The following is a 493,283-nucleotide window of genomic DNA, read 5'->3' on the forward strand; positions in this document are numbered from 1 at the left end:
GGACCTAAGAAAGGAAGATACCCACAAGTAGACGAAGCTGTGCTACATTTTGTCAGTGAGACAAGTGCAAAAGGACTGCCTATCACACGCCAGGTGATGCAGCTGAAGGCAGGAGAAATTGCCAAAACCCTTGGAATAGACGAAACAAAATTCAAAGCAACAAGAGGCTGGTGTGATCGATTCATGCATCGAGCAGGACTGTCGTTAAGGCGTCAAACATCATTTTGTCCAGAGCTTCCTGCTGATATTAAACCGCAGGCAGTGCTGGAGTGCTGTTTTAAGAGATGCTGCATTGCCGGCGCTCTTGATGATGCCAAGGGTGCTGTGGTCTGGGAGAATGCAGACACCGATGGCTGTGATTTGAGTGATGCAGAGGAGTTAGACTCAGACTATGAAGTTATAGTCATAACTTAACCAACTTATTTCATCATACACTTTCTTTACGTATGCACAAGATTGACGCGATAAAGATCTGTTTAACTCTAAAAGCTGTTTGAGTAAATTAAAAAAGTAGATGTTCTACAGGATACAGAAGCATTGTGTCATAGTTTAATTGCCTATGTGTTTTCTTAGAGATACATGTGGTGCGTCTTACAATTGATGGCATCTTAGGTTAGGAAAAAAAATAGTCTGTAAATTTATTTTTCTTTCTAGGATAGCAATTATTTATTGGGGACCTTAATTCTGAGTCTTAGAATGTTGTTAAAATAGTTATCCTCTATGAGATACATTTTGGAGTGCCCTATTCAAGATTTTAGAGTAGTAACTTGGGAATCTAGGCCCTATCCTCTACTTTAGGAAGAGTAGGATTAGTTACTCCTTTTGTATGGGAGGACTTCATGCTCAAGGCATGTGTTGTGGAGAAAATACTTCTTCACAAACAGCAATGCGGTGACAAGACCTCAGAGGTACTGGGTATTGAGGAAAAAATAGAGAGTGGGTGAAAATGCCTGCTTTACTGTAAAATGATTCTTGCCAGGTTCCCATGTTTGTCTTCACTGAACTTTGGACTGCGTGTTTCCTGGGGAAGAGAGATATGGATTAAAGAACCTTCCCATTTAGCGTTGCCTGCTTTATACAAGAATGAAGTGCGAAGCCAAGTTATTTTATTAATCCAAGTTCTTTTTACGTTTTAAACCTTTGTTTCTCAAGAACTAGTCATTACAGAATATCACCTCTATTTTATGATGGTGTGTGATTTTGTTTGATACCTCATACTTCATGCTGATAGTTCTGTTTGTTTATTAACAGTTCATCTGCTCTGCCCTAAGGTGATGAACACCTCTGCTGTCATTGTAGCCCTTTGGATGTACTAAAAGGGAACTTACAGAGTATAACTTTACTTTTAAATATTTGCTAAGGAGAGGTCCCCAGCAGCTGAGAGTGGGGCACAGTCTTTGTATTTCCTTAGTGGATGCAATTTTCTATTTTTATGTGACTATATTGATTAACAAAAACAGTGACACAAGTTTCAAGCATTAATTTTAATGCTTCATACTAGCTAAATATCACATTAAAATACTCATCAGTTAGAAAGAACTTTAATGCTTCTTGGTGCTGGAAGGATATTTGAATTAGGTCTTTTGCAGTCTGATATTTGGAGCTGTGGATTCCGCTTTGTAGTGGGTACCTTAGGTTTAGGTAATAGTTGCTGACACACTAAGTAGCTGGTAAGCTTCCCCTTGTGTCAGTATTAAGAATGATGGCCGATATAACCCCTAAAATCTGCAAGGGTCATCCACAAATTAATCCCTGAAAGATGTACATGTTGGTATTATTTATTAATATTTATGCTTTTATGGGTGTCTTTTTAAAATAGAATTGTATGAAATGTTCTGCTTAACTTGCTTGGGAAATATAACCAAAGCATATTAATAGCTCACACTCTACCATGTTTTTAACTCTTAGGAAAGTGAAATCACTGCTGCCAATATGAGAATTCTACAAACGAATTCCTTTGTTTAAAACGTTTTTTCCCCTTGCGCTCCTCTTCCCCCAGTACACTCACCATAGTACGTGTTTCTAAGGCCACTGAGAGAGGCAGGAGAAATAGTTGTTAACACAGAATTATTTGTGTGATATAGTGTTTTTGTTCTTTTTCCTGTTTCAGTGCTTTTGTAGCTGAACTTACAGAACTCATCGTAAGTGCATTTTCAGTTTCTTAGGAGACGGAGTAGCCTGTGGTCAGTTTTAAAGTTTAGAGGGTCCTGAGCATTAAAAACACAAGTGTTAGTCTTGTTTGAATTCTCACGGACAGTGATGGTGAGCAAGGACGTCATTGTTTGAGGATTAATTCTAAAATGAGGATTCTGGTGGGTGCTTTTCCTTCCCAACCAACCATTTCCAAATCTTTTTCTTCTTTTGCTTCTGAAACTTTTGTGAAAATTGCCTGTATCAAATTTATTGGTAGCATGGCTCTGATTTCAAGGCCAAAAAACGCTAAGTATTTGTGTGACACTGTTAAATAATATTTTTAATATCTACATAAAGCTAAAAATAGAATTCATCCAGTGGATTTTTGTAGTGATGTTTTCATGGTGGAAACATAAATGCGTCGTTTTGTGGTGGATAGCCAATTTATAGACATGCTGACCTATTTCTTCAGATGCTATCAGATTTAAAAACAACTTCGAACTGTTATTTTGCTGAAAGTTGGGAATATGTTAAGTAACGGATTCACAAAATAGGGCATTTTAAACCAAACTGTGTTGCAAGGTTTGAAAGTAGTGCATTTTTACTTTTAAGAGCAACAGTTTTTGAAATTATTTTAAGTCAACAATGCAGTATTTTTTAAAGTCAGTTTTTCTTAAAAGGTATGTTTTAATGTAACATGTAACCAGTGTAACTTTAGCTTTTGACTGGTAAACTTCAAGTGCTTTTATATTTCAGGTTGACTTTAAAAAGCCAATGAGCAGTACTCAGAGGTTATGGATTCTTAAGCAATTAATGAAATAATATTTTGTTATGGAGTCTAGAATTAAAGCACCTTGTATTGTCTGCTTTTAAAGTATTCTATAGTTTTTAACTTAAAGCATAAAGAGTAACATTTTATCTTGTATTAATTTAAAAAGTTACATTTTCCATTTGTTAATATACATGTGTCGCCTGTTTTATGACCAGTGTTTACCCCTCTAAGTCAGTTCTATGCATAACCATTCACCAAATACTGCTGCTCTGGTTTCTTAGAGGAAACATTCTGTGCTATGCTATGATGTATTGCCATCTTGCTGCTTGACAAATAGGTTTATAAGGAATTAGAACTGTGTGTGTTAATAGTACCTTTGTATAACGAGATGTAAAATTAGAGATGAGGATTCTGTGTAAACGATTATTCACTGTTTTAAAACTGGTCAACACTATAAAGCTTCTGTGGTTTGTGTGATGCTTCACTTTACAAAGAATAAATTACAATGAAAAACAAAAGTTGTGTTTGTTTCACTGATAAAGAATAAGAAGTGTGAAGGGTACCTTGGACATGAGGGATTGGAAACCAGCCATTTTTACCAGTGGTTCCCCCTTCACGTCATTTGTCAAACTCTAAACATCTATAAGAATTAAGACAACGTCTCAGTAGTATTCCTAGTGCCATGAAAGTAATTGACTTGGAACCTAAGGGCACATAGCATTAGAGCTAATTTACACTTCATGTTTAGCCTTTTTTCTTCTCATGCTTTATCCAGTACCTTCAAGATTGTTTTGCAAATCTGTTTACCATAGATCATGTCTCACATTTTGTTAGTATTAACCACCAGGAAGACTGAGTGAGGGAACGGGCCAAAGCCAAGTGAAAAGATGGAGGGATGCCTTGGAACCCATTTGCAATAGGAAACCATGAATTTCAGTGGCTGAGTGCCAAGTCCTGATTTTTCTTCAGCAGTGCTCGGCTGCCAAGAATGTAGAATGGAAAAAGTGGACTGTGTCAGGGTCAGGCTTTGTCAGGTAGGAGTGTCCAAAGGGCACGGTCACTTGAGATTGCTGGAGACTGGCTGTGGGGTTTGCGCTGGGTTGCGAGAGAAGTCGGATCAGTAAGGCACTGATAAATGGGACGAATGGGAAGGGATAGAGATTGAAGATAATAAAATGCATGTGACATATGTATATAGTGGATAGAATAGGAAGTTTGGGGTGGAGACTAGGATTTTAGAGGTGAAGCAACCATAGCAAAGGGGAATCTGAGAACGTGACACGTTCTAGGGTGTCATGTGGGCTGTCAGCGTGGCCACTCATAGTTCTGCATCATGGCTGGAGTTGGGATGGAGAAGATGACCATGACCTGGGGACCAGGTCAGGGACTTGGAAGACTGATCTTAAGGTCTGGGATGTCAGGTGGCCCTTAAAAGGAGGAAGGAGTTTCCTGAAAATGAAAGAGGAGCTGTGAGAACGCTTTCTCTTCATCCTGGCCCCTGGCAACTCTCCAAGCCAGGACATGATTGTTACATACAATTAAGTACTTTGGTTATAAAAATGATGCTGTTTATGGAGAACTTTGCTGGGGCTGGGGGAGGAGACAGGAGTTGAGGACAACAAAAGCTTCTCTAAGAATCTTAGGGAGGAGTAGGAGTTTTCCAGGGTTCTGGAGAGGAGAAAGGGCAGGTGCCAAGTCAGAGTTGAGGGAAGATGCCTTGTTTGAAGAACTGTAGATAGTTGATTATTCCTGGAATGGAGAGTGATTATGGGCTGCAACGTTTTGAAACTGGAGAAGTAGGAAAGATCTAGGTCATCAAAGACCTCGGCTTTGTTTAACGTACTAAGTGGCTGTTCTTGCAGGCACCTGGACAAAGTACAGATGGCTTAGGAAGCTCATGCTGACTGCACCAAGGAGGTCTCCTTTGGAGACACAATGGAAACAGGGTGATAGAAAGCTAGCGGCAGGCTTGAAAGGAGTGACGGCCGTGGGAAGTTTGAGGACATGAAGAATCCACAGGGCTTGAGACTGGGTTGTGAAGGCAAGTGACGGAGAAGTGAAGGATGATTTCAACATTTGAGATGGACAGCGTTGAGGGATATGTATAGAAGTAGGCTTGAGGTTGGTCAAAGGGACGTGGAAGATGAGAGTCCAGTTTGGGGCATACATATTTGTATTTGAGGTGCTTACAGGCCACTGGGTGGACAGAAATACTAAACAGTTGTGAAAATGGTAGGAGGGCCATCAGTGATCATCAACGTGTGAATGCAGTTGAAGCTGTTGGCAAAAATAGGATCTTCCAGGGAAGAAGCCAGAATAAGAAGAGATCCAAGGAATGGCCCCTAAGGAGCATCAATATTTCAGAGGCTGGTAAAAGAAAAAGAGGCCACTAAGGACATTGAGAAAGACTGCTAAGAACCAGGAACATACCTGGAAGGCAATGTGCTTGAGGCCAATGAAGAAAGAACTTGGCAGAAAGAGCAAGTGTTAAACTGATATATATTAAAGAATGATGCCGCTCAGATCTGATTATTAAGAAATTGGGGCAACCTAGTTCTGGCAGAAGTCTGTGCAAAAGAAGATGTGAAATTTCTGCAAGGTGACAGCGGGGACAAATGGAATAGATATTGACGGGAGTCAATTGGACAGGGTTTGGTGATTGATTAGCTATGGGAGGTGAAGGGCAAGGATGAATCATTGGTGGAGGGCTGATGGAGGGCATGGGTGGAGCATGTTTGAGGGGATACGTCCAGGTGCATGGAAGACCAATGGAAATGGCCACCCTGAGGATACAGGTCAGAACTGAGTTCCTACCCAGATGCTGTAACTTGATAGTTGGCAATTTATTTAACCTCTCTGTTGCCTGGTCTGCTGAGTGAGAATGAGAACGTGCAGGGCTGTCGTAAGGAGTAAATTTTTAAAAACACCTGTTAAGCACGCTTCTTTTATAAAAAAAATTTTTTTAAATAAATTTATTTATTTTATTTATTTATTTTTGGCTGCGTTGGGTCTTCGTTGCTGTGAGCGGGCTTTCTCAAGTTGCGGCGAGCGGGGGCTACTCTTCGTTGTGGTGTGCGGGCTTCTCATTGCGGTGGCTTCTCTTGTTGCGGAGCATGGGCTCTAGGCACACGGGCTTCAGTAGTTGTGGCACGTGGGCTCAGTAGTTGTGGCTCGCGGGCTCTAGAGCGCAGGCTCAGTAGTTGTGGCTCACGGGCTTAGTTGCTCCACGGCATGTGGGATCTTCCCGGACCAGGGCTCGAACCCATGTCCCCTGCATTGGCAGGCGGATTCTTAACCACTGTACCACCAGGGAAGTCCCACACTTCTTAATATATAGTAAGCAACCTGTAACTTCACTCCCACCCCCCTTTCCTTACTTCTTAGCTTTGTAACCGAGGCAGCCTCCTAATGATGGCTTGGTCCAGGAGTTGGTTTCGCTTCACCGAGAAAAGTTGAGATGGGGAGTCACAAAAACACATACATTCATCCTACAGTATTTTGAGGTAAGGCCTAGGCTTTGTCTCACTGAATATAGATCCATTAGAGTTTAATCTCATTTTCTTTGCAAAAGCCAGACTTATAATTCGGCGATCTCCAGTTTTGTTCTCTTAAAACCGGAAGAAGAACAGAGTCTTGCAGAGCAAAGATTTTTACTGTAGTGTTTTTCTGTCTTTGACAGTTGCCTTGCTTGTCCCTAGATGGACAGGATTTTTTTGCATCTTGTCTTTATCAAATTTTTCCAAAACATTCAACTAAGTTTTCACAGAAACAGCAACCCTTTACTCACACTCATATTTAGTTGTGACATTTCATTATGTAATTGCGATATCAGAGACAACTGAAGTAAGCAGGTTTGGGAACCATTTGGGTTAGACAGAAGTCATCTGGTAAGAAAAATATGTGAGCATACAAGATACTAATCCTCTGTTCTTGATTATGTACCCCACCCAGGCGGAGGCTGTGCATCTCATGTCACAGAGCAAATTGAAGCCTCGGCCTGGAATCTCCTTACCCTTCCACGGAGCCTTCATATCTGTCTGTATCTCTTCCAACCCTCTCTTTCCCTCCGACATTAGAGGACAGACCCCTCTGCTATCTGAAACGAATTTCTCCTCCTGTGCTTTGGATCTGTTCCACCTTTTCAGCAAGTTAACACTGTCAGTTCTTTCTTCTATACACTCAATTGCTCTCTGTCATCTGGATTGCTCTCTCCAACATCTAAACATATTCAATAAATATATTCTATCTTGAAAGAAGGAAAGGTCCCGCCTACTCTGTCCCCTCAGCTGCCAGTGGCCCCTGCCTTGCCATGTCACACCAGACTTCTCTGAGTAGGTGTCTCCGTGACCCTGGCGCAAAATCTGAAGGACATTTTCCAGCCCTCAGCTTTGCCTGACTTCCCAACAGCATTCGTGTGGTTGCTCATCTCTTCCTTGTTCCTTGAAACTTTCTTCTCCTTTGGCTTTAATGATACTAAATTCTGGCTTTACTGGTTTTAATACTTCCTCTCATTTCAGGCTTATCCTGCAGTGAAATGCCAGAGTTCCTCGGGGCTAGGTTCTCACCCCCTTTTCCTTCCTGTCTCCAGGAAGACAGGAAGCTTCCACTTCTTGACCAGTGGAGCCACATTCTCGTCTCTTGAGCCAGTGATCTTCCCAGTATCCCCTCTTGGTTGTCTTAAACACTGGTCTCACCCAGCATCTGCAGCCGCTTCTGATACTGGGGTCATACCAGCCTCCCTGTCGACCGTTGTAAAGTTGACAAACTAGGTGTCACTGTTGACCTTTCTTTTTTTTCTTTGTTTTTGTTTGTTTCTTTTACTTTTTGGCTGTGCCCTGTGGCATGTGGATCTTAGTTCCCCCACCAGGGATCAAACCCTCGCCCCCTGCATTGGAAGCACGGAGTCTTAGCCACTGGACCACCAGGGAAGTCCCTCTTGACCTGTCTTTCCGGTCCCTTATTCAACACATCAAGTCTGGTTGACTTTACTTCTGAAATAGCTCTTGGAACCTTCTCTACTCTCCTCCATTTTCCTATTACCCTCTGTAGGCAATGAAGTGTAGTAGTCATGAGGGTGGCCTCTGGAATTGCGACCTCTGTGTGCCTCATTTTTCATCTGTAAAATGGGTGTAATAGTAGTACCTATCTCATAGGGCTTCTGTAAGGATTGCATAAGTGAACACACACAAACATGTAGAATAGCACCCCGTCCCCACCGCTCTGATGCCCACCTGGATCCTGCGACAGTGGCTGTCTCAAATCCACGACAGCCCCTCTCCAGCCTTCTCTCCTCCTTGTCGCCAGAGTGATCTTTCTGAAACTCAAATATGACCCTGTCGGCTCCTTGCTTATATCGTGGGAATGGCTTCCCACTGTCCTAGAGAAAAGGTGGAAAATCCTCAACACGCCCAGGACACGCTGCAGGGTTTCATTCACCAGCTTGTCAGGCACCTTCTCCCACCACTGGCCTCCCCACCACCTACACTTACAGCAGGTGAGCCTCCTCTCAGCTACACAGATACTCGGAGATCACCGGCACCCCTGTCCCTGGGTCCCTGGGTCCCTGCACTGGCTCCTCCCTGCGCACCCTTTCTCCTAGTCATTTGTCAGATTTCAGCTCAAAGTCACTTTCTCAGGGAAGCGTCTTTGAACACTACCCGACCCCTTTCCAGGCAGTTCCTTTGTTACATAGACTGGTCCTCCTCTCCTCCAGACAAGAGTTAAACACTTCTTGGTGCATTTATTTGATTAAGTGCCATCATCCCCTCTGTTGAATTAATCAATATATATATATATATAAGGTAGAACTTACATCAAAATGACATTGTAACCCGCAAGCTGCATATATTCAATCTTTTAGTCAGAATCTGAGTCTAATCTGAGAGGCTTAATTCTGCCTTATCAGCATCTCCTGACAATGGTTACCCTTTTCTTTAATCAACAAACACAAAAATATATGTTAATGAGATGCTTATTTTGCAAGCCCCTGATTCTTTCTGTGTATTCTGTGTCCATTACTCTTCCATCCCTTCTGAAAAGGTCCAAATAGCCTGTCAAACAGCAGCTTTTAACCACAAGATGGCGACAGACTTCAAGAATTAGCCAGTGAGTCTAGTTGCTCTTCTCAGGGGTGTGTTCCTTTAAAAGGATGTTGACGGGTTTGGTAATTATATGGCACCCTGTTTTGCATCATAAGTATTTAACCTAATCCTCTTTACTTAAAGCAGTTAAGTGAGCGTATAAATCGTTGATCAAACTGGAAGGGGATGGGGGATTATTCATCACTGGGCCAGGACAGATATAAACCAGGACTGTTCGGCCACCCAGGACATCTTTCCACTCCATCTAAAGCTGAGGCGGGCCAGATGACAATATTTACAGTCCCTCTGATGAGGGCTTGTAGTCAGAGAAACAGGAGCACTCGCAAACAGCATCTGAACTCCACCTCCCAGTGTGTGACTCTAGAAGCTAGTCAGTTTCATGAGCGGCAGATGAAAAGATGGTTGGTCCAAAGGCCCACGTGTTTACTGGTGGGAGCAGGACCCCTACCTTGGGTGAGATGCCATGGAAGCGTAAGGCTCTGTGTCGCCAGAAAGTGCCTTTGATTTGCAAAGTCCTTTTTCATATATTGCCTTCCTAAGCTTTGTGAGAGTGAGAATGGCAAGGGAAACGTTACCTTTGCTTTACAGGTAAAGAAATTGAGGTTTAAGGAGGTAAAACAGCTTGGCCATGGACATGATAGTGCCAAACCCTGGACCCCCCGCCTTGTTGCTTAGAGAAGGGAAACAATTTGTTTTTTGCTTAAAGCATCCAAATCACCTTACGTCATTCAGCACAAAGGGAAATAAGTACATGTTCAAATACAAACACAAGGTGCAGCCCTGACTTATATGAGCATATGTGGTGGGATAAACTAATGGAGAAAGGGTTAGCCGGCCTCTGTGTCCTGTAGCGCTGGCCCTGCCTCACCCCAGGAGGGGCTCAGCAAGTTGGGCTCACTGGGGTTCTGATTGTCCAATAGGGAGAAGGACTTGCAACAGGTTGGGAGGGAGGGGACATTTGGGGAAAGTGAACCAGTGACCCGCGGGGCATGCAGCTGGATTCCCAAGGACTGAAAGCAGAGCCCTCATCCTGTTCTTACACAGCCCTGGGAGGTGGCAGGCCCCTCATGGGGCTGACCTGCGGTACAGGGGATCTGAAGGCTGAGCTCTGGCTTTGCAAAGTGCAGCCAGGTTTTCTGTGTGCACAGTGGGCCCGGGGAGTGATGCTGGGAGTGGATCTCACGGGGCTGAATGGTGAGCATCTCAAAGGCAGCCCTGATGGACCGAAGAGCAAAGGCTTTCGCTCAGGTCCCTGGGTTGTGGAGGACCCTTTGGGAGAGAGAGAGGGAGACGGGTTGGCCTGCAGTGACTAAGACCGAATGTCTCACCAACCGTGGTGGAGAGGCTCAGAGTCACTGCTCATTTGGTTTAGACAAAACAATGCAAAGCAAAACACGCAACAAGTCTTACGCTGGGTGTTGTCAAGTTATTCCACGCTCACTAATGATGGCATCTAAAAGCAAGCTCTTAGAGCTCCTCCCCAGACCAAAAACAGAAACACAGGAAGAAACCCAAGGCCTTGGCCTTTCTCGCCCTCTTCCTCCCCACCCCCACCTCGTATCTTGGGTCCACTGGGGGAGCTGAGCTCCGGGCTCTGTACTGCTGCAAATGCGCATCACCTTGCCTGGTCGCCTCCTCTCGCCTTTAATTCCCCCTCAGGAGCCACGTGTCTCCCCGCCCCACGCCACTGGCCCCCAGCAGAGCACTTCGGGTTATCTGGTGATCTGTCCTCCTAAGTCAGTGCACGCAGAGTCACTGGGGTGCTAAATGCAGACTTGGGGCCCTTCCTTATTTCAGTCGACTTGACTCAGAATCTCAGGCAGGTCAGAACTAAGAATCTGTGTTTTTAACGTGTCCCCCCAGGTGATTATGATCCTTTTTGTTTAACCCCCCGGTACTGGGTTGAACAGTGTCCCTCCAAAATTCGTGTCCACCTGGAACCTGTAAATAAAGCCTTCTTTGGAAATAGGCTCCTTGCAGGTTAAAGCGAGGTCATTCTGGATTAGATTGGGCCCTAATCCAGTGACTGGTGTCCTTGTAAGAAGGGGAGATTCAGACACACGGAGACACAGAGGCAGGCCGGTGACGGTTGAGGCAGGGGCTGGAGGGATGCGTGTACAAGCCGAGGAGTGCCAAGGATTGTCGGCCACAGCCAGAGGCCAGGAGAGAGGCCGGTTCTCCCTCAGAGCCTCCAAAAAGGGATCTCCATCTTGCAGCCTCCAGACCATGAGAGAACAGCTACGTTTCTGCTGTTTTCAGCCTCTGAGTGTGTGGAACCTTGTTCCTGCAGCCCGAGGAAACAAATAACCCCCATCCCCTTTTTTCTACCTTCTATTGTCTTAAGTTATTTTTATTTCCTCCTTTCTCTCTGCAGGAAGTTATACTTCCTATTCAAATAATTTTCCTGTTATGGTGCACATATGTACATTTTTTTTTTAGCGGTCCAGTGGATGCACAGAGGACCAAATTCCTTGTTTCCTTCTTGCGCCTGTGTGCAGAAATTTCTGGTCCCCATTTCATAAACGAGACTCAGAGATTCTCGCCTGGGCTTGGTTCCAATTCCTCTGCCCCCTGGAACCGGGAGGCCGTGTCTCCCGTGCGGGTGAGACTTTCCAACTCCAGGCCCTAGGGCCCTTGCCAGGGCCCCATCTTTAGTGGGCCACCATACCCAGTGCTGCCACAGCTCACTTACTGCTCTAGCTTTGATTTCTATCTTTGTTCTTGGCCCCTGGTCATCTCCCATTCTTTCTTTTTCAGTTGGATTATGAAATACTGCATTAAAAAAAACTATTACATCCAACTCTTCCGTATGTTTGCAGTAGATAGGAAGGCCTGTGTGCATCACCTTAGTCTGTTGTGTTTCCGGAAGAGATTTCTCATAATCGATATGTAGTTTCGAATATTGGAAACCACATATACAGCACCTTGGGCCCAGCATGAAGTGGGTCCACCTCTCCATCGCTCCCGAGATCCCCTACAGTTGTCACCTTCAGGTGCTGTTTTAGCCCTGCCAATTCCCATTAAATGTCAGATCCTGTTCCAAATATATTAGTCAACCTCCTGCCCAGGTACTCAAAATCTGGGTAGTTGCTTTTTAAGCTCTAACAAAAGTAGTTGGTTCGAATTCTTAAGTACCGTTGTTAAACCCATGAGGCATGCTTTTGAATGGCCATGCAAGAAATTGGATTGAGAAAGCTGGGGACAGAGTCCCAAGGAAGTGTGTGGTTCAGTGAAGAGATCTCACATCATGTTGTGTTTGGTGGGACGATAAAGGAGTACCAAGCATTTCCTGTAAGTCAGAAAGGTAGAAGCGCCTTTTGCTTTTTTTTTTTTTTTTTGGTTTTTTCTTTTGTTTGTTTATTTTTTTGCTTGCTGTGTATGTGAGGAGAGTGACTCCCCTGGAAAAATGTGCATAAGCAGCAGATAAGTATCAAGGAATAGCTTAGTGTTTTCTCAGAAGAGAATAACATCTGCTGTGCCATAAGGTAAGGCTAGGAGAGCTTAGATGATAACATAAATCGGGTAAAATGTAAGGCGTGACTATATAAACTTATGCTCCTTGGGGGGTCATGTTATGGAAATTGTATTATTTTTATTACTTTTTAGTCACAAAAAGTTTATGTTCTTGGGCTTCCCTGGTGGTGCAGTGGTTAAGAATCCGCCTGCCAATGCAGGGGACACGGGTTCGAGCCCTGGTCCGGGAAGATCCCACATGCTGCAGAGCAACTAAGCCCGTGCACCACAACTACTGAGCCTGCGCTCTAGAGCCCGCGAGCCACAACTACTGAGCCCACGTGCCACAGCTACTGAAGCCCGTGTGCCTAGAGCCCGTGCTCTGCAACTAGGGAAGCCACCGCAATGAGAAGCCCACACACCGCAATGAAGAGTAGCCACCGCTCGCCACAACTAGGGAAAGCCCGCGCACAGCAATGAAGACCCAACACAGCCAAAGATAAATAAATAAAATAATAAATAAATTTATTAAAAAAAAGTCTATGTTCTTATCTCTTTGTGGAGAAGTACCTGTTTCTAAATGGTAGTTCAGACACATCTGGAAATCTTTCACACACTGAAAAATGTGACTTCAAAAATCTGTTTCCTCTCTTTTTCCTCTTTATTGCTTTTAAAACTTATTTTTAATTTGTTGGCATCAAGTAGGAGTGCTGCTTTTGGTAACAGAAGATGAGGGGATTCAGACCAACCGTCTTGCTAAAGATAAAGCTAAAGTAAAGCTAGAGAAAACATAAAATGCAGTTTAAAAATCATCAAAGAATTAACAAGGTAGAAGAAATTATCAACCAACATCTGGAAGAAGACAGAACTCAAGAAAGTGAGCCTAGTATTGGGGGCTACTCTTGGTCTAGAGCAAGATATGTCATCAAACTATTTCTATAAATAATTTTTCAAATACAAAAGTCTAGGGAATTCCCTGGTGGTCCAGTGGTTAGGACTCCATGCCTCCACTGCAGGGGACCTGGGTTTGATCCCTGGTCGGGGAACTAGGATCCCGCAAGCCATGCAGTGCAGCTGAAAAAGTAAAAAAAAAAAAAAAAAAAAAAAAAAAAGTTTACCATACACAGAAAAATAGCATGGAAACACTTTTTTTTTAAACCTAATAAAATGTGTGTGTGTGTGTGTGTGTGTGTATCTGTCCAAAAGTCAGCTTCTTATTTGACTGTCAGATGTCAAACACCTTTAGGGAGTCAAATCAGGAGGAAGAAAAGGATGCCTGCTACCTCTACAATGATTTAACATTGCACTGGAATGTTAGCTAATGCAATTAAGCAAGAGAAAACAATTAGACTTGTAAGAACTGGAAAGGAAGAGGCAAACTCTTTGTTTATAATTGCATATCTGGAAAAAACAGAAGAATCAATGGAAAAGTACTACAAACCATGAGATAATAAAGTAGCAGGACATAAAATTAGCATAGTAAAATTACTAGCCTTTGTAAAAATAAATTATAAGCCATTTGAAGATATAAGGGAAGGGAAGACCCTGTATACAATAATAAAATTTTAAATACCTAGACAGAAACCTAGTATGTGCAAAAATAATAGGAAAACTGCAAAACACTCACGAAAGAGATAAAAATAGCTTTGAACAAACTGAAAAAAACCCCACCCTAATATTGAATAGGAAAACTTAACATCATAAAGATGTTATTTCTCTCTAAATTAGTTTTATAAATTTAATGCAATCTCAATAAAAATTTCCTCAGGTTTTTTTCTGGAAGTAGACAAGTTGATTATAAAGTTTATATGGAAGAATAAACAACTGAGAATAGCCAGGAAATATTTGAAAAGAATACTTAATGCATGGCTAATCCTATTAGAGTTAGTAAAACATTTAACATCCTCTAAATTAAAGCAATGAGGTATTAGCTCAGGAAAAGACTTATAAACAAATGGATCAGAATAGAATGTCCAGGAAAATTTAGTATATGACAAAAGAGGCACTGAAATCAGAGGGGAAAATTAACTTTAAACAGTGTTGGGCCCAATGGATAGCTAGGAAGAAAAAGGAAGAAATTGGATCTTTTTCTCACAATGTATTCCAGGAGAAATTATAAATGTATTAGAGATCTAAATGAAAATTAAACACAAACAGAAAAACATACAATACTAGAAGAAAACATGGGTAAATCTTATATTTATAACCCCAAAGTGGGAATTTCTAACTAATTTTAAAAATCTAGACAAAGAAATTTGACAACATTGCCAACAACAAAATAAGTAAAGTCACAAGATAATTACAAATTGGGAAGAATTTTGCAACTTGTATCAGAAAGTACTCACATAATTAATGTAATAAGGATTTCCTAAAAATTGAAAAAGAAAATATCCACAACCTGATTTTTTAAAAAATAAGCAAAGGTATGAATAGAGAGTTCACAGAAAAGGTATACTGATAGCCCTCACTCACAATAAGAGCAATGCACGTCAAAACTACTGAGATTCCATCTCTCATCAATCAGATTGAAAAAAGAAACTCCAAGTCTGACAATGTAAATTTTGGCAAGACTATGTGAAAATAGGCACTTTTATACACTGCAGGTGGGACCCCAAAATGGTACAATTTCTATGAAGTGAAATTGGCAATATCTAGCAAAATTGCATATGCATTTACTCTTTGATCCAGCAATCGTACTTCTAGGATTCTATCTCAACTATTCAATTGCAAATGTATGAAGACATATGCAGAAGGCTATTCACCATGACCTTATTTGTTATAGCAAAAGGCTGGAACAACCCAAATGTCTCTTAGTAGGGAGTCAGTTAAATAAGCTATAGTACATCCATGAAGGGAAGTACTATGAAGTTGTAAAAAGAAATAAGGAGACAGCTCCCACTTCCTGTGATGGAGTATTTAGTAGAAAACTGCTGCTTCCACTGAGAACAACTGAAAAAGATGGATACAATTAAAATTGATCTGTTTGAAGTTTTCAGAGAGCCACTGCAACAGCCTGAGTTGAAGGGTCAAGATACCAGAGAGAGGACTTCCCTGGCAGTCCAGTGGTTAGGGCTCCGCGATTCCACTGCAGGGAGCATGGGTTCGATCCCTGGTGGGGGAACTAAGATCCCTCATGCCGCGCGGTGTGGCCAGAGAGAAGGGAAGCTCACTGAAGTGAGCCCAACATTCTGAAAGCTGCTTTTCTCCTCTTGGCATCTGGTGACTCTTGGCATTGACAAAGAGGCTGAGACACTCATAGAAGCAGAAAAGTATCACAGCTCTCGGCAGCCTTATAGGTCTGAGGAAATAAAACTTGGTCTGTGGGGCTCCCAGATCAGCCAGGATTCCAGAAGCCAAGGTTCCAGAAAAAAAAGAGGTACAGAGAAGTGAGCCTGACAGTTGATTGTTTTCTCTTTGAAGTACTTGGTGAATCTTAGTCATATAAAATGAAAGGCTAAGAAGCCAAGAAAAGCAGCTGGAAAATAGAGTGGAATTTTTGGCAGTCTTACGTTGTTGTGGAGATGAAAACTGGAAATCAGGAACTGACCAGGAGTCTGCCCTCTGTAAATGCTGTAGGCTTTCAGTTGGGATCTTTAAGAGTGGGTGCATTAGGGTCGATCAAGCCTCACTACAACTCAACCTTGAATCACCTGAGTCCTTGATTGGATTAAAACAAACTGCCCCTACTCTAGCTGCCTGCTGGACCATAGAGTGAAGCCTCTCTGGAGGAAAATAACTTCATCCAGATCCCTCTTTCAGGCACAGGGATGAGCATCCCATCCAAAATTACTAGGATCCAAGAAAGAGAGCCAAGGGAAAAAAGCATAATAGAAATATACTCACAGGTGTCCCAGATTATTGCAGTTATCAGACACAGATTTAAAAATAATTGTAATTAATATGATCAAGAAAATAAATGAAAAAAAAATGAACACTTCAGTAGAGAACTGGAATCAATAATGTCAAAAAGCAAATAGAAATTCTAGAACTGAAGAAGATATAGTAATCAAAATTTGAACTAAAAAATGGGGTTTAACAGCAGATTGGACACAGCTGAAGAGAGGACTGGTGAGCTGGAGAGGGGGCAGTAGAAAATATCCTGACAGAAGCACAAAGAACAAGAAGGATGGAAAATACAGAAAAGTGTCAGAGACGTGTGACATGGTCTATCATGAAACATTCTAGCAAACGTAATTGGGGTTCAAGAAGGGAAGAAGAGAAGATGTAGCAGAAGCAATATTTGAAGAGAAAATAACCAATAATTTTCCAAAAGGGATAAAAAAATCCAAGTCACAGAATCAAAAATTACTAAGAACCCCAAGCAGGATAAAGACAACAAATACTACACTTTGGTACATCATCATCAAATCAAGAGAGAAAAATCATAACAGCAAGTAGAGAAAAAAGATGCATTACTTTCAAAGGAGCAACAATAATACTAAAAGCTACCTTCTCAGCAGAAATGATGGAAATCAAGTGATGAAATGACAGCTTTAAAAGGCTGAAAGGAGATAACAGACGTTTAGAATTCTATACCCAGTGAAAATATCCTTCTAAAGTGGAGGCAAAATAAAGATATTTCCAGAAAAAAACCCCAGAGGTTATAGATCACATATGTTGCAAGTAAACTTCTATTAGGAGAAATATTAAATGGTGTTTTCATGTTTTGCCTCATGATTGTGGTAGATTCTCTTAATGCACTGAGGTATGTTATTCTTTTAATCTACTAATGTCCTGTTTAGAATCTTTACATCTGTTTCATTAGGTTAGACTATAATTCTGTTTTCTTTTTTTTTTTCTTTTGTTTTGGTATCAAGATTATGCAATCCTTGTAAGATAAATTAGAAACTCTTCATCTGAAAAAAACCACATTCACAGAAATATAGACAAGATGAAAAGGCAGAGGGCTATGTACCAGATGAAGGAACAAGATAAAACCCCAGAAAAACAACTAAATGAAGTGGAGATAGGCAACCTTCCAGAAAAAGAATTCAGAATAATGATAGTGAAGATGATCCAGGACCTCGGAAAAAGAATGGAGGCAAAGATCGAGAAGATGCAAGAAATGTTTAACAAAGACCTAGGAGAATTAAAGAACAAACAAACAGAGATGAACAATACAATAACTGAAATGAAAACTACACTAGAAGGAATCAATAGCATAATAACTGAGGCAGAAGAACAGATAAGTGACCTGGAAGACAGGATGGTGGAATTCACTGCTGCGGAACAGAATAAAGAAAAAAGAATGAAAAGAAATGAAGACAGCCTAAGAGACCTCTGGGACAACATTAAACACAACAACATTCGCATTATAGGGGTCCCAGAAGGAGAAGAGAGAGAGAAAGGACCAGAGAAAATATTTGAAGAGATTATAGTCGAAAACTTCCTTAACATGGGAAAGGAAATAGCCACCCAAGTCCAGGAAGCACAGAGAGTCCCATACAGGATAAACCCAAGGAGAAACATGCTGAGACACATAGTAATCAAATTGGCAAAAATTAAAGACAAAGAAAAATTATTGAAAGCAGCAAGGGGAAAACAACAAATAACATACAAGGGAACTCCCATAAGGTTAACAGCTGATTTCTCAGCAGAAACTACAAGTCAGAAGAGAGTGGCATGATATACTTAAAGTGATGAAAGGGAAGAACCTACAACCAAGATTACTCTACCCAACAAGGATCTCATTCAGATTTGATGGAGAAATCAAAAGCTTTACAGACAAGCAAAAGCTAAGAGAATTCAGCACCACCAAACCAGCTCTACAACAAATGCTAAAGGAACTTCTCTAAGTGGGAAACACAAGAGAAGAAAAGAACCTACAAAAACAAACCCAAAACAATTAAGAAAATGGTCATAGGAACATACATATCGATAATTACTTAAACGTGAATGGATTAAATGCTCCAACCAAAAGACACAGGCTTGCTGAATGGATACAAAAAAAGACCCATATATATTCTGTCTACAAGAGACCCACTTCAAACCTAGGGACACATTCAGACTGAAAGTGAGGGGATGGGAAAAGATATTCCATGCAAATGGAAATCAAAAGAAAGCTGGAGTAGCAATACTCATATCAGATAAAATAGACTTTAAAATAAAGAATGTTACAAGAGACAGGGAAGGACACTACATAATGATCAAGGGATCAATCCAAGAAGAAGATATAACAATTATAAATCTATATGCATAGACTGTATCCAACATAGGAGCACCTCAATACATAAGGCAACTGCTAACAGCTATAAAAGAGGAAATTGACAGTAACACAATAATAGTGGAGGACTTTAACACCTCACTTACACCAATGGACAGATCACCCAAAATGAAAATAAATAAGGAAACAGAAGCTTTAAATGACACAATAGACCAGATAGATTTAATTGATATTTATAGGACATTCCATCCAAAAACAGCAGATTACACTTTCTTCTCAAGTGCGCATGGAACATTCTCCAGGATAGATCACATCTTGGGTCACAAATCAAGCCTCAGTAAATTTAAGAAAATTGAAATCATATCAAGCATCTTTTCTGACCACAACGCTATGAGATTAGAAATGAATTACAGGGAAAAAAACGTAAAAAGGACAAACACATGGAGGCTAAACAATACGTTACTAAATAACCAAGAGATCACTGAAGAAATCAAAGAGGAAATCAAAAAATACCTGGAGACAAATAACAACAAAAACACGATGATCCAAAACCTATGGGATGTGGCAAAAGCAGTTTTAAGAGTGAAGTTTATAGCAATACAAGCCTACCTCAAGAAACAAGAAAAATCTCAAATAAACAATCTAACCTAACACCTAAAGGAACTAGAGAAAGAAGAACAAACAAAACCCAAAGTTAGCAGAAGGAAAGAAATCATAAAGATCAGAGCAGATATAATGAAATAGAAACAAAGAAAACAATAGCAAAGATCAATAAAACTAAAAGCTGGTTCTTTGAGAAGATAAATAAAATTGAGGGGCTTCCCTGGTGGCGCAGTGGTTAAGAATCCGCTTGCCAGTGCAGGGGACATGGGTTTGAGCCCTGGTCCGGGAAGATCCCACATGCCGCAGAGCAACTGAGCCCGTGCACCACAACTACTGAGCCTGCGCCCTAGAGCCTGCGACCACAACTCCTGAGCCCACGTGCCACAACTACTGAAGCCCGTGAGCCTAGAGCCCGTGCTCCGCAACAAGAGAAGCCACCGCAATGAGAAGCCTGCACACAGCAACGAAGACCCAACGCAGCCAAAAATAAAATTAATTAATTTAAAAAATAAAAAATAAAAAATAAATAAAATTGATAAACCATTAGCCAGACTCATCAAGAAAAAGAGGGAGAGGACTCAAATCAATAAAATTAGAAATGAAAAAGGAGATGTTACAACAGACACCACAGAAATACAAAGCATCCCAAGACACTACTACAAGCAACTCTATGCCAATAAAATGGACAACCTGGAAGAAATGGACAAATTCTTAGCAAGGTATAACCTTCCAAGACTGAACCAGGAAGAAATAGAAAATATGAACAGACCAATCACAAGTAATGAAATTGAAACTGTGATTAAAAATCTTCCAACAAACAAAAGTCCAGGACCAGATGGCTTCACAGGTGAATTCTATCAAACATTTAGAGAAGAGCTAACACACATCCTTCTCAAACTCTTCCAAAAAACTGCAGAGGAAGGAACACTCCCAAACTCATTCTATGAGGCCACCATCACCCTGATATCAAAACCAGACAAAGATACTAAAGAAAAAGAAAATTACAGACCAATATCACTCATGAATATAGATGCAAAAATCCTCAACAAAATACTAGCAAACAGAATCCAACAACACATTAAGAGGATCATACACCATGATCAAGTGGGATTTATCCCAGGGATGCAAGGATTGTTCAATATACGCAAATCAATCAATGTGATACACCATATTAACAAATTGAAGAATAAAAACCATATGATCATCTCAGTAGATGCAGAAAAAGCTTTTGACCAAATTCAGCACCCATTTATGATAAAAACTCTCCAGAAAGTGGGCATCGAGGGAACTTACCTCAACATAATAAAGGCCATATATGAGAAACCCACAGCAAACATCATTCTCAATGGTGAAAAACTGAAAGCATTTCCTCTACAATCAAGAACGAGACAAGGATGTCCACTCTCACCACTATTATTCAACATAGTTCTGGAAGTCCTAGCCACGGCAATCAGAGAAGAAAAAGAAATAAAAGGAATACAAATTGGAAAAGAAGAAGTAAAACTGTCACTGTTTGCGGATGACATGATACTATACATAGAGAATCCTAAAACTGCCACCAGAAAACTGCTAGAGCTAATTAATGAATATGGTAAAGTTGCAGGATACAAAATTAATGCACAGAAATCTCTTGCATTCCTATACACTAATGATGAAAAATCTGAAAAAGAAATTATGGAAACACTCCCATTTACCATTGCAACAAAAAGAATAAAATACCTAGGAATAAACCTACTTAGGGAGACAAAAGACCTGTATGCAGAAAACTATAAGACACTGATGAAAGAAATTAAAGATGATACCAATAGATGGAGAGATATACCATGTTCTTGGATTGGAAGAATCAACATTGTGAAAATGACTCAACTACCCAAAGCAATCTACAGATTCAATGCAATCCCTATCAAATTACCAATGGCATTTTTTACAGAGCTAGAACAAATCATCTTAAAATTTGTATGGAGACACAAAAGACCCCGAATAGCCAAAGCAGTCTTGAGGGAATAAAACAGAGCTGGAGGAATCAGACTCCCTGACTTCAGACTATACTATAAAGCTACATTAATCAAGACAATATGGTACTGGCACAAAAACAGAAACATAGATCAATGGAACAAGATAGAAGCCCAGAGATAAACCCACGCACCTATGGTTAACTAATCTATGACAAAGGAGGCAAGGATATACAATGGAGAAAAGACAGTCTCTTCAATAAGTGGTGCTGGGAAAACTGGACAGCTACATATAAAAGAATGAAATTAGAACACTCCCTAACACCAGGCACAAAAATAAACTCAAAATGGATTAGAGACCTAAATGTAAGACTGGACACTATAAAACTCTTAGAGGAAAACATAGGAAGAACACTCTATGACATAAATCACAGCAAGATCTTTTCTGATCCACCTCCTAGAGTAATGGAAATAAAAACAAAAATAAACAAATGGGACCTAATGAAACTTCAAAGCTTTTGCACAGCAAAGGAAACCATAAACAAGACGAAAAGACAACCCTCAGAATGGGAGAAAATATTTGCAAATGAATCAGCAGACAAAGGATTAATATCCAAAATATATAAACAGCTCATGCAGCTCAATATTAAAAAAACAAACAACCCAATCCAAAAATGGGAAGAAAACCTAAATAGACATTTCTCCAAAGAAGACATACAGATGGCCAAGAAGCACATGAAAAGCTGCTCAACATCACTAATTATTAGAGAAATGCAAATCAAAACTCCAATGAGTTATTACCTCACACCAGTTAGAATGGGCATCATCAGAAAATCCACAAACAACAAGTGCTGGAGAGGGTGTGGAGAAAAGGGAACCCTCTTGCACTGTTGGTGGGAATGTAAATTGATACAGCCACTATGGAGAACAGTATGGAAGTTCCTTAAAAAACTAAAAATTGAACTACCATATGACCCAGCAATCCCACTACTGGGCATATACCCAGAGAAAACCATAATTCAAAAAGACACATTCACCCCAATGTTCATTGCAGCACTATTTACAATAGCCAGGTCATGGAAGCAACCTAAATGCCCATCTAGAGACGAATGGATAAAGAAGATGTGGTACATATATACAATGGACTATTACTCAGCCATAAAAAGGAATGAAACTGGGTCATTTGTTGAGATGTGGATGGATCTAGAGACTGTCATACAGAGTGAAGTAAGTCAGAAGGAGAAAAACAAATATCATATAATAATGCATATATGTGGAACCTAGAAAAATGGTACAGATGAACAGGTTTGCAGGGCAGAAATAGAGACACAGATGTAGAGAACAAACATATGGACACCAAGGGGGGAAAGCGGTGGGAGGGTGGGGATGGTGGTGTGATGAATTGGGCGATTGGGATTGACATGTATACACTGATGTGTATAAAATGGATGACTAATAAGAACCTGCTGTATAAAAAAATAAATAAAATAAAATTAAAAAATTTAAAAAAAAAGAAACTCTTCATCTTTCTCTGCATTCTGGAGTAGTTTAACTCACATAAGGATTATTTATATCTTCCTTGATAGGACTCTTTAAAATCCATCTGAATCTCGTGTCATATTTTGGGGGTAGTTCTTTGTAACTTTTTCAGTTTTTCCCCTAATGATTATTTCCCATGCAGGTTTCTACGTCTTCCTGATTTTACTGTGATGATTTAAATTTTCTAGGAACTGTCCTCTTCATCAAGGTTTTCAAACACATTAACAGAATTGTATATAGTAGTCTTTATTCTGTAATAATTTCTCTTTTCATTTCTTATGTTACAGATTCATGTATTTTTTTTTTCTTTTCTTTCCTGCACACAGCTGCCAGGGATTTACTTTTTTTGTTGGACTTTTAAAAGCAAAAATCTTGATTTTACTGATTAATTCTACTTTTTGTTTGTTTTCTAATTTATTACTTTTTGCTTTTATCTGTACTGAGGCTTTTTTTGCACTTCATTTTGATTTATTTTGTTTTTTTTAAATTTTTGAGTGAAAATTAGTTTGTTTAGTTTAGTTCCTTAGTTTCCAATATTTTTTTGATGTTCTTTATTTAAATGTGAATTTGTAGATAGATGCCTTCTCAAGAGAATTGAAAGCATTATTTCCAAATTCCAACTATGGTACTGTATGAATTGTGATCTCTTATTTAAGGAATCAATCTGAGAGATTTCACATGAAGATATGAAGTTAGATATACAAGTGAGAAAAGAAGATTGTAGTTAGTCTTGTAAATTAAAAAGATATCTCTCTATGAAGACATTAAGAAATGTGAATGACCGTTATTTCTCTTCTTGTATTCCTACTTGAACCAAGGATAATCCAAATTCCCATTTCCTAAAGCTGCTATTCAAAAAAGGAACACTATTTTTGTTCCTTTTTGAACAAGGAACATCTTTCCTTTAAAAATGTCACCCTACTTACCCAAAATCTTTATTATTAATATTATTTGACAGGTCTCATTCCTTTTTGACCATCCATTTCTCCAAGTTCAACCAACTCTGTTTAGAAACATTAAAAATTTTTTATAATGTGGAAAAGTGATTAATTTTAATTGAAGAGAGCCTGTTCAGAATTTCCGAAATGAAATTTGAGCTTACACAAAGAAAGCCTCAGACAGAAAGGGTAATTTTTCATACACTACTGAAAACGGGATACAGAATGGATGTCTGTGACCTTAGCGTTTGTGGTTCCTGCCATGGAACTGAACGGCCATTCTTTGTTGTTCTGTGACTCAGCCCTCATGCATGAAGACTTGTATAAAACAGAGGCACACAGCAGGGCAATTCTTCACCAGTTTAAATTGTTTATAGTTTCTTTGTACCTATAATTCACAATTTAAACATCCCTCTAAGTGCATTTGTTTATATGTTACTTGAGCTTAACACTGGAGCTTTGAGAAGTTCCTACGTACTGTTTCGCTGTGAAATGTCTACTTAGCATGGAAGAGAAGGCGGTGAGGGGATGGAGAGTATGACCTTATGCCCTGTGAACATGACCGAGGAACCCAGAATGCCCGTGAGAATCTGGGGAAAGAAACGGTTCCTCGAAACGCTGAATGAAGACTGTGAAGCACGGGCTCCAGTGCTGGGAGGCTGCACAGGAGGACAGAGCCTGGGTTTAGGAGTTGGACAGAGGCCCGAGGTAATTCCTGGGTGATGAAGAAGAATTAGGCCAGCGAAGAAACGTGGTGATTGTGTGCCAGGCAGGAGAGGCAGCGTGAGAAAGTTGGGAAGGTGTGAGTTGGCTGGTGTGTGCAGAGGGGCTTCACGAGTGGCGGAAGCAAGTGTGGGCAGGATGCAGGGGCTGAGGCGCCCGTCAAGGAGGGCCTTGAATGCCACCGAGGGGGGCATTGGAGCGCCCCCTAGGGTGGCATAATCACACTGGAATTGGATGGAGAATGGGTGGGAAAGAGCCAGATGAGCAGTTAGAAGGCCCTTGCAGTGATCTCGCTGATGCTATGGTAACGGGCATTAAGGAACTAGCCACGGGAGTAATGAAAATTGAACAGATTTGTGATATTAGAGGCGAAATTCGATTAGTCTCTCAGTCGCTGGTTGGACATGGGGCCTGGAGGAATAGAATGATGTCGATACCTGGTAGCAGAAGTGTTCCATCCGACGATAGCCAGGAGGCTGTCCTGGCTGTCCACCGATGGATGACTGGATAAACAAAACATGGTATATGCCTACAACGGAGTATTATTCAGCCTTTAAAAAGAAACATAGCCTGTCGTGTGTGACAACATGGATGAACCTTGGGGACATTATGCTAAGTGAAAAAAACCAGTCACAAAAGGACTAGTATGTGTGATTCCACTTATGTGAGTTATCTAAAGTGGCCAAACGAATAGAAACAGGAAGTAGAGTGGGGGTGGCCAGGAGCTGCGAGGTGGGGGAAACGGGGAGCCATTGCTTAATGGGTGTCGAATCTCAGCAAAAGGAGGCGAGAAGGTTCCGGAGAGCTGTGACACAACAGTGCGGACATGTTTCACACTACTGAACTGAACACTTAGAAATGGTTAAAACGGTAAATTTTATGTTACATGTTGTTTTAAAGCCACAATTAAAAAGAAGGACATACTATAAGCAATAAGATGTTTAGTTTGATTTACAATTTTAAAACAAAGGTGTCCCTTCTGCTGAAGGGACGAGCTGAGCAGGCTTGTCCCGCATTTTCGTCTCGCCCTGCTCACTTGCGCTGGTCCTGGGGCCCCCAGCCGGGTGTCTGCTGTACCGACACCCGGTAACGGATGTTGGCCGCGACGTGAGGATTTGATTTTTCCTGTTGCCCCCGCCCTCCCCAGCGCTGGCTCACGGGGAGGGCTTCGGGTTTTGCTCTCACCAGCCTCTGGTTGGTAAATCACGCAGGGGGCTGATTCCTCGAGCTCATTATGTTTAGCAGAAGGCCACCTGTAGGATTTCTTTACACACCACCACATGTTAGTAAGGGTTGAGGAAAGCTTAGCGGTCCACTGGGCCCTTTATAACTACTTTTTAAGATGAGCAGATCAGGGTAAGAGGAAAATCAGGTGAGAAGCGTGAGAAAGCCCAGACTAAAGCATGCTGCCCTGAGATGCATGCCGTGAGGTCTGAGGGGAGTAGAAGTGAGTCTCGCCTTTGACCCTGAAGGTCCTGGGATCATAGCAGTGAGAGGAGCCCTGATGGCGGCAAAGTCTGCGCGATCCTTAAGACCCGTTCAGTACCTGCTTGGTGGTTTATGGCTGTTCCAGGAACTACTTTTGCCTCTTGAGGTCTCAACAGTGGATGAGACAGAAAGGATTTCTTTTTGCCCAGGATCACAGTTTAGGTGGAAGTCACAATAAAAAAAAGTGGAAAGTATAAAAGCTATTAATCAGGATTCTGCGAAGATTAAGAGAAGTGAATGTGCTAGGAGATGGCTGGGAGGTGACCCTAGACTGGGAGGTTAAAGCTGCTGAGTCTGGGTGACAATGGAGAGCCTGATCCTGACCATCTGGGAGGGGGGCCTCGGGGCACAGGGGCAGCTGGGCAGCTGGTGCAAAGGAATGACTTCGGCTTATTCGAGAAACAGAAGGGAGGCCTCTGTGGTTGGAACGTGAGGGGTCAGGGCGAGCACGGTCTGAGCTGAGGTCGGAGAGGTCAGCAGTGATCACGACGGGCCTGGCAAGTCCAGGTTGGAGTCAAAGGGCAGAGAGGAGGGCTGGAGGGCGCTGGGCAGGCGGGTAGCAGGATGTGATTCATGTTTTTAAAAGGTTGTCTTCTGTGTGGTCGCTGCACAGTAGCTGAGCCAGTGTGGAAACGGGGAGCCAGTTCAGAGAGAGACGACTGTAGCTTGGATGAGGTTGATGGGACCCGGTGAGACACCGTGGTGAGAAGAGAAGGGGACAGGGACCAAGCCCCGGGTCCTCCAACAACCAGAATAGCCGTACAGGGAAACCCAGCTTTTCTAGATCTGAGACAAAAGAGACATTCTCAGGGTGTCTTCGTGCAGGGGCGCTCGTGGAACACAGACTACTCCCCGAGGGCATTGCTACTGTCCCATCTCCTCCTACCCGCCTGTGCAGCTGGTGTGTTGGGTGCAGACCCGGCCCCTCTTCAGTGATGCAGCGGCTGAGGGGTCTCAAGCACTCACGTGGCTGATGCAAACCCCCAGGAAGGGTCAAGACAGGGACATGGAGCAAATTAATTTGAAGGAGGTCAGGTGGGTGGTTGAGGAGGAATCCAGCACTCGTGGATGAATGAAAACCTGGTGTGAGTGACAGGGCTTGTCACTGAGGCAGATTAGATTCCAGTTTGATGGGCAGATGATCAATGAAATAGATGCACTTGCACAGTTGGAAATAAAGGATGAAAATACAGACGATGTGCTACTTCACCCCGGAGCTCATAGGCAGGAAAACGTGCCAAGAAAAGTACAGTTTGATTCTGCACATCCTGACTTGTATTTACCGTTTTTCTCTGCTCTGTCATTCCCCTCTCCATTTCTTTTGTTGTGCATAAAGTAACTGGCATATGTTAAATGTTATCTGTTATACTATTATTATTACTTTTTACTAAATGGTCAGTGATATATTCTATTGACATCAAAAGGAAATAGAGCGGAAAAAAGACTTTCTGTAAGAAGACCCACTAGCAGTATACTCATTCAACTTTTTTTTTTTTTTTTTTTTTCAAAATCATTCAGGGCCACTTTGGACAGAGGCTCTGATTCTTTTAAATTTTTTTTTTTTTTAAGTTTACCTATTTATTTATGGCTGTGCTGGGTCTTCGTCTCTGTGCGAGGGCTTTCTCCAGTTGCGGCGAGCAGGGGCCACTCTAAATCGCGGTGCGCGGGCCTCTCACTGTCGCGGCCTCTCTTGTTGCGGAGCACAGGCTCCAGACGTGCAGGCTCAGCAATTGTGGCTCACGGGCCCAGTTGCTCCGCGGCATGTGGGATCCTTCCAGACCAGGGCTCGAACCCGTGTCCCCTGCACTGGCAGGCGGACTCTCAACCACTGCGCCACCAGGGAAGCCCCAACTTTTATTTTTCTATGTCATTAAGTTATTTTGCTCTCATTGCCTGACAAACAATAACAACGACAAAATCCTTTGCCTACTTTATTTGATTGGAGAATTTCAATATATTTTATTTATCATTGTAAAACAAAGGACAATTTTATAATTTTTTGTACAATCATCATTACATGTAGGGCAGTCTGTTTTTAAGTTGGAATAAATTTCTCTAAAGGAAATGAATCCGAAATAGATTTCCTTTCAAGTCAATGTCTTGTTATTTAAATGAACTTCTTGTTTAAAAGAATAATATTAAAAAAGTCCATCACTGCTTTAACAGAGCAGTGAGGCTGTTTCTTGTAGCATGGCCATCGGGGCAGGGCTGTGCGTTATCAAGTCAGAGGCTAATAGTACTTCTGTGTGAGATATGAGGGGCCTGTGTGTTCTAGGAGCACGTGGAATGACTTGATGGGGATACAGTTTAGCACAGCTGGAGGTATTGCTGGGGTAACCCAAGGTGAATATGCATTACTTCACCAAAGTAAATATTCATTACTGCCCCCAGGCTGCTGTCACCTGACCTGCTGGGTCAGAGGCACTGCCACCCCCTGGATGCTATAGGTGGTCATTTTCCTGGAACCTCTGGGACCAACCAGGTGGCCTCCTGAGAAGCCTGCAGCCCTGGGATGGTTGGAGATGGCGCTCCCTCGCGCCCTGCGGACATGAGGGCTTTCCTGGCAAGAGTCTTCAGGATCTTTGCAAATAAGTCTCTGAGTTGCCCCAACCCTGCTGTCTTCCAGGAAAAATTATAGCAGAGGCTCCAAATGGGAGAATTTTCCCTTTCCTTCTTCAGGGTTTTGGTGTGTAATAAGACATTCTCCTATGAAGGCTGAACAAGTCATGGCTGTGAGAAGACAGTTTCTGATTTTCAGATTACGTTGCATCCTAAAACAAGACTGGGCCATCTGGGATATTATCATATGTTCCCCCCTTATTTCTTGGAAACTCAATATAATATTCAAAGGTATGTTCAGATGAGTAACGAGTACTTATTTCCTCTGTGTTTATTTTAAGTCAACATCTGATTTGTAGTATATTCTGCGGCTTTTACAAAAGCAGTTACACAAGTTACTTAAGCCTTCCCACATTTCTAACCCTGCTCAATGAAGCATACTTGTCTGGTTGGTAACCCAACAATGAACACATAGTTCATGCTAAATCTATGAAAACATTGACATATTAATTGAGTCAGTCCGTGGATCCCAAGAGAGAATTTTTAGGCTTGGAGAAAGTTGTTTTGTGTGTTTGTTGTGTTTTTAATTTCAGAATTGTAGCAGTTTATTTACCAAAGAGTCGTATGGTGCCGACTTTGTGCCAGGACGTGTTCTAAGTGCTTTACAAACATTCATTTTGTGATATTAAGCCTTGTGAAGAGCCTACGACACAGCTGCTGTCATTAGACCCATTTTATTGATGGGGAAATCAAGGCTTGCAGAGAGTAATAGCTCAAGACCACACAGCTGAGAGGCAGAGATGAGATTTAAACCCAAGTTACCTCAATAATAACTGAGGCCAAGCTTTTATAGGTACGAATGAAGTGTTATTGTTGTTGTTTTTAAAAACTTTTTATTTGAAAATAATTCTAAATTTACAGAAAAGTTCTAAGAAGGAGGATAGCACATTTTACTGAGAATCACTTGCTATTGAGACGTTTAAAATTCTTTTTGTGAAACACAGTGCCTACATTGTGGCCCTTTACCCTAGAATACATCAATGCCTATCTGCTAGGAATGAGAATATTCTCTTACAGAACCAGAGTACTGATCAACCTTGGTCAGTTTAGCATGGATTTGGTACTTCTTTTTAAGGTACTGTCTGTGTTTCAGTGTCGACAATTAACCCAGCAATAATGTCCTCGATTCTTTCCTCCAGGATGGGGTCCAGGCCAGTAGTGCCACGTATTCCACCAGTTATTGGACACTTGCAATCCTGCCCTTTGGAGAGATTTCAGTGTTTATTATCTTTAAGGATCCTGCAAAGTCCTTTTGTTTCAAAGGGCTCCTCCAGTGTGGGATTAGTGGGGGGTATCTGGGGAGTTAGATTCATTCATTTGGTCAGTTAGTCAGTCAACAAACACGAATTTAGCTCCTCGTGTGAACCAGGCCATGAGATGGGGAAGATGAACTCAAGAGGCCCTAAGGTCTGAAACGTACAATAGAACGGGGAGATGTGCAGGCAAAGAAGTCGTAGTACTGCTGCGTGTTTGTAGAGCACTTAGGAATTATTTTATTCCACCAGTTATTGCCTCCCTTAATCTGAAGATCTTTCACAGTCTTCCTTTGTCTTGTGTAACACTGACAGTTTTGCAGAGTAGGTTTCCTCTGCCTTTAAAAACTAGGACAGGCTGTCTCCATTTTGTGCTTGCTGCCGTTTCGTCATGGTCAGGTGAGGAACTCAGTGTTACCTCTGTGATGTGACAACCGGCTCAGGGTCTCCCTCCTGGAGAAGGTACCCCATCCGTCTGCCCCTCACTGGTGGTGTTGACTGTGACCACCCCACTCCATCAAGGGGCTGTCTGATTTCTCCACCACATAACTACTATTTTTCCCTTGCAGCTAATGTGCAGTCTGTGAGGAGACTCAGATGTTTCTCTGCCACTAGGAAGCCCCAGTCACAAGGCGGAAGGCAGTTCTTCCTTCCCATGGGATTTGCGATCCATCCACCTGTAACTGGAGACTCTGTCCGCCTCTGATTGTGAGGCTTGCAGGTGTCACAGGGTGATCTGTGAGGGCTGAGGCTCTCAGGTAGAGCACAGGGCTTGGATGTTTCCAGGCACTGATGACTCAACTTGCATCTGTGAAATGATAAAGTGGCCGGCGTGCCTCCTGAAAGAAACAGGAATGGGTTCTAACCCTTAAAGCTACATTTAAGGGTCAAATATATTAATAAGTGTCTGAGACCAGATTTCAGGAAAGGGCTTTAGTTCCCTGAGGGGAGACTGACAGTAGGAGAAATGGACATCCAGTCGGGGTTCATACCCAAGCCTGGGAGAAGTTGCAATGAAAGATAGATTTGGGGTGTGAGAAATAGCCAATAGAAGAACTTGCCCAGCCAGCCCCCCGGCAGTGGGCTTCTGTAGGAGAGAACTGGCTACAAGCCCAGTAGGACTGGCCCTGTCCATCTTACTGGGGAACATCTTGACCTCACAGAAGGAGAAGCAGAATCTATGCTTTGGTACACACCCCATAAGCATTCAAGCTCTTACATGCTCAAAATATTTCACATGAACCCGTGTAATATTAGAGACAGTGGCTAAAAAGAGAGGACAGGGAATAATTTAAGTAGAAAGGATTAGATGAAGAGAAAATTTAGAACCCAGATAGTCAAGCCTTAGGTTACTGGCTACTGCGTTTGTCTTCGACCTTCTTGGTAGTAAAGGCAAAAAGGAAAACATCAGTTAGTTACAAAAAATCTCATTTCCATGAGAAAAACTTATCTGTTACTCAGGAGAAACAGAACACTCCCCAATGCTTAAATGTGAATACATCTGCCTGTAATTTGCTTACTGGTAATAAAGCTTTTCTTCCACTTAGCCTTTTGTTGATTTTCTCTGTAATTGATTTTTACTTGTAGGTGCCATAGTTGAAAGGTCCATAAATGCTGGGATGTGCTAAAGATCTGAGTATCAGGATGGGGAAGTAACAAAAATGTTGAGCCGTCTTGAGAGAGCACATGGGGTGAGGTAACATCGCAGTTATCCAAAACCATGGGTTCGCAATCCAGGGACTGAGGGTTTGGTTAGGTCTGGTGACACCAGCTTTGCAAGGGAGTGCACTGGAGCTGGGCCCACGGGGAGCTATGAAACGCAGTCTCCAACCTCAGGAACTTGCAACGGAGAAATCACAGACATCCAACGGCAACAAAAAAAGGCACTAAAGTAAGTGATGGGAAAGTACTTATATAATGTGAGACAATACAACAGTAACTTATGGACACTTGCAATCCTGCCCTTTGGAGAGATTTCAGTGTTTATTATCTTTAAGGATCCTGCAAAGTCCTTTTGTTTCAAAGGGCTCCTCCAATGTGGGATTAGTGGGGGGTATCTGGGGAGTTAGATTCATTCATTTGGTCAGTTAGTCAGTCAGCAAACATGAATTGGGCTCCTCGTGTGAACCAGGCCATGAGATGGAGAAGATGAACTCAAGAAACCCTAAGGTCTGAAACGTACAATAGAACGGGGAGATGTGCAGACAAAGAAGTCATAGTACTGCTGCGTGTTTGTAGAGCACTCAGGAATTATTTTAAAAGTTTACGTTCACAACACTGAGCAACGTTGGCTTAGTATCCCCATTTCACAGGCAGGTTGGTGGTGGAATCTGGCAGAAAAACCAAATTGTCCTCCTAGGGCTTTTGTTTCCCCACCGGCCCACAAGGGGGTGATGTGTGAGACCATCCGAGGGGTCCCAAGTGAACTCTGCTTTAGATCCGCAAAATGCTGGACACTTAAAAGCTTCAAAACCATGCTAGGTGGTGCCCAGATTAAGACGTTGTTACCTGGAGTGACGGGGGGCTGGCCATTTGCCCCTGCGGGGAAATAAAGGACTCTTGGAGGGCCCCTTCCAACAAGGGCAGCGGCCTGGGACCCTCACGTGTCCACTCCTTTTGGGTAACTTTTCTCTAGAAAACTTTCCTCCGCACAGCAGGCCCCGACAGGCCCTCTTCTTAATGCTCCTTGCACTTCTTTTGTTTTCTTGTTTATCGATTTTCCTTTTGCAAACAAGATAGGGGTACCCATTATTCAACGATAACCTTCTTTCATCAAATCTTAGGCCTTTTCCAGTGTTGACTGGATGTCTAGACAAATAGGTAGGAATAATTGCCCAAGGGCAAGGGCAACCTTAGCTACGTTGTCCATTTACATTTTTACATCCTCGTAAAAATACACCTGCACACTCCTTTGTCTTGGTGTTTCGACCTCGGGCAAGACCCAGGAATATGCAGCTTCTCCTACAGATGTCTAAAATGTCCCCTTCACAACCATCCTCCTTAGAGAATTCAACTTCTTTAATAGGGATTTAGGTCACAAAGGGCCCAGGCAGTTCTGAAAAACCCCCGTTATGCTCTCTGGGTCATAAAGGAGACTCATAAATGGCTTTTGGATGAAACGCTGGGGAGGGCTGGGTGGTGTCTGGTGTCTGATGGTGTCCTGACCGATGGGCTGGCCAGAGAAAATTATGGGTATGTTTTCATTTAACATCATTTCTTGCTGACTCTTGTCTCCCTGGAAAATTGTCTGTGAGGAGACAAAATAAGGTGCCCTTTCTGTTTACTCAGTGTTCTTAATTATAGTTGTTGGGAGATGCCTTAGATCATGTTGTGAGAGCTACGGGTTCTTCCTCTGCAGCTCTCCCCCGCCCCCCTGCCCCCGCTGCAGAGGAATTTGTTTTAGAGGCCAGGGTAATAGTCAACACTGAGATAAAAGTCAGTGCTCGGTGTTTTCAGTTGCCCCTTTTTAGAGGTTTCTTCCCTGCACGTTGGCTTCTACTCATTAAAACACTTTCAAGGTTGTTTTTCTTTCTTTTTTTTTTCAGCCGCAAAATAAATCTGTGCCTACTTGTTCGGGACCCGGGAAGAAGTAAGGTGAGCTTAACGTAGCCCTCCTCCCGGTACAGTTTGGGGTTTCTTGGCTGGCGTTGCTCCTTTGTTCTTGTCCTTTACGAAGCCCCGCATCCAGTGCCCGGCGGGGATGGTGCAGTAAGTGTGTAGTTCACACAGGCTGGTTCCATGGAGATGTCGAGACCTTGGCGCTTCCTTGGCGTCACAATGGATCCACATCCATCGAGATGCCCGCGCCAGGAACCCTCAGCCTGGCTCCGTCTCCATCAGACGCCACGTCCAATTCTTTACCGATCATGTTGACTCCCCTCCTGCGCACCTGGAGTCTGTCCACTTCGGCATCCACTCCTCTTCCTGAATTCAGGCTACCTTTGCCCTGTCTCCCAGGACCGACAAACGAGTTTCCAAACTGAGCTGTTAGGATCTACAAGGCTCCTCCTCACTTTCCACACTTCCGAGTGCTACTTTCAGGACAAAGTAGGTATTTGTCTGTATCATTACTGACCACTTTTCAGGAAGCTTTCCCATGTATTAAGCACCTCTTAATCTCTGACTGGATTTCTCTTCCCATCTGTATGTATTTTATTTTTCTTTCACTTTTTTGTTTTCCATCTGAAAAGTACTTTTACCGTATTTTTAAACTCCTTATATAAGATGGACCTTCACAAAGCATTTCTACAAAAAAACCAAAAAACCAAAAAAACTCATCCAAAGGAGTTGATTATCTGGGGGAAGTTCATCCAAATGAATCATTGATTTACTTTCTCCTTTTTTATTCTGGGACATTCAGATGATGAGAAACGGATTGAGGAAACAATGAAGTGTGTTTGTGTGTTTCTCTAGGTGCCGTGTGTAAGTTCAGGGCTATAGGTGGCAGAGGTCAAGATGCTGCCTCTTAGCCTGCTGGTTCTAAAGCGCTATCATCGGGGGAGGTCTTGACTTTGACGAGTAGGGGCGAGACCGACACTGACTCTGCGAGTCTTGTTAGCAGGCCTCGGCCTTTTGAGAGGGGAGGAAAACAAAGACGAACTATCTGAATGTCCTCGACCAGGTTTTCATAAGTGTTAAGAGAGAAAGCAGATCTTAGGGTCAAAAAAGTTTTGGGAGACAGTAGACAAGACAGGTTTCTCTATTGCGAGATTCCATCGAGGCTTTACTCTACTCCCGTGTATTACCACGTACTCTGTGGTATTTTCCAAAATGACGACAGCATATCCGCCAACAATTTATTTTTCAAAATATCTTGAGAACCTGGACTATCAAAGAGCCTAAAATATTGCTTTAGAATATGCATCTCTTGAAGCTGATGTTTGTTCCACTGACACTTTTTTTTAATTGAATTTTTATTTTATATTGGAGTACAGTTGATTTACAATGTTATGTTCGTTTCGGGCGTGCAGCAAAGTGATTCAGTTATGCACACACATATATCCACTCTTTCAGATTCTTTTCCCGTGGGTCATTACAGAGTACTGAGTAGAGTCTTTCTCGACTCTTTGCCTCTCCCCACCCCTCTTGCTGCCCCTAGTCTCCCCTCCTCTCTCCATTCTCCTCCTTCCATCCGTCCACAGTCTTCATTGTCTTTCTCATCTCTTTTGTCTCCTCTTGACCCCTTCTCCTGCTACTTCTCCTTTCTCTTGTGTGAAAGGATGTGGTATCCGCCTATTGTGAGCTCAGCAGTCCTCTGGAGGTGCCCCGCGCAAAGCCCCCGTCCCTGTGCGGTGGAGCCCCAGGCGGTCCCGCAGGCCCCCTGCCCACCTCTGCCCTGCTCCTTCCCGACGGCCAGCCTCAGCCAGGCTCCCCGCCCTTGGTGTGTGCTTTCTACGCAGCCTAGATCACTTTGATTTTTCTCTCTCGCTGTACTCCTAAGTCTTTTCCTGAAGCTTTCAGTTGGGCATGTGTCCATCACCTGACTTGAGTTGTTTAAGAGGCATGTTTACTTTTGGTCCCAAACGAAGAAAAGCAGAGAGCAGGGCTCCCCCTTCTTTCCTGCCCTTTGGTGCACAGCACGATGCTGAGGAGAGGCGCAGGCTGTGAGGCTGGTGGCTCCTGGGGCTGGGGCAGCTGCCGCTTATTGACGGACGGGACGGATTTGCCAACTCTGTCCAGCCAAGCAGGAAACTTTCAATGAATAAACGAATCCTTGTTTTTCATGTCCTCTGGTGAAGAGCAACATTTCTTTTGTCATAATTCCTCAAACACTATGAAGAATGTAGATGTGGTTTATGGGGAAACATCTGAAGCCCAGATCAACTTTTACTGACTAGGGGCGGAGAAAACCGTGTTTGTCTCTCGGGTGGGTCATGACCTAGCCCAGGATGGACTCTTGAGAAAGCTGAACTTTCTGATTGGATCTTTCTCTATGGGCCCTCAAGGGTTTCTGTGAGTTGGTGGATGATAATAACTGATTTGAAAAAATGTCAATATTATTAATATCAATATTAATATTGATTTGAAAACAATGGAACATTAGAGTTGGGAAATATTTTTACGTCTTTTAAAAATCAACTTTATTGAGGTATGACTCACATACAATACAATGCACCCACTTTAAGTGTACATTATGCAAATATTTGCATTCACACAATTACCTTAGGAATCTAGATATAGACATAGTTCCAAAACAGTGGCCACTCACCACATGTGGCTATTTAAATTAAAATTAACTAAAATTAAAAACAGTTCCTCAGTTGCACTCATCACATTTCAAAAGCTTAATAGCCACATGTGATTATTGCCTACTGTATCGGACAGTGAAAATCACAAATACACACACACACACACACACACACACACACACTGAGACAAAACATACATATCGCACTGAGATAAAACATATCCATCACACCCAAAAGTTCCTTTGTGTTCTTTTCCAGATAATTCCTAATTCCCAATTCTGATTTCAGGAAATCACTGATTTGATTTGTTACTACACATTAGATTTGTGTTTTCTAGAGCTTCATATATACATACTCTTTATTTACCTGGCTTCTTCTCAGCATAATGTTTGTAAGGTTGATCCATTCATGCTGTTACATATGTAACTAGTTCCCTCCTTTTTAGTGCGGAAGAGTATTCCATTGTATGAAGAGACCACAATTAATTTATCCACTCACCTGCTGATGCCATTTGGGACTATGCTAAATAAAGCAGTTAGTTTTGTAGACATATATTTTATTAAAAAAAATTTTTTTAATTGAAGTATAGTTGATTTACAATGTTGTGTTAGTTTCAGGTGTACAGCAAAGCGATTCAGTTATATATATATATATTCTTTTTCAGATTCTTTTCAGGTTATTACAAGATATTGAATATAGCTCCCTGTGCTATGCAGTAGGTCCTTGTTGTTAATGGACGTACATTTTCATTTCTCTTGCCTAAATACCTTTGGAATTGCTGGGCTATATGCTAAGTGTATACTTAACTTTATAAGAAATTGCCAAACTGTCTTCCAAAATGGTTGTACCATTTTACCTTCCTACCAGCAATGTAGGGGAGTTCCAGAGAACTCCAATTATTACCAATTATTACCATTTTTTGTTTACTTGTTCTATTAAGTACTGAGAGATAGTATCTAAATCTCCACTTGTAATTACAGATTTTCCGTTTCTCCTTTCAGTTCTATCAGTTTTTGCTTCATAATATTTTGAACCTTGTGACTAGGTACATTCGAATTTAAGAATGTTTTGTCTTCTTTATGAACTGACCCTTTCACGACGATGTGCCCCTCTTTGTCCAAGTTCTGAATTCTACTTTGTCAGCTGATATAGTCACTCCAGCTTTTCTTTTTAAAAATTAGAATGTGCGTGGTATATTTCTCTCTCTTTGCTTTTAACTTATCTGTCTATTTTTACTTAAATTGGGCATCTTTTAAATAGCATATAATTTAATCTTGCTTTTAAAAAAAAATCCAGTCTGAGAATCTCTGACTTTTAATTGTCCTGTTCAGACCATTTACGTAAAAAAATAATAATCGACAAAGAATAAACTGTATGCATTTCAAGTGTACAATTTGATGAGTTTTGACATGCATATACCCGTGAAGCCATCACCACGATCAAGAAAATGGGCATTTTCATCATTCCCCAAAGTTTTCCTGAGCTCCTTGGTAATGTACTCCTCCCCCCACTCCTCTTCCCTGGCAACCACTGACCTGCTTTCTGTCACTGTGGTTTGCATTTTCTAGAATTCTGTATAAATGGAACATACTATATGTCCTCTTTTTTGTCTAGCTTCTTGTACACATCATGATTTTGAGGTTCATTCATGTTGTTTTTTGTTTCACTTTTTTTTTCCCTTTTTGTTTCTGGATAGTATTCCATTGTGTGAACATGTAACAGTGGTTATTCATTCACATAGACATTTGGGTTGTTTCTAGCTTTTGGCTCTTACAAATAGAGCTGCTATAAACATTCTTATACAAGTCTTATATGGACATATGCTTTTATTTCTCTTGGGTAAATACCTAGGAGATGAATTCCTAGGTCCTATGGTAGGCATACATTTAATTTCTTTTTTAAAACTGCCAACCTATTTTCCAAAGTGTTTGTACTGTTTTGCATTCTCCCCAGCAGTGTATGAGAGCTCTGTTTGCTCCCCGTTCTCATCAACAGTTGGTATGGCTTACCTTTTTAACTTTAATGATTCTTATTTTTTTAAAGAATCAATTTTATTTATTTATTTATTTATTTTGGTTGCGTCGGGTCTTCATTGCTGCACATGGGCCCTCTGTAGTTGTGGCAAGTGGGGCCCACTCTTTGTTGCGGTGCACAGGGTTCTCCTTACGGTGGCCTCTCCTGTTGTGGAGCACAGGCTCCAGGCGCGCGGGCTCCAGAGCGCAGGCTCAGTAGTTGTGGCACACGGGCTTAGTTGTTCCACGGCATGTGGGATCTTCCCGGACCAGGGATTGAACCCATGATCCCTGCATTAGCAGGTGGACTCTTATCCACTGCACCACCAGGGAAGTCCCCTCACATGTTTTCTTTTGTGAGGTTTCTGTTCAAAATTTTTGCCCAGTTAAAAAATTTAGTTATTGGGACTTCCCTGGTGGCACAGTGGTTAAGAATCCACCTGCCAATGCAGGGGACATGGGTTCGAGCCCTGGTCTGGGAAGATCCCACATGCTGCGGAGCAACTAAGCCTGTGAGTTACAACTACTGAACCTGTGCTCTAGAGCCTGCGAGGCACAACTACTGAGCCCACGCGCCTAGAGCCCGTGCTCCACAACAAGAGAAGCCGCTGCAATGAGAAGCCCATGCAGCAACGAAGACCCAACGCAGGCAAAAATAAATAAATAAATTTATATTAAAAAAATCTAGTTATTTTTCTCCTTGTTCTGATACATGTCCTTGGCTGAAGTATGTGGTACAAATATTTTCTCCTGGTTTGTTGGTTAACTTTTTGTTTTCTTAGTGGTCTTCTTAGAAAAGTTTTAAATTTTGATGAAGTCCAATTTATCAATTTTTTTTATTATTTATGCTTTTTTGTTCTACCTAAGGAACCCTTGTCTTCCTAAGATCACAAAGATTTTTCTCCTGTTTTCTTCTAGAAGTATGAGAGTTTTAAGTTTCATGTTTAGGGCTATGATCCATGTGAGTTAATTTTTTTGTACGATGTAAGGTAAATATTCATTTTTTTTCCATGGAGAGATCTAGTTGTTCTAGTGCCATTTTTTTCAAAAGACTTTCCATTTCCCAAGAAGTGCCTTGACACTTTCTTTGAAAATGTATATAGATGTGGGAAAAAGGTATATGCAAGGTATATTCAGATACTTTATCTGTAACTCTCAGTAGGATACCAGAGTGAAAGAGTGGGCCAAGCATTAAAAATAATTTATGTGGTTACGAATCTCTTATTTTCATCAAATATAGTTTTCTTTTAAATATTTCTTGATGTCCATTCCAGAATGAATCGAGCAATTCCCTTTGATTCTAAAACCATGTGAATAGTAACATCCATATTATGATAGCAGAAATCATTCCACCCATCATTTAAATATATAGGCTTTCTGGTGAAGAGCAGCTTAGTTCCAGATATTTGGGTTTGGTAATGTTCACAAATTCCAGAATTTTCTTTAAATGATGCAGAATGACATGATGCAAAATGAAAAAATAGCACTCAATTTTACTCAAAAATCCAGATCTATAATATTGATAAAATCACCATAATTTAACTTTCTATATTAGGAGTGCCAAAATAAGCTAATATTTAATTTTGAGACAAGGAAAGAAACAGAGAAAAAGAAAACCCAATGCCTATGAAAACAGACATCTAAAATTTTAATGATTTAAAGATAGCCTGTATATACAATGTGGGAAAGAGAGTGATACAGATTGAACATTTTGGTTTGGAAAACATGAAATGTCACCACTTTGCTCAAGTCTGTCATCTCCTAGAAACGCACATTATATAATGAAATCTACAAGGACACTTTTCAACCTCTTCTTCGTTGATTTTTCAGCAACCTGCTTCTTCCTTCGCACACTCTTTCTTGTAACAATACAGCTTCTTCTGGCAGAGCAGAACGTCAAGAACTACAAGAGCGGTGGTTCTGAAAAGCACCTTCTAGGGTAAGTTTCACTGATTATTTTGTATCCCACTTAGATCATGCATCCTTCTCTCCTAAATCCTTTCCTGTTCCAATGATTTGGTTGTTTAAAACAAGCAAGCTCAATTAAGTCAAGGCATATATTGCAAACCAAAACGTTTTCCAATCGGCTGGAATAGCATCATTAAATAAAAACTGGACTGATAAATGGTAATTTTCTTCTTGACTTGGTAATATGTGACTACATTTACCCCCCGGGTAAGAAGTGTGATGAATCTGATGGCTTGTGGTGTGTTTGTGCTGTGCCACCCCCAGCAGGGATGAGAGGACAGACTATGGAATGGACGGCTGCTGTGCCGAGCTGGGAGACGGTGGTGGGCGGTGTGCAAGGGTCATTGGCCAGACAGAGCTGAAACGCCTAGATGGGCTCCATACAGCTGCTCTGAGTGCCGGGTCTGCATGTGCGTGTTTTAGGGAGGGTACAGGATCAAGCATCGGATTCTCTTAGAGTGGGATGTGGCCTGGTGGCTCTAATGTTTAGGTGATCAAGGAACTGGCCAGTTTCCCTCAGGTAATGGGGTAGTAGCACCTAAGGGAATGTTGAGAGTCAGAAAGGCCCCTACTTACAACTGGCAGATGGGACCATCCTTCCTTTTGTGGATGATCATAGTCTGATGTGTCTTTATGAATTCCTGCTGCAAATAATATATTTTTTGCAAATCTAAAAACATCCTTTGGAAAATCACATGGCCAAGTCACTCATAAATGCCAATAATCCAAAAGCCCTGCAGAAACACATCCTCTCCGTGCTGAAACAACCCTAAGTGGGGACATGGCCCCTAAGTACACGTGTCACTCCTCCAGCACCTAACATGTCAGAGTTTGCATTAACATATACTTTCTGAAACTTTCTCTCTAAGAGGGCTTTTTCAACCAGAAGTGAGGCATCTAGCAATAATGTGCCCAAGACAGCCAGTTTTGGAAGGGGTTTCAAAAACAAAAACAAGGCATAGCGTGCCTCCTTATTGGAAGGTGCACACCTGCAAATACACTATGCTTCCCAGACTTGGGAGTGACAGACTCAGAATAATCGCTAGTATATGTAGAGCAATATTACAACCAGCTGGTATGTTTTCTAAAAAAACAAATGCAGCATTAGGAGGTGCTTACTAAGGTGCTTCTTAGTTCATGGTTTTCAATGGAATGTATCAGACAAACACCTACGAACGAACATGAACACAGAGTCATACACACACACACGGACAGGATTCTGTACAGTTTACGTCTTAGATGCTCAGGTGTGTACACAAGAACCACGCAGGAAAAAAAAAGTTCCCCTAGAGTTCCCTGAATTTCTGAATGTCGTCTAACCCATCAAATGTTAAAATATTTCATTTTCATATAAAATATCTACAAAAATAGATAAGATTTACAAAAACCAGAGAGTATTTCCAGTTTTCCTCAGTAATCCAAGTCGGTCCCTCTTTTGCTGGTCTTCTTCTCAGAATGTCGCCATCTCCAGCAGAGAGCGCTTGAAGAGCTGCGCGTTCCTGGACAGGTCCGTCACCTGGTGGACCATCTCCTGCAGCGCGGAGGTGCTGGGGTAATGGAGCGCGGCCGTCTTGGTCGCCAGAACTATAGTCTTGAGCTGCTCGCAGAGCTGGTTGCTGGAGTTCATCACTTTGTTGCGAACGTCCTGGGCGGCCACCTGCCTCGTCAGCGTGTCTCCGATGAACACCAGTTTGTGGGCGCTGAGGATGACGAACTTGCTGTGCGCCACGAAGATCCGCGGGGGCTGGGCCGAGCTGAGGCAGCTGAAGAGAGCGTCGATGGCGTTGAGGAGGGAGATGTAATGGGTCTCACACTGGTCGTAGTAGAAGCACAGCAGCTGCCTGTCCTGAGCGCCCGCGCCGCTGCTGGTGCTTGGGAGGCTCTGGGAGGGCTTCCACTTGGAGATGTCGTTCTCCACGGGCTTTGTGATTTCTTGTTCCAGCAACTGGAACTGACTCAGCTGCAGGGAAGGAAAAAGCCGAGTTTGTTAAGGATGAGGCGGTGCGCCGAAATGGAAATTAACCAGGGCTTGCAGTTAAAACGCGGGGATCTTCATCCCAGTGTGAGGTGCTTATTAGATGCCAAGACTCGTCCAGTTGCCTGGCTTTCCTAAGTTGTGAAATGTAGAGGCTGACAAAGAGGATCCCTAAGGAATCCTCCAGCTCTGACTCCTGTGATGGGACACGATTGGTCTCTTCTGTCCTAAGGCTGGAAGGCAGCATAGGGTTTAAACCCAGCTCTGTTACCTACACCTTTACGAAGGTTAAATGAGTTAATATTTGCAAAGTGCTTAGAATAGTGTTTGGTATAATGGAGACTAGGTAAATGTTTATTAAATGTTGAGTGGTGGTCAGGGAAAAGCAAACGTAGGGATCTCTTTGTCAAGTCAGTCACTGACAGTTTGCTCCTTCTGGGGGAAAGCCTTGACTTTGTCCCTTCAAGGCACTTAGATAAATGACAATCCATGACCCTTTTCTATTTCTCCTACTCTTTCTGTCCAGATTTATAAACGTTATTATCCAGCACTACAGGGTAGACCACTGCATATAAATACACGTGCACTGTGGAGGAGAACTTCTCTAAGGGAATCTGAATGCAGGCTGTGCATCATAACACTTAGACCCCCAGAGCGGTCGAAAGGAAGGGGACTTACACAAGGTCAGACTCAGTGTTAGCTTTCTCCCTTCTCTCCTCACTGCCCCCAGCTGGTGTATTATTTGAACTGCAATGATAATAATTTCCAGCTATTGCACCAAGTGTCAGGAGAGGCTCTCTTTTACAGGCAAGGACTATCTATCTGTGACCGGAGTTTAGGACTCAGTCTTCTGCCCTGAAATAGGGCTGAGTCTGAGCAGGGTCAACCTCACGCAGCTTCTCCCCTGAGAAGTGCACGGCGAGCTTTCCTTTTCTGTAGACCCTGTTTTCTTCTTAGGAATTACTGTGATTTCAACAAGTTCCCCAAAGCCCTGCAGTCTTACTTGGCCAAATGCCAAAGCAAACATAAACAGATACAGGGCGATGCTTCAAGATATTCAGCTTATGCTTTTCCAAGTATGTTCATCAATATATCATCTCATTAGGTCAGAGGGGAGAGGGACTTTCTCATTTTATAGAGAAATAATCGAAGTTCAGGGAGGTTAAGTGACTTGCCTGAGGTCATATGATTGGTTGGCCAGAAAGCATAGATCAGAACTCTGGTTTCCTGAGTTCAGTGCGCCATTTCATGTCCCTACACGCCATTTCAGTTCATCCTAAAAGGCCTATAAATCCTCGATCCATTTCTCGTTATTTTTGTGCCCTTGTATTAGCAATACCCATTATTATTTGCCCCACTCATGCCCAACTTTTGAATGAAACTGCCTTGCCCAAAGCCCTTAGTAAACGGACTTGGATATATTTTGAAAACACTGGATCCTGCCCTCCTCCCCTTAGATTGGACCAAGAACAGCCAAGCCATAGGCTTGGGTAATAGGGGAGAGATAGAGATAGAGATGATAGAGACAGAGAGACAGAGGGGAGATAGATAGATAGATAGATAATGGCCCAGACTCTTTTTTAAGGAATTTGATAAACCACAGAAGGGACTGACTATTAGCGAGGAAGCTGAGATGAAAAACTATATATAGGAAAGGCTCTGAGTGTCCAGCTGTGGGTTCAGTAAAGTTACAGGGGAGCCAAATGAGTAGATGATCAGAGGAAACTGCCAGAAAATAGAGGCCAAGGAAGTCAATTTAGAGAGACACAAAGTTAGTACAAGAAGGAGAGGAAATTGACAGTCCTAGTTCTTTAAGACATGGCTAAATCTTCATTTTCTGTTCTTGAATTCCCCTATTATGGCTTTACTATAAAACACGTTTGCTGGGGCCAGCTTGAGAGGGTCTTGCTCCTTGAGACCAACCGCCTTAACCCAATAGTCTTAATAGGTTAGATGTACAGGCTTAGCCTGGAAAAACTGCTATTTGGACCAGGTACACCCAGCTAGATTACTAAGGCCACAGACCTTCTCTTTGTTCTTATACCCTATTATGTGCCTTGGAGCTTGTTTATGCCAAAGTGTACTGGGAGGATCAAAACCATGACCTTCTGAAGTTATACTTTCCTTACTAAGTGGGAAATCTTTTCAATACCAAGTAGTTTTTGTTCTGATTGAATGTACCTGATGATGTTCCAGCTGCATCTTGTTCTGTTTGATGATATTTTCTTTTTCCAGGAGCTCCTTCTGTTGCCTCTCAAACTCCTCCTTACCCTATTATTTTTCAACATAAAGAAAACATGACGTCACCACTATGATTCACTTATGCTAACAATTTCGTTGACAAACACGTAAATACTCTTCCATTTTCCACTGCCTTGGCAATTTCCCGCAGGCCCAGTTAGGCCCTGTGAACCCCAGGCAGGGGTTCTCGGCCAGACTTCCAGAGTCACTGTGTAGATGAGAAATGAAAACTAAAACCCATTTGCATGTGGGGTGCCATGCTCTCCGCTCCACTTCACCATTTTTGGAGGGCTAACCATGGTCCCCTTCAAACCCCCTTAAGCGGTACTTTTTCTCAGGGCTCTTTTCTAATAGATTATATGCAAACCCATTAACCTCTTAACGTGGGTCTAAACATGGCCCACACTGTATTTCTAGTTTCTTTCAATCATCTACAGCTCTACACCAAATTAGCATTTCCCAAGAGGCAGAGTTGGACAACCAGCCAGGTAGATGTTTAATGCCTCGGTCTACTCTCTCCCCATACTTTTCTTCAGCACAAGGTGTGGCTCTGCTCTCCCCTCCCCAGTTGTACGCAAAGGAACTGTGTGTAATAATCCTCAGGATACTTCGCGCTGTCAGTCAAATGTAAAGAAGGGCAGAATAAGATAGTAAAGCAAATTCTAAATAATGGATCTTGTAGGATGTTTTAATCCCCCGAAGGGAAGGGGAAAGCTGTCAGGATCCAGAGTCAACCTGGTGGAGTTTCCACCTGTAGGACGCAGACTGTGATGGCCCGATTTCCATACGCCGTTAAGTTCTAGGTCAACTGGCAAATGCCCAGGGCTCTTCAAGCTAAGCCTATGGTGGGGCTAAGTTTCTCTGTGAGTAATTCTACACACATACACATACACCGGATAGAGCTGAAGGGACCTTAGAAATTCAGAGGTTTTCAAATCTTTTTCCTTAACCGTGAAACACCCCTCACCCTACTTTTTTTTTCAAATAAAGTATCGTGCAGAACCATATCATGAAATGCAAACAGAAGTGGAGCTGGTATGTTTATTTGCGGGCCCACTAACCTACTTGGGGGATCTCCTCCTGCTTGCCTGAGGCATATCCATCAGATCTAATCCAAGCCTGTGCTTCATTCATTTTGCAAATGAGGCAATGAGATGAGGTTACATAAGTTGGTGACACAGTGTCACGGAAAAGTCTAGAGGACTCAGGACTCTCAGGCCAGTATTCTTCCTACCGGACAACATTGCCTCCAATTTGTGAACCATTCATCATGTTTCCGAACATTAATCTTGGTCTCCGCTCTGGTAGTCTAGCTACCAGCCTTACAGGCATGAGCCCCAGGCCCCTGCGTGTGAATGTAGGTGCCTTAGGAGTCCGGTTCTTTACCTGGAGGTGGACGTAGTCGTAATCATCCATCCAGCTCCGTTCAGAGCCGTCACTGCTACTACAGTCAGGGGGCTGGTCCTTGCCCAGGCTTGGGGGCAGCGGCTTGTTGAGGGCTGGAGCCTTGTGGTCCCCGGGACGCAGCAGCTGTACCTGGGAGCCGGCGTGTGGGCACTCGGCGGAGTTCGTGGTGCTCTCAGGCCCGCCCTTCCCATGCGAGCTGCCAGGGCCCGGCTTGAAGAGGGCCTCCGCGTTGGTGTTGATGGTCGTGGTCAGCTGCTTGGCATCGTCTGGCACCGTCTTTGCCACCATCACGAACCGGTCCAGGTCATCCCATTTGTTCTGGGGCTTGTTGACGGCCAGCACGTTCAGGGACCAGCTGCACTCGTTTAAGTCGTGGCTGGTCTGGCTCAGGATCTGGTGGGAGTCCTCCAGCCGCTGGAGCTCCCGCCTCACCTTGTGGTGGAGCAGCGGCTCCGGCAGGCGGGAGGCGTTGGCCGCGGCGCCCCTGGCGAAGTGCACGTAGTCCCGCAGGGCCAGCTCCACGCTGTCGACGGCGGCGCGCACCTCGTTGACGTGCCGCTCCATGTACCCGCAGCCCCGCCAGTCGGTGGTGACCAGCGCCCTCAGGCCCGAGACGCCCGTCTCCAGGGCCTGCTGCAGCCGGTGGAGCCTCTCGATGGCCGTGTCTGGGTCCAGGAAGAGCCTTTTGTCCTGGGCCGGCGAGGCGGACAGCGCAGAGTCCTTGGAGGTGGTGGAGGACGTGGACATGGTGCTCCGGGTGCTGCCGGTGCTGGAGAAGGACAGCCGGTTGATGCCGTCCACCACGTCCGGGGGGCCTTTGGCGTCCGGCGGGCTGTGCAGCGGCACGTCGTAAACCCCGTCCCTTTCCTCGAGGTTTGCTTTCTCGCTGGTTTCTGCTGGCGGTGCCAGAAACTGGACCCCCCGGGGGACATCGTAGGCGTCGTTCTGGGAGCCCCCGGGCTGGCCCAGCTGCGGGGCCGGGTGGCTCAGGGAAACGCTCTGGTGCCTCCGCGGCGCCAGCTCCGCTGCCCCTGCAGCGTCGCCGTTACATTTAGCGTGAAGATCCTTCCCCAGGGGCTTGGTGCCGGCTGGGGGGATGTCATAAACGCCCTCGGGTCTGCCGTCGGGCCGGCCGGCGTGTCTCATGGGAGAGGGGAAGTCGTACTCCTTCTCCCTAAGCCCGGCCTCATCTCTGCAGGCAGAGGGTGGAATGGCGTATCCCTGAAAAGCAAGTGGAGAGCGAAGCTGTTACTTGCTCAGTTGGCTCATGTGACGGTGCGGAAACTGAGCGGTACATCAGGATGAGGGCCAGGTGCTGCCTCCCCCTCACTCACCGTCCACCCCTAAGTGTCTCCCAAGGCCCGGCCCTGCCCTCACCTCCCCCGCCCTTTGACAAGTGCATCCTTCCCTGGCCTCCACACCTCCTTGCGTGGACCCCTCCTGCCTGCGCTGCTCTCCTGGGCCCACATTGCTGACCACCTCCTGGGTCTCCTTCCTCAGTGCTGCAGGCCGGGAGGGCAGATGATGCCTTAACAGCCCGGGCCAGGCGTCGGGAGGCCTAGGGTCTCTCCCGGACCTGTCAGCTGTGTGCTGCCCAGTAAGCTGCTTCAATGTTCTGAGACACAGTTCCCTCATCTGTAGAATCAGGATAACTGTACTTCCTGGGCAGAATGAGTCCAATGCGTTAACCCATATATATACGGCCTGAGTAAGCTGTGACACCCTATATAAACATGAGCTATATGGGATACAGGAGTTGCTTGCCAAATGGAATTGATTACCTTCTTATTGGCTCTCCTTACTGACTCCCCATTTTTTTAGTGGGGGCCCCTAAATATGGAATTCCTAGAATTATCTTTATTGCCGTTTCTTCCTCCCTCCCCTCTTCTCTTCCCTCCCTGTACTCTCTTACAAAGGCCAGCTTCTCCTCTTTGGTGTGTTTATCCCAGTACACACACACACACACACACACACACACACACACGTTTTTTGCTGCTCTGTAGTAGCTCACTTACCCCTTTGGTAGGAGGGATGTCATAGACCCCTTGAGGTTTTATCTCTCCCACTGGAACTGAGAACACGGGGCCTTTCACAGATGACGGTGGGATGTCGTACACCTGAAGAGAAACACCCCACCAGAGTTACCCAGCACGGAAATGTCTTACGCTTGTCATTTTTTATGTACTAAGCTTCTAATGACGGATTTATTTACCAGGTTGTGTGTTCCCTTGCCCTTCGGCTGAATTCTATGTAATAAAGTGTTGATGGAATTTTTCTTTTTCAATTTTGTATTCTTTGACTTAGATTGAATATAAAAATGATCTTAGGTGAACTGTCTACACTGTACTTTAAATTGTAGCTTCAATTTTACGCTGCCTGATAAACTGATAAGCAATAAAAGCTTTGTTAGATCAAAGCCTCGATTTCCTAATAAAGCAAATCCAGAAAACATAACTTAAATAACATTGGCTAAAATGGCCCCTGGATAGACAACCTAAATAAAGCGTCACAGGACATGTACATATTTTGTGAACTTCCCTTTCCTCTGTAGCCCTGAAGGAAAGCTGCCCTCTCCCCCAGTGACCACATTTCTGGTACGCACCCCGTGAGCGGTCTGGGAAGGAGGAACATCGTAGACGTCCTTTTGGTATCTGGATGGGTACTCGTACACGTAGCCATGGCCTGTCCTCATCGGCGTGATCACCTGTGGCAGGAAGACACAGGGGTAAAATTCCAAGCCGAGTCCTGAGGGCACCTCCCAGCCTCCTGATGAGACACTCCACCCTCATCTTTCACCCGACTAAAAAGAAAGAAAGAAAGAAAAAAAACAAAACACACACACACACAAAGAAAGAGGGAAGAGACAAAAGGAAGGAGACACCAGGCCGGTAAACTTTTAAATCCCTCTTGAATCCCAGCGAAGAACCATCCCCTGAAATATCTCTGTCCCCATTCCTCATGGTAACAAAATCACCTCAAAGTTAGTCAGATAAAGTCTCCATTCCCAAAAGGTACTTGAAAGGAGAATCATGTTTGAATTATGAAAGTCCTAGATCAACCCTTTGGAGCATCAAAAGCACAGCATTTAAAAAAAAAAAAAGGCTCTGAAACTATTTGTAAATAGAGTTCAGCCACTTAAAATTCCTCTCATACCTTCCCCAGGAAGCCTCTTCATCTGACGTTATTATGATTATAACTAAAATTCCATAGGCCACTAGAGTACTTTTATGAAGCTAAGGCTCACACAGCGCTGCCCTTAGAAGCCTCCAGGAGCTTTCATTTTAACGAATGAAACACATGAAATACTGAGTCTGGGAGCCGACCAGGAAGAGAGTTGAGGTCTAATCATTTTCCCATTTCCACCGGGGAAGCAAACATCCAGACGGTACCTACGTCCAAGTGATGTCAAAAGTAAAGTACACTCATCGCAGCTCGAGCATCTGGAACCAATGTCAATGACACAAATCTCACCCGACAGGCTCGCATTTTCATATCTACACACTTCATTCTGTCCTAAGCACAGGTAGAGAAACGACTGGAACTTAAACTCCTCTGAAAATATATTTAATCCCCCCAAAGCTTCTAAACGACTAGGGTCTTGTTTCTGCCTAACCCCTGTCCCCCGAATGCTAACAGCACCCACCTAAGTATTGCTAATGACATTTGCGAGAACAGACACTGCAAATTAGGAAGAGTTTGTTGTTCCCTAAGAAACCATCATCTTTTATCCTTTCTCTAATGTGAAAACTCTGGCGTCAGGCTGCCTGCAAAACTATGCGAAAAATGCTCATATACATCTTACCCCGAAATGGGTGGAACTCAGCCGAATGCACAATGCCCTTCTCCCTGGGGGCTCTAAATGCCCGGGATCAATTTGCTTTTAAATCCCTGGTGCTTGTAGCTGATTACCTCTTGCCATGAAGGTAAAAGATTAGCATGCAGCCACCATCCCATCCAATCTCTCCACTGCCTCTGTTTTCAAAAAGGAATCTCTTGCTTTAAGGTTTGTTGGCATGCAACATACAGAACCACTTTACAAAGCGGCTACTGTACTGTGCAGAGCAAATCTTCCTTTTTAAAGCAGGATGCTCTTCGCTCAAGAAAGATACACTGTGTTCCCAGTGCCCTTATATAATTTTTTTCTTCACTCACTATTATCCAGGAGAGAAATGAAGTTATCTTCTCTTGGTCAATCTCATCAGCTCCTCTATTTATAGCTCTCTGTTTTGGCTGTTTAATAGAACCTGCTCACAGCGCCGCTTTTGTTCAGTCTACAAGTTTCTAAGAGTGGATTCTATCCAAGGTTGCCAAGTTAGTAATAACGCTAATGGAAAACCAAGGCTGGTAATGCTGAAGGCCAGCAGACGGGTTTCATCTTTAGTTTAAAAAAGGGAGCGGGGCTGGGAGATAGATGGGGTGGTGCTAGTATCTGAAAATAGCGCTTGGTGACATGTAAACGTAAGGGACAACCTCAGGAAGGCGGGTCGCCAGTGAGGCTCTGCCTTGCCTTTGCAGATCGTCCCTGGCAGGGAGCATTAATGCTTCCCAGTATTTAAGGTCTCACTTCCTGACAAATGTCACAGAACCCCCCGCGTGCTCTCTCCTTCTCATTTAGAGGATGCCTGTGGTCATCTGGTTTTTTAAAAACTTTGCATTCCAAACCAGTCATTTTCCTTGTTTATGCATTAAAAGAAACAGATGGTGAAAAACCACAGGGGGAAAAAGCCAACAAAATACAACCTTCCCCGACGCCAGCATCCTGATGTTACTATCCAATTCCCACCGGTCCACGAATGTCATGGAAATGGGACCGGGGTTGTGCGTCTGGTCAGACACAGGCAGGGCACAGAGCGAGCCCCTTTGTGACGCCTGAGACAACAAGGAGCTGGACGTCCTCTACTTTTGGACCTTCTCCTCCTCACCCCATGGCTTGGGTCACTTTCATGCCAATTGTGTGTTCTCTCCTCAGAGGAAAGTGCTGACTGTTCTGTACCTTACAAAGTATCCAGTTTTGTGGTTCATAAGGCCTTTTCTTCCTGCTTGACATAGTACACAAAAACCTTGCTACTTTCCCAGGATTACTGAACCTCAGCCTATGAGGAACACCAAGGTCTAGCTAAGGGGATTGTACATTTGGGAAGAAATCTCCTGGGCATTTGCACAGCAAGGCACTGATGTAATTGCTACACAAAGGGCATCTTAAAAACTAATTTTCTCAATGAAATCAAGTCAGGTTTTTCATTTCCTTTTTCCCTCCATTTGTTTTTCTTTCCTGCATTCCTTTCATTCTGCGTATTTATTTATAGTTATAAGGGCTTAGCCTTAGGAATTACCAAACTGACCTCTTAGTTCTTTAGCGTTGCCACAAAGGGGGCTGAACCGTGGGCTCCCCAGGGCTCTATGACCGACTACTTTCCTGGCTCCCCTGCAGAGGATTTGCATTTTCCAAATATGGATTTTCTGTCCAGATGAGGAATCCAACCTTCCTTGGACGTTAGTATACTGTTCTTGTCAACTAATGGAAAAGTCTGAAGGTGGACACTTTGAGAAGAGCTATGAAGCAGAGAAGGGCAGACTAGAGACGTTTAGAAAGGGAAGAGTCCATGGAATAAATCTCAGAGGCCGAACCCCAGCAGGGGAGGATCTAAAGCCTGGAGATTGGGGTCATGTTAGCTCTCTACTAATTCCGCTTGTAGAAAAAAACAAGCAAACATACATGACTTACCCCAGCCCACACTCTGATTCACACCATTTTGAGCCTCAGATTCTGGGCAGCACGAGCTTTTTAGAAATGTTATTAAGACTTCCGCGTCTCATAATTTTGAGAGCCGAGCATGCTGATATTTGAAAGGGGAGTCTGTGTCCGGGGTAGCAGCGAGGGCTAGGGAACATTGAAAACCACCAGGTGTGAGAGTCAGTGGGCTGGGACAGAGCCCTGAGGTCTGTCATTCGTGTCTCCACATTCAGTTGGCTTGAGTTCGCACCTGTAGCAGAGCCAGGGCTTTATGCTTAGATGCCTGTGGGCTGAGCAGGCTGGGTGAAGGGAGAGATAAGCCGGGATCCTGTGGTGGGGACACAGAATTCATACTCTTTTGAAAGGTGGCAGCCAGTCCTCAGCTCCAGCCAACCACCATCCTGAAAAAATACTCCCTGTGTTGCCAGGTCTTTCCAATTTTCATGAGAAGTCAGAGGGGGGGCGAGTTCCTTAAAAAACTAAAAATAGAATTACCATATGACCCAGCAATCCCACTACTGGGCATATACCCAGAGAAAACCATAATTCAAAAAGACACATGCACCCCAATGTTCACTGCAGCACTATTTACAATAGCCAGGTCATGGAAGCAACCTAAATGCCCATCGACAGACGAATGGATAAAGAAGATGTGGCACATACATACAATGGAATATTACTCAGCCATAAAAAGGAACGAAATTGGGTCATTTGGAGAGATGTGGATGGATCTAGAGACTGTCATACAGAGTGAAGTAAGTCAGAAAGAGAAAAACAAATATCGTATATTAATGCATATATGTGGAACCTAGAAAAATGGTACAGATGAACTGGTTTGCAGGGCAGAAATAGAGACACAGATGTAGAGAAGAAACGTATGGACACCAAGGGGGAAATTTGGAGCGGGGATGGGGTGGTAGTGGGATGAATTGGGAGATTGGGATTGACATATATATACACTAATACGTATAAAATAGATAGCTAATAAGAACCTGCTGTGTAAAAAATAAATAAAATTTAAATGATAAAAAAAAAAGAAATCTGGATTTTTATGTGATACCTGATTTTGGAAATTGGCTCAAATATTTCAAACAGCATCTTGGCCAAATGACACGTCTCTGGCCCCCAGGGTGCCCGGTCCTTGCTTTCATCTGTGTATTTCTTCCTTCCTCCTCAGTCCGAGGGCAGGACCTGAAAGCTCTTCACCAGTTCTGTGCTTTGGCAAGACTGAACCACTCCATTTTTCATAGATGCCCTGCGTGCCACACCTCTGCGTTTTCACTCACAGTGTCTTTGTCTAAGATGCTCATCTTTCTTTCCTCGTGTGCAAACTTCATTCAATTTTCAGGGCCAACCTGAGTGCCTCTCTCCCACAAAGCCTTTCTCAGACAGATACAATATCTCCGTCCTTGGAACCTTCCGCGTGTGCATATACATCTCTAACACTGCTTAACCCTTGAGGTTTCACTGTTTCAGACCATCTCTTCTCTTCTCTTAGCATTGTGGAGACAGAGACCATTTCTCCTCCATTTGTATATAAACAGCAGGGCCTAGCACAGTGCCTTGAATATAGTAGATCTTGGATAAGCGTATTGACTGAATATATTAATGAACTAAAGGAAAACTCAAGGCTTTTCTTAAGCAAACTGGTGTGGATCTGGAGAGGACACTAAACAGGTCTGCCTATAGAGGATGAGGTTGGTTTCCAGGTAAGTCAGCTCTAGGATGAGTGGGAACCATGGGATAAGGGGCATGTCTTATCAGCCATGCATGGTAGTGCTGGGCAAGTGGGGTGGCCAAGAAGGCAGGGTGAATGTTAGGTGAAGTTGAGAAATCAGACACCATGGAAGAATTATCACCTGCACCACTATTTGGTGCAAACCATGGTTGGATGGTGGCCAAGAAGGGCCACTAGATGGTTTCCTTTTTCCCAATCTAGAGCTTGCATGTGACCCAAACACCTGCATTCTTCTCAGCCACAAGCAAGAAACATATGGGGGAGTTTTACAAAAAGAAATGAAAACTAACTCTGCTTTTTACCTTAACATCAGAAAAAAAATACAATAGAAAGGAACAGGAGTCATGCTTTCTCTAGTTCTGAAAATATGTGACAGGCCTGTGTTGCATGAAGTCTTCTACCAAAGGCCAAGGCCACATTGGGTCTTTGGCTCATTGAAAGGATTAGGTCTGATGAGGGGAGTGATTGAGAACGTAAGCTGGACCCAGGCAGAGCTGGATCTAGATCCTGGCTCTACCACTTAGTAGCTGTGACGACATGACCAAGCTATTTCCTGGCCTGTTTCCTCATTAGTAAAACAGAAGTAATAATAGTTAGAGGCTATTAGGAGTATTAAATGAGATCAAGTACATAAAGTACCTGGCAAAGCATAAACCCGTAATCCTCAGCTATTTTTATCATAATTGTTACCTAGGTTAAGCAGATTTTACTTTTGGGCTTAAACTGTGGACTAGGTAATTCAGATCAATCACCCTAATGAAGACAGCTTTAAAAAAGTGAGGAGAATATATGAAAAATCTTCTTGATAACATCAAAAGTTAAAAGATAGTAAAGAATTACCAGGTCAAAACTGAAAAGTGGAGAAGGAATTCATAGAGGGAAGCCCAAATTTTGAGGCTGCTTTTTCTCTGGGGGGCATTTGCTGATCTAAAACAGGTCTGAGGGGCTACATTGTGTTTTTTCAGCTTCTATGGGGGAAGGGAAACATTGGACTCTAGGGCTCACCAAGGTAGGGGTCCTGATAACCATCCTGCAGTTTGGGTTGGGACCCTAAGGGCTGCATGCGAAAGTAAGGAGTAGCTGGAAGTGAACCTACCCTTGTACAGGCTGAAGCTAGGTTTTAAGTCATCAGGCTTGGCAAGAACATCTCAAAGCCTGAAATTAGATTTATGTGTGCCTGTGAGGCTGGCAGAGGAAGCAAAATCCTCTCTGGATTTTTACTCTCTCTGAACAGCTTTATAGGCCTTGTATTATGTCTACAAATATTTTTTAAAAACCACAATGTCCAACACACAATCAAAGATAACTAGGAATTCAGGAGACAAGACAACAGAAACAAGAACAAAACAGCCAATTCCTGCTTCCTTCCGAACAGGATGAGGATGGTTCTGTCTTGGTGATCACAGATCTCAGGGCTGTTTGCTTTCAAAATGTTTCATGATTAAACCGTAGGAGAATACAAAATTTAATCATTCCTAGATTTAAGTCATGTAAAAAGAAATCTTCACAAACGTACACAGTGTTCCCAGTGAGGTCTACGAGGCAACGGGAATTTCAAATTAAAGTGGTACATGACAAGAAACTTTTGCCCTTGGTGATCATCAGTGTATTTACTTGGGTTACTATTTTACTCTGGTCATATCAGTGTTGCCATTGTCACAGTTATCACCATAACAGCACAAGACACACCAGTGGAAAACCCCAGGAGAAAACATGCTTTATAATCTGAGAGATAAAGATATTTATCCAAGAGAAAGACAGCAAAGTCTCAAACCCAAGAGACTTTACTGAATTTCTCCTCTGCATTTCTTTTCAGTGGAAGAGCACATGCTGGGTTTGTCAAGAGGATCTCACCAAGAAGTAGGACGCATACCCATGAGGAATGTCTAGAAGCAAAACACTTTCTATAAAGACAACTTCTGTTCACACGGTATCACTTGTACCAAGGTCTCAGCAAGTCTACTTGGGGGCGCTGCTTCCCTTGGGCATCTAGTTTATCTCCTTAAAGCTGAGCTGGTGGGAGCCTGGGATGGGGCATAGCAGAAACAGAGGCCCCGTGGTTAGGAGAGCTTCAGCAAGATGCTGCCCATTCAGGGGTGCGCTGGGGGAAGTGAGAAGGGAGCAGACTGTGCCATTCATGAAGGCAGATCCTCCTTGACCACCCACGGACCCTGTGAAAGCCGATTAATAGGGTCTCAGGTCCCGCCATGTTCTGTGCTCCCGCGCACCAGCCCTACTGCTCACATACTTATCACAAATTCTCATTTCTCTCCTCCAACACTCGCCCGTGTTTTGACTCTTTCCCTCCTTCCATGCTATCAGCAACTCGAAAGAAGAACAAAACAGTAAAAAGGATGCAGAAAAATCCTCCTGTTTGACTGAAAGAATTGGGTAGAGTGGATGAGACCAAGACGGGAAGGGGAGAAGCCCGGGGAACTTCAGCAGCACTGGTCCTGTTCTAGTGTATTATTATCATTCATAGTTCTACACTGGATGTATGTACGTATCAAAAAAAAATTCAAAATCGTAAAAATAGAATTTTTTATAATTTTAACAAAATTTTAAAAAGTAATAAATCCCACTTGGAGGGGTAGGGAGGAATCTTTTGTCACTCTTTTCAGTTTCTGTATCCCATGATTTAATTGTGTCCAAGTCTCTACAATCCAAAGCAACATTAGGAATGGTGTGAATTACACAATCCTTTGCTTCTGATATCTAGGTAATGCCTCGATAATGGCCCAGTGGAGTTTACCCATGAATCCGGCAGAGCAGGAATGTGTGTAACCAGCTCCTGGTGTTCTGCCCTAAGGCCTACTCAAGAACTGGGCAACCCAGGTGGTGCTCAGGAAATGTAATGGGTACTTGTTGAGAAGTTAAAAAGTGCCACTGTGCCATAATGATTACAGTACAGATTTATAACCTCGCCATTAACAGCACCTAAGATCATCTGAATTCAAAAGTAGGCCTCACGGATTAGCAGCCATCTTTTGCATTTTTCTAGACATAATGTGGAAAGTAAAATTACATTGCTTCCTGTCTTTCTTTAATTCCTTGACACCCAGTTTTATTTATACTATCTCTGGGACCTGTACATTAACAAGAGTATTTTGATTTCTAAAACTGCCTGTTGGAAAGGACTTATTTCACTTAAATGCCCTTAAAAAGCATTAACAGAGCCACCACAGTATTTATTCGATCTTATAAGAACCTCTTTGTCTTAAAGCCCATGAACTGTGTGACCCTTTCCCTTTAAAGAAAACCCTAGGAAAAGAAACATCAGAATTATCAGCGACTGCTCATTAGAACTTGGATCCCATTTCCAGAAACTGCAAAGTTATCGAGGTTTGTCTGTTTCAAATCCAAGATTACTTGTTGCTTTTCTCTGACTGGATTTATTAATTCTCTATAAATTCTTTCTGCCCCACTTGGGTGTAGCAGTGAGCCCATTTATTTACTTGTTATAGCAACAATGTAACAAAAACTGAGCCCGGCCTTAAAAATACACCCTCATGGGCCCCGAGCACCGTTAACCCTTCCTACTGCTTCTCTCGTGCTCATCAAGATTTCTTCCCCGGTATTTTGGGAGGTGATTTACTTTCCTTCAAAGACATTTTGATGTCTGATTTTATGCTGGAATGTAGCCTTTTGCTAGCCACGTCTAAATCACTGCCAGGCTCTTTTTTCAAATGAGGAAAAAGTCACAGCTGAAAGCTCAGAGGTGGAATGGCGCTCCTGGGTCACTTTCCTTTGACACAGCGTTTGGATGGCAAACCACTCCATACAAACAGTGCCCCGATTGTCAGGCCTCCAGCATGCCTCCCCTGCTGCTTTCAGGAAGCTCTTTGTGTAGCAAGTGCTAAAGCAATATTTAGTTATGGAGTGACCAAGCGCCAAAGAGCAGCTAGAAGCGTTTAAACATGAAAGAACATGATGGGAAATAACTTCTGGATTCTGCAAGTGTTTGAGGTGTTTCTCTGGACGAAGCTGAATACAGCCCGGGACAGAGGTGGGCACAGCACAGCCATTTTTTTATATCTCATGGACCGAAATGTTCTTCGAGTGAAAACTATAAAAGGCACGAGCATTTTGGTTCTTTTTTTGTCCAAATAAATTCAACAAACCACTAAGCACTAAATCTAGATTTTTGAATTGGATTTTAGAGAGGTGCCCACAGACAGCCTTAAAGGGATGCGATTATGGAAGGAGGAAAGGGATGAGAATTTCTGCACCCAGATGCCTATGGGTATCGTCTCCTCCTAAATAGGTACAGGAAAGACGCTGTGACTTAACTGGGAGAAACGACATGATGGAGGATGGAGCAAACAGCTCACACGGCAGAACTTGGTGCCAGCTCTGAATGGCGCTGACCCAAGGCTGCGGCAGGGCTGTCGCTTAAAGAGGCATCAGACCCATCAAGGGTCTCACCCAAGCCGAGAGGGTGAAATAGAGGAAAATGGGCAGAAAACGAGTTCCAGGATGACACACTGTCTTAGCTCTTGGTAACAAAGCAGGGAGGAGAGTTTTTAACGAGGCGCTCCCCGGAAGGGTTCTCATGTATGGGACCAAGTCCGCGAACTCTGCGGCCCCCCGCTCAGCACCCCTGACCCCCCTCTCCCGTGCTCCTGCCTGCTCCTTGCTTTCTAAGACATGGTTCTATCCTCTAAAGGAGACTGCGGTTTCCAGATAGAAAGGTGGACAGGATCCTAAAGGAAGGTAAAAGAAGGATATGCCAAAACGTAGGGGTCAACTGAAATTTACATCAACGCCTGAGTGTCTTTTCTTCTTTCTTAAGAATCTTGAGGCCAAGTCGTTTTACTACTTTTCAAGTGACTCTGGGAAAGAATCAGATAAGGATGTCTGGGTCATAAAATTTTAGCCAAGACCATTAAGCGATAATCCAACCCTACTCTCCATTTCACAGTTGAGGGGACTAAAGTTTCAGAGGTTATTCAGCTCGATGACCACAGGGGTGTGAAGGAGCACCTCGGTTAGCAGGGTCCAGCAGCCCATCAGGGCCCCCCCTTCCAGTGCCATGTTGGCTACACAGTGTTTATAGGCTACACAGTGAGACAGATTAACTTCACAAATAAATACTTCTCTAACTTCACAAATAAATACTCCTAAAGAAAGTTACTTCCTTATTTGAGAGGCAAAACTTGAAATCTGGGTATCTTATGTTTTGGGGGTGTCCCTTTCACACTGGCCAGCCAGTTCTGGGAGATTTGACTGTATCTGGTTAAATGAAGTTATTCACTTGGAGCAATGTGAAGTCATTTGAAAAGACGGTGTTTCCAATGGCAGAGAAAGCCACCGTAGCAGTACGTTGGTACCACGGTCTTTACAGCACCTGGATGACCCGTTCAGGCCTTCTGAGGGTCAGCCTGCCCTGGAGCAAGTGACTGCAGCCGGGTGGCGGGCATCTCCTTGGTCGTTAGCTCAGACTCCCTCAGCATTGAGGCTATGCTCTGGATCTGAGGTGGGAGCCTTTGGCAGTGCCTTTCATTCTTTCTGACCAACAGGATGCTTTTTAGCATGCAGGGTTCTGGTGAGCTGGAATTGCTCATGAAGTGTTTAAATATGCCCTCTTATTTTAGGGCTTGGCAACATCAACCATTAGCTGGGATGTAAAAGTCATTAGCTTCAGAGTCAGACAGACGTGGGCTCAAATATCAATCCTGCCTCTTCCTAGAGGTATGTCCCTCAGCAAGTTCACTTCTCAGACCTCAGATTCCTCCCCTGTAAAGTGGAGGCTGTGACGAACACCTTATGAGACTGTTGGGAGGATTAGATGAGATTATGCACGTAATGCCCCTAATGTGCAACCAAGCTCAAAGGCACCTGCAAGTCACCCCACTTTAGCTCTAAAACGATTCTTAAAAGAAGTGAGTAGCTTAATAACATGCTGAAACATGAAAACGCATAACTATTCTGAGAAATAACTGGTTTAAGCACACCATGCTTTAAGAAAAGCAAGTATTGGGCTTCCCTGGTGGCGCAGTGGTTAAGAATCCACCTGCTAATGCAGGGGACACGAGTTTGAGCCCTGGTCCGGGAAGATCCCACATGCCACGGAGCAACTAAGCCCATGTGCCACAGCTACTGAGCTTGCGCTCTAGAGCCCATGAGCCACAACTACTGAGCCCACATGCCTAGAGCCCACGCTCCGCAACAAGAGAAGCCACTGCAATGAGAAGCCCGCGCACTGCAACGAAGACCCAACGCAGCCAAAAATAAATAAATAAAATAAATAAATTTAAAATGGATTTCTATTTATAAAAAAAAAAAAAAGAAAAGCAAGTATTATAAAAATTATTCAAATAAATCAGATGTGATTATGGCCTTGCTAAGGGATTTGTTTTGGCTTCAAAAATTGATCTACTGTGGGGTCCCTTTAAAGATGGGACTCCTTGGTGCTCTTCACACGTTGCTGGAATCACAGCTTTGAAGGGAGACATACACGTCCCGAGTGAGTCACACCTGTGCCCCTTAGACAGGAGCAGGGTGCCTCTCTGGATGGGAACCTGGACAAAGAGGCTCACGGCACAGCTATTTAAGAAGGCGCCCAGCTCTGCATTTTGCACAAGGGACTCAGACAAGTCTGCTTCTAAAAATGCGTTCAACCAATAGTAAGTCTCAGTTTTACAGTCAAATCACCAAAATTCTGTATTCTTTTCTCTCCCTCACAAATAGAGCATTATCTACTGAGCCAGCCAACATACTATGTATGATGCTGACCTAGTCTCTCTGATAAGCACAGTCACTTAGCATGAAATCATTCAGGGAGGAAGGAAGATTACCTCTGTTCGCTTCGTTTTGAGTTTGTAAGAAGTTACTAAATCGCTCCTAGAAATACGCATTATCTATGAGCTTTATAAGCAATTGCCACCGAGTTTGAAGGCCTTGGCATTGACCAAACAAAAAAGACCTTTGTTCATTTCTAAGGAGGTGTTATGGTTTGCTCATTCCACTGGCCTGGGTGACTTAACTGGGAAGAGATACTTTTCCTTTTTAAAGTGAGGTCATAGAGCCCTTGAAATGCTCAAGGACCTCGAATTTTGTGTATTTAAATTTTATCTTGACTCTTGAGGGTGGAGATTTTAGGTGAACATTCACTTCTCTGCATACACTAAAGAGCCATGGTACTGAGGAAAAAAATTCATTTAAATCAGGATTATCTTTATATAGGAATGCATAATTCTGGAACAGGGTCATATTTTATTGAGTTTATAAGTGAAGAAACTGGAGGTACCCTCTGCCCTGTCAAACTCTGATTCTCCCCAGTATTTTTGAGGGTGTGTGTGTGTGTGTGTGTGTGTGTGTGTGTAGGAAGGGAACAAAGGAATGTGAGGTGAAGTCAGAGTTTATCTTCTCTGGGAGCTTTCATTTCCTCTTAATCTATTTTTACTTGTTGGTAGACAAATCATACTGCTAATATATAGCAGTTGGTTTGCTGGTATATGAGTGTTGTTCTGGGCAACCAGATTTCACAATGCTTCACATCCCAATAAAGGAAGTCCTCAGTTCCCTAACCAATGGCTTTGGGTGTGTGTGTGCCTGCGTGTGTGTGTAATTTATGATGACTCAGTGTCTAAGAAGGCACAAACATTGTAGCATAAACTATTTATGGTTCTTATATTACCTTTCAAGGAATGGGCCTGGAAGACCTGGTTAAAATCTTTGAATCATTTCCTGCCAATATTTGGCTATGTCTCACCTTGGAAGGTAGGAAATGGTCTTTAAAGATGATGTCATGGGGTTTAGATAAATCTGTTACTTGAGTTTACTGAGTGCTACCCCCGAAGCAGTACTTGCCCAGTCCATCATACACACTATAAATGTGGGCCATTAAAGTTTTAATGAGCCTGTGAGCTCCCTTGAGATTAAGTGAAATTACAACATATTTTGGGACCACAGAGGCAGGAGAAACTGTTGGGGTGCAGAGAAAGCTTCACAGAGGAGATGAACATTGAAATGGGTTTTAAAGTATGAATAGGAGTTCACAGGTAGCACAGATGAGGAAAGGCAGTAGATACATAATAGCATAGGTAAAGGAAGCACTGTTCCTCAGTGGGAAAAGTGTGGTTCTCCTTTTTAGATGACTATAGACGTGTTAACTAATCTTGTTGTCTAAATTTGGCAAAATGCATAAAAGTTAGGCCCTCAGAAATGTTGAACGTGACATCATGCTTTGGATGCTCATTTGTTGTGAACAGAGAGTTAACATTTCAGAAAACAGATGGTGACACTCTCCAAGACCCTTCTGGGGGAAAATGACCATGTAAAATCTGACATATGTCATAACAGACTAATGAGCTGGACACGGGATTTGACTCGTGTGTGATGGTGAAGGGGTGATAAGATCAGAACCACTTTTCAGCTTATTTAAAGGTCAACTCAAATTAAATGCTTCGTTTCTCGCTTCCGCCTGTGCGTTCACTCATTGGCTGTTATCTGTGTGCTGATGGTTTGCTCTGAGCTTGGCCTATAGCAGTAAAGAGACAGCCATGGCCTCTGCCTGCCTGAATGGAATTCATAATTTAGCCCCAAACTGATCTTCAGAAGGATGCAAAGCAAATCTAATTCCGCCAGTTAGAATAAAAGCGACAAGTCCAAAGAATAATCGGAGAAACACACATAATTCCCTGTGAAGATCAGGCACAAAATGGATGAAGTCAGGGGGCAGGTTTTGATCTTTGAAGTAGAGAAATTAAGCTCTTTCAGACCTTTGTAGGCCTTATGCTTTTGAAGTTTGGGTCTAAATCATCCCCTCCAAACCACAGTTCCATATTAACTACAATTTTGCCTTTAAAAAATCGAGGACACTTCTTAAAAATATAATTCAGCTTTTGAAATTATTGGACTATGAGTAACTCATTTAATTTAGAAATGCCTGTGAGTTCTTGGCAATCACAGGCGTATTTAGAAGTCTTTGCAAAGTGAGAAAAATCTAACCTACAAATTGTTTTCACATGTAATGAAATAGTTATGACATCTAAATGTAACAATTAATGAGGTTGACATCGTGTTGTTTCCGGCACGTTTGTCTAAACGTTTATTAATTTCTATTTTGCAGTTTTTGTGTTTCATATTTCGGAGCCAAGACTTTTTATTCAGTGCTCCAATGTTCTCGTAGACCTCCGGCATTCTGCCCACAATGCCTAATGGATAAAACGGCCCTGCACACAAAACCCAGAGTGAAAAAGACCAATGAAATTAAGTCAAGGTGTCAGTGTATATGGTTTCCAGATAACTTTGAGAGTTCTTTCCACCCTGTACAAAATTTCTGGAGAACCAAAGAGAGAGCCACACACTCAAAGAGAACAGCATATATGCTAGCAATAAAGTAGTTGCCTATTCAGTGCAGCGTATGAAACACAAACAGGGCTGATCAGTTCCAAATAAACTCTGAGAAAGGAAAGAAAAACAAAGCAAGGGGCACTAATTTTTTTTAAGCCCCTGCTTTGCAAAACTCTGTGCCAGGTCCTTTCTATACAGTGTTTCATTGAATTCTCACAGCAACCCTAGGAGATAGCTATGATTATTCCCATTTGACAGATGAGGAAACTGAAGTCTAAAGAAGTTCAGTTACTTGCCAAGGGATTAACAGCTACCAAAGAAACAGAACCAGGAGTCGACCTCACCCCAGAGCCCAGGCTCTTTTCACAATCCTCATGCTGTCTTCTTGTTTCAGGAAAGGGTGGAGATTATATGATTTTCTTTCTCTCTCTAACCACTGATTTAATAAGTGATGAATCTCATTTTACGTGGATGGGATGCAAGAAGGTGGGTGGGGGCTGGAGTTTCCCAGACAGCAAAGTTGGAGTGATACAAGGCAGAATTCACTGTCTTTTTTCCCCCTATGTGATTCATTAGTAGAAAAAACTGTGGTGGATAAAACTTCTGAAGCCCACAGTCTGTAGCAACATCAAGGGAATCTTTAACTGTGGAAAGTCCCGAATCACAGATTGGAACATATCCAACCCCCTTCATGGCCCTGTAACAATGCTTCTCAAAGTGCAGTCCTGGACCACCTCCCCCAGAACCATCCCAGGAGCTTACTAAAATGCAGATTCCCCGGCCCTGGGGCTAGAATCTGGGGGAGGCCTGGGAATCTGCATCTCAACTCACCTTCTCTAGCTCTCTGGGTGATTCTTATGTTCCCTAAAATTTTAGAACCACACTTTAGTGATTCAGAACAAGATTCTACCGCCTCCTCTTTCTCTCCTTTAATAGCTTTTAAGCACTATGACGTAAGCTACCAGGAATGTCCAGTTCTGGGTTCACCATCATTTTACAGATGGGAAATTAAAAGAGAAAAATGGGTATGGGGCTATTTAGTAAGTCAGCAAAACTACTACAATGAGAACTCAAAAAAAACCCTGCCGGATCCCCCCTGTACTGAGATTAACCCTTGGAGCCTTGGCTTAAGTCATTAGTATGATTCTCACCCATTCAGAAGGTCTTGAGTCAGAAACCTCACAGAGGGAGATGTTGATGGAAGTTTTTAAAGCAGTTGTTTTTACTCAGAAGGTTAAAATCACCTGTCAGCAGCCAAGCCATCTCCACTACAAAGGAAGGAAGGAAGGAAGGAGGGAAGAAAGAAAGGGGGAGAGAGAAAGAAAGCAAAAAAGGGTGTGGGAGAGAGAGAGAAAGGAAGGAAAGAAGGAAGAGAGGGAGAGGAAAGGAAAGAAGAGGGCACGCCCACTCCCATGGGGCATGAGCCAATGGTCCAGTGGACAGGATAGAGGCGGCAGCCTGAGACCCAGGGGCACTGAGATGACTCAGGGTGAGGTCAGGTGTCCTAGAGAACACGGTGTTTGGCAGGGAAGAGCCAGGACCATCCCCTCCTGCCTCACCACGTTACCACCTCAGACCCCGACAGCTCGAAGCTCAGCACTCGGGGCACTGCCTACCCCTGAGCTCTGGTCAAGCCTCCCCCAGGTCTGTGGCATCCCCTGGAAGGGCTGGCAGAGTGCCCTTCTGGAAGCTGGCTTCCCCCTACAGGAACCACCTACCTCTTGCTAAACATAAAACCTTCCACTGATTTTAGAATTAAAAACAAAAACAAAAACACGGAGTTCAAGTGCCCAATGGTAACCCCGGCACTCCAACCTCCATCCAAGGGAAGGTGTGTCAAACTCTCTCCCCTCTAAATGGATCAAGGGTCCAGGAACAAACCTGCAGTACAGTTATAGCAAATGACATGGGAAGAAGTCCGAAGTTTTAGACTTTTCAGACTTGGAACTAAAAAGGTAGAGTCTAAAAAGAAAAACATGTCACCTTCCTGCCAAAATAAACTGTGATGAAAGCTCAGACCCCACCACCTTTCAGCCAAGCATTTCCTGTGCTGGCCTCCCCTGTCTGCCTCACACCAGCTCCGATGAGGGAGGGCTATTTTTAAGATGCACACAACCAGGGCTAAGAATGAGAGAAGTTATTTATTTATAGTCACACCTTTCAACTGTTCTTTTTCGCTCTGGAGATAGAGGCCTGGTTTGACTCTCCCTTTGAATCTAAAATCCCTGGGGTAAGAAGGACTTTGAAAGGTCACGGGCGCAGTCTATGACCCCCAGACAGGGATCACTGTTCCAGGCAATACAAGTCGGAAAGCTGTTAACTTCTTGAGGAATCCCTCCTAATGTTTATACACTCAGCTTATGTAACACCTGTGCTCTTGAGCAGTGTTTTGTAAAACACAGGTTTTGTATAAAAGGTGATTTGAAAATACATTCGTGGCTTTGTTATTTAAGGAATCCGACAGTAACTCACCTCCTCCTTTTTTTTTTTTCCAACAGAGGATTCCATTATCACGCAAATAGATATTCCATAATCTACTTGGGACTGTAAATTCAAACTCTGTATTAGGTTTTCGCAAGGCAGGGCACATGTATACGTCATGTTCTAAGCATCAACAAGCTCTATCTGGCGTCCAACTGTATCTTTTCTCTTGTGATTCAGGGATCTTTTCTTACTCTGTTAAATTAGCCCCTTCTTAATACCAAACCTCACTGGACCCATTGTAGGCCCTTGGAATTTGCCAGCAAACTGAAGAGAAAAGCCCTCCCCTGCAATGCTTCCAAGAGCATCACCTTTGTGTTGGCTATTACCCTCCACAAGTTCACTGGTATCATTTTCTTCACAGCACAATTCCCCACCTGACATTCAGTGTCTGCTTATGTCTCCTTACTACAGCCTAAGTATCATGGAGGCTAGATTCACTCTTGAAGTCATCACTGTATCACAAGCATTGAAAATATACTAGATGCTTGAAATTAAATCGGTTTTCTACTTATCTCAAATTGTTATGGCATGTGGAATTATATAGAGTGCTGAAGAGGGCCTTCCTTTTTTTTTTTTTTTTTTTTTTGACATGATGCCTTCCTAAATACCCTAGCCCCACTATATTCACCCACGACCTCAGGTATTATTATAGGAATGACTCGAAGGACAAGAGGATGGCTCTTTTCTAAATTCACTAGTCTATGTGTTTTAAATGAGTCACCCTTGAAGCTGACAACTCTCCAGAACAAGTTGGTTGGCATGACCCACTCCCACCTTCCTTGCTGCCTCTACTTCTGGTGGGTTCTTTGTGCAGCCAGGCCAGTGGGGTCATGATTCAGCTTTTGGTGAAAGGAGAGTCCTTGCTGCCTCATTGTGCTTGTGCAAAATGTGGTGCCTTGTACCACTCAAGGGAGAAAGAGAAAAGACTGGAAACTGAGTGCAGAGTCCAGGTCTAGAAGCAGGTCTATCAGAAATTTGGAGACAAACACTTGATGACACACTATGGCCTGGCATGGCTCAGGAACCCATAATGGCGACGGATCAACATTACCTGGCACAGGGTGGGCGTTTTGCTGACCAATGAATGGAAAAATAATACCCAAGCTAGGGTACTTAGATATTCTTCCTTCTTGGAAGATATACTTACTTCTCTGATGTACTTCTTGGAAGCTCCAAGTTCTTATTTTAGGAGCGTGAACACACACACACACACACACACACACGCTTTGAGTACAGTGGAAAAAATTAAGTAAGAACAAAAATCCAGTCTGTTGTTCACTCACCTTTTTACTTAAGTGGGGACCATTAGCCCCCGCCATGCCTCTCTGCACTGATGGTGGGACTTGATACACATCTTGTTCCTGGGCACCGTGGCCAGTGGGTACTTGGTAAATTCCCTGATTTTGGTAGGAAGGTGGCACTTGGTAGATGGTGTCTCGAGGGGCGCCCTGGGGGTTTGGCATTTGATAGAGCTTCTGTTGGCCAAAGGGCTGGTGCATCAGTCCAGAAGTCGGCGGGTCCTGACTGGAGGAGGTCTCCTGCACGGGGCCAATCAGAAGCTTCACCCGGTTGCCTGGGGCAATGCCTTGCCGACCGTGTAAGGAGCAGAGCCACCACCCTTCCAGTCCTCCTGTGTTCTGCTCTATGACAGTCAGGATGTCTCCCTTGCGAAAGGCCAGCTCCTCAGCACACTCTGGGACATTGTCGTATAAGGCCCTTGCCATAAGATTCTAGGAAGGAAAGAACAGAGGGAACTCACATTAGAATAGTAGCTCAGTCCCTTTAACACCTAAAGCCCATGCTCTTATGGAGAGGCACACTTCCTGGAGAGAAGAGAAGAATCTGAACAATAGCCTGTAAGGAGAAAACCAGATGGTGCAGACAGAAGACAGACCCATACATACTGTGTCTGCCACCAATGACATCAGACCGCCTCCCTGGAAAAGCTCAGAACGCCACAGAGAGCTTTCTTCCAGCAGTACACGCTGTGCCCAGGGAGTTACGAGTAGCATGGCTAAGGGTTAGAGGACGGTTCATTCTACAAAACATGCCTCTTTCTTTCTTAAACCCAGTCGAAGAAATAAAAAATTCCAAGATATTCAGATGCACTACAACAGACATCTCTTATTTTGGTAATATATTGGAGGTAAAACGAGTCAAAGAAAATCCCCAATAACAAACAGCACAAATGGCATTGATATTCAGTGTTAAAATGGAAACAGAGGTACACTGATCTCTGCCTTGGCAGGGCTTAAAAATTCTTATTCTCAGTTGATCAAGAGGTCCTTGGATACGGGGAGAATCTACAAGCAAGTGATCTTTCCATGATAATCAAGCACGGAATGTAGTGTGATGGTAGTCTACATCTCCAGATTTGATCGTGGGGAGCTACAAAGAAGTTACCCCGCGTAGGTAGATAGATACGTAATCTCTTCCTCTGGTCTTTTATTCCTACCTTTCCTGAGGGCCCCTCCTCACCCTGCCACTTTATTTCCTACGTCTTGAATCTCACCATTCACATCGGAAAGGCTCTGCTTTCCCCTTTCATGGGCCCCAAACACTTTCTCTCTTTGTGTGAAGGCCTGTCTGGCACTTCCAGTACTAAGCAACAGCCAAAGTAGGCATTCAGCAGAGAGCGGGCAGGCAGTGCATGCTGACATTCTTGGAAGCCTTTCAAAGGCTCCAAAGATTTCATTTCTTGGCATCAGTCACGTTTCGCAGCACGATGGCAGCCATCACCCCATGCCTGCTCCTTCCCGGCACACAGAGGAGTCGGGGAATGTTGTAAATTCATAGCAAGCCGTCCGAAAACTCAAAGTGATCTCTCTAGTGCCTCGCTAGAAAGTTGGGGCACACTCGGTGTCACTGTGATGATGGTCACTTGTGGGAGAAAAGACCGCTGACTGGACGGAGTGTGCTGTGACACCACATTCGTGGCACTCGGGGCTGTTGTTGTTTGGACTTCTGCCCCCTGTTTTCTTCTCTGAAAATGTGGATTCGATCTTTCAGCTTCATGCTTTTCATTCCTTTATCACTGACATCCGTTAATCATCTCCCCCTGTACTCCGCCCCGTAACCGCGGGGCTCGCACGGTGGGCTGGTTCTCTGCTGTGCAGGCGCTGTGCCATGGGAGGGTCTGCTCCCAGTCAGCAGCTGGGGGGGGGCTCCTACTTTTACTGTTAGCCACAGTCCTCTTAGTGAGGGAGGAAAGGAGATAAAGCCCTAGAGCTCAGCGCCCAGGAAGCCTGGTGATGCTCCTTAAGAATAAGGTTGACGTCCTTGTTCTTGACAGTTTTCTGATCCAGGAAGTCTATGATGTGGACAGGTGAGCAGTAAGGGAAGCTAAAGGGATACTGAGGGCCTCATGTTCCAGGTGAACGTTTTACTTAGTATCTATATTCTAGGAAGCTTTGTGTTCCTTCTAACAATTAAGAGTCCACATACTGAAAGATAAAACCATACAGCACTGTATCCTGGTTTGAGGAACCAGTTAAGGATGTGTCCTAATCCTAAAATCCCTTGTTTCTCTTCTTCCATCGTTTGGGTGTTCCGTTACTGAAAGAAAAGTCATCGAGTTGAAGAAGACAAGATGCTGGTCCTTTGTACCTAAATGATCAGAAGGAAATTACTCCACCCAAGTTGTACTGTGATGACAGAGCAGGAGGAGAGCTGACGGCTCTGGTCTCCATCCCTTTCTCTGGGGCCCATTCAACAACTGGGAATGGCTGGTAAGGAGGCCCTGAGGTGAAATCAGAAGTGATGGGGGTGGGACCAGTCCTGTGGGAGCTGAGGGTGGAGAGCTGTGCGATTATATTGGCTACCAAGAAGGGAAAGAAAAGAAACAGAAAACCGTAGAAGATGAAGGACCGCAGACCTCATCAGCATGCATGAACTCCAGGCATTCGGAGTTGGGTCACATCCACGGAGCTCCATCAAGCACTGAAGTAGAGCCCCAGACCATGCCCGACTCGAGGCAGATCGAAATCCCTGTACGAAGGCTGTTCTGGATGTTCTTTGTCTCCTGTCCCAGTGACCTTCCCACCACCAGCTAAGCAGCACACTGTTTCTAGACAGGCCTCCAGAGCTGCTTCTCCAGGAAAACCTGGAGAGCCTCTTGTGGATGCACAAGACGATCACAAGGTGATTTCTGACTAGCTGTCCTCCCCACCACTCCCAGAGATTGGGATTCAGAGAGCTTGGCATGGCTGCTAGTGGAAGCACCCGGTGCCAGCTTGACACCTCACATGCTGAGAGTTATTCTCAGCCTCGGGTGAATGGGAATAAGTTATTGAATATCTGTGCCAGCTACAGGGAGCCAATGTCTACAGCCAGCCACTCTCCCACACAGGAGGTTACGGATCCTGAGACCTTCAGAGAACACCTGGGCCTGACCTCCCTGTTTTACAGATGAGGAAACAGATCTGGGGTGGGGGGGCGGTTTATCATCTGCCCAAGGCCACACCAGTGGAGTCAGAGATGGGAAGAGAACTGTGGTCTCTTGGCTCAGTTCTCTTTCCAGAACTCTAAGCCACCTTAGCTCTGCTACACAATGTCCTCTTAACTGGGCTCCGTTCCATTTTACAGTAAAGCTCTGAAGGTGACAATTCTTTTTGTCATGTCTATGGAATAAATCAGTTCCTGGGGTTTGGGGTCCTGGCTGTGTGACATGGGCAGGTTACTTCTCCCTTGGCACCTTAACTTCCTCATCTGTAAAATGAGAATGAGGAAAGCATACCTATGCCATGGGTTTGCACTGAGGATTCAGGGAGTTAATTCAAGTCAAGTACTTTAACATCGCGGGAGACTTGGGAAGATATGACTATTTATTTAATGTGCTGATGGCGCTTTGATCTTAAGCTCCGTAGCAGATTACCTCCACAGTTCTCAATCAAAGGTTGGTCCTATTCTAATGTTGTTATTATACATATTTTTATACACATCTGATATTTCTCTTGCTCACAATTACACTTGAGAACTGTATCTTGAAGCAGTACTTCTCTGAATTAATAATGAGTTCTGGTCACTGCAACCTCTAGTTGAGTATTTGCCTATAAACAACAATAAGGAAACTATTGGTTGCATTCAAGAGACATTGAGACAAAATAATAATAATAAATTACTAATGTAATTAATAATATTATTATATATTATATTAATATAACCAGCAATTATATTAATATAATTATATAATAATATTAGTATTATTATATAATTATATTATTTTTAATGATATATCATTATATTAATACCATCACAATATTATTAATATTATATCATTATAACATTATTAATATATTATTATTATTATTACTGGACAAATTATGGATAAATCTCATTAGATTCCAGAAGAGTACAATCCATCAGAAAGTACGGAATAACACGGGTAAAGAGCTTGGCTTTTGAAAATACTTGGTGTGTTGAGGCAAGAGCTTAGTAAGGAGCTAACAGCAAAATTAACTTCAACCAGAACACAAACTGTCTCATTCAGAAGTGCACAGGCAAATCAAGAGTTAATTTCTCTGGCTAGGACTAGGTGGAGGGACCCTTTCCTTCAGGGCAGAGTTGTGATTCCTTAAGGCCACAAAGTCAGAAGGTGATTATCTGAACATCTTACGAAAACCCAGGAGAGGCAGTTTGTCTATTCAAGACCTACTCCTTCTCCCACCCTCCCTGGGATATTTATCTCCAGGGCAGGAAAGGTCAACACAGAAACACGTCAAGGAAAGATAAGAGAGCTATGTAATTCTATATCCAGCTGGATGGTGAGCCTCCAGAGGCTGGCAGTTAGAAATGCAGCTAGAGCTTGGCAAAGCACCAAAACAGTTGGGTCATAGAACTTGAAAGCCAGAGGCACTTCAAACAATTACAGTTCAACTCGTTCACTTTACAAATGAGAAAAATGAGGCCCAAGAAGTTAATGATTTGCCAAGTCAGCTGGCTAGAAGGTCACAGCGCTAAGAACACGGGCCTCTTGTCTCCAGCTCCAGAATTAGGACGGTACTGAATAAAGTCAGAGGCATGTGCTACAAAAGCTGTGGTTCTAATTAGGATGGGAAATCTGCATTTAGAGTCGCAAATCCTATTTGAGGGATCCTAATTGTAGCAGCCTCTAGCATTGACCCCACCCCGATCTTTGAGAAGAAACTGTCCTCGGCTTCCATGATTCCACGTCCGGTCCTCCCTCTTCCCTTGTTCTCATGACCGCTCATCTTCCTCCTCCTTCACAGACTAATTTCTTTTCCTGTCCCTTTAGTGGTCACGTTCCAAAGGGATCTCTCGTCTCTGAGTTTGCTCTCTACAGGACATCTCATCCATGCCAATGGCATTTAACACGCAGGTAACACTCAGATCCACAGCTCCAGCCTCGATATTTCCTCTGCTCTCCAGTCCTATATTTCCAGTTGTCTAATGAGTATCATCTTCACCTCTCACTCAGCAAGTGCAAAACCCCTTTCTCCTGATCTCTCTCAGTTAACAGCACGCATAAGGCCGCCCAAGATCAGAGCCTCAGAGGTTTGCTGAGTCACTTCACAACCTGAACCTCGGTCAGCTGGGACCTGGCTTTTCTTCCTCACGGCCACTCCTCGCTCAGGTCCTCAGCAACTTTTTTTGGGGGGTCGGGGGGAAGGTATGACAATTGCTACCCGACTGGTTTTCCTGCGTTCAGCCTCTTCCCACCTCCAAACTCATCTTCCACATCACCAGAAGAGTTCTCTTCCCAAAATCTATCTCATTGTTTTCCTTTCTAGTTCTCTGTGATAGTATTTCTTATAGTACGACTTGTACCGTCCCATTCAAGACTGGGAACTCCTTAAGTTCAGGGAAGCTGTTCTTTCTTTGGCATTTTCAGAACCAGTGTGTGAAACAAAATACACACTCATTAAGTGTTTGCTAAATTGAAATGGATTCTGGACTCTGATTTCCTGGTTCTCTACAGAGAGGGTGAAATGGTTTTCTAGAGATGTCAGCAAGATATTCGGTTGAAATTTTCAAATGGACATGGGAAGATCAACTAACAGAACCAGAAAGATAAGTGGCATGTCCAAGTCACCTAAGCCTCACGGCCAGAGAACGTGGGAGACGGCGAGCAGGAAAGGGCCCGTCCCTCCCTGTTAAAACAGGATGATGACGTAGATGGGGAGCCTGCATCTAGTGCCACAACCACTGAGCAAACAGGAAGGCCAAGAGGAGCCAGCCATCCCCGTCTGATTAAATACAATGGTCTCTGTAAGAGCCTTTTCTCCCTTTCGTGTAGCAACCTACATCTGGCGATAGATGACCGAGCACCATTCATGCTTTGCCAGAACGTTTGGGTTCTGCAGTTCCTGGTTCCCAGGCTATGCCCAAGGACTGGGAAGAAAATGCTGTGCAGTATTACAGCAAGTAAAGAGAGCTCCAGGTCACATGATCATTTCCACACCACCCTGCTCTTCCCTGCCCTTTTTTTTCCCCCCACTACTATCAAAATGTCAAGAAAGCTTATTACTCCTATTGCCAGGGAAACTATCTGCTATTCCAAATACAGAGAGGTGTGTGACATAATTTCCATGACCATTCATGCTGCTGTTTGAAGAAAAATGAGACACAATGTCTGGTGTGTCACCCCCCCCCTCCCCCACCGGACTGATAGCATCATCAATGGCCCAACTTCCTCTTATTATTTTACTTCATTCTATATTTATCATGCAGGAGCTCCTGCCAAGCCTCAGGGCTGCCACATTCTCAACAATGTGGCTTTCCTGTACCCAACCCCCCAAACTTTAGCCCTGGACTCTGGCAGGGACACACACGGACACACACACAGTAAAGAAGGAAATGGCCATTGTCAAGAAAATCGGTCCCAAAGGAAGTGGCTGAGGGATGAGCGTCAGCAGGGTCAGTCTCAGGACACACTGGGGAAGAGAAAGAAATGAGCCTGTGTTTTTACATTTGTCTGCCGACAAAAATCAGCTTAGGTCTTTTCCATTATAGTTTATTACAAGATTTTGAATATAGTGTCTTGTAATAAACTATAATGGAAAAGAATCAAAAAAAAGAATATAGATATATACATATATATATGTATGACCGAATCACTTTGCTGTACGTCTGAAACTAACACAATATTGCAAATCAAATCTACTTCAATTAAAACAAAATCAGCTTCCGTCTGAGGGCCATCCAACCCCTTTGGCTTCCTCCTACCCTCATCTTTAGGATACAGGGGGATGCGGGATTTCCCCAGAGAAGGACACAGCCATAGTCAGAAAACACGGATATCTACAAGTGTCTGGATTTTGATTCTTGGAATACTTGGTTTACACTGGATATCTGGAATGGTGAATTTTTTTAAGAGTTGAATTCTCTGGAGATTGTTAAGTAGTAGACACTAGGCTTTTAGGTTTAGGAGTTAGAAGATATGATGCAGAGCACATCCAAGTTTTTTCTCAGCAATATTTGTCCATTGCAATCTGACACACTTTTCATTATGTGATCTGAACCAGCCACAGAAAGGCAGTGTGACATCCTGTGAGGTTCCCAGGCATACTTCCTGACCCCTGGGGAGGTGTGTCCAACACGTGCCACCAAAGGGCCCTTTAGCACCTGGACCACATTTCAGCCAATGATTTTCATTTTCTGGAAAGTGCTTCTAAACCCCTATGGTGGTTATAAAGCTTACATGAGTATCTTGGACTCTGTCTAAATATTCATGTCATTTACTTTGCCCCAAGTCCTCACATCCTCTAAGATGGTCCAGCTTTGTGAACATTAGCCATGGCATCCTCTTTATGTGCGTGTACACACGTATGTGTGACCTCGCAGCCAACTTCTATTGCTTCTTGGCCGTTTGCGGAGGATGGATTTGATTGCTAATAGTATGTGAGAAAAATAAATTAGTTTTTCCTCACAACTCTGATGATCATAAATAACACATATGTCTTTAAGAAATCAATTCTCCACTCTTCTCTGGTCTTTGGGGTTTTCTTGAGTAACTCCTGAGGGTCTGAAAGAAGGTGGGAGAACACCTAGGTTTCTGTGGATACTTAGAACCAGAAGTCACCCATGGCTTGACCAGACCGACTAGGCTAGAATATTACACTACGAAGGGATCCCAGGGATCACTCTCACCCAGTCTTCTTGTTCTACAGCCCAGAGGGTCTCTTATTACATCAGCAGCAGAGCCAGAACTAGCATCTGGTTCCCTTCTTAATCTAGGATTTTTTTCCACTGGACTAGGGTATGCTTCCTGAGAACCTTCTCCATCTTAGAATTTAGTAATGCTGCTATTAAGCCCCAGAATTTATAAGCATTTGTCCCAGGTTGCCTGGTTTTGATAGATTTAAGCATAGTGTATTGGCAAAGGATCAAAAACACGGGGCAGGCACAAACGCTTTTCAGGGTCTGTCCCTAGATAAATCTGACAGGCGCCATATAATGATGAAGGCCTGACACCCACTCACCCAAAAGATAGGTTTATTAATGGTAAAACAACCATCTGGATTTCAGCCAACATTACAGTATTAGCATCAAATCACTTCTATTTGCCTGTCTAGACAAATCCCTCTAACATCCAGGTACTTGGGGAAGCGAAATGAGAATTAAGTTATAAAGGAGTAGGAGACTCTAGCCCACAAATATTACAGTATATTCCAAAAACTGTATTATTTCTCAATAGTCAAAACACACAAGTTCTAACATCTAATAAAGTATCTGAAAGAAGGGAAAGATCTTCCTATTTTTACATTCCCATGTATCTTCCTATTTTTACATTCCCATGTATCTTTCTACATCAAGGTATGCAACCCCCAAGGTATGAAGTTATATCTAAACCCACGAATGCCAATATGTACACATACTAGCAACCCTCATCTGCCTCCCAGCCAGAACCCAGCTGATGTAACTTGGACGTCACCCCTCACTGGAACTCTTTTAGATGACCCCTCAACTAGGTTCAGTGCCTGATTGCTATTATCCTGCTTAACTTGTGAGGTCCTCAAAGAGTTTTAAAAAATGGATTCGCACACTTGGCTGAGAGGGTGTGTACAATCATATACTGTCAGCACTGCAGTTGCAGAGTTGCCTCAAGAAAGAATTTTTAATATTTATTTATTTATTTGGTTGCGCCGGGTCTTAGTTGCAGCATGCGAACTCTTAGCTGTGGCATGCATGTGGGATCTAGTTCCCTGACCAGGGATCGAACCCGGGCCCCCTGCATTGGGAGCGTGGAGTCCTATCCACTGCGCCACCAGGGAAGTCCCAAGAAAGAATTTTTAGAAGCTGCAGCTTCTCAGTTAGAAGAGAGAGGAAAGATGGCAGAAGCAAATGGAGGAGAAGAAAACCTCAAAATGAAACTGATGAAATTGTTTAGTGGCTGGGGATATAGACAAGCTCCTACAGGTACATATGCTACAGCAGTTTATGAGAATAAAAGAGTTTTCTTCAAGGCCCATTATTAATGGAACATGCATTTAGAACTGGGCCCTGAAGAAAGCTATTTTATATATTTATATATTTTATATAAAATAGGAGGACTATTAGGAAAATAAAGCCAAAGGAAGACTTCAGAGAATTCAGGTTGCCTTCGCGATGGTCTGATGGTTTACACGTGACCTAGTGAGACACTATGCTTCTTAGTATTTTGTGGTATTCACTTGAACAAATTCGCGCTAAGCTTAGAAGAGGAAGCTTCCTTTTGGTTAGGAACTGTTAACATTAAGTCCAACCTCGGTCATGATAAAATTATGGCAAGCAGCTTTATGATTGTATTTTTGTGCTTCTATTACATAAAACCAGTAAGGTAATTATTTTTAAGCAGAAGGAAGTAGGGGAGATTATACCAGTGATTCTTCACTAGGGGGGATTTTGTCCCCCCAGGTGATATTTGGCAATGTTCAGAGACATTTATGGTTGTCACACTGTGTGTGTGTGTGTGTGTGTTACTGGCATCTAGTGGGTAGAGGCCAGGGACACTGCTAAACATCCTGCAATGCAAGGGACAGTCCCCACTATCAAGAATTATCCAGTCCTAGATGTCAATAGTGCTGAGGGGGAGAAACCCCGGATAGAGGGATGGACATGACACTGTTAAATTAATAGAGTCTAATCTTGGTCCTCATCTTGTAAGACTAATGACAATGAAAGCACTGCCTTTTACGCCTCTGTTTCCCCATTTGCAAAATGGGGAAGAAAGGGTCTCTGTAAAATCAAAGCACAGTTATGATTACTGCGCTATTATGAGCTCATGAAGTTGTGTCTTAAGAACTGTACTCCTCCCCCTCAAAAAAAAAAAAAAATTCCTCCGGGGAAAGAAAACAAACCAGAAATGATCTCATCAGGATTACACCTGCCACACCAAAAAAACAGACACAGTTCAGAGAAACTAAATTCTTTCCCTCCAGCAATGAAGTAAGCTGCATCTGTAATTAAGATCTTAATAAGGGAGGTAGGAGGCTTGATACAGACGCTGCAGGCTGTGAGGCACGGAGCTATCCTGCCAGGTTTCAACAAGAGCAATTGAAACACAACCCCCCCTCGCTGCGTAGCGCCCTCAGGTGTTCTCTGCACAGTCCGTATTTCAAAATGGGCTTTCCTTCATTGCTAAAGACTCCTACTCCTGCAAGGAGAAAGAAAAGGACTGCCTCATTATTTACAAGCAAATGTCGTGTGGTAAATATTTTTTACAGGTAAATGTGAAAAATTTGCCGGAATCCACTTTAAAAAAGCCTCTTAGATAATTTCCTGACAAGAAGCTGAAAACAAGTTAGATAAAAGGCTGGCATAAGGCAAAAGGGATAATGCCTTTGACGGCTGATTGATCTCTGAAGCAGCTCGTGTTGACTGTCTAGAACGACCATGTGTTCCTAAACTTCCCAAGACGGTCCCCGTTTCAAATATCCTTCCCATTGTCAGACCATCTGTCCCATTTTTGGGTCTGTGAAACGTGGATACATACCTACAGAAATGATATATATTTTAAACTAAAAATAAAAGATAGGCATCCAAGTACATATCTTGCTAATGGATCTGCCTTGGCTGAATTTAGGATTTGGGAGAAAAAAAGGTAAGTACTGATAAGAATCTTAGGTTTAGTCAATGGACTGTTCTCTCATTGACAAGACGATCTTCATAAGGAAACGAGATCTATTCCAAGGGCATCCTGGCCTCTGTGAGACTGTCGAGCAGTCCAGCTTCATGGTGAATGCCATTGGGCTGACTGTGTTCCCATCACCCCCTTCCTTTACCCTCCCCCCCATTTAAGGGGATGCTCATGGAACTTAGCTCTGAGTGGAAAAGATTGGAGAATCAGAGAATAACGTGGAAGTTCTAACCCAGAGGAGCACTCAAGGGAAAAAAGACTTCAAAATTTTGCTCTACCAATGCTGTTGTGATGGCTCTGCAGCACTTGCTGGTCCATTCAAGCCATTTCCTGCTAACTCTAAGTCATACCATGGATGATTAATGACAACAAACAAAAAACAGTAACAACAAACTCATGGACAGATCACTGACATGTCCTGTTAGAAGGCTGGAGTGTCTACAAGTCCACTTTCCTGACTTCCCAGTGGCTGGCGTTGCTTGTTATGGTTACTGGGGGCTGGGGTTGGAATCCCAGCTCAGTCTTTCAGTAGAGCACAGAGCCTGGGGACAGAGAAGGCTGAGTCCTGAGTCAGCCCCATCTTCTGTGGGAGTGAGGTGCTAAATTAAGGGCAACAAACTGACTACCACAAATCAATGAGATTAAGGCTAATTCATACAAGAGACAGCATAACTAACATAAATTAGGAAAAATATTAATGACATATCATACTGTCTAAATAAATATTGCTTTAATTAAATAGAAAGATCTGGTTCAAATCATAACCATTTATGCCTTTTGGTGGTTGCAACTTTCTACTGAGTTTCACAAATAACACCCTCCCACACACACCCCCGCCCTGCCCACACACAAAGAGTAAAGAAAGGAATTAAATTCAAAATGAGCTATCAAACGTTTTTGTGCAGTGCTTGCACTTTTACATATTCATGGTTGATCAGTCTTTCTTTCTGGTAATCATAAACATCAACATTCCACATAAGGAACATTTTTGGTAACATCTTATAACTATTACCTTGACATATTAGAACTACCAGGAGGAATTCTCCTTTGCAACATACACACCAAGATCTGCAAAGAAATAAGATGCCTCCACATGAATGACAGCCTTTGAATAAGGCTCATGCACCACCTACCTAAATACCATTTAGCACAATTAATGTGCTAAACTAATTGGGGAAGAGGTTGAGGGAAACGGACGAGCCATTTTTTTTTTTAAAGAATAAACCTGTATCTAGTAGTCCATGATGAGGCCCAAGTATATGTATTTGAAAACATTCCACTGGCAATTTCATTATCTCCATGATCAGCTGTCCCACCCTCCATCTCAACCATGAAAAATCACGGTCACACACCATCACTACTTGTATTTTCTGGAGTGCCTGTTCCATCTTCCTCAAAGCACATGCCTCAATTCACCTAGATCACATTGTCTACCTTCTGAATCACTCTTTCCAGTGGAGGGTGGAAAAGGTCACCAATAAGGCATTTATCTTAAAATGAAGATTCCTCAGGAAGACAGCCTTTTGCAGCTAAGCTGTAATGTTCCCCAGGCCTGCGGAGTCCTCATTAACTAGTAAGAATTCCCTCAGGGGGATGATTGGAATGTTCAAAGTAAATAAGACGGAGGGGGTGTTGCTGACAAAGTATAAACAGGGTTTTTTTGGGTTTTTTTCGTCCCTTTTCCATGCCTATACTCTTTGCAGTCATCCATTGCCTAGGTAACTGGTAGCTATTCTCTTCATTTTAAGTTGGAAATAGAGGATTTCTTCCCAGTGGCCCCGTTTTGTTTATCTTGGCAAGGAGGCTTGGTAATTAAGTCTATATGTCACTGCAGAGTAATTCCATGGTCCCAGGGGCTGGGATTTCAAACCAATTTGTTTAAGTTTCTTTCTAACCCTAAAATGATCTAAAAATATATCACCAACACCTCTTACTTTACATCTCCATCACTCTTAACTGATGGCAGTAGGCTAGGGATATGGTTTCCCTGAGCCCCACTCACCTCCTGGGCATGTCACCTTTGATTTTTTACAGTCATGACTTTCTCTTTCCCTCGGTACTATTTTTGTTGTGGATAAACAATTGCAGCAAAGGTTTCCTCTTACATTTTTATGTATATAATGCTTCTGCACCTATATATCTGAGTATATATATTATATGTATCTTATGGTGCATCATATAATACCTGCCATTTAAAAATGCCTATTATGTACTAGAAACAGATGATTTTCATATATTATATCCTTACAACTATCTGATGAGACAGGTACTATTACTGCCATTTTATAAATGAGGAAATGGAGACCTGAAGTAGCTTGCCTAAAATTATACTGTTAGGAAGTAACAAAAGTGGGATTTGAAACAAAATCCACTATGCCATACAGCGAGACTCTTTTAACGGCTATTTGTGTAAGTATTATATGTAATTCAACATTCAATTCAATGTTTGTTGAGTACCTACTGTGAGCAAGGTCCTATAATTTCAGGAATATCAAATCTTATTAATAACAATGAAGATGCCAAGTCATTAAAATATTAGCAAGTGGGGACAGAGGTGTACTGGTAAATCCCTATGTCTTCCATCTGCATTTCTGCAAGACATCTCCAGGCCCATGGAATATTCAATAATACTCGATTATCTTAACCTAGTGACTGGGGTTTTGACATAATCCTGTCACCAAGTCTTGAGTCCACACTATCCTTTCAACATCTATTGGGCACCTACTTATATAAGGAGAGCTGGGGCTGACTAGCATTGTCTACTTCCATTATGCAGGAGCCATGGTAAATACCTTACCATGGAAAATGTCTTGCTTAGGCTTTAGAACAATCCTATGAGGCAGTTATTATCCCTATTTTACAGATAAGAAAACTGAGGCTCAGAGAGCTTAACTTGCCCAAGGTTACAGAGCATCAAGTCACAGGAAACAGAAATGCCTTTCCCCAAACCTCATATTCTATCTTGTCTCTACTGCAAGAACACAGAAGACCAAGTCCCTACCTCCGCCTCCCACCCCCAAGGCCACAACAGATCCTGGATCATACTTTTTATTCAAGGAACTCGTCTGTCAATCTGCTTCTACATACAAATAGAGGGTGAGTCTCTCGTATTCAGTGGGGCTTACCTAAAACTGGACAGCCCCAGTGGGCAACCTATGTGAGTTCCAAATATCATTTAGATAGTGATTTGATTGAAAGAGGTTAATGAGTAAGGTAGTGCTAACAGAGTAGGGCAGAGGTGAGAAACAGAAAGCCTATTGTAGGGATTATAGGACAGTCAGGGAGACAAAGGTTTAGGCTTCTGATTCTTTTATACTGTGGATGGATGAGGAGGCTTGACTCGTGGGAAGTGACAGACGAACCAAGTCACGTAGGCACAAAGAGACAGGGGCAAATGAACGGGAGCAGCAAGGGACCAAGATTTCCCATAGCAGAGTCCAAAGAGAGGAGGGAGGTAGGGGGTACAGAATGTGCTTTAAGTGTGTCACGTCTGTGTAGGTGGGGAGGCAAGCCCTACAGAAGTCAGTATTAGAGAAGCATAAAGAATGCTTGAATGAAAAAAATGAGAGATGATGAGGTCATAAGGGCATGAAAGGGGACGGAATTGGCAAAGAGGCTTGAAAAGTGGAGAGGAAGTTTTTTTAGAAGTGGGGGGCACAGAGTAGAAGCCACTGATGAATTCTCACGAGAGGACTGATGTATATTCCAGCAAGGAAAGGATGCTGAAGGGATCTTCGTTACTGTGCAACCTGCTAGATCGGTGTTCTCAGAACATCTTCAGCTCTACAAAGACTCTGATCTCTGTACAGGTAAATGGGTTTGCTCAGTTAAGAAATAAATACGTAACCAAATAATTTTTTCAAAGCATCTTTTGGTGCTTTTAAATGCACAGATCTCACATAAGATTTAAAAAGGAGGCAGGGGGCAGGAGTCCCTCATTTGGAGGGTGTGCAACACATCATTTAGAAGAGAATAAAAAATTTAAAACCGAAATGTTGAAGCCAGGAAAGAATCAGAAATTATATAGATTATAAATGACCATGCCGACTAAATCAAAGACACTCGATCACATGTTCTCAAGCCACCTTGAGAAAATAAAAGTATTTTCCAAGCCCCCTAGAAAGCTTTTCATAGTACACGCTTTCTGGTTTCCCTAACCTACTTTACCATGTTCATTCACGACGCACGAATCTGAATTTCAGAATGCAGTTTTCTTACTTGTGTTCTAAGCTCTACCTGCTCTAACGTTCAATCGGAACATTCATGAATGAGTTTGCTGAATGGCAGACTAGATAAGTAATTTAGCATTTTAATGTAGGCACACAGGGTACAGAAATTTGGCCTAGCCACAGAAGCTGCTCAGCTATTAGAGATCAAACAGGCGGGGCCCGTGGGGCACTGACCAGGCCTGGGCCTGCACAAAGTGGGTGGGGCCTCGGGCCTCTGCTCAAACACAGCTGTGCACCCACCCTCCAATTACCCTCCTGGCAGACAGCGGCGATAACCCACCCCCAGACCCTCAGGAGGGAAGCCTTCCCCGAGCAAGCCACGGCCACCGCGGCATAGCCCCCAACCCCAGTAGCCAGAACGTGCTGTGTATGTTCCGAGGAGCTTGGGGAAAATTCTTGATAAATGAAGTCCCCCGCAATTTACTGTCAGAGAACCTCAGACGGAATCCTTTAAAAAGAAATGGAACTTTACGTGCGTATGAGAGTGACTGCACCCTTTCTGTGAACAAATAGAAATACATACAGTGCAATCAAAATAGACTAGATATAGGCTAACCAAAAAAAAATTCACCAGAGTAATAGCTTGCATTCCACAGTGCTCAAGATTACCGTAAGTATAAGCTGGCTGAGCTGGAGCTGCGTGTAAAAAGCTCAAAATGAGTGGAGGCTTGGTTGTTCTCTAGTTATGGTCCCTGAAGTAGCCAAACCAGATAATCTGGTTAAAAAAAAAAAAATCTTAGGGACTTCCCTGGTGGCTCAGTGGTTAAGAATCCGCCTGCCAATGCAGGGGACACGGGTTCGAGCCCTGGTCCGGGAAGATCCCACATGCCCGTGGAGCAACTAAGCCCGTGAGCCACAACTACTGAGCCTGCGCTCTAGAGCCCGTGCGCCACAACTACTGAACCTGTAGAGCCCGCGTGCCACAACTACTGTAGCCTGTGTGCCTAGAGCCCGTGCTCTGCAACAAGAGAAGCCACTGCAATGAGAAGCCCGCGCACCGTAACGAAGAGTAGCCCCCACCTCGTCGCAACTAGAGAAAGCCTGCGCACAGCAACAAAGACCCAACGCAGCCAAAAATAATAAATAAATAAATTTATATAAAAAAAATCTTAAGAGTGGCTGGATTATAAATCTCCCAGTGAGCATTTTTAAGTCTGACTGTGCTAAATTTATAGTGTTTAGAGCAATATAGTGTCTAAAAGGTAATTCCTGACTCCAGGATTTTATAATCTAATAATTATCTGGTTTTACTACCTAAGTGGCTCGAATTAAACAACACTACCAAACATGCACTTCACTTTGCTTTGTAGAGTTACTGTCTTAAAAAACAAAAAAAAAGAATCTATTCTGCAGGAGTACTTTTTTTTGAGTTCTTATGATTTATTCAATAAGCACAAAAGGTCTTTTATATAATCGTTACCTTGATGTGCAGGAATACTCTAGATGACATAGAGTCTTAAACTTCCTGGGAGAAGAAAACACCAGTCACACAGCACATTTTAGGGAGGTCACAGAGAGTTCTTTCTTTAACAGTGGTTTAAAGTCACAAGTTCTGGAGCCAGATCACCTTGGTTCAAATCCCAGCTCCGCCACTTTTTAGCTGTGTGGCTTTGGATAAATTACTTAGCCTCTCTTTGCCACAATTTCCACATTTGAAAATGAGTATAAAGTATTAACACCACCTCATGGAGTTAATTGGAGATTTAAATATGGAATCCTGTATTGTCGTGGTGAGTCTTAAGAACTGTTATTTATCACTCGTCTACCTTTGTGCCACCTCCTCTACTTAAAATTACAAAATCCTCTCCTGAAATAAAGTCCATTATTAACTTGAGAGAAAATAGGCTTTATAAGAAAGGGAAAGTAGATTGCTTCAGCTATTGGTTCCTTTTATAGTCACCACAAGGTGTCAATCTGTCATTTGGTTAGTTGGGGAAGTCAGTAGTTTTGATGGTGAAGATGTGCACAAGCTAATAAAAATCATACATTTACAACACTTGGCAGGGTGTTTGACACTGGTAAGACCCGGCAGAGAGGCAGGTTTTCCCATGAATGGCAACCACAGTTCACAGCGTCAGCTGCCATGATGTTTTCTTTCCACAAAAGTAAAACTAAACATGATGAGGTCACTGAATAAAAGTGACTTTAGACTTTGTCACTTTTGTCACTCTCCAGATTGCAGCACTCAACGTTAAAAACAGCCATTTATACTTTCCAATAATAAATGTAGGAACGTATTTTCTCTTTTTTTCCCCTTCAAGCTGGTTTTTATGAAACTAAAGGCATTCACAATAGGCAGAAGAGGGGCAAAGATTCACTGAAGGCTAAGTAATATCTGGTGATAGGACATTATGATATCCTATCACTGTTCTAAATAAGGGAACTGTGGAAATACAGGTGAACCATTTCAAGAAAGAGAGCTTTCCTGCCAGGTAGAAGGATTTGTTTCTGGTTGCATCCTAAAGTCAAAAATATTAAGAATCTTCAGGATTATCCATTCCCCTGTTCTCTCCTATTGAGGTAGAAAATGGAAAGCTGATAGTACAGTGATAACTGATACCTCTGCCTTCAGAGAGTTCTAACCTTTCCAAGGAGAACTATAACTCATGCATCACAATAGAGACTTTCAACAGTTAGATTTAGAGCTACTGAACAAGATTTATAGCTTTTGAATAACAGGTTTATCACTGAGGTTAGCCAGTGGCTATTAGTCAGAACTGAGTATTTACAACCTCACATTAAAAAAGGATGAGCCAGAACCTAGGTAATTTGGAAAGAAAGCAAAGTAGCTCTCAGCTAGCACAATCTTGAAGGTCAGACAGGTAATTCAAATTGCGAATCCCAAAGCATAACCACCTTGCCTAAACGCGTTTTAATAACAGCATGTTTGTTTAAACGCACTGGGACTGTATCTATTCTAAAACACACGTATTCATCCTCCAAGCAAAATTCATATCCAATCCCTTGCAGTCTGCTCTGAATAGGGCCTCTGGAAGCTGCTTGCCTGGTTAGATGGGGGCAACTTAGACAAAAGGGGATATTCTAAATAAGTTATAATCCTTTTGCCGAGAATAAACACACAAAGGTGCGAAATGCATGGGAAAATATGCTGCTGAGTGTCTGACACTACTATGAGTTTCAGGGACAATAAGCTCGCGGGAGCCTTCAGACCCTCAGTCCATTCAAACGCCAATGAAAGTGTTTTCAAGAAATGGCAAGTACTCATTGGTTCTGAATCCAATGTCATTTATGGATGTCAAAATTCTCCATCATCAGCTGTATAAGGGTACCTGGGGCTTTGAACTTCTCCCACTAAAAGTACATATGGCAAACTGCTTCCCGAAGCAAACGCTTTAAAGCAAAGGCTGAAAACTGCTTGAAGAGCCAGGCTGAGAGGCTCAGCAGTTCTGATTCCTCTCTTACTACGTCTCCCGGGACAGTGGCGGCCAGGCCCGGGCGCGGAGTGCTGAGCTAAGGCGCGCTCCGCTCGGAGTTAGACACCCTCTGATCTACAGTGGCCACTGCAGCTCCGCCAGACTTCCAGGGGAGGTGGACCGGGTGTGCTGTGAGCTCCCGGCGTGGGTCTTAGAGGCTGGATCTCTGCCTGCCTGCTTGTATGCCAACCCCAGTGACTGAGACCCATCTCAGAACAGAACACAATCGGGCACAGTAGGGGTCCCTGCAGAGGAGCTGTCCTGCAGAGGACACACGGACACACACACACACACACACACACACGGAAACCTTCTGTAAAAGGCACTCTCTTACCTTATACTTCATCTCGGCAGCGGTGAATTGAGGCGTTTTCCTACACTAGTTAGACTGCATTAAGCACTGGCGTGTCCGCCCCTCCATCGAGCGCTGGGCTAAATGAAAGTGAGAACGGCCCGGCTGCAGCCAGTTGTCAGCGCAGCGCGGAGCTCCGGCACCGCTACGCCCGTCGAGCCTCTGAGCTCACTGTTTTGATTGAGGCAGGCCGAGCACGGAGCTCATTTGCATACCGCCCCGCCATTGGCTAGTGGGCCAAGGTAATACGAACGCTCCGCCCACCCTTAACTCCTGAAAACTGACAAAGAACTTGTAATGTGATCATTTCTTTTTACATTGTCAGAAAGGGTGGAAAATAAAGTCAGGAACCTTCCCGAACCTTACTCCACCCCCACCCCCAAAACCCCTGGAAAAGGAGATAAATTCTTTTTAAGCTTAACCCAAATTTTAAAGAAATGGAATTCAGAAAGCAGTCTGACAGTCGCGCTTCCTGTGACCTAGCAACTCCTTCATAAACCCATTTCATTTCAAAGCCGTTCACCTCACAATCTCTACATGAAACAAACTCGGGGAACAAAAGGTTTTCTGTCTCCGGGCCCCTTTTTACTAACTACCCCTGCTGATATCTCTCTCTCTCTTTCTCTCCTCCCTCCCCTCCCCTTTCTTGCGGCTGTTTGCTTTTTTTGTTCTTTTCAATGTTCAAAGTACTTGCAATGTCAGTCTGCAAGGAGCCAGAATACAATTCTCCCTCAGTGAAAAGGAACTTGGTAGCTCAGGCACCAGGGGTTCCCTGGCCGGCTTCTCACGAGGGCCTCACAGAGTTGAGTGTCAGCCACATTCAGAGACCTCCTCTGGTTTTGCTGAGGATAAAGGTTAGCTGTGACCTCTTAGACGGGGCTGGCCAGTGCACGCCCTATACATCATCACTGTTCACCAAGTACTGTGTTCTTTGATGGCTGGCATTTCTAGCTCCAGCTTTGAACACTGCAGTTTTTCCTTCTGACCTCTCTCTTGAAGATGACCCATTAACCCACCAACACTTATTATCCAGGGAACAAAAAATGCCCACTGTTTGACGAGCCTAATTTTAAAAACTCAGTCTTTTCCCAGTGAAGCACACAACATTTGGTTCAACTTCATGCTTTCTATAGAGAGAGAGGATCACCCCGGAGAGAACAGAAATGGTCACCTTCAGCAACTCTTCTGAGGGATGGAGCAGTGAGGGGAAAATTCCGTTTCATGGGACCTCAGGATTGAGACTCGGTGAGTGCAGACAATAGCTGTCCCCGAATGGGAAGGACTCCTACCAGACTACACGACTTGGATGGAAAAATCAGCCTTTTTCTCCTGACTGGGTTGGATCAGAATCAGTTTGATTTTTTTTCCTTCCCAATTCCCAATGGATTAAAATTCTACTTTTATGGGGCTTCCCTGGTGGCGCAGTGGTTAAGAATCCACCTGCCAATGCAGAGGACACGGGTTCGAGCCCTGGTCTGGGAAGATCCCACATGCCGCGGAGCAACGCAGCCCGTGCGCCACAACTACTGAGCCTGCGCTCTAGAGCCCGTGAGCCACAACTACTGAAGCCCGCGCACCTAGAGCCCGTGCTCCGCAACAAGAGAAGCCACGGCAATGAGAAGCCCGCGCACAGCAATGAAGACCCAATGCAGCCAAAAATAATAAAAAAAAAGCAAAACAAAAAATAAATAAATTTATTAAAAAAAAATTCTACTTTTATGATCTAAGCAAAAAGAACAGGAGAGCAACTGTCCTACAAAAGTGGTTTCCGGATACAGGGCTCAGAGTTTAGATCACAGTTTAATGTGGCACCTATTCCCTGGACAGGACCCTGCCGCCCCGACCAAGGTGGTCATAGTGAGGTTGACACAAGGTTTGGGACCTCCACTCTACCTCTTTCCCTCATTTAGCCTTAGAGTGAAAATGAGCCTGAGTGATTTTGCAAGGTCCTTCTGAATACACGTTAAGTATGCGACATATTACACTGCAAGGATCTTCCTAAGGGTCCCACAGACTTATGTGAGAGTCTAGCTGGCAAGAAATTGTTTTTGGTGTCTGCCTGGATAAGTCAAAGACCTTCTCATCTGTAAGATGAGTCTTGTGGCCTCCAGGAGATCTAGATAACATTCCTTTGGCTTCCTAAGCAGTAAAGCTGAATCCGCCTTCTGTTTTGTTTGATGAGTACCACTGAATAGTGAACACTATCTCACCCCTTTTTAATGCTTTCAAAGAGTTTCCCAAAGCATATGCTAGGGCTTTTTCTTTCTCTAGGTAAAAGCTTAATTCACACCACGTGGCTCTCCTACTTTCCTGTTTCTGTCCTGTACAGAATATACCTGAAAACCTACCTGAAGTTTATTTCAAGGTGGTTTGGGTCGTTGTAATTGTTAGTAATATAGAGAAAAGCATGAGGGAGTCAGGTAAACGTGTGTTAGAATCTCAACAAATTTCTAACTTTCTAATTTTGGTGTCCTGAAGTGTAAAATAGACAATAATATCAACCTGCTAGCGTTATAATGAGGATTAAATGAGCTAATGTGGATAGAAGTTAATAGTATTTGGCACATAGTAAGACCTTAGTAAATGATGGCTTATTAGTATTATTACATTATTATTATTTTAATATTAAATTTATTATACATTATTTTATTACTATATCATATAACATTAACATCCTATATCATTATAATATTGTTATATGATATAAATTAATTTTAAATTATCATGTTAATTATAACTATTATCACTGTTAGACTATTATTGATATTATAAGTGTGGTGGGCATTCAGAAAAAGATGGAGGAATCCCCCCATCTCTGTGCCATCCTCTCACCGGGCAGCTTTCTAATTTAACAAATATCAATTCAGAACCAACCACGTGCCACAGCTGTTCTAGGTAGGGAGAATACAACAACAGCCCAGTTAAAGGTCTTACCCTCACAAAGCTTACAGTCTAGTAGGAGTGGAGGACAATAATTAAAGGAATATATAGTACAGTTTTGGTGTGGTAGATGCCATGAAGAAAAATTAAGCAGGAAAAATTGCTAGAGGAAAACAGACCAAGGTGGGTGAGGAGAGTCTTATTTTAGAGCGAGTGGTCATGTAAGCCCCTCTAAGGAGGTAATATTGAAGCAGGAATCTGAACAACATGAGGGAACCACTCAAAGATCTGGGGAAAGAACGTTCCAGACAGAGGAAGTGACCCATGGGAAGGGCCCGAGATACAAGTGAGCTTGGTGTATTTAAGAACAGGATGCCCAGAGAGTGGTACCCAGGGGACGGAGGGAGAGAGGGGTACCCAGGGGACGGAGGGAGAGAGGGAGGTGGCAGCCGTTTGGATTTGCTCCTGAGTGTGACAGGAAGTCATGGGAACGTTTTGAGCAGGGAATGATATGATCTATTTCTCTGTTTTTACCCTTGGTTTGTTTAAACACTCAGGGACAGTAGACTACTAGTTAAAAAATATTGAGCTCTTTCTTAATGAAGCTGACATAATGCTGATAGCTGTTACTTTATTAGTGTCATCTGCTGTGTTTCCTTCAGAACCCTTTGGGGAAACACAAATGCTCTCCATGAATACAGAAGCAGCACCACCACCACCCCCATCTATCACCTGACCTTCCGGATGAAAAGATACTGTTTAAACTGTGCTATATAAACACCGTCGATTGGTTTATGTAGCCACCCTAATGCTCCCATGGGTGGCCTCATAAAACGGGTCAGGACCCCAGGGCTCGGACACTAGCCTGTGCTCAGCAGCACTCTCTCGGCCTCCCCAGACGCCCGTGCAGGCCGGAGGAAGGGAAATGGCACAGAGGCCATCCAAACCATTTTCCAGCTGCCACTGGGCACTGGTGTGGATACAGCAAAAAATCAGAGAGGATGCTAGAGGGAAGAGATTCTTCCACCCACAGCTTAGGAGGAGCCCATGTGGCCGCTCGCTGAGAGTGAAGGGGAAAGTCAGAGCCTGCGAGGGCAGGAAGCAACCTTGGGAATCATCCAGTCCAGCCCCTGGTAGAGAGGATGGAGCTGCTGCTCTGGGGGTGCCCTGCCCGGGGGCCACCAGGTTAGATCCTAACCACAGACAGTGCTTTAGGTCAGTCCTCTGTATCTCCTGTCTGATTTATTCCAGCCATTCCCTTTAGTTACCCTGCTTGAAATCTCTCCTTGTTCTGGTCTATGTTCCACATTGCTACCTGCTTAGTTTCTGGAATACAGAGCTGATCACGTTACTACTATGTTTAAAGACCTCCAGGAACACTCCAATGCCTTAAAAACAGGATCCACACGCTTTGGGCTGGACTATAATCGGATCCCACCCTCGCTTTCTGGCCTCATCTCACCTCCCCTCACAGCAACCCACATCCCACACTGTAGCCACACATTGGGGCGCGGTGGAGGGGCGAAATCACTGAATCCAAGACGCTTGTACAGTCCTGACTTTGCACGGACGGGTCCTTCTGCCCAGAATGTCCTCCTTTCACTCTTCTGTTATCAAGCCCAGTGCCAACACTCACTCTTTTGTGCTTCCTTGTCTACACCCCCAACCCTGCCCACCTCGTCTTTTCAGAACGAATCCCTCCTTCCCTGTACTATGCCCCTATTGTACTTGGACCAGGGCCCTAGCATAAGGCTCACCACATTGTATCATGATGATTTGTTGATGTCTGTTTCCCCAGCTTCCAGGTGAGCTGGTATCTTGTTCAACTCTGTGTGCCCTGCAGGCTTATACTTTATAGAAGCTTAAATGCTTTCTGAATGAATGAGTAAGAGGACCCGCGCATCTTCAAAGGACTTGTGTAATCTTGAGGTTCTGTCTGTTGCTTAGGAAGGCAGTGGGGAAACTCGTGGTTGAGGGCGGGAGTGCTGTTTACATTTATTAGACCTGGAGCTAGGATGGACCTCTTCAGAACCAGCTCAAGGCCTGTTGCCAGTCCTGGCTCTTGGACACAGGTCAGTCAGATAACTACGGCTTGTGGGCCGCCTGTTTTTATATGACCTACGAGCTAAGAATAGCTTTTACATTTTTAAATGGTTGGAACAAAATCTAAAGAAGGATAATATTTCATGAGATGTCTATAAATAAAGTTTTATTGGAACAGGCGCACCCATTCATTTACACGTTGTCTGTGAGCTGCACCAGCAGACTTGAGCAGCTGCGACAGAGGTGGTTAAACACTGAAAAGCCGAAAAAATGTATTATCTGGTCCTCCATGGAACAAGTTTGCTGACTCATGCTCCAGAAGAGTGCAAGATATATCCATCCCTGAGTTCAGATAAGTATAGATTCTGCCACATCCACAGAGAAACAACATAGAAATACCCACTCTAGAGCCATGTTTTACCATTTTTAGTTCGATACCAATTTCAAAAAAAATCTTCATTATAACAAAGTTATTGCAAAAAAATAATCCGAGGCAGCAACTTTTCAATTCTACAGGTCTCCAGAAACGTCCCCAAACAAAGATGAGCCATGGAGAGTTTTCTCCTTCAGTCCACTGGCTCATTCAGGTACCAGGCCCTGTGCTGGGCCGTCACAAACATCATTTCTCTTAATATTCATCTAACAAGCCTAACGAGGTGGGTCGTAGTGTTCTAGTTTTACACGTCACAAAACTGAGACTTGGAGAGGTTGCCACAACTTGCACAAAGGTCCAGGCCAGGGAGCGGCAGGTCTGGCATGTGAACCCAGGTTTTCTGGCTCCCGGGTCTGTGTGCTACATGGCTGCCAGGCTTCCTCTGGGTGCCTTCATTATCTGAGCCCCCATTTGTCAGTTCGATAAATTAGCATCTCTACCCTAGTGGGACTAAGCCTACCTGAGGAACACGTATTGCTCTGGAGTCGTGACTAAGGCTAATAGTGCGCACACACACACACACACATCTTACTCACTCATACTTTCAAGCCTGTGTGTGTGTGTGTGTGTGTGTGTGTGTGTGTGTGTGTGTGCGTGTGGTCCCTCTTGCCTAGACTGCCTTCCTTTCATCTTCTGCTTACCTAAATCTCGTTTTCCCCCCAGTTTGCGCCGCATCTCCTGCGTGGATCCTTTTCTAGAAAATCTCTCCATTGTTGATTCCTCCACTGCCCACCCCCGCACCCCCTGTGTCTTTCATCACCTATGGCCTAGGTCAGGGCTTCCCAAATCTGAGCTCCTTTAAAAACCAGTTGTGGATGCTTCGGCTTCTCCCCTTTAAGTTGGATTCCGCAGGCCTTGGAATCTACACATGAGAAAAGATCCTCATAGGATTCTGTATACAGCGTTTTGTGTGTGGTATATCATTTAGTGCTTAGTTATTGCCTTGTACGGTTTCACCCGTGAGGGTGCCTCCCCCAGAGTGAGATTTAAAGCAACTTGTAGGAGAGGATCCTGTCTTTCCTTCTGTCATATCCCCTTCTGCACCTGTGTAGGTAACCGCCTCGCATCTATGTCTTCTCAAAGCCTTCTGCCTTGTCCACACGCCCAGCCTTCATCGATGTCAATATGAAAGAAATAAGGCACTTTTCAGCAGGCAGGGGAAGAACACCTCTCACTCTAGGCAATCGCCCTCGTGTATCTGTTGAGCGGGTCGAGCTCTTGGAATGAATGAAAGTCTGTTATTAGAGAGACGCTCAGAACAGTCTCCAGGCTTCTTCATGTGTGTGGGGTGGAGCTTTCATTCACTTTCCCTCCACTCCTATTTTGGCACAAGAAACCTCATGAAGGCCACCCAAAGCCCACCCATCTTCCCCGCTTTTCACAGCAGTGTCCTAGGAAGAATATCTGTTTTCTGAAAGAGTTGTTAAAAGCACTGTTTTAACGTTAAGTTTCTGCAGATGGAGGGTGGTGTTTACTAAAAAGGCTGTTGACTCATGATCCTTGAATTACTTCTGCTTTGGTTCCTCCCTGACTTATTTCTTGTTTTTGCTCAATGACGAGCCACCTGGCGTGAGGTAGGGCTCTAAAGAGATTAGCAGCGGTTCCTCCAGACCTCTCTTCACCCTCACGCATGACATGTGGATTCCCACACTGTGAAGCCTTTACAAGGTCTGACTGCCCCTTCTCACTCAGTCACGTTTGTAAGTGTGTCACTGTCACCATCCTTTTGAAAGTCCACCACCCTCTCCCCCTTCCCACTGCTCTCTGCCATCCATCCCAGACTCTACGAGGTGGCTTTTAATTTTATCAAGGGTGAAGTGCTAACGTTGAGTGTCTTAGGGCCCTCTGAGTCCTTGGTAAACCATGCAAGAATACATGTAATACCGTGTCACTAACATGCTACAAAGACTCCTGTAAATGGGGCGATTGTTGGCAATACCTTGACTTGATTTTTGAAAAACTTGTGCAGCTGTAAAGTTTCTGATGATATATATATACACCTACATACTACTGATATTATAACTTCAGAATACTTAATTACTACCTTTTCTCCCCACAAAGGACTTAAAAAACGTAACCGATTAAATTATATGTCGAGTAAATCCACTCAAATCTAGTGAAATATGACAAGCATTTGTGAGGCGCCATCTTAGCATTTAGTGTTTTCTTTACATGAAGGATTTGGGGAAGTTAACTTAGGGGTGAAATAATAAGAAAAGTTAGAAACACGTAATAAAGATTTATGTTTATTCATCATCATAAATGTGCAAAGGCTTAGACTGCTACTATTTATATGTAACCAGCTGGGCAAAGGAATGAAGTTCAGTAGAACAGAAGGAGTTTTTAACAGTAAAATTGTGCAGGCTGCTGGCAAACGCTCCCTCCTGTTTTCTCCACCCTGAGGTGTTCTATTGTTGCACGCTTTAGTTTGTCCAAATAAACAATTTGTTATATGAAACTGTCATGGAAATCTCTTCTGCTGGTAGAAACTTGGACTGTGGGTGTTTACAAAGGTCAAGGTGATCTGCCAAGACCAACTAAGCAGGAGCGCCGTGACTGGACGGACGATGACCTCCACTCTTCTGAAGGCAGGGTCCAGCACAGTGATGTTGCTACACGATATGTATTAAATAAGCAGTGACAAAGGTGCCATGGTTTCCTTCTTGGTAACTTTTGTTCTTCCTGTGTGTATTCTTAAATTTGAAAAGTCTTCCTGACCCCTCCTCGCATACGTAGCACATCACCCTCTAGACGTGAGATCACGGCGCGTTATGCTAGAGCTTTGCCATCCCCTTCGCACTCTCCACTCTTTGCTACCATCTAGGTGGAATGAGCAGAGACATTTATGGACTGCGTGCCCTAAATTCCCGGATGGGGCTAGATGTTCTGTTTCCAATCCGCTCCTGAGCTTTACCATTCTCCAGACACACGGGCCGCTAAAAGTCACCCTCCCCATCTGGCATCCAGCGTGACTCCAGGGTGGAGGTGGGTGGGGAGGAAAAGGGGGGGCGGTGTTTCAAACCCCCAATAGTCACTTAACTGGAGGCACAGGGTAAACCATTTCTTTAGGGTTTGGAGATGCATTTTCCCGCCTGGGGCCCAACGAGAGCCCTCTGACCCAGTCCTTCAAGAGCCCCTGCCTTCTGTCCCCCACCGCCCTCATCAGCTGAGGCCAGTGAATGTCCAGCAGGCCCTGTCCCAGGGCATCCGGCCCGTCTGAGCAGCCCAGGCGGCCGCCAGCTGGCGCTGATGAGGGAGTCGAAGGAATCTGAGTAATGCAGGGCCTGGGGTCGGAGTGGGGAGGGCAAGACGGTAGGAATGTGATGTGGGAATGCAGCACACCCGGCGCTGCTGAATCCAAGCTTTTGAAGAGTTTGATTCATTTTAGAAAGCAAACAAAGCACTCCAGCTATCAGCAATCTTTTATTTTGTCTGCCGGAGGAATGCCTTTCCAGCGTGGGCCGGAGACTGGGTGGCTGTGGAGACACCAGCGTCCACCCTTGGCTTGCCGAGCGCGTATGGACGGCGCATTCCTTCCTGCCCACTGAAGCTGGGAAATAAAGAGCAGCTCTTTCCTCTGTAAGGAGAGCCGAAGAGGAGCCCAGCTAACGAGCAAGCACAGGACTTAAAGGCTCACTCACACACAGCACTGAGGTTTACAGATGTTAAGTATGAGTTCCCTTAATTTGCTTAAGTCCCGGCACCCTGTGATTTAGACCAGAAGATGTAGACAAGGGTGGGGAGGCTTTCTTGAACTTTGATGCCTGCGGTTCTCATGACTCATGCTGTAACCAGCCTGTGGAGCTTCTGGTCATAGGAAGGGTCGAGGGTCGGGAGAAGCAGCAAGGCCACGGTCCTCCTGTCCCTAGAAGGTGGAGGCTACGTGCTTCTCACCTTTAGATTTTCCCATCTCAGACTCGCTCTCTATCTTCTAAAGCCAACCCCTGTGCAGTCAGCTCACCAGGAAAAAAAATCTTCCCTCCTTACCCGACAGCTCTGTGCTTTTTAGCGTCTCCTCTCAAACCCACCCCGGGACTTAGCTCCCCACCTCTCCCTTCTCCCATTCCCACCCCTGATATTTCCCATCCTGCTCTCTAAAAGAACGTTTCGGCCTTCCTCATCCTAAACACAGATCCACGGTTCTTTGTTCAAAAACCTGGGGGCCAGACGAGTTGTGGAATTCAGAATATTTCAGCCTTTAGAAACAGATTCCGTGTCTATATGGCATGCTACAAAACTCCCAGTGGGACCTGGGCCAGCATCCCGCACGCAGACTCATTCAGATTTCAGCAGATGTGTGCGTATTCACGCCACGGTGGGTGAATGAAGACCATGCATCACCTTGGCCCAATCCAGTCAGGTTTTGCTGCCAAATGAGTCATGAAAGAACTCTAGATTTTTATGCTTTGTAATCGTGGGTGGACGAGCCTGGACCACTACCACACTCTCCAGTTCCTCAGGACTCCCCTCTGACAGCTCTCCTTCCCCCAGCACCACACCAAGCGCTCTGCTCTCTCTTTTCCTTGCCACCATCTGCCAGTGAGCTGCGCAGTCCTGGCCGGCCCCTCCTCTGCCGTCCTCTCCAGCCACCTCCATCCTGGGCAGTGCAGCCCAAGCTCCCCACTGTAAAGGACCAGTGTTTTCCATTCCTGAGCCATCACGCACCACTTAAAAATACAATACTAGGGGCTTCCCTGGTGGCGCAGTGGTTGAGAATCTGCCTGCCAATGCAGGGGACACGGGTTCGAGCCCTGGTCTGGGAGGATCCCACATGTCGCGGAGCAACTGGGCCCGTGAGCCACAACTACTGAGCCTGCGCGTCTGGAGCCTGTGCTCCGCAACAAGAGAGGCCGCGATAGTGAGAGGCCCGCGCACCGCGATGAAGAGTGGCCCCCGCTCGCCGCAACTAGAGAAAGCCCTCGAACAGAAACGAAGACCCAACACAGCCATAAATGAATAAAAAAAAAAGGAAAAAAGAAAAAAGAAAAAAAAGAATACCGCTAGAGGCTTCTATGTCCCTAGTAATATTAAAAAAAAAAAAAAATACATTACTAGGAAAATGCAATGAAAAAGACTTAGGAAATACAAGCCTTGTTTGTTGTTGTTATTATTGAATTCATCTGGTATAAAATGACCCCTAATTGCTGTCAGACTGCAAAGTGCTCACTCTCAGTTTCACTCCCGCTGTGGGCCTGGGCAGCGTGCAGCCCGGGGCGGGTCTGCAGATGGCGTTTTGAGGAGCGCGGCTTGAGATCCTCGTCTTCCTTTGCCCAAGTTGGGGGCTTTCCTCGGTCCTTTGCATCCCCTTGCTCACGACATTCTCCCCCACCCCCTGTCCTGAAACGGCCTCCTCCTTCGGCTTCCACAGCGGTGGGCTCTTCTTACTCCTCAGCCTCTCTCACCGATAGGTGCAGTTGGCCCCCCTGCCCTCGGTATTCGCGGGTTCCGAATCCACGATTCAACCACCCGCAGATGGTGTAGTATTTTCTGTCCAGTGCTGGTTGAATCCACAGATGCAGAGCCCGTGGATGGAGCATCCTCAGATTCTGGTATCCGTGGGAGGGTCCTGCTGAGGATCCCGAGGGACCACTGCGTTTTAGTCTTCTTTTCAGGCTGGCTTTCCCCAGGGTTGCATCCTTAGCCCTTTTTCTTCTGCATTTTCTCCTTTATCTATCTTATCCTCTCCAATGACTTCTACTCTCGTTTCTGTGTTGATGACAATCACATCTCCTGACCTGTGCTCTGCGTTCCAAACCCTCATTTCCTCCTGCACCCAAATATTCCAAAGGCTTCTCATCAACTCGTATTCACAGATTGTGACGGTTCATTTTATGTGTCAACCTGGCTAGGCCACAGTACCCAGTTATTTGGTCAAATACTAGTCTCGACTTGCTGTGTAGATATTTTTTAGATGAGAATAACATTTAAATCTGTAGACTCTGAGTAAAGCAGATAAGCCTCCATCATGTGGGTGGGTCTATCTAATCAGTTAAAGGCCTTAAGAGAAAAAAGACTAACGCCCCTCTAGGGAGAAAGAATTCTGCTCCAGATGGCCTTTAGACTGAGCTGCACCATCACCTCTTCTCTGGGTCTACAGCCTGCCAGCCTGCCCTGCAGATTTTGGACTCATCAGCCTCCACAATTATGTGAGCCAATTCCTTAAATCAGTCTCTCTCTGGGCACACACACACACACACACACACACACACACTCACACACACATCCTATTGGCCTGTTGGTTCTGTTTCTTTGGAGAAACATGACTAATTGGCATATGAACTTCCCATTGAAACTGTGGCTACTTCTAACTATTCTATTTCTATTTATGATGCCACCATTGTCCCAGATGCCTAGAATCAAAAGTTCAAATTGATCTTTTGCTTCTTTTTCCCTCCTCTTCCCACATCCAATCAGCCATGTCAATATTTATGGCATAAATACCCTACTTTCCATTCATCCACGAATGGAGATCCCTAACCACCAGACAGGCCTGGTTTGTCATAGAATGTATCCCCACATTGCCCACAGTGACTGGTCCAAGAAATTGGCATGTGACCCAGAGAGAGTGACTCTGAGATCTTCTTTGAGATTTTTTTTTTTAAGTGACAATTTTTTTTTTAATATCCTTATTGGAGTATAATTGCTTTACGTTGTTGTGTTAGTTTCTGCTGTATAACAAAGTGAATCAGCTATATGTATACATACATCCCCATATCCCCTCCCTCTTGTGTCTCCCTCCCACCCTCCCTATCCCACCCCTCTAGGTGGTCGCAAAGCACCGAGCTGATCTCCCTGTGCTATGTGGCTGCTTCCCACTAGCTATCTATTTTATATTTGGTAGTGTATATATGTCCATGCCACTCTCTCACTTCGTCCCAGCTTACCCTTCCCCCTCCCCATGTCCTCAAGTGCATTCTCTACGTCTGCGTCTTTATTCCTGTCCTGCCCCTAGGTTCTTCAGAAATTTTTTTTCTTAGATTCCATATATATGTGTTAGCATACGGTATTTGTTTTTCTCTTTCTGACTTACTTCACTCTGTATGTCTAGTACCATCCACCTCACTACAATCTCGTTTCTTTTTATGGCTGAGTAATATTCCATTGTATATATGTGCCACATCTTCTGTATCCATTCATCTGTCAATGGACACTTAGGTTGCTTCCACGTCCTGGCTATTGTAAATAGTGTTGCAATGAACATTGTGGTACATGACTCTTTTTGAATTATAGTTTTCTCAGGGTATATGCCCAGTAGTGGGATTGCTGGGTCGTATGGTAATTCCATTTTTATTTTTAAGGAAACTCCATACTGTTCTCCATAGTGGCTGTATCAATTTACATTCCCACCATCAGTGCAAGACGGTTCCCTTTTCTCCACACCCTCTCCAGCATTTATTGTTTGTAGATTTTTGGATGATGGCCATTCTGACTGGTGTGAGGTGATACCTCCTTGTAGTTTTGATTTGCATTTCTCTAAAGATTAGTGATGTTGAGCATCCTTTCATGTGTTTGTTGGCAATCTGTATATCTTCTTTGGAGAAATGTCTATTTAGGTCTTCTGCCCATTTTTGGACTGGGTTGTTTGTTTTTTTGATATTGAGCTGCATGAGCTGCTTATATATTTTGGAGATTAATCCTCTGTTAGTTGCTTCGTTTGCAAATATTTTCTCCCATTCTGAGGGTTGTCTTTTCATCTTGCTTACAGTTTGCTTTGCTGTGCAAAAGCTTTTAATTTTCATTAGGTCCCATTTGTTTATTTTTGTTTTTATTTCCATTTCTCTAGGAGGTGGGTCAAAAAGGATCTTGCTGTGATTTATGTCACAGAGTGTTCTGCCTATGTTTTCCTCGAAGATTTTTATAGTGTCTGGCCTTACATTTAGGTCTTCAATCCATTTTGGGTTTATTTTTGTGTATGGTGTTAGGGAGTGTTCTAATTTCATTCTTTTAAAGGTAGCTGTCCAGTTTTCCCAGCACTGCTTATTGAAGAGTCTATCTTTTCTCCATTGAATATTCTTGCCTCCTTTATCAAAGATAAGGTGACCATATGTGCGTGGGTTTATCTCTGGGCTTTCTATCCTGTTCCATTGATCTATATTTCTGTTTTTGTGCCAGTACCATACTGTCTTGATTACTGTAGCTTTGTAGTATAGTTTGAAGTCAGGGCGCCTGATTCCTCCAGCTCCATTTTTCTTTCTCAAGATTGCTTTGGCTATTCGGGGTCTTTTGTGTTTCCATACAAATTGTGAAATTTCTTGTTCTAGTTCTGTGAAAAATGCCACTGGTAGTTTGATAGGGATTGCATTGAATCTGTAGATTGCTTTCGGCAGTGTAGTCATTTTCACAATGTTGATTCTTCCAATCCAAGAACATGGTATATCTCTCCATCTGTTTGTATCATCTTTAATTTCTTTCATCAGTGTCTTATAGTTTTCTGCATACAGGCCTTTTGTCTCCTTAGGTAGGTTTATTCCTAGGTATTTTATTCTTTTTGTTGCAATGGTAAATGGGAGTGCTTCCTTAATTTGTCTTTCAGATTTTTCATCCTTAGTGTATAGGAATGCAAGAGATTTCTGTGCATTAATTTTGTATCCTGCTACTTTACCAAATTCATTGATTAGTTCTAGTAGTTTTCTGGTAGCATCTTTAGGATTCTCTACATATAGTATGATGTCATCTGCAAACAGTGACAGTTTTACTTCTTCTTTTCTGATTTGGATTCCTTTTATTTCTTTGTCATCTCTGATTGCTGTGGCTAAAACTTCCAAAACTATGTTGAATAATAGTGGTGAGAGTGGACAACCTTGTCTTGTTCCTGATCTTAGTGGAAATGGTTTCAGTTTTTCACCATTGAGAACGATGTTGGCTGTGGGTTTGTCATATATGGCCTTTATTATGTTGAGGTAGGTTCCCTCTATGCCTACTTTCTGGAGAATTTTTATCATAAATAGGTGTTGAATTTTTTCAAAAGCCTTTTCTGCATCTATTGAGATGATCATATGGTTTTTCTCCTTCAATTTGTTAATATGGTGTATCACGTTGATTGATTTGCATATATTGAAGAATCCTTGCATTCCTGGGATAAACCCCACTTGATCATCGTGTATGATCCTTTTAATGTGCTGCTGGATTCTGTTTGCTAGTATTTTGTTGAGGATTTTTGCATCTATGTTCATCAGTGATATTGGCCTGTAGTTTTCTTTCTTTGTGACATCCTTGTCTGGTTTTGGTATCAGGGTGATGGTGGCCTCGTAGAATGAGTTTGGGAGTGTTCCTCCCTCTGCTATATTTTGGCAGAGTTTGAGAAGGATAGGTGTTAGCTCTTCTCTAAATGTTTGATAGAATTCTCCTGTGAAGCCATCTGGTCCTGTGCTTTTGTTTGTTGGAAGATTTTTAATCACAGTTTCAATTTTTGTGCTTGTGATTGGTCTGTTTATATTTTCCATTTCTTCCTGATTCATTCTCGGAAGGTTGTGCTTTTCTAAGAATTTGTCCATTTCTTCCAGGTTGTCCATTTTATTGGCATATAGTTGCTTGTAGTAATCTCTCATGATCCTTTGTATTTCTGCACTGTCAGTTGTTACTTCTCCTTTTTCATTTCTAACTCTGTTGATTTGAGTCTTCTCCCTTTTTTTCTTGATGAGTCTGGCTAATGGTTTATCAACTTTGTTTATCTTCTCAAAGAACCAGCTTTTAGTTTTATTGATCTTTGCTATCGTTTCCTTCATTTCTTTTTCATTTATTTTTGATCTGATCTTTATGATTTCTTTCCTTCTGCTAACTTTGGGGTTTTTTAATTTTTCTTTGTCTAATTGCTTCAGGTTGTTTATTTGAGATTTTTCTTGTTTCTTGAGGTAGTATTGTATTGCTATAAACTTCCCTGTTAGAAATGTTTTTGCTGCATCCCATAGGTTTTGGGTCGTCGTGTTTTCATTGTCATTTGTTTCTAGGTATTTTTGGATTTCCTCTTTGAGTTCTTCAGTGATCACTTCATTATTAAGTAGTGTATTGTGTAGCCTCCATGTGTTTGTATTTTTTACAGATTTTTTCCTGTAATTGATATCTAGTCTCATAGCATTGTGGTCGGAAAAGATATTTGATACGATTTCAATTTTCTTAAATTTACCAAGGCTTGATTTGTGACCCAAGATATGACCTATCCTGGAGAATGTACCATGAGCACTTGAGAAGAAAGTGTATTCTGTTGTTTTTGGATGGAATGTCCTATAAATATCAGTTAAGTCCATCTTGTTTAATGTATCATTTAAAGCTTGTGTTTCCTTATTTATTTTCATTTTGGTTGATCTGTCCATTGGTGAAAGTGGGGTGTTAAAGTCCCCTACTATTATTGTGTTACTGTTGATTTCCCCTTTTATGGCTGTTAGCATTTGCCTTATGTATTGAGGTACTCCTCTGTTGGGTGCATAAATATTTACAACTGTTAAATCTTCTTCTTGGATTGATCCCTTGATCATTATGTAGTGTCCTTCTTTGTCTCTTGTAATAGTCTTTATTTCAAAGTCTATTTTGTCTGATATGAGAATTCCTACTCCAGCTTTCTTTTGATTTCCATTTGCATGGAATATCTTTTTCCATCCCCTCACTTTCAGTCTGTATGTGTCCCTAGGTCTGAAGTGGGTCTCTTGTAGACAGCATATATAGGGGTCTTGTTTTTGTATCCTTTCAGCCAGTCTGTGTCTTTTGGTTGGAGCATTTAATCCATTTACATTGAAGGTAATTATCGATATGTATGTTCCTGTTACCATTTTCTTAAGTGTTCTGGATTTGTGTTTGTAGGTCTTTTCCTTCTCTTGTGTTTCCTGCCTAGAGAAGTTCCTTTAGCATTTGTTGTAAAGCTGGTTTGGTGGTGCTGAATTCTCTTAGCTTTTGCTTGTCTGTAAAGGTTTTAATTTCTCTGTTGAATCTGAATGAGATCCTTGCTGGGTAGAGTAATCTTGGATGTAGGTTTTTCCCTTTCATCACTTTAAATATGTCCTGCCACTCACTTCTGGCTGGCAGAGTTTCTGCTGAAAGATCAGCTGTTAACCTTATGGGGATTCCCTTGTATGTTATTTGTTGCTTTTCCCTTGCTGCTTTTAATATTTTTTTTTGTTTTTAATTTTTCTTTTTTAATAAATTTATTTATTTATTTATTTTTGGCTGTGTTGGGTCTTCGCTGCTGTGCATGGGCTTTCTCTCGTTGCAGTGAGCAGGGGCTACTCTTCCTTGCGGTGTACAGGCTTCTCATTGCGGTGGCTTCTCTTGTTGTGGAGCACGGACTCTAGGCATGCAGGCTTCGGTAGTTGTGGCACGCAGGCTCAGTAGTTGTGGCTCGTGAGCGCTAGAGTGCAGGCTCTGTAGTTGTGGTGCATGGGCTCAGTTGCTCTGTGGCATGTGGGATCCTCCTGGACCAGGGCTTGAACCCATGTTCCCTGTATTGGCAGGCGGATTGTTAACCACTGTGCCACCAGGTAAGTCCCTGTATTTAATTTTTGATAGTTTGATTAATATGTGTCTTGGTATGTTTCTCCTTGGATTTATCCTGTATGGAACTCTCTGCACTTCCTGGACTTGACTGACTATTTCCTTTCCCATATTAGGGAAGTTTTCAACTATAATGTCTTCGAATATTTTCTCAGTCCCTTTCTTTTTCTCTTCTTCTTCTGGGACCCCTATAATTCGAATGTTCATGCATTTAATGTTGTCCCAGAAGTCTCTGAGACCGTCCTCAATTCTTTTCATTCTTTTTTGTTTATTCTGCTCTGTGGTAGTTATTTACACTATTTTATCTTCCAGGTCACTTATTCGTTCTCCTGCCTCAGTTATCCTGCTATTGATTCCTTCTAGAGAATTTTTAATTTCATTTACTGTGTTGTTCATCATTGTTTGTTTGCTCTTTAGTTCTTCTAGGTCCTTGTTACACGTTTCTTGTATTTTCTCCATTCTATTTCCAAGATTTTGGATCATCTTTCCTATCATTACTCTGAATTCTTTTTCAGGTAGACTGCCTATTTCCTCTTCATTTGTTTGGTCTGGTGGGTTTTTACTTTGCTCCTTCATCTGCTGCATATTTCTCTGTCTTCTCATTTTGCTTAACTTACTGTGTTTGGGGTCTCCTTTTCGCAGGCTGCAGGTTCGTAGTTCCCATTGTTTTTGGTGTCTGCCCCCAGTGGGTAAGGTTGGTTCAGTGGCTTGTGTAGGCTTCCTGGTGGAGGGGACTGGTGCCTGTGTTCTTGTGGATGAGGCTGGATCTTGTCTTTCTGGTGGGCAGGACCGCGTCTGGTGGTGTGTTTTGGGATGTCTGTGAACTTAGTATGATTTTAGGCAACCTCTCTGCTAATGGGTGGGGTTGTGTTCCTGTCTTGCTAGTTGTTTGGCATGGGGTGTCCAGCACTGGAGCTTGCTGGTCGTTCAGTGGAGCTGGGTCTTAGCATTGAGATGGAGATCTCTGGGAGAGCTTTCACCGATTGATACTACATGGGGCCAGGAGGTCTCTGGTGGTCCAATGTCCTGAACTCGGTTCTCCCACCTCAGAGGCTCAGGTCTGACACCCGGCCAGAGCACGGAGACACTGTCAGCCACATGGCTGGAGTGCCTTCAGAGTTGGAGAAGCTGGCCTGCAGTGGCTGTCCTTCTTCGCTGCACATTAGAATCACCTACTTCTTCCTTGTTTTGCCCCAAAGGCAGTGTTCCACAGAGAACAACAGTAGCCTTGAAAATAGTCACAGCTCTGAGATGGTTTCTCTTTTTCCTTTGTGCTTAGTTGGGTTTCACTTGCTCACAGTGGGCTACGTGCGGAGGCTTTGCACCCGGCTCTTCTGACCAGAGTTCCTAGTGCGGAATCTTCTTTGAGATTTTATAAATGAAACTTGGGAAAGAGAGGACACTTCTTTCCTTGGATAATAAATGCAAATGTCTGCATGACAGCGAACATCTCTTCCTCATTGTAGAGAGTGTCCACAGCAAGAGAGAATGAGTCCACACACAAAGGAAGCAAAGATATTTGGAGTGGAGGAATGGCGACAACTCTGATCCTGTTGTGTGTGCCTCTGGATCCAGCCATGCCTGAACTCTGATCTTAACCCAATTTCTAAAGCAATAAGCACACTTTTCTGCTTAACCTAGTTGGGGTTGAGCTTCTTTCACTTGCAACCACAGTGTCCTGACTAAGCCTCTGCCAAAAAGTACTCTCCTAAAGGGCATGGACTATACCTTATTCATCTGTATCCCCTGTGGTACCACATTTAGGATCTTCTCAGTCTATGTGTTGCACTGAATTCCCAGCTTGTCCTTAAGCTACCAGCTACCTTGTGAAATTGTGTGTGAATGAGAGGAGAGAGAGAAATGAAAGGAAGGAGCATTATTCCTTGGCTCCTATGAAGGCAGAAATAAAATGGAGACTTATGTATTAGGAAAATTCCATTTGGGAATTTGGTGACCCAAATGAGAAGCAGATCTACCCTTTTATTTTAAGTTCGTTGATTTAGATACACAGATTTAACAGTGAAAGGAAAAGCAAGGCATAGTTTTACTGCTAAGTGCAGGGTTGCAGTGTTTTGTCTACCTGGAGATCCGTATAAATATTTATATTACATTTCCTTTGCCAATTAACTTGTACTCGTTAATCACTGCTGAGATCTCATTCATCCCTCCACCAATACTTAACTAATTGCCCAACAGAATGCCAGGCACCATGGGAATTACAAAGATGTATAACACCCAGATGCTGCTCTTACTTCTTAAATACCTATTACGGTAGCAGCCAAAGGGACTTCATGAAGATAAACTTGTGTAGAAAAAAAAAAGCATGCCGTAAAGTTACGTAAGTTTCTATTTTAAAATCATCTGGTTCTAATTTACTAAATTTAGTACTTTAGCATCAATGCCAAAGTGCTACGTTTGATTTATGGAAATACTTTAGCACATTTTCTATCACACGCTTGTACAATATATTTACTGCTCTTTTGTTATGGTTAGAAAGATTATGGACCTTAAAAAAAGCCCTCTTTACGAGCTTGCTGATATTTTATTATAAAATGCCATTAGATGGAATAAGAAGTCTAGTAAACAATAATATTCACTTAGGAGCATTCCACATGGTTTAGCTTTTGGGGTATATATATATAAATTTAACAGAGAGGTCCATCTGGAAAATGGATGTTTAAAAACTTTCACTTTAGGCCAAACCACTTCTTTCATGGCAGACAAGTACTTGGGGACGGGACGGGGGAGAGATATTTAAATAGCAGTCATACTACACTGCTAACAAAATAATAATAACGTTAATACCAAAGGATAAAAGGATGCCAGAGACGCAGACTTCCATCACCCCAAAGAGGGAACTTGCAAAATATTCCAGTGAAATGGAATATAAGAATATGGCCATCTGTACCTCTGTATGGCTTTCCAGGCCCTGAGCTCGACCAGCTTACCTGGCATGGTAGTTTGGCGACTACCCCACGGCATTTTACAGAAAAATCAAGGTCTCGAACCAACCTCTTCACTGAAACCTCCCAGACGTGCTGTGGTTTAGCCAATGAAGTCTGCCCTGAATTTTCAAAGTGGTATTTAAGCCCGTGCATACTCATTTTGCTCCTGCCTTACCCCGGTTTTGCTCGGCTTACAAAGCATGAGAGGTTTTTCACTACACACCCACATAAAATAAGATGGCTGCCTAGGAATTCCCCCTGTGCCTGGCAGCACTGTGCTTGCTTCAAACAAAGAAACCTCATTTCCCTCAGACTTTAGACAACTCTTACAACGAACAACTGCAAAGGCCAGGCCAGTCAAAATGTTTTCATCCCAACAGGCCATCTTCACGTCAGGTTAGAGGACCTCGGATGCAGGTGTTCAAAAGCATCTGAAAGAGTTTTCATCCCAACAGGTCATCTTCACGTCAGGTTAGAGGACCTCGGATGCAGGTGTTCGAAGGCATCTGAAAGATTGATAAGTGACTGCCTGGCTGCAGGACCCCAGACGCCAACATCCTGGGTCCTCCCACGTCAAGACAAGGCTGAATTAGTATCAGAGTAGACGCGTCTACTCTGCCCTGTCCTGCCAGGATTTGCTCTCCCAACTCCTCTGCCCTGGAGGCCAGCCTTCCTATCTCCCCTTGAAAACACCGTAATAAGAAATGAAATTAAAAAGACAACAACAGCAAAGTCAAGACAACACCATGAGCTCTTACTCCTTCTGGGTTCTTCTTTGGAATGTCTCTTATTTCACCTCTTCAAGTTCATCCATTCCTCCCTCATCCTCAGCTTAAGTCTCACCTTCTCCTTGAAACGTACTCCAGTCTCTATGGATGAGTCCTTTTCCTGAATCTGTGCTATGCTCACTGTCTGTGCCACCTCATCTAACACGGGCGTCCTGGCACCGTTGCGTTTGACTTGTGATCTCTAATGGTGGTGGGAGTGCCTCTCGTTTGCGTAACAGTTGGTCTTGGAAGTAGGCATCCCCTATCTGACTCAGGCAATTTATTGAGATGCAATTCACATACATGCAATGCACCATTTTAGTGTGTGCTATTCAGTGGTTTTTAGTAGAGTCACAGAATTGTACCACCATCGTCACTAGTTCACTCCAGAACATTTCCGTCACCCCGAAAAGAAACCCCATGCCCATCAGCAGTCATTCTCCAACTCTCCTCCCCCACCCCTCCCCCCAAATCCCTGGCAACTATAACCCCCATTCTAATTTCTGTCTAGCAATAACAATTTATAACTGACTTCATGCATGTCTTTCTAGTGAAATTCCAAAGGCTAAGACAAACATGAGATTGGCTATGACATTTTTTGTATGCATCTAAAAGGATGGCGTCAGTTGTATGAACACAAGGATACATTTAGTACTTGTGAGAGAATGTAGAGTGATAACAACCAAAAAATGGTATTTCAATATAGAAAGGAAAAGCAGAAGTTAGGGAGTGTTAGAGAGTGAAGTCTTTAGAGAGAGAGGAGAAATAAGTTCTCCCAGAGACATGGAGATTATTCTCTTTGTAATTTACCACAAAGAGGTCTTATCACATGCAAGATACAGCTATGCGTATCATCTGATCTCCATAACAACCAGTCAGGTAGGGGTTAGGAATCCTATACCAGAGGTGAGGAACCTGATGCCCAGAGAGGTGAACGCCTTGCCCAGGGTCACACAGCAAGCGTTTAACCGAGGCTCATCAGGCTTCAAATCCCATGCTCTTAGTAACTTTGTTATTCCCTTTCAACATCGTGCTTACATAGATCCTCAAACTGGTGCCAGAAAAGTACCCTGATGAAGAAATTGCTGTTCTATGGAAAACAGGCAGAATACAGAGATAGGTATTACAAACACTCTCCCAGTCTGGACAGGAAAGGGTCTGGGCTGCTCTGTTAGGCTTCAGGGCTACTTGAGGGCTTCATAAAGTCTGCAGAGATTCAAGTTTCTCCTGTCTTGTGCTTTGCTATCTTCAGTACAAGGTCCAGGGCTGCTCATTCCAGCCAGCAGGAAGAGGGGGTGAAAAAAATGTGCCTTTTCCCTGAAAGGTGCCCATGGACCCTCTGCTCTCATTCCATCAGCCAGACTTGGTCACACGGCCACAGTCAGCTGCAAGGGAAACGTAGTCTCTATTCTGGGTGGTCATTCCATGACTAGGGAAGGGGAGAATGGGCATCAGAGGATGACAGCGTCAGCCATGCGTACCTACAAGGTAAACAGCGTAACTGTGTATAGTAGGTGCTCGAAATGGCTGAATGTATACACCTCAGGCTTTGTCTGCCTGTCAGGATAGCTCTCTGCTCACGGCAGATACTCAGACTGGGTCGGCAGGTTATACACTGCATTTCCCTCCCCCTGCCCAGAGGTTACGCTCTGTCTGCTGGCCTGGGCTTCCTCCCAGCCTCTGCCGCTGGTCTGCCCTCCTGGGGCACGATGAGGTAAGTGTAGAGGTCCAGGTGAAGGGGCTCCGAGAGGCTCCTGCCGGGACCAGGTCTTTCCCAGCCTTCCCCAACCCACAGAGGTGTCTGGGTCCCGAGCCCTCCCTGTTCCCGACACCCCACGGGGAGAGGTGTGCAAATGGATGGGTATGGCCAAAGCAGAGCCAGACCACCGCCCAGCTTGTGTTTCAGAGAGGACAGGAGGGAGGGAAAACTGGGACCAGGAGGGGAGAGAGCCCCCGCTGCTCTTTCTCCCAACTGGCCATTGTCCCTAGAGGTCAAAGACGGTGTAAAGTCATAAAATTTGTGAAATGCTGGCTCTGGATGAGTTAGAGCCCCGTGACAAGCATAGTAGCCAAAGCCTAAATTTAATCTGACACACCATGAAAATGAGACCATTGTACACTAGCCATGCTGGAATCCCCACATGTCACCCTCCACGGGCTTCCCAACATCTCTCCTTTTCCTCAGCATCGCAGATGGGAAGGGAAAGCATCCCTTGGTGTCCTTAACCACCGAAGAGGAGAGAGGCTGCTTGGTGCCCAGAATCACATTCTGAATCTACCGGGAGGTTTTAGCTGACCGTCCTGTGACCCTCCCCACGTGCTTCACCCAGCAGAGGGATCCTTCCTCCCCAGATCCCAGAGGGACCTGTTAGCTGAGTCCAGCGACGGTCTTTCAGCTTGACTACCATTGTTTCCTTGGGATAAAGGATTTGGGGAATGTACTGTGACTTCAGCTCTGAGATTCCAGAACTGGGCACAGCAACCCCGTCCCATTCCTCTGAGCACTGAGGTTCCTTTAAACTTCACCCTCCTGCCCAGTTTCAAAGTTCTCATTTGCAAATCAATTTAACAAGGCCCCAGGCGGAACCCCCTGGTTAACACCATTAAAATGGTTCTTCTGACTAGACGGAGGGGGTGGGGGGAATAAACCACACACCTGCAAATTCCTTACTACCTTTCACTGTAATCTTTAACCGCGGGTCAGCGTACCATATTTTAATTTCTCTAGGCACTGTGCCTGGATTTTCCACCTGTGGAGATGTCTCCAGAATTTCACTCCTATGAGGAGACATATGGAAACGATGGAGTATGGGATAAGTGGCCTTTTAATTTGGGTTTTCAAGAAATATAACCTACAATGGAAAGAATACATGCAATCCTATAAAAAATAAAGCCCTATAAAAACTGGTTGCCTATTATTTCATTCTCTTGATCTGAAGTATCTCAACATGGAAACATTAATTCAAATTGAACTAATATAGTTAGCCCCATTCTAACATTTCAGGCAAGATAAAGGTTTTGGGGAACAAAAAAGACGTTTTGCTGTGGTGGCTGTGGTTTTGTTTAAGTCACCTTTCTGGGTCTCTTGTCCTTTATTAACAGGGCACCTATGATACGGACGTCTCAGAGGGTTTGGTGTTAACCAGGTGGGTATATTGGAGTCTCGGCAGTTAAGTAAGGAGCTCAATCCATACTGCAGAGGAAAATAACAGCCTTCCTGTGGAGAAGTTACGTCCAGGAGCATCGTCAGTTCTCATGGCTCTCTCTCTCCCCTCCAAGGTGGGCAGGACCCATGTTAGGGCCCCAGTTTTGGAAGGAGAAGGCTGAGGCCTGCCCATTTTCTGTGGAAGTGATTTGCCCAGGCAGCAGAGCCAGTTCAGCCTGACTCCAGGCTTCCCGGTTCGAATCCAGGTCCCTCCCACTGACGGGTTTGTTTCCAGTGACCCATGAAAGTCTCAGTGACAGACACTCAACCACTTTGGGGATTTGGGAACAGTTACAAGGGGAAAACAAAGCAAAACTGGGAATAGGCAAGGTTTAACTGAAGAATACAGTTCTTTTCTCTGTGGATCAATTCCAGGGTATGTTTGCCATGGGCTCTGCTGCTTGACACCTCAGGCTGAGTTTGTGTGTGTGTGTGTGAGTCTGTGTGTGTGTGTTGGGGGGTGAAGGGCAGAATTCTCCCCTTACCTCCTGCTTAGACTTCACATAAATACCTCCCCACAGACTCGTGTGCTTCTGCTCTGCCCACGGGTTTGAGGCTATGTTATTTGACCCGTGTCAGTCACAGGCTGTATTTTGCTCTCCCCACGTGAACCATGTGAATTAGAGCCTAATCTTCAGTCCTGGGTGTTGTAGCTCTACCCCTACTAGATCTTCATTTCAAGTCTGTCCTTGGACTCTCAGCTGTGGCAGTGGAAGCCTCTCCAGAAACAACTGGTATTCTCATTTTCTACCAGCCTGAGCGTGTCATGAACTTTTTGGCCCACTGGCAGCTGAAAATACAGATGAATGCAAAAATCAGAAAAGGGTTTTGGAGGCTCTAAGAAGGTGCCAATCAAGTGAAGGAGTAGTAGGTTCCCACTGAAATATCCAAACCAGCTCTCGTGTCCCTACCTTGCGCTAACTCATTTATCTCTGCTTGCTTTGAGTGCCTCCGCAAACCTGTGCTAATATAGCTTTCTGTGGGTCCGAGGGGGCCCTTCCTTTCCTTTAAAGAGAGCAAAACAAATTAACACATGCACACAGACACCTCCGACTCCCCAACCCCTCCGTATATACACACACACACACACACACACACACAGATACACACTAAAACATGATTCATGGAGACTGGCGTTAAAGACCCTGGAAGTTATGGTTGACCTTTTCCCAGGCTTCCTGAAAGCATCCCCTTCCATGGTCAAAGAAACACTACAGAGATCAGAAAGGAGCCGCTAGGAAATCGACATCTTTGTTCCATGTCACTTCCACTGTTTGGTTATATAGAGCCTTTTCCACAGGCAAAGCATCACTATCTTAATATGCAAAGTCAGAAATGGTGACTATTGGAGAGAAACTCATTCCTAGCCTGGTGTAGTTCTATTTTCCCAGAAAAAGCTCTGTCTCTCACATACATGGTTTGTTTTTGTGTGTAAATTGATTTTGTATCCTATGGTCAACATAGCCTTTTTTAAAAAAAGAAATAAAAGTTAGAACAGAGAGAGATGATAGGAATGCATTCCCCCTGCTCCATTTCAACACAGAAATCATTCTTTTGGAAAACTGGGCTTGAGCAGATGTTTTTGACGCTTCCTGATGGTTGCCTAGGAATAAAACATTATCTTCTGAGGAAATTGTAGGGACACAAGACTGTTTGTCTTAATAATCTAAGATTCTTGCAAACAGCTGAGTCCCAAGGAGGTCAGGACATATTCTTGCAAAAACCTCTAGACAAGGATCAGATTATGGTCAAAAGAAAATGCATAGACTTTAGTCCTAATAGGTTCTCAAGGCAAAGTCCTACGTTGGTTTTGCAACGTTCACATGTGCACATGGTCCCTTAACTCAAAAAAACTTGTCAAATCAAAATGAGTTTTAATTCTTGTTAATAATAATAAAAAAAAGTCTCGCCTTGAAGGATTGTACGGGAGGAAAAGATATAATGAAATCAAACAAAGCCTCCCCGGTTGTGGGCGTCTGGCCACCACCATCGAGGTTACAGGGAGCAGATGTACTGTAGCAGTCAGTATTTCTGACGGGAAAATTTGATCAGAGTCTCTGTCTCATTCTTCACTTTTATTTCCTCCTCCTTGAAAAGTCATATGTCTCCAGGAAAATCGCAGGAAATATACGCTTTTTCTTCTCCCTGTACAACCCTATGCCCTAGGACAAACTCACATTTGATTGTGAGTTAAATCCTGAACTTTCAGGTTAACTTACTTAAAATATTCAAAATTGAATTGCTGCTTTTCTGTTTTTTTTTAACGTATAATTTTATGTATGGGAAACTATGGTATTATTTTGGAATTTAACTCTAAATCTGTGAGAATGTTATAAAAACTATCAACAAAGTCCATTCCTTCTTCCCGAACATAATAGGCAGCAAGACAAGTATGCATTAACGGCACGTATGACCGCAACATCACCCCAAGGACTGTACACAGATGATAAAATAGATCCAGCACCCGCCCTTTAAGACAGTGATGATTCAGTCAGTGATATGACAGCCTTAGAGACAAACCAGTAAACACTGAGAAGGAATTACATTCATGTGATCATTTTGTATTGGCATTCCTCTGTGTGTGTGTGTGTGTGTGTGTGTGTGTGTGTGTGTGCGTGCACACGCATATTGTTATTTGGAACTACCAGTTAATATCACAGCATCTCCAACCATATGGTAAAAGCATGTGGTTAAGACTGTTAGAGAAAATACAGGATAAGTTCCATTTGAATTTCAGATAAACAATGAATAACTTTTTAGTATAAGTATATCCCATGAAATATTGGGGACGTATTTCTGCAAGAAAATATTTGTTTCTCTGAAATTCAAATTAAGCTGGGAGTCCTGTATTTTTATTTGCTAAACCTGATAACCTTACATGCAGAGAAATAGTGTTACTGCCCTGACAGCCATCTGGAACAAGAGGAGAAATCCCAAAGATGACAGTAACTTACTGTTAATTAGAAGATGTTCACAATATACCTAGTTTCTCACCCTCTGTGAAGAAAGCACCTCTTCCCATCTGCATTCTGTATCATCTCTTAGAAGCTCAAGTGGGTAGAATGTCACTGGTATTAGTGTTATCTGAGAGTGGCTACTTGAGATTATCCCTATCACCGGAGCTTTAACGAGTGGCATTTCAGTTCAACAAATATTTATTAAGCACATACAACTTTGCAGAACAGTAATGTAGGCTGAGTCTCTTTTCTCCAGGAGTTCAGAATTCAAAGGGGGATACTAATATGTCTACAATGGATGTTAATTAAACCATATATTTGGTAATTAAATATATATTTTATATATTTAATTTAATAAGAATTAAATTGAAAGATACAAATAAAGAGCTACAGGATCACAGAGAGGGACAAATAAATTTTGTGAGCGCTGGGAGATGAGAGAATTTCACAGAGGAAAGAGTGGGTGAACTGGGCTTGGCAGGAAAGGAAAACTCTCAGTGGGGAGAGTCAAGCCAACAGCTTCCCATGCTAAGAGGATGGAAACACTAAAGAGACAGAAATAAGAATGTGTGTTCAGAGAGAGTATTCTACCCAGGAGGGAACGATTCTTTCGCTTGCTTGTTCAGTAGGTGCTTATTGAACATCTATGCACACATCAATATGTAACAGCAATTGAGTAAAGAGCAATGAAGATGAGGCACATGGTGCCATGACCTAGTGAGGGAGGTGGGACAAGGCCTTTGTGATGGAGGCAGTGATTGAGTTGAGCCCTCAAGGGAGAATAGAATTAACCAGGCGACAAGGGGTGATGAGGGCCTGGGAGGAGGAGGACATTAGGCAGATGAAACAGTATGTGAAAAGGCCCTGTGGCAGAAGTAAACAGGAAGCCTTTAAAGAACTGAAAGAAAGCCAGTGTGTTTGGAGCACAGAGAACATGGTGGGATATTATGTTTGAGAGGCAGGATGCAGTTGGATCCATGCCAGGCCTTTTGGGATCTGTTAAGGAATTCCATCTTAATCTCCAGAGCACTATAGAGCCATTCTATGTGTTTAAGTAGGAGTATAACATAATTCGCTTTGAGTTTGAAAGAATCACTCTGACTACACTGGTGAGAAGAGATTGGAGGGGAACCGGATAGCTGTGAGGAGACCAGTCAGGAGGCGACTTCAGTAATTTGGGCAGGAATTGAGGGACACCTGTATTCTCCATCTTCTCTGATGATTTTTTCGCTGCATTTCCAGAGGGATCTGGGAAGAGCACCACTAGGCCTCTAATCAGCATATCACAGAGCATCTGGGTCCTGATGGCCCAGCAAAGTGAGAAGAATTTCACATGTCACTATGTGTGGTTATTGCTAAAGTGTAGTAAGGCGTGTGGTCTCATACCTGTTCAGCAGAGTGCTAAGGGGATATTTTAGGCCTCAGATGGGTAGTGGAATGCAGGCAGACTGACAAGCTTACTGGCCTTGGCAGTTTGGAACCTCCTTTCCTGTGCCAGGCACCTGACAAGGCAGAGCCCCAACTGCTCGAGCAGAGGTCTTCCTGTGGCATCTTCAGGGAACTAACATTTTTCTTCTTCCATTGGTTCCTTTCCTGCCAGGTGTACCGGGGACAGGAGGGCAGAAAGGTTCTATAACTCTTGGCAAACTCTAGACCCTCTCCAGCCCACTCTAAAACCACAGGGGCACCTCTGCTCTTAAGAGTTGGCTGTACTCACCAAACAATTGCCAAGAAGAGTTGGTGGCATCTCTTTCATAGTATTCTCTTTTTTTTTTTTTTTTTTAATTATTAGCACCTTTAATTATTATTTATTTATTTATTTATTTGGCTGTGTTGGGTCTTCGTTTCTGTGCGAGGGCTTTCTCTAGTTGCGGCAAGCGTGGGCCACTCTTCATCGCGGTGCGCGGACCTCTCACTATCGTGGCCTCTCTTGTTGCGGAGCACAGGCTCCAGAGGCGCAGGCTCAGTAGTTGTGGCTCACGGGCCCAGCCGCTCCACGGCATGTGGGATCCTCCCAGACCAGGGCTCGAACCCGTGTCCCCTGCACTGGCAGGCAGATTCTCAACCACTGCGCCACCAGGGAAGCCCCATAGTATTCTCTTATATTTAATTTCTATATTATATATATATACGTGTTACAAACTCTGTGGATTCAAAAGGACCTTTGCAGGAGCCTTTTAGGATCGGCAAGTATGAGCTGATTTGGGTGAAGCTGTATGTTGTGCACACTCAGAGCAGTCTCCACATGGATGGCACATTTCCTGACTGGTCCACGTTCGTGCACCTTCCAACTTTTCCGCAGGCCGAACCTCCCTTTGAGTAGCAGTCGTCAACCTCTGAGTACGTTGGACACATGCTCATGAATGCCAGGAAACAAGGCAAAATTTCTAAGTATAATGGGTCATGTTGGTTCTCAGGACCTGTGAAAATGCAAAGAATGGCCCCTGGACTCCTGGTTCTAGACCAATCCTCTTCTGAGGGGCCATAAGCCACATGGATCTTAATAGACCCTTCAAATGAGGCAGCCCAGAGTGTTTCACCGTTGCCACAGTCGACATGCTGGGCGGGACAGCCCTCTGTTTTGAGGCTGTTCTGTGTACTGCGGAATGTTGAGCAGCATCCGTGGCCTCTATACACTGGATGCCGGAAGCACCCTCTCTCTCCAGTTTTTTCTTTTTTTTTAAATTAATTAATTAATTTATTTATTTATTTGGCTGTGTTGGGTCTTCGTTTCTGTGCGAGGGCTTTCTCTAGTTGCGGCAAGCGGGGGCCACTCTTCATCGCGGTGCACGGGCCTCTCACTATCGCGGCCTCTCTTGTTGCGGAGCACAGGCTCCAGACGCGCGGGCTCAGTGGTTGTGGCTCACGGGCCTAGTTGCTCCGCGACATGTGGGAACTTCCCAGACCAGTGCTCGAACCCGTGTCCCCTGCATTAGCAGGCGGACTCTCAACCACTGCACCACCAGGGAAGCCCTTTTTTTTTTTTTTAACTCCGAACGCTTTTATTCTTTTCCTTCCATCTTCTTTGGTTATAGAATTTTTATTTGCCATGGTGTATAAAATTTACATTTTGTTTTAAAGTTTTACAAAAGCTTAACATGGAATCCCTTATTTGTTAAATAGCTTTGTTGGTCACCAGACATACTCTTGCTTATTTTTCCTTTTTATTTTTATATATTATTTTTTCTTTCTTATTCATTTCTTCCTTGCCTGGAAACCATTTTTAGAAGAATGTTTGTTGATTTGAAAATATTGTCTTTACATTCCAGTGGCATATTTGCAGTTTAATTATTTCCTGGATCATACTTTTCTTCCCCTGAAGACATTACAGGCATGATTTTAATGTCACTTAGAGAAGCCTATGTTGTGCAGAAGCCTCTGGTCAGCCTGACTGTTTAGATGACAAAGGATTATTTCTTTTCCTTTGTCCTCCAGGATTTTAATTAGGATAGAGCTTGCTGTTGATAATAATTCTGTCAACTTATCCATAGACATCATACAACTTTTCAGTATTTTGAAGCACTTTTTTTTCTGGAAGGTTTTAAAAAATTATACGTTTGTATAGTTTTCTTTTTCCATTTTCTCATTCTCTTCATCGGAAACACTAATTAAGAAATATTGACAAATACCCCCGAGGGGGCAGAATGGCCCTTAGTTGAGAACCCCTGGTAGAGACTACCCTCCTCATTTATCTAATGGGAAAACTAGGACCCGGAGAGGGAAGGATGCCTCCTGAGGGCCCACGATTCCACGGGGACAACGTGGAACTAGCCCTTGGGTCTCTGGACTCCTAGTCTGGGTCTGTCTCCCAAACAGACCATTTTTCTGAACTTTGCTTTGTTTCTGTCGCTGCCCCCACTCTAGACACTGCTCCTTCCCCTTCTTTTCTGTTCTAATTTCTCCTTTTATTGGGTCTTCTTGCTCCTGAGGTCTGCCTAGAAGCACGAGGAGATTTGCAAAGTCAAATTCCAAGCTAACAGACGAGCTGGTCTCAGGCAAAACTCTAAACAGGATGAGAACTGAGGCTTTTCATTTCTGCCTTCCCCCAGCCCGCAGGGCTCCAGGCACAACGTACATGCTTCGTGTGTGTGTGTGTGTGTGTGTGTGTGTGTGTGTGTTTTAACTGAGGAGCATGAAGGTTATCTTTTTTATTCCTTGTCTCCTGTTCCAGTGATTAGTCTCTTGCTCATAGACAAGTGTCCTATGTCCATCTGCTGCTTTAAAAACGGAATCTTACAGCCTTCATTCACACCAAGATATGAATAACTGATAACAACCACAAATGATAAGTTTCTGCAGAGTTGGCATAACCTGAAAGAGGCAAAGTGCAGAGGCAAGAGGCTCTGTTGCAACTATGTAACTGGTGACACTTCTGTAGCACCTAAGTAGGGACCTCTTTCTAAATGAATCATCTAAAACCAAAGTCCAAAGTGAGTGCAGACGAACTCAGATTTCATCCCAGCATCTTGTAGCATACACAACAATTTCCTGGCATAAGTACATGTTTACAAGACTTGGACCTTTCAGCTATGGAATGCTCTGAGGCTTGTATGTGCCCACCAGGGAGGCTCAGGGGCTTAGTCCGGCCCCCACTGCTTGCATATCAGCATTTTCCTCGCAGGAGAACAGTGTGAGAGCTGGGGCCCAGCACCCAGATGCGTTCTGTAGTAAAAGGTGTGAATGCTCTTCTCTGAACTTTGCTTACTTAATGATCTAACAGGATTGCTATCAAGAATGTGAAGGGAAGTGGTTTTGTGGGTTTTAATGCATTTTTTACATTTAACTTTTGGGTCACTCACTTTTTGGTCTGAAGCCACTTTTTTGCTATCTGACCTGCTTTGAAAGCCAGTTTGCCATCTGTGCCCTTCACCTGGAATCTGGACTGGAGTTTGCAGGTTCTGAACCACCCAAAGCCACGCAAGTGGTGACAGCCCCTGGGTGACCGTGCCCACACTTCCCTCCTAGAGTGAGGTCATTACACCCTCCGAAGGGGTGATGTTGCTCCAGGTGGAAGTGCACAAAATCATAAGCTGTTCAGGGCTGGTTGTGTCTCTAAGCAAAGTAAAGCTGGTAAGCGTCTGGGGGAAAGGTTATTTATTACTTCATAGGTCTCTGGCGTTGCAGATGCTATTCTGTCGTAAGAGGAGCTGCAATGTGAAACCAGAAAACACACATATCATGTCTCTCTGTCGGCGCTTGGTGCTGCTGTTTTTCTTGGGGGTCCAGGGAGTCTCTTCGTGCAGGATTGCGGGGGACTTGGAAACATGACCCAGCTCTGGGCAGTTCACGTGATGGACCCGGACGTGGCTTCCAGGTCCGGAGGGAAACATGCTTGGCCTTTGTGCTACACAAAGTGGGTGTCCCCGCCTCTCCTCACCCGGTGACCCCAGGCCAGCTGAGAAGCCTTATGAAATAAGACCCTCTGGTGGGATGAGGACTCCTCCCATCGCCTTTACTCTGATAGCCTTGCAGGGAGGGCTGTTTCTGCCAGTGAAGGTATTCCTGGAAAGCACTCCCCACCTGGAACCTGGTTATTCAGAGCATTTTCCAGTTAACCTAAGCTTAAAGACCTTCCACCTCCAAAGGCCAACTTGAAAGAGGGGCAGAAATGGTGAATCCCAAGTTTTTTAAGAGGCAAATCATTGTTTAGATTTCTATAAATTAAGCATGTGATCATATCCTTGGAAAGAGCAGGGCCCTAAGAAAACTTGATGTAAAAGGCAGATTTTGAAGATGAGTATTAGTCCTCTCTCCCCAAACCAGCCTTACAAAGGGGTGCCTCCACGAACAATTTTATGAGTATGTATAAACATCCAATCTTAGAGCTCTCGGCATGTGTTATTATTAGCAAAACTGACTGCTTGTACAATGGAATTCTGTTTGTATCCTCTTATTCTAAGCCAAAAAGTGACACCCTGCAAAAATAATACACAGACATGAGTGGTCTGAAACGTACTCCTTCTCCATCCCTGGAGTTAGAAAAACAAGTCAGATCTTTAGCATATTGTTTTAAGATAGACTGACCAAATATGAATGTCAGTAATAGCCACTTTTACATCTAGGATAAAGACATTTAGAGCCACACGAATAAGATCAGAACTATGAGAGATCAGATGAGATGGCTGACTGAATGGTACGGTGGCAGGAGTTCAGTGGTTGCCTTTTAAAGCAAACACACACACACACACACATCATATTTATCTTGATTTTCATCAGCTTAGTTGGTTTTCAGTTCATTCATTCAACATATACAGAGCCCTTTTTATTTGCCATGTGTCATATAAGGCATTAGGAATCTATAGATAAATATGTCACAGTCATTGCCCTCAGGGAGCAGTTAAACTGTATCCTGTCATTTACAAACTGTACCTAGTTTATAATTTTAATTTTCCTAATTAGAAACGGAGACATACTACCTGGCAAGTATGACTACTTTTATGGGAACAACCGGAGACATGATATGAACACAGGTGATGGAAAATCCAGGATATATGGTGGTTGTTGATAACTTCTGCCATATTTTTACCTCATTTTCTCTGCTTCCCCTTATTCTTGCTCCACCAAAACCCCAAATGGGTGAAATCTGGGTGGTGAAATCTCACACCGGCCCGGTGGCGAAGCTTGCAGACCACCACATGGTCATTGTTGGGATCTGTTAGATTCTTGTCTTACCCTGAGGATGTCAACTTTGGAACTGATCTTCTTGGAAGAAACCTCCTTCTTAATCACCTCCCAAATTCCTCAACTTCATCTGACTTTGAAGCATTATCTTTTTAAAGAAATAGACAAATCAAAAGCCTCAAGTGTTCTGGAATATTCCCCAATGTGGAAGTTTGGTGCTGAACATGTGTCCAGACTAGATTTGCAAAGGGCTGTGGTTTTACTGAAGGCTTTTGTCTTGCAGCCCCCTGGACCAGGTTCTATTTGCTGTGAGTTGCTAGTGCAGAAGCTCCAGCTTTCAGATGGCCAGAAAAGGAAATTAGCAAGTAAGTTTCAGAAAGAAAGCACCAAAGAAGCTTTGCTTTAAAGATTTACTTTTTTCTGCACTTTGAAAAATTCTGGCGGCTATCTTGGTGACAGGTTTGTGGCAACATTCTTCTGGCCTAGGCAAATGTTTGCTCTTTTTTTTCCCTCCCAGACTGTGCAATCAAGAGCATATGGGTCTTGAGTCCCTCCCTGCCCTAAGGTGGAAACATGCCACCTGACCTTCTGAGTGTAGAAGAAGGAACACATAGACTTTGTTCACTTCCCGGATTCGCTGCTTGAAGCAAGTTTAGGAATTTATGTGTGGTTGGAATGGGGATTTGATGATTCTGGAACCTGCATACCACTCCACATTTCCAATTTGGCTTCAATTGTTATCCCAGGATAGGGTTCTTAGAGAAAAGCATTTCCATCCACAGAGCCCAGAAAACTGAAATAGAAAACTCTGAGTTAAACATAATATAGATTTGCTAAAAGACTAAAATAAGTGAAAGCCCAGCAAATACATGGAAAATATGTTTGTGGAGGCGCAGGGAGGAGGGATGTTCCTGGATTTCAGATAGGTGTGGTTTTGTAAATCATGGCACCTGCTTTATGTAAAGGTCACAAATAAAATCAGGTGACATTGCAACATACAGAATCCTACATTAAAGTGTAAACTCTGGGGCACATACTCACCTAAGAAAATTAGATCGAAATAAGTTATTCCATTTTTTCCCATAGCATTTCTATGAAATCTAGGATAGCCAATGTTTTAACAGAAAATCTAAAGGAAATGAACAATAAGTCTGTGGCTAATTGTTAATTCTCATGATTTCATGATATGCATGGCAATTGCATTTTTGGTTTTGTTTGAGTCCATTTCAAAGCTATTAAGCATATGTTCCAGGTTGGGTATGTATTCCAGGTAAATCATTGTTTAAATATTTAAAATCATTTAAATCAAATAACCAGGCAGGATTTTGTAGCTTTTTTGCGGGGAGCAGGGTTCGGGGTGGGGGGGGTGGGTTGCGATTCTGATTAAATGTAAAACAGTTCAAAGAAGTTCAAGAGTCTGGTCGGCACGATTAATAGTCTGCAGTAGATATTAGAAATCCAGACAGACTAAAGGCAAAATGCCTTCCCCTTGTAGACAGACTGTATTCTAACCTCCAAGGACTCTGCTTATTTAGTCACTCTCTCAATTCATCTGCCTTTGCCAGCCCAGGCTTCATTGGATTAGAGAGTAGTGGAAAAACCCCCTCCCAGGAGTAATTGTATCAAATTCCCCACGTGGTTAATCTGTCTGGCACACGGATGGCCCTCTTGAGCTGTAGAGAGCACACGGCAGGGAGAGCCGTCTTGGGCTGGCAGTGCTTGCGCTTGGAAAGTGAAAGCAAGCTGTTATTTTCTCCTCGTCAACCCACATTCCTGGCCTTCGACAGCATGAGGTCATCGTTTGGTTGGAATGGAAGAGTGTGTGTTAAGGTCACACATGGAGAGGTGTCATTTTTGTCTGGGACACTTACACAGGGAGCTTGTAACCTCTTGGGGATGGAGCCCCATTGTTTTCACAGGAAGGAAGTTCATTAGTCCTAACCAAAATTTTAATTCATGGTTCGATAAGCCTATATCTTTGCAAACCAAAGTGAAGATGGAGGACAGTCTATTTCCCTCACAGTAATCCCTGTAGAGCATCTCTTAGTCCTCCTGGGTTCAGGTTCAGACTTCCCCACTTACTAGCTGTATGATGTGTGCAAATTCCTTACCTCCTCTATGTCTCAGTTTCCTTGTTTTTAAAACAGGGACACTAATAGTACCTTTCTCCTAGGGTCGTTGTAAAGATGGAACAAGATCACTTCTGTAAACAACTTAAAGCAGCGCCATGTACATGGGAAGCACTCTGTTAACTATTATTATGGTTAAATTCTATATCCTGATGTTTCACTTATTTTGCTATTCCCTCATGCATCCTTTTTTCCTGAGCCCTGGAGCACGTTAATAGAATTCTTAAGACATCCCCTTTATCAGCAAATGTTTAAGAGGCTTTTTGACACAATCTAAAAAGATAACTATTCATACAGTCTGGACTTTCCATGTGCTAAGATTAAAAATGCAGTCCAAATGCAGCAGGGAGAGAGTAGGTGATAGTGAACTGAGTGACACTTGAAGAAGCTGGAGATTTACCTGTCTTGAAAGATAGATAAGTACTTAATACCAGAATGTCGCCGTGGAATCACGGGATGATTAGTCTTTGGTTATTTCATATGTACCATTTTGGAATGAATGGGAATATTAAGAGTATATAAGAAGACCTCTTTGGTACCCACTAGGGTACTAGAAGAACTAAAATAACAAGGTGTGCCCAAAGGGCAGAACTCAACTGCAGATCTTAAGTGGGAAAATTAAGCAGAAAGAAGACTGGAGGAGAGAGAAACGGTGGCTTATTCAGGGAAAGGGGAGGGAGCGATGGCTCTGTGCATTCTAGATCCAATGGGAAGAGAGAGGGAAGAAGGGAAAGAGGAGCCACCAGAGTTCCCTTCACGTGGAAGGCGGGCAGTGGGAGAGGAGGGAGGGTCTGCTCCTGTCCTTGTGAGAGAGGAAGAGGTGGCTCTGAGCACAGCACAGGGTGGGGAGGCCAGAAGAGACTTGCCCAGAGCTAGCAGTCCACCATCTCTGCTTTCTGAAGGGCAGCAATGGCCTTCAGGTGACTGGAGCAGGCCAAGGTGTGGCCTCAGTAAGTGACGTCCTGGAGAGGAGGAACCAGGGAGCCCTGTGGAGCCACAGCGTCCAGTATCCCGTGGGCTCAGAGGTCACCGCAGTGGGAACTGGCCGTCGACTCCAGCAACGATCCTGGAGTGGCATCTGTGAAGCTTGAGGGCAAGAAACGGTCACTCAAGAATTGAATCTCGGGGCTTCCCTGGTGGCGCAGTGGTTGAGAATCCGCCTGCCAATGCAGGGGGCACAGGTTCGAGCCCTGGTCTGGGAGAATCCCACATGCCGCGGAGCAACTGGGCCTGTGAGCCACAATTACTGAGCCTGCGCGTCTGGAGCCTGTGCTCCGCAACAAGAGAGGCCGCGATGGTGGGAGGCCCGCGCACCGCGATGAAGAGTGGCCCCCGCTTGCCACAACTAGAGAAAGCCCTCACACAGAAACAAAGACACAGCACAGCCATAAATAAATAAATTAATTAATTAAAAAAAAAAAAAAGAATTGAATCTCCAGCCAAGTTGTCTTTGGAGTATGAAAGTGGCAGACAGCTGTCATCAAGGATTCAAAAGCTCAAGAAATACAGCCTCGATGGGTCCTTTTTGCAAATAAGAACTGTCTTGAAAACCAATCCAGCCATAAAGAAGATGTGATATATATATACACAATGGAATATTACTCAGCCATAAAAAAGAATGAAATAATGCCGTTTTCAGCAATATGGATGGACCTAGAGATTATCACAGTTGTAGAGAACAGACTTATGGTTGCCAAGGAGGAGGAGGTGTGGAGGAGGGGAGGATTGGGAGTTTGGGACGAGCAGATGCAAACTATTATACATATAGGATGGATAAACAACAGGTCCTACTGTATAGCACAGGGAACTATGTTTAATATCCTGTGATAAACTGTAATGGAAAAGAATATGAAAAATAATATATATATGTATAACGGAATCATTTTGCTGTACAGCAGAAATAAACACAACATTATAAATCAACTATATTTCAATAAAGAAAACAATCCAGCCAATTAAAAAAAATGAGTCAAAATAAAGAATTCAGGAACTGAGAGGCTGTGGATTCATTTAAAATGGAACTGAGACCAAAGAACTGTAGGAAGTATGGCTGAGGAAGAGAACTTAAAGGTCACATGTAAATATAACAAATCAAATTGGGGATGGGAGGAACAGGGGTAGGAGAAAAATATAAGTTAGCTAACTTCCTTATCTTTCCTGTTAGAGAGTCAGTACATACCATTTCATGTTGAAAGAGAAGTTTAAAAATAACAATTACTTCAGCTCTTAAAATCTTGCATAAACATTTTCTTAATTTAGGGAGACCTTTTAAGAACCCATCTCTCTAGCAGTTGAAGAAACATTTATTTGAAAATCGTCAGTTTCTTCAGTTTTCAGTTTCTTTCTCATCTGAAAATTAAATATAATTCTATTTTTTATTATTTATTTATTTATTTATTTATTTTTGGCTGTGTTGGGTCTTCGGTTCGTGCGAGGGCTTTCTCCAGTTGCGGCAAGCGGGGGCCACTCTTCATCGCGGTGCGGGGGCCACTCTTCATCGCGGTGCACGGGCCTTTCACTATCGCGGCCCCTCCCGTTGCGGAGCACAGGCTCCAGACGCGCAGGCTCAGCAGTTGTGGCTCACGGGCCCAGCCAGTCCGTGGCATGTGGGATCTTCCCAGACCAGGGCTCGAACCCGTGTCCCCTGCATTAGCAGGCAGATTCTCAACCACTGCGCCACCAGGGAAGCCCTAAATATAATTCTTTTAATTTAAAACTGCACGAGTATAAACTCATTTTTGTAAATTTCAATATGGAATCGTGGGATAATTAACCCTGGACTATTTTGTAGAACTTCTATATAGATTCAGGCTTTACACCTGTCTGTGTTCACGGAGAGTATTCTGGAAGAACATGCACAAAATATCAGCAATGGTTATTTCTGCATGGTGAGATTTTAGGTGATTTTTAAATGTTGTTTTTCAAAATTTTCTCTATCACTTGAATTTTTCGAGCGTATTTGCTGGGGTTTAACTTATTTTATTCATTCAACAAATCTGCACTTAGAGTTTTCAATTTTAGTTCTCCAGGATGTGTGGATGGAAACACGTTTCTCTAAGAGCTCCATCCTGGGAAAACAATTGAATCGATTCATGTATTGTCCTTGTGATCCAGAAATATTGGTAGGAAAGCTGTATAAACTAAAGCTGGTCATCTTTCTACAGAACAAGAGGCAATTCTTTTACAGGGCTTGGGAGTGAGGAGTTGGGGGAGAGGTGTCATGGGTACAGAGGGAATGTGTTTATTAAATAGTGGCCTAAACCAGTGGTTCTCAACTGGGGGTGATTTTGCAACCCCTGCTCCCCTGCCCCCTCCCCCCCAGGGAACATTTGGCCATGTCTGGGGACATTTTTGATTTTCACAACTGGGGTGGGCAAGTGCTACTGGCGTCTAGTGGGTAGGGTCTAAGGATGTTGCTAAACATATGAAATGCAGAGGACAGCACCCACACCAAAGAACTACCTGGCCCGAAATGTTAATACTGCCATGGTTGAGAAACCCTGCCCTAAAGTCTTGGAAAAGAAACCATTGTAGAGACAATTAATTCACTCACCAGAGTGAGCCCGGAGGCAGAGGAGCCTATTTTGGAGATGAAAGCTCCCTAAGAAGCTGAGTTTATTCTTTCTGGACACAAGGGTTTTTAGCCAAATACGTTTATTAAAAATAAGTTTTCGGTTTTGTGTTGGTCTCTAATTAGTCTTCGACTACAGTATTGATTCGTTTGTCACTGACAGATGAAAAATTGCCATTGGAATGAGTGGTCTAAGTCTAACCGAGGGCAGATGTAGTTTCCAGTAGTGCTTTGACTGAGCTGGTCTCTGGTCTTAGTGCTTCAAGCCCAGCCAGGTTATCTGAAGTCTCTGTGAAACCGGGTGATGGTCTGGATCAGCCGCATTAAGCAGGAAGTTAATGCAGGAACACTGGACCCGTCTTGGTGTATAAGCATGTAGGGAACAAACTACCCTCCCCTCACTCACCATAAGGACCATCCATCACTGTGAATCAGGAGCAAAGCATCAACAGACGGGAGCGGAGATGGCTTCAGCGGAGTAGAGATTTTGCTGTCAGCCCAACAGCTTTTACAGCACGCATATGCCAAAGAGAATCTGCACGTGCTGGAATTACCTGTCTGGCTTATGATGATAAACGGCCCTCATGTGAAAATGTCAGCACCTCTGGCTGCTGCTTTCAGCAGCTCTTTCTGAAGTCAGTATTCCTTGATGTCAATTATTTTATTTCAGGCACAGTCATTTCTCTGGCAGCACTTCCTGCAAATGTGTCTTTTCAAGAAAACTCAACCTGGAAATGGCTTGTGACATGCCGTCTGACTTTATCATGCCAAGAACAAATGACTCTTGGGCTTATTAGATGCCACATGAACTGATGAGCTGAATTCTTGGTCTGAAGTTTTGATGAGGTCAGACGTCTCTGCAAAATAAAGAGCTACCACTTCCTTGGTTGCAGGGGTGTAGTTTCCAAATATCTTTTTATAATGCCTTAAGACTTGTACTTTGACTTGGCTCTAATGTATATATCTTAAGAGATGTAGAATTGGCTTTACGGTAGTAGAGAATCTTTTGGTACTGGAGAGCAAGCTAGGCATCCAGGGCCGTTAGAGGCTTTGGCTTTCAGCTAAATACGCTGATTGCTGCATATATTATTAATTTATAGCCGAGATCCTAGGCGGAAGGGGGCAGTGTAGATGTAGCACTAATGAGATAGTATGAAAAGAAAAAACAAAGCTATTATCATGTCTATTGAGATAAGGATCTTATCTGGGGGAGAAGAGTCGACTTTCTTCAATTTTCCGTAAACTCATTATATTTGAATATTATATCTAAGGCTTATAATAAGGTTTATTTCTAAGCATATTCCATAAAAATAGATTGAATTTAAGTAGAGAAACGTAAAAAGGGAAGCAACTGACCTCTGAGGCCTCTCCCAACAATGCCTTTGTCCACAGCAGTCGGGCCTTAGCAAGTCTAAGGTGGGAATTTTGCATACAATTTTTAGGAACAAGTTATATTACATGTGCGAGAATCTTAGAGCTTTCTTGGATCTAAAATAAAGCCCCATCTCCCTGCAAGTTTCCCCCTTACTTGGAAAGTTTTAAAACCACGAGGATAGTGTTCTCCAGTCATATTTCAGAGAAGAAGCTTAAGACAAATCCTTAGGGCTCAGTGTATGCCCCTTGCCCATACGTGGACTTGGACACATTCTTTTTTTTTTTTTTTTGGCTTGCGGGATCTTAGTTTCCCAACCAGGGATGGAACCCCATGCCCCCTGCAGTGTAAGTGCAGAGTCTTAACCACGGGACTGCCAGGGAAGTCCCTGGACACATTCTTCGGCTCCCTTTCTCTAGACCCCATGTTGTCTACCAGCCTTTTTGCAAACAAGCCTTTCCCCATGCACTTTGCAATGTAATTGAAAAGTATTGCAAAATGATACTTCCTTGACAGGGACCTATGTATTTCCTAAATCTCCCTTAGCACACATTTACAAAGCACCTCAAAGATGACTATTCCTGGTCATGGATAAATCTGGGCATTTTGTGTTGATTTTCACTAGATTTTCTAAGGGATCAACGTCCTGATTTTATCCTTGATTTGGATTCATTTATCATCATCCTCTATGGCCTTGACTAGCTCTCAAAGAAATGTTAGTTTAACATTAAAGGTATAAAGCATTTGTAATATTTGGAACCTTAGGTATTTTGTATTAGCAACAATAAAGACTTCTGTTACCATTAACATATTACATTTAAATAGCACTGTGTTGTTTATGAATCATTTCCACAGGCAGGCCATTTTGTTATCTGATTTTGTAACAGGTACAAGGAAATCAGGAGAGGAGGTATGACAATCCTCTCATTCCCTCCATCAGCCCTGGTGTGTGTACCAGGCAAACGCACCTGCCCTGGGCTCAGCCAGTCGCACCCTCACCCCCATTTTAGCTCCTTTCCCTGGCAGCTGGGGAGAAAGGCAATCTTACACGGCATTTTCGAACAATTCTTGTGAGTCTCGGGAGAACACAGAAATAAGCATACTTTGAAGTATTCTATACATTGAGCTTACAATTTAACTCTCAAGTGGAAATCTTATTTTTTCAATTTTCCAGTTATTCTAGGGCACCTTTCAGGAGCTGCCACATACTCAAGACATGAGCCAATATGTCAATTTACTAATGTACTATGTCCTTCTCAGTGACTTGTCTACTGTTTGGGACACCCCCTTTACAGAGCAGGGCATGTGAGCGGCAGAATCAGGTATCAGGAATATGTACAGAATTAGGGAAAATGAACTGAGGTTTGGAGAGATACTTGGCCTAAACCTTTGAAAAATGTGATGAAAACCTCCTGAGCTGACAATATATCCGCGTCCAATGTCCCCTTCTGGTTATTACTTGGCTTTCTCTGTAAGTTTTCAGGTAGGGATCACACGAAATGCCAGCATTCTGTTTCTTATGAGAATAATTTCAAAAAGTGAACCAACCGAGTGGCTCCAGATTAGGACAGAGCTTCCCGTACGACCTGAGAACTGGGAGGGAATCACGCCCACACGATTGCTTGGCCTGGTCCACGGTATTTTGAATAGATTAGGCATTCTAGAGGATTCCCTAAGCACATCTGCATTTTGGTTGATGTCACCCCTGGACACAGATAAGAGCAAGTTTCTGGGATTCCAAAGCAGAGCACGAACTTCTAGAATATAACTATTTGGGCTGGCCAAAAAGTTCGTTCGGGGTTTTCCGTACCGTCTTACGGAAAAACCCAAACGAACTTTTTGGCCGACCCAATACCTTCTAGAAGTACCAACCTGTGGGGTGCTGCCTAGCCTGGGCTCCACCTGACTTTCCCACCTATTCTTTCTCATCTGATTTCTATAGGTTATACATCAATTTCTTACCCATTAGATTAATCTGTAAGTTCCCGAGAGTCTGATTAGTTCCGGGACAAAGAGAATATTTATTTATGTGTTTATTTACTTATTTATTTATTTTGGCTTCTAGGAGCAAATCCTGGGATGCGGTGTTATCTGGGAACAGGAGGCAAGTGGCTTAGTTGCCTGGCTAGTCTCTCCTTTTTAGCAGCTCTATTTCCTCGACCTCTAACTGAAACGCAGCAAATGGAAAAAACAAAAGGACGTATTTTCTGGGAAATTCATAACAATAGAAGTGTTGCTATTTTGTTTGCTGTAACATGGTAGAAAATGAAAATAGATCTTCAATTAATTTACATCGAGTTATTCTCTGATTTATAAACTATAAGGTAGCGATTTTAATATTGGACGTCTATCAATCAAGGTTAACAATAAAACCACTATACTTGTAAAAGGCATTCACTTTCTAACACAAGAGGAATAAAAGAGCAGATATAGGAAATAAAATAAGACTAAGTTAAAGTTGTTGGCTTTTAATGATAATAAAGAATTTTCCAGTGTTTGGAAAAAACGGACTAAATTTATTTTTATTTTCATTTCATCTTAGTTCCTTAACCTAGTTTCAGAGATATTTAAATCTGCTTGAAATTAGGAAGAGAAATTTTACTTGTTTATAAGAAAGTTCAGCGAAGTTGAAAGCTGAAATTAGAATTTGTGAACTTAAAGAAAAGGCCCAAATTCCCGAGATTCCTTATCATGCAAAAGTGCTGTTCTCTTCTAGTTTTAGATTATCTAATGTAAGCCCAAGGGTCTGAATTTAACTGTAGTCAGTGACTCTAACCCGTTTACTACAAACTGGGTATCTGGTGAAGGTTTTGGGCTGGGGGAGGGCTGGTGATAGCAGCATAGGCCTCTGGAACCTCTGCCCCCATGGTTCTGTCCTGTTCTCTGTTTGATTAGGTCATGGGGCATTCTCGGTGCTGGGAACTACTTGAACAATTAGTTTCTGACGTTCTCTCATGTCTTAGGCTATTTAGTAAGCTGGTGAGACCTTTGGGAAGAAGACTGAGAGAATGGTATCTGTCCTATTTGTTTTGGTTTGTTTTTATTCCCAGGGGTACATATATTATGATGACAAAATGGATCACTTATTATTGGTTTGTGCTGGGCTAAATACTGAGGTGGTGCTCACGACAAATAACTGGACTCTTCCCTCAAGGATCTTCCTGAGAATAATCTCTTTACTTCCTCCAGTGCAAGCCTACAGTAAGCCGTAAAAAGTAAACAAACACTCCCTATTCATAAACAAAGAGAAAATACTCCCCTGATATGAGGTGTGCCATAAGGCTCCTTCTAGCCTTCTGTCAACTTCAATTAACAAGCAAAGCTACAGTGTTCATTACCCTGACGTTACTACATAGTAGGTAGTTATTAGCTGCTCTTAAGGGAAGCTATAATTACAGCATCGTCAAATGCAGGGTATGTGCTGTCTCCCCGCCCCCTCCCCCCCTAACTTTTAATGTGCCAGGGATGCCAACATATCTTCACACTGTTCTAATTTAAAAAGTCTCCAGTGATCTCCAGCCCCCCCGGCATTTCCTACCCTCCCAGGAATAATAGCAACACTTATCTACCTAAAATAAACAAGCAGACACTTTCTGGACAGCCGGAGACCTTGAATGGTCTCGGCCACAGCTTATCAGCCTCCAGTGACGCAGCTGCAAAGCCAGGAAAGTCTTGAGCACTTAACGTTACCCTGAACAGCAACATCCCTAGCAATGTCACGTCTGCGTTCACGAGCTGAAACTCCAGGAGGTTAAGTGGCTACAGATATATATCAGTGTTACTCATTTATTCACTAGCTGAGTGCCTACCATGGTGATTGGTTTTAGGAACACAAAGATGAAAAGAACATTGCTCCTGCCTCCGAAGGGTTTTCAGTCTAGCTGGACAGACAAACCCAAAGAGATAGTTAGGAATCCAAAGGGGGGAATCAATGAAAGAGAATTGCTTGAGGATTTCAGGGTAGGCTTCTAGGAGAAGGTAACACCTTAGCTGAGTATTGGGGGAAAAAAAGAGGAATTAGCTGACAGAAGGGAATTGGAGGTGGGTGGGGCGTGGGAGAGAGAATTCCAAGCCAAGGTGATGGTAGAAGCCAAGAGAAGCTGCTGAGAAACAGCAATTGATTAGTGCTCGCGGTTGACATATTCCTAGGACTTTAGAATCCTTTGCTGATGTGTTTTCCCTGCTTTTGAGTCTTCGGCAGGGCAGAAAGCTCTGCTCGGGCAGTGTGGGCTTGTCCCGGGTTGCAGCGTGATTTGGCTGCAGAGCTGAATCTGGATCTTAACAGTTAGCAGGTGCAATCTGAGCTCTTGGGAGACACCAGCGCCCCAAGAGAAGGGCCGATAGGTGCATTCCAAGCAGTTAAAATACTGCACCTGCAAAAAAAGGGGCCCAGTGTAGAGAGGGGGTAAATACACCCTGGAATTTTAAGAAGTAAAGGTAGAACATCATCTGCTTTATTTTTAGTCCTGTTTTATGTCCACCCTTACTCCTTCTGTGTTTGGAAGGAAAAACGCAGAGTCATGACACTTTGACACCAATTACATTACAACTGAATCTGGAGCTTCATTCATCAGGGAAGTTGTAGGTCATCTGTTCTGATGTTTTAATTCTCCCTCCGTCTTCCTTCCCTCCTCCCCAACCTCACTGAGCCGTTTTCTCCAGCTGTCATTGGTAAGGAAATAGTAAACATGCACATAGTTTAAGTATGACAATACTATACAGAGCTGCATCTGTACCGCTGCTGTGTAAACCAGGCTCGTGTATCGTAAAACCACAACGAGCAACAAGACACATCCCTTCCCTTAAAGCATATTTCTGTCTGGTTCTTGTATTGAGACATTTCCCCAAGCTCATCTTAGGTGGTCCCACTGCAGAAGATAGCTGTCGTATCAAAGGACAGCCCAGTGAAGACCTGGCAAACCAGAGCAGGACGTGCTCCCCCTCTGCTTCCTCCACTGGCCCTGAGCCTGGGGACTCAGTTTACCCTCCTCTACCGAAGCTGAAGACATGGCATCCCCATGTCTCACGAATCGTTCCTTATGCGAAGATAAGAAATCTAGTCACTCTTTCCATCCTCACTGGTCACAATCTGTGGCTCCTCCCACCTGCCCAAGCCCCGTGGAAGGAAGCAGGGACTGATGCGATATGTCCTTTTAACATTCAGCACTTCCCAAAAGCTATGATTGTTTTTTCAATAAAAGGAAACAAAGCGATCACCTCCTACTTTTCAGGTTTCTTGCTACAAGTACAATTGACAGCAGGTTGACCTAGATGTGTCTTCTTGGCTTGCAATGTGTTAAATTAAGGTAGGATGTGTGAGCACCAGGTAAAAAAATGGAGAATACCACTGTCTGATGGATTTTCTTCGAGATCACGAACTGGGAAGATTCCATTTTTCACCAGTGGCAGAAGGTATGTTTCCTTCCTCTTTCCCTAACCACAGCCTGGATCCTTGCCTCCCCCTTGCACAGGCCTTGGCTTCCACAGACCCTGGAGGTATGTGATCTAGGTGTAGAGCGCTAGGAATGAGGTCTCGGGGGGGTTCTCCAAGTTAAGGAAAGAAAAGCCATGCTTGGGAACTGCAGTTGAAAGCACCACTTCTTTCCTTCTGGCCTTATCCTAGCCCCACTTCGTTGCACATTCTGCACTGCGCAGAGGTGAGCGTTGTTGATCCGCACAGATACTGGATTGTTGTGCTTCTTATCTGGTCTTCATAACCGTCTGCTTGCTTTTCATTTCTCTTCCCTCCCGGTTTGATTAATCACTTCTCTCTTGACCCTGAAACCTTTGGGGTGTCCAAAGTGAATGGATCTGCCACACAGCTTTGTGCGGGGGTGTGAAAGATATCCCTGTTGCTTAATTGTTGCCTAGTTTAACTCAGTCAAGGAAGTGGTTTCTTCAGGGTAGGCAAGGTGAAGGCTTGTTGAAAGGGGTGTCTGAGATTATGGTGTTGTGAATTAAACAGCCATATGATTACCTATTTACCTTTCCTTACAGGAGTGTATATTTTATAATAGCTATGTTCATTTTTTAAAATTATAAATTTATTTATTTATTTATCTTTGGCTGCGTTGGGTCTTTGTTGCTGCACGCAGGCTTTCCTTAGTTGCGGCGAGCGGGGGCTACTCTTCGTTATGGTGTGCGGGCTTCTCATTGCGGTGGCTTCTCTTTGTTGAGGAGCACGGGCTCTAGGCGCGCAGCCTTCAGTAGTTGTGGTACGCGGGCTCAGTAGCTGTGGTGCACGGGCTTAGTTGCTCCACAGCATGTGGGATCTTCCCGGACCAGGGATCGAACCCGTGTTCCCTGCATTGGCCGGCGGATTCTTAACCACTGCACCACCAGGGAAGTCCCAATAGCTATGTTCTTGAAAATGGGTATTGATGTTGAAATTTTAAAAAATTATTATAAGTACTAGTGCAGAGGTATTATTTAAGACTCTGGTGAAATGAAAAAGCACTTAATAAATGAATAATCCTTCTCTAATTTGGTTTCCATAAAAAAGAGTACACCAAAGGTTGAATTGAATTTGCTTAAAGCGAGGGCAAGCGGCATCGTGCCACGTGTCACACAGAGCCACCGAGGCTGAGGCATGCGTACCCATCTGTCTGCCCACTTGAACTGCCTTTGACGCGGTGCCCGTCAGCCGTCAACTCGCTGCTCCTTTCCTGCTGGCAAATTCCATTCCGCCAGTGACTCAGTATGACGTCATTGTTATCAAGGAATGGATCCCACAGCTGGAGGCAGGACTGACATCCGTAACCTGTAGAGCACCTGTTAGCAGTTCTCAGCACGTTCAATGGGTGGTTGTTCCCTGGAAAATGACTCTGTCCGCCTGGACCAGCTGACCTCCATGGATGTGATTCCTGCACTCAAGGGCTCTGACCACTTGTGCTGGGTCTGTTCCTTCCTCAGTAGCATTTCCCCAAATTGAGCCAAGAGAAGAGGCTGCCTGCATTAGTGGTTAATGACACTTCCTCCCTGTGTAATAATGTCGTTCAGCCACAAGCTCCAGTTAAATCGCAGAACACTACGGGGCTTATGGTCCTTAATAATTTTCTTGAAATGTTTTCAAACCAAATCTAAATGTCCTTTTGAGACCACATTCTTCAACTCTTTCTATGTCAAACCTGAGAACTAGGTTAGAATTTGAATTATTACTTGTTAGGAGCCTTTCGAATGTACCTTAGTTTTACACATAATCTGGTCTTCAAGTTTTATGGGAGTAATGATAGAATGATAATCATGATAATCGTGGTATCAGGGACTAAGTAATCTGGTCCTTGTCTAGGCTGCCCAATCATCATGGAGCGTCTTTGCCATGTGTCTGAAGGGGGATGAAGGCCTTGCCCCTAAGATCTTTTCCCAGCCCAGGAAGAGATTCCCCAGTCCCCAGTCACTGGCTCAGTTAACCCCTCGGTGCAAATGGTGCTACGGCTGGTGCCACACTCTGGGCCTCTTTGCCAGGGAAGGTTATGGACACCTCCTCCCTTTCCCACAATTACTCCTAAACCTATTCCTGCTCTCCAGGAGCTTGAATGCCTATGTTTTCCCATTTTCCATTAGTCAGTTATTTGATCAATTTATTCATCCACCACTCCCTGGCCTGCTGGACACAAAGCACACAAAGTATTCCATGTTGGGAAGGCCAAGCTGAATAAGACCCACTGCATGTTCCCCAAGAGCTCACGGTGCAGGGAGAAGGCCACCACGTGCATGGCGAGCAAGCACAGTATCTTGTGAGAGGTGCTGTGATAAAAATGCAGACAGAGCATCAAAACAAACGGAGCAGGGACTTCCCTGGTGGCGCAGTGGTTAAGAATCCACCTGCCAATGCAGGGGACACGGGTTCGATCCCTGGTCCGGGAAGATCCCACATACCACGGAGCAACTAAGCCTGTGCGCCACAACTGCTGAAGCCCGCGCACCTAGAGCCTGTGCTCTGCAACAAGAGAAGCCACCACAATGAGAAGTCCGTGCACCACAACAAAGACCCAATGCAGCCAAAAATAAATAAATAAATAAATAAATTTATGAAAAAAAAACAAACAGAGCAGATGTCACCATGACAAGTTCATCATTTACTTCTAATAACGTTCATCACTATGACCCGAAAGCTGAGACATTCTTCAAAATCACTCATATTACTCAGTATTGGACCTTGTCTTTTCTAGTGACACAGGTGGACAAATGAGGGGTAGTGCTCTTGGAGATATTGGCTTTGCTAAAATAGAGCCCACCTTGAAAAAAAATGAGAACTGAAGATATAAAATGCATACTTCAACTTAAACAGGGAGTTATCTTTGGATAATTTCTACTTTAAAGTATTCTTGCCTTGACATCATCTTAAGACAAGTCTTCAGATACTGATGGATACTGATCTTGAGTAAATTCATGGATGTGACATGAATTCAAAATTTCAATCAATAAACTAGATTTGGAAATGGGAGACATCTTTCAGCCACTGAAATCATGCATATAAAAACAGAGATGGATTAAGAAGTATAGTAAAAATCCCACCTATACCATTTGAAATGGAAATTACCTGGGTAGAAAACTAACCTTGATTAAGGGAAATGCTTACATTACAGATTTTTAAAATGCAATTCAATCACTATTATTTACATACTATTTAATTGGCATTCATCCTATGCTAGCCTGCATTATTAGTAGTATGTGTGTGTGTGTGTGTGTGTGTGTGTGCTGTATCCTCCCTCCTTATCTAAAATGTAAGCTCCTTAAGGGTCAGGATCTATTGAAGCCCTAGGGCCTATGTGTCTATGAGTGCTGCTATTTCTGCTATTAATGTTTCTGGCCCACTCTGACCCCGAATCAGCAGTCAAAATCCTGCCAACTCAAATCTCACCAGGCCTCTCTTAACTTCAATCCAGCTCTTTCTTGGGGCATTGGCACCACCCCTGTGATGCTTTTGCTTACGGGCACCTCTGTCCTGGGAGAGGGACAGGAGGGGTTTCATCTTCTCTCTTTATTCAGAAGAGCCCAGTAGTAACATTTGCCAGGCTCCCGAGGGGGAACAGAGCCAAACAGTGGCTGTTATGATAGCACAGTGTGTATGTGATGGAAAGCATGAATCCGAAGGAATTTGGAATGAACATAATGGAGTAATGAGGATGAATAGTTCAATTAAATCTGGTCAAGGAATATCTAGTTATAGGATCTGGAGAAAACATGATGATGGAAATGAGGACAGGGTCATGGCAGGGTCTCCAGTGCAACCGAGCCTGTGTATCAGCACAGAATCTGAACGTTCCAGATGCACCCAGGCGTGAATCTACAAGTTAATCATTTTCATTTGCAATATGGGGCAGTGGCAAAACATGGAGAGGAACCTGTCACACTGCGTAGATGTCTACGGAGAAAGCCACCCCGAGCCCTCTGTCTAGAAGCCGCTGGCAGATAGGGGCTTCTACTTCTATTTAAGCAGCTCAGTACTCGTAGGTAGTGAGACTCCAAGGGCTGTTTTGTAGGTCAAATGTAAACACATCGGAGAATGGCTACTTAAGTAGAAAGTGGGCGGTTGGAAGACTGGAGTCTTTATTGGACAAAAGGTCAACATTCATGAGTGAGAAGAAAGAGGTGGTGTTTGGGGGTGGGGAAGAGATGGAGGAAGACATTCCAAAGTATGCTGCCAGTCAGGCTCAGGAATGTGTTTCAATGTTAGCAAAGGGAGGGAGCCAGGAGCTCTGTTTTCTGAAGCACAGGTGCAGGGGATGGGAAACAGACCAGGGTGAGCAAGTGGGAAAAGGGCTCAGACAGGAGCAGGAGCTAGTCCGTAGGGAGGAGGGGCTCTGCTCTGAGCCCTGAAACACCCAAAGAGCTTAGGATACTTTTTAGAAATTGGACTTCTGCCCACAGCCATGTGTAGCCATCTCAGTTTGGCATGAAAGGTCTGTGGTGATGGCACCTTTCTCCCAGAATGAGTGTGGTTTGAGGGGCAATTCTCTGTCTGATTCTACAGCGGATGCCATGTCAAGTTCATCCACGCTAGGGCAACAGGGACTTTCTCTGGTGACTTTGCAGCTCAGGTAATAATTCATAACAGATACATGTGCTGGTTTTTCTCCGTTTGCCTCCTTACCCACTCAGATTCATTCTCCCCTCTTTTCTGCTCAGCTCTGTGCCCTGGGAGGGTGACGCCTGAGGGCTGCTTCCCCTCTGCCCCCTGGCTTCTCCCTGGGTTCAGAGGTTGGAAGGAGAGAGAGGTCGTGGCATTTCTTCCCTGCTCCGTCCCTGCTTCTGTGTCTCCTCTTTGACAGTTGCCATGTCTCTCTACAGCCTCAGCTTCCACTGGATTCTGTTAACGCTACTGCTGCCCTTCCCCTTCCAGCCTAGGCTAGTTACAACTTCCCACCGCGGCCAGTCTCTGGATGCCATGGCACCCCAGGTTTGCTCCCTTAACCCTGCCCACATCTCCATCTCAACTCCTTGACCATCTGAAGTGTTTAAAATTTGTTTCTTGCCAAACCCTGAACTGATAACACTAACTTTGTTGAGTGTTATTATGTGCCAGGCTCTATTCTCAGTCCTCTGTGTGCACTGACCCACTTAATTCTTAAACTTTATTGATGAGGCCAAGGCACAGAAAGGTTAAGACATTTGCCCAAGGTCACACAGTAAGTGGCAGAGTCAACTTTGAACCCAGGTATTTGAACTCTAGACTCTGAGTACTTAACCACTGAATCATCCTACCTTTCTCTAGCTTGAGTCACTTCCCTGGAGCACAGCTAAAAACGAGAAAGTGAGACCCAAAGACCTCTAAAATACATGCCCCAAAGGTTCACTTACTAAAGCTTATTCATAGGCAGATGTCTCAGATCACAATTCACTCTCGTTTTATGCCTACTTATGACAGGATAGGCTATCAAATTTCCCATCGCAGTGGTTCTTAGCTTTGGTTGTACAACAGAATCATCTGGGGAGTTTTCATCTATCCCTATGCCCAGGCCATGCCCTAGACTAATGCTTTCACAACTTTGGAGGTGGAACCCAGGCTGGAAAATTTCTTAAGCTCCCAGGAGATTTCAGAATGCTGCCCAAATCTGAGCATCTGAGAACTGTCCTAACCCACAGCAGCAGTTACTGGAAGGCAGGGGTGATGAGTGAACAGGCCTGGTGATATAAGTAAAGGGTAACAGCTGGCAGCTATCCGAATGGAGGATGAAGAGGAGCCGTGGAGAGTTTGCCCAAGAACCAAAGAAATAAATAAAAAATAAAGCACGATCTGGGTTCATTTAGTGCCTGGGAAAACTGCTCCGAAGTCTGAAGACATTTTATTTTTTTCTTATTACTACATTATAGTAATTGTCCTGAGTCACTTTAAAAGGTAGAATTATTGTCAATATACTTTGTTTCTTGAAGCAAAGGACATGTATACCTTTTAGAAAACTCTTTACCCCCAAAGATTACATCAGTAACGTTATTCTTAAATAAGGTAGAGTCAGGTACCTGGAAGATACAGTTACAATACAATATTTCTGATTGATCTATAGATGCCAGATAAAGGAGGAATTGCTGTTTGACAGCAAATGTTTATCAAAATACACTTGCTGACCTTTAGCAGAAGCTAAGCTCACCTGCTCTTGATTCATGGTCACAGTGGACATTTTTATATTTTTCAGTCCGCACATGGGTGCTAGGCCTTTGTAAAAACAGAGGGTGCTGCCAGCGGCTGGTCCTCTTGGAAATGGTCGGCACAAGGAAAACGCAGGCTTCGTGTATCTGAATGTCGGATGCGGTCTCCTAGTTGTTATTGTTGCTTGTTCCTTTTGGACTGGGCTTGGAATATTCCAACAATCTGTTCCTGGCGGCAGACCAAACAACTTTTATTCCTTTCTTATGTTTCTTGTGGCTGGTCTTCTTGTTTACATGCTTGCCTGCACAAAGCTAACGTGGGATGTGATGACGGTTTGCACGCTGCCCCGCGGCTGGCGCTGGTCCACTCACCGCACCCCCTCCCCACCCACCAGGAGCTCAGAAGCAGGGGCACTGACCGAGGGGAAACTCAACAATGGCCATTCCAACGCAAGCAAGGGCCCCTCTTCTCCTTTCACCCGCCTCACCCCTGCTCCTCTACTCCCACTAATGCCTCTCCCCCCTCCCTGCTCTCACAGGGCCCTAGTGCTCTTTTTTTATTATGGTTTTATTATGGTTTTTTTATTATTGTTTTTTTATTATGGTTTTTTCATGGTTATTTCACCATGAAAATAAAGCTTCAGCCCAGGTACTCTGGGGGAACTTCAGGGTGTGGCTCCTGGGGACCGTCTTACAGTGACAGTCTTGCACAGACAGTTCCTGCTGAGTGTCTCATCCTCGGCACTGGTGACACTTGGGGTCGCATCGTCTCGTGGGGGACTGTCCTGTGTGTTGTAGGACGTTTCGCAGCATCCCTGGCCTCTACCCACTAGGTGCCAGTAGCAGCCCTTCCCCCAGGTCGTGACAATGAAAGATGTCTCCGGACATTGCCTGGGGGGCAATATCACCCCTGGTTGAGAACCACAGATGTAGACCCTGACTTTCAACTTCCACTGGATGCTGGGGTCAAGGACTAAGCTAAAGTCTCAGTGACTTTCGTGCCAGCACTTGGCTGTGAGATGGGTGGGCTGCTGTCCTCTAACTAAAGCATCGTCATGGAGACGAAGAGTTGGACCTGTTTTATATGGACCCCCAGGTTGACGGGGAACTTTCCAGCAGTCAGAGTTGTCCCAAGGTGAAATGAGTGGCTTCGGAGTGGCTGGTCTTCCCTTACAGGGCAGGCCGGATATCCTCTATTCGCCCTTCCAGAACCGTCTCCACCCTTCTCTCCCCGTCTCCGTGGCCCAGACTCACCTGTAGGGACTCCGTGGATGGGCTTCCTTGCCCTCCGGCTTCTAGTTGGAGGGAGGGAGGAGGTGAGGTCAGGGTGTTGATTCCCTGTCTTCCCTCATCCTGCAAGGTTGCTACGGGCTGGCTGGGCCCCCGACAAAGGCTGAGCTCCAGTTGGGTGGCCGCCCTTCAGTGCGCTTGGCCTCTTCCCAGGGAGGCCTCAGGTACCAGCCCTGGTGGCCGTACCACCCTGTGGTTTTGCTCTGCCCAGCCCTCTCTCGTAGCTGGCCCTGGCATCAAATCCTCTGAGTTCCTGTTAAATTAGGATAATTTGGATATATCATATATTTCTAGCTGGGACCTTGTCTAATACGCAAAGTCGTGGCGACTTTATATTGAGGATACACAGACCTTCAAGGCCTCTTCTGATCCCCGGATCTATGATGCTATGGTAGGCAAAGGTGAGTGTTTCAATAGTTGCTTGAACGGTACTCCGAGGAGAAAAATCTCTTCAGCTTGGCTGAGAGATAATGCATATTTATTCATAAATATTTGTGTCATCGCTGTGGAGGAAAGACGGGCATGTTGGGAACACCGAGCACTTGCGTTGCAGATGGTATCAGTCATCGGACAAAGAACCCCTCTTACAAGCCCTTCTTTCGCACAGAATTCTGACTGTTTTCACCCTCAGAGTAGCCATGTCCTTCAAGAGACTCTGGGCTGTTCCTCAGCCCCTAGATGTGAATATTGATTTATTTCATTCTTCCTGCTAAGATGAGCTTAGGCACAAGTGTGTGACGCGTTCTGCATTAGCTGGAAAGGGAGTTCATCAGAGGGGCTGCTAGTAAAATTTCCTCACTCATAAAAGGAGAGACACAATAAAAGGCTCTTCCCTTTACCCCACCTCTGGACACTGTGAGGGCTGTGATATCCAGAGCTGCAGCAACCCTCTTGCTACCATAAGGAAAGTGGAGCCCAAAGATGAAGGGATCTTGGGCCTTGATGCCATCTTTGAGTCAATGAATTGACCAAACTTAGAACTACTCTTCTTCCAGAGTTATATCATGTGACATAATAAATGTTCTGATTGTTCAAGCTACTTTTACATGAGATTTCTGGTACTTGGCCAGCAGCCCAAAGTACCCTAATACACTGTTCCAGCTGTTCATCTCATTTAATCCAGTAATGAACCGTAGAGATTAAAAATGTCATCTTAAGCCTCTCAGCAGCTTTTGCTCACTCCCTCCTTGAAAATCTTTTAAAATCGGGCTTCCGTGTTACTGTGCTCTCCAGCTTTTTCCTCTGCCCCATTGGCTATCCCATTTCACTCTTTTTCTAGATTCTCCTCTTCTTTTTGGGACTCTTCTCTTTTCCAGCAATAGTCACCATGTGGGTTCCCTCACCCGGTGCCATAAATTTCATTACCAGGCAGACGCCGATGGCCCCACAAGTAAATCTCTAGCCCTGATTGCTCCCCTGCTGCCCAGCCTTGTATATCCAGCCACCTACTTGACCGGCCCCTTGGCCATCTAATGGGCAACCACAACTTCACGCGTCCGAAACAAAGTCTTGGGGTGCCCCCTCAAAACATCTTCTTCTCCAGGTTTCTATATCTCAGTAAATGGCATCCTCTTCTTGCACAGGCCAAAGTATCGAAATCATCCTTTATTCCTTTCTTATTCCACAACATGCAACCCACACCCTACACCTGTTTAACAACTGTTCCAAACATTCATTTCTTGCCTCTTTTCACCACTGCTAGTCTAAGCCACAGAGCTCTCTGTCCTGCACTATGGAAACAGCTCCTTCTGGCTCCTCCTGCTTCTCTGGCCACCCTACAGTCTGCACTCGGCACATCAGCCCCAGTGATTTTTCTAGAATAAGTCAGATCTTGTTATTCCCCTGCTCAAACCCCCCGTGATTTCCCATCTCACTCCGAATACACTCAAAAGTCACTATGCTGGCCTACGATGCCCCATATGATTTGGCCCCTAGACCCGCCTCCAACTATCTCTTTACTGCAACCATATGGGACTCTTTTATTTTCCTTGAACATGTTTTCTTTTCCTCGAGCCCATGTCTACCTTATGACCTTTGCGTTGACCACTCCCCATGTCTGGGATGTTCTTCTACCAGCTAGACCCATGTCACATAACTCACTAAATTTTTTATTAAAGTATAGTTGATTTACAATATTATATTAGTTTCAGGTGTACAACATAGTGATTCAAAATTTTTATAGATTATACTCATTTAAAGTTATTACGAAATATTGGCTCTGTTCCCCGTGCTGTACAAGATATCCTTGTAGCTTATTTATTTTATACATAGTAACTTATGCCTCTGAATCTCCTACTCCTATCTTGCCCCTCCCCCCTTCCCTCTTCCCATTTGCAACCACTAGTTTTTTCTCTATAACTGACACCACTCACTTTCTTCAGGTCTCGACTGGACTGCCACTGCCTCAGAAAGAACTTTAACACTCTACCAAAACTTAACACTTTAAAACTTTAGAACTTAACTTTAACACTCTGCCAGAACTTTAACACTCTTTAACTTTAACACTCTACCAAACTAGCATGTCTTTTCATTTTCCATTTCTTTACCCTGCTTTATTTTTATGCTTACAATGTCCCACTCCTTGACAGTCAATTACGTATGTGTTTGCTTATTATCTGTCTCTCTGACTTGAAAATAAGCTCTGTGGGAGCAGGAATTTTGTTTTGTTCGCTGCTACATCTCCACTTTAAACAACACCTGGCTGTGTAAGATTTGCTGAATGAATGAATGGCTCAAATCCATTATCCCTTTATTGTATAGCAGAGAGCTTAAGTGGAATCTTAGGTTACAGAGAGAGGGAAAAAGGCAGCTAGGATTAGGACCCAAACCTTTACTCTTCTGGTCCAGGGCTCTTTCTGTTACTTTATACTGTCACATACCTGAATAAGTTAATGATTATTTTTCCTTCAAAGGTAATTTGTGATTTTATAGGGAACAAAGTCATCAAGCACAGAAATGGGTTTCCAATTGGGCAGTTTGTGTCAGCAAGCCAGGAGGGAGATTATGTGTGTGTGTGTGTGTGCATGCGCGTGTGCGCGTGTGCAGTGGTGGAGGGTAGGAGTGCTGGGTGACAATAGGTGCAAAAAGTCTCCCTGGACTTGGATATCATATCACACCTCAAAACCAGTCTAGTATGTAACCTGGACCCTTCTTTACCCTATAGCAAGTAGATGCGTCTTCATGAAGGAGTTAGCTTTCTAAGGATTTTAAAAACAATGAGAGAAAAAGAAATGCAACATCCAGATTGTAGAATGGGGGGTCTGTGTTCAGTATCAGGGTCAGGTCTTTTAAGAATAAACCTCCTTCCAGAAAACAGTTCAGTCTGCGATATTCAAATCAGAAGGGAGGCATACCTGAAGGTGTTAACCAAGTAGCCTAGTTTAGCTGTATAAGCTAATAATAAAATCTGCCCTTTATTGGGTGCTTACTATGTTTCAGATGCTGTTTAAGTGCTATTAATGATAAAATCAACACCCATTGCTAACATTTATTTGTGGCTTACTACATGACAAGAATATATAATTTTAAGTGTTTAACAAGCTCATTTGACCCTCATGAGAACACTTATAAGGAAGGTGCTAGTATTTTCTGCATTTTGCTGATCAGAAAACTGAGTTCTAGATGGATCCTGAATTTCCTAAGATCGTTCAGCTGTGAGGGATTTGAACCCAGGCAGTTTGACCCATAGCCTGTGCTATATTAAACTGCATACTTGTGCCCTCTCATTTAATGATCACAATTCTAGGAAATAGGTACTATCATCCCCTCTTTACAGTCCCTGCGTTGAATTGCCATAAACCGATACAGGGGCTTAAGCCTCTGGTGCTTTTAAGTTAGTCTTGAAGATATTGGTCATCCTTCCTTATGGTTTGTGATTGAGAAATGTTCACAGTTCTCTGCACACTGAAAACTACAAAACATTGCTGAGAAAATTAAGGAAGACCTAAAGAAGTGGAGAGATATGAGGTCTTCATGGATCAAAACATTCATTATTGGTAAGATGTGAACTCGCCCTAAATTGTTTATAGACTCAGCACCATCTCAGTCAAAAGCTCAGTGGGTTTTTTTTTGTAGAAATTGACAAACTGATTCTAAAGCTCATATGGAAATACAAAGGACCTAGAATAGCAAAAACAAAATAAAACAAACAAAATTTTAAAAACAAAACAAAAAAATGATAAAAGAGGAACAAAGTTGGAGGACTAATGCTACTTGACGTCAAGGCTTATAAGGTACACTATTCAAGCTTCAAGATAGACCAATAGATCAATGGAACAAATACATATATAGGCAACTGATTTTTGATAAAGGTGCAAAGAAAATTTAGTGGGGAAACATGGTCTTTCCAACAAATGGTGTTGGTACAATTAGATATCCACATAAAAAAATGAACTTCAATCTATACCTTCCATCATATAAATATTAACTCAAAATGGATCAGAGAGACATGTAAAGCCAAAAACTATAAAACTTCTGGAAGAAAATGTAGGAGAAAATGTTTGTGACCTTGGGTTACGTAAAGATTTCTTAGACACCACACCAAAAGCACAATCCATAAAAGAACAAATGAATAAATAAGACTTCATCAAAATTAAAAATGTCTGCTCTTCCAAAGACAATGTTAACAGAATGAAAAGACAAGCCAAAGCCTGGAAGAAAATGTTCACAATACAGATATCTGACAAAATAATTACATGTAGAATTGATAAGAAACCCTAAAAACTCAATAATAAGAAAACAACCTGTTAAAAATTGACAAAATATATGAACAGACATTTTATTAAAGAAGACATATAGATGACAAATAAGCACATGAAAAGATGTTGAACATCATTAGTCATTAGGGAAATGCTAAGTAAAACCGTGGTAAGATACCACTACACATCTATTTGAATGGCTAAAATTAAAAGAAAAATATGACCATACCAAATGTTGGCAAGTGTTGTAGGAACTGGAACTCTCATATACTGCTGATGGGACTGTAAAATGGTACAACCACTTTGGAATCCAGTTTGTCAGTTTCTTAGAAAGTTAAGCATAGACTTACCATATGACCTATTCATTCCTTCCTAGGTATTTATTTAACCAAAAGAGAAGAAAACACATACTTATGCAAAGATTTTAATTTTGCTGAGTAAAGGGAGCCAGAAAAAAGGGTATGCTTCATTTATATAAATTTCTAGGAATTGCAAACTAATGTGCAATGGCAGATAGGAGATCAATGGTTTTCTGGGATGGGAGTAGGAAGGGGCAGAAGGTGGGATTATAAAGAAGCATGAGGAAATTGGGGGAGGGGTGATGGATATGTTCATTATCTTGGTTGTAGTGATGGTTTTACAGCTGTACGTGTATGTCAACATTATCAAAACTTACAGTTTAACTATGTGTAGTTTATTGTATGCCAATTATACTTCAATAAAGCTGTTTAGAAAAACCAAGGAGTTAACATCTGTGGAGATAGCTTTATACGTGTGTGACAAGCTGGCATGAGGTCACAGAGTATACAAACCCTTCTCCCTAGACACACAGGAAGACAGACAGGCAGACAGACAGAAACACGTACACACACTAATAAAACACCTGTAGAGACTAGGGATAATGCTCTTGAGTTTTCAGGCCATATTCTTTATCCCCTGCATCTCTGCCCTTTATGTACTGTCCTATATATCCCAGAGGTTCGGTAGTAGAGCCTTTTGACTTTATTTTCACTTCAACAGGTTTGTGTGAAATCTAAAGCCTCGAGTGCACAAGATTTCAGACAGAGTTGTGGGGTGGAGAATGGAGAAGGACCTACTGTATAGCAGTAGGGAGAAGGGACAGGGGTTAGATGCTAACCCACCAGCCAGCAGGTGAGAGGTGCCACTTAACCTTTCAGCTTCTGGAAGCTGAAATTTGTAATGAGCTGTCACTCTATTTATCACCTAACAGTTACTGCAATTGGATAAGGTGTGAAAAAACCTGGAGAACATTACCTGTCAATGACCTTAGTATCTTTGATGAAGCTGTCTCTGGTGGGGTCCCAGATGTAATTGAAAGTCAGCACGTAGCCTGTTAAAATGGTTTAGGTTCTTTCCATCCCTCCATTCTGTGGACTGTTTCTGGCTTACAATATGGCAATTGTTTTGTCAGATCACTAAAGACAGTCATATTATTAGAACATCTTGATCTTGACTTTATCTATGTTTCAGTCAAAATTGCACGAGGCTGGTTCAGCTGCAGTTCCAGAAGCGTGTAGAGTGAACCTGAGCTGTTGCTGGGTAACAGTACTGCCTGCCCAGGTGCACCCATCAGGTGATGTTTACCTTGACGTATATACCATGGTCTAAGGTCAGTTAGGTTCATAAAACTGATTTTGTTGGCATGCTCAAGGTGGAACTGGCTCACAGCATCAGCTATAGTTAGAGTAATTTAAAATAAAAAATACAACTGGCAAGTAGACTAGAAAGTTTTGAGGCAGCTCTGTAGGCTCAGGTAGGCTCACTACATGAGGAGCCAAATTATGACAAGGTTGCTTGGTGTCCACAGAATCATAAAAAAAGGCTCTTAATTGGTCTTAGAATGTTACTGTCAATGGTTTGAGGCACTTTTGCCCACAATAGGGATGGTTTCATCAAGAGAACCATAATGCTTTGGTCAACACCACCAAGACTGTGTCTTCCCTAGATGCTTCACGTTGATGGGCTCTGCCATCCAGAGGGCTTCTGTGACACTCTGATTCTTTTTACTGCTTCCTTGGCTAACCAACTCCTGTTTACATAGCCTTCATCCAAACAGGTAAGATGCAGCCAATTAGTTTTCTACTCACTAACTTAAAATCACGTGCACATCCTGCCCATTACTGTACCCCGGGATCTGTGGGGCTGAAGTTTGAGATGCTCCCATACACTTCTATTTTATATATAGCTGGATAGTTTCTTGGCTTATTTCCACAGCTGGCTAATTATATCCTTCCTGTTTTTGCCAGTTTGTATGCATTTTATCCGTGCATTTTACTAGTTTCACTCTGAAAGCGACCTTACTTCCAGGTTCCTTAAAGATACCTAACTAGCCTGCCTCCACCTTTCCTGCTCCCCATACTGACCACTGATTTGAGTTCAAGTTTTGCCAACAAACCTAATCCCCTCACTGTCTTAATAAGATGGCCATGATATTTCCCCAACTCACAAGAATAATTTTTTTTAAAGAAGGGGAGCAGTGAGCATGGAAAATAGAGAATGAGGGACTTCCCTGGTGGCTCACTGGTTAAGAATCCGCCTGCCAATGCAGGGCACATGGGTTCGAGCCCTGGTCCGGGAACATCCCACATGCTGCAGAGAAACTAACCCCGTGTGCCACAACTGCTGAGCCCGTGTGCTGCAACTATTGAAGCCCACATGCCTAGTGGCTGTGCTCTGCAACAAGAGAAGCCACTGCAATGAGAAGCCCATGCACCGCAACGAAGAGTAGCCCCCGCTCGCCACAACTAGAGAAAGCCCACGCACAGCAAAGGAGACCCAATGCAGCCAAAAAAAAGAAAATAGAGAATGAGGTAGAAAGATTGTAAAATAAAGGCACATGTAATTAAATTTTGTACTATTTTTAGTATCTGATCTGTAAACCTGGAAATGTGATTGTATTTTGGCTAAATAAAGTAATATAATTGGCACTGCCATAAATCTAATTCCTATTATTATTGTTACTTGATTTTATGTGATAATGTTTAGAGTAAATCAGCACCATAATTTCCAGCCAAGTGGCAGCTATTATTTTTATTTCTTTTCCCTCCCTTGCTGTTATGGTGGTGGAGGGGAGACCTCAGAATGTTAAATAGTTTGACTAAGATTCTTAGAGAAACTAAGAGAACTAATGTGCAGCCTTTAACTACTCAGTGTCAGATCTCCAGATGAGAATGTTAAAATTCAGGCAAAAAAATCCAGATATAGAAACTGTGTGAAGGTAAAGTCAGAATTTTAAACAGTTATATAAATAACTGAGTGTTCCACAGACATGCAGGTGGTCAGAGGTGCGGCCAAGGTTTACCCAGATTTCCACACGGGAGTTCTTTCCACGAGTGAAGCACTGCTCTCCAGACAACTTTCAGAACCTGACAAGGAGACCAACCTTCCCTGGGCCCACTCTCTCATTCTTTTCCAGGTATTTTTTGGAAGGTTCTGTGTCTTCTCATGTTCGATTTCAACTGAAAGGAGGACATCAAGGCATCTTTTCCGTGAGACAATGTGATGGTTGTAAACCAGGCTGGCACCATCCAGAATTTCTCTTCCTATAAACTCCGTCTCCACCCTTTAAGTTCTCTTGACAGAATCAAGCACAAAACACAAGCCCTAATAGGTGACTTTGGCCTCCGAATAAAGCATTACATGGTATTCTGCTTCTATTTTTCTTGACTTTCCGCAAAGTAATTTAATATCCCTAAGGAGCCAAGAGGCATTTCCTGTAATTAGGGTTTGCTACTGGCACTTGCTGCCTGAAACAGTCATCTGTCCAGCTCTCAGACTGAGGGGACTGTGCTGGAATTGTGGGTTCAGGGCAGGGTGGTCATAGTCTTCCTCACCCTGGAGTCCTGGATAGAAGGTTCTAGAAACGATGCTCCAGCTGTATCTTGAGATTTTATGAGCCCTTTTATACATTAATTGGAAGCAACAGGAATGGGTAGGAGGCCTCTTGGCCAGCACTGAACTGAGCTGTCACTGATTAGCTGTGTGTAGCTTATGTTCTCTGGGTCTTTGTTGCCTCAACTAAAAAAAAACTTGAAAGGATTGAAAGCAAGGGGCATTTAAGGACTCTCTGAGGCAAACACTACTATCATCTTTGCACTTCTTAGTTCTCAGCCTTCTTTGGGCCAGTAGCATGCTGGTAGAAGCAATTTACTCCACTTTCCTGGTCTGCTCCCTAAAAGGTCCCACACCCTCTCTCTTCTTATCTATGCTGCTGGAAGGGAGAGACCCTGAGATGTGGGGGCCACATGGTGGAAAACCCAGATTCCTGAGGAGAGCTGCCCAAGAAAGCCACAGACTATCACAGGGGTGAGGGCTGAACTGTATTGTGCTAAACCACTGAAATTATAGGGTTTACTTGTTACGGCAGCTCGCTGCAACACTACGCTGACTAGTGTTTTCTTCCAGCTCTGTTGTGTCTGAGGAATGGCAAGTATAGGACAGAGGCAGAAAGAGATGTGAACACAGGAAGGAAGCACTAGATGTAAACCTACTGTTTTGCTTGGATGTCATTCTCAAGGATGCTTCTCTCAAAGAGCCAGTGAAAAGACAGAGAGGGCTGTGGATAATACTTAAAGCATAGGGGATGCATGGTTCTTTATGGTGTAACGGCGACTCTGTGTGTGTTACAAGGCCCTGGTCAAACCCGGAGAAATATTTTTAAAAAGAGAATAAAGGACAATTGTGAGAAAATGATGACAGAAACCTCCTTCATCAATAAGAGAACTCAGAATAGGTCTAAGGACAAAAAGCTCACTGATTCCCACACTCGTGATGTTTGTGTGGAGATGGTGAATATAGAGTCACCTCAGACTTCTTAGTGATTGCGATATTTTTGTTGTGCTCTTCTAGAATTTTTTTTTTTTTTTTGTCATATGGAAAGTGATTAGGTCTGGGTGGCTGCTGATCACTTGGGGAAAACAGACTGTTCTTTCCATGTTCTTTTTTTTTTTTTTTTAAAGATTTATTGATTGATTGATTGATTGATTGCTATGTTGGGTCTTCGTTTCTGTGCTAGGGCTTTCTCTAGTTGTGGCAAGCGGGGGCCACTCTTCATGGCGGTGCGCGGGCCTCTCACTATCGCGGCCTCTCTTGTTGCGGAGCACGGGCTCCAGATGCGCAGGCTCAGCAATTGTGGCTCACGGGCCTAGTTGCTCTGCGGCATGTGGGATCTTCCCAGACCAGGGCTCGAACCCGTGTCCCCTGCATTGGCAGGCAGATTCTCAACCACTGCGCCACGAGGGAAGCCCCTCTTTCCATGTTCTTAGTTTAATATCTTTTCAGAATGGATCCCCACAGATAGCGTTTTCATCTTGACTTATTTTTACTGAGCGAAAGTACCATTTTCAAGAAACCCCCAAAGCTTCATATTTTCGAATAAATGGGGCCTCTCTGTGGGAAAAGAAAGCCACAGAAGACAGTGGGAAACCACGTGGCCCCGTGTTAAATCAGGGGAAACGTCTGGTAGGGATAAGAAAGCTGGTCCAAGCTCAGGGGTCACTTTCTGTGTTCCGGCTCCTGTTTACTTTCTGGACCTAAGTCAGGTGTCTCTTTGACAGTGTAATTTCTGCAGTGCCTCTGGGCTTTGCGATCCATAATCAAACACAGTAAACCTTCAGCAATCCCATCCAGGGGAGCTCAATTTGACTTGATTTAGATGAGAAAGTTAAATCTCTGTCCAGACATGCTTCTTTGCAGGCACAGCGACTCTTACACCTGCAGGACACTTCATCTTGGAATATGCTTCCCATTTCCCAGACAAGCTCAGGGGATCTGCGTCCCCCAATAAAATTCCTGTCTGCACTAAATTGCCTTATAGTAGAGATTTATACCTCAATAAAACTACATCTTGAAAAGGAGAATTGGTTTGATTGTATAACTGACATAATTTATGCATGTTTTAGTTTTGGAATAGACTTGGTATTTATGCAAGGGGGAGAGGTCTTTGTGATGTGATGTGTATTTCCACATCGACAGAACTGGTGACAGTCAGGACAGCGGGAAGAAGTATCCTCAGGCACCTTTAGATCACACCAGAATTTGAGAAACACCCTCCTTCAAGTTAGGAGATCAAACCTCTCTTCCTGGCTTGTAATCAGTTACCACCCACTGACTATCTGCTGAAAGAAAGGGAAGGGAGCAAATGCTTTTTGGATGACTTCTTTGTATGAAACATTATGCTACATGCTCTAAGTATATATGTTTTATTTAACTCTTTCAACAGTCTAACAAAGTTGGCAGTATTATCCTCATTTTGCAGAGGAGAAATCGGAGGTTGAGAGAGGGTAAGAAATGTTAGTAAATAGTGGGGCAGAGATTTGAACCCAGATCTTTCTGTCTCCAAACAGCATCCATCCTTTTCCCACTAAGCCACTCGCTCACTCACCATCCTGCTCGGCTTCCTCTATGTGTCCAGAATTGGGCTCAATGTTTTAGGGTTCAGAATAGGTCACCTTTCAACCTACTGAGAGACATACTGAGAAATTTCTTAAGAAGATGATGGTAAATTCTCCCATGCACTTAGGGAACTTCTGTTCACGTGTATGGCTGTGGACGCTGCAGTGCACTGACCAGGAGCCCCACTTGAGACCGAGCAATCATCCCGTCAACGTCTGAAGACTCGGCCACTGGCAGCTCTCAACCGAGCCCTCCTGAGATTGTCCTCGGCCGAAGACAGCCTCTCCGGCAGGTCATGCCTCCTCCCTGGGGCAGCCCACGTCCTGTAACTAGTCTCCACCCCCTTGCCTTGGTTCCGGACAACTCCGAAGGGCCACCCCAGAGGGTCTGTGTGATCAGCTGGGGCCTCTACTGTGACGGCACTGCGGTCCAGCTCTCCCGCTGCCTAATCCTGCTTCCTTTGCCGCTCGTATGTGTTCCTGAGAGCGCTCCCCGTAACCCCCTGCACACCAGTCTCCATCTTTCCAGAGTTTGCTTCTCTGGGAACTCGACCTGTGAGGTTGTCAAATCAAATTTGCCCCGTGGATAAATAATGCTTATGCTTAGTCAGTTAACGGGCTCATGGCCCCCTCCAAATTCATAGGTTGAAGTCCCAACTCCCCATATCTCAGAATGTGACTGTGTCTGGAGATAAGGTCTTTAAAGAGGTGATTCAGGTTAAATGAGGTCATTAGAGTGGATGCTACTCCAATAAGACTGGTGTGCTTATAAGAAGAGATCAGGACACAGGCACACACAGAGGGGAGACCGTGTGAGGACACGGCGAGAAGACAGCCAACTACCAGCCAAGGAGCGAGGCCTGAGAAGAAACCACACCTGCTGACAGCTTGACCCTGGACTTTCTGCCTTCAGAACGGTGAGAACATACAGTTCTGTTGCATCCCCTGGGCTGCAGAACTCTGTAACGGCAGCCCCAGCAGACTGATAAAGGCAGATTTCGAGGCACTTCTTCATTTCAGTCCCTATTCTTCCATCTTTACTCTTAAGGAACACCCAGAAGTCTGAACAGGTTAAACGGTCTTTTAGATGCAAGGAGGTAAGGTAATAAGTCTCAGTAGACAGTTTTCATAGTCTCGAAAATATGTCAAAATATCATATTTTAAAAGAGGTGCAAAAGGAGTATGTGAACTACCCCATCTCGTTGCACATTCCGTTTTAGGACAGTCATCACAAGCCTATAAGTCCTCCGTCTGACACCTATGTTGGGCCTGGAGTGAACTTATATTTCATGGGAAAAGGATGCCATCTTCAAGTTCCGTCAGTCAGCACTTTTCTGGCCCTCTGTGAAGCAAGAGGTCAGCGTGGCTTTTCTTCTTTAGGTACACCCTAACAGACCATGTCCAACTGCCAGCTTCCTGCCTTCGTACAGAGGGGAAGAGTAAGAAACGCCAAAGAAAAAGCTTTGTAGTTTAAGACATTTTTCTTTCAGTTTTTCCGAGCCAGCCTTTGTATCTTCCCCAGCAGTGCGTCGGGGAACGTTTAACTACCAGCTTTCTAAAAATGAACCAAAAAGAAGCTGCAGATTCCTGTGGTGTAAACACCCCCATTATGGCTGGCATCAGGCTACCGAGGTGGGAGTGCACAGTGGGTCTGCGGGCCGGACCAGCTGCCTTCACACGTGCCGATTCCCGCTGTGCGGCAGAAGAAGGTCGTCCGCTGGCGACCCTCAGCTGGCCCTCCACGTGGCCCTCCAGGTGGGGCCTGTGCTCTCCACTTTCTCCTCAGGGCTTGACATTTTCACGGTTACCTCAGGGCTTGCTGTTATTTGCGGAGCTTTTTGGTAAGGGGCTTTCTTTTAAGAGTATCTGTGAACGTAGCACAGGTTTCCCCAGACGATGTTTCTGGCCATGCATGCACTCACGGTGTCTCCACTGCTTCTCCTAGAACCAGAAAACCGCAGCCCGAGGGGGCTCAGGAGCACAGCCACGTCAGCCTAAGTTCGACTCTTAAAGGCCCATTCTCTCTCCAGGCCTTTCCTTACGCTCTGCTTCTCCCATCTTCCCCCTCTAGTGGTTTCCTTTAACTGCAGAGACTTTTTTTTCTTCTGTGCTCTGGAACTCCAGGTCTCATTGGAGGGCTTGGTATGTGCCAAACACAACTCTTAAGCTATTTACATAATTCATCACCAAAACATCCCCTCAAGGTAGGTGCTATTCTCACTCCCATTTTATAGATGAAGAAACTGAGGCACAGAGAGGTAAAGTAACCTGTTCAAGGTCCTACTACTGTCAGTGGCAGGGCTGGGATTCAAATCTAGCAGGATGGCTTCACGGCCATATGTTTAACCAGCACACTGCCCTGCAAAGAGCAGTAGGCATGTAGCCTTAGGAAGCACTGACAACAGGGAATAAATGCTCCTTTTTAATAGGAGACGCTAGCAATTGCCAAATAGTTACATTCTACGTAGTCTAGTATAAAGTTACATGTAAGTGTATGTGTGAATGTATGTGTGTGTGTATGGAATATTTAAATAAAGTTCAATAATGAGAGAAAGACTACCCAGAAGAGATGGAATTAATGATCTTAAAGGACCCTTGGACTCTGAACATAGATAATTCCAAAGCAAATTGAGGATTCCAGGTGGTAGGACTGTTCAGTTTTCAGGTTTAGGGCACCAAAAGTTGAGAAGCAACATGTATTTGAAATACCATGGAGCTAATATTCACTGCAGGGACTCAAATGAAATGAAATAGTGGCTTGCTTTAGAGAATGCTATCTCCCCTCCCTCTCTCTCCCTCTCTCTCTCCCTCTTCCTTCCTTCCTTCCCTCCCTCTCTCTCTCCCTCTTCCTTCCTTCCCTCCCTCTCTCCCTCCCTCCTTCCTCCTTTCCTTCCTTCCATCCTTCCTCCCTCCCTCCCTCCCCTCTTCTTCCTTCCTTCCCTCCTTCCTTCCTTCCTTCTTTCCTTCCTCTGCTTTTGTCTCAGTTTAGTAAAACTGGCTGAGTAGGTATAAAAAAATGAGAAGAGGTGATTTTTGTTTCACTCTTCATTAAGAAGTTCACACTGGGGCTTCCCTGGTGGCGCAGTGGTTGAGAGTCTGCCTGCCAATGCAGGGGACACGGGCTCGAGCCCTGGTCTGGGAGGATCCCACATGCCGCGGAGCAACTAAGCCCGTGAGCCACAATTACTGAGCCTGCGCGTCTGGAGCCTGTGCTCCGCAACAAGAGAGGCCGCGATAGTGAGAGACCCGCGCACTGCGATGAGGAGTGGCCCCCGCTTGCCACAACTAGAGAAAGCCCTCACACAGAAACGAAGACCCAACACAGCCAAAAATAAATAAATAAATAAATAAATTTATAAAAAAAAAAGAAGTTCACACTGAATGACTTGAGGAATCACAAATAAATGTAATCTGCTCCAGTTTGAATTCATACTTTGGTTTGGTTGAAGCCTCAAAATGTCCAATTCTGTGACAGATTTTTGTCATAGAATCCGAAGACTAGGAGGAATTTTTAAGGGATCATTACTTTAAAACACTACAGTGATATGACAATCTTACTGGTTTTTAAAGGCTTCCAGGAAAGTCCTTTTATTACTTACCAAAATGTTTTAAGAAAACACTTGTCATTTTGCTTAACTTACAGCCTTTCTCTGTAAATGAAATAGGGCCCTGTTTGGATTGACGCGGCTGCCTGGTGCTTTCTGATTTATGTTGATGGTTAGTTCTCCACGTGACACACACAATGGATTACTGATCTCAACACATAAGGGAATTAACTTTCTTTCTGTCGAGCACAAGTCACTTTATGTGCACTTTCTCATTTCATCCTCAAGACAATCCTCCTATCACCATTTTATAAATTTGAAAACAGAGACTCAAAAGCCTCCAGTAAGCGGCTCACACTCACATAGGAGTGAGGCTAAAGCCAGTTCTGCCCCCAAGGGCACCGCGCGAGGCCCCGCCGCCCGTCTCCAATAGAAGTCAGTTAATAGGTGCAATTACACATCACTTCTCCTACTTAGCTTCCATGAAACCTTTAGGAAGCCTTGGTCTGATAGGAGAGTTGACTCTTTTAACCTTAACCTCCACCCCAGGCCAAGGTGGTTTTCTTGGGGAATGGCTGAGTGGAAAAGGAATGGTTCAGAGATGACGGGCAGACAGAGAAAGGAGGCACCAGAGAACTGGCTAATCGGTAACCTAGGTGATCAGTTTCTGGAGGTTCAGAACTGTAACCTCCAGACTTGGGCACTAGTTACACTAGGTGGAATATTCTACCTCTTTCCCACAAGACTGCTTCCCCTGAGATTTCTGAATGGAAGAGGATTTCCCGTGGGCATCAGCATGCCCGTGTAAAAAGATACCCATGTAACAGAGCAAAATCTGGTGGCCTAAAATCAACCTTTCAATTTCAAGTGTTAGTGGCAGTCCTGGGTGGGAAAGGAATGCCATTTGTGTTACTGTTTCAAAGGAATTTGTCCCAGTTGAGTTGGACGAAAGAGACGCACACGAAATGCCTGGTTTTTTCATCGCTACTCACCCTTGCCCACATTTTCCCAGGTGCTTCTGTCTGTTAAGCCAAGGAATGTTGGAGCTCTGGGTCTTGAAAAGGACAATTCCAGTGTTGTAGTCGGCTGACCAGGTTCTTCGTTCTCATAACTCTGCTTAAAGAATACACGATGTTCTCAGGCCAGTGTATGACATTAAGGAATTCACAGCTTCCTGAGCCTGAAAAGAGAAGTTAAAAACAGTGGGTAGGGACTTCCCTGGTGGTGCAGTGGTTAAGAATCCACCTGCCAATGCAGGGGACACGAGTTTGAACCCTGGTCCAGGGAGATCCCACATGCCGCGGAGCAACTAAGCCCATGCGCCACAACTACTGAGCTCACGTGCCACAACTACTGAAGCCCACGTGCCTAGAGCCTATGCTCCGCAACAAGAGAAGCCACCACAATGAGAAGCCCGCGCACTGCAGAGCAGCCTCCGCTCGCCGCAACTGGAGAAAGCCCACGTGCAGCAATGAAGACCCAACGCAGACAAAACAAAACAAAAACAAAAAAAAAAACAGTGGGTAAACTCTGGCAGAGGCTGAGATGCTTTTCATCACTTAAGGGTGGCATCATAGCAGCTGGAAAAGCCAAATCTATATTAATGGAATCCATCAGTTATTCATGCAGTTGAGGATAACATTTATGGAGCTCATACTATGCATTAGCTGGAACTTTGAAGATGGCATAAAGTATGGTCCCGTCCTCAAGGAGCCCACAGTCTAGGAAGGCAAACCAAACAGTACAGTCCTGTAAAACGTTACAGCAACTCTGGTAGAATACTAAGTGGGTCTGGTGAAGGCACGAAGGAGGGAGAAGGTAAACTTTGGGTGGAGTCTTAAGTGATGCGTAGATGTTTGTCAGGTGTTTGTTTCTTACTGGGGCAAAATGGTAGAAATGAGTGATCTTTCATTGTCTGTAATCTACAACTTTAGTCCTGTTATTGATTTAACTTGTTTTTCTACCTCACTGCCTCATCATCCTCTTTTAAACTAATCTAATATGTTGCTACTTTGATAATCTTGAAGCCACAAAATGTGCCCGGCTCCACTTCTCAGCAGCAGTTTGTGAAGGTCCCTGGAGCCATATGCTTTTCTTGTTTCCCCAAAATGAGGAAAACTTGTACTTTGGCAATGTGGCCTTTAAACAGCTTAGATGCAAAGCCCAGAAATTAGATTTTTTGGGAAAAAAAAATTGCCTGGGCTTTTGGTTGGTTAGTACTGGCCAGTTTTTCACTTCCCCTTCATCATCTCTCAGCCATAAGGTTCAGGTTTGGGGGGAGGTGTGTGTGTATCTTTATGGACCGTAGTTGAAATATATATTCTTAGAGAAACCCTGATACTTAAACCATGTGGGGCACTTGGAAATCTTTTTGAGAATCAGAAATCTGAATCTTTGTAAAGGGAAAATGTTTTTCCCATCAAGAATGAAAAAATAAAAGCTAAATGAATGTTTTAAAATGTGGAGCTGAAAAATAAGGGTTGCGTCTAGGACATAGTAGAAGCTCGGCAAACTGTGTAATGAACCCATCCAGCTGCCTTGATGGAGAGAAGTCTTCCTAGCACTGCTTTCCAAACAGAGGATAATTGGGAGTTGGTCTTCTTTCACTTCTGCTAGGATAGGAACAGCCTTCTATAATTTCGGTTTGATAAACACAGTATCTGTAATCTTGTTTAAGAGGGAGGAAAAGGAATTTCCCTCGGAGGCACTTGCAGTGGCTCGGCAGGAGGACACGGGCCCATGACTCATCGTTCTGCCTGAATCTGTCTGTGTCACTCAAGGATCTCGGTCTGGACAGTGGAGAGAACCAGCAGTGAGAGTTATTGTGTCTCCAGCATCTGTCCATTTCCCCCTTAGGTCTTCACACCTTGAGGCATTTTAACGGCCCAAGGTGTCTGAGCTTAAATGCAAACACTCTGAGCTGATTTGTCTGTGGGGATCCCATAAACTGCAGCACTAGCAATAGAACATATAGAGATTTCATTAATTCTTTATTGTGAAATATAACACACGTACAGAAAGCTGTATAAAACAAATGTAGAGCTTAATAAATTATTGTAAATGTAAACCCCCCCAGGTCAAGATATAGAATACTGCCAGGACCCCAGAAGTTTTCCAGTGTCTTTCCTAATACAACCCTCTTTTTCCTTTAAAAGTGGTACTGCCCTTCAGAACTCTAATGGAAAACTGATGAATTCATAAAAGTGCTAACAAAAGATCAAGATGAAAAAAAAAATTAATTACATGGGACTGAGTGAACTAATGAGGATGATTATAATTTTTGTGACTTTCTGTTTGAATAATAAAAAAAAAAATCCCACAAGGACTCAAAGGCAAAAAATATACAAATCAATTTTCACTGCAAAGTAAAGGAGCTGTTACAGTGGAGGATTACTGGACTGAATGTCAATATTATGACATAGTATGAGTGTGTTTCGTGTTTGGTAATTGCAATCATTGTTGCTTTTGTTGTGGTCATCCATTTACAATGCTTGGTGTCAGTTTATTGATCTCTTGTAAAAATAAAATACAGTGTGTGTGTGTGTGTGTGTGTGTGTGTGAAAAAAAAAAAAAAAAGAATATGCCTGCCAATGCAGGGGACACGGGTTCGAGCTCGAGCCCTGGTCCGGGAAGATCCCACATGCCGCGGAGCAACTAAGCCCATGTGCCACAACTGCTGAGCCGGCGCTCTAGAGCCTGCGAGTCACAACTACTGAAGCCTGTGTGCCACAACTACTGAAGTCCATGCACCTAGAGCCCGTGCTCCGCAACAAGAGAAGCCACCACAATGAGAAGCCTGCGCACCGCAAAGAAGAGTAGCCCCTGCTCACCTCAACTAGAGAAAGCCCGCGTGTAGCAACGAAGACCCAACGCAGCCAAAAATAAAAAAAAAATACATTTATTAAAAAAAAAAAAAAAAGTGGTACTGCCCTAAGCCGCACACAGGGGCTCTCTGCTGGGCCTGTGCTTTGGGGCTTCAGCTCTCCTCCAGCCATGCCCCTTTCCAACGGGACAGGGGCGTCTGTGAGGCCAAGAGGCCATGTCCACTTGGAACTCATGTCTCCCTTTCCAGACAAGGCAGCAAGCACGGGGGCATTGGAATTCCCTGTCCAAATGATTCCAGGCCCACTCCCAGGTCTTCCCGGGGCTCTTCCTCAGTTCCACCTTCCTGATGGGTGGCCCAGGGGCAGATATTTGTAGGATGCTGTGGATGAAAGTTAGGCAGTACACATACTTGAGCACAAGGTCCTTGAGGTATGGGATGGAGCAGGGGTGGGAGGAGAAGGCGGATGGCCTGAGGGTCTGGGGGCCGGCTCTTCTTGTGTCAGGCGTTCCAGCAAGAAGCTTTAAGTCGTCCAAGAATTCTCAGGTCCAACCTGGTCTTGCAGGTTGCAATGAAGATACGTTTGTCAAGGTAGGAGGATAGAACAGCTGTTATTTAATAGCTTATTAGTTTAATTTACAACTTTTAAATACTAAGGGCTATGGTATGCAGTTCTCCATTTAAGCCCCACAGATGTTAGCGGTAAGCCTGTCTAGAGGCAGCTATCCTGACTATGATGGTAATCCCTCCTTGCTTTTCTTTATACTTTACCCACTGAAGTCTGCATTCCTATATATTAGTCACTCTTCCCTGTTTTTGAACTCTGAATAGACAGATCATACAGTATGTATTTATGTTGGCTTCTTCCACTTGGCATTATGTTAGTGAAATTCATCAACGCTGTTGCCTATAGCTGTAGCTTGCCAATTTCATTGCTGTATAGTGTTCTATTGTATGGATAGCCTTCCATTTTAATGCTGATGGACAACTGAGTTGTCTCCGGTATTAGACCATTACGAACAATTCATGCTATGCAGATCTTTATCTATTTCTGTTGTTCATATACCTAGGAATGGAACTGTTGGATGATGGATATGCATATCTTCAATTTTAATGGAAAATACCAAAATTTCCAAAGTGGTGGCACCAATTTATAGTCTTAGCAGCAGGGTATGAGAGTTTCCATTGCTCCTGACAAAGTTTGGTACTGGTTTTTAGTTTTAATCATTCTGTACTAGGAGTGTTTTTAGTATGCCACTAAAAAGTTTCTTTTCCCCCTCCCCCCCAGTTATTTTGTACTGGAAGATACTAAAGTGATTCTAGTAACTTGGAGTTCTGAGTTGACTGCTAATAATGTCAGTAGATGTATATTAAGAAAAGATCTGTGGCCTTGGAAGATTCACAGTCATAAGATCCAAATAAACAGGGTTGGCTCATGTAGCATTAAAAATAACACAGAGATTAGCAAACTGATGTAGGGTTGAACCAACACACCAGATATGCAGCTGGTGTCGACCTCATCCTTTCATAGGGATATGTGTGTCCCCAGAGCATGCTCTGACCCTTGTGGCTAGGTACAAATTGCTGAATTACCCAGCTTGGGCCAGTCAGGACCGCCTTAGAGGAGGAAGATCAGCTGAGGAGCCCACTGGCCGCAGCTCACCAGCATGCCACATCTGGCAGCAGCTGTCCCTCTGGGAGGCAGCAATGACCGTGTGCTCTGGTCAACAGCAAGCAAGGGGCATGTGCAAGGCTCGTCTGCAGAAACAGGCACAGCCTGCTCACTGCCCACTTCCTTCTCTACCTACCTGGGCCCCTGAGCTTCCTCACTTCACCCTCCTCTTGCTAACATCCTCAGCCTCCTTGCCCCTCTGTCCTTTTAATGTACCCTCCTCGGCAAAGCCCAGCTCTGGATCAACTCAACTGTTTACTTTCTCTGCATCAGTCTCCCAGCTGTTGAGCATTGCTGGAAAAACCTCACACCCTGCAGATGGTGCCACTATAAACTTTGGTCACCAACGCCATCTGGACCCTTGTTACGGTCACGCAGCCCTTCTCTGTTCCCCTGGTCCGCTCACCTCACATTCGTCCATTTTTCTGTTACAGCGATAACAGATCCTCTTCTGTAACGATGTATTGGGTGCCTACTCAAGACAAAGCTTGCTATCGTCCACTATACACAGGGCTATTTCAAACCTTCTCCACCCTCCTCAAGTCTCTGGTTCTATTTCCTGTCCATCTACTGAGCCCCAACCCCAAACTCCACTGTCAGCCTCAATAGGCAGGCTCTCCTGCTTCACGAAGAAAGCGGGGCCATTTGAAGCAACTCCCTTGACTTCCCTCCTCCATATTTGTATATCATTTTGCATCCAAACTCATCCCTTTCTCCTTCCCACCTCCTTGTGATAATACAGGAAGTGTCTCCCCTCCTACTTAAGCTAATCCCTCTACCTGGCCTCGGGGCCATCCTCTCTTATCTTCCCAGGGACATCTCTCTATGCACCCACTCTCTCCCCTGACTTCTTCCCAGCAGTGGTCAAGTATGCTCACGTCTCTCCCTTAAGGACCTGGTATCAGGGACTTCCTTGGCTTGACAAAGATCTTCATCCAGACAGGGCAGGAGGCAGTGCTATGGACTGAATTGTGTCCCCCCACCCCTGCCCCGACTCCCCAGTTCATATGTTGAAGTCCTCAAGCCCAGAATCTCAGAATGTGACCTTGCTGGGAAACAGGGTTGGTGCAGATGTAATTCATTAAAATGAGGTCATACACTCTTTGGATCTCAGTGTCCCCATTTGGGACATGAGGGGTAGTTGGATAGTACTTTTTGTGGAGTGCAGTTCCAAAATCTGTGGGAACAGAGGTGGTGGGATGGGAGAGGGAGTTTAGGAGAGAAGGCTCTGAGCTCTCCATCTCTCCTTTGACCAAAGCAGGTCCAGTTTTAACTGTTTTATGTCTGGGAACTTTTGGTAATATTTGGCTTAAAAAGTGTTTCATGGTTTAAAAAATAAAATTAAAAAATTCAAATCTACTGGCTTAGGTGATATCTCAGATCCTTTCCAACTGCAATAGCCTATGATTACAAGGTTTTACAAGTTAACACATATGGGTTTGATGAACACATAGCACATATTTTTCTCAAAAAAAGCCTGATTTAATAAAATTTATTTCTTCTCAGTAAAGGAAATTTGTTAAAGAACTTATGAAAGCAATTTAATTTTTAAGCCTTTTAAAGACCTTCATATAGAACAGTTGTAAATTAGAAAAGCAACCTTTTTTTGGACCAGATGTTGGGATTTGGGGTTTAGAAATATGCCTGCTGTCCACATGGAGCTATTAGACCCATGTGCAAGCAAGCACTTGTACACAAATAGGACCTTCAGATGATGAGCTCTTGAGAAGAATAACTGTGTCTGTTCCATCTTTGTTTCCCCAGGACCCAGCTCAGTATCTGGTACACAGTAGGTGCTTACTAAAAGTTTGTTGAATGAGAACATATGATGAAGTAGACTCTTTCCCTGGAGCTCGGTGAGAACTCTCGGTGGTAGGAAAGAAAAAGAACTTCTTTCTAAAGGAAGGGGAGGGTGGAGTGGAATCCAGAAGAGGGGCAGGCATGGGTAAAAGTGGCAGGGCTCTTGGCCTAGGCATGGGTAAAAGTGGCAGGGCTTCTGTGTGAAGGATGGTTATTTCTGTGGGACGGGATATTCAGAGTTGAGAAAGGCAGCTCTCATGGCTCCCTCAGGACAGTCTAAGTTCCTGGTTTCCTGGCAACCTATTTTATTTCCCACACTGAGGCCAGTGGACCACTGAGTCTACATTTTCCCCATTTGTCACTGGGTGTTTCCCTAGTCTGGTATCTGATCCTTATGTTTAAGTCCTTGATGGGAAGAGGCTGGGTTGCTACTAAGATAAGCCAGGTTCTGCAACCTTCATCTTCCATCTGGCCATACGCAACTGGCAATGCGGTAGGATGTTCATGGCAGGAAGACCAGTGGCCTGAAATCAGGAGACCTGGGCTCTAGTCCCAGGTGTGTGGCTTTGGGCAACTCAGCCATTTCTAAGCCCCAGTTTCCTCATGTGTAAGATGAAGGACTCAGACAAAAATGTGTCCTCAATTCTGTGTCTTATTTAGGTTATTGCTTGGATATATAATCGGTGGGATACGACGAAAGGTATTATTAACCAAAGACAGTATCTCTCTTTCTCTCTGTCTCTGACCCTGTCACACTGTGTGATGTTTCCACCTTGCTGTGCCTTTGAGATAAGGCCTTGAAGGTGATGGTGAAAATGCAGTGTTATTTAATTAAAAGGCACAGAAGCTAAGCATTTATCAGTAGTGAACATCATAAATGAGTGTATTTATCTGGTCCCCCTTTCACCACCTGGGTAGTGTCCTAAGGGAATGGGGCTTGCCCTGGGTCAGATTTATGGGTAAAGGTGTCAGAAAGACCCTCATCAGGGGACCAGGTAATGTTCCGTAGAGGAGGACACCAAGAGGAGGAGGAGCAGGGCCCAGGGGCAGAAACCAGCTGGGCCCCCCTTGTGGCTCTGAGGACAACTCTGGGCCCAGGACTAATGAAGCCAGCAGAGCACACTGGCTGTTACTGTCCGGCCACTGACAATGCCTGAAACAGAGGCCTCTTGAAACTGCACACTTATTGACTTGTCTTCCTTAGTAATTTCATTTCCCTAGGCTGTGGAGCCATACTGAGATGCCGGCCAGCTGATGATAGAGTCCTTCTATCATGTTGGGATTCGTGCAGTTTATTTTGGTAGGTAACTAAGACAGAACGACAGAGTTAATCAAACCCTTCATAAAACAGTCCATCAGCCACCTGCTTGCAGAGCAGAAAGTCAGATATTTTTGCTGCTCTTTGGCAGAAAGATCAGCCTTCCCTTGATTCCCATTCAGAATTCTAACCAGGTTACCTGTGAAAACTTCTTAATTATGGTATGTATATATTTTCCATTTGTGTAAAAACAATAAATAAATAGCACTTATCTCATCTGGCCACGCCAAAGAAGAATTTGTTGAGGATTTAATACCTTAATGCACTGGACATACTTGAATTTGACTAAACAGTCAACTTGGGTGATTTGGCTCAATTTAACCAGTTTAAATATCGTTGGTGTATAGATTTTCCAATGACCTTGGTTCTTTAAGAGTGATCCCTGAGGGGATTGGCTTTTAAGTGAATTGGAAATGCTCAGGTATGTTTCAGAGATCTATAAAATAAGCCTTTCTTTTGTTTTAAATTGGTAAGACTCAGTAAAGAGAGTGAGGTGAAAAGAGCTGTCTATTAGTTCATCCATGTGCACATCTAAATGTGCACCCCGGAGGCAGAGCAACTAGATAATTCATGTTTAAAAATTTTCTGCAAACAGCAATATATTCCAAACTACAGCCAAAACCCTGACCAAGAAAAAGGGAATGGCAGTGCTCATGAAATAAATGAGAATGGCAGTCAGAGTTCTAAGTCCTTTAAACCCCTTTGCACTTAGGTAATGTCTTGCTGAGCGCACGGCCGTGGTTCTTTTCCTGGTCTTTGCCAGCAAACTTTTAGGAACCTCCTGGCAGAAGAAGCCTCTGTTTCAGGCACTGTTTGCTGCACCTTCCACTCCTGTCGAGTTCTTAGATGCTGACTATTTATAGGGACTTTCAACTGCCTCCTTCTCCCATCTGGTATTAATCTTTATTTCTTCTTCTTTACTAGGTTCTGACTCATCTCTGCCCAGACTGACAGGTTTCCTGAGGCCTTGTTTCCCCAGACGTGGTGCCCCACCCAGGTAACTCAACTTGCTGCTGAGGAAAGGAAGGTCTTGATTCCCAGGCTCAGAGAATGAGGCCATGATCACTCAATTTTCCAAGTCAGAATTGGAGAGTTTTCCTTAGCGCTTCTGTTATTCCCACTCCCCACATCTAATCAGTAATGGGATCTTGTCCTTTCTAGCTCCTTAGGACCTCCATACCCCTCCGTTTCCCCCCATCTCTCCATCTCAGTTGCCACTGTCTTAGCTCATTGCTTCTCTCCTGGACTGTTGAATTGTCTCCACACTTCATCCTCAAAACAGTGGGGAAGACTTTGAAGAGTTTTAACTGAGAAGTAACGTGATCACATTTCCTTGTCACAAAAATCACACTGAATCTAGTGGATGAATTGAAAAGGCGTCTGGAAGGGTGGTGGAGAGAAATCCATTACAAAGCTCTGCTAGGGTCTAGATGAGAAATGAGGAGGGTCCGGTTTAACCCCATGACAGAGACAATGGAGAGGTGAGGAGGTGGGTATTAAGCAAGTAGAATGGATAGAGCATAGTAACTGGTTGGAATTAGAAGGCAAGGGAGAGGGAGTGTCTGTTATAAATGTCTCCCAGGTAGAAGCTTAGGAGATTGGGTGGATGATAGTATCATTATGAAAAAGAGGCAATTAAGAATTAAATCTGTGAGAAAATGATGAATTTAATGACATGTTAAGTTCCAGTTTCATGTGGGGAATGTCATATGGAGAGAGAACCCGTGAGCAGTGACACACAAGTCTGGGATTCAGAGTGAGGTTAATGTTGAAGACACAGATTTTGAGTCTGCGCTTATAGCTGGTAGTTAAAGCCAGGGAAAGTATGACACTAGTGGACGGAGCTTATAAAGTAGGAAAGGAAGACAGTGTGCCCCCAGGGAATGCCACAGAGGGGAAGGGGCTGGAGAGGTAGGAGGAAATTCAGGATGCTATGCTGTTACAGAAAGCAAGAGAGGAAAGAATTCGACAATTGGATTATGGACGTTCTTAAGAAAATCAATTTCAATGGAGAGTTGGGGACAGATGACAAATGCCATTGGGATGAATAGTGAGAGGTGAGGCATTTCAGACAGTGAGTCTAGATTTCCCTTTCTGGAAACTTTACCATAAAAACAAGTGGAGAAATGGGACACAGAAAAGATGACATACAAGATCCCTGTCTTAGGAGCATGTAGCAGTGGCCTGTGCACAAGAGAATAGAAAGGCAACTGTGACGTTTAATTTTATGTGTCACCTTGGCTGGGCCACAGGATGCCCAGATATTTGGTCAAACACTATTCTGGGTGTTCCTGTGAGAATGTTTTTGGATGAGATTAACATTTAAGTATTATAATTTAAATGATTTAAGTAAGTAGACTGAGTAAAGCAGATTGCCCTCCCTAATGTGGTGGGCCCTATCCAATCACTTGAAGGCCTAAATAGAGCAAAAAGACTGACTCTCCCTGAGTCTGAGAGAATTCCTCCTGCCTGAATGTCTTTGAACTGGGACACTGGTGTTTTTCTGTTTTTTGACTCAAGACACTGGCTCTTCCTGGGCCTGTCAGCTTTTGGACCTGCTTCAGACTCCACCGTCAGTTTTCCTCATTCACCGGCCATCATACTTGTACTGGAACTAGATCACTGGCTCTTCTGGGCCTCCAGCTTGCCTATCCACCCTGCAGATATTAGGACCTGCCCATCTCTCTAATTACATGAGCCACTTCCTTATAGTAAATCATATATACATGTCTTCAGGTTATTGCTTCTGTTTCTATGGAGAACTCTGACTAATACAGCATAGAATGGAAAATAAAAGGGAAAAAAAAAGGAAATAAGGAAGGAAGGGAGAGTGAAGGGAAGGTGTGGGGTGGATGAAGTCCATGAGAGCCTATGTGCTTCAAAACTGTAAGGAGAGAGCCGGTGACCGTTTAGCTGTCTGTAATCTCTGATAGCATTGAGGACTCATTCCTGTTATGTAACTAGAATTAACCTTCAGACTTTGCTGTCTTGGAGTCTCTTGTCTTGCAGAAGCGAGACTTCCTAGCTTGGCTTGTTTTCTTGTTACTTAGGAGCTGTTGCTAGCATAAGGTCATACTTAGAAAATTGAACCCTCAATAAGATTAGTCAGAGACTTGGCTGCTTTCTCCCTGGCCATTTTGTCTTTAGGTTGAAAAAAGAAACAGCTCACTTTCCTAAAGTGACATCACACATCACTTTGAAATATGCTCTACAGGCCAGCCCTGAAATCTATGGGGTTTTTTGTTTTGTTTTGTTTTGTTTTTTGGAAGCTCATGAAAGAGAAACTTTTGTTTTAAAAAATGTTAAAAGATTTTCTTTTTTTACTCTAAAAAGCTTCTCTGATAACCCAGTTATTAGGAAACTGTGTGCTGAATAGAAACAGTAGCAGAGGTGAGAATTTGTCCACTTCATACCTGACTCATTTCTGCCATATGATAACCTCAGAAATGACTGGGGTGATTTACATGAGAGATTCATTGGGCACTCAGAATTCATTTCATGTCTGCTCTATTTTTGTAATCCTTTTTGTTATACTATTGAAGTGACTAAGATAAATCACTTTATTTGTGGTTGCAGCCGATGCCATTTGGAGTATCTGCCCAGTCTCTCCGCTCGCTCAGGGTAGTAGGTTCCAGATTTCAGTTTGGACAACATGATGCTTTAGTGTTCACAGCTGCCTGGACCTGGGGTGGGTGCCTGACCCAAGTTCAGAGTCAAAGTCCTTCACACACACACTGAGTCGCTCACGCAGACCCTCTCCCAGTGCAAACTTGGGTGCACGGCTGCATTTCTGCCTCTGGTACCATGAGCTATATGCTTGTCCTTACGATGACCACCTCCCTTCCTTTCTCACTATCCTATTCCCCACCGAGCTGAGTTGAACTGTATTTTATTACTTGCAGCCAAAAGAGTCCTAATTTATTTAGCCATAATTTAAAAAATAAAAATATTCCCTTCTTGAGTTGAAATAAGAATTTCAACGGTAACTGCTGGGAACAGTGCGTTGGGGAACACAATGTTCTAATTAAATAACTACCCATCCTCTCTAGGCTCTTCCTCATCCCAAGAAAGCCTCAGGAACTAGTCACAACAGGCAATGCCACACCCTTGGAGGAGGTGTGGTCAGTGCAATATCTATGACAGGTGACTTGTCTGAATCCATCAGGAGTACACATGCATACACCTGTGGACCCAGCAAAAGCATTTGTGGGAATTTATGTTACAGATCATTTATTGTATGGGTGCAGAAAAAAAAAGTATATACATATAATCATACAGGTGCAAAAAAGACACAGTAGAACGTCACTTGGTAAAGCATTGTTGGGAAGAGCAAAATATCAGAAACAATCTACATTTCTATTAATATAGAATTGGTTAAATAAATTATACAAATCCATACAATTGGAGTACTATGATGCTGTAGAAAGGAATGAATAAGGTCTTTCTGTATGGAAAGATTGCTAAGTGAAAAGAGCAGAGTGCATGAATGAGAGGAACCCACAGCTCCATGAAGCGTTGTAGGAATGAGACTGGAAATCCCTTCCCTGGGGACAAAATCTCCTATTCCTCATATTCCACGATAGAAACCATGCTTAAAATTTTACCATGTCTGAGAGAGAGAGAAAACAGTGACTCAAAACCCACACTAAGGTAAGTAACCTTAAATTGCTCTTTTCCTCGAAAATGAGGATTCCTCATCTTCATTATCGATGATAAAGTCTGAAGAAACAACTTCCGAGCTTACTTGGGACTGCCTAAGGTGGTGCTGACAGATAGGAAACAGGCGTCCTAGGTAAATGTGAATTCCAGATAAACAACAAATACTTTGCATACTAAAGTGATATGCTAAAAACTATATTAAAACTTATTTGCCGTTTATCTGAAATTCAGACTTAACCGGTGGCCTGTATTTATATTTTGCTGAATCCGTCAACCCAGGCCCCACGGACTAGCCTGCCCGAGTGGAAGCTCCAGCCTCCATGGCTTGAGACACAAGTGGGAAGGCCCATTGGTCTCCGTCATTCCAAGGAAATGACAACCAGACACCCACTCATCTAAGGACCAACCAGATGCCCCGATGGGCGTGACAACCGCTGCGAATTTCTCTGCCACCTCCTGCCCCAGCAAATGGCCACCCTCCAGGCCTCTGCTACCGCTCCAGGTCCCACAGAGAAGCACGAATACCCCCTTCACTCGGACGGGTGAAGCTCACAACCATCACATTTGATGGACTTTGTGTTTCTAATAGGAAATATGGATTTGTGCTGCTTTCCCAAATTTTCTCACCTGGCCTGCCCACTCTCATGACTTAAAAAGACAGACTGACTGTGTATTCTGTCAAGAAACTCCCTTCTAGCAACCAGAATATGGTCCAAGGCAGCCCCTTCTAGGTGCCAAGGTATCTGGCAAGCCTCGAAGGTGGTAACCCATCATCTCAGCTGCTTCATCTGAGAGGAGGAGGGTGGCTCTGATGAAACATCACTCCCACAGCAGAGACCATCTTTCCAGTTATGAGGGGGCCTGCTCAAGTCTTGACTGTGACCCCCCCATCAGAGAAGGGGAGCAAGCCTGTCCTCAGGGATGTCAGCTCGTATAGGCCCTTCATTGGTTCAAGGCACAGATCGTGCTCATGGAACACTGCACAGCTTTCCTCCTCCATCAAAGAGAAGAATCTCCTGCATGGGAAGACCTCTTGGAACGTACACCTTGGGTTACCCGCAGTCTACATGTGAGGCCAGCTCTGCAATTACGACACACACGATGACAGTGAACACAGGTCCCAGCACCTCCTCCCAGGGACAGAGGAGATGTGTAAACCCCACAAGTGGTAGGCCTGTCTTCTCTGAACCTCGGTCCCCCCAGGTTCCAGCTTGGTGAGCTGACAACCTGTCTTCTGAACAGTCCATAGGATTGGAGGCTAAGCTTCCAGCTTAGCTTTCTGGAAAAGGCGGGCCCACAGAGGAACAATTAAAGACAATAGCTGTGCTAGATCAGTGCCACAGAAGAGGACTGGCTCTTTCCTGAAGCTGCAGCTCACTGAATAAAGGCCAAGCCACCAGCAGCCACAGTTCAAACAGAGAAGCGCAGCCACTGCAGTCCTGATTCAGAGACACTGAACCCTGCACGAAGTGTGGGCGAATAGTCGGGTGTGTTACATCATGGAGACTGATTTCAAAGTGTGGTGAACCCAGTAGGGTTTTTAGGGCAGACACACAATTGCTTGCAAACAAGTAGCAGGTACGATGAGCAGCGTTTTGTGTTTCTCTGTAGGTTTTCTCTTTGGTCTCTCGAGGGGGCTGGAAGAAACCCAATTCTGAAACTCAAACCTGCATCGGCCATTATTTTCCCTTAAACTAGATCTGAACTTAGGAGATCTTCTGACTTTATTTGCCAAATTCTAATGGGAACTGAGCCCTCCAAATATTATTCTTATTATGTTGTGCTAATATTTTTTGCTGGAAACACATCATACCAAGATGTCTTGGACCCCTTCCTTTACCAGACTATTTGAAAGCTCAAATGAGCAGACATCCAACTTCCGGGCTGATCCAGGTTTTTCATGATCAAGCCAGGGCAGGCAAAGATTCCAGGAAAAGTCTCCTAGGAAGGCCAAGGATTTCTGAAAGTATCCGTGGACAAACAGATGCAATATTACTGGGCTAATTCCCACAACTCAGCTAAACTGATGAAAGTGCTTTGTGGATTATTGGCAGGTAGACTGACTATGGCCTGGGCCCTGGCACCTGAGGCCTGAGCTGGGGGAAACCGCCGGCCGTTCAAATGCCCCCTGGCTGCAGAGAAGCAGGCGAAGTCAAGGGGCATCCAGTGGGGACTGGGGTTTTGGACACAGTATTGCCAGGCAGTCACCTGGCCAAGTCTGTGGGGATGTGGGAGGGGACCCAGATACTTTTAATCACTCCCAACCCTTCTCCTGTATGTCCCTCTTTCTTCTTCTCCCCTCCCCAGCAGCTCACCAGAAATCATGGCCTAACGGAGCAGGATGGAGTTCAGTGTTTCTCAGGAGAGATGCACAGACCACCTGCATCAGAATCTGTGGAGTCACTGGTTTAAAATCCGGATTCTTGGGGCCTGCTCTAGACCTACCTACTGAGTCTCTGTGGGGAGGCCTGGGAAGCTGCACTGTTCACAAACTCCCCTGGGTGATTCTTACAGGCACTAAAGTTGAGAAGCATCACTAGAAGTAAAAGGGTCTCCAATTAGCAGCCAAAACACCCAAGTTCAACTTACTACCTAGATGGTCTTGGGCAAGTTGTTTATTACTTTCCAGCCTCATTTCCCCACCTGTAAACATGGGTATGCCATTTTATGGGACTGATTTTTCTTCTTCTTGAGGATTCAATGGAATAAGACACAGGACTAGGCTGAGCTCTTGCTAGATTTTAGTACCCAGGACCCCAGGAGAGATAGAAAAGGGATGGTGAGCTAATGAAAATCTTTGTAGGCCTCAGGGTGTATATATTTTACAGCAATCTTCAAAGGCTCAACTTTTTCTGGATGGACACAGAGCACGGAGGTTTAACACCAAGTGGCTAGACTACCCACTAAAGCCTTACTAACATAGCCAGGAGTGGAGGATATGGTGCCACAAGGAAGAAAATGTGACAAAGAGATGCTTTCAGACAAGCAGACACAGGCTAATATAAAAGTGGAATAATACACCTAGCTAAGAGCATAGGGTAAAAACCCCACATGCCCTCAGTCACTGATTCTCACCAAGGGCAATGGTGTCCCCCAGGGAACAGGGGGCCAAGTCTGGAGACGTTTTTGATCGTCATAACCGGGGGGCGCTGTGGCATCTAGCGGGCGGAGGCCAGGGGTGCTGCCACACATCGTCCAGTGCAGAGGCCAGCCTCCCATTATGGAGAATTCACTGGCTCAAAACGTTAACAGAGCCGAGGTCGAGAAACCTTGCTCTAAGCTAACGCAGAAGACTGAGTCACGGGTGATGGAAGGAGGCCTCCAGGTGGCTAAACACCTCCCAAGTCACAGGGTTCTGCTGCTGGATTGCAAAGTCTCACAGATGGACCGTGCGACCCGGGGTCCTGCAAGCTGGAGGGTCACCACTAACCTCTTTCCGTATCACGTGTTCAGCGTAGCCAGTTTCCTGCTTGTTTCCACCATGAAACAATCGGGGAAAGCGTTCCTAGAGCTTTGGCAAAGCAGAAGTGTTGTTCTCTGCAGGGGAGGAAGGAGGCCGTCTCACTCCTAGCAATTGCTTCTATTTTTACCAAGAGGGTAGAACAAGAAGAAGGAACCGGGGAGCCCGGCCGTCCAGCGGGGTTTGCCCCTCTAAGGAGCCACGCCCAGGCTCACGGAGCGGAGCTCACAGGCTTAGATGGGTGCCGGGGAGGGCACCAGGTTTGGGACCAGGTCCAAATGGCGGTTGTGTTATGACAATCCTTTGCCAGCACCTTGCTTCCATGATCCTCGGCTGCCTTTCGTGGATCTTCCCCGGTTCTTTCAGGTTAGTGCTCGTTAACCAGCTCCCTGGCTTTTCTCCCTCTGCTTGGTCCCCTGTCTCTTGCTGTCGCCTCTTTCCTGGCACGGCTTGTGTTCTGGGGCTATAGCTCCAGAAACAAATCTCTTTGTGTGCCCCAGACTCCTTCTGCACAAACTCCCCGTGGGCAGGGCTGGCCCACCGGTTTGGTTTCTTTCTCAGGACTCCGTCCACATCCCCTGGGATCCCTGGACCATTTTCACACATGTGGCCTTCCTGCCTGCAGGGCCAGCGTCATGGGGGTGTGTGACCCGTGTGGTCACCGGGACTTCATGTTCAGAAGGACCCTACGCTGAGTTTGATGCTCTACTGTCATTTTGAAATTCTTAAATGTTTTTCCTTTGAACTTGCATTTTGTAAGTGAATTCTGATGGGGCAACAGAGCATGCACACGAACAGAGGAGATACACACACAGTCCGTGTGTCTGTCCCTTCTTGCTGCCCCACTCTCACAGACGCTCCCATGAGCACCGAATTCCAGTGGACCCTCAATGTGTGGGAGTTCACAGAGACTCAAGGCGAGTACAAGGAAAGTGTGTTTTGTCTCCAACTGAGTTAGCTGGGGAGCGGGAGGGATGCTGACAGCCCCAAGAGGCCACACTTTCCATCTGAACCAAGACTTGCTTCTAACCCAGAAAGAAGGCAGTGGTTTCTAAGAAACATGGATGAGCAAAGAGCCCTCTCATGTTCTTTCTTCCTCACACTACTTTCCTGCACTAGCGAACGACTTGACTGATGCTAAAAATGATGACAGAGAAGGAAAGGGAAAGGTCAGGCCACCCATAGTCCCTTTCCTTTCAGTCCTTCTTTACCCATCAGTAAGCTGAAGGTAGAGACTGTTACTAAAACGTGCATGCATCAAGAAATGAAATAAAAGCAGATGAGTTGGTTTTGCGCAGCTTTTCCACTGTTACGGTTAAGAATGAAATATGCAAATTGTGTAATTTTGGTGATTAGCATACTCGTTAAATGCTCTTATATTTGCATGTAAAACAGGCATCGCACAATATTGAAATGAAAGGGGTAAAATTTATGCTAATGATTTAAAATTTAAATTTTCCTTCACTTAGAGTGGCATTCAATAGTGGCATTTAAAAAAAACAACAACAACAAAAGAAACGATGACAAGCCAAGAGAGAGACTCTGGAAGAAAGGAAAAAGCTTTTATTTTAGTACCTTTTATTTGGCACCTTTTCCCTGCTTTTTAAAAAAGGGCTCCCACATTTTCATTTTGCACCGGGTCCTGCCTGTATGGTCTTCTTCCTACAGCCACAGTGGATTGTTGTGAGGCTGTAGGAATCTATTAGCCTGTGTGCACAGGCAGTGCCCAGGAAGTGAAGTCCCCTGGGAGCAGCACTGAACCAATGACCGATGGAATGGGAGGTATAAAAACCCCAGCTCCTGTGTTGTCCCTTCAAGACAGCCTTGTCACGTGGCCTGGACCAGCTCCAAGCTCCCCTGTGGGTTTGATCCAAGTCACCTTCTATCCAACTTCGCTCTTGGCAGTGTGCCTTTCCTTTCCTGCTCTTGGCAGTGTGCCTTTCCATGGTCCCACTTCCTCACTCCTTACCAGTTTTTCCTGGGGAGAGTTCTGAAACGACCACTTTCATTTGACCTGAAACGCCATGTCCATATCTCTAGAAATCTGGGCCCCCGCCAGCTGAAGCATTCAAGGGTCTGTGGACGAACTCACCTGTCCTCCTCAGTTCTGTGATCTGTCTCTGCCAGGGCCACTTTTTGTGAGGTGTCAATGGTAGATGGCAGGAAGCCCAACGCCATGGACATTCCCAAAGGAGTCTTCTAGAAACGTTGAGTTTGAAGGTTTACAGTGAAACGTTTTATTCAAACATCTTTCCATGCAGGTCAGAGGGAATTTGGACAGTACTTTGGAGGGCGGGCTCCACCATGGGTCACTCTACTGCAGGCAATGTTCTGGGCAGGTCTGGGCCAAGACCCCAGTGAGAGAAGAGCGGACGGCTCCGACCTCAGGGAAATGTGCTCTATTTACCTAACAAGCCTCCTGACGTCACAGTGTCCCCAGCTCTGCTTGCTTTGCTGGGGGAAAAGAGAATAAAATGTACAAACAGAAGGCTTTGTTTTACCTGTTTAAATGAGTCATAATCTATTCTGTAAAAAATTGGTCTGGAACCAAAACAAAAGTCGTACCATCTTTTTCCACTCATCCAGGTACATGGTTACTTATCCTGAACAATCCTGGAAAGCCCTTTCACCTTCTCTGCCCGGAGAATTTTTATCCATGCTTCAAAACTCAACACAATGTCAATAGGCTCTCTTTCCCATTGCCACCTCAGAGCCCCACGTAAGTATTTGCATGTATGGTTGCCATGCCCCCTTAGAATGTAAGGACTTCAAGTCAGAATCTTTATCTTATTCTTTTTTAAAAAATTTATTTATTTTTAAATAAACAAATTAATTAATTTATTTATTGGCTGCGTTGGGTCTTCATTGCTGTGAGCAGGCTGTCTCTAGTTGCGGCGAGAGGGGGCTACTCTCTGCTGCAGTGCGTGGGCTTCTCATTGCGGTGGCTTCTCTTGCTGCGGATCATGGGCTCTAGGCATGCGGGCTCTAGAACACAGGCTCAGTAGTTGTGGTGCACAGGCTTAGTTGCTCCGCAGCACATGGGATCCTCCCGGACCAGGGCTCGAACCCGTGTCCCCTGCATTGGCAGGCAGAACCTTAACCACGGCGCCACCAGGGAAGCCCCATATCTTATTCATTTTTGAAGCCTCACAACCTGGTGCAACACTTGTTATATTACTGATCTCAGAAGCATTTGATTAAATAACCATAATGGCAGCTATATGAACCAGGCCCTACACTGAGCACTTCACATGCATTATTGTCTTCCCTCTTCACAGCAACATGATTAGGATCTATAAGGTGGGCATTAGTATCCTTGTTTTACCGTTGGGGGAACTGAGGCCAAGGAAGGTTAAGTAAGATCTTGCCTAAGATCACACAGCCTCCCTAGCCATAGGACAGAGTCAAATAGCACCAGAGCCTGTGTTGTTCACCACGGAATAAATGAAGTTGGTGAATAGATATTTCCAAGGTGGTCAGGAAGAGAGCTCATTAGAAGGCAGACTTGTCTGTACAACGGCCTCTTAATTAAACAGAACAGCACAACCTTCCGAGACTGAACCAGGAAGAAATAGAAAATATAAACAGACCAATCACAAGCACTGAAATTGAGACTGTGATTAAAAATCTTCCAACAAACAAAAGCCCAGGACCAGATGGCTTCACAGGAGAATTCTATCAAACATTTAGAGAAGAGCTAACACCCATCCTTCTCAAACTCTTCCAAAATATAGCAGAGGGAGGGAACACTCCCAAACTCATTCTACGAGGCCACCATCACCCTGATACCAAAACCAGACAAAGAGGTCTCAAAGAAAGAAAACTACAGACCAGTATCACTGATGAACATAGATGCAAAAATCGTCAACAAAATACTAGCAAACAGAATCCAACAGCACATTAAAAGGATCATACACCATGATCAAGTGGGGTTTATCCCAGGAATGTAAGGATTTTTCCATATATGCAAATCAATCAATGTGATAAACCATATTAACAAATTGAAGGAGAAAAACCATATGATCATCTCAATAGATGCAGAAAAAGCTTTTGACAAAATTCAACACCCATTTATGATTAAAAACCCTCCAGAAAGTAGGCACAGAGGGAACTTAACTCAACATAATAAAGGCCATATATGACAAACCCACAGCCAACATCGTTCTCAATGGTGAAAAACTGAAACCATTTCCTCTAAGATCAGGAATAAGACAAGGTTGTCCACTCCCACCACTATTATTCAACATAGTTTTGGAAGTTTTAGCCACAGCAATCAGAGACAAAAAAGAAATAAAAGGAATCCAAATCGGAAAAGAAGAAGTAAAACTGTCACTGTTTGCAGATGACATGATACTATACATAGAGAATCCTAAAGATGCTACCAGAAAACTACTAGAGCTAATCAATGAATTTGGTAAAGTAGCAGGATACAAAATTAATGCACAGAAGTCTCTTGCATTCCTATACACTAATGATGGAAAATCTGAAAGAGAAATTAAGGAAACAATCCCATTTACCATTGCAACAAAAAGAATAAAATACCTAGGAATAAACCTACCTAAGGAGACAAAAGACCTGTATGCAGAAAACTATAAGACACTGATGAAAGAAATTAAAGATGATACAAACAGATGGAGAGATATACCATGTTCTTGGACTGGAAGAATCAACATTGTGAAAATGACCATACTACCCAAAGCAATCTACAGATTCAGTGCAATCCCTATCAAACTACCAGTGGCATTTTTCACAGAACTAGAACAAAAATTTTCACAATTTTTATGGAAACACAAAAGACCCCTAACAGACAAAGCAATCTTGAGAAAGAAAAACGGAGCTGGAGGAATCAGGCTCCCTGACTTTGGACTATACTACAAAGCTGCAGTAATCAAGACAGTATGGTACTGGCACAAAAACAGAAATATAGATCAATGGAACAGGATAGAAAGCCCAGAGATAAACCCACACACATATGGTCACCTTATCTTTGATAAAGGAGGCAAGAATATACAATGGGGAAAAGACAGACTCTTCAATAAGTGGTGCTGGGAAAACTGGACAGCTACATGTAAAAGAATGAAATTAGAACACTTCCTAACACCATACACAAAAATAAACTCAAAATGGATTAAAGACCTAAATGTAAGGCCAGATACTATAAAACTCTTAGAGGAAAACATAGGCAGACACTCTATGACATAAATCACAGCAAGATCCTTTTTGACCCACCTCCTAGAGAAATGGAAATAAAAACAAAAATAAACAAATGAGACCTAATGAAACTTAAAAGCTTTTGCACAGCAAAGGAGCCCATAAACAAGACGAAAAGACAACCCTCAGAATGGGAGAAAATATTTGCAAACGAATCAACGGACAAAGGATTAATCTCCAAAATATATAAACAGCTCATTCAGCTCAATATTAAAGAAACAAACACCCCAATCCAAAAATGGGCAGAAGACCTAAATAGACATTTCTCCAAAGAAGACATACAGACGGCCACAAAGCACATGAAAAGCTGCTCAACATCACTAATTATTAGAGAAATGCAAATCAAAACTACAATGAGGTACCACCTCACACCAGTTAGAATGGGCATCATCAGAAAATCTACAAACAATAAATGCTGGAGAGGGTGTGGAGAAAAGGGAACCCTCTTGCACTGTTGGTGGGAATGTAAATTGATACAGCCACTATGGAGAACAGTATGGAGGTTCCTTAAAAACCTGAAAATAGAAATACCATATGACCCAGCAATCCCACTACTGGGCATATACCCTGAGAAAACCATAATTCAAAAAGAGTCATGTATCACAATGTTCATTGCAGCTCTATTTACAACAGCCAGGACATGGAAGCAACCTAAGCGTCCATCAACAGATGAATGCATAAAAAAGATGTGGCACATATATACAATGGAATATTACTCAGCCATAAAAAGAAACGAAATTGAGTTATTTATAGTGAGGTGGATGGACCTAGAGTCTGTCATACAGACTGAAGTAAGTCAGAAAGAGAAAAATCAATACCGTATGCTAACACATATATACGGAATCTAAAAAAAAAATGGTTCTGAAGGACTTAGGGGCAGGACAGGACTAAAGATGCAGACGTAGAGAATGGACTTGAGCACACAGGGAGGGGGAAGGGGAAGCCGGGACCAAGTGAGAGAGTGGCATGGACGTATATACACTACCAAATGTAAAACAGATAGCTAGTGGGAAGCAGCTGCATAGCACAGGGAGATCAGCTCGGTGCCTTGTGACCACCTAGAGGGGTGGGATAGGGAGGTGGGGAGGGAGACGCAAGAGGGAGGAGATATGGGGATATATGTATATGTATAGCTGATTCACTTTGTTATAAAGCAGAAATTAACACACCATTGGAAAGCAATTATACTCAAATAAAGGTGTTAAAAAAAAATCAGAATAGCAAAATTCCTTACGTTAAAAAGAAGCCATTTTACTCTCCCAACTCTATATGGAACCAATTTTCATTTTAACCAGTTTTTCCCAAGTCCACTGAGCGTTGGTATCAGAAGGTCTCGTTACACAGGTATTTAGTTCTGTTGCAAATTAACAGCAATAAAGAAACCAAGCACAGCCACAGAACCAGCCTCCTCCCAGCTCATGATTATAGCTTGCTGGGGGACTCTACCAAAATTGCATTGTGTGTTTACGACACAAAGAAATTCTTGAGGGTGGTACTGATATACCCATTAACGACACTGGTATTTTTCACCCCATGGGACAGACAAGGAAAAGGGATTTTATTTTGTTATGAGAAGCACTTTCTTGCTTATAGTTAACTTTTATTGTTCACAAAGGATTTCAAAGTATTACCAAAGAATATGAACACAATACTTGAATCATCTGGGCATACTGGACTTTCATAGCCTAATGGGTGGTGTTTCACACTGCATTTCTTTTCAATTCATCTTGGATTCATTAAAAATAAAATCACAGATGTTCACCAGATTCCTCGTCCCCCACCCACCTCCAGCCTTGGGCACTGAGGATGTGGGGCACTTGGGTGGCTTTCTAAGGCTTGGTCAAGGCTGAGGACTTGCCTGCGGCCCAAGTGATCCTGTTTCTGGGGTGTCTTGCTTCCTCGTCCACTTAGGAACCAACGGCCCCATAGTTCAGGCAATCTGGACTTGGAGTTGTCATTTATAGCCACCCAAACTTTGAGGATGACGAAGTTATGAAAACATGAGAAATGGACTCAACTAGGAGGAAAAGTTTTGAGAACCACAAAAAAAGAGAAAGAGGAAGGGTTGTATAGTGGGAAAAGTGATGAATTGATGGTTAGAGAGACTTAGGTTTTAGGTAGGGTGATCATAAAATTTATTATCCAAATTGCGACTCCTGTGAGGTTGAGAGAGATTACTGCTGATAATTCTGCTGGGACAGCAGGCACTAGTGGGGACTGTCCTGGTATGGCATGGTCACCGTAGTTCCAGGACACTAACTAGCTGTCTAAGCTTTAGCAAGTCACTTAGCATCTCTGAGCCTCAACTTCTTTTCACGAAAGAGACAACCTACAATCTTCCCAGCCTTTTTCCATGAAGGACCTCCTCTTCAACTTCAATCTCCGTGTTTTCTTCATGTTTCCTCCCAACTTAAGGCCTCTTGCTCCACACCTAGGGGAGTTCTCCTAGAGTGTATTTACAACCTTAGGAGATCAACAGGGAGCAGGCATGGAATAACTGAGCAGCTGGTCATTCTCTTCTCCTGTCTCCCCCACCCCTACCCCATACTATCTCACTCTAGGGGAAGAAATGCAATGGTCAAAAGCCCTCTGCAGATCGGGCAAAGCGGGTCTCAGATCTGAGGCCTGCAGAATCAGTTGGAGAAATAAATAAAGGATACGTTGGCTACCTAAATGCTCCATGGGTAGTGCAAACATTCTAGATTCTACAGCAGCACACTTGCAACGTGCTCAGTGGGGCAGTGCTGCCCACCAAGTGCTATTGGGAAATGAGCGTTAGGGGATGGTTGGTTGTGACAATGACGGAAGGTAGACACCACTAGCATTTTGTGCCCAGAAGTTGGGGGTGCTAAATGCCCTGCGATAAGCCAGAGACACTCGCATAGCAAAGAGTCATTCCACCCCAAATGTTAAAAGCATCCCCACCAAGAAACACTGAATAAAAGAATGGGCTTTTAAGTCTTACCTGTAAAGAATAAATTAGACCCTCTTAAGAGGGCTCAGATCACACTGGACGGCTTGCTATGGTGCCGGAGCATTGGGCAGAACTTCCAGAGGGAGCCACTTGGTTCTGACAGGCCCTGAATAAAAGGAAAGAGCAGAGGTGACACCGAAGGCACCGTGTAACTCATCCCCACCCTAGTCTGAAGTACACAAAGTATTTTGTGGGGCGGTTTCTTTTTTCTCTCAATGTTTACAGAATTGTTGAATCATTGTTTTCATTTGCTTATGAGATGATTGACGTCGTCCCTGAAAACAGAAAAACAACTTGAGCTAAATCTAAAATGCATGTATGCAGGCAACAGGGCGGTCCCTGGTCTCTGCTTTGCCTTCTATGGTAAACCTGGACTTCTCCTGAGTTTGGTTTCATTCATTGCAGCTAGAAGTGTGTGGCGAATGAACTTTTCACCAGTCTTTCCGTGGAACGGTTGACTCAGCTTTGCCGTGAGTTAGTGGCCCCAGGGGGAGAAGGCCAGGGCTCCTTCTCCATAAGATGCCTCCTGAAAGGGAAGAAGTCACTGACGACCCACAAAGGACGCTGTGGCCATAAATATTTCAGAATTTGGCTTCCTTAACATCTTAAATAATGGAAAACATTTGCTTGTTTAAGGCTTCTAAGTCCTCCGGTCTTTGGATTCAATCTCCAGTGGCGAGGTACAAGCATGACGTCATGGTCAGGAGGAATGCACAGCACATAAAGCCTCGCCTGGGTCAGAGGGAAGCGCTAAGCTCTTGAGAGGGCCCTCAGACAAACATACAAATGTGGCCTAGCACATGTCAAAGACCTGTGCAAGGGCAAACATCTTCATGACTTTGGTCCTGGGAAGAGAGACCCGGCCTGGGATTAGAATTTACAGCTGACAAGCTGCTGATGAGGCAGTTATGGCCATTTAGTGCACGAATGGCCACTTTGGGAACAGGGGGCTTAGCACATCAGGCTGGAAATCTCAGAGTGAAGTGGAGGCAACCCCGTTCACCCGTGCTGGGATAAGTTTACTCACCCCACAATCTGCCCCCTGGGCCTTTTCTCTGCCTTCCTTTGATTTACAGCCCTCCCTGCAGTTCTGTAGAGCTTTGACATACATGACAATTTAGCATCAAGGGAATTCTCAAGACCAGGGGAAGAATATCTTTCTGGGCTATAAATGTCACTCTGAAATTCTTCTCATCTGTAATGTTTCAAGAGCACGTGAAATGTGCATGGCTTGCCCCCTGCAGTGTCCCTGTGCTCTAAGCGCTCACAACTCCCTGAGCCTATCTTGCTCACAAGTGTGCTTACACATGTCCTCTATGACCCCCAAAGTGTCAGCCAGCTTTACTGCAGTGGTTCTCAACTGGGAGCAGTTTTGTCCTGTGGGGGACGTTTGGTAATGTCTAGAGACATTTTTTTCTTTTTTGGGCCATGCTACGTGGCATGTGGGATCTTAGTTCTGCAACCAGAGATCGAGCCCGTGCCCCCTGCAATGGAAGCGTGGAGTCTTAACCACTGGACCGCCAGGGAGGTCCCTAGAGACATTTCTAAACCACTGGACCGCCAGGGAGGTCCCTAGAGACATTTCTGATGATCACAGCTGGATGGGAGGTGTTACCAGCACATAGGGGATGGATGCCAGATATGCTTCCAAACATCCTACAATGCACAAGACAATCCCCCACAACAAAGAAGGATGCAGTCCAAAACGTCAGTAGTGCCCACACTGAGAAACCCTGCGCTGGGGTAAGGGTGGACCACCTCTGCATAGGCCAAGAAAGTAATTATCTGAACTTGCACTGTGATGGAACTTTCTGTGATAATGGAAATGTTTAGTATCTGGGCTGGACAGTACATTAGCTGGGAGACACATGAGGCTCTTCAGCACTTGAAATGTGGTCAGTGTGACTAAGGAACCAAATTTTTTATTTTATTTACTTTTAATTAATTAAATGTTAATCATCTCATTCAGCTAGTGACTACTGTTTTGGACAATGCAGGTCCATATAATGGGAGCTTAGAAGCAGTGGAATAGCCTGCCCTGGCGGGTTATCTACTCCACCGGCTTATAATTAGAATTCCACAGCTAGACACTCCTTCTTTAGCTAAGACTTTGACCCATATTGGTATATTACCCTGGGAGGGAGATGACCTTTAATTTATCAAGAACTGATGCTAATTTAATATGATTAATGGATCTGAAAAATGTTTGGGGGGCCCTGAAGTGAAGGAGAGGACAGCACGAGATGGGGGGCTTGGGGGCGGCATCTAGAGGAAAGCTGAGGGGGTGGTGACATGTGCTAGAGGTAGCAAAGGCCACCTGTGCCTACTTTCATCACATAAGCTCTGCTGAGAACAGAAGCCAAATACAGTCGTCCCTTAGTATCCGCTGGGCGTGGGTTCTAGGATCCTCCACGAATACTGAAATCCACAGATGATCAAGTCCCTTATGTAAAATAGTGTAATAGGGTTGGTCTGTGGAACCGGAGGAAGAGGATGCCAGGGAAACTGGAACAGGGTTGGCAGGGAGGGGGGGAACCCGTGGAAGAGAAACCGGAAGCAGAACCCATGGAAGCAGAACCACTGTACTCACAATTCCCACTCAGATATATGTTCTGTGAAGACTAGAGCCAAAGGGAGGCAGAAGAGACCAAGTGTGTCACAAAGGCGAACCTGTTTCCAGCTCCTTCTCTGCCTGCCTTTGGCTTTTAGGCCAAGTCTCCAACCACTAAGATATTATGGGGCTCCCTCCCTTATGTAGCCCAAATAAAAGCAGTAATAATCCACAAAACACAAAATGGTTTTTCCCTTTGATCTGATTATGAAATTTTGGATAAGCTCGTCAAAGCTGTATGGTTGTGATTTCTGCTGGTGCCCTAAGCACATAAGTGCCTCCTTCTTAATCTAGCTCTGCTTTAGGGTCTTAGTTGTAGGGCTTACAGTCTTTGTAGTTCATTGAATAGCTAGCGTATTGTACAAATTTTCCTCAATGAAATATTGTGTACTCAACTTTAAAATTTTCTAGAGAAGGACGTCACCAACCTCACTTGGTAAGCTACATCTACCCATGTCTCTTGAGATGGGGAAAGAATAATAACTAAACCAAACCAAACACAAGTCCTCTCTTCCTAAATGTTCTATAGGGCTCAAACTGGAGGTCCTGGGGGCATAGATTTTGGTCATTCCCCAGGGGAACAATGGAGATTGAACAGAAAGAGTAAGTCCACCAAAATTATGACAGGGACTGGGAACTGTGATACAAGGAGAGTTAAAAAGATGAGAATTCTTCTGTCTAGAAAGACACAAGGTGAGAGAGATACATGATGAAAGAAGACAGAATTGCGAACTTTGACTTTTTCACAGATCGCTAGTTTGTCTGAACATGGCAGGGGTGAGAGGGGAGCAGAGGGGAAGGTAGGTAAATTTAGGACAGTAAAAGGAAGTATTTCTGTCTTAGTCCATTCAGGTTACTATAAACAAAATACCATGGACTGCGTGTTTATAAACAGCAGAAATTTATTTCTCATAGTTCCAGAGGCTGGGAAGTCCAAGATCAAGGCACCAGCAGATCTGGTGTCTGAGGGCTCACTTCCTGGTTTATAGACATCCTATCCACATGTCTCACATGGAGGAAGGGACAAGAGAGCTCTCTGGGCTCTCTCTTACAAGGGCGTTAATCACATTCATGAGGGCTCCACTCTCATGACCTAACAACTTTCCAAAGGCCCTACCTCCAAACACCATCACACTGGGGATTAGGTTTCAATGTATGAATGTTGTGGGGACACAAACACTCAGCCTACAGCATTCTGTCCCTGTCCCCCTGAAATTCATATCCTTTTTGCATACAAAATGCCTTCATTCCATCCCAATCGCTCTCAAAGTCTTAATTTCTTTCAGCAGCAGTTCAAAAGTCTAAAGTCCAAGGTCTCATCTAAATATCATCTAAATCGGATATGGGCAAGAGTCAAAGTGTGAGTCGTCCCGTGGCACATTCCTCTCCAGCTGTGAATCCCTGAAACCAGACAAGCTATGTGCTTCTAAAATACAAAGGTAGGACAGGCATAGGATAGACCTTCCCATTCCTATGGAGAAATAGGAAACAAGAAAGGGATGTCAGGTTCCAAGTAAGTCCAAAACCTAACAGGATAAACAGCATTAAAACTCAAGGCTTGAGAACACTCCTCTTTGGCTTAGTGCTCTCCCTTCCCGGCCCACTGGGGTGGCAATGTCACCCCATGTGTCAGTGGGACAGCCCGTTAGTGGCTCTCTGCTAGGGCTCTGCCGCACCGTGGCTCTCTTCTGGGCCCTTGTGGCTCCCCCAGGGGGCCCTATCCATGCCATGGTTCCACTGGATGCAGCCCAAGCTGAGGGACCTCCCTGCAGGGACCCACACCTGAAGCACTGCAGGGGCATCTTGCCTCACCTGACCCAGAAAGCTGGTCCCACCCTTTGAAATTACTCTGCTCCCTAGGCCCTTGCACTCTGGCCTGTGATAGGAGTGGTGTGTCATGGCCTCTGAATTGCCTTCAGGGTCATTCTTCCATAGCCTTGAAGAACAACACTTGGCTTGAGATGGCTGAGTCATATTCAGCTCCTTAGTAAATAGTCGCTTGGCCATACTCTTCATGTTCTCATTTTTTGCCATATGGACAGGCTGAGAATCTTCCAGATCTTGAAGTTCTGCTTTCTTTTTGCTTAATTCCATCTTTAAGTTTTTTCTCTCCCCTCAAATTTTGCTATAAGCGGTTGGGAAGAGCCAAGCTGTACCTTCTGCACTTTTCTTAGAAATAGCTTCAGCTACATATCCAATTTCATCATCCACTAGTTCCACCTTCCACTAAACACTAAAGCACAAACACAATTCAGCCAAGTCCTTTGCCAGTTTGTTACAAGGATGGTCTTTCCTCCAGTTTCCAATAGCATGTTCCTCATTTTCCTCTGAGACCTCTCAGAATGGCTTTTCTGTCCATACTTCTACCAACATTCTTTTCATGATTACTTAGGTATTCTCTAAGAAGACTGAGGCCGTCTCTACAGTTCTCTTTGCTTTCTGAGCTCTCACCAGAATCACCCTTAACGGTCCATTTATCTCAATGTAGGATTTTTCTAGCATACTAAAAATTCTTCCAGCCCCTACCCATTATCCTCACTACCCAATGCCTCCACGTTTTACAGTATTTGTTACAGCCGCACCCCACTTCTCAGTAGCAATTCCTGTCTTAGTCTGTTCAGGCTGCTATAACAAAAACACCATAGACTGGGTGGCTTATAAACAGACATTGATTTCTCACGGCCCCGGAGGCTGGAAATTCCAAGATCGAGGCATCAGGAGATTTGTTATCTGCTGAGAGCCCTCTTCCTGTTTCCTAGACAGCCATCTTCTTGCTGTGTCCTCACGTGGCATAAGGAACAAGGGGGCTCTCTGGGCTCTCTTAAAGGAGCACTAATCCCATGCATGAGGGCTCCACCCTCATGACCTAATCACCTCTCAAAGGCACACTTCCTAACACCATCACGTTGAGGATTAGGTTTCAATATATGAATGGGGGGTGGGGGACAAACATTCATTCTATGGCAATTATTTAATACAGTGTAGTAGTTGGTGGGGAGGAGTGATTTAAGAGCCTTTAATCTCAATGCCAAGGGCTGCAGAAATAAAGAGCTCAAAGATGTTTAAATAAAAAATGACAGTTCCATAATGAATTCTTGACTGGAGAAAACTACGGGGTTTAAAGCTAATCTCTTGAGATAAGCACAGAGAGGGGCTCCATCTCCTTCCCATAAGGACCCCTGTGCCGTTCTCCAAAACGGGACACTAGACCCGTCTTGCCATAAGTCTTTGGGGTTTATCTCATTTGGCCACTCCCGCTGTGGAATAGAGGTGAGCTAATCTGCTAAGTGAGTTTGCCATTTACCCATGTTTGACACAAGCAGCTTTTACATGTTAATGCTAAACAGGCTGAGAAACACAGTACCCCCCTGGGAAGAAGTGGGAGTTTCCCTGTGGCAGCAGCAAGCCCAGGCATATGGGGTTGGGAGCTGTAGTTCAGATGCACTGATAGCTGTTTTTAAACTGATCCACTCTAAGTCTTTGAGTGCAATGGCTGATTATTGGGTCAACAAACATGAAAAGCTTTGTCACTGGCCCGAGTGTGAACCAAAAGCAACATGTTTTTCATGAGCATTTAGGATGAAAGATGTAAGATTAAAACAGAAAATCTTGGTAGCAGTGAGCACCATTTGAGGGTCTTTTTTACGTGTGCTTTGCCCTAAGAGAAAAAGTAAAGCAATAAGATCTATGAAATGTCCTTGATCTTTTTTCAACCCAGGGTTGTAAGTCCTGAGTTACCTTCATGTTTCCATTACAAGAACTGTAGGGTAGGGTTTCCAATGGGACTTTCAGCTTTTAGCTTAATAAGACGATGACATTCATATATAGTGGTGCAGTGAACAAAGGTTCAAAGAAACACTTTACTGAGTGCACATTTGACCATATCATGCCTCTTCTTAAAATCCTTAAAATTTATCGGAAGCTCTCCATTACCTGCAGGATGGGGCCAGGGGTCTCCTGGTGAGTACCTGTACCTCTCGTCTTTGCTCCCATCTCATTGAGGTACTTCCAGTTCTCCAAATGCTTCACATTCTCTCGTAACCCCACACCCTTGCACGTGCTCTGCCCTCACAGTCATATGCACCTTCCCTGCAAAACCAAGCTCAACGACCCTTGAACTATCCATAGATTCTCCTTTGCACTCTGTGCTTCACTTCATTATAGCCCCCATCACATCCTACTGAAATTACCTCCTAACTCAACTGTGAGATTCCTGAGGCTGGGACTGGGTGTTATGTTGCAACCATCCCCACTTTCCGAATGCCTAGCATGATGCCAGGCACAAAAGTAGTAGCAGGTCCATAAATGCTTAATGAGGGAAATGAGTGAGTTTCAGTGAACTGCAAATGATGGAGAGCTTTTTGACAAAGGTGCATCCCATATTTTCTCTTTGGCAGAATAACTGCTAAGAGAACAGTTAAAGAAGAGCAATAAATGCTAATATGAGAGTACGTTCCTATCAGCTCCACATAAAGATATACTCTAAACCCCGCAGTTTCCCTTAAAGTAAGAACAGAAATAGTTCATACACTTCAGAAAAAGAAAAAGGAAGGAGGGAAGAAAGGAAGGTAAGAAGGAAGGAAGGGAGGGAGGGAGGGAAGGAGGAAGGAAAGTCCTTTGCTTTTGAAAGTCTACCTCAGGCACAAGAGAAGAGATTATTTATATTTTGTTCTGAGGCTTGGTCCATGAACATAAAGAAGAAAGCCACTGAAATTTATTACTTTCCATTCATAAGATTAAAAGAGGAATGTCTTTCAGTTCCTAACTGGTCAAAAGACACAAGTTATATTTCAACCATAAACCTTTTCTAAAGAAGCTCAGAAGTGTAGGAGTTGCATTAGACAATGGAAACCAAGCTGCACCTAACATGAAGCACCTGATTAATTAGTCTGTTTGCCAATACCTCCCCTTTTCATTTCTTTGGAAATGAATAAGCTTTGTTATTCGCCTCCACTGGACTTATTGTGCCTCTCAGGGACTGAGGCCCCTCTTGGAAAGAGCCGCTCCATCTCCTCCCCCTCTCGCTGTGGAAAGGGAGTGCCAGGACAAGCGTGCCCTCCCAGGATGCGGGGAAGATGTCAGGTGAGTGACAGGTGCAGAGGCTGGGCAGGGCCGCAGCGCCTGGAGAGGCTCGGCCTCCTGGCAGAGAAGGCTGTCTCAGCTTGCTTCCCTCTGCGATGGCTCATCAGGTGCAGCTGGGATTTGGGCGGCCCGCAGCTGTGTTTAGGAGGGCATTTGTTTTATCTACCATATCCTTTGAGGATTTCAGGGCAGGCCATTTAATCTATTTTAATGAATGCTCTGGCAGTTTCTGAACACGGGGCTGTGTCTGCGTGCCCCGAGGAGTGGTTATTTTCACTGTTGCGGAGATTGACTAGAACATGTATTCACGGATCCTTTCGGATGTCTGTTTCCTCTGACGTTCCTCCAGTTCAGGCCTAAACAGGAAGACAGCTGCAGGGAGAGAGGCTTCAGCTCGGAAGCTGGGGTTCCCTGGTTTTCTCCCTTTTCCACATACTCATCAGCTCATCGGTCACCTCTTCATACGATTTATAACCCTTTAACAGTTTGCAAATCTGCCCCCTAGATTGGCTAAAGAAATATGGCACATCAATTAAAATCAAGTTGTACAAAGTCGCTTAATGGAATAGGAAAATGTGATCTATGCAGGGGAGAGATCGGCTTACAAAAATAGTTTTTGAGTAAATGACTACATATGTTCATATATATGATTTTGAAAAGAAATAGGAGCCACACAAAAATAATAATGCTTATTCCCGGAGTGCAATTAAGGATCATTTTGATTTATTCCACACACATTGAAAATTTTTTTCCAATGAGCTTGCATTGACTCTTACAATCTGAAAAATAATATAGAATTATAAGGAAATGAAATGAATGCATGCAAATAAGAGAAAACAATTATTTCCTATCTCCTCTAGTCCTGTCATCACCGCCATAGTTTATTGCTCATTTTTTCCCCTCACCTACAAAAATCTCCTTGTACGTCACGCTCTCTTTAATCTGTCCCATCTTTAGTCATTCTCTCTCAGAAAGGTCTTCCTGTAAAGGAAATCTGACCAAGTAGCTCCCCTAAATCCTCCAGGGTTTCCTATAGAATAAGGCAGTCCAAAACCCTCAGGCTGAAGCTTAAAATGCTTCAGAAGCTCGTCAGCACCTGAGGTTCAATGCCAACTCTTATGTCCCCATCCCAGGTCACTGGAAGGCTGTCTGGGTCTCTCCTTCTTTGAAAACGGCATCCCCTGGGACCCCCTTCTCCTCCTTCTTGCCTCTCCCTGTCCTCACGTACCTCATTTATCTCTGACCCCACCCTCAAGAGTCAACCCCAGGGACTCTTTCCCTGGTGGCAAGTGGTTAAGAATCTGCCTGCCAATGCAGGGGACACGGGTTTGAACCCTGATCCGGGAAGATCCTACATGCAGAGGAGCAACTAAGCCCATGTGCCACAACTACTGAGCCTGTGCTCTAGAGCCCGTGAGCCACAACTACGGAGCCCACGTGCCACAACTACTGAGCCTGCGCTCTAGAGCCCACGAGCCACAACTACTGAAGCCCACGCGCCTAAAGCCCGTGCTCCGCAAGAAGAGAAGCCACTGCAATGAGAAGCCCGCACACCGCAACGAAGAGTGGCCCCCGCTCGCCACAACTAGAGGAAGCCCGCACACAGCAACGAAGACCCAACGCAGCCAAAAAAAAAAAACAAAGTCAACCCCAGCGTCACCTCTCACAGGAAGCCTTCCTTGCCTGCAGTTAGGGGTACTCTTTTCTTGTTCATATCTCTGTATGAGCACTTACAACATCACATAATTACTACTTTGTGTGTCTCTTTTCTCCACCTGAAGGGAAGGCAGATGCTCTGTCCTACTCTGTGCTCAGCTCCCAGAGCAGCGTCAGGCACTAGGAGGTGCTTAATAGACATTAGTGAAAGACTATACCCTTAGCGGGCATTGACGGGAGGAGGGGGCTGAGGGAATCAATTCTATTGATTTATTGCTGTGACTGTAGAAACTGCTAATTCTTCGTTAACCAAGTTTAGGGTCTCTCTTTCCTCAGAGGATGGTAATGCACTTGAAAATTTTAAGATATTCAACTATGCCAGCATTTATCTACTTTATACACTTGGGACATGAGATGCATCCCATTAGCTGTGCTTTATAAACACACTTCAATATACTTCCCCTTTGTAGCAAGGTAACTCTGGATAAGTGAATGTTACTTGGTGTTATGGGTTGAATTGTGTCCCCCTTAAATTCATATGTTGAAGTCCTAACTCCTAGCACCTCAGAATGTGACCTTATTTGGAAATCAGGTTGTTGCAGATGTAATTAGTTGAGCTAAAATGAGGTTGTTAGGGTGGGCCCCCTGATATAATATGACTATTGTCCTTATAGAAGGGGGAAATTTGGACAGACAGACAGACACACACACACAGAGGGAGAACGCCATGTGAAAATGAAGGCAGAGATGGGGGTGATGCTTCTACAAGGCAAGAAATGCCAAGAATTGTCAGAAGACCACTAGAAGTTAGGGGAGAGACATAGATTTTCCTCAGAGCTCTCAGTAGGAACCAAACTGCTGACACCTTGATGTCAGACTTTAAGCCTCCAGAACTGTGAGATCATAAATTTCTGTTGTTTAAGCCACTCAGTTTATGGTACTTTTTTTACAGCAATCCTAGCAAACGAATACACTCAGGGACCCTTGAGTGAAATATCAGAGCGGAGCACTTTATCCTAAATCTCCACTATTGAACTCTCATTTTGGTCCCAGCGTCCAGCATGATCATGGTTCATTTCGCAAATGGGAAAGGGAAAGACCTATTCTACCTCTTTTGAAAATTTCATTATGGGTGTTATTTTTTTTTTTTCCTAAACTTTTAAATATTTTCAACTGAGAAAAACAACATATCTGAATTTAAGTACATACAGAAATAAATTCAAGAGGTAAAAGGATAAATAAGTCCCCTGCTTACTCTCAGCTACTCAACTCCCCTCCCCAGAGGCAACCTCTTTTATGTCTGTGCATATGTATATTTCATTTTTTACATAATGATCATATACTCTAAACATCATTCTGTCTGTACCTTGATTTGATCGCTGAGTTTCCAATGTTGGAGATAATTCTCTATTAGAATACACAAACATGCCTCATTCTTTTTGAGGACTGCATTGTGTTTCTTTGACAGATATTTTCTGCCTGTTCTTAATACCTTCTCGGCTGGCTTTTCTTAAAACAAACAGAAAGCATTCCCAAAGTTCTCTCTGCGGCCTGCACAGGGCTGAGCCTGCCCACGGTTCTTATCCCTTTAAAGAGATGGATATTTTCTTTGTCACCAGAGGTTGTTAGATAAGCTTTAAACCCCGTGAAAGCTGGCTTTCCTCATGTTTTATGCAGGTATCTCCAAAGCACAGCAGCTTATGTCTGGTGTACGGCTGGCCCATCTTGGCTCACTAGATCTTGTTTCAACAAGTTTTTCTTCTCCCATGGGCTCTGCTAGAAATGACCAATTAGTTACATGTTGGGCCAGATGAAATGTGAGACCACATGCGTTAATCAAAACCTTTGAGTAATGTATCCATTACCTTCCTGTGGCTCATGGGGCCATCATTCACTTCCCAAATGCTACTGCACGGGGATTTCAGGACTCACCTGACTTCTCTCTGCTTGCATTTCTTGAATCTTTCCTACATTTTTACAGAGACAATCGGTAAATGCTTCTGGTTCAACAAGATTGTACTTGCATTCGTTATCTAATTTCCCAAAATAAGTTAATGAAGCCATTCAGCTGTAATATAAATAACTACATGCTACTTCATATGGTTGATTCTGAATGTGAGCTTAAGGAGCTAATGGCTATGTGTAACTCATTAATTTTCACCTTGAATCTAAGAAGCTGTTTAAACATTAGCCATGGCCACAAATTCAGATGATCTTCACAAGCCATATTTGCATGCAACATCGTCCCTAGTGGGTCTGTGATTTTTGAATAGGCCAAGCAGCCCATGTGCAGGACATAAATTTCCTTCTTTTTCAAAAAGTATCTGTATCTCATTCATCCTTCAGTGTCTGATTACACCCCAGGAGTCTTCCAAAACCTGCCCTGTCTTAATGAATAGCTTTCCCTCCTTATTTAAGAGCAAACTGTGCACCTCTACTTAGCTCTTGTTTCTTTCAGTGTTGCTTAAGATATTGTTTCCCTGCTGGCTTCCTTTCCTAAGCTGCCTACATGCCTGGAGGATAAAAGCTGTCTGTCTGTGCCCCTCAGACAGAGAAGATCAGTCAGTATCCATTGGTGAAGAGATGACCATCACACATTCAGATTATCAGAGAGCAATAGTGAACATTTATAGAGCACTCACTGTATACACATAAGGCATCATTTAAATAATTTTACACAAATTATCTCATTTAATTGTCATAATATCCTTTATGTGATATTATTATTGTTATCTCCAGTTTATAGAAACAAAGAGAGACATTTTAAGCCCCTTGCCTAAAATCACACAGCTACTTTTTGACTTTAGATGATGTATTCTTAGACACTAAGATGCCTGTGTCTTAGCGAGCCCTAAAATCTACAAAATTGATAAAAATCTAGCCATCAAATTTGTATAATATAGAGGTTTAATTAATTTGAAAGTTCTGTCAACCAGTTATTTCATGGCCTTCTAATTCAGCTCCTTGCTTTCGTCCTAGAGGTCTCTTCTCGACAGACAGTGTGATCCAGTTATAACTCAAATCAGTTCTTGGCCCCCAAACTTTCCAATGCCTTTCCATTTCACTAGAGTAAAAGCCAGAGTCCTTATAATGGCCTATGAAGCTAAACAACAGCTGTTCCCACCACCACCCCTCCCCTGCCCACAACCTCTCTGACCTCATTTCCTACTCTCTCTCCTTTGCTCACATACTCCAGCCGTGTGCCTTCTGTGCTGTTCTACTAACAAGTCAGGCTTCTGCCTCACAGCCCTTTCCACTGAAGTTTCCTCTCTGAAATTCTCTTCCCCCAAATATTCCTCACCTTCTTCGAATTGTTACTTAAAAGGAAACTCCTTGGGCTGATGACTGATGGAGTAACTGGTTCCAGACTAGCTCATCCCCTGTAAGCATAGGAAACTGGACAAGATGAGCACGGTAAGATACTTTTCAGGCAATGGAAAATAACCAGCACAAGACTTCAGTGCTTGGGAGAGGGGAGCGTGAGGGGAGCCCCACTGCTGTCCAGCTCTCTGCCTGGAGATCTGAACTTGCACAGAGCAGAGTAGTGCTGTGGAGTTGAAAAGGCAGGGATCAGGGTTCAAGGCAACTGAAATGGCTGGGATCTGTGCAGAAAGAAAGTCCTAAAATTCTATGCAGATGTGTGGGGCGGTCCCTCACGAGTTCATGGCTGACGGCTGGAGTGTGCACGTGCCAGGCAGAACCATCCAAGCCTTACCAAATATCAGCTGCTATGGGGTTGAGACTGAAACAAATATAATAAAGGTTGAGCAGTTCTGGGGGTAAACATGTGAGTATTTAAACTTAAATTAACAAAAATTTAATGAAATTTAAAATTCAGTTCCTCAGTCATGTTCAAGTGTTTAATAGCTGCTACCATACTGCAAGGTGCAGACACAGAGTATTTTCCTCAATGCAGGAAGTTCTACTGAACAGTGCTGATCTCGAGTCTCTATGATGCACAATTCACAATGTCCAGCAGTCAGTCAGAAATCACTAGATGTCCAAAAACACAAATAAGCAAAAATCAGGATTGTGTAATTCACAGTAGACAATAAAAGAAGTAAAAAGAAACCTGATTCTAAGATGGACCAAATGTTGAACTCAGAAGATAAAGACTTTAAGACATATGTGTTTTACAGTATATATTCAAAGAATTAAAATTAGAAATATACTTATTAATTTTTTAAAAAGGTCCTAATGAGTGAATAGGTAAGGATCTTAGTAGAGAAATGGATATCATAAAAAGAATCACATGGAAATTCTATAATTGTGCAATACCCAAAGTGAGTCATTCACTGGAGGGGCTTGGAGTGAAGATGGTAGAAGACTCAGTGAAGCTGGAAACACATCAGTAGAAATTATCAAAGAGAGAAAAAATATTAAGGAAAAATGAACAGAGGGTCAGGGACCCATAGAACAGTATCAAACAGTTTAACACATGTGTGATTGGTGTCCCAGAAAGAGAAGAGAGTGAGGACAGAAAAAAAAATCTGAAGTAACAGTTGCCAAGAAGTTCCGAATTTTTTAAAAAATGACTTACAAATCCAAGCTCAAGAATAAAGATAAAGAAAATCCTACATAGGAACATCATAGTCAAACAACTGAACACTGAACATAAAGACAAAATTTTGAAAGCAGCCAGAGAAAAAAGACAAATTAAATACAGGGGAACAAAGTTAAAAATGATTGCTAATTTTTCATCAGAAACAATAGCGGCTAGAAGACAATGAAACAACATTTTTGGAGTATTGCATGAAAAATCCTGTCCACCCAGAATTCTATATGAAACAAAAATATTCTTCAAAATTGAAGGTGAAATAAAGACATACTTAGATAAACAAAATCTGAGAAAATTCATCACCAGCAGACCATGCCAAAGGACGTCCTCCAGTCCAAAGGGAAATAATACCAGATGGAAATTACAGAAAGGATGAAAAGGAGGAGAAATGATAAATAATCGAATACACAAATTGTGGTATATTCATCCAATGGATTAATACTCAGTAATAAAGAGCAGTAACTATTAATAAATGCAATAACATGGATTAAGCTGACAAAAAGAAGCCACATACAAAAGACTTTGTGCTATATGTTCCATTTATATGACATTGTAAAACAGGAAAAACTAATCTATTGTGATATAAATAAAATCCGTGGTATCTTGGGGTGGGGCTAAGAGAACGACTATAAAAGAGTGAGGCGAAACTTTCTGGGGAGATGGGAATTTTCTACAGCTTGATTAGGGTAGTGGGTGTATATGCTGGTCAAAAGTCATCAATCTGTGCACTAAAATGTGTGAATTTTACAGCAGATAAATTAATAAGGTGGGTTAAAGTTTTTTTAAGGTACCGTCTCAGGGAGGCTTTCCCTCCTATTTAAAGCTGCACCCCAATACTACTTATTTTCAGTTTTCTCCCTAGTACATATCACTGTCTAACACACTGTATATTTTATTTATCTTGTTTTATCTTCCCTTCTAGAATGTAACTTCCATGTGGGCAAGGACTTTTGCCCATTTCTTTCATTTCTGTGAACAGTGCCAAGAACAGTAGTTGGCACATTATACTTAATAAATGTTGAATGAATGAATGAATGGATGAATGGATGAATAAATGAGTGAATGAATTACTGAATCCTTTACTGTTATCAAATGTAAGATTGAGTAGACAGGCTAAAATAAAGATACACTGAAATATCATGGAACTCGAGACACTATATTTTAGTCTAACTCAAAGTTAAAAGGCAAGAAACCTGAGTAAGAAAGTAATATGGACTAAATACATAAACAAACCGTTGGCACGTCATGTGAGATACTTTACCCAGGCTCTCAGGTGAACTATGGATGTTTACAATAAATATTACCTCAGCTTTTTTTTTTTTTTTTTTTTTTGTACTTCACCCACTAGAAAATAGAGGTGTAACTTGGGAGTTAGGATGATAAGGGGGAGGGAAGTGGGGTTGTAGTTGGCAAGAGATAGAGGTGGGTAGGCTGCTATTTATCTTCCTGAGAAGGAAGGTAAATAGCACCTGGAGGCCCCTTTTTGGCTCTTTTAGAAAATTAGTAAGAATAAACTCTCTTGGGAATTCCCTGGTGGTCCAGTGGTTAGCACTCTGCGCTTCCACTGCAGGGGGTATGGGTTTGATCCCTGGTCAGGGAACTAAGATCCCGCATGCCCGTGGTGCAGCCAGAAAAAAAAAAAAGAATAAACTCTCTTAAAGGTATAGACATTGTGACACCTAGGCCTGGCACATCTCTGGTTACAGAAAGTACTGATAAGCACTTGTGATGGACATAATATTAGAATTTGTGTGGCCTCAATTCCTAAGAGTTAGGCCCCTCATTTAGCATCAAATTCCAGACAATTGAGAAAAATACACCTAGTCCATCCTACGGGAAGGTCCACCCTATTGAAGATATTTACCTTGAAGAGAGGGAAGTCATTCAAAGTAGGAGAACGTTTAGAAGGGGCGTGTGTGCAAAATATCCAACAGCATCATTTGTGCTCCTGTCCTAAGTGTCACACCCTTCCCATGAAAAGAGCAAACTGGATTCCAAGTTTCAGGTAAGGGCATGTTGATTCCAGGTCATAGTTGATAAAATAAGATTTGTACCTGCAGAGCCATCTGGATGGCTCTGAAGTACGTGCCCTCATTGCTGCCGCCTCCAAGGCAGACGGCAACCTCACTTCGACCTCTACTGCACTTAGATTACATAGCACACATTCCAGGGACCACATTCTGCTGGGTATCGTCCCTGGTTCTCAGCCAGCTTGACCGCTCCCCACCCTCCCTCATGACCATCAGCCTCTCCATCTCCAAAGTTGAGAAAACAGGTACCTTTATTCTTATCATTAAACAACAACAACAACTTTCTTCTCTTCTTTTTCATCCCTCTCCTTTCCCCGACTCCTGTCCCCAAACCTCATTAGAGAGTTAGTATTTAAAGAAGCTGGAGACTGAGACTCAAGGATGGGGGAGAGGAGGGGAGAACTCATACTTCCCATTCCATGACCTTCTGAGTGTTAAGAGTTATAAATGCCAGGAGTCAGCCCTTCCAGTGGTAAGAAAAGGAATCTGGGAGCATTCCTGTAAAAGTAGAGAAGATATCAAAATAGAAAGACGTTGTGTAAAAGATCTTCTTGTCTGGAATAAGGTGACTGGAAAGAGGGACCAGGGTGAGGCAGGATGGAGAGGGAATGGGAGTGAGAATGAAGTAAACTTAAAGGTTCTGAGAGAAGAAAGAGGGACAAGAAATCCACCCAAGGGAATATCTAAGATCTAACAGGGAGTTGCTGGGAGTGGAGGATGGGAGATGGAGAAGATGTGTTGATTGGTGCTTTGAACCAAGTCGAGGAAACTTGACTTTAGTAACAAGACACCATGACATTTATGACTTATTTCAACAGTTTGGGGCAGTGTGAAGGAATCTGGGGGCTTCAAGTTACTTGTGATGTTATCTTGGTTATCTTGGTGTGCTGGACAGCAGTGGAAAAGTGAACACCAAAGTAGCAGGTGTGAGTGTGTGTGTGTGTGTGAGAGTGTGTGTGCGTGTGCAAGTGTGTGTGAGTGTGTGAGAGCATGTGTGTGAGAGCGTGTGTGAGTGTGTGAGAGCATGTGTGTGAGAGCGTGTGTGAGTGTGAGAGCATGTGAGTGTGAGTGTGTGTGCGTGTGTGTGTGCTGCACTTTAGCTCAGTATGTGAAGCAAGAACCTGCCTCCTCCCCTGCTGTCATGGCTTCATTTCCAGGGGAACCTCAGATTGCCCAAGACTGAATCTGCCCTTAGTCCCCTGTCCCCTACCCCAAGTTTCCAAAGAGACTTTCTGGAGGACGGATGATCTTCTTTTCAACCCCATAAACACCTGTAGAGGACTTACCTCCGAGTTGAAAGTACACAACATCATGCATTGGTTGTAAATACCAATATATAGAAGTCAGCATAACAGCATTAGTGAAAGGTATTTTAGGCTGAGATCAAAAGGCCGACTCAGTGTGATAGAAGGGGGTGTAAACAATTCCCAAGCTCACCTCGTGCTATTTTCTCCAGCTCAGGCCCTCCAGCCCACAGGCCTCTTGCTGCTCCTTAAACACGACCTCTGCCCCCGCTCTCTTTGCCGAAGGCTCTGACCCCTGACCTCCAGGGTCACAGCTCCTGAGACCTCTCTATCTGAAGGGTCTCCTATGCCACATCGCCCACTTTTGCTTCTTGGCGGCACTTAGCACTCTCTGGCACAGTCCAGGGTCTCTATTTATTTACTTGGCTTATCTGTGTCCCCACCTTTGGAATATAAGCTCCGTGAGCACAGGGACTTTGTCTGTCCTCTCCTGCACCGAGGACAGCGTCTGGCGCACAGAAGTACTCAGTAAGTGCTCACTGAACAAGTAAACATGCCCGTTGATATAGTATTTGTATCTGTTATGTTACGTAGAAGGCATTTTTCTGCACTAGGTACTGATTCAGCAGTCCCTCCCAGCCCTACCATTTCATACAATGATGAGGACGGTCCTTAAAAGACAAGAGACCAGTGTTAGGTGTTAAAGACTCACCCCGAAGAGCAACGCTCTTTACTGAGGCAGCAAATATCTGTAGTTCACTTTGGTTATGTGGTCACGAGAAGGCTCAGAGGCCCCCAGGTGAGTTCAAAGTGCCCTCTGTTTGCTGGGTAGAACAAATCTTATTATGAGGCACACACCAGAATTCGCAGGCAGGGAGGGCTTGGCCCTGTCTTTGACTCCTCTCCAGAGTCTCCGTCTGAGGCCGGCGTGGACCCTTGCCGGGGAGGAGTTCAGGGCTGGGGAGCACTGCCATTGCGGAGAGGATCCAGGCTGGCTGCTGACGGAGCAGTCGCCGGTTCAGCTTTTCAAGGCTCCCCGACTTGCTTTGATCACTCAACCAGTAACTGCTGCAGCCCTGAGTCTGTGCTCAGGGTCCCCCTGAGAGAGGGTGTGAAAACCCCTTCTGTCTGTGAGATCCCAAACAGCCAGCTTCGGCCCAGAGCTACTGAGTCAGGGCTGCCCTGAAGCTGAGTTGTGAAGGGTGAGCCAGTCCTCCCAGTTGCCCCTCCTCACCTCCGCCTTTCCACCCCCCAGCCCCTTCTCCTTTGCCCTTCACGGGTCTCCGTTTGGGCAAAGGGGCTGCTGTGGCCACAGCGTAGCCAGCCTGCTTTGCCCAGCCCTCACCCCACCTCTCCGCCAAAGAAGCAGAGCCAGGAGGTGCACGTGAAGAGGGTCACCGGGGCATGAAGACTGGGGTGCCCGGCCACTTCTTTTCCTCTTTATGAGCTGCAACTTTGGGCAAGTCACTTCACTCTGAGACTCAGTTTCTTTCCTTGTAAATCTGTGATAAAAATGCCCAATCTGAGAGTAGGGGCAAGATGGCGGAAGAGTAAGACATGGAGATCACCTTCCTTCCCACAGATACAGTAGAAATACATCTACACGTGGAACTGCTCCTACAGAACACCCGCTGAACGCTGACAGAAGACGTCAGACCTCCCAAAAGGCAAGAAAATCCCCACGTACTTGGCTGTGTGGATGAAAGGCTCTTGGTGCTCCAGCCAGGCATCAGGGCTGTGCCTCTGAGGTGGGAGAGCCAACTTCAGGACACTGGTCCACAAGAGACCTACCAGCTCCACGTAATACCAAACGGCGAAAATCTCTCAGAGATCTCCATCTCAACATCAAGACCCAGCTTCACTCAACGACCAGCAAGCTACAGGGCTGGACACCCTATGCCAAACAACTAGCAAGACAGGAACACAGCCCCATCCATTAGCAGGGAGGCTGCCTAAAATCATAAGGCCACAGACACCCCAAAACACACCACCAGACGTGGACGTGCCCACCAGAAAGACAAGATTCAACCTCATCCACCAGAACACAGGCAATAGTCCCCTCCACCAGGAAGCCTACACAACCCACTGAACCAACCTTACCCACTGGGGACAGATACCAAAAACAACGGGAACTACGAACCTGCAGCCTGTGAAAAGGAGACCCCAAACACAGTAAGATAAGCAAAATGAGACGACAGAAAAACACACAGCAGATGAAGGAGCAGGGTCAAAACACACCAGACCTAACAAATGAAGAGGAAATAGGTAGTCTACCTGAAAAAGAATTCAGAATAATGATAGTAAGGATGATCCAAAATCTTGGAAATAGAATAGACAAAATGCAAGAAACATTTAACAAGGACGTAGAAGAACTAAAGAGGAACCAAGCAATGATGAAAAACACAATAAATGAAATTAAAAATACTCTAGATGGGATCAATAGCAGAATAACTGAGGCAGAAGAAAGGATAAGTGACCTGGAAGATAAAATGGTGGAAATAACTACTGCAGAGCGGGATAAAGAAAAAAGAATGAAAAGAACTGAGGACAGTCTCAGAGACCTCTGGGACAACATTAAACGCACCAACATTCGAATTATAGGGGTCCCAGAAGAAGAAGAGAAAAAGAAAGGGACTGAGAAAATATTTGAAGAGATTATAGTTGAAAACTTCCCTAATATGGGAAAGGAAATAGTTAATCAAGTCCAGGAAGCACAGAGAGTCCCATACAGGATAAACCCAAGGAGAAACACGCCAAGACACATATTAATCAAACTGTCAAAAATTAAATATAAGGAAAACATATTAAAAGCAGCAAGGGAAAAACAACAAATAACACACAAGGGAATCCCCATAAGGTTAACATCTGATCTTTCAGCAGAAACTCTGCAAGCCAGAAGGGAGTGGCAGGATATACTTAAAGTGATGAAGGAGAAAAACCTACAACCAAGATTACTCTACCCAGCAAGGATCTCATTCAGATGTGATGGAGAAATTAAAACCTTTACAGACAAGCAAAAGCTGAGAGAGTTCAGCACCACCAAACCAGCTTTACAACAAATGCTAAAGGAACTTCTCTAGGCAAGAAACACAAGAGAAGGAAAACACCTACAATAACAAACCCAAAACATTTAAGAAAATGGTCATAGGAACATACATATCAATAATTACCTTGAATGTAAATGGATTAAATGCTCCCACCAAAAGACACAGGCTGGCTGAATGGATACAAAAACAAGACCCATATATATGCTGTCTACAAGAGACCCACTTCAGACCTAGAGACACATACAGACTGAAAGTGAGGGGATGGAAAAAGATATTCCATGCAAATGGAAATCAAAAGAAAGCTGGAGTAGCAATTCTCATATCAGACAAAATAGACTTTAAAATAAAGAATATTATAAGAGACAAAGAAGGACACTATATAATGATCAAGGGATCGATCCAAGAGGAAGGTATAACAATTGTAAATATTTATGCACCCAACATAGGAGCACCTCAATACATAAGGCAAATACTAACAGCCATAAAGGGAAATTGACAGCAACACAATCATAGTAGGGGACTTTAACACCCCACTTTCACCAATGGACAGATCATCCAAAATGAAAATAAATAAGGAAACACAAGCTTTAAATGATACATTAAACAAGATGGACTTAATTGATATTTATAGGACATTCCACCCAAAAACAACAGAATACACATTTTTCTCAAGTGCGCATGGAACATTCTCCAGGATAGATCATATCTTGGGTCACAAATCAAGCCTTGGTAAATTTAAGAAAATTGAAATCGTATCAAGTATCTTTTCCGACCACAACGCTATGAGGCTAGATATCAATTACAGGAAAAGATGTGTAAAAAATACAAACACATGGAGGCTACACAATACACTACTTAATAACGAAGTGATCACTGAAGAAATCAAAGGGGAAATCAAAAAATACCTAGAAACAAATGACAATGGAGATACGACGACCCAAAACCTATGGGACGCAGCAAAAGCAGTGCTAAGAGGGAAGTTTATAGCAATACAAGCCTACCTCAAGAAACAGGAAACATCTCCAATAAACAACCTAACCTTGCACCTAAAGCAATTAGAGAAAGAAGAACAAAAAAACCCCAAAGCTAGCAGAAGGAAGAAATCATAAAGATCAGGTCAGAAATAAATGAAAAAGAAATGAAGGAAACAATAGCAAAAATCAATAAAACTAAAAGCTGGTTCTTTGAGAAGATAAACAAAATTGATAAACCATTAGCCAGACTCATCAAGAGAAAAAGGGAGAAGACTCAAATCAATAGAATTAGAAATGAAAAAGGAGAAGTAACCACTGACACTGCAGAAATACAAAAGATCATGAGAGATTACTACAAGCAACTCTACGCCAATAAAATGGACAACCTGGAAGAAATGGACAGATTCTTAGAAATGCACAAACTGCCGAGACTGAACCAGGAAGAAATAGAAAATATAAACAGACCAATCACAAGCACTGAAATTGAAACTGTGATTAAAAACCTTCCAACAAACAAAAACCCAGGACCAGATGGCTTCACAGGTGAATTCTATCAAACATTTAGAGAAGAGCTAACACCTATCCTTCTCAAACTCTTCCAAAATATTGCAGAGGGAGGAACACTCCCAAACTCATTCTACGAGGCCACCATCACCCTGATACCAAAACCAGACAAAGAGGTCACAAAGAAAGAAAACTACAGGCCAATATCACTGATGAACATAGATGCAAAAATCCTCAACAAAATACTAGCAAACAGAATCCAACAGCACATTAAAAGGATCATACACCATGATCAAGTGGGGTTTATCCCAGGAATGCAAGGATTCTTCAATATACGTAAATCAATCAATGTGATACACCATATTAACAAATTGAAGGAGAAAAACCATATGATCATCTCAATAGATGCAGAGAAAGCTTTCGACAAAATTCAACACCCATTTATGATAAAAGCCCTGCAGAAAGCAGGCATAGAGGGAACTTTCCTCAACATAATAAAGGCCATATATGACAAACCCACAGCCAACATTGTCCTCAATGGTGAAAAACTGAAACCATTTCCACTAAGATCAGGAACAAGACAAGGTTGCCCACTCTCACCACTATTAGTCAACATAGTTTTGGAAGTGTTAGCCACAGCAATCAGAGAAGACAAAGAAATAAAAGGAATCCAAATCGGAAAAGAAGAAGTAAAGCTGTCACTGTTTGCAGACGACATGATACTATACATAGAGAATCCTAAAGATGCTACCAGAAAACTCCTAGAGCTAATCAATGAATTTGGTAAAGTAGCAGGATACAAAATTAATGCACAGAAATCTCTGGCATTTCTATACACTAATGACGAAAAATCTGAAAGTGAAATTAAGAAAACACTCCCGTTTACCATTGCAACAAAAAGAATAAAATATCTAGGAATAAACCTACCTAAGGAGACAAAAGACCTGTATGCAGAAAATTATAAGACACTGATGAAAGAAATTAAAGATGATACAAATAGATGGAAAGATATACCATGTTCCTGGATTGGAAGAATCAACATTGTGAAAATGACTCTACTACCCAAAGCAATCTACAGATTCAATGCAATCCCTATCAAACTACCACTGGCATTTTTCACAGAACTAGAACAAAAATTCACAATTTGTATGAAAACACAAAAGACCCCGAATAGCCAAAGCAATCTTGAGAACGAAAAATGGAGCTGGGGGAATCAGGCTCCCTGACTTCAGACTATATTACAAAGCTACAGTAATCAAGACAGTTTGGTACTGGCACAAAAACAGAAATATTGATCAATGGAACAGGATAGAAAGCCCAGAGATAAACCCACGCACATATGGTCACCTTATCTTTGATAAAGGAGGCAAGCATATACAGTGGAGAAAAGACAGCCTCTTCAATAAGTGGTGCTGGGAAAATTGGACAGATACATGTAAAAGTACGAAATTAGAACACTCCCTGACACCATGCACAAAAATAAACTCAAAATGGATTAAAGACCTAAGTGTAAGACCAGACACTATCAAACTCTTAGAGGAAAACATAGGCAGAACACTCTATGACATACATCACAGCAAGATTCTTTTTGACCCAGCTCCCAGAGAAATGGAAATAAGAACACAAATAAACAAATGGGACCTAATGAAACTTAAAAGCTTTTGCACAGCAAAGGAAACCATAAACAAGACCAAAAGACAACCATCAGAATGGGAGAAAATATTTGCAAATGAAGCAACTGACAAAGGATTAATCTCCAAGATTTACAAGCAGCTCATGCTGCTCAATAACAAAAAAACGAACAACCCAATCCAAAAATGGGCAGAAGACCTAAATAGACATTTCTCCAAAGAAGATATACAGATGGCCTACAGACACATGAAAGAATGCTCAACATCATTAATCATTAGAGAAATGCAAATCAAAACTACAATGAGATATCATCTCACACCGGTCAGAATGGCCATCATCAAAAATCTAGAAACAATAAATGCTGGAGAGGGTGTGGAGGAAAGGGAACTCTCTTGCACTGTTGGTGGGAATGTAAATTGATACAGCCACTATGGAGAACAGTATGGAGGTTCCTTAAAAAACTACAAATAGAACTACCATACGATCCAGCAATCCCACTACTGGGCATATACCCTGAGAAAACCATAGTTCAAAAAGAGTCATGTACCAAAATGTTCATTGCAGCTCTATTTACAATAGCCAGGACATGGAAGCAACCTAAATGTCCATCGACAGATGAATGGATAAAGAAGATGTGGCACATATATACAATGGAATATTACTCAGCCATAAAAAGAAATGAAATGGAGGTATTTGTAATGAGGTGGATGGAGTTAGAGTCTGTCATACAGAGTGAAGTAAGTCAGAAAGAGAAAAACAAATACAGTATGCTAACACATATATATGGAATCTAAGGAAAAAAAAAAGCCATGAAGAACCTAGTGGCAAGACGGGAATAAAGACACAGACCTACTGGAGAATGGACTTGAGGATATGGGGAGGGGGTGGGGTGAGATGTGACAGGGTGAGAGAGTGTCATGGACGTATATACACTACCAAATGTAAAATAGATAGCTAGTGGGAAGCAGCCGCAAAGCACCGGAGATCAGCTCGGTGCTTTGTGACCACCTAGAGGGGTGGATGGGGAGGGTGGGAGGGAGGGAGATGCAAGAGGGAAGAGATATGGGAACATATTGTATATGTATAACTGATTAACTTTGTTATAAAGCAGAAGCTAACAAAAAAAAAAAAAAAAATGCCCAATCTATCTGGCTCAGAGTATCTTTAGGTTCAAAAGAGATGACGGATGGTGTACAGAGTCTTATCCAACCTTCTAAACTGAGAAGTTCACAGTTCACAGGTTTTCAGGAGCTAGCCTGGGCAATACAGTTTGATCTAGTAAAAAATAAACGAATTTACAATTGGCCCTTAATGGCCAAAAGTGGCTTCAAGGGTTATACCATTTGGGTAACATATTTTCATTTCTGTCCAATCTCTTCCTGTCTATCCAGCCTTAAGGAGAAATCATTTAAGGTGAGGATTTCAGGTTTCAGGCTGACCTCTAGAGGCAATGCCTTGAGAGAGAAGGGGCTTTGAAACACTCAGATCATAGTTTTGACGATTGTCCTTTTGGCTCATACACAAAGCCGACCCCCACAGAGCCTCATATAATCTGGACAGGGCCACAGCTGCTTTAGATGCCACCGTCACTAATAAACAACCAGTTATTTTGCAACTCTTGCCTCATCAAAACCATGTTTTTTCTCTTGGTTCAGTTTCCCTTTTAAAAACACTGATTACAAATTGCAAAGACCAAGCAGACCTGGGCAACCCCAAACAGACGTCTTATCATCTGGCTTTGGCAACTTCCTGTCCTCTGTGACAAACCGTGGGAGCAGAAATAGAGACTCACAGACTCTCAGAGTAGATGGGAACTCAGATGTCAGCAGGCCTGACCGCCCTCAATGTCACCAGAAAGTGAACGTGCTTATTGGACACCTACTCTGTGCCAGATGCTATAGTGAGGGCTGGAGGGGATACGACCGAGATGCTGAACAAGACCAACTGCTAACCCCGAGGGAGGGCGGCAGGCAAGGAGACAAGCAGTTGGGATGCTTGGATAAACAGAGTGTAGTTGTACCCTCAGGGACTCGTGGAGGGGATGGGATGTCAGCCAGGCTTGGGAGAATCAGAGAAGGTTTTGGGGGGGGCTTCCCTGGTGGCGCAGTGGTTGAGAGTCTGCCTGCCGGTGCAGGGGACATGGGTTCAAGCCCTGGTCCGGGAAGATCCCACATGCCGTGGAGCAACTAAGCCCATGCGCCACAACTACTGAGCCTGCGCTCTAGAGCCCGTGAGCCACAACTACTGAAGCCTGCGCGCCTAGAGTCCGTGCTCCGCAACAAGAGAAGCCACCGCAATGAGAAGCCCGTGCACCGCAATGAAGAGTAGGCCTCGCTCGCCGCAACTAGAGAAAGCCTGTGCGCAGCAACAAAGATCCAACGCAGCCAAAAATAAATAAATAAAATAAATTAATTAATTAAAAAAAAAAAAAAGAAAAGGTTTTGGGGGAGAGGCGGAGTCTTGAAGGAAGGAGAGGAGTGAGCCCGAAGATGATCAAAGGGGTGGATGGAAAGACATTCCAAGTGGAGTTTACAGCCTGTGCAGGGCACAGAGGCCAGAAAGGAAAAGAGGTGGGAAGAGAGCAAGGGAGACCGAGAGGGCGAAGTGAAGGGGTGAGGGAGGACCAGGGTCGGGGGATGTTGCTGAGCTCTTGCACGTCTGGGGAGCTGCCAGTTCAAGGTCAGGGGCGGAGGGAGATGAGGCGAGGAGTCCGGGCTTTCCTCTTCCGCAGCGTTAACAAGCCCAGTCCCTTCTGCTACTTCTCATAGGACACAGGAGGCTTTCTCCCCAGAAGTATGGGGCTTGAAAACCCCAGCTTTCCTCCTCTTATCTCTCCTCTAGCGAAGTGAGTTGTCTACACCAGGGGTCCCCAACCCCCAGACCGCAGACCGGTATCAGTCTGCGGCCTGTTAGGACCCGGGCCGCACAGCAGGAGGTGAGCGGCGGGCGAGCGAGTGACGCTTCACTTGCCGCTCCCCATCCACTCCTCATTGCTCCCCATCAACCCCATTGCTGGCATTACCGCCTGAATCATTCCCCCAATGGCCCCATCTGAGGAAAAACTGTATTCCTCGAAACCAGTCCCTGGTGCCAAAAAGGTTGGGGACTGCAGGTCTACACCACAGCCATCCAAGCACAGATGGAGCAGATGAATCCTCTCCAGGTCGGCAGTATAGACATTTACACAGCACTGAGCCCAGTTTGCTGTGCTTTATAACAATCAACGTCTGGCATTTGTTTTTCGTGGAGTAACTAATGCTGCCACCGACCACTTCCTCTTCACTCTTGCCTGTTCCGCAGGAACATGATCTTTTTATGTTGCTTTGTTTCCTTATGCCTCAAGTATAACTACTCAGCTTCTTCCTGCAGCTTCATTCTCTGAACCTAGGTCAATGTTAATTCAGAGTCTTAACGTCCCCCTTCCCCCAGGCAACATGGCACAATGGTAAGAAGAGTCTTCAGAGTCAGAAAGATCTGAGTTTGAATCTTGGCTCAGCTAGTTATTAACTGTGTGACTTCAGGCAAGTGACTTAACCTGTCTGAGCTTCAATTTCCTCATCTGTGTAATGCGGACAGTATCTATTCTTTAGAGCTGTGAAGAGCTTAGCTAATTTAGGTAATGTCCTTGGTACACAGTAGACATGGGAGTATGGATGGCTATTAATAATAAAAACAACAGTAGTACTAATGATGATGACCTGGTACTTCTACTCACAGCCCTGGATCTACTGACTTAGAATTTCAGTTTTCCCATCTATTAAGTGAGGATAATGGCAATTATTTGGTAGAGTTATTTGGGGATCCAATGTGATAAAAATGTGTAAAACACACAGTGGGCTCTTGGAGCATGGGTATATCACCGTCTCCTCGCCCTCCAGGGCATTCTTCCCCTTTTAGCTGTCACATCCATCACTAGGCCCTTTCCCTCCATCTTGAGATGCTCCAGGCAGGGGTCTCAAGCGCTTTCTAGGCAAACGGCCTCCGAGATGAGGTTCTCCTATTTGGGTTGCCCAAGATCAAAGAGTCATTTTTTCTGTCCCTTGTTTCTCTCTTGTTCTCTCTTGCCTGTTATAGGTTGAATTGTATCCCTCACTCTCTCCCCCAAAAAGGTACCTTACATTCCTAAGGCCCAGTACCTGTGAATGTGACCTTATTTGGAAATAGGGTCTGCAGATTTAATCAAGTTAAGATGAGGTCATCAGGGTGGGCTCTAGTCCAATATGACTGTTGTCCTGACAAGAAGACAAGAGAAGCCACGTGGAGCTAGAGGCACGCAGCGAGGAGACAGCAGTGTGAAGACGGAGGGAGATTGGAGTTTTGTCACCACAAGGCAAGGAACACCTGGGGCTGCCAGAAGCTGGAAGAGACAAGCAAGCCTCCTCCCCTAGAGGCTTCAGAGAGCTCATGGCCTCACCAACACCTTGATTTCAGACTTCTGGTCTCCAGAACTGTGAGAGAATACATTTTGGTAATTTCGAGGCAATCAGTGTGTGGTACTTCGTTACGCAGCCCTAGGAAACTAACACATTGGCTACGTTACTAGTTTGAATCCACATGACTGAGAGGTTTATTCATTTGTGAAACAAACATTCCTAAGCCCACCTTTAGGATTAACTAGTTGTTTATCCAAATTAGGGATGTATTACGCAGTTATGTATAACATAAAATAGATCAAATGGAGTAAGGTTAGGCTGATGAGGAAGGGGAAAAAAACTGCTTAAGAAGACTCAAAACCCTACCTTACTGATGGATAAGAGACAGCAACTTTCTGTAAGAGCTGGAAGGGTCTTACGTGAATGTCAGGGCGGGAAGGGTAACAGAAGGTCATGATTCAGATGTCTCTGGGGAGCTGGCATTTTCGTGCTGATTTGATCTAAGATTCCAGCTTATGAAGAGATGAGGTTTACAGACTAAAAATTAGCCACAAGGTACAACTTTACTCCTGGCTTAACAGAAGACTGAAAGAATAAAGCAAGCAGCTTGTCAGAACTTGCAGGCCAGCGTGAGATGCCGTGGTTTGAACAAAACTGAGTTGGCCTGCGTATGAATTACAGGAAGAAAGGAAGGAAGAAACTGAGCTCTAAGGCTATTTGTTCCTTTTCTGCGGGACACGCTGAAGAAAAGATCGAGTCTCGTGTCACAGACCCAGCGGGAAAACATGGGGCCAGATGGGGCTGAAGGGGTGTGAGTCACCAGCGTCCCGCTCTCAGGAGCTCCGTATTTGGGAGCCCAGCAAAGGCTCATCATGATTCTAATGGAGCCGTCTTGGTTCTGGGGCTGCTGTGAGCTTCAGCCAAATGTGTGTAGGTCTTAAAAGTCAGAATGGATGGTAATGGCCTTGGACTCACACAGCCTCATGTTTCAGGGAAAAATAGTACTTAGAGCTCAGCTGGGTGGGGACGGAGGAGGAAACTGGGGTACACACTGTTGAAGGCATGATCAGATCTGATGGGGACGGGCATGGGCCCACCGCCGGCCAATCAGAACCCTCCATTGTCCTGGCCACAGAATTGGCTTAGGAATGGGCACAGGGCACACGTCAGCCCAAAGAGAGTCAATCTAGGGACTTTTGCACAGACTATGTCGGGAATGAGATGCAGTCAGATGGGTGGCTGAGAGAACAGTGTGTTCCCGGAGCTGCTGGGGGCACCTTGTTACTGTTGGAAGAGTCAGCTTGAGTGAGTTCAGGGATGGAGAGAGAGACTCAGTCCTGATGAGACTGAGCCCCTGTATCCAGCTGTGCCCAAAGCTCTTTTCTGTTACATGAGCCAATATGCTCCATCCTTTTATCTTCTTAAGCCATCAGCAGTTAGGTTTCTTTTACCGGCAACCTAAAGAGTTCTTGACTGATACGCAGACCTCAGCAAGACAACAATAGGACCACAGCACATACCACAAAAGTATATAGAAGCCAGACAGAAGATTCAACCTGTATGCACACGGCATATTGGACCTGAGGGCTTGTAAAATAGAGAGGGTATAAACACAGGAATGGTTACAAGAGTATTTTAGAGTATTTTAAAACACAAAATGATGGTGTTATTTCTTTAAATCCTTCTGGAATTAGGGAATAAAGACAAAGTTCAAAAAAACATGATAATCTGAATCCTTGCAGTAATATGGCATCACCCCCACCACCGCCATCATCATCATTTCATCCCAAAGGCAAGAAGTGTGGGTTTTGTCTAGGCTCTGACTTAGGGCAACCGACTCACCCAGGTTTGTCCAGTGGGACTGTCCCGTTTGAAAACTGGAAGTCCCCCATCCTCTGGACTCCCTTAGTCCCTGGACGGTGAGTCATGCCATGTTTTGGGGAGCTCCATGTTTTTATAAAGCGTCACAGCGGCCCCTGCAGAAGGGGGAGGGGTGCCAAGTGACCTCTTCTGCTTTGGTCATCGGGGTTTCTCTTCTGTATGTTTTAAAAGTCGGAGATTTCATTCGGGGGCAGGGAAACCTGCTCTCCGAGGGACCTCCCTCTAGAATTCCATGATTTAATTATTTTTGTTACAGGACAAATTGGCTCTTATAGACCAGTGGTTCCTGCACCCGGCTGATCCTAAGAGTCACCTGGGAAACTTTAAAACGATATAGGTTCCTGGCTGCCACACCTGGAGGTTCTGACTCAGGTGGAATCCGGTGGAGCCAGAGGTCTGTATTTTTAAAAATCTTTGCAAGTGACATATACATATAAATTATTCACAAATGTCGGTATGTTAACAACCATTAGTAGTAAATCACTTTCCACACACCTCACCAATGGCTAAGACATACCATTGTTTGAGACACCATGTTCCAGTTCAGCTTAAACTTTCCGGGCACTGGGAGGGCTTGTGAAAACACAGCTCACTGGTCCCCACCCTCAGGCTTTCTGCTTCTGTGGGGCTGGGGTGACAGGGAATTTGCCCTTCCAAGACGCTCCCAGGAGGCCATCAACTACCTTGAGTAGCACCGTTGCAGACTGTAAGCTCAGCTGAGTGTCTAGTCGGGTCTCCTTAATCTTTGTTATTATTATTACTCTCTCATCTCCCCCTAGGATGGTGGTCTGTAAATTGTTGATAAATGAACACGTGGATAAATGTTTTATGGGCCTCAACGACAGTGACTTTTCCACCAACTTTCTGAAGAATATTGTGTCCTACACCCCTTAGCATGTCAGAAAGGTTTCTGCTGGTTATCTAAGGAATATTGATTGTATTATAGGACCTCAGCTGAGGACATGAGTGGGAACAACAGGATTTCCGGCTCTCGGCTTTAGGGGCTTTGTGCTGAATACAATAAAGTAAGGGCTGCCTCTATCCTGGGGCCTCCAGCCACGCCCACTGGACTCTCTCAAAGACTCCATTTTGCTTGTTTGTCACTTTCTAAGGCTGGTAGGTTTATTTTTCACCCACTAACTCCTTTCTGGCTTTCTTTAGCTTGTCGTCACATTTACGTTTTTAAATTGATTTGCTGGGACATTACCCAAGCATATTCTGGTTGCAATGATTTTTTATTCCTGTGGGTAAACTTGTCATTATCTCTCTGGAAGCCTAAGAATGGCTATTCCAACCTCTGCTCAGGCTGTGCAGGACCCCTAACGATCCCCTCATCCTCTGGCCTGTTTGTTCTCTGTTGGTGCCGGCACAGCTGTGGGCACCTTGGCACTGTCTTCCCACGCATCTTCACTAGTTAAAGGAATGTTTCTTGGACTACAGAGATCTACGCATGGCTGCAACCCAGACCTCAACCCAGACACACCGCAAACAAAGTTAGAAAGGAAGAGAAAGCCGCTGACCATTATTAGCCACTAAATAGGGGAGCTTCCTGTCCAAGTCCTGCAGGAACATTCAGATGGTGTTTAAGTGGCTTTGCAACTTTTATGTAAGTGCTTGAAATAAGAAGCAGCACCCAGAAAAACACTAATAATACTAATAATAGAATTTAAAGATTTCCTATTTATTTCAGATTCCTGCTACCATAATGATATTACAAACAGCTGCTTAGTTGGTATACTGTCTCGTTACCCTCGAGAAAATGAGTGTCCAAACGAGCAGGAAACAGAGTCCGTACATGGGAGAAATAATCCCTTCTAGATCAGTTCTACATCAGCCTAGCTGAATGGCCAAGTCTGTGGCAATGAGCAAAAGCCATTCATTACCCAGTCACTGTGGGTCCCGCCTCCAGAGCTAACTAGTCAATAACTAAAGGAGCAACCACTCTGCTATTTCATAATGTCAGCAGCATGACAGGGGCAATGCCTGTCTGATGCCATCCGTGGCAGAAATGCCAGCCAGTGAAGAACTGTCCTCTAGTGCAAACTGGTCTGGGAGGTTTGGAAGGTTCCAGAACTTTTTGATGTTGTGTTCATGACATTTGTGTTTCAGGAAACGTCTCTCCCTGGCTGACAGGAAAATATCATGTTAGATAATAAATAAAACTGAGGATTTTTTTTTTAAGTTTTAACTCTCCATTTGGAGAATTAAGTTACTCTAGGGGGAAAATGGGTATTTCTCTTGTAGATATATGTTTGTTTGTGTGTGTGTGTGTGTGTATAAAATCTAAATGTGACCCTGGTACATGGGCAGGAGGAGAAATTAGTCCGAACAATGGCAGAGGCACAGATACTCAAGGAATATTTGGGAAATTGCATAGGAAAAAAATAAAGTCTTAATGAATGGTGTTATGCTAGCTTTCTTCCCTTTTCGTCTTTCTCTTTTTCTCCCTCCCTCTTTTGGATGTTCTGCCTCTTGCTTCTCCTCTGCATGTCTTAAGCCTTTCAGTAGCACCCTTGGGCCCAGCTACTAGCAACAAGAGCCACAACGAATACTTTGACCTCCATATTCTATGAGCTTCATTTCTTATTTTTTTTCTAGACTCCATTATTTATTCCTCAAATTAAAATATTAAACAACCCCGGTCACATTATTCTTTCATTTAATTCCCTTCTCAGTTTGCTTTTCTCACTGGAGGAAAAGATTTGTGTAGGTGCAAAAATCTGGCACTGGGTTGACTATAGCCATGCAGGAAATACCCACCTACACACGTGGGCTAAGTGATAAACCACCAAGCCCAAAGGTGAATCTCTTATTCAATGGCAATACGTTAGGAATTGAACGTTAAAGGAACAGACCTTTACTGACCAGTTACCATGTGTAAATTCCATACGAGGCTCTATGGGGGACAGAAATGACTAAGAAGTTTACAAAAAGCTTCATTTATTAGAAGAGGCAGATGCATGACAATGAACTAAGCTAATGTGGAAATAAATTATTGCTCCGAGACTCTTCCTTTCATCATACTGTATGACCATATTGCAATAGCCATGGATAATGCATTATTTTTTAACTTAAATTTCTTTCCTTGCAAAGTTTCTCTTTTAGAATCAAACTATTGATGCAACATTCAAAGGATTCTGCTAGGTCTATTCCATTTCTAAATCTTTTTTTTTTTTTAACTAAAAGATCCCTCTCAGTCAGCTGCAGTCAAGGACTCCAACTCAATGCAGAGATTCCTTTGGTTCAGCCTAATAAAGTTGTGCCACAATTGTCTACAGCACCTTCACAGCTAGCTGATGGATACATCTGCTACCCATCCCACTGACAAAGCCAAAGACACAAAAACCTGGCGAAAGATGAAGTAGAGGGAATTCTGTGATTTAAGGAGATTGATTAACTGGTTTGCACTGGGAGGAGGTGGGCAGGAGAAATGTCTTTGTCAGAATTTTTTGAAGACTAAAAATGATTTACAATTGGATGATTTCAAGTATCAAGTGAAAATTCACTATCTAGATCTTATAAAATAAAATTCTTAGGGCATTTAGATACGTATTCTGAAAAATGAGAGACATCAACAAAGCATGCCTAACTGAGTAGGAGGGAAAGATTGTGGTAAATCCAAAATATGCTCATTTAGGGCATTAAAGTACTAGACCATGTCTACACTCTAGAAGTAGGTTTAATCAATGAGGGTTCTGCACCATAGTGTGATATTACTTGTAGCTGGAGGAAGCTATGTCTTCAAAACAGCTACATTTAAAGGCTCCATCAGCTACCAGTCTGAGAAGGGAGGGATCTCCCTTCCTAGCAGAGGTCTGAAGAATACTCTTTGTTTCTGCTTGCATGAAGTGAATAAACGCATGGATGTTTTTAAGTCAGGTAGATGTGAATTTAGATTCTTAGCTCTGTAGTCATTCTAAACCTCAGTAATTTTTTTCCATTTAATAATAATGGCTAAAAATATTTTAGGGCTTCCTAAGTGTAAAGCACTGTTGTAGGCAGTGGATATATTTTACTTCATCTAATTTCACAATAATCCAATGAGGTGATGTGCAAAAAAGAGTTAACACAGCTGGCCTGAGGCTGCTATCCTTAAAAAGCCTTGCTTACATGGTTGACCCTGAGCAGGCATCTGGGAACTTGGGTTTCAAGAGGGTTCCCACCATTCCCTGAGAAGAACTACTCACTGTATGTAACCATTTGTACAAACAATGGGGTTTACGCTGAACACCTGCTCCCTCCTGGGAGTCTGGAATTTTGGTATGTGCCACACAGAGGGTGCCCGAGTGACCGGCCCTCAGTCAAAACTCTAACACTGAGTCTCCAGTGAGCTTCCCTGGTAGACAATACCTCACACCAGTCATAACTCGTTGCAGGAGGAATCCAGCATGTCTTGTGTGACTCTCTGGGAGATGAACCTTGGCAGCTTCTGCCTGGTTTCCTCCGGACTTTGCCCTGTGTACTTTTCCTTCTGCTGATTTTTTTTTTAACGTCTTTATTGGAGTATAATTGCTTTACAATGGTGTGTTAATTTCTGCTGTATAACAAAGTGAATCAGCTATATGCATAAATATATCCCCATATCCCCTCCCTCTTGCGTCTCCCTCCCACCTTCCTTATTCCACCCCTCCAGGTGGTCACAAAGCACCGAGCTGATCTCCCTGTGCTATGCGTCTGCTTCCCACTAGCTATCCATTTTACATTTGGTAGTGTATATATGTCCATGCCACTCTCTCACTTCATCCCAGCTTACCCTTCCCCCTCCCCGTGTCCTCAAGTCCATTCTCTACATCTGTGTCTTTATTCCTGTCCTGCCCCTAGGTTCTTCAGAACCTTTTTATTTTTAGCTTCCATATATATGTGTTAGCATTCGGTGTTTGTTTTTCTCTTTCTGACTTACTTCACTCTGTATGACAGACTCTAGGTCCATCCAGCTTTACAACAAATGCTAAAGGAACTTCTCTAGGCAGGAAACACAAGAGAAGGAAAAGACCTACAAAAAAACCCAAAACAATTAAGAAAATGGTAACGGGAACATACATATCGATAATTACCTTTTGCTGATTTTAATTTGTATCCATTTGATGTAATAGATCTTAGCTGTGGGTATGATTGTATGCTGGGTCCTGTGAATCATCCTAGTGAGACACTGAACCCGGGGGTGGGCTTGGGGACCCTGACACAGATGTGTGACATTGTTATTACCTCAGTTTTAAAGGTGAGGAAGCTGATTCATGGAGAGGTTAAGTACCTGTCTTAAGGTCACACAGCAGGCACATGGCACAACCAGGATTTGAACTCAGGCAGTCTGGTTCCAGAGCCCTTGCTTCTAACCCCTATGGAGACTCTAGAATTATAGTAGCAATACCTCCTTCGTTGGGTGATTGTGAGTCAAAGGAGGAGTGTTTGCTTAGCACATACTAAATGCTCAATAAAACTACTATTATTTTGTTATGCAACAGCCATCTATCCCTTCCACCTGCTAATCAGGAAATCTAGCATACATTTCCCACAGCTCAATGACAAGTAGAATGTCTTCAAGAAGTTGAAACATCTATGAGGAGGAAAAAGGGACGGGAATGGTATGGCACTCAGCCCACTATTTTTTTAACAATAATATTTATTATAATACTTGTTCCTTACGAGCTAATTGGAACCTCGACACCTTCCCTCCCCTTTCTTCACCTCTTCTGTGGTCTCCTTGGGTCCACTGGAGACTGGACACTGGAAACTGTGGTGACAGTGATGGAATCAGTACAGCAGCCTGAGTGTTTAGAAGAACTGGGGCAGAGTTGGACAGGGATGGGTGGTTTTAGCTGAGCCCCTTTCATTATGGTAACCGTATTTTCTACCAACCGTTCCCCAAATGGAACACATTGTCTTACAACAGAATACTTAACATTCTGTTTGCTGAAATTATTTCTCAATCGCCCTCACTCTTTCCTACCTTTCAAACCTTCTAATTAATGCAGGAACATCCTGTTTATTTCCATTGAGGAAACTAAATGACCTCAGCATTCCACAGACCTATTCTTGCACTGCTTTCAAAGAGAAACAACTTTCTGCTAAATGCCTGTTTTCTCTGCATCACAGCAAATGAATGGCAAGTTTCTATGATGGCTTAGTTGGTGGACCAAGATGTCCTAGTTAGCGTTGGAGTTGGCTAAAGCACAGTATATCTACATGGTAGAATTTGGAGGGTAAAGGAAGATGCCCCTGTTTTAAAACCTCATCTCCATCTACTCCCCAAAATCCCCTTTACTAGAGAAGCAAACGTCTTATTTCATAGTAAGGAATATGACTTAAAATGTAACTATAGCAGGAGAGTAATGGCTTGGCGTTCCACCAAATGAAATCAATGAGATCAAATCCTTCCTTACAAGCACATTTTGATAAAAGTAAAATTGGAAGGAGACCATGGATATCAGGTATTTGAAAAGAGGACTTTGTCATAACAATTGCCAGAAAAAGGAAATGGGATTTAGGAAGAAAAACTGGTGGTACCCAAGGATCACTTCACGAATACAGCAGATTTTTCCATGGGAAATCTTGGGTTTTGGTGGTTAGCACTTTAAAAGCAATAGAGGAGAGATGGAAATAAAATTAAAAGCCTCCTATTTTCAAGTAAATGCATTTTTCAACTAAGAAAAATCAACGTCTTCACACCAAAGGCATCTATGCTGTAAGGATCCACCACAAGGAGTTTCTTAGTCATTAGATGAATGTCTTTAAGCAAATGACTTAGTTAAAAGACCAGGGTTTCAGTTCTAGCAGTTGTCATATGATCACTTGCCTGACTTCACATGGTCTCCTCAGTTTCATTATCTGTAGAGTGGAGGAGATAATAATACTCCCCAGTACTGTTGTGAACATTAAATAAGTTGGTTGATGTGGGTCAACGTTCTGACGGAATTGTAAGTTAGTACCTAAATGTTAGCTATTAACATTTTGATCCAATGATGTTAACTAGCACCAAGATTGAAGAGGAAAACCAAACATAAGACAATGACCTAGTTTTCACTGTACTGGACGTCAAGAAAGGAGGGTCACCTCAGGAGGAGAGCCTTATAGAGCTAAATTACAAATAGAAAGGGTGCTGCAGTAAACTCACTACATGACTGGTCAAAATATTAGCCTTTCCCCATTGCAACCACCTTAATCCTTCCTCCTGGGTCTGTCTGGTTGAAATCACACACAGTGGTCTAAACAGGCAATGGCATCAATTAAGACTTAGGTCAGAGCCTCTGAAGTAGCCAGTGATTTAGTTTCTGGGATTAAGGAAGACAAAAATCTTACCAATGGCTGGATAAGAATAACATTCCTTTCTATTGTGATCATCCTACATCAAGGAAATGTTTGAAATTTAGGCAGTGTAGTATGATGTGCCTGCTAAAGTTATTATATGGTTGAACTTTTGAAAAACACAGCGGCACAAATGTGTTTTATCAATCTTTCCTGTTGGTAAGAATCTTGGAGAGAGCAAATTTGACTCATCTCCCAGTGCAGTTCACTCTAAAATGGATCATTGTTCTAAAGGACTCATTTTGCCCTGTTGGATTCCGGTCCATCTGCTTGGGGTCCCCCCTCCCGTCACCATCATTGTAACATCCTGTGCTTGCTCCCAGAATGCTGCTGACCGTCATTAGGCTCAGAGTAAGCTGCAATTAGCAAGTCTCTCAGCTTGTCTCCCAAGGAACTTATTTTTCAGTGGAAATTTTTGTAATGTTCCTGTCTGATTTTTTAACTCTTCCCTGGAGACCAAACTCCCCAGCTCAGTCCTTGGCACTGCGATTCTAAGAGTGAATGATACCATACCCTTTGGGACCAACTAATTACTGTAATTTCTTAAATTTAGCTAGTAGCTGTTTTGGCATCCTCTGCGCGGTATCGCTTGCAAATTAATCCTGCCGAACTGTGAAATGTCTGGCTTTTCTGTTTGAACAATCAGAGATTTACAAGACAGGATCTTGGCTCTCACAAGGCCTCTTCAGTGTGGTCAGGGGTAGTAAGCAAAAGCCTCAGTGTTTCAGGGACCCATGCACTTATTTACTGGGAGAAAGTGATAAGGTGTTTGCCAAGGTCACCCCGCTCAGTGACCTAGGGGCTGCTTAAAACTTACCGTGGATAACCACAGCTGCTTTTCCCGTCTCCCCCTGGGCCCACATGGCCATTTGCAAATTGAGAAGGAGAGATGGGGATGGAGGATAATCAGAAATCCAAACAGATGCCGGAAGGCTTTGAACTTAAAAGGCAAACAATGATGATTTATTTAACTTATAGGTAAAATAAACATAATTTAATCTATCAACTATATTTATTCCTGTGATTTCTCATTAGCACAGAAAATCAAGAGTCGTCTGTGCTTTAAAGGTTAATACAGGGAATTCCCTGGTGGTCCAGTGATTTGAACTCCAGGCTTTCACTGCAGAGGGTGTGGGTTCAATCCCTGGTCAAGGAACTAAGATCCTGCAAGCCACACGGTGTGGCCAAAAAAAAAAAGGCAATACAATGATTTTTTTTTTTTTTCTATTTATTAATGAGTCACTCTGAGGTAACTACTCTAACACTTGGGCACCTTACAAATCAACACAAATGAGACAAAGGATCCCAGTAGTTTTCCGACTTTAAACTCTCTTGAAAAAAAGTTTCATGTTGGCAGGGACTGTTGGTCTTGTTCCCCTCAGTGCCCAGCACCCTGTAGGGACTCCATCAATATTTGCTGACTGATGACTGAGACGCAGGTTGGTCGACACGATGACAAAGGAAAGCTAACTTTAAAAAATCCTTCTTATATTTCCTTTAAGTAATGGTACCTCTGTGATCCTGTTTATCACCTAGATAATGAGATATATACCATTTTGACTTTCTTTTCGGAGGTTGAATTGAATTAAATTGGATTGTTCCATTCATCCTAGAAGACTTTTCTATATATATATTTCCATACTCTCCTCTTCTGGAATTCTCTTTTCTTGTCAAACCCTACTCATTCTTTAGGTTCTGTTTCATTTTTGAAAACGTATTCTCTCTCCTCTTCCTCCTACCAGCTAATAAGTATCGAGTATTTAATGTGTCAAATACTGCTTTAGATACTTGGTGTATATTGAACACTCAAAGCCATGTATTGACTCAGAACCTTCAAAACCAACCAGTGAGGTAGGACTGTTATTACCTCCTTTCTGCAGATGAGACACTGAGAAACAGAAAGGTAAAGTAAATTGCTCAAGAGCACACAGCGGCTGGGTAGTAGAGGAGGAATTCTAACCCAAGCGGTTGGCTCCAGAGCTGCCCTCTTAAAGGCTCCACCAGTTACTTCAGCCCTCCTGGATCTGCCCATTTTCTGAATTCCAATGATCACTTTTTTTTTTTTTTTTTACGAGATAGATAATAATGACCATTTCATTAAAAATGGGCTTATACTATACATTCCATTGTATTTGTTGTTTTGAATTTAGTTCACGTCTTTTCATGTCTTGGTGTGTAGATCATCTTTATTCTTTTTTTAACAGTAACATAGTATTTCAAAGTGCGGATTGCCAAATTATAATAAGGACGTCACTGATGGACATTCTGATTGTGTTCACACTTTCAGTAACACGCACACTTTCATCTCAGCCTGAAAAGAAAAGAATCCTGGGCTAGGTTGAGCTCAAGTAGGGAGTGTTAGGCCAAGAAGATCACCTATGCTATTAAGAAATAAGTTATTCATCAGAGAGAAAATATGACACAGAACAGACCAACACTTCTCTAACTGGGTATTCAAGGAATGCTATTGTTGGGGATGTTAATTGGTGTATGTGAAACAATCTTTTCCCTCTGCAATACTTTGTTTAACTATGAAACAGACGTATCTCTCTGCTAAATCATCCTGGCAGGAACCCAGGAGGGCCAGTCCCTGCATCAGAGGCCTGCTTAGAGTAAGATATTACACAAAAGCATGACTGAAGTTTTCCTACAGCTAAAGCAAACAGCCAGCAACATTTTCTCTGAAAAAATGCTCAGGGCAAAAGTATTCTTTGCTCTGCTATGTTAAGTGGAACTCTGTTTTTCAATCACGCTGTGATTAAAATACTAGAGCAGATTCAAATTTGCTTTCCTGCGGAAAGTCTGTTTTGCCTACGATGTGTGCAGCCCAAGAGGGTGGGCTTCTGGCTTTCACAAAGGATTGCCAGGCCTGCTGCCCACTCGTCTGGTGGCAGCTCCCACCGGGGCTTGGGAGGGGATGGGATGACTTCCCCTTCTGCCCTCCCATGACCTGCACTTGGGTCAAAGGGATCAGCTCGCAGGTCCCCGGAAGCGCATTGGTGCCCGGATGCCTTGCTTCTTTGCTCAGGCCACTTTTTCTTCCCGTCACAATCTCCTCATGCTTTTCTATATCCTTCCTATTCTACAAAGACCATCCTGAGTCCGCCTCTCCTGAGGAGGCTTCCTGGCTTGAATGGTTCTTCTTCCCCTACACACTAGGCTCATTCCTAACACTCACTAGGTCATTCATCCATTCATTCAACAGATATTTACTGAGCACCTACCAAGTGCTAGAGATATAACAGTGAACAAAACAAGTCCTGCACCCATGGAGCAGGCATTTCAGGGCAGGAAACAGACAATAAGCAAACACACAGGTACTCCTATGTTAGGTGATAATAAGTGCAGGTAGTGGAGTGGGTGTGTGAGATGGGGATGGGGCTATTTTATAAAGCATGGAAGGGGAGGGTGGCATGATAAGGTGACATGTGACTCAAGAGCTGAATGAAGAAAGGGAGGGGCCTGATGAGAAAAGAGAGGAACCTTGCACATATCTCCTGGAAGGTCCTCCTAGTTCAAAAGTCCTGAGTTGGGCACATGCTTGGCCTTTGGGGGAACATCAAGGAGGTCATTTAGCTACTTGTTAAACGTGATTTTTGTTTTACAAATGTATGCTCTCGCCTCAACTCAAATGTAAGATTCTTGAGAATGGGGCTTTATGTTGGAGATAATAGGTGACAGTTTTGACGATGCTTTCTTCAGTAAAATTCCACTCTTTGAGGTACACCACTTTGTAGTATACATCCTTGGGCCCTCTCCAGCCCTTACCTAAAACTTTGATTGGATTACTACCGCTAGCTTTTGGCAGCTCAAATATCCTAATAAAATACCGATGTTCTTAGGGTGGAGGTCAGGTGTGTGAGACTCCTTTGCCTGCGGCCACGTACAGCACTTAGCAAGCCAGCACAGGTAATCTCATCATTTTAAGAAAATGGATTCTCAGTTCTAGACAATATGAAGTAATGCCTTATTTAATGCCTCTCTTTGCTTCAGGAAAAAAACCAAAAATGCAAGGAAAAAAGAAACCAAGAAAGTAAACAACTTAAAGCAACCAAAGAAACAAACAAATACCATCTAGTGGTCTTAAGTCTTCCCAAATCAATCCTTCCAAAATCATAACACTTTCATTCAGTGGTTCTTTTATCTGTCTTGCCATAAAAATGAAGAAATTATGAGAAAATTAAATAACTATGTACTAAATACCTTGGTTATTTTATTTTAAATACAATTGTATGCAATTTGTTAATCCTCACTGTCATTCATAACTGAATTATATGTGCTTTTGAAAGCTGTATAATGGAGAGCATGTGGTGTACAATTGTTGAAATGTGTTTATGGTCGTCATATAATTCACAGCTGAGGTCCCTTGTCAACCATAAAGTCCATGAAGACACAACCTCACTAAATCCAATGCCATATTATAAGGAAAACTGGATTTGATTGACTCGAGTCATATTTGCAGTGCTTCCTGAAGGCATGAAACCTACTGTAAGTCGTTTTAATTCCTTGACCACTTCCCACATATGAGCTCCTTGAGGATGGGGACTTTATCTGCTTGGCTTCACTATAAGATCCTCAACACCATGCACAGTGCCTGGCCCAAACAGGGCTCTTAACAATTGTTGAATAAATAACTGTTAAATTATTTTCTAAAAGGAGATATGTTATCTGTGATGGTTAATTTCATGTGTTACCTTGGTCAGCCCAAGATACCCGGATAAGCAGCACTATTCACAATAGCCAAAACATGGAAACAACCTAAATGTCCATCAACAGATGAATGGATAAAGAAGATGTGGTATGTATATACAGTGGAATATTACTCAGCCATAAAAAAGGACGAAATAATGCCATTTGAAGCAACATGGATGCAACTAGAGATTGTCATACCAAGTGAAGTAAGTCAGAAAGAGAAAGACAAATATAATACCATATGGTATCACTTATATGTGGAATCTAAAATATGGCACAAATGAACCTATCTACAAAACAGAAACAGACTCACAGACATAGAGAACAACAGACTTGTGGTTGCCAAGGGGGAGGGGGTCGGGAGAGGGAAGGACTGGGATGACCAGATGTAAACTATCATATACAGGATGGATAAACAACAAGGTCCTACTGCAGAGCACAGGGAATTATATTCAATATCCTGTGGTAAACCATAATGGAAAAGAAAGTAAAAAAAAAAGAATGTCTGTATGTGTATAACTGAGTCACTTTGCTGTACAGCAGAATTTGGAACAACATTGTAAATCAACTAAACTTCAGTTTAAAAAAAAAAAATCAAGTTAAAAAAACATACCTGGATATTTGGTCAAACATTATTTCAGATGTTGCTGTGAAGTTATTTTTTTAAGTAGGATTAGCATTGAAGTCAGTAGACTCTGAGCAAAGTGGTAACCCTCCATACTCTGGGTGGGCCTCATCTAATCAGATGAAGGCCTTAAGAGAAAAAAGACCGACTTCCGCTTCGAGCAAGAGTTCTGCCAGCAGACTGACTCTGCGCTCAACTGCAACATCACATCTTCCCTGGGCCTCCAGCCTGCCAGTCTACTCTGTAGATTTTGAACTTGCCAGCTTCCATGAATGCATGAGTCATTTCCTTAAAATAAATCTCTCTTTATATGTACATATATACACACATCCTAATGGTTCTGTTTCTCTGCAGTATCCCTTAGTCTTTTACTCTTTCAGTGAACTAGTCAATATATAAATGTAATGTACCAGGAAGTATCCTCACCCACCAAGACCCTACAGTCACCGAAGCCAGACCAGTGACACAATCCCTGACACTAGCAATTGACCTCAACTTCTTCACTCTGGTGGAAGGACAGAGAGCATTACCTCCTCAACGTTCTCTCTTGTGATGTAAAGCCCCTGCACATTTTCCCTCTAGAGAAACAGGTGCTAAGAGAACACAGAGCTTGCTACAGCCATGCTGCGATGCTGTTCTGTGAGAAGGCACAGGCTTACTACTGTGCTTTTCGGGGAAAATACTTGCCATGGTGATGCTGAGCCACTGATAGTATCACTTCCTCTAAATATTTCCACTCTTTATAAGTGAAGCTGTGGGTGGGGAATTTCAGAGTCACGGAACTAGTCCAAAGGTTACGAAAGGTTCACGGACACGGTACCATTTGATGACTATGTGCTAATTAGTCCCATATACTCTAAGGAAAAGATGAATCTAAAAATACATCAGTGGGAAGGCGCCAGGGGAGTTTTGTATGAAATGTGGACTCTTCAGGCTCTAGCAATGTGGTTAGTACTCATGGTGGCCACTTGCTGATTGGGCGGAGGATGCTTCTGAAAACTAAGTTCCACATAGATCCTTGCCCCAGGGGTTTATGCGGTAGGGGAAGTGGACAGCGTGAGTGAAAGCGTTCCTTAATGTGCCCACAACCAGCACAGTTCTCCACCCAGGAGTCATTTTTATTTCTTCTTTCCCTCCATTTAAGGCCCCTTTCCTCCTTTGATGTCTTTTTCCTTTTGGCTCTCAACTGCCTAATTCATTCACCTTTTATCCCCAGTTAAAACCTGTTTCTAACATGAGGCAAAGCTTCACGCCTCTGCTGGCGGGATTTTGTGCATGAGAGAAGGAGAAATTTGGGAAGCATTGTGCCTTCCTGCAATCATACTCCGAGTCTTCACCTTTGGCAATGACCTAGCACTGTCAATTGATAGAGACGATAAATACATTGTCACTTGTTTACACAACAGAATGCTCTATAGCCGTGAAAATGAGTTGTCAGCACGTATTTACATCGACACGGATAACCCTCCAAAACAACGTTGAGCCACAGAGCCAGTTACGGAGGAACGCATAGGGTATGATTACATGCGTTTAAAGTTCCCAAACAGGCAGAAATCAACTGCATATACACATAAACGATACATAAATTAATTTATATATAAATTGCACATACACATATGCATGTATGTACACATATAGGCACATGAGGCCAATCTGAAAAGTAACGGAATGTGATTAACACAAAACTTAAGACCGCAGTTCCTTTCAAGGGTTGGGAAGGTGGACAGTGGGTACACGTGTATTTGTTTTCTTATTTCTACTATTATTTGGAATGTATGTACACATTTTATGTACCTCTTTGTAGTATGAAGTGTTTTGCATTATTTTAAAATTTTTCTAAAATGAAATTTATCTGGATTATCAACCCTCGTTTCCCACCTTCCTTGGAAAGTGGAGGGAGGGCCCTGGGGGAGAACAGCTGCCTATAGAAATTAAATAGAGTTGAGGTATAGACCTCCTTTAATCAAAGCTTCTAATCTGAAGTGAATGTGAAAAGGAATGTGGACGCATTGGCACCTCTGCCTGTCACCTTATTTCACCACTGCTGAGTTACTCTGAACCCCCAGGGTTTGTCCTTAGGGCAGAACTGCCTTGCAGTGGAGCCTGGGGCTGTGTCGATTTCAAGCAGTCTTTCCCATCACTGCCTGGACGTTTGGGAGCCACTGTGGTCACAGTGAAGTTGCTTATTTTGATGACCAAAAAGCCTGCAGCACACAGAGTGGCTTGGACACCCCCTTCCGAGGACGTCCACGCCACTCCTGGCCCTGCAGACCGCGTGGGATGGGACATGGCCGTGCCGTTGAGGGGCACCGCCTCTAGGGGAGCCCTGCCCAGTCTCTCAGTCAAGTCCCACGTGCCAGGGTTTCCATATCAAGTGTGCTGCCAGTACAATGAGTAACACGATTCTTTTCTTTAAACTGACTCACTTTTAGGGTGGTGGGGGACGGTGAATTGGAGGAAGGTGGTCAAAAGGCACAAACTTCCAGTTATAAATAAGTACTAGGGATGTCATGTGCAACATGATAAATATAATGAACACTGCTCTACGTCATATAGCAAAGTTTTTAAGAGAGTAAATCCTAAGAATTTTTGTCACAAGGAAAACATACTTTTTTTCAATGTCTTTAATGTTGTATCTATATGAGATGATGAATGTCTACTATGATAATCATTTCATGATGTATGTAACTCAAATCATTATGTTGTACACCTTAAACTTATTCAGTGCTATATGTCAACCATATCTCAATAAAACTGGAAGAAAACAAAAACAAAAAAAGAAAAATAAATAGACACTTTTTTTTAAACTTAAAGACATGTAAATTAAAAAAAAAAAAAAAACTTTCATGCCACTCCTGCAAATAAAAACACATTGCCATTGTTGTTACTAGAAGGTAGTCATTAAAAAAAAAATGCAGGAAAACAAAACCATGATATTAAATTTTAGCTAGCTACCATTGCCTGCTGATATCAGGCTTATAGCCTGAGGTCTACTTTCTCTTTGTGCCAAAGGTAAATGGCCACAGGTTAGAGGGGTCTTTAGATCAGGTCTACAACAGAGGATCAAAAGAGAGAAATGGAAAAAGATTTCTCTGTGTGACAAAGCCTAGTGACTCAATGTGATTAAATGCCATATCTGGGTACCAGGTACCATATCAAATTATCATATTGTGTCCCACACTTTGGAACTTTTGATCAAATGAGTTTATGGGGAGACAGAGAAGCAGAGTGGAAAGTGGAGGCAGTTTGCAGTAGGATGTGTCTTCACGTGGTGTAGTTTCGTACAGGACAGGATAAGTCTAAAGGAGCTTCCCCATGCTGGTACCTGGGTCCTTTCTCCAAGTGGGACCTCACAAGGGAATGAGAAGGACCCTCTCCCACCCCGGGCCCTTGAGTGGATATGAGGTGTGTTGCAGGGAGGGAAGGGTGAAAAGAGGAGAGGAAAGCCATTAAGGGCACATTACCAAGCCAGCTACCACTGTGGGCAACTGCAGTACAAGTCCAGGTGGAAATTTTGAGAAAAGGTGAAAGACTGTCTTAGAGTCATTCCACTCGGGCCCAAGGGAGCTGGGATATTTACAGCCCATTAGAGAGTTAATTTCTGGACGTTTTCATTTGTCTTTGGGCAATTACAGTGACCCTACCTGGCCTGGAGAAAGCCCTCAGGTCATGAGAGAAAGATGCAGGCTGTTAGAAGTCTGCCCAGTCCTGCTGAGGCCCGAAGGACGTAGGCAGGACTCTGACTGCTTCTACTACGCCCCTTCCCTGCTAGATACTTTAAAAATTGTTACCACGTTTAATCCTTACCCACAGCCCTTCCCGATAGCGATTAATTTCCCCTTATTTACATATAAAGGAAGAGGCACCGCGAGTTACGTCATTTGACCAAAGTCATACAGTCTGCGTTCTCCTGCACCTCTGGTTATACCTTTCTAGTCTTCTTTTTCCTTTCTTTTCTTAAAAAATATTGAGTGAAACTCACATAATGTAAATTAGCCAATGTAAAGGGAACAATTCACTAACATTCAATATATTCACAATGCTGTGCAACCACCCCCTCTATCTAGTTCCAAAACATTTGTATCACCCCAAAAAGAGGCCCCATACCCATTAAGCAGTTGTCCTCCATATTTCCCTGCTCCCAGACCCCAATCTACATTCTGTTTCTATTGATTTACCTATTATGGACATTACATTTAAATGGAATCATACACTTTGGGGGCCTGGTTTTTTGAGGTTCATACACGTCGTAGCATGTATCAGACCTTCATTCTTTTTTTTTTTTTTTTAATTTATTTTTGGCTGCTTTGGGTCTTCGTTGCTGCGTGCAGGCTTTCTCCAGTTGCGGCGAGCGGGAGCTACTCTTCGCGGTGGTGTGCGGGCTTCTCACTGTGGTGGCCTCTCCTGTTGCGGAGCACGGGCTCTAGGTGTGCAGGCTTCAGTAGCTGTGGCATGCAGGCTCAGTAGTTGTGGCTCGCGGGCTCTAGAGCACAGGCTCAGTAGTTGTGGCGCACGGGCTTAGTTGCTCCGCAGCATGTGGGATCCTCCTGGACCAGGCATCGAACCCGTGTCCCCTGCATTGGCAGGTGGACTCCCAACCACTGTGCCACCAGGGAAACCCCAGAACCTTCATTCTTTTTTTGTGGCTGAATAATATTCCATCGTATGGTTATACCAGAATTTATTTATCCATTCATCTGCTGATGGACATTTAAGCTGTTTCTACTTTTTCGCGATTGTGAACAGTGCTGGTATGAAAGCATGAGCCCCTGTTTTCAATTCTTTGGGGTATATAGCTGGGAGTGGAATTGCTGGGTCATGTGGTAATTCTGTGTTTAACTTTTCAAGAAACTACCTAGTCTTCTTAGAGAGCTCATTCTCCTCTCCCTCTATTTGAATGTTAGGATTTCTTGAGGTTCCATCCTAAGCCACCCCCCTCATTTCTCACTTGATATTCTCTCTCAAGGATGTTTCATCCACACCCATGGCATCAATCAGCATCTATAGGTTCAGGATCCCCAGGACCCTGCTCTGAGCTCTAGACCAGCATGTCAACTGCCTGGCTGACGTCCGCCTTTGGATGTGTTCAGGGCCCTCCAAAATCATCCGCTCCAGAGCGGAACTCAGCCCAGGCCTGGTCGTCCACCAGCTACTCTAGTCTCTGTGAGCGGCAAGCAGCATCAACATCCATACGGATGCCCCAACCAGAAAACTGGGGATCGTCTTCAACGCTTCCCCTGGGGTCTCCTTTCCTATTTACCCCCGAGTCCTGTTGCTTTTCCTTTCTCGATGACTCTTTATCTGTCTAGTTCTGCCTCTACTGCTACCATCCTTGTCTTGTCTGTACTCCCAGTGATATCCTTGCTTGGCTGACTGCATCAGCCTTCTAACCGGTCTCCCTGTCAGCAGGTGTGGCCCATCCCATCCATTCTCCACGCAGTAGCAAAAGGGATTTCTTAAAAATGCAGATCAGACCATGACACCCCAAGCTTCTCCACCAGTTTTAGAATAAACAGCATCTTCAACGCTGCCTCTTTCTCCAGTCTCGTCTTGAGCCACTCTTCTCTTCCCTCTGGCCACACTGGCCTTAATTTAGCTGGACAATTCAGGTCTCCCGCCCGGGGAGCGCCATAAGCTGCTCCCTGCACCTGGCACCAGCCAGCCCTTTGCCTTGTTCACGCCTGTTCTTCTCCAGTTGTCATGGCCCCTGTGCTATGGAAACCTCGCTGACGCCCAGGCAGATCACGCTCCCCTGCGATGTGCTCTGGTCCTCATTGCACTTGGGTAATGACTAATCAACAGACTACAAGCTTTTGGGGGGCAGGGCAATGTCAGTTTTGCTCCATCTTACTTAAGTTTTGACTTAAAAGTGGCTTCCACACCGTGAATACTCACTAGAGACTTGTACAGTAATTTAGTGACCTAATTCACAAGAAACGGTGGAGCTCTAACATGAAACTGATTTCACACCCTGCCCTTTCCACTGCTCCCCTCTGCTCCATTCTTAGAACAGAAATGTCCTTAAAAATAAGCAAACTTGGGAGCAAACAGAAACAAGGAGGAAAACCGCTTGGCTGGTTCCCAGGGTTCTGTCGTGGAGGCTAGTTCTTCACACCCACTTCTGGGTGGGGAACCAGCTGCTGGGGGGAAGGGAGGGGCTCTCCAAGCAGGAGCTGAAAAGACCAGAGGCCCCTCCCTCACCTCTGGTCACTAGCTCGGGGACTAGCCTGCTCACCAACCTCCTGGCGGCTTGAGAGAGCATCTGACCCTTTTAGAAGGGCTTTTCCTCTTTAAAGCTGTATGTGTTCTTCATTTTGAAGTAATTTCAGCACGATAAAAAGTTGCCTCAAGTCTTTTGCGGAAGAAAGGCAATTGAATGAATGAACACATTAAATGGATTAATATACAGAGAAAAGTAAGGGTGGAGCTGTTCGGGTGGCCCAGTGTGGACACAGAGAACAGTGTAATGTGTCCCCAACCCCTCAGAGGGGATACTAATGACCCATTCTCTGCAGAGCCTGGATACACACAGAGTCTGATTCTCATCACCACTTCTTGCCCCCCCATCATTCCCATAGAGGCTGAAAACGACATTATAAATGACACTAATCCACCATAAATTGTAAGTGACAGCCCACACTTAGAGGTTCTGAAATAATGAGGAGAAGTAAAAGCTCAGGGTCATTTCAGGTAAGCTCTCCGAGGCCGCTAGGAAGGGGGCGGGGCCATGTATTTCACACACCAGGAAGCACCTACCCAGGAAGATATGAAACTAGAATCACATAGGTATTAAGTTGCACCCTGAAGGAGGAGACTCCTTCCTCCTGAGGCCTGCTGAGTCCCTCCCAGCAGCTGCAGATAAGGGTGCCCCCAGCAGGGAACACAGCGGGTTGTCTGACACCAACTCAGGAAGTCAGAGTCTGAGTGAGCCTCCTGCCTTCCCCTCAGGCCGCAGCAAGTGTCTGGGAACTCACCCAGGGCGGAAGGCTGTGGGATCCTCTGGTCGCGTCCTTGCCCTCCCTCTGGGCAGGCGGGCGGGAGGTGGCGGCTCAGTCCTGCCTCATGGCCGTGCTTCTGTCTTGCTGCAGCCGCTAGACTTGCTTCTGAAGGCAGCTGTGAGCATTTCTCCACGGAGCAACTGCACACGCAGACTGTGAATGGCGACCTTGTGGGTGTTTTTCCTTCCGGTTGCTGTGAAGTGATGTTGTCTCAGTTCATTTCCTCTCTGTGCATCTTTTTTTTTTTTCCCCTCTGTCAGACCCCCTGACACACTGAGGACCACTGGTTGTTTAGGGACAGGCGAGCCATCTAGTTCGGATCGGCACCGTTTGCTATTTTGAGAAAGAGATCTTTAGATTAGGATCGCCATGAAATTCTGTGAGATGTACTTTCTAAGTGGCACAAGCACCTTTCTAGGCTGCACTGAGGCAAAAATTAGGCTTTTCAAGACCAATCAATTTAGGATTTTGTGGTTTTATGAGCTCAATATGTTCTAAAGAGTTCTACTATAAATTGACATGAAACATCCTTTCATTTGACAAGTATTTATTGAGCCTGTACTCTGTGTGCTGGGGGCTAGGTACCCAAACAGATCATTCCTACGTACAACGTGATATAGAAGCCTAGATTTGATTATGTGAAAGGGAATTTGAAAGTATTTCATCCCAAACCCGTGTCTTCTTCCAGCTGGGCATTTGAGTAGCATACAAGGGGAAGTACTCTGAGACTGACCACCTGGGTTTGGATCATGGCTCTACTCTTTAAATACTTTTGATCCTTCTGTGCCTCAACTTCCTCATCTGTAAAATGGGAATAATAAAAGGGCTGCTGTGAGAATTGAATGAGTTAGTATATGTATTCAAAGAGCACCTGGCACAATAAATAAGTAAACAGCATATGCATGCTTACCCTTATTATTAGTGACAAATTATACATAACTTCAGTCCTTGGTTTTTTTTTCCTTTTTTGCCCCGCTTCCCACCCCTTGCTGGTGCCTAGGAAATGACTTGGGGGCATAGCGGATTGAGGGAAGAGGGAGATGGTTTGAATGACTAATATTCCGAAATGATGTGGTGGTGCCTGATGTTTCTGCTCCTGCCTGCTCCACCCCCGAGACAAGGACAGGGCTGTCCTTGGCCTTCCCCTCATCTTTACACTCTGCTCATGCTGTCTGTTGCACTCTTGCGACTTCTGTTTTCTTGTTGTTTTGTTTTGTTTAGTTTTAATTTCCTGTAATACTTCTCTGAAACTCAGATCCACGTTATTTAGTTTTAAATGTCGAGCTGGCCTGAATCATGCTAAGAAATGCTCTGTCCGTAAACAGATGCTACCTTTAAACAAAGAAACAAAAACTCAGCTCAATGCCTTGTGCAATTGGGACTTATAAATACATCAACAATAAGAAGATCTATATTAATCTTTATACATGTACATAATTAGCAAACTTCATGGTACAAATACCGTTAAGGTACTCCATTTTTTTTCATTCTCTTCCCTTTCCTTAAAAAACTATTCTTGAGTACACGCTATATATCAGGAACTGGTCCAGATTTGAGGTAGAGTTATTCTAAGTTTTTATTTTATAGTGCAGAGTATTTATTCATGATACATAATAGAAGTAGAGGAGAAGTACAGACAGTAAATAATTTTTTCAAAATGCTCCCCTATGCATTTCCCATATCAGTAAAATACCATTATCAGTAAAATATTATTTGCTTCATTAGATGTTTGTGCAGTATAAATTTAAATGCTAAATTTTAGAAAAAATAGTTTACAGTTATATAGTGTAACTTGAAGATTAATGCTATCTAGTTGTTTCCATAAGTCGATGATACCCTAGATATTCTAAAAAAACTAAGCTTGGGCTTCTTTTAAATAAAGTCCTTGAGTTTGGCAACTTGATTATCCTTAACTCTGTTATTTCATCTACATCCTCATGGCTTCTTTCCCCACTTTGAGCTGCCTGGACCTCCCACTGCTGAGCTCTTCAGGATGGAGAGAGGGCACATCTGTGAAGGCAAACTAAGGAGCTCAGACTTTGTCCAAAACAGATCAGATTGTTTGCAAAAAACAAGTTAAATATTTTTCCCACTTGGAAAGATGGAAGTTTCCTACGTCTGTTTTCCTACTTACAGTCTTAGATTTCCTTCTTCTTTTTTTTTTTTTTTTTTGTGGTTTGTTTTCTTCTTTTGATTAGTGGCAGGTTATGCCACATATCAAAATTTTGACAAACCACAGATGGTTCTGACAAAAAACAAACAAGTGTAATTTGTAATCACTGTATCCAATGAAGACTGTGTTTACATTTTCATCTTTATTTACACAGTCTTCTTGACTGCTTTAATTAGCTTCTTCATGCCATCTCAGATTGCTGGAATCTCAGCACCACAGAATGGTTTATAACTACCTGTTAAGCAGTAGCTAACCTCCAGGCAATGGTTTTGAATCTGTCATGAATATTTGGTCCAAGCAGGGCCTGCTGTATGAAGTGGAGGCTGAGGGGTGAAGGAGAAAGAAGTGAGGAGAATTTGAGAAGATAAAAAGTTTAAAAAGTCTATGGTCAAGTTGTGTCCGTGTGTGTGTATGTGTGTGTGTGTGTGTGTATTTATGATTCCATTTGCTTGACTCATTTCCCTCCACGACTGAAGACAGTATTAGCCCTGGGGAATCAGCTGCCCACTAAGGAATTTAAATGAATATGCTCAAGAGTTGGTTTGGCACGTTTTACGAGCAGTGTTGTCTAGTATTATAACGTATGCCTCCTCCCTTCTCGGGACTGTGAGTTGGTCTTGTGGTTTTCATTTTTAGATGAAGAAATCAGAGTTCAAAAAGATCCAGCTCATTTGTCCATTCAATAACTACTGTGGACCTGAAAACTCCTCTGAGCTTTCCTGCACATTTTTGATATACCAGTTCACAAGACTCAGGGCCTGCACTCAAGAAACTCATAGCTTAGTTGGTAGATTATCTAGTGAGAACACGATTCCCCTTAATGGGTTCACTCACGATATTAAAAGCATTTATTGAACAAGTGCTATGATAAATAAAAAATGAATGAAAATCAGCTCCTAAGAGAAATTCCAGTCTAGTAGGCATGACAAAATGAACCTTATTCACCTTCCTCTTTTGTTCTCTTGCTGCTTACAACCCTTCTGTTCTCTCTCTTGTAACAGGACATCTTTGCCTTCCGTCTCTTCTGTTCTCCCGTCCATCAACCAAGTCCTAGAGTGTCGCGCTCTTACATTGCCAGAACCCCATGGAAAGCTATTTCAGTAACATGTTAATGTCGATTTCCTTGTTCTTGTTCTTCTGGGTGTTCACCCATTCCCAGCCCTAGGTGGAAGTTCAATCTACTTTCTCTCATGCTTCAGAGCAACCCAGACTCACTGGGAAAAAGTTAACAAAGGCCAAATTGTTTCCTGGCATCTCTCTCTCAGTAACCTCAACTGAGGCCCTTCTGCTCCTCAGGAATCTTCTCACTCATTTCCTACTCTCTGTCAGGTCTTCTTTCCAAACTTTCCTCTCTCTCCAGAAGCTCTGAGCCCAGCCCTGAGCTCACACCATGCCGAGGTAAGATGCTGATGTGAGCTCTTTCAGCGTCCCTCATGATCTCTGCAGAATTTCACTCTTTCATCCATCCAGCTCCTCATTCTCTGGTCATTCTTCAATCCTTTGAATTATAGTTTCAAGCATTACCATTGGATTAATAAAAATAGTAATAGCTACCATTTTTGATGTTTATCATTAGGAGGAAAATGACATTTTCATAGATGAAACCATTCTTCTAGCTCACAGAACAGCTGTTTGAAGAAACATGCGTTCCAAGAAGAGCTAAAGGAAGAAAGACTGAATCCTTTTCAGGACAGAACTGATGACAAACATAAAGGGTTCTGATTTATTGGAGACATTCATTGCATTTAAGCATCTGGCAAACACCAAGCACTGATTTGTCCATTACTTATATCTCGATCACCTATCCCTCTATTAAATGATAACCACCTTTGACTTCCCAAAGAATAATTAGCAAAATCTTGTCAGTGTTGATTTTGCCATAATTTTTAAATTAATTTTTTAAATATACAACTAATAAATTTATATTATAAAAAAACTAACATTGAAGGTAAAATTAAAGTGCTTTCCAACCATCAACCCTAATTTCAGGTCTCGCCTCTGCTTTGCCCAAAGGGAACCCCTGGTACCTGTTTGGTATGTATTCTTCGAAGACGTTTGCTAGGCATTTACACGAATATATGTAACCACCACTGTCAATTTGCAACGTGCACGTGTGCAACCTTGCCCTTGAGCGCGCTCTTGTGCACAAACAGAACACAAGACTGAAACCATCACATTATGCTCGGTTTCTGAGGAAACTGTACAAACTGCTGTTCTGGTTTCACATGAAATAGGAATTTGAAAGCAACATCTTATTCATAAGAATATACAAAATAAAATTACACTGCTGTTTTCGATGGTTGAAGAGATTAGACTCCTCCAACTAACTGACTTTTGACCATTTGTTTTCTAAATATACAAAAATGTGGATTTACATCCAACTGGTTTGCCCCTGAGTAGAGATTCCCAGATCAAATACCAAAGGTTGATTAGTCATTTGATAAGGTGATTTTTCTGGATTTTCCTTTATTGCCTACACAATCACTTAACCAAAAAATCAAGTCAAATCATGCCTCTCCCGAGGTAGGTTTGCTGCCCTGACAGTGACCCAGTCCCAGGGAGGGACTGCCAAGTGTCATGATAATTTACAGCTCCTTTTTGCTCTGCCATGGCTGGTTCTTTAGCTTTCCTTTCCCTTGAGCATGTCCTCCTCCTGATTCTCGGAGCAGTCTCCATTTCACAAGCCCATATTGACAGATTCCTACTCTAAAGACTTAGAAATATTTTTTACTGATTCCTGGTACTTAAAACCCCAACACACTTGTTCCCTTTAGTTTTTATACAAGTATTTTACTCTAAGACAATCGAAATTCTAAAAAGAAATCCAACTTATCCCTCCTCTATTTTTTTTTTTTCCCTCCTCTATTTTCCCCACAACTTTTCCTATCGTATAAGCGAAAAGCCCTGTGCCCACAGGTTCACGGAAACCCTAATACTTAGTGCCTTAATTCTATCCACTCTTCTTCTTACTCTGCCTCCTTCCTTTCATGCTCAGCTTTCCTGAAAGAGTTGTTTCGTCTACACTGTGTGCTCCCACTGCCACACCTTCCATTCCCTTCTTCCTCGCTGCGTTCCCTCCATCCTGACCTCTGGCTCCCACCCCCTGCTCTGCATGCAGTAGTCCCTGTTAATGTCACCCATGGCATCCTAGATGGTGAAACCAAGACATCACAATGGCTTTCCTCTGTTGCATTTAAAATGACCGATCACTTCTTTCCTCTCAGACCCCTCTTTCTTTCTCTGGGGGATCCCGCTCAGCTCAGTTCACTTCCTTCACAGTTCACTACATTCCCCCCCGCTTATTGCTACTCCTGTTCCACCAATGGACCTCACATATTTTCACTCTACTTCTCCCTCTGGATGGGCTCCTCTACTCCCATTTAGGTCTGGGGCGAGTCTTCTCCTCCTGACTCTCCACTAATGTCATTATCATCCCTTCAGTCTCTGTCTTAGTCAGTTCTAGCTGCTTTAACAAAATTCCATGGGCTGGATGGTTCAAACAACCAAACATTTATTTTTCACAGTTCCGGAGGCTAGAAGTCTGAAACCAAGGGTGCCAACACAGTTGGGTTTTGGTGAGGGTCCTCTTCCTGGTTTGTAAATGGCTCTCTTCTTGCTGTATCCTCACATGGGGGAGAGAGATGATCCTTCTTTGTCTCTTCCTATAAGGACACTAATCCCATTCATGAGGGCTCCATCCTCATGACCTATTTACCTCCCCAACGTCAATCTCCTAATGCCATCACACTGGGGATTAGGCTTCAACATAAGAATCTGGGGGGGACATAAACATTTAGTCCATAGCAGTCTCTCTGTCCTAAGACATTACAAACATTTCCTTGCTTCTTAAATCTAACCTGTCACCAAATCCTGATATTTAAAAAATTAAATCTTAAATCTTGTTGACCAATTCAATACATGCCCACTGCTACTACCTTAGACTTTCATTGCTTGGACTGTCACAACAATTTCTAACTGTGACAGGGCACAAGGTGGGTCCTCAGGAGATATTAGTTGAATGAGCATCTCCACAATACTAGATGTTCTCATAGAAAACTTTCAAATCTCCTCATGTCACTGTCTGCTTAAAAACTTCCACCAACTCCCTGTTGCCTACAAAACAAAGTGAAATGACTTAGTTGGTGAATCGAGATCCATGCTCTCTTCTTAGATTCTCTCCTTCTTATCCACACCTAGAGTTCCTCTCACCTTCCCATCACCCTGCACTGCTCACTCTTCCTAGTATTTCATGTCTTCTCATGATTTGGGGATTGTAAAGGCTGTTCCCCTACCCAGAATGCCATTCCTTCTCTTTTAGGCAACATGCTTCAAGACTGTCCCCTGGACAGAGAATCTTTTCCCCCTTTCACTGTCACCAAAACTTCTATTATTGAGCTCAACACATAGTATCATAATAGTGTGTCTGTTTCCTTGGACTTCAAGGTTCTGGATGGCAAGGAACTGTTGCTTATTCATTTTGTTTAGACCAAACTAAATATTTTACAAAGTGGTCTGTAGAGGTCTTGTATCAAAATCACCCACAAGGTGGTTAAATATAGATCCCCAGGTCCCACCCTTGAATTGCTGAATCAGTTTCTCTGGGGAGTGGAACCCTCCCAGCTAATTCTTATGCACACGAACATTTGGGGACACAGTTACAACATCCAACAAACATTTGATGAATAAAGACATGATGAAAGTGTTAAGATCTCTACTCCTGAAAATCTGCTCTATTTCCTTCATTCCTCTGGGGTGTAGTTTGGCTGGAGACAGGTCCAGGGAATTTGGCTCGGCCGCAGGTCAAAGTGACCTAATGGGAAACAGCTTTGCGTTATTCTCTAATCAGGTCATGCAAAGCACCTATTGTCCTGTCTAAATGCGAAATTAAGTTTAGGGCCATTCAAAGCCCTGAAGATGGTTGGTCGTGATAAGAGCTAACAAATTCTTGCTCAAGTGAGAACTGGTATTTCGGGCATGCTCTGCAATTTTAACTCACCAAAGCCAAGTTCTTAACCTTAAGTGGTTCAGAAGTACCTTCAAAGGAGTCTCACTGTCTCATTTGCTGTGCTTATCACCAGTATTGGTAACTCTAATATCAGTTAATAGTCCTCCCCTATTGACATTGGGTGAGTTGTGAATGAGCCTAAGAGTTTTTAGACTTTGGGTGAGGCTGATGGACTTGGGAAGCCACAGGGTCTCTAAAATGTCCTTTTAAAATTTCTTCAGTAGATTTTTGAGCTCCATCAACATGACCTTGAGATCTGTCACAATGCACCATACCAGGCCTAACAAAGACTAAAAAACGTGCAGTATCTAAATGACCTCAGGACTACACAAAGTACCTTCAACAAATGTTTGTTGGACTTGTTATTTACCAAATAAATCTTACCAAAAGTACACAAAACAACTTCTTTATTACACAAGTAACATATACACATTGTTGAAACCAGAAAAAGTAAGGAATTCAAAAAAACGACATAACCAATGTTACACTGGAGTGTGTATACATTTAAATGTTTTCCCATATATATGTAGAGTGATATTACAGTGGATTAGTTTACTATTGTTGCTATAACAAGTTACCACAAAATTAATGGCTTAAGACAAAAGACATTTATCATCTTACAGTTCTATATGTTAGAAGTCCCACACAGGTCTCCCGGGCTAGTTAGTGTATAGGCATGGCTGCATTCTTTTGGAGGGGCTAGGGGAGAGTCTGTTTCCTTGCCTTTTTCTCTTCTAGAGGTTGCCCATATTCCTTGGCTCCTGGCCTCTTCTTTCATCTTCAAAGTCAGTAATGTTGAACCTCTATGACTGTTCCTCTATAGTTACATCTCCCCCAACCTCAGCCGGGAAAAGTTCTACTATTTGATTTTAAGGACCCAAGTGACTAGCTTGGACTCTCATGGATAATATAGGAGCCCAATTCAAGGTCTCTAACTTCATCACACTTGCAAAATCCCTTTTGCCATGTAAAGTAACATATTCTTAGATTCCTAGAATTAGGACGTGGACATGCTGGGGTCATTATTCTGCCTATCGCAGGTAGAGACTGAACATCTAATGTTCACGGAGGTTAAGTGACTTACCCAAGATCACAAAGTTTGTAAATATTGAACCTAGTAGTTAAATTCTTTCAGATTGCAAGAGTTTGACACAATCAGATTCTCAGCAAATGAGATTTACGATGAAGGCACGTAAGGAACAACGGTAGGGAGTTCGCGTAAACGTAGGACCGAGCCTCCCAGGAACCGGCACTTCATCCTCAGCCCACAGACCCCGGGATCTTGCTGACTCTCAGCAGCGGCCACCCACAGCACCACGTGAGGCCACTGCCTGTTTCTTAATACTGCTCATACCCTTTTTAGCTCCCTCCAATGTCCTGCTTAGCTTCTCAATCATCTTAAATTCTACTGATTCATGGCTTTAGCCCACTGTCTCCTCTCCATCAGTCTCTTGGTTTTTGAACCCTTCTGTCACTTGTATTTTTCTCTCTGTATCACCTTCATACTTCTTAAAAGAAAGGATCTGATAGAGTCCGTTGGTCACTACAGGGCACTGGACACCCCTGTCCTATAGAGGGGTCCCACTGGATTATCTCATTGGCTGGTGGTCAGCTTACAGATGGCCATCTTCAAAAACAACTGCCCCTTCCTGGTTCCATCAGCCAGGATCAGGGGGTCAAATGTGATGATCTGTTTGTAAGAAATCACTTAGGGTCCCTTCCCTCAGAACAGGGCCATGAGCAAGTGGGCACAAAGAGACTCTTCTCCAAAGCCTCGGCCAGAATGTCTTCCCCACGCACCCCTGCATACGCTGCAGCTGAACCATATCTGGGAACCACAACTGGAATAATCTAGCTGAATGAAAGAGTATAAGCAGGGGCTGAACAAGAGGAAGAGACAGTGCCCAGAACTAATACTGAATACGGACATTTTGAAAACGATTTAGGTAATTGTTTTCAGTACTTTAAGGCCCTAACTGCTGATCTTCAACAAAGAGGCCACACAGGCTTATGAGAGTTCTAAAATTATATTGTATTTATCAGTCACCAGGACCTCAACTTGCTTCCACAAACCATATAGGGCCTTGTGAAATGAGGCTTTGGAAAGGGGACCCTGTTGTTTCTAAATTTTCACCCATTTGTTTCCCTATCTGCATTTGCTCTGAAAGGGGAAAGTGGCCTCATTAATTTGGAAAGAATGAGTCTAAACATGTTTCAGAAGGAGAAAAACTCTCTTGGGCATGCTGAAGCCCGCCCCACCCCCCGCCCCCCCGCCCTTCCTGATGGAAGAATGTTGCCATAAAACTTTCATCTGATATTTCCCACAAAAATGTGAGCTGTGGTCGCAGCTCAAAGATGCCAACACAAATTCGAACACAGCCACCTCCTGACTGAAAACACAATCTAGGCTGTTCTTTAGTCTGGACCTCGGTCACCAGGGACACAAATTGATTTTAAATTTCAATTAATTACGTGGGAGGAAATGGCCGTCTGATAGACAGAGGTCTTAACATAAATATTTCTCCCTGGTGACAGAGTACTGAGATGCTGCCATGTTACACACAACCAGGGTTTTTTCCATGTGGCGTGCTCTTTTTTTCTCCTCCTCTTGAGCTTTTAGAGAGAACGCCAATGGCATGTTATCACCTCAATTTTCTATACCCTGTAATAATTCATTGAATTCATTCATCTTTACTCTGAAATACACAACATTCTTCATGCTGGCAATCAAAACATATTTTTTTTTGAGCAATTACCACTATGTTAGGAGCTGGGAATAAACCAGTGGGTAAAAATATACACAGTATGTTGTGTATATTGGATGCTTTGGCTACAAATACTGTAAAAATAGAACTTAAAGTGGCTTGAACAATAAATACCTGTTGCCTCACCATGCAAGAAGTCTGGGGGTAGATCAATAAATATCTTCATGTCAGTTTTATTCTCAGGTGGTTGGTTCCCTCACAGTTGCAAAGTGGCTGCGATAGCTTTAGGTAGTACCTTCTCAACCACATCCAAATGCAAATAAATACATAAATAAATAAGCCAAAATGAAGACACCTCCCCTTTTTGGGTCCCACTCCCCAGCAGAAATGCCCTCACGTCTTAGGAGGCAGAACTGCAATCACAAGCCTGTTCCTGAGCTGATCAACAGCAAGACAAATGAAATGGTCATAATTTGCTTAGACTAGTCAATTTTGGCTCCGGGGATTAGGAAAAGGGCTCAGTCTTTGCTGAAGCACAGGGTTACCCCATACAGAAGAAATCCAGTTCTGTCAGCAGGAAGATAGGATTAGCCTATTGGATAAGAAACCAGCAAGTCTGCCTCTTGCAACTTCCAGATACATAGGAGGGACGGGAAAACACTCCCCAACATACACGTTTTTCATAAGGAGTCCAAAAGACAGAGGTTCCAGTATCCGTTAGTAGTTACAAGATCTTGGGTCAGCCTCCTGGAACCTCAATTTCTGAATATGCAAAATGGGAAATCATATCTATCTCACTGGGTTGCTCTGAGGATCAAATATATTAGCACTTGCAAAATACCTAGCACTGTGCCTGGCCCATAGGAATTGCCCAAAACATGCCATTTCCTTCTTCAAGGCCCTCAGGCTGCTCAAGTCTAAATGGCTGGATAACTGACAAGCCAATGAGCCTGTATTCTGATTGATAAGCACTGGGATATTAGGATTTACAGAGGCTTCCTGGGGGAGGTATTACTATCACAGTTGCCAGGAACCATTAAGGTCCCCAAAATGCTTTTGCTACCTCCAATGGGTCCTTTCCATTTTGTCCTATTACTTTATCTTTCTGCAGCCTTGCTACTCTTGTCAATCCCCTTTCCTTTGGAACTCTATCTTCCCTTGTGTTCTGTGACGATTTTATCTGGGTTTACCGCCTTCCTCTCTAGCATCTTCTTTCCATGCTCCCTTAAAAGGTCCTCTTTATGGCCTTCCCCAGAACTGTGTTCTCCACCCCTGCTGCAGTCTCACCTGTCGATCCCCGACATGAGATTTCATCCTTTCTTATAGCCTCAATTCCTAGTTATATATTTACGACACATATTAGACATTCAATACATATTTCTTTCATCCATTTTTAGTCAATCATGTATTCAACAAGTATTTATTGAAGGCCTGGTACTATATGCCCATTACTGTTCTTCATGCTGGAGATATAGCAATAAATAAAACAGACCAAACCCTGCTCTTGCGAACTTACATACTAATGAAGAGACAGATAATGAATAAGCAAACATTTCCTGTTAGAGATGAAGTAAGTGCCATGGAAAATATCATGCTGCATAAGTAGGGAAGGAAGGTCGGGAGGGAGAGACAGCTCCTTTACAGGGTGCCTAGGAATGCTTCTTTGATAAGACATTTACACACAGACCTGAAAGGTGTAAGTGACCAAGACATGAGGCATGGCAGCGGAACAAAGAACACAAGTGCCCTGCAGTGGGATCGAACTTGGCATCGTCAAGAAACCCTCAAGGGGCTAGAATGAAGTGATCCAGGGGAAAGAGGAAGGAAACAGATCAGGGGGCAGTGGGGAGGGTTTCACGGGCAATGTCAGGGCTTTGGCCTCGCCTTTGAGGGAAATGGAGAGCCACGGGGTTTTTTTTTTGTTTTGTTTTTATTTTATTTTTATTTTTTAAATTTATTTCTGGCTGCGTTGGGTCTTTGTTGCTGCACTCGGGCTTTCTCTAGTTGCAGTGAGCAGGGGCCACTCCTTGTTGCGGTGTGCAGCTTCTCATTGTGGTGGCTTCTCTTGTTGTGGAGCATGGGCTCTAGGGCACACAGGCTTCGGTAGTTGTAGCACGCGAGCTCAGTAGTTGTGGCTCGCGGGCTCTAGAGCGCAGGCTCAGTAGTTGTGGCGCACGGGCTTAGTTGCTAAGCGGCATGTGGGATCTTCCCGGACCAGGGCTCGAACCTGTGTCCCCTGCATTGGCAGGTGGATTCTTAACCACTGCGCCACCAGGGAAGCCCGAGCCGCTGGGTTTTAAGAAGAGTGATAGGATCTGACTTACACCCTTAGAGGATCATTTTGGTGTCTCTGTTAAGAAGAGACCCTGGAAGCCAGAGCAGAGGCAGGAATTTCTGTTAGGAGACAACTGCAATAATCAAAGCAAGAGACGATGAGGGCTTGGATCAGGGTGGTAGCAATGCAGTGTTGAGAAATGGATGAATTTTGGCTCTAATTTGAGGTGAGATCAATAGGATTTTCTGTTAGATGTGGGAGTGAAGGAAAGAAACCAAGGTTAAGCCCAAAGGTTTGGGCTCTGGCAAGTGGAAGGAGGAGTGGTCATTTTCAGAGATAAGGAAGGCTGTGGGGGACCTGGTGGGGAGGGGACAGAGAGTTAGATTTGGGGCAGGCTAAGTTCTACACGGTTCTTAGACCCTGTGTAGCTGTTGAGAAGGAAGTAGGATATATGAATGTGGACACCAGGGGAGAGGTCTGGAGATAGACCTTTGGGAGTCACCAGCATATAGGGTGACATCTGAAGCAGTGACACTGGGTGAGATCACCAAGGGTGTGTGTTTGAAAAAGGGAAGCAAACTGACGAGTGGGCGTTGGGCGTGCGACATGGAGAGGCCGGGAGAGGACAGTCACCGGCAGAGGAGACTGAGAAGTGGCCTGAGACAAAGGACCACCGCCAGTGGTGCCCTGAAAGGCCAGCAAAGAGGGTCCAGGGGGACATGAAGTGTGTCAACTGCTGAAAGGGGAAGTACAACGGAGGCTGAGAACTGCCCTATGGATTTGGGGATGCGGAGGCCACTGATGACCTTGACAAAGCAGTTCCAGTTGTGGGTGGGAGGGAACGGGAGAAGCTGGAGGCTGCAGTGTAGACAGCTTCTCCAAGAGCTTTGCTGTAAAGCAGAAGAATGGGGTGATAGTGGAAAGACGGTAGAGGGTCGAGGGAGGCTTTTTTTTTTTGGTTTTTTTTTTTTTTTTTTTTTTTTTAAATTATTTTATTTTTTTAAATTTATGGTTGTGTTGGGTCTTCGTTTCTGTGCGAGGGCTTTCTCTAGTTGCGGCAAGTGGGGGCCACTCTTCATCGCGGTGCGCAGACCTCTCACTACGGCAGCCTCTCTTGTTGCGGAGCACAGGATCCAGATGCGCAGGCTCAGTAGTTGTGGCTCACGGGCCTAGTTGCTCCGCGGCATGTGGGATCTTCCCAGACCAGGGCTCGAACCCGTGTCCCCTGCATTGGCAGGCAGATTCTCAACCACTGCACCACCAGAGAAGCCCCCTGGTTTGTTTTTATGATAGGAGATTTAATATGCTAGAATAATAGACAATCTAATCGGAAAATTTTTATGACACAGGGGAAAGAGGAGTGAATTGTTGGAGTGAGGTCCTTGAAAAGGGTAAGGGGATGGGATATAGGAAATAGTGGAGAGGTTGGCTTCCGTCAAGAGTTTAGTTAAACTACTCCGTGGCATTTCTGCCTCAGCACTCATGTTGTTTGGCCAAGTGACCTGCAGGGGCCTTAAATGGACACCAGCCCCTCATACCAGCCCATGGCCTAAAGAATAGCCCACAGAGTCACAAGCAAATGTAAGTTCCTGATATGACTTCCCCGGCAGCCCTTGTGAACAAACAGGCTCCCCTGTCTCCCAGGGCCCTTCCTTTGTGCGCCCTTAGATAAGACCCCGTGGAGCTTACCAAAACCACACTCATTTGGTTTGAATTGACCAATCTGGCCTTAGCCTGGGAAACCCAGGCACTCCCCCATGACCCTAATAAAGGCACATGCCCCAGGACCTGTCACTCTCACAGCCTGTACCCTGTCTTGACCTCCCCTCATGGCCCCTGGCGGCCTGCCCTGTACTTCCTCCAGGACCGATGAGTAATGAACCTATTTCAGTGTTTCTTGTGGTCTTTTGTTGAACATCATTCACCATCTCACACCCTGTGCTTTCCTTAACAAATGCTAACAAAGTTGTTAACAGCTTCTCCTGAAGAGGAAGGGCAGACTACAGGTATGGGGGTGTGAGTGGGTGCGTGACCTCTGCTGACCCTTCTAGTTTTTCCTGTGAAATAGAAAATAAGGTTATCAGCCAGGACTGAAGTCTGGGGAGGAGGCGATGGGGGTTTAAGGAGAAAGGACAGGATGTGAGATGGTCATCTTGGAGAGTGAATGAACTAGGGAAATGTGCTAGGGTCACTGAATCAACACTGGCTACTGCGTGCTGGCTCCCATCTCTAGTTCTGAACACTGGTATTGCTCCTGAGCTCCAAACTCGTATACCCAGCTATCTACTGGTATTTGCCCCCTGGCTTTCTCATGGGCAAATTAAAGCCATTCTCCTGTCTACCCACTCCAGCCAATCCTCCTACGCTCCGTATTTCAGTGACTGTCACTCCATGCCCCCCACCCCCCCTTTCCAAGCAGAATAATAAGCCTTTGAATAACTCATAAACTAGAGTGGAAAATATTTCTTATTTTCTGAGGTGAGAACGCTGCAGAGAATCAATGTTTTGGAAGGACCATTATTAGTTCAGTTTGAAACATTATCAACTCAAGATATCAGTGAGAGATCCAATTGGAAGTGGTGAGTAGTTCAGCTGATACACACTGGGTGGCTGACTGATTATTCCTTTAGTAATTAGGAGGTGTGCATAAGGCCACAGTTCACCTGGGGCTCCTATTAAAATGCAGATGGTGATTCAGTAGATTTAATGCTAAGCTTCAGAGTCTGTAGTTCTCACAATTTCCAGATGATGCCAACAGTACAGGTTCACAAACCTCACTTTGAGGGGCAAAGGTTAGGAGAAAGAAACCATGCAGATCATTTCAATTTAATGGTTCAGAGTTATAATAAAAAGGGAACTACATGGACATAGTTCAGCATAAGAAATTAGGCAAACCATGGAGGGTTGTTCACTGGCAGGGCCAAGGAATGTGTTCTCAGTTCTGAGAAGTATGTAGAACCATGGAAGGATTTGAACAGAGCATACATCGTTCTATTGCAAAATGCTCATTGAAAGTCAACCATGTGTCAATTGCTACCTCAACAGCGGTGATAACACAGTGAACAGGGAAACCGGGGATCTTGCATCCTGGAGGGGTTAGGGAGCTCACAGTAAGCAAACAAACAAATAAACAAGGACATTTTAGATTGCAGAAGTGCTGTAAAGAAAATAAAAAGGATTCACGTGATTGAGCCTGGGGGGACTGCTCTAGTGGGAGTAGTTGTTGAGCCAAGAGGTAACCACGCAGTGGAACCGGTCAGTCCTGCAAGGATCTGGGGGAAGAGCATTCTGGGCAGAAGGAACAGCAAGGGGGTGGCCTTCAGGTGGGAGTGAGCACTGAGGCAGGAGGACCAATCACGTCAGAGTGACCGGAGCCTAGCGAACAAAGGGAAGTGGTATGAGATGGGGTAGGGAAGATGAGCAGGGGCCAGGCCATATGAGGGCTTTGAAAGCTGCGCTAAAGAGTTTGCATTTCATTTAATGTGGGAATGAAATAATCCAATTTTTAAAAGATAATTTTTGCTACTCTGTGAAGACTGTATTGTCCGTATGTTTGTTAGGTCCGGTGGAACATGGATTCCTTGACGTGTTCAGAACTGTACTGTAGAAAGATGAATCTGTCAACAACTTAATAAAATAGCTCAGAGAAGAGAAGCTCTTCAGAAATGTGTACAATTGAGAGTTAAGGACAGCATGAACTGGGGAAAATCAGACTCACACTTCCAAATGAGGCTACAGAAGCGAGATGAGAGATTCAAATAGTACTCAACGCTCTTAAGTTAGGACTTTCTCATTAACTCCCTCGTTTAATCCTCTATACAACCCCACAATGCTGGTTACGAAAATCAGTTTCTGAGGTTTTAACCCAGACCTATTGAAATAGAGACCCAAGGGCATTTGGTTGTCAGTACATAAATGCTTCAGGTGATTTTAAATTGAGGGGAGGTTGATTTGCTGCGTCTCCACCTCCTTCTGTCAAAAGAATGAAGGTGGTTACCATTTCGTAAGTACCAATCGCTCTCTCTAACCCTTCCTGCTTTTCTTTAAACTCTGCTGATTAATTTACAACCTAAGTGGTGAGATTTCAGGATTCCAGGATGAATCCACAATGAAAATACCAACGAGTAAGCTTCTGGAGCTTGCTAAAGAAGTCTCTGCTCCTTGCTGGGGTTGGTGTGAATCTTTGCTGGGGTTTTAAGGTAAAGGGAAACCTTGATGTAATGCTCTCAGATGCAGTCCTCATTTGTATTTTAATGTAAATGAGTTTCAGATCCTTCTTGAGAGAAAATTTTGGCTGGGAAACTATGGACAGTTCTGTGCCCAGAGTTGGGGGCGAAAGGCTTGGGGAAGTAGAATGGGGAAGGGGAGGAAAGGGGAAGGAGGTGGCACAGGGCACTCAACTTCACTTCCTTCCCGCGTTTGCGTGGAGCCAGGAAACAACCACCCATCTCCTTCCTGAGCCTGAGGGCTCTTAAAATGTTTGCTGAAGAAGAAAAAATAATCTGGTTTATAACTTTGCATTTAGCTGTGCTTGTTTAGATTCTCATGTGAACCGTGCATCTGGATGGTTTACCTAAAATATGCATTTCTTTAAAAAGAAAGAAACCTCTGATCTGCATTTTGACCCTTTCCCTTGGTTGTTGCTGCTGGGCTGTGTCAGCCATCTCCAACCAGAAAAGGTCTCACGGGCACAGGGAAGCTACAAGGTAGGGCAGGGCGAACTGCACACTTGACATTCAACTTCATAGAAACAGGGAGATGACAAAAGTGGAAGGAAGGAAAGTCATCACTTACTGAGTGCCAACTGTGTGCCCGGTCTGCTGGACACATCTCGCGAAGGTTCTCTCAGGGCCTCCTCATTTCCTCTGGTTCTCCTCGGAATCTCCAGTATTAGAGATGAGCCCAAATGGTGAACACACCTCCTGCCAAGTCATTTATGTGAGTATTAGTAGTAACTAATATTTATCAAGCATATAATGGCACGACCAGGTGCTTACAGGGATTCCTTCATTTAGTACTCTCAACATCTTAGGATATGGTTCTCATTCATATATTCATTTCCAGATAAACTAACTGAACCCTAGAGATGCTAAGTGACTTGTCCAAAATCAACGGTGCTGTGATTCAAACCAGGCCACCAGATTCTTGAGATCACAGTTTAGTTGTTATGGATATCACCTTTCACTGAGACAGTAAAGTCATAAAAATTATACCTGCTCTGGGTATAACTTGCCCGTAAGGTTTATCTTTGAGGTCTTTAGGTCCTTTAATTTTTGTCTCCTTTTTCTCCCTAAAGGCATCCTCTCTTCACTTAAAGGGTACCTACAGCCCTCCTATATTGTATACCTCACTACAGTACCACCTCTTTTCTGAAAAAATTACCTAGTATAATTCACTCATTCACACTGATGCTATCTATGCCTTCTAGGCATAAGTGCATTTAAAAATTTTTTATCTCTAACTATAAAGAGGGTTTTTTTTTTTCTGAGAATTTTCAGCTATCAACTCAGGGATAAAGGATCCGTTTGTCTCTACTATGGTCTGGGGATGTCTTCGGCTGGTGACTGGTTGGAGTATCTAGGTGTAAGAACTTCCTCTCAAGGGTTTCCTGCTTATCTGGAGAGGGTGAGCTCCAGAACCAGTCACAGGAAGTGTGTTCTCTGAGTGATGTGAGTTATAGGAACAGGTGTCCTGGCCTCATTAGCTCCGGGACCTGTGATTCTGAGACACTGAGCTTACTCTGCCTGAGCATTCATTTATTCATTCATTCATCACGTAAGCATGGTCACTTCGAATGGCACCGGGGATGCTCTGATAACCCAGACAGACATTGTTCCTGTTGCCACAGAGTTCACAATGCAGAGTAGGAGACAGACATTAAGTAAGAAACTTCAATGAAAAATGGGCATATTTGTCTCCCATTGGTCCTTTTCCTTCCTCTTCCTTTCTTACTCCATCGACATTATAATTTTTCTCCCATCCTTTTGCCCCAAGGCTCCCAGATGCCATGTATCTAGAACCTTCTTCCACTCTTGTGGCAATATCCAATCTTGGACATTTTCTATCCTCACTTTTGCCTAGTGGGGTGATTATTACATTTGGCTCCGCCTCACTGCCAGCCAGAAAAACCCATGGCTTGTGACCCATTTTTATCTGCCATGAGTCTTTTGGTCATTTTAAACACACAGAATTAGGAACAGTGTCAAGAACAGGGAGTAGTGTGATGATCACTTCAGAGTCCATTAATTAATTCAGTATTCTTCAGCAAGCCTTACATAGCTGGTATCTGCCAGGAATTGAGGTATATGGATGGAAGAGGAAAAACACAGTTTCCGCATAGTAAAAAATATATAAATTTCCAAAGGAAACGACCCCCATCTATCTTCTTCATGACCCTGTCCCCAATATTTAACTCCTTAGCACAAGGTGGGAACTCAATAAATATTTGCAAAATAAAAGAATGAATTCATATTTTGGCTGAAAAGACAGATATATAAAGAACCGTAATAAGGTAGGATGACCATTCATTCAATAAATATTGATTGAATATCTCTAAGTGTTACATAATATGTCAAATAAGACAGATGCTGTCCTTGCCCTTATGAACCTTACAGTTAAAAATTTGCACAAATAAGTATTGGAGTTATGATAAGTAATGTGAAGAAGTGTAGGGTCTAGAGAGCATAAAACATGATATGTTTACCCGACACATGAGAAAGCCCTATAACTCGATAAAGCTCAGATTACTTTTGAAAAACTGAAATATTAATATGGTTGAAACAGTTGATGGGGGGAAAGGGAGAGAGTGGAAAGAGCGAGGTTTAGGAAGAAAAGCAGAGATTGGAATTCCCCACGGTGTTAAGGCGAGATCCCCAGATGTGAGGGCAAGTAAGGGTTCAGTGCTTATCTCGAGAGCAGTGAGAAGCTTTTCTAAGATTTTAAGAGCAAGATATGATGGGTTTTAATTTTTAGAAAATCACTCTGCTTTGAAGATAAAGAATGGGAAGAGATCAAGAATGGACAGTAGGAGACCAATTAGGAGGCTATTGCAGTAATCTAGGTATGAGGTGACATTGACTTGAACTAGGAAGGTGATATCGGAGACAGAAAAAAGTGGATGGATCCAAAATATATCTTGGCTGTAAAATCAATACGACATGATCATTGGATTGCGGGTGGGTGGTGGTGACAGTAAAGGAGAGAGGTTGTCAAGCATAACTCTCGTCAATCCCATAAATGTTGGTGTCATTTTCTGAGATTGAAAATACTGGAGAAGAATCACGTGTTTTGGAGGAATGTTAGGTTCCTAACCTAGTTAGGTTTTGGATACTATCACCTTGAGATACCTGTGAGAGATCCAAATGGAAATTTCAAACAGTTTAATGGATACATACTGTGTGACTGCCTGGCCCAGCATTCTTCCTCTAATATAATTATGAGGTGTGCATGTGACCCAATCTAAGGCAATCGTAATAATCTTGACTCCCAGCCCACAGGGACTGATTTCATAGAGGAGTCATGTGAACAATCAATGGACCAATCAAATTCCTTCTCTTAGTCTGAGAGGACAGAAGAGAGATTTTTTACACTCTGGTGCAGAGCTGTGAGGATGTAGTTCAGAGCTCTTAATGATTATGGGGATTACATTGGCTTAGAAAAATGAAAATAATGTGCAGAGAGACAGGAGTCGGAGAGAAAGGATCCTGAGAATAACAGAGTCCTCTTGCTTCTGCCCCTGGTTCGGTTACATGAATTAAGAGTCAGCATGTGTCTATTAATCTCACACTCTCTCTCTGACTCTTTCTGTTTCTCTGTCTCTCTTTCCTTTTTTTGTTTGTTTGTTTGTTTGTTTGTCTGTTTTTTATCTTAAGCTAGTTTTGGGTGCGATTTTATCACTTATAATCATGACAATGCTAGCAATATATACAGTTGGATTTATTAGCTAGAACTCATACAGTGAGATCTTGGCTGTAGATATATTGTTGAGACTTGTTGATATATCATTTGAGACAGGGAGTGGACAAGGTCACCAAGAAAGAAAGGAAAGAGACAGAGTACTGAGGTCTAAGCTCTGAGGAACTCTAACACTAAAGATCCAGGAGAGGAGGATGAATTCCCAAGGAGGTTGAGAGAAATGTCCTAAGTATTGGAGGAAACCAGCAGAATGTGGTGTCCCAGATACTAAGGGTTGTTTTAAAGAGGTGGCGATCGACTACACAGAATGTTCCAGAGAGGGCAAATATGATAAGAACTGAAAAGCAGCCATGGGATTGGGCAGCACAGATGTCATTGGTGCCTTTACCAAGAAAAATTTAGTGAAGTGAGAGGTCAGAAGCCAGGTGGAGTGGATTGAGGAGGAGATGGGGGTGAAGAAGTAAATAAAGCCTGAGTTTGGAAATAATTCTTTTGAGAATCCTAGCTGTAAAGGGGAGGAATGGGTTAGGATGGCACTGGAGAGGGAGATCAAAGAGGGATATTATTTATTTTATTTATTTTTTTAAAGATGAGAGGTACTAAAACCAAATTATATTTAAAGATCTATTAGAGCACAGAGAAAAAGCAGGTAACTCTGCTTGGGTGAGTAGAAGAAGGTCTCCCTGAGGAGATAACGGTGAGCTGGGTTTTGAAGAAAGAGTAAAACTTTTCCAGAGGAAGATGGCATTGCATGCAAAAGGGGATTGTAAGCCAACACACAATGCTGCATTTAAAGAATGGTCAACAGCTTAGAGCATGGAAAATTTTAGTCCTGGACCCTGTTAGAAGAAAGGAAAACCCATCCAAGACTTTTTCTACCTTTTATCTTTGTTCTCAATTTCATCTTTAAAATAATTGGTTAGACCAGATTATCTTTAAAGTCTGTACCAATATTAAAATCCATAGCTAATGGTGATCTGTCTTGAATGTTTTGTTAGACTGATAGCAATACTCCCCCAAATGAATATGCCACCACAGCTGTTTTCTGAAATTATGCTTTATATTGTGAGGCGCTCAGGAGGTTGGAGGATCAGCTTAAAGTGGTCCCCTTAGAAAAAAAATAATCATGAAATATCTTTGAAGTTTACTGTGTTTTACCTTAAAGGTTCCTGTGCATCCTATTCCTTAATATATTGACATGAGTACTATTAAATTGTTTTATTATTCACTGATGCCCCAGGAAGATAGGCCAGCTATACCCTTTAGATTTAAATATTTCCACATAGTTATATGCATAAGCTCTGAACAAGGCTGAGCGTCCCTGGCTGGCTTCTATTTCCTAGTCTTTCCTCACTTGCCCACTCACTACCAGCTTCACAGAGGCAGAGAGTCTGAGTGTCAGCTCTCTGCACAAGTGAAATATGGTAGAACCTGGGATAGAGAGGAAGGGAGCTTTAAGAGTAGCTTAAACTGAGTTAGTTGATCTTTATAAATGTCCTGTGCCAGCGGGAATCAAGTAATTGCATTATGAGCCTTAGAATCTTAGTTACTCACATATCATAGGATTCACATCAACTTGGGTGTATAAAAGCCACATAGGGCTTCCCTGGTGGCGCAGTGGTTGAGAATCTGCCTGCCAATGCAGGGGACACGGGTTCGAGCCCTGGTCTGGGAAGATCCCACATGCCGCGGAGCAACTGGGCCCGTGGGCCATAATTACTGAGCCTGCGCGTCTGGAGCCTGTGCTCTGCAACAAGAGAGGCCGCTATGGTGAGAGGCCCGCGCACCGCGATGAAGAGTGGCCCCCACTTGCCACAACTGGAGAAAGCCCTCGCACAGAAAACGAAGACCCAACACAGCCATAAGTAAATAAATAAATAAATTTAAAAAAAAAAAAAAATAAAAGCCACATAAAATTGCCTGAAAGAAAAAAACAACACACATTAATTGGATTCTTTGCAAAAGACTGAAAAAAATGTCCCAGACTGATGAAGCAAGTTATTTTTAGACAATTTTGCCCTAAAGTATGTTGGTGCCTCTGTGAATGAGTTCACAACACATGCTAAAAACTCCTTTGGCTTGATCCTTTAAAAAAATCTCCATTTTTTCCTTTTTATTACATAATAAAATAAAATGAGCTGTCTCCCAGTGCCGTCTCTTAGAAGCATTCCTCAGCTGAAATGTCTTTTTTCTGCTTCCATCTTCATGTTTACCTTCCTACGAGCCCCCTTCCTTTTTTTTTCATATGCCCTACTTTTGTAACCTAAAGACATTGATAGAAATTTAAGTTCTTTCCACCATTCATTTCGTATTTTAGTCGTCCCCATCTTTAACCCATGAGCTCATCCTTACGATTCATCAGATTTCCTACATTTCAGCCCTCTGTCCTTTTTCTAATGAAAAAGTGGAGGACTACCACTTTACATGGCATTGCAAGGCAAGGATTAAGCCACTGGTAGCTACAGAGATCTGGCTTTGTGATAAGAGATCTGCCAATGATTAGAAGACTTCACCTACTTGGTCTTAAGATGGAATTAGTCCAGATGGTGCCAATGGGAATTAAGGGACTGTATGGTCCCGGAGCAAACACAATGCCTGTCTTTTGGATGCTCTTAATCTCAGAGGTAAATGAGGGAAATAGGGCTTTCTGAGGCCTTGGCCACACATTCCCCGGTGATTATAGTACCAAATACTCATGATTCAAAGTGACTGGTTATCAGATACTAGACACATCTTCTAAATCATTAAAGGGTTTAAAGGTCTGCTTGATGGTCCCATGTTACTAAAATTAATGAGTTTTAAAGTCATTTATTATATTTCTGAAGCTGCATCTACAGAGGTATTCAATAATCTTGGTCATATATATCATTGGAAGGAAAGACAAATTTAATTCTTCAAGAAAGCATGACATGGATATAGATATGTTTCCTTAGTGTGTCTTGTTTACTTTGCTTACAGAACCTCTACTGTGTATATCCTGGACAAACTTCATGAACTCTATGCCAACAGGCATACTTATAGTGCTTCCTTCTTTATGTTTCTAGCAACCTAGAATTTGACATCACAGTTAAAGTAGATTCTTAGTATATGTATTGCTTTCAGGGGCTAGGAACATCCAGAGGCCCTCTGTACTCACATGATCTTGCCCTTTAAATTATTCCCTAAAAAATTGTCTGATGACAGAAACATTCAATTTCCAGTCTTCATGTGTAAGCTCAAATCTCTGATAAAATGCACATTGTCTGATTGAAACATTCTTTATATTGTTATCATTCATTTCGACTTTAATGTAAATGAAGATCCTGAGAAGTTGTGACTTAGAGTGGAGGGGAGAGCTGGGGTTACTGGGTGCTATTGGGTGATAATGAGGAAAGATTCGCTGAGGGTGGAAATGAATCAATCCTGACTTTGCTTAATTCAACAGTTGTGCATGAGATGAACTTGCTCTCAGTCAGGAAACTAGCACAATTCCTCCAAACGGAGGAGCTTCCAAACTTTTCTGTAACTAGGAATGGAATCTAAGGCCAGCTCCCATCTCTGGAGGCCCCATCCGTGGGCATCACCATCTATGTCAATGTGGGCAAATCAAAACGACTTCTTTGCAGAAATCTTAGGCATTTATATCCATCGCACATTCTTTATGGTTAACTTTCTTGCTTCTGATTACAGATTTGACTCTTGAAAAGGAGTGATGCAAAAACTTCCTGTCAAGTCATAGAGTTTGCACGTAGAGTTTTCTTTTCTTGTGATGTCTTTGTCTGGTTTTGCTAACAGGATACTACGAGCTTTAGTATAATGAGTTGGAAAGTGTCCCCTTACCTTTTCTTTTTTGGGAAAGTTTATGAAGGATCAGTATTTTTCTTTAAACATTTGATAGAATGCACCAGTGATACCATTGGACCTGGGCTTTTCCTTCTGGAAAGTTCTTTAATTACTACATTGTAGAGAAAAAGAAAGTAGATTAGTGGTTTTCTGATGACCACCTGGTAGTGGTTGATTGCCTAGTAACTGCTGAGGGGCTAAGGGTTTCTTTTTTGAGGGTGACGAAAATATTCTAAAATTAGTTTGTGGTGATGGTTGCACAACTATGTGAATATACTAAAAACACTGAATTGTTCACTTTGAGTGAATGAACTCTATGGTATGTGAATTATATTTTGGTAAAACTGTTTAAAAAACAGGTATTGATTCTGTTCATCATCTCTACTATTTCTGTTTTCAGTATATTATTAATTTCTGCTTTTTTTCTTCTTTTAAATTTCTTTAGGTTTGCCCTTTTTTTCTAGCTTAAGTTGCAAATTTAATTCATTCATTTTCAATTTTTAATTAGTTTACTTAAAGTTATATATTAACCTTTAAAAACATTTTAGCTACATCTAACAATTTTTAAAGTAATACTTTTATTCTGTTGTAAATATTTTGTAATTGTCATACACTTCTATGCCCCTAAAATTATAGCTTCCAAATACATAAAATGTATGAATATTTTGCAATGTCTACTGTGATTTCTGTTTTTCCCCATGAGTTATTCAGGAGCACATGTAAAAGTTTTAAAAATGTGTCTGTGTTTACTATCTCTTAATGGACTTTTATTTTCATTATTATGTAGTACCTAAATTTCTTTTTTAATAAAAAATATGTGTGATGTGCCTGAAATTCTATTTTGTCTAATATTGATATTGTTACACAAAATTTCTTGGTTATTAATTGAATGACACCACTTTTCCCATAACTTTCGATCTTCTGTGTGATCACACAATTTTGCTTAGTGTTTCTTATAAACAGCAAATAACTGTATTAAAAAATTCAATCTGTTTATCTCTGTCATTTATCAGACAAATTCATTCCATTTTCATTGTTACAATCACTGATATATTTGCACTCATTTCTACCACCTTATTTTTTTTTACTATTTTTATTGGATTTAAATATATATATATATGTGTGTATATATATATATATATATTTCCATGCTCTTTTTGGATAAAGTTGCTGTGTTTTATTTTTTATTTTTTTAGACAGGTCTTTTTAAAAAATATTTATTTATTTTATTTATTTATTTTTGACTGCATTGGGTCTTTGTTGCTGTGCGTGGGCTTTCTCTAGTTGCAGCGAGTGGGGGTTACTCTTTGTTGCGGTGCGTGGGCTTCTCATTGCAGTGGCTTCTCTTGTGGCGGAGCACGGGCTCTAGGCACGCAGGCTTCAGTAGTTGTGGCACGCAGGCTCAGTAGCTGTGGCTCACGGGCTCTAGAGCACAGGCTCAGTAGTTATGGTGCATGGGCTTAGTTGTTCCGAGGCATGTGGGATCTTCCTGGAAGAGGGATCGAACCCATGTCCCCTGCATTGGCAGGTGGATTCTTAACCACTGCGCCACCAGGGAAGTCCAGTTGCTGTGTTTTGTTTTTGTTATTGTTGCTGTTGTTTTAAATACTCTCCACACATCTTTTCTCTCTACTCTTTTGATTTGGAAGTATTCTATATTTTATTATTTCTATTATTTTAATTACCATCTCCAATCTTTGACCATGATATTTTTTCCAAAGTCCTAAATTTATTCAAGAAATTTTGGAATGTTACAAACTCTCTGGGCATATTTAACTCCTCATTAAACAACTACTTCCTGGAGTTTTCAAACTTTCCCCCCAAATTGCTAAAATAGCTTTTAAAATTGTTGATATTTTATTAAATTAATCAACATGTTTTGTTAATATTATGTTTATCACCATTTCTTGTATCCCATGTCCTCCCTCTGGGTCCATTTTTTTTTTTAAACTTAAATAAATCCTTTAATATTTGTGCTCATAAGCATCAATTGGTGGTAAACTCTCTTGCTCTTTCTTTATGAATCTAAAAACACCTTTATTTCTCTTCTTTTTGTTTTTTTTTATTGATAGTTTGTCTGGGTATGAAACTCTAGACTGAGATAATTTCACTTAGTATTTTGAGGATATTATTCTTTTATCGCCTCGTATCTACTCTTGCTGTCAATTTGTCAGTCCTTTGTAAGTAATCTGTCTTTTTACTCTAGTCATCTTAAAGATTTTTTTTCCCTCCCTTTGTTCTCAGTGATTTGTAGTCTCACTACATTTGTTACCTTGTAGTAATTAATATTTATTTATCCCTCTGGGTCCTTAGATTTAATTTTGAATCTGAGGACTCATGTCTTTTTTCAGTTCTGTAAAAACATTAGCAAATCTCTCTTCAAATATTGCTTTTCTACCTTTCTGGGAAATTCTATTAAATAAATTGGACATTTCCATTTATCCTCTAAGACCTTTAACTGTTTTGTCATATTTTTCTTTCTTTATCTTTTTGTGATGTAGTCTAGTAAAACCCTCAGGGCTATCTTCCAATTCCCTGGTTCTGTACTGTCTAGCTGTTTATCAAAATTTTTTTCAATAAATACTTTTTTCATGTCTAAATTTTTTACATTGTTTCTTTTAGATTTACCTATTTTAATTTCTTCCTGATTTTGCTTGCCAATTATGTGTTCTATTTTTAGTGGATGTTATTCTTTCACTTATCTCCTTTATCATCCTGAAAGTCTCTGTCAGGCTATTCTTGTACTTTAATTTTGTTTGGCTAAACGTATACCCTTTTTTATATTGATTTATATTGGCTATGTCTTAGCATTCTTTTCTTTGTTTTTGGTATCATGGTTTCTAGGCTCATTTTGAGAAGGAATTAAGTTTTCTTTTTGTTGTTTTCCTTCTCTGCTTATCCTTCTCTCTCTAGTTTTTATGATTGCCTCCATCTGGCTTCTTGGGGCTTGCCGACCAAACAAGTCTTATGTTAACAGGTTTGGAGCTCACATACCTTAAGGATTATGGCCTCAAGGATTAAGGTTTATGGGCAATCTGGTCATAGAGCCAGAAGTTGGCTCCTTTTGGTTCCTGGAAATGAGGCTGTTTTTATGTCCTACCAATTCAAAGAGGCAATATTCCCAGGCAACAATTAGCAGAGCTTTTCTCAACCTTTATTATTACTACTACTAATACTACTGTTGTTTTTTTTTTTTTTAATAAGGGGAAGTTCCACCCCAGTCTCCAGCTTGAGTCCTGTTGCCACTTCATACTGAATAATTTTAATTACTATAATCTCAGATGAACAAAACTCCCAGATATCTTTGCTTGCTTCCTGCCCCAGAAGCAGGCCCAGATCTTTGTGCCATATGCTACTGATTGCTTTGCTTTTCTGGTACGCATACCTAGTCCATGTAGGTGCTTATTGTGTTTTGAACCTACTTATATCATTTTACTTTTTTATTTATACTTCACCTATCATTGTACTTATTTGAAGGGGGGATTGAGTATAAAAAGCATATACTTACTAATATAATCTTAATACCTGCTTAGGGTGATTCTTGCTTAAATACAATTTCCAAATTGCTTTAAAAATAATTTGAGCCCAACTGAAATAAACACTTTCTTAATGCTTTCTTAAACTTTAGAGCAGTGTTGTCCAATAGCAATGAAATGCAAGCCACATACATACTTTTACATTTTCTAGCAGCTACAGTAAAAATATTTTTAAAAAACAGGTGAAATGAACTCTCATATTTTAGTTAACCCAATATATCCAACATATTATCATTTAAAATAAAATCAATATGAAATTATTAATGAGATAGCGTTATTCTTCTTTTCACACTAATTCTATGAAATCTAGCATGTATTTTGTACTTACGGCACATCTCAATTCAGAAGAGCCATGTTTCAAATGCTCAATAGCCACATGTGGCTCATGGCTTCCATATTGGATGGTGCAAATTTATAGTATTTATCAAATAATAGTAAATCTAATCACCACCATCACCAGTTTGGACTTTTTAAACTTCTTTTGTTCCAAGAATTTCATTAAGTAATTAAGACACACAGAGCAAAATTTAGATGGCCGCAAAAGCTGTATGGTCCTCGATATTATACTTGTCATCACAATGCTAGTATATTTGGAGAACTTTCCTTAGCTGCTTTTTCTGAACTCAGGAAAGATAGTGAAAGTCTTGTGTGTACAAATTTACGACAGAAATAAGACCATTTAGGCTTTCAATCTTGAAAAACTGGTTTCTGAAAAATCAAAGTTTCCGTTTTTTTCTGAGTGACAGGAAATGAGAATATATAGGGTTTGAAATGGTCATTACGTTAATTACTTAATGAATTAATTAAGAAGTTAAACTCCATTTACTATCGAAAAGCATTTGAAGGTGCTAGTAAGAATTAGAAAGGAGTCAGAAGTGTAAAGTATGATGGAGTTTTATGAGTTTATATGGATTTTCTTTCAGTTAGGATTAATTTTCAATTCCCCCTAGACATAGGATATTTGGTTTTTCTGAGTGTTCTAACAATGATTTTGAAAGGCTGTTTACAGTCTAACCTCAGGTATCTCAGACACCTAGGTAGATCTGTTGGGTGCAAGAACTCCTTGCCCCTGTGTGGTATTAACAAACCTTGTTACTTCTGGGGAAAGTAATCCTTTCAAAATACTTGGTTATATTGTTAAATCACTTGTTTTCTAAACCATGGGACTACTTTCTCTCAAGATCTCGAAATCACACTCCTTTATAAAATTGTTTATTTCTACAGCTTAGAAACATTGATAGTTCATCAACCTCTTGATTTTATGGCCAATCTTTAGACATGCTAATTTGTCACATCTTTTGAAACCCCTTCCTTCATGGGGAGTGGTTTTCCCCAGTAATTCCCAATCATGTTATATTTAATGAGAACAACACCAGTAATCACATTGGTACATAGCCCTTTTCTCTTTGGAATCTCTAAATGGTTTCCAGATTGGTGAGGGGTTGGTTTTCAAAAGCTCCTTGTGAAGAAAGAAGGGGAGGGGATGAGTTCCTAAGCAAGGTAGTGGGGATGAGGCTCCGGACAAAACTGAATCGTTACCCATGTTGTTCAGTCCATCTGTGCTGTAACATTTCCATCCTGACTGAATGTTCCAATGAGCTGAGATGCACCTATTTGGCAGGGACTCCTCTTATGCTGGCTGGGGAACCATCATGCTGTCATCACAGCTGGATATGACAGGTTCCAGGAACTCAGAAATTGTTCTTGACATGATGGGAAACATATTTCTGTCTGAGCATCAGGAATGCGTCATTTCCTATGTAAGGAGTAATAGTACTGCTGCACCCCCAGCTCTTTCTATCTCAGTTGCCATGGCTTATTGTTCCCTATGGCACTTATCACCACATAACATGTTACATACTTGTTAATTTTCTGCCTCTACCCACTAGCAAGTAACCTCCATGAAATCCCTAGCTTTGTCTGTTTTGTTCACAGGTGTGTTTCCTGCCTCAGACGCTTAGTAGGAGCCCAGTAAAGCTTTATTGAATGAAAGAATGAATTTACACGCACGAATCCTGCCTTCTTTCAAATAGTTAAGTGGAGTTAGGGAAGCCTAGATTGAGATCACAGCGCTCTGGTTTGTGAGCTGTGAGATCTTGAGCAAGTTCTCTGGCTTTCAGGTGTCTCAGGTATGAAATGGAGCAATAATATGTACCTTGTAGGTCAACTGAGGATTAGATGATGTCAAATTCTCAGGCAAGCTCAGGACCTGGCCTGCAGTAAGCACTCAACAAAGGGCGACTATTTGGAAAAAATGCATCACTATTCCAGTGGTTCCTCACCCAGAAAGTTGTTAGCACTCAGAACCAGCTGTTAGAATTCAGAACCTTCACTTCAATCACAGAGGTTTAAGCCTCAGGGCTAAGTCACATTCCTTCAAGGATCTGGGCAAAGACCTGGGCCTGTCACGGGTCCCAGAGTCTTTAAGGCAGCAGAATGTGCTTAGGGGTTTTCCAGCAAATTTCAACACAGTCTTCAGGAATACCTTGTTCCGCACACTGGGGCCATCGGTTGGCTTTGTACCCCAGCCCAGTGGGGACAGCTGCTGAGAAGGGGAGGGGCTCGTGATGCCCCACAGCATGTAGCTTTCAACAAACAGAAGGGTAAAAATTTGGTTCAGCCCCCTCTGGCTGGGGGTTATCAAGCTGGCTTTGCTAAAGGGTGCTTTGTCCTTATTTGGATGGGGTGAGAAGTGGTGATGGGAGGCAAGAAAGTCTGGGGTGGGGTCCCTCCTAGACCCCGGATTACCAGCCCTAGCTGTTAGCTAGTGCTGAAACAGCAGCGTTAGTGTGGCGACAGCTGACTCACAGCCCAAACCCTCATCTTTGGAAAGAGAGATACCTGGGTGGTCCTGCTTCTCCTCCTGGGCCCTCCTGGAGGAGGCATACCTCTGAAAGCAAGTGAGTGTTAAGTGCATAATCTTATCTGCTTCTCAGAGCACAGAAGGAATACTTTACCAATCATTTGAAATAAGTGGCATTGCAAAAATGCAATATTAAGCTGATAAGCATTCCTGAAAGCTCCAGGAGTGGGTAGATGTAGGATCACTTCAAGCAAGCTAATAATACAGTGTAATAAGTGAGACAGAAATGTGAAAAGCCACTTTGGAGTTGTTTGCACTTTTACGCATGTGAGCTATTGTTATCATTACTAATACGCAGACTATATGTTTCAGATGAAGAAAAGGGAGGTAAAAGGATTTAAGAAACAGGGTGTGCAAATAAAGATTTCTATTAAAACACATATGTGCATGCATGGGTGTGCTTGTACACATGCACACGCACACATGTGCACGTACACTGTCTTTGCAAGGTACTCGTTCTCTCTGACTTCTGGACAGAAAGTGGTCATGCGGAGCCCTGACCCTACACACTGTGCCCACTCCCAGCTCCCACCTCAGCTGACTCCCCGCAGGAATGCTAGGAATGCCCTCCCTCCCCCTCCCTGCCCCCCATGCCATCCCACCTACCAAAATCATGGGCTCCAATCCCAGAGCCTGGAGAATCCTTCCCTAGGCCTTTCACGGTGATCCACATTCTACTTTCTCTAAATGTCTGTCACATGTTTGTGTTGTCCCGTTTCTGTAACTGGAAATTTGTTTTTGTAACTGGAAGAGGGGAATAAACCAATCCCTTCACTCCATTCCCCATACTGTCGACCACCCTGAACAAGGTAGGGGCTACGGGGCTTCTTGCTCAGAGGGTCATAAATCTTCACACTCCCTCTTCCTCTGATGGAAGGTCTCTGAGAGGCCTCCCTAGGACAGGGAGGTGACCCAGCGGACAGAAAAGTAGCATTTCAGAGCTTTTGCAGGGCTTCCTGCAGCCGTCTATGATTAGCGGGTCCTGACTTATCTGGGGTTTCTTAAGCAGGGGTCAGGGGTCCAGGGGCAGCCTGGAGTCCCTCTGAGGGTGAGCAGAGCCGGGGGGGGGGGGGGGGGGGCGACGACACTTGACACTTTCCAGTACATTGATATAAAGTATGAATTCCACAGGCTAGAATTACACTGTATTAGTGTGGAATGGGTTATGCTGTATTCAAAAAACATGCTTGTTCCTAGATATTGAAGTACATCCCATGATGTTAAAAAGTAGTGGTTATTTCTGGAGGTGGTGAGTGTGCATGGTGTGTGTGTAATCAGCAAGCCCTCCTTCAGGGCCCGCCCTGGAGACCCCCAAGGAGACTGTACTTCAAAGCCCCTCCCAGATCCCATGCAGTCAAAAACTTCATTGAGCACCTACTCTGTGCCAAGTAATGTTCTATGTAAATTAACCAGTTCCCACCCCCAGGAGGTCACAGCCTGCCAGGAGGCCAGAGGAGACAAAGGCAGAGGGTACACAGAGCGGTGGCAGGGGGAGGCTGATAGCCCAATTTAGATGAGTAAGATGATTAAACACTGATGTGAAGCAAATTCTAGAAAGAATTCCTCTCTCCTGGAGTAGAAACAATTTCCTGTAATTCTTTTATGGAGAAATCTAATCTCATGAGGGTTTTTTTTTTTTTTGTCCTTTCCTGACTAATTTTTTTCTGGGGTGTGTGTGTGTGTTTAACTGTCACTGAGATTGCCATACACAGGGCCTTGGCATAGCCTGAACCCCATGTCACTTTTACTCTTCCTTAAACCCTTTCAGTGCCCCCCCACACCACTATACACACCATACACACACCCCACACGACACCACACACACCCCTTCATGTTGGGATGTCCTAAAATGCAGTGACCTGGGCTTACCAGGTGCCTTGCAGTCTTCCATCGCATAACATGGCCGTGGGGAGAGGGGACACTGGGCAGGTCTTTCTCCCCCTAAGACAGTTTATGGCTAAGAGCAGCCTCCGGGGAGTTTCTGGGATCTGTTCTTATTCCTATTCATACCTTTACATCAAAACTGACTAGGAACATAATAATCCTTATGACTGCTTGAAAGGACATAGGAAGTCAGGTTTTTTTTTTTTTAATTTACTTTTTCTAAAGGTTAAAATTAAGGCAGGAAGGAGAGAGCATCACTCCACTGGGCTCGGCTGGGACGGGTCGTCTGCGTATCTTTCCCATTTTATGCACGGTTCACCTTCCTCAACTACATGGGGAGTCACCTCGGAGGTGATTTCAGATGCCCTCCTCACCCGCACGCTTAACCCATCCTTCTCAGGCTGTTCTTCCACTGCCCGGCCTCTGCGCTTCAGTCATTTCCCCTCCTGAAAATGCTCTGGGCCTCCCAGTCTCCTGGCTTGACTCATCTTTGCCCCCTGACCTGAAAGAGTAACCTCTTCCTGTCACCCCTCCATCCACTGCATTGAGTCCTACCCCTTCCGGAAAGCATTGCTGAAATTCCACCTTCTTCATTGAAGCCTGCCCGAATCCACTGAGCCAGGACAGTCACTTCTCAACTTGGAGAGGATTCTCTGTGCTCACGTGGTGCTGATCTCATTCATTTATTTGACAAATATTTGTTAAACAGCTAGTATGCACTAAATAAACATCACGCTCCTTGTGGGAGATACAGCGATGGATGAAACACAAAGCTTTCTGTCCTATTGTTGGTCCCCAGACTGCTTGTAGCTTCTTTGTACAGGAAGACTGGGTGTAACACTTCCTTGTACCCCCCAGAAGGTAGTAAGAATTCAGTCGAATTTACTGAACTGATTAACCAATGAAGTCATTCTTTCTTTCGTGCAATGCCATACAGAGTTTGAGTCAACACTGTAAATAACCCTTCTGAATAACCAAAGCTGAGTGTGGAAAGAAGAGGAATACATTTCACTCTTATTAAAAACAGCATGTGATTGTTTTCTGTATCAAATGTAGAATCCCGGTTTTATCAAACGTATCTCAGAGAAACACCCCAGCCCCCAAGACGGACAGCGGGTGTAAACATCTCCCCTTCCTGCTCAGAGACTGGAATTCCAGAGCCTGACATGTGAAATACCAGTTCTCTTCTCCCTCCCCAGGATGGAAGCTAAGCCCCGAGGGTATTTGCGTGTTTAGACCCTCTGGGTGATGCCTACTACAGGACTGGGAGTTAGCTCAGCCCACAGACCACTAGCAGAGGGGCTGAGAAAAGACAGACGGGGCTCAGAGGAAAGGAACACAATTGCTCAGTGACCCACAATCTGGATCCTAGAAGCCTCATTATGGTTAGACACATTGCTTCACTATTGACCTTGTTCTTTGATACATACATTCTCATGTGTACACTGTGTCTTTTTCTAACCAGTTCCTCCTTCCCACCAACACCAACATACTAAAAGATGGCAAATGGCACGTATACTGGCATTCTTCTACAGCTTAAGACCCAGTCAAGACTCTTGATGCCTTAAAAGAAAAACAAATGACATCAACTATTTCCTTCCTGATAACTACACTACTTTAAAGGAACACTGAAGTTTTGTTTATAAAAATACACTGATGATTACATAACCACTGAGATCTACATTCTCACCATATTTTGTTTATTACAGACTCAATTAAAAATTTCAGCCCTCGTGTAATCTTCCTTAAGCTTTGTGGTTTATTTGACAATCTGGTGAACCTTCACACTTACCTGAGGGTTGGTTGTGCGTTTTAAGGTGTCAGAGCATGAGGAGTTCTATGCTGAGGTGAAGGAGGCTAAATGGAATAGGCTTCCTGTCTTAAATTAGCCATTAGGTCATAGGCTTCTGGGGGCCCCATGACATCAGGTGACCAGAGTGGTGGAGCAACAGGAGTCCATGAGTCACATGATGGCTGGGGAGGAAACTGAACAATTCTCCTGTCTAGCTGAGATTGTTAACGCCCAGGCTGGGTAAGAGCTGTGTCACCCTTCTGTGGCCCTGAGCTGGGCAAACCTGTGGGTTTCTGGAGAAGCCTCTGTTTGTATGGCTAAATAATAAAAGACTGTCTTAGATGGGCCTATGCTTATACTGAGTGATGAACCATTATTAGAGTCCTGCTAACTGATCATACTTTTGACTGACTAATGAGGAGTCTTATGGTTTTCAGCAGTCAAGTCCATGGGCCTTGGGAGTGGGCCAGAGGAACTCGTCCGTCAGTCCTTCTGCACCATGCATTCTTTCCTCCTCTTAATATCAGCAAACGCTATGCTCTGAACTCAACGTGTGCCTCCAAATTTATACGTTGAATCTCTGATCCCCAAAGAGACGGTATTTGGAGGTGGGGTCTTAAGAGGTAGTGTGGTTTGGATGAGGTCCTGAGGGTGGAGCTCCCATGATGGGATGAGTGCCCTTACAAGAAGAGACAGCTTCTCCATCACATGAGGACACAGCGAGATGGCAGCCATCTGCAAGCCAGAAAGAGAGCCCCGCTAGACACCAAATATGCCAGCAACTTGATCTTGAACTTCCTAGCCTCCAGAACTGTAAGAAATAAATGTCTATTGCCTAAGCTGCCCAGTCTATGGTATTTTGTTATAGCAACCCAAGCTGACCAAGACAAGCTGTTTGTACTTGTTGAAAAGAAAATTGCTCACACCCAACTCTTTTAAGCACACTACCCTCTTTTCTCTTTATTCACCTAATAATTGTAGTATTTAATTAGCATCTTTTTATGTACTCTCCTTTATCTTTTTATCTGTCCCAATATCCTTTTCCACCTCACTGCTTATCTTTTCTGCTTTTACATAATTACCTGGATAAATCCTAGTGCATGTATGTCAAGACTCAGCTCAGGTGTCCCCTCCGACACGAAGCCTTCCCTGCTCTCTTCTCCTTCACCCCAGCCTGGATTCAGCACTCCCATAGCACCCCGTTGTGGCTCCTACCAAAACCTCTATTCCTCTGTGTTCTACTCTTTAATGTCCTTCACTAGACTGAGTTTCTCATTGAAGGCAAGAGTGTGTGCTGAGTTCCAGGAGCAGAGCCTAGAGCAATAGGCATAGAAAATGCTTATTGAGTGAAAGATGTTTTTCAGTGAAATCCTTGGAACAGAGAGTTAAGTCGTTGATACAAATTAGGGTCAGTGTGCAGGGAAGGACATGGGGGAGATGTGCTGGGCAAAGACTAGGGAGCCGCCTGGGGTTAGGTAGGAACTTTCAAGTTAAAATGGGGCCTCAAATGTTGCTGAAATTGTTGAGACAAAAGCAGTGAAGTAACAGAGGAGTCTGTAATGGAACCGGGTTGTAGAAGCCCATAATGCGGTATCTCAGGAAGTGATGAAGTTCAATATGGAGTGTCAGAGACCCTAGAATTTTTACCCATTTGAACAACTGTCATGGGTTAAATTGTTCAAAAGATGTTGAAGTCCTAACCCCTAGTACCTGTGAATGTGACCTTATTTGGAAATAGGGTCTTTGCAGATGATCAAGTTAAGATGAGGTCACTAGGTTGGGCCCTACTCCAGTATGAATGGTGTCCTCATAAAAAGGGAAAATTTGGACACAGAGACAGAAACACATGAAGGGAGATGATGTGAAGACATAGGAGAATGCTATCAGTAAGCCAAGGAATGCATGGGGCTGCCAGAGGCAGGAGAAAATAATGGAACAGGTTCTCTCTCCCAGCCCTCAGGAGGAACCAACCCTGCAGACACCTTGATCTCAGTGTTCCAGCCTCCAGAACTGTGAGGAAATAAATTTCTGTCATTGAAGCCACCCTGTTTGTGGTACTTTGTTAACGACAGCCCTAGAAAACTAGTATAAACTTCTCCACCAGACTCTGAATGGGGGTAATTTATCCTGGAATCTCTAGCACCTGGCATATTCACGAGATGTTTGCAGGAATCTGAGGAGTAATTCGCCATGACAGAGGCTTGAAGTGCCTCTAAGGCAAGCTTTCCTCAGACTTTAAGTTGCAGGACAAGAGGCTAAAAAGGGTAGACAAATGAGAGGCTGGAATTGGTACACACCAGAATTTTGCCCAAGCTTTTACTGTCACCACCCACCCTCCACCCCCAAATCATGACACCTTCTCGATACAGAGACCCCAGCAAGACTCCAAGATCCAAGAAGGCCGTTTGTGTTTAAAGCCATCACTGACTAACGAGGATGAGTGAGAACACGATGTCCTCACCCTGGGTCCTGCCCCCATTCCTACCCTGGGGTTTAGCTACCCCACAATTGCATAGGAAACTCTTGTTTCTTATTATTTAAAGGTTAACTTGAAATTCATTTCTGATGAGAAAACTAAGAAAACTCTGGAAAGCTGTGCTTGAGTAAATGTTTTACCTTAGGTTAGCTTCCAATTCCAGAAACTTTGAAAACTATAAAGCTGGAGTGATGGATTTATGTGGTTCCCTGACCAATACAGATATTTGTAATAATAATAATAATAGAGCAAAAGATAGCACAACCTCAGAGTTTTTTCCCTTTACTCAGCTGAAAATTAAACCAGACAGGCAATTACCAAGGTTTTGCCATAATATATAATATGTATACACTGCATTTATGGCATATTTCATATTACATGGTTATTATTCTGCATTTTCATCCAATCATCTTATTTTTATGTGGTGAATGCCTACAAGCTAAAAGTCAAATGAGAAAGGCACTGGTGGAGAAATAAAACACAGACTCAGTAAAATAGGGCCCGTTAAAGAATGTGACCACCATTACAATGGACCACAATTGGGGGTGTTGACAATGAACTCTTGAAGACTGAGAAAATACTAAGGTACTAAGGTGAGAAGCACCATCTCTAATACCATTTTTACTGCTCCAGTTCTGTAATTCATCCTACTATCATACACAATCATTCCTCATTTGTCTTTCTCAAGCATCATGGTTAGATAGCTTTGTGAGTGCTTTTGTAATGTTCTACTCATTTAACTAAAAAAAAAAAAAATTAAACAAGGAGAGTACCATGTTAAAATAGAATTGACGATGTCTTTAAATATGTTTTTTAGACCCTAGAGAATGCCATTGTATATTCTGACATGTTATTAGAGGAAAACGAAACTGCTCTATTAAATTCTAAAAATAAACTTGGATCCATTTTTATAGCTCATTCAACCGATTTTCTAAGTTATGAGTCATTTGTTTGGTGCTTTTGGTGTTTGATGTCATTTACTTGAAGCTAAGTTGAATCCTATTTTGGGTATGTAAGCAAAGAAATGAAGGATTATAGTAAATTGGCCTGCTATTCAGAGTTAAAAAAATGTTTTTCCTAACAGTGTTTGGTCTATCTTTTCTTTTGCCTTCTTTCCTCTTTCTAAATTCCTGAACTTCCTCTGTCTTTTCTTCTGGAGCTAAAGTTTTGTTTTCTTTTGTTTATTTCTTTCTCACTTGCTCTAACTTTTCCCTTTTTTCTTCTGGAGTTAATGTAAACCATCACCACTGGGAAGTCCGGAGTTTTCCATCCTGAGGATAAATGCCGCTCAGCCAAGTAGGTCTGAGGGTAAAATTCAACTTCTTAATCATATTCTAAAAAGTAGGATTGGTAGAGAGAAGCTCTTTCTTTTTCCTCCAATGTAGGAGAAAGTGGTCACGTGAAGTATATTAAAACTGAAGGATGTAGATACCACTTACTGGCACCGTAACTTATATGTAAGTTATCATCTGTTATAATTACATATTGGACCATATATTCTGACTTTGAGAACCAAAAATCAGCATGCATATGTTATGAGCAATTCTATTCTGACCCACCAAAGAGCAGTAAATGACAAAGCAATCTGTCAAAATATGTAACTTCTTTTCTGTAATCACTAGGTATAGTGAGCTAGTTAAATGCAGGATGTGGGACCATTTATTTCTGCTCTGTAGCTTAATGTCTAGCTCACAGTAAGGCTTCAAAGGTCAAAGTGAATCAAACTAAAGGAGTAAACCCTTGATGAGAATCAAATCTGTAGCTGCCTGTTGGAATAGGCTTGTCTCTCCTTCCCTTAAATTCTGGGGAATTCCTTGTAATCTTTGAGTAACTTGATTCAGAGCCTAAGCACTTGATTCTAGTCTTTCATTTTCTTATCACTGACTGTAAACTTTGAAGAAATTACGGATTCTGTGTTGCCTTAGCAGACAGAGCTTGTAAATGCACTGTATAGTGGGGAATTAACAAAACCAACTCAATTCACAGTGGCTGCTGTGATCAGAACAGCTAATGTGGTCAACCAGAATAAATCTTAGAGGGTTGCTTTCCTTTCGCCAGAAACAGAAATGCATTCTTGGGCATAAATCAATGTATGGCTTAAGGCCATCAAGTGGATTTCTCAACCGTCTTCTCTATGGTGCAGTGCACTGTGTTGGAACCCCATAGCTTGAATTCTTGATCCTCAAGGCATGGCCAGGACACTGAACTCCAGGTCAGTTAGGAATTCCTGGCAGTGCTTAGGCGTCCAGGTAGTCACGTGAGAGGCAGCGGAATTCAAACAGATGTTATGCTGGGGTGTCCAATTCTGTGCAGAGTCAAAGTGATCCCCACGTAATGATCCTGTTTGAACACTCATCCCTGTAGGCAATTTGGAGACATTTAGGTGATAACAGAACCACCTATAGCCTAGTTGGATGGAAAGAACATGGCATTTAGAGGCAGCCCAATGTGGCTAAAAATTCTGGCTCCAACATTTACTGTGTGATCTTGGGTAAATTACTTAAACTCTTTGAGCAGCATAGTTTCCTCATCTACAAATTAGAAACTATTCCTATATTGTAAGTTGTTATTTCAGATTAAATGAGATTATACCAAAAAAAGTTCTTACTACAATTCATGGCATACAGCAAATACCAAATAAAAGATAGCCCTTCTTCCTCTCCGCCTGCTCTTCTTATCCTTCCTATTTTTCTTCTTATTATTTTTATTCTGTCTGTGTAACTGGAGCAAATACTCAGCACAGAAGGCTGCAACCATCGTGCATAGAACCAGGTGTGATTCAGGATGCTGGGCCTCCTCCTGGCCTTGTGTGAGTGTGTGTGTGTGTGTGTGTGTGTGTGTGTGTGTGTGTATGCACGCATGTGCAAGAGCAGGGAAAGGGTTTTGGGTGGAGGGAGAAGGTGACAGACTTTCTAAGGCAAGGGTGTTATCTCATACAGCCCAGTGCCTGAATTCCCCACCCACCTCCTTCACAGCTTAGGCTCCTTGAGCCAGAGCGGATGACGTGCTGTTTTGATATGATTGCTAACTCTGCAGCCTCTCCAATCCCCATGTCCCAGAGGGTGTGTGGAAAGAGAGAGGCGGTCTCTTTCTAATGGATGGCTCTGCACCTCACGAAGACTGCTCTCAAGTTGACGGGATTCAGAGGGTTGCTGGCCTCCAGTCACCCTTCCCTTCACTCCAGTCGCCTTTTGGTGAAAGCAGGGCTACTCAGAAGCTTTTTCATCAAAACATTATCAAATGCCAGCGTGCACGTGGCCTGAGCGGAATATGGGCTGTTAAAGGCTTGAGTGCTGCCTCTCTTTCATGTTTGCACAGCAGCTGCTGCTCTTCACCGGGCCAGCCCTATAGGCTGCAAAGGACGGGGGCGAATGGTCCAGAGCAAGAGTCCACTGAACTGGAATGGAGCCAGGGATGAGCGCGCGGAGCCAACCCACCCAGCCAGGGACCTGAGAGCCCTTTCTTCCTGTGTCCAGCCTCGTTTGCTCTGAAGACAGACGGGGAACATAAAGGCTCTCTTCTGGCTGTGATGAGGCATTCAGGTGATAGAAAAGAAAGCCAGAGAGAGGCTGGGGAAGTGAGACAGGAATTGCTGTTTATTGACTTGTTAGTGACCCACAAGGTACAAGGCCTTTCACTTGGTTGCCTCGTTATCCCAAACATTGGGACAAGGAACAGTCAAATGGAACACAGTAGGGATCCATGACATAGAATTTGACAGACAAGAAAAACAGTGTCTTGGGCAAACCAGCTGTCTGTAACTAGATGACCAAACTTAAGGTGTGAGAAAGAGGGGGATAAACACAAAGCCAGAGAAAGGAGGCACCAATCCAGTCATCTATTTATTTAGTTAAGATTATTTACCAAATACCTATTATGTGCCAGGCATTGAGCTAAAAGCTAAGGTTATAATAGCAAACAAATCAGATATAGATCCCCCGCCCCATGTTTGTAGAATCTGGTGTGGGATCTTACAGCCTAGATAAGTGAACATTCATTTATACAATAATGTTTCAGTTACTAGTGCTCTGTAACAAATCATCCCCAAATCTAGCAGCTTAAACCAACCACTTTATTATGCTCATGGCTCTGCAGCTTAGGAATTTGAATAGGGTACAGGATTCCATGATGTCTGGGCCTCAGCTGAGAAGACTCATGGTTGAGGGTGACTCAAGGGCTGGGGGCTAGAATTATCTGAAGATGTCTTCACTCACTTGGCTGGCAGTCCTTGCTGAGCTGTCATCTGGGAGCTATTGTCTCGAACACCTACATGAGTCATCTCCACCATGACTATCTTAAGGGAGACCGTCTTAAGGGAGACTTCTCACATGGCAACTAGCCTCCCCCAGAGCAAGTGTCTCAACAAAATCAGACTAAAGCTTCAGGGCCTTTTCTGAACCAGCCTTAGAAATCATGGGCCATCACTTCCACTGTCTTCTACTGGTTACTAAGGCCAGCCTAGATCCCAGGGAAGGAGAATCGGACTCCTCCAACCTCTGTCCCCAACCTCTTGATGAAGGAGAACAAGGTAAGACTGTGTGGGACAGGAGATACAGTTGTGGCCATCTTTAGAAAATAAAATATGCCAAAAATACAGTGAAATAAGCGCTATGGTAGGGAGGACAGGAGAACATATAAGGGGACCTAATCTTGGCTGGTAGCGTTAACCAATAATTTTTCAAAGGAAGTGCCTACTAAGCTGAAATGGAGGCTCAGTGGAAGTTAGCTAAAGACTGTCTTAGTTCAGGCTGCTAAAACAAATTATCATAGGCTGGGTGGCTTAAACAATAAACATTTATTTCTCACAGTACTGGGGGCTGGAAGTCTAAGGTCAGGGCACCAGTGTGATCAGGTTCTGATGAGGGTCTTCTTCCCGGTTTACAGACCTTCTCTTTGGATCCTCACACAGCAGAGAGAGAGAGAGACCTACTCTCTTCCACATCTTATGAGGACACTAATTCCAGATGGAAGTTCTACCCTCATAACCTAATCACCTTCCAGAGGCCTTGTCTCCTAATATCATCCATTTGGGGGTTAGGGTTTAAACATATGAATCTGGGAGCGTTCAAACATGCAAAGTCCGAAACAAAGACTATGTGTAAAGTAGTATTTTAAGCAAATAAAACAGCATGGGCAAAGGCCCAGAGGCTGGTGGGAATGTAGCCATATATGGAACTGAGATAATTTTCACATGGCTGCTTTGCAGTGTGTGAGTGTGGTGTCCCGTCACGGAGGATGGGATAGAGGTTTTGGAGGGAAGTTAGCATGTGTATATGTGTGTGTTTCTGGAGGATAAAAAATGAAGCTGGAGAGGTAAGCAAGGGCCAGATCATGAAGATTCTGGGGAAACATACAAGGGAGTTTGAACAATAGTTAATGGGAAGCAAAAAGAAACGTTGTCTGTATATAGAAAGGCCACTACAGGCAGCATAAAAATGAGAACAGAATTCAAATGGAGGCAGCCCGTAATTTTCCAAAACCCAGACTCTGGAAAAAATAGGATGTTTATCTTGCCTGTTTGGATGAAAGTGCATGGTGCTTGTCTCCTTTACTATTATTTTAAAAATGTAAATGAGTAGAGTTCCCTGTGTTATACAGTAGGTCCTCTGCTCAGTACTCTGCAATGGCCTATATGGGAAAAGACTCTAAAAAAAGAGTGGATATATGTGTATGTATAACTGATTCACTTTGCTGTACACCTGAAACTAACACAACATTGTAAATCAACTATATTCCAATAAAAATTTTTTTAAAATGTAAATGGAAAGTCCTCTTCACTATCCCAAAGAAGCATACTGAAGACTCACGGACTCAGAAACTCCCCCTCCTCAACATATAGCATCTTCATCACCATATAAGACTTTCCTGATTCCTATCAAAAGCAGTAAGTGCATTGGAAGTATCCACATAAAGCCTAACGTTCAGCATCATTTATCGTTAGTATAATTTTTCACGAACGTGGAGAAAAACTTCTCTCCAAGAGAAAATGTAAATCCGCAGTCAGCAATTTATTCTCTAGAAAGAATCAAACTTTCCTCAGGAAGGGAAGATCGAGTAGGAGATGTCATCATTATAAGACATTTTATGACACTGCAGACTACGTGGCAAACGACCATTGATGTGAAACCATTCATTTCCTGCAGTGTGGTTCCCAAGTGTTTGCTTTCTTGGAACAATGATGGGAAATTTCCTAACACAAGAAGGACTATGACGTCAGCTCCACTTATATGTTGCTCTTCCTAGTCTTGGAAATGTCCCATTATCGTTCATGCATTAGATGGATCTAAAATAAGCAAGTCTAGACAGTGGAAACCATATATAAGATCTATGGTTTCTTTCCCCATTATGTAGTACTGTAGAGTGTAAGTCACTCAATAATCTCCCTCTAATTGAAGGAAAACTGGGGAAGTACACAAGGGTATAAAATATATATGTCAGGTAATAAATCTTTGGCTATTTTCCTAGGTAATTAGTAGCTACTTCAAGTCTTTTAAAGAAGTAGCTGGGTCTTGGGCTTCCCTGGTGGTGCAGTGGTTAAGAATCCACCTGCTAATGCAAGGGACACGGGTTTGAGCCCTGGTCCGGGAAGATCCCACATGCTGCGGAGCAACTAAGCCTGTGCACCGCAACTACTGAAGCCCGCGCGCCTAGAGCCCGTGCTCCGCAACAAGAGAAGCCACGGCAGTGAGAAGCCCGCACACTGCAACGAAAAGTAGCCCCCGCTCGCCGCAACTAGAGAAAGCCCGCGCTCAGCAACGAAGACCCAAAGCAGCCAAAAATAAATATAAGTAAATTTATTAAAAAAATAAAAAAGAAGTAGCTGGGTCTTCAATAAATGGTACTGGGAAAACTGGACAGCCACATGCAAAAGAATGAAAGTGGACCCCTATCTTATACCATACACAAAGTGAACTCACAATGGATTAAAGACATGAATGTAACACCTGAAACCAGAATTCCTAGAAGAAAACACAAGCGATAAGCTAAGCTCCTTGACATCAGTCTTGGTGATGATATTTTAGGTTTGACATGAAAAGCAAAGGAAATAAAAGTAGAAATAAACAAATGGGCCTACCTCAAACTAAAAAGCTTCTGCAGAGAAAAGGAAACCATCAACAAAATGAAAAGGCAACCTGCTAAATGAGAGAAAATATTTGCAATTCATATATCTAATAAGGGGCTAATATCCAAAATACATAAAGAACTCATACAACTCAATAGCAAAGAAGCCCCAAACAAACAAAAAACAATCCAATTAAAAAACGGGCAGAAGATCCGAATAGACATTTTTCCAAAGAAGATATACAGATGGCCAGAAGGTACATGAAAAGGTGATCAACATCACTAATCATTATGTAAATGCAAATCAGAACCACCGTGAGATATTACCTCACACCTGTCAGAATGGCTATTACCAAAAAGACAACAGATAACAGGGTTGGCAAGGATGTAGAGAAAAGGGAACTCTTGTGCACTGTTGGAGGGAACGTTAACTGGTGCAGCCACTAAGAAAAACAGTATGGGGTTTCCTCAAAAAATTAAAAATAGAACTACCATAAGATCCAGCAATTCCACTTCTGGGTATTTATCCACAGAAAATGAAAACACTGATTTGAGAAGACATATGCACCCCCATGTTCACTGTAGCATTGTTTACAATAGACAAGACATGAAAACAACCTAAGTGTCCACCAACAAATGAATGGGCGCTATTCCTGTGTGAGCTCAGGTACTGTTTCCTCTAATCATTTTGGGTGGTTCTTTCCCTAGCTTCAGATAGTTTCCTCATACACATACACTGATGATTACTCAACTGATTCCTGATGGTGACCCTGCTGCAGATCTCCGGGTTTTTCTCTCCGCGCAGCTCTCCTCTTTTCAGGATTCTGTCCTGTGAACTCTATCTGTCTTGCTCTTCTGAGACTCTCAGCTCCATCTCCTCAACTCAAGGAGATCAGCAGGCTCCACTTGTGTTCCCTCTCCTAGTGACACAGCCTGCAAATGAAGGGCAGCAAGCTTGAGCAGTTATAGGCCTTATTTGTTTCTCATTAGGATCACTATCCTCTGTTACTTGATGTCCAGTGTCTTAAAAACTGTTACTTCTTATATTTGTTCTTTTTTTTTCCTCAAATAGGAGGAGAAATCCAGGCCCTGTTACTCCATCTTGACTGAAAACTGAATTTCTCCTTTTTTTTTTAAAGCCATGGCTATATTGGGTTTTTCTATTCCTTTACCGGAACTTAATCCTAACAATCACAGAAAATTATTAGCAACTTGATAAATAAAGAAATAGTAAACTAGAAAAATTTGAATAAGTTATTCAGAATGCAACACAGAGGAAAAAAAGAAATAGAAAATATGAAAAGTTATAAGAGACATAGGGATAGAATGAGAAACTGCAAAATACTTCTTGTGTGCCAGGCCTTCCTACTGGGTTTAGTTTTCTTCCTGCTGATGTACATCCTCTTGTAGTTTTTTTCAATGATGGAAAGACCGTGAGTTATAAACTCTCTCAGGCTCAATTTGTTTGAAATTGTCTTTTTTTAAAAAAATAAATTTATTTATTTTATTTACATATTTTTGGCTGTGTTGGGTCTTCGTTGCTGTGCGCAGGCTTTCTCTAGTTGCGGCGAGCGGGGGCTACTCTTCGTTGCAGTGTGCGGGCTTTTCATTGCGGTGGCTTCTCTCGTTGTGGAGCATGGGCTTTAGGCACATGGGCTTCAGTAGTTGCGGCACGCGGGCTCTGAAGCACAGGCTCAGTAGTTGTGGCGCACGGGCTTAGTTGCTCTGCAGCATGTGGGATTTGAACAAGGGATTGAACCCTTGTCCCCTGCATTGGCAGGCGGATTCTCAACCACTGTGCCACCAGGGAAGCCCCTGTTTGAAATTGTCTTTATTTCACTTTTACTCTTGAATAATAATTTAGCTAGACAGAACCTTCCAGATTGACAACTATGTTCTCCCAATACTCTATTGTTTTCTGGCCTCTAGTAACGCTAATGAGAATTTTGCTGTTTGTTAGTCTAATTATTGCTCCTTTGTAAGTAGTTTACTTTTTATTCTGATTGTTTTAAAAATTCTTTTGTCTTTAGTATCCTGCTGCTTGCTAGTGACCATGTCTCAGAATTTCCTTCATTTTTAAGACTAATATTCCATTGTAAGTGTACACCACATTCTGTTGAACTTCTTAATAATTTTTGAACAAGGGTTCCTGCATTTTCATTTTGCACTTGCCCTGCAATTATGTGGCTAGTTCTGCTTTTATTCTATCACAGAAAACTTTTATCAAAAAGCTGTAAAAGAATATAGGAGGAGAAATTAATAGTGTGTCCTTCACAAAACTATTCCAATAGTCCAACAGAAGAATCACGCAGAAAGTTAAACCCTTCACAGATACACAGAGTACCCAGCCCTGGCTCCTGATCCTCGGGTTTTACCTCTCTGCAAGGAGGGCTTCCTTCTTCAAACCAATAGAATGTGAATCTTCATCTCCCCTTGGAGAAACCTGTCCCCTACTCGCTGGTAGCAGTTACGTCCTAGAATTCCCTTCCTACTCATTTCTATACCTCAACCAGTGCAATTCCTAGGACAACCACTTGCAGCAAAACATTTCTCAAGTTAAGCCAGACTCTCACTGGGAGGTAGGGGGCTTCCTGAAGACAGTCCAGGATAAAAGTTGGCTCTCCAAGTTCAGTGCTCTTTGAGATTTCCCTGGTAGTATAATGTGCAAATATGCCTTATTATTTCTGAGTCATCTCAGAAGTAACTCTTGTCTCAGAAGAGACATTAAGTTTCAGAAACATCACAATCAAGATCCATATTGAGGATAAGAAACATTTTTCTCATTACAGAAACTGTGCTCAGACTGCTCCCCAAGGGGATGGCAATACACATCATGATGTGCTGAAGTGACAGGTTGGCCTCTGTCTCCTTCCTAATTCCACAACTTGACCAGAGGCCCACAGCACATTAAAAATGAGCCCTAGCATATATAACTTTTTCAAATAACAGAACTATTTGCTTCTTGATGTCCTTCCTCTGGCCACATAAAAACCTAGATGAAGCTTTGACATAAGGGTTTTTCTGTACCTTAGGCAGAACACATATTTAAACAAAACATACTGACGCTGCTTTTTTGTACTAAAAAGCAAATCAGAATTAAAGTACTTTCCTAATTTAAAGCAATTCCCAAGGGTTGGAGGATAGGATACTGCAGGGTTATATGTGTGGCGGAGGGGTGCTGCTCAAAACATGTGTTTCGGGTGAATGAGAGTATGTGAAATTGATGACAAAATAATGACAAAATATTTTGGATGACAAAATAATCCTTAGCGAAAAGTCTCTTAGGTAGCTGGAGTTCTAAGTATAAATGAAAGAGGTCAGACCTCACGCTAATAAGAATAAAGTTTGGCTTCATGATTTCAGCTAGTGCTTTTCATCTGGTTCTTAAAGATCCTGCAAGTATTTTAGAAGTAATCTGGTTCATAGTGTCTGGACTTGGGCTGACCAGCACAGTGGCAACTAGTCACAGGTGGCTTTGGGACCCTTGAAATGTGCTGTGAGGGTAACATTCACACTTGATTTTGAAGACTTAGTATGAAAAAAGCACTTACATATCTCACCAGCCTTAAGAATGATAGCATTTTGTACATATTGGGTTAAAAATATACTACTTAAATGAACTTTGTTTCTTTCTACTTTTTTAATGGGGCTACAGACCACTTAGAATCGCTTTCGTGGCTCTGTCTCTATTAGACAGCACTGGTCCAGAACCCAGTTAGTTTTTGATACCAACCCATTTGGCTTTGGACCTTTGGTGTTCACAGATATGTTCTCATCCCAAAGACCCATCACAGTTTGCACTCTTCTTAACTCTAATCTCAGAAGTGAGTCCTTTGCTGGTGAGTGGGCCCAGCCTACCCCCAGCAGACGTACCTTGATCCCTCTACAAGTTACTTCCTACACAGACTTCGGGGAAAGGGGAAATCATTTTATTTCTTTGAAGAAAATACCCCCCTCCTCAATCCAAACTGACATTCCACACTGTGGGGTTTTTCAAGCTGAAATTTGGATCAGAATGAGGAGTTGAACTGCCAAATTTGGCAGGACGTTTCTTTCTAACACCAATGAGCCTGTCAACCGTACTATAAATAAATACATGATTTAAAGCCAGGGATGTCTTCCTCAGTGTCTTGGCCGGAGCAGCAGCTACTCATAAAGAGAAAGAGAAGACGTCAGCAAAAGCAGGATTTCACTAGACTTTATTCTAAAGAAGGCAGCTAATTCGTAGTGTGAGGAAGTGCACAGAAAACACCGTGCTCAGTGGATTCAGGTGAGACTTATTTAATAGATACAAAATTGATTTTGCTGCTGGAAGCTAAAGGGCAGAGAGAAGGGAGGCAGAGGGGAGAGAAGGAGGCATAAGAATATATGCCGTAGGATTTCATTACTTAAGAATGTTAAGAATATACTCCATGCGTTAATTTTTAATTTTCTAAATGAAAGGTTTATCTATTTTGTACTTGGTTAATAAATAATAAGTGTAATTTTACAGTATTTTAAAATTCATTTGGTGTTGTATTGAGCAAAACATGTAGAACAGGATATATAGCTCATTCATTTTTACTGTAAATTTTATTTAATGAAGTTCATGTTGAACTTGTAATTGGAGTTCATAATTAATACATCCTGTGAGGAACAAAAATTTTGGATTCCCACCTTTCTATAACCCTATTAATTAAACATTAAAATCTTATTTAGGGTTTTTGTTTAAGTTTGATGTTTCTAAGAGGTTACTGTTCTAATTTTTTTCCAAGCTGATTTAGAAACTTTTGATGCATCTTGAATTTTTTTTGAATTTTTCCTTGTGTGATATGAAATACCCTAATACCCCCTTAAAATGCAAGTGATGGGTAACAGAACTAACATTTTCCTTGAAATCGCTTTATTGTAGTTACTTTATTGTGTCTGGGAGCAGTGATGGATTTCTCTGGATGCCATCCAAATGTCTTTACCGTGTTTAACATTATAATAGGAGTCTCTTTTTTTTTTTTCCCACTATAATTTCAGCTCTTGAACGAACTCCAGAATATGTATGGTGCACTGTTTGACACTGCAGTGAAGAACACTGGTTGCCTGCCTCCCAACCCCTCCTGAGGGTTAATACTAGGAATTATAATGAGTAAATGAGATATGGAACCCGCTTCCTGACCTCCCTCATGGCCTACTTGAGAGAGCCTGAAATAACTACTGAGAAAAAACTATATATATATTTATTTTAGTGCTTCTAAAGTTAATTGTGATAATGGTATTTCTCTGCTAGTTAAATTAACTAACTACTTTATTTAGAATAAAAGCCCAGATGAAATCCTATTATTTCAATCTACCTAATGTACCGTTAACATTGAATCAGTATTACAGTCGTGTAGTTATTATTATTGCAATTCAATCTCAATTTTAATATCATATTTATATGTAGCTGAATCATAGCTGAACTTATTATAGCTGTATGTGCCAAGAGCTGCTTACTGCTAATACCTTTAATTTTATGTCTGAGGACTTTCTTTCTGGCCACTGGAGCCTGATTGTTCCAACAATACAAAGGTTAAGCCAGAAGTGCCAGAGAATTAATACCCTCAGAAATGGCCCAAAACCAGTATCAAATGGGGAAGCTGAGGGATAAATGTCACAACTTTCTTACCCCTTCGTTAGTTTAACTTTGAGACATTTTCTGCTCCAGTACTCTATAAACTTTATCACTAGGGGATACTGTTAAAAATTCACATTCTGATTCAGTAGATTTGGGGTGGAGCTTGAGATAATAGTGATAATCCACTTTGAGTAGAAGTTTTACAGTCTCCCAGAATCCCCCAGAGGAATTAAGTTCCATTTGCCTTCAATGGGAAGTTGTTTGATTATTCTCCTTTAGTTTTCTTCTCTTCCCTGTTTCTCACATCTTTATTCTCCTACTAGTGTTTCCTACCTGCATGTGGATCCTTATCTCAGGGTCTGCTTCTGGGGGAACCCAAATCAATAATATACATACACATACAATACTTATCCATACCCTGTTCTATCTATTTAGATCCTAACTATCTATCGATCTATCATCTATCATCTTGAACACAGCAACACAGTGCAGCTTCTTAAAGAATGCAGACAATTGAAGAGCTAGAAGAGAAAGGATAAAGAAATCCAGGAGACAGCAGAAAGAGTAAGCTGATGATCACCAGCTAAAAAACTGACTTTGCCTCCTTTGTATGTAGCTGTCAAGAGGATGTGATATTTGGGAACTCTGGTTAAAGAGGAGACTGGGTGGTTAGCTCTGCCTGCACAGACGGTGCCTCTTGAGAAGTCCACAGAGGGACAGCAATTCTGCTAGGAAAGATGGGTGAGGACTTTTCACCTGAGTCTATTATTCAGGACATGCTGTTGGGAGGGTTGGCCATCGGGGTCATGGAAAGAAGGTAGGTCCAATGTTAATATTGGAAAGGAATGAAATCAGCATAAGCAGAGGGACACTGGCCAAGGTGGCAGGGGAGGCAATGCCACACTTCGTGCTTGTGGGTCAGCTCTGCAAAGGAGAGGAAGATTAGTGAATGGGCTTTGCAGATGTTCACCTGGGGTTCTTTAGTGACTTTGTGCAGCTGATACAACGTGTGCTACTTATCTTGTGGGAGCAGGATTGAGAGCAAAGCTCTGGACTTCCTCAGCTCAGATCCCACCTCTGCCACTTCCTGGCTATGCCACCTCAGCATGTTCTTCAACCTCTTTAAGCATCAGTTTTCCCATCTAGATAGTGGACACATAATGCCTATCTCATAGCATGGTAATGAAAATCAAAGGAGATGTTGTGAATAAAGTACCTGTGTTAATAGTTAATAACCAGAGGATAAGAGAGCTGCCCTAATATTGCAAATATACCCAAGAATGCTGGGGAAATGGCGGGTGGTGGTGTTACCTGATTCAGGCATTGTGTACACACACACACACACACACACACACACGTACATGTTTAATATCATATGCGTAGAAAGCCACTGGAGTGATAATGCCCTGATGACGTCAGTCAGTCCCAGCTATGACAGCCGAAATATCCTCCTACTGCTCTGTGCTATGCATGAAATCACTCTGTGAAATCTCTCTTTGAGCAAAGCAAACACCTGTCCTTGGCGGAACGCAAAGGGAAACTTGGTTTAAAGCTCTTGCTTCCCCTTCTTTTAAAAGTCTGTGGTCCCTGCTAAGATAGCTCCTGCCAAGGCCACTTTTGGTTTCTGAGTCAGGCCATCCATGTGCTCTCAGGGCACAGGCTCAGTCCTGACAGTGTCCCACTGTACCTGAGAGTCTGTGGGCTGAAAGAGAGGAAGAGTCACTTTGTTTTTACCACCAAGACCCACTGATCACACCCAGTGGTCTCACCATTTGCTGTGGCTTCTCTCCACGGTCCTGACAGGTTGATATTCTGGAAGGTCAAGGACGGGTCAGTTCTTAGGACTGTGCAGAAGAGAATCAGTCATTGTTATAATCATTTGATCCCAGCAGTTCTTTCATCTCATCTTTTGAAAGCAACTTCCGCTCCTTAACCAAGTTCTGCCCCAGTCTCTTCATGGGCCAAAGACGGTGGATGCTGATGGAAATCACAGATGTGGCCAAAGCTCCCTGGCAGCAGTCTGGTCGGAGGTCATATGGCCTCCTTCCAGTAACAGGTGGCACTTGGCCTCTACTTTTCAAGAGAGTTTGAATCAAGAGACATTCAGGGTAAAACACTGTCACGTTGCTTTTAATTTTCTGTAAAGCTTATTTTCTGTAAGCTATTTGACAGCTGGCTTTTTGACATAAGCTTGTAGGAGTGTCGTAGGTCTCAGAAACAAAGTCTCTGCTCTTTCAATAGTATGAGTTGACCTTGTTTCAAATTTCAGGATGCCACATAATAGATATACCACACACACACACTTTGTCTCACACAGCCTTACACACACATGTGGAAGTGTGGAAGCAGTCAGAGAAGGAAGCATAAAGAATTTATTATAATTATGAGTAAAATAAGTAGAATCTTATTTACACTATACTACTATTATGAAGGATAATCATCTGTTAGTTAATTAATATGCTGGACTTGAAAGTGGCTCTAACTTGTGCTGAAACATGAAATGTTTGTCCTCCCCCCTCCTCCTTTCCAACTGGGAATAATAAAAGATCCAAGATTCACACATACTTGTGAAATTCAAACACATTTTAAAAGAATCGATAGGCAGCAAATCTAATCTAAAATACTCACATTGAAACCACTGATCAGAGAAATCTAAGTGGTCCTAATTAATGAAGGGACTCAAGCATTCCCTGCTTGGGGGGAATAGCCCAAGTTCCAAGTGCAGACTTGATGTTCATATAATGTGCAAAGACACAGAGTTCAAACACAGAGACCATGGGATGTTGCCTAGAGCTCCACCGATGGCATCAGAAACACAAACATTACATCCGACAGCCGTGTGATATAACACAGCTGACCTATATGGAAGATTTTAACTCTGCCCCTTATTCTCCCTTATGTAAAGGGGTTCAACAGGGTGACCACCCAGGGATACACGCGTGCATTTTCCTTTTAACTTAAGAGTCATATTTGTAGCTCCCCTAGGAAAGAATCAAAGGCCAAGAGTGGGTGACCTGGACTCTTGTTTGGACTGGAGAGCACAGACAGCAGCTGCGGCCTATCACTGAGATTGGCTGCTGACAGGAAAAAGAATTAACAATTTCATCAGATCTTATAGATCAGTAACAACGGAACACCCTTCCCCTAACTGGTGGCCACTGTGGTAGCTACAGTTGGTCTGATTGAAATCAGTATTTTAAAAAAATTTTTAAATGTGGTAAAATACATGGAACATAAAATTTACCGTCTTAATCATTTTTAAGTATACATTTCAGTAGTTTTAAGTACACTCATATTGTTGTGCAAGCAATCTCCAGAACTCTCTTCATTTGCAAACCTGAAACTCTGTACCCATTAAATAATAACTCCCCATTTCCTCTCTCCCCCAGCCCCTGGAAACCACCATTCTATTTTCTGTCTCTGAAGGTGACTACTCTAGGTATCTTACATAAGTGGAATCATACAGTATTTGTCCTTTTGTGATTGGCTTATTTAACTTAGCATAATGTCCTCAAGGTTCATCTATGTTATAGTATGTGTTAGAATTTCCTTCCTTGTAAAGGCTGAATAGTATTCCATTTATGCATATACCACATCTTGATTATCCATTGATCTGCCAATGAACACCTGGATTGCTTCTATCTTTCAGCTGTTGTGCATAATGCTGCTATAAACATTGGCCTATGAAATCAGCATTTTTCATTACAATGGTAAAAGGCTCAAATTCCATTTCATGACTAACTTATTGTCTGATCCTCAAGAAATGGTGTTTTGTAGAGAGTGTAAAATCACTCTATTCAGGTAAGCCCTTTTGGCCCATGATCCTCACTGATATGGCTGAGGGGGTGTTAGGAAATCTATGGGCATGGAGCAGGAATGAAACTAATTGGTCTATAAATCTATCTCAGTTTTAATCTTCAGCTCCTTAGCACTAAATTTCATTGTTCCAGCCAAGATGCACTGAATGAGAAATATTACTCAAGAGTTCACCTTGTTGATACAACAGTATTGGCTAATACTTGCAAAGTGCTTAAAATGTTCCAAACACCATTCTTACTAGTACACTATCAGTATCCCTGTTGTACAATAGGAAATGAGTCAGAGAGTGGCAAGGCACCTGGCCCAGAGGTACACAGCTAGTCAGGTATTTAAACCCAGTAGTTTTGCTCCAGAATTCATGCACTTTACCACCACATTACACTGTACCTCATTTTTTCACATATATGAATAGGTGTGTGTGGGTGTATGTCTGTAATTGTTACTTTTTTGACAACCAGCAATGAAAGAAGGCTGCTTAGAACTCCAAAATGATAATTCTAGAAAATGGTGCAACAATGGTGATAGAAAAATGGTGATAGAAAATACTCTGGTTTTTGTTAACTGAACACAACTTTGAATCCTAGCTCTCCCATCAACTTGTCTGGTAACATTGACCAAGTGTTTATCCTCTTGACTTTAGTTTCCTCACCCGGAAATGGAGCAATATAATATCTACTTGGCTTTGTTGTCAACATTTAAGGAAATAAGTCTATAAAATACTTAGCTCCTGGTAGGTACTCAATAAATGCTAGTTCTCTTAACTTTTATGAGGCAAGAGAAGAATGTGATCTCAAAAAAAGCGAGGTATGTGTTTTCATAACAACCTACACTGCATAAACACATTAATTACCACTTTATTTTTCTATGTACAAGGTACTTAATTAGATGGCCTCTTCTCTCTTTTGCATTCTGCCAGAGTCTGTTCAGAAATACAAGAGACACGCTATGTTGGATACCTAACGGTAGGTCCTGATAAAAATCAACCCCGTATTTTCTTCAAGTGGGGAAGGAACTCCAAATGCCAGGATCAGGGGCACAGCTAATGGGCTGTACCTGTATCCTCCTTCCCTTTGTTCCAGAATACCACGACTGTGAGCACTCATCATAAATCAGCCTTCACTGCCAGCACAGAAAGAACTGCCTCCCAGCCTTGACCCAAGGCCATCATTGTGTAATCATGTCTTGACAGACTTATAATCAAATTCTTGCCTCTTCCCTTGATTTGATTTTTTTTAATGGTGTAACAATTTGGTTAGTAGAAAATGCTATAAAATCCACTATTTTATTGATAAAACAATACTCACATGGAAGCTAAGATATTATTTGTCCACTTAGCTCAGTTGATTCAAGAATGATCATACTTGATAGGATAGTGCTGCACAAGGAAAGATTTCTTCAAATTGCCCCAAGACGCTTTGCTTTGAAGACATGCAGTGAGGCACTAAGGGGACCAATGAGATGCACACACATCCAGGTCTGCCCCTCTCAAAAGAAGACTTTCCAGACAGCAGAGAAGGAGTTTCTTCATAGAGACTGAAAGATAGTGTATGTCCCCATGTGGACATACTTGCATCTTTACACATGTATATGAAACAAATATATGTCTCATGTAGTTTCTCACTATCTCTATTATTTTAGAGCAGTTTAAGGTTCCCAGCAAAACTGAGAGGAAGATATGGAGGTATCCCCTATAACCCACACGTGCTCAGACTCCCCCACTATCAGCCTCCTCCACCAGAGAGCTACATTTGTTACTGCTGATGAACCTACACTGACACATCATTATCACCCAAAGACCAAGGTTTGCATTAGGGTTCACCTTTGGTGTTGTATATTCTATGGGTTTGAACAGCTGTATAATGATGTGAATGTATAATGTCTAATGACAATGGAAGTGTGGGTTGTCTTTCCTCATTGCTCTCTCTTGTTTATTACCTGAGATGAAAAGTTGAAAGGCCAGTATCCAGTTAAGCTGTATGGAGGGGCTGGTGCTTTCCTGAATGGAAGAAACTAACTGGAAAAAACTACCATTTTTCCAGAGTTGGATCATCATTTCTGACTTTTAAGATGTGGCCACCAGCTCTGTTTTTGTTGTGCTGTGGTAGTTCATGATTTCTGATGTCTTTCTCGAACAAGTAGGGTCCCTCCTTGGGAGTGAGTAGAATGTCTCCTGCCAAACTTAAGTCAGATCATGTTTTTCCTTAGGCCAACTCTGCTTACAACTGTTCTTGAACTATTCAGTTATTGCTATAAAGCACTATTCACACATTTTAAAGGGTAATCACTGAGCATTTGCATTTTTTAAGTTCTCAGGACCACTTTTCTTAGTTATCTGCACTGTCTGCTATTAGGGCATATTCTCATTGCAGAGATGAAACCAAGCATGAGATAGGGTAGTGACTGGCTCAGAGGTTAAGGTGAATATTGGTTCAAGGTGAGAATTCACAGGCTTTGGTCCATTGAGCCATGTTTCCCATGCTTACATATCTGTGAAACAGCAGCTATGAGGTGAAACTCTGAGAAACATTCTCAGTAAAGTTGAAGATTTTAAAAGATCCAACCTCCCCCTTCCCCCTCTTCTTTTGATATAGCATCTGTTACACTCCTAGTAGCATCTGTCACCTGTCTTCCTTGGCTTGAATACCTTGTGACGGGGTGCTCGCTGTCTCAAAGCAACTCATCTCAGATCCAAGTATCTCTTCTTGACAAAAGGTGTTCCTTCTTTAGGTAGAACCCTGTGTCCCTGAGAGTCTGCTTCTTGGTCCTTGAAACTTGGCCAGCATTTTGGGACAAAGAGTTTCAGAAATAATTTTTAAAAGGGAAATGGTTGCACGCCTGAGTAGCTAGATCACTGCATTTGAAGTTCATGAGCTTTATTCGTATAATTGATAAATCAGGTTAGTTCTCTGTTTCTCAGGTTATCATCTCTTTTCTTTTTACCTCTGTCATTTTCTTCTATTTTCTGCCTGGTGTCTTCCTTCTCTTGTAGATGTTTCTATCGTTTTCTCTGTCTCTCAGGTTTATATTTCTCCCTGTGGTGTTTTTCTATTTTTCTCTTTTTGCTTCTTTTCCTTTTCCCCTATTTGCCTTTTCCGTCAATTTTAATGAATATTTATTAGATACCTATTTCAGACTAAGGAGTGTGCTAAGTGCATAAGGAAATATAGGGAAAGCCTTTGCCTTTCAAGAAAATAAGCTCTTCTGTAGAATCTGGTATCTCTCCTTTAATTAACCACAATAAAAAACAGTTATTTTTCCTGGCTTTGTCTTTTGTTCCTCATAGTTAACTGGAAAAAAAGGCAAATTGAACATGTTCTATTTCTTATTGGAAGGAACAAAAAGATAATCTAAGTGGGTTTATTTTTTGTACCTTTATGTGACACTAAATTAATTTTTTCACTTTTTACATCAATGGGACTTGGTTGAAAAACATGTTTTTTCTTCATCCCTGCATTACTCCCTTTTCTTTGACATGAGAAAAATGTTAGGAATAAGGCTCAAGTGCTCTAGAGACCCTATTGGTTTCTCTATGTTATCAGTAAGCAATGGCATATGGTTGGCTTATATTCAACACCAGTTGGTTTTTCACAGAGTGAATTGTATGAATCCAGTAGTCCTCAACTTGAGCCTGCATCAGAATCACCTAGAAGGCCAGTTAAAGCACCCATTTCTGGGTCCTACACAACAGAGTTTCTGATTCAGCAAGTCTGGGGTGGGGTCTGAGAATCTGTTTCTCTAACAAGTTCTGGAGTGATGCTACAGGTCTGGGGACTGCATTTTGAGACCCACTGTATTCAACTGAACTTCGAATAGTAAAGAGACGGTTTTGGCAGTAGGGGATTGGTGGCAGGTCTATTCACCTATGCTCATTTTTAGGGTTCAGAACAGTGAAACTTAAAATAAAAATATTATTTCAGGGGCTTCCTTGGTGGCGCAGTGGTTGAGAATCTGTCTGCCAATGCAGGGGACACGGGTTCGAGCCCTGGTCTGGGAAGATCCCACATGCCATGGCGCGACTAGGCCCGTGAGCCACAACTACTGAGCCTGCGCGTCTGGAGCCTGTGCTCCGCAACAAGAGAGGCCGCGATAGTGAGAGGCCCGCGCACCGCGATGAAGAGTGGCCCCGCTTGCCGCAACTAGAGAAAGCCCTCACACAGAAACGAAGACCCAACACAGCCATAAATAAATAAATAAATAAATCAATAAATCAATAAATAAATAAACAAATACTGCTGGTTAGAAAACGAAAAAAAAAAACCCTGCAGGAAAGAAGTGTGGACTTCTTAGTAAAAAAAAAAAATATTATTTCATACACTGTTCTTATATAAATGTTTTTCTCTGAGTGAAGAAAAGGATTCTTCTCCAGAGTCTCAGAGCCTCAGCCTGGCACAGATCAAAGGGCAGGAGGAGCCTTCCTCGGATGCTACTTAGTGTTTGCACACTTCTCTCCAACTGTGCCACGCCCTGCTAGCCAGTTTTAGGTCAACTCTGCGATACTGTTTTTCTAAGCAAAGGAGCAAAAACATGAGCATGATTCAGGTTATAAAATGTTGATTTTAAGGACCTCCTGCTCTCACTGTTTTGGTAATTTAAAGAAATCTAATCTCCGTAAACTACCCTGCTGTGACTTTCCCTGATATCATGTTTGTTTGAGTTTTGGATTCAACAGTAAGATCATGATTTAAAAGAAAAAAAACAGCAACCTTAAAAGTCAGGTTTCTTCTAGACCCAGGCTGTAGACAGGCCAGCTGTTGTGGGCGTGGACATCCGTCCCTGTACACGCGTGTGTGGTGTGTGCACATCCTTGCAAAGGGCAGGTGTGCAGGGGAGGAGTGGAGAGCTCTGGCACTACCCAACTCACGACACATACAAATACTTTATCGTTTAACATCCCTGAGGATCAGGACAATGGCTGGGCTCGGTGACACAGGAAAGAATTTTAGAATTTAAAATTTCCTGCAAATCATAGTTAAATGTTATTTAATAAATTTAAACTTCCAAGAAAACATTTCTATTAACTTGCTGATGTCCTGTCCATCCCAGTAATAGCAAACTTACTGCAGTGGTTCTCAAATGAGAACCTTTTTGATTTTCCGAGACAAACTGTAAGTTATTACACTACTTCCCATCTGAACCATAAAAAAATTCATTGTGAGTATTGAGAATATTTCACTTACAAATGTTACACTATCTTTTTTTTTAATGTATTCAGCAGACTTACCTTCAGACCCCAGTTTAGTGGTGCAGAGAACACTTCATTTCAATTCATTTAGTCTTGTCTGTAGGTACGTTGGTAGAACTGGAGAGATTCTGACACATACCCTTGCCTGGGAGAGAGGAGATTTAAAATGTTACAACCAAAGAACAGCAGGATGGGATGTCCGAACTCTATTCCAAAGTACCTTTGTAATTTTCTCAAGATGCGAATACCACAGCAGATCACTTCGCCCATTGTCTTCTTTGGTCTTTCAAAGAACCTCAGTTTCTGAGACAAGGACAGAGACCCTGGAGACAATCTAACTAATCAGGAAGGTAATTTCTTGTTCCAGAACCAGGCTATCCCAGAATAAAGTGAGACTTGTTCTCTTTGATGACTATTCGTAATCTGTGCATTGAATCATGAATAAATATCTGAACTTACCAAATTCTGAGCACCTCAGATCTGATTTCAAAAATTACGAATGCACAGAGCTTACCCTGAAATATTCTGGGGTAACATATGAGGTAAGGCTCAGGCATCAGGATCTTTTAAAAGTTGATTCTAGTGGTTTGGGAACCACTCTGGTATGAGAACACAGAGGGGAAAGCCACTGATTTTCCAGGGGGCAGGAGAAAACAAGGTCTGGGAAGACTTCACAGAGAAGATGGCATTTAAGCTGGGCTTAGAAGCATGAATATGATTTCGACAAATGCATGAGGCTTTTCTAGGTAGAGGGGAAACCACAGTAGGTCCTGGGAGGTGTAAGAATTCACGGCATGTTTGGGGAAGCAGGGCAGCATGCAGTAATCACATGGGGCTACATCAGAGGATGTATGGGGACTGAGTAGGAAAGAAGGGAGGGTGGGAAAAGTACACTGGGGGCCAAGGACACACTCTCTTGAGTGTTATGTAAGAAATTTGAATTTTGGTGCAGGCAGTGGACAATCATCAACAATTTTTATTTTAAGGAATGCTTTTTAAAGTTACTGAATTAATTCTTTTTTAAGGAATGATTTTTAAAAAAAGAATCTGTATTCTAGAAATGTAATTTGTGAAATAGCATGGAAGAAAAAGTGTAGTAAAAAGAAATGGAAAACAGAGTCTTCATTAGTGAGGCTATCCAATAGACCAGATAAGAAATAGTCAGGGTCTGATTTTAAAAAGTGGCAGCGAGAATGAGCAATGGATTTGAGACACACTTGCAGGAAGAGTTTACGTGCCTAAGTAAGAAGGAAGAAATGAAGATGGTGTCCATTTTCCTAACACAGTGGATGAAGTAGGAGGTAATACTTTTGACCAAGCTAAGAAATAAGAAGAGGAATCCAGTTGGTAACTGTTGAGTTGGAGATGCCAGGGTAAGGATGCCCAGTAGTAAGGTACCAGTGGGGCTGAGTTTCAGGCAAGAAGTCTAGGGTGGGGACACAGGTCTGGAAGTACTCAGTGACTATGTGACGTCATAGCAGGGGGTCCCAGGAGAGTCTGGAGTGAGGGATGAGAAACTGACAGTGGTGAGACCCTGGAACCGCCAGTCTTTAAAGGGTAGGCAGAGGGAGAGGAACTAATATGGAGATGGAGAAGGAAAGAGTTATCAGAGAAGAAGGGGAAAAAAACCAAAATAACTTCAAAAATGGACAACTAAGGTAGTCAAGGGAGAAAAGTTGCAGAAAGAAGGAAGGGATCAACAAGAAAAGTGACTCGATCTCCTTAACGGGTCATTGAAGAATCTGCAAGAACAGTCTAGCTCTAGCTCAGCTAAGGAAGTGATTTGGCTTCCAGTGTTGCAGGATGGGTGAGATTTAAGTGAGTAGGGAAGTGAATGGGACTTTCCAATGGGAAAGACAGTCAAGGTGTAGAATTGGAAGGAGTCGGGTCCCAGAGGAGGGGGTAGAGGAATGGAGATGGCTACAGGGGGATGATTATACCTATTTAAATGTGCAGGGACTTCCCTGGTGGTGCAGTGGTTAAGAATCCGCCTGCCAATGCAGGGGACATGGGTTTGTGCCCTGGTCCGGAAGGATCCCACATGCCGTGGAGCAACTAAGCCAGTGCACCACAGCTACTGTGCCTGTGCTCTAGAGCCCACAAGCCACAATTATGGAGCCCGAGTGCCATAACTACTGAAGCCTGAGAGCCTTGGGCCTGTGCTCCACAACAAAGCGAAGCCACCGCAATGAGAAGCCTGCGCATAGCAACGAAGAGTAGCCCCCTCCCACCATAACTAGAGAAAGCCCGCACATAGCAACGAAGACCCAATGCAGCCAAAAATAAAAATAAAATAAAATTTATTAAAAAAATGTGCATAGGACGAGAAAGGAGATTAAAATACACATATGAACGATGGCAGCAATGTTAAGGAACTGGCTGGGTTATGGGAGATATTTTCTCTTTCTTAATTTTTCTATGTTGCTGTTTTACATATTTTTGCAGTTCTTTTACCTCACTTTTATATTGGAAGATGAACTATATTTTTAAGAGCCATTTGAAGGAACAGCCTTAGAAAAGAGTAGACACCTCTTCTAAGATAGGAAGAAAGATGGTAAGAATATCTGTAGCTATAGATGACTTGGGAAGCAGAGGGAAGGGAATTTAGGAGTTCATCCCAGATGGTCTTTGTGATGCTTGTCCTGCTTTCTAAGTGGAATTAATGACTCTTCCCCTACTCTCCCTTTGCCCTATACATCTATGCATTAATTCACCTACATGGTTTGACTGCCCTTGTTTTCCTGTCTGTTTATCTCCCTCTACCCAGCTATAAGCCCCTCCAGGGTAGAGATCACACCTTATTTGTCTTTATGTTCCAAAAACTTAGCATAATTCCTGCCTCATAGCAGGTACCAAATGAATTCTTATTGAAAATACTCCCTTTTCTTAAGAAAAGAACTTAGCTCACCCTCTGAGAGTAAAGGGGGTAAGAATAGGGTGAGAACTTAAGAAAAGAAGTTACGTTCAGAAACAACCGTGCTGGAGAAGGGCAAAGTGACTGGCGAAGGATCCGTATAAGGATTCTTGGGTAAAAGTCTGCTCTAGAGGAGACAGGGGTGTTTCATCACATTCGTTTCAGAGCAGCATTAGCAGCAGTAAGGGAATGACGCAGGCACTACCTTGTAAGAGCAAAAATCCAAGTTGAGGCTTTCAGAGACACCTGATAGTTACCAAGAAGTCTCCTAAGACTTCCTCTCACACTCTGGTGAGTGCAGAGCCCTGAAGTCAGGACATCCACAGCCCCCCTCATCCTAAGAGGCACTCTTCAGAGTGTCAAGGCACGTGATGCGTGTGCTGTGACCGCCCCCTTGCAGCCACTGGGCACAGGAACAATCAGAACGCCCCCTCTGCTGGGAGAAGGTCACAGTCCAAGAAGACAGGTAAACCAAAAGTTGGAAGCACACACAGCTCTCAAGGATGCCAACTGGCTTTGCCGTGTCGGGTGATTTCTCACATTCCCTCGGCCAAGTCTCCTGTTTTGTAACAAATTCAGTCAAGGGTTTTACTGGAGTAGACAAGCATGAAATGAATTTTCCAGAGAAGTTTCCAAAGTGGGGGAAAGTTCATGGCTCGAAAGCACCGGTGGGTAATGAAACGAGACTGTGAACTTCTGTTTTTCTTTATAAAAAAGAAAAAAGAGAGTTTTCCAGGTTTTAAAATCTGAATCTAAAACTTGTGCTGTGTCCTCAGCTCTCAGCCCATCTTATTCTCTAAACCTGGTGTTGCAAGCTTATTTTATGCTGCTTCAAAGCTGCCCAAGTGGGTGACCTGGTCCCACTGAGCACCAGGATATGGGGTGGAAGACACGCAGGCTAGCCTCCCTTTGCCAGGGACCTCTGCTTTGTGACTCCTCGGTCACAGCTACCCAAAGGAACTCACTGAGGGCAAACCTATTGAAGGCTGCTTGCCTTAACCAGCTGGTAATCCCTCATTATAAGTCTTTATTAGACCATTGTTTATTATTAGGAACTCATCTTTCACTCACCTAAAACCAAATGCTAGTTTTAAGGATGAAGAAGCAAAACTAAAACCAATCTGGCCATCACTCTCTGCTTTGGGCATTACCAACTCAGCCCTTGTCTTTGATATACAATCAAATACAAATGAATGTTAGGCTCCCAGACTTAGGAGAAAAAAATAAAATAAAGTAGAAATACAGCTTTATAAAACAAACAAATGAAAATGCTTTGATTCATCCTAGGTCCACCACCCATCCAATCTGCTGGTTCTCAAACCTGGTTTCACTGTCTGACCTTGAGTAAGTTATTTAATAAGTTACTGGAACTCAACCTATTATAATAATACTTATTTGGAAGGGTTGTTGTGAGAATTAAGTTAAGTATAGAGCACGTAACCCTTGATAAATGTCTGTTTCCGTTACCTTCAAACTGCCTCTTGGAATTACTCCTATATCTCTATTAAAATTGCCATATGATCCAAAAATCCCACTCCTGGGCATATATCCAGACAAAACTATAATTCCAAAAGCTATATACACCCCTATGTTCATAGCAGCAGTATTTACAATAGCCAAGACATGGAAACAACCTAAATGTCCACTGACAGATGAATGGATAAAGATAATGTGCTGTATATATGTGTATATACACACACACATATACATACAGTGGAATATTACTCAGCCATAAAAAAGAATGAAATAATACAATTTGCAGCAACATGGATGGGCCTAGAGATGATCATACTAAGTGAAGTAAGTCAGAAAGAAAAAGACAAATACCATACTTACCTGTGGAATTTAAAATACGACACAAATGAACATATCTACAAAATAGAAACAGACTCACAGATTATAGAGAACAGACTTGCGGTTGCCAAGTGGGAGGGAGTGTGGGGAGGTAAGGATTGGGAGTTTGAGATTAGCAGATGCAGACTAGTTGTATAGGATGGATAAACAACAAGGTCCTACTGTTTAGCACAGGGAACTATATTCAATATCCTGTGATAAACCATAACGGAAAAGAATAGGAAAAAGAATATATATATGTATAACTGAATCACTTTGCTGTACAGGAGAAATTAACACAACATTGTAAATCAACTATACTTCAATAAAATAAAAATAAAATAAAATTACCATCATCAGAATGCAGATCTTTAATTTATTACATTTTACATCCTTATTGCAGAAATGGCATCATGATAAGAACTCGAGCTTACCTCCTTGCAACCCACCTTGCCTTATGCCATCAATCCTTTCCCTTCCTAAAACATCACTTCCTTCATGTCGCCCTTGCTTGAGGTTTTCTCCAGCTTCTTACTGCCTTCTCACCCTGCAGCCTGGAGTTTAAAACCCACAGCCGCTTCATGCCATTCATTTCCTATGACTATTCTAAATGTTTCCGTTTCAATCAGGGTACCCTTTAAAACTTTTTCCTAGGGATAGGGAAGTCTAACTTATTTTTTCTACCTATTTGTTTTGTTTTTGTGCATGTGTCTCTCTTCACACTTTCTCCTCAGTGCTCACATCTGTCTCTATCAAAATCCACTGCATCCAACAAGATTTAGCTGAAGTCCAGCTCAGTCCATAGAGTAATTCCTGCTTCTCCGGCCCACACCGACCCTCAGCCTCTTGCTGAACTCTGACCGCCCTGAGAGTCCTCATCACGGTCTCACGCTTTCCACAGCAGAGGCACACTGCAGAACATGGAAATCCCGAGTACACGCAGGTAAATACTGACCATCATTTTCTTGATCGCACAGCCCAAGAGACCGAGCTCAAGTGGTTAAACTAACTCAGGAATGGCCCCTCTTCAGCAAACTCTGCCTTCCTTTCCTTGCCCTTCCTTCTTCCCTCTTTTGCTTCTTTTCTTCCAGTAAAAAAGTATTTTAGGGCTTCCCTGGTGGCGCAGTGGTTGAGAGTCTGCCTGCCAATGCAGGGGACACGGGTTCGAGCCCTGGTCTGGGAAGATCCCACATGCCGCAGAGCAGCTGTGCCTGTGAGCCACAACTGCTGAGCCTGTGCATGTGGAGCCTGTGCTCCGCAACAAGAGAGGCCGCGATAGTGAGAGGCCCGCGCACCGCAATGAAGAGTGGCCCCCGCTTGCCACAACTAGAGAAAGCCCTCACACAGAAACTAAGACCCAACACAGCCATAAATAAACATAAAAAAATTTTTTAAAAAGTATTTTATATTGACTCTTTTATCCTGATCCGCAACATCTTATATTTAATTTACCATTTTTTCCCTACGTTTTAGAGGTACTTCTTTGACATTTTCAAGAGTGTTAAATGTAATATCTTCACCTGACCTTCAGCTTTTCAGGCATTGTTTCAAGTCGGGATTTAGAATTGCTGAGTTGTATGTTTGAAGCAACACACCTGTTAGTTGAAAATTTGTTTTATTTTTTACTTTAGAATTATACACAAAATTTTTTTGATGATACAGTATGTCACAAAACACAGATGGTTTAGCATCCATTTATATTATGAGCTCATAGCATTACATCAGTGTTTCATAGATACAAGATCATATCCCGAGGTATTGTTGCAATGAGTTCCATATCAGCATCTTTATTTTGTAATTCTTGAGAAGAAGAAGAGTTAGTATCACATAGTCTTGGGATCAATGTATTTGAAATAAAAATGTTAATTTTGTAGCATTTTCAGAATTCCAATGATTGAAAATCACGTACAAGCAACCCTAAACCTTCCACAGCATTGTTCACATTCTAAATTCAGATAAAATAAAATTCACAAAACAGACAGAAAATAGAAAAAACTAAATTTTGCTAGTGAAACTCTGATAGGTCTCATAACTTAATCTTTGATTTTTTGCCATCGTTAAGGGATATACTGTTGAAAAGCTAAGACTTAAAAGCTTAGGATCTCCCTCTAATCTATTAAAGTTCCATATTCTCTTTGAACAGAAGTTGCAAATGAAACATGCTCCTTACTCTAATGCTCAGATACTTTACCAAGGAGTAGACTGGCAAACAATCAAGGAAAACCAAATGGCTTGAATAATCTAAAAACTGATTTATTCACTCAACAAATACTTATTGAACATCTATTGTGGACAGTCATTGTTCTAGACAGCAGTGATGCAGGTATGAATAAGACAGAGCAAGTCCTTACTCTTATGGAGCTCACATTCTTGTGGGAGGTGAATGACAGCAAATGAGAAAACAAGCCTATAATTACAACCTGTAGTAAGGGCTTTAATGGGAAGGAACTGGGTGTGCTGATGAGAGAGAGCACTTCCTTTGAACAGAGTCGTCAGGGAGGTTTGATCTAAGGAGCTAACAGTAACGTATAAACCGAGACAAATAAGAAGGTGCCAGATAAGCAACGGGATAGAGGGAGAGCATCTTGGCATATTGAAGGAGCAAGAAGACAGCCAACATGGCTGGGAGAGAGGAAGAAGTGAGGGAGAAAAATGGTTTAAGGTGACAAGGAGTTAGGTAGGGGCCAAGTTAACTGGAGTCTTGCAAACTGGAGAACAGAGGTGCATTTTATTCTAAGTGCTTTTGGAAGGGAAATACCTGGTTGGTTTAAACCATGGAAATGACATGCTCTGATTTATATTTTTAAAAAATCTCTCTGGTTGCTGTGTGGAAGTGGATTGTTCGTGGGGAGAAGCGGAAGTAGGGAGACATACAGAGGCAATTGCAGTCGTCAAAGTGACGATCATGGTTTGGATTAGCATGATAGCAATGAACATAAGGTGAGGTGGATGGATTTGAGATCTATTTTGAAGATGAAGCTACCAGACTTGCTGATGGATTAGAAAAAAAAAAGAAAAATCAGGGCTTGAACTCCCGAGTGGGTAGTGAGGCCATTATCGAAGACTGGGAGGACTGGGAAGGAAGAGGACAGAGGGTAGGAGAAAGTTAACTATATTTGCCATTCCTCTTAGTGAGCCAAATGGAGGTAATGAATACAAAATTGGATATCCAAGTCTGGAGCTCAGAGGAGAGTTCAGGAATGAATGAGAACCTGGGAGTCATGGCGTATCAATGACATCTCAAGCCTTAGGATAGGAAGGATTATTTCCCTAGAAAGACAATGTAGGTAGAGAAGAGGGCCTGGAACTCTGCCCTGGGGGCCCTCCAACATATTAGAGCCTAAGCTGAAAAGGAGGCTTCACCAGAGAAGATGCAAAGAACTGCCAGAGAGGTATGAGGAAAACCAGGTAAATACAGACTAAGAGACATGAGAGGTTCCAGTAGAGGAAGTGGTCAGCTGTGGTAAAAGATACTGAGGGATTGGGTCAGAGAAGGACCTTGAAAAGAGTCTTGGATTTGGCAACATGGAAGTTTTCCGGGATGTGACCAAGAATATCTTAGGAAAATCCGCAGGGGTGAGGAAGTGGATACAGAAACCATTGATGACTCTGTTGAGAATTCTGCTACAAAAGGGAGAAGAGAAAAAAGGCAGAAGCTGGAAGGGGATGTGGGGTTAAAGGACGTTTTTGTTTGTTTGTATGTTTTGCTTTGTTTTGTTTTAAGATGAGAGATAGACAAGTGATTAGTATTCCAGAGGGAATGATCTAGAAGGGCTGCAAGCCTGCTGATGCAGGAAGGAGGGTACTTACAGGAGTGAAGCCAGCCCTCAATGGCGGAGCTAATTATACTACCCAAGTGAAAGCAGACACTACCACACCTAGGAAATGTTCAGGTCTCAAACATGTATTCTAAGACAAATCTTTTGCCTTCTGTAATAAAAATATAAAGTCTGAGTAAAAGGGTTGCAATTTGTTTTCTATAATTACTAAAATCACAGAGCAGGGATATAAAGAAGCATCTTTAACACTCCTAATCATACCTATCTACCTTCTGTTTTTGTTTCTTCCACTTATTATTTGTAGCAGCTTTTAATCAGACAAGAATCCAAAACTTGCTAAAGTGTTTTCAAAGCTTCCTCCAGCTTAAAGGTGGAAACACATTCCCCAGACCCCAGACCCCCTGCCACCTTGGGAAATGTCAGAAAATAAAAGGACTTTATTTTCTCAAATGAAATGGCTCTAAGTTTAGAGAGCGATTAAATATGAACTTAGCTGAGGAAACAAACAAAAAAGAAAAAGTGAATAAAATGGAAGGCAGAAGGAGCACAGTTTTAGAAAAATTATTGAAAAACTTCTGACAAATTAATAGTGTACTCTTAAATCATGATTCCACCATATAAATAAGAGTGAGACCTGAATCTGGAAAAATCCCATTAAGCCATCAGGACAATATACAAAAGGAAATGTGTTGTTTGGGGACTAAAGGGTACACAGAAAATTGTACGTTTATGGTGCAGCTTGGATACAGTGAATATGAAACTTGGCACTTTCTTTAAGTATAATTAGGAGATTGGAATGGATTCAAAGATTAGACACTGCTACCAAAAAATAAATGGATAAACAGTCACACTAAGTTTCCATTTCCCTCTCTGATCTCTCTCCAACCTTCCACCAACACCAGAATATCCCTGTTCTCAATCTTATGATCTGAACCCCATTTTCTAACCTACGATATATGTTCCCACCAGTTCCTAAAGACCAGTGCTTGGGGTGAGGGTGGTGGGCTAGAGAGATACAAATTTTAAAGACAGCTTCAAATTTCTAATTTCATATTTTCATTTGAGGAAGCAATACCATTGCTTTTTCCTTCATGAAATCTTTCGCAATCTTTCCAGCAGGAAGTAATCTCTCTCTTCCCTAAACTTCCATAGCACCATATCTGTGCCACTTTTTACGTGTTCTCATGTATATATGGTTATTTTTAGTTTACCCTATTGGGTAAACCCTGGATGGAAGGGTTCAGGCTTTTAGATCTTAATATTTCCTATTGCACTTAACACAATGCCTCGTATTCAGTAAGTATTGAATAAATATTTAAATATTGGCTGAAAAGTTTTATGAGATTTTTATGAGATGAAGGTGTCTGATTCAGGGTAAAATTACAGTGTGTTTGGATTGGAAGATTGCTGTTCAGCTCTTTACTAGCAGAGCCATCGCTCTGCACGACCTCGGGGCACTGCTGGCACTGAGCTCTGTGTGAGTGGAGGCCCCAGATCTTTGTAACAAAGTGTCCCCTTTTCCTACTGAGGCCTTTCATTGCTACAGGGTTACATCCTTCACCGCACACCCTCAAGGTATGAGGAGGGCAGCATAACAGAATGAGTAAAAGCATGGACTCTGGTGCCAGACAGCTTGGGTTCCATAGTCTCCCACTCAGACCTCCCTTCAAGAGAGAGGGGCAGAGCCCCCAGTGGCTGCTTTGGATCCCCTGCAGCATTGGTGGCAGACCACACTTCTCTTAGACTCCGCCCAGCTGTGACTGAGCAACATGAGGCTACGAAACTCGACCATTCATGCTATATGAGGGAATCTCCCACTTTGACCCAGGGACTCCCCATCCATCAGTCCGTCTGAGGCTTTCCCAGATCTGCACAGGAGTCTGAGGCTCTCGCTACCCAGTCCTTCCTTCCTTCTTGCCTTTCACAAATATCACACCCGCATCTCGGTCTGAAGCGGGTCCCTGCCCACTCCTCCTGCCTCTTTATCTGTCATAGACGTTTGTCCCAGTAAACCTCATCTGTGTCTACTCTCACCCTGGTATTTGTTCTCAGAGAACCTAGAAGGATACAAGTTCAAATCTTGGCTCTTTTATTTTATAACCTCAAGATGTGACTTCGGGCAAATAATTAATTTTTATTTTTGCCTCTGTTTCCTCACTTGCAAAAATAGGAAAAGAATAGCACCAACTTCATACGGCTGTTGTGAAAATTAAATTAATTCCTGTGTGCAAAGCACTTTAAACAGTGCCCATAGACCAAGCCTTCTGCAAGTGTTAGCTATGATGAATTTTTCAGTGCCGGAGGCCGAATAGGCCTTTAATTAATGTGTGATGAATGTTAAATTCCTGTTGGAAGTAAACATCACTATTATTTCAATTATCAGTGGAAAGTATTTCTGACTCTGTTATGTGAATAACATTAATTCTCCACTCCTCTTGGTGGGTATTGCTATGTTCTTAATCTCCAGATTGATCTGTGGAATAGTATTCTGAAATGATTCTAGGATAATTTCCTGAGTCCCTAAGCACTCCATTATTATTTTTTAAAAAATTAAAATAAATTATGTTAGTTAAATCCTTTGCTCCTGCCTATATTCACTTGTTCTTGCTAACTCTTTGGTGAAAAAGAACGACCCTCGTCCTGTTTATGACAGTTAGGAAAAGTACGACTCTACTCCTTCTTCTTTTCTCTAGACTAAACATTCCCAGTTCTCCCAATGCTTTCTTTTTGATCTTCATTTCCAAACTATTTATCACTTGTGCTCTCTTTCCTTGAAAGTTCTCCAGAGTTCCAAATAGTTGAGCCATGCACTGAAGAAACTTCTCCAAGGAGGTTTAAGTGATTGCAAATAGAAGCAATAAGAACTTTGCTTGTCTTCCCCCAAAAACCTGTGATTAATAAAATCCAAGGAAGACAGTTTCTTTCTTTAATTTATAACTTCACTTTATTGGGGGGAAAGCAGTAGATTAATAAGGAATTAAGTGGAAGCAATTGGTTTTGCATCTGGACCTAGTTACTATAAAAGAAATTCAGTATGAAGAGTTTCTATTTTTAATTAGAATAAAATGCATTTGTTTATCATTGTTAAAAAGCTAATTTGAAAGGCTTAATATTAATTAGTTCACATATGATTTGCTGGTGACCACATAACTAAGAAAAATTTTCAGGGACCAGAACTTAAAAGGTGCGCTAAAGTTTTGTTTAAAATAAACAAACAAAACAAAACAAAACACCAATTAAAACTAGAATTTTGTTTCCTAATACATCTTTTTTGGCAGTTCAACTACTTATGGTGCCAAAGTCAAATCCTTGATTAGAATGTTTGTTTTGAATCCTATTTTTAAGTAAGCACTACCTTTTGTATCCCTTACTAGTCCTTATGAATCAGGCCTGTTTTTACTTCCTCTCCATTTGCTGAATATGAACGTGAAGCACAGTTTCCATGGCCCCCTGGCTTCTGATCTGGAGTATCCATGAGCAGAATAATCGCAGACAGTCTGTGCAGACTTGATCAGTAGTCTCAGCTTCATATGTTGGTGTTTGTGACAGGCAATCCGGGCCACCAGCCACCAGGCTCACAGTACAATGCCTGGCATTGCGTCAATCACACCAATCAGTGGAAACAGGTGGGGAAGCTTGTATTTCACCTATAGAAGTGTGGAGAAAATGATGGGTTTTCTGAGAAATAGCCTGTAGGCATTTCCCCCTTTTTTAACATCAGGATTATCCACAGATACCAACAAACTAAGCTCAGTTAGCCATGCTTTATTCAGATTCAAAAGCCTTGCCTCATCTGTAAATAAAATAAATGGGAGACAAGCACTCAAAGAGGGAAATCAGAGATTTAGAACACCTTGGGATGTGGTCACAACAAGAGTGTAGCAGGGGACAGGAAGGCGACACGACAATGAGTCTTAAGCTTCCCTAAAACTAACAAGAGCTGTGCTTTTAAAAGCTTGTCATCTGAAACCAACACGGGGTTGAGAGAGAAAATTAGTCGGCATTCTGAGGCCCTTGCCTTAAAAAAAACTGAAAAGTCCACGTGCTTAAGAAAAACAACAACAGATACTAACACTAAAATAAAATTGAATTACAAATTACTTCAACTCTCCCACCACAAATCCCCCAGCTGTCCCAGATTTTTCTCATCAAAGGAGGTTCTGTAATACAATCAACAAATCAGAGATGTAAACATCGAAGAAAATAAGATCTCCTTGGTTACGTGTAGGCCCATTAGTCCAACATGGTTTCATGTATCTAAAAATCATGCTGAAGTCACTTTGGAATGTCTACAACCAATCATTTTTCCCAGTTAGGAACAAAGCTAAGAATGGGAGTAAGAATACAAAACAACAAAAAGTCATCAGTAAGGTAGCCCAAGAGTCATAGGATTTTATAAGACGCTATTAAACCAGCGAATCATTTTCCCACCCATTCCTTTCACATAATGGACTAGACGTCAGCTCTGGCCATTGCTCTTTCCATCATCCTTCTCCCTCCTTTCTGGAAACGTGCACAAGTCAGATTCAGGCGTGTGGCTGGTGCAAGTCCTCTGGGCTGAGAATGAGGACCCCCAGAGCCTGGACCTACCACTGATACGAGCTGTGTGATGCTGGACCTCAGATTCTTCAGAAGTCAAGAGAAAGAGTTAGACCAGACGGTTTGATAGGGCTGCCATAACAAAGTACCACAGATGGAGTGGCTTAAACCAGTGGTCCCCAACCTTTTTGGCACCAGGGACCAGTTTCGTGGAAGACAGTTTTTCCACAGACCAGGGGGGCTGGTTCAGGCAGTAATGTGAGCGATGGGGAGCGGCAGATGAAGCTCCGCTCGCTCGCCTGCCCCTCACCTCCTGCTGTGCGGCCTGGGTCCTAACAGGCCGCGCACAAGTACCGGTCCGTGGCCCGGGGGTTGGGGACCCCTGGCTTAAACAACAGAGTGTATGCTCTCACAGTTCTAGAGCCTGGAAGTCCAAGAGCTAGGCGTTGGCAGGTTTGGTTTCTTCTGAAATCTCTCTCCTTGGCTTGCAGGTGGCTGTCTTCTCCCCGTGTCCTCACGTCATGTCTGTGTCCTAATCTTCTCTTCTTACAAGGACACCAGTCAGAGTGGATCAGGGCCAACCCATATGAGTTCATAATCACCTCTTTAAAGGTCCTGTCTCCAAATACGGTTACGTTCTGAGGTCCTGGCAGTTGGAACATATGAATTTTGGGGGAACACAATTCAGCTCATAACAGTCTCCAGGGTACCTTTCAATTCCAGAGTTCTCTGATTTCTTTTCTGTCTCAAATACTGACTTTTCATTAGCTTATCTTCCCTTTTCTAACATGGAGAGATCAGCCTGCTATCTTTATAGACTGCAAGGGACTGAGGTTGCACTTTTAGGCTGTCTGCAGTCTTGGTCCGTTTAAGTTAAAGCTACTCAGTAGGGTAGGGGGCACCATTCCAGACGGTAGGAGGGTCAACATGAATTTTCTGCACTTTTTCTAAAGACAGGACCATTGAGCCTATGGCCATTGGAGACTCTTCGTTAAGGACCTGGCACTGTCAGAATTTTCTAGAATTATTTTTTGCAAGGACGCCAACACTTCCACCTTACTCTGCCTTCCAGACTGATGTGTTGTTTATCTTCTTTCAGATTGCAAGAAACAGAATTGTGCTTGGGTTTTTAAAAATAATTTGTTGAGTTGTTTTATTTTTCCATAAGGATACAAGGGCAAGTAAGGAAGACAGAATCTCAGCAAGGCTGTGTGGAGAATGAAACACTTAAAAATACTATGAAATTCCAAGGCTCTAGACAGCTCATTTCTTCAGGGAAGATATCCGTTGTTCTTTACTCAGAGTGACTTCGGGTGACAAAGTGATCATTCTATCTCTACCTCTACTGCTCCCTGAGTCTCCCTGATGTCTCTGAGTTCTACCTCCTTGACACAGAGGATGAGTGGCTGGCCCGTCAGCAGTCAGTACGCATGCACTGCCTCTGCTGGATAGAGCTCTTCTACCAAACCACCCCATTGGATATTGGTTAGCTTAGCAATGGCTGGCTCCTGTCAGCTGTCTATGTCTGGTCCTATCAACCTCATGATGAGATCCCATGGCTCTAAGTAAGGTGACTAATGGCCAAGGACTTCCTCTGAGAAGACATTAGGTGTTCTAGGTACTCTAAGATTTCAAAAAAGTAGAAAGTACAGCCAGCAGTCAACTCGCTAACTATTCGCAGTATATCTCACCATTTTCCTTCCATTTACCAAGAAGCTAAAGAATAGTTTGTATTCATTGCCTTTACTCTCTCACCTTCATCCACTACTATCCTAATCCTTGAAATTCTTGCATGCTGACTTCTGAGCCCACCTTCCTTAACTCTAACTGAAATTACCTTCCAATTTTAACATCAATTTGTCATTTTCTCCTCAAACTTGCTGCCGCACTTAAAACTGTTGATTGACCACCCCTACTTGCAAAGTCTCTTGCCTTGGCTTCTGTGACTGCATTATTCAGGGGACGGAAAGTGGACCGCAAGCTGTAGGGAAAGCCTTGGAGTCAATGGCCCTGGATATGCATGCTGATTCTCCCCACTCAACATCTATGCAGCATTGTGTGTGTTAATTCTATTCCATTCAATACATTTCTATTTGTATACCTATTATATTTGCGATGATTGAGTAATGGGGAGGAATTCCAGATAACACCAATGTTTGGACTTAGATGAATGAAAAAATAGATGTGCAGATACTTAAGCCTTACTTCTTATACCCAAGTAGACACTAAGATCTATTGATTCCACCTCCGTAATATTGCTCACATTTATTCCTCTTCTTTATCCTTATTACCCTGGTAGAATTCCCCACTACCTCTGACCTGGCTTAGTGGTTAATAAACTGAGTTCTGAGCAGCTCCTAGAAATCCCAGGGAGATTCCTCAAGGACTTCTGTAGGTGTCCGACAGAAGGCAAGAAAGTGGTGTGGCCCCTCACAGGGACCATTCCTGCCTCCTCATTTAAACAGGATCAGTTATGTGTTTCGTTTTGTTTGTTCTTGGAAAAAACCTTTTTTATTTTACTTTTTAAAAAAACCCCACTGGCCCACGTATTGATTCTGTCACATCATAAGACTCTATCTTCAGAGTACCTCCCTTACAATCCACTTTATAGTTGGCTTTCAGGTCATTTAAAGCGAAGCACCTTTCTGATCATGTCCTTTCTCCACTGTCTGGAAATGCACTACTAGATACGGTAGCCATTAGCCATATATGACTATTAAGAATCTATAAAAGAATGGATATATGTATATGTAAAACTGATTCACTTTGCTGTACAGCGGAAACTAACACAACATTGAAAATCAACTATACTCCATTAACATTTTAAAAAAGAATGAACCCTAATGTAAAAAAATAAAAATTAAAAAAATAAATTAATTTAAACTAAATTAAAAATTCAGTTCATTAGTTGACTAGCCTATTTCAAGTGTTTGATAGCCACATGCATCTAGGGGCCACCATATTGCACAGCTCATATTGGGAACATTTTCATCATTGCACAAGTTTCTATTGGATAGAGCTGGCCTAGCTCACTAGATAAAAATTTCTGACTTTGATTTAGGACTTAAATCTATCCTTTCTAGGCCCTTCTGCTGCTGCTTTCCTTCATATAATGCTCCAGTTAGACTGAACTGTTCCCAAATATACCTACTCACTTCTGCCTTCATGCCTCAGCTTACCCAGCCCTGCCCAGAGTACCCTTCACTCCATCACTGTATGCCCAACCCTACTCCTCATTGGGGGGCTGTCCTCCATGAAGTCCTTTAAAGTTTCCCAACTCAAAGTTATTCCCTTGTCCTGCGAATTCTCGTAGGATTTTAAATGATCCACCCTAATGTCATCTACCACCATTTCTTCACGGTCAGAATCAGTGACCTTGGGACCCAGCCACACAGCCTCTAAAGAGTACACTGGGTGTGTCACATCTGCTACTTCGGGTCTACAAGGTGGTTTTGGGGAGCTTTAGGGCTTCTTAGGAGTGCATGTATGAAACGCTCTAGAAATTTCCATTACTAGCTGAGAGACTGGAGATACTCTGAGGTTCTCATAGTCCACAATTTGTGGTTAAGCCAAAGAGGGCAGCGTTTGCTATTATTAGTGTGTTATAGATAAGTATGTTACATATACATCCTCTGAACACCAAGTGATGAGACATTGCCATAAGTTATACCTGAAAAGCGATCCCATCATTTACAGACACATGTTAGGTAGAAACATCATTCTACTACCTTTACCATACATTTGTGTTTGTTTTGGCTTTGTTTTAATCCCTATGGTGGGGATCAAAACAACAGGATCTGAGTTGATCAGATCTCTTGTGGTTGATCATCAAGATGGTAGGTCAGCTAGAGCTGGGGTTGAGTCAGTTACAGGACACCCAGCTCTTCAGAGTTCAGTTCTCTCCCACTCTAGTCCCCTTTGATTTATACTCTACCAGCCTGCAGAGTCCTGACCTCACAGCTTAAGGCTCTAATCAGATAAGCTCACCATAAACCTTTCTTTATTCTCAAAACCCCCGCTCCATTCAAGCCCCAGCTATACTTGAGCCACCTCAGGGGAGGGCCAGCCTTCAAGAGGTACTTCGAGACAGGCAGACCGTCATCATCGGTGCAGGCTGCCAACCTTCTCAGGTTACTGTGAATGATTATGGGTAAAGTCTGCTTTGAATTTGTTGGAAAAGGGGGAGACTTACAATGTATTTGGTTCAGGAAATTCATTTTAAGGGTTTGGGTTCCCCAATTTCCTGCAATCATAATCATGGCCCATTTTCACAGTTACTAGACTATCAAATCCTGTGTATATAAAATAAAGACCTAGAAAAAAAATGGGAACTTTAAAATCTGTAAGTTGAAGTAGTGGTACAAATATTATTTGGGACACTGTGAAACAGTATTCAGAATTACCCTCTCGCCATCAGAAGCTAACTGCGGCAGAGAGACTGCTTTTGCCACGTTTCTAGATGTGGTAAAGATTAGGTACAACATTGTTTAGAAATCGTAGGTTTGCAGATCCCTTCTCCTCTTCAGGGATTAAGGAAAAGGCAACCTGCTCTACCACATTTAAAATGGAAAAAAAAGAAGTGTGGGTGGGGATTTTCTTCTCCCTTGTCTGCACATACAGTCCGGGGGCAGCGTTATTCATCAGAAATAAGCTTTCTTGTTTTTTAGACTGTGTTTACGACGGTTTTCCAAAACGTCTTCCTTACGTATGCTAATTCGTTGGTTCTGAAGCCTTTTTCCATTCCGTCAAGCTCACCTTCCGAAAGGGATAGTGAAAAATTAGGGGCTGGCTCCCCCTGGTGCCTTGGTTGGAGAACCTCAGCTGCATGTCTGAGACCATCTGCCCACGGATAAGAGTGCCCTCTAGTGCATAGAGGCAGAGTAAAGCTACAAATTAAATGCTAATTACTAATTAAATACTCATGAAAAAATTAAAACTACAAAATACTAACACTACAGGAAAAAGGTGACCAATTATGCCCGAACTACAAGCCAAGCACTGTGGTAAGGGCCGGATGAGCATTGGTGCTTTGGCTGTCCACTGCAGCGGGACACATCGTCCCCTCACACGGTGGCTTAAAATAATGATCGTTTATTATCTCCCACGGTTTCTGTAAGCCAGGAATTCCACAGCAGCTCCGTTGGATGGCTCTGGCTGGAGGTTCCTCAGGAGATTGCAGTCAGATGGTGACTGGGGCATCTTCAAGACTCGTTGGTTCACATGTCTGGTGGCTGAGCTGGGGAGACTGCAAGAGCTGGGGCTGCATCCAGCACCTCTCCCTGGCTCTCCATGACGGCCGTACCTGCCCTTTGGAAAGAACTCTCTCTCTGCTTTCTACCAAGATGCTGGTGTGTGTGTCTGTGTGTGTGTGTCTGTGCAACTCGCACAGATTTACTTAGTGCGTTAAAGAGGGAACTGGCACGGTGACAATGATAGTTCAAAGAAGGAGAGGAAGAATTATTATATCTAGTCAGTGGATGAAAAGAATGCTGAAATAAGATTACAGATTAGATGGAAACCGATCAATGTCCTGTAAAACAATATAAGCACAATCTGTAGGATTTATTTTTTTCTACTGGACAGGAATAAATTGCAATATATAGATCTTCTATAAGTGAACATTAACTTTACAGAGCCCTGTCTCTCTGTAGACCCTCCTCTGATTCCCCAGAATAGCCAGACTTCTTTCAGGTTGGATCCCAATGAAGAGGGCCAGGAGGAAGCTGCACTGCTTTCTATGACCCAGCCTCGGAAGTCATGCAGTATCACCTCTGCTGTGCCCCACTGAAAGAGGCAGTTACAGAGGGCCACCCAGGCTCAAGGAGAGGGAACGTAAACCCCACCCGGGATGGGATATATATTTGGTGGCCATTTGTGTAAAAATACAATCAACAATTGTTTTACTTAATTCTCCCCCAAACTACATGAGGTTGCTACTATCATTATCCCAATTTTACAGTTAAGGGAATGAGGTCAAGAGACATGAAAACTGTGCTTCATATGTCCTTTCTATGTCATACTGGAGCATTGTCTAATAAGCCATGTGAAGTGTTATCTGTACATGGTTTTCAGTCTGGGCACTACTGACATTTTGGGCCAGGTAATCGTTTGTTGTAAGAGCTGTCCTGGGTATTGTAGGCTGTTTAGCAGCGTCCCTGGCCTCTACCCACTTGATGCCAATAGCATCCCCTCCCTCCCTCCCCTCGGTTGTAACAACTAAAATTGTCTCCAGACATTGTCAAATATCTCGGTGGGGGAGTGCAACTTTGGCCCCATTAAGAACCACTGTTTTAGGGGAAGGTAAGTTTGTTTGATTATTTACTATTGATTAGGCCAGGCTCTGTAAAGTTAACGTTCACTTATAGAAGATCTATATATTGCAGTTTATTCCTGTCCAGTAGAAAAAGTAAATCCTACAGATTGTGGTTTTATTGTTTTATAGGACATTGATCAGTTTCCATCTAATTTGTAATTTTATTTCAGCATTCTTTTCATTCACTGACTAGATATAATAGTTCTTCCTCTCCTTCTTTAAACTATCATTGTCATCATGCTAGTTCCTTCTTTAACGTGTTAAATAAATCTTTGCCAGTTGCACGACCGCGCAGACACACACACACACACACACACACACACACAGACAGACACACACACCAGCATCTTGGTAGAAAGCAGAGAGAGAATTCTTTCCAAAGGGCAGGTATGGCCATCACGCAGAGGTGTTACTCGGGTCTCCCTTCAACAAAGAACTAGCAGATGAGCTGTGAGAGGTACAATTAGCTCATAGCCTTGACTGAAGTGCCTCTGGGATCCACCACAGCAGTTGAGCTGAGGCTGTGCTTTTACGAGGCAGTCTTGAGCCAGTTTATGAGCCCAGTAGAGGTACCAGGGCCTGTCCATTTCTGATCAATGTGGAAACCCTCCACCAGGCAATCTTTGCTCTCGAGCTCCCGTTGGGCTGGCTGAGACTTTTGCACGGCAACACTGCAATTTGAGACCCTTCCTAACATATTCTTCTGCCTCCTGACTAACCTCTCGCAGATAACAGGCCTGCATCCTGGTCTGCATCTACTGCAGAGTCCTTTCCTGCTTCAGGCACCACTCAAAGCTGGTAGCCATCATGCCACCCAATGTGTTCTTAGCTGTGGAAAGAATTGCCTCCAGAACTCAAAGAGGTCTACGAGGTACCGTGCTTCCTTCTCTGAGGTGGGGCTTCAAGATGCAGCAATTCGTCTTCGGCTTTGGAGGGGATATCCAGTGTGCACCTGACAACTGCACTTCTGAAAGCTTCCCTGAAGTGGCAGTTCTCTGAATCTATGTGGAATTCTGAGTTGGTAGGTTTTTCTTTTTTCTTTCAGTATTTTAAAGATGTCACTCCATTATCTTCTGGGTTGTATATATTCTAATGAGAAATCTTGCTGTAATTTTATTTGGACTGCCTTCAAGATTTTCTCTGTATCTTTGGTTTCCAGCAGTTTAACTGTTATTTGTCTAGGTGGATGTCTTTTTCTCACATTTATGCTGCTTGGGGTTTCCTGTACTTCCTGGATATGCATTTTGAAGTCTTTCTCCTTATGTTATTTTTGTTAGCGCTTCAAATATTGTCTGTCCTATCCTTCCTCTTTTATTTTCCTTATATGGCATCAACTTCTCTTCCTCTCATGCTTTGACCCAGGTGTGACAGTGCTTATATCCTTAGAAGGGCCTGTCTTCTTTAAATTTCAGACTTCTTGGCTATCCTGCAAACTTAGTTCTCTGATGGGTTCAAAAAGAGTTATAATTTTATAGTTTATCTTGCATTTTCTTGTTATTATTGTGGAAGTGATGTTTTCTTTCTAAAATATAGCTTTCTATATATATATATATTTTTTAATCTTTTGGCCGTGCTGCACGGCATGTGGGATCTTAGCTCTCAGACCAAGGATGGAACCTGTGCCCCCTGCATTGGCAGCGCAGAGTCTTAACCACTGGACCGCCAGGGAAGTCCCTAGTTTTCTATATCTTAAGGATAAGTGAAACTTACCATAATTTTTAATTTTGTTATAATTTAAAATTTAGATAAATGATGCAAAAATAGTAAGAGAAACTCCTAAATAAACTTTATCCAGATTCATCAGTTATCTACATGTGCCTCATTTGCTTTATCATTCTCTGTCTCTCTGCCTTTCTCTCTCTTTATATATATTTATCTACCTATATCTGTATTTATATATCTTATGAATTATTTGAGAACTGGCTGGAGTCATTGTATCTTTTACCCTAAATACTTTAATGATTATTTTTGTGAGGACTTTTCCTTATAAACAATAGTATATTTATCAAAATCAACATGCTTAACATTAAGAACATATTTCTATATCTATATCATTCATATATATAAAAAGCCTACAATACACAGAAGGACTTCTCAGAATTGCCAACCCATACCCCTGTAAAAAGCAATCCTATTAACTAGAGCTCAGTATCTCTCTACAGTCTTTTCAGGTCAAATTTAAATAGATTGAAATGCATAAATTATAAGTGTTCAATTTAATGAGGTTTAAAAATTGACATACTCCTAGTATCACACTGAAATTTAACCTCTTTATGAAGACTGCCTAGGCTAGCCTCCACATGCAACTTGAACATCCCTCTACTATAAAATTTACTGCAAATATTTCTCTATATGTTCACTAGACTATGAACTCATTAAAGAAAGAGACTATGCTTCTTCATTTTGGGGCCCCCAGTTTCAAACAATATCTGGCATATAATGAGATATCAATAAAAGTTTGCTAAATAAGTAAAATGGCAATTGGAACAAATAGCCTGCAGCTTTAAGTAAGGAAGTTGTGTAATTTTCAAGTTAAGATCTGCTTACTACTTCTACTAAATCACCAGTAAGGAATGTATGAAAAAAATTGTCAAGACATGAAAGGAAAAAAAAGACAGCAGTTGGAACACTAATAAATCATTATGTTCTTACAACTCTTTACAAAGACATGAAACTCTTTTAATCATTCATGCAGCATTTGCAATTGGTGGGTGGTACAAATTACTACCACTTTTTTTATACAGTAAAACCTTCAGTTTTAACAAGATATTTAAAAGCAAATATATGTTACCTGTCCAAAACCTAATGGAGAAGAACTTTTATGTAGTTCCTGGTTGATATTCTAACACCTGAGATTTACTATTTTTAGTTGCCTAAAAGCAGTGGTAATCAAATCTGTTGACAGACAGCTACTTCCTCAATATCACTAACTATCTTGGCAAAGGGATAGGCTACATGAATTGAAATTTGATTATGCAGTTGCTTCAGAGTCATGTTTGTAGTTGCTCTTCCTTTTCTTATTAAAAAAAACAAAATATATACTCTTTTGAATATAATTAACTAAGTAAATGTTTTTAATCCCTGTGAGAAAGTACTACAGAATAGTTTTACGTAGTAAAACTAACCCTAAAATAGATACATAGAGTCAGGAGTTTCCTTGTAGTTCCCTTATCTGTTTCAAGTCTTCAGAGCTTATTGATACACTATTTATATTCCCTAGGATGACTGATCAAATCTTTCTAATCAATAAAAATTCAGCTTAAGAATCATTTCCCCTTTGGATTTTTGTAATAACAAGTAAGTAGTATCACCTCTGCTCAACTGTCATACCTTATATACAACTCTATTCTTATACTTTCTCATGCTATATTTTAGTGATGCATTTTCATATCATTCTCTTCCACTACACCAAGACTGTCCATTAGAACTTTTTGGATGATGGAAATGTTCTATATGTGTTCTAGTCACTACTGTAATAAACAGTATAGCACTAGACTCTGAGCTCTGTGAGGGCAGAGACTGTACCTTATTCACTTTTATGTATCCAGTACCTAGGACATAGTGGATCCTTGATAAATATGTGGGGATAAACAAAACAAATCAATCAAAGAATAAATCAAGGGACTTCCCTGGTGGCGCAGTGGTTAAGAATCCGCCTGCCAATGCAGGGGACACGGGTTCAATCCCTGGTCCAGGAAGATACCACATGCCACGGAGCAACTAAGCCCATGAGCCACAACTACTGAGCCTGAGCTCTAGAGCCCACAAGCCACAACTACTGAGTCCACGCACCACAACTACTGAAGCCCATGTGCTCTAGGACCCGTGTGCCACAACTACTGAGCCCACGTGCTGCAGCTACTGAAGTCTGCATGCCTAGAGCCTGTGCTCCACAAGAGAAGCCACCGCAATGAGAAGCCCGCGCACCGCAACAAAGAGTAACCCCCGCTCACCACAACTAGAGAAAGCCCATGTGCAGCGACGAAGACCCAATGCAGGCAAAAATAAAATAAATAAAATAAATAAATTTTAAAAAGAGAGAGAATCTCTTAAAAAAAAAAGAATAAATTAAACATTTTACAGTGGTAGAGTAGAAGAAAATCTACTTACAACCAACACCAGGCAACTGCTACATGAGGTAATGGGAAAACTAATTAGTAATCTCTGATTTCTCAGTGAATTAAAAAGTAATGCAAATAGGTTTCCAGTAGTGGAAAAGTACCTTCTATCAGTCAAATCTCTCAGAGAACAACTATAAACTCTAACTAAAATATAAAATATAATAATTTGAAGGCAGTCAGAGGAACTAAAAGAAATGAAGTAAATCTATGTTTGAAAGAAGTAAATGGCACAGGGTAATTTTCCTGTTTTGATACAGATTTTTGTTTGAGGCTAAGCCCTAGTTTCAGCTTGCTGAGTGGCTAAAGTTCTAATAGAAATCCATAGTCTTACTGGCTTGGAAAGCCATAGGTCAGAGTTTGGAGACACCACACAGCTGGAACCTGAGGGGGGTTGGAATCCTGGAAAGGTGAAAGCTATAGACATGGTGGGGAGAGGGGAATTCTGTATATAAACTTGGCCAAAATCTCTGGTTGATCCCTGAACTACATACACATGGGGTAAACTTCAAATAGTCCACTTAAATCTAAAAGAAAGGCAATAAGTGGAAACTGACCTTGAGATGACCCAGATGTTAGAATTAGCAGATAAGGATTTTAAAGCAACTATTGTAACCATCTCAAGGATTTAGAGGAAAACACACTTATGATTAACAAATAGAAAATCTTAGCAGAGAAACTGAAACCACAAAAAAGAACCAATTGAAAATTCTAGAAATGGAAAATATAATATTTACAATTAAAAATTCACAAAGTGGCTTGACACAGACTGAAATGAGAAGAGAGTAAGTAAATTTGAAAATAGATCAATAGAAAGTGTCTAAGTTGAAAAATTGAAAGAAAAGGTTGGAGAAAATAAAGAGTGTCAGTGAGCTATGCAGGCACTGTATAAAGGGCTAACATTTGTGTACTTGTTGTCTTAGAATAAGAGAGAAAAAAATATATAAGGAAATGATAGTGATAATTTCCCCAAATTTGGTCAAAGGCCTACATTTACACATCTAACAAGTCCGGTAAACCCCAATCAGGAAAAATACAAGGAAAAGCATATCTAGGCACATCAGAGTCAAACTTCTAAAAGCTATAGTTTAAAAGAAACTCTTGAAAGCAACTGCAGACTAGCTACAGGTTAATTTATTACATGCAGTGGAATGATATGATTTAACAATGATTTCTTGTCAGAAACACTGGACACAAGAAGATAATGGAATGACATCTCTAAAACGCTGAAAGAAGAAAAAAGTCAATTCAGTGCAGTGAGAATAACCTTCAAGAATGAAAGCAAAATAAAGATAGATGAAAACTAAGAGAACTTTTTATCAGCAGACTTGCAGTACAAAAAACCACAGAAGTTCATCAGGTGAGAAAAACTGATGCCAAAGGGACATCAAATGTTCAGAGGAAAGTGAAGCACCAAAAATGATAGATGTGTGGCTAAATATAAAAGATTTTTTCTGTAGTTTTTTAGAAATATGTATGACTGTTTAAAGCAAAAATTATAACATTTTATTGTTTGATTTATAATATTTGTAGATGAAATATAGACAACTAAAAAATAAAGGAAGGAGCTTAAAAATCTATATTTTTTGAAAGATCATTCACTTTGTATGAAATGGTCCAATATTAAATGTAAGAAAAATGTGAAAAATTAAGGATGCTGTATATATTGTGGTTCCTAGAGCAACCAGTTGAAATAATGCAAAATGATATAACTGAAAAGCCACAATCCCTTGAAAGGGGATTCTCAGAAAGATTCAATTAAATCAAAAGAAATTAAGAAAGTAGGAACAGAGAATCAAAAAACAAATACAAAAATGATGGGACCAAAGGAAAACAACTAGTAAAATGGTTGGTCCAAACTCAACCATATCAATAATCGGATTAAATGTAAATGGACTAGGCATTCCAAATAGTAGTCAGAAATTCTCAGAATAGATAAAAAAAATAAGACCCAACATAATCTCTCCATAAGAGATGAACTTTAAATATAAAAATACAAACAGGTTGAAAGTAAATGATATTAAAAGATAAATCATGCAAACAGAAAACCTAAGAAGGTTGGAATAGGTAGATTAGCATGAGATATAACAGATGCCAAGGCAAAGAGTATTACCAGAGATAAAGAGAGACACACTAGAACAATAAAAAGGATAAATTTATTAAGACATAAGAATCATACATGTATATGCCTAATAAAAGAGGTTCAAATACATTAGATGAAAAAGTAACATAATTAAAGGAAGAGACAAATCCACAATTACAGTGGAGTCTTCTCTCAGCAACTGACAGAACAAATAGACAAAAGATCTCAGTAACACTATAACTTCCTTCACCTAATTGACATTTATAGAACACTACACCTAACAATTGCAGGATAAACATTCTTTTCAAGTGCACATGGCATATTAACCAAGATAAACCATTTGCTGGACCATAAAACATGTTCTAATGTATTTTAAAGGATTGAAATAATATAGACTATGTTTTCCGATCACAAGGCAATTAGTCAGATATCAACAACAATAAGATGTAGGAGGGATAAAACCCAAATATTTGGAAATTAAATATTTGTCAATAATTTATGGGTAAAGGAAAAATGACAAGGTACATTAGAAAACATTTCAAACTGAATTATAATGAAAATATAGCATATCAAAATTTGTGAGCTACAGCTAAAGGAAAATTTATAGCTTTTAAATGCCTAGATAAGGAAAGGATAAAGGTATAAAATCAATGCCCTAAGAGTCTACAGTAAGACCTAGAGAAAGTAGAGCAAAGTACAGACGGTCCCCAACTAACAATGGGTCAACTTATGAATTTTGAACTTTACAATGGTGCAAAAGCAATGTGCATTCAGTAGGATTTGAATTTTCAATTTTGGTCTTTTCCCAGGCTAGCGATATGTAGTATGATACTCTCTTGGGATGCTGGACCGCGGTAGCAAGCTGCAGCTTCCAGTCAGTGCCACAATCACAGGGTACACAGCTGATACACTTACAACCATTCTGTTTTTCACTTTCAGTACAGTATTCAATAAATTACATGAGATATTCAACACTTTATTATAAAATAGGCTTTGTGTTACATGATTTTGCTCAACTGTAGGTTACTGTTAAGTGTTTTGAGCATGTTTAAGGTAGGCCAGGCTAGCCTATGATGTTCGGTAGATTAGATATATTAAATGCATTTTTGACTTAGGATATTTTCAACTCACAATGGGTTTATTGGGACATAACCCCATTGTAAGTTGAGGAAGATCTGTAAATCCAGAGTAAGTAGAATGAAGGAAACAGTAAAGAGGAGAAATCAATGAAATAGAAAATAGATAAATGAAAGAGAAAATTAACACATAAAATTTTTTTCTTTTTGAGAGAATAACAAAGTTGATAAGCCCTACATAGGTTGGTAAAGAAAAAAATAAGAAAAATCACCAATATCAGGAATAAATGTGTGAATACACTACAGATGCTACAGATATTGTAAACAACTTTATGTTAATAAATTCAACAACTAGATGAAATTTCTGAATAAAACAACTTACCAAAACAGACACAGAAGAAATAGGAAATTTTACTGGCCCTATATCTATTAAGTAAATTGAATATGTTATCGAAATCTTTTCTCAAATACAACATCGGGGTCAGACAGTTTCACTGGTGAACTCTGCTAAACATTTAGGTAAGAGATCAATCTTACACAAATGCTTTCCAAAACAGAAGAGGAGGAAACACTTTGCAATGTGTTTTATGAGGCTAGCATGACCCTGATACTAAATCTGACACAGGCATTTTAAAAAAAGAAAATTAAAACACCAGTCATGTCAAACTGCCCACCTAATTTAGTTTCCTTCCTCCACTACCAACAGGCAGACAAGCTTCCCTGAATTGGGGGGAGGGGAGGGAAGAGCAGGCTGGCTGGCTGGTGGGCGACAATATCAAACTTTTGCACAGCCCCCAACTGAACATGGAAGATAATGCAGTCCAATCTGACTATCTTTAGGTTCCTGAAAGATCTGGACAGAAGCCAGACGTGGGTGAAGAAATGTAAGATATGTGACTTAGAAGATAAAACACCTGATCTGCTAAGCAAACATTACTGCCAAATGCTTTAGGAGACCTATGGTTTGTAGAATGAGTACTTAAAAAGGAGCTCTTTGAGATTATGCTATGCCAGCAGTGGTTGATTTCACCAGTCATCTGAACAATCCACATGGAGACACTGAAAATCAATAAAATAACTGAGAGATCATGAAATAAGAACACAAACAGAAAAAGAAATGGTAAAACTTCTGAACAGGAACAAACTCAGAAATAAAGAAACCATAGCAATCCTCACCACTCCAATGCAGAGAAAGAAGGTAAATAACAAGATGAAGGCATTTTTATCCTTAAACTTTGCAGAGAATGAAAACAAGGAGCAGCTAAAATCTTCATCTGAAGTTTGATTTTTATAAAGCACAAGTCTGGATTAACATGAAGCTGACAAAATCTCTAAAGATATCTTTTCTCCTGCTGGAGTGCAGAGGATATTCTGGTGAGGCAGTTCTGAGAAAATGCTTCAAGACAATAGCAGTTAACACATCCATCCTTTTGAAAACACAGCAGAAATAGGTGCTGGACACTGCAAGAGTGCCATTGGAGAGAAAGAGGAAAGTGAGAGACTCACCTCTTCCATTATCACTGATAATAAGATGGACATAGTAGGGGAGGAGCAATCACCAGTACTGGTGAGGTTCATCAATGAATCTCAATCCAGACAGAGGAATATAGGCTTTCTATCTTCTGAAGTTGATGCAGAAATTCTGGCTATGAACTTTCACACTATGATAATGGAAGAGTGGGGGACAAACATGGAGCACTGATGTGGTCTGGCTTAGATTATGTCTAGTGGACTTTCTCCCAAACGCAACTCATGGTAACTAGACTTTTAGAGAAACAACCCCAAAATATCTCCACAGTCTATTCTTCCTCTGCCTTAAATACGCAGTTGTCAAAAGCAGTGTCTATTGTGGGAGTATCTGTTGCTTTGGGAGAAATTAAAGATGTTTGCTCTTTTTTCTGTTGATCACAACTACTTTAGAACTTAACAATGTAATATCTGTCCTCTTTCAGAACAGTGAAGGATAAAAGGCACATGAACTGAAGGAAATTTGCCAGTCTCAATGAACAGGCGGGTATGATGCTTTTGAAAGTTTTGTAGAACTCTTGTAAATTCTTGTTTTGTGTTTAGATGGTATAAATAATGATACGAATGTTAGATAGAATAACTTTATAGCTGGTTGAGCTTTTGTTCTCTGTAGTGCATTAACAGATTTTGTTTTAATTATTATTGTTGTTCATAAAAGTATCCTATTTTTTAAAATAGCCTTTGGAAAAAATTTCCAGGGCCGCATTTCCAATATTTCTTTGCAGCAGAGTTGCACTCTATGAAGAGATGGAAAATATTTATGTTTATCGTAAATTTTGATTTGAGAAAGCCATGATTCAGCACCAAACTTGATATTTAAATGGAATTTCCTGGAACTTCCTCTGGGCTCAGCAAGATAATCTCAACTAACCATTGAGAATTAGTATAAACAAATACTTAGTATCCCAACAATGAAACACATTATTCAGGACGTTAAAGGTATTTTCTTACAATAGCACCTCACAAGTTCTTTTTTTTTTAAATTTTCTTAGTTTTTTTTTTTTAATTAATTTTTATTGGAGTGTGGTTGCTTTACCATGTTGTGTTAGCCTCCACTGCACAACAGAATGAATCAGCCATACGCATACAGATATCCCCTCTCCTCCCTCTGGACTTCCCTTCCATTTAGGTTACCACAGTGCACTAGGTGAGTTCCCCTGTGTTATACAGCATGTTCCCATCAGTTGTCCATTTTATACATAGTATCAATAATATATATTTGTCAATCCCAGTCTCCGAATTCTGCCCCCCCACCTTTTTCCCCCTTGGTATCCATACATACAGCAATCCCACTACTGGGCATATACCCAGAGAAAACCATAAATCAAAAAAACACATGCACCCCAATGTTCATAGCAGCACTATTTACAACAGCCAGGACATGGAAGCAACCTAAATGCCCATGACAGAGGAATGTATAAAGAAGATGTGGTACGTATATACAATGGAATATTACTCAGCCATATAAAGGAATGAAATTGCGTCATTTGTAGAGACGTGGATGGACCTCGAGAGTGTCATACAGAGTGAAGTAAGTCAGAAGGAGAAAAGCAAATATCGTATAATAATGCATATATGTGGAATCTAGAAAAATGGTACAGATGATCTTAGTTGCAAAGCAGAAATAGAGACAGACGTAGAGAACAAATGTATGGGCACCTCACAGTTCTTAAATGCTTATCTCTTATAGCACCAGTCATGGAACAGCTCACATTCAACACCATGCCAACATGTACCAAAGTGACTTATCCATTCCCAACACACTCTCTGCCAACCTTCATTGTTGGAGGATCAAACAAAACACAGAGAAAAGGACACAGAGCTTCCATTAACCATGTACAAAGCCCCCTACCTGTCTCACTTCAATTTTTTTCTTAATGTCTATGCATGGCTGAAGGTCCTGTGTATTCTTCCTTGATGAAGTTTGAGAATGAGAGCAATGAAATTAGATGAAAGCATCTTAAGCATAATTAAGAAATATTTCAACAGACCAGAGGTCAAATAACTTTACTTTGTTTAACATAAATCTTGATATAAAATAAGATCTTAATTTAATGGTAGACACATATATCAAACTATGAATTTAAGCCAGAGTTTCCTACAAGTACTTTAAAAAGAACACTGAAAATACCTAAGAGAAGTTTTAAAAATTGGTTTTATCCTTACAGTTGATATTTGGAGGAAAAGCTCTAAGGTGTATGTAGGCCATTTAATCACTGACTATTTGCTTCTGAGCCTTCCATTGAATGCATTAAACATTGATAAACTGCCGGTTAAATGGCGGCTGTTTGAAATTTTATTCTCTGAAGACCTCTCATTTCAGAAGACAGCATTGAAAGAACATTTCATTTCTCTGTGATTTCTCTTGGTGGTACTCCAGGGAAATTTTAGTTGAGTCACTTGAAATAGAACATTATTATTGCCATGAATCAAATTATTAGGTATTAGTTTCCAGGTCTTTGAGGAAATAAATGTCAGAGAGGTGTGGGGAGAAGGAATATATTTCATAAAATACTGCAATAAAGCTCAGGACTGACCATTGACTAGTAGGTGTTTTAGTATGTGGTTAAAAATCTGTAATGGGCAGTTAAGGAAATTACCAACAAGTAGAATAAACTTTGAGATCACCAAACAGAGACTGCAGTGTAGATTTTGTCTCCATTAAGTAGAAAATTGAAGTTCGAATAGAAAGCAATCCACTGTGGTTCTTCTTCTGGATGTTATTTACAATCATTTGTCAAATTTATACCTTAGCTGAGTATAGTCTTTCTAGCAGGTGTACATTGAACACTTTCATTTCATGGTCAAGAGAGAATCAGAAGCCAAGGCTACTGACCATCTATTTGACTGTTTTTTCTCTCCATGACCATATCTACTGCCTTGTTTTGATTTATAAAAATTACCTGGGAAAAAGAGGAATTTTTTTTGCCTATATAAAAGTAATACAGAAATTATTGCTGTTATTTTGGTGAGAAAAATTTTGTACAATGTGTTTTAATCTAAATAAAACGTAAATTTTATTTTTTTAAAGAAAATTACAAAAAAATCCTTTATAACCATAGATGCAAAACTCCTTAACGAAATATTCACAAATGGAATCCAGCAATATATTAAAAGAATGATATACCATGACAAAGTAGAGTTTATCCCAGGAATGCAAGGTTGGTTTCACATTTAAAAGTCAATCAATATTACTCATTGTATTGACAGACAAAAGGAACAAAATCATAGGATCTTCTCAATAGATGTGTAAAAAGTACTTGACAAATTAAAAAAACTCTCATGATATTAACAAAAAAATTCTAAGTAAACCAGAAATAGAAGGGAACTTCCTTCACCTGATAAAGGATATTTATGGGGGACTTCCCTGGCGGTCCCGTGGTTAAGACTCCACGCTTCCACTGCAGGGGGCATGGGTTCGATCCCTGGTGGGGAACTAAGATCCCGCATGCTGTGTGGTATAACCAGAAAAAAAAAAAAAAAGGATATATATGAAAACCTTACAGTTAATATAATGCTCAGTGGTGAGAGAATAAGAGTTTTTCCTCTCAGACTGGACACAGGGCAAAGATGTCTCCACTTAATGTTGTAATGGAGGCCCCAGCCAGTGGACTAGGGCAAGAAAATGAAGTAAAGAGCGTAATGTGTTTGTATGAAAATTCTAGGGAACCTATAAGCAACTACTAGAACTAATAAGCAAATTTTAAAATGTTGCAGGATACATTGTCAATATTCTAAAATCAATTGTTCTTTTATAACTTAATGGTAATAAAATTAAAATTTTTCATTTACAATAGCAACTAAAACATAAAAATTTAGAGGTAAATTAAACAAAACATGCAAGACCTCTTCACTAAAAATTACAAAACATTGCTAAGAGAAATTAAGGAAAACCCAAATAAATGGACATATGTACCATGTTAATGGATTAGAAGACGCAAGTAAATCTGAAAAAGAAGAACAAAGTTGGAGGATTTACACTATCTGAATTCAAAATTTACTAAGGCTACATTAATCAGGACAGTGTGATACTGGCATAAGGACTGAGAAACATCAATGGAACAGGATAGAGAGCCCAGAAATAGACTCACACTCGTAAAATCAATTAATTTCCAACAAAGGTACCAAAGCAATACATTGCGGGGCAAGGAAAATCTTTCCAATGAAAGGTACTGGAATAATTAGATATTCAACTGGGAAATGTTCATTCAAAAGGAACCTGGATGTTCTTCAGCATTACTCTTGTTCAATACACTAATCTGATGTGTTGTTCTTTTCTATTTACACATTAGCCTATCAAAGCACTTTTTCCACTATTATAATAATATTCCTACTGCAAAAATGTTATTTTTCTTTTTATAAAAATAACCTTTTTAAGTTTTAAAAGCAATAGTTTTTCACTTATGACAACTCATATGTTAAAGTATAAAGTAAACAAAATTACCTATGATTATACAAGAAAACCAGAAATCACCCAAGTTGACCTTTTGGGTTGGTCTTTCTAATCTTCTGTATATAGTGTCATAAAATTGTATATTGCATTTTTAACCTAATATTATTTTGCATGTAATTTTCTTTTTCCAAGACTCTGAGATTTTTTGTTTGCATGTAATATGATGATATTAGCTTTCATTTTAACATCTTTTTATGACACTTGTAATTGCATTTCCTGAAGACATAAATTTTAACTGTAAGCTACACCCAAATTGCACTTCCAACAGACATCTATTTCTGGAGTATCTGCCAAACTCATAAATAACTCTTCTTCCATGGCAATTGTCCATTTCACAATCCCCTATCCAAAATGTAACTGTACTATTGAACAAGCATGACTCAGGGAAGCAATCATGGAACAAATTTTATTTTAAATTTAAACTGTTACTTTAAATTTATTTCAAAGGTTTAGTTGTTCTCTTGCCCCTGATGAAATTTAGGGCAGGTCACAAAACTGAGCATTTCAAAATTATTTTTAAGTATCCTGTTACAAGAAAAACCACAGAAGCAATCTCTAGGCAGCCAAATTTACAGTAGATAATCTGTTCTAAGGCCACAAGTGATTGTTAAAGTTCTGGCAACCTGAACTAAATGGGCCAATTACGCTCTCACACAGGAATTCCGAAATTAAGTCCAGAGTAAAGTTTGCCTGCAATTGTAGCGCACACTGTGGACTGAAGGCCAGAGAAGCAGAGTCTTCAAAGAGAAAGAAGACAGGAGGAAATGCAAAAAGGAGAAGCAGATATGGACCAAGAGCATTTCCTGGATTCTGCCAGCTGTTAATTGCCGGTATCACTTCCTTCCAGAACTCCAGTTGCATTCCTGCCTTTGGGTTCTGTGAAACCCCTCAATCATTGTAATACCCAACTTCTAACTTTTTTTTTTGTTGAATCAAGTTTTTGTTAAAGAGGCCCAAATAATACAGAAATGAGTATGGACTATGGGAAGTTTTATCCCTTAAACAACTAACATATTCATCATCAGTATATCCTTTGGCTTTGCCCATGGATGATGGCCTTTCTCTGATCTACTCCCTCCATCTGAGGGTCAATGTTAGCTGTAAACTTGTAGTGTTCCCTGCTCACTCACTAAGATGCTGACTGTAGAGTTACCTAGATCATCTTTGCTCTTTTGAAACATCAATGTCAAACTTTTATGTATAGTTTCCTGATTTGAGAGAGCACATTGTCAGAAAATGCATAGGATTTGATATTCAGTGACTCCTGCAGATGTTTTTAATTCTAATCCCTTTGTGTTGTTCTTAGAAAGGAAATCAAGTTTTATTTATCTTACTATTATTTCCAAGGTAGTCAATAATTTTAATACTGTGAGAATAAAGCACTTGAGTTTTTTTGGCTTCTGAATGTCAATGAGTTCTGTTTTCAGAAATTTGCCTTAGGTGAAGCATAAATTTACATGACATATTTTTAGTGACTGAGGGAAAATTCACTCACATTGCTAATAAAAAAGTTCCAGTATTACCAATATAATTTGTATTGGTTAGTGTAGCTCTAAGGATATGTCTAGAAAACCAAAGATAGCAGAGAATTAACACAACCCTAAAATGTCCTGATATTAGTTTTTCACCACATGATTTAGAAAATTATCTTTACTATTCATATTCATATTGCAGACTCTACCTTGGGTGAAATACTTTTAGCTTAGAAAACCAGTCTTTAGGACACATTAAGTTTTAGAAACTTGGTTTCTTCACATTCTCAAACTATTGTGAAACTTTATTAAATTAAGTGAATCAAACAAAAATTATTCAATAAATATTTAACATTTGCTAGGTGATATGGGTATTATAGAAAAAAAAAAAAAAAAAAAAGGCATGTGGCCTTTGCCCTCCTTTACCTGGTAAAGTAGTTGGGAAGAGATACAGAGCAAGAGTAATAAAACAAGACAGTGTAGAGTGATGCGTATGCTGATTTTTAGAAGTTCTGAGATGGGGGAGAGAGAAATGGAAAAAAAAAGTAAACAAAGAAGCTAAGAACAGAGGATACAGAGAGAGAGTATATCTTGCATTTATGACAACTTTTCTGTCATTCCCTCCTTGGGGCTCCACTGAAATGAACTGAAGTTGAAATGGTCAGAGAGAACTTCCTAGAGAGTTGATTTGATTTGGGACCTGAAGGAAGAGACAGGATTTGAAAGGATAAATGGCTAAGTAGACAACATAAGCCAAAGTATGGAGATGAGAATACATTCAGGTTTGCAGAGGAGCAATTAACCTTACTAGCGTTGGAAGCCATAGGAAATAATACTGGGTGAGCATGGTGAAAAAGAGAAGTCAAAGGATTTTAAACATGAAGAACATAGGGAATTACTGAGCAGAGGGGCAACAGGATGAAAATTGGTTTGGGAGGATTAGTTGGGCAAGGTTATGAAAGGTGCTTGGGAAGGGTGCACACTGGCATCTGGCAAGGTAACCAGGGCGTGGCTGTACTGATCCTTCCATGAGGCAATGAGGGCAGTGTCATCGTAAATAGGAAGGACCAATAAGAGCTTTCCAAAAAAGAAAACTATCTGATCTTGAGCAATCTGAGTCAGAGATGATGGTAGAACTTCTTGTCTAAAGGACTTGGGAGGTATGAGGCTGGAACTTAGGGAAGAGGACAGCATGGAGAAGTAGATTGACATAGATTTAGTAGTCAGTGATATAAAAGCGACAGCTGAACCCAAGAGAATGAGGGAGGATTCATCAAAGAAGGAATGTGGAGGAGAGAACAGAGAAATGAAAGTTGGGAACCACCCACATTTAGGGCATAGGACAAATAAAATGAGCCAATGCAAGAGGGAACATGTGGCCTGGGATGTAAGTGAGACTCAGATAGTGTTGCCAGAGAATTAAGGCAGCAGAGTGGTTAAGGAGGAGGACGCTGTCACCAGTGCTGGAAGAAGGTGAAGGAGCGAGAAGATGAGGACTTCAGGAGAAGAGTTAATAGTGATCTGGGACTGGAAACCAGATCACATAGACAAGGAAGGGAAGGAGCTATGAGGTGATGAGCGAGTGGACATGGGCAGAATAATGAAGCAGTTAGGAGGACAGGCTCTGATGGCAACTCTACCTGAATCCTGGCTCCATCCAGACTGGGCAACTTAACACACAGAAGTTGACCTAAGTCTCCATGCACTGGATTGACTAGCATCCCCCCAAATTCATGTCCTTCCCAGAACCTCAGAATGTGACCTTATTTAAAAATAGGGTTGTTGCAGATGTAACTAGTAAAGATGAGGTTATACTACAGTAGGGTGGGCCCTTAGTACAATATGACTGATGTCCTTATAAGAAGAGGAAAGGACACAGAAAGAGACACACACAGGGAAGATGACCACGTGAGGATGGAGGCAGACACTGGAGTTAATATGCAACTGCAAGCCAAGGAAAACTCAGGATGCCTGGCAACACCAGAAGTTAGGAGAAAGGCACAGAACAGATTCTCTCCTAGAAACCTGAGAGAGTACAGCCCTGCTAACAGGGCTGATTTTGGACTTCGAGACCCCAGAACTGTGAGAAAATACATTTCTGTTGCTTTAAGCCACCCATTTTGTGGTACTTTGTTATGGCAGCTCCAGTAAACTAATATTCTTGGTAATCTCATCCTTAATGTGAGGATACTAACACTCTCCTTATAGGAAGGGTTAGCAGTATAATATGAAAAATGCTTAGCACAGTGTCTGCCCCATTGGAAGAGCTCAGTTATATGTTGTCATATATTATTTTTTTCTTTGAACAATTTGGTGTGGAAGAAAGGAAAAAGTGGTCCTAGAAAAACCATACATATAGTGAGGTAAATGTTGTTATTGTTTCTTTTTACATTTTTATTTTAAACATTTTATCAAGAAGGTACCTCTTTTTTTTATACAGCAGGTTCTTATTAGTCATCCATTTTATACACATCATGTCAATCCCAATCGCCCAATTCATCACACCACCATCCCCATGCCCCCACAGCTTTCCCCCTTTGGTGTCCATACGTTTGTTCTCTACATCTGTGCCTCAATTTCTGCCCTGCAAACCGGTCCATCTGTACTATTTTTCTAGGTTCCACATATATGCGTTAATATACGATATTTGTTTTTCTCTTTCTGACTTACTTCCCTCTGTATGACAGTCTCTAGATTCATCCACGTCTCAACAAATGACCCAATTTCGTTGCTTTTTATGGCTGAGTAATATTCCATTGTGTATATGTACCACATCTTCTTTATCAATTCATCTGTCGATGGGCATTTAGGTTGCTTCCATGACCCGGCTATTGTAAATAGTGCTGCAATGAACATTGGGGTGCATGTGTCTTTTTGAATTATGGTTTTCTCTGGGTACATGCCCAGTAGTGGGATTGCTGGGTCATATGGTAATTCTATTTTTAGTCTTTTAAGGAACCTCCATACTGTTCTCCATAGTGGCTCTATCAATTTACATTCTCACCAACAGTGCAAGAGGGTTCCCTTTTCTCCACACCCTCTCCAGCATTTGCTGTTTGTAGATTTTCTGATGATGCCCATTCTAACTGGTGTGAGGTGATACCTCATTGTAGTTTTGATTTGCATTTCACTAATAATTAGTGAGGTTGAGCAGCTTTTCACGTGTTTCTTGGCCATCTGTATGTCTTCTTTGGAGAAATGTCTATTTAGGTCTTCTGCCCATTTTTGGATTGGGGTGTTTGTTTCTTTAATATTGAGCTGCATGAGCTGTTCATATATTTTGGAGATTAATCCTTTGTCCATTGATTTGTTTGCAAATATTTTCTCCCATTCTGAGGGTTGTCTTTTCGTCTTGTTTATGGTTTCCTTTGCTGTGCAAAAGCTTTTAAGTTTCATTAGGTCCCATTTGTTTATTTTTGTTTTTATTTCCATTACTCTAGGAGGTGGATCAAAAAAGATCTTGTGATTTATGTCAAACAGTGTTCTTCCTATGTTTTCCTCTAAGAGTTTTATAGTGTCCAGTCTTACGTTCAGGTCTCTCATCCATTTTGAGTTTATTTTTGCGTTGGTGTTAGGGAGTGTTCTAATTTTATTCTTTTACATGTAGCTGTCCAGTTTTCCCAGCACCACTTATTGAAGAGACTGTCTTTTCTCCATTGTATATCCTTGTCTCTTTTGCCATAGATTAGTTGACCATAGGTGTGTGGGTTTATCTCTGGGCTTTCTATCTTGTTCCATTGATCTATGTTTCTGTTTTTGTGCCAGTACCATATTGTCTTGATTACTGTAGCTTTGTAGTATATTCTGAAGTCAAGGAGTCTGATTCTTCCAGCTCCGTTTTTGTCCCTCAAGACTGCTTTGGCTATTCTGGGTCTTTTGTGCCTCCATACAAATTTTAAGATTTTTTGTTCTAGTTCCGTAAAAAATGCTGTTGGTAATTTGATAGGGATTGCATTGAATCTGTAGATTGCTTTGGGTAGTATAGTCATTTTCACAATATTGATTCTTCCAATCCAAGAACATGGTATATCTCTCCATCTGTTGGTATCTTCTTTAATTTCTTTCATCAGTGTCTTATAGTTTTCTGCATACAGGTCTTTTGTCTCCCTAGGTAGGTTTATTCCTAGGTATTTTATTCTTTTTGTTGCAATGGTAAATGGGAGTGTTTCCTTAATTTCTCTTTCAGATTTTTTTTCATCATTAGTGTATAGGAATGCAAGAGATTTCTGTGTGTTAATTTTGTATCCTGCAACTTTACCAAATTCATTGATTAGCTCTAGTAGTTTTCTGGTGGCATCTTTAGGATTCTCTATGTATAGTATCATGTCATCTGCAAACAGTGACAGTTTTACTTCTTCTTTTCCAATCTGTATTCCTTTTATTTCTTTTTCTTCTCTGATTGCCATGGCTAGGACTTCCAAAACTATGTTGAATAATAGTGGTGAGACTGGACATCCTTGTCTTGTTCCTGATCTTAGAGGAAATGCTTTCAGTTTTTCTCCATTGAGAATGATGTTTGCTGTGGGTTTGTCATATATGGCCTTTATTATGTTGAGGTAGGTTCCCTCTGTGCCCACTTTCTGGAGAGTTTTTATCATAAATGGGTGTTGAATTTTGTCAAAAGCTTTTTCTGCATCTATTGAGATGATCATATGGTTTTTATTCTTCAGTTTGTTAATATAGTGTATCACATTGTTTGATCTGCGTATATTGAAGAATCCTTGCATCCCTGGGATAAATCCCACTTGATCATGGTGTATGATCCTTTTAATGTACTGTTGAATTCTGTTTGCTAGTATTTTGTTGAGGATTTTTGCATCTATATTCATGAGTGATATTGGTCTGTAATTTTCTTTTTCTGTAGTATCTTTGTCTGGTTTTGGTATCAGGGTGATGGTGGCCTCATAGAATGAGTTTGGGAGTGTTCCTTCCTCTGCAATTTTTTGCAAGAGTTTGAGAAGGATGGGTGTTAGCTCTTCTCTAAGTGTTTGATAGAATTCACCTGTGAAGCCATCTGGTCCTGCACTTTTGTTTGTTGGAAGATTTTTAATCCCAGTTTCAATTTCATTACTTGTGATTGGTCTGTTAATATTTTCTATTTCTTCCTGGTTCAGTCTTGGAAGGTTATACCTTTCTAAGAATTTGTCCATTTCTTCCAGGTTGTCCATTTTATTGGCATAGAGTTGCTTGTAGTAGTGTCTTGGGATGCTTTGTATTTCTGTGGTGTCTGCTGTAACTTCTCCTTTTTCATTTCTAATTTTATTGATTTGAGTCCTCTCCCTCTTTTTCTTGAGGAGTCTGGCTAATGGTTTATCAATTTTGTTTATCTTCTCAAAGAACCAGCTTTTAGTTTTATTGATCTTTGCTATTGTTTTCTTTGTTTCTATTTCATTTACTTCTGCTCTGATCTTTATGATTTCTTTCCTTCTGCTAACTTTGGGTTTGATTTGTTCTTCTTTCTCTAGTTCCTTTAGGTGTAAGGTTAGATTATTTATTTGAGATTTTTCTTGTTTCTTGAGGTAGGCTTGTATAGCTATAAACTTCCCTCTTAAAACTGCTTTTGCTGCATCCCATAGGTTTTGGATCGTTGTGTTTTCATTGTCATTTGTCGCTAGGTATTTTTTGATTTCCTCTTTGATTTCTTCAGTGATCTTTTGGTTATTTAGTAACGTATTGTTTAGCCTCCAAGTGTTTGTGTTTTTTACTTTTTTCCCCCTGTAATTCATTTCTTATCTCATAGCATTGTGGTCAGAGAAGATGCCTGATATAATTTCAATTTTCTTAAATTTACTGAGGCTTGATTTCTGACCCAAGATGTGATCTATCCTGGAGAATGTTCTGTGTGCACTAGAGAAGAAAGTGTAATCTGCTGTTTTTGGATGGAATGTCCTATAAATATCAATTAAATCTATCTGGTCTACTGTGTCATTTAAAGTTTCTGTTTCCTTATTAATTTTCTGTCTGAATGATCTGTCCATTGGTGTAAGTGAGGTGTTAATGTCCCCCACTATTATTGTGTTACTGTCAATTTCCTCTTTTATAGCTGTTAGCAGTTGCCTTATGTATTGAGGTGTTCCTATGGTGGGTGCATATATATTTATAATTGTTATATCTTCTTCTTGGATTGACCCCTTGATCATTATGTAGTGTCCTTCCTTGTCTCTTGTAACATTCTTTATTTTAAAGTCTATTTTATCTGATATGAGTGTTGCTACTCCAGCTTTCTTTTGATTTCCATTTGCATGGAATATCTTTTTCCATCCCCACATATTCAGTCTGTATGTGTCCCTAGGTCTGAAGTGGGTCTCTTGTAGACAGCATATATATGGGTCTTGTTTTTGCATCCATTCAGCAAGCCTGTGTCTTTTGGTTGGAGCATTTAATCCATTCACATTTAAGGTAATTATTGATATGTATGTTCCTATTACCATTTTCTTAATTGTTTTGGGTTTGTTTTTGTAGGTCCTTTTCTTCTCTCGTGTTTCCCACTTAGAGAAGTTCCTTTAGCATTTGTTGTAGAGCTGGTTTGGTGGTGCTGAATTCTCTTAGCTTTTGCTTGTCTGTAAAGCTTTTGATTTCTCCATCAAATCTGAATGAGATCCTTGCTGGGTAGAGTAATCTTGGTTGTAGGTTCCTCCCTTTCATCACTTTAAGTATATCATGCCACTCTCTTCTGGCTTGTAGAGTTTCTGCTGAGAAATCAGCTTTTAACCTTATGGGAGTTCCCTTGTATATTATTTGTCATTTTTCCGTTACTGCTTTCAATAATTTTTCTTTGTCTTTAATTTTTACCAATTTGATTACTATGTGTCTCGGTGTGTTTCTCCTCGGGTTTATCCTGTATGGGACTCTCTGTGCTTCCTGGATTTGGGTGGCTATATCCTTTCCCATGTTAGGGAAGTTTTTGACTATAATCTCTTTAAATATTTTCTCTGGTCCTTTCTCTCTCTCTTCTCCTTCTGGGACCCCTATAATGCGAATGTTGTCCCAGAGGTCTCTTAGGCTGTCTTCATTTCTTTTCATTCTTTTTTCTTTATTCTGTTCCATGGCAGTGAATTCCACCATTCTGTCTTCCAGGTCACTTATCTGTTCTTCTGCCTCAGTTATTCTGCTATTGATTCCTTCTAGTGTAGTTTTCATTTCAGTTATTGTATTGTTCATCTCTGTTTGTTTGTTCTTTAATTCTTCTAGGTCTTTGTTAAACATTTCTTGCATCTTCTCAATCTTTACCTCCATTCTTTTTCCGAGGTCCTGGATCATCTTCACTATCATTATTCTGAATTCTTTTTCTGGAAGGTTGCCTATCTCCACTTCATTTAGTTGTTTTTCTGGGGTTTTATCTTGTTCCTTCATCTGGTACATAGCCCTCTGCCTTTTTATCTTGTCTATCTTTCTGTGAATGTGGTTTTTGTTCCACAGGCTGCAGGACTGTAGTTCTTCTTGCTTCTGTTGTCTGCCCTCTGGTGGATGAAGCTAAGAGGCTTGTGCAACTTTCCCGATGGGAGGGACTGGTGCTAGGTAGAGCTCTCGTGGGCAGAGCTCAGTAAAACTTTAATCTGCTTGACTGCTGATGGGTGGGGCTGGGTTCCCTCCCTGTTGGTTGTTTGGCCTGAGGCAACCCAACACTGGAGCCTACCTGGGCTCTTTGGTAGGGCTAATGGCCGACTCTGGCAGGGCTCATGCCAAGAAGTACTTCCCAGAACTTCTGCTGCCAGTGTCCTTGTCCCCTTGGTGAGACACAGCCACCCCCCACCTCTGCAGGAGACCCTCCAACACTAGCAGGTAGGTCTGGTTCAGTCTCCCCTGGGGTTAGTGCTCCTTCCCCTGGGTCCCGATGTGCACACTACTTTGTGTGTGCCCTCCAAGAGTGGAGTCTCTGTTTCCCCCAGTCCTGTCAAAGTCCTGCAATCAAATCCCACTAGCCTTCAAAGTCTGTTTCTCTAGGAATTCCTCCTCCCATTGCCGGACCCCCAGGTTGGGAAGCCTGAGGTGGGGCTCGGAGCCTTCACTCCAGTGGGTGGACTTCTGTGGTATAAGTGTTCTCCAGTCTGTGAGTCATCCACCCAGCAGTTATTGGATTTGATTTTACTGTGATTGCGCCACTCCTATCGTCTCATTGTGGCTTCTCCTTTGTCTTTGGATGTGGGGTATCTTTTTTGGTGAGTTCCAGTGTCTTCCTGTCGATGACTGTCCAGCAGCTAGTTGTGATTCTGGTGTTCTCACAAGAGGGAGTGACAGCATGTCCTTTTACTCCGCCATCTTGGTTCAGGGCCAATTGTTTCTTTTTAAATAATAGTTATGTGTGCATATTTAAACGCAGAAAATAAATAAAATCTCCAGAGAGAGGAATAGATTAAAGAATTTGGAGATAATATATATCTTCATCAAAGACCAAATCCAGGGCAAATGAAAGATTTCATGAGATGTGACTATAAAGTAATAGACTGCATGTTTTAATGACTTACTACCATTTATAGTTCCAAAATGATATTATTCTTCAGAGAAGACACTCTGGAAGGTAGATTGTTATTCTAATGGCGTTGCCATTACTTCAAATACATTTTAATTTTCTTCCAAACCAGGTAGTTCCAAACCACACAGACAAAGGTTTCACCACTCATGACACACCTCACTTTTACTCAAAAGACGTTTCTTGCCAGGCTGGCCACTCAACTGACATTACACCAAGCAACTTCTGACTATTTCCAAATGCCAAGTCCACCCGTAAATTATAAACATTAGCACCATTGAGGGCAATTTTTAGAAGTGTGCCAAATATTTATCAAAGTAGTCTTAAATACCCAAATGTGAAAGAAAACATTCTGATTTCAAATAGAGTATCAATCTTGTTGGCATATATGCTTGATGACTTCAAACCAGGCAAGGCTTTTGACAAAAGTTTTCTTAAGTACATATTATAGATCAATTTTTTCCCAGATACTTCAACAGTTAAGCCCTAACTGGCTACTCACTGAAGCAATGATGGTATCTTTACTGGTGAATTTCCAACTGAGGTCCACTCAGCAATTTCTAAGTACATTTAAATACATGGCTTAATTTTTTCCTCCTTATTTCTTATACCTCAATATGCATGAGAAGGAAATGGCCTTGTTTTTCAAAGGCTTACAAAGAACAGAAAGGAATAAACTATGATTTCAAAATGCCTAATAATCTATTCACATCATGTTCAGAGTTTCAGAAATGAAGAAGGACAAGCAAAGGGAAAAAGGGTCATCTTTAACTTGCCCCCACTTTAACTTTCCCAGAAATTACAGACAGAAAGAAAAAAAGATCATTAACAAAACGTCACTTTGCTTAAAACAGAAACAGACTCATAGACCTAGAGAACGAATTTACGTTTACTGTGGGGAAAGGTTGGGGGAGGGATAGATTGGGAGTTTGGGATTGACATGTACGCACTGCTATATTAAAGATAAAATGCCTTTCCATGAAAAAAAAAGTCACTTTGCTTAAAATGAGATCTTTTTAAATGGGACTCTTAGTTCACATGAAACACAAATTTTTCACTGTCTCATCTTCACCCTGGAGTAAATTAAATTCTTTATTCATCCTTCTATTGCATTCTGTGTCATATTTCACAGTGAAATACTAACCTGCACTTTATTTGAGCTTGGAAATCCACCACAAATATAGGGAGGTTGAAATAAAAGAGGAGGCTCCCTTGGAGGCCAGACTCTGAGAAGCAAGAAATGCACCCTGGTTGCAGAGAGGAAGTTGCATTTTGTTGTACAACTTGTTGGTTACGCAGAACTCTTGGCCTAATCATGAGAGATGACATCTGTTCAACAATTGCACAACTTACTCCTCAGTCAATCAACATCTGTTAATTTGATTTGATTTATTTATTTTTTAATTTATTTTTGGCTGCGTTGGGTCTTCGTTGCTGCGTGCGGGCTTTCTCTAGTTGCAGTGAGTGGGGGCCGCTCTTTGTTGCGGTGCGCGGGCTTCTCATTGCGGTGGCTTCTCTTGTTGTGGAGCACGGGCTCTAGGCTTGCGGGCTCAGTAGTTGTGGCACACGGGCTTAGTTGCTCCACAGCATACAGGATCTTCCTGGACCAGGGCTCGAACCCGTGTCCCCTGCATTGGCAGGCGGACTCTTAACCACTGCGCCACCAGGGAAGCCCGTGTTAATTTGATTTTAAGACACAGTCTTCCATTCCTTTGGTCATCAAGAGTGATGGAGAAACTAAGAGAAGAAGCCGAGTGCCCTACTTGATACAACCTTTTCCCCAACTTAGAACTGGGTCACATGACCTTGGCTATGAAGAAGGCTCTAATTCAGCCTATCTTATTCTTATAATACCCTCAGCACTTATGGAATATATATATATATATATATATATATATATATATATATATATATATGGTGAATATATATGTCTGTAACTGAGTACACACATTGTATTACATATATAAATATATACATATATGTAATATATTTACTGACTACATACATATATTATGTAACATATATAAAATATATAATATATATTATTCCTGCACTATACAATACATATATGTATATTATTATACATATTACTATACGTTACATATAATACATATTAAAATAATATTATTGTATACTATATACAAGTATAATAACACATATTATGCATTACATTCTACATGTATACATAATAAACATACATTTACATATATATAATTATACAATGTTAGTGTATACTCAGTCACAGGTTGTTGTTAACTGTGTTCTATTGTTTCTAATGCATGTTTTATTCTCTTAAACCAATGCTAAGGTCTTTAAGGGAAGGAACAGTGTTTTTCTTATCTTTTAACACATATGATTAGTATAATGAAAGAAAAGTGATGAAAATTATTAACTTCAGTTCAAACGTACTTTTACAGTGGGCCAGATGTTCTCATTTTATTCCCAGTTACCCCAGATATTTACTATCCAGGTAGATCCCAGGGGAACTGCAACAGGGCTGCAGCTCTCATGCAACACCAGCAAGAAATAAGATTTGTTGTTTAAACCAATGAGATTTTAAGTTTCTTTGTTATGTAGCATGGTCTAGTGAAACCTAAGGTATAGCCTAAAGCAGATCTAGTGGACAAAAATAAGTAAGATTATAGAAGACCTTTAGTAACGTAATAAATATGGTAGATCTTATTCATATAGACCACACTATTCCCTAAAAACAGAGAATACACCTTCTTTAATTGTGTACTCACTTCCCCAAATTAACCATATACTGGGCTACAAAGAAAACATCAGTAAATCCCTCAAAGTGGAAATGGTATAAATAACATTCTTTGGCTACACAGTAATTAAACTATGAACTGCTAACAAATATAGAACTGCCTCCCTTTGAAAGTTGAAAGTTAAAAAAGAATCTCTCTTTTAAATAACTTCAAAGTAGAAATCAAAAGTAAGATGGCAGAATTTCTAGAAGATAACAACAGAAAATGTTAATAGAACATCATGTATCAAAAGCTACAGGATACAACCTAAGCAATGCTCAGGGCAAATTCAAAGTTAAATACTTATATTAAGAAACAAGAAAAAATATAAAGAAATGAATCAAGCAGCTAACATAAAATTTACAGAAAATAACAAAACAATCCAAAGAAAAGCAGAAGAAACTAACTGATAATGATAAAAGAAAAAAAGTGAAATAATATACAGAAACACAGAGAACTGATAAATACATCTAAGAGCTGATTAATTGGAAAAAATATAAAATGACTAGCAAATATAATTAAGATAAAATTAGAGAATGTGTAAGTTCGCAAAATAAGCAACGTGTTGGAGAAGTTAAAAGATTTACAAGAGGTATTGATTAACACTGCAAATTACTTTTAAAAATTGTATCAGATAGATAAAAATAGGTCAAATGAAAAAATTACAGAAAGAAATCAGGAAGAGAAAAAATATTGAAATGGATAAATTGCCATAGGAAAACAACACTACCTAGAAAAAAATTGACAAAGAGCTGCTTCCCTAAAGCATCGACAGCAGTTTTACACTTGAATTTCACCAAACAACGAAGGAAAAGAAAAATCCAAACAACAACAGCTTCTAAATATTTTGTATAAAGCCAACACAACGTTAATTAGCAAAAATAAAAAATAAAAATAAAAACCACAAACTAAATTAAACACAATTCTAAAGAGAAACGTACAGATCAATCTCACTCACAATACTGATGACATAATTCTAATAAAAGATTAAGACATGGAATTAAGTAGCATATTGAAAGAATGAGAGATCATGACTAAGTGGCATTAACTCCAGAAACTCAAAGAAAATGTATTAGGAAAATTTTAATATAATCCTCATATATTTAGGACCAAAGGAAGAATCACATTGTCATATCCATAGATGCTAAAAAGAGACATGTTCAACAACTTTTCAAAATCAAATTTCTTAATAAAATAAAACATTAAAATATCTCAACATCCCCTAAATTTATTTATAAATGTAACACGATTTCAGTGAAAATATAACCAGTAATATTTTTAGAATTAGGAAGCTGATTTTAAAGTTCTTCCAGAATAATACACATTCAAGATTAATCAGGAAAAAAATTGAAAAATGAATAGAAAAGGAGGACCTATCTTAGAAGAACCTGAAGCATATTGTACAGTTAAAGAAAATAAAAATAGTGTGGTGCTGACACATGAATAGATAGATAGGACAAAAATTAAAGTCCAGAAATAAATCCAAGTATACATAGAAATTTTGAACATGATATAGCTGGTGTTTTAGGTCAGTGGGAAAATGATGGATTTTTCAATAAATGTTTTGGGACAACTCAGTTGCCATCTGGAAAAACAAAATTAGATCTCTACTAAACGTTTTACATTAAAAAAGTTCCAAGTGGACTAAAGGTGTAAACAAAGACACCCATAAAATTTTTAGAGAAGATATGAGACTTAAAAAAACCAAATCTGAGAAGGGAAGACATTTTAAAGCATGGCGGAAGACTTAGATACCATAAAAGAAAAGGCTGACAACATAAGTATCAGAAATTTCTACATGACCAAAGAGTTTTGTTAAAGCTAAAAGGCTACTGACAAACTGAAAAAGATGTATACAGTACATATCACAAATGGTTAATTTGTTAAATATTTAAAAGCTCCTACATGTAAGTTTTTAAAAGATAAATTACCCAAAAGAAAAATGGGCAGAAGTGTCTAGAAAAGGCAATCCATATGTTCCTTCACACACACATAAAATGTGTCACCTCACTTAAAATCAGAAAATCGCTAATAAAATACAGTGAAATACCATTTTCACCATTTTGTTCTTGGCATACAATGTTTTATGATGTTTAGCTCAACAATTAAGTACTTTAAGAATTGGGTTTAGTGTGGATTATGCATCATGAATCTACAAGTGGCATTTACTCAACACATTATTTTATGTGTTTTATATTTGGCCTTCCATCCATAATATGACCAGACTGGATGCAGGGTAATTTCAGACACCGGTTTTTAGGGGGGAAACTGAGTCTCCTGTGTTGCCAAATGCAGGATTTTGTATGCGTGTGATTTTAGCAGAGTCTTTCTTTACACTCACATTCAGGCCTCAAAGAATGAATTCTTAGAGTTCAAATGTCGTGTATTATCTCTTTTAAAGACTTAGTATAATAAACAAGGAGCTACACGGCGGTGGGGAGTGGGCTGGGCAGCATCTGGCAGAAATTGGAAGGTAGGTGGTTTGTATGCACAGGTGGAGGGAAAACAACCAGGATGAGGTGGAAAATGGACTAGAGGCACCGGCAGGTACCTGCCTGTCCTTCCATCTCAGACATGCTCCTAACCCTCCATGACTGTGGGTGGACGTCATTTCCCACTGCCAATATGGGGCATCTCTCTGCTCTTTTCTGAACAGGGCTGGACCCCTCAGCAGCCCCACAATGGTGACCTGGCACCCTAGGTATGCCATATCTTACTGCAGAGACAAAATAGGACATACCTGGTTTTTCTGATTTACTGTGATGCAAATGTCTCTTGACTCTTAACAGGTGTTCTGAGAAACATTTCAACAAGTAAATTTCAGTGCAGTACCTATTTTAAAATAATATGCACGACCATTTCTTCCTCTTATTTCTGACATTTCTTCCAACAGAATTTTATATTCTTCCAAAAACCAACAGTGTTTTCATTTTGTGTGTGCGTGTGTGTCCGTATAAGAACAAGATACAAGATTTGGGCAGAAGTGAGGTTTTGTGTATAGATTTTGAAAAAAAAAGTAGTCTAATAGTGTTATAAAATTTAACACTATTAAATTAGTGTTATGAAATTTCAACCCATCCTTGTGAAAATTAAATGAGCTAATATGTTGTACTTGGCACAAGGCCTGGCAGGAGGAAGGAGCTATGTGTTGATTATTACTATTAGTTAAATGACGCCAAAAATCTGAAGAGGTACCATTACTATTTCCATTTTAAGGCTAGTAAGTGATGCAGCCAGTGTTCAAACCATATTTTCCAGATAATGAATCTTTTAAACCTGCACCATCACTCAGAGTTTGGAGCTGCTGAAATGTGTCGCGAGATGAAATTAGGTTGCCTATGTAATGTGACTCTGTGATGTAGTACTGTACAGCGAGAAAGGAAGATAATAAAGGAGAAAGATGTCCTCATAGTTAATGTTTTTCCCAAAGAATCAATATCATTTTATATTCTAATTGACTTTAAAAGCTTTCTTCTGGGCCCTCTCTGGACAATTAATAGGATTCCTAAGACTTATGGGTGTTCCCTTACTTGTGTGTAAGAAATAAACCAGGAACTCTTTGTGAATTGTTATTTATTTCACATGCAAGGGCACGGGGCTAAAAGAGACCTCTAGGATTTATTTGGGGTGTTCCCTGATTTCTGGCAGGAATGTGACTAAACCATTCCTTGACTGGTGTATTAACTCAATACTGAAAATCTGCAAGGAAAGAAACTACACAACTTCCACCTGCATTAATTCAGTTTTGGGTTTCATAACCTTGGCCATTGGGAAATGTTCAATTCACTTAAGAGTATATGCTTCCAACATATCATTATGTTTATCATTTGCTTTATCAAGGCAAACACAAGTTGAATGCAAGGTATTAGCCTAGAGAGCTGAGACCTTATGAATCTTCAAATCCTATAGATAATGCCTAGCACAGAACATTATTATAGATAACAGATGCCAAATAAATGCTTACTGAATTGAGCTGAATAGCAAGGGAAACGTTGTCTGGTTATCAAAGTGCATTATCGATTTGAGCCTTCCTTGCTGTGTCTTACTTTCTCATTTCCAGAAATGAACACTTAGGTTCCATTAAAAAAATTATGTGAAACAAGAAAAATGCTGACTTTTCTATGAAGTTTATTCAATTATTCATTCAACAAATATTTGATGAACACCATGTGCTAAGCACTGTCCCAGGTTCTGAATATTTTAAATGCATGCTACCATGTTTTAAACAGTAGGGTGTAATAATAAGAACCCCACTGATTCCGTGTAAACTAACTAAAAGTTCCTGATGTGAGAGTTTAATGAGCTGCTGCTTAGAGAGTTTGATATGAACCCTTCATTGAATGTAGTCATATTCTCTAATACCTCTAATCATATAATATCAAATCTCTTATTGGTAATCATTAGGTAACCTGCATCTCCCCATCCAGAACCTTAAAGGTATGGAGTTGATAGTGAGGTAAGGAAGATGGTGTGGCTACTGGAAAGAATGAACAGACTAGGAATTCAGAAACTGGGCTGTGAAGTGGTGTCACCTCTGTAAGGCACTTAATTCTGCAGAATCAGTTTCACCTATCTGTAAAATAAAGTGAATTGGCAAAGTGGTAAAGCCCCTTTTAAGTCTGACTCTTTTATAATCTTAAATTAAGATCTCATTAATTCTAAATCCTTAGACGACGATAACTCCACATGATGAGTTTTGGCTCAGTTCTTATTAGTGATGCAGACTGTTCCCTTTCCTCCTGTGTTGTGACATCAAACAGACAATACATATGCCAACTAAAAATGGTTTTCTGCCTTCTGGTTCTGTAAGAATGAAGCCAGTAGCCACTGCAGTCGCTAACCTTCCCCACACCCTGAAAGGAGTTCAGGGTGGAGATCAGGAATGAGGCCCTCTGTGCTCCAGGAAAAACTGGCAGAACAGGTCTTCAGTTAGGTATTTTCAGGAGAAGATTTTATGAGCCCAATTTCTTGCATCTTCTCATATCTAGAAAAGCCCTAAAATCATTAACAGAGATACGTGCTCCTCGTGACTAGCACCAACCTTCTTGTGACCAGCAGCAACTTTCTGCCAAAATGTGTGCTTAAGGGCACATACGCCCCCTTCACCAAAGTCACGTCTATACTGACCTCCTCCGCACCTCGCCAGAGCAGCTGCTCAGAGCTACCTGAAAGGCTGTATCCCCGGCTACAGTTCTCGTTCTGCCCCAAATAAAACTTAACTCACACCTCTCGCGCTGTACATTTTTTCAGTTGACACATACATACGTATATAAATATACATATGTATATTTTAAGGTGGTCACCAAGAACACCCTTTACAGGTGATCCAACCCTCCTGCGTTTTGCCCAAAGTACTTGATGATTTAGCTACAGCATGAACTTCGGCGTCCTTTGCAGAGTTTCTTTTCAGACAGTAAAGAGGTTGAAAAAGGATGGGGAGAGGCGGGCTGACTGGTGCATATGTTGTTATTGCCAAAACTTAATTCTTATTTTTCAAGATAAAAGGTTTCAGACTTCAAGGAGGAGTTCACTTCGTTGTGGTTGAATTTTAGACAGTTTCTCGGGCTAACGGTGGATATGGAGAAAGGCAACAAACCACGGGAAGAGAGGTCTAGTTTAAGTCCTGAGCTGGGCGGGGGGGTGGGGGGGGGGTGGGGGGAGATAACGGAGACTTTTACAATTTAGGTAAAGAGAGTACTGCAACGAAAAAAGAGCTAGCCCCGAGGGTGGCCTTGAGGTGTAGGACACCTGCCCAGCCCCGGCACTGCAGGTGATTTCAGATGCCGGAACCACGGGAGGCCCAGGTTCTTGCTGTGGGTAGGACTGGATGAATCGTAAAGTGGGTCTGTTTCTGCTTTAATGGCTTTCGGATATATTCTGCAAGTAGTGACCTACCCAAGTCATCTGCCTCACCCCCCCCCAAAAAAAAAACCCCAAAACCCCAAACCCACAAACTGACAAATCTAAAATGTTGAGATATTTACACTTGTTAGAAAAAGTTGTACTCAAACCTTTTTATCCAATGTATTTCATTCGAAGCCAAAGATGTGAAGTGTCACAGCATCCACCTGACGGAGTTTGACACCTCGCTCCCCGCCACGTAGGGTCAGGGCTGCAGCTCAGCCTGGAGCTCCAGCGCCGCCCGGATTCTCCCGGGGCGCGCGCCCGGGGCCGGGGGGCCGGGGGGCCGGGGGGCCGGGGGCAGGCAGGGCGTGGAGCTGGTTCCCCTGGAGCGCCCAGTCAGCAGCGAGGCCCGGCGGTGGCGCTAGTGACGTAGGCCGCGCTTCCCTCCGCCCCACTGCGGGCCGAGGCTCAGCCCCGTCAGCCTCGCGAGCTCGCGCGCGCGAGAAGCAGGAGGAGGAGGGCTTTGGGGCCGACCGGCTGTCGGAGGGCGACGGGTCGCGGGAAGGGGGGAGAGTGAGCATGCGCAGCAGCTCCGTGGAGAGCGGGGGAGGTGGGGACCCGTGCGCGCGCGCACGATCGGCCCGGGGCGGCCGCGGGTGGAGGGGGCGGTTCCTCGAGTGTCGGCGGCAGGAGGGTTGGCAGGCTGGCGGCAGGTGCTGCCGCGGCCGCTGCCGCTGCCGCCGCCGCCGCCTCCGCCTCCTCCGCCTCCTCCGAGTCCCGGGTCTGCTCGTCCTCTCGCGGTGATGAGCTGAGCCCCGTCGGGGGCTGCACCTGCCGGCTGCCCATCACCCCGGACCTCCCGGCGTGACCTCGGCCTCCTCGCGTGCCCGGCCCCCGCGGCGGGCGCCGAGCTGCTCCTGAGAGGCAGCGGCAGCGGCCTCCTCCGACCCGAGTCCTCGCTCGGGGGGCCGCGCGGGGAGAGCGCCCGGCCCCCTCCCCTCCCCAGTCCGCCGTCCTCGATGTCTCCCCGGCGGGGAGGGGGCTGCCTGGGAGACGCGCTGAGCGGCCCCCCCCGGAGGCCCGTCGGCGGCAGCAGCAGCGACCAGCCCGGCGACCCGAAGCCTCCCCCGGCGGCGGCGGCCTGGAGGAGCCGCGCACCCGCCGCCGCCCCCGGAGCCTCGCAGCCGCCGCCGCCGCCCGGCGCCCGAGGAGAGGGCGGCGGGCGTCCCCCAGGGAAGATGAAGGCGGAGGGGGGCGACCACTCCATGATCAACCTGTCGGTGCAGCAGGTCCTGAGCCTCTGGGCCCATGGGACGGTGCTGAGAAACCTTACGGGTAATTGATGCGCCCGGGGTGGGGACCGGGATGCGGTGCCGCCCCTCGCCTCCCTTCTCCCTCCCTCGGAGGGGAAGCGCTCCTCGCCGCCCCACCCCCGTGCGCGCCCCGCTCGGGAGCTCGCGGTCCCAAGTCCTGGCGAGGAAGGTGTTAATTGGATCCGCTCCGCTCCTGTTCTGGGGGCGCCGACGCCAGTCCCCCGAGACCCCGGCTCCAGAAGCGCTGGGGGAGAATCCACGACCCCCGCATCCCCTCCCTTCCTGCATCGGGAGGGCCGGCGACCTCCCTGCCTCTGTAGTACGCGCGGAATTGCTTTAGCGCTGAGACTTGAGTACGGTTAGCCTTTATTTATCTCCCCACCTCCATACACACACACACGCACACACACACACACACGCACACGCGCGCGCTTGCTTCTTGCTCTTTAGGTCTTTTTCTAGTTTAGCTCTATTTCTTTCTTGCAAATCTCAAATCGAATGCAGGACTTAAATTCCCTCTCACAATGATCAGTTTGCTTCAACTGTTAATTTGTTTTTGCGATATAAATGACTCATTAAGTAGATTATATTAGGTCACGGGCTGGGTCAAGGTCTAGTGAATTCTAAGCACTTTTTGCTTTAACCGTATATCTCCCTCTCTCTCCTATTTCCTTTTGTCTGTCTGTCTCCCTCTGGCGTCAAGCTGCTGCTTCTGTGACATTTGCTAATTTTGTGTATTTCCCTTCATACGTCAAGGCTATCAGGAGGGAATTGGACTTAATATATTACAGTAATTAACATCAATTTCCAGTTGTAAAAGTGAGCAATAATACGCATAAACTTTTAAAATCAAATTTGTAGGTCTGGTTTGTGGAGAAACTTCTGGCTTGGTTAATGCAGAAATGCTTGTATTATACCCTGACTTTAAAAAATACTCGCTAAAGATTAGTGTTTACGAGAAAGTGATTTCAGTTGCAGTTTGATGACTCCTCAGTGCGTGCTTCTCAGGGAAAAATCTTAAAAACATACTCAGGATTTAATTTTTGAAAATGTATAAGACAGCTAATTTTGATAGAGCATTAGTATTTCAAAATGCATTATGTTAAACTGGTTAAGAGTATGGAGAGTATTTTACAAATATAACCTATCTTGATAGGATACAAGATATTATAAAATCTAGCATTACATGGAATTCAGATATTCATAGAGAAAAGTTGGGATTATTTACCACCAGGTTGAGTTTAAAGATGCTGGGTGCCTTGAATGTGGAAACTGCTATATAAAATTAACATGGATTCTGGATTGATTTATGGTGCCCTCACTTTTAATCTGTGGTTATTTAACTTGGAGCACACTGACCTTACATGATGGTTGCAGGTCAGGAACATGTTTTTAGTTCTGAAAACCTACACTGACATAAGAACCATTTCATAATTCAATTGAATTTTGAGATAGACCACTTTATCTTACTTATGGCTTTCCTTGTGTTTATCCACTGTTAATATTTCAGATGTTGTATGAATTATGTTCATTGGAGTAAAATGAAAAATAAGGATTTAAGAATATGTATTTGTATATGTTAATGACTGGCTTAACTCATCGGTGGGTATTTAGAGAAAATTAGCTTTGGGAACCACAGAGTAAATGTAAATGTAACTTACCTCTTGGACAGATTTAACAATATTTTAAAATATTTACTTTAACATTCTGAATCATTATAGTGGCTTCCAGTTCCCATAGGTCAACCGTTAGGCTAACAATAGTAGTTTCAGCCCAGGGTTAGCTCTAATTATCTCCTAATATAATCGTAATAATCAGCTGTTGCTCATTGGACTTTGCCATTTTATAAGGGATATGGGATATGCTGAACATCCAAAACCAGGACTGAGGTGGGACTGAGGAGCATGAGAACCTCTCCTAGGAAATTTAAATAGAGTCTGAGTACGCAAAATTCTGTCAAAATGGAGAAAATAGATTAGGAATAGGCTTCACCAGCAGGTGAATGTACCACGTTAGGAACCACGTCACTGCTAAAAAGTAGACTCCGTAAGTGGTAACATTCTGATGTGGTTCATTATGGCCTTCTCCATGCTTGTGACCTTCGCGATCCCATATGCAGCTTGATCATTAGTTAAGTGATGCCTCCTACAGTGCCATTTTTTTTTTCAGCTTCATAATTAAGGTGTAAGTTAAAATTGTTTGTTGTTTTTTTTTAACATTTTTATTGCAGTATAATTGCTTTACAATGATGTTAGTTTCTGCTGTATAACACAGTGAATCAGCTTTATGTATACATATATCCTCATATCCCCTCCCTCTTGCATCTACAGTGCCATTTAGAACTTAGTCTATTAGAAACAAACACACAACTTCTAAAACAAGATGACTCCTATTTATTGAATGCCTGCTATGTATCAGGCAATTTACATATATTATTTCTAATCTTCAGAGTAACTCTCCAAAGCAGATTTACAAAGAAGCTCAGAGAGGTAAAGTTGGCCCACATCAAATAGCTTGAAGTGGCTGAGCTAGGCTTGAAACCCGTCTCTGCCTACAGAACTACTCTCTCCCCCTTTCCAAGCTGCTTTAGCTACTTCTTCTCTGTTCTCTATAAACAGAATGAATTAAGTGCTTCATCTTGTTCCTTCAGCTCCTTATACATGCTTTTGTTGTTATATTTGTCAATTACATTATAATCTTTATTTGTCTCTTCTAGACTGTGAGCTTTTTGAGGGTGGGGTCATTGTTGTAATCATGGAATTCTGGAATCCTAGTGTATTGTATCTGGCACGTAGTATATGCTCAATGCATGTTTATTGAATTGAGCTTTTAAAACAATACTTAACAGTTGCATGATTAAAACATTCTAGTTGCCTTATTTTTCAGCTACATCTGTTTGAGTGAATATGCTTTTAACTAGGACATAAGGTGTTTAAGCAGTTTATATAGATAATTGTCATACTTTTAAAACACACAAATGCTTTTTTTGTGCTAGTTACCGTTCTTTCATGGATTTTATTTAATCTTTTCAACCATCTTGAGAGAGATTAGTGTTTATCCTTATTTTACAGGTTCAGACATTGAAGCAAAGAGTAACTTGATTAGATCTGGTAGCTAATAAGTGAAAAATTATTACCTTTTTTCAGATTATGATAACACATATTAAGTCAGAAGGCATTTTTGTCATCATCATAAACTTGGAAATGAAACAGGTAATAGAAAGGAGCATAGTGTAGAACCAGACTGATTTAGATTTAAGAAATGACTGTGAAGGATTTGCAGAAATCTCGTTAATAGGAGTTCTGGTTAATTAAAAAGTAAATAAAAGGGTAATGTACTCTCATCTTTTATTTTTTTCAGTTAACAGGTATGATTTATTCCTCTGTCTGTATCTTATCCCATAGGTGAAGCAGAATTATTGACCTTTTTATCTCAGAGACCAATCTTTTGAAAGTAGTCTTGTGTATGTATTACTTTGATAGAAATAGATTTTTAAAAAGTGATGACAACTAGAAATTAGAATTAGCCTAACATTTTAGAGCTAGAAGTTATGTAGTTTGATTACTTCCTTTCAGAAATATTGGGATATACATGGCTGGGATCAAACAGTCATTTAATGACAGAGCCAGGACTAGAACTGCTGTTCACTGACTCTCAGTTCTGTGCCTTTTGCTTTTATTTCACATCTGATTTTAACTCAGGCAGGTCTGATAGATGATAAATCTTAAGGCACTTAAGAACAGCTTTGTAAGTATTTGCCCCAAATGAGCCCAAGAATGGGTGAATGGAACTAATTTTTGTCCAGAAATAAAAGATACTGTACAATGTAAGATATTATTGAATAGTGATAATAATAGTAATAATCTTTCTAAACTTTTAAGTTGCCATAGCCTATGTAAATGTTAGTGACCCATATTTACTATGTATCTGGTTTTAGAAATCCTACCAAGTTCAATCTCTTTTTTCTCCTTCCTGGAAGACAGTAGTACTATAGGGATTTCATATAGAGATTAGCACCTGGAGACCCCCATCTTTGTCACTTCATAACTATTGCCAGAGTTCTCTTCTGTATGTCACTTCCCACAGTGTGTGATTCTCAGGATTCCTAAATTGTTTGTTAACTGTGTATAGGTTATATGCTTATTCAGCTCACTCGAGTAGAGAGATAAGTGGCTTCCTTCCTTCTCATATAGTTTTTCTTTCTCTGAATATGTCCTAAATTCCTCTTCCCCACCACAACCTAAAATTAGAGTCAGAATGTATATACTCTTTCAGTTTTATGGGTAACCTAACTTCAAAAAAACGATCAGCAGTGAAATGTATCCTTTTGCTTTACTTTTATTTTCCTCAACTATTTTGGCTCCCAACTTTGTGTTCCCACCCAAATTTGGTTGCTAAGAGTTTAGAGAAGAATTTTTTACTTAGAAGGAGGCAGGATCCCTAACCCCCCGGATAAACACAGAGCCGGGCTCGGGTTGGGAAAGGAATAATTGGTTCCTCGGAAAAAAAGGCAAAGTCTGGCCTCAGGCTCATCCCCTCTCTCAGTGTCAGCAGCAAGTGTGGGCGCAGGTGCTCCTCTCTCTTTATTGCTATAAACATCGGGAAGCTGGGAATTCAAACTGGAATGAAGGTCAAGTGTGTGTGTGTGTGTGTGTGTTTACAAAATATATATGTGCTTATTTATTTTTACTATATACATACACAGTTATGTTTCCCTTTTAGATTTTTTAGTTGCTAAGCCACTTTAGTGTTAATAGTGATTATCAGAAAAAAAAAGAGAGAAAGGGGGAAAAACTTGGGTACCTAGTATACATACTTGTAATTGTTCACACCTCATACTAGTATAGCCAGCAACTTTCTTTGGTGGTGCTCCCAAACAGGTATGCTTCTCTCAGTACCTGCACGTATTCTAGTGTCCCATTAGGTTAAGTTCCTCCTCCTAAATGTTCTATTATAGGAGGTGAGTTTATGCAGATAAAATTATTTCAGATGTCCAATTATAGAAATTTATGTTTTGTAAATGTAGCCCTAAAGACAGTGTGCTACTCTTCAATATTTGTGCCAGACCCCAAAATTTACTTTTTCTGAAATACATGTGAAAAATCCCTTACTCTTTTGTGGTACTGAGCCAATTAATAAGTGCTGGTATGATTTGTACTTTATAGGACTTTGCCATTTGGAAGAATTACCTGTGTTATCGAGAATGAAGCCACTGTAATTTTTCAAAAATTAGAATTGCCATCTTCAGGTTTTTACTTTCCTAATACCCATCTCATTATCTTTGAATCATATATCAGTATCCTCTGGCGGTACCACATCCAAGGTCCAGATGATATTTCTTAAACCTAAAGCAATTTCCAGATAAGTCTTGGGACTGTGTAAGCTATGATTTTGATTCTTAAATGGTTAACTATCAGAATATAAATATATTTATCTTTGCTTTGTTTAGTGATTGGAATAAAGGACCAGAAAAGTAAGATAATTCAGGAAGAGAAGTTAGAATAACTAGGGATATTTTTCCTGTAGAAAGGAATTCTAAACAGAAGAGGAAGGATGAGGCAGAGGTGGGGAGGAGGAATTGGAACCAGGGAAGGAAACTGGAATTAAGAATGGTCAGATGTAAGAGGAGAGCCCAGAGAATTCAGCGCATTGAACTTACCTTAGAATCAGATGAATAATTCTAATAATGGCTATATTTATTGAACCCCTACTATATGTCAGGTACTGTACAAAGCATTTTGCATGCATTTTACTTACTATAATTGAAGTGGCCATAGAATGTATTGTTTTATTAAATGTATATAGAAGAATTATACTAAAAAGCAGCATCTAGCATTTTCAAGGATCAATCTTGTTGCATATTTCTTGATCATGAGCATTTGCCAGTCTCTGTGGTAAACACTGATAAACAAAAATGAAAATGTCAATCATTGTCCATAAGGGGTTCATGGTGTAGAGAGGCGAACTAACCTTCAGGTTAAGTCGTACTTCGGCGGCTTGCTGAGTTCAGGGAGAGCCAGGTAATGGGACTTTGAAGACAACAAAAGAGGTAGAGAGCAGAGAAAGAACCTGTTTAAGGGATGATGGAGAGAGAGGAGAGGTGATCTGTTTTGAGGATGGTTCAGGAATACCACCAGGACTTGATTAAATTTAAAAGTATTTTATTGCTCTTGGATAACTATGTGTAGCCAATATGTTTTCTTTTATTAATTAATAATTAATTAATTAATTAATTTTGGGGCTGCATTGGGTCTTAGTTGCTGCACACAGGGTTTCTCTAGTTGCGGCGAGCGGGGGCTACTCTTCGTTGCAGTGCGTGGGCTCTAGGCACACGGGCTTCATTAGTTGTGGCGCGTGGGCTCAGTAGTTGTGGCACACGGGCTTAGTTGCTCTGCGGCATGTGTGATCTTCCTAGACCAGGGCTCGAACCCGTGTCCCCTGCATTGGCAGGCAGATCCTTAACCACTGCACCACCAGGGAAGTCCCGCTAATATGTTTTCATTATAAAATTCTCTCTCCAGTCCCTACCATGAATTACTTTAATCCAATATGGTTACTAAATCTTGCTACATATCAGAATTACCTGGGGCTGGTTGAGGGTACAGTCCATAGACCCAGTCCACAGCTATGGAATTAGAATCTTTGAGACCAGGGCCTAGGAAGGTACATTTTAAACTAGCTCTTAAGGTGATTTTATTACTGAGAGCTCAAGGATTGGGAACACTGGATTTTTTAAAAATGAAGCTTTTTTGTGATCAATTTGTAACTGTGTTGTGATATATAATGCAAGTGAATGTGGAGTGTTTAGTACAGCTAAAGACTTATTAAAATTTCAAGATCAATGACTCATTTCCAAGAGGATGCTATAACCCAGTTTTTTTAGGTGACTGTCTTTTAACATTAGAGGTTAATATTAGAATTTATCTTTTAAAAATGTTTTCTTTACTTATATGAGCTATTAGCTATAGAGAAAAATTCTTATTAAATGGTAGTACTTTAAAAATTCTAAACAGTTCAGTTATATTTAATCTGAAGTATATGGGAGAACTAAACATTAACAATGTTTATGTAAATACTTACATAATGTGCAGTTATTGGAACTTCCCCCACTAGGATAAATTAGGTTCTGCTATATTTTTGTATGCAAATAAAGAGTCTAAAGAAGCAATAGGATCCTTGAATTCATGAGTCAGTAAACAGTTTTATCCTTGAATGCTATTGTCTCTCGTACTTTAGAAAAGCCACATATTTTTTTTAATATCTTTATTGGAGTATAATTGCTTTACAATGGTGTGTTAGTTTCTGCTTTATAACAAAGTGAATCAGCTGTACATATACATATATCCCCATATCTCCTCCCTCTTGCATCTCCCTCCCTCCCACCCTCCCTATCCCACCCCTCTAGGTGGTCACAAAGCACCGAGCTGATCTTCCTGTGCTATGCGGCTGCTTCCCACTAGCTATCTATTTTACATTTGGTAGTGTATATATGTCCATGCCACTCTCTCACTTCGTCCCAGCTTACCCTTCCCCACTCCCCATGTCCTCAAGTCCATTCTCTATGTCTGCGTCTTTATTCCTGTCCTGCCCCTATGTTCTTCATGACCATTTTTTTCTTAAATTCCATATATATGTGTTAGCATACGGTATTTGTTTTTCTCTTTCTGACTTCAGTCTGTATGACAGACTCTAGCTCCATCCACCTCACTATAAATAACTCAATTTTGTTTCTTTTTATGGCTGAGTAATATTCCATTTTATATATGTGCTACATCTTCTTTATCCATTCATCTGTCGATGGACACTTAGGTTGCTTCCATGTCCTGGGAAAAGCCACATATTTAACCAGACCTTGGTTTCCTCATCTATAAGACAATCCAATGACAACAATTTTCACATTGATGTTAAAGGAAAGATGATCTAAAGATTTTAATGAGTTAAGAAAAAAATTGAGAGATTTTACTGTGAGTTAAGAAAAACATTTACCCGTTTGCATATAAATTTGTTTTTTTAGTCTTTAAAATTAAGAAGCTTTCTTTTTTAAGTGGGGCTTCAGACCTTTAATATGCTAATTTGTAGAGTGAGGTTTAAGACCTAGAAAATCTTTGTTCTCTGAATACCATTTAATAGTTCTTAGAATTAGGCCTTCTTAAGACTTGGTTTAGGAAACTCTGGATTCAATATCTGATGATCCCTTCCAGTTCTGAAATTATCTGTGTTTTTGTTTTTTAACCCCAGTATGGCATAACTGCTTCCTGAGGATTACTGTCATCATATCAAAGGTGTGACTGTTCTGACCGTGCTTGTGCATTACTTGTTTTCCTAGTTGTGCTTTTATTTTCTGATCTGTCATTCATTTGGTCTCTTATTTAGATTTAATTTTAAGAATTTGTTACATTGGGAGTTTCATTATAAGTTATGCTCATTGATGTGAAAAGTTCATTTTTGAGTGTTCAGTGTAAAGATCCTTTGGAAATACTGTATTATGAGATTGTAACATTTTATCAGTCACTGAAAAGATTATTTTTTAGGTCAGTGACTGATTCAAACAAATATGTTGTTACTGACATTTTTTTGGTAGGACATGTATAATTTAAGATGCTTAAGGGCATATAAGTAATAACAATTGAAACTATTGTATATTGCTCTGTTATAACTTCATAATAGATTCGGATTTTGCCATTTAATCCTTATACTTTTATAACTGAGTAACTAATCGATTATGGGAAGAACAAATTGAATGGCATCTTTTAGGAAGGTAGTGCTATGGCTTAAATGTAAAGCAAATTTTGAACTATCTTAAATAGCCTTAACCTGATTTTTTTTTTTACAGCAAATGATATTCTGATTGTTTTAAATTAAAAATTTATTTTTCTAAGAATTTTTTTTCTATTCAATGATGAGTACTGTAATTTACAGTTTAAAATTATATAATTAGCTGGTAAAAGGGTAATTTAGTTTAAGTGGGTAATAAACAGTATTGCCGTAAGCTTTGAGAGAGGCAGTATATTCAAGCAGCTCTTGAAGGTGTCACAATTAAATTTAAAAACTAATGTTTTTGCTCTCTTTTAAGAAGTGGAAGCAGACAGCTATTAAATATCTACAGTAGCTTTAACTTTGATGTTAAATGAGGCTTCAAGTGAAAAAATGCAACAACTTATTTTTAAATCTGGTTAAAATATTAGAATGATTAAAAATAAGAAAACATATCTTTTTTAAAAAATTAATTAATTTTTGGCTGCGTTGGGTCTTCGTTGCTGCGCGCGGGCTTTCTCTAGTTGCGGTGGCTTCTCTTGTTGTGGAGCACAGGCTCTAGGCGCGTGGGCTTCAGTAGCTGTGGCACACGGGCTCAGTAGTTGTGGTTCGCGGGCTCTAGAGCTCAGGCTCAGTAGTTGTGGTGCACAGGCTTAGTTGCTCCACAGCATGAGGTCTTCCCCAACCAGGGCTCGAACCCGTGTCCCCTGTACTGGCAGGCGGATTTTTAACCACTGTGCCACCAGGGAAGCCCAGAAAACATATCTTTTATGTTTACTTTCATTTTAATTTTCTTTGTTGCTCACTTCTTTGTGGAGCGTTAAGTTTCCATCTAGTATTACACTCCTGTTTGAAGAGCTTCCTTTAATATGCCGTGTAGCACAGGTCTACTGGCAGTTAATTTCTCCAGTTTCTTTTTTTTTTTTTTTCTGGAAAAAAGTCTTCATTTCACCTCCAGATTTGAAAAATGTTTCTCCTGAATATAGGTTCTGGCTTTGCATTTTTTTCCCTTTTAGTCTTTTAAGGTGTTATTGTATTTTGTCATCTGGTTTGGTTGCTTCTGATGAGAAGTTTGCTGTACTTTTTATCTTTGTCCCTCTGTGTGTAATGTGTCTTTTTTTCTCTTTCTTTTTTCCTTATTTCTTCTTCAATACTTCCCCTTTATCTTTGGTTTTTTAGCCATTTCACTGTGGTGAATCTAGGTATGTGTGTGTGCTTTATTTTTGTTTTGTTATTTTTTAGTTCTTTTGGGAGGTCTTTATCTTGCTTAGGATTCTCTGGGAGTCTTAGATTTGTGGTTCGATATCTTTTATTATTTTTAGAAATTTTCGGCCACTATTTCTTTAAATATTTTTCTTCTCCATTATCTCTTTCTTCTCCATCTGGGACTCCAATTACATGTATGTTAAACCATTTGAAATTGTTCCATAGCTTTTGGATGGTTCCTTTTTTCCCTCCTACTACTTCTTTTTTTTTCCCCCACTCTTTTTTCTCTTATATTTCAATTTGAATAATTTCTATTTGTCCACTTTTACATTCACTGATTCTTTTTTTAAAATTTTTTATTGAAATGTAGTTGATTTATGATGTGTTAATTTCAGGTGTATAGCAAAGTGATTCAGTTATATAAATAGATAGGTAAATAGATTCTTTTTTAGATTCTTTTCCATTATAAGTTATTACAAGATATTGAGTATAGTTCCCTGTGCTATACAGTAGGTCCTTGTTGGTTATCAATTTTATGTATAGTAGTGTGTATATTTTAATCCCAAACTCCTAATTTATCCCTCCCCAACTTTCCCCTTTGGTAACCATAAGTCTGTTTTCTATGTCTTTGAGTCTATTTCTGTTTTGTAAATAAGCCCACTTGTATCATTTTTTAGATTCCAGATATAAGCAATATTATATGCCAGGGGTCCCCAACCCCCAGGCCATGGACGGGTACCAGTCCGCGGCCTGTTAGGAACCGGGCCGCACAGCAGGAGGTGAGCGGTGGGCGAGTGAGCGAAGCTTCATCTGCCGCTCCCCATTGCTTGCATTACTGCCTGACCCATCCACCCCCGCCCCGGTCCATGGAAGAATTGTCTACCACAAAACCAGTCCCTGGTGCCAAAAAAGGTTGGGGACCGCTGTCATTTGCTATTTGTTTTTCTCTGACTTAATTTCACTTCATATGATGATCTCTGGGTACATCCATGTTGCTGCAAATGGCATTATTTCATTCTTTTCTATGGCTAATATTCCACTGTGTCTATATACCACATCTTCTTTATCCATTCATCTGTGGATGGACACTTAGGTAGCTTCCACGTCTTGGCTCTTGTAAATAGTGCTGCTATGATAAGTTCACTGATTCTTTGCTTAACTATGTCAAGTCTACTGGTGAGCCCATTAAAGGAAGTCTTCATCTCTGATATCATGGTTTTTTTGTTTTTGTTTTTGCCTTTTCTTGTTTTTTTTTTTTAAGCATTTTCATTTGACTTTTCCTTGGACTTTCCATCTCTCTGCTGAAATTCCCCATCTGTTCATGTGAGTTGTCTACCTTTTCCATGAGAGTCTCTAACATGTTAATTATAAAGTCCCTGTCTGGTTGTTTTAAAATCTGGATCATCTCTAAGTCTGATCACTTTATTTCTTGACAATGAATTGGTTTTCCTGTTTTTGAGGGTGTCTTAATTCAATATTTTTTTATTGAATTAAGGACTTTGCATGTATAACAGTAGTGACTGAGGTATATAATATCAATATTTATGCCTGGAAATGGGCTTCTTCTGCTAGACCAGTAGGGTGAAGGTTGATTTAATTTAGTCAGGAGTGAGCCGAGTTTGAGCTTTCTTGTTATGGTTACCTTCAGCGCATCCCAGGCTTCAAATTCCCCAGAAGGTGCTGTTGTTGCCTTGTACTCAGCGTGGGGGCTGGGTGCTGCAGGGTTGGTATCAGTGTTAGTGCTGTATTGTCAGCCTTTAGCCATCTCTGCAAGCCTGCACCATGGAAGAGGTGTCTCTCCACACCCTTGCCTTCCCCCAGCCACAGCCTTGTGTTGCTCATTACTTGGGGCAGGGGAAATTTCTGTCTTGTCCTGTCCAGTTTTAGTCTCAGGCAAGCGCTGTGTAGTGGGGTATCTGGGGGGGGCTGTCCACGGTCCTGCCTTTCTGAACCGTGGTAGCCACACTCTCCCTAGTATCTGTGATTGGTCTTGGGCAGGAGTCTTCTATCCTTCCCTCAGCAGTAACCGACTCTGCTTAGAATAGGATCCTGGGTCCTGGATGGTTTTCTGCCCCTCCCCCAGGGGTAAAGGATTTTTCCTTCTACTCTTCCCCAAGCTGGAGCTGCAGTGGGCCTTTGCTTGTCCCCTGAGGGTGACAGAATTTGCTGACTTCCAGCAATGGCTAAGGCTTGTTTTGAATAGGAAAAAGGTTTCCAAGAAGCACGCCAGGTTGTCTATGTTTCCCTTAGCAGCCACTGATCACCTCCTGTAGGCCAACATACATCACTGGGGTGGCTCTCTCCAGTCTCCGTCTTTCTAGGGAGTGCTCGGTAGAGACCCGTGGAAGAGAGCTTGTAGGTGACTATGTACTTTCCTTGTGTCACTTACTCCAAGCTGACAGGTTAATCGCACACTTGGACTTTAACTGTTGGTTAAAATTTTAGCTGATTTCTTTTTACCCACTTGTATGGTACCCACTTCCTGTTCCTGTGCTTTGCCACAGGAAACATAGTGAGTATGTCAGCTGTCTCCTTGGAGGGTCTTGTCCCTCTTTGAAATTCAGGTTACTTCGTTATCTTGTAGCGTCACCTGACTGATGGGCTAAAGAAGAGCTATGATTTTGTAGTTTATCTTTGTCTCATTGTTAGGGTGAGAGTGACATTCTTTATAGCTTTCTATAGCCTAAATTTGATTCAAATTTATATCTAATAACAGAATTGTGTTAGTAATCATAGATTTAAAATTTGACAAATCATGAACTTAGGAAGATTGCAGACACAACAAACTTGAGATTTACTGCTTTTTAAAACGTGGCCCATAATATACATGTATAGGTAGTCTTCACATTTTTCTACTTGACATATTCTTGCCTTTAGCTTCTCTACTCCTTGCTTCTCACCAACATTTGAATAGTATTGCTGATGTATGAAACACATTTTCCCACGTTTCCAAACCTGACAGCACTGTCGTCTATTCAGCTGTCCATAGCAGAAATCTGGGAGGCCAGACATCACATCTTCCTCACCTCCATCGTCCAGGCCATCAGCAAATCCTAAATATTTCAAATTCTTTTCAATCCTAAGGCCAGTGCCTAAGTCCAGGCCTGAGTTTCTCTTGGAACTCTTGAAATATTCTGATAGTCTCTCATCTCTTTCTAGTCCCCCTTTCCCATACTTGCCAGGATAATTAATTTTTTAAAAGGTAAATTGTGATTGTATCACTTCCTTATTTAAAGTCTTTCATTGGCTCCTCATAACCTTCAAGCTTCAGGATAAAGTCCACATCTTTAGGGTCTGTAAGCACCCTCCCTTCCCCACAAAAGCTGCTCCAGCACACCTCTATGATCTGCAGCCAATTCTCTCCATATTTCTCGGCTTTAGCCAAACCAGAGGTTTTGCAATTGCATATTCTCAGTTGTACATAATTTCATGCTTAGATCATTTTGTCTTAGCGCAGTTTTTCACTCTTGGCTGTGCATAAGAATCAAAACTTTAAAAAATTCTGAAGCCCAATTAAGTCAGAATTTCTGAGGGTGATATTTCTTTTAGGCTCTCCCAAGTTAACTCCAACCCCTAGCCAAGGCTGAGAACCGTTAGCTTCGAGTGCCCCACTCCCCATTCCTCACCCTCATTCCATCTCCAGTGTGTTTATCATTTGGTTCAGTCCTGTTTATTTAAAAAATTCAGGTGGCAAACGAATTCTCTTGGGATCTTTCTTGACATTTCTCCCTCTTGTTCTGTGTAACTATGGGTGTATGTACCCCATAGCGTCAGCTGCATACTGTGCCCTGAAGAACCTGTGGTATTAGAATATATGCCATTGACAGACCATTAGTTCAACACCCAAAGTGTCAGGTCTCGATACTATATGAAAGTACTGTGACTGTAATTTTCAGTGGGGTGTGGGGTGACAACCCAACCCCCTGGAGCATGTGTCAAAATCATCTAGACCAGGAGTCAGCAAGCTTTTTCTATAAGGGACCAGTATTTAACATACTCAGCATATATATAGTAACTGCAGTAAATACTTTCAGCTTTGTGGGCCATGTGGCCTCTGTCATAACTACTCAGTTCTGCCATCGTAGCATGAAAGTAGCCATTGACAATATGAATGAGTATGACTGTGTTCCAGGAAAACACTGAAATTTGAATTCTGTGCACTTTCTGTGTGTCATGAAATACTGTTCTTCTGGTTTTTCTTCAACCATTTCAAAATGTAAAAACCATTCTTAGCTCGCAGACTGTACAGAAACGGTCGGTGGTCAGATAGGACTCACGGTCCATACTTTGCCAACCCCTGATCTAGGGGATTTTTTCAAATTATAAATGCATCATCTCCCTGAGAGTTTAATAAGCTGCCTATGTGGGACACATCCCCAAACTGAGAAGTCACTGGTGTCAGAAACTAAGGGGGGGCAATTGCCACACCTTAGATTTGCTGGAATGAAAAAAAAAAAACTTGAGGTAACCAAATTTGAACACAGATTATTTAAACATATAACGAGGACCATTTCTATAAAGAAGATAGAAATTATGAACAGCCCCCAAATTTAGTCTTACTGGTATGTTATTTTCACCTTGAGGCTTAGTGTATGTTGAATACATATAAATGTTCAGTATCTACTTGCTAATGATTTTGTTAGAAGGGTTAGATATGCTATAGAGGATTAAAAATTATGTTTAGTGTTTGTCTATTGAGATAGGTTTTGTTGTTTTTATGACTTTTGGATTTTTTTAGTAAGTACCTCTTATGTAACCTTAGCCTAGAGTGGTGATTTCTGTCTTTATTGCATATCATGATTATCTGGTTGAGTTGATGAAAATATAATTGTTTAGGTCCCCCCTCAAGTGATAGTTTTAGTTGCTCTGTGGGTAATTCTTGTGAGCAGTCTGGGTTGAGAAGCATTGGCTTCATAGAGCATGTTCTCCTTTGATGAATTCTAGAATGAAAAACTATCTTTTAAAGACAGTGTATCTGCAGTAAAGTAAAAAAAAAAACAAACAAAACCAGGCTGGTTGCTAAAAAATAATCAGTAAAGAATAAAATAATATAACCCATCTCCTCTCTTATCTTTAAAAGATAGCCATTGTTAGAATCTGTTTATGTGTTTCTCTGTACCTATAATTTTTGAACAAATAGGATCATACACTATGTACCATTCTTTGACTTGTTTTTACTTAGTTAATATATTCTAGATATCTAGAGAAATTCATTTCTCATAAATAACTTTGTCCAAAGATTAAAATCTAAAGCACAGAAGATAATTTTTAGTGACTTGGCAACCAGGGCTGAGAGAGATACAGATTGGGATCAGGGCTATTTCCAGAATTGTTTGGAGACTGGAACAAATCACTACTCCTCTGCCGCTTATCCCACTAAACGTAAACAAACACACTGCAACAATTCAGTTTAAGATGAAGATTATGAACAGCCTTGAATAGGGAAAAATAATGAAAGGGCTTTAATGAAGACGGAATATCTCCTTTCAGTGAATTACGGTAATTGTATGGACGGCATGCTTCAAGGTTTCTGTTTTGTAGAGTGTATTTTGTTCGGCACCAGCAAAATCTCCCTCTGGCTTCATCCTTTTATTGTCGCTCAGTTGCTAGAAGCTTGGATTAGGTGGGATATGGGTGGAAAGAGAAAGCTGGGCCTCTGGGTGTTCACGTTAGCCGTACAAGCCTGCACAGGTTAAGAAAAGGTGGTCGTACTCCTCTCCCGTTCTTAGCACCTGTTCTTTCTCTAGGGCTCTGGGGCATCTGTCCTCGCTCTACTCTTAGGGTCCTGCAGTTCTCCAGGTGTCCTGCGTTTGCCAATAGTGAGTCAGACCTTAGACAGACTTGTTTATCTGGAGTAGACCCAGGTCTTCAGAGGCCCTGTTCACTGACATGGTTGTATTGATCTATCAGGTAATTTAAAACAGTAGTAACAACATGAAATCTAAATTAATTGTAGATATTCTCAGCAGCATTCGGTTTTTTTTTTCCATGATAAGTAGTGTGATTAAGAAAAACAAAGAAACATAAAAATAAATTTGAGTTTGGGCAGTTTGTTTGTGCTCAGTCTGCTTGAGGGATAATCCTGGATTGGTCATTAGAGGACCATCTGAGATTCTGTTTCAGTTGTATAATTCTTTGATATCTTGGGGATTTGTAAGACATTAGACTTAATTTTCCAGATTATTAGGTAAACTGACTATAGCTATATAGTCAGTAGGCAAACAACATTACTTATAATGTCAGATAATCCCTGTTCATAGTGTTACATATAGTCAAGAAGATTTTCACTCCACCTGTTTCATAAGGACAACAAATAAAAGTGCTTTTGGGGGTAGCCCTGGTAAGAAGCAGGATTGGGGATCAAGGCAAATGGCTGCTCTTATTAAGAGTAGGTGCCTGTTCCAGCGCCTGTCTCATCTCAGAACCACCTTGATGAGCATCCCTCCCCACCCTGTTATTGCTGTCTTATAGTCTCGCTTTGTTAGGGTCACTCTGGAAAATTATATCTTTTAAAATATAAATATTCTTCAGGGCAAGTTAAGCATTTTTGTCTTTATTTTTTATAAATTGAAGCTATTTGTTTGGGAATGACAGTGGGGAAGCATTACTTCTCTGAAAGCTGGAAGAGAAAAACCTCTAAAAGGCAAGCTTTGTCTGTTTTTCATTAATCACCAGCATCTCTCTCTTATGCCATAGAGAAGCATGCATGGTACTTTAACACTGAAAAATATATCAGATGTCTCTTCCTTGAAATGATTTCAAATTATAAGTCCATTCTAAGTGTCAATTCCTTAGAATTTAGCAGGCTGAAACTGATTTTTTAAAAAATCTGTTTTCTATATATCCTCTCTTCTTAAAAATTAAACTTTTAATTTTGAGATAATTGTAGATTCACATGCAGTTGTAAGAAATAATACAGAGAGAACCCACGTGCCCTTTACCCCATTTACCCAATGGGAACATCTTGGAAAACTGTTGCATAATATCAAAACCAGGATATTGACATTGATACAACCCACCAAACTTTTTCAGATTCCACAAGTGTTGCTTGTATACCTGTACTCATTTGTGTGTGTGTGTGTATTTAGTTCTGTACAGTTTTATCACTTGTATATGTATCCACCACCACAGTCAAAATACAGAGCAGTTCCATTGCCACAAAGATCCCTTGTGTTTGTAGCCATTTTAAAATAAGAAGTCCCCCATTTCCCTCTCCCCCAAGTCCTTGGCAACCACCATTCAGCCAGAAAGAGAGAGAATGAAAGGCATGCTCATCAGTTGTCTGTAAACCAGGCTTCAATGAACAGTAACTGAGACTACATTGAAGAAAGAGTGATAGAGCTTGAGGAGTTCCTGCTAAGGACTAGCATATGACCTGAGACAAAGAATTAAAAAAATTCTGATTCTTTAGTATGTAAAGGTGAGAGCCAAGAGGGAGATGGCCTGAAATTCTTAAAATCATAAAAGATAAAAATCACTGACTTATTTCTGAATTCTGAAGGTAAAGATCAGTTCATTTATTTATTTATTTATTTATTTATTTTTTAAAAGGAAGCAAGTTTTTTTTTTTTTTAATTTATTTATTTTTTATTTATTTTTATGGCTGTGTTGGGTCTTCATTTCTGTGTGAGGGCTTTCTCTAGTTGCGGCAAGCGGGGGCCACTCTTCATCGCGGTGCGCGGGCCTCTCACTATCGCGGCCTCTCTTGTTGCGGAGCACAGGCTCCAGACGCGCAGGCTCAGTAATTGTGGCTCACGGGCCCAGTTGCTCTGCGGCATGTGGGATCTTCCCAGACCAGGGCTCGAACCCGTGTCCCCTGCATTGGCAGGCAGATTCTCAACCACTGCGCCACCAGGGAAGCCCCATTTATTTATTGAACAGATAATTTTTGTACTTATTTTACTTATTATTTGAATTAAGTGGTAGTTTTTAAAAATGTCTGGGCACTTAGTATAGAAGATAGAAAATTATATATCAAACAGCAGTTAATTAACTTATACAATTTATTGCAAGAGATTTGCAGACATGAGGGTTTATTAGAGAAATTAATAGATTATAGCTATATGATGGGCACATTTAGAGGAAATTAGAGGCGTTGACCTTCTGAAGTCATGGAGGGAATGATTTCCCCATCAAGCATTAGTGACGATGATAACGGTTAAAATTTATTTAGTACTACTATGTATCAAGTACTGTACTAGGCATGTTTTTAATCTGTTATCTCATTTAACCTACTTCCAGATCATGGGTGCTCACTATTTGTTACACTGGATTTTCTAAGATGTTTTTCAACAGAATTATTAACACTTTGCTTTTCCTTTCAGAGATGTGGTACTGGATCTTCCTCTGGGCTCTCTTCTCCTCTCTGTTTGTCCATGGTGCTGCAGGAGTGTTGATGTTCGTGATGCTACAGAGGCATCGGCAGGGGAGAGTAATCTCTGTCATTGCAGTCAGCATCGGATTTCTGGCTTCCGTGACTGGGGCAATGATTACTAGTAAGTTGATTTAGTTTTAAGCACATAATTTTATATGCACTTACAGTTTTGGTAACTTTATTCTTATTGTAAATGCAACAGTGTAATCTTTCATGTAGACTATTTCTCAGCACTAACCACACTTCATCTAGAAGGTAAAGATCAGTTCACTTAATTACTGAACAGATAGTTTTGGTACTTCTGCTGTATGAATACTCATTATGGAAGGTTTTGGGGAAATGGAAAAACTTGTAGAAATTGGCAAGAGGTAAAGCAGTTCGTGGGAAAATTTATCTTATAGTGGATGTAGTTTCTTCTTTAAAGGAGCTCACTATGTGGTAAGGGAGAGAGGTAGGCACACAAATATGCCAGTGATAATTGTCATTTAAAAAAAGTGAAGATATAGTTCTTAGGTCCTTGATGTCATCTGCCTGTGACTGCAAAATAAAAGTGCACTTCCTTCTTTTTTTAAAAGTATATTCTAAATATATTACAGATAATTTGCCTTCTTTAAAACCAGGAAATTAAAATTGGAATAAATTCTAATTTTGACATACTTAAAATATTTTTTAAGCTTTAGTTATTATTATTTCACATAGTCTTAATTTTTAATCATTTAAATAAATTTCAGGACAAATTGGTTTATTTATATTTTAAGAACAGTTGGAAGCTTAGAAGTAGCAATTACATGTTTTTTTCCTTTTAAATTCTTGGGTTTTAAAGTTTTTAATTTTTTTATTGATGTATAGTTGATTTACAATGTTTCAGGTATACAGCAAAGTGATTCAGTTATACATATATATGTATTCTTTTTCAAATTCTTTTCCATTGTAGGTTATTACAAGATATTGAATATAGTTCCCTGTGCCATACAGTAGGTCCTTGTTGTTTAACTATTTTATATGTAGTAGTGTGTATCTGTTAATACCAAATTCCAAATTTATCCCTTCCCCCCCTTTCCCCTTTGGTAAGCATAACTTTACTTTCTACATCTGTGAGTGTGTTTCTGTTTTGTAAATAAGTCTATTTGTATCATTTTTTTTTAGATTCCACATATAAGTGATATCATATGACATTTGTCTTTTTCTGTCTGACTTCACTTAGTATGATGATTGCTAGGTTCATCCATGTTGCTGCACATGGCATTATTTCATTCTTTTTTATTCTGAGTAATATTCCATTGTGTATATATACCACATCTTTATCCATTCATCTGTCCATGGACACTTAGGTTGCTTCCATGTGTTGGCTCTTGTAAATAGTGCTGTAATGAACATTGGGGTACATGTATCATTTTATTTTATTTATTTATTTATTTTTTATTTTTTATTTTTATTTTTTAAAATTTACTTATTTTTATTATTTATTTATTTATTTTTGGCTGTGTTGGGTCTTCGTTTCTGTGCGAGGGCTTTCTCTAGTTGTGGCAAGCGGGGGCCACTCTTCATTGCGGTGTGCGGGCCTCTCACTGTTGCGGTGTCTCTTGTTGTGGAGCACAGGCTCCAGACGCGCAGGCTCAGTAGTTGTGGCTCACGCGCCTAGTTGCTCCACGGCATGTGGGATCTTCCCAGACCAGGGCTCGAACCCGTGTCCCCTGCATTAGCAGGCAGATTCTCAACCACTGTGCCACCAGGGAAGCCCTATCATTTTTTTTTTTTTTTTTTAAAGGAGCTCCTTTATTTATTTATTTATGGCTGTGTTGGGTCTTCATTTCTGTGTGAGGGCTTTCTCTAGTTGCGGCAAGCGGGGGCCACTCTTCATTGCGGTGCGCGGGCCTCTCACTATCGCGGCCTCTCTTGTTGCGGAGCACAGGCTCCAGACGCGCAGGCTCAGTAGTTGTGGCTCACGGGCCTAGTTGCTCCGCGGCATGTGGGATCTTCCCAGACCAGGGCTCGAACCCGTGTCCCCTGCATTAGCAGGCAGATTCTCAACCACTGTGCCACCAGGGAAGCCCTATCATTTTAAATTAGAGTTTCCTCTGGATATATGCTCAGGAATGGAATTGCTGAGTCATATGGTAACTCTATTTTTAGCGTTTTAAAGAACCTCCATACTGTTCTCCATAATGGCTGTACCAATGGACATTCCCACCAACACTGTAGGAGAGTTTCCTTTTCTCCACACCCTCTGTAGCATTTATTATTTGTAGACTTTTTGGTGATGGCCATTCTGACTGGTGTGAGGTGATACCTCATTATAGTTTTGATTTGCATTTCTCTAATAATTAGCAATGTTGAGCATCTTTTCATATGCCTAATTGGCCATCTGTATGTCTTCTTTGGAAAAATACCTATTTAGGTCTTCTGCCCAGTTTTTGATTGGGTGGTTTGTTTTTTTGTTGTTGAGCTGTTTGTATATTTTGGAAATCAATCCTTGTCGGTCGCATCGTTTGCAGATATTTTCTCCCATTCCATAGGTTGTTGTTTCATTTTGTTTATGGTTTCTTTTGCTCTGCAAAAGCTTTTAAGTTTAATTAGTTCCCATTTGTTTGTTTTTGCTTTTGCTTCCATTACTTCAGGAGATAGATCCAAAAAACTCTTGCTGCGATTTATGTCAAAGAATGTTCTGCCTATGTTTTCCTGTAGGAGTTTTATAGTATCCAGTGTTACATTTAGGTCTTTAATCTATTTTGAGTTTATTTTTGTATATGGTGCCAGAGAAGGTTCTAATTTCATTGTTTTACATGTAGCTGTCCAGTTTTCCCAGCACCACTTTTTGAATTTCTCCATTTTATATTCTTGCCTCCTCTGTCGTATGCAGATTAATTGACCATAATAGTGCACTTCCTTCTTAAACACAAATTATTATGACATAAATCTCCCCTGGCCTACTAGAAATTAGCCACTTTATGTCCTCCAGCTGTTTGCAAGTTTTCTACTGTGCTGCCTCATGTGCATGTCCTACAGTCCTCAGGTTCACTCCCTCTGACCTTCTCCTCTTAGCGCTGTACTGAGGCCCCAAATCCAGACTTGGGTTCTGCTGTGCTAGTTGAGCCAGAACTTAGATGCATCCTGTTGAGCCTGGAGGGGCCTCAGCCGCTTGCTTCGTGTGGTTCTGCCAGACACTGGTGCTTCTGTCTGCTGTGTGGTCTCGTCACTGCAGGTGAACAGCAGAGCTTCTGTTGCCGTTCACTCTGTCCAGCTTCTGGGAGGCTAGGGCAGCTGGCTGTCGCTGCTGGATCTGCTTCAAGACTCGCCAACGAGGGTGTCTTCCTTTCTAAGTTCGTTCTTAGCCCCAGAGATGAGAGAAAGTCCTTTTCTTCCATGGCATCAAGGCCTCCCTCCTTCTGTGTCCCACAGTCACCTTTTCCCAGAGTGATCAGCACACCTTGCCTGGAGGGGAGAGCCCTGTTCCCATGTCTCTGGGTTTGTCCTGTGGCACAAATGAGACAGTCATAAAACAGTTGCGGGAAATAGGGAGTAGTCTATTTTCTCATCCTGTCTTCATTTACTATTTGGTTTTTGTGTGTTATCTTGCGTTAGGTTTTTGTTGTTGCTGCATTCAACCTGTAGATTTCTCACATGGTACTTCATTCATTTTGCCATAGGTAGAGTTTAAAACAAGCAATCGGACTTAGCTGAAGCACCGAATGTGCAGAGTGGAGTAGTAGGAAATTCAGTCGGAAAGAGCCAGATCCTCAAGGATCTTGGACGGCCAGCCAGAGTCTGGACTTTATTCTGTGGGTCATGGAAAACAATTAGGTATTTTAGAATGGGGTTGGAAAGGGGCAAAGCAATTCCATAGGAAAATTTATTTTATGGCTGAATGTAGAATATATGTGAAGAAAGGACCAAGAAGAAACTCTGAAAGAGCAGGGACCTTGTCTGTCTTCATCACTGCTGAATCTCCAGCAATAAAACAGTACCTGGAATGGAACAGATACTCAGAAAATACTGGTTGGATAGATGGATGTAGTGAGGGAGGAAGCACAGAGGAAAGGAAGGAAGAAAGTGGGGGGAGGGAAGAAGGGAGGAAAAAGGGGAAAGAAGAAGAGTTGAGGCATTAACTGTGATCTGAATTTGAGGCTAGATCTGAACTAGACTAGTGGCAGTGGGTTGGAAAAGGAGTTGGTGTCAGGACTGTGGCAAAGGGAAAAATCCAAATTGGTTGTTATTCACTGTGGTGGCATCCAAAGAGACATGAAAGGGACTGCTGACGTTCTTGATGTGGGCCACTGCTCTAACTGTGGAACCGTAAACAGAGGAGGGAGGAAGAAGGAACGGCTTGTTCCAAAGTCGGAAGTAGTATGTGTATCATATGTGTGTTTATTGGTGTAAATTATTGTGACATTTTAAAGAGAACATGATTCTACTTCCCTAGTGATGTGTATGTATATATTACCTGCTTTCAATTCAGTCAAGAATAAAATAAGCTAATGAATTTGGAAACTGCAGTGTTATATTTAAAAATCCTTACAAATATGTCTGACACAATTTCAAGTAAAAATTTGTATCCAGGTTAACAATAAAACATATAAATTTCTTCTGGCTAATTTTTTGACCTGCAAACACTTGAATTAAGAAAACTAGCCAATGTGAATATTTAACTGCATTTATTTTCTTAATGTATTTTGTGAGTGCTAGCACAATCATAGCTGTATATTCAATTCAGCAAATGATGGCTAAATATCTGTATTCAGCAAATGATGGCTGACTGAATATAGATACATATCTATTATATTTTACTACCTCTTAGATTTTTATTTCCAGAATAGAGTGATTTTTCATTTTAGTTAGTACTGATAGTTAATACCAGAATTGGGAGGAAATGGGTTTCTCTATAATGCCATTGCTTGGCATTGTATTGCTGTCTAATTTTAGCAAGTCTGAGGGCTAAAGTGACACCTCTTTGTTGATTTAATTTGCATTTCTCTGATTACTAATGAATTTGAATATCTTTTTTTATTCTTATCATATATTTAGACTTCTTCTCCTACAAATAGCTTCTTTAAATTCTGTGCTTTTCTTTTGGGGTTCTTGTTTTTTATTAAATGATAGATGTTTCTTAGATGTATTGGTGTCTTATTGGTTTTGAACTTTGCAAATAACTTCTCTGTCTTTTATCAGTACCTTCATCCATGATGTTGTTTATTGAGCAGAAATCCTTATTGTATATAATCAGCTTAAAGAGTCTTTTTGCCTATGGTTTATAATTTAGAATTTTATTTAAGAAGTTCTCCTCCACACCAAGGTCAAAAGATATTCTGATATATTTTCTTTTGTTAATTTTATAGTTTTACCTTTGTATTAAAGTCTTTAATTTATCTAGAGCAGGACTGAGCAAACATTTTCTTAAAAGGCCAGATAGTAACTATTTTAAACGTTGCAGGCCAGAGGGTCTGTGTCACTACTATTCTGCTCTGCCATTAGGGCATAAAAGCAGCCATAGACATTGGTAAATGAATAGGCATGGCTTTTTCCAATAAAACTTTATTTACAAAAACAGATGTCTGACATTCAGGTCATAATTTGCCTTCTGGTCTAGAGTCTATCTTTGTGTTTGGAACTAGATAGGATTCCAGGTATATTTTTTTTCCTCCCATGTAGTAAGTCAATTTTTACCACACCACTAAAAAAATCTATCCATTGATTCATCTTTTTTTGTGTACTGTGTTCTCAAGGTACATGGACCTGTCTTCAAATTCTGTTCTGGTTTGTTAGTCTTTTTATCTGTTCTTGCAGCAAGGCCTCATTTTTTTGTCTCTATTGTTTTGTAGTATTTCTTAATATCTGGTAGGGCTGGTCCCTCTCATTTCTTTTCTTTCTCAAAGTTAACATAACTATTCATGGACCTTTATTCTTTCATATAAATTTTAGAATATGTCTACTGAGTTCCTCAAAAAGTATAACTGTGATTTTTATGGGGATTTAATTGATTGTAGAGGTTAATTTGGGAAGAATTGACATATTAAATTAAATCCCACCCAAGAACATGTAATGTATCTCCATTTGTTCAGATCATTTTCTGCGTCTTTTGTTAGAATTTAAAAGTGTTTTTTTCAATAGGAGGGTTGTATATTTTCATTAAGTTAATCCCTAAACTCTTATTATGTTATGGTTGTTGTGCATGGTATCTTTTTTAATTATGTTGTTTAGTTTTATTATATATATATATATTTTTTATTTATAGAGAAATGCATTTAAGTTTTTTAAGTTGAGTTTATGAGAGATTAATAACAAAGCAAAAAACTGGTTTTCTGGAAAGATAATAAGGTGAATAGATTGCTGCCGTAACTCAAATAGTTAAGACAGAAAAGTAAAATATGGAACAGCATAGAAGAAATAACTACAGACTCAATAATAAAGGTAGAATAAAGAACTATAAAAATGACAGTTTTGTAAACAGCTATATATTCCTAAATATAAGTTGCTAAAATTGGCATAAGAAGAAATAGAAAATATGAATATTACAATAAGTATTTTTAAACAATTGAAATGTTGAAGACCCCTCCTCCTAAAAGAAGTCCAGACTCAAATGAGGTTTACAGATGAGTTCTACCAAATTTTCAGGGAACAGTTCCTATTTTTTCCAAATTATTGCAGGAAATGGAAAGATTAAAAACTGTGCACAGCATATTTGCTGGAGCAAAGTAATCTTGTTGCTAAACAAGATGAAGACTACAGGATGGAAAAGTATAGGTTCATTTACTTTAAGAATGTTATCCTAGGAATGCAAAGATAGTTCAGTATCAGAAATGACTATGGCTGTATGCCAATAAAACATTATTTATGGACACTAAAGTTTGAATTTCATACACTTTTCATGTATCATGAAATATTATTATTCTTTTGATTTTTTTTAAACCATTTAAAAATGTAAAAACCATTCTTAGCTCACATGCTGTACAAAAACAGGTGGTGAGTCAGACTGGACCTGTGGATCATAGTTTGCTGACCCCTGATCTGATTACACAAACTGAGAATCAACACCATTAGAACCAAATCTGCCTTAACCTTTATATTTGCATTCTCTCAGGAATGTGGAGGGCAGATCAAATCACTTTTCAGTGGTCCACCTCTCTGCAGACACTTTATGTTGCTGTATATTGACATCTCTGTCCACTGGTGACTCTTCTCCTAGTCACCCTTGTCCTTGCAGGTTTACACCTGTTATTTACCTTCAGCTCAGCTCAGCAGAATTGCTTTCTCCACTTCATCTTTGCTATGCCAGTCTTCTCTAGCCCCTTAGTACTTTTGGGATCTTTACATATTTCTAATTGATACCTTCTGCTGTTGTTCACAGTGGCAGTTCCGAACATGTTTCATCTATTTCAGGCACCCTATTACACTTCTGCCTTCTTCATTCTTGCATACATTTCACCAGGAAAATAAGGATCACAATATTTGTACTCTTTCAACTGCCTATTGTTCAGTAAAATACATCTTAACAGGAGTGAAAACTAAAGCACAAATTGGGGGAAGACATTTGTTAGCTTATATAAATGTAAAAAGATTAATATCCAAACTGTATTTTACAAAACCCTATGAATCAAATAAGAAAATGACAATCCAATAGAAAAATGGACAAAAGATTTGACGAACATTTCATAGAAGTAGAAACCCTAATGGCCAAATATGAAGAATATGTGAGGAAAAGCTCAATGACATTAAAAATCAGGGAAACCCAAATTAATTGCAGAGATAACATCTCTTACCTGCCAGACTGACAAAAAATTTTTTTAAAGATATCAACTGCTTCTGAGGATATGGAGTAACTGGGATATAAATTGGTACAATTACTTTGGAAAACAAGTTGGCATTACCTAGTAAAGTTGAAAATGCCCATAACATAGGACTGAGCAATTCTACTTTTACCCACGTGGTAGAGAAACTCTCGATTGCGTATGTGTGCCAGAGGTCATGTTACAAGGATGTTTACAGAAGCAGGGTTTGTCATTGTTAAGGACTAGAAACAATGTCATCCACAGTAGAATGGATAAATAAGTTGTGGTATATTCATACTTGGAATTCTATACAACAGTGTAAATGTATGAATTACTGCTATATACAACAAGATGGATAATTTTCTGAATATAACATTGAGCCAAAAATTCCAAAATACTTACAGTATCAATTTATATAGAATTCATTTATTTAAAAAACTAAATAATAGACATCTTAGGATATAGGCAGGCGGTAAAGCTGAAGAAAAGCAAAGGAATGATAAAAACCAAATTTGGGAGGGAATGGGATGTGATTGAGGAGAGTCCACTGGAACCTCAAATGAAATAGTAATGTTCTTTTCTTCAGTTGGATGGTGGTACTTGGGAATTTGTTGTGTGGTTTTTTTTTAACAGTCTACATGTATTTTATAAATACTCCTTCATATCTGCTCAATATTTAATAGCAGTGTTTCCAAAATCATTTAATAGGCACACAGAATTGTTTTCTTTCAGATCTTTTCCATTAAGAGTTCCACTGGAACAGTCTTTTCTGACTAGTGCTTCTGGGTTGTGAAATGATATAGTGCAATGGGAGCTAGTGTAAATCTGCTTCTTTTGAAGGGAAGTTGTAACTTACAAATTGGTTCCTGATTATCTACTGGGAGGAAAACGGTAGTTTGTTTTATTTTCTGTATAATGCTATAAATATCTCTCTTGATTTTGGAAACTCTGGAGTTTTACAGTGGTTTTTCTCCCCTTACATTATAGGGTTGAAGATCTTATCCTCTGTTTCTTGAAAGAGTATAAAGAAAAGTGGGTTATTTGTGGTTTTGTAAGTTATTCCTCAAACAGCAAGCCTTCCAAAGTGAAATTCATTTTATTTATTTGCTTTTAAGATCTAGTTTTTTAACCCATCTGAATTTACTCTGGGGAGTGGTGTGAAGTAGGGACCTAAATTTATTTCTTCCAAGTGGCTATCAGTTGTTCCACACCATTTATTGAATGATGAATCACTGATTGGAAATTCCTTTATCATTTACTACTGCAACAACTACTAACCAAAATTTGGAGTACATACTAGGACCAGACACTATTTTAAGCCCTTTCCAAGTATTATCTTCAAACCCACCCATTTTACAGTTGAAGAAATAAGTCACAGGGAGGTTAAGTGATTGCTCAGTGTAACACAGCTACTCATTAGTGGAGCTTGGATTTTAACCCACAAGTCTAGCTCCAAAATCCATGCTCTTAACTTTATATAAGCATGAGATGTTTGAATGAACAAATTGGCACTTCCCAGGCAGCCTGAGCTAGTAATTGCTATGTTTTTCACCTTTTGGATCATTTTTGAAAATTTAGTGCTGGAGAAATGGAGGCCAAATTGTGGTTTTTAAAATTGAAGATAGTCATGGAAATCTAGGGTGAACCCAAAGTAAAGACAGTATTTCTCAGGCTTATTTTAACATAATTTCTGATAACAAACAAGGCTAAGATCTTTAAAATATTTTCAGAATGTTATCCAATTCTAAAATTTGAGGATATGACTAATTATACTAGTGAAGTTTATTACTTGATTAAGTAAATGTTGGTGCTACTAGGAGTTTTATTTAGTATTGAGATAATTATCAGTTACTTTATTATTTTCTGAATTCCTTATTCTCTTTTTCACTTGGTGTAAATGTGAAATGATAGAATGATTTGGAAATTTATAGCCAGACTAACCTGGATTGAAATTCCAGCTCTGTACTTACTGTATTTCCTTGGGCTAGTAATTGAAACTCTCTGAACTTCTGTTTTTTTCATCTTTAAATTAAGTAATAATACTCAGGAGTGATATGATATTTAAGATGATAAAGTTCCTGTCAAGATATATAGTATGCTGTAAATATACTATAAATTTTAATTTCCTTCTTTAAAATATGTATATGAAAGCCCTTGGCTTAAAGTAATAATTTGCTTTTCCTATTTATATCTTCTATAGAGGAATATAATATTTTGAATTTAAGTGAACTATGGAGTTAATTCTTAGCTAATTTTTATGAGTAGAATTTCTATCTCAAATAATTATAATTCAGTGTCTTCAAATAATTTATTTCTGTTCTTTTTGTTTGATCATTCTAGGATACATAGACAGTTTTTTCTAGAGAAGAGTTTTAAGGCCATCTCAACCTGTGAGATGGCATAACCATAGTTTAAATGTTTCCTCATTTTATGATTTCTGAATGTACTTTTAAAATCAGCCTCTTAGATACCACATCACTATACATACTATAGCAATAAGATGAAGTGTTGAACCAGAGCCTCGGGGCTTTGAAGCTCCTGAGAGTCTCTCATTCTCAGAAATGCACGTTATCTAAAAAATTTTCCTGGAACAGATGGATGTCAGGTTCATATTCCACTTTTATTAGATGTCAAGATACTCGTCTCCAAATAACTTTACCGTTGTATGCTTTATTAAAACACTTAAACCATTTTATATGGTAGATTGTGAAGTAAGCACATTAGTCAAAATTCTGATATTTTATGTGACATTTAAGAATTAATTCATTTTACTGAAAGAAATTTAAATTCCTTTAATATTAACTTTTTTCTTGAATAATTTAGAAATTATATTAAATTGTATGGTTTTCTGTATTATTATTTATACTTACCAATATATTGTGTCATATGTTTATAAGAGTGCTGATGAGGTCTGGCCGATTTAACACCCAGCTGAGAGATTACGATAATGAATTACTCATTTTTTATGAACATATTTTGTGTCAAGTAAGCAGCATATACCATAAATACGTATTTTGCAGTTGAATAGAAAAGCCTGTTATTCAATTTTGTGGGTAAATGTGATATGGTAGAGTGTAACTTTTACCAATCACATGGAAACTCTTTCATAGAAAATTATAAAATGAGAATGATTGATGACTTACTGTTTGGCTCAAATGAAAAGAGATCTTAAGTTACAGCCAGGTAGCGTGTCTCAGAATGAATGAAGGTGTTATTTGTCTCTCCCTCTTTCTCATCTAGGTGCAGCAGTCGCCGGCATTTACAGAGTGGCAGGGAAGAACATGGCCCCCTTGGAAGCACTGGTGTGGGGCGTTGGACAGACCGTACTGACATTAATCATCTCCTTTTCAAGGATCCTCGCCACACTCTGAGGTTTCTGTGGGCATGTCTTACTTCACATAAGGAAGCAGATGTACAGATTCTCTGAAAATGGCATTGTTAACAAGTGGGAATGAAATTGTACAAGAATGTGGAAGGAGCAGGTCAAAACATAAGGCCTTGAGCTGTGTGGGAAGATTGCCCTCTGGTGTTCAAGTGATTGCACTACCGCACTGCACCTTACGTGCCTCCGTCCCAGGCAAGGCGCATGACACTATGTGAAGCTACAAGAAAAAGCACCTTGTTTAGCTGCCAATCAGGTTAACACTGGCATTGAATCATCGTTCTTAACAGTGTTGTGTTAAGTTACAGGGACGTTTTGAAGAATTGACATATGTGCCAAACTCTTTTCTTTTTTTTAACATTGATCATGTGAAATTTGCAAGTGTAGATGTAGATGAGTGCTGTGAACATATTTGACATGAATTCAGGTGGTGTAGTGAGATTTTTGTTTTGTAATGCTAAATCCCGTATGAGTGCTGAATACCGAATCATTTAATGTGAGACAAATTATTTGATTTTTTATGTTGAACGTTTCTGGGATTTAGGGCTTTCATATAAATTAGGCATTATTGTTATTTACTTTACGTGAAAAATAATACTTAATGGAAAACTGCTGAACTCTTTTAACGACTCAAAGTAGATCTATAGGGTGCACCCTTTTCACTCACTTAAGTAACACTCTTTTAATAGTTTCCCTCATACATAAACATTCTATTGATATGAAATTAAAAACTTTATGGGTCATACACATTGATTGTAGCTTGTGTGTCACAAAAGTATAATTTGAAAATTTTCTTATAAATTTTTTAAGAAATCTGAAATGCACGTTGCATTCTTGACCCTTCTAAAGAAAGTTTTTGCCATGTATCTCATGGAGAAAACATCTTTACAACTAGTATCTCAGTGGGATTATATTACTTGTTGCATATATCTTGATTTTTGACAAAACATAAGCAGTCTTTCATTCTGGAGTATTAACTATATTTAAAGAGTGGCCTAAATTAGGCTATGAAAGGAGGAAGCCTCATTTGTAGATAAGAAACATATAGGAAGAGTAATAAACTATCTTACTTTGGGTATGTGGTAGCATCATAATTTCTCTAAGTAAAAATTGGGGAATATAGTAAATAATTATAAAATTTGGCAACAAATCTCAGCATATCAATACAGTATTGAATGCATATTTGAGTTATTCATTTCAGTTGTTCAGCTCTTGTTTTATGCTGTTATTTAAGTTTACTAGAATCTGTGATGACATTTATTAGAATGAAAAAATCCTTAAGAGGTTTTGGCAATATGTAATTGTATTTAAGAGTACAAGTAAGGGCAACACAGAACCTGGTGGAATTTGTCTCCTACTGAGAATTTTTTAATACCAGATACAATTATATATATGCTAACTCAAAGGAAGAGCCAGCTGCAGAAAATATGAAGTTAAGGACAATCCAAAAAATAATCTGCATACTCTAGCCTCACTGTTTTATAATCTAATTTGGAAAACCATAAGTTTCTATTAGGTCCCATTCAAATATAAGACCTTTGTTTACCCACGGCACCTTTTCTCCACCAAAAAGCAGAATAGTGTCAACAACTCACCGATGAGGAGTTGGGGGTATTTTACCAGTATGGAAGCAAGTTTCGGGCGGCGGGGGAGTTTAGTAACACTGTGGCTTGGAAATTTGTTTTTAAAAAACCCAAGAAGCAACTATGCATTCTTAGAGATCTTTAAAGTAAATCTTAAAATTGATTCTTTTTATTATGTTCAAGCCTGAAATTGTTTTCATGTGTTCTTTATATTCCTGACATTATCCTAAATTAAATTTAGGCCTAAATCTTCCAAGTCAATTTGATTTTTCCTTTTCTGTTAGACTTGAATTGTGTTCTTCCTTTACTTTGGTTATTCTTTAAATTCTTTAAATTATTTGGTCAATAATTTTAAGTGTTCGTATTCTTTGGGAGGAATTACCAGTAACATGTTGAAATGGTTTGAGAGCTATAGAAATGAATATTTATTTTAACACACGGTTATTTCATGTTTCAGAAAGTTACCATGATAAGGTAACATGGAACACATGGTTCTGAAATTAGCCAGAAAATAACTTGGACACATTAAGTGTATGGCTGCGTGGACCAAAGAGAATGAAACTCCTGTTTCTGCTCTAGAATGGCAGTATGAGAAGGTGCATCAGTTTGTCGAGTGTCCTGCAGTTATCTCATCATCAAGTTGCTTGACGTTACGAGGAGTGTGTGTGTGTGTGTGTGTGCGGTTAACTTTGGGGGGAATTTTTGGTTTCTTTGTTGTTTTTAGTTGCTTCCATTGGGATTTTGTGCAACTGTTACTATTTCGATGTTTTGAAATGCAGTTGATAGTGTGAATTGATGAAATGTCTTAATAGCGATTTCTGTGATGAGATTTTTTAAATGTTATTGGTTTTCCTATAGAGACAAGAAATATTTAATGATATATATCTACATACACATATATATCATTATATACACATATATATAAAGCTGCTATATATGAATACAGTCTAATTGGAAAGCTTTTGTTCAGTGAACACTGACATTATTGTGCAGAATTTGATACATTTGCTCAGTTGAATGATCTTTTAAATAGGTTTAAGGAACTTTGAGATTTCTGAATTTGGGGAAAGTTTTCTTGGTTTAATAGTGCTAGAGATCCTTGTTTGTGATGTGACAAAAGCCCTTATTGATGTATTCGGGTTAAATCTTCTTAAAACTTAGGTGTGATTTAGCAGTAAATTTTCTTTGTGAAAAATGCAGGCGGGAAGGGGAAAATCCTCTGCAGTTTACACTTCGTTGTTTTCAAAAATACTTAATAAAATACTGCTGACAGTGAAATCAGTTCCTCAGAGAAGAGACTCCTATATGCCTAAACTAATTAGTAATTAGTTAACACAGGGAGTTAACATAAGGAGAGTCCTAAGTGGTGGCCATATTCAGTGTTTGCAGGTTAATTATTCTTACTTTAGATCTTAGTGTTTACTAAACAGTGTTATAGTTTGTAACCCAATGTACTTTCTTAGTATTTGCAGCATACATTTCTACTGCCCCCCAAAAATGTGAGGGTTTTGTTTGTACTTTAAGTGAGAAATAAAGAAATGAGCTGCCCTGTGTATCATATATTTGTGATGTAAGGAACAGGAATAGTTTTTAAAATGTTCTTGGAAAACGTCTTTAGAGAACCTCTAACTAAGATGAGGAGAGTGGGGCTGCCACGTCAGTGTGCCCAAGCTGGCACTTACATGCCAACGAATTCAATTTTGTAAACATTTTTGGTGGATCTACTATGTACAAAGTGCTGAACCTGGTATTTTCTGTAGTAAGTACAAGGATGACCAAGATAGGGTTCCTGCCCTTGAGTCCCCAAGAGCTACCAAGATGATTTAAATCCTAAAACAGTTGGGAGAACATCTTGCTTCTAGCTGAGAGCTTAAGTCCTGTTTTTTCCCCCAATTCTGATTTTTCTCAGTTTATTGACCAAATGGAATACCGTGACATAGATTTGAATCCAGGCCCTCCCACTTGTTGACTTTTTGTTTATGATGGCGAAGCAGCACAGTCAACTCTCCATATCTGCGGTTCCGCATTCAGGGATTCAACCAACCTTGGATTGAAATATTCAGAAAAAATTTCCAGAAAGTTCCAAAAAGCAAAACGTACATTTGCCCCACACAGGCAACTATTCACATAGCATTTACACTCTTTTTACACCATTTACATACCATTTACATTGTATAAGGTATTATAAGTAATCAATAGATGATTTAAAGTATATGGGAGAATATGCATAGGTTATATGCAAATACTATGCCATTTTCTATAATGGCCATTTTCTATAAGCATCCTCGAATTTTGGTATCCATGCGGGTCCTGGAATCAATCCGCTATGGATACTAAGAGATGACTCAGTATTTAACAGTAAATGATCAATAGTCCTTATAATTTTTTTTAAATACACTTTGCAATACCAATTGAATAGATTGTTTTTCTTCCATTTCCACATTTTCCCTACGTATATTTGAAGACGGAAACTAAAAAAGTTCTCTTATAATGTTGCTTCTCCTCTCCACCTCTTTATTTTTTAAATCAGCAGATAGTTTTCTAAGAGCACTTTTGGGAATTGGTGGCGATGGAAATGGCCAGGGCAAGCAGGATTCAATATCAGGCTGTGTTTATTACTAGTTAAAACAGGAAAAGGGAGAAGTAGCCGGGATTTAGCCCTTACCTTATCCTGCTTGCTTCTTTTGGATTTACTCAGCCAATATTCATTGAATCTCCACTACATGCAACTTACTCTCCTTGCTTTCGGGGTGGAGAGGTGTCCCCTCCCTCTGTGTACCTCCCGCCACCCCAGCCTGTGGCTTCACCGTGCGGGGCGAGAACAGAACTGGGCTGCAGTGTCTGCCACGTCCCTCTTTCCGTGGACCAAAGGTGCTTAAGCCCTACTTGTTTGTTTTTAACTTAAAAGGAAATACTTTTATTTTTAATTTATGTCCATTTTATAATTCAAGAAGTAACAAGATGTTAAGAGGACTTTCTGAAATGTTCTCAAACTACTTCACTCTCACTATTACAAACGTTTCTCTCAGAAAGTCTTAATCAGAACTCTTCAAAGAGTTGCCATTTGTTTTTAAGATGGAAGAATGTGGAAAGTTACTGAAGAAATTCTAGTGACCTAGACTGCAGAGAAGTTTGGCAACACTTGGGTAACTGGGTAAATGGTTGTTTCTTTTAATAATAAGGGGCGAGAATCTCAGTGGTTAAAATTGACTAGTAATTTCCCTTATCTTCCTGTCCTTTTTATAACATCGTGGAGGAAGCCTCTACGGCATAAAAAGGACATTATTTGATTAAAAAATGATAAACTTTTTCTAACATGTGGTAGCATTTATAGCAGAGGGAAGTTTAAAGACAGGAAGAAGTGTTGGAGGGGTAACGCACACAGGCACGCTTGATGAAGCACCCTGCGTTATGTGGACACAGTTTCCCCCTCTGTTAAGACTATAAACTACACTGTATGAGTACATTTAGTGCATGTTTGCATAATGCAGTGTTTCTTTATATGTGAGACTAAACTTACCACAAAGCATTTTGAAATCATACTACATTTTTGTGCTTGTGGTGGTAGGTTTGCCTACTAACTTAAGGATCTCTGTTCAGTGTAGGCAATGCAGTGTTTTTGAGGAGGTTGCTGAAATTGTTATCTAAAAATGTATCTATGAATTTGTTTAGAGGAAGTAATGCTTAATATATAAGGTATTTTCAGTAAATGTGGAGATACACCAGTTAATACATTATTAGATTAGTGGAAACACCCAAATTTCCAAGAGCGCTAAGCTATCAACTGTGACCATCTCCCCTGAGCTTAGGGGACTCATTTTCACATTCTTTACATTCATCGCACATATGTGGAACTTATGTAATAACCCTTTCTTGATTTTGAGAACTAATTTAGCAGTTTCTTAAAAATATTCCTCCCCCTTCCATACAGATGTCATATGGTAAAGTTTAAACATATGTACAGTTTGTTGATAGACTCAAAAGTGCTGGTTTAGAAGAGAATGTTCTTAACACCTTACGGTTACGCAGCTATAATCTTGCTGAAAATTAAGTACTATAAGCAAGTCAAGAGAGCATGGACCTCCTACATGTTTTTTTAAATTATATCCTGTGCCCGTATATACCTCCCCTCAGTGGTGACATGACTGTCCCCATTTGGGAACTGTATTTACGTATGTAACTGAAACTGGAAAGCAGTGTTACATAAATAGATAGGAAGAGGAGCTATAATGCATAATCACCATAACTATAACACTTTTTCTCCTAAACATATAACATATTGATAATTTCTAAAAAGCATCATTTTTTTATAGCCCTGTATAAATGAACGATAACTTGAGAGTACTATTGGTGGTGAAAAGTTTCCTTTGTTTTTAAGTTAAAGTATTTATACATCATCACTGAGTATCTTTGGGAGGGAACATTTTAAAGTTTTCTCCATAGAAGGCAAAATAGAGGCACTTGTTTGAAAAGTAATCAGAAATGATTTACTTTAATACTGGATGAGTTGACAGTCTAATTGTTGACACTTTCTTGGTATTTGTGATATCGGATGCATTTACGACGGAGGAATTTTCAAAGCTCTGTACGTCTCTCAAACACACACGCGCACACACGAGCTCTACCATTTAGATGAACAATATAAAGTTCCACAGTATTTTTCATTTCAGTCATATAACTAGGTAAAATTCATAGGATCCTACTGTAAAGTATTAACTCCCAACTCTAGTCATTCTAGAACGAGGGGATCAACTTTATCTTAAAGTTAATCAACGAAAATGTTTTTATTCACATAGCAAAAATATAGTTTACCTGATAGGTATTAAAAACTCACTTTCAAATTGTGTTAACTCTCAGACCACTGATGAATCATTTAGTAAACCACAGTGCAGTTTTTAAAAGCTAAATGATGCCTTAGTGCCTTGGAAGTTAAGATACTTTCGCAAAATGAATTTAACAAGATTCAGGATTGGTACACCTATGGCTGGGGATTCAGAGCTGAGGAACGGTATAATTGAATTAGGTCCTTGTGGTTTAGTAAAAATCAGTTATTTCACCATTGACTACGACAGATGACAACTGCTTTCATTACATTTTCATGATGTGGTATTTGTCTGTTTTTTTCTTTTTCCAAGTAAGTTTGAAATGAGAAAATGTCAAGACAATTAAATGTGGAATTTTAAAATTTGGTTTTGTTGTAAATCAGAGAGTCCAGCGTGAACTGTGAGCTTTATATTGTAGTACAGGGGCAGACACTTCATGTAACTTTTAGGAATATGTTTACCATCAGGGATTTTTTTTTTTTTTTTACTATAGAAATACTTAACGTACTGTGAAGCTTAAAGACAGGAAGAAGAAACCTTGGAGGGGTAACGCATAAAAACAAAGGCGTATGTGATGAAGTATCCTACGTTATGTGAACACAGTTTTCCCCCTTCCGTTAAGACTATAAGCCACACTGTATGAGTATGTGTACTGCATGTTTACATAATACAGTTTAATTTTGAAGGGTTATTTAAAAAGTATGTTTATTTATAATACCTAACAAGCTGTAAATATTGTATACTATTGATTTTTAATTTTATATAAGCAATTTTTTATTTCCAATTCATGTACAAATCTCATTGTGTATATAGCATAATTTCCTGGAGAACACAAATTTTGCAGTGAATTTTAATTATTTTAATTGTGGTAAGCATCAGGTTTAATTGTGGTAAGCATAGAAATGTTGATCTTTATTTTAAATTATTTTTCACCACTCTTTTCTTCAAAGGGCAGCAATAAATATATGCAAGTTATTTTTAATTATAGAAAGTTGGTCTGCAAAGACAAGATCTAGATTCCAATTCATTGCTTTAAAGAAAAGATGCACAATTAACATCATCCACTGTCTAATCTCAGGACCATTTCTGAGGTCCACATGTGTCTCTCCTCTTTGTAATATACAGGGTGAACTCTTTACTGATACACACAAAACAACTGTTAAAAGTGAATCCAGCACTTAAATGTCATTACACAGAATTTATTGGATTAAAAATTTGTAATATACAGTATTTTAATAAAGTTTCTGTATTCAGTTTCATGCGCTTATATATAAATAAACCTGTCTTCAAAAGCTTTATGGGGTGTTTGAGTCTTTACGACATATCTTTTTAACTCATTCACTGTAGACTCAAGTGTTTCCTCTTACCCTTTTGTCAGGTTTTCTGGGCCAGTTTTACACTGGATTTGGAAGGTAGCATTGAAAAGGTGAGCAAGGAGTTTAAAAGACAAACTTGGCCTAGTTCATAGTTTTACCAAGGACCAGTGCTAGGCCACATAAGCATCTACTTCTAAGAATTAACTGTTTTAAAGAGCCTGCTGTCACGTTTATTAATAAATGACTACCCTTTATTGAGTGCTTAGTATCTGTTAGACACCTCATAAGCATTCTTTAACACTTATGGTAACCTTTAGGTTAAAGGGATTACTAAGAATTATGAAGGTGATCCTTCACTTTACTAATGAAACATTTGAGGTTCAGAGAAGATGATGAACTTCTCAAGGTCACACAGCTAATAATGCTCAACTGGGGTATTCTTACTCTATTACCTATGTTTTTTCCCCACCGTGCTATGTTGGTTTCTATAGAGTATTCTGGGAGCTCTTATAATGAGATAAGATCTCATTTTTGACAAAGACCAGACAGCATTATGGGGACTTGTAAAATTATCAACTCAGGATTTGTATCGCCAAAGCTATGCATATTTTGAATTTTTGTTAGGGATTCCTAAGGGAAGGTACTAGGTACCCAACTAGCTTCCACTAATTCTCCTGCCTGAGAAGAGATTGGGGCCAACAGAGCCAGTCACTGAAATTGTTACAAACCCTGCTGGAATAAAAACTTGCTAAACTTTAAAAATTGTGCAAGGAAAGTGGAAGTAAACATTTTTTTCACACATACTGACATATTTCATGTAATTACTACATTGAAATGTATTTTCTTTTTTCTAGGCAACTTCTTCATTCACCTGTAAGAATTATAAAGTTATTAAATATATTTCCTTCCTGACCATGAGTCTTAAAAAGTTCTTGAACAAAATATAAATCTTGAGATTAAAAAGAAATTTTTTCTTTTGATTTTATTCTTTTTGGCTCTTGAAGTAATATTTTTATAATATTTGTAATAGGAAAGCTATCTTTGGGTATTCTGATATTCACTGAGCATTGAAAGCAAGCATTGAATTTCAGATTTATTGCCACCTGTTTAGAACAAGACCAGAGGGAAAGGTAACCTAGAAGAAAGATGCTCAGTTCTTACATTGAGCTTGCTTTCTGATGGAGAATGAGTTCTTGTGGAGGAAGAATATCTCAGACTTATCAAATGGATACTTAACGTCATCTATGTTTTGAAGTTGAACCCTTGTTAATTCATAAAATGGTACCTAAAGTTTTAGGGTACAAAGAAAAAGGTAAGATGCAAGAGGGAAGAGATATGGGAACATATGTGTGTGTATAACTGATTCACTTTGTTATAAAGCAGAAGCTAACACACCATTGTAAAGCAATTATACTTCAATAAAGATGTTTAAAAAAAAATGCATTTTATAACATGAAAAAAAAAAAAAGGTAAACAGGATCTATGGCAGATCTTTGAGGAGCAGAATTGGGGTTCACCTCCAGCTTCCAATAGAATCTTAACAGAAGACTCTGTCCCATTTCACTATTCCTGTTTATCTGCTTTTAATTTTCCATTATTCATTGTTATCATTTTTCTTTTGGCCAATTTTATGAGTATTCAGGCTCAGAGTTCTGGGGATTGAATTGCAAAATGGAATTGCATTAGGTGGTTTTCTGGCAAAGAAAGAGTTTCATCACTAGGTGGTGCAGTAGTTCTATTTTATTTTTCCCTTGCTTTTGTCTTGGCCATTCTTATCTATGAACCAACCCGAATTAAATCAGTCTGTACTTCTGGACTCATTTCCGTAAGATACATTCATTTTATTTTTTTCGGGTAAAAAATACACGTGAGGAAATTACAAGAAAACCAAGAGTTTCCATGTTATCACTAATTTTCCAAAGAAGGTTAAGATACAGTGTTAGGGGTTATTTACAAATTAGAAAACCACATTAATTTTGTGATTTTGGCAAATCATTAATCTGGACCTTGATTTATGTATTCTTCATAAATTTGTGTTCCAGCTCAATGCATAATGGTCTTTAATAGTCTATACTTTAATGATTTTTAATTGCATAGTTGGTCAACTTGTTGGGATAAAAGGAATATACCAACGTATCACAGTCTTATACCATGAGACTTGGTTTTGAAGTCTTGGTCTGCCACTTAGGATACTAACTTGGGCCGAGTTATTTTACTTCTGTGATCTTCAGTTTTCTCATCAGTAAATGAGGATAATACCTCCTGGGGGCTCAGCAAACACTCTGTCCCGTGGGCTTCCTCCTCTCGTGTGTCATGTGCCCATAGAAAGATGATGTTGTTCTGGACTTTGCCATATGTGTTTTGATAATACGTTCAGGTACCTCTATGTCAAAGTCTCTTTCCATACAGTGCACACTGGGATTTTAGATACGATTTGTTTCAGGTTTAAACTGTTCCACTGAACCGTGGGGCTGCTTTGGCAGCAAAGTTGGCTGAGGGAATTTTTCAGAAACAGACCTCAGTGAAAAAGAGCCTGGTTAGAGAACAGAGTGGATAAACTTGCTCAGCTAGCACATTCCTTGCATTCTCTAAACCAAATATGTACAAGATGAGGAAGCCAAAGCAGCCAACGTAAATCCCCCGAAAGACGGTCGTGACTCGCCTGTCAGCTGTGCACACGGTCATCCTCCACCTCAGATCCTGTTGCAAGTGGGCTTCTTGGCTTTGTTTATTGTTCTGCAGAGACAGCCAATGGTTCCAACACAGGGAAGTGTTGGTCTCTTCAGCTCCAGAGTGTCTGACCTTAAAAGCTCAAGTCTCAGTACACGGCGTGGTCTGTAACAGCCTCGGAGACAAACATGCACTCCAGGTCTTAAAGCAGTCAGAACGGCACTTAAGAGACCAGAGAAGGGACCCAACAGATTTTCATAAAATGACACCTCTCCTGTCCCTTTTGCTTATTTTTTTGTGGGAATTGGTACTGGTGGGTGACTCCAGGATGTGCTACAAGAAGACACTTGTGTTGTTTTTGATGTGGAAAATAAGAGAAGGTACAGAGATGGGTGGGAGGCATTGTAGGGCTGAGGGAACAACAATTTTGAGAGACTTCAGACTTTTGAAGGCCCTGTGCATGTTGACTGAGTGGGAGGGTATCAGACCTGGGTCTTCTCCCTGGTTCTGACCCCTTGTGCACAGGTAGAGCTCATGTTAGACTTAATCTCTCTATGACAATTTCTTCTGCAATAAACATGGAAATAGATTAGCTTCTTTTGTCTTCTCTTAAATGCAGGTTGAAACTTTCAATGGGACATCAGTATAGGTCTGTTGTTCTTGGAACTTTTTTAGACCTGGACAGGTTTGACACCTTGAACTTGACATTTGCCATATCTACTATAGTTTTAAGCTTTAATCCATCTTTAGATGTATTTGAAGATTGTCTAACTTGGAGACTTTTTGCAAGGTGAATTAGAAGGGATTAACATTTCAAATCTAAAGTATAACTTCTGTTGTATTTTTTAACAAGTATCTGGATAAACTATGTAAGGCCTATATTATTGATAAGGTAGTCCTTGTAATAATGTTGGCATTCAACTTTCACTCTCAAACCATTTTCACATCTATAATCTCATTTTACTCTCACAATTTCTTCTTACTTGGAGGAAAAGAAAAAAATGTTGTTTGTTTTTTTTAAATCGAAGTAATTTACCTGGTTAAACACAGGTCTTTCATGAGAACTGGGCAGCTGTTTGGACAAATGCCAGTAATAAGAGCAGACCTGAAGTGGCCGCAGCAGCCTAGAGGCCTGAAGAGATCCCCGTGGAAACTGATCACTTCCTGGGTAACCCATGATTGGCTCATTCTCCTGCCACAATGCTTTGGCTTAAGAGTTTTTAACTCTTAAGGATGCAGAAAGGCCCAAATGTGTTCACACAAGATCTTATTGGGGCATTAACCTGTTTTCTTCTATCAGAAATATCTTACTTGTGATGGACATCTTCAGACGTAAGAGTTACATGACAGTGTTGACAGAATGCTCATTATCAGTAGAGGTGCCACCAAATTTAATTGTTTTCCAAGATTTCGCTTAACTGAGCAGATATTTTCTCTCATAAATAAAACAGCATGATTTTCAGAGACCCTTGTGTCACCTTAACTGGTTTATCCATACCACCAATTATCTGGACAGGAAAAGTTGCCAAGTCAAAGCAAAACATTTAAGTCTTCCTGGACATTTTGAATCCAAAACAGACCAAAAGAAAAAAGTGTAATTTTGGTATCACAGAAATGGGAGGCAGTGTTTTACATCTGTAGACTGAGGCCTGCAGTATGTCAGCAGCAGGTTTGTTGGCTATGATGGAAAAAATGAACAGCATGCTGATTAACCTCAGAATCAGGATCAAGAAAAAACACATCCACCCATGACATCAGGAATCTGTTTGTGGTATCTGAAACTGTATTGGGAAACTATTAAAAGCTTGAACAGAAATTTAGATTACAACAGTGCCCATAAACAAAGACCAGCTCAACGTTACGACAGCCCATCTACAATGGAAGGACAAGAGGCAGAGATAATAAGCTGACAAGTAACCCTAAAAGAATTTTTGCCTGACATTGAAATTTGTACCACTTTGCAAATATCTCTTTATATTTTAAAGCGTTTCTTTCTCAAATGGATATAAACCTTGTATTCACTCACCATGTCCAGAAGGGGGCAGAGGTGGTCGAGAGTCAGAGGGTTTCTTTACACGCACAGTAGATGGAGAATTAAGAGGGTCCAGGTAGACAAGATTTTTTTCAAAAGAACGGTCCCCAAAGTTAACAAGATAAGCCCTTCAAATAGGTTCTGTCACTAAAGCAGGGCTTTTTCCATAAGCTAAAATGAGGACAATCAAGCTAATACCTTTAATGTTGGAAAATATCAAATATCAACCTGAGAAATGTATCAAATCATCTGGTGAGGTTCCAGTTTTATGACGTATACCTCAAAAAATTCGACGGTTATCTTAGCTGTTACTAATCCAGTCTGGGGTCATCCTTTTGTCCAAAGCTACCAATAAATATGGCTTTTTATACAATGATAAGTTTGGTAAAATAAGGCCCAATCTCTTTAAAACTTCCCAGGCTTATCTGTTTTTTAAACCACAGTGAAACATGGGTCAGACTAAATGTAAATAGCACGTGTTAAGTGTGTGCTGCAGAGCCTTCACTGGGAGAGGCTCCTGAGAAAAAGAATTAGCTAGACAAGTGAGTTCGATAAAACTTGTCTTCAACATCCCTGTCTTAGAGATTCACAATTCACACAAGCATGTTAAAGACTTTGAAAAGCTTTGAGTGAGGAACCCTATTTGGCTTTGTTTCATTGCCATGAATTCTCTGAAGAATGTCTATCGCAATAAGAGAAATCTCTCGCTTGCTGATTCTGTGGACTCCTAGAAAGCATGTCCAAGCATGTTTTAAAAGTTCTACCTGGCATTCCCAGGTAGATCTCCGGCTCAGTCACACTAAATCTGATGCAGGGTTTTAATATCTAAGTTTTAACCTGAGTTTTTTTTTTTTTTTTAAAAGATTGATTGATTGATTGATTGATTGATTGATTGCTATGTTGGGTCTTCGTTTCTGTGTGAGGGCTTTCTCTAGTTGCGGCAAGCGGGGGCCACTCTTCATCGCGGTGCGCGGGCCTCTCACTATCGCGGCCTCTCTTGTTGCGGAGCACGGGCTCCAGACGCGCAGGCTCAGTAGTTGTGGCTCACGGGCCTAGCTGCTCCGTGGCATGTAGGATCTTCCCAGACCGGGGCTCGAACCCGTGTCCCCTGCATTGGCAGGCAGACTGCCAACCACTGCGCCACCAGGGAAGCCCTAACCTGAGTTTTTGATTCCCAGTGCTGCTCCTCTCTGGCCTCCAATGTCTGCTGACCTCTGGTTCCTCATCCTTTGCTTGGACTCTGCATAGCGGTTCCTTCCCAGCCCTGTGGTGTCATGTTCGGCAGGTCTGTGCCAGGCGCTTCCTAATTTACACGTCCTTTGGGGACTTCCCGGGCCCAGGCTCCCTGGATGGCATTTGCTATGCATGGCCCAGGCTCAAGTTAGTCATATTAAATGGGACCCTCATATAAAATCCAAGGTTGCATCTGGCAAGTGTCCAATGAGAGGTGCTGGCTAAATGTCACAGCATTGCAGCAAAGGAAGAGACCCCTGGCGACTGGGAAGTTCAGGGGCAGCTCCACAGATGATTTGGCAACAGGACAGGCCTTGAAGGATGTTTTTAAAGGCAGAAGTGGTGGCCCATAATGAAGAGGAAAAGGGTGGACATGGATAGATCAGGTGGGAGAACAACGGAAACCCAGGTGGGGGGATCAGGATATGTGAAGTGAGTTACAGACAGGTGAGGCTGAAGTGGGAGACAGTGGAAGGTAAGACTGAAACGTAAACACACACCAGATACCAGGCACATAAATTTGAACGTTATCCTACAGGCAGAGGAAAACCACTGAAACTTTTTGAGAAGGAAAAGTGCACCTCCGTCTGAAATTCACGGAAGGCGCGTGTGGGGTAGTGTGGCTGCTTTTACATCATCGTGTCAGCTTCCTAGATATTAGTGGGAAAGAACGAGGGCTTTTGAGTCAGAATCCTCCGTCTGTTCCCACCTATTATTGCCACTTATGAGCCTGAGAAAGTTACATGATCTCTCGGAACCTTAGTCTCCTCACGTATGACATGATTTCAAAAGCCACTCCAGGTTGTTGTGAGGCTTCCACAGGGCAGTACTTGTAAAGTGACGGTGCTGTTGGAATAAAACACAGCTGCAGACGTGCTCAATAAAGCCCTGCACTTGGGGATCATTCTGATCTGTAGTTCTCCAGCAACGTGACCGGCACGCTGCGTGTGCCTCGCAGGACCCCTGAGTCCGCACCGCCCTGATTGCCCACAACGGAGAGAACCATACTGCTACCCTATTTTTCCTTCTTAACTTGAGTTGTTGCGTTATTTGGTCACTGGTGAGGCCCTTCTCTCTCCATTCTCCTCATCAGCATTGGTGTCTGCTGTCATCAACAGACGGAGGCAGTCACCGGGGCTGGCTCTGAGAGTATGACTTTTTGAAACCCAATCTGCCCATTACCTCCCAAGCAAAGAAGACGGTCAGAGGGAGGTGAAACCAATTGACCCCAACCCGGCAGTTTTTGCCTAGAGCTGGAAAACTAAAATTCCCTTTGTAGCTTCTCCCTTTCTTCTTTTTAAAGCTAGTTAATTGGGGGAAGGAATGCCGGATGGGAATTCTCTGTAATGTCTCTTATCAGGACACTACCCGGGCTCAAGGCACTGCAAATAAGTAAAAGTAAACTCTTATGCGTGAGAGTTTATTTTAGACAATAAGACATTTAGCAAGTAGCTATTAGTAGCCAGAAATGTATTTATGTCCTTTGATGTATTGTTTCTCTCCGTACACTGTCTCTATGTGGGGGATTTTATAAAGTTAATTTTAACTTCCTCCCATCAACCCAGGCTCTCTCCTTCTGGACTGAAGGCCTCACTTTCTCCTCACGCGGTAGCTCCTTCCTCATGTGTCCATTCGGTCCCTTGTCTCTGACCCTGCACGTTCCAGTTCCACCTCCCCCCAGGCACGACACCCACCGCTGAAGCCTGCTCCAGGTGAGGTGTACCTGGATTTGGCCCCCGGGGAAAGACTTGAGTAGGCTCCAGGTCATAAGGAAAAAAGCCAATGGAGAGGGAGGGAAAGGTGACAGAGGGAGAGGGGGAGAAAGAGGAGGAGAGAGAGAGAGAGAGAGAGAGAGTGATTGATTGTTGGGGGGAAGCCTTGACTTGGTAAGACATCTCTGAAGAAAGGGAGGTAAGATCCAGTGTGCCTGAGGGTAAGTAGGTGGTATTGCTACAATTCTGTGTTACGTTATTATGAAATGACTACAAACACACACACACACACACACACCCTCCCAGTGGAAAACATCACTTTCCCCTTCGCTTTAAGAAGGAAGAACATTGCAACAAGATGGTGCTGTACCCTGGTTAGCGACTCTTGCTGTTGGGTTCTGGTGCGGCTGTTAACCGTGCATTTCCTAGCCTTATGGGCACTGGGGTAACTTTCATAAAGAACATTCCTAGTCCACATTTTCATTCTTGTGTACCCCAGAAGCCCAAATCCTGCTAAAACTTTAAAGCCTATATTTTACCTTTTTAACTTCCTATTGATTAATTGCATTTATAATAAAATATCACATCTTTCAAATCAACTTGATACCAGCAGGATTGTCAGAATATCTTCCTGGATTTATAAACAGGTATTTAGAAGCTTTCAGTGCTAGGTGATAAACAAACTAAAAATAGCTAGATCAATAAATAATTTATGGAGAAAATGATTTGGTTTTAGTATAAATCGGTAGGAAGGTTCTCATGAATGGTATCTGCAGTGAGGAGAACATTTTTCCTTTTATTAAAACATTAAATAGCTTAAAGCTGCACTAAGACTTTTGGGATACACTATAGCCATATTTTATGAACTGTAGATTAGATAACAATATCACATCACTGTTAAATTTCTTGAATGTCATAACTATACTGTGGTTACATAAGAGGGTATCTTTGTTCTCAGGCAAACACTGGTACATTCAGGGGTAAAGAGGAATAATGTATGTAACCCACTCATTATGTTAATATTAATGTTATATAAATTATATTAATATTTATAAATTATAATAATAATTACATATAAAGAGAGAATGAATGATAAAGCACATGTGGATCAATGTTAAAATCTGGTTTATCTGGGTAAAGAGAGTATGAGAGTTCTTCGTACTATTTTAGCAACTTTTCTGTAACGCTGAAATTATTTCAAATAAAAAGTTAAGATATATATATATATTTACAATACACATATATAGTATGGCCATATATTATATACAGTTGTCCTTTGGATCCTTGGGGTCTGGCTCCAGGACTCCCACGGATACCAAAATCTGAGAATGCTCAAGTCCCTTATGTAAAATGGCATAGTGTTTGCATATAACCTATGCACATACTCCCATATACTTCATTTTTTAAATTTAAATTAATTAATTAATTATTTAATATATTTATACAGCAGGTTCTTATTAGTTGTCTATTTTATACGTATTAGTGTATTATGTCAATCCCAGTCTCCCAGTTCATTCCAGCACCACCCACCCACCCCCTCAACCCCCGCTTTCCCCCCTGGGTGTCCATACGTTTGTTCTCTACATCTGTGTCTCTATTTCTGCCCTGCAAACCGGTTCATCTGTACCATTTTTCTAGATTCCACAAAAATGCGTTAGTATACAATATTTGTTTTTCTCTTTCTGACTTACTTCACTCTGTATGACAGTCTCTAGGTCCATCCACATCTCTACAAATGACCTAATTTCGTTCCTTTTTATGGTTGATACTCCATTGTATACATGCACCACATCTTCTTTAACCATTCGTCTGTCGATGGGCATTTAGGTTGCTTCCACGTCCTGGCTATTGTAAATAATGCTGCAATGAACATTGGGGTGCATGTGTCTTTTTGAATTATGGTTTTCTCTGGGTATATGCCCAGTAGTGGGATTGCTGGGTTATATGGTAATTCTATTTTTAGTTTAAGGAACCTCCATACTGTTCTCCACAGTGGCTGTATCAGTTTACATTCCCACCAAGAGTGCAAGAGGGTTCCCTTTTCTCCACACCCTCTCCAGCATTTGTTGTTTGTAGATTTTCTGAGGATGCCCATTCTAATCGGTGTGAGGTGATAGCTCATTGTAGTTTTATTTTTTATTTTTTTGCTGCATTGGGTCTTTGTTGCTGCGCGCAGGCTTTCTCTAGTTGCAGCGAGTGGGGGCTACTCTTCGTTGTGGTGCACGGGCTTCTCATCACAGTGGCTTCTCTTGTTGCAGAGCACGGGCTCTAGGTGCACGGGCCTCAGTAGTTGTGGCACACGGGCTCAGTAGTTATGGCTCGCAGGCTCTAGAGAGCAGGCTCAGTAGTTGTAGCACACGGGCTTTGCTGCTCAGCGGCATGTGGGATCTTCCTGGACCAGGGCTCAAACCCATGTCCCCTGCATTGGCAGGCAGATTCTTAACCACTGCACCACCAGGGAAGCCCTCATTGTAGTTTTGATTTGCATTTCTCTACTAATTAGTGATGTTGAGCAGTTTTTCATGTGCCTCTTGGCCATCTGTATGTCTTCTTTGGAGACATTTCTCCAAATGTCTATTTAGGTCTTCTGCCCATTTTTGGATTGGGTTGTTTGTTTTTTTAATGTTGAGCTGCATGAGCTGTTTATATATTTTGGAGATTAATCCTTTGTCCATTGATTCGTTTGCAAATATTTTCTCCCATTCTGAGCGTTGTCTTTTCATCTTGTTTATAGTTTCCTTTGCTGTGCAAAAGCTTTTTAAGTTTCATTAGGTCCCATTTGTTTATTTTTGTTTTTATTTCCATTACTCTGGGAGGTGGGTCAGAAAAGATCTTGCTGTGATTTATGTCAAAGAGGGTTCTTCCTACGTTTTCCTCTAAGAGTTTTATAGTGTCCGGTCTTACATTTAGTTCTTTAATCCATTTTGAGTTTCTTTTTGTGTATGGTGTTAGGGAGTGTTCTAATTTCTTTCTTGTACATATAGCTGTCCAGTTTTCCCAGCACCACTTGTTGAAGAGACTGTCTTTTCTCCATTGTATATCCTTGCCTCCTTTGTCATAGATTAGTTGACCATAGGTGCGTGGGTTTATCTCTGGGATTTCTATCTTGTTCCATAGATCTATATTTCTGTTTTTGTGCCAGTACCATATTGTCCTTATTATTGTAGCTTTGTAGTATAGTCTGAAGTCAAGGAGTCTGATTCCTCCAGCTCCGTTTTTTTCCCTCAAGATTGCTTTGGCTATTCAGGGTCTTTTGTGTCTCCATACAAATTTTAAGATTTTTTGTTCCAGTTTTGTAAAATATGCCATTGGTAATTTGACAGGGATTGCAATGAATCTGTAGATTGCTTTGGGTAGTATAGTCATTTTCACAATGTTAATTCTTCCAATCCAAGAATATGGTATATCTCTCCATCTGTTTGTGTCATCTTTGATTTCTTTCATCAATGTCTTATAGTTTTCTGAGTACAGGTCTTTTACCTCCTTAGGTAGGTTTATTCCTAGGTATTTTATTCTTTTTGTTGCAAAGGTGAATGGGATTGTTTCCTTAATTTCTCTTTCTGATTTTTCGTTGTTAGTGTATAGGAATGCAAGAGATTTCTGTGCATTAATTTTGTATCCTGCAACTTTACCAAATTCATTGATGATCTCTAGTAGTTTTCTGGTGGCACCTTTAGGATTATCTATGCATAGTATCATGTCATCTGCAAACAGTGACAGCTTTACTTCTTCTTTTCCAATTTGGATTCATTTTATTTCTTTTTCTTCTCTGACTGCCATGGCTAGGACCTCCAAAACTATGGTGAATAATAGTGGCGAGAGTGGACATCCTTGTTTTGTTCCTGATCTTAGAGGAAATGCTTTCAGTTTTTCACCATTGAGAATGATGTTTACTGTGGGTTTGTCAAATATGGCCTTTATTATGTTGAGGTAGCTTCCCTCTATGCCCATTTTCTGGAGAGTTTTTATCATAAATGGGTGTTGAATTTTGTCAAAAGTTTTTTCTGCATCTATTGAGATGATCATATGGTTTTTATTCTTCAGTTTGTTAATATGGTGTATCACATTGATTGATTTGCGTATATTGAACAATCCTTGCATCCCTGGGATAAATCCCACTTGATTATGATGTATGATCCTTTTAATGTGGTGTTGGATTCTGTTTGCTAGTATTTTGTTGAGGATTTTTGCATCTATATTCACCAGTGATATTGGCCTGTAATTTTCTTTTTTTGTAGTATCTTTGTCAGGTTTTGGTATCAGGGTGATGGTGGCCTCCTAGAATGAGTTTGGGAGTGTTCCTTCCACTGCAATTTTTTGGAAGAGTTTGAGAAGGATGGGTGTTAGCTCTTCTGTAAATGTTTGATAGAATTCACCTGTGAAGCCATCTGGTCCTGGAGTTTGTTTGTTGGAAGATTTCTTTCTTTTTTTCTTTTAATAAATTTATTTATTTATTTAGTTTTGGCAGTGTTGGGTCTTCATTGCTGCACGCAGGTTTTCTCTAGTTGCGGCAAGTGGGGGCTACTCTTCATTGCAGTGCATGGGCTTCTCATTGCGGTGGCTTCTCTTGTTGCAGAGCTCGGGCTCTAGGAGCGCGGGCTTCAGTAGTTGTGGCATGTGGGCTCAGTAGTTGTGGCTCGTGGGCTCTAGAGCACAGGCTCAGTAGTTGTGGCGTATGGGCTTAGTTGCTCTGCGGCATGTGGGATCTTCCCGGACCAGGGCTCGAACCCATGTCCTCTGCATTGCCAGGCGTATTCTTAACCACTGCGCCACCAGGGAAGTCCTGTTGGAAGATTTTAATCACAGTTTCAATTTCATTATTTGTGGTTGGTCTGTTTATATTTTTTGTTTCTTCCTGGCTCAGTCTTGGAAGGTTATACCTTCTTAAGAATTTGTCCATTTCTTCCAGGTTGTCCATTATTTTGGCATAGAGTTGCTTGTAGTAGTCTCTTATGATACTCTGTATTTCTGCGGTGTCCGTTGTAACTTCTCCTTTTTCTTTTCTAATTTTATTGATTTGAGTCCTCTCCCTCTTTTCCTTTTTTAATTAATTATTTTTTTGCTGCATTGGGTCTTTGTGCTGCACACATGATTTCTCCAGTTGCAGCAAGCGGGGGTTACTCTTCGTTGCGGCGCGCGGGCTTCTCACTGTGGTGGCTTCTCTTATTGTAGGACACTGACTCTAGGTGTGCAGGCTTCAGTAGTTGTGGCACGCAGGCTCAGCAGTTGTCACTTCTGGACTCTAGAGCGCAGGCTCATAGTTGTGGCACAAGGGCTTAACTGCTCTGCAGCATGTGGGATCTTCCCAGACCAGGGCTCGAACCCACATCCCCTGCATTGGCAGGCTGATTCTCAACCACTGTGCCACCAAGGGAGTCCCTCCCTCTTTTTCTTGATGAGTCTGGCTAAAGGTTTATCAATTTTGTTTATCTTCTCAAAGAACCAGCTTTTAGTTTTATTGATCTTTGCTATTGTTTTCTTTGTTTCTATTTCATTTATTTCTGCTCTGATCTTTATGATTTCTTTCCTTCTACTAACATTGGGTTTTGTTTGTTCTTCTTTCTCTCATTGCTTTAGTTGTAAGTTTAGATTGTTTATTTGAAATTTGTCTTGTTTCTTGAGGTAGGATTGTATTGCTATAAACTTCCCTCTTAAAACTGCTTTTGCTGCATCCCATAGGTTTTGGATCATCGTGTTTTCATTGTCATTTGTCTCTAGGTATTTTTTGATTTCCTCTTTGATTTCTTCAGTGATCTCTTGGTTACTTAGTAACGTACTGTCTAGCCTCCATGTGTTTGTGCTTTTCACGTTTTTTTTCCATGTAGTTTATTTCTAATCTCATAGCGTTGTGGTCGGAAAAGATGCTTGATATGATTTCAATTTTCTTAAATTTACTGAGGCTTGATTTGTGACCCAAGATATGATCTATCCTGGAGAATGTTCCGTATGCACTTGAGAAAAGTGTAATCTGCTGTTTTTGGATGGAATGTCCTATAAATATCAATTAAATCTATCTGGTCTATTGTGTCATTTAAAGCTTGTGTTTCCTTGTTAATTTTCTGTCTGGATAATCTGTCCATTGGTGTAAGTGAGGTGTTAAAGTCCCCCACTATTATTGTGTTACTGTCAATTTCCTCTTTTACCGTTGTTAGCATTTGCCTTATATATTGAGGTGCTCCTATGGTGGGTGCATATATATTTATAATTGTTATATCTTCTTCTTGGATTGATCCCTTGATCATTATGTAGTGTCCTTCCTTGTCTCTTGTAACATTCTTTATTTTAAAGTCTATTTTATCTGATATGAGTATTGCTATTCCAGCTTTCTTTTGATGTCCATTTGCATAGAATGTCTTTTTCCAACCCCTCACTTTCAGTCTGTATGTGTCCCTAGGTCTGAAGTAGGTCTCTTGTAGACAGCATATACATGGGTCTTGTTTTTGTATCCATTCAGCCAGTCTGTGTCTTTTGGTTGGAGCATTTATCCACTCACATTTAAGGTAATTATTGATATGTATGTTCCTATGACCATTTTCTTAATTGTTTTGGGTTTGTTTTTGTAGGTCCTTTTCTTCTCTTGTGTTTCCCACTTAGAGAAGTTCCTTTAGCATTTGTTGTAGAGCTGGTTTGGTGGTGCTGAATTCTCTTAGCTTTTGCTTGTCTGTAAAGCTTTTGATTTCTCCATCAAATCTGAATGAGATGCTTGCCGGGTAGAGTAATCTTGGTTGTAGGTTCTTCCCTTTCATCACTTTAAATATATCGTGCCACTCCCTTCTGGCTTGCAGAGTTTCTGCTGAGAAATCAGCTGTTAACCTTATGGGAGTTCCCTTTTATGCTATTTGTCATTTTTCCCTTGTTGCTTTTAATACTTTGTCTTTAATTTTTGTCAGTTTGATTACTATGTGTCTTGGCGTGTTTCTCCTTGGGTTTATCCTGCCTGGGACTCTCTGAGCTTCCTGGACTTGGGTGGCTATTTCCTTTCCCATGTTAGGGAAGTTTTTGACTATAATCTCTTCAAATATTTTCTCGGGTCCTTTCTCTCTCTCTCTTCTCCTTCTGGGACCCCTATAACGTGAATGTTGTTGTGTTTAATGTTGTCCCAGAGGTCTCTTAGGCTGTCTTCATTTCTTTTCATTCTTTTTTCTTTATTCTGTTCCACGGCAGTGAATTCCACCATTCTGTCTTCCAGGTCACTTATCTGTTCTTCTGCCTCAGTTATTCTGCTATTGATTCCTTCTAGTGTAGTTTTCATTTCAGTTATTGTATTGTTCATCTCTGTTTGTTTGTTCTTTAATTCTTCTAGGTCTTTGTTAAACACTTCTTTCATCTTCTCAATCTTTGCCTCCATTCTTTTTCTGAGGTCCTGGATCATCTTCACTACCATTATTCTGAATTCTTTTTCTGTAAGGTTGCCTATCTCCACTTCATTTAGTTGTTTTTCTGGGGTTTTATCTTGTTCCTTCATCTGGTACATAGTCCTCTGCCTTTTCATTTTGTCTATCTTTCTGTGAATGTGGTTTTCGTTCCAATCCAGGTTACAGGATTGTAGTTCTTCTTGCTTCCTCTGTCTGCCCTCTGGTGGATGATGCTCCTCCCATATACTTTAAATCCTCTCCAGATTACTTGCAATACCTAATAAAATGTAAATGCTGTGTAAATAGTTGTAAATACCATGTAAGTGGTATGTATATAGTTGTCAATGTGCAGCAAATTCAAGTTTTGCGTTTTGGAACTTTCTGGAATTTTTTTCTTGAATATTTCCCATCCACTGTTGGTTGAATCCCAGGATGCAGAGCCTGAGGACACAGAGGGACGACTGTGTATATATGTATATATTTATATTACACATATATAATATATCCACATTTTGAAATGAACCTTTAGACTGAGATGGCTCCAGTTGATATTTTCATGAAATAAGCTGAGTCAGGTGATTCTGGTTTAGGGTGTATTTGCAAACTGCAGTGTCTATTCGGTGGCTGCCTCCACATCAGGCATGCCAGTAAAGTGCAGGAGCCCTGAGAGTGAGTTCCCTGCGTTTCCCATTGTGAGCTGACGTTTGGTTTCCCCGGCTCACTGTGTTCCCTGATTATCACAGAGAGAGAAGTAGCAGGAGCTCCTTTCCCAGCAGCTATAAAATGCCAGTTAAGTGGCTTATTTGCAAATTGCCAAATACAACTACTAGGTTATTTCTACACAAAAATTCCTGTGTAAGCAAATCTTCAGAACGTCAGGACTCAAATGAGGTGAACTAATGAAAAAGTCCAGGGATTAACAGATAAAACTACTGTACATAAAATAGATAAGCAATAAGGATTTACTGTATAGCACAGGGAACTGTATTCAATATCTTGTAATAACCTATAATGAAATATTATCTGAAAAAAATAACTGAATCACTATGCTGTACATCTGAAACTAACACAATATTGTAAATCAACTATACTTCGGTTTAAAAAAAAAGTCCTTGGCATCCAGACAGCCAAAAAGCACATGAAAGGATGCTCAACATCACTAATTACTAGAGAAATGCAAATCAAAACTAAAATGAGGTATTACCTCACACCAGTCAGAATGGCCATCATCAAAAAGTCTACAAACAATAAATGCTGGAGAAAAGGGAACCCTCCTACACTGTTGGTGGGAATGTAAATTGGTACAACCACTACGGAGAACAGTATGGAGGTTCCTTAAAAAACTAAAAATAGAAGTACCATATGATCCAGCAATCCCACTCTTGTGCATATATCTGGAGAAAACCATAAGTCGAAAAGATACATGCATCCCAATGTTCGTTGCAGCACTATTTACAATAGCCAAGACATGGAAGCAACGTAAATGTCCATTGACAGAGGAATGGATGAAGTAGATGCAGTATATGTATACAATGGAATACTATTCAGCCAAAAAAAAAAGAATGAAATAATGCCATTTGCAGCAACATAGATGGACCTAGAGATTATCATACTAAGTGAAGTGTCAGACAGAGAAAGACAAATACCATATGATATCACTTATATGTGGAATCTAATAAAATGATACAAATAAACTTACAAAACATAAATAGAGTCCCAGATATAGAAAACAAACTATGGTTACTGGGGGGAAAGGGGATTGGAGGGATAAATTGGGAGACTGGGATTGACATATACACACTACTATATATAAAATACATAACAAATAAGGACCTACTGTATAGCACAGGGAACTCTTCTCAATACTCTGTAACAGCCTATATGGGAAAAGAATCTAAAAAAGAGTGGATATATGTATATGTATAACTGATTCACTTTGCTGTACACCTGAAACTAACCCAACATTGTAAATCAACTATACTCGAATAAAAATTTTTTTTAAATTATAAAACAACAAATAAATAAAATAAAGAACTCTTTGAAAATGTCCTTGGACAAGTTAACAGCTTCTTTTAAGTCAGAGCGCTGTGCTCTGCTCCGCTGAGCTCTGCCAGGAGCTGAGAGTTAAGACTTGGAGATTCCCATCCTGATCCTGTTCCTGGAAAGTGTTGGGACTTTCAGCAAGTACTTTCACCTCTATCTCAGCCTCTGTGGCCTTTTTTCTTCTTGCTTGTAAAGAGCATTGGTGTGTCCGGGATAGATCAGATGATCTTTACCCAGTTCTAAAAACTCAGGAGAGTATTGTGCTAAAAGGAAACTCCTTATGGGAGGAGATGATCCTGAGGGAAAAAGGCTAAAAACTAATAGAACTCATCTTTTACTTTCACCCTCCCCTGGGCACCTCTACTTTCTACTGTTCACTCCTGGCCTCCTAAGTTCCTGAGTCTTACAAGAATTTCCCATGAGGACTGTTTTTGGCCTGAAAGATACCCTCAAAACATCAAAAATCTTGAACCAAAAAAAGGCAGACTACTTTTCATACTTAAACTGAAAAATTTTTAATGGCAGAAAAAAAAAAACACCACCAAAACCAAAAACCCTCCTTGACTGGGAAGTAGTAACAGGTTGAAAGTTTAATAGGACATGAGGAGAATTTGACACCTTGAGGGCAAGAGTTTGCTGCAGGCACACCTGGGATGGAGGTGAACGTGGTATTTAGGGACCCCAACCTCCCCTCAGGGCCCGTGGCCTCGGGTTGCCTGGCCAGAGCACCCCAGCCAGGTCCCCGCCCCCAGCCCCCTGTCAGTGCCCTGGGTTTGGTGAAAGAATGTGTTAATGAAAAATTACTCATGACACTGGTGAAAAACGTTAGGCTGACTCTGTTCAGGAGGGAACCAGCACCATGGTGTAGGGATGACTACACTGGAGGAGGAAGTCTAGTGGCAGCATTTTTCCAACAGCATCTGCTTGCTTCATGTCTTTGTGTCACATTTTGCTAATTCTCACACTATTTCAAACTTTTTCACTATTATATTTGCCGTGGTGATCTGTGATCAGTAATATTTGATGTTACTGCTACGACTCACTGAAAGATAAGATGATGGTTAGTATTTTTTAGCAAGAAAGTATTTAAAAAATTTTTTTGCTGCTCAAAGGATTAAATTTTTTTTTTCAAAAAAATGGACTGCTTCATGAATTTGTGTGTTATCCTTTGTGCAGAAGCCGTGCGGATTTTCTCTCTATCGTCCCAATTTTAGTATATGTGCTGCTGAAGCAAGCACTGCAATACACTTTTTTGGTTTTTTTTGGTTGCATTGGGTCTCCGCTGCTGCGCATGGGCTTTCTCTAGTTGTGGCGAGTGGGGGCTACTCTTTGTTGCGGTGCACGGGCTTCTCATTGCGGTGGCTTCTCTTGTTGTGGAGCACGGGCTCTAGGCACGTGGGCTTCAGTAGTTGCAGCACCCGTGCCCCCTGCATTGGCAGGCAGATTCTTAACCACTGCGCCACCAGGAAGTCCCAAGAAAGTATTATTAAATCAAGGTATGCACATTGTTTTTTAGACATAATGCTATTGCACACTTAATAGACTAGACTATGTATAGTGTAAACATTACTTTTACATGCACTGGAAAACCAAAAATACCATGTGACTTGCTTTATTGTGATGGTCTGGAACTGAACCTAGAATATCTCTGAGATATGCCTGTACCTGTTTTCGCAAACTGAAAGAAATTTGAAGACGATTTTTAATTTTAAGAATAAAGGCAAAAAGCAAAAATAACATTGATGCTTTATCTCGATTTATTTTGTGCATCTATTTGCAAGATGTGTCTTAAGGTCATTTCTTCTTTGCTTTATGCCATTTCAGCTTACGAAAGGTTTCATAAGAACGCTCTACTTGTGGACTGCAGGGGAAACCTGCACCTCTCAAAGCTCTCTATCTGGCGCACAGCTGCTGAGCTGTCCACAGGTAGGTGCTCCGTGGCACCTGGAGGGCCTGCTCCAAGGAAAACTCTCATTTCAATAACTCACGCGCAACTGCACCCTGCCTTTGCTTTTGTAAAGGGATTTACTAAAAAGGAATGCAGGGCCTTTGCCTTTAAATGTCAAAGCAATGTTTCTCTCTTTAAAAATAAAATCTTTCTTTCGGTTCTTCTGAAAGTTACTGATAAGACCAAAGGGGGTAAAGCAGGGAAGGAACAAGGAGAAGAGAAACCGTGGCACCAGTGCCTGGAAAACGGCTCTCTGTGGGTGGAAAATGTTCCAGTTGTTTCTCCCAGGCAAGACTTGAAGCAAAGAAGTCATGCAGAAAAGCTCATGGAAAATCAGAGCAAAGTATTTTTAGGTGGTTGACCTTTTAGTAAGAGTAGTATCTCCTTTAAAAGGAAAAATTATCAAAGAATGTTATGTTACTAATACTTGGAAGGGAGGCAAGAAGGTGGGGGGGATAAGCCAGGGGTAAAAATATCCAAGTCTGTGGTGTACACTTTGGGGGCCTGCGTGCCCAGAAGCTCATCTTTCTGGACCGGTTGGTACTGGAGCTTTGCTCTTGCATCTGGTGTAACTGCATCCCTTGCCTATTGGAATGTGTCTGCAGAACCATTTCTCAATTCTCAAAATGTTCCCATACAGCCTCCCTCCTTCCCCCTCCTTCCTCCTTCCTTCCTTGCTCCTTTCTTCCTTCTTATTTTCCTTACTGTCTCCAGGAAAAGGCAGCACCTGGGAGGTGATGAAGCTTCCACTTAAGAGCACAGACTTCAGTCATATTGGCCTGAATCTGAGTCTGGACTCTGCTACTTACTCTATGAGCGACCCTGGACAAGTTACTAAATTTCTCTGGGCCTCAGTTTCCGCATCTCTGTGATGGGAGGAACAACAGTACCTGCTTCGCAGGGTGGTTGGGATAATTAAATGAGAGAGCACATGTAATGTGCTCAATAAAACTGAGCTCTCAGGAGAAAGGGAGGGGCTTGCAGAAACCTGCTGACTGTCTGCCCAAGGGGACATGAGTGCAGGGTAAGCCAGCAGGTCTGGATGCCCAGTCCAGATCTCCTTTGATTTTTGTATTTCCTGTTTTCACTCCAGTACTCCCTGACTTTATTCCGTTGTACCTGCATGGATTATTTTGACAGAAGAAACTGAGCTAATCCCACTCTGTGTTCTGCAAAATTCTCTGATAATAGGTTTTTTTTTTCTCAAAATACTCCACTGCCCCCCAAAGAGTCAACTCCAAGTAAAATTACGGAGCATACAGGGTTTTGTTTTGCTTTTGTTCCAGTCTACCTCCTCTTTCTGTAGGCTCTGCATCTCCATTTCCTTCCCTTCACCCTAAAATCCCAAGGGGTCTTGCTGTCTAGTTCACTGCAGCGCCTGTCCACTTCTGCCCTCTTTCTTATCTTCCGAAATAGCCTGTCCCAGTGACCTTGCGCCACTCTCATTTCCTGGGATAGCTGATATCGGCTAATTTTTAGGAGTCAGCATGAGTCTAAGCCAGTCCACAGGTGACCACGATGAATGGCCTCTCTCTTTACTGTGTCTGTCTCCTCACTGTGATTTCAAAGGCTCATCTCCAACAGTGAAATAGGCAGCAATTCCAAAGTAGTAAGGTATTTCCAGGGCACACCCAGTTGTGCCTTCCTGCAGGGAGTTCCCTGCTCTTTCTTGCGGTTGGGCTGGCCCCAGATGCGACCGGGGTCATGACTCCCAGGGTGCTCACTGCTGGATAGAGGGAGCAGCTGCAGGGGCGAAAACTAGGCAGGTCACCAGGCGGAGGTGGCAGAGCGGGCCGGCCACCCCTGCGGGCAGCGACTTGGTCATCCCAGCTGCTCTACTAGTCTGACGTCACTGCTCGGCACCATTCCTGGAATGGATGCAAAGCCTTTTCCTTTTCCCGGAAAATCTTGTTGAGCTCACTCTCCCCTGGACACCTGAGGGCTGCTGGAAAGGAGCGCACCTCCAGAGCCTGCGTGCTGCTATTTTAAGGGCTCTGTGGGGTCCAGGCCTCCTGCGCATCAACATTCTTTCCTATTTAGCCAGAGAGGGATTTCCACACCGTTTTCACTCCTGCCAAGACCCAGTCCCACCTCTGCTGCCCCTCCTACCTGACTCCCTCAGTCAGCAAATGACCTTGGCTCAGCCAAGGGGGGCCCTCCGCTTCTCTCACCTGCCTGTCCTTCCCTCCTTCCTGCCCCCTCTTCCTCTTCAAGGCCAATGCCCTTTGTCTCTGACCTTGACTTGGAGTCCTCCTACAAACCCACTGGCTTTCTTCTACCATGTGTCTTCTCTTTCTGGTCCAGCGGCTCTCTCCCCATAGGTTATGAACAGTCCCCAGTCTCCTCGAGTGGAGACGGGGTCTGTGCCCCGTTCTCCTCTGAGCTGCCGTCACATCCTCCTCCCCCCCGCCGGTGCCTCCTCTTTGAACCTTCACTCTCAGCCCGGCTGTGCGTGGGTCCATCCTCACTGTCTCCCCGACTCCCACCGCAGGCCTCCTGGAGGTCGAGTCCAAAACCCTCTCTCCCTGTGGTCACTATGCGCGACCTCCATGCTCCACTTAACGCCCCCGGCCGAGGCCTGAAGCCTCCTGTTTCCCCCTCGCAGTGGCCCTTCGCCGTCCTGATTCTTCTCTAACCCTTGAAATCACCGTGTTTCCTTTACTGTGTGTGTCTCTCCTCCTTTCGTCCCCTCTCCCCATCCTCCTCCTTTCCAAATGTACAGGTTCTGTCCTGGCTTAGAGTCCATTTTCTACACATACACTCTTTTGTCTTTTTTCCCCTTTATTCTGACTTCATCTGTGAATAACATGTAAGTTGGCACTTTTAGGAGTTACCTCTTTTCTGAACTTAAGATTTTCCTCCCTCCCTCCCATCCTCCCTCCCTCCCTTCCTTCCTTCCTCCTGCCCTTCCTCCCTCCCTCTCTCACTCCCTCCCGCCCTCCCTCCATCCCTCCCTCCTCCCTCCCTCCCACCCTCCCTCCATACCTCCCTCCTTCCATCCCTCCTCCCTCCCTCCCACCCTTCCTTCCTCCTCTCTCCCTCCCTTCTTTCCTCTCATCTATTCAGTAGATATTTACCAAGCATCTTCTGTGGGCCAAGTTCTGTACCATAAAGTTGAAACAGCGATCACAATAAAACGTGGTAAGTGCTGTGAGGTGGGAGGTACAGGATATTATGGGATCACCCAGCAGAGACACCTAAATCAGAATGCGAGTAGGGATGGTGAGGAAAGGCTTTCCCTAAGGAAGTTGTGTTTAGGAGGAGATGTGAGGAGGGGGAGCCTGAAGGGCAGGGCGAGTTTTGGGGGAAAGTCTGGTGACTTCTGCCGCCTCTCCCCTCTCATTCCTTCTTGCAATCATATCCCCACCTTACTAGGCATCCCCTGGTGACAGACACTTCATACTGGACAGGTTTCAAACTGAACGGATTATCTCTTCCTGTTCTTTCAGTGCTGCTGTGTCAGCAAAAGCCACGCCAGTATTGTTTCCCTAAGTTTCCGTAATGTCACACCTGACTCCTCTAGTTTGCTCCCCCCTCACATCGGCTCCATCATCTGTCCCTTCTTCTCCTTCTGTCATTCTCATTCAAAAATCCCTTGCTCTTGTGTACTTCCCTGGTGGTCCAGTGGTAAAGAATCTGCCTTACAATGCAGGGAATGCAGATCTGATCCCTGGTCAGGGAACTAGGATCCCAAATGCTGTGGGGCAACTAAGCCCGTGAGCCACAACTACTGAGCTTGCGCGCCTCAACGAGAGACCCCACGTGCCTCAAACTACAGAGCCAGTGCGCGCGCCTGGAACCCGCACCACAACTACAGAGAAGCCTGCACACCACAACGAAGATCCCGCGTGTCGCAACTAAGACCTGATGCAGCCCAAAATAAATAAAATGAAAATAAATAAATTTTTAAAAAAAATCCCTTGTTCTTATAGCCCTTCTTTTTCTTAGCCGAGACCTCCAGTCTCACCCTCATTCAATCAATCCACAGACTTCCACTTTTAGATATTTTCCTGAAGTATTTTGAATATCACTCTTTCCTCAAAAACTGTCAAATCACCATAAAATAACATATGCAACTCTGGTGTCATGAACTTCTACCATTTGACTCAACCAGGGGAAACAGCTACCCTGAAGGACTTTTTATTGGTCTCACTCGGTAAGAATCCTTTCAAGATGCTGCCTGCAAGGCCCAGATGAAGGAAGCCTCGCTCCTCTCCCTCTTCTTACTTCCCCCGCCCAGTGGAAGTCACCGCTTCCTTCTTTGCGCTCCCACAGCACTTTATTGGGGTCTGTAATCACACATTCTTATTCCTAAACACTCTGCTTTTTATTATAGTTATTTGTGTATGGTATCAATCTTCATTACTGGAACAGTTGGTTTTTCACTCCCTCTAGGGATGGCCAAAGCATCTTGCCTGTAACAGGCATCAGATAAATGCTGCCACATGCACCTGCGTCAGGACTGTAGCTGTAGGAGACCTTGACCACGTCACTGCTGCACTTATCTGAACACACGCGCAGTGCTGAGCTCCTCTGGGGACTCCTGTGTGAGTTCCACTAGCAACGGCCCGGCAGCTAACGATGTCTTTGCCAGTGCCAGAGAGGCTGGTGGGACCCTGAGTCTGGACCGCGGTTTAGAAATGACACCAAGGGCTGATTCTTGGGGTCTCTCTGCCACCTGGGACTGACCCTTCCTGCGAGGGAGCCCGCGGAGTCAGGGTTGGGGAGAAGCTCTCATGCCAGGAGAGAAAATGACATTGGTTCCCTCCTGAGACCATTCTCGTCAAGCTCCATCCCAAAGGCCTCACGCAGGCTGAGGCTCAAGAATCCTGGCTGAAATTCAAAGTCCTGAGGACGTTCCAGCCCAGGACCACTCACCCACAGTGACACTCGGGTTGTTTGGGGCCAGGCTGTGAATTTCCCAAACTCTTGGGCTGCCCCCATCCAAGCTGGGAGTTGTCTAAGAGACATAGAGATAAGGGTCACCCCTGGATCCTACCCGGGAGAGCTGGGCCAGAGCACATTATCAGCTAATCAAGATTGCAGAGCATGAAGTGACAGAGAAAAGCAACAGAATAATCAAGAATTTGCCCTCCTGGATGAAGACAGTGGCCAGACGAACGACCTGTCACGTACGTTGGTAGAACTGAATGTGTAGGACACTGTCTGGAGGTGAGCAGACTGCCTACACGAGACAGGGGATGGCTCAGCTTCAGGACGGCGCTCAGGTGGTAGGGAGTGGCCTTCGGTTGAAGTGATACTTTCTCACAGGGTAGCTGCGGTGTGAGTGCCAGACAATCAGTGTTTTTATTGTTTCGTAAGTGCATGACATTAACCTTTTGATTACGGAGGCATCCATTTCAAAGACGTTCATCTGGAATAAACACTTTGCCAGCTACACAGCTAGATCAGAGCCAGGCCACACCCCCCATGAAGTTCCCCTGGTAGAAAGCCCTGGGTGACCTACACTGCTGGCCATTTGAGTCACCATGCTTCCCCCTTCCTGTGCTTTAATTCCCACTCATGTTTTAAATTCACCAATAAAGAGTGAATCCACGAAACCCTAGGCACCCCACCCTCGACCCCGATAAAGGCAGAACCCCAGGTTGTGTTCTCTCTCTCTCTCTGTCCCCACGACCTCGCTGTTGGCCCCAAGGACTCGTGAGTTAGGTACCTTGGCTTTTCAAAGTTCCCTGATGGTTGTCAGTGAGGTGTGCCCTGCAATCATAACAAGAACCACAAGGGCTGGTCCAGTCTCACTTTATTTTATTTTATTTTTATTTTTTAAATTAATTAATTTATTTTTATTTTTGGCTGTGTTGGGTCTTCGTTTCTGTGCGAGGGCTTTCTCTAGTTGTGGCAAGTGGGGGCCACTCCTCATTGCGGTGCGCGGGCCTCTCACCATTGCGGCCTCTACCGTTGCGGAGCACAGGCTCCAGACGCGCAGGCTCAGTAATTGTGGCTCACGGGCCCAGTTGCTCCGCGGCATGTGGGATCTTCCCAGACCAGGGCTCGAACCCGTGTCCCCTGCACTGGCAGGCAGATTCCCAACCACTGTGCCACCAGGGAAGCCCCTGGTCCAGTCTCAACTGCTGCTTCAGTGGGGAAATGTCTGCGGGGGCTCCTAGCAGTAGCAGGGGCCCAGGTGAGCACTCCCAGGCATTCCTAGCTGATAGCATCTCTACTGATAGGCTGAGACCAACCCAAAACAGTAGCCCTGAGAGAGAAACCTTAACCCCTGGAGACAGCAATAACACCGGGATGATTTAAGTTGGCTGGGAAAGTGGGAAAGAGAGGGAAAGGAGGTGTCGGGAGGGGAGGACACCTGGCTGAGCATCAGTGCTTTGGTTCTTCATTTGATTTCTGTTGTGGTTAGAGTGGTTCAAGGCAGGAGGGCCCCAGCATCTTTCACAACTACACTACCTAGACTGTGCCTTGCCTTTTAAAATTTCATCATGTCTATGTAAAAGGCCCTGTGGAAGAATACAACAGCATAAAACCCCATTCTTCCGCAGAGCCTAAAGCAGCCCATTTTTGTCAGCTTCCAGAAGTTTCCTTTTGGAATCATCTGTTAATCACCTTTATTTTAGGAACTTGGAATGGGTAGCATAACTACAAGGGACTCATCAGAAGCCAGATAGGACTTCCAGATCTACACAAACCACCACCTCCAGGAACTCCAGGGCAGAACCTTCAGGAGTCTCATTTGGAGCCTTCCACTGGAGAATCCACTCCTGTTCTTGGCCTGGCTGCCCTGGGGGCGGGTGCAGGAGCTCTGAGGAAAGGAAGAAATCCTGATTGCAACACCACTTGTCTTGTTTCTCCTAACATCTGCCTTTTCCCACTTGAGTGTGGGCACTCCTGGGCACCATTTGTTCTCATACAAAGGAAAAAATAGATTTGTTGTGAGTTCCCTGTGTGCCTGACTCGGTTACCTGATGTTGGGATGGTTTGTTTTCTGGGATGTTTAGCGCTGTACACGTTCTTTTTTGGGGCGAGTGCTTTGTAGAGACATAAACAGCCAAGTAGGCTTCAGGGAATCAACGCGTAGCTGACTTTTCTTTCTTCGGAGCTACATGCCTGCAGAGATAAATATACAGAAAGACAGACATTATAAAGGAGAAAGGACGCCGTGTCAGCATGACAGCTCCGAACAGAACAAAAGAGTTATCTGTGTGCAGAGGCTGAAAATAGAATATAAAGCAATCAGAACTGGGGAAACAGTGGAGGCCTCCTGGGGAATCATCTGCAAAGAAATCCTGAGCCTCCCAGGAAAACAAACCGTGGGTAGAATCGGTGTGAAAGTGAAACTTGAAAATCCACGTTGAGTAACGCCATCGGATGGAGTGGAGTGAAGCCACTGCTTTGGAGTTTTTGCTCTGAGCAAGGCACCCCGGCCTTGGGCAATGGGCTTATTGGGAAGCTGCCCCGGTTGAATGCAGTGTAGCCAGGCCAATGGAAGGGTGGGGTAGGCCTTTGACATGAGCCACACTAACAGTTCAAATAGAAATATGGCAGCAGAGCTGCTGCAGCGTGTGTGTTTCTAAAACAAGATATGGTACGTTAATTTTATATTTAAGACTCTTTTTAAAAAGCAGATGCTCTCCCCAACCCCCTTCAGCTTTTTGGCAAGCTTGCTAGAACCCAGTGAACCAAGGCAGGCTGTCCCCAGCCCTTATCTTGTGCAGTATCTCTATTCCTTTGCAGATCAAGCAGCTAATGAAAACCTGCTGAAGAAAGGGCAGGGCTCGGTTTAGACTGCATTTCAATGGGTAGTTAACCTCGGAGTTAACGACTCTGCACCCGTGGTCGGCTTCCTCCCCCTGGCAGGCACTTCCACCAACCCTCCGTCAATTCCAGGACATCTTGTTTACCGGCTGGTTTAAGATCCAGTTGGCCACTTGCCCTGTCAGGACAGAGGCAGCCACTGAACTGCGCTGAGAACCCTCAGCTATGAGCGCAGCCAGCTGGGTCAAAAAATGAAGGAAAGGAAGAGGCCTTTTAAGAAACCTCAGCCTTCTGATTAAAGTAAGAATTAAGCCATTAGGTCTGTAGGAGGGTCTTTGGGCTGCTGCTAACTTTTTCAAACAAAAGTCCCCTTCAGCTACTGACCCAAGCTCAGTGCCTCGTCATCAGTTGCCAGGGCTGAATGAGGGGATCAAAACGGTTTAAGATCAAAACGGTTTAAATTTTAAACAACTGTCATCTACCTGCTTAATGTTCACTATCGAGGTGGAAAGTGCCCCCAACAGGAAGTGGGACTGCCTCATTCTGAGTTTGCCTTGAAAGCCAGAAATGACCCTCCTCCCCAAATTCAATTCCAAGTTTAATTCCAAGCTATCTCTGCCTATAAGGCGATTTGTATTGAGTTTTGTTGCTGTTGGTGGGATGGTGATTTATGATTTAATTAAGAATGGTCCTCATTCTTAACAAGATTACTGTCTCAAAGACATGAAATATATAGCATGCTCTGCTCCGCTCAGCCACGCCAAAAGAGGCCCTCACGTGTGTCTTTGTGACACGAAACGAATCCACATCCACAACCCCACAGAGGTACATCTTATTCAGAGAACCCCAAGGCAGTTTAAGGTAGTCACTGGCCTTATTAAAATAGACACCTAAGGAATGCAGAGAAGAGAGACTAGATAACACAGTTTGCATCAGTTATGGGCTGGGCAGCTGGACGGGCGGGAGAGGGCTTTAGTAAAATGGATGGAATTAAGGTGTCAACCCGAAAGACACCTTGTTTTACTCCTCAGGGACTCAACCTCATGACCTGGCTCCAGCTCCTGAGCCCTGCGGCTCCCCAAGACCTCCATCCCCACATCCCAGTCTGTGGAAGGCGCTGTAAAATGCATTGTGTTGATTTCAGAGATAATCTGAGTGCTGCCAGGGCAAGACTTGCTGAAAGCCCGGCAGAATTAATGTGCGTCTGGTAGAATCCAGAGCAAGTGAGCAGAGCAAAAGCCAGCCCTCCCCCAGCTCTTTCCCCAAACTGTTCGGCTTGGTTTCTGACCTCAACCTCACCCTCTTCTATCTCTCCTTGATCCAAGCCTGGAGTCCCTTTCACACCCCTCGTGTTGCCAGCATTGTCAGGGGGTTTGATGTGGTGTGAATTCCTGCCACTGGGATGGACTGAGAAATTCACAGAATCTCAGAAAAAGAGAGCATGGGAAGCTTAGAAAGACTCTTTCTGTGCAGCCTGTGTCCTACAAGCAGGCACTCTGGAAACTGACCCCTTCAGATAACTGGTTTCAAAGATATCTGAGAGTGGGGCTCCCACAGGCTTTCTGGGGGCTCATTTCTGTGTTTTGTTCCAGGTGGTCTCAGGTTCTTGCACTGGTCCTTTTAAAATCTATCCTGTTTGTTCTATACCCACCCGGACACATCTTTTGTCACATCTTAATTATGTGCCTGTGAGTTTGAGTCATCCATCCTCCAGAGTGTACCCTCCACCCCAATACCTACCCAGCCTTCCATTTAGATTCACACTGAGCAGAAGTGTTTGTTGGTTCTGCGTAAATATCCGATGCTTTTGATTTTTGGAGGTAAGGCAGATGTAGTCATTCACTCATTCATTCATTCAAAAATTAATTTTGAGTGTCTCGTGTATGCCAATCACTGTTCTGTGTACTTGGGATACATAAGGAAACAACAACAAAAATGGTTGTCTTGAAAGCTTACGTTATAAGGGTGGGAAAGAAGTGTGGAAGCAGATGGTAAACAATAAACAATAAATTGCGTGGTATATTAGAAGTTATAAATACTGTAGAAAAAATAGAGCAGGTAAAGGGACATCTGGTGTGCAGGTGGAGTGGGGAAGGGAAGATTGTAATAAAATTTTCAAGTGAAACTTTACTGAACGAGTGAGAAAAATGACCATTCCTTCTTGTGAAGAATTGGTCTTGCCAATAAACAAACATATATCGCTATCTGTGGAATCACATTTTATTTTCTGCAAATATTTTCATTTATTTATAAAATAATATTCAGAATATAAAATAATTATGAAATAATATTCAGAATATTATTTTATAATTATATATAATATATATAATCATATGTACATTACAATTTAATTGAAAAATATGTACCTTCAAGGAGCTTTGATAACTCTTTCAAGTCAGGTAGATATATATATATAGGAAATTTCTAGTTCTCCAAATAGCCTGTTCGTTTATTCAGGAAGAACTTTCAAAGCTGACCAATTTACATCTCGTGGTAACATGAACCACAGAAGCATCTCCCTGCCTTTTGACCCTGTCCTGCTGATCAGGCTTAAAGCTGCTTCATGCTGGCCTTCAGCCCAAGGTGGCTACTGGGAGCAGAAGGGATTCCGGACAACAGGGCTGGCACAGTGAGCGAGGCTCACGCTCTCCTGAAAGGAGGGATGACACTGGGGAGCACGGCCATTGCCAGCACATTTCTCGCACACTTCATTCCTGCTCCAAAACCCAAGTCAGGACTCCAGTTTCTGGTTTATTTGAAAGTACCTGGTGCACAAATAAGCAAATGGGGGATAAGGAATGTCCAGTCATTGTTTGAGGATTTTCTGGAATTTGGAGCATTGTGATTTTTGTTGTTTAGAAAAGGCTTTGGTTGCCTGTTTATCATACAGTGCAGGCTCATGAATAACTTCCTGGGGGACTGGCCCACATTCTTGGTCCTGTTGGCGTCTCTTGCCCAGCAAGGCTCATTCAGGGCGTCTTCCCAACATCCTGTCTGAGAATGACCTTCTTTTCTCCGTTTACTAAGCTCCGAGTCCTTACTGAAATGACCTCCTGCACAGGAAGGCCCGCTGTGGCGCCTGGCAAGAGAAAACAGCCCTGGTTTCTAGGAAGTTAGACACACACGCACATACACACACTCAGTGGAAGTCTCGTTCAGAAAAGGAGAAATGTTTATGTTCTTCCACAGACCTGATATGGAAAAACCAGCAACGTGCAGAACAGAGGTGAAGGCAGGCCCAGGGAACACAGCTGGAAACCAGGGAACACGACAGGCCGCAGGTCCAGGGGCACAGCAGCCTTAGTGACCACACCATGCGGATGTGGGTGCTGAGATGAAGCCAAAGGCGCGTGTGTCCATGGCTACACTCAGGCTTAAAACCCACTCTATGGAAAGCCTGCAAAACCTTTAGCATTTAAGAGAAAAATAGGCGTGGAATTTATCTTAATGTCTAGAAAGAATTCTGCTGTTGCCAAATATGTTCTAAAGCTGTGGGGTTTTTTTTCACTTTTCTAAGTGGCACCAGTGGGAGCAGGGGAACCCCAAAGAAAGGGGCAGGCGTGTCCTTTAAATTCTTTCTAGGTCTTCAGTAAGACCTGCTCAAACGCGGTAAAAAACGTTAAGGAGCCCCTCTCACTCTGGTAGGATGATACCATTTTAGAAATAAGACCTTTGTAAATATCATATACAAGACACTCGTTTCATAAGGACTCTGATGGCCAAAGAGTTCAGAGCCTTGCCCCTGGTCATCCCATTGGGTAAAGCATGGTTGTGATGCAGAATTGTGATTCCCACCTCACAGTACTCAGTGTGCCTGCATTCCCCTCTCTCTGTCGCCTGGGGATGAGGGCTAGCCGGTGAGCTGTGCAGTTGACAGAAGGGACCCACACTTGGTTTAACAGTCTGCTGTCGCCATTTGGAAAACCTTAATAATGTTATCTTTGAACTCATGTTTTGTAAATGAAGTCCATTGGGTCAGCAGAGCATGCATGTGACCTGAGTAGTTAGGAGAAATACGGGTGTCCACTGGTCCTTGCTGCCCATTCATGTGTAGCATTCATGATGCCCCGTGAGCACAGAATTCCACAGGACCCATGATGTAACAGAGTGTAGGGAAGACTCCAAGCAAACACAAGGTAAGCATGTCTATTACTGAGTAAGGTGGGGGTGGGGAAGGAGGAGGGGCACTTCCTTCCCAGGAGAGCACACTTCCCACTGGAACCAGAATGCACTTGGAATGCAGAAGGAAGGCAGTGATTTTTTAAGAAACACAAATGACCAAGGAACCCTATCATGCCCTCTCAAGTACAATCTATAAATTTTAGAAGATAGAAGAAATCATAAACATATTGAGGGAAAACATGGAATCTAGTTTAAAATAAAAAGACCTGAGTCAACTATTTCGATATGAAAATACAATGTCTGAGATAAAATTACACTGGATGGCACTGACAGTAGATTAGACATTGTGGAGGAAAATATTGGTGAATTTGAGGACTTTAGCAATAGAAACTGTTCAAAATGAAACACACAGAGGAAAAAAAACTAACAGACTTCAACAGAGTATCAGTGAACTGTGGGACAACCGTCAGTGGCCCTATTTGCGTGTAAATGGAGTTGTAAAAGGTGGGGACAGAAAAAAATATTTGAAGAAGTAATAGCTGAAAATTTCCTAAAATTGTAGAAAACTATAAACTCACAGATCTAAGAAACTCAACAAAAATCAAGCAGACAAAATGTAAAGAAAATGACTCCAAGGCATATCATAATCAGATTCAACCTGGGGTAAAAATGGTGGTGGGGATAAAGTCCATGAAAAAAAAAAAAATTAGACTTAAATTTTAAAAAGTCATTATAAGGAGAAAAATCTTAAAAATAACCAGAGGAAAAAATACACACTATATACAAAGGAACAAAGAAAAGAATTTTAGAAGACTTCTCTTTGGAAACAATGCAAGTTAAAAGACAGTGGAGCAACATTTTAAAGTGCTGAAAGAAAAAACAAACAACTATCAACCTAAATTCTATACCCAGCAAAATTAACTTTCAAAAACAAAGGTAAAATAGAGACTCTTTCAGACATCTGAGAGTTGAAATAATTTGCCACTGGAAGACCTGCTCCATTAGAAATATTAAAGGAAATTCTGCAAGCAGAAGGAAAATGATACCAGATAAAAAGCTGGGTCTACACAAAGGAATGAAGAGCATCAGCAATGTCCCCTCACCCATGACATCAGTTCCTTCCAATAGCTCCTCTCCAGATTCCAGTCTCCACATAGAAAAAAAATGCCCAGTTAAGCACTTGATCCTCAGCACCATGATGTGAGCAAGAAATACATTTTATTTGTGCTGTAGGACCAAAGGAAGAAGAAAGATACTAGTGATGGTGGTGGGATTTGGAGACAAGGATGCTAAGGAAGTGAGACTCTAGAGGAAGGCAGCCTTTCCTTTTTGGCCAGTGGCAGAGGATTAAAGCTCCTTTGTGTGCTTGCTTCTGAGAGACTCTTACAGTTCCTTCCTTTATTGAGATTCTAAATAACAGAAGAAAGTGATAATGAATGGGAGGAATTTAACAACATACAGAGTTTAGAGTTTACTTAAAAATTTGACTTGGCATATTAGGGGTCAGCAGGAGAAAAGGAAGAATCTTAGAGGTATGGGGAAGCACAGATAGGAATCTAAATTCTAGACCCTCAAGTTGAAAGCTCCACTGCCATTCCTGGCTGGCCCAGGTTTACCTTCCTAAAAATAAATTTATGCAAATTTCTCTCTCTCTTTGAGTAACTGTTTTAGGAGTTATTAAACACCCAAAGATGTAAAGGAAGAGGAATCTGCCCTCAAAGATACACTAAAGAGATCAAATACTCCCCCTCCCTCTTACCCCACTTGTTCCCTTTCTGTCTTTATCTGTCTCTCTCCATACCCACAGACAGGGAAGAAATTCTAGCATTGAGCCACAAATGATGAATGTTAAAGATGAAAAATGTGTTTTTTTGTGTCAAGAAAAAGATCCCACTCTTAGGAAGAGGCAGTCCTGTGTCCCCTGCCTTGGAAAGGGGACTCAGGGCTGGATTCAGCCATCACTCACCCTTGACCCAAGCATCTCTGGGCAGAGCACAACCTATGGAGTGGGTACATGGTGGTGCTGAGCAGAGACAAATAGTATCAAGTGCGTATGCATGGTGCGGGGAGTGATGAAGTAGTCAAATCATTCAAGGAGGTAGAAGGGGTTATAGAAAGGTATTGCAAGAGAAATCTGTGTTCTTTCTAAGCAGAGACTAGACCCCCTGCTTCTCCCACCCCTCACCTTTGCCCATCATTTCTACACCATGGATTTCAGGAGCTAAGAGGAGACACACATGTGTGATGCTAATCATGGTGTTATAGGCTGAACTGTGTCCACCCAAAATTCATATGTTGAAGTCCTAACCCCCAGCATCACAGAACGTATTTGGAGCGAGGGTCTTTAAAGAGGTAAATAAATTAAAATGAGGTCTCTAGGGTGGGCCTTAATCCCATATGACCAGTGTCCTTATAAGAAGAGGAGATTAGGACACAGAAAATTCAGACTGGAGGAGGACCATGTGAGGACACAGCAAGAAGACAGCCATCTACAAGCCAAGGAGAGAGGCCTCAGGAGAAACCAAACCTGCCAACACTTTGATCTTGGACTTCAGCCTCCAGGACTAAGAGGGAGTGAATTTCTGCTGTTCAAGCCACCAAGTCTGTGGTACTTTGTTATGGCGGCCTGGGCAAACAACTACACATGGTTAGAAAAAATTCCATAAGAAAACTGTGAAACACAGTTCCTTGCTAGAGTGGACCCTGGAAGAAATGATGTGGGATCAGAGTCTGAGGGCATGAAAGGTGGCAAGTCTATGCACCTGGCTCCAGGTGGGAAGAGTTCTCAAGGTCAGCTCCGTCACTAAGTAGATTTGTGATCTTGGGTAAAATAATCTCTTGGGGCCTACGTATCTGCAAGTGTAAAATGAGCTTCGTGATAGCATGTGTGTTATAGAGATACGACAGGATTAAATGAAAGAACTCATGCAAAGTACTTAGCACGTTACATGCTCGACATGTTAGCTCATCTTCCTGTTTTTTCTGCAGACAGTAAAAGCTCCTCAAGGGCCAGCATCATGTTCTCTTCTGCTTTTGAAGTGAACTGAAAGCATTTATGGAATGTCTCCTATGTGTCAGCCTTTCACTTCAACGAACCAAATCTGTGGGGAAGTCGAAGTCTCATTAAGGAAAACCAGATACACAACGACAATGATGAGGGAGAAGTAGTAGGTTGCATCTTTGAATGCTTACTATGTTTCAGGCACTGTGTAATGCACTCGATGTAATGTCTATCTCATTTTATTCCTCCACAAAGTTATGAGATAAAAGTCTTCACCTCATTTTTAAAGATGTGAAAACTGATGGCTAGAGTAGTTAAAGAACTTGTTCAAAGCCTGCTGGCAGTAAGCAAGAATCCAACTCAGGTATGTGGACATCAAACCTAACTATGCAATGATGGTTAGAATAATGCCTCCTCCCAATGACCTTTCTAATAACCTTGGGAATCAGAAGAGGACCTGGGAACTACTGAATCATCCATGAATGTACTCAATGTTAGAAGTAAACTCAGTTTTTGGACCCCATGAGGGTTTTTTTTTTAGACTATTAATCTGATAATTAGATACTGTTTAGATATTCAGATTCTTAGTTAGTGACTCTGGAGATGGTGTCCATGCACTGTGGGTGGATTTGACTTTGAAGGAGGTTTTGGGATGTGTGGGGTGGGAGACCCCCTCAGTGTCAGCCATGATCTGAGGGCAGTGGGAGGGCAGTGGACTCATGGATTTGGGGTCAGAAGACAGAGTTCTGGATCTGGCTCTGCCACGAACTGGCTAGATGACCTTGGGCACTTCACTCCTTTTGGCCCTGGGTTTCTCATCTTTAAATTGAAGAGATTATGCTTGATGATTTCCGAAATTTGTTAAAAATCGGATTCTATGATTCTGAATCCGAATGGCCCTAAGAGACTGGTAAGGAAGCCAGAGACATGTGGAGGCAAAGATTGGCCCCCTGTCCTCTCAGCAAGAAGGGAAACCCCCACTGTGGGCAATGCCTTTTTATGGCTGGAACTGCAGAGAAGCAATGGCACAGACAATGTCAGGCAGCCATGTCCTTATTAATGTCTTGGTTATAGGAAAAAGCCTACTGGGGCTTAAAGGAATCCAATTTGCACTCCAAGGACCTGCCAGTAGAAGTCCTTCGTGAACTCCTCAGCCACAGAACAGAGAGTCCTAGAACAAAGCCTGTTTTGATCTTTCGTTGGTTAGCGGTTATACCGTATCTCCCACATAAACTACAATGCTTGTATTGCTTGCGTGCCAGCAATAAAAAAGGAAAACACCACCAAGTGTTTTGGTTAGTTTTGGCATGTGCAATTCAGGGTGGGAAATTCCCTCAGATCCTGGCTGATCACCTAGTATTTAATTTTTTTCATAAGTGTGTCAGTTTCCAAGTACCAGAGGTTCTCGTTGCAGGGTAATCACAAAGAACTCGACATCCTGGCGTTCGGAACAAACATTCCAGCGTATCGCCATCACAGTCCTTACTATAACATTGGCGATAACAACAGTGCCCACACTGCAGCCTAAGATCCCTGGGGAGCTCCCAGGGAAAGCCTTTCCATTTACGGTAAAAGTCAGTAAAGAAATGGAGAGCTGACGTTTAAACCTAGACAGTTTGTGCTATGGTAGCGCTTCCTAGGCATCCAGTGTTGAGATCAGTGGGCCTCAAGCAACTGCCTCCAGCCACCAGTTACCTACCTGGCTTTGGAATCCACTGTCTGATCTTGGGCATTCCTTGGTCCGAGCTTTGGGAAGCTTCTCACTTGCTGGTTTGCTCTGTGTTCTGATCCCTAAATCAGAACACATGACTTGACACTTGGTCTGACAATGGTCTGGGCCCTCGCAACACACAGTTGGTTCACGGACCAGCGGCATCAGCATCCCCTGGGAGCGGGTTAGAAATGCAGAATCTCAGCCCCACCTTGGAATTACCGCATCAGACCTGCACTTTAATAAGATCCTGGGGTGATTCACTTGCACATTTCAGGTTGAGAAGCTCTGTGCTAGAATTCCTGAAATAGAGGCTATTGTCTATACGTCCTATACGTCCTATACGTCCACTGTCCTATATGTCCATGAGACAGGTCAGCCATTCACTGCACTAGTCCAGGATAGTCCTGTTTTAAGAAGAAAGGACTGAATTCAGGAAACTCAGTGGGCACAATCAGAACTTTACCTGTTTTCTGCTCTGTTGTGTTACCACTTTTCAGCCAAAAGGAAAATTTTATTCTCTGTTAAAAGAAATGTATTTGGGGAAAAAAAGCTGAAATGAAACCAAAAAAAAGGAAAAACACCCTTAATATCACCATTTAACAACATGGACAAATAAATGGAAGTCCCCCTACTGCTTTTCCAATCCCACCCACAGAAGTACATACTGTTAACCAATTTCACTTGTATCCTACCCAAGATACTCCTGTGCTTCTATGTTTGACAATATATATATAATGAACATCTTTCTTAATGATTCCTTTTCCATATGCTTTCTGAGCTAGCACAATGAAAACATATTAGATGGAACCCACTGAAAAGCCTTCCATTTAAAGTAGCAGCTCTGTGTGAAAAGCATTTTGCTGAAAGAGAAAACAGCAGGGGCCTTCTGCAAAGTAGGACAATGCAAACCAAATGGTAGTCCAGGGTGTCAGCCAGATGGCCAGCAACCTCTGCCTTCCTTTCTGTTTTCTTCAGGTCTCTCTGCCAAGCCCACAGAATACGTAGGACACTCGCCAATGACCTGTGTCCTTCTGGAGTTTACAATTGTGGCTCACAGTCAGTGGATGGGGCCAGCAAAGACTAGCGACTCAGGCTACACTCCCCATGAGGTCATGAAAGAGCTCCAGGACTCCTGCGAGGAGGGGATTGTTTCTTAACAAATAGTTTCCAATTGCTTTACAACATCCTTAATCTGTTCTAAGCTGGAGCTTTTATTCCTTCGTGGAAGACTAGGCCATAATCCAGTTGAGGTCATCATTTTCCAATTCTCCTCAAATATTTACTTGGAAAATCTTTCACTTAGTTTCCTTGATCCACTTACAATGTCATTGCTCTGAACCTTTCTAAAATTAAAAAACAAACAAACATATATACTCATACCACCTGAGTTCAACAATCCTGATGGCTTATAACTTTTTTACACACTACACCTCTAACTGCTTGCCTTCTTCATTTTATATTCCCTGACTTAAGTTATATTTCTTTTATGTTCTTGGAGGGTTCAGGGCCTGTTGGTGACCAGTACTTTCCTGCTCTGAAGAAATCTCATCTGAGAAAGTGACACAGTCATATGTCAAGGAGACTGTATCTTTTCTTCTTACATGTGGGGTTTGGAGAGAAAAGATTGTTCCCCTTCTGGGACTCATGACCCATGTTTCTTAGTTTGTCTATGTATTTGTTTCCTCTTGCTGCTGTAACAAATTAACACAAATGTAGAGACTTAGAGCAACAATTTGTTATCTTATAGTTCTGGAGATCAGAAGTCCAAATATGTCTCACTGGGCTGAAGTCCAAGTGTCAGCAGGGCTGGTCCCTCCTGGACTTCCTAGGGGAGAATCCATTCCTTGCTTCTTCCAGCTTCTAGGGGCTGCCAGCATTCCTTGGCTCACAGCTGCATCACTCTAACCTCTGCTTCCATCATTACATCTCCTCTGATTCTGACCTCCTGTCTCTCTCTCATAAGAACCTTGGTGACTACAACCTTAACTTAATCACATCTGCAAAGTCCCTTTTGCCATGGGTAAGATCACATAGTCATGGTTCTGAAGATTAGGATGTGGACATCTTTAGAGGGCCTTTATTCTGTCTACCACAGCCTAAAAGACAAAAATACTGAAATTGTGACCTTTCAGCATGTTCCACCAGCTAAGGTGGAATTTTACTTATTGCCTATACCTCGAGCTGCTTGGAGTCATACCACGTAACAATGCCTCAGAGAGGGGGAGGCAGAACCATACTTTTGATAGACCTTAGGGATGTGTTTTTACTGGGATAAAGTCAATATGAAAAACTAAGAAAGCATAAAAAAGGGTTGTGGAGGCTTAAAAGAATGTAATAATCATCAAACATACTTACTGAACTTCTAGCATATTCTAGGCATTCTGCACGTATTATCTCATTTAATCTGCACAACTGGTCAGAAAAGCAAGCATTGGTGCCTGCTTTAAAGAGGAAAAAACTGACTGTACAAGTATTATGGGCTATTTGCACATCTTCCATTTTAGGTCAGTGTTCAGGAACTTGTTAGTAGAGATGCTATTTCTGCATGTGGTTTTTAATAACTAGAGTTACATTCCCTGAAGAAAGTATATTTATAGATTTTCCAGAAACTCTCTGCTGTTTGTAAACTTGGTCTAGCCTAGGGCATCAGCAGAATGGGTCCAGGCATCATTAGAGAGAACAGTGTTTACCTTGCTTTCTGGTGTATCACTCATTACTTTCTTTCCCCACTTAACTGGCCAACAGCCTGTTGTATCTGCTTAACATTGATGAAAACAGAAATTGTAAAGTGTCCTAATGGTTGTAATTCAAGACCCTGTTATAGAATACATTCATATTTGATTTACTTTTATTGAGTATCTTTCGTGGGCCATGGGTTGAGCTGGGTTCCTGGTACATAGCTCAGTAAGAGTTTGATGGAAATGGAGCTGCCGCCAGCTGAAGACCCAGTTTGCCAGCACATCACTCACCAACACATACATTTTGTGTGTTTACCAGAGTCAGTTAAAATAGGTAATCAATTAATTATATGAATAAATGTTAATATGTGTTAGCATTAGTTTAATAATGCTTAAGAGAGCAATATTTTAAAATCATAGATCTGTGTGCTGGAAGAGGTCCTACACCAGCCAGAATATTTTTCCATTTGCCAGACGAGGAAACAGAACTGACCCAATAAGAAGAGCTCTGAATCCTTCTTTTTGGATGATCCAAGCCAGATCCTCCTGGAGATGCCTTTCTGTGCGTTTCCCTCAAAGCTTCAGCTCTTAGGGTATCCACAGAGACAGGGTGGTCAAAGCTTCGTTGGGGGGAGGGCAGGGGAGGCAGAGTGAGGCAGTAAATCCAGGATTCAGGGATTTTGGTGGACACATCAGGGATGATTGGCCTCCGCCTAAACTTGTCACAACTAACAAGAAAAACAATTCCTGTTTTTCACAAGTCCTTTATTAATTCCAACCCACTTCTGCATGTCAAGCATGGAGATCCTAGGCCCAGAGCTGGGGTCAGCCATGGGCCATTACGGGACTCTCAGCTACAGAAACTTCAGTGACACATGCAGGAACGTGGTCTCAGGAAAAATTCAGAACAGAGGCAGGTGTTTTAATTGTGTCAGTGTTCAGGAAGTCATCCTTCCATGGCTAACCAAACCAAATGGATTGATTTGTTATAAAAATTTACATAAGTAGAAAATTTACCACGAAACAGCCTGTAGGAGGATAGGCTTTCGGTAATTAGCATCCAGAGAACATATGAATGTTTCTTCTGTCAACACCCCCTGCTCTGTACTTCCTGCTCTGTTTGCTGACCTCAGCCCCACACTGAGCCTGCTGAAGCATGAAGCTGGGGAGGGCAAGCATCTCATATGGACTCCATCACAGATGTCATTTTCCTTCTTCCAGCCCACAAGCCACTGAACCATGTAGGGCGAAGGTTAGAATTATAGTTCTTGGCGATTACTCTGTGTTCCTGGGAGCAGTCTTCTCTCCCCATGTCCCTCTGGCCTCCACATGCCACCTCCCAACCCCTAACTCCGCCCCATCGTATAACAATTCTTGCAAAAATAAACAAACAGGAAAGATCGTATAATTAAGTTTGCATATGAACTCTGGTAGGTTGTAAAAGCTGAGTTCTTGTATCCAACAACCTAAGGTGAATCTGGTTATGTGCATTTTATATAGTAGCCTCTGGAAATGGGGTTTCTGATTCCAGGACACCCCACAGCAATGGTTGTAGATTAGTGTAGCAGATATTTCCAGCAATTTTACTAGCCTCCCACTCCCCACTTCTTCAAACTTCTTAGCTACTGCTGCCAGGCATAAAATGACTAGGATTAACCTTCTTTACTGTCTATCCAGGGCCCCTTGAAAGAGTTTCTGAGGCTTGACAAAGGTGAGTCTGGCCACAGAACACATCATGCAGCGGAGTGCAAGGGGGATCAGTGAGGACTCCCCTGCCCCAAGGCGTGGGCCGGGCTATGACGGTGATGAGCCTGGAGAGGGAGAGATAGGAGAGGCAAGTGAAAGGCAAAACTGGAAAAGATTTTGTTCCTGATGGGATTTAGAGCTTCAAGCATTAGGAAGAATCAACTCTGACTCCAAGGGCTTGAGTCTGAGCCACGGGAGAATGGGGATACCATTGACAGATGGGGGGAGGAATCAAATGGGATCAGTCCTGGAGCGATGTGTACATAAGGGAAAAATTCTTAGATAGCACTAGTATTAGTAAACATGGATTTTGTAGTACCAGCCCATGGGACAATACTATCAAAAGAAATACTAATTAAGCACTGACCTGCCTAAGGCAGTTGTGCTGAGGGCTGAAGAGAGCAAACTACAAAGGGTTAGCCTCTCCTCTCCCCAGAGGGTTGTTATCCTTGACAGGTCACTACTGCTATGCATTTACAGCCTCTTGGGACAGAGCAAGATTCCTGGCAGCCACTCAGATATAACTCGCTTGCCAAGTGAGACCACCTGGAAAGTTTCAATTCCAGAGAAGTTTATCCTGAGTCATTCATTTATTCCACAAACACTGAGTGAGTATCCTGTAGGACAAGCACTGGGCTTGGCCCTGGGAAGACACGGTAAGCCAGATAGATGTGGTCCCACCACCATGAGCACACTCAGGTGTGTCTTAAAACTTTGGTCTTGAGATGGTGTATTAGTCTGCTAGTGCTCCATAACAAAGTACCACAGACTGGGTGGCTTACACAACAGAAATTAATTTTCTTCACGGTTCTGGAGGCTGGAAGTCCAAGATTAGGGTGTCGGCAGTACTGGCTTCTCCTGAGGCCTCCCTCCTTGTTTTGTAGAAGGCTGTCTTCTCCCTGTGTCCTCACATCATCTTACATGTGTCTGTGTCCTAATCTCCTCTTCTTATGAGGATACCAGTCATACTCAAGTAAGGCTCACTGTATGACCTCATTTTACCTTACACACCTTTTTAAAGGCCCTATGTCCAAATGCAGTCACATTCTGAGATGCTGGGGGTTAGGACTTCACCATATGAATTTTAGGAGGACACAATTCAGCTTATAACAGGTTGTTCCCGGAATGCCTGCCTTGCCAAGGATTATTCTGTAAGATTCTGTATAATCAACAGCCCCAGCCTGCCTGCTAGTTTTGGGGAAGGCCACCTCATGGGCATGGGGAAGCCAGCATGTCTGAGCTAGCTCTGACCAAAAAGAAAAAGCACCTGTGGCATGGACAGGCCCATCCCTCTGCACAGGGATCTGTGCTCCCTGTCTCTTGAAGTCTGTGGACAGAACTGGGCTTTTTGTTCACACCAATGGAGTGATTTGTGTGATGTGGTGATGTGTGTGAAAGGGAAGAACCACTGACATCAGGTAGGCCAGGACATCTATCCCTCTGGCCCTCTCTCCAACTCCAGGGACACTTGGAGGAGCGATCCCCACCTGGGGTCTTAAGGGCTTCTCTGCCTCTGCCCAGGTGCCTGAGGCCTTGCTCTTTCCCGCCTGCCACTGCCATACCACTTGCCCACTGTGTCCACTTCAGCCAAGACGCTCTGCTATTCAACGTAACATGAGGTAAATCTCAAGACTGGCTAGAAAATCTAACTTTCATAGCTGTTTCCAGTTCTCTTTATTATGACAACAAAATCTTTCTGAGACCTTTTCTACACTCCATTCTGAGACCAAGAACTTTCTTGTAGATTGCCTTCTCTGTGTTGCAGTTGCCCAAACTGAAACTCAGTGACTTCTTAGGACTTAGCTCATGAAATTTCCCTGAACCAAACTCAGTCCTCCTCTGATCATTTCCAATGCTCAGGTCCTTTGTACTGAACTCACTATACAGTTTTCTCCAAGCCACAGTTCTCTGTAAAATTCTTAGGTATCTTTACAATTCTTTCCTACGACTAGCCCACCTGGGTGGCATGGAATTCAAATCCATGGCTCCATAACTCAGACAGATGTTGGCACAAAGTCATGTTATCTAAATTGTACATGATTACTCCAGTCCTAAACAGAATGCATCTGGTCACGAATACACCTATGATTGCAGAAGGGTGAGCACACATGGCTTTGTAGGAGGAGAGTTTTTATACATGGGAACTATTTTAAGTGTAAGTCCCATGAGCTTACTAGATCTTTTTTATTTGTTTTCAAATTCTAATATTCATGCCTGAATTGCTGACAAAACCAGATCTTTTCCAGGAGGGTTGGCAGCAGTGTTTAAAAGTCCATAAAAATCAGACAATAGGTTGTTAACATTTATGCCAAGTGTTAAAAAGTTAAAAGAACCCATGGTAAGCTAAGAAGTCACTTCAGGCCCTTGTTAAGCCAGTACGGGATGCTACATAAGACCTGGCTTGGTGTTAACGCTATTTTTACAAAACTGTTTTGTAACGTGATTGTTTAAAAGGGAAAAACGTTATTTTCTTGTAAAAATGAGGATGCCTTAATGCAAGCACTTTAGACTGCTAAGTGCAGGCTGAGATTTCTCCTTCTTACATCTTGCAATTAGGACAACTCTGCCCGTTGGCTTGCAGGGAAGCAGGCTCTGCGATGGAGATTTGCCTGTAGGGATTTGACCGGGGAGTGCTCTCAGGGTCGAGGCCTGTGGGGGCAGAGGCAGAAGCTGGGCAACAATGCAGCCTCATCACAAGGTCTCAGCTGACCCTGAGGGTGGGAGGGGCTCTGAAGCAGGGATGGCCCTTCAGAGATGTCCTGAGCTGGCGAGAGGGACCAGGCATTTATACGGAGTCAGCCACCTACTGGAGGTGGCTGTTCCAGGAGGAGGAGTGACCTCTGGTGGGTGACTCCCTTAGCAAAATTAATTCCCAAAGGGGACCAAGAGCACTGGGCACTAAAGTCTTCATTTTCAGAGCCGGGATCTCGGACTCCCCTTTCTGCAAGAATGTGGGCCAGTTACCCAGGACCCATTTAGGTGACACTACTGCAGTTTATATTGTGGCCCCCAAAAGACATGCCCAGTGGAACTTTACAAAGTGACCTCATTTGGAATAAGTATCTTACGGTAATTAAGATAATTAAGGTAATGTAATTAAGGTAAAGAACTCAAAATGAGATCATATTGATTTAAGGTGGTCCCTAAATCCAATGCAGAGTGTTATTACAAGAGTTGGAAAAGAAGGAGACATAGAAACACAGAAAGGAGAACACCAAGAGACTGGAATAATGCAACTTACAAATAAGGATTACTGGAAGCCACCAGAAACTGGAAGAGAGGCATGAAACGGATTCTCCCTTGGAGCCTTCGGAAGCAAACGACTCTGCTAGACACTTTGGTTGCAGACATCTGGCCTCCAGAGCTACGTGAGAAATAAATTTCTGTTGGCTTAAGCTACGCAATTTGCGGTAATTTGTTGCAGAAGCTCCAGCAAGCTAATGCAGGCTTGTACCTGAAAAATCCTGGTCATCCATGCGTCTGTGCTGCTTCTGGCATTGCTAATGGGGCACTATGACCCCCGCTCTAAGTTTTATTGCTGCTTTCTATAGGTCTTATTAGCTGATCCTTTACTCTCTCCAGTGCAGCAATAGGAAGACTTACAAAATAGGTCTCTTGTTCGCTGACCCTAAAACCCTATGGGAGGCAGGCTCCCAAACGAGGCTCCTAGCATGCTGCCTGCTACAGTTAATGCTGTACAATGAACACTTTTCATAGTGTTCTCACATACAAGCATACCTGGTTTTATTCTGCTTCGCTTCTCTGTGCTTCTTAGATACTGCATTTTTTTTTTTTTAATAAATTGAAGGTTTACATGGCAACACTGCTTTGAGTGAGTCTTCAGTGTCGTTTTTCCAACAGCACCTGCTCACTTCGTGTCTCTGTGCCACATGTTGGTAATTCATGCAATATTGCAAACTTTTTCATTATTGTTGTATTTGTGATGGTGATCTGTGATCAGTGATCTCTGATGTTACTATTGCAAAAAATTACGACTTGCTGAAGGCTCAGATGATGGTCAGCATTTTTTAACAATAAAGTACTTTTTAAATTAAGGTATGTATATTTTTTTAGACATAATGCTATTGCACACTTAATGGACTACAGTACAGTGTAAACCAATACACTATAGTGTAAACCAATGCCAGTGATATTGGTTTTATATACACTGGGAAACCAAAAAATTTGTGACTCACTTTATTGTGGTAGTCTGGAATGGAACCTGCAATATCTCCAACATCTGCCTGTATATTATTTTGCCCTCAGAGGAGCTCAGCGAGGATGGAGGCCAAGGATAGTTACCTATTTTACCCCGGAGAAGACTAAAGCCTAGAGAACACAGAACTATTATATTTATTCTATTATTTGCTAATACATTTACGATGGAATCAGAGGGGACCAGGTTACTTCTTTCTATTGCATCAATTAGAAATGTATTTGGCGACAAGTATCAAAAATATTGACTAGTGGTGGCTTCGAGAGATGAGGATTTGTTCATCTTACAAAATAATAATAATAGTCTGAGGAGGCCAGGCCAGGGCTGATGGGTGGCTCCCCATGCCCCAGGGGCTGGGACCTTTGTCTTTCCACTGTGTTATGCTTAGCACACAGGGCCCTTTGTCATACTTGCCATCCCGTTTTCCAGTATGACAGCTGCACCTCCAGGCTGTACCGCAGGGAGATGAAGAGAGAGCACAGGAAGGTAAAGGGGCCCACAGAATGAAGAGCTTCCTCTTAGCAGCCTCTTCCTCCCCAGTGGCTTCTGCCTGCATGTCACCAGCCAGGACTGTGTCACATGGCAGATGGCTTCCTTAAGGAGGAAAGTTGGGGAAGGAGGGATGGATTTTGCTAAAGAGTTAGCCTGCTGCCTTGGCCCTATTCCAAGCGTTGGGCCGAATTTAGAAGAGGAAGGGTGCTTCAAGGCCTGGAATATCATGGGAGGCCTCATGGGTGGGGATCTGAAGCGAAAAACTCAACTGGGCCAGCATTTCCAGTACTCTTCGTTTCCTAAACTCTGCTTAGGTGGGTATTTGATGATTCCATTCATTATTCATTTCACTTGTGAACGCCTAGGGAAAGAGCCAGTTACTGTTATTAGCTAGTATTAGTAATAGGCACGGTAACAGTAATAAAGATGAAGATAAGAGTTATCAATATCCACCTGCTCAGGAGACTCCTTTTTCTTAATCTTAAGCAATGCCGTCCGTTAGAGGAAAACAAACAAGTATGGTGCTGCCATTAATACAAGGTGTTTGAACCGCTGACCTTTTTAATCTCCAAGAAAAAAAAAGAAAGAAAGAAAAGGATTAAGGGCAAATATTTTTGATATGTTGTTTAAAAATTAGTATCTCTGTCCTTGGCTCATTAGAATAACAACAACAAAAAGCAATATGAAAGCTATTTTGTTTCCACCCAGTCCTTTAATTTGCTTTGCTGTGAAAATTTCAAGAGGCCAAACTGAAAGGCTGAAGAAAGCTTGGGCTCCAAAAAGAGCGTGGCGTCTTTCTAGAGACCTGTGGGAACAGGCAGAGGGAGTGCTCTCACTGTCCTACACAACCTGCCGCTCTGCCTTTGCAGTTCAATGATGGTTAAGTTATTGGAGGTGGGGTGGATCCCAATTCTTTCCTCTGGAGAAAGACCATGTCTTGGCTTCTGAGCAAAGGTGGGTTTGCCATGAAGTCCGTGAAGCTTGAGCTCTGGGGTCCCTCATTTGCAAAGGTGCTCCTTTCTGCAAAGGACCCAGGCAATGTGTTCATAAGTAATAGGCTTTTGACAATTTGTGGAAGGAATCTTTTCAAATTCTTTTTCTTAAAGAGGTCCCCTAAACTGTCTGAACTTCAGGATCCACAAAACCTGGGTCTGCCTGATGACATTGTTGACAAGCATTTCCTGAGATTCAGCAAACTTTTGCTTTTTCTACCCCTTACACCTTTGGCCCACGACACTTGGCATCCCTCTCCCTCATGGGTCTGAAGCTTGCGGGCCGGGCAGGATAGGCAGTCAGTTCTCCATGGCTGAACTGGGGTGCTTTCCAGCTAGAGGTGTTTGACGCACAGACAGCTGCTCTATGAAGAGTACTGATGGAGGAGAGCCAGGTGGGGGAAATCTCCAGCATTAAATGATCGGGAACCAAGCCAAACATGTATCTTTTAATGTGAGTGAAGTCTCTCTGGGGAAACTTTTTTGAAATCCCAGGCTAGGGGTGGGTTATCTGTCCATGTGTTCCCTGATCCTATTGGTTTCACAAGACCTGGTACATGATGTTGACAGTGTCTGCTTATATTTCATGAGCTCCTTGACGGCATTAATCTTTTATCTTCTCTGCGCCCAGGACCAGGGCTAGCAGAGTGGCTGGTAAACAGCAGGTCTTGAAACTATTTGCTGAACACCTCTCTCTTTCTCCTTCTCCCTCTCTCTCTTCTCCTCAAACAGATGGTTTATAAAAAATGATGCTGACACAGCCCGGTATCTCTCAGGTGAGGCTGTTATAATGGGGACCTCCTTGGACACAGACCTTTGCAGAGTGTGGGCAGCAGCAGCAGCCTTTTGAATAGCTGTTCCCAGTAATAACTGCCGGTGTATGATTTTTAGGGGAATCAGGCAAGGATTCCTGCCCTCACCTATCCCATCCTCACTGATGACCTCATCAGGACTGTCTTCCTTTGGGTGTGAGAGTTTCCCAATATGAGTCTGCTTTTAAAATGTAAATATTCTACCTTAGTTATCAATCAATGCTTTAGTGGGATATTTAGAGGAATGGGAGACTGGACACCAAGAAGATTAGGAACAGAGAGGAGAGCAGGCAGCAGCAAAGACAAAGGCTTGCTCCACGAATGTCCAGGACCAGTCCTGAGTGGCTTCTCAGCTTTGGGGGGCCCTGAAAGCCTCCAACCCTGGCAAAAAAAACCCTTCAGTCCTGCATGCCTGAGATCAGGCCTCGGGGTGAGAAAAGCCAGTAGAGGTCAGCACATGGACCCACACGCACCGTGCCTGGCTTTTCTGGTGGACCCAGCTGGAGATGTCAGTTTGGCAATAATCTGACATCCACAGCACCATGGGTCTCTTTGAAGAAGCCCAACTCAGGACCACAGTGGGGTGGAGTGGGGCCGCTCTCACTTGGCCAATAAATTTTCTGGCAAAGAGTCAGTAATTCAGCAAGTATTTGTTGAGCATCTATTACGTGTGAGGCATAAGCTAGGTCCTAGTTAATTGGACTGTAAATATCACTTTCTTTTGGTCTTACAACTTTCTAGATCACGGGATGCCTCAGAGTCAGCCTGAGGCAGGCCAGACTCAGAGAAGCCAACATTGGGAAGCTGGGCTGGAAAGTGAGAGGCTGGAGGCCAGCGTTTAAGTAGGGGACGTTTACGCGTGGCTACTCCCTTCCTGTGCCGTTCACACTCAAGTACCCGGCAGCCAAGCTCTGGCCGTGACTGGCTTCACGTGTCAGATTAACCTGGTTTCTGAAGTTTATCTGATCACGACTGTATACTCTGTGCCTGCACAGGTCTTATTTTCTGCTCAGGCGGCATTACTGTCTTTCAACTATCACAACACAGAGAAAAAACGATTCCCAGGGAACTCTGAAAAATAACCTGTAACAATACGCAACAGTCACATCGGTAACACCATCATGTTGTGGATTTGTTACTCTATTTGGGGTGTCACCTACACACCTTATTTTTATTTCTATAAAATTGGAATAAACCTCATTCCATAGCATTTCTGTGAGGATTAGATGAGATAATTGACTTTAAGCACAGGGCTAGTCATATTGTAAACCATTAACAGGATTAGGCAATAATGTAATTCATAATTTTATTTGGTCTGATTACCAATAAAAATTATAATATGCCCAAAGGAGGGCTCAGTGGAGGAGAGGGTCACTCAGGGAACTTCTGAGCCCACGTAAGATTTCCTTGACGGAGCCAGATAGGACCGGCTTGCTCATTCCAGGGATTTCCTGGGGTACAAAAGTCAGCTGGCTACTGGATGACGTACTTACAGGCCATTGTTTTATTTTAAGGTGTTTGCAATTTGAATGGAGGGGGGAAAAATGCATTCCTTTTTCATGTTCTGGGGAAACTGAAATATAGCGGTGGATCTCGATTGCCTGGACAAAGCTCAGCCTCTTATCCATTCCCAGCACTCCTGACTCCATCCCAGGGAGGGATATCTTGTGAAACACCTTTTCTTTTAGAGAAAAAGTCAGAAAGAGCTGTTGGCTCCTGCTGGCCCTGGCTGGTAGCCCCAAGCCTGGAGAGCTAAATTCACGGACTGTCAGGCAGGAGCAAAATGGGGCCCCTCCGCAGACCGGTGGCTGCCTTGCCGGGAGGGCAGGGCACCGTGACCTGGCTGTCACTGTCTGACACCACCCCAAAACCTGAGGGAGGGGCAGGCATGAAAGGCATGGCCAGCAAGGCCTCCAGCCACGGCAAGAGGCTGTCTGGACCTGTGGGCATTTTGGCCTGAGTGTGAAATGTCTGGTTTTGAACCTGTCTGACTTTGGCTATTAAGACAATGCTGACATTCCTTAGCCTCTGTGTCAAACACGTGGTTCTGAACGTTGAGACTGAGAACATCTTTAGTTAAAGCCTGACGCTGTGCCTTCTTTAGAAATGAAGATGAAAAGAGGAGAATTTTCCTTGGAATTTCAATAGTGGCGGCCCATCTCCACAGGGAGGAGTCCTGGCTGGTCCAGACACCTGGTGAGCACGGCACATTGGGATTACCAATTTGACCATAATATTGTCATCATGCTGCCTCATTTCTTCCTGCCTTTATTTTTTTTCTTTCGAGCTGTATCTATTAATTTCCAACTGTCTGCCAGGCACTGTGCGAGGCACCAGGGGAGGCCCTGCGGCTGCCCTCAGAGAGCTCGTGGTCTGGGCTGTTTCCTCCATTACATTTGGCATCTTGTGTGTCCTGATTCCCCCCAGTGACACTCCCGACACCTGTTCTCCCTGCTTTCTTTTAATACGAATTCTAAAGCAGACCACAGAAAAAGTAACCACTTTCCTGGCTGATAAACTGGTTATAAACAAGGATGCAAAAGAATAGCTCCAAAAATAATCTGAGCAGCAACAACCTGGTTAGAATGAGTGCACAGCTTTCCATGGTGATTACTTTGAAGGACAGCATTTATTTGGAGACAGCAGTTCTGGTGGGCTGGTGAGCAAACAAAAGCTGGGCCTCCTTACCTAAACAGTCACACAGTCAAACCCCATTATCTTTGTGCCCTGAGGGACTCTTTGGTTGAGCTGGAAACTTTTTTTTGGGAGATAATGTTCCACACTGATCATTAACTGATGCTAAGAAATCTTTTGTGATCATATTTGAATATCAGGGTTGAGTTTACACAATTTATTTCACCCATGTCTTCAATGTATCTTTCTTTCCTTGATAAGTGATAGATTGAGAACAGAAATAACCTCTGAATCCCCTTCTAATCCTTAGCATTAAGTGCAAACGAGGTAAAAACCAATGTTTGTTGAATGAATGAATGAAGCATAATGCAGGAGAGACTGTGCCTATTTAACTCATTTTTCATAGGAGTTTTATAAATAACTTATATTTATTTCTGTTATTAGGTATTTAAATTGAATTAGTAATTCAAAAGAACTCGAGAAAAATTTAGGAAGAGACATAAACCAAGAGAAGAAACTACAGCAGCCAAAAAAACACACAAAGCAATCCTTCCCTGCTGTTCTCTAGTTTTCTCTGTGATGTCTTTGCACGTGTGTGAGCTTGTGGCCCGGCCTGTGTCTGTGTCTGTTTTTCTGGGGCCTCAGGTTGAGTTTAAGAGGAATTGGCTGAGCTAGGTGAGAGGGGTTTACCAGATGCCTGTTTGCATGAGGAACAAAACAGGTGTGGGCCGAGTGCTCATCAGGGGGAGGACCGGCCCAGACGTGATCTGACTCACTCATACTGAGGTGGGTGCTGCCGGGCCTCGTGTCCACCCACCTGTGCTCGGTTTGCCTCTTACTCTGCCCTCACTGTCCTCACGCTGCTTAGACCTCACTGAAGCAGGGCAGAACCGGCGCCGAGACATAGGGATGAGCCAGATGAAAGATACCTGCAAGGGACTCCAGAACCACTTGGAGGTGCCTTCAGAGGGCTGGGAGTTCCGTATTAGCAAAGGGAGCACAAGGTCAGAAATTTCAGTAACTGTCATGAAAGTGACTCCATTTCTTCCCAGAGGCCCAGGTGGTTTAGGGAAATGTGGGTGTTTTGTGTGCGTGTATGTGTGCATGTGTGTGTGTGAGTGTATATGTGTGCTTACTTTTAACACAATGGGTTCATGCTGTACTTATTACTTTATAATAAACTATTTGTATTGTACTGATTATTACTTTGTAATAAATACAAAGCCCAATGCACTGTGAACCTTCCACGTCGTTCTTTCTTCTATGTCGCATGCAGTCCAGCGTGCTATCCGAGGAAAGCATGGCTGCCTTTGCTGACGGGGAATTTGCGAGCGCTGCCCTCTGAGACTGGGCTGCGCCGGGCAGTCACCCCGCGTCAGGCTTCATCTTGGCGCTGGACTCCGTGGCGCCCTGGACAACATGCTCCCCAGTGTCCCTTGTCAGGGCTGTCTGCTCCCAGCACACACATTACTTCATTCCTTCCCTTCCCGTATCTTTAGTTTTATGTAGTCATGCTTTCTAAATTCTTCTTTCTAAATTTCCAGACCTCAAGTCACCTTTCTATTCTCTGGGGAAATTGCAGAGGCTCTCACTGGCTTCCGTCTCTTTATTACCCAGTTATGAACTTACTGTGTCAACTAAACCCATGTGACAAAGTCCTTCTTTCTCCTCCCCTGGACCCTCTCTGCCCACTGCTCTGCCTCCTTCAGTCTCTTCCTCTTGGAGCGCTTCGGGTGCAGCAGTTCCGGCCCTGTAGCCTGAGGGAACATGTCCTGCTGCCTTCCCTCAGCAGGCCTAGGCTGGGCACGCGTCCCAGGCCGGAGGCCGTGGGGGAACAGAACCTCTGGGCAGTGCACAGGGAACGGTGCTTGTATGTCCCGGTAATTTAAGACTCACAAATGAGTGTATGAGAGATTATGTTCAAAATCACACGTGTGAAACACGGTAGGCTTAAGCACGTGGAGGGGAGGAGACCATGGGAGAAGAGCGGGGAGCCGTCTGCTGTGCTGGTGAACCCCCTTCTCTACATGAGAGGGTTCCCCATCTCCTTCTGCCCTGGACCTGGTGCCATGGAGACCCCGAGCACCCTGGCAGAGAGAGCTGAGGAAGAGCCAGCAGGGACATGTGGCTGTATCTACGAAAGGGGCCTCACCAGCTAAAGGCCTTATATGTTGAGACATGAACTGTAGCTTCCAGAAAAATCTGGACCCTGCTGCTCCATATTTCACTTGGAAAAGTACAAAAAGTTCAGATCACCACCTAAGCCAACAAAGGACAGTCTCAGTTTCAACCCTGCCCCAGCTTTGATAGGTTGATGTATGCCAAGACCTCCCCATGGCAACCTTGTGAGCTGCTTCACCTCGCTAGGTCTCAGCTTTCCTATCTGTGAAATGGGGATTGGAATAAACGTTCTCTGAGCCCTTTCTCCCCTGTAATGTTACGTTCTCCCTCTGTGCCTCCTCCCTAACCCCCTCCCCCTCATCTAAGCCTCATTCTTCTCACAGCTGTCCCAGGCGCCCTCAGCTGATCGGCTGATCCCCTGGGATCTCGGTCAAACAGAGAGTTGCCAAAAGCTTGGAGGCCTGCCACCCCCACCAAGAATGAGAATGTGTGTTGTTTGGAAAGAAAGAGAAGAGGAGGGTCATTAAAGCTAATTATGAAAATAACGAGTTAGCAAGATATCCTAAGAAGAGAAAAATCCAGGTCCCATTGCTTGGTGGTGATGAAGTCATTCTGGGTTGGAAGTCCAGCTTCTCTAGAAATGTTTGGGGGGGACTAGTGAGGGCCAGAGAGCAGGCAAGAGCTGGTCATCTTAAGCCACAGTTGTATCCCCAACTGTCTGAAGAACTGGAGAACAGGGTAGAATAATATGTATAAAGCAAGCTGGGCAAACCCCATGATGGCGGCCTCATTCCTCCTAAACCAGGCTATTTCTAGAAATCCTTTTCCCCCAAATGTGAGGGAAGAGAGCTGGGTTTTATTTGTCATCACTGAATTAAAAATATGTTAACCATGACTTGCTAGAGTACACTGAGCACGGGCAATCAGTTCATTGAGGTCTGGCTGCTGCATAGGATCCGAAGGATATTTTAGGAAGGGGAGGATTTCAGCAATCACCTAGTCTTACTGTGGAGACTTTTCTTGAAATCAGAGAAGATACAGACAGCCACGGGAACACAGATGAAGCTGCTCTGCTGGGCCCCAGCACACCTTTCCCTACCGCAGGTCCCATAACTTCTCTGGGAAAACCTGAGGCCTTGGTAAAGACCAGTTTGAAAACCACTTGTGTAGTCGAACCTTCTTATTCACTCAAAAGGCATTTATTGAGCACCGATAATATGCCATGATTGGGGCTTAAAAGAAAAAGTAAATATGGGAAGTCAGCCATCCTTCTTGATGTCTCGTTAGCTGTGCTTCCCTGTTTGAAGGCTGCTGCGGATGGTGAGGGCTCTGTGTGGATGAAGTGAGGGCGTGTGACTTTCACCATGCACCTTCCCCTTCTGAATCTGCCTTCAGAAGTTTGATGAACCGCAACCCTACCTCATGCTCATTCTCGCAGAAGCCTCCCTCGTCCCCATTGCCGCCCCATTTCTAATTGTGGGACAACCTGTCTGGGTATCTTCTCATCTGTTCATAACTGGGTCACCTTGTTGGAAACTGTGAATTGACAGTGTTCAAGGCGAGGGAGATCCTGGTGTGTAATGACAGAGTTACAAAAAAGTATGTTCGCGTCTCATCCTCAGTACTAAGCTGCTTCTGATAACCCAGGAAACGGATTCTTTATTTTTCAAACTGATTTCAAAGGTGAGTCAAACTGCCAGCTTTATCCTCATAATGAGCCAGATTGAAGGTTGTTTGTGAGAAGGACGCCCGCGTTCCCCATGCTCTGAAGCTGGCAGGAGTTCTGATCCTATGAGGGGCCTGAGTGAAAGTAAGAGCTGGGTGCTTCCACCCCTCTGCAATGGGGCTTGGCAGCTGTTCCTAGAAGCGTCATGGAGGACGCTGCAGTCACGGGGCTGCCAAGAACAGATGCCCCCAGGAGAGATGAATCTAGGAGACGAAGGACACAGGATGGTCTGGCTCATTCCCGGCCTACATCTATGAATCCTCCTCTCTCTTCCCACTTTCCAACTCAGGGCTTCTTCCATCAGCTCTTACAAGGAGTATTGCAATAGCCTCCTAACTAACTTCCCCGTCTTACCTACCTCCTGAGCTTTCTTCTCACTATGGCCAAAGTTATCCAACAGCAGCAAAAATCTCACCAAATCCCTAAATTAACAGTGATGCTTGTCAGGGGTGGAAGAGAGAGAGGGAGAGAGACAGACAGACAGAAAGAGAGGGAAAGAGGATCCCTTTATGCTGCCATATTGCTTATGCTATAAAGCTAAAATCTCTTAGCGTGGTGGTCAGTGACTTTCAAAATCTGAATCACCTCGTAAAGTGCAACCACGTGGGATCTCCTGCTGTCTACTGAACACTCCACACTCCTTCTCTCCTCTTGTTACCCATGCTCTCCCCTTTGCTCATCATGCCCTTCCTGCTTCCTTAGTGAGACCCTCCTCATTCTCCTAGACTCAGCACAAATGTTTCTCTACGCAGAGTTAGTCAATCCTTTATCTGTGTTTTCACATGTGGTGTATACACTCCTTCACACCAAACATTTTTATTCTAATTATCTCTTTTTGCGACCATCTCACTCACCAGACAGAAGTGCCCTAAGTCAAGGCCAGTGTTCTAGGATGCATAGTGCCTACAGTATAGTAGAGGTTCACCACAAAATCTATTTGTTGAGTAAATGAATAGTCATCTCTGGTAGAAAGCCAAAAGAGATACAGTCAGGAGTTACTATGCTTTTAAAAAACAACTACAGAGTCATTGTTTCACCTTTACAGAGCTCTGTGTCTGTAGCAGAATTTACAATTTACTGGTTTATCATGGACAAAGCACAAAAGAAGCCCATGAAACATGAGCATAGCTGCACCCACCCATTGGGTCCAGATCTATGTGTATAAGTGTGTGTTTATGTGCCCATATATATGTGTGTATACGTGTGTGTCTGTGTATGCATGTGTGCCTTTGCTACCTGGGAATGCTCTCCCTTTGAGATGTTCTTGTCACCTGGTTTCTTGCAGGGCCCTTTCTCTATTTTGGTAGAGGAAGCTTCCATTTTTCCTCTTTGCTTGGTCTTATTTTTCTCCATATGGAATGTTTCCCTAGACCTTTATAAACTGAATCATTGGCAGTGAATATTTTCCCTGACCTCTCTGAACCCACAGTTGGTAGAAAGGATTCTAAAACATAACAGCAAATATTTTTAAAGAAATATGAAATCTTGAACGTAATATACCTCTTCCAAGCCATTCCCCTTACACATAACCATGTGCTTAATGGAAAGAAATGAAAAGCTATATTTTTGTTCACAGAAAACAATAAACAAAATGAAGATGCAGCTAGTTGTGTATGTGTATTTTTTCCCCCCAGACTGTTTTTCATTAGAAAAGAGGTATGTGGAGGAGTGGAGGTTGAAGACTGAATTGTGAGCCAAAAATATTCCTATGTGACTGTAACTCTGTAAGAGGACAGGGCTAAAATTGGCAATTTGTTTTGATTGGTGCACGGAACTGACACCTTAGATCTCCATTTAGTACTTGTTCATAGAAACACAGCCTGTGGGTTTGAATAAGAGCCCAAAGGAACAGCAGAGTGACAGACACAGTATCCAGGGAATTAGGGGAGAGAAAAGGCCAAATAACCTCCAGGAGACAGGCCAAGTTTCTGTAGCTAACTACTTTATAGCTCACCCCTCGGCCTTTATTAGACTCATGATGCAGTTAAAGTGATCAGGGACATTTTCGCTGAGTTGCCCTTTCCTATGCAGAGACATTTTAGAAACGTGCTGGGAAGTCAGGGGCTGTAGGAACAAAGTGGCAGTTGTAGCTCTGTTAATCAACTAACAGCCTGGCTCAGGAGAAATCATCAGATGACTGACTGTGTCTCCCCCACTCGCCTACATCCTCACCTTAAGAACTTAAGGGGCCCATTGCAGCCCTGACTCAATGAACAAATGATTGGGGGGACACATGTCAAAGGTAGCTGCAACAGATCATGGATTTTCTCTTCTACTTTTGATTCCAGAAGGGGGAAGCTTGCTTTGTCAGTGAAACAAACAAGGAACGAATAAGGCGAGCTAGGGTCTTTCTCACATTTGTCCCATTTATGAAAACATGTGTTCGTATTCATTTCATTTGACATTGAGATGGATCCAACTGAGATAGCTGCTGCTGGATCTGCCTGGTGAGAGGAACTGGTATCAATAGTTTTTGAACTTTGGAATCTAAAGGCAGGAGAATGAACCCTGCTGTCCTAGAGGCCCATCACATCTTTACCCTTCAAGGCCATTTCCAATTACTCAGTGAAAGAGTACAGCAGGAGCAAATGGAAATGCATGTTGTTAGCAAACGGAGATTGATGCCATCTTAAACTCTATTTGTAGATTCGTAATATTCTCCTGAAAATCCCTGTGCCCAGAATAAAATTATAGTTTCCTTTGCCTATGACCTATTTTGATAGAATCATAGAAGGTCATGGCTGGAAGAAACCTTGAAAATCAAACAAATCTCCCATTTACAAATGAGGAAACCAAGGCCTGGAGAGGTTAAGCGTGAGGTCACTAACCTAATTAGTGGGGCTTGAGAGAAAATGAAGCATTGCCTTTTCTTTTTAAGAGGGTCCTGATGCCTCCACTTTGTGAGTGAATGTTATAAGAGCTTTTGTGTGGTGCTACCAAAACTTTCTAGTAGAAAAGGGATTCTTTGATATATGAAGCCAATTCTCTCCCTGCCAAGATACTTAACAACAGCAATGAGCTAGGACATCTGTCTGTCATTTGGAATTTGGGAGGCAAATATTTTTACAGAACCTAAGTGTTCAAACAAACATGAGGAGCAAATATGGCCTCAACTCCAGCTAAGCCATTAAAACTTGGACAGAGAAGCAACAGAAGATGGAAATAGAAGGTGGATAGGAAATACAGGGTCCAGGATTCTTGTATGGATTACATGAAAAATGAAGTTAATGAAGACTCAGGTTTTCTTTAAATGACATGATTGCATTAGAAGACTCTGAACCATCATCACTGGTTTCTAGGAAAGCATATGAACTTACAAGTTTCTCCTTTGGAATGTAAGTTTCTGGTTAAAAACTGGCAGAGCTGGTTGTATGCTTAGAGGATTGGGCAACCCGAGCCAGGGAGAGCCTTGTTTCTGCCCTGCAGGACTGGGGTGGCCTAGAATTGTTAAGGGGCATGAGTTGGACCTAGAGGCTCTCAAATAGATTCAAGCCAGGACTTGATTAGGCAAGCAGGATCCTGGGCAGGGAGAGGTCATGGATGGGGAAAATGCAGTATGGGAGGAAGAACAGCAAGGGCTGGGATGTTGGTTTGACGTAAGACAAAATAATTGAGTAGGGCAAGAACTGTCACAGAGGGGTCTATGCCCAGATTTGCTCCTGGTGGGAAAGGGCCAGGTGGGAGCAGGTAAATGGGGCTCTTGACCTTGAATCTTCAAGTGCTTTTGAGGTAAGAGGTGGGGTGAGGGCGTGGGTCTTCCATCCCAGAGCAGTCCCTTAGTGATCCTCCTACACCTACCCAGAACACATGCCATGAGCTCAGGGGGGCCAGGAGTGCTAGCTTACCCCAGGACTAGTGGAAATGGAAGCTCTTGCGATAACCAATGTCATCCAACTTGGGTTCTGATACCACAAATATTGACATAGACCTGATTCTCCCCTTCCTTTTAGGGAAAAGCTGTGCTCTTACAGAAAAATGAGTCGAACTCTTCACTATCTCTTTTGAAATACTCCTGCCTAGATACAGGAGGATCTTATCTCCCTAAAAATTTCAAGCAAATGGCAAACTTAGTCTTTCAGCTTATGAGGAATATGTGATAGCCTATATGATTGACTTAAAAACTAGTTACCCCAGACCAGTGCAATAGCTATTGGAATTCCAATATTAGAGATTCATTCTTTAGCATTGACTGTAACCCTAACAGTGCAGCTTGCCTTTAAAATGCGAAATACTGTTGGGGTAAACACTGCACATGACATCAGTGTGAATTAACTCAGCAGTTCAGGGCCCTGTGTCAGCTCTGAGTGAGGATGGGTGAGGAAGGAAAACTGAGAGGTTAAAAGCATGGGGCAATGTTTTGAGAGGGGAGAAGAAACCCAAGGTAAGGTTTACTTACTGCAGAGGGCAGTCCTGGAAAACAGTGTTGCTTGTCTGCTTCTGATAAAACACAGAAGAGCATGAGCAGACTTGGTGCCAGGTAATATCCTACATGTCCAGGGAAAGGCACAGAGGACTAAAGCCTATCCTCACTGTGGGTTGTACTTTCATTAAGAGAATCACCATGTATTTACACAGTAATCTGCAGTTAAAGTGTGCTTCCATAATTGATACTTCACTTCCTCCTCAGAGTATTGTGATGGAGTAGGATGAAGCACTGTGACAGAAGATTATGGAGAAGATGAAACTCAGAGGCTCAGGGAGGTTAACTGGTTTTCCTGATGTCATAATACCAGAGGTGATCTATTGAAAACCTTAGTGGGATTCCTGGAAAATTGGAGGATGAAGCTGGTGTTGTTGTTGTTGGTGGTGGTGGTGATGGTGATGATGGTGGTGATTGTGGTGATGATGATGGTGATGATGATGATGGTGATGGTGGAGACTGTGGTGGTGGTGATGGTGATGGTGATGATGGTGGTGGTGGTGGTGATGATGATAATGATGATCATGGTGATGGTGGTGACTGTGGTGGTGGTGATGATGGTGGTGATGATGGTGGTGGTGGTGGTGGTGGTGATGGTGATGGTGATGATGATGGTGGTGATGATGGTGATGGTGGTGATTGTGGTGGTGGTGATGGTGGTGACTGTGGTGGTGGTGATGGTGATGATGGTGCTGATGGTCTTCCAACATTGCTTAAAAGACCTTTCCTTGGGCAGCAGGCAATGTCACTAGGTGGGCGTTCATCTTCCATCTTCATTACTTATTCAGAAGACCCTCCAAATGCTCACAGGTACAGTGATCCTGGTATAGTACCAGCATTTTGTCACATGTAAGAGAGGTTCAATTTATAAAATGTTAATTTATAGGCTTGTTGTGATACCTACAAGTTTCTTAGAAATACTTGGCAACTGTGTGTGTTACTTTTGGTCAATCTCAGGTGCTAATCAAGAAGGCCTAGTTAGGAGGTGGCCAGCCAGGGTTAAATCAGAAAGGCCATTCCCATCTTTTACAAAGCCTCCTTGTTCAATTACCATTGCTTTGATAATTCTTATATTAGGTATCAACAATGGGTTTTCACTGATGAAACTAGAGTCTTGTTAATTACTTCTCATTGGTGAATTTAAAGGGATTCAAAATGTGTAAATTAGAGCTCAGAGGTGCTCGTTCTCTGTGAATGAACAGTACCTAAGAATTGACTCAACAATGGACCCAGTCCCCTTGGGGATATTTTCTTAGCTTGAGCCCTATTTGGTGCTACATCCAGTCATTGGTTTAAGAGATGAGATGGTGTCAATTACAATGTTTTGACTCTTACCTAGGAATATTGCTGTATCTGCTATGAGCAAACATTTTACAGGACATGTTTAGAGTACCTAAAGGAACAGAGAGTTGGGATTTGGTCAAATTTAGAGAACCAGCTGATGAACTGTTCTGAGCCTGCTTTATTAATGAATGTTTATCAAATAGGTGTCTGTTTGTGTATGAGATCTGGCCTGAGACTTGCTCTCATAATGACTTGTTAATGAGGTTGCAGAGGAAAGTTAATTATTGCCCATTCAAATATTTTTGAAGGCTACTGTGATCTACCAAACCAAAGCAAACTAAACCAAACTCCAAAAGTTGTCCATGAGCCAAGTGAATTAAGTTATTTCCAATAATTCTATTTTTCAGAGGGTTGCAAATTGTATATGTAATGTAGAGTTTACCTACACAGATTTGGAACATTTTTATTACTCCAAAAATAGTGTGAGGAAAAAAGGCTACTGTTGAAGAGGATTTAGTGAGATGAGGAAGAAGGCGTAAAAAGGCAAGTATAAGAAGACAGCTTAGGGGAGGTCTTCAGAGTATAGGTGAAGATCTGCTCTAAGCACCAGGGAAGACAGGTGGAGACATGGAGGGATGGAGACCTCATCTCTGGATGGAATGAATGGAAACAATAAGCAGAAGCACCGCCTCTCTCCCTGATCCCAAAAGAAAAGTTAGAGAAGGAAAATGATGACTTTGCTGTTTCTAGAAAATGCTTAAATGTACCTCAAGAAAAGTTCTAACTGGATTATAAGTAGGGCACGACCATAGCATTTCTGAAAACTTCCTACTTCCGTTTTCAGAAATCTGTGAACTGTGAGCGTTTTACTTGTCTCACGATGTTGGCATGGACCACATCTTTGTAGGTGTTCCGAGTTCCATGTTTAGCAAAATGAATTAAATGTTTATTTAATGTCTATTATGACTATGTAGGCACTGAGGGGGACAGTGGTGAAACACTAGACTCAGTTCTGGCCTCAAGAGCTGGTTGAAGATGCCCATTTCACAGGCATTAGATAACTAGCGACCTATTTTGTGCATTTTGTGCTCATGGTCATTATTGCAATGGAATTTAGCGAAAGGAGATCAGTGTAGGTAGACAAGAAGGCTCTAAAAAGAAGATAGGATTTGAAATGAAGCTGTAGTTTAAAAACATAAACATTTGTTTTGATGGGGAATATGGAATCTTTGGAACAGAGCCAAGGGGCTGGGCATGGGGACAAGGGAAAGCAAACAGTCCTCTACATCAGTGCAGCCGAGTCACCCGTAAACCCGAGGGCTTGGGAGACAAGGGCCCCGTCCCCTCCTCTATGCAGCCAGTCTCGGCTGAATTACACTGTGTCAAGCAGGCATCTGGCCAGTGATTTATGTGGCAGCTTAGCAGACAGAGCACCCTGTGCCACCACCGTTAAGTAAAAAAAAAAAAAAGGCAAAACTATAACAAAACTCATGTCCAAAAAATGTTAGACCATGATATGATTCACCCACAGGCAAGGATTAATCTGCAGGTCTATGTGTTGCTGGGCTAGCAAACTAATAGTCTCAAAACCATATAGGAAAGGCCCTGAGACATAAGAATGAGCATGGGAGAAACAAGAAGGACTCGTGGGTCGTACTTAGAGTGAGCACGAAGGGGCCTCCCAGGTCCTCAGCTGGGTGCCCCAGAGCCTGGTTCTAAGTAAGCAGATTTTGCTAGTTCACCCCCAGCCCAGCACACAGAAAAAGGCTGTTATCAGCATGTAAACAAATCATGCTAATTTAAAACGCTTTGCTTTCATTGAAATCAAACACAATTAACTTACTATTTTTAACTACCCAATGGAGTTCTTGGTGGAATTTTAAAAACCAAGGAAAAGAATATTATAACTTTAGAGAGTTCAAAGAACAGTCAGACCATTTTATCGGCACAATTGTTTGGGATGTCACTGTTTTTGGAAAGAATTAGAAGTGAGACGGTCCTCAGAAAGCATTTGTTCACCTCACCTCAAAGGTGAGGACACAGGTCGGAGACTAAAGGGACATGCCTGGTTACTTAGCTGTTTATAGAGTAGGGTCAATGTTAGGACAAGACAGCAAAGATTCATGCTCTTTCAATGAAATTTGTCAGCAAATTATGAGTATTTAGAAAGCTCACAGTTGTTATTTTTAATATTGTGTTGAAATACAATTCACTTAACACACTCATTTAAACTGTACAGATTGCCTTTAATATATTCACTGGGTTGTGCATCCATCACCACAATCAATTTTAGAATGTTTTCATTACCCTAAAAAGAAACCCCACGCCTCTTAGCTGTCAGTCCCAAATACCCTTATTTGGCCATTTCTGCATTTTCTTCGGAGAAATTTCTATTCAGATATGTTGCCCCCTCAGCCCTGCACAACTACTAATCTACTTTCTATCTCTATTGCTGGTCAGTTCTGGACATGTCATAAAATGAAGTCATAAAATACGTGGTCTTTTGCAGACGGCTTCTTTCACTTAGTATGTTTTCAAGGGTCACCTGTGTTGCTGCATGTACCCGCGCTTCATTTCGTTTTATTGCTGAATAATATTCCGTAGTATGGCTTTATTGCAATTTATTTATCCATTCATCAGTTGTTGGACACTGGGCTGTTTCCACTTTTGGGCTACTATGAATAATGCTGTTATACACATTAATGTACAAGTTTTTGTGTGGATATATGTTTTTATTTCTCTTTGGTATATACCTGGGAGTAGAATTGCTGAATCATATGGTAACTCTACATTTAACTGTTTAAGGAACCGCCAGATTGTTTTCCAAAGTATCAGCACCATTTTACATTCCCACTAGCAGTGTCTGAGGCTTCCAAGTTCTCCACATTCTCACCAACATTTGTTATCTGTCTTCTTTATTATAGGCATCTTAGAGGATGTGCAGTAGTTTTGATTTGTGTTTCTCTGATGGCTAGCAATATTAAGCATCTTTTATGTGCTTTTTGGCCATTTGTATATCTTCTTTGGAGAAATATCTATTCAGATTCTTTCCCACTTTTAATTGTGTTATTTGTCTTGAGTCCTAACAGCTCCCTGTACTGTATATTCTAGATCCAAATCCCTTATCAGATATATGATGTACAAAACTTTTCTCCCATTCTGTGGGTTGATTTTTCACTCTCTTGATGGTGTCTTTTAAGGCACATAAGTTTCAAAATTTGATAACTTCATAGGCTTTTAAATGGTGAATTATATTTTCTCTGTCTTTCGGTCATTTACATATAGACTTTATTATACGTGTGGTAATTAAATATGTGCTAAAGAACATACAGTGTATTGATCTATATGAGGTAGTTTCAGCTAGATATAAGGGACAATGATTTTTTTTTTTACTTTGGCCACGCCACATGGCTTGTGGGATCTTCAGGGATCAAACTTGGGCCCTGACAGTGATAGCGCCAAGTCCTAACCACTGGACCACCAGGGAATTTCCTAAAGGACAATAAAATTGATAGATGCTTCAATATTAGAGAAAACAGCAAAAAAGTAGGGTGTGGTGTCTGAAAGTGTTTTGTGGAGAAGGGCCCTTGCAGTCTTGTATAACTAGGAATCACTCCAGTTGCCTAATACCAAAGGCCCCCTAATCAGTGTCATCATAAGAAATAATATCTTTAGGGAACAGAACTCATGTAGAAAAGGACAATCATAAGAGATTATAGTTTATAATTTTCTGCATTCTCCTGTTTAAAATAAACAGAGCCCCACAGCAATAACTGTTTATTAATGAAGCCAGGTGTGCTTGCTCATGCGCAGTCCGGTTACTTTATTGCACACATATAACACAGGGTTTTTGATAGATGTATGTGTATTTATGTATGGGTGAGCACTTTTATTACACTTGTGGATGAAGCCAGAGTTCCAGGTTGTTATCATTATAGCATGAATAGAATGAAGTTGTTTTTTTTCTTGTTATTTTTCTTGTCTTTCTCCCTTCACTTCCCCCAATCCTGCCACTTCCCGTCTAAACACAGGAATATACTAATCAGGGAAATATGCACTGCTGTTTAGTAAAGGGGTCAAATCCATTTGGATGGAATTCCAGGCTCAATGTGCTAACAATGGCAGGAAACCGGGTCCTCGAGCTGGCTGCAGCATGGAGCTGTTGAGCGATAGATTGTTGAAAGAGTCGGCCCTGGGGTATGCTACTTTGGCTTGCTTTGGGTTTGGAATGTTGTGATTGTTCCAGACACAATGAGGGATCTGTCTGTCCACACAGGAGAAGTTGTAATTACAGGAACAGAAGCTAAATTACTGCTCTTAATTGCAAATGGTCTATATACAAGGCTGCTAATTTGGACTTTGTAGGGACAGGCGGGATTTTTAATTTAATGATTTTGGTGATTAGGGGAGTAGATCGTATATCTTAAATCCACTTCATCCTACTGCAGGTGTTGCCAGGATCCCTTCTGACTACCTGTCTTGTTGATTTTGATGACTCAGGCCAGTACGTGATACTGTCTCTGGGGAAAAGACAGGGTGTTGAAAGTCTCTCTGTCTTTGGTGTCCTAAAACCTTGATTTGTTGTGACCATAACATCCTGTAGAGAGGTCTCCTTGTGTGTATCACTTAGGAACCATTTCCTAATTAGGAAAGAAGGTTGAAATCTGGCCTGGCATCATGTTCTAGCAAACAGCTACAACAGGTGAGAGTTTGTAGCCAAACAGAATCACCAAGTGGATACATTTTTTTTTATTGTGAACGAGGATCTTTGTCTCTTTATCTATTTAGGGCCTACTATATGCCAGATATTGCATTAGGAACGGACTGAAAAGTAGCATAAGAAAAGGTCTACTCCATGTGCTTATAGTCTCTGGGGGGACCAAAACATGTCAATGAATAAGGCAGGGGGATTGTATCACGACAGAGTTATGAATGTTTCATGGCCTACAGATAAGAGGGATGACGAACATTTCAAGGAACAGCCAAAATCCTTTCTTCACGTATCACTGCTCAGAATTGAGATGTGGACCAATACTAAACCATTTGCTACAGCAAAGAGTCTGATTCTTAGACCAATCAGGCACACTTAAGGAGATGGAGGGAGGGACAGCTTTCCTCTACACAAGGCGGTAAAGGGAGTTATGGATCCCTGAATAAAATCCAGGCTTTGTTTGAAAGGAGATAGCGAAATGATGCTGGGAGATAACTAAGAACATCCAATGCCTTCAGCTGACATGTCAGAGAGCTCACTCTGGCAGCAGCGTGGAGAATGGGGTGGTGGAGGCAGACTGAAGGCAGGGAGACAGGGAGGACGTGCTGCAGTATCTGGAGAGAAATGAAGAGGCCTCGAACTGAAGTGATGACAGTTACCAACAAGAAGAGGGAACAGTTCTGGGAGCTCTGAGGAAGAACTTATAGTAGTGATTCTTAAATGTCTGGGGGGAAATGCACCCTTTTGAGAATCTGATGTAAGCACTTCTGTAGTAAACATCAAGCTTGCTGGTTTGCTCCATTTTAGCATCAGTGGCAGGGAAGCTGGACTGGTATGCCCTTTGTACGGCCATGGTCCTTTGTTCGGGTGGGCACCAGCAATTTCTAACCGTACCATGGGAGTTGGAGAGATAAAGAATGAGAAGCAGCATTTATCGGGGACTGACTACCTGTATCATGCTCTGAGGCCCACCAAGCAGATGGGAAAACTGAGACTTTATAATATGCTGTTCAATGTCCTACCCTGAAAAATCACAGCTGTACAGTTTAAGCTTGAGTTTGTCTGAATCACAATACCAAGCAGCCTCCTTCTGGTGCTGCCATATTTGGTCCAAATGTGAATTACTATGACTACCAGCTTTTTTCTTTCCTGAAATCCTTTGGTGGTCCCTGTTTGTACAGCTGAAGGAGATACTACCTCATTCCTGACAGTTTTGGGAGCTGACAGCAGAACATTCAAAGAATGACATCAAGCGACTTTCCTCAAGGTCATTTCCTGCCCATGATCTCCACAAAAACCACATTCCTTAAGGATGTGTAGGGGTCGGAAACAGCCCCTGCTCTGTCAGGAGAGAGATGTCTGGGGCAGCTGCAATAGGCAGATGAGTGTATGTGTGTGTCTACATCCTCTGTGACAGGCTTTGCTGGTGAACACACACACCCGACACTTGGCTAAAAACAAACCAGGTCTCCTAGGCTGCATGACTCATGCTTGAACTGAAGTCTTCACCCAGAGTCAATAATTCTCATTTTAAAGGCAAATGCTGAGCTCAACAGCTACTGAGGTTACACTGCCTGGGTAGCTCTCTGTATTAATTTCGCTTATTAGAAACAGCACCTCCTTAGGTTGTTGAAGCAGGACATTATTCAGTATAATCACGCTATACTGGAGAGTGTTTATGAGACTTGAAGACAATGTGTGAAAAGTACCTGGGCACACAGTAGATGCTTAACAACATGGGCAGCAGCATTTGCTTTGCTGTATGCCCTCTGCCTAGCTGGGACAGGGTTTTCTCCCTTCCCCCTTTACTTTACATTAAGAGCTTTATTTCTTTCTTTGAAGGAGAAAGACATTCAGTCTAAGTGATGTATATTATTATATTCCAGAGTGGCTTTTGCCACCTCTCCCATAACCTCTGTATTTTGCATCACCCGAAAGGAGGACATTGGTTAGAACAAGCATTACGGGGAGGGAGAAGCAGAAAGCGCAGAATCAGGAGACCTCACGTCCATCTCTGGCTCTTCTCTAACTTGATAAGGGCCCAAGGAAAGTCACCTAAACTCTTGGGACCTCCGTTTATTTGTCTGTAAAAAGAGAGGCTTGAACTAAAAGATCTTTCAGAGACTTCAGGCTCTTGCTGGGCTGCTTCTGGGGGCTGTTCTCTCTCAAGCAGTGACTTGAATTCTGGTGAGGAGCCACCCACTGCACGAGACACTACCACTCTGCTAAGTCTCGTAGGTGTTTTTCTGTACTGGCTGATACTTGGGACCAAATTTCCTACGCCCGGCACACTAAATAATGCCTTTACCACAAATGTTCCTCTAGAGTATGAGGCAGACAGGGCTTCTCTCTGCTAATCAACCTACACATTTCCAGGAAAATTATTTTTTCTCCTTGTTATTCAAATATATGGCTTGTGCATATGGAGATTTTAAAACACAGTTGATTTATAAGGGGGTGAATTTCCCTGAAACAGAACTTGTGTTAATTATGTCAGCTAGCTAAAATTGGTAACCTGGCATGGGTTTGTTAAGACATTAAATATCACTCTTCTTGTTTTTCTCATACTCAGGAATGAATGGTAGGTTAAGAAGTACACTTCCAGTTCATAAAACATCAGAGGGACTAATTGGGTCTATTTATGTTTTACTCGAGGGTGTGGAATGTAAACCTTTTCTCCAAGTTAAAGGGTGAGTTTGCTTGGGCCAAGTGTTAGTATCAGAAACATTCTCAAACCTTTTGGAATCCTAGCATGTTAGAGATTGGAAGGGCCTAAAGAATTTCTGGGCAATTCCTTCTCCTTCTCTCACTTTTCCTTCTTTTAGCTCAAAAATGAACTCTGCATAAAATATATTACTTTAAAGAACATTTTCACTTAGAGAAGGACACCTCTGCAGGAACACAAATTGCCCCAAGTGGTGAGGTATCTCAGATGGGAATTTTTTTCAGTAAGAAACGTAAATTCTCTATATTCTTAGAAGTTTACCAAATAAGTTGTATCAGGGTTTTTCATATCTAGTTCATTTGAGAGAATGAACGCATTTACATTCTGTGAATGCTAAGAGGTCAGCGTGGATTTTGCCAGCAGGTGGCACCAAATGTTTTCATTAGAAAAATAACACTGTGAAGGAAAACCTCGTTTGCATCCTCCCTGCTAGTAAAAAAGCCTTTTAGGTGAGTGTTGTGGTTCATTCATTCAAATTCAGGAAACATGTGCATTTCTTATTTGGTAGCTCTTTGGCAGTACACTGTTGTAGTTCAGGGTGAGTTATTTCCTTGAAGTTTGTTAAAAGGGAAGTATGGTGAAATTAAAGACTTGAAAAAAGCTTTATTAGAGTTTTGCCGACCAATTAAAGTCCAATCTCTCAGCCTACAAACCCTTCCACCAGCCCTTTCTAGGCCTGCAAGCACACAGGATGCTGAAACAAAGGACAGTGAGATGGTGGGTGGTTCAATTTTCCCTTTTTATCACAATCTTATTTTTTTCAGACCCCAACACAGCTTTTAGAGTCTGGTTAAAATTTTGTCCTATTTAGAAAAGAGTATCATAAAGTGACGTTACTGATCCAGGCCCTGTTTTGGAGGGACACACTTACACTTTCAGGTGTGTGTGCTGAGGGGGATGATATTTTTCTTCCTCTGTTCAGAGTCACCAGAAGAAAGTTCTGCCATACTCAGGATCCTGAAAAATATTGGGCAATTTGTGCCAAATTTTCATTCTTATAAGACTTTACTTTAAAAATAAAAAGGCATGTGCATGCATTTACCATTTATTTATTTGAAAAATATTTATTGAGTGTCCACCATGCTGGACATTGTACTAAAGAGCCAGGGATACAGTGATGAAGAAAAACATGTGGTTTCTGCTCTTGTGGTGCTTATTGTTTAGTGGAAGAACCAGATACTAATCAAGTCACCCACATGAATGTATAGAAACAAACTGAGGAAAGTGCTTTGAGGGAAAGGAACACTATCGCATGGTATTGTTGAACCAAGGAAGTTGACTTAGATTCGAGGGGAAATGAAAGCAGTCAAGGTTTCTTAGGGAAGTGACCCTGCCTGGAGCTGAGATTTGAAGGATAAGGAGGAATTAGTTAGGTGAAGGGGTGGGAGGAGCTGGGAAGAATGTTCAAACCAGAGAGTAGTGACCTCAAAGACCTAGGGATGGGAGGGAGAAGGGAGAGTTTAAGACACGGAGCTGCAGGTCGGGAAAGAACTCAGCGATGGAAGGGGAGAATGGATGTTCTTACAGGAGTGAAAACTCATCATGATTTTTGCACTCTTCTCCGAGTTTATTATATTTTCCCTCCATTAAATAAAAAAGGCCAACACCCACACTCCAAAAGTCTATTAATCACCTGATCCCCACTAATTCCCTGCTTTTATAGTATTGTTGGTTTGAAGTCAATGACCTAATATTTCTGAAAAGTCTGGGCATTTTCCATTCCCCATTACAGTGAATTATATAAATAGACACAAGTGCCTTTGGGGAAGGCAAGGAGGAAAATTTACAGAATACACCTGCAATATTAGTACAACATGATTCCTTAGGCATTCTCTTTCCCCCATCATTAGAGGATGTGGCTCTGTGAACTGACTGGGATTTAGAGCTACCATATGATCCAGCAAGCCCACTCCTGGACATATATCTGGAGAAAAACACAATTAGTAAAGACACATGCACCGCAATGTGCACTGCAGCACTATTTACAAAAGCCAGCATGGAAGCAACCAAAGTGTCCATCGACAAAGGAATGGGTAAAGAAAATGTGGTATATATATGTAACAGAATATTACTCAACCATAAAAAAGAATGAAGTAATGCCATTTGCAACAACATGGATGGACCTAGAGATTGTCATACTGAGTGAAGTAAGTCAGAGAAAAACAAGTATCATATGATATTGCTTATATGTGGAATCTAAAAAAAATGGTACAAATGAACTTATTTATAAAACAGAAATAGAGTCACAGATGTAGAAAACAAACTTATGGCTACTAGGAGGGGAAGGGGAGGAGGGATAAATTGGGAGATTGGGATTGACATATACACACTACTATATATAAAATACATAACTAATAAGGACCTACTGTATAGCACAGGGAACTCTACTCAATACTTTGTAATGGCCTATATGCGAAAAGAATCTAAAAAAGAGTGGATATATGTATACGTATAACTGATTCACTTTGCTGTACACCTGAACCTAACACAACATTGTAAATCAACTATACTCCAATAAAAATTAAAGAAAAATGAAATGGCCCCAACTTTCAGATATAGTGGTAGCCCTGATTCAAAAGACTTGAAATTTTTTCAGTTACATACATCAAGCTGGGCCAGAATCTCCATGACCAATCTACCATACCCTAAAATCTCAACAGGTCTGTCTATTCTAATGAGCCCTAATGTCTATTAAAGTAACCATACCCATTTCTATCTGACTGCTCTAGTGTAACTACTTGCCCTTTGCCATCTTGAGACTTTTTCACATTCACTGTAATCAAGGAGTCCTGTTTCTACCAGTCTCCCGAACCCACAGAGAACAGCCACTACACTGCTTTTCAAAGATGCTGGCATTTCCCTTATCGGTGTCTATCTCAGGCCTTGATGATGAGATCATCTATAGGGCTAAATCTACAGCCACATTCCTATCTCTTGACATCTTTGAATTCCTTTCTCTAATTGAACGCCACCATTTCCGGCATCTCAACTTTCCCTAGGCTACACTCCCAACTGATTTCAAGTCTTCTTTAGCCAGCAAGCAAACTATCAGAACCTCTCTCAGCTGCTCCAACTAGCATCACTACACCCAGAGTTATTGCTAAGTGCATCCAAATTTACCTTGATCAAAATGATGTTCCTTCCTCCGTGATCAGTAGCCCTAGGGATCCCTTTCCTCACACATTTTCAGAACGTTGCCAATATAGCTGAGTAAAGTCCTGTAAATCTTTTGGTGGGTAAATCTCCTACTGGGTTTGACATTGTAAATATCCTTCCTCCCTTGGAAAATGCTGGACTCTGACTCCAGCTACAGGTCTCAGAATATCAAGAATCACTGTATATGGGGTGGAGATAGAGCATGAAGAGAATCCGCTCCCTCTTCCAAGGTAACTAATGGCCTCTGGAGAAGGCAGCAGTGTTCTCAGGCCAGACATGAAGAGTCTAATCAAAGCAGGGAAGAGGAGGATGCTAAGGGAGGCAAGAAGGGCTAAGAGTGGGCTGAGGTTGGGAAAACTGGAGGTCTCTATATCCTCCCACACATCCCCATTCCAGCTCTCTTCTGATCAGTGTCCTTACACATGCAAAACAAACAAACAAAAAGCCATCATGAAGATACGGGCTCAGCTGATGAGGTAATTCAGTAAGCTCAGATCAAACTTCACCTTTGGTTTCCAGCTATTCTGGCCCCATCCTTTTGGCACAGTCATTGAAATCCCTGGTTAAAGTCCATGACTTCATGCTTTTCATCTGTCTTTCAATGTCAGTGCCCTGACCATGTCCCTTTGACCCTTTTCACTTCAGTGCACACATGCCAGACTTCTAGCTGCCAGCATTTACGTTCTTTACATCAAGCCTTTCTCTGGCCTCCAGAACTCCTCTGCCCGTGCACAGCACACTAGAAGGGCAGGGAAGGAGCAACCGTGGCAGCAGCACTCGACCAATGACTGGTGGGAACTGGTGTACAAACACTCCAGCTGCCGTGTCCCTTGGGTGGGATGCTTCTGGCATACGCTTTACTTTCGCACCTAGAGCACCCCGTGGGCTTGAGCTCCAGTTGCCCACGGTGGTAACTGGCTTGGTAATGAACCCAATTGCTTGGCTTCCTTTTCCCTGTCTCCCTCCTAGCTCTCCTGCTGGTGTTCCTGGGCTCACCTTCCAAATAAACTATTTGTACTAGAATTCTTACCTCAGGATCTGCTTCCAGGCAATCCAAACCAAGATAGGACCTTACTGGAAAAATCCCAGGTAACTCACAGATGAATGAAGATGAGTGAGGGACAGAGATGCCAGGGAATAAGATACACTGCCATTATTGATTCATGGGAACATCTGGTTGGGATGCCCCTGCTGGACACCGTATCTTCTAGACCATGCATTCTCAACAGGAGTGATATCACCCCTGAAGGGGCAAAATACATAAATTCTACTCTTTATGTATAATGCATGGATATATATATATATACAGTATGTAAGCAGATATACTGAATATCTGTTGTCTTAAAATTACATGGTGGGGGAAATTTGGAAAAAAATGTCCAAAAAATCTCCTTATGAGAGCAATAATGAAAAAAAGATTGAGAAACACAGCTCTAGACACAGTAGTGAATACATGAATGCTGTACTGCTGCCCCTGATGGTGCTGCCTTGAATTCTAATCATAGCATCACTCTCTTAAGGATCATGGTCTGATGGGAACATCTAATTGACAGAGTATATATCATGTGACCCAGTTCTAGTTGTAGGGGTGGGAAGAAGGAACATCTGCCCCCTTGTCCTTCTGTTGCAGCTGTCAGAGTCCAGATTTCCCCTAAGACTCACAAAATAAGGGAGTTCTCCTCCCAAAGACTGAAGGAGGTCTAGGTCTTCTGAACAGTTGTAGACCTTGAGGCGCTTGAGGGCTCCATCTTAGGAACTCCTGGTACTGCCTCCTTCCAGAAAGTAGAATTTACTCAGCAGTGCTTGTGGGGAGACATCAACTATATCTTGAGTTATACAAGTCTACCAGAGGTTTATTCATCAGAGCAGCTTTTAAAATAGGCAATGGTCTAGTTCAGGGTTCTTGAGTGAAAAGCGTGAGATAAGAGAGCTATCCTTTTTGATATCCCCTAGGATTTGGACCTTTAAGTTCATGCACGTATACATTTTGGAAATTGGGATTTAGAATTTCTAATTCAGCTACATGTGCCCTCCACCCCAAATGGCATAGTGGAAAGATCACACTATATTCAGGAGATCTCAGCCTTGCCAATGGCCAATGGTGGGACACATGCAAGTCTCTTGCTTCTCTTACCTGTATGAGGAGGGTGCTGCAGTAAAGGATTTTAGGGTCTTTTCTATCTCTACCATTTTATATATCGAGGGAGGTAGGAAGAGGGGATGGAGGAAAGGAAGAAAGGGAGGAACAAAAATAGGCATTGTGGCTTTTTCACGTGTCATGGCCCTTTAATTCTTCTAATAATACCAAGAAGACTTTATTATTTTCACTGCATAGTGAGGAAGTGGAAGTTCAAAGAGGTTAAGTCACCTGCTCAAATTCACTCAGAAACTAAACAGCACTCAACCAAGATTTGTCTGGTTTTGAAAGTCATGTACTTTCCACCAAACTGCACTGTCCCATGCTCTAAGGGAAACATTAGAGTCAGCAACTGCATGCGTTAGGTGTTTTTCTTTCCCCTGATTTTGGGTGCATTCTCTTAGATGCCTCGGTGTCTCCCATGTTGCTCAGATCCTGAACTATTTCATCCTGGCATGCATGTCTTTGCCAGTGCCCTACATTCACTCTCTTTCCTTCTTTATTTTCAGCTTTCCTTGCTCTCACTGAAATGCACAGTCAGGAGACTGTAAAATGCACTGAATGAACTACACAGGCTCTCAGGACTGAGTGCTGATAGCTTGCTAATCTGGTTAATATATATGTTAATTGGAGAAGGGTAAAGCAGCAGCAGGTCTTTCTGCCTTCAGGCTGTGGAGTAAATTAGATGTCCACTTCAGTCCAATACCTCTAAAGCGTACATCCAGGGCTTCCCTGGTGGCACAGTGGTTAAGAATCCGCCTGCCGATGCAGGGGACACGGGTTCGAACCCTGGTCCGGGAAGATCCCACATGCCGCGGAGCAACTAAGGCTGTGCGTCACAACTGCTGAGCCTGTGGTCTGGAGCCCGCGAGCCACAACTACTGAGCCTGCGTGCCACAGCTACTGAAGCCTGCACGCCTAGAGCCTGTGCTCCGCAACAAGAGAAGCCGCCGCAATGAGAGGCCCGCGCACCACAACGAACGGTGGCCCCCGCTCACCGCAACTAGAGAAAGCCCGCACACAGCAGTGAAGACCCAACACAGCCAAAAATAAATAAAAATAAAATAAATAAATTTAAAGCATACATCCATATAAACTGTGAGTATAGGGCTGAACACCACTAATTCACAGTAGATATTGCTTCTAGTGTAGCAGCAAAAGCCTTGGACCATGAACTGGGAGAGCAGAGTCCTAGCTCCAGCTCTGGCAGGAAGGAGAGGACTGTGGTGCAGAGCAACGAGAGGCAAAGGAGAGGTTCTGAGCGCGCTCCTTACTTAGTCACAAATCACTCCCATGGGCAGCCATCAGGTCTACCCCAGCCTAGGCTCACTCACCAGGTTCATGCGTGTGTTGCCCTGAGCAGAGATCAGAATGCAGACTGAATTAAAATTTTGGAAATTCGATTAGATGATGAGTGGCAATTTCTGAAAAGATGTGATTACTTTTTCTCATCTCAAAGAGCATAATGATTAAATTTCCCCCATGGTAATCCCAAGGCAATGTGCTCCGGTGGGGAAAGCTGTGTACTGGCAATAGAGGACCCTGGTTTGGGACCTGGTCTTCAGTAAATCGAGTAAATCCTCTGGGTTTCCTCCCTCCCTTCCCTCCTTTTAAATCAACTTTATTGAAGTATAATTTACATACAATAAGTGTACCCATTTTACGTGTACAGTTGATAAGGTTTGATAAATGGATATGTTCACCATAATCAAGATATATGATTTTCCATCAGCCCCAACTTCTTTATTACATATAAAGCTATAATGACTATTTAATTCTTCTTGAGTGAGTTTTGACAATTTATGTTTTTCAAGAAATTTGTCTATGTCACCTCTGCTATTAAATTTATTGGCATAAAATCATTCATAATGATTTCCTTTTATGCTATCAATGTCCGTAGATCTTTAGTGATGCCTGCTTTTGCATTCTTTATATTGGTAATTTGTATCTTCTCTCTTTAGGTAGAGATTATCCATTTTATTTTGAAATAGTTCTTTTGAAAGAACTAGCTTTTGGTTTTTATTGATTTTTTTCTATTGCTTATCCATTTTTTGTTATTTCTGCTTTTCTTTACAATTCATTCCTTCTACTTACTTTGAGTTTAATTTGCTCTTATTTTTCTAAGTTATTAATGTTGAAGTAGAGATCATCGATTTCAGATCTTTTTCTACTCTAAGCATTCAAACCTATATATGTCCCTTTAATTACTGCTTCAGCTGCATCCCACAAGCTTTGATATTTGTGTTTTCATTATAATTCAGCTAAAATATTTTCTAACTTCCCTTTTCAGTTATTGGAAATTTTGTAATTTGTTGTTTGATGACCAAATATGTGGATATTTTCCAGATATCTTTTGTTACTAATATCTAATTTAATCAAACATTATTAGTGTGGTTTCTACCCTTTCAAATTCATTGAGATATGCATTATGGTCCAGTATATTGTGTGGCTTGGTGGATGTTCAACACGCACTAGAAAAGAATGTGCATTCTGTAGTTGTTAGGTGTAGTGCTCTGTAACTGTTAATTAAGTCAGAAGGGTTGATTATGGTTTCCAATACTGATTTTTATGTGTATGTGTTTTCATAGTATATATTTTTCTCTTCCTACTTTTACCCTATCTGAATCTTTATAGTAAAGTGATTTTCTGTAAATTGTTGGATCTTGCTTTGTTACCCACTGTGACAATCCCTGTCTTTCAGTTGGAGTGCTTAGACTTATACACATTTAATGTAATTATCAATAGAGTTAGGTTTAAGTCTATCATCTTGGTATTTGTTTTCTGTATGTCTCATGTGTTCTTTGTTCCTTTTCCTCTTTTTCTGACTTCTTCTCCATCAATTACTTTTTAGTTTTCCATTTCATTTCCTCTATTGGTTTATTAGCTGTATCTCTTTGCTTTCCTTTTTTAGTGATTTCTCTAAGATTTATAAAATGAATCTTAAAATCATCACAGAATATATTCAAATAATATTATTTCACTTATAAAACATAAGTTTTACCCACATTTACTTACATATTTACCATCTGTGACATTTTTCGTATCCTTGTACAGAGATGAGTTTCCATTTGTTAGTATTTTGCTTCTGCCTGAAGAACTTTAACATTTCTTATTGTACAGATTTGCTGGTGAGAAATTCTCTCAGTTTTTGTTTTACTGAAAAAAAAATTTACCTTCATATTTGAAGGATATTTCTTCCGGATATAAAATTCTATGTTGACAGTTTTTTCTTTATTTCAATACTTCAAAGATTTTCTTCCAATATCTTCTAGCTCACATTGTTTCAGATAAGAAGTCTTTGAGAATACTTATTTTTGTTCTCCGTGTATAATGAGTCATATTTTTCCCTCTGGCTGCTGTTAAGATTTTCTTTTTCTCACTGGCTTTTGAGCAATTCAATTATGATGTACCTTGGTATGGTTGTCGTTGTGTTCATCCTGCTTGGGGTTTACTGAACTTCCTGTATCTGTGAGTTTATGGTTTCCATCAAGTTTAGAAATGTTTTATCCATTATGAGTTTATTATTTCCATTTCCCCTTTTTATTTTCTGGGACTCCATTTATACTATGTTAGATTTCTTAATATTATCCCACATGGCACTTAGGCTCTATTCATTTTTTTTTCAATCTTTTTCTCAGTGCTTTAGTTTGGATAATTTCTGCACCTATGTCTTCAAGGGCACTGACCTTTTCTTCTGTGCTGTTTAATTTGTTGTTATTCCCATCAAGTGGATTTAACATTTTTTTAGACATAAGAATAGAACTTTTTGAGACCAGCTGGAAGTACTCTATCCTACACAAATACCAATATGACTTCCTCTACCCTAGGGCTTCTACGCAGAACCACTTTAACAAGTGCTAGCTGAATTACAAGTTAGTGTTAAGCCAATCTTGATCTTGATAGTTCTAGACCTGGCCCAAGTCTTATATTAGAGATAATAGCTGACCCCAGGAATGTGAATTCTCTAGATGCTTATCCTATTTTAGCTTTTCATCAGTTTTGGTTCCTGCTCTATACACACACACTTTTTTTTTTTTTTTTTGAATAAAATGTCACTTTAATTGAAATAGGCTATTTTCTAAAATCTTACATTTTATTAGTTTGCTTAAAATCTTAATGAAATAATAAATAAAAATAGTATTTTCAATCATATAGTTTTAGTATTTAAAAGCCCAAGAGGCAATTACATCAGAAATTTACATATAACACCAATGCTTGCTTGCTTTATTTATTTATTTTAAAATTTTTATTGGAGTATAGCTGCTTTACAATGTTGTATTAGTTTCTACTACAGCATAGTCAATCAGCTGTACATATACATATATTCACTCTTTTTTGGATTTCCTTCCCATTTAGGTCACCACACAGCACTGAGTAGAGTTCCCTGTGCTGTACAGTAGGTTCTCACTAGTTATCTATTGGGATTGACATATATACACTATTGATACTATGTACTGAAGAATTCATAACTTGAAAAATTGCATTATGTTTAATCATTTGCATTATATTTAGACAATGTTGAACGTTCAGTGGCCTGACTTATTTAAATAGTATCTCATCCTTTCACAGTTTTCTAGATTTGGTTGTTGGAGGACTTAAGTGAAAGATGTATTATCTTGTTAAATAAAACTATGCATATAATCTTGTTAAATAAAATAAAAATGTATAAAATCATCTTATTTCCTTAAATAAATTGAGATACTTGGAAGTTGTTTTAGTGACAAACATATATTAAGCCATCACTTGCTTTAGAGAAGAAGGTGTTTTTTAACTACTCTACACACTACTTCTTAACATCGAAAAAATTTATAATTTATCATGATAGATGTTAATATTTATACAGGTATCTCACACTTTTCAGAAGTTCGTTTTATGCCACTTTGCTATTATGAAAGACTTACATTAGTACCTGTTTACACTAAGTGAACGAAATCCAAGAGGATTTTCAGTTTTATGAAAAAAAGACAAAAAGTGAAAATAGCGTTTGATACTTGTTTTGCAGCAAGCCATTATAGGGGCAGCACACTTCCCAAGCAGGGAGAGTGGATCACCAAGCTCCTTCCCTGGGAACTGCATTCAGCATCTCATCATCAAGCCACCATAGCTTTGAACTGTATCCGTGAGCATCTGTACTTTATCTTGACTTATTCTGGGTACTCATTAGCAAGATCTGTTCTGAGGTAACTGTTTCTTGCTTTACACCATTTTGGCTTATGAAAGGTTTCTTAGGAATGCTCTACTTTTGGATAGGAGGGGAAACCTGTATTTATATATTTATACATGTATACATATCATCATATCTAAGATTAGCTTTTTATATTTTATTTTATTTTTTTTAAGATTTATTTATTATTTATTTGTTTAATTTATTTTTGGCTGCGTTGGGTCTCAGTTGCGGCAGGCGGGATCTTTGTTGAGGCATGAGGCCTCTTTGTTGCGGCATCCAGGCTTCTCTCTAGTTGTGGTGTGCAGGCTCCTGGGCACGTGGGTTCTGTAGTTGTGGCGCACGAGCTTAGTTGCCCTGCGGCCTGTGGGATCTTAGTTCCCTGACCGGGGATCAAACCCACATCTCCTGCATTGGAAGGTGGATTCTTTACCACCGGACCACCAGGGAAGCCCCGAGTAGCTTTTTAATAAATTAATTAATTTATTTATTTTTGGCTGTGTTGGGTCTTCATTTCTGTGCGAGGGCTTTCTCTAGTTGCGGCAAGTGGGGGCCACTCTTCATCACGGTGCGCGGGCCTCTCATTATCGCGGCCTCTCTTGTTGCGGAGCACAGGTTCCAGATGCGCAGGCTCAGTAATTGTGGCTCACGGGCCTAGTTGCTCCGCGGCATGTGGCATCTTCCCAGACCAGGGCTCGAACCCGTGTCCCTTGCATTGGCAGGCAGATTCTCAACCACTGCGCCACCAGGGAAGCCCCGAATAGCTTTTTAAATTGTGACCAAAAATCTTGTTTGTGTGCATAAGGGTTTTATTATGCCCAGAAATAGATGAAATCTGACACCTAAAATAACATTAAAGACAAAACAGTACAGAACTCCTAAAATGTGGGGTTTTTAACTTTATAAACCACCAAACATGCAAATTCCTCTCAACTTTGTATAGAAGAGCTCTAAAAACAACTGTCTTTATAATAAAGCCAAAAGTCCTCCTCTCTATGACCAGGATAAAACACTGAATTAAGACAGGGTTAATGCATTACAATTTGATCAATACCATCTAGATCTAACGTCACTCAATTTTGAGGCGGGTCTGTATGAGATGACAGGCAAGAGGCATGAAGAGGCGGGCAAGAAGGGCATGAAGCCTGGAACTGTGTCGCCATTTAAGTGAGTGTTGCTAAAAGGTGGAGAGTGATATATGTGGAACCTAGAAAAATGGTACAGATGAACCGGTCTGCAGGGCAGAAACTGAGACACAGATGTAGAGAACAAACGTATGGACACCAAGGGGGGAAAGTGATGGGGGTGGTGGTGGTGGTGGGATGAATTGGGAGATTGGGATTGACATGTATACACTAATATGTGTAAAATGGATGACTAATAAGAACCTGCTGTGTAAAAATATAAAGAAAAGAAAAAAAAAAAGTGTTGCCCAGATACTTAAGATTCTCCTTGTTCCTCTGAGTCCTGGGTCCAGCTAACATGGGACTTGATAAATGATAAAAAAGTTGTCATCATTTCCTTTTCAGAACCTACGTGCTCCTTCTCATCAACATTTAAAATACTTAAGACTTTCCTGTACTTTAGGGGGGAAAGCCCTTGACTACAAAATTCCCTTGAACTCTTTCCTTGCAGGCAAACTTTTTGAAAAAGTTTCCTGTATTTCCTATTCTCATTTTCCATTTTTCAGTAACTCTTCCAATACTGCTTCCACCACTCCAATGAAACTGCTCAAGTCAACAATGACCTTTTTACCAAATATAATACACGGTCTCATTCCTTATCTTTTAATCACATTTGATCCTGTTGACCACACTGTACTGAATTCCTGAATTCCACGAGACCACTCTCTCCTGTTTGTTTCTTTTCTCACTAGCTTCTCCGTAAGTTCTTCTCCCTTTGATAATTTCCTAAACATTGGTGATCTTTAACTTGCTTGGGCCTCATCTTTTCTCATTTTTTGAACTCTACCAGGGAAGTTCATTAAAAAAAAAAAAAAAAAAAGGTGGAAAGAGTGGAGAGGAGAAAGCCCAGGACAAGGTGACAGAGAGCCGATATGGAGGAGAAGGTTAAGTACTCACGTGGGTTAACGTCCAGCCAGGATGCCTGGATGTCTCCAGAAGGAAGGAGATCCCGCATTTGATAGTCCAAACAGAGCCCTCCAGCTCCGGCCACTTGCCCGGGATCACGCTGCTGTGACCAGCCTGTCTGCCTCCAATGTCGGGCAGGCCTGGAGGGCTGGGGGCGACCCCATCCAGGGTCCGCATCCACGACACTGCCGCCACCTCCTACTTCCGGGATGACGCCTAGCACCTGGTGGTCCTGAAGACAGCGCAGGACCGGGGCATTTCCCCCAGACAGAGTCTGCAGCCGCAAAGTTCCAGAGGCTCCACCACGGGTGCCCCCCGAGCTGAGCGGGGCCTGGGGACACGGGCTGCCTGGTGACGCCGGCACGGAGAAGCGGGTCTTCCTGCTTGTGGACGCGCAGGCCCCGTTTGACGTGCTGGACAGAGACATACTCGACGGGCCCTCCACACCCGCCCTCCGCTGGGCCTTCATAAAGGGACCGTGTCTCCACAGAAGCGGACACAGGCACCGCGCGAGCCGAGGCGGGCGTGTCCTCTGCCGGGTGTGCGCGCGCAGCCGCGTCTCGCCCGGGCCCCGCGCGCCCCGCACCCCACGTCGGCGCCGCCACCCGCGCGCCTATAACTGAGCTGGGGCCTAAACGCGGGCGGACGCCGCGCCCGAGCTGTGGCCGCAGCGCTCCAGACGTTCGCGCGCTGCGGCCCGAGGACCATGGGCCCGCCTCTGACTACGAGTTCATTAAGTTCTTTGTCCACTGGCGGCGGCGGCTCTGTGGGCACAGCCGCGAGTTCCCGTCGCTGGGCCTGGGGCCCCTCGTCCTGAGGAGATTAGCCGGCACGTTGAGACCTTCCCGGAGGCCTTCGGGTGAAGGATGGCGCGGCCTTCTCACGGTAAGGACAGGCCTGAGCGCCTCGCGGGCCTCACTGCCTGTGCCGTCCTGCTCTCTTGGGAAGAGACTCCCGGGGCCCCTCGCTTCCGCTTCCGGCTGCCCTTCCCGTCAGTGCGCTGGGGGCTGGGCTAGGGGCTCGGCTAGGGGTTCAGGGTGCCGGTGGCCCAGGTGGCCCTCTGCTGCCCAGGCGCGCCCGTATATCAGCAATTTATCAAGCAACGTAACATGCTAACTCGTTTTATCAGCCAAAAAATAAAAAATTTTAGATTTTAAAATTTGCATCTCTAGAAGTCCCACTTGGTTCTTCTTAATATTTTCTGTCTCTCCCCAAGACATTTGTGTTTTTCTTTATACACTTGAACATATTTATAATAACTGTATTAACATTATTTTCTGATAATTTCATCATCTTTGTCATTTCTGTGTCTGTCTTGATTTACTGATTTTCCCCTTGATTGTTTGTCCCATCTCCCTGCTTCTTTGTCCAGGGATTATTGGTGGGATGATGGAGGGTGTGAATTGATTGGGAGCTGGATTTTTCCTTTTTCGTCTTTTAATGAGTTTGAATTTTGTTTTGGCAGGTATTTAAGTAATTTGTGGATCAGTTTGGTTCTTTTTAGGCTGTTTTTAAGTTTTATTAAGGCAGCCCGAGGGTAACCGTTATTTTAGGGTTAATTTAGCTCCACTTCTAAAGTATGGCTCTTCTGGGGCCCATACTAATGTCCTGGTGTTCAGTGTGTTCTCTTCGGTGTAGCTGGTTGGAATGCAAATGCTCCTACCGCTACGATGAACTCTAGAAATTGTTCAGCTTTATAATCTATGATAGTTGTTCTAGGCCTGACTTTGTGGAAATTCACCATGTATATATATATATATATACACCACTTAATATTCAGCAAAAATTCAAGGGTAGCCCTATTCAGATCTCTGAAGCATTTTCTCTTTGTAGCTCTGATTTCTCCAATACTTTGTCCCATATGTTCTAACCACTTTAGCCTCCCTGGATTCAGATGTCTGTATTCGCAATTCATTGAGACTGCCATGCTCTGCTTGGGTCCCTTGTCCTGTGTCAAGGTCCAGAAACTGCCTGCAGGAAGAAAGCTGGCCAAATTGTCGTGCTCACCTTACTTGCTTTTGTTCTTTCAGTGATTACAGTTTTGCACTGCCTATTTTCCAGTAACTAAAAACACTTGTTTCATACATTTTTGTCTAGGTTTATATTTGTTTACAGTGGAAGAACAAGTGTAGTACTAGATAATTAAACTTGGATGGAAGTGAAAGTTCTCTGAGTCTATTTCTTATTCAGTAAATTATAGGTTCTAACAATATTTGCCTGGCCTATTTCACTAGATGGTTGTGAAGATAAACTGAGATAATGTACATGAAATTGCTTTGTACACTGTAAAGTATTATACAAGCCGGAGGTATAATAATAACAATAACAACAACAATAACAATCATGATTAAATAAATCAGGAAGCACTTCAGTAAGACACAGCTCTTGGTGATTAAAGAATTACAAAGAAATACCTCCAATCTAGGGAGTTACGATATATACCTTGAAAGTCCACAACAAAACAAGATGGCAAGTAGTATGTGCCATATAATAACATTATAGCTACTCTACATTGAATACTTAAGACATGCTAGCTAAGTTGTTTATAAACATTACTTCATGTAACCCTTGAGAATCTTGAGAGGTAGATATTAGTATCTCTTCTCCACAGATCAGGAAACAAGGTTCAGGAAGGTTAAGTAACTGAGAAAGTTTACGTAGAATGTGCTAGAGCTGGAATTTAGACATATAGTTGTATCTTGACTCTCCATTAGGAGGTTAGACCATGAGTTTTATGAATTTGGAAGATAAAAAGAGATGTGTTGGCTTGAAGGCTGCGTGAATGCTTTATACAGGAAGTGGGAGTTTAGATGGATCATCGAAGAAAATTTAAATAAGAGTAAATAGGAATCCAATTTTAGAAGAAAGGGATTACAGAAGCAAAAAAATAAAGATAATGTGTTTCAGAGACAGTAACTAGAGTAATTTTACTAGTTTGTAGGAGTAGGAGTAGGAGCTAAGGTTGCAGCCACATTGAGTAAGATGGTGATAAATTAAGTTTAAGATATTAATCCATTACTTCGATCTTAACATATCTTCAAATGTAATGCAAGTGTTGGTTGTTATTCTTGTTACTTAAAAAAATAGTAACCAGTGCCAACATATTTGACTCTTAAGTGCTTTCCACAGACATTATTCCATAATCTCGTAGTCTTACATAATATCCATTCGTTTTTTAATATCTATGACTGTCTACTCTGTAGTATGCGTTGCACTAGGCATGGAGGATATAAAATTAAATCTGATATTGCTCCTGCTTTCAAGGAATTCACAGTTAATTTTCAAGTGGGAAGGTCTGTCAAGCAGATAGAAATTTAGGGGTAGAATTCTGGAGAGAAGTCAAGGCTAAAAATGTAAATTTTGGAGTTGCTGACATGTGCATAGGGAACCTGTGCATCTAGAAAGAAAAACAGTGGTGAGATTTAAGGGAGCAAACAAGAGCAGCTGGAACCTTTAAAAAAGTCTCTGAGTCATACACACACACACACACACACACACACACACACACACCTATTTTAGCTAATCTTGCACTAAGGAGGTAGTGAGAAATGTTACTTTGCGGTCACAGAGTAATTATTACAATATGCACATTCCCTTGAATCGGTGGAGTAGGGAAATGTGAATCATTTTCTCAGGACTCTCACTCTTGGGGTAGAAGAAGATAGCTCATTTCCAGAGGTAGAGCTGAACTGTACTCAGTGTATTTGGGACTCATCTCCATTTCTTCAGGAAAAGATTTTATAGGGAATTAATAGCAATAAAATCTTACCATCCACATATGACATACCCAGGGATTTCTTTATCCAACCCTATATTACGATGGAGCAGACTGTGGGAGGGTTCTGAATAAAAGGACTTGGGAGATCCAGGGGCCCTGAAACCCGCTGCAGAACTTGGTCCCTAGCCAGGGATCCTGGAGGTCATAATCATTAAGAGTAGCCAGTGAGGGAGTTATCCCCACAGGGATGCTGGGTGAAGAGATGTTCAGTCTGGGACAGAAAAGGTGAGGCGAGGCAAAGGTGAGGGCCAGAACACTGGGGAAGGCCTGTGATTAGGATGTGGGAAAGACAAAGGGATGGAGTGAAACAGAAGATGAGAGCAGTTTCAGGGAAGTGTTGAATCAGAAGATGAGGAAAAGAGATTTCATCAGAATCAAATACGGCTAAGTGAAAGAACACAACAGGTTTATAAAGATCTTAGATCCGGCTTTTCAAAGTCATTAGCAAAATTTTGGAATATAGTTTCTGATCTTAACTTTCTGAGATCACCAAGGTGTTTTGTTAGCTGCCTTTTTGTTTCAGAAAGCTGATCCTACAGATCAAATCAATTTATATATATATATATATACATATAAACTAGTAATAAGCATATTTGCTACTTAAAGATCATCTTACAGAGATCAATATGGGAGAAAAGAGGTTAAATATTAATGCATATGTAAGTTTATAACAATTGATAAAAGCAAGTTCAGGTGCCTTTTCTGTCCAGAAGCCAGTGGCTCCCCTTTGTCTGTAAGCCAGAGCACTCCTTCTTCCATCTGAAAATCAAAACCCTGCCATTTGAGCTTTGTCTCCCAGGACAATGACCCTGAACCCACTTATTCTTCCCACATGTGTAGCTTTGCTTACCCCTCCGCTTAGACTTTCTTTGACACGTTCATTCAACAAGTATTTAGATGCCTTCTGTTTACCAGGTAAGGGGATTACTATGGAAACTAAGATGGCAATGGTCCCTGTCCATGTGCAGCTTGCATCTTGTGGGAGAGGAAGACATTAAATAACACATATAAGCTGTGTACAGAGGAAATTGATATAAAACTATGAAGGTTAAATAAAAAGAGCTGGACTCAATTTGGGGTAGAGGGGGAACCCTAAGCTGAGATCTGAAGGGTATGTAGTAGTTAATTTGGTAAAAGGTGGGGGAGGTGTTGGAGGTAGAGAGAACAGTGTGAAGGGGCACAGAAGAAAAGAAGAAAACAGCACAAGATGAGATAGTGAGGAAGGCAGGGGCCAGGTTTTGCCACAACCTGGGCCAGAATGAGGCTTTGATCTTTTTCCAGCTGGTAATTGGAAGTAACTCAAGGATATAAGCAGAGTGATTACACAGTCATATTTATGTTTTAAAAGATCATTCTGGGGCAGTATGCATGAATAAAATTACTTTTGTATAACAACAACGGTAAATGAAATTTAAAAGAATTATATACTGTGACCAACAGGGTCTTGTTCTGTGATGAAAGCCTGGTTCAATATGAAAACTAGTCAGTGTAATCCACCATGTTAACAGGTTAAAGGAGAAAAGTCACATGATCATATCAATCAATGGAGGATAAGTACTTGACAAAATCCAATACCCATTCATGATAAAAACTATCAGCAAAATAAGGATAGAGGGGAACTTCCTCAATCTAGTAAAGAATGTTCATAAAAAAGCCTATAGCTAACATCAGACAATGGTGAGAAGCTGAATATTTTCCTTCTAGGATGGGTGACAAGCAAGGATATCCACCATGACAACTGCTGTTCAACATAGAACTGGAAGCTCTAGCCAGCGCAGTAAGGAAGAAAAGGAACTAAAAGGTGTATGGATTGGAAAGGAAGAAATAAAACTGTCCCTATTTTCAGATTACATGTTGTTCCACATGGAAATCCCAAGGAACATACAAAATAACTCCTGCAACTATTTAGTGAGTTCAGTATAGATACAAGGTCAACATAAGAAACCTATTGTATTTCTATATACTAGCAATTAACACGTGGAACCTGAAATTAAAAATACAATACTATTTACAATTCCTAAAAAAAAAAAAAAAATTACTTAGATGTAAATCTAACAAGGCATGTACAAGATTCATATGCTCAAAACTACGAGACAGTGATGAAAGAAATCAAAGGAAATCTAGATAAATGGAAAGATATTCCATGTTAATGAATTGGAAGACTCAACATAGTAAAGATGTGAATTCTCTCCAAATTGATATACAGATTAAATACAATTCCTATCAAAATTACAGCAAGAATTTTTGTAGATAGAGACAATATTTTTCTAAAATGTTCATGGAAAGGCAAAGGAACTAGAACGTGTAAGACAACTCTAAAGAGAAAAAATAGGCTTATACCCAACAGGCCCCATAAGAATTAGGGCTTCCAGGCCCCTATCTGCAGGGCAGCCCGAGGCAACAGGTCAGGTGTCTGTTCTGTGCTACTGTTATGGCATCTAGTGAGACCAGTGGTGGTGGCTCTAAAGAAGAACTGAGTTTTCTTGAGGAGCTGTAGGCTCAAGAGAATCAGTTCTGTTTTTCCCTTCATCTTGGTTTTGTGCTTTGAAATCTGCCTGAAATTTTAAATATTTATAACATTCTTTGCATAGAAATTGTGTCTCTCTCTTTGGATGTAGTAATCTGTTTGTGTTTTTTGTTTATTAATTCATTTTGGGTATGTTTTAAACACTTTACCATGAAATAATTTTAGTCTTATAACCAAATTGTAAAAATAGTCCCAAAAGTTTTCACATGCTTTTCTTCTAGCTTCCACAAATGTAACCATAGTACCATGACCAAACCCAGGAAAATTAAAACAGTACACACAATATCTTTGATTAGTTGACAGACCTTATTCAAACTTTACGAGTTGTCACACTAATGTTCTTTCTAAGATCTCGGATCCAAGACAGCATCAACAATTGCGTTTAGTTGTTATGGCTCCAGTCTGGGACAGTTCATCAGTGTCTTTTTGTCTTTCATGACCTTGATACTTTTGAGACCTGTCTCTCAATTTGAGTTTTATCTGATTTTTACTCATGGCTAAATTAAGTTTTGCATGCTTCTCCCTTTTAGGCACTGGGTCTTACAAGCTTGGGAACAGGAATGTATATACTATTCAGTCATTATGAGCCTGTGTTCTTAGTGAAGGGCACATTCATTTAGAGGAAGAAGAATCTGCTTCTGGTTCCACCTCTGGAGCTATGAAATTAATTCTCAATGCAACTAATATAACACTTATAGTTCACCTCCTGGGTTTTCATAAAATATTTTTTAAGGCACATGAACTTTAAGTGTTATATTGTTTAATGTGCTATTTAAAACAGCTAAATACCTGGGGTGTCAGTTCTAAATCCCTATCATTAGTCAACATTAATTCACAAAGAACACAGCTAAATCATCAAAAACTAATGCTTAGACCAATTATTGGATCCACTGAAATTCCTAAAGACTAGAGTCACCCATAAATAACCTCAGAGCATAACAGTTCTTTAGGCCAAATGCACCAGCAACTAATCATGGGACATGGAAGGACTGACTCTTTAAGAGATTTACAGGCTGGGTATCATTACTGACATCTCCAAAACAGATATGAGAGGCTGACAGCAGTTAAGAAGTTCTTTCAAGCTTTTAATTCAAATGCCACATGAAACCTATAACTGGGCCAGGAATCAGAAGCCCAATTCCAGTTTCCCAACTTATTGCCATGTCACCGTAGTCAAGGAACTTAACCTAGCTCATTCATTTATTCATTTTTGGAAAATATGGAGTGTCTTGTGTGTGCTCAACTCTATGCCAGGTGCTGGGTATCTTATGTTGAGTCAAAATAGATAAAGAATCGCCCCAAAGGGGTAAGGAATAGTGCTCTAGGTGGGGGGAACAGCGTGAATAAGAGCCTTTGGCAGAAGAGAGCAAGGGTTCTGAAAAAAGTCTACTGTAGCTGGATGGCAGAGAAAGAGGCAAGCAGGGTTGAAGCTGGGTGGGGAAGGGCAAGGCCTTGGGGAGCACTGCAGGCATTTTAAGGAGTTTTGTCTCACCTATCTACCTATCTATCTATCTATCTAAACTTACACTGTTACTATTAAAAAGATGTTTAAGTGATAAAACTGACAGGACCAGGAAATAAATTGAGTATATGAGATAAGCAAGAGGTACATGTGTATGTGTTTGAATTCTTATTTGCGAACAATAGATAGTGCCTCTGTCATATTTAAGTTGAAAGGAATTGACAAGAAGGGTATTGGCAGAATGAAGTTCTCCTTGGAGCCAAAATGGAGTAATAGCGACAAGATTTCCCTTCCTGCCTGAAACAACTAAGAAATTAGAAAAAATATATGAAGCAATGGATTTCAAGATGTTGGACATTAAGCAATGAAGGACAGTTATCCCTGAAAGATGATAAAAAGAAAATAGGAGATAAGCCTTACAAATGCCCCACCTTGCTGCCTTGAGAGTTTCTAGGCTACAGTGCAAGGAGGAGGAGCCACCTGGCCCCCCTGAGTTGAGGAGGTGGAGCTTCTAGGGAGTCCAAGGTAGCTAGAGTTTTCAGGTTGCAGTACCAGAACGGAGAGAGCTGTACAGAAAGATAACTCTGGAGGTATGCATAAGGGCCCCTTGAGTATTCAGATGAGTACTGAGCAGCACTCATGGTTACAAACATTACCTGAGGCCAGAGAATGAACTCCTCAAAGGTTAAAGGGTGGTTAGAGGAAACAGTATCTAGAGCTCATAGAATGCCGCAAATAGTTCCTGTGTTCAGCCTGACTGGAAAGTGGGTCATTGAATAGATTGCTTAGAAGGGTCTTACCTCAGTAGGAGGGAGAATAATTAGCCCTAGACTAAATTACTAAAAAGTAGACTGTGATAAGTTTAAGATGTATACTGTATACTATAAATGCCAAAGTACTGCTAAAATAACAAAACAAAGAGATCTAGCTAAGATGCCAACACAGGAGATAATGTAGAATTATAAAAATGTTCAATTAATTCAAAAGAACACAGAAAAATAGGAGCTATGTAACAAAGAATAGGTAGAAAACAAATAGCAAGATGATGGCTTTAAACCTAATCATATCAGTCATCACATTAACTGTCTGAATACCTCAATTTAAAAACAGAAATTGTCCAATTGTCTGCTGCCTACAAATATAATGATACAAATAGATTAAAAATAAAATCATGGAAAAAGATATACCATACTAACATTAATTAAAAGAAAGCTAGAGTGATAATGTTAAATAAAGTAGATTTCACAGCAAAGAATAATCAAGAAATAAAAAGTCATTTTCTAATGAAAAAATGTCAATTTATGAAGAGAACATAATAATCTTAAACTTTTATGCCAATAGTAACAAATTTTCAAAATGCAAAAGCAAGGAGAAATAGACAAATCCACATTTTTAGTTGCAGATTTCAATACCCAACTCTCAATATTTGACAGAACAAGAAGAGAGATAATCAGTAAAGGTATAGAAAGTGAGAAAGCCACTATCAACCCACTTGACATATTTAACGTTGATAGAAGACCCACTATACAACAGTAGAATAGACATTCTTTTAAAATGCATGTGGAATCTACCAAGATAGGCAATATTCTGGGCAATAAAACAAGTGTCAATTTTCAAAGGATTCAGGTAATGCAGAGTATGTTATTTTGCTCAAAAGAGTTAAATTAGAAATCAATAAGAGAAAGAAATCTGAAAACTGTGCAAATATTTGGAAATAAAGTAGTACTTCTAAGTAAGCCATGAGTCAAAGAAAAATTAAAAAATGTGTTAAACTAAATGAAAATGAAAACACAATATATCAAAATTAGTAGGATGCCACTGTAGTAGTACTTGAAGGGAAAGTTATGGTACTAAATGCCTTTATAAGTAAAGAGAAAGGTCTTTACTTACTTTAAAGCTAGAGTGATAAAAATTGTCATGAAGATAGATAAAAGTGTCAGTGAAGCAGAATAGAGTCCAGAAATGGACCTACACATATTTAGACACCTGATTTTTTATCAAGGTACAAAGGAGAAAGAATAGTGTTTTCAGCAAATGCTACTAGAACAGTCAAATACCCAAATACTTGTGTGCACACACACACTCACAAGAACTTCATATCTCACACCATATACAAAAATTTACTCCAAAAGGATCATAGAGCTAAATGTAACACCTTAGATTATAAAACTTTTAGAAGTTAATATAGGAGAAAATCTTTGAGACCTTGAGTTAGGCAAAGATTTCTTGGATGTGATACTAAAAGCAATTTATAATGGAAAAAATTATAAAGTAAATTTCATCAAAATTAAAAACTTATGATTTTTAAAAGAAATTCTTAAGATAATAAAATGGCAAGTCACAGGCTGGAGAAAATGTGAAAATATTTGTATCCTGAATATGTAAAGAGCTCTCAAAACTCAATCATAAGGAAGCAGACAACTCAATTAAAAATGGGCAAATATTGGAACAGATACTTCAGCAAAGAACATATATGGATAGTAAATAAGCACATGAAAAGATACTCAACATCATTAGTCATTAGGGAAGTACAAATTAAACCACAATGAGATATCATTTAATACCTATTAGAAAGGCTAAAATTTAAGAAGACTTATCATACCAAATGTTGCAGAGAATATGAAGAAACTGGAACTCTCTTATTGCTGGCGGGAATGTAAAATGGTACAGTCACTTTGGAAAGTTCTTTGCAGTTTCTTAAGGTAAATATTACCTACCATATTATCCAGCCATTCCACCCTAGGTATGTACTCAGAGGAAACAAAAGCATATGCTCCTATAAAGACTTATATGTGAGTCTTCATAGCAGCTTTATTTATAATAGCCGAAACCTGGAAACAACCCAAATGCCCGTCAGCAGATGAATAGATGAATTGTGGTCTCTCTTTACAATGGAATACTACTCGGCAATAAGAAGGAATTAATTATTGATACCTGCAACAAGCTGAATCTCAGAATAATTATGCTGGGTGAAAAAAGCCAGACAAAAAGTGTGTACTTTGAAACAGAGGCTGGGAACAGAGACATACTTACCTTATAAGATGGAGGATTCTCCACATGCTACAAGGGTAATCAGATGCTGCGTAGACAAGAGGAAGAATGGCCAACATCAAGAGTCAGGAAAAAAAAAAAAAGAGTCAGGGATGCCCTTCAGCTTACCCTCAATGTCCTAGTTTCCTTAGCCAATAAAGGAGTATTTAAGATTTCTGTAACAATCAAACGAGGTCATATATATGGAAATACTTGGCAATTTTCAGTATAATGTAAAATGTTATTTTTAAAAAACCCAAAAACTTTGGAACTGAACCTTTCTGGGGGCCAACTAAAGCCTTTTTTTTAAAGGAATAAGCGAGAGTTAAATGGCTGAGGGAGGCGGCCCAGTGAACAAATAGCAGGAGACTCCAGGAGACAGAGGAAGGCCTAGATAACAGGGTGTGGTAAGAAAATCACAGAGGTAAAGTGCCATTTTCATCACATCATATCAAGCACACATGTTATCAACATGAGTTATCACAGTTGATATGAACCTTGGTCACCCAAGTTAGATATGTTCTGTAATTTGTGTTGTTTACTCTGTGCTATAGCCATTCTGTCTGCCATTTATTTTTTCATTGTTTTCCAATATTTTGAGAATTTGAAAACATACAGAAAAGTTGAAGTTTTAAGTTTTTAAAATAGTTTTTTACATACACCCCCAACCTAGATTCTACTGTTGGTCTTTTACCACACTCACTTTATCACATACTTGTCTGTTCATTCTGCCATCTATCACATCAATCCACCTTGTTTTTCTGATGCTGTCATTTATTTTAGATTCTGCCAGTTTTGCCCTTTAACATAATAGGGAATAGAATCAGCCTTGTTGCAAAGAAACAAAGGAAGAGAATCATGCTGGATTTTAAAATCCAAGTTTTATAGATGAGAGGGAAGGAGCACATTTAAAAGAATGTGAAGGATAAAAATTAGCCTGCAATTTAAGAACTGGTAGAAGTCCTTTGACATTGTGAAGGGTGTCAGAAATATCACTGCAACCGCAAAGATTGCCAAACATTTGCATGGAAAGAAGCTAAAGGAAACTGTGGTCCAAAGCATGCATGCCCTTAGGACATTTGAAAAGAATGGAAGAGCAGTTGCCAGTTTTAGATACCCAGGAGCATGTCTCCAAAGGGATAATGCCAGGGAGACCTGGATTTGCATTCCCATTTCCAGGAAACCATTCCCGGCACTAAACAGGGAATGCTGGGATACCGCATTTTAATTATCCATTCCCCTAATGCAAAGAATGAAGCAATAATGTTCCTTTATATTTCTCCTTGTCTACAAGTGAGAGAGTTTCTCCAGGAGAAACTTTGTATATGGTTTGCTAGGGCTGCTATAAGAAAGTATCACAGACTGGAAGGCTTATACAACAGAAATTTATTTCTCACAGTTTTGGAGGGTAGAAGCCAAAATCAAGGTGTTAGCAAGGATGGTTCCTTCTCAGGGTTATTAGGGAAAATCTGTTCTAGGCCTTTCTCCTCGGCTTGTTGATGGGTGTTTTATCCCTGTGTCTCTTCATATTGTCATTCCTGTCTATCTCTGTGTCCAAATTTTCCTTTTTATAAGGACACCAGTCATATTGGATTTGGGCCCACCCTAATGACCTCATTTTAACTTGATTGCCTCTATAAAGGCCTTATCTTCAAATAAGGTCACATTCTGAAGTACTGGGATTAGGATTTAAATGCATGAATTTGGTGGGGTGACACAATTCAACCTATAAGTCTGCAAATTTATTTTTTGTATAACCCTTAAAAGAATTTAGAAAAACTATGTGCCCCTCACACAGTTTAACATCGACATTTAAGGATTTAAATCATAGGTTTAAAAAGTTCCAAAGAATAAAGTTTCTGGCATTTTGTAAACATTAACACTTTAAAATAAAACGGTTACCTGTTTAAGTGTAACTAAAGGAATCTGAATACCATAACAATTTGATTCAGTAACCATAATTCATTATGAAAAATGCATGCGTAATTTCCTGTGGAAAGTTTCTTTCTTTCCATTTTCTCCTTTCTATTCCAATTCTCCCACAGAACTTTATCTGCATGTAATATATTTTCATGCCAGAAAGTCTCTTTTTGAACCACCCTATCATACTTCTCCTTGACAAAATTGTAGATAGAAACTGAAATTTTCAAATATGTTTTATTTCCTGGATCATAAGGCTGTGTTTAAACTTTCTTGTAGATTGAGTTGTTGCAATTGTTATTGTTACACAATTGATCAAGATAAAATTTTTTTACAATATTGTAATTTGTTAAACAGAAAAAATAAAATATCATTGAAAATGCTTCTCTTGAAATGGTGCTCCTCTCTCTAATTAGTTCTTGTATCCATTGTTGAGTGGCATAATGCTAGAACAATACAGATTTCTGCACTGATTTTATTTCTGCCCCAACCCCATATTTATAGCTGAGAATCGGAAAGACTTGGGCCCTTTGCACTAGAAGGTGAAGTCAACTCACGGGTGGGCCATTAGGATACACAGCGGGATATCAGTAATTCCTGAACTAGCTGAAAAATAAAAAAGTTAACTTTATTACTGATAAAAATATTTCTCTTACCATGTTTTAAAATATATTTTCATCAAACCTGAAGCTGCAGATTTATCTAATTTAATTTACAAAACAGTATCCTCCCCATGTAAACAAAACCAATACCCTTTTTAAACCTATCATCAAAATAAGACTTATTTTCTGACGGAAATAGTTTAACTTCATTTTTAATTCAAATGTTAATACTGGATTCAAAATCTCATTAAGTATTCCTTGAATTTAATTTGCATCTAATATTGAATAAATATTAAATGCTACTAAAACTACTAAGAAATAAATTTCAAAATGCGTATTGTAAAGAGATTTAAGTGATGCAGATGTACTATAATTAATTTATTTACCTTATAGTAAGTTATACAAACAAGAAAATGTATTGAGATATTATTTCTCATTATTTAATTTATAATAATGTAACATACTATTTAGCAAAAATCATAAGTTATTTTTGAAGTGAGGTGTATGATAAAAAGCATGGTGTTTCTTTAACAGACGTGTTCGTGTGCATATATTGATTGTTGGTATTCTACTATGAGGAATAATTATATTAGAACCAACTATAAATATCATAAATAATGCTATTAATTTCTAGACCTCAGGATAAAACTTTTCCTAGTATTTAAAGGAAGAGAAAGCTACCTACTGCTAAAACTCATTGGTCTAGAAGCAAACATATAATTTTATTATTTTTTTGTTACAGGAGTAGAAAGCATTAAGTGTTTTATAAGTAAAATTAGATGAGAATTAACTTCAACTGGAATACATGTTTAATGATACGCTTTTATCATGTGAATTTTAACTGCTTTATTGAAGCGCACACAGCAGATAAGAAAGAAATTATGAACATGTTTCATATGTGAATTTTATTCAGTTTACTTTGGGCAGTTTGGTAGTTCCAGGAAAACATTTCAAGTGCATTTAAAAAAATCAGAGTCACTAACATATACTCCTTTGGCTAGTCAAAGCTGCTTTTCTTTCCAGCTGAGGATACATTTTAGACATAAATATTGAGGATAGCCTAAAGGAATTGCCTACCCCTGAAATTGCCTATACATGAAAAAGTTAGAGTATTAAAAATATCTTACCCATTATTTGTTCTCATGAACTGCCCCTACCCCACCACTGCCAATAGTGTTGCAATTTTTGACATTAGTCTAGGAATAATAGAGGCAAAATAATAGAGGTAAAAAAAAATAGAAGTTATCACTTCCATGCCTCTCTACTACGTAAGAGAGTATCCCATTTTAATTCCAAACTTCACTCTTAACAGAAATGTGTGTTACATAGGAAAGACTGGAAGACCGAAGGCTTTATGGTGCTCTAAGTAATCATTAAAGGAGGCTTCTCTTTTGTTTAGTTAACGAAAGGTTTTGGAACTCAGGAGCAGTGCACTGAAGATTTGGGATGGATGTGGAAAGGGCTTTTGCGAACATTTGCAGGCTCTTAGGCCAATTCAGTAAAACTCTCTATATATGTGAACTCTTTGAATAGCTCTGGTGTGAAGACCACCAAATTCTTGGATATGCACATGCTCAATTTTAATAAATATTGCCAAATTGCCCTGCAAGGTGTTTGGCCAATTTACACTTCCACCACCTGTGTATGGGCATTCCCATCACCCTAGATGCTTGCCAACATTTGATATCATCAGACTGAAATTTTTGCCACCTTAATAGGTGAGAAATGTTATTTCATGGATTTTGCTTTACATTTTCCAAATTATTAATAAGCTTGGGTTTAAACATTTGTTGGCTATTTGAGTTTCTACTGCAATGAATTGCCTTTTATTTCTTTTCCTCATTTTTTGATATTATTTTTTAAAATTGAAGTTTGAAGTTCTTTATGTATATATATTTTATATGCTATTCCTTTGTTTCATACGTTGCAACTATTGTATCCCAGTACGTCACTGCCTTATAACTTCAGTTAGAGTCATTGTCATCATCATCATTATCACATCGTCATCAGCATCATTTTAATGCTATTAATAATAACCATATAGTTAAAATATATTGAGTGCTTACCTTGTGCCGGGCCTGCTTAAGTACTGTATGTGTATTACCTCATTTAATTTTCACAGTAGCCGTATGAAATTCGTGCTTATTATATATCACCATCTTAATAGATACAAAAACTGAGGTATGAAAAGGCCTAAGGAAATTGATCAAGGTTGTTCAGCCAGTAAGTGGCAGAAGCAGGATTAGCACCAAGGCCGACTCATTCCAGAGCACTCATCCTTAATCACGATACTGTCTCATGTAACTTCACCTCAATACAATACAAATAGTATTGCAGTCTTCAAGTAACTTCATTTTGTTATAGTATAAATGTAGTTAAAAGCTATTGTCCACTTCATTTTGAGAGTTGACATGAAGTTCCCACAATGGGTTATATATTATGCTAGACGTGTGGATTAAAAATAAAAAGAAAAAAGACAGTCCCCACCCTCAGAGAACTTACAGTGTACTAGGGAAGATAGACAATTGCAGTACTGTGTGATGAGCATTGTAATAGGGTTCAGCCCAAAGCACTGAGAGAACCCATAGCAGGGGTCCCTAACATGCAATCATGTGTGATCATATAAATAACCATGTCATATGAATGATTCATATTGACTCTTCAGTCAATAAAACTGCCTCATCTGTATCACATGTGCCCACCTTCCTTTATTTTACACATTAGTTTGGACCTGAATGTCCTAATTAATCTTGTTGATCTGCTCGTTGAGATCTTTTTGGACTCTCATTTGCCCATGGAAAGTTTTAGCTAGCGTTTCTACCAATTGCCATTTACAGGTGCTTAGAACATTATTGACATCCTTATTCAAGTCATTTAACCCTGAAAAATTGATAAGAGCCCTAGGGTAGATTTCTCAGACAACTCTGGGGGCAACAACCAGGGTGCTGATCCGCATTCTGAAGGTTGTTCATCAGTTTTCCATCTACTTCTAGAGCACAGAAAGGTGGTGAGGGGGAGGGGAGCACAGCGCAAGGCGGAGCTCACCTGGTAAGCAACTCAGACAGCAGTGTCAGTCGCTGCTGCTGCTTTTATTTTTCCTTTTTCTTTACACACCGCCCCCCCCCAAAAGCTGCATAATCTCTTCAAGAAATTAATGAAGCTTTAAGTTTTCATTTGAGCTGAAAATTATGAGATTTACACTAAAACTGCTGGCACCTCAGTGTATTCCTCTTTCAAATGGAATAAGTAATGCTGGACACTAAGTGAAAAATTTTAATTGCTTAGTGTGTTTTGGAGAGAAGGAAGATTAAGGAATGCAGGAGATTATTTTTGCTTTTAAATATTTGTGGTACCATCAGGAAAAAGTGCATCCAGCAGTAAAGTTACTTGTGACTTCATAGCAGGGCAATCGTTGTTTTATCTGGATTTTTCCAATTATGTCATTGCAGATTGGTTATTTTTAAGCACACAAGCACAAATATTTATTTCTTGGCTGCTAGTTTTTCGTCTCACCTCAGTTACTGTTTTAGCGATTGTTCTATACATAGACAGTGCTGTGATCTCACAGAGTGCTGAAAAAGGGAGAGAAGAAAGGGAAGAGGCAAGCATGATGACATGACTGGAAGGAGAGCAGCGTGTTTGCCGTGAGTGCTGTTAGCGAGCAAAAGTGAACAGGAGAGCAAGCGATGAAGATGCTGCCCCACGGGGATGGGCTCTTTGCCATTTATGGGAGAGTTAGGTTCTTTAGAATTACGAAGAAGTGAGGCTGGGTGACACTGACACCAATGGTAAACAAACAAGGAGCAAGTCCCTTGTTATTCTATTATGCCCTAATGGAAGAGGCAGACTTGAAGGGAATGGCAAAGCAGAAATGGAGTTTGCAGAGTCAGTGCCAGAATCACAAAGCCAAGTATGGAAGGATGGATTTGACGTAGAGAGAGAGTAGCTTAAGCACTGGCTCACTAGCAAAGTGCACTAGGATGAAATCCTAGCCATTTATCATTAGTACACTTATAGACATGATGAGAGTCAGGACAGTAATTAGGCAAGTAGGAGAGGACATATACCTTCCCTAGGAAGGAAAATATTATTAGTTTCCCTGTGAAAATGTTTATTTCTGAAATAGCCTCCATGAGATTACTCACTTATACTATGAACATTATTTATTAGCTCATGCATTTATTTAACACATGTCAAGATGTACCTTCTAGGTTTACGGTGTTGCTTCCTGGGGATTGTCTCCCGAAAAGAAGGCTCATTTAAAGTTGAGATTTCCACTGTGGCAGTAGCAAATTTGTGTGAAGCCAAGCAGTTTGTTTTGTTTTGTTTTTTTACCATGGCCCATTCTTTATCATCAGAAGGGGTGTGTGTGTGTGTGTTTGTGTGTGTGTGTGTGTGTGTATGAGAGAGAGAGAGAGAGATTGATTTTAAAATATTAAAAAATAGAAACACTACCTAATCCCTGCTACTTAATCCACTTTTGCAATCTCTCAGGAAATTTGAGAGAGGGAAGGAAGTTTGAGTCTCTCTCTTTAGGCACTGATTATATAGGGTGAGATTAATTCTCCCATATGGCGCGTGGAATCCAGCTCATTGCTTTGCAGTCATACTTCTGCCTCACTTAAGTCTGTTTGCATCTAGCTAAGCACACAGAATAGGGTGTAGCTTAGAATAGAAAAAAGGTGTTGGGAAGGTAAAAGGAGAAAGAAATGTGTGGAGGGCAAAGAGGGAGATAGTGGGTAATTTATTTCTAAGCTCATCTTTCAGAATGAGTTCAGCCTATTCGGGTCCAGTCATTCATTCAGGCATGTACCGTTTACTAAACATTTACATGCCAAGTGTTGCAGGATACAAAGTCTGTAGACAGCAGGCATACAAAGACAAATAAAACATGACCCTTACCCTCAAGAAGCTTTCTGTCCAGTGGAGAAGCTGCATGAGTGAAATAAGCCACAGTACGATGTGTCAAGAGCTCTGTAGAGGCTTGCACAGGGCACTGAGAAGAAGAGAGAAAGGGTTCAAAATCACGCTAAAAGTCTGGAAGGCTTCCTGGAGGAAATAGTGCTTTTAGCTGGTTGAAAACAAAGGAAATAAGATTTGGGGTAGAGAGACTAGCATCTTTCAAGGCACAGGGGCAGGAAATAGTTCAGTACAACTGGAGCATAGGACAAGAGATAGAACAAGAGACAGGAGGAGGTAGGGCTATCAAAAAGTGAAGGATATGGAATTTCCCCCTATTTGCAAGCTAATAAGTTAGCTTGGTACAGACTTGTGGATGCTGGCAGATGACACAAGGCTACTGGGTCAGAGACAAAGGACTTCATTATTAATGGTATAGCAAGCATATCATGAGCATCAGCATATTTGCATTGGTTTCCCTTCCCCTCAATGTCCCACACGGGTGATGTGATGGACCTAGGTGGTTGCTACATATTCAGTGGGTTTGCATAGCAGCTGAGAAACCCAGAGCCAGGGGCACAGCACTTTTTATGCAAGCAGCCAGCTGTCCAGTCCCCCTCTCCAAGGGAGTGAGCAGTTACACACTAGTCATGCTGTGGTTGCCTTATGCGACGACTAGCTGTAGGAGCTGCTCAGGACCAGGAGATGGCTGAGTCTTGCAGTTTGGCACCCTCAGCAGAGGGCAGAGACACTTAGCACCCATGGTAGACTGTCTCTTCCAACAGGGGCTGGAGAGTTAAGCAGGGGCTATACCATGAAGGGAATTTTAGGCAATGCTAAGGAATTTGAACGATGTTCGAAAGCATGAGGTGCCACTGGAGACTTCTGACCAGAGAACTGTGATGATGATAAGCAAAATTTGAAAAGATTACTCACATAGCTATGTGTGGAAAGGATTAGATAGATAGCGGAGAGAATGCAGAAAAACTAGTTAGGAGGCAATTCCAGTATACCGTGTGTGCAGTGAACTGCCCAAAACCAAGGTAGTAGAGATAGACCAGGGCTGGGGAAAGTTTGCAAGTCAAAGAATATTATGTAAGGTAAGATCTCAAACATTTTTGTGGGGTTAGTAAAAAGAAGAAATTTAAGAAAAAGTGTGATAGGCAACATTACCGATAACTTACTTTGTGTCCTGTATTTTATTAGCATTTTACATGTATTGACTTATTTAATCTCATTCTCTGTGAAGTCGATACTGTTAGTATTCTTAGTTTACAGGTGAGAAAACAGGCTTGGAGAACCTAGAAGGTGGCCCCCGGTTACCAGTTAGGCAACTGGATGGGTGATGCTGTCCTGCACGGAGATGAGGCACAGCAGAGGCGGAGCATATGTAAGAGGGAAGGGTAAGGCATTTGGTTTTGGCCCATGTTATGGACTGAACGTTTGTGTCCCCTCCAAATTCATATGTTGAAACCATCATCCCCAATGTGATGGTATTTAGAGATGGGGCCTCTGGGATGTGATTAGGGTTACATGAGGTCATGAGGGTGTGATGAGATCAGCGCTCTTGAAAGAAGAGGAAGACAAAAAAATCTCTCTCTCTTTCTCCACACACACACACACCCCACCCCCCCCCCGCAAGTAAAGGCCGTGTGAGCTTACAGCAAGAGGTGCCATCTACCAGCCAGTAAGAGGGCCCTCACTAGGAACTGAATCAGGTGGCAGTTGGATCTTAGACTTTCCAGCCTCCAGAACTGTGAGAAATAAATTTCTGTTGTTTAAGCCACCCATTCTGTGGTATTTTGTTATGACAGCCTGAGCACACTAAAACAGCCCAGTTGAGTGTGAGGTATCTGGGGAACATCTTAATGGTGATTTCTAGTAGGTACTTCAGTACATAATTGTGGACTCCAGAAGGGAGGTCTTTGTTGGAGAAATACATTTAGAAGCAGTCATTGAGTGGGTGGTAAGTGAAACCATGAGTTTGGATGTAATCCCGAAGAGTGTGAAGAATGAGAGGAGCAGAGGGCCATGGGATGGAGCTCTGAAGAACGCCTACATTTTCAGGGCAGGCGGAGGAAGAAAACCCCCCAAAAGACAGAAAAGGAGTGGTCAGGGTGGTAGAAGGGAAGAGAGGAGAAGGCACCGAATCCAGAGGAGGAGAGAATTTCACGGAGGAGGCAGTGCTTAACAGTGACTTGACCTCAGACTGGGTAGTGAAAGCACATGCCCACTGAGGAAGGCAATTTGTAGGTAATTTCCGGCTGTGAAGAGAATAGTGTAAGATAGTACACAAGTAGGGCGTCATTGAAATTTGAATTATAGATCAAGTTGAAATACCATTTGTTAAGTGAGGAAGTTACCTCAATGAAAAAGACTTTACAGGATGTTCTGTCTGTGTTGGTTGGAGGAATATGTGAAGCAGAAATGACAACAAAATGGAAAGTCTTTTTTTCTTTTCCTAAAAAATGTGTTTCCATATCTCTTTGGAAAAGAATACAGTTGGCTTTTAAGAAGGTCTTAGCAAGAATATGCATTCCTCTTGCATAGTTTGGAAAAACAAAATGGGCACAAATCCCAGATACTCCACTTATGTTTCAGACAGAGTTTGGACGCTGGTCTAGCATTCCTGTGCCTTGTTCTTCTGTAATAAAAATTGAACACGAGGGGTTAAGAGAAGAGAAGAGAGCTGGCTGTCTTGTTGGTTATGCTAAAATGTACCACTGTTCATAAACGTGTTGGGAGTCTTTTAAGATAGTAGAGAGCAGACAGGCCAAAAAGACCATGTGATGGAGATCTTTAATCTTTCACTGAAGTTAATTAACAGCCTAAAGGAGAAAAGAAATGCTAAAAAAAAGTAAGTAAAACATAGGCATAGGGTCAAACAGTATACTTGTTGTAGAAGGAGATGATTGTTATAATTAATGGTGATGCATATGGATAATGTCAATTTGTGAAAGCTGTGTACTATTTCTTCTATTTTTCTCTCCTCCTGCAGATCTCTGCTAACTCAGCTACTCCTCTCTTCCACTCTGTTAACCTGGTCACTAACTGTCTTTATATTTCTGGTGTGTGTTGGCGTGGGGGGAATCCAGATAGCTAGATATATGGCTATGATAAGTATTTCTACAGTAGACAAATATCCCAAAATGATGAAAGGGGCTGGAAAATGTTCTTAGCTGAATGTAATTCAAAATGTAACCAAGTTCATGGTCACCTGTGATTAAAGTGAACTAACATCCTTCCATCTAAAGATGGTCTTCCCCAAATATTGACTATTGCACATTATCTAGCCAATTGAAGAATTACCAAATTTTAAAGGTGGAAGGGCTTTTAGGAATCAAATTTTCTAACTTCTTATTTTTACAGTAGAAAATTGAGGCCTAGATAGGTGAAATTATATCTCCAAGATCACACAGCTGGATGGTGGCAGGGTCCAAATTAGCACAGAGGTTTTCCAGTAACTTTATTGTTACTCATTGCATGTGGTATACATGTAACTAGAAGAGGTTAAATATGTTATGTGTTCAGACACATTTGAATATTTTTTTAAAACTGCTCTCTCTACACTTAGGTTTTTCATACAGAGACATGGGTTCAAAGACCTATTAAACTTTTACTTATATATCCTTAGACAACAAAATGTTGTTATTTGTAGAATATCAAACTAAATCATTGAGAACCTTACCCCTTTTATCCTTCTAAATACTGCCTTTCAAAAGCTTCTTTGGTAACCTTTCACTATGATGATAAAGGAAATAACATCGTTAGCTTGACATAAACTCAAGTTCTCTTTGATAATCCTGCCCAAGGAGGGTTCCTTGGAACACAGGGTGGTCTCTGAACTGTAAAGGGGAGAACAGGAAGCAAAGAACACACAGAGGGGTAGAGCTGGTGAAAACTACAGGGCCTTGGCAGTGATCTCTCTAGCTCCTGCTTGGTCTTTTCTGGAGACTTTTGTCACCTTGAATATTCACTTTTGAAACTTGCTCTCAATTGCTGCTTATAAAAATAGCAGTCATGTCACAGATGCATGTCATTCTCTCTAACATCAGACAGACAGCTTACGTTCTTTGTTGGCATTGTTTCCCGTAGCTGAAGGACGGCCTCCCCTAGCAGGCCATGGGCTCGTTAGTCATAATTCTCCATTTTTATTCTTCCTTTCTTATTTCCATCAGAACTTGTAGCATCAATTGTCAAATCATTTATTTTCATGAATGTTTATATTTACTGCTATTGTTTCCATTTGTCTTTGAAAAAAGCACTGTCAAAAGTTTGGATGTCACGTTCCAGTTTAGCTACTTCTTAATAGCTCCGTGGCTACAACCAAATCACCTGACTTCTCAGAGTCTTATTTTTTTCCTCTATAAAATTAGAAAATTTATGCCTGACTTGCTGCTCCAATGAAATGAAATGGGATAGTTCTTGTCATTTTCTGGTAAGTATGATAAACAGAATGCAAAGTTGGACCCCGAGATTCCAACCCCTGGTATACATACCCTGCGTAACCCCCTCTTCTTGAGTGTGGGTGACCACCTGTGAATATGATGGGATTTTACTCCTATGAATGGGTTAATAATCAGTTGACTATGAGTTAATCGAAAGGGAGATTATCCTGGGTGGCCTTGCCCTAATCAAGTGAATTCTTCAAAGAGGAACTGGGGCCTTCCTGAAGGGAGATACGAAGCCTGAGATACCCTGATGGCCCTGAAGAAGCAAGCAGCCTTGCTGTGAACTGCCCATGAGGGATGGACCTGTGGACATGGCAAGAACTTGAGTGTGGCATCTAGGAGCTGAGAATGGTCCCCAGCTGACAGTTGGCAAGAAATCAGGGACCTCAGACACACAGCTGCAAATGAATGAATTGTGCCTCCACCTGAGGGAGGTAGGAAACAGATTCTTCTCCAGTTGACCCTCCAGATAAGAATGCAGCCTAGCTGACACCTTGATTACAGCCTTATGAGACCCTGAGTGGAAAGCCCAGCTGAGGCTATGCCAGAATTCCTGGCCCACAGAAACTGTGAGATAATCAATTTGTGTCATTTTACTAACTGCTAAGTCTGCGGTAATTTACTATGCAGCAATAGAAACTAACATACTCAGTACCAAACACCAAGAGGTGAGGGGTGAAGGAAGTGGGTATTGTCTTTTCTTACCCCCCTAACAGCTAGGGCACAGGCTTGGACAATCAGGCATGCCCACCTGGAACTTTGAATCTGGAGAGAAGAATACAAAGACTCAGGTGCTATAAGAGGTCAGCCCCAGAGAATGGCAGCAGTGGTGGCAGATTCCCAGTGGTGGCAGAGTCTGGGGCAGCTTTCAGACCAGAAGTGACTGTGGCATGACTTCGGTTGTGCCACAAAGTCCCTTAAGTTCCTGACTGTTCTCCATGCTTTGGTGTTTATGTAAATTCTGTGAACTAGTCTTTATCCTTCTAATACATTTATTTCCACTGCAATTAGCCAGAAATAGCTTTTGTTACTTGCCACCAAGTATTTGGATTATTATAATCATATATGTAAAAGTGCTTTGTAAACTTTGACAAATAATATAAGCATAACTACCATTTTAATTATTTCTCTGCTTTCACTTTCCTTCAGGCTCATATGTTTGACTTTTGGCTCTCTTTGAGCTATTATAATTCTTGGTGTCAATCTGCATGCTGATATTCCAATAAATAAAGGTGCCTTTACTCCAAAAAAAAATGGAAGTAATACGTAAGTCTGTGTGAAAATGAGACTATTAGCAAAAAAAAAAAAAAAGAGTCAACATTTAGGAGCTCATAAGAGGGACTGTTTTCTAGGAATTTGTAGGGCTTATTTCGGCTTAAGGACATGCCTTCAGTCACACTGAAGGGTCAGACGGAGCAATCTCTGCCTGCCTTAAACCATTTAGAAAACATGTGTCTGCTACTGTGAGGATCTCCAGGCAGGATGCTTCCTTGACCGTTCTTCTGAATGGGTTTGAGTCTTGGAAGCATATGTTGCAATTGATTCAGATTGACATCTTCACTTGCAGTGAACCACAAATCTGTACATATCTTCACAGACTTCCTGTATCCCTGCCACTGAAAGGTGCAGATTGGGGAATAAATGCAATGGAAAAAATCATCTGTGAAAATAAATGATTGAAAAGCATGGCTTTAAAAAAGCACTGCATTTATCAGAGCCACCTCAGGGGGGATAGGAGTTTGGGCAGCTAATTACACGCAGTCCTCGCAGCTATGCTCTTAGATTTACACGTTAGGGTTTTGAGGCTGTGAAAGTTTGAGAGCACCTGATGGCTCATCTATTTGTTTTGACTGTCTAAACCCAGGACCATTGGGTTAGTTCACGTATGGCCACTGGGGCTCCAGGAACCCTTTATGCAAAAAGGCCCCTGTATTTTAAGGGAAAAGACTATAACCCTGACTTTCTCCACTTAAGACATTTGCATTTAGTCTTCAGCAAAGGGAAATGAGGTTTTTGCCTCTGAGCCGTGGTCAGAGAGCTCTGGTGAAGTACAAGGCCAACTTGGGGCTGGAGGCAGTCAGAGAACAAGAGTTCTCTTTAGAGCACAGAGAACGTGGTAGGAGGAAGAGGAGTTGGGCTGTTGCGTGGAGCTTTTGCTGAATAGCTTCCCCTGTAAAACAAGCAGAGGACTTCATTGAAGAAGAGAAAAAGCTACCAACATGACCTCAATAGAGAAAGCTGGAAAAGTGAATAAACATAGCAACCTCGGGTAGCAGTTTACCTGTAGCACTTGGAACAGAAATGATGATTGTATCAGAAAGCCAGCAACAAAGTGATAATCAGTGGGGGTACCGAGTGCATTGGTGGTAAAAGCAGCAGCTGCAGGAAAAGCAGAGCAAGGGCAGGAGCCCTGCCCTCTGACCTCACTGGCATCAGACCCAAACTGAGGTGGGTGACAGGTTTAGAGGAGCAGTCTAGAGGCAGTCCCAGGCCTGGCCATATCTGTCCTGGAGGAACCTGTTACCCTGAGGTGCCTTATGTTGACTCGACATTAATGGCACATCCCCCAGCATGGGAGAAGACAGGGGGTGGCCAGGGGACTTGGCAGTGTTTAGAATCCCATGGCATCTGTGTGGTCGCTTTATTTTGCAGGCGTAGGCTTCGCTGCGAATAACGGTTGTGTGCCAATTGATGCAGCAGAATCAACCTGGCAGTCAACCCCTCTGGTTGATATGAGGTCAGGAGCTCTGTCTCTGTCCCTTCAGTTTGCGTTTATGAACATGGCCTGTGCTTTAGTGAGACTTGTAGCTTTTAAATTTCCTATGAAAATGATGCTTCCAGTTAAGGATAATATAATTTCAGTATTTCAAGGCTCAAAAGTTAACAAACAGCTAAACAAAGTTTAAATTATAGTCCTTGGTTTATATAAAAATGAATGTGTCTATATGTGAGGCACTTTATGTTTAGAAAAATTGATCACTGATTTATACACACAGTTCACTTTATTCGCATTAGTGAAAAATCAGAACTGCAGTCTTTAAATTAAAGGTAATGAGAAGGACTTCCCTGGTGGCGCAGTGGATAGGACTCTGCACTCCCAATGCAGGGGGCCTGGGTTCAAACCCTGGTCAGGGAACTAGATCCCACATGCATGCCGCAACTAAGGAGCCAGCGAGCTGCAACTGAGGAGCCCACTTGCTGCAACAAAGGCCCAGTGCAACCAAATAAATAAATATTAAAAAAAAAAAAAGCCTTTAAAGGTAATGAGAGAACAAAGGGCACTGATATTTGCGAATACTTTGATTATTGCTGGAACCTGATGTGATTGATAACGGACACTTTTCTAACGGGTATTCTGATTGGTTGCTTTGGTCAAAGCTTTAGTATGGCTGAGAGAGGGAGAATCATGCAGCCTGATGAGGAGCCCTCCTACCTACCAGGGAGTGACGAGTTGGCCAGGAACAAAAATATGAACAAGAACCATGGTATGAACAAGCCAAGGCGGGCATCAGCAACAGCTCTGTATTGAGCAGTTATTCAGTGCCAGCTACTGCACTGTGCTTCATGCATGTTACATCTTCTAATCGTCATGATGCGATGTAGGCATTATTATCCCCTTTTTGTAAGCTAACAGTAACATATCTAAGGACACGCGGTTAAGTGGTCAAAAGATGATGATGATGATGGCGACGATGACGACGACAATGAAGATGAGAATTTATCTGTTTATCATGCTTTTCTGTTTAGAGAATGAATTACTACTAAATAAATGACCTCATTGGATCCCTGTAGTACATAGGTGATGCAGTTTTATTATTATCATTCCAGTTTTTGTGTAGAAAAACTTGGACTGAAACTGTTTTCAAAAGTAATACTAACATAGTAAGACAAAACTTCTTCATATTCATTGCAGATCAACCAATTTTTAGCTGTGTGACGTTAACCAAGTTACTTAATTTCTGTAAGCCTTGGTTCCTTGTACCTACTTTTTGGAGCACAAGGAATGAATGTGATGATTATTGTAAATTGTTTAGTATTGTTAGGGGTCAGTAAATATTAGTCATTTAAAAATAGTTATCACTACAAGTTCAAAATTCCTTGGGCCTTTTTCATGGGATTTATTTTACAAAATTGTCAAAAGGACTTTTTTTTCTTTTTCTTTAATTTATTTTATTGAAGTATAGTTGATTTACAATGTTGTGTTAATTTCTACTGTGCAGCAAAGTGATTCAGTTACAATAAGGTGTTCATATCCTTGAAACAGTACCAAGGTGTAACCAAGACAAGCTGGATTGAAGATATATTGTCTGCTTATATTTTTTGTGTTTTTAAATACTTTTTCCTCAATATGTTGACTCAAGAGCTACATGGTTAATGCCTCTTGTGTGCCCTTTACAGTGCAAGACATTGGAGATAAGCCAATGCATCAAACCTGGTCCTACTTTCAAAGAGCTTGCAGTTCAGTGGGGCAGCCATTTATGTGGATAATTACAATACGGTGTGGTGAGTGCATTTTGACCCAGAAGTTGCACTTCTAAGTATTTCCCTAAGAGAAAGGAGAACATATGTCCACAAGAGTACTTGTATGGGACTGTTCATAGCAAATTTATAATGGCTCAAACTGAAGTTCACCCAAATGTCTACAGTAGGAAAATGGATAAACAGATTATGATATATGCATACATACTAAAGGCAATAAAAAGAATGAAACACAGACGCAAAGACATGGATAACCTCAAAAACATCATGCCCATGCTGAGGGAAAGAAGCCAGACACAAAAGAATACATACCATCTGATAAAATTTCTATGAAATTCTGTAGTAGACAACACTATGGTGAAAGGAGTCAGAAACGTGGTTGCCTGGAGTTGGAGGTGGAGCACAGGTTGACTGGGAGGGGCAGGAGGGAGCTTTCTGCAGTGAGGAAAATGTTTTGTATCTTGATTGGGGACAGGAGTTGTGGGATAACATATGCAGGTGTATGCATTTGTCAGAACTCATCAAACTGAACACTTAAATGCATTTCACTGTATATAAATCCTACCTTAATTTTAAAAAATTCTAAATACTTTGTTTTTATACTACCGTAAATAATATTTTTGAACATTTTATTTTCTGAATTTTGCTATTATTAAATAGCAAGATAATTTATCAATATTTCTAATATTGATAAATTCATTAATTAGTTCTGGTAGTGGGTTTTTTATATAACTTCCTCTGGGTTCTACATATGGTAGATCTCCTTTAATCTTCCATTTCCCTTAACTGCTGCCTTATGTTTTCCAATTTTGTCTCTCCATGCTACAGTTGGGATAATTTCTTTTGATCTGTAGTCTGTTTCTCTCTAGCTTTGTCGATTCTGCTCTCAAACCTATCAGTTGAGTTTTTAATTTATGTTTTTGTATTTTTCATTTCTAGATGTTCTATTTGATTCTTTTTCAAATCTGCTAGGTGATTTTTTCAAGTTCCTATTTACTGCAGATTTTACGTTTTTATTTTTTTAAACATAGATATTTTATAACTTGCCTCTGATTATTCCAGGATCTGAAGTCTTTCAGGGTCTGTTTATACAGTTTTGTATTTTTCTTTTGCTGCTGTTTCTTTCTCATCATAACTTTTTTCCTGTGACTTGGTTGCCATTGACTTGTCACCGCTCACTCTCCATGAGACATCGTTTTTGGTGATTCCTGTGGCTTGGGTGAGGAGCCCTTCTCCAAACAGTCTTGCATTTGCCTCTCCAGACATTTAGGATTCAATTCAAACTAAAGTAATGGCTTGAAGTTTTCTGAACCACTCCTGGGTTTTGGATTTATGCTATAAATTCTCAGAGGGCTGGTCACTGGGTAGAACTATGCGAGGACAGATTTTGTGTGTGTGTGTGTGTGTGTGTGTGAGTGTGTTTCCCTTCTTTGCTCTATTAAGACATCTCTGTCTTTGGACTGTTGGGTTTTTTTGGGAAATGGGGAGTGAGGGGTAGGTAGTTTTACTTCTGGTTTACCTTTCTCCTGTAGGGTCTCCCTTTGGGATTCTAGGTTAACATAAGAGGTGGTGTCTAATATTAACTTTTCACCCTGGGTGGACCCTGAGCTTTGACTTGTCTCTCTTATTTTGTGAGATCTTCAAAACAGTAACACAAGTCCCCCAGCATATGTCCTCAGAGCAAAAGGTTTAGGTTGTTTTTCTTGCCTTTCTGGGTTCTTGGAGTCTCTTAGAACTTGGTCTCGTAATTCCTCATTATCTTGTCCTTCCTTTGATGCTTTTAAGGAGATTGGAAAATTATCTTATAAATTTTTAGGAAAATTATCTGACACATTTTTAGCAGGAGGGTTGGTGCAAATGGCCCAGCTCTTTATTATTGGAAAAGGGGGAAAAGTAAATTTGGAACATTTTTTAATGGTCTCTTTTTCACCATTTCTGAGTATAAAAGTATTCCCCTAAATTGGTAAATTTCACTATGTTTACATATATCTACATAGTGAATTTTAAAAATTGTGCATGGCAAGAAAGAAAAGAAATAAAAAGAAATCACAAAGAAGACCAGGAATAAACATTCAACAAATGGAGAGAAGTATTTGAAACTCATATAAATAAGCTCAAACTCAAAGGAAAGAAAGGACTGGTTTTTAAAATATATTTAGAGCTCTACATTATTATTGATTGAAGTATAATAAATTACTTCAAAACTTAACAGCTTAGAACAACAAACATTTATTATCTCTCAGTTCCTGAGGATCAGGAATCTGGGAGCAGCTAGCTTAGCTGGGTGGCTCAGGCTCAGTGTTTCTCATGATGGGATTGCAGTCAAGCTGTTGGCTGGGGCTACAGTCTCATCTAAAAGCTCAGCTGGGGCTAGAGGACCCACTTCTAAGGTCATTCATGTGACTCTTGGCAGGAAACCTCAGTTCCTCACTGGCCACTTGCTGGAGGCCTAGGTTCCTCGGCACTGGCCTTTTCCATCAGCAGCTAGCTGAGATGGCAGCTTGTTTCCTTCAGAGTAAGGAACTCAAAAGAGGCGCACCTCCAAGAGAGAAGTACAGCATCTTTTACAAGCTCATCTTGAAAATGACATACCATCACTTCTGCCATATTGTATTGGTTCACTCAGACCAACCCTGGTACAGCACGAGCGGGGACTGCACAGGGATGTGAATATCAGGACGTGGGGGTCATCTGGGGCTATCTTGGAGGCTGCCTGCTACAAGTGCCTACAGTTCAATAAGGAAAAAAGACCCCTCAAAACAGAAAAATGGAAAAGAGATATAAAGTCTGTTCATAGAAATATATATAAATTATACATACTAAAATATCTTAAACATAAAAAGATGCTCATCCTCACTCAAAATAAGAATAATGTAAATTAAAACTATATTGAGATACTGTTTCTACCCATGAGATTGTATAACCCACTGTATTGTTGAGGATTTGGGGAAACAGGGTCTCATATCTTGTCAGTGAGTGTAGATATTGGTAAAACCTCTATGAAGAGTGATTTGGCAATAACTATCAATAGTAAAAAAAAAAACACATTTCCTTTGATCCAACAATTCCACTTCCAGGAATTTATCCTAAATATATGCTGGCACATATGCAAAATGGTGTCTGTATGAAGATCTTTATTGCAGCATCCACTTATAATAGCAAAAGATTGGAAACCATCTGAATTTCCATCAATAGGGAACTGATTACATAAATTATGGTAGTATACATGTAATAGAATTCTTTTAATCTCTTAAAAAAGAATGAGGCAGCCCTCTTTACACACATTTATGATTTTCTCCAACATGAACTGAAAGATGTGAAAACAAGGTGCAGAACAGCATGTCACTACTGTGAAAAAAATATGTATATGCTTGTACATGAATATAGTATCTCTAGAAGCATACGCAAGAGATTGGAATTGTAGTTTGCTTTTGTAGAGGGGAACCGGGTGGCTAGGGAATTAAGGGTATGAGAGAGACTGACTTTCTATGCATTCCTGTTGTACTTTTTGAATTTTATAATATGTGCATGCATTAACCACTCAAAAATAATTAAAATATTTTAAAAAAGTATATTGTAATAACCTGAAATGATGGTGCCCTAAGCTAAACTGGTGTCAGTAGAAACAAAGAGAAGTAGAATTGGCAGGACGTGGTGAGTAATTGGAGTGGTGAGTAGGAGAAGGAAGTGTCCAGAAAGGTGCTCAGATTCCTGCTACAGGCACCCAAGAGGATAGAAAGGTAGAGAACCTAAGGGTATAACTCTTAGAAGAAAAAATATATATTTTATAAGACAATTAAGTTTTATAGAAACACCGCATTTTAAAAAGCTAAAGGCTCTTGTTTTCTGTACTGTTCAATAAGCTTCTTGTAATTAGAGATTATATTTTAAATTTCCTTGTATCTCTTACAGTACATAGTATGGTCTTTGACTTATTATAGATGCCCAATAGATATTTGTTAGATAGATGTCTGAAAATTAATTTTTAAAAATGTGTTTTAACTTTTCAGAAGGGTTTATCTGCCCAAATATTTGCAGAGTGTGAGCATCAAATAAATTGAAAATAAAATATCTCATCATCTCTTTATCCGAGGGTGAGGGGTCACAGGTGGAGAAAAGGTGAAGTTCATGCAGCAAGTTGCTCATGAGAACAATGCATAGGGCTTTCAAAACATAAGATAATTTGTTTTAATATCTCTAAGAAAAGGGAAGAGTAAATTTAGCCAGCAGAGGGCTCTCATCATTCCATTTAATTGTAGGCCTAGAACTATTCATGAGATAGAGAAAAGTGCAGTTGAAGACCAGAAGAGGGTATATATCCTTTCCCACTCCATTAACTTTATACACTACCATTGTAAGGACATCCTGCCAAGTCATCTTATTACAAGATGAGAGAATTGAAACTAGCAAACTTGTTTTAAATACTCTATCTCCAAATGGCAAGGAGGGGCTCCTTGTCTTTTGTTAATTGAAAAATGAATTTATCTCTCATGCCCTATAATAAGGCAAGGACTGCTTGGGAGGTATTCCCATATATCAGGTGGAAAGAAGTGGGGAGTTACAGCGAGGCCTAATGTAAGCCTACCTGAAGTGGTGATGTTTGCTGAAATTTTAGTGCTTTGTGAAGACTTAGAGGGTTCTAAAACCTAGGATTGCTGGAGTCTATGGCATTTACAATTTTTCATTGCCTTCTCTCATTTTTATATTGTTGGGTCATTTGTAATGGTCTTCTGTTTGTATTTTAAGTTAGGGAATGATTTGGGACCCTTTTGTGGATTTTGTGAAGTCATGCAGACAATAAGTTGGATTTCCCATTAAAATCTTCTGACTCCTGGTGCCCCCATTGACTGCTTTGTGCTCTGTGATTTGACACTGAATCCACCAAGGTCACAAGTGACAACCTATAAATATATCCCTCCTTGGATTAATAGAGCCTTTGAGTTAAGAGAGCAGAGAAGGAAATGGATGTTTGTTGAGTGCCACACACTGGGCTGTGTTCTAGGTTCATTATTATAGTCCATCCCTAAAGTAACTCTAACACAAGGTAAGTATTGCTCCCCCAACTTATATAGGAGGAAACCCAGACCCGAAAGGTGGAATGAGTCACCCAAGATGGTAAATGCTGTGGGCGAACTGAATTTTGCCTACCCGTGAAGCTCATCTTCTTTCTGACATTGCAGTAGCCCTCATAATATGAGCTTATACCTTGGGTTTTCTTTATCCTCTGGCTGCCCAAGGATTCCTCTCCCCAGGCCATTCAGGGGTCTTTGGAAGTGTGCTCATTGGTTGGGCAGCGTGTTCCATAGCCTCTGCAGTGTGTGCCGAGCGTGTGGTTTAAGGGTGATTGCAGCAACATCACAAGGCCCCTCCACACAGGTGGTGGGAAAGGGAGGGGTAGTGTCCCCCAGCGCTCCGTCATCCGGAGTGCAGGGGTCAGTGACAATGCCCTTGCAGGTCTCTTGCAGTAACCGCCATGGTCTGGCCATGGCTATTCTCATCCCAGACACTAACGTTCTCTGACCGTGGGATGGTCTGCAGGTAAACACAGGCAGGGTTGATGAGCCACCAGAATGATTGTACGTATTGATCATTTGTGTTGAGCTTGTGTAAGAATGGGCTTTGCCCCCAGGAGGAAGGCAAGAGGACATATGCTTATGGATTTGTCCTGACCCCTTTACACCTTCTCACCCAGTTCACCTGGTAAATAGTGTCACATGAGCAGGAGGGTAGTGTGAGGTTGGTTGTAAAATCTGTAGCCATGGAGGGCAGTGGCCTTCAGCACCTCAGTCCGGAAGCCACACCCAAGACCATGGCCTCGTGAGCATCATTAGCACGTGTGAAGATGTGCCAAAGACAAACCTCTGCAGTGCAGACCCAGCCTCTTGCAGCCTGGCCCCTAAAGCAGAGAATTTTGAAACACCAAGTCCCCTTATGGTCATGTGTGCAACAGTCTCAGAATTTAATTTTCAAAGCAAAACTCATACTATTAGATTTTTTTCAGAAATCTGTTCCACTGAATGGACTCATCTGAGGGAGGACAGACTGTTGTTTCCTTGATTGGATGATGTGGGATTTTGGGAGACTCTTGAATGAAGAGACGGGGGAGAGAGTTTGTCACACGGAAGCTGAGGGCTTATTACAGGCCTGTGAGTCACAGGGGCTGCAGGCAGGTGATGGGGAGAGGGGTGAGTGAGTGTGGGCCAGCGTGGAGCAGAGCCTGGGAAGGGTGGGGTGCAGACAGGGAGGGAGGGAGCGAGGCCAGGGAAGAGGAAAGGCAGAGGAGTGAATGAGGCTAGCCAGGATTCTCCAGAGAAGCAGGACCAAGAGGGCTCTGTGTGTGTGTGGAGAGAAGGAGGGAGGGAGATCGAGAGGGAGAGGTTTCAGGGAGGTTGGTTCACGCTGCTGTGGAGATTGGCAAGACCTAAATCTGCAGGGAGGGCCGCCGGGCTGGAGACCCAGGAGAGCTGGTGCTGCAGTCAAGGCCAAAGGCCGACTGCTGGCAGAGTTCCCCACAGGAGCGGCGGCTGCGGCTGTGTTCTAGCGGTCTGGAGTTTGTCACCGCTAGGGAGCTGCGCTGAGAACGACGGATAGACAGATAGACGTGAGAAAGCCCAACCAGGACGCTCCGGAGAGGACTGTGAACCGTCCTCAGAGCCTGGCCACACTCTGCCTCGGGGTCACCTCTGATACTGCGTGCGAAGCGAGCAGACAGTCAATTATGCCACCAGGTCTGCCGAGCACTAGGATGGCGGGGTTTCAGAAGGCAGCTAGGGTGGAAGGCGGTGGCTCTCCCAGGCGATGTGTAAAGCAACTGCAACTTCTTGTATTCAATCAGACCTCAGCTGCTGCCATTTCCAAATAATATTCGATCAGAGTTCCCATATATCAGTGCTTCCAACTTTGGCTGCACATTGGAATGACCTAGAAGTGTTTTTAAAACTCCCAATGCCTAATCCATAGCCTAGAACAATTCAGAATTTCTGGAGGAGGGATCTGGGCATAAGTACTTTTATAAGCTCCCCAGGTGACTCCAGATATACAGGCAAGGCTGAATAGCTCTGCCATATACAGCTCCAGCAGCTTTGTTCTACGGTTGACCCTGCGTAACACAGATTTGAACTGCACAGGTCCACGTTTATATGGATGTTTTTCTGTAGTAAATACTACAGTACTACATGATCTGCTGTTGGTTGAATCTGTGGATGTGGAATAGTGAATACAGAGGAACCTTGGATACAGAGTGCTGACTATAAGTGATACACAGATTTTCCACTGTGTGGAGTGTCGGCGCCCCTAATCCCTGCATTGTTCAAGGGTCAGCTGCATTTCCTTCCCCACCTCCCCTATGTGAGGCTCCCCCAATGTCCATTTAACCCGTTTCCATGGCCATTCGAGCTGCTAGGGCTCTGGAAAGGGAGTTTTCCACAATAATGTGATTTTCTTGGGGCCTGCACTTTCTCACATTGTATCAGAGGGTTTAAAATGAAAATGTTTAACGTTTTGACCTTGAGGAGCCAGTAGGAAGGGTTGATCTTGTAGACATCATGAAGGAACCAGAAGCAAGATTTGGTAGAAGTTACGTGGTATAAAGAAAAGGGGGCATCTGAACTGACCAGACTGGGCTTGGGCTCCATTTTTCTGGGGTAATTCTTCCTTGGGCAAATTCATCAGCCTCACTGAGCCTGTTTCTTTATCCTTAACATTGGGATGATAATGTCTGCTTTTCAGATAGGGAAGGACTAGAGATAATGAATAAGTAAATGGCTATCCTGTAGTGGGCGTTCAATAGATGGTATAAACTGTTGGTGACTGCTTGACCTAAGACAGACAAGACAGAGGAATTAAAAGCCAAAATTTGATGTCCAATGACCTCTGACCCTCAGTTCTCTCATTTGTAAAACTGGGATAATGTGTTGGGTTGAATAGCATCCCCCCAGTATTAATGTCCACTTGGAACCTCAGAATGTGACCTTATTAGGAAATGGGGTCTTTGCAGGTGTGATTAGTGAAGGATCTCGAAATGGAATCATCCTAGATTTAGGGTGGGCCCTAAAACCAATGACTGATGTCTTTATACGAGAAAGGAGAGGGGAATTTGGACACAGATTCCAGATTTCCTCTAAGGTAAGAGACACAAAGACATACAAAGTAGAATGCCATATGAAGATGGAAGCAGAGGAGTGATGTGGCCACAGGTCAAGGATTATCAGAAGCCACCAGAAGGAAGGATTCTTCCCTAGAGCTTTCAGAGGGCACATGGTGCTGCTGACACCTTAATTTCAGACTGTTAGCCTCTGGAACTGTGAGAGGATAAACTTCTGGGGTTTTTAATCCACCTGGTTTGTGGTCCTTTGTTATGGTAGCTCTAGGAAACCAATTCAGGTAGTAATATAGTACTTCTGGGCTATTGCAACTATACATGAATTTATATTGTAAATATTAAATTTAGAAATGGTAAAGTTTTAGCTAACTGTTAATTAGGATTATTTAGATATTGGATAAACAGCCTAGTCTGATGATATTCTGTGCTAGGAGCCAAGGCCGCTGGCGCTTGGAGGGTCTTTCAAGGGTGACCGTTTGAGAGATGGAGTGAAATAACGAGTGTTGCATGTAGCAGGGGGCCACGTGAGAGGCAGTAAGGCAATAAGTAAAAATCAAATTGTGGCCTGCCCTGGGCACATCCACCCACCAATCAGGGGAAAAGGGCTCCCTGCCCTTTGATCTCAGGAGCACAAGCACAGCCCCTTGTGACGCACACATAAACACACGCACGCTCAACTAGTTTAGACTTTGCTGGCTCTCATCCTTGGACACCCGCTCCTGGAGTTGTGATTTCAATCTCTGTCCCAATAAGCAGCCACAGAACAGAGATTCATGTGCACATGACATTTTTGTTAAACCCACTGGAATGTACAGCAGAGTCTCCCTTTATCATTGTTGATACAGTCACACAAGTAAGCCCTGCAAATACTCCATGCCTAGGGTCTAATGTGGCTCCCAGGTGGGCCCGGGAGAGGTTCATCTGTATGTTGGAAGAATATTTTGCAACAGGTCTTTTCTTTCTCTTGACGTGAAGCTTACCCGGAAATCCACTTTGCTGGGCGTGGAGACTGTGACTGAATTGGTTGCAGGTAGATATCTTGGCCTCTTCCTCTGAGTTGGGTGATATAAGGGCACTAAAAGGTCACGATGGCAGGAAGTCTAGCAGAGGAAAATATAGGCAGTGCCAATGCAATTTATTTTACAGTAAAAAGAATATTATTTAACCCCATGACTTTAAAAATTGGCAAAGTTGAGTTAATGCATGTACATAAAATGTCAACATGAGTGCATTTTAGAATTTAGTTAGAAAATTTTTCAAATGGAATAAAACGTGCCTAGATTGAGAGTTTTCAGAACGCTGTACCAGATTCCTGGCAAAGTAGAAGTCGTATAGCATTTGTTTCCCTAACTCTACATCATCTAACTTCATAATTTGAATCTTAATAAAATTAAGTGTTGAGTGAAAACAAATCCCAAAAGTATAACCAAATATATTGGCTCAGGCCGGATTAAGCCTCAGCGGAAGGTTTTGTAAGCTCTTGTAGTGGAAGTGTTTTTTCTCTTCTTCCTGTCAGCATCTCAGAGGAGCTGAGTCTGGCAGAGCAGCTGCTAACAGAATGAGCTGGAAAAACAAGGCTTGGTTCTGCATTCCCAAAGGTGCTGCACGATGAAAGGATACAAATCCCAAACCCTAATGCAAGTGGCCTGGCTGATGGCCACCATGTTCCTGTCCTCAGGCCATGACGTGCATATGGCCAGGGCCATACACGTAGTAGGCACTTTACCATTACTTGTTCAGTGAGTGAATGAATCCTACAGTGCGGTGGAGTACAGTGTTGATCAACTTATTGGTTGCAACCCTATTGTTGTTGTATTAAGAAATCAGTTTAAAGGACTTACCTGGTGGTGCAGTGGTTAAGAATCCACCTGCCAATGCAGGGGACACGGGTTCAAGCCCTGGTCTGGGAAGATCCCACATGCCGTGGAGTAACTAAGCCTGTGCGCCACAACTACTGAGCCTGCATGCTGCAACTACTGAAGCCCGTGCACCTAGAGCCCGTGCTCCACAACAAGAGAAGCCGCCGCAATGAGAAGCCCGTGCACCGCAACAAAGAGTAGCCTCGGCTCACCGCAACTAGAGAAAGCCCACACGCAGCAATGAAGACCTAACGCAGCCAAAAAAAAAAAAAAAAAATCAATTTAATGGTCACAATATCTTTCTTTTTAAAAATTTTTATTTATTTATTTATTTTTGGCTGCGTTGGGTCTTTGTTGCTGCACGCGGGCTTTCTCTAGCTGCGGTGAGCCAGGGCTACTCTTTGTTGCAGTGCACGGGCTTCCCATTGCGGCAGCTTCTCTATTGCGGAGCACGGGCTCTAGACGCACGGGCTTCAGTAGTTGTGGCACATGGGCTCAGTAGGTGTGGCTCACGGGCTCTAGAGCGCAGGCTCAGTAGTTGTGGCTCACGGGCTTAGTTGCTCCACGGCATGTGGGATCTTCCTGGACCAGGGCTCGAACCCGTTTTCCCCAGCATTGGCAGATGGATTCTTAACCAGTGCGCCACCAGGGAAGTCCCACAATATCTTTCAAACAATAGGATAGAAAATAATAGGATAGAAAATAAAGTGGTCTATCACACGTGTTAAAAGAGTGTGTGTGTGTGTGTGTGTGTGTGTTTCTACTAAGCCATGATGTAAAATGTATTTCTGAAGGCATCAGAAGCTCTTCAGGAGCCAATGGAATCTATTTTTCTCTTTGCTGTCTTCTCTCTTCTTAGGTATGGTGACAACCCAACAGTAACTTCTCTCCCCAGCCATAAAGCAGGTTTAAATTCTTGTAGTGCCAGCTAGTTAGTCAAGACTGGAATCATAAAGTGTGGCATGTCACAGCTGTGCCTCCTCTTTCCACTCCTTCAAAGGGATGCAGAATTTTGCTGACCCATCAGTGGCTAAGATCACTGTCTACTCTATATTGCGGTACTCTAACCATAGATTAGCTCTCTTAGGGAGGAGTGAGAGTCAAGACACACATACCTAGCCATTTCTTGGCAGCCACGTGGTAAAACACTGTGAACTGGGTAAGGTTTGTCCTCCAAGTCTGCAGCTGACCCTTTCTATACCGTTCCTTTTCTCACAATATCCCCATTTTTATTCTTCCAAGCATGCTTCCTCCCATATTAAAACTTGCTTTTAAATAATCAACTAACAGGTATCATCTGTGAGGAAGGCGTTAGCAGGCACCTAAAGGAAAATAAATTCAGATCTAAACAAGATTTTAAAGATCAATCTCCCTGATTTGGACCCTAGTGCCCTATAGGCTATCCTTGGGGTAATCAGGGTCATTCTAATAGTCCAATCTGGAGTGTCACCTGCATGCAATCTTTATTCTGCAGGCCTTCCCTCATCTTTTTTTCTTTATCAAAATTTATTTGTCCTGTGTCTCATTCTATCAGTATGCTTTCCACTGCTGGATCACATGAAATTATAATTTGATCATCATTGTCAATAGGATTCTGGGATTTAAGATGGAGAGAGTATCTTAAATGAAACAGTGAGTCTCATGTTGGGAATCTCAGCTTCTGGGAAAGGAGGAAGCTATTTGGTGATTAAGCCTGTAAAATTAATAAATTGTTAGTAATTCTCAAGTCAGTCTGTATGTATTTTCAGTGCTTCCTAATGGCACGGAGTTAGGCCTTATTGGGGAAACAGACAACTACCTGGCCTCAAGGAGTTTGCAGTTAAGCGAGTGGAATGGGGAATCTTGGATCCCAAGCACTTGGATCCGTCACTTTAAATAATATTTAATCGCAGTAGGGATTATCTTATGACTTTAAGGAACCAAGGCTGAGAAAAATAAACTGCTTTCCCCAGGTTCTATATAAATAGTGAGTGGTGGAGTCAGGATTTAAATTCAGATCTGGTCTGGTTCTGATGCCTATGTTCTTTTCAGCATTCCACATTGTTATGGACACAGAAGCCGAGAGGGAGAGGTGAAGAGAGCAATAGAAGACTGTGTGGGGCGGATGTGGCCTGCTGGGGGAGTTCAGAGGAGGAAGCGCCCAATGCCCTGGACCAGTAAGAGAAAACTTTCTAGGAGAACTGGGAAGTGGCACTCAAATAGGGTCAGAAGCCATGAAGGGCAACTTATTTGATAGTAGCTGGAAGAAGAGAGGTCTTTCCAGGTAGGATGACCAATAAAGGAAAGGCTTGGGAGTAAGAATAAAAATGTGCTGAAGGACAAAAGGGGGGAGATCTGATTAAGGGAATGAAAATTATTCCTGTGGGCTGCCTTCTCTTTTACTGCATCTTAATTCAGTTGAGGGAGGGGGAGTCATCGCAGGAGATGGTTTCCCTCTAAGGGACAAGAGCTCAGGAAGCTCAGCCTTCCACACAGTCTTACCTGGAACCACTGCCTCTGAGAGGATGTTCAGGGTCCCCAAGGAGAGGGGCCTTTCTCAAAAGTCCCTGATGATGTAAGTGGTGAGCTTCCAGGGAGCCAGGGCAAGGGAGCCAGGTGTTTCTCCCTTCCCTTTTTGGAATCCAGGCCAGTTTCAATTTACATTACACAGCTTAATCCACAGAAACAGGAGCCAGAGGCTGGTTCTTTCTCTCTTTTTTTTTTTTTTTTTTTTCCTCTCCAAGACACAGAAACCTTTATTTTCTCCCTACACCACAAACCAGTGCTGTTAAATAATATTGGATAATTGCACCTG

At 42.0% G+C, this 493,283-nt stretch overlaps 3 protein-coding genes and 1 non-coding gene across 8 annotated transcripts in view; 2 read left to right on the forward strand and 2 right to left on the reverse strand.

Moving 5' to 3' along the window:
• The window catches only part of SMIM13 (small integral membrane protein 13), a 19,609-nt gene extending 16,192 nt beyond the window's left edge, over positions 1-3,417 (forward strand). The window contains exon 2 of the mRNA XM_036870124.1: positions 1-3,417. This exon is cut by the window's left edge and continues 872 nt beyond it. The gene's annotated coding sequence lies outside the window, so the exon portion shown is untranslated.
• Positions 3,418-39,561: 36,144 nt separating this feature from the next.
• NEDD9 (neural precursor cell expressed, developmentally down-regulated 9) lies at positions 39,562-336,502 on the reverse strand. 3 transcript variants are annotated; one of them, XM_036868227.1, is made up of 12 exons: positions 336,373-336,502; positions 285,071-285,176; positions 243,889-244,016; positions 226,913-227,269; positions 177,719-177,833; positions 153,803-153,990; positions 66,065-66,511; positions 48,131-48,232; positions 47,544-47,645; positions 45,508-46,749; positions 44,062-44,151; positions 39,562-41,865 (listed from the first exon to the last, which is right to left on the reverse strand). In XM_036868227.1, exons 6-12 carry the CDS (start codon positions 153,812-153,814, stop codon positions 41,356-41,358), a joined length of 2,505 nt encoding a protein of 834 aa, XP_036724122.1. In that variant the 5' UTR covers positions 153,815-153,990; positions 177,719-177,833; positions 226,913-227,269; positions 243,889-244,016; positions 285,071-285,176; positions 336,373-336,502; the 3' UTR covers positions 39,562-41,355. The 3 variants fall into 3 exon arrangements, with proteins under 3 accessions (XP_036724122.1, XP_036724123.1, XP_036724121.1); XM_036868228.1 differs by lacking the exon at positions 226,913-227,269; XM_036868226.1 differs by lacking the exons at positions 153,803-153,990; positions 177,719-177,833; positions 226,913-227,269; ... (1 more) ...; positions 285,071-285,176; positions 336,373-336,502 and adding an exon at positions 84,855-85,018.
• Positions 336,503-336,832: 330 nt separating this feature from the next.
• Positions 336,833-382,238, forward strand: TMEM170B (transmembrane protein 170B). Of its 3 annotated transcripts, none has more exons than XM_036868231.1 (4): positions 336,833-337,540; positions 355,803-355,973; positions 366,856-366,987; positions 382,220-382,238. In XM_036868231.1, the coding sequence occupies exons 1-3, from the start codon at positions 337,225-337,227 to the stop codon at positions 366,984-366,986; spliced, it is 618 nt and encodes a 205-aa protein (XP_036724126.1). In that variant the 5' UTR covers positions 336,833-337,224; the 3' UTR covers position 366,987; positions 382,220-382,238. The 3 variants fall into 3 exon arrangements, with proteins under 3 accessions (XP_036724126.1, XP_036724125.1, XP_036724124.1); XM_036868230.1 differs by lacking the exon at positions 382,220-382,238 and adding an exon at positions 373,897-374,680 and having other exon boundaries at positions 336,834-337,540; XM_036868229.1 differs by lacking the exon at positions 382,220-382,238 and having other exon boundaries at positions 336,839-337,540; positions 366,856-371,962.
• Positions 382,239-392,894: 10,656 nt separating this feature from the next.
• On the reverse strand, positions 392,895-393,002 carry LOC118904564. Its single transcript, XR_005022018.1, has one exon. It is a non-coding gene; the product is annotated as a U6 spliceosomal RNA (small nuclear RNA).
• Positions 393,003-493,283: the final 100,281 nt, after the last annotated feature.

The sequence above is a fragment of the Balaenoptera musculus genome, chromosome 11 (assembly GCF_009873245.2).
Source record: "Balaenoptera musculus isolate JJ_BM4_2016_0621 chromosome 11, mBalMus1.pri.v3, whole genome shotgun sequence".
NCBI classification, from domain to species: domain Eukaryota; kingdom Metazoa; phylum Chordata; class Mammalia; order Artiodactyla; family Balaenopteridae; genus Balaenoptera; species Balaenoptera musculus.

What these genes read in the sequence shown, in the direction of transcription:
- NEDD9 (XM_036868228.1), bottom strand. An exon ending in ACATCCCTCCTACCAAAGGG is followed by an intron (nt 46,750 to 47,543) that starts GTAAGTGAGCTA and finishes CTTGCTTTTCAG; the next exon opens with GGATACGCCATTCCACCCTC. An exon ending in TGCAGCTGGAACATCATCAG is followed by an intron (nt 41,866 to 44,061) that starts GTACATTCAATC and finishes CCTTCCCTGCAG; the next exon opens with CTGAGTCAGTTCCAGTTGCT.
- TMEM170B (XM_036868231.1), top strand. Translation starts at nt 337,225, where the DNA reads ATGTCTCCCCGGCGGGGAGGGGGCTGCCTGGGAGACGCGCTGAGCGGC. An exon ending in GGTGCTGAGAAACCTTACGG is followed by an intron (nt 337,541 to 355,802) that starts GTAATTGATGCG and finishes TTTTCCTTTCAG; the next exon opens with AGATGTGGTACTGGATCTTC. An exon ending in GACTGGGGCAATGATTACTA is followed by an intron (nt 355,974 to 366,855) that starts GTAAGTTGATTT and finishes TTTCTCATCTAG; the next exon opens with GTGCAGCAGTCGCCGGCATT.